The sequence below is a fragment of the Diplotaxodon limnothrissa genome, linkage group LG13 (genome assembly GCF_057381915.1).
Source record: "Diplotaxodon limnothrissa isolate DT_005_m linkage group LG13, D_limnothrissa_male_GT1.1, whole genome shotgun sequence".
Classification (NCBI taxonomy): domain Eukaryota; kingdom Metazoa; phylum Chordata; class Actinopteri; order Cichliformes; family Cichlidae; genus Diplotaxodon; species Diplotaxodon limnothrissa.
Window position 1 is genome coordinate 7,919,292 of NC_140608.1, and position 567,407 is coordinate 8,486,698.

The following is a 567,407-nucleotide window of genomic DNA, read 5'->3' on the forward strand; positions in this document are numbered from 1 at the left end:
CTTCTCTCTCTCAATTGCTAGGTCTGGAGGTGGGGATGGATATTGGGCTGTGCTACAGGACAAGAAGGAGAGATTGGAATAGGAGCGAGTTTGAAAGAGTAATTTCACTGCTGGTTTGTCAAACACCTCCATAGTCAATCTCAGCAGCCTTATCGGCACATGAAGAAGCTCCTCTCTGTCACTTTCCTCTTCATCTTCTTTCTAACGAGCTGCTGAATTGCATGTGTCATGACCACTATTATACAGAACATCTGTTATGCATTCTTTTTTTTATTATGCAATATTAGAATTGGAATAATATACATGATCAGTATGTGCTCTGAAAAAATGAAAGTTGAAACAGAGGGAATTTGGGGTTATAATATAGTGTGTATCTATATATGTGTATATATGATTGTGTATATAAGATTTCATCAGTGTGTAAATGTGTGCCTGGAGTATTTCTCATTTTCAAATAATAGTAGAAATCTTTTACACAATATTTTATGTGAGATGAATGTGCCTCGAACTTGTCTCTCAAATATTCAATGAAAACACAGATTCTGTTATATTTCCTTGCCTCGTGTTACACAGTTGCATTAAAGTTAATGATTCTGCACAGAGATTTTCTCTGAATTAGATAGTCTTTGTGAGATTATTTTGGTATCATATGTTACCTTATATATGAGATCAAAGTAGTTGCATTATAATATGGTATGTAGTTTTAGTTTGCATTAGACCTCTGACTTAGAAGAGTGTGAAAATCATTAGATCTGTTGGATTGACCTGTATTATGTTGAATGTCTTACATTGTTTCAAAGGAGTTGTTAGGATAATGGATGTTATTTTAATCTCACTGATATCATTTACATGCACTGTTGTAGGTTCATTATTACTTCATTAGTCTGCATCAGTTTATCAGTTTATCAGTTTCTTAGTAAATCGGCTACAAGGTAATTCTCCACCAGCTTACTTTCTCTCTGCTTAAACTGTTGCAACATCACCACTCCACTCGAGCTGGACTGTTACATTCAGTTATGCACGTAGTCAGGCCTCACTAACGTGCACATATATACAGACTTATGAAAGACACGCACGTTCCCTCACATACACACTTATTAACAAAGGGAGGTCGTCTCAGGACATCTCCTCTAGTTGGACTCACAGTTTCACAAAATGCACAACAGATCACACACTTGTTTTTCTCTAAAAGTACCATCTGATGTCTATATAAGGAGAACTTTTGGGATTGTGGGGACTTGATATCATTTCCAGTAAGGTCTGTGTGACGTCATCATGAATAATATAAAAAGATATGGAGAGCCGCCGCCCGGCGGAGATCTGTGGCTGTACGCTTGTCTTCCCATGCTTCTGTCTTAGAAGTGTGTAATGAAGATCACTATTCTGGCATCTACTGAGACCATGCAGTCGTTTGTCTTCTCCTCAAAACTCGAATCATGACATCTTCACACTTTTTATGCGTAATGTCAGGAGATTGTGGCCATGCTAAATGCTTTAGCTCCGTTCACTCTGCAAACCCGTCTTGGCTACATTGGTTGCTCGGCAGAGTGGCTGTAACTGAGCACAGAACATGATGCCTTTCCACAAGTCATGTCATTTACATTATCTCAGGGGGATGTTAAAAAACAAACAAACAAGCAAAGCACAGTATATTAAAAAAAAGAGCACTGGCTAAGAGCAGAAACTCTCCAGCCTATACACACCAGCACCCAATCACTTCAAGCCACACCCACTTCTGCAACAAATCAAACAATTGCAGAAAATGAACAGGTAGTCTTGTTAGTAATATGTACTTTTAGAACCCTTCAAAGAAGTTTTTTTTCAGTACCACTTGACAATCCACTCACAACAGGGTACTGACTAACAGGAGTTTCGTCCCTCTTTTTGCTGTTGTGCAAGCGCAGTGGGTATTTTTCTTTGTCTTCAGAAATCAGACAAAGAACCATAATCAGTCTTCGATCTAGCCATAAATCATTCAGTGCACTGATGCACGCCAGCAGTTTGAGGAATCATTTCCTCGCAGCCTAACAAGATTATACATAAACTTGCTGTAAGATGTTTTACTTGAAGGTCGACAAGGCTAAGAAAATAGTTTGCTCGGATGAAGAATTTCAAGTGTATTCTTTGTTTTTGTAGATTTCAGCTGCTAATTTTGCAGCTCTTTTGTTAACTTTTCACTTGCTTTTGCTTTGATTGCAGACACACATCAAGGAGCAGACCAGTCTGAATTTCACTGCACATCAATTCAAAGTGAATTGATGTTTGACAAATGTTTCAGCCCATGCATGTTTATTTTTGACACACATTGGATAGATATCTTGTTAAGAGATGTAATTAAAGGCTGCCATGCAAACACAAAGATGCTTGATGCTTGCATCACACTAAATTATGTTGTGCCTCCGCGATCCATGTATTCCTGGGTTATCAATAATTTTATATGTTGTTCGGTTTTAGACTCACACATTTTTTATGATTAAGAAAACAAAAAGAGGTGGATAAAATAATATATTTTTCATTTATTTTGATAAATGTAAATATTCAGCTGTGGCTCACTGAATGTAGTTGCCAGGCACTCGAATTCTGGCATATTGTCAATAAAAGAAAATGACATAAATGACTGGGCAATGATTGTAAGATTCTCACCTGCACACTCGGAAAAATAAAACAAAAAAATGAGAGGATATTGCTGGTCATGCAATATTGGCCAGAATCCCCTGTTGATCTCTGAATCACACTCAGTCACTTAGTTTTGAATAGGACAAAAAAAAAGAAAAGAAAAAATCAACAACAACAAAAAACCAACCTGTAAGACAGACACTTAAAATCTTGTGGCAGTTGTTCCCCTCGAGTTAAGAGTGAGTAATCATCCGGTCCATCATTTCTTTTTTGCACAGAACCACAACGTATGACTTGGAGTTGCTGACTCCCCTCATAACTGCTTCACACTCTGCCGAAAACCTCTGCAGTGTCTCCTGAACAGTATGATGTGATGAAGGTACGGGAGCCGCATCTTCAAAGAGCAGAAGCAATTCTGAAGTCTTCGAGCTAGACACTCTCATCTGCATTGCTGCATCTCGAGATCTTATCAACAGAAATCAGAGACAAGGACAACTCTAATGGAGCCAAACACCCACAGAAAACATGCTTAACTTCCTGCCAAGAATAGTAAGACACGGCTTTCATTCCAGCTATTTAATGACAGCACATTTTCATTCACAGGGTGTCAAATACTGCCATTTTGTCAGAACCGCTGTCATCTCAAAATATGCAAGAAGTGCCATCTAGCTTGACACCCCAGGTTATGGCAATGGTGAGACAGATCGCTCACTCTCAATTTTTTTTTATATGATGCTGATAATGGATCTATTTGTGCTCCATTAAAATGCACTGGGTAAGCACAATAACACAATGGGTATTTTTCATTGTGTAGGGTCAGTGTTTTGAAATAGCATATTTTAACTCAGTCTTTATTGCCCAAGTTATTATTATTATTAGTAATAATTAGAAAAACAAACTTAAAAGGCCACAAAATACTTCTTTTTTTTAATGTTTTAAATCAAGACCATTCTCTGGGCATTAGGAGACCATATGGGTATCTCTACCACTTTTCATAAATCCTCAAAACATGTGTTGACTGAAGTGCAATCCTTTGCAATGTCTAATTTATTTAGCAATAAATAAAATGAATGCGGACATTTTTGGCCTTAATGTAAAAACAAAATGTCCAGGAAGAAATAAAAACAGCTTTGACATTGAACGTCGCCATTCATTACTGAGTCTATTCAACTGGATTTGAAAGAATTTTCTTAATTTTATGTTGTGTTCAGCTTTCATTGTTTATTACTCTCCCCCTGACCGAGGGACCGGTGGTTCTAATCTTTCAACTGCTACATGAAAAATGATTGAAATCAGTCTGAAGTCAGCAGATTTATGTATGCAGCTGTAATAAGAAATGTATCTACATGCAGCTGTCATCAAGCCACCTTTATGCCTGAGTGTACCAATTAAACATAACAAGGTATGTAGCGATTCACCTGTTTGTATTATCGGCCTCAGCAGACTCAGCAGACTGCTGACTGGAAACGTGAACTCCAGCAAGCACACAGACAAGTTAATGTTTTCATCAATTCAGAAGATATTATATTGACTTAGATTAATTTCTCAGAAGACCCTAACCTTAGCTGGAAGTGCTTCTTGTCTATTCCTATCTTCAATTTGATTTTGAACCTACTTCTGTAAACAGAATTATGTCCCCACAACATGAGCAATACAAGTACACAAACACACAAAGAGCAGAATGTTGTAAACAGTTCGCTTCTAAAGAATTAATTCAAAGTGTAAACAGACGTTGGGGCATGATAGTGGGTCAGTATTACGCTGGCTAAAGAAGATGCAGCCGTTTAATCCTCATTCCCAAACACGCATCCACAATCCATTATAACCCCAAACAAAAGTGCAGGTGGATGCATTCACTCAGCTGTGAGTTAGGGTTAAATTTTGGCAAACCTTTGAGGAAAGATGGACCTTTTGGGGTATTTCTGTTTCTGCTTAGCAGCATTTACAGAATCATGCCGCTCTCCTCCAGCTTTTAAAATTCATCCATTCCTATAATTACTTTTAGTTTAAATTAGAAAAATCCAGGTTGCATTGAACTATCAAAAGTGCATTTATTTTCACTCAGTTTCAAAGAAGCCTTAGAGAAAGGTGTTTCCAATCTTAAAGCCTATTGAATACCCATTTATGCTATTGATTATGTGTCACCATGTGGCTTGAACCCAACTCTCACATCTCACCAAAGTATTTCCTCAAAAGGTTGTCAAAGAGTTGCCACAGCACTCAAGTTAAACCGGAATTTAAACAAATTTCATCAACGACACAGATGGCCTTTCGAATCAAACATTCCCCCTTGGCAAAAGTAAAAATGAAAAATGCACAAGCCTGTACATGACAATGTACGTGCAGGCCCCCAATTTTACTGACCATGCGCACTAAATGTGCCTGTCACAGTCATTGTGAATAAATGCTGTTATCATCTGTTGGCAACAAGGAAGTTGCCTGCAGCTAAGGCAGACACGGAGACAAAACAAAATATTATCCTCCCACAAAGAGCCTGAGGCAGGCAGAAAACACAACACCCGCGGTCATACAGAACGTGTAAATATACTTATTAATAGCTATGCATTGACACTCACGTATATGTACAGTAATGCTCATATTTCCACTGCCCTCCATACACATGTTTTATAACAGCATGGACAGAATGTGGCAAGATTGATGTAAAGCCCAATGATGCAGGTAATATATTATTCATGTTCATATGTTGGGGGGGATTTTCTTATTTCTGAATTCTGGTCTTTTGCCTCCGTGGATTATGCAACATGTACATTTAGACTCAACAGAAAAAAAGACCTAAAGATTATCCAAAATTCTCAGACTACCAAAGTGTGTTCACAGGAGATACTGCAGTAGATGGTTTTATTATTTGTAAAAAAAAAAAAATGTTTATAAAAATGTTTATAAAACTGCAGGGAAAGGATCAACAAAGATTTCACATTCCGGATGTTGAGTTTGTTCCACCCGTGGAGGGCCAGAAGAAACAAGAGTCTCAACTGAGATTAGAAGCAACAAAAGTTAAGAGTTAACGTTTACCATGGCATTATCAAAACCTAAGGTTGTTGGCCAGCACTGGAATCTTTACCTGGATTTCTACCACTACAAGAAGCTTAGTCTTGTCCAGACTGAGATTTATGATGCCAACATGATAGCAATTTTTGATAGCAATATGTGGTCTCTCATTTTCTACTGGAAAGGTCTAAAAAGGGGGATATTCCTCTGTAAAATAAAGCGGGAATTCATTTGGTGGTCTTTGAATTCTTTATCTGGAATTGCAAAGCTAAACATAAACTTCCCAGAAGCCAAATATTTCTGCATTAAATTAATAAGCCTTTTTTATTCTCTTATTAAGCTTCTTGAAAAAAGAGAGGATTTTAAATAGAGGGAGGATGTTGGTGTTGATGGACAGGTCCATAAAACACAGAGGTTAAACAGAAGTTGACTTCCTTAAACAGTCACAGTTCTTAAGATAATCAAAACTATGACAATGCAGTGACCTTAACAAACTCAAATGACGATATACACAAACTCACACAGTTATAAAATATTTTCTGCTATTATTATTAATACCTGCGCTCTCATTCTCTCATTCACCGATGCTTGTGTTCACAGAACTGAGAAAATTTATTGCATGTGGGGAAAAAAACGAGTGCACAGCTATTGTGGTGCTCAGAGTAAACATGAGGCTTCTATCTAAAGGAGAGCCCCTATTTTAGTGTGAATTACTGTTGCATCAAATAATGCACATTTATCGGAGTATTCATGACTTTGTCATTACTGTTAAGTCTTAACAGCATGCATTTAAAATGATCTAAGGCCTTTGTCAGCCGGATAATATCCTACTCCAATCATGTTTGTATCACTGAATGGATCGCTTGGCTCCATGTCATCAAATGCAGTGTGACAGTTAACATAATAGGCGTGCAATACTAGACTATATCATTTGCCAATTAATTAATCCAATAGAGCCTAGCTAGACCTATTAAATCCTATTCTAATTAATCAGATGCCACCAGGATACTCTGTCACTTACCCCAAATTTGAAGGATAATTACCCAAATGGAAGCCAGTAATGTCACTGCAGAGATTTTTTCCTAATGATATCTGCTTTTGAAAAGGGAAATGAGGCATGTTCCTGCATATTTTCAGTATAGAAGTGACAGATTTACTAGGGTACTGATAAATCATGGCTAAACCTTGTGAACGGTAACAAATCTGCATATAGAAACTCTGGTAGGTATCAGGATGACTTTTACAAGTACAGGAGTGGGAGGCATATTTTTTTCTGCCAATGCAAGGATGCAATTTGGTTTTTATATCAGTAACTCATATTGTGTAAAATTTGGCCATAAGGCCCAAGGCTTAAACTTCTTAAAGTGGTCTGGTTGTCCACAGGGAAGAGAGGAATCCCATAGAGTTAAAAGAAGACCAGGAACTGGGGTGAATATTAAGAGTGTTGTCATCTTCTCCTCTTGCACACAGTATGAGAGAAAGTTCTTCAAGTACGAACTTCCAGTGAAAGGATAAGAGAAGAACATAGCAATTTTGGGGCAGCATGAGAGAAAGTGAAAAGGGACAGAGGGCAATAACATACAAAAATGAATATTAGTTTATTACACTGGGCCAACTTTCCAGAAGGCTAATATCCAGCTTTTACTTAATTATACACAGATTCATGCTTGTGCTTGTGTGACTTTTCCTGGTGTTTCCTTCTTCACTCAATATTTGTGAGATCCTTTATTTTTGGACACAATATTAATGAATTCACTGTGTGGAGTTAATGTCAATATACATGTATGACAGCTATACCACGACCCACTGCTGTTGCAGTAATTCCCTCCATATAAATCTCCTTTATATTCGTTTTCTTTTGCATAATGGTCACTGAAATGGACAGTTCATCTTTAAATATAGTTCTGAGATTTTCTTTTTAGTTAATTTTTTTTCTGCCTGTGGTGTAGAGCTACAAAATATGGATAATGAACTTAATGGATATTTGCCAGTCAGTAGCACAGCTTTTTAAATCTCATTCAAGGTCTCTTCGTGTCTCGCTGTTTCATGTGTGTTCTCCTGCTAATTATTGGTAGTTTGAGTTTAATAATAAATCAGACTGACCTCCTCTTAAAAACTATGATGCTCAAGAGATCTTGTTGTTCTCATTTGCAAAGAGTACCTCTTTGCAGGTAGATTTTTAAGTGTGTTTCTGCTAATTGGCTCCCCTTTGAACAACCGCATCCACTAATGACTGTCTTGCAGGCACAGCTGGAGTAGCTGACACAGGCACTGGGTTCAATAGTGGTGCTCAGAGCAGCCAAAACAAATGGCAGAACAGTCGCTAGTAGGTGTTTAAATGTTCAGCATACTTGCAGGCAAAATTGTCGCCTTACAGATCCTTCAGATGCTGGATAATAACTAGTTTGTGTTGGCTACAATGATACGGTTTTATTTCATTTTGAATTTGTGAGCAGATTTTGCAGATGAATACTATTTTTTTTCTCTAACTTTTTATTTTGTACTTTTGAATACTGATTTTTAACACTGTTTATTTAGATAAATAAAGACAGACAGATGGACACACAGCCCATTGACCCTACAGCCTCCCCACAGACCTGTTTAAACACTGAATTCTAGACAGCAAAAACACAAAGCACTGCCCACATCTTTTAGATGTACTCTTTTATTTTTAATAGGAGTAACCACAATCTACTCTCAGTGGTACATAGACAGGATGCTGAGGCATGTGTTTGTTGAACAGGGAGAAGGAGAAAAGAAACAGAAAAACAGAATAGTGTTTTTTGGTTGTTGTTGTTTCTTTTAACACCCCTTAGTCGTGAGTAGCTTGCTTTCAATGCAATAAAACAAGAAAAAAACCCAACAAAAACACTTTTACATTTCTCAAACCACAGATAATCACTCTACTAGTCTATTCTGTGAGATAGCTAGTATATAATTTGGGGTATTATTTCTACAGGGTTTTTTTTCCTATGCATTCTTTGTGGGAAGAGATCCGAGTCAGACACAAATGTAAAAAAAAAAAAAAAGCAATACAGAGCAGCTATGGACATAGTCTCATGGGGTAGGTCTGGTCATGAAAAAAAAAGAGTTTCTTTCTTAGTGCAATGTAAACTTTAGGCCATATTTTAAAGCAGCAGGCCTGGAGCTTGTGTAAATCTGCCCCACTGCAGGGCGGCATTATAATCATAAAAAAGTCTTTAATCTATGTGCAAGACCACGAAGGCTGCATACCTGACCAAGACTGACTCCAGAGATATCCCAGGTTGGTAAAACTATCAAAAACCTCTGCTGTGACAGCTGTCACAGTTGTTGACTCCAGAATGTCACTGATAGACTTTCATTTCCTACCCATTCAAAGTTTCTGTCCACTGTTATTCCATATGCTAACTTATACATATATTTATTCTGTGGTTCATATCTCACTAAGGTTCATGTTGAAATATACAATGTTGCAGATAGTCAACAATTCACTCATTGAAATTCTGAGTCTGTGGTAGAGGTTGTGCTTATTCTCCCATAACATGATTAATCTATAATGTTACCTCAGGCTGTGTATTTGGAAGAGAGACTCTTGCTTATTCACCTCTAGTGCTGCAGATACTTATTGCTATTCCCTGCACATTTTTTTGACAATGGATTTTCAACTTGTCTCAAATTTAACCTTGCTCCAAATTGGTGCAGGAGCTAATATTCAGGAGCACAAAGGGATGGACAGAACCAGCTTGGCAGTGACAGACCCTTCAGTCAAGTCATACTGTTAGAGCATATTCTCTAGCAATTTTTCTGTTAATGTAGCAGTCCTACTATATTATAAATCAATATTTCTGTGGCTTTGGACCACTGGTACTGCTCTTTTTGCATTCCTCATTGGTAATACCAAGGACATTAACATACTCTGTGTATGCTGGCTGCTGCTATAACTGGTCTAATTATGTTGATGTACAGTAAATTTGATTGTGTGCGGCTGTCTCTGTCCAATTCTTTTTGCAAACTCTAGTTGTGTTAGGCTAGAGGCTAATGAAGTGATTAAACTCAGACTTATTTTACAGCACATGAAATAAGTTATCAAGTTCTGGCTCCATGTACAAGGCTAAGGGCAAACACAATAGCCACAGTTAGTAATTACCTATTACTGTGTTTGAATAGAACACTATTAAATGTTCTTGGACTTAAATGCAAATGTACAATACCACTAATAGTACTGCAAATCTATGAAGACAGAGAGCAATTACACAGAAGCAAAGTATTAGCAACCAGTTTGAACAGTTTGAACGGAACTGGCTGTGTATTTACATATATAATACCATTGCTGCATATGGACTACACCACAAGTCCCAAGGGGTCCCCAAGTCCCAATGGGAGAAACCATCAAAGGTGGTTGAGAACAACGGGGCTAGGGTCCTGCGGGACTTCAAGTTGCAGACAGACAAGCAGCTGCTGGCCAACCAACCAGACACAGTGATGCTTGACAAGGAGCAGAAGAGCGCACTTGTGATAGATGTGGCAATCCCAGTGGACAGCAAGATAAAAAAAAAAGGAGGAGCACCAGGGGCTGAAAGAACAACTGGAACAGATGTGGAAGGTGAAGTCTAATGTAGTCCCAGTGGTAATAGGAGCATTAGGAGCAGATTCCAGCAGAATCCAGGGACTACAACAGAGCGCTCTGTCCAAATGAGTGCAGAATGCAGGATGCAGGAAATGAGGCAGCAGAAAAGATCGATGTAACCACTGTGACATCACCTGCTGGTTAGTGAGTTCTGTCTTGAAGCCTTCAGCTGAGTGTTTTGAAGCTAGATAAGATGAGTGAGGAATTAAATCAAATGAGAAACGGAATGACACTGCAAGCCTTTGCCATAGCAACAAAGGAGCCTTGTCTGAAAATATACTCTTCTTTATTGTCCCCCGTGACTCTGATTACCTAATTTAATGTCATGGTCTCCGCCCCTCGTCAGCTGACAGCCGTCAGGTGTTCTGTTTTTGTTTACCTTTCTCTCTCACCTCTGCTCTCCCTTTCTCTCTCGCCCTCTTCCATTCTCTCTTTCTCCTGCCGGGGCGGAGCTCAGTATGGGCTCCTGCCCCTGGCCTACGCACCTGGAGGTGATCAGCACATCTGTCGCTGATCATGAAAGATTGGAACCCTTCTTAAGAGGGCGAGTCTGCTCTACTCGTCGCTGGATCGTTGAGTCATCAGCGTCAGTCGTCCTGTATTTTGTAAAGTCAGTTTATGAGCATGTCTGAACCAGGAGACTAATGGTTTTTTTCTGCCTGTGCATAGATTGCCTCTGGACTTGTTCTTCCCCTGTGCCTGGCGACTGAACGGGAGCAAGAGAGATAAAGGAGAGGAGATGTGCTAGGACTGAATGGAAACTTTCCCTTCCTGGACTCCTGCCTCTTTCACTCCTGGACCCTGGAACCCCGGCCCCTTTTTCCTTTGACACTATTATGTGTATATATGAATTCCACTGTAGGAAACACTGTAAATAAATGCACCTTTTGAAGACACTAGTGGTCTGCGCGTGAGTCCGATCTACGAAACGTGACAGAACGATCCAGCCACAACATGGACTCAGCAGATCAGAATACCATCGGTCAGGCACTGGCTGCCCAAGAAGCGGCGCTGACTCGCCACGAACAAATGTTACATCAGCTGCGAGGTGAGATCGCTGCACTAACTCAAGCTGTTTCCGGTTTGACTACGCCAGGGGGAGTACAGCCAGGGACCTCCCAGCCGGCTCGCCCTGCCCAGCAGGAGACACTCGCGGCGGCTACGGCCGGTCCCTCATCGGCAGCCACCCCATCCCCTGACGGTCCTCTGCCTTCGCCTGAGCCCTTTTCAGGGGAGACAGAGAAGTGCTCTGGCTTTCTGGCCCAGTGTTCATTGATTTTCCGCGAACAGCGGCGTTTTCATAACAATGACGGGGCAAAGATTGCGTTCTTGGTACAGATGCTTCGTGACCGGGCTTTGAAATGGGCCCAGGTCATGTTAAACTCCAACCCGGAGATCTCTTTTGAGAGGTTTGTGATTAACTTTAAGACTGTGTTTAATCAGGGCTCTGGAGTCGAGGCTGCGGCGCTCCGCCTCCTTAACTTTAAGCAAGGTAAGCGGAGTATGGCAGATTATTCAATCGACTTTTGGATTTTGGCAGAAGAAACCGGCTGGGGACCGGATGCGCTCAGGAGCACATTGTTAAATAACATCCGGGAAGATCTGAAAGATGAATTGATTATGCGGGACCTACCCACTGCTTTTGACGAATTGATGTCGTTATGTATTAAGGTGGATGAGCGGCTACGAGCTCGTAGGCAAGCACGGAACTCCAGTTCCCAGGAGGCCGCAGGGCCGCGATGGGCGGAGGCTTCGGCCGATTACCGGTCCTCCCGGACATCAGGGGGCGCCGACGGAGAGGTACAGCCCATGCAAATCGGCAGCTCTCACCTAACTGCTGCAGAACGTCAGCGACGCATCACGGCCGGTGAGTGTCTGTATTGTGGTAATAAGGGACACATGATTGCCTCCTGTCCGTCGCGAGCAAAAGGCCGCGCCCGCCAGTGATGGTTGGAGTACTGGTGGGCGGTTTGAATCAGGATAAATCTCCTCCACGTTTAGCCCTGCCGGCTAAGCTTCTGGTCCATTCCGAGTGTCATTCACTTTCTGTGCTTATTGATTCTGGAGCAGAACAAAATTTCATTGACTCTGAACTAGCTAAACGACTCTGTGTGACTGTGGAGTCACTACCCCACGCCTTACGCGTCACGGCTTTATCAGGGCAGCGCCTCCCCGACATCACACACATCACTGAACCGCTCACCCTCACACTGTCTGGCAATCATTCGGAGGAGATTAGTTTTTTTGTTTTTCACTCCACTCAGACGCCGTTAGTTCTCGGTCATCCCTGGCTCCAGCAACACAACCCCACGATTAATTGGCAGAAAGGAGGCATTACGGGCTGGGGAGAGGAGTGTCATATGACTTGCCTTAAGGCTGCCGTACCTCCTAACAAATCTGTCACCGGCCCAGAGCCATCGCGGTCTTCCGACTTAGCAGATGTGCCGTCTGCTTACCACGATCTCGCTGAGGTGTTTCGGAAGGACCGAGCCCAGTCGCTGCCACCCCATCGGCCCTATGACTGCGCCATAGACCTGCTGCCGGGAGCTCCCTTACCAACCAGCCGCCTCTATAGCCTCTCGCTGCCGGAACGGGAGGCTATGGAGAAATATATAACTGAATCTCTCGCTGCCGGCATTATCCGGGCCTCTTCCTCACCCGTCGCAGCAGGTTTCTTCTTTGTGGAAAAGAAGGATAAGACCCTCCGACCCTGTATTGACTTTCGGGGACTCAATAACATTACGGTCAAGAATAAATCTCCACTGCCCCTGCTCACCTCCGCTTTCGAACTTCTCCAGGGCGCCGTCATTTTCAGCAAGCTGGACTTGAGAAACGCTTACCACCTGGTCCGGATTCGGGATGGCGATGAATGGAAGACGGCGTTTAATACCCACCTTGGACATTTTGAGTATCTGGTCATGCCGTTCGGCCTCACTAACGCACCTGCAGTATTCCAGGCTCTGGTCAATGATGTTCTAAGGGACTTTATTAACCGATTTGTGTTTGTCTATCTAGACGACATTCTGATCTTCTCTTCCTCCCAGGCGGAACACGAGACCCAGGTCCGGCTGGTGCTGCAACGCCTTCTGGAGAACCGGCTGTTCGTCAAAAGCGAGAAATGTGAGTTTCATGTGCCCTCGGTTGCCTTCCTAGGGTACATAATCGAGCGGGGAGATCTTCGACCCGACCCTGTGAAAGTCAAGGCTGTTGTGAACTGGCCAGAACCAAACAACCGTCGCCAGTTGCAATGCTTCCTTGGCTTCGCTAACTTCTACAGGAGATTCATACGGGACTTTAGCAGGATTGCCTTACCATTAACTCAGTTAACCTCTCCCAAGCTTGCTTTTCAGTGGAGTGACGCTGTCCAATCAGCCTTTCAGGAGCTCAAGAAACGGTTTGCTTCAGCGCCCATCCTGGTCCAACCTGATACCACTCTTCAGTTCGTGGTAGAGGTCGACGCATCCGACTCAGGGGTGGGGGCCGTCCTTTCCCAACAGAGGGAAGGTAAGATGCACCCTTGTGCCTATTTTTCCCGTCGTCTCACCCCTGCAGAACGTAACTACGACGTGGGCGATCGGGAGCTCTTGGCGATTAAGCTCGCCCTGGAAGAATGGCGGCATTGGCTGGAGGGCACCACTCAACCCTTCGTGGTCTGGACCGATCACAAAAACCTGGCCTACCTTCAAACGGCGAAACGTCTCAACGCTCGACAGGCCAGATGGGCCCTGTTTTTCACCCGTTTTCACTTCTCAATCACCTACAGACCCGGTTCCCGAAATGTCAAGCCGGACGCTCTCTCCCGTCAGTTTTCCGCTGCTGATGAAAAGGCGGATCCGGATTCCATTCTGCCGGCAATCTGTACTATTGGGGTCATCACCTGGGAGATCGAGGCGGCCATCCGGGCGGCTCAGATAGCCGAACCGGATCCGGGAGGGGGGCCCGTCCACCGACTCTATGTTCCGCGCTCTGTCAGATCCCAGGTTCTGCAATGGGCTCACACGGCCCGGTTCTCATGCCACCCAGGGATACATCGCACCGTCAAGTTTCTCCAGCGGTACTTCTGGTGGCCCTCACTCACCCAAGATACTCGGGAATACATCACTGCTTGTACGGTCTGTGCCCGAAACAAACCATCGAACCAACCCCCGGCGGGTCAGCTCCATCCGTTATCCACTCCTTCCAGGCCATGGTCTCACATAGCACTGGACTTCATCACCGGGTTACCTCCATCAGCAGGTAACACTGTCATTCTCACCATAATCGATTGTTTCTCTAAAGTGGCTCATTTCATTGCTCTGCCTAAGCTTCCCACAGCTCTAGAGACTGCACGCCTACTCGCCACTCACGTCTTCCGCCTGCATGGGATCCCGGAAGACATAGTGTCCGACAGAGGGCCTCAATTTACTTCTCGGGTCTGGAAAGAGTTCTGCAACTCCCTGGGCGCAAAGGTCAGTCTATCCTCGGGTTATCATCCTCAGAGCAACGGCCAATCCGAGCGGGCCAACCAAGAACTGGAGACCGCCCTGCGCTGCGTCGCCTCCACCAATCAAACCATCTGGAGTGAGGAGTTGCCGTGGATCGAGTACGCCCATAACAGCTTGACTGCCTCTGCCACCGGCCGGTCTCCCTTCGAAGCTTCCTTGGGATATCAGCCTCTTTTTCCTGCTGTGGAAGGTGAGCACTCTGTACCCTCCGTCCAGGCTCATCTGCGCAGGTGTCGCAGAGTTTGGCGGGCAACTCAAGCACGAAGGAGAACAACAAACGCATCGCAGACCGGCACCGGACTCCAGCACCCGAATACTCTGTCGGCCAGAAGGTATGGCTTTCTACCCGCTTTGTTCCGGTCAGGACTGAATCTAAGAAACTTACACCCACCTTCATTGGCCCTTTTGAAATCTCCGCCTTGGTCAATCCTGTCTCTGTGAAGTTAAAACTCCCTCGCAATATGAGAATCCATGATGTTTTCCATGTTTCACAACTCAAACCTGTCCGCTCTAGTCCTCTGTGCCCTCCTTCCAGGCCCCCTCCTCCCGCCCGGCTCGTGGATGGCTTGCCGGCCTACTCCATCACTCGCATCATGGACTCTCGGCGCCGTGGGCGTGGCTGTCAGTATCTGGTTGACTGGGAGGGTTATGGCGTGGAGGAGCGCTCCTGGGTCCCTCGGGCGGCCGTTCTGGATGTGCCCATGCTCCGGGAGTTTCACCGCCTGCATCCGGACAAGCCTGGTGAGTCGCCGGGGGGGCTCCCGTTGAGGGGGGGGTACTGTCATGGTCTCCGCCCCTCGTCAGCTGACAGCCGTCAGGTGTTTTGTTTTTGTTTACCTTTCTCTCTCACCTCTGCTCTCCCTTTCTCTCTCGCCCTCTTCCATTCTCTCTTTCTCCTGCCGGGGCGGAGCTCAGTATGGGCTCCTGCCCCTGGCCTACGCACCTGGAGGTGATCAGCACATCTGTCGCTGATCATGAAAGATTGGAACCCTTCTTAAGAGGGCGAGTCTGCTCTACTCGTCGCTGGATCGTTGAGTCATCAGCGTCAGTCGTCCTGTATTTTGTAAAGTCAGTTTATGAGCATGTCTGAACCAGGAGACTAATGGTTTTTTTCTGCCTGTGCATAGATTGCCTCTGGACTTGTTCTTCCCCTGTGCCTGGCGACTGAACGGGAGCAAGAGAGATAAAGGAGAGGAGATGTGCTAGGACTGAATGGAAACTTTCCCTTCCTGGACTCCTGCCTCTTTCACTCCTGGACCCTGGAACCCCGGCCCCTTTTTCCTTTGACACTATTATGTGTATATATGAATTCCACTGTAGGAAACACTGTAAATAAATGCACCTTTTGAAGACACTAGTGGTCTGCGCGTGAGTCCGATCTACGAAACGTGACATTTAAGTGTTAATTGTAACAATATAATGTTTTTTGTAACATTATGTTGCATTATTATATTACATTCACCTCATTAGGAAAGTGTTAGCTGAATATTGATCTTTTTTTCCATGGACTTCTCGACAGTTAGACCTCACTTTGCAGCCAGAGGAGTTGCCCCTCCCCGACTATTAGAAAGAAAACAGTTTGAGTTTTGGCCACACTTTTTCACCCCTAGAAGTTATGCACATCTTTTATACACAGTCTGTGCCTCAAAATCAAATACAAGATTCAATATAAACAATTTATCATGCAAGAATTTTGCTCTGGGGTTTTGATTAAAAAAGTATACTTTTTATTATTTTATTAAAAAATGTTATTCATAGATAGTTCAGGGTGGAGCAAGTAGTTATGTATTCATGACTAACAGCAGTTGTTCTGGCTTTGACACATTTGAATGTGACAGCTTCTCTCAATCTAAATTCACTTTTTGGCTTTCTTCCAATAAGGAAGAGAAAAAAAAATCTGTCTTTCCTTTTCACTCCATTGCTCATAGCCATAAACATTAATGAGTCAGGTTTGTGTGACAATGAAATTCCACCTTCATTGCTGAAGAGCAGGCGTGACCTACCCACCAATGTCTCGGTAACAGTTTGCAGCAGTTTTGAGACTAACATAAGTTGACACCCATGGAGGTGCACGAGGTGCACTGCTGAAGTGAATTTAAAGGAACAAAAACAATGAGTTGCAAAGGATTTTTGTTTTAATTTGGAGAATAATCATTAGGAGACATTTTGGACCAACAGAGCAGGTATGAATCAACTGCATAATGAACCCAAAAATATGAACTGAATGGCCTACTTTCTATGAAAAAGGTATTTTCTCTTTCATATTAATCTACTTTCCAATGCATGGAACTTGCCAACCGGTGGCTCAAAACAACACTCTGCGCTTCTCATGAAAATATCTCATAAATACCTTTCTATATGCAGAAAATATATATTAGAGGATATACATTATTTTCAACACATCTGCATTAAATGGTAATAGCTAAAACACTCTGTAACAACAGTACTCTCACTTATACTTAAATATCCCCACCAAATGGCTTGTCTTGTTTGACAATTTACCTATAAACCAGACACAACACAATTTCTTAATATGATATTAATTTCATGTGCGGAAGAATACAGCCACAGGATGTTTTTAAGGTTCATATCCAGAACTTGTTTGATTTAGCATTGATTAAGAACTTGTTAATTATTCTTTTTAATCATCTTATCCGTAAAAAACGATATACATGCTATTGGGCAGCAGCTTCATTGCACCTTACTGGTGTCAGTCAGATTGAACACATCCTGATTATTCTTATGCAGATTTTTCTCGAGTTGCACATCATGTATCACCCCCTCACCCCCCACCCCAACAGAAGAGCAGAATGAAAGAGAGGGGCAGATTTGCACCACAAGCACTCATAATAAACAAGAATGTACAATGAATGAAGCCTTTTTGAGACATATGTGACATGGCAGTTTAGCCAGTATTTAAAATGAATAATTTATTGATGAAATCTCAGCAACATATTGCTTCATAGATCAGTGAAATTAAGAGATGCATTTCTCTGCTGGGACCTGATGAAATTTTTATGGTTTTTTTGGATGCCTGTCATCTTAAAGCACAAATTTCAAGGTTAATCTTTCAGATTTGATCCACTTGAAATGTGCCCAGATTGATCTACTGTGCTGTGGAAACTGTAATTGGGATCAAAGAGCAATAATTGATTCTTACAGTGTGTTCCTCCCCTTGTTGTCAAAGCAGCTGCTCATATACAAAAAAGGGAAAGAAAAATCTGATATATGTCACTAAGATGTGGGCTAACATTCATCACATATTCAGGCATAAATATCTATACTACCCTGAGCAGTAAAAAGCCTTTCGGGTTCACTCCAGCCTGTTTCCTAATGACATGGCAATAGAGCAGTGAAATATGACCATCACTCATAAAAAGCGACATAAATCGTTAGGAAATGATTGAGATATTTTGTGCTACAGCAGGTGCAGTATCTATAGATGGCCAGTAGGGGTAGTGTGTGATTTTAGTTAAAAACGTTGGAGGCATGTGAATTCACCCCTTGCCTGCAATTAAACTGAAGAACGTATAAAGGCGAGCTGAGGGGTTGCGGGGTGTTTAAAACAGCCACTCCCTTATTACATATTGTTTCTAAGAATGTTGCATCCTGGAAAGAATCAGACAGATATAAATGTGCAGTGTTTGCTCTTCACTTGACTGTCTGTCCGGTGCAGTTCAGTGAAGGAGCTGTCCACTGCTGGTGGTGCTGAAACTTTGTTTTTTTGCGCCTCTGACAGACTTAACCAAACAATTAAGAGATATTTCCGTTTTTATTACATCCACGAGAAATATCCTTTAATTGTAAGATTATGCCTATCTAGAAATCTTCTGCCACGAGTTCCTCTTCTTTATAGCTCTGCAAACGCCGTGCATTGCTCACTGATGTGTGTAAGGCTACCCAATAAAAATTACTCCCACCCTTTAGAGTGATTCGTGTCCTAAAAATTCGCTCCAACACTTTGACCTCGGCTTTATATATAAAAAACACACACCCATAGAGTCAATTATGCAGAAGCAATATTCAATTAACCGAACAAGCCAGGCTATAAGAAAGCGTTAGGTTTGTTTTCTGTTTGCTCCTGTGCGGAATGCTCCTCCGTCAACTCCATCCAGCTGTTCTTTGGCTCAGACAGGCGTTGTGGCTTCTGCCACGTCTGTCTCTCATCCATCAGCCCTCGCCGAGGATCACAGTGTGTAAATCCTTTTCTCTGGCACATCAGCTGCGCTCCGTCGTCGCTGAAGTATGGTGAAAATGTGTCCCAGTCGTTCTGGTCTTTCACATTTTCCCCGAAAACGACAACTTCTCCAAAAGTAAACTGTTCACACCGCCGCCAAATATGTACGCTGACTTTTGCGTGTCTGCTTTTGTCGCGTTGTTTTATTTCTTTTCTTTTTTTGTAAGTAAGGCATATCTTGTCAAGGGATTATTTTTTTCTTTGCCTGTTTTAACCTCCAGTCGTGTGTTTAATTATCGCCTCTCCACGCGTCTTTCTCCGGCTAGTCCAACTCATTTCTACCCGGCTTGTCGAAAAAAGCACCCGAGTCGTGAAGTCTCTGCAGTCACGTGATTAAGACAGGACTGAAGAGAGTGATTTTTTCTCTCTCGGAGTGTGTATGTGAGCGTTTCTCCGTGTGTTGTTGGAGGGGTGTCCCTCCTCCGCATATTTTGCTGCTTGCCATGCTTTAGACGCCGGAGCGCAGGGAGAGAGGCGAGAGTGAGAACGCCGGTCTCTCTCACAGGGCTACCTGTCTTTTTAGGCTTACCTCGAGTCCCCGTCGGTTCGCCCTGGTCTTTTTGAGCCCACCTTCCTGCGGTCGGCTTGTTTTTGTTGGTTTAAAAAAGAGCAAGAGAGGAAGAGAGAGAGAGAGAGAGAGAGAGAGAGAGAGAGAGAGAGAGCGAGAGAGACAGAGAGAAAACTGTGGTCATTTCTGTAGGGTCTACGCGGGTCTGGTCTATCAGGAGGAGGATCGCGGTTCTGTTTGGCTCTGGGTTTTGATCATCTTTCTTTCTTTTTTCTTTTGGGTGCTCCATTTGGACAGTACAGGACAGCCGAGCAGAGCTTGGATGAGCCGCCTCACTAAAATCCCGAGATGGAGTTGCTGCTGATCTGCCTTCCCCTGTGGATATTGCAATGCAATTCGGCCAAAGCGGACTCAATCATACATATCGGTAAGCGTCCGGCAAAAAACAAAAGAAAAAACAAAACATGTTTGGGTTGGTCAAGTGTAAAGGGGTGCGGGAATAAAGGTCAGCCAGCTTATACTGCCCAGATCACAAGATGTTGGTGAGAGGGCGGGATAAATAGAGTGTATTCAGCTTCATCCTGCGTTTAAGAAACACTTTGACTCTCCGGCGAGTTGAAAAGTTGGTGTTTTGTAAATGACCAATCACCCGACCCTCATTGCTTCAACTGTTTTGTTCATATTATTTATTGGTATTTATTCTATTTAGCACAGACATTTCTGTCACTTTTCGACGACAGATTGCTGCATTCATGTTGTCTTCACATCTTAACCACACCACTGCCTGCCTTTGAACCGCAGTCCTGTACAAAAAACCCCCCAAAAAAACCCAAAAACCAAAAAGAAAAAACGATTTACAGTAAGCAGAAAGGCCTGTTTCAGTGAAACTGTGAAATAATAATGATAAAAACACTAATGTGCAATAGACAAACCGCTGAGGCTTTTTTTAGACCAAGCTACCTCTTGTGTGTACCCGACAAGCCTCAACTTTCCCCGGAACGTGACTGCAATGTCAAAAACAAAGATAGAGGGAATGTCAGCGGAGTTTCGTTTTATAGATGCAACACACATAGTGCCTCTTTGTACTCCAACTTCAAACCAGAGCTGCAGAGATGTGGAGATGCTTGAAACTCACCACGGCATCCAAACGATCTGGTGTGTGCCCTTAAACATCGCATTAGGTTTGATTTGACACTTTTGAAACAAATCTGCAACCTCCGTATCAACACGGACTCGGTCATTACCTTCATTTTGCCCCCCTTTTCATCAATGAGAAGCGCTGTAATCTCAGATAAAAACGTCAGTGTCACTGTGAGCAAATCTCGTCTCGGTGCTACGCCGCCACCACCGCTGCTGCTGCTGCTGCTCACTGTTTACTGCAACAGTCTGGCAAGCAGCAGCAGGTGCTCAGTCACTGGTTTAATACAGCAGTGGGACTCCATCCAGATAATATTGGCTGATAGTCCGCATAATGTTAGTGTACCCCAATTATTCTTCTCGTTTCCCTGAAACCCCTTTCCGTGATGTATGTGCTCTCCCAATAGCAGCTGATGCCATTCTGCTAAACAGTGGAGGGGGGGGCAGTTAAGCTTCAGTATTCCTCCCACACAAGGCCTACTGTGGGTAGGGTGCCGTGGATCTGTTAGGCATGATGGATATTAACTTTCCAAGTTTGACTAAAGCTAGTGCAGTGCGTGTTTCCGATTTTACAGTGGTCTCTGATGAGACCACGTCGCTCTCCGTGGTGCTGAAATCTCACCAGCGAAGACGCTTAGCTTCAGAAAAAAATACGTTTAATGTAAAGATATATAAAAAGAAAAACAGCACTGTTCAGTCCATCACTTTGGCAGACTGTGGGCAATAAAAGCTATGTTGTCCGCATTGGGTCCACAGCAAAAATAAAATTCGTTCATCATTATCTTCCCACATCTAACTTGCGCACACATAACTACTGCGTGCCCCCCCTTCCCCCCTTCTTACTCTTCCAAGTAATTTACTGTTTTACTCAACAGGTGCCATATTCGAAGAAAACGCTGTAAGAGATGACCAAATTTTCCAACTTGCCATCTCAGACCTGAGTCTGAGCGATGACATTCTGCAGAGCGAGAAAATCACCCACTCTGTGAAACTTATCCAGCCTAACAACCCTTTCCAGGCAGTGCAGGAAGGTAAGCGTTCCTCGACCACCCCCCTCCCGCCCTTGGAATAAATTGCCGCTGCTTTTATTTTTTATTTTAAATCTGATAACTTGGGGCAGCATGTGGGACGTCAGGAAGGGGGTCATCTTCTCTGCTCAGTAGCTATGATCAAGCAAGAAGTCCGGTGCTTGCTGCGTGGTAATCTTGACTGTCCTGATCTGCTGGAGCCCCAAGAGAATGTTGTTCATTCACACATTGACGCGATGGCTAGTAGAGCGGGCAATGATGATGATTCATGTGCTTCTGTGAGCGAGGGAAATAGCTGTGTGTGCGTGCGCGTAGGCGTGTATGTGTGTTTGTGTGTGCGTCGCCACCTGCAAAGCTCTCTTGCCACTGTACCAAAGCAAGGTGTCTTCTGTGGTTGAAAAGCTAGGTGGAAGCATTGAGTTAAGAGCACAACAGGACAAGATGTTATATGTGTATAAAAATCATGTGAAGACGATCAAATGAAGTTTCCCTACCAATCCAGGAGTTATGTAATGACAAGAGAGTAATATTTCTGGGTTTGCAAGCCTCTTTGAATGTTAAACAATACAGTTTTGTCTACTTCTGTTGGCTTTCCCATACTATAGGTGCCTAGAATGGACACACGTCCACACATCAGACACCAAATTAATAATGAAATAATTTCAGCCAAGGTTATCTCACTCAGATGCTGAACAGACTGCAAAAGGCGATTAAACATTCTTCTGCTGAAATGAATCATTAAGACTTTAATAGGTTCCTGGGGATCTTCAAAAGCTGTTTATGTCCCCTGCACTTAGTTACTAGATCCTACTTTTGTCCCCAGTTGCACAAAGGCCTTGATGACTCATTGCTATTCATAGTGCCCCTGACAGGCAAAAAAATTATATTATGTCTCGCCTTTTGCTATAATTATCCCGTGTCATTTAGCTGAGGCTCTTAACAATGTCACAGATATCTAGTAGTCTACTTTATATTTCCAAAAGCAAACTTTAATCCAGATGAGTCTTAACTCAAGCAGTCTGTCATTTGAGTTCTTTACATATACCAGAAGTATACTGTCATTATCCAGCTGCTGCTGCGGAGATAAGATGAAAAATGTGTTACAGACATATGACACTTGGCTAATTTATCAGTCGTTGTTGCTTGAGATGCAAAAATGTAGTAATTAAACTGACTGGCTAGCAAGTCATTCACCACTTGTACTTCAGTCTAATTAGTGTAGTTAGTCAAAGATGGAACTTTACACCTAAACTTGTTCATGCTTAACTCATACCAATTACCTTAACAATGCTTTCTTTTGACAATGACCTTCACAGTATTTTAACACAACACAATGTCTACATAAACGCTTATAGACACACAAAGTTCTTGATAATCATTTTTCTTCACTGAAAAGCTTTTTATTTCTTATTGAAAATGATTCAGTTTATCACTTCTGAATAAACTGCCTTTCTTTACCCTTGATTGGGTATCATTTAGCACGCTTAATTATTGTTTATGGGCAGGCGCCCGCTAATTAAATATTTAAGTGGTTGATTAGACGGCATTCAGTTTCTGCAGAGAGTTGGGAATAATGTGCAGTCGATGACATGAGGATCAATGTGCGGCCTCAGATTCTTGCACTATACACAAAGTAGGCTGGTGAACACTGAGTGACAACTGGGATAAGTTAACCTTTTGCTTTGCTCTTTTGTTCGCTGCCATCCTGCTGTGAGTGGCAGTCAGGACCTTGCCATAGCATGGTGTAGAGCGAGGAGAGCAGAGGTGGGTATAAAGAGTGAGAGGGACGAAGAGCAAAAAAAACGACTGTGTGTATGTGTGTGTGTGTGTGTGTGGGAGGGGGGGAGGGGAGGGGAGGGGAGAAAGAATCATGATCAAGACCTGAATAAACATGAGAGGGCTAAAGAAGAGCAAACGATTTCAGTGAGGTGATGAGGAAAATTTGCCATCTTGAGACAAGTAGTTCTGGTGTCTCGTTTGCCCTTATTTGGCTATCTTTGTCCTTGCTCTGCTAGAACATATATTAATGAGGAAGTCACACAAACGCCATGCAAACAGAAACACTCAACTATTCGGTCCTCCCACGCTTTTATCGTTTAAAGATGACAGCTCAAGGCTGGCTGGATATACTGCCTGACCACACAACTGGCAGATACTGTCCTATTTATAGGCTGGAACAACTGAAATGAATGAACAGGGTGATTTCTACACCGAGAGTGGAAGCTCACAAGCATCAGTGCTCGCCATGAGACCTGTAGGGCTTATCTGCCATCAGCTTTGTGTTAAATAGACACTTAAGATTATAATTATATAAAATTCTCTTCCTAAATTGTGAGAGAATAAGTCATGCTGAGGTGAATTTGTCACAGTGGCTAGAGAATGCATAGTAAAGCAGGACATGGTTTATAGTACAAAATATTACAATGCTGAATTTCTTATGTGTACAGAATTTCTCCTCACATTTGTTATGGAATTATTACAAGTAAATAATTCCATGACAAATGTTAGGAGAAAAGAAATATGATTTTTCACACATCTTAAAATTTGCAACCCAGATTTCCCCTTGTAATTTAAAAATAGAAGCTCATCCTCTGAACATATAAGTTTACATGGGAAACAAAGCTTTTATATCTTTTTCTGTCTTACTTTTTATTCAGGGGAAGTTAAAGCAAGGGGACAGCAAACTTGCCTCTGCAAATAAGAACCTATGCATATTTCAAGAAAAGCTCTGCCTGTAAGGCGGAGTTCTTTCCTTTTTTTTTAGCCCCATAGTTACTGGGTGAGCATTTAGACGATATGCAAATAATGTAAACATCTCATGAAACGAGAATGCCATGCATCATAACACAACTTTGCTGCAGGTGTGTGGTCAAAATACAGCAAAGTTGCATTAAGATTCTACAGCCATGTTACAGCCCTGAGAGGCTGAACTTGGGCATTGTGGTAATTTGAGATAAGCATGCTAGCATGCAAACAATATTTTGACAACAAACTCAAAGATGTTAACCTGCTGGTGGCCATTGAAGAAAGGTTCATGATAGAGTGTGCAAAGCTTTATCCTTTAGGCTCTAGTTTCATGTTCTGGAACAAATGTAACTATTGCGGCATTATATGATTAGCAAGCATGCCAACAGGACAACAGTGTGGGACTACTGAAACTTTTCAAAACTAATTAGCTAAACATACATTTCAGTTTTTGCATAGCAGGCATTCAAATAGTATTGAATGCCAAAATCACTTTTTTTGAGCTGTTTCACTATTTTGTGAAGTCCCCAGCAGAGATTTCCATTAGAGTTTAAAGGATATGGGACACAGTTAAGGAAAATAGTTCCCTCCTCAGTAATTTGTTGAGTGTTCTGTCCCGCTGAGTCCTCTTCACACACCACACCACTAGTGACCCTCCATTTTCATCTAACACCTGCCAAGGTAACGTCAAGGAGGATTTAATTCTTTGTCCTTTATGTTCCTGTAAGCCAATAGAGTTCAAAGAAGTTTTTTTTTTCTCTTTGTCCTTTCCTCAGTCCATAATGACAAAAGTTGAAATAATGGGTCCTCAGTGTTGCCATTGATAATTCAATATCTTCCCTGCGAGTGTCTATTTATGACAACTCATTACTCGCTGTGTAAACATGATGTAATGCTGCCCTTTCGCTATTATTGTCCCTGTAAATTTAAAAAGGCTACATAAATCTTGGTAACAGATTTGTTTGTGCTTTTATGTCTTTTTACACAGAGGGACGATGATCAGGCCATTATACCAGCCCCTGTTAATTATCCAACAGTAACTTTAATCTATCATAAGCACTTCAGTGGGCTGTAAAAAGCCGGCAGGTGACTTAATAAACTAATTAATGTTGTGACAGAGGTGTATACATGTTATTTATTCCCTTCAAAATGTAAAGCATCCATGTAGGCCAGGTAGGATTAATCAGCATCTGCAGAGCTGCTTCTGCGGTTGTTGGGTGATACTTGGAAAAATTGTACATTAGCATGAAATATTCATTTGAAAATAAATTGTTCCCAAAAAAGAAAATCCACATTCTGCCACTTAAAGTAATGCGGCAATGAAGTCATAGCAGATCTTTTCCACATATAAGGTTGTATATATTGAATACACAGACTTACCAGAATTCAGTTTGTCACTGGGAGAGGATGCCATCACCAGAAGGGGCTTATCTAATGTTTCCTTTTTATTTGATTGTCACTTTTTGATTTTTTTAATCCATCCACCATATATAGGGCCTCAAAAACACTTCTAAAAATGGTCATATGTACAGTGGGGCAAAAAAGTATTTAGTCAGCCACCGATTGTGCAAGTTCCCCCACCTAAAATGATGACAGAGGTCAGTAATTTGCACCAGAGGTACACTTCAACTGTGAGAGACAGAATGTGAAAAAAAAATCCATGAATCCACATGGTAGGATTTGTAAAGAATTTATTCGTAAATCAGGGTGGAAAATAAGTATTTGGTCAATAACAAAAATACAACTCAATACTTTGTAACATAACCTTTGTTGGCAATAACAGAGGTCAAACGTTTACTATAGGTCTTTACCAGGTTTGCACACACAGTAGCTGGTATTTTGGCCCATTCCTCCATGCAGATCTTCTCGAGAGCAGTGATGTTTTGGGGCTGTCGCCGAGCAACACGGACTTTCAACTCCCGCCACAGATTTTTTATGGGGTTGAGGTCTGGAGACTGGCTAGGCCACTCCAGGACTTTCAAATGCTTCTTACGGAGCCACTCCTTTGTTGCCCGGGCGGTGTGTTTTGGATCATTGTCATGTTGGAAGACCCAGCCTCGTTTCATCTTCAAAGTTCTCACTGATGGAAGGAGGTTTTGGCTCAAAATCTTACGATACATGGCCCCATTCATTCTGTCCTTAACACGGATCAGTCGTCCTGTCCCCTTGGCAGAAAAACAGCCCCATAGCATGATGTTTCCACCCCCATGCTTCACAGTAGGTATGGTGTTCTTGGGATGCAACTCAGTATTCTTCTTCCTCCAAACACGACGAGTTGAGTTGATACCAAAAAGTTCTACTTTGGTTTCATCTGACCACATGACATTCTCCCAATCCTCTGCTGTATCATCCATGTGCTCTCTGGCAAACTTCAGACGGGCCTGGACATGCACTGGCTTCAGCAGCGGAACACGTCTGGCACTGCGGGATTTGATTCCCTGCCGTTGTAGTGTGTTACTGATGGTGACCTTTGTTACTTTGGTCCCAGCTCTCTGCAGGTCATTCACCAGGTCCCCCCGTGTGGTTCTGGGATCTTTGCTCACCGTTCTCATGATCATTTTGACCCCACGGGATGAGATCTTGCGTGGAGCCCCAGATCGAGGGAGATTATCAGTGGTCTTGTATGTCTTCCATTTTCTGATGATTGCTCCCACAGTTGATTTTTTCACACCAAGCTGCTTGCCTATTGTAGATTCACTCTTCCCAGTCTGGTGCAGGTCTACAATACTTTTCCTGGTGTCCTTCGAAAGCTCTTTGGTCTTGGCCATGGCGGAGTTTGGAGTCTGACTGTTTGAGGCTGTGGACAGGTGTCTTTTATACAAATGATGAGTTCAAATAGGTGCCATTCATACAGGTAACGAGTGGGGGACAGAAAAGCTTCTTACAGAAGACGTTACAGGTCTGTGAGAGCCAGAGATTTTCCTTGTTTGAGGTGACCAAATACTTATTTTCCACCCTAATTTACGAATAAATTCTTTACAAATCCTACCATGTGGATTCATGGATTTTTTTTTCACATTCTGTCTCTCACAGTTGAAGTGTACCTCTGGTGCAAATTACTGACCTCTGTCATCATTTTAAGTGGGGGAACTTGCACAAGCGGTGGCTGACTAAATACTTTTTTGCCCCACTGTACTTCCTGCTTCCTCCTCACAGTCCTGCAGTGCTATATTACAGAGTTTATTGATGTGATCATTTCCCTGCTTGCACATTATTTATCTGTGAAATGTATCATAACATTTAGCTGGCATCCTGTGTGATTTGAGCTTCTGATCGCTCAGCGAAGGCTGATAAGATCCTACACAATTTTTAGAACTGAGGACTGATCATTAAAGAAGATGCAAATAGGGCTCAGATGTGTTGATTTCTATAACAAATGTGCCTATGAAAGTGGAAAGTTTTTTATTTATGGAGAAGTGTGTTCAGTGCTGTAATATTTATAATATGGTCTGCTTGCTCCTTGCTTCACAATCCAGCTCTTTCACAGATATTCCTCGCTCAGCTTGCCTCATTGCAATTCATTTGACCTCTTCTGAGAGATTTCAAAGGTAAAATATTCCTTCCTTTGTTGCACAGGTCACACTTTAGTAATATTACAGCTATAACTGTTATGTAACGGACAGTGCATTTCTGTATTTTAACACACCTACACTTTTACACGTAAGCCATTCACAACAGCATTGGTGCCATAGGGAACGCTCTTTGGGGCCTGTCGGCTGAAAGGCAAACTAAAGAACATGCATTCCTGAACATTTTCTTTAGAATAGCCAAAGTCAGCATTGTCTGAAGAGAGAAAGGAAGCGAGAGAGCAGAGTACAGAAGGAAAGGGACACAGAGAGGTCAAGACTGTTAAATACTGAGTCTGCTTAGTAGGCCTGCAGGTTTTGTCCTCTGTGCTGTACAGGAACAGCTGGTCAGAACTGCTCTCTTGTGGTAGGTTACTTCTGTGTCACGTAGCCTCAACATTTGCAACAGATGTCTCATTTGCTAGTACACTGACGCTTCTTGAAAGTAGCTCAGAGACATTTATAAGTATCCAATTATATAAAAAAAATACTCTAAAGACTTTAAAAGTGGTTTTGACTTTGGTGTCAAAAGACTTGGTCTGCTGATTAACTTCAGGAAAAGCGTCAGTACGCTCAAATGCCACATCTGATCTGTATTCAAAGAAATCATCTGTAGCACTGCTAAATGTCACCATGACCAGGGATTTTAGTAATCTTTTAATTTGGGTAAACAGGGTTGGAAAGTGTGGAAACAAGTTTTTTTTTTTTACAAACTCTTACAAGTAAATACACTGAGAAAGAGAGTGGGAGCATTGCATTGCCGATTTTTATTGTTGGCTTTTAGGGAAATTGTGAAGTTTAGTCTGTGTCAGAACTACAATATTGCTCTAATTAGAGAGAGTGGCATGCATTCATGTTGGGCCTTTGTTCATTTGTGTATTCATCACACTCTCTATGTTGCCACACTGGCAGACAGCTGAGGGCAGACTTCAAAGTATTCTCATCGCTTTTCATACTGGCATGTTTGACTGAGGATGTTCTGGGGGGTTCATTGTGTAAAAGCCTGACTGATGGCTTGGGTCGTATGATGGCTGTTTGTACCTGAAGGCCGTATGAAGGAAATGCCCACTTAAAAAAAGGATTCATTTTTTAACTGCACAAAGTACATACAAATCTTGATAGACGTTTGACAGATTATTCCTCCGGTGATCTAGCATGTGTACTAAATTTGGCATCAGAGGATATTATTTTGGTCATTTTGCCCTGTCAGGCAGTGACAGGCGAAATTTACCCTGCTGGTTCCTGTGATTGTTGTTTAAAAGACATTTAACACCTGCATTGATTTTTCCAATATGACAAGAGCATCTGATCTATGAGGGCTGGTTAAAATCTGCATCTATCAGAACACAACTGAGCACATGCCACGCATAACCCAACAAGCTGCCTGTAATAACTTGCTCATGAACATGCAACATATGTTTTCCCCACCACCGGTTTCTCAGTCCCGTGTCTTATTCATGTCCCTGCCTTCTTTGGCATGACAGATTTATAACGAGCTGTAGAGAACACTGTGACAGATGTTAGTGCTTTGCTACGACCCCAAACAGCCCCCAACCACCGCTGGGGATTGGCCATCAATACTGCTCTACCTGTTAGAGCAAGAGAGACCGAATGAGACTCATACACAGAGAAATGGGGGGAGGGGGTGGCCCAGAGGAGATGTCCTGTTCAATCAGACTGATGTTGATGAGGCCTTTGGCCTCCGTCCGTTGTAATACATCGGAGTCCCACATGTTACTAACATCATTTCTCTTTTGTACACACACCGTTATGCTTCGATATTATTGAGCTGCCTAAAGTGTGCTGAGATGGCAGAGATGAGGTGGTGGGGGAGGAAGAGTGGGTGTATAAATGCCGGTAGAGGATTTGTTTGTTTGTGCATGCTGGTATGAATATATGTGTGGTAATATGCTGTAATATTTGAGAGTTTGTGTTGGGTTTTTAGATGCAGGTTTGCGGATGTGTTTGGAAAGTGATTTTGTGGTTTTGTGAGAGGCAGTGTTGGTCATGAAAGCAGTTTGGTGATGGGAGCTTTCAGCTACCCCTTTCACTCACTTGTGATGCTGACTAGCTCTGAGGGAAGTGTGTATAATTTACTACCCACCACCTGCACCATTGGCTGCAAGAAGACTTCATTCCAGGACAGAAGACAAAGAGCAGAAAATCAGCCTCAGAGTAAATCCTATTAGAGCCTAAACAGAAGTCGTCCACAGAAATGGTGTGCGGCTATCTCTGACGTCACACTCATTGCAGACAGAGGGAGGAGAGCGATGGGGTTTGGTTGTGGGTGGAATTGGACTGGAAGTCTTGGTGAATATAGGGATGAAGTAGAGTGAAATAGTGAGCAAGTGTGACAGTGAGGGTGAAAGCAGGGTGATGGAGATGGCTGAAGGCAGTGGGAAAATGCAGGGGAAAAAAGGAGCAGAGCATGTAAAATCTTGGAGTGTATGGAAGACAAGAGGGGCAGAATCATTTGAAACTGCGGACTCGGCTCACTAGCCTTATTGATGAAAATATGCTAAAATGTATTTGGGAGCCATTGTTTGCATTAGTGCCCACAGACATGACTACCAAGTGGGACCATCTGTCAAAAGAATCCCTTCTCAGTCTTCTCTGACTCTCCGTCTCTCTCACATTGCCATGGGTCCTCTACCATGGCCAGGCAACATGGATTTTATCCAAAGATGAAGCTAAGCTAGTGTGTAAGCTCTCTATGAGTGAAATCAAAACCCAGCTTAAACCTCAAGAGTAAAAAGAGTGTAAAGGGCGAAACATGCAGACACCACTGAAAAGTGGGTCAAATGTGCATCCCGGTATGAATATACATCACTTTGGTTGAGAATTATATTCTACAGTGAATCATCACAAGCTTTTGCATAATTACTCTCTTTTTTTTGAACTCACTATGATGCTGTCTTGATTCTGTACTTACCCAATGGCTTTTTCCTTTTAGCAGTATTTGATCTAATACATCACAGTGGAGAGCAAACTCCACTGTGCAAGCTGTTAATGTATGAATACACTGGCTTATACATGTTGCTAGTATATATTTGTAATATATCTATATCATGGCTAAAGCACTTCTGGATGGATGCAACCTGCATTTCGTTGCCTTGTACCTGTGACATGTGCTGTGACAATAAAGTTGAATTCTATTCTATTCTATTATTGGAATGGAGAGACACAAAAACACAACAAAGCACTTAAGTTCTAGTTTTCTTACTTATACATTGTCTCAGCTGATAATTAGAGTTAATTAGCAGATATTGTAAAATAATGTCCTATTTTAACCAAGTAAGTTAACAGTTAGCAGTACAACATGTTATCTAATCCGCGGCATTATCACATCCAGACAAATTATTCAGGGAACACTCGTGGGATGTGTAGGCCTAATTCCTGTTTTACTACCCTATTCATCAGCAAACCCAGCGTCAGTTTTCCGTAGGTGTAATCACAGCAAGATGTCACTGTTAGGTTTTAATCATTGCTTGAACACGCTTGTAAAATCTTGTAGCACCGCGTTTATTGTATCCCTTGTTTTTTCTTTAATTATATCAGTGTAAAGCGCATCTAAGTAGAAGGCCTCCTTCCAAAGAAACACCCACGCCACACCAACATGACCCACTCATCATATATAAAAGCAGGAATAAGGAGGTTGTCGTTGTTTGTTGGTATTCATAAAGCACCCTTGCTGAAATAGCAAACAAATGATAATGTCTCTCCAACAGATGTCTTGGCGCCACTTCATAGTTATGTTTTTCACATATGTGCAAATATATGGGAATGACATAATTCCATGCACTCAGTAAAATATAAAAAAGCTCTCTGAACACAATCATGTGTTTTATTTGATCCTTCTATCTGAAATGAAAAATAATAAATACTGTAAATGTATTGGAGACCTCTGATAGGCTGAAACTGAATGATAAAAAAAAATCACCAATGGGAGTGAGCTTTGTAAAAAAAAAAGAAAAGAAAGGAGTTTGTGTTCTTAACCAATTTGCCTTATTTGTTATATAATAAGAGCACACATACTTCAGGCCACATTTAAAGGTGACAGCACCAGTACAACTTCACTGTGTACTTATTCAGAGTTTAGTTAATCTCAAAGTGTTAACTGAAGGTCTTAATATGTTTCCTGCAGAACGACAGTGTCAGTGTAAAATATGGTGTGATCAGTGTGTATACTGTTGTAATCGTTTACAGTAGAAAATTAAAGTATTCCCATACAATATAGCAATTTGTATTTTATGTATTTTCCTGCAAATTCTTAAGCAGGTATGTGTCTCGTTGAAGAGATATTACCAGTATCTGCTTTTGTCTCTCTTAAAGGATAAGCAAGTTCTTCAAGAAGTAGTATTACAGGATAATTTCTCCTTTTCTTTTCTTCTTACTTTTTCACTTACTGGGGCCACTTTTGCTACTGAACCAGATTATTGATTGGTACCTCATTTTGTGGAAAGTAAAGTGTTCTCACAAAGCTATCATCTTCTTACAACATCTCGTTTTTTTTTTTTCAAAGATTGAACTGGAGGTCACGGGATAGAAGAGTTTTCAAGCATTCAAAAGGTTTCTGACTTTTTATTTCACCTGCATGATGGTTTCAAAGGTTAATGAGGATCACTGTACTGAGAGAAATTTGGTGGAGAGAGCAGTGTTAATATGCTGTTTGTGTCTTCAAGCCTTCTCAAACCCAAGGCGATGTGAATGATTCATTCTCCCACTTGATCGAGACAGAGAAGGTTCATCATCTCGCGTTATCGTGTCAGTCTGAGACACACAGTCATTATGTTGCTAAAGGATTTTCTAACTACAGTTTTTCCACTGTCACGTCAATCACAAGGATAAAAGCACATTTAAACTGTGTAAATAATTATACTGTGTCTGATATAGCATTTATTGCGTACATAATTGTGTTTTTGAGTATCTTTTGCCTGTCACACAGACTTTTGTATCTTGAAATATTTGTTTTTGTGTTTTCTTTTGCGGCTTTAAACTACTACACCACAGCTCTGCTCCTGGTTGAACTCCAGACAGTCTTCAGCTTTGTCCCATGCAGTGTTGAAAAAGTAATCAGTAGCTAATTACTGATTACTTCCTGAAAAAAGTAATCCTGTTACTTTACTGATTACTTATTTTCAAAAGTAATTAGTTACTTAGTTACTTTTTAAAACATGATTTATCCCCTAAATACGTAATAAAGCAATAGATCTTTCAGCCCAATTCTACTTTTTTCTGCATAATCCATCATATAAAATGTAATCAAATGAAAAAGTCTCTTTTTAAAACTTGTTTTATTAGTTTTAAGCTTTTGCATCAAGCAAACATTAAATTATATGCAACATTCTCTGATAGGAAGAAATTTGTTTAACATTTAAACCTAAACCTTTCTGCATATTCCAGCTTATAAAATAAAATAGTTTTTTGTGTTTACACTCACTCTTTCAATAGATGCACGTAAAACACAGCAGAAAATAAATAAAATCAAAGACTCAGCGGTCCTGTTGCTCTATTTTCGCCTGTATATCAGGAGTGGGGCAGACGGAGGTTTACCCTGGTGCAGGTGTGCCGCAGCGGTCAGTGGAAGGATCCGGCAGTTTCTCTGTGAATTTCACATTCCAGCGGCAGCGTATTTGGTGCTTGCTCGGACGTTTAGGGCTTTTTTCGCTGTAAAAAGACGTTTTCTTCCCACGCAGTGAGCAGCGCATGCTAATGTTTTTGTCACTTTTTACCGAATCAAACTCAAAGTAAGGTCAGTACTTCCATGCTTTAAACGCTGCATACTCTCTCCTGCACTCGTTATATTATCCATTTTTGATCTGCACACAGCTGTCTCATTGTCATGAGACACTCTTGCAAAAAAATCACGGTTTTAGTAACGCAGTAACGAATCTTACGGGAAAGTAACAGTAATCTAATTACCTTTTTGCAATAGTAATCCCTTACTTTACTCGTTACTCAAAAAAAGTAATCGGATTACAGTAACGCGCTACTACCCATCTCTGGACCTGTGCTCGAATAGACACAGGCCCCAAAGGTTAGGAATTTTATGTAGACATACAGAGTTGTGGTGCAACTGAAATACTTTATCTGCCCTTTCCTCTTCAGTTTGAATGATTTTAGGGAACAACATGAGTTTTATGTCCACAAACTAAATGTGTAACACAATCTAAGGATGGAGAGTCCATAAAGGAAGGTAGCTTTATATTTAACTGGTGATATCTTACAGCTTTAAGGAAGCTGTGCATCTATACACATATTTAATCTTAAATTTAAAAAAAATTCATAATTATGGTTTATCGTGATATTCGATCTTTATGGTACTCATAGGATGAATCGCTATGCCTTGCCTTTGGATTCTTTGAGATAAGAAAGCAGTTTTTTTGTGTGTTTGTACACTCATTTATCAATAAATTGCAAGCCTTCTTGGCAAGATTTTAGCTCTTTTAAGCACCTTATAAAACCCTTTATTCTTCTATATATTTTAAAATCACACCACCAGTGGGCCAACTACTTTTTAAAAATTTTGTCCTGAAACTCTTGTAAATAATTGACGGCATGGCTTAAATTGCCTCTATGACGCCACTTGACTGGGCTCACAGTTAAAGACTGTCAATCCTATTATATGAATGCGACTTGGATGTTCCAGCTGATCGAGTTTACAGTTGGCAGATAAAGTCATACACTGTGTAGTGGGATTATAGACTTAATTCTTTAGAACCAGTCACTCCCATCTTTTTCAATTACATTTTTTAAAGTTTTTTTTTTTTTAATGATTGATTTGGGACTGTGATGATACGCTCACTGTTGACTTCAACAAGATGCTAAATAAATAGAAGAAGAAAAAGAAAAAGTTTGAAAAGGTTTGTGGCATAAAAGTTTACTGCCGATCTTTCTCTTCATGTAACGTAATGTAAATATAGTAAATAACTGAGGTCTTTAATTACTTCAACTGCAGCAGGTTTTATCTTGCAAATGTATTTGCTGGAAGTAGTCTCTCATTTCTAGCTACCTCTGTTTGATTATTATATGGATGAATTAGGAATGTTCCTGGCGGGTCATTTCTTAGTCGACTAAATAAGGGGGAAAAAAATAGACTAACCAACTAGTCTAAAAAAATAAACACTCAGAAATTAAGCTAAATGTGAGAACCGTTTAACGGACAATGTCAAAAACCAACAACAAAGACATTTTAAACCATTTATCACATTCTTCAATAATGAATCGTGCTTCTTAACTGTGTTACTGCAAAAGAAATTCAAGTATGATTAAAATATGACAAATTAACATCAGAAAAATGAAATGACGGGATTGAAAAGTACACCGTGCATTATGAATGATGCACGCTGTTTGAAAATTCATATCAACCATTTCAATAAAAGTTCAAATCTAAAGTAACAAAATGATAAATCATACAGTAATTTTATTCTGCTTATCTGAAATGAGGTCGCAGGGGCAGCAGCCTAACAGGGAAGCCCAGATCTGACTATCAGGTCTATGTTTCCCATAAACAGTATGAGAGATGAATGTATAGCTACAGTAACATTACCCACTGGTTTCTTGGTCCGAGGTTTCTTGAAACTTCAGAATAGGACATAATAAAAACAAAAGTGACAAGGAGAGGCAGGTCTGATTGTGAAGCCACATGTTTATTGGCTAATCACATGACAGTCACATGTTATTAGCCAATGAGCCTGCGGTTTCATGCTGCAGATAATCTTTCATTTTGAGACATAGTAGGAGCAAGATTTACAAAAGACCATTTCTTATTCAGTATGACCCAAAATGAGTGACAGAGCCTATAAACTCAGCAGGAAAATGTTCATAGATGTCAAGAGACAAACATGTTTTCCTATAGACTTCTACAGGACCAGAAACCACAGCTATCACCACCTAGTGGACTTCAGATAAATGACAAATGGACTGGTTCTTACTCTACTCTAAGAACTCTAAGTGCTTTACACAACGTCGAATGATAGAATGTAAGTTTAAGGAATCACTGGTTCATTTTTCTTACATCCATATTTAATACTGTCTATGGTGAGTGCAAGGCTCCATGTAGATATTCACGTGCGTGCCAATTACTTTTTTTTTTAACCGTGCAGACTCGTCCATGGATATTTTACAATCCACCAAGTACATATGCGCTCCAGGCAGCAGACTTCAAGATACTTCAAAGAAGTGTAACAGAAATGACAAGTCATCGTGTCTGCACCTGTCCATGTCTGTAACAGAGTATAATCAAGGTTTAAGTAGAGAGTAGAGAATATGTAGTTGAGTTTAGAGTTGATACAAATAATAAGTGGGTTTAAATATTTTAAGTGCATGCATATATTCTTACATAAGGGAACTGCATAATTCATTTTATCAACCATTATATAAATTTCATGTATATATGGGACCTTCAAAGTGTCTTAATTCTCTGTGCAGTCAGTGCAGAGTACCCTAGTGCCTCAGGATCTCTTTCTCTTTTCAGTAAGCGGAAAAAGAAGAATTAAAAAATAACTCTCAGCCCATTGTATAATTGCATGAAAAGTAATGCGTAATCTCTTTCTTTCTTAAATTCTTTTAACAGCATAAAATCAGCCTTCAAACAACCAGATTCGAGCATATCTTTAATTCAAAATACACGAAATGTTTTAATTAGATCTGTTTAGATACAGTAATTTTTTTTGTAGATAAGGAAAAAGAATCTAAGAATACTTTCACTATGGCAAATAAAAAAAACAAAAGCAAAAACTCTAGAAGATGCTGTATTCATCCCACCGAGTAACAAGATGGCTGAGGCTCTATCCAGGTAGAAATTGAACAATGGTGAACAAAAAAATAACAAACAAAAACAAAACACCGTGGGAAAAAATAAGATTGTGCAAGTGATTTTGAGCCACTTAGACTTTACTTTTCTCTGCTTTGACTGCAGACACAGCAGCAAACACTGGGTCCAAGATTACAACAGAAAAAATGGAATGAAATGCTTAAAAGTGCTCCATTCTTCAAGAAACCAAACCAAAGGGTGAGCATTACAGAAAGTTTGAGTATGTAGAGGCTCATCCGTCCAATACAATAACAGCATCACAATCAGAAAAAAGATGTCTTAGAGGCACGATGAAAATATGGAAAAGATGAGTGGGAAGAAAAGAGAAGCAGATTGCCTTGAGGCTAGAAAAAGAGGCAAATTGGTGGTGGTGGAGGAGGAGGTGGCAGAATTTCACACCATGTCTCTATCTTTCCCTTTTTTCTTGGACAGCAGGAAGATGTCTATCAAGGCAATGTCATCATTGCTGGCAGTGGAAGCTTCCTCCTAGCAACACTCTGGCAGTCTGTGCAACCAGGAAGAGAGAACAGGAGAATGAGGCATCTCCCAATTGAATAGTTGTCCCTCACTGATTCTCTGTGTGCCCACTCTCCGCCATAACAGAGCCTTCTTTTAACAGAACAAAAATGGAAAGGCCGCAGTCATGCTCATTCCAGCACAAACAGTATGTGTGCTTTTTGTCGCAATGTGACTGGGGAGAGTTCACTACTTGTGCGCATGTCTGTGTGTGTGTGGATATATAAATCATGTAGGTGTGTATGTGCAACAAACTGGCTCGTGTTTCTGCATTGGCATGTGTTGAATTGTATTCCATCAAAAACCCCATAACAAGATGTCAAGATAAAACTATTCTATATTGTTGTTATGGGCTTTGCTTCTTTTTTGTTTCAGATTGCTTTTGGACAGTGTAATCTAATGCCTTGATCCAATGCATTGGTTGATATGGCAACTGCTCCATACTTGAGAAAACAATTTCACTCTGTCTACCTGTTGATGAGTGAAAATCAGACCAACAGACTTGACAACAGAGGTATTGGTCATATGAAAATAAATCCACAAGGAGGAACGGGAAGGTAGAATTGAAAGCATCTGTCATGAAAGCAGTGATTCTCTCTTCCTCAATAACCCAATAATCACATAATAAAACCAGTCTTGTGGGAGACACTTGGAACATTATTTTTAATAATAATGTTCTCTCAAAATACTGTGCAGTGTCCCTTCAATTTAGACAAAACCCTAATGTGAATCTCTGTTAAGGTTTCCAGGCATTGTGCTTTATGTGTTGCCTGCAGAGCATCTTTATCCATACCCACTCCCACACACTGAGGCAATGCCCCACAGTCTGATTGGTTGAAGTTTTTGAAAGTTAACGCTGTAGGACAGGCAATTTTGTAAAGTCGTGGCCTTTATCCAACGGCTGTGAAGAAAGAAGGGAAGGCTGTCATCATGGGTCAAGTGTAGGTTAACCTGTCACCATCTTTTGCTGCCTACGCCACTCCCAATGGGAAAATAGTGAGTCACCGTAAAGTCATAGACAGATTTTGGCAGAATATGATGAAAAATACACCAAAGATAAGGACGTGGAGCAACAATAAAGACTTGAAACTAGTTTGAGCTGGGTAAAACTGGCAGAAGGTGATGCTCTTAGAGTTTTCTTACTTTCTTTTTTTTCTCCTTTGCCTTTTTTGTCCATTTTTAAATCATATTTTGGGGAGATGTGAAACGAAGTGACAAAGCCCATGTGGGGAAACACGTCTCAAAATCAGATGTTTCAATCTATGGATGCATCCCTACTGATACTCAAAAATGACAGAGAGTAACAGTTAACAACAGTTTAGCAAGACCCAACAGAAATACCTTCTTATAGTAAAGATTTTAGTCACATAGATCTAGAGACTTGGTCATTTTGTGGCAAACTGGAGATCACTAGTGAGAAATGTGTATTCCCAACCGATAGTGAGTGGTTGCTGGAGGTTTAAGGCAGTTGCTCTGAAATCAGCTCCTAAAGCCCCTTTTCGTCCAGGCTTGGTCACCAGAGCAAAGAATGTGTTCTGTCAAGTGGTCAGTGGAGGCACTGGTCACAAAGAGGCGTAAAGTGCTGCAACAAAAACCTTCTTGCAATTACTTTGGTTGACAGTCGGAACCGACTTTTCTTCATATACGAACAAAGAACTCACCAAGTGGTACAGAAACCGCAAAAAGTGCAGCACAAAGTAGAAACAGAGACTGTTTTCCTTCAAAGCAGAATTTGTCCCTTTTGAAATTTGTTGGACGCAGTGGTAAAGGACAACTGTTGGGACAAATGTTCTTTGTTGCTGTTTTGCATCAAACTTTTTCAAGTTTTACTACACCTGAAAGAGAAAGTATTTGCAGATAAGATGACATCTTTCATGCAAACGACAGGTGACCACTGCAGGCTGCTAGAGATCAAAGAAATCACAAAGAGGTTTTTTCTGCAGCACCCTCTTTGTGGCAGTTTAGCCACTACTCACCAAATGGTTGGAGAATATAGATTTCCCTTGTGACAAGAAATTGCCAGGGAGTCAGAGACTGGTCTGTCGGCCTGTGTGGCTTAAGAGGACTATCACATTAAACTAGAAGAACAAATGGAATCTTCCTTTTATGGTTATTGTATTTACTGGGCATGGGGGCTGGGCAAGTTGAAATCAAATATATATGTGATGTTTTAATCATAACTTTCCTTTCTTTAAAAAAACACAATTAATGTTATTATTAAATTTGAAGTAACAAAGTGTTCCGATTATCCCACCCAAAGATGCTCTTTACCCCACATTTGATTTGCTGGTGTCTGGCCAGCCTATTCAGTGTGTTATATAAAACAGAGCTCGTATCAGGAATATTTACTTTAAATCTGAGTCTCGGAAAAGAAAGAGAGCCAGCAGTAATGACCAAAATCCTTCTGAGCCCAAAGGAGAGAAAATATATCAGCCTGAAAGTTAAAGTTGATGTATGATTGTGGCTGCTGGGATTCTGGGTTCTCTGGGGACCTTTGGTGATGGTATCATTTTAGTGTGGGTTTATGTGCTGTCTTTCCATTTCAATATATCAAAGCTTGGCTAGCATTGGCCTTCTTTTCCATTTATTTTGAAGAGTTTGTTTTAAATATCTCTCGAGACCACACATCTGTTTCATTTCTCTCGTTTCGTAAGACGAATTAAGTACTTACAGTAAAATAGTTTTTGATGCTGGTATTCTGTTCTGAGTTTGATAGGAATTATATTGAAGTCATTTAACCAGGATTAGAGCTGACCTTAACATAACAGCCAATAATCTTTTGTCTTCTAAACCCATTATTCATTATCCATGTCAGTAATTCCCATGGCAGGCTGTGGTAGTTCATTGTTTTGTTTTATTTGATTCACCTACAGAGAGCATTGGGACAAGCTGCTCTTTCTGGCTTTGGAACATTTGGAAAGGATTTTATTGTGCTTTATTTATTTTATTTATATTTTTAGAGTAAAAATCCCTTTCTGGCACCAACTTAGTGTTTGATAGTGACTTTTGTAAAATCAGGATCATGGCACTGTTGGTATTCATTAATGTGTTTAATACAGCATTAATACATTTGTGAGGTGGTGTGTATGTATACTTTCCCAAAGGCTCAGTGTCATCTCCTCAGTGAGGAACAGGCTTGTAGATTTTAGGATTTTGCTAAAGAGAGCAAATCTCTGATTAAGTGTTCCTCTACAAGCGTGCAAGGTCTCTATAGGAAAGGTACTTGGAATGTATCATCAATAATCTCGATAGTCCTGTAATGCCTTTCAATCCTCAATTTTCAGTGCTGTCACTGCCAATTCAGGTTTTGCTATCCCTTTAAACTAAGCCATGCCACAGCTGTTCTTACCCTTTCTAATCCAACACAGCCATCAGCTTCTTTTATTGGTTCTTAATGTCAACCTTTTGCCGTATTTCTGAATGTATGTGCAGTTTGAATAGAGTTTATCCTGCTGCTGAGCGAGGGAGAGAAAAGCTTTACAACTTTCAAGCTGCTAGTCTTATAATTTTACCATCAACCTTGATTTTAACCAAGGTGTTAAAATGCATAATATGTTACTAGTTTACACAAAAATGACGTCTGGGCAATAATTATTGTAAAAAATGATTGCTGTCACTGTGATTAAGTTAAATCGGGGGTGGGATGGAGGTGGTTGATAAAAATAAAAAAGCAGTCGTGTTGTAAGGACTGTTTTTTATTATTCTTTTATTTTTCGTAGACTCATTCCACAAATTACTGTGGTGCAAATTAATGATGGCGAATGATCCCCATTTTTCCTGGTGCTATGATAACATGCAGTATGTATTGAGTTTACAACAACACTGAATCAATTTGAAGTGCACCGATGCTTATATGGAATTTCAGAGCAATAAAGCTGTCAGGGTTTCAGCCTCTTTTACTGTCATGGCCTGTTTTGGTTTTCATTTAATCAGCGTGTTCTACTCTGTCCTTTGTTCTGTTTCCTGACACTTTTTTTTTTGCCACACCTAATTACTCACATCAGCATATGTGTATACCCTGCAGTCTAAGGCTGTTATAAGAGTTTCTAAGCTTGATGATATAATTAACAAAAAAACAAAAAACAAAAATACATTTAAGATATTTTCCTAAAAACTGCATAACATACAATGTTGGATTTCAGTTGGGAAAGTTGTTAGACCCGCCACTGCTGGGGTTAACACAGCACTAGTCACATGTATTCTGTGTGAAAACAGGTCTGTGCTATAGCTGTAAGCTTTAGATCAGTGTGTCCCAACCACTGTGTCTGATCAGGTGTGCCGTGGAAGATTATCTCGTTCCACCCGATTAGCAGTGGTGTGCTATACTGCTTATTTTGGTATCGATCCAATACCAAGTAAATACGGGTCAGTATCGCCAATACCGATACTGATACTTTTCAATAAATAAGGTGGATGCGTCATTGAATTGCTAAATTTCAATTAATTTTCATGACCTTAAGTGTTTTTGTGATGTTTCCTTTTTTATTATTAAATAGTTAAAAACCCAGGACATAATTAGGACAAAGTTTATAATTAAATAGAAAATGCTTTATTATTGTGGCGGGGCGTGGTCTGCAATGCGTGCAGGTGAGATGGACTCACCTGCACGCCATCTACGATCACGCCTCGCCAGCTTAAAACCAGTGCTCTGCTTGTGTTGTCGCTGTTGGTGGTGACGTGTACGGCTGGCAGCGGGAGAGCTGCAGCTGTTGAATGTACTGTTACAGTAACCGTGTGATTATTGTAAGAATAAATGATGCTGCGATGCATGAAAATGCCATCGGGTCTGCTGTGGTGGTTTACAGTTATCAATTTTTTTTTAATTTAATTTAATTTGTTTTTACAAAAATCTTAAATAGTGCACGCCAACCAGTAAAGAAATTAAAACAAACAAGTACTGGTGAGAAACTATAATACAAAAATTATAATTAAAATTCTCAACAAAAACTGAAAATATAAATATGTAAACTTAACACCCCCCAAAGTGTTTAAGTCACATCTAAACACAAGAAGGCTGCTCCCCGCTGCCAAAAGGAGTGGCGAATCCGGCGACCTGGCTGTTTCGTCTTTGCCGAAAGCACAGCATCGCAAACAAGAGCAGAACTTAAAGTAAAGAATTGATTTCAGCAGGCTAGCATCGATCCGATACCGATGTTGACTTGGTATCGATACAATCGATTGAGTTACAGGCAGATCATTTATATTATCTTCCACTAGATGCAGTACAACCACCTGCTGTAATTAAATGGGTTGTCAACTGCCAGAAAAACAGAAGAAGACGAAGAAGAAATTACATGCTGTGAGACAAAGAAAAAGTAGTCAATCTAACCTGGGTCCTGAAGAATATTCTGACCCAGATGAAGGCACTAGCATGAATAGCGTTTGTCATGAGCATGAGTAGTATTTGTGTTTTGTGGTGTGCTGTGTGATTTTTCTAAAGTGCAATGTGCGCCTTGGCTCAAAAAGGTTGGGAAACACTGCTTTAGACGCTCTGCTGGTATCTGTGGTAACTGATTTAGCCTGTTTTAACATCGTGTTAACCATTCCTCGCCGTCAGTCCCCTGACCGTGGTCGGGAGACACGAGGGGAGATGCTTCCTCCAGGGCCGAAGTTTGTCCTCCTTCGGGGTTAACTCCCTTCACTTTTGTGGAGTAGTGAGGCAGACAGAAATCAGCCGAGGCACCGGAGAGTACTGAAGAGATGAGGCTTTAATAACAGTACTGCACACTTTGGAAACACACTGCATAGCCTGTAGCCCGTTAGAACGCTGCTCCCGGTCGCCCTCTACCCATGACACACTCTCTCACTCTCTTTTTCCTCTTTCGCTCCCCGCGTTTCCTTCACGCGCATGCTCACACACACATTACATACACTCCTTACTGCACCCAGTCACACACAAGACAGCAATTCCTGCAACACTACCCCCACTCTGGATGGCAATTAAACAATAATTCCACTCCAGCATTGTAATGCATAAAACTGGTACACAATCCCCTTTACCACTTGGAGCCCACAGGAGATAAAAGTGTTAGCCATTACCGCATATAAGGTGAGGTATAGTATCAACGAGTGCACTTCAGTGACAAAGAGGTTGGCTCAAGTAAGGTGTACATACATGTGCAAAATAAAGCATTTCAAGTGCTGTTAAGTAGAAAAGAAATTACACAATTGTAACTATTACATGGCGACCGGGAATAACCAACTTATCCTAGCATCTAGGAAGGCACAAATACAAATGGATAAGTGCATGTAGATAACCCCGTAGGTCCTTCAGATACTTTTTAAAAAAAAATGTAAACACTGGAACAATGAAAAAAAAAATATAACTCTTTTAAACCATTGTAGCTAACAGTATAGGAGGCTGAAATGATTTAAACTTGAACCGAATCTTCAGTCCTACTTGGAACTGTCCATGGTAGGTAAACCAAGTTAAGTGATCCACACTCCATACCGGTCTGGAGCTCTGCGCCAACGAGTTGGTCGCTGAAACTGCTGGCCCGGGTGGTCTGGCTCACCCACCACACCCCCACCATTCTCATGGTCTACATGGGAAGGGGACGATGGGACAACCACAACCAGAGCGGGATCAGCTGCAACTGAGACAGAAGGCTGAGAGGAGCTGGGGCCATTGCCAGTTGCAGTAGAGAACAGACTGTGCAGACCCAGATCACGGTCTGCTGGGTCATCTTCTAAAGCTGGTGGTGGGACCTCTGTAGGGGACCACTGATGAGCCTGATCAAGGACCCAGGTATTGTCCAGTGGCTCGCGGCAGCGATAATGCTTTAGCTGGTCACGGTGGACAACTTTCACTTTAGACCTTGGGTTCTTCTGGATCCGATAAACTAGGTCATCCAATTGTCCCAGGACAAAGAATGGTCCTTCATATGATGGGAGGAACTTTCTGACCTTGTTCTTGACGTGACGTGTTCCTTTGATGAGATACCACACAGGATCTCCAGTCTTATACTGTGTGTGGCAACAGTTCTTGTCATATTGCCTTTTTGCGCGCTTGACTGACTCACCCAGGGCTTCCCTGGCGATGAGGTGGGCCAGCTCCAGCCGCTCACGCATTTGCTGCACATACTCTGGAACTGAGGGTTGGTTGCCTGGATCAGGAGGTAGACCTGCGACAAGGTCCACTGGCTCACTCAGTTCTCGGCCAAACATCATGAAGTTCGGGGTGAAACCTGTAGCACTGTGTTTGGTCGCCCTGTAGGCCATAACAGCGTACGGGATCATCAGGTCCCAGTCCCAATGACAACGCTCTGCTGTGGAGGCCAGGATCTTCTGGAGAGTGGCATTGAAACGTTCAACCTGGCCATCTGACTGGGGTCGGAATGGCGTTGTATGAGTCTTATCTATGCCAAACAAACTGCACACCCCTTGGAACACATCAGATTCAAAATTGCGTCCCTGATCACTGTGTAGTGCTTGAGGTATCCCGTAGCGGCACACCCACTCAGACGCAACGACCTCGGCAACGGTTGCAGCCCGTTCATCTGGGATAGGAAAGGCTTCAGTCCACTTTGTAAAGTAGTCTTGTATCACAAGCACATATCGGTTTCTGCGCTCTGTCTCATTCAGTGGTCCCATAATGTTCAGCGCAACGCGCTCCATTGGGGCTCCTACCCGGACAGTTCCCATCGGAGCTTGCGGTGTCTTCTGGGGTCGGGCCCTGGATGCACAGCTGGTACAAGTACGGCGCCAAAGAGCGACGTCTTCCCTCATGTGATACCAATAGAATCGGGTTCGTAGTCTGGCCACAGTCCTCTCGACACCAAAATGTCCACCCACTGGCCCTTCGTGCATCTGGCCCATCACTTCTGGTTGTAGCTTACGTGGCAGTACGATTTGGGGATAGAACTGGGTCTCGTCAAGGCAGTAGAAGCGACGGACCAGAGCTCCATCTCTGAAGTAGAGCCGTTTCCATTGAGCCCAGTATGTCTTAGTTGCTGGGCTGCATGGTGAAACAATAGTCCATGGGGGGCGCTCACTGCTGGCCTCCATCCAGGCGCGTATGGGTGCAATGTCTGCATCAGCGTCCTGGGCTTGGCTCAGCTCCCCCATGGTCCAACCATGAAACAGAGAAGCAGTATCAAGGGTTTTAGCCACATATACTTTCTCAGTCAGCTTTACAGTGTGTGTATTAGTGGACATGTTCTGGTGTGATATGTCTGTTCTAGTGTGAATTGTCTGTTCTGAGATGTCTGTGTTGATAGGAGTGTTTTGACATAAAATGTCTGACTTTGTAAGAGCAGTTTGGTCTAAAGTCTTTGTTTCTGGTGTGGTGGTGTTATGACTTACCCCCACTAGACACACCGCTGTAGTAGCCGGTTGTCCCTCCACCCTCACCGGACTCAGCAACAGGGAGCTGGTGTCAGAGTCCAACTCGCATTGAACTGCCTGATGACTGGTCCCCCCGAGATGCTTGGGGGGGTCCTGCACTCTGCATGGACAAGACTGGCGACAGGGTCTTCTGGAGAGGCTATCAGCATTGGTGTGCACTCGACCTGGACGGTGGATGATCTCAAAGTTGTACTCGGCAAGCTTCTCGAGCCATCGAGCTAATTGTCCCTCTGGCTCTTTCATTTTTGTTAGCCACCGTAGACTGCTGTGGTCTGTGCGCACTTTGAAAGGCCGTCCAAGGAGATACTGGCGAAAGTGGGACGTGAAATCCACGACGGCTAGTAGTTCACGTCGTGTGGTGCAGTAGTTTTGTTCAGTTCTTGATAGCTTACGACTGCCATATGCCAGCACACGTTCCACGCCCTGTTGCATCTGTGACAGCACCGCGCCGATGCCAGTGTCGCTGGCATCAGTGTCTAGTGTCATTTCTCCATGGTCAAGTGGATAGCCAAGAACAGGGGCAGAGGTGAGTCGACACTTCAGCTTGTCGAAAGCTGCTTGGTGCTCAGCATGCCACTGAAAATGTGCATTCTTCTTGGTCAGGTTGTGCAGGGGTTCGGCTATAGAGGCAAAATCTTTCACAAACCGGCGGTAATATGAGGCCAGGCCGATGAAGCGTCTGACCTCCTGGATGGACGTAGGTGTGGGCCACATCTGAACCTTTTGAACTTTGCTGGGGTCGGTAGCCACACCATGCTCGGATACCACATGGCCAAGATAAGCAACTTCGCGGCGAAAGAGGCAGCATTTGGCAGGTTTCAGTTTCAAGTTAGCTTGTTGAAGTCTATAGAATACCTGGCCAAGCCGTTGCAGCATCCCCGACACGTCCTTAGCCAGCACGATGATGTCGTCCAAGTAGACCAGGCAGGTCTCCCACTGCATGCCAGCCAGGACGCAGTCCATCAGCCGCTGGAACGTTGCCGGGGCATTGCATAGTCCAAATGGCATGACGTTCCACTCAAAGAGGCCTGTCCTAGTGCAGAAAGCGGCGGCCCTGCGTGCTCTAGGCGTCAGCTCAACCTGCCAGTAGCCAGATGCGAGGTCTAATGTGCTGAACCATCTGGCAGTTGAGAGTGTGTCCAGCGTGTCCTGGATGCGGGGCAGCGGGTAGGCGTCTGTTATGGTGCGGTCGTTGAGAGCCCTGTAGTCAATGCAGAGACGGTATGTCCCATCTTTCTTACGCACCATAACGATGGGCGAGGCCCAGCTGCTGCAGCTGCGTTGGGCGAGACCGCTCTGTAGACTGTCGTAGATCTGCTGATCAGCATTTTGCTGCTTTTCCCCTGCCATTCTTCGTGGATTTTGTTTGACTGGGGCACCAGGACGGGTTATGATGTCATGCTGCACAAGGCTGGTTCGGCCCAGGTCAGCAGGCCCTGTAGAAAACACATGTCCATAAGTGCAAAGCAAGCGTTTCAGTTGGAGCTGTTCATAGTCATTGAGGTCTGTGGAGCTCTGGGCATAGAGCTCCTGCAGGTGCAGAGGAACCACAGGAGGGCTGGTCAGAGAGTCTGCAGCTGGGGAGACCATGGAGGGTTCCACGGCCTCAGCTGGCTGGAGGAGCCCGGCAATGGATCCCGCCTTAATTGTTACTGCTTTATTGCCAAGGTTAAAAAGGCGAAGTGGGACAGCTTTAGAAGGCTGTGCGTTGATTAGGACTCTGGCGATAAGTACTTTGTGCTTCTCAACAAAACCTTTGGTGGGACTAAGCATCATGTCACCTCGAGCTGCTGCACCAGGATGCACGTTGCCTTTCACCATATACTCTTGCCCCGGTTCCACCACCACAGTTCTAGCTATTCTCACTGCGTGTGACTTTGTACTGGCTTCGGTTTGGTAGTAGAGCACCTCTTCACCGAAAAGGATGATGCGGCGTTTGCCAAAATCAAGACGTGCTTCAGCTTGAGTGAGGAAGGGATGCCCAAGCAGCACCTCATTTCCTGCTATATCTGCCACCAAGAAATCAACATCCACCTGTCGATTGTTGATATTGACAGGTATCTGGGCTTCACCTAGCACCGGCACGTCCCCAGGTCCCACACCAAGCAAGGTCTCAACAACTGAGGGCTGTAGTGGTGGTCTCACGTCTGGGTGGATGGAGTTGTAGTAGGGCAGCGGCAGCACGCTCCTCCGGGCTCCACTGTCCAAAACAGCACATACCTCCACTTCGTAGAGGCGCATGGGGATACTCATTTCTTGGCTTTGGCACTTAAGGTGGAGCACAGTGGGTTTTGGGCTGTCCCAAGGGCTACTGTTCAATGTTAAGGCCTTGGTGGTTTTGTGAGGGGAAGGGCACTGCTTTTGGACATGGCCCCAACCTTGACAGTTATGGCAGCGAACCCCACTCCTTTTAAAATTTCTGTGATTGTTCGGTGTTGTCGAGGGTGTGTGTGGGACAAAACGATTCGGTGAGGGGCTAGCTGCAGGTGCATGCTCAGCAACAGTCTCATCTCTGTCTTTTTCTCTGACGACGGCAGCTCGGGGCCGGCGTTCAGCTGCGTTACGGGCTCCTTGCTGCATGGCACTGGTTACATAAGATGCAGCCCTTTTAGTGGTTTCGTGTCGGTGGGCTATTTCATATGCGCAGGCAAGTGTGGCTGGGTGCCTCTCTAGCAACTTCTGTACTATTTCTGCATCACCCAGCCCATTGGTGAAAACTTCAACAGCTATAGAGTCTTGTTCAATCTCTGCTCTATTACCATATGCAACAGCCACTTTCCCATAAATGTCATCTCTGAAAACATGCAGGGCCTCACCAGGTTTACGCACTCGCTGCCTCAGTTCTACAGCAACAGCAGCTGCATGGTCAGAAGAAGGGCCATATGCAGTTTCCAGTTCGTCCACCAGGCGGCGGTAATCCCATTTGGATGAGCGGGGATTTCTGTGGATAATGGCCCCTGCTGCTCCAACTAGGCAGAATTTAAGCTGAGTTGTCATTGTTTTTTCTGACCAATAGTTGGCTTCAGCGCAGCTCTCAAACCTGTGCAGAAATTCCTTCCACGGTGTGGTGCCGTCATATTGGCCCGGACGTAGGGTGGGGACTCTCTCTCTAGTGTCACCGTCCTCTTCACTGTCAGATAGGGGCTGACGGGGCACACAGCGGGTCTTGCCTGGTTTCGAGCGGGGTTTATGCTGTGCAGTGATTTCCCCATAGCTAATGGCTTCATTAAGGCTACTGGAAGGCATACATTGCATGGGTGTATTTAACATTGCGTTAAACTGAGCCGGTGTGCTGTGTACAAAACTGTCCATGTGAGCGGAGGAAAATGGGTTTGAGTCTGGATAGTGGATTTTCATTTGGGGAGTAGGAGCTGGATAATAGTTCATGCTGCTGCCTGTGTTTCTCTCACGGCCGTAGCTGCGGCATTCAGCATCAACGAAGGGATTCGTGCGGGAAAACTGCGGCCGGGCAGGACCATCGGGCGGCGCGAATACACACTCTCCATTAGCGTGTGTGTTAGCACAACTTTCGGCACACAGGAATGGGTTCATATGTTCACATTTAGTCACAGCTCTGTCTCTGTTAGCTTCCCTAATGCTCGCGGCACCCTCGGAGACACTGGTCAGCGATATGAACGGGTTGGAGTAATTGGTCTCAAGTCCGTACTTTTCACGAGAATGGCGAGCAGCGGCCATCGCGAGTTAGCTTAGCTGCGGGCTAATACACTTGTAATTACAGTCACTCGGCTTTATCGTTAGCCGCTTTAGCCTGTCGGTTTTTCTCTGTGCTCACCACTTCTTTAACAACGTGAGAGGGTCCCTTCGTGGTCGCCAGTGTTAACCATTCCTCGCCGTCAGTCCCCTGACCGTGGTCGGGAGACACGAGGGGAGATGCTTCCTCCAGGGCCGAAGTTTGTCCTCCTTCGGGGTTAACTCCCTTCACTTTTGTGGAGTAGTGAGGCAGACAGAAATCAGCCGAGGCACCGGAGAGTACTGAAGAGATGAGGCTTTAATAACAGTACTGCACACTTTGGAAACACACTGCATAGCCTGTAGCCCGTTAGAACGCTGCTCCCGGTCGCCCTCTACCCATGACACACTCTCTCACTCTCTTTTTCCTCTTTCGCTCCCCGCGTTTCCTTCACGCGCATGCTCACACACACATTACATACACTCCTTACTGCACCCAGTCACACACAAGACAGCAATTCCTGCAACAATCGGAATATACTGGATTGATTTGACTGAATACGTATTCAGTCCCAAGTTATAACATCTGATTGGGTCTATTTATTTTATTCTTTTCTGACTGATTTTATATTTGTAAAGAAACATTAGCTGTAATACTAGGCCAATACACTTTAGCTAGTCTGTTAGCAAAAACAGGTTGTTAGCGACTGTTAGCAAAAACAAGTTGGAAGTGATTGGTCAACTTTAGCTATAATAACTGAAAGATAAAGATGATATTTTAAGAAAATATCAAAGCTTTTTCTTAGGTTGTAAGCAATTTACCTAAATAGTTACATTTATCATACTGGTTTAACCTCTTTTTAATGTAGTTCAGTATTTGAATGGTTTGAAATTGGCTTGATTCGCTACTCTTACAGCTATGCTGCAAAACGCTGTTTTTTTGGACAGCCAAATTGTCTTGGAACCTTTTGTTCTAAAGCTTTCTAGCAACTTTCTTTTTTATCTTATATATATCTTTTTCAGCAAGTTTTAGGTTTCTGTTCTAGTTTAGTCCTGACTTTGTTTTGGATTTAGGATTGACTACATTTTTATACGTTTTTTGGTGTCATTAGCTTAAATTTGTTTACTTCTAATTAATTTCAGTCTATTCTTTTCCTGCATCCACTAGAACATTAGGGCTACCCATTGTCAGCATTTGGGACATAACCTTGCCTTTAGAAATATTGAGTAGATTCATTTCTTTTAGCATGTGATGGGAATTGCACAATTATAGACAAAAACAATTCCTATTCATATGTGTTTTATGTTTGATGCAATGAACAAGTACACACATGTAGTTTAGCAACATTTAGTTTTAGTTTATTTCTACTATCTACACTCCAGGCCAACCCAGAGGGTTGGTTTGAAGTACGACGGGCTGGACATTTTAAAGTGTATTTTAATAAAGCTTGTATTTATGTTTAAAAACACTGGCACACAGATGAAAACCTTGTGGTCATTTTTCTGTAGCAGTCCAATAATCAAGTAGGGAATTCTCATCCAAACGTTGCTTAAAATTTCAAGTATACAAAATATTTGCCTTCCTACTTGAGTGCTAAAAGTCATACCATTAGCCATTGCTGGGCACTTTCATCTGCTTTTTCTCCCTGAGGATTTTATCTCATGAGCTCACTCCTGCACCCTTAGAGCAACCAATGACTCTCTAACGATTTGCACATTTGCTATTTGTACACACAGGCAGTTAAGGTGTATAGGTGTCAGTTCACAGAGCCGCTAGAGAAGTCAGCAACTACAGGGAACAAAGTTCTGCTCTTCTTGTCCCTGGAGCTGGCTCACTCTCATCCAGATCTGGGCTTATATTGAACCTCTTCATGGGTTCACAGCATAACAATCCAGTGATTAAGTCTGATCAGCAGTGTTTGAGCAAAAGGATTTGGTCATGCTGTCTGAATTGATGATTCCCTCGTTTAGTTCCCCGTAGGGATCCAGCTTCTAAATGACCTCACCTCCCTCCCCTAAAATCTGCAATGATCAAAGGCAGGGATGTCTTTCTATCCACTCAGCAGAAATCGCTCGAGTCCAGAGTTCAAGCCACACAATTAATAAAGATGCTTTGAAGTTCTCTTTTATTACATATAGGGTAATTCAGATAAGATTATACCCATCCACGAGCGTGAATTAGTGAATACAGTACATGCCAGGCACTAGAAGACACTTGAAAACAGACACCCGGGATAGCACTCTGCTGAGGCAAAGTGCTTTTAAAGTAATGTTATTACGTTAATAGTAATAAATAAAACATTTGTTTTTAGAGAGGTCAAAAAGATTTGATTATTTTTGTCTCATCTTTGATTTGTATACATTTGAGAGGTTAGAAATTATTATAAATTTTGCTAATGTTAAATGGAATCTAACCTTTATACAACATTAAAAGCTCTAGTTATTGTACTTCACAGTAAGCATACAGGAGTTATCATGCTTTTGTACATGACCTCCTAATTGAAAAGGCATTCATTAATTCATATAAGACCTCATGCATGCCATAATGGAAAAACAATAAAACAGACAAATAAAATAAACAAATAAAATGTCAGTCATTAAAGTGATTCATGCACTTCATTTTAAACTTGAAGAAATGTTGTCCTGCTATCGAACATTTGGAGTTTAACAGAATTCTCATTTGCTGCTACTACTGCTCAGTTTTCTAGCTTGTCCCACGAACTGCAGACATGATTAACATGATTAACAACTCATGAAATTCCATAGTTGTTGCTTCTAATGTACTGCTGTAGCAGTAAAGCATCTGTAAACTGATGTGTACATAAATTGATGAACAATGAAGTGTAGGGACTGCATATGTTTATGAGGTTTCACAAGAGGTTATAAAGGCATTTTCAAGTGTGACGTATTGTTTATGGTTACATTTGTTATGCTCAAATATAGAGTGGCAGAGAAGTCTGTCTTTCAAATATTTCACATATTTAGGATTAGTTTTATATTTAGGTCATTTAGTGCTTTAAAAAATCTGCTGCTTATAATAATGTTAATAAATTAGATACCTTTAAGGCTGCAGTAACATTTTTTTGGTTTTTCTTCCAGTTACCCATCTTTGTTTATGCTATCTGTTAGTGATTTAAATTACTTGTACAATACCTAATGAATGACTGTACATGTGGCAAGCAAAAGTCTATATATATATATATATATATATATAACACGTACGCCCTGCCCGTGATCAGGTACCCTGCTGGGGTAATAGGCTGGCCAAAGGAGGAGATAGAAGCCACTGACATAAAGACAAGAAAGCTCCTTACCATGCATGGAGGGTTTCACCCCAAGTCCAGCACCCTGAGGCTGTACGCTAAGCGGAAGGAAGGGGGCCGGGGACTGGTGAGTGTCAGCACCACAGTCCAGGATGAGACAAGGAACATCCAAGAATACATTGGGAAGATGGCCCCAAGTGACCGAGTGCTCAGTGAATACCTCAGGCAGCAGAAACCCAAGAAAGAGGAGGGAAACGAGGAACCATCATGGAAGGACAGGCCCCTGCACGGTATGTACCACCGGCAGATAGAGGAGGTGGCTGATATCCAGAAATCCTACCAGTGGCTGGACAAAGCTGGACTGAAAGACAGCACAGAGGCACTAATCATGGCAGCACAAGAACAAGCTCTGAGCACAAGATCCATAGAGGCTGGGGTCTATCACACCAGGCAAGACCCCAGGTGCAGGCTGTGTAAAGATGCCCCAGAGACAATCCAGCACATAACAGCAGGGTGCAAGATGCTAGCAGGCAAGGCATACATGGAACGCCATAACCAAGTGGCCGGCATAGTGTACAGGAACATCTGTGCCGAGTATAACCTGGAAGTCCCGAGGTCAAAATGGGAGATGCCCCCAAGGGTGGTGGAGAATGACCGAGCTAAGATCCTGTGGGACTTCAAGATACAGACGGACAAAATGGTGGTGGCTAACCAACCGGACATAGTGGTGGTAGACAAACAGAAGAAGACGGCCGTAGTGATCGATGTAGCGGTTCCGAATGACAGCAATATCAGGAAGAAGGAACACGAGAAGCTGGAGAAATACCAAGGGCTCAGAGAAGAGCTCGAGAGGATGTGGAGGGTGAAGGTAATGGTGGTCCCCGTGGTAATCGGAGCACTAGGTGCGGTGACTCCCAAGCTAGGCGAGTGGCTCCAGCAGATCCCGGGAACAACATCGGAGATCTCTGTCCAGAAGAGCGCAGTCCTGGGAACAGCTAAGATACTGCGCAGGACCCTCAAGCTCCCAGGCCTCTGGTAGAGGACCCGAGCTTGAAGGATAAAACCGCCCGCAGGGGCGTGCTGGGTGTTTTATATATTAGGGGTGCAACGATATTCGTATCGATATTGAACCGTTCGATACAGTGCTTTCGGTTCGGTACGCATATGTATCGAACAATACAAAATTTGTAATTTATTTTATCAACTTTCCTTCTGACGATGCTGTCTGTGTGGAGCGCTCAGTGAATCTGCGTTCGACTACTCCGCCTAGGCTGCACTGTCGAGCGCAGATCCACTGAGCGCTCAACACAGACAGCATAGTCAGAAGGAAGAGCGCAGGGCAAGCTAGCAAGACAGAAGTTAAGCTCTCCTTGCAACATGGACCTCCCCCACCCTCATTCAGATCTAGGGTTGCCAACTCCCTGAAAAATAAATAAGGGACACCTCGTGGCCAGGGCCGGGCAACCCAGTTGTCTTCACCCTTCCCGGTGTGGTAGCTCTTTTTTTGTATGTGAAATTATTTTTAAGCATTTGACTTGAATTTGATTTAAGCAGATGCATATTCTTTGTGATATGACCATATGGGAAACAAATGATCATTTAGCCATTTATTTTTAGCTCAAAATGACAACATTAACACAGTAAAACAGGTCTCTTTCTTAAACAGATGCCTGTCATGCTTAACTTTTGAGAATATAAGTAAATCTTTCTTTAAAAGAACTCTGTCCTGCTTAACTTAAAATTATATAAATTAATAGAAAACAATAGAACAAAATCATTCTTGTAACTGTGCACATATGGTGCATTTAGTACAATTGGCTTCAGTTGAGGTATTATTTCAGCTTTTCTAATGCTAATCAGCTGCTCCTGTTTGTAAACCCACTTGTTCCCATGATTACGCATCTTAACTCATCATCATTATTAATCTATGCAGTACTTTTATGTATTAGTGATCTATTTGTTGTAATCATCTATCCTTGCAGTTGTTTATTACACAAAATAAATTATATTATCACACTTCTGGCCACATAGCGCTGATATTCACTGCACATGCCCATATTAACCTTAACCAGAGGGTTTAAAAAAACAAACCAGTGTTTACATACCATATCTGCTTCTGCCGTGGCCTGGTGGACAAAAAAATGGTTAAGGGTTCCCCGAGCTTTCATGCCCCTCATGTTCTTCTGGTGCCCACCACTAGAAGCATGCCTATGGAAAAAGTGCTCCGGCACAGTGCAGTGCGCTTTATCAAATCAAATCAAATCACTTTTTATTGTCACATCACATGTGCAGGCACACTGGCACAGCACATGCGAGTGAAATGTTGCTTTATAGGTGTTATCGTGCATTTTCCCAGCCCAGTGTTTTCCTTTTCCCATTCCTCCCCGTACTTTTGCAGCCTTTTTTTCTTTTCTTTCTCTGAGCAACAAACATTGCTGCTCTAATGCTGGGCTCACACTGTGCGATTTTTGGCCCATTTTGAGCCGATTTATGAGTCGTGCGACCGATTTGGTGATCGGCCCGATTTTGGCCTTCATCGTGCATCGTGTAGTATACGTGGGGTAACGAGACACGATTAACACCTCACGACCAGCTCCCGATCATCAATCGCTCGTGAGGGTGTCACCGCAGCCGCTCACACTGCTCACGCGCAAACACGTAAACGTCGGTGAAAAAGACGGTGCAGCTCGGCTGTGCGGCGTGTGATCTGGACACAAGCGATGGAGGCACAACTTGTAGAACTTTGGAAAGCTCATCCGAGCCTTTTCGATGTGGCCTCACAAAATTATCACGACCACAACAACCGTGAAAATAGTTGGATTTACATTGCTGCTTAATCACAGCTGCCTGATCAATGTTTTTCATTAGCAATTTAACAAGGTTGATGGTGGTGTGCGTGTCTGTGTGAGTGAAAGACAGAGAGGGAGAGCGAGCGACAGATTTTCTGTTATAACCTTCATTTTATGGAGGCACAGTGTGAGCTCTCAGGTCACATCAGAGCATCGGGCGGTATAGTGTGAGACCCTGCATCGTGACCTATGAACTTCTAACCCCTGCGAGTCAATCGTGCAGTTTGAGCAGGAGACTGAAAAAAATCGCACAGTGTTTGCCCAGCTTTAGGTGTACTGTCGTCCGAGACTTGCACCGCAGTGTCGGCGTTTGTTTCCCTGTTGGCCATGCTTCTTGTTGTGGTCATCTGTTGTCTTCCGGCATTTTCTCTGTAAGCGACCTTTCCTCGACCAATGAGATGAACGGTAATCTGAATTGTCATACTCGAATTGTCATAAGTGTGCTGTCAGCTCATTGGTCACAAAGCAGGAGAGGGGCTGGGAATTATGTTTTCAAACAAAGCGTTAATTCCATTAACATTTATAGACTACTTTTGATTCTCACTGTATTACGGGACAAAGTGCGTCCCTCATTAGCTCAATACGGGACGTGTACTTTTGTTTCTAAATACGGGACGATTCCGTTTTTTAAGGGACAGTTGGCAACCCTATTCAGATCTGGCGTTTGGAATTATTTTGGTTTTCATGTGACGTATGACCCTGAAGGTAAGCGCGTCATGGACTAAAGTAAAACATTATGTTGGATGTGCCATGCAATGCTCAATTACATGGGTGGGAACTAGTGTGTTAGCGCAGTTAGCTCGTTAACGTGTTGGCCGTCTAGCCCCATGCACGGGGCGATCGGCGGTAGCTCGTTAACGGAGATTTGCCGTGTTGTGGCGTTAAGGTCATTTCAACGAGATTAAGCACTAGTGGGAACACAACGAATATGACTGCACATTTACGCAGACATCATTCTAGTGCAAAGACAAAAACAACAAGCATGCTACTAACTTTAGCCGAGTCATTTAGACAGCTGTTAGCACATGATTCTCCTTATGCTGCTGAGAATATAGCCCAGAAGAAGCGGATAGTATAGCTTTTATTTTGGAAAGAGACATTTCTCTGTAATAAACTCTCTTTTCCAAAGATGAGTGATTCCTCAATCAGATACAGGGCTTGCAATATCGCTAGCCCGACGTCCTGGGGCTAGCGACTTTTTCAGTCGGGCTACCAAAGTCTATCTCTTCCCTGCCCGTCGGGCTATTGTAGGAAGGAAAAATATATGTCAATGCTTTTGCATTCTTTCAGAAATGTAGCTGGGTAATTATGTCATTGGCATCGGTGAGCCACTGTCAATATGTGACATATTGAAATCGCGTTTGAATTTGCGCTTGTTTTTTTGCTTTCACTTTGCAATCGTGCGAACTGTGTATAGAGAGCGACAGCACTGATCTGTGAGTGATGATAATTTGTGCACCAATTCCTCTGACATTGTCTTATTAATCGTTAGCTTACTATGCAAACATGACAAGTGAAATCTCCCGCTGAGCTTATGTGAGTGTGTGTAAAAGCAGCAGGATTTATATTTCAGTTCTGTTGAGCCAAATAACACAGGTCAGGGTGAAGAAGTGACAGCCAAAGAAAAGCTTACCACAAAACGGAGAAGTTATGACAAATCAGACTATAAGGCAAAAAGAAAGTGCAGCTTCATGGTTTCATGGACAAAATAATTTCTGTGGCTGCAATATGACGAGCTAAATAACCAGGGCTGCACATAAGTGGTCCGCAGGTGCGCATTCGCTGTCAAAATAAAAAACACGCACAAGGGTTAGGGTTAAATTTAAAAACTGTACTTTTGAGTTAAAATATATATTTATAATTTTAATAAATGACAAATTAAAAAGGCATGAACATTTTTTTGTATTGAAAAAATATCGAACCGTGACACCAAAGTATCGAACCGAACCGAACCGTGAATTTTGTGTATCGTTGCACCCCTAATATATATATATATATATATATATATATATATATATATATATATATATATATATATATATATATATATATATATATACCAGTTACATGTACACAACATGTACACAACAGCCACCATTTATTGGTGTATATATTTAGTGTTTCACATCTAGGTGCCTTCCTACAATGTAAAACAATAGTCAAGGCCATTACATGTTTCACAGCTGGCAATTAAAATTGGCTTTGATACTAAAAAAGTTTTTCCCACCCACAGTTTGGCACAATGCAGCAATTTTAGCATCTTACTCACTCTAGTATTCACAGTCAATCAATGGAGATGTCGCCTCTTTGGTATTTACCCCACATGCTTCATCACAAAGGACAAGATATAACCTGATGAGTGTGACCTTTCCATCACACTAGGTAATTGTGGCAAAAATGGAAGATGACTTTTTCCTACAACAACAGGATAGGTGATTAGTTGCCTGGCAGCTTCTTCTGGGTTTTTTTGTTTTTCTTTTTGCTTGCCACATGTACAGGTCAAGATGGCGCTAGGAACATACTGAAGCCCCAACCTCCAATTTAGAGTTCTCCATCTTTGTTGATGAATACTGATGATCGTGCCAAGAGCAGAGAAAGGAGACAGTGCTTTGTTTTCTGGTGGCAGATTTGTTCATATTTGTTTTACATTGTCTTCTCCTTTGTCCATGTTCAGTCTCAAGAGGCAATCTCATTATAGACTAAATGTTAGGATTCAGTCCCTATTGCTGCCTGTGTTTCACTGTTTTTTTCTGTCTACTAATGTGCTCTGTTTCTACATTTTCTCTCATCATGCATTTCCCTCCTCATATGGATTAGTTCTGGGGTCAATTTCCCTGAGGGTTGGGGGTAATGCTAAAACCTATCAGAGGTCTTACTTGGATATTAACTCTTCCAGTATTACATATATAACAAAATGAGTTGCTGCTAATTAATTTAACAGTTTTCCTCTGAGCATGAACTGCCTTTAATTCATGGGATGCTGCCAGTTTTCACTCTTTCTGGGGCAGATGTAAAGCCTGCATAAATATCTCAAACCCTTTCTGCTTACGAAGGAAAATAAAGTACTGGTGTTGTGCCATAAGCCTTTTCTGATGTGATTAGGCTTTCATTAAGGGATATATACACCCACAATTATACGGTTTATGTCCAACAAGACTCTTCAGTCTCCCACACCCAGCTTGTGATTTGGGCACAAAGACAAACACTTACACAAACTTAAACGCTCATGCTTTTACACACTGTTACATGCTTTTACAGCATTACACCCGCTGAACGGGGGTTTTGTGAAGTGGTTTTACAATATTTTACTCTCTGACTCAGCCACTCTTATGCAGTCATTATTGTGTTGTTTAAAGTTGAGCTAATATTTGCCCCGAGTTATTAACCTCAGTGTAAAATTCACAAGGTCTTAACTTCCTTCTGTGTTTTTTAGTTTGCAGGCCTTCAAATGATTTTAAAGGCACATAAAAAATGCTGAAAAAGGTGAAACAAAAACATTTTTTAACATTTAGTGTCCCAGATTTTTAGGAATTGACATTTATATGATAAACTAGTACAGGGATAACATGATTTAGGTCACATAGGGGTTAAAAAAATTAGATTGCCATTGCGTTAAATCCCATCGAAAGGGATAAACGCATCCTTTAGGTTGTGAAATGGATTGTGATTTATATACAGATCATGCAGCCATTTGGTATGGGCTATTATCCTGCATATGATTATCATTATTCTCTTTTGCCTCTTAATCATGGCAATCTCCCAGGGTATGCTGGCAAGGTGATCACATTTAATCTGGTGGTGTAAAGTCCACTCCACAGAGGTTGTTTTATCACTCAGAAGAGGTGGCTTGCATTATCCAAATGAAAAACAAGCTGCAGAAGAGGCTGATTTGTCACAGGCTGATTAGACCACTCTATGGCAGGCCTCTTTGCTCGTGCATGAGCTCTTCAAGGGCATGGTGAGGCACAAAGGAACCCTGTTTGCACAATAACACTTGATTCCAAATTGAAACAGACAGCGCTGAAAATCTCCTCTTTCTTCCAAGTATACCTACACAAACTTGTGCTTCAAATGTATTATTTTGTTACACTGAAGTAAGGTATTCGTTTTGAGATTATTAATAATTTCATATATGCTTTTAAACAAATAGCTCGAGGCTGTAGGGAGCTATTAAGCAAACAGCACAGTGGGTGTTCGGCATCAAAATTCAAAACAATAGGAGCAGAACAAATGACGAACAATGGCGTAAATAAAACACCCATCCCCATTCACTTAATCATGAATCATGCAGAGATGTCAACAAAGTCATGTTGCTCATTGTGTTTTTCTTAGACAGCATGTTGTGAAAAAAATCCAAAAAACAACTGTTCTTGCACAGGTTTTTATGTAAGTTTATAGGAACACAACCCCAAAGATCTGATTTGTTTTGTTAAAAAGAAAAAATATATATATATACATATATATATACAGGGATGTGACAGTGTATGACTCACCACTGGCGTTCACACTGCATGTCTGTGCGTGTGCTTTCAGATTCGCTCACCTCATAGGTTGAGGACATGATCACTCAGTAAAACAAGAAAAATTACAAATTAAAAGGTTGCATACTGCATGAAAGGGCATCTCTGTCCTCTTTCCCTGGGGGATGGACGCTTGTATAATCCATTAAATATTTCATGTTGGAAGGGGTCATTGTTCTCCCTGGAGCAATAACAAACTCAGCCTCCCTAATTACTTCTCACCCTTTTCTTCTATTACAAGCCAACAGGTAGTGGAGGTGATGTTGTTACTGTTCAAATTCTTTCCACTCTCTGGGGTCACCGGAGACCGAGGAGTGATACACTGAGTAAAGAAGACACTCCTAATCAAGAGGTCTATGCCTCATGCCCTCATGTTAACAAACATCTGGATCTCTTCTGCTTAAGCATCCTTGAACCAAAAGCCAAGTTTCTGCGAATTTGAAAGTGTTGAATTCCTGCTGATAAGCAAGTAAACACTTAAGCCTGAAGGATTTATTAAGTATCAAATTGTAATTAGTCACTCACGAATCCTGTTCATTCATACATTAGGCTGTCAGTCTGTAACATGAGATAAAGCAAATACTATGAAACTCTCTTGACATCTGTTACCATTTCATGTGTAAATAATTATAGAAAATTGTAATTTGTAATCTAAACACAAGTAAACATGGTCAACTGAGACAGATTCTCTTATAAATATTAAATATCTAATCACTGTCAAGCAAAAATGACAATATTTGTGTATAACTGCAAATCAAACCATTTGGTTTCTGAACTGAAAATGTCATTTTAAAATGACAGAAATAAAATATTTTAACTGCTTGGTTGACAGACAAAAATAAAAATAAAATAAAGAAAATAAAGAAAAAAATAAAGAAAATAATTACTTGTCTATTTCCAGGCTAAATATGTGGCATCTTCTGATACTTTTGACCCCATGCATATACCAACGCTGAGAATGGTCTTAACAAGGAACTTTCCCCAAGGAAATTCGGACACCTGGTCAGTCCTGGCTGGGCGTTAGACTTAATGAAACTCTTCATACAGGATCTCCAGCAGTGCTTTCAGATGAGCCATGCAGCAGCAGACATGTTATTATGGAATGAGCAGAATACAGAGGGAAGAGTTTCAAAGGGTTCATTATGCAGTGTTTTGCAGTGAGAAAAAAAATAGAAAGGTTTTGTTCTCTTTCTCTGCAGATGCTCTCTTGTCAGTATGATCTTGACTCTTTACAAAATGCTGATGTTTTAGTCACATGACTTTCTAAATATAAAGGGGAGGATAGAGAAGAAGGTGGTGATGAGGTGCTTTTATTTATTTATTTTTAAACTTTGGTACAATTTCAAGACAGCCACATGAGGTTGGAAAGGCTTGAGTTGCATGTTTTGAACACTGGTTTCGATAGTGTTATTATTTTTGAATGGTTGTGTGTTTGATCTAAAAATACAGGGTGGGCCATTTATATGGATACACCGTAATAACATGGGAATGGTTGGTGATATTAAAGTTCTGTTTGTGGCACATTAGTATATGTGAGGGGGCAAACTCCTCAAGATTGGCGGTGACCATGGTGGCCATTTAAAAGTCGGCCATCTTGGATACAACTTTTGTTTTTTCAATAGGAAGAGGGCCATGTGACACATCAAACTTATTGATAATGTCAAAAGAAAAACAATGGTGTGCTTGGTTTCAACATAACCTTATTATTTCATGAGTTATTTACACGTTTCTGACCACTTATAAAATGTGTTCAATGTGCTGCCCATTGTGTTGGATTGTCAATGCAACCCTCTTCTCCCACTCTTCACACACTGAAAACAACACTGCAGGAGAAATGCCAGCACAGGCATCCAGTACCTGTAGTTTCAGGTGCTGCACTCGTATCTTCACACCATAGACAATTGCCTTCAGATGAACCCAAAGATAAAAGTCTAAGGGGGTCAGATCGGGAGACCTTGGGGGCCATTCAACTGGCCCACGACGACCAATCCACTTTCCAGGAAACTGTTCATCTAGGAATGCTCGGACCTGGCACCCATAATGTGGTGGTGCACCATCTTGCTGGAAAAACTCAGGGAACGTGCCAGCTTCCGTGCACAAAGAGGGAAACACATCATCATGCAGCAATTTCAAATATCCAGTGGCCTTGAGGTTTCCATTGATAAAGAATGGGCCCACTATCGTTGTACCCCATATACCACACCAAACCATCACTTTTGTTGTTCCAACAGTCTTGGAGGGATTCATCCAATGTGGGTTAGTGTCAGACCAACAGCGGTGGCTTTGTTTGTTAAAGTTTGCCTCATCACTGAACAAAATCTTCTGCATGAACTGAGGGTCCCGTTCCAAATTTTGTTTAGCCCATTCTGCAATTTCTGTGCGCCGATCTGGGTCATCCTCGTTGAGATGCTGCAGTAGCTGGAGTTTGTAAGGGTGCCATTTTTGAGGAGCTAATATCTGCCGAAGGGATGTTCGACTAATGCCACTCTCCAGTGACATGCGGCAAGTGCTACGCTGTGGGCTCTTGCTGAATGAAGCTAGGACAGCCACCGATGTTTCTTCATTAGTGACAGTTTTCTTGCGTCCACATTTTGGCAAATCCAACGCTGAACCAGTTTCACGAAACTTAGCAAGCAGTTTGCTAACTGTAGCATGGGAGATGGGTTTTTCTCGTAGGGTGTCTTGCATTGAAATCTGCTGCAATGACCCGGTTACTGCTTTCACCAGATATCAACACAATTTCGATTCACTCCTCATGTGTTAACCTCTTCAACATGTCAATGGCTGTGAACAAAGAGAAACTTGTAAATAACTCATGAAAGAATAAAGTTACGTTGAAACCAAGCACACCATTGTTTTTCTTGTGACATTACCAATAAGTTTGATGTGTCACATGGCCCTCTTCCTATTGAAAAAAAAACAAAAGTTATATCCAAGATGGCCGACTTCTAAATGGCCACCATGGTCACCACCCATCTTGAGGAATTTGCCCCCTCACATATACTAATGTGCCACAAACAGGACTTTTATATCACCAACCATTCCCATGTTATTACGGTGTATCCATATAAATGGCCCACCCTGTATTTTTAGATCAAACACACAACCAGTCAAAAATAATAACACTATCGAAACCAGTGTTCAAAACACGCAACTCAAGCCTTTCCAACCTCATGTGGCTGTCTTGAAATTGTACCAAAGTTTAAAAAAAAAAGAAATAAAAGCACCTCATCACCACCTTCTTCTCTATCCTCCCCTTTATATTTAGAAAGTCATGTGACTAAAACATCAGCATTTTGTAAAGAGTCAAGCTCATACTGACAAGAGAGCATCTGCAGAGAAAGAGAACAAAACCTTTCTATTTTTTCTAATATCACCAACCATTCCCATGTTATTACGGTTTATCCATATAAATGGCCCACCCTGTATATAGATACAGGTGTTTAGATGTTTTTTACGAGGGTTTGCTAGCATGATTAAAAGTTTTGTGAGTGTAGTTTGAAGGTTCCAAGAAAAAAACCTTAGTCTGTACTGCAGTTTACTCATGAAAGTCGCCAGCTTTTCTTATCCAACCTAAGAAGTACTTTCTCAACTCTACCCCTCAGTGTAATTCTCCTCTACCTCTCACATTGTTTCTATCCGTTGTTGTTAGTGACCTTCTGCTCACCCTTGCTAGCTGTGCATTCTGAACTGACATATTGACTGTGTGAACAATTTTGAGTTGATGCGTTTAGGAAATTACATCTGTGCTGTAGTTGTGTTTAATTTCCTCCTACTGTGGTTAGCGCTGTGCATCACGAGTGAATCACTGTTCAAAATGTATTTTGCTGAGTAAGAATGTGTTTAGAGTTTTTCAAAAAGATGAAATGAGATCTGCAAATTGTGTCTGAGTGTAAACTGTTTTACCAAAAGAATGACTGATTCAGTAAATTGGTTTAGGACATCCAGAATTTGGTTGAGATAATGGGAGCTGTATTAGCAATTCAGAAAAACAGTAAGTGTTAAACAAAAAAGCAAAGCATTTTGTTGGGTCTGAGCTTCCACAGGCCCGCTAGTTCAGAGACTCATCATCCATGAAGAAAGCAAGACAACAACGTAAACTTTCTAGCAAGGGAAGGCTGGCCAGAACCAAGCTCTTGGAGCTGAACGCTCCTCACCTGTCTCCTAGCCAGCTTCAAAGAAACAGCCTTCCATGCAGCCTTTTTATTGAATGCAGTGAATACAAACACCACCCATTGTAAAAACCCCCCCTGTGGTGTGCCAGGCCCTGTATGTGTGTGTGTGGGTATGCATGTGCGTGTGTGTATATATGCTTATAACTGTTTAACCACATTTCTTAGTTATCCAAAGGTCATCTCCCCACACCCGTATATGGCTTAACTTTAATGGTTCACCATATGCAAGCATAGGCGAGCCCCTAAATGGCCGGGAGTTGACATCCATCAGAAGATAAAGAAACCAGAATCTCACATGGAATGTGCCTGCAGTTAAACAGCTACAGCTAATTACCTCCCCCAGCATCATAGATGTGTAGGGAGGTACCTAATACCTAATATTAATGGGCAAGGGTTTCCCATTGTCTCTACGCAGCAAATAATTTGACGACTTTGACCCAGTTTTTTTTTTAACATTTATTCATTAACCAGCCACTTCAGTAGCTGCACATTACTAGTGCAGGTTTGTTCCCTCTTTCGCTCTCAGAAGTGCCTTAATTCTTCATGGTGTAGATTCAAGATTTTGGTCAGCTTGACATCGTCACACAGTTGCTGCAGATTTGTCAGCTGCACATCCATGATGCATCCTCTGCACATCCTCTGTCATTCCACCACATCCCAAACGTGTTCTATTGGATTGAGATCCAATGGCTATGGAGACTGTTTGAGTACAGCAAACTTATTTTCATGTTCAAGAAACCAATTTGAGATGCTTTCAGCTTTGTGACATGGCACATTATCCTGCTGAAAGTAGCCATCAGAAGATGATACAATGTGGCCATAAAGGGATAGACATGGTTGGCAGTAACACTCAGATAGGCTTTGCCTCATACCATTACACCACCACCAGAAGTTTGGAACAATCACTGATACAAGATAGTTTGGATCTATGCTTTCATGTGTTCACGTTCTTTCTACCAGATTTTGACTCTGCCACCTTAATGTCACAGCATGGCAATCAGCAAGGTGAAACTGTTCAAACTGCAGGCTCAGTTTCCAGTTCTTAAGTGACAGGAGGCCCACCGGAAGAGGTCTTCTTCTTCTGTAGCCCATCTGCTTTAAAGTTCAAAGACATAAATTGTGGATTCAGAGATGCTGTTGGTCATATCTTAGTTGTAACAGGTTGTTATATAAATTCATTTTGTTTCTTACCAGCTCAAAACAGTCTGGTCTCTGAGACCTGGCATCAACAACGCTTATTCAGTCAGAAAAATGCTGCTCACTGTATATTTTCTCTTTTTTAGACCATTCTCTGTAATCCCTAGAGAAGGTTGTGTGGAAAAATCCCAGTAGATCACCACTGTCTGAATTATTCACACCAGCCCATCTGGCACTAACAGCTTGGTTTAAACTTCAGCAGGCCGCCTTGACCACGTTAACATGACTAAATGTACTGGGTTGTTGCCATCTGACTGGTAGGTTAGTTTTGTACACCAACAAACAGTTGAATATCTATCTATCTATCTATCTATCTATCTATCTATCTATCTATCTATCTATCTATCTATCTATATATATATATATATATATATATATATATATTTATTTATTTATACAAGCATACACACACAATATGGAAGTCCTTTACATTTTTTTAGTGACCAATAGGGGGTGGCAGATTGAATGAAAAACTTATTTTACTTATTTGATTTGTAAAATTTATGTTAATGAGTTTATAAATTCAAGTACTAATTTTAAGGCTTCTGTAATAGAGTGTAATGCTTTCTTTTTTTTTCTTTTTCTTTTTTTTTTTTAAATCACAGGCATAATGGAAATAAAAAAATAAATTCAAATCAACTATCTCATGACATCTGATTTTTTTTTTTTTTTAAAAAGCCAAAGATCAAAACAGCAGTAAACAAACTACGAGGTGACATCATGGCACATTCATGCTTCCTTTTTAGTGTTTTTTGTTTGAATGTTTTGCCTGCAAATAAATAACTGCTGTATGCCTTATACTAAGGGATAAAAGGAAAGTACGCAAACCTGAGTAGTTTATAAACTGCACATGAGCATCAGACAGTAAAACAAAATAAAATTATGTGTAGTGAATTGTGTTGAGATCAAGTAACTTAATAATAGCCCTGCTTCTGACAGTGATGAAGTGAATGATGAATCTCTGTCCCCTGTTGAGATGGGCAGTCAGGTAAGTTTTAGTATGCAGTGAGCTTGTTGTGTGAGGTCGGGAAGGGAGGTAATCTGAGATTACCTGTCCATAAATGATTTTGTTATATAACAATTCCTTCTCACTATTTTCCTCTCACTCTTTTGGTTTATGTGTCTACCACTAATTGTTCTTTTTTGTGTTAATTTGCTATTAAGCCCTGTCATGCTAACCCAAGAAATTAACGTTTTTCTATTGAAATGACAAAGACTTCTATTTGTGATCTAGCTAATATTATAATTCTCACATTTCATAATAAATGTACTGTACAGAGAAGCTGTCAGTGTCCCATTTAGTATTGCTTGCATTTCCTTCGAACCCCCACAGAGTCATAATTCTGGCAACAGCGGGGTGCTGCTGGTCAATAAAAACACGTTTCTGGATTCCAGGGGTCATGTTCATAAACATAAAGCATCTGAGGGCAAATTCATAAAGCTTCCAAGTGCAAAGAATTGTGATAAAACCTGCAAAAACCTAGAAATGATGTTTTTGAAATATTTCGCCTTAAGTCTAGGGAGAAACAGTTGGCAGAATGTTAAGAACAGCAAGGGTGACTTCGAAGAAATACGATTGTAAATAGTGAACAAGATAATAAAAACGCACAGAAATAAGAAAACTATTCTCCAAATAGAAGACAGAGTTAATGAAATGTTTGAGATTAGATGGCACATGGGTGTTGATCTCATTAGAGATGGCCTCAGATCTCCTACGTAACACTGCAAAGACAGAAATGAAAGTTATAACAAAAATAAGCTATTCAACAACAATGCAGAAAAATGCAGATGTAAAACAGTGACCTCAATGGTATTCCTCCATCCATTTGTTTTTTCTGGTTCTATTGCTGTTTGCTTTTTGTTTTGCCCTTTTTTAATTGTTGATACTACTTACCTAGAAAGAGCAGAAACACAGAAACTGATAAAGGCTCAACCATCTTTCTCCACTGAATGTCAAATAGTTTAAGTAAACCATGTAGGCCTAAGTTTTTAAACATTTTGAAGGTTATTTTTTTCGGTTGCTTAAAATGTCAATATATATTTATGATACCACCACAAAGAAAATAAACTGATTGCTGTGATTTGCCTGTCAATTTTATGTCTCCCTTTATGAGCCTATGATTACAAAGATCAGTTTTTTCTTTAAAAACAAATCCTTTCATAAAAATCTACCCCACCTCACAAAAGTGTTAACCCCATTTCAATACTGAGATAAAGGTTTTAGTCCATTTAACTCCTGACTATGGATTTTATTTTCCCAGTCTTAAGTTAAGTCAGGAGTGCTCTGAAGCTGTTTCTACACACTGGCCTGGAGAATCAGTTTAGGACATTTTCCAAAGGTGCCCTTTCTCACATGAAACACAAAGGAGATATATAAATACTATGTGTGATTCAGCTAGCTCACAGCTCTTACTTGCTTGCAGTTAATTCCCAATTCACATCACACAGACTTTGTACTAGCTTAACTGGCAGAGTAAAGATCACTGAATGTCGGGTTGACTGAATCAGACATTTGCATTTTTAGTGCAGTTACGCTGGGTAATGTCAAGAAAAGCTCAGGGTGGCAGTGCATGTGTGAAAATGGCTTAAGAGTATTCTGATTTTTATGTTTTTTAATATATCTTCTGATGACTTCAGCAGAGTAAAGAGAAACCCCATACAAAATAAGGAAGGGCATGGCTCTTAGCCTTAGGAGCCATATGCCATAGCTCTTTTTCAAATTGAAATAATCCAATAACTCTAGAGGTGACAGTGTGTGCAACACTCTACAATTGAGACTCTGTCATAATTATTTGACCAAAATGAACTCTTCCTTGAATTCAGGCTAAGTGTATAGCTACATTAAAATTCATTCAATAAAGAAAAACTCAGTTAATGCATGTGCTCCTGTGAATGAATGCATTTATGATATAGCCTAAGTGTTCTGGCTCCTGAAGAGTCGCCCCCGAGATTATGTGGTGTTGTATAGGTTCATACAGTCTTTATTTGTTTTGGGGGCATTTTTACACTGTCAGTTTTATTTTGATATCCTAACGGAAGTGGCAACTCTCGCTACTTCCTGTCTAATGGTAGAAGGACAGTTTTCTACTCCTGTGCCTTCCTATGCTGCCTCTTAAGCCAGCACAATCTGTAAGTTGGCAGTAATGTTGTATTTTACCATTGTCTATTTTGCGCTAACTGCCGTGAGTTGCTGATGTGATTGTCACAGGCTGGGTCTCTGACCCAGCGCTCTGAGTTCATTTTGTATTTGTCTCATTTTAGATATGTGATTAGTTTGTGTCATTCCTATTTAGCTTTAGTTAAGGAAAGGCGGTTATTATTTATTGTTTCCTTGGTTTCTATGTTTGAGTTCTTGTATCGTTCATCACGTGTTAGGTCTGTTAAGCTTGTGTTGTCATGTCTAGTTTCAGTGTTTCCTGTTTTATTTTGAAGGAGTCGTGTGTTCTTTGTTCATTGTATTTAGTTTCACTTCCCCTGTCCTGTCATTAGGTTCATGTCAGTCAGCTGTTCCTCCATGTGTTCCCACTTCCCCTAATCACCTCCTGTGTATTTAAGTCCTGTGTTTTCAGTGTGTCGTTGTCAGTTTGTCTGCTTTGTCTGCAAGCCAAGAAGTTGTGTCAAGTTTCCTCATGTCAAGTCCATGTTCCTGTTGTAGGTTTTTAAATTAATTTAGCTCGCCCAGTTTAGTTTATTGTTAGCCTTGCAGTTTGCCTTTTGTTTACAGTTATTTTGCCAGCCTCAATAAATGGCTCGTTTTCTGTTATTCAAGTCATGTTTCACATTTTGTTTCCGTCTGCATTTGGGTCCACCCTTCACTCTGTCACAATCAGCAGGGCTAACTGTGTGTAGCTGTCAGCTACATAATAACTGCCTTTCCTTAACTAAAGCTAAATAGGAATGACACAAACTAATCACATATCTAAAATGAGACAAATACAAAATGAACTCAGAGCGCTGGGTCAGAGACCCAGCCTGTGACAGTGATAGTTTGTACAAGTGAGTTCACCTAAAGATGTGCTTTATTAGACATTAACCTAGACCAGGAGTCAGCAACCTTTAACATCCAAAGAGCCATTTGGACCCGGTTTCCACACAAAAGAAAACACTGGGAGCCGCAAATACTTTTTGACATCTAATTTTTTTTTACCTTTATGCTTTGTGTGAAAAACTAAGGTGTGTTGCTTATGAAATCCATGAAGTGCTACAGAGAAAATTACATTTTATTTAATAATAATAATGATAATGGATTGCATTTATATAGCACTTTTCTAGGCACCCAAAGCGCTTTACAATTCCACTATTCATTCACTCTCACATTCACACACTGGTGGAGGCAAGCTACAGTTGTGGCCACAGCTGCCCTGGGGCAGACTGACAGAAGCGAGGCTGCCATATTGTGCCATCGGCCCCTCTGGCCTCTATTTATGTAATTAAGACATTTTTAAAGAAATATAACAAAAGGAAAGACAGCCAGCTGAACTAAAATGATCCATGTACCAAACAAAAACTGTTGTGAGCTGCCACCCTTAACAATAAGTACTAAATAAGCACTGTCAATATATTAATTTCGTGACAATTGCCTTTGGGCTTTTGAAGCCTTGACCTGGCTTTTAAAAAATAATTGGAAAAAAAGCACTATGCTGCTAAAAAAAAAAAAAAAGGAAAATGGATATTTGCAAAATTCTGCCTAAATGTGTATTTTACCTGGTTAATGTGTGTGGCGGGGCGTGGTCTGCAGCACCGCTGCAGGGGAGGCGGATGCACCTGAGCGGCAGCGCAATCACACCTTGCCTCCTTAACTTCTGTGCTCTCTATGCTGTTGTTGGTATGTGCCGGGCTGTGAGCTGAAAAGCTACAGCCGGCTGTATGCGTACAGCAACCGTGTGTGAAAAGTGGTCAATAAAGAGATGCTGAAAAGCATGTTCGTGGAAACATCGTCGGGTCTGCCGTGGTATGTTTACAATGGAACTTCTGCTCCTGAACCTCTGCGCACAGCGTCTGCAAATCGGGGCTGTACGAAGTCACTTTCATCTTTACGCAGGACTGTAAGCTGTCATCTGTGAGGCGTGAGCCGTGTTTGTTTTTAACAAGCTGCTGACATAATGTGGATCAGAAGATCCATAATTGGCCTACCTGGGGTTGAAAGTCTCAATAAATGCACGGCGTTTTGGCGGGTACACCAGCTTCCGCGAGTGTGATGCTTATTTTGAGCGATGAAAAAATAATAAAATATAATTTTATTTTTATATTTTAATATCACAATAATCTTCCAATTTAGAACTACAAGTTAAAAAAGAACTAACATAAATAAAATACACTTTAGCTAAATACTTCTAATTTATTTTTCCAAACCACGCGGAGCCGCAGTATACGGACTAAAGAGCCGCATGTGGCTCGCCCAGAGGCTAATTAGGGTTAGGTAACCGCTAGCTTTAGCTTGTTAGCTTATTTAATATAGCTGTGATGTTTATAGGTCATAGTAGTTTCTAATTGTAAAATGTTTACACATGTTAGCTCACACATGATATTTTGCGTCTTTTTTACAGTTCAAAACCCATGTCATGCATCCAATTGGAAATAAACTACCAGAAAGGAACAACAGTGTGGCTTTTCTTTGTGAGACGATGGTTATCTATCTGCCTAGTTCAGTGCGAGGGCAGAATACTAAGTCATGAACACAATCCAGCTTGTCAAAAAAAATCATTCATAAAACATGATCACACATCCATTCCAGTTTACTGATCCGTGCTCCCTCTGCTTGATTCTCCATTCTTTACTAAAAGTGTCTTTCAGCAGTTTTACAATAAAACTCTCAGCTGATATCACTTACTTAGGAACCTTTAGTGTCATTTAGTTTTCTAGTGGGAAGATAAGATCTGTTATGAATATGATATTGTAAACTGCCAATCTGCTAGCATTTAAGTAGTCATTTTAGAAGAACTAGAAAGGTCTATGCTCCAGAGGCCAGTGGGTTAGAGGCACTGAAGAGATTAGAGCTAGTAGCAAGGGAACACCTATGTCGCCATGAGTGTTAAAGCGATTAGCTTGCTTATCACCTCTGCTCTCCTGTGATTAGCCCAACCACTTTTCCAACATCTTTTCTATAGACCTTCAAAAACACTTGTAGCCGTGTGCACCACTCATCTTTCCCTCTTTCACTCAGTTCTTTTCACAGAGTGGATTAAAAAAAACTTTGCTGGTTAGACAGCGGGTGTTTTTGGCACCATGTTGTCTGAAAAAGTTACCTAGTGGAGATTTCAGAGCATAAACTGGATCTGAAAATGTGTTGGTAGTCGTAGGCTTGAGGTGGTCTGACTCAGTTTGCTAATTCTGTGGCTGTAACTGTTAATGTAGGATTGAGTGTTGTGCCCATGTGGGGTACAGTCTCTACTTCCCGTGGATTTAATTTAATCATGCATAGGTTTTTCTCTCCTGCATACACACGTAAATGCATAAATACACATTCGTACATTAGTCATGTACATATAATCACCTTAGCCATGCATAAATAATATGTTCACCGTGTGCATGAATCTTCTCAGCTGACAGCGTAGCTAGAAGCATGTTGTTATTATTCAGGTTAGAGGAAACAGAAGCAGCTGAAAACCAAGCATATGTCATCGGTGCTAGAAGATTCACCTTTAAATGTATTTTGTTACCAATTACAGAGAACATTTACATATAATTAGCACCGTATTCCACTCTTCAGAATACTTTATTATCTTCTAATATATCTATTTAAAACACTGACTGTGGGATTTATACAGAATAGCTACCTAAAGTAGACTGAACTCTGGTGGTGACATTTTATCTTGCAAAATTGATCCAACAACAAGTGTTTCCCTGGCCTTTTATTTTCCACACCTTCAAGTTAGAGTGAACATAGTACCTAAGATGAAAATAAAGTATGAGAGTTACTGTAAGTACCAAACAACATTTTGTTTTTCATTTCGTTTCCATGCAACTAGACTTCCTAAAATAAAACTGGCACCAGAAAAGGTAGTTTTACCTTTTCTGTGTTAATGTGTAATTGTTTTGTGTAATTTTAACTTTGTTTGTTTGTATGTATTTGTTTTGAAATGTGCTGCCTCTTGGCCAGGACTCCCTTGAAAAAGAGGTTTTTGATCTCAACGGGACATTCCTGGTTAAATAAAGGTTAAATAAAAAAATAAAAATTGTCAAAGCATAAAAAGAAAAATAATAACAAAAATCTATAAGCGAGTATCTGATCTCACCAGATGGTTATTGTTCTCAAACACTTGTGTTCAAGATGTGTCCATTTATGCTGCTGGGAAAAAAAAGGTTGGCCAAAAAAGATGTACACATCATGTATGTTGTAAATCTGCTACTGTGTACATAGTGTTTGTAAGCTCGACCCCAGTGTGGGTGGATAATCCACTGATGGGGATTTTAAGTAAATAGTAAGTTTTAGTGACTTTGTTAAACTGGTCATGCAAGAGGAATTCTTTCTGTTCTGTGAGACCCGAAGTGGCACAAGATAACAATGAAGTTCAGGGTTCAACTTGTGGTTAGATGTCTTAACAGTAACAGCTTATGTTTCTTAGGTTTAGAAAGACTGTGATTGCGAATCAAGTCCTTGCCCACCCTGTCTGTATAGTGAATAATGTGTGAAATCATGGATGGTTGCACTATGTGTGCGACTCTTGAATGCTGGAAATATGGTGTCCATAAGTTTGTGGACGATGACACACTGATGCAATCTAGGAAACTCAGTTTGTATGCTACCACAGGGGTTTTTATATCAGTCAAAATATGACTGAAATGCAGCCTTTAAGCTTTGATTCAAGGGGTTTAACAAAAGCAATGCATTCATTTTTAAAAATCAAAGCCATTTTATACTTAGTCCCCAAATCTTGAGAGGCTCAAATATAATTGGACAGTTAATTAACAAGCTAATCTGTACCAGGTGGGGCCTGTTCACTAATTATTTCATGATAAATTAATCAGGTCAAAGATTTGGAGTTGATTTCAATTGCTGAACTAGTCTTAAACCTGTCAAAGGGATAGGAAACAAGGTAAGAGTGGCCAAATCAATAATTTGGTACATTCTTAAAAGGACAGAATGGACTAAATATGGAGGGTTTACAAAAAGAATTAAAACTAGTTACACTTAACTCAGGGCAGAGCAACTCAGCACTAAAACACAGCATTTGTATTTTCATTCAAGTAAAAACAATCTTTATGTATAGTATAAAAAAATACATCTGTAAATGGAGGTAAAATATGACTGTAATTCCAAAATTGTTTATCCAGTACTTTTGTAAAAGTTCCTGAGGTAAAGCTGAAAGTTTGCACTTCAGTCACATCTTGATTGTTTAATTAAAAAAACACTGATGTGTCATTGTTCTGAGATACTTACTTATAGACCTAACTTGTGGATCCTATAGCTAGCCCAGTGCAGCAGCAGGTAGTTCAATAAGGAGAGATCACTTGGAAGAATTGAACATGATTTATTGAGACCCCCGGACTCTAGACGCTGGTGGTGGTGAAGATGAAGACTGAGGCTTGAATGTATCTCTGAGGTGTCTGAGGTGGAGACGGGGAGGAGTTGAGCTGCACAAAAGAGAGTCTAAAAGGAGAATGACGGAGAGCACCAATTAAAACCATGCAAAGCGGAGACAGATGAGTGATTATAGATCTTCTTTACTGAACATAAGCATAAACTTAATTTAAAGAACTCAAAGAAAAGACTACAAACATCCACACCTCACTGTGTGAGCAAGGTAGCTACTATACCAAAAAATACTAAAATACTGGAATAATCTAAACATTTTTTTTCTACTGGTGTTGGTTGGTCTGTTGGTTTGTTGGTGTTTAGTTATGCAATTTGAAAAACTAAACTACAACTATATTGTTTTAAAAAATCGTAATGCCAATAAAAATGTAACAACTTTGTCTGTAAATGTTGTTTTTAAATTTGAGCCTAATACAGTAATTATAGTTTGTGATTTTATTTACTAACTGCTGAGAAATTATACTCAAATAAGCAGCCTATGTGCAGGTATCAAATTTGATATCCACAGAGCTTAACAGAGAAACAATAATAAGGGATTGTGTATTTCACGGATTAGCGTACATCGTAAAGATTCACTTACTTTAGTGAAATTGATCAGTGATACTCATCTGATTTACCAGATTTGTGTTTGGGTGTGAGTGCTTTGGAGATTGTTGTATTCCTCACTATGGGACTAATCAATTTAAAGCTTGTGACTGTGAATCACCAATTGGCTCTCCCTTGACAAAACATCAAGGCAGGCTGTTTAGAAATTAAAAGTCCTCTTTACTCTTTTCTCCTTCAGTTCTTCCCTTTTCACAAAGTCCACGTAGTCTTGCATAGCTAAAAGCAAAGGGGGATCTGAAGATCCGCCCGGTTATAGCACATTACATCTTCTATCTCTATATTGATCACCTTGCTGCATGAGACCCCCTAATCATTTAGATGACTGGAATTTATTAGGATTAAACTGTCATCAACCAATTGCTGTGCTACGCAGGCAATAATGTGGACATTCAAACACAGCCGTATATGTGCACTCAAGACAGACACGGAGAAATAGATGGAGAGACAATATAGGTAGAATAATTGTTGATAACAGCATGTTAGTGCAACATTAAAATTACACTACATAGTAGTATTTTATGTTTAATTGGGTAGTCTATAAAGTTAGCCAGTCACAGAGGCTGGGATAATTGCTGTGAGTGGTGAATGCATATGGAAAACATATATTAAGGTTGCTGTCTTTAGCCATCTGCACTTATTTAGTTACATTATTTTGTCCAAAAGAAGCTGACTTCCTGTTGCATCGGCCAGTAAATAAAGTAAAACTAGTCTTGGTTACAGCATCAACTGTCTTTCACTATGATACAGTATACTAAAGAAGATTGAACAATCACACCTCATGTTCATTTTCACTGTGCTTGGCAACAGTGTACTCTCATAAAAAAATCATCCACAGTGGATGTTTGTCCAAACACTGACTGCTGGAGGGGGTCCAGCAGTCCAGGGGTTGTGCAAGCTAGTTTATGCACAGTTTGACTGTCATAGGGGGACACTTGGTCAGTGAAGGAGTTGTTTGACGTTTTGAGAAAAAAGGTATATTTGCACCACATGTTTTATATATACACCGAGCAGACAAAGATGAATAGGCACATTTCTCCAAATGTCAAACTGTTCCTTCAGTGTTTTTTTTCCCCCGGTTTTAATGTCAGTAAAACTCAAACAGGAGTGAGTCATTCTGGGCTGAAAAAACTTTTGTACAGGTTAAAGTTGGAAAGTAAAGGTTAAAGGTACACAATGATGAAAGTATGCAAAGATATGCATTTATAAATATATATTTATGCCATGTTCAGGTCACATATCAAATAGTGTAGTTAAGTGATGATGTTTACAGTTTTAATGAAAAAGCCAAAAGGACCATATGAATTATTTATCCAGCAGAGATCTTGCGAGCAGTTGATCGAAATCTCTAGAGGAGAGTGCACAAAAATTGGATTAAGGAAATGCTCCCATGCAGAGTGATAGAACCAAGAACATTTTCTTCCTCTGCTTCAGCCACACACAAATGCTGAGGAGGCTGTAGCTTGTTTTCCATAATATCCCCCATGTCAGAGAGTGGATGATAATGATGGTGGCCATAATATGTTCATAACAGCGATGATAGAAGGGTCAGGATGGCTGTTTTTTTTTATCTATTGTCTTATCTACTTGCTGTTCAAGAGTAGCATCTATGTTTGAATATTTAAGGGACTATATCTGCTTTAAGGCTACTATTGCGCGTGTTCTTACCATCATAAGCCATCTTTTTTACTGCATATTGGTTTATTATGTGCATATTTCTTATATTGCATTGCTCATGACTATTGCTTTGCATTCCTCGAGTGAGTGCCCTTTTATCTGAATAAAATACCAACCTGGGACAAATAAAGCTCACACAGATACAAACCATGAATCATGAAATAGGCACTCTAACATAAATGTTATTGGCCACTCAAGTCGAAGAATAATCCATCTATTGAATCCTTGTTTTAGCACAGTCATATTTTTCACCACATTGCTAATACAATTAAGTGGAGGAAAAACGGGGTTATGTGTTAGCAGTGTTCACTAGCACAAAGACACTAAAATTAGTTAAATGCACAAGTCAGCTGGTCAAAATTAAATTCTACGAAAATGATTTCCTTCATTCCTCTTCTTCTTATCCTACTTACAATCCCTTTGTCTGACCAGTTTCTTCTGAGCCATCTTCTTCTGCTTGGCACAAAGTCAGGACTTTAGGTACTGCATCACCCTCTGTCAGTGTGGGCGGGGGGCTGAGATCAATCACTGTGCTTCTAATGCAGTGCTTTAGCATACAAAGAGTGCTTTAAGGTTGATGCTGATGCAGTCCATAGGGAAATCATGGGATGTACTATTTTATAGGTACCTGTAGCTAGCACTTTGAGCTGTTATTTTATGTAAGCTATCCCTTCTGATTTACCTCAAGACCAGTGTAGTATTATTTTCATCACGAGTTGAGCACTTAACTCAGCCAGAGAGATAAAAGTTAACCTTTTGGATGTCTTAATTATTATCTGTCAGTGGCCAATGGTTTTAAAGCAGCAGTGGGCGGCCTTAGCCTACCATAGGTCAATACCTGTCTTGTGTTTATTTCTGAAGTCCTGGCAACTCCCCAGGATTCACTGGTGATGACATTTATCTTCATCTTGACCTTTCTCAAGATGGCCAGTGAATCAGATCATTACACCTCAAATCTCCGGTGCCTCTGTACTGATAAATTAGTTTCCCAAAATAATATTGTCATTCTTCTTATCACCCTTGTGTTTCCTACATTTGAGAAAGTGAATTTGGTTGGTCTGTTCCTCTGGGAATAGAACCCTAAGGGTAAAATGTCTAACCATAAGAAATGGGTGTTTTTCTCCTGTTGAGAAGTGTGTGTGTGTTTCACACTGTTCATCTCTGATTGAATTAAGAGATTTTGTTTATTTGGTGCTTTACATTTTATGTATGCCAGGTTCACATTTACATTTAGGCCCTTTGTCGCAGGATGAGCTTTAACCTGCCAATTATACAAAGGACTGGTTAGAAGGCTATCTATTCTCTATAGATTTCCTGTTGCTGAATACAGCTTAGATTAATCGCATCTAGCAGTTACTTGGAAACGGAAACGGGAACAGGAATGCTGACAGGCAGAGAGCATTTAACAAACAAACATATTCAAAAACCCTGCATGCATGCTCTCTCGCTCACTCACATAAGACACAGTGCATGTCAAATTGTATTTACTTGAACTGTCAGCTGCACAAAACAGCTGAAAATTCTCCCAGAGTACCACATGTGTTCAAGCTGGACATTTTAGTTTTCTTTTTGGTGCTGAAATGTTCAGGAAAGTAGCAGTAAATATGGAACTTCTTTTAGCAGCCAGCTTTTAGGAATGCACAAGCGCAGCTTAAATGAAAATTAACCCCAAACCATTGACTCCGATCAGATACAGACCAGTTCAATAAATCTTTTTGCACAGTTTTTGATGCAGTTGATGAAATCATTGGGTTAATAAGAATGCTTTCCTTTTATTTGATCTTGTGTTTTTGTTTCATGCAATTAATGGTAACTAAGTACCTTTTTGTGGGGTTCCTCAAGTATTGACGTACAGGACCACTTCACTATTTCACCTTGAAGATGTTATCCAAAGACGTGGCATTTCTTTTATAACGTATTTAACACACACTTTATCTGACTGTGTGTCCCCACAAAACAACTGATTTCCTTTCAAATATCCTTAAATATCCTGTTGGGCTCATTTATCTTCTCCCAAATTTTGCTAAGGTGTGACCCATTACTTGAGTGACAGAGAAAGCGATGCACAATCAAACATGCTTGAGTATTTACTTTGACTTTGCTATCTATTTTACTTAAAATATTCAGATAGACTAGCAGAGCAACTAGATTCAGGCTCTGCAGTCTGAGTTCTTATCATGACCAGAAGGAGAGAACACATCATATTTTTAAGTCCCTACATTGGTTGCCTGTCAGTCTCTATTGATTTTAAAATAATTTTACTTGCTTTAAAAGAACTTTATGGCCTTGTGCCTGAACTATTTTTCCCCTCGATCCAAACTAGTTCAGGTCTACTGGCACAGGTCTGTTAGTTCATCCAAAGAGCAGCACAAAAGCCTTGGAGAGACAGTGTTTGACATTTATGCCTAGAGACACTGAATTAGAGTGCTGCAGGATGTAAGAGCAACTGAAAGTGTTGACATCTTTAAAATGTAATAAACGTGTAATAAGCGTTTCTTCACTTCGCTTGATTATTTTATTATGGCTCTTAATCTAGTTTTTATTACTTGATTATATGTTTTGTCATATTTTATCAATTTAATTGACTGATTGGATTTTAAAAGGTCAGGTTTGAGTTGGAGATCTCTGCATATAAATGTATTCCTGGCCACTGCTGTTCATAAAGGAAAAGGCATACTAATTAGAAAAGTGCATTTTCTTCTCCTTTTTTTCTAACAAATGATTTATTTCTGCTACTCCTCAGGATTTTCTTCAAATGGCAGGCACAGCCAGGTCATGCTATTTAGGCATTTGCATTATGGCTTGTGTATATTGAAGATATCTCTGACATTTGTGTGGTCCATTGATTGTATGCATTCATGGGTTGCATGGGTGCTGATATTTCTAACTATCTTGCAATTGTGCAGTTGTGCACAAGGTGTAAGGTAGTGCATCCTGATAATTTTGAACTTCTTTCATCATTAACCCTGGAAGAACATCCAGTGACTATCAATGATTTTTATTATTAAGCCTGTCCTATCTTTTATTTCTGTTTATGTTACTCGTAAGCTGAAATCTACACATATTATCATAAAAGTCATATAGTGTCTACACTCGCCTAGAGGGTATTCATAAAATCACCAAGCAGATGTTACACTTTGCATATTCACCAGTTTCTCTCTGTCAACGTTCTGCTTTTAACACTATTTAAAGTGACACGTTGCAGTGAAATGTACTGCTGAAAGCAAAACAAACAAACAAACAAAAAACCCTCCACAGTCACAGATTATTTGTATTGGAAAACCATGATTAGGCACCTATAATGTGTATACTGCTATGAAAAGTTATTGACATAAGAATATCTCTCACTCTTTTTAAAAAAATAATAATCATTATAAAAGATAATAATTCTAAGGACAGGGATGGTCATACGCAGTAATTAATGACAGCCTAGTAAGATAAATATCTTCATCAGTAAACAGCTGCAGTTCCTAAAACATGACATGATCATCGCCTGGAGTCCATCTAATACGTCTTAATATTTCTACCTGTGTGAGTGTTTAATTTGGCATGACATCATCAGCATGCTGCATACTGGTGTTCACATGTGTTCGCTCTGACAGTTTATTCATTATAGCTCACTTACACATTTTTTGGAGGTGGTCACAAAGTGGCTACCGCCTAGTTTGGCAGCGTGTCAGTCTTTGAAGTCAGTTAAGCGTCTGGTTATCCTGCTTGAGCCCAACATGCCTTCTCCCCACATTTCCTGAATCTGATGAAAAGTCTGCGCTGTCATGGGTAATAGCACAGCTACACCCAGCTGAGCTCTCACACAGAGGGAAAGAGAAAGAGAGAGAGAAACAGAGGCAGAAACACAGGTTGTAATCACCTTCTCAAACGTCACTTGCCTTTTATGCAGTCCAGTACAACTGGCGTAGGAGGTAAGTAGGCAGATGTGCTGAGTCACATTTACATCAGGAAGATAGAAAACAACAGGACTTATTAGGAAAAAGACATCTTTTTAAACATTGTGAAATATAAAACCCTAACTAAGCAAACAATTTGAGACAGTAATGCAAAGATAGCCTAATTAAAATAGCGGTGAACTGTATCTGCTGAATCAAATTGCAAAGTAATTAGGCAGTTTAAATAAAAAGTTGCTATTTCTTAAGTAAGTGGCAGACCTTAACAATAATATACAAATAAAGGTTTAGAATTAAGGTTAATGAAAGAAAAAACAGCACTGTAATTCTTGAAAAGATAGCCCTGATTGGCTTCCAACAAATAAACCTTTTTTGCATTTCTTTTCTAGTAATGTGATACTTTGACTTCAAGATCAATAAAAGCAGTCAACGAAGTGGAGAGGCTTTAATGACATTAGCAAACTAATCAGTAACAAACATCAACAGGCTCTTTGTTTTGGCCAATCTGATATGGAGATTCTAGCAAAAGTGCAAAGTGCTGTTTTACTTCTTGGCTGTCACAATATTTTGCAAGCTATAAAACCTCCCAGTCAAGCAATTTAATCAAATATGTGTAAAATATTTCAAAATCAAACGTTTCCACCATGTTCCCCAATGTCTAAACACAACACCCTTTTCTACAGCTACATAAACACAACCACACCTTCCCACTGCAAAACTCAAACTTTCACACCAAAAGAGCAGCTCGAAGCTTTCAAAAATGTAAACACTATCAGTGTTGGGTAAGTTACTTCAAATTAGTAACTTAGTTACATTACTAGTTACTTCCATCAAAAGTAACTCAGTTACTTCAAGTTACTCGTTACTTTCAAAGTAACTAGTTACTAGGGAAAGTAACTTTGGTTTTTGTGAGGAGAAAACTATTAGGAGGCAAAGAAACACAGACTCAAAGACTTTACATGATGCCCCGACACTGCACCAACGTGTGCACTGTGTGTGTCACAGAGGAATCGCGCCGGGGCTCCCAGTACGTTCTTTATTTATACTCAAACAAGCTTTCACAGAAATAGGTGTGGCATGTGTAGAACTCAAATAACATCTCCCTAAAAGGAGAGACCGTTAGCTTATCTGTTGAAACAGGAGGTAGCTTTTTGGGTGTCACAGCACATTTTTTCTGCACACAATGTCTCACTCCCTTTTCCTGCAATTGTTCAATTCACAAGCTCTTCTTCCTTTAAATGAAGCTACAAATAAACATAACACAAAACTCAAAATCTCTCAACATTCCCTCCTGTTGGTAGCGAATTTAAAAGATACATCAATGTGTTTCAGACACAGACTCTACATTGTGAGTGCTTTCAGTCTAGTCGTCATAAAATGTGTATCATTCAAACATAATCATTCATCACATTAGTTTCATACTCATCGTCTTCTCCTTCTTCCTCGTCTGGCACAGTGACATATGCAACAATAGATTGGGATATCATTCTTGATACCATTCCTTTTACACAGGGAATAATGCATGTAGTAAAGATACAAAACATGATAAGTATTACGTCAATAAACATCAAAACCTTAAACATCAAAACCTTAAACATAAGCATTTTCCATGAGCCGCTCATAAGCCAATCCCACCAATTACTTTGTGAATTTGTCCAATCGGTTACCTGTGCCTGTTGAATGTTTCTAAGTAATTGTAGAGCATTTGTCATATTGTCAGACTGCACATTGTCTGGAATATAAGTACAACAAGTTGTATTAAACAAAACACACAGTCCGCCCTTTTCTGCCAAGATCATGTCCAGGGCAACTCGGTGTTGCATAACAGTTATTCTTATGGCATCAATTTCCTGATTTTGCTCTTTGTTGATGCTGGTCGATGCATTTAAAAACAGCCCAAAACGATAGTCCAATAGTCAGGGGGTCGCTGTGGTTTAGGACAATTCCTGAATATTGATAACCTAGACTGGCAAAGCTTGCTGCGCATGTCACTTGGGTCAAAATCTCTCAACAGTTTTACTCAGACTTCTCTTGTTAATGTGTTGCTAACTGGATACCCAGCAAGAGTGCCAGTCTTCTAGCTTGCTTACTTGCCACAAGTGCACTGTGCCACCTACCAAAGGAAAAAATAATGTGCATATTTCCACGAGAGAAATCCCACGCCTGGACCGTCGTTGACCGCCGTCATGATTCTAGCCTACGTCACAGCGTCATGTGCGCTTTTTACATCCAACACAAAAACTGCAGTCGTGGTGCTTTTGATTGTACTCAGAACTCAGAAATTCTGCCTTCCGAATAGGAAGATGTAGGTAACACCAGACTGCAGATGAGCTGCATACAGGGCTGGACTGGGACAAAAAAATAAGCCCGGGCATTTTGACTAGAGACCGGCCCGCCATTATAGCAAATATCATAAAGCCTTTGAATGAAAACAAACACTGTTGTGACAGTGATGTACACTGTCTTGATGGTATATATGTATCAATCTATCAATCGTTTGTTGTAAGACTCAGATAATTATTTATTAAAAGCTAGAAATTTGAAATGAGAATAAGAAAGTATTTCTTTGTGCCCCCCTTTCCCTGTTAATGCCCTACATGGACCCCTGGCAACACTTTGCTAGATCCGCCCCTGCACAGTTACCAGCTGTCAGCTACCTAAAAAAGGATCCTGGTGTTATTTATCTCTCAGAAACAGTTCATAACTTCCCTTCAACTCATTCATGTCACCTAAAAGGTAAACCTGTTTCTCCATCACTGTTCAGCTCTGATGATTCAGTAAGGACATCTCCTGGTTTCATCTTCATGTTTCCCACTCACCAGATATACAAACCGATATCATGACCAGCAGCTTTACAGCTGTGGCTCCAGCAAACATCAGCTGATACTAGAAATTAATATTAAATAAATTCTAACAACAGCTGATCAAATGTGCTGCTGTTGTTTACCGTGACATCCGCTGGTTTCCTCTTTCTGGCGCAAAGTGGGCGATAAATAAACAAGAGGGAAAAGCCGATGAGCTGATCATTGATCAGTTTCATGATTAAAGTAGCAACAGGAGAGGGAGGGGAGAGAATAAGAGAAGAAGAGGCAGCTGTGCAGCAAAGACACAGAATAAATCCAGCTTTGTGTCTTTTTCATTGTAGCTGAAGTCCGGGACAAACTGTGCTCCTTTTCACCTCAATACGAAACGCGTAATAATTTCTCTGAATACGAGATGATTCCGTTTTTTTAGGGAACGGTTGGCAACTCTAATAATTAACCTATGAACAAAATAAAGTTCAACATCATTAACATCATAGCACCCACCCAGCTGTATAGAAACCCCGTCATGCTAGCTAGCACGCAGTACGAAAAAGTCAGCACAACGAAAATAAACTCCAACTAAACTTGGTTTATATCTGACCCAGATGGACTGCAGGTCATAACTTCTTACCTGAAGTTCAGTTCACCTGACACTCGGACGGGCGGCCGCTTCGGGTCTCTCCTCCTCCTGCGTCCCCTTTCTCTCATCTACCGGCTGGCCTCCACCACTTGCTAATGTTACTGAATCTGTGGAAGCTCCGCGATAGCTACCACACGAAGTAACGAATAACGAGCCTATCTAAATCCCAGTAACGACTAACGCGTTCCTGATTTTGGCATAATAACTAGTTACCGTGCTCGTTACCACGATAATAACGTAGTTACTGTAACGAGTTACTTAATAACGCGTTAGTCCCAACACTGAACACTATACACATCATTACACACTACAGCAAAACAACTGAAAACACAATGCTCAATTTGTGAGGTTTGTTTCATAACTGCCAATGCATATTTTTAGAAACTATACAGTAACGGATCATCGTAGATCTCTGCAGAGGATTAGGCATTTAGATTTGTGAGTTTCATATAAAGAGTACAAATCTATAGAAAATCCTGCATGTACGTACACTACTGTAACACCAACTCAATGCAAAAACAGAATCTATTGCACACAACAGTACTCTTGAAAATATGAACAGGGTGTGAAGTTTTTTTATTTACGTTATTCACACCACACACACACACACCACAATCACTGTGCAGCATCATGTCGCTGAGCTGCATCGAGCCACATCACCTCATCCACATCGCAGGCTATATTGTCTCTTGCCAGGCACCGCGTAAAAAACGCCCTGGAATGGCGAATCCATCCTTGGAGGGCCTCTGCTGGGATGTTAACACAGGCCAGCTCCATTGCCCTTAGGAGGTTCTCTCTTGTGTATGGTTGTCTGTCATAAACCTTCCATCTCCACGATGAGAAGAACTCCTCTATAGGGTTCAGGAAAGGGGAGTCGGGTGGCACACAGACGTTTAAAAAGTGGTCACTGTTGGTGGTGAACTACTCTCTGATTTGGTTTGTTCTGTGGAAGCGGACATTGTCCCAAATTATCACATAAATGTGATGTGCGGGCCCAGGATGGTGTTGTTGGCGGTCCAGGATGTCCTTTAGCTCCTCTAGGAAGGTGAGGAGACGTTGGGTGTTGTAAGACCCAAGGACAGCATGCCGGTGGACAAGCCCCTCCGAACCCATGGCCGCACAAAGGGTAATATTACCCCCCCCCCCCCCCCCCCCCCCCCGTTGGCCAGGGACCTTAGTGATGGCTCTTTGGCCGATGATGTTACGGCCTCTTTGCCTTCGTTTCTGCAGGTTGAAGCCAGCCTCATCCAGGAAGAGGTACTCATGAGGTCTGGCCATCATGTCCAACTGTAATATCCTCTGTGAAAATGTGAAAGTGCACAGGTGTTCAGAACAACAGTCAATCAGGTAGCACAGTATTGTCCAGAGGTAATGTAGGCCACTGAGCAACACAGTATGTCCACTAACTGTACTGTGAACATGGATGTATACTTACTTGCACATACTCGTAACGTAGGTCTTTGTGTCACGCAGAGTTGCGCTCAAAGGGAACCCTATAGACCCGTTTCATCCGCATCTTTTGGCACCAGAGAACTCGGTCTATTGTGGCCAAGCTGACATCGTCAGTGCTCTCAAAGTTGACATTATCGGCAATGACTTTGTCTCTGATCTCCCGGAGTCTGATGAGGTTGTTCCCACGAACCATATCCACAATGAGGGTTTCTTGTGCCGCTGTAAATATGGCAACCCTCCCACCTCTATGTGGCATTCTTTCAACTCTAAAGAAAGAAACATGTGTTGTCAATTGACATGTGTTACAATACAGTCACAACTGATTTGAAACCAATAGACTACTTTCACAGGTTTGTAAAACTATATTGTGACAAAGAAAGCAACCGAGTACAATACCTGTTGTGTTGTCTGAATGCCCTGATAATGGTGGCCACCATGGTGGTCACATAAGCTTTCATTTGAGAATATGAGCAGAGTTCTTTTGCAACTTGTGTTTTAGCAAGGAAAGATGTGTTTAGATTTATGACAACGGAGGATTGTGTTCTGTGAATTGTGTCTTCATGTGACATGTTTTTTAATATATTGGTAAATGATGGCTAGATTTAGTAAATGTGTTTAGACAACTGGTCATGTTGTTTAGAGGATTGGCTTTTGTGTTTTAGCATTTAAGAAAAACTGTAAAAGATGCACTGAACCAGCATAAACAATAGTGGTGCCCTTTTTGCAAAAAAAAGAGGAGGTAACTCCTATTCTTAACATTTCGAGACTTACATTTTCAAAACATTCGTATAATTTTATTTTGCATCTTCCAGTGAATGTATGCAGCCCTGGGTCAAGATGTTCTACGGTTCTGCTGGCTGGGTCAGCACTGATTTGCCGGGTAGTAAGAGCTGGGTGTGAAGCAGCTGCCTCTGTCTTTCATTGACCTATGCCTCTAATTACAGTGTGAAAATATCAGCTGTCCTCTCACGTAAATGTCGTCCTGCAGTGAGCAAAGTTTAATCGAAACAGAAGCCCTTGGCTGATATGATACAGAGGTTATGAATGCTGATGGCAATGGTGGTTTGGGTGGGGAATGTTTTGTGGAATATGGTCACATCTTTTTTGGTCATCCCAATTATGAAAAACCCCAACACATTTTCATTAAAATTATGTATGTTTAATAGCAATGACACAAAAACATTAAAAACCAAATCAATAGCAAGAAATGTCATTTCCTACATATACAGCCAACTAGAAGATAACACTTTATGTTATTGTCGCTCACCGCAGAAATTCAGAAGCTTTTGCACAGCATGAAATGTGTGTGTCTAAATAAAAGCCCTCCATGTGGGAACATGTGGCCATGCTTTCAAAAGTGAGCTGTGGAACACACATTTCCTGCCAAAATTGCACAGGAAAGTTCAATGTAATACATCAAATCGGGTGTCATGTCAAAATTTACATTTAGAAAGATTTTCAGCTTGAAGATGTCTCACTTTGAGATATATTTCACTGACAGCATCTATAAATATAAATTTCTCAGTCTGTTGTATATCCCTGCGGAATATTTTTGCCTTTGCACACTCTGCAGGATTATCCTTTGATGTTACATTTCAATCAGGGTAGTGATCCTAATCCAGCAAATAATGGCCTGAGTTTCTTGACATTTGACAGCCCGTAAATCAACTCAGGTCAAACAAGACCTCAGTCACGAAAGGCTTTCACTTAACATAAAACCAACAGCCTATTTCCTGTATATTTTAAGTATATAAACATAATGTTTCTTGTTCAATAATGTTTCTTCTGCTGTGAATAGATACAAGATTGATTGTGGCTCACACTGTATAGTAATTTCCTGTGTCTTTTGTTGTTGTTTTTAATCAACATTATCTCCCAGGAAGGTGAGGGCCATTAAAAGTTATTGGATTTGACTAATATTGTGTAAAAGGTTAAAGTCAAGATTGAGAATTTAGTGGGATATAACAGGAACCGATAACTCTTTTCTCTTTTCTTTAAGAATCCATCAAACACAAGTCATCCTCCGAGATCTTTTCTTGTATTAGTCTGATCTCATTTCTTTATAGATGTTCACACACATACCAGTTAATCTAACATTTGAAATGCTGGATGGGTAAAAAGTCTAAAATTGTTCAAACATTCCCAGACAAATGTCAGCTACCTTAGTGTGCATATCTGTGCAAAGAGCACGAGGTTTATTTGTAAAATACTTGGAGTGAAATTCTTCTTTTGGCCGTGCGTTTGTGAACTGTCTCCTGATGTCTTATTTTTATGGACTACATGGTAGGATTTAGGAATGAAAGCAAAATGGATCTTGCAACACGGATGTCGCAGCTCAATCAATTACAAACACACCCCTCGACTATATAGAAGTCATCATAGTAACTGATTGAGAAACAGAAAAAAATAGTTATATCTGCAGCAATGCTCAAAGTGTGACACACTCTTTATCTCTCAGAAAGCAGAATACTTACAGTACATACATACATACTGTACAGAAATACCCAATTTCTCAAACTGGTTCCATGGCAACATGACTATTGCATTTCCTGAATATATTTTATTTACATAGTAAAGCATGTAGTTTTGTTTACATCTGAACAAAAAATTGCAAGTCATTTATTTTTTTTATTGATGCTGCAGCTACACCATACTACAATGAATGACAGAGAAGAAGAAAAAAACAACACCTTCTTAGTAGCTGGGATAGGCTTACCTCACCCATGACTCTGAATTCATTAAGTGGAAGAAAATGGATAGGTGGAATTCCATCTAGGATCTCTGATGAGATTTTAAAATCTTTACATTCAAAGCTCACTCTCATTTCTTTCTCTTCTTTTTTTATCTTTCTCCCTCCGTCACTCCCTTATCAGCCTCTCCCTCCCACTTTCGTTCCAGGGAAGCATGGCTTCACCTGGGGCTATGATAACACGAGGCAGAGTCATAAATGACTGCAGAGTGAGGAAGGAAATCAGCACTGGTCAAGCTTTTGGCCAGAGGGAAGGCAGTGGTTTGTGTCGACTGCAACAGGGGCCAGTGGAGGTCTTATTGGCGGATGTCACTGAAGCTTGGCCTTTCTCATGAGGGAGCAGGGACAACAGAGTGTCTGCTAACCAACTAACATAGCTAATCCCTAAGATCCAAAAACACCACCCAGAGAAGGAGAAAATCATTCACATGAAAAGTGTCTCACGCTGGGCTGGCTCAGGCGAATCTACACATCTCTGTGTGTGTCAGACACTGTATGCATTTGTTGCTTGCAGAAACACTGTACACAAGGTATTAGAGCAATATCTCATTTGAACTCCTTTTTGCATGATCTGCATTGCATATAGACCATTCATTTAGGGGATTTTTTCTCAGTTTTCCTGCCAATTGGAAATGGCAATACTACAAACCCTACTGTCAGCCTGAGGGGGGTGTGACATGTGCTACCACTATGACACATGGTGCTGCCAGCTACTTCACCTGTGAGTGATGTGCTTTGCTAGGAGGATGCTCCCAACCAACTAGGGGGATTCATTGCACTGACAAAGACGAGAACCATCTGTATTTTCAAGGAAGGAACAATGTGTATTGGCAGTTGAGTGCAGAAACTTTACCCTAGTGCAGCGGTCCCCAACCTTTTTTGCGCCACGGACCAGTTTATGCCCGACAATATTTTCACGGTGTCGCGGATAAATACAACAAAATAAAACTAGTACCGGTCCTGAAAAAAAAAGATTTACTCATAACACACGTGAAAAGACCCAGGAAAACCGAGTTAACGATAAAAACAATAACAAAAATAACGCTGAAAACCGATAAAAACCCTGGAAACCATACATTTCACACCCGAGCCTCAACTCTCGCGGCCTGGTACCAAACGACTCACGGACCGGTACCGGTCCGAGGCCCGGGGGTTGGGGACCGCTTCCCTAGTGCAACCTGTAAGACTCTCAGAGACATTTTTAACTCCTAAAGTTAGACTTATTAGATAATGCTTCTTTGCACAGGATTATACTACCAAGTCATCCCCGTATGATAAAATACTGTAAGTTGTTTGTCAGTGCCTTTGAAACATTGCAGTCCCATCACAACTTTATGTCCTAAAGCTACCCTGTGGAGTTTCTGACAGCTTGCAAACTGCAGTCGTTTTCAGTAGGTGTCTTGTATTTTTCTATTGCACACGCTGATAGATGAACATATGTATAAAAATACAAATGTGCAATTTACATTCTACCGCTAGTAGAAATCCTTTAAGCAATTAGGTGATAGCAGTAATAAACAGAAAAGTCTTGAAATCCCAACAAAAAAGATTACGGTTCGGATAAAAACAAACAAAAAATACAAATGATTCTGCATATTTTTATGAGTGAAGAAGTGTCTTGTTGGCACCTTTTTCTGAGAAATACTGAATATAAAACTCAACAAAGCATCTATGAATGGGGCACTTTTCATGTTTTTATTTCTACAACTTCCCTAGAGTAGCTTTGAATTCCGATCCAGAAATACAAAGTTGGACTGCAAGAACACCTACAGAAAAAAGATTATAGCAGAAACGTCTTCTACAATTTTATGCCTATTATCCGCTTTGTGTCTCAAATAATAGTGGATTTGGTCTTGCATTCGTAAACCCTATATTTAGAAAAGAAATCCTGATATTTTCCTGTTAATAGGTCTAGTTTTTTAATTCGCACCAGGTCATCTTAACCATGTCTACATGCATAAAGGGATCGAGTTGCTGCCATGCAGTTGGCTCATAAGATATTTACGTTAATGAATTGACCAGATCTTTTTAATAAAGTAGCCAGAGAATGTTACAAGATACGGTAAACCACAAAAAAGTCTGTCTTCATACACTGGGCATGTTCTGACTGTAAAAATCCAAATCAATTTTCTGTTGTTGTTGCTCCACATTAAAATATTTATTATAGTTTTTTTTTTCATTTATTAAATGTACTGTGAGTGGACAGTTTGAAGCCATCTATATTGAAAACCAACAGTATGTGTGAAATTAGCTCCTGTATGGTGACAGTACACCCTAAAGGCTGATCTCAAAAGTGACCAGTAACTCCACTTTATTAATGCCTTGACATGAATCTCATTAATTTGTCATTGCACAGATGTATCCTATTAGCAGTGATGAGTTCATGTCTTGGACATTCACATATACTATAAGCTACAACCCCATATTTGCAATAAAATATTGTGTGTAACATGCTGAAATGCTCTTAAGCAAACATAGTCTTGGATGTATTTTGTATAATGTCTCAGTTGCACTCCTGCAAGTGAAACATGTAGTCACAGAGAAAGAGCTTAGTGATGTCATGTAAATTGAGATTATGAGAGCTATGAAGAAAACATAAGAGAAAGGCAAAAGAAGCATTAGAAATACCAGATTCGGTTTCTCTTTCAAGACTCGGTCTCTGCTTAATGGACTTCCCTCCACTGGAATGTAAGAGAGGGGAATGCAGGTGTCTGTTGTAAATGTGGCTGCAGTTATGACAGTGGAGATTTTATTGTATATGTGTCTGGTATTCCAATAATGCCTTATTTCACATACACTTACTGTAGGGAAGCTGATGCAGTGATCTATCTGTTTGGCTTGGTCCTCGTTTTCTCTTCTCTTCTCTTCTCTTCTCTTCTCTTCTCTTCTCTTCTCTTCTCTTTGCTTTCTGTCACAGCTTTGGCTCCTGCTGAAGACAGATAACACGAACTGGAGGTTTATATTTGCTTTATTGAGCGTTAGATTCACAAGTGTATATTCAGTGCTGATAGATGTTCCTTATGAGCCGTGCCCAGCGTGCGTGCGTCTGTATCTACCACAGTTGGCGTGTGCATGTGTGTGCCATAATGTGTGTAGGTTGCTTAAAGTGATATGCATGGAGTATAGAAAGCTCATGGTGAAAGAAAATAAAGGCAGTGAGGAATGTGTTAGTGTGGGCTATACACAGGGAAAGAGGTTCATACAGCTGGTGAATATAACTGACACAAAACTGGCTTATTAGTGAGGGTTGGGTAATCAAATGATGACAATGGCAACGTAAAACAAAATTCAAATGACTGTCCTATTTCACTCTTATTACAAAAGTATCATATTGCTAGTCATTTTCATTTTGTACTTCAGCTTTTAGAAGTTTAATGACTAATAATCTTCCATGTCATTTTTCTTTACAGCATGATATTAGTACACGGTGCTGTTATCAAACTGTCCTCTTGAATGTTACCTTTCTCCTACGAAGCAATAGATTTGGCAAAGGATAACAATTTTTCTAAATCACTAAAATTCTGAATCACTATCTTTGAACCAAATTATTCTCTCTCTCTTTTGGCACAACACTGAGCTTTATTTAGACACAATTTGTGGATCTCATTTACTTCCCCCCCCCCAAAATTCTAAGTACGTTCTTGGATCTACATGTGATAATGGCAGTAATGGTTCCTACTGATATTCATTCTTGTGTTTCTAGTATGTCCATATCTTCCATTTAGTTGCTGGCTGCCACTATGTGAAATCAGTTATAAAATGGGTGCGGCACTGAAAACGTCCCTCCGATTGCTTTGGTTACTGGGGTTGGTGAATACTCTTTTTCCCCCTGTTGCCAGGGAGTGGCTGATTGGTCTCTAGACCTGTGTGACTGGGCCCAACTTTCAATTGAATTCAATTCAGTTATATTTATATAGCGCCAAATCACAATCACTGTTTCCTCAAGATGCTTTATGTTGTTAGATAAAAACCCTACAGTAATACAAAGAAAACAGAGAAAACCCCAACAAACAAATGACCCCCTTTGAGCAAGCACTTTGGTGACAGTGAGAAGGAAACACTTCCTTTTAACAGGAAGAAGCCTCCAGCAGGCTCAGGACGGGGTGGCCATCTGCCGCGACCGGTTGGGAAGAGGGGAGGAAGACAGAACAAAAGACTCGCTGTGGAAATGACTAACTAACTGCTGCACAAGGTTTTGCCTTAAGTGACAAATTCAATAGATTTGTTAAATAAACTGAAAATCTTGTTCAGAGGATGTCACTTTATGCTAGAAAAAGTTAGAAAAACTATGTGTATGATCTGAAACCATTGTTTGGGTTTGAGCATAGACAAAATTATTAATAGGGTGATTTGGTTTTTGCTCTGCAGTGTCAAAAAATCCACAAGTTCCTTTCATGCACTTTATAAAGCCAGTTCTGAGAAAAAGGTGTTAAATAAATTCTACAGAAAGGAAATTTTTTTCTTTCTTTTTTTGGTTTTTGACCTTTTTGTGTAAGTAGTCACTGCCTTCCAATATATTCTCCACCCATAATGAGGCCTTAATTAAGCCAATTTTAGGCTTGAAATTGAAAATATCTCTCACCCTGTGGCTAATCTAGCTTTGTAAATGAAGTGCACTTGGCTATATCACATTATGACCACCATTTGTTTGGTATAGTAGCTTACAGTAGTTTATCATATGCCAGAAGTGGAAAGATATACTCAAGTAGCAACACTACATTGTGCTCCAATTATAAATAAAAGCCTGATCTTTTCAATGCTTTTTCAGTAACAGTACTCAAATAATAATAGCATATAATAAATAAGGTGACTTTGGGCAGATTGGTTTTATACATTTTGTTTCTCAGATTTCTAAATACAGTTAGTTTGTTCAAACCTTGTCACACAGACGGTAAACGAACGGTTTAACAAAACAGTTAATCTACACTAATGCAACCAAAGCATGCCAAACACTTCTCAGGATAATTTCTCCAAATAGAACATTGGCAACATTTACCTAGTCACAGAATTATTTTGACAGTCACAACAAAATAGGGGGAAAAAAACAAGCTTGGAGGCCTTGTAGTCGAGCTCAACTGTTCTTTCTGAGTTTCAGGTCCAATGAAAATGCTAACTTGATCTGGTATTTCTAGTGAAATCGTCTGTCTTTGGTGAATAAACCTTTTTCACATTCAGAAGTCTTTCATGTCAATGCAATTTAAAGATTCAGTTCAATCTGTCTTGCAGAGCCCATGGTTAAGAGGATAGATTCAAGCAGGCCTCTGTGTTTAAGGTGACTGCTGTGAAAAGAGCTGTGTTCTCTCTCTTTTCCAGTACTCAGTTTCAAGTTTACAAATGAAAAAAAAAAAAAAAAAAACTTCATACATGGCCTTCCTCATGGTTGCTAAACAGCCATGTGTCAGAGTTATTAAATATGGTGGTTAAATACACATTTTCAATTCTGGAAAATGCCAGTTAGAGATAAAAAATTACAATAAAAGTCAATATTTAAGATAAATAATAACAACAGAACTGGCTTCATGCTCTCACTGATAGGAAAAGCCACAAATGTAGTACTGTTTATATTTAGTTAGCAATCCCTTCATGCTTTTCACTGTTGATAAGAGCTATTGTTCCTCATAGTCCCGTTCCTCTGGCTCTGAGATTGTTCCCATCCATCACTCGTATCAACCTTCAACTCACCCTTGATGGCTGTGAACTCAGACCTGGGACATATTTGTTAAATTATATCGTTAAAAAAACCCAATAAATAACATCTGTGCTGTGTTTGACATCTTCCCCCTGTGGTTGGGATGATGAACTGCAATCACTGTGCTGAAAAAGACAGATTTCAGATCAATTTAGTCTAACTAGGTGAAAACCTTTGTTTTAAATTTGAAATCTTGGGACATTGCAAATATGTTTTCAAAAAAGTGTAGTTCCTGTTTTAAGCCATTCAGAAAAACATTGGTACAAACTCCAAGGGTGCTGCTCATAGCCAGTCAGTTTGGATGAGACTGTGCAACCGTTAAGTGGTTGAGACGAACACTGCACAGGGAAAACGTGATGAAAGAGAAAGGAACAAAAATGCTTCTGGATTCAAGCTGACATACACTGTGTGTCACTCCTGTACTCCTTGTCACTGTAAACTGCATTTGTGTATCCAGCTGTTTGCGTAACAGAGGGTTGTGTTTTCTTCCTTTTTGCATGGTTGCTTATGGGTTTTGAGAGGTTTAATGTTAAGTTGTTCAGTAATGTAGGAAAGAAAAGGGAGAAATGAAAAGACAACAGATCAAATATGTAGAAGCCACCGTAATCCTGCTTTGAGGATCTGTTTCCAGTCTCTGGTGAATTTCTGTGGGCTAATCATTTGATAATTACTCAGTGACACAGACGCTAATGTCTCAAAGGACCAAACAGAAAGAGATGCTCACTTCCTGTGCGCCTCTCATTTCTGTATTGCCTAAATGCACATGTTGGCACATAATGTCACATTAACATATGTAGGCAAACAAATATTCAAAGCATAAATACCAAAACCTCAATGTGTCACAGTCTCCTGCTTTCAAGTTTACGTCAATCTATATTTCATTTCCTTCTGCTTTCTAACAATGGCAGTCGTATTTTGGCAATTGTTTACAAAAATGTTGTTTCGTGGTATACTTTTCTTGTGGAAGAATCATTTTAACTTATATTATTTTGGTAAACTGAAAAAGAAATAACATGCAGCACTTTTCCAATACACAATCTGCTTGTATTCTGCTCAGTGACAAGCTGTTTCTATAGGCTACCATTCAATGCTGAGTTTGTGCGGTAAGGGATTACGCTTTGTTCAGTGCTTTGGAAAGTCTCGGCTGCTCACAGGAAATCAGTTGATGTCCTGTGGGCAGCTCATTGGCTAGCAGGCTTACCATATAGTCGGCTTTTGTTTTCATCAATCGTCAAGCAAAACTCATTATCTTAAAAATATTGTGAAATTGATAATTAATTAGTCACCTTACTTTAATCTCCAAGGGGTTTTAGTTTTGTGATAAACAATTTGACTTCTGTTTTCCTTGTGTTGCTATGTTTTGCGTGTGCATGCGTTTGTGCTAATGTCTGCTTTCGTGTTTATGTCCCTAATAACAGTGGGCTCTATAGGCACACATACCATGAGCAATAGATACCTGCATTAGAGGTAGAGCATTTTTCTTTAGGTAGGTGGCCTAATGGATAATGTATTTGTGACATAGGTTCCCCTATGCTCTATGTGTGTGTGAGAGTGAGAGTAATGTTTATAGTACATGATCTCATCTGTGAGAGCTCATGCTGACAGGTAGCTACAGCACTTAAAATGTGTCTAAGTGCCCAGGTATGAGCAGAACTGTTAGCAGCCAGATTGTACACTGTGTTCACTGCCTCTAAAAGGGAGTAAAGTCATGTTGCTGGAACTTTACAATGTCTTTCTGCATCTTACCACTTTGCCCAGATGAGAAAGGTAGTTACTACCTACAAAGCAGGCTGAAGCAAAGCCGTGTAGCATTTGCTAGAGGTCTTCCTTCTGCAGTTAGGAACAACAAATCTTGCAGGAAGGAATCCTTAGTTCAAATCCTAGCCACACACCATTTCATGTATTTCATTCATTTCATTCATTCTGTTTCCGGCCACTTTGAGAACACGTCTATAACCACTAGGGCGTATTTTGACCCTTGACATTCGCTTAGTTCAATAAAATCCATATGAATTGTGTGGTCTCAGGTTTCCCTGAGCATTATATTTTTGACACGTCATGCACGTTCTGACAAATTGTTTTGCTGAGGTTTCAAAATTTACAGTGTAGAATTTACAGTGTAGAAATGAGAGTTGACAATACTGGTCAGTCCCCCCGTTGACAAATGCGTACAGCCATGAGTCACTAATGCCGCCATTTTGTGGAGGAATTTTGGCAACACTGGCTTGCCATAACACATCATTAAGTCGTTTGTCAGAACTGCACCGTGTTTTAGCCATTTTGCCTGCTCTGCTGTGCTTGCTGCTTTTTGTTCATTTTTCAACACATCCAGTGGAATCTGATGTGTGTTTACTGCCATCAATGTGATGTTTGCCTGTTGTGCCGCCTATTTTGCTGCTCTGTCAGCAAAATTGTTGCCTGTAGTAATGAAAGAGTCAGTAGGCGTTGTAAGAGGTTGGCATGCTGGTTTGCCAGTTGGTGTAATCATTCCTCTGGTTTTCCAGATTTTTTGCAAAATGATGCACAGCAGAGAAAACATACTGGCTGTCTATATAAATGGTTATTTGTTTATCTTTGTGTATTTCACATGCGCAACAATCTCGTGTGAAGTGACCTTCCTCTCCACGGTTCTAGCAGGCGTTGTCTCTATGTTATCTGCTGTTTCTGCGTGGCTGTCTGCGGCCTTGGTGTTTGTGACTTTGCTCGCCTCTCTGTTCCTGATAGCCACCTGCGAATTAGTGTTTTAGTCTGTTGTCAACAGTCAGCCTTATTTTTAAGTTACAGAATGCTTCTCCCTTTTTTTGTTTTTTGTTTTTTTGTTTGGGAGAATAGATGCAACTCTACATTTTCACTTAAGGCAGTTTTAGATAATTTCTAGTTCTTCAAACAATGCATGGATCTCACACATTTCAAACTTTCAAGTTAGGGTTGTTTCCCATTTATACAAATATATATATTTAACTTTGCATTGCTCACAGCTCATAGCTCACAGCTCTAAACCTAGGCATTTTTCAATCATATGCCTAATCACTATGTGTCACTGTGATTCTCAAGTATGGTCACAAGTTCGTTTAAATTCGTTTCCAAAACCAACAAAATAATCAAACAAAAACAAAAAAACATAAACGTGTCAGGACACAAAAGAAAAAAGAAAAAATGCTGCCACCCGAACAAGGCAGAAGTCTGCATATGTTGGCTTTTAATAGCATGCAGCTTGTAACATGGTAGACTAATGTGCCTGTGTTAATTCAGCTCCATATTATTGTGTGAAGTTGCACTGGGTTGGGAGTGGTTTTGTGTGTGTCACATTTTTGGTGAGCCAATGGCTGGAATGGGGTTGGACTAATTAGAGGCAGGTGTACTTGATTGCACTGATACACCGGTCTTCTTATAGCCCACACTACAAACACTGCTGTGTTGTTTTGTCTCTCTGTGCAGGCCAGGGCCTATTATATGCCACAGCCTAAAGGCAGCAGGGTTGCAGAGGCTTGAGTGACCACTGACTATATGCTTGCAGGGTGGTGGGTCTCCAAGGACAACTTCTAACCCTGTTAAAGGCAACATGTGGAGTGCAACTTGGCTGTGTGGCATAGCTGGCTCTGGCCTTGGGACTGTGTGTTTTTATACAATTCATAAGTGGGACACTGGACTGTTTTATCTTTTATCTCTTGATATATTTTTTGTCAACAAATTATCTTTTAGAATTTTATTGACTGACATCTTTTTGCCCACGACTGAGACGGTTGGTCAGACCTAGAGTCTTTCTTTGGGTGTGTTACAGCAGCTTCTGCTCTAAAAGAAACAAAAAAGAAAAAGAAAAGAAAATGTGTAACATGCTCATCAGCTTAGCAGTGTCTACATATTTAATTCAGCTTCTCAATCCTGTAGTTTTAGCTGTTGTCTACAGGGTTTTGCTTTTTGGTTGTTATTATAGGTGTGCTCTATATCTCAGCAATGTGTCATTCTAGGATGATAGGTTTCAAGCTGGTCAAGTGCCTCTATGCACTTCATTAGTTTAGTTATTCTCTGTATTGTCTTCATCTCACATGTCATTACACTGAGTTTCAGCAAACCTTAAGCTTGATGCAGACTACTGCTTAACAATTATCCACCTTACATCATAACCGATTAAGGTGCCTCTTCATATTAATATTATGTCATTGTTAATATTATACCCTTTGTCTTATATGACAGCAATAGCATATTATAATATTTTATCAGTGTGTACCATTATACTACTCCTGAGCCAATTTGTTAGTTAGGATCATCTTATTCAGCAAACAGATAATTTAGAATTCATCCAATCTGCGGTCACATTTGTTCTCTCTATTGCATGGCGGACCAGGCAGTTCTATTATAATATATTATTTATATTTTATTTTGTATCCATCAAGGGCTTCAGATGACCTGCAGAATCATCCTTTTCCCAGGGTGGAGACAGTTACCTTTTCACACACTGTCCTTGGCTGAACAGTGACACAGTCTTAATATACCTTTATTTATTTTATTAAAATATTTTCGTGTGAATTATTTGCTTTATATTCATTTTATACATGCTGGGCATGGTCATCATGCCAACTGTGTTTCATTGATAATATCACTTTACAGGTTGTTATCCTTGCTATTATTAATTTCAAATACTCTAAAGATCATTTCTACTGTAATTTTCCCTTTGTTTATCTTTATTTCGTACTTTTTATATTTATATCTACTCAGTGGGGTCTGTTTTCAACCCTTTTAAACTACTTCAAACTACTTTGATCTCTAGTTTTCACTTAATAAGGGATTATTATGTTCTTCCTGATATGGGTGTTGCTGCAGATGCGGCTGCAGGAATGAGTGATGGTTTACTAAAAGGATTGTGGGAACTGCACAGTGTCTCGTCTTCTGGTTTTACTAAACTGGCAGTTGGATTCTGTTCTCCCGACTGTTTATATTTTGTTTTCTTAAATCTCTCAGTTTTTGTCCGGCGTCTGGACTTTTCTTTTCTCACCACTGCTCGTCAGCAGGAATGAGTTTTAATTTCACTTGCTTGATTACCCATCTTAATTATGTATTTACTTATTTTTGTTTAAGTAATATATACACAATACAGCTGCTATCACCTTCGCTGGTATTAGAGACGAGAGTGGTTGCTCACACGCCCTTCTACTTTCGGACTATTTCCAAAAGCGGTGTGAACTTTACGAGACGGAACTCGACCGTTCTCTCAACTCACCAGCACGTCAGTGAATAGCAGTAAAAGGAAAAACACAGTAGGAGCAGCTCAGTCTCTTATTGGACCGTGAAAATTCAGCTTGCTCCGTTAATTAAAACAATACACACACACACACATTCACATTCACACCTATTCGCGCGATCGGAACCCTTATAATAAGGGGAGCTGCCAGTCTTTCTGTAGACGAGCTACTTATTCCCTTGACCCAGCTGGGGGAGCTACTCAGAGCTCCAAACCTAACCCACAAGAGTGGGGAGCTTCCAGTCGACGAGCTCCAAGCTACCAGCCGACGAGCTACTTTAAACCCACAGAAGTGGGGAGCTTCCAGTCGCGACGAGCTACTTTCGCTATTTTAAATTCCCTGAATTTAAAATACGATTTTACGCAAGATTGTGTCAGTGTGTCTGTATCTACCTGGTCAGTGTCGCCGGGTCTGGTCCACCTCGATCGGGCCCCACCACCGTGGGTCGCTTTCTAAGAACGTTGGCCAAGACTCGAATTTAACGCCCTTGGTCTTTGACCACACACCTAGTGTGTGGGCTGTCGACAGACGAGCAACGTGGACTGGTCACGGAGATGGGACACGATGGAGGCGCTCCGGCTCCGAAGGACCAAGAAATGTTGGGGGGAAACTCTGTAAAAAACCCAGGAGAAATAAAGACACAATGAGACAAAGTTACTTTCTTTATCAAACGTGTACACGGGTGAGCTGCTAAGGACAACTCACACCATGCACAGTGGCTTGGTAATTTTTATAGGAAAGACAGTGCGAACAGGATAAGAAAATACAAAACAAATAAAATAAACAACTCCATATGTGGCGCTAGTCTCGTCAGCAGAGAGCTGGGAGAAGGCTGTGAGAGATAAAACAATCTAAAACAATATGTCCCAAAACAGTATGTCTTTGCTGAGAAAGTCTAAAAGGATAATTCTAAACTAATCTAACCATAGGCAAAGGGCAGACAAAAGGCATCTTTGTACATTTAAAAGAAGGTAAAGAAACATAGAATCATTTTTCCTGTAACACACAGCCTTCCTCTCTACTGTCACTATTAAAATAGAGGTAAAACATGACCAAGTAAATATAAAAAAAACAACACAAACTTAGGTTTATATTTAAACTATATTATTCATTTTGTAAAACTGAAATCTCAATTTCTCAAATTAAAAACAACATATAATTATGTCTAAAAGCCACTAAATTAAAGCACAATTGAATAATAAGAATAATAACAAAGCTCCTCTCTCACAAAAATAGGAAGAGCCAACCAGAGAGAAAATCAGCAGCAATTCGAGACCCACATCATCATCATCACATCCCAGGTTTTTCCTGAGTGCTTCTCATCTTGTAAAGTCATTGCCAGTGTTCACTCTACATTTGGCTCAAAGCGGTCGCTCACCATTTTAAGCTCACAGCCTTTTCTCATGGATTTTGTGCTGAAGCTGTTAGATTTTCTCACTGTCTCATTTGGTGTTTCATTTTTAGGCTTTTTTTTTTTTTTCAACAACCTTGTGATGATTAAAACACTCGAGGTCTTTACACCAAACTAATCACTGTGGTTTCACTGAATATTAAATCTATTACAAAACAGTCATTTACTGTATGCTATGCTGTCACGTCCACTTAAGTTTAAATATATTAGCACATCATTTGCATATATTCGAATAGCAATTCAATGTGATAGTTACAGCCAGCTACTTGAGAATTATTGTGCACAAGCACAAAAAAAACCTCACAGCATATTTCACATCTATCTCGCACATACTGACAGATGACAGATGTGCATGCTTTAAAAAGGAGTGAGACTTTAAAGAAATGGAACTTTTACAGCAAGAAAGCATGTAGGCCACAGCCTCACTACATGGAATGTTGCTATGGTTACACAGCGGGAAAGTACCACCCACTGACACTATCTAAATGTTTTTTTGGCTTAAGTGCCACCTTGTGTGCCCAGATCCTTAAAGCATAAATAAGCTCCAACTAGAGCAGTTTTGTGCTTATAGGATTTTTGAGATGTGTAACATTGGAGACTGACAGTGTAACAAAGCGTCATGTGGCCATGGCAGTGCTCTTTTCCTGCTTTCCATGGGATACCCTCTCCAAATTGTTCAGACCACTCAATGTCCAGCCAAGCAGGATTTAAGTGGGTTCAGGTGGAGTTTGTCATTGTATCACACACATACAGACACACACAGACAGACAGACAGACAGTGGCATGGAGCCCATCCTACCCGATAACAATGATGGATCTTTTCATAGCCAAATGCAGTCTAACAGTAATCGCATTACTATTCATAAGAATCAAACTGTTTTCCTTTCAAATATTTTCCCTGCCATTTTCTAAAAACATGGCCTTCGTTTTATTACCCAGTCATTAAAAGTCACGACTGCTTCAACAAGTACATGAACTTTTCACAGGTTAATTAACTGTGTTTCCTCACTGACTCCTTCAGTGAAACTTGGATATACAGCTATAGCTGTGCTGAGCCACCTGTGAGCAAACTTTGATCTGTTCTACATTTAATATCCCCCCTTTTAGCTGATCATTCTATATTACATATTATACATTTTTGCAATGAATTGAAGACTTTTTTCAAATTGTCCTCAAATAGGGCAAGAGGTGATGCATAGTACACAGGTCACCAATCTATCCCAGGGCAGACACAAAAAGATGGAAAACCATTTACTCTCAGCACAGCAAAAGATTAAACCCAAGTTTAAACCTACTGATATTAGACAATAATGCTAATGCTAGTTATTTTAGCATTTCATTAAAAAAAACAAGCTAATTTTCTATTTGATGTTAGCAGCACATTTAGAAAAAAGTTAGTATGGGGATAACAAAGAGTACAAAAATATGTGGTACTAGAAATAAACAGTTGGAGGAACATTTTTAATGTAATTTGATCTAATTAGGTTCATTAGCAGCAGGACAGTAAGATAAATGGGTATGAATAGAAGCATTACAGAGGCAGAGTTTCTCAGAAGTAAAGATGCGAGGAGGCTCACCAATCCGCAAAAAAAAACACATCCACAAATTGTGGTGCCATTTCAGAATATTGCTCCTGAATGACTTTGACTTTGTATATGACATTATTTTTTTTAAAAAACCCACACAATATCATCAAATCATTCTTGAGAAATCTCTGTGTAGAAGAGATAAGGCAAACATCAATGCTTCATGCCTGTGAACAATGCATTGAAAATAGGCATGAAAATATCGCACTTGCTCAGGAACATCTCCAGAAATCAATGTCTGTGGACACAGTTCACCGTGCAATCCACAAATGCAGGTTAAAGCTCAATCATGCAAAGAAACAGCCAAGTGTGACCATGATCCAGAAACACCACCATCTTCTCTCTTCCAAAGATGATTTAAAATTGACTGAGGCAAATTTTAAAAACTGTTCTGTGGTCAGGTGACTCAAATGTTGAAGTTATTTTTGGAAAACCACATCCTCTGGACTAAAAAGGAGAGGGACCATCCAGCTTGCTATCAGCACTCAGTTCAAAAACCTGCATTGGTGCACTGGTGCCTATGGCAAAGGCACCAGACATTCTAAAAGATATAAACAGGTTTTACAGCAACATATACTCCCATTCCTGTGTCTTTTTCAGGAAAGGCCTCATATGTTTCAGCAAGACAATGCTAACCCACATTCTGCAGCTATTGAAAAAAGCATGGCGTTGTGGCAGAAGAAGAGAAGATCCCTACAATTCTCCAAAATGCCCCAGTGGAACTAGAACTCATTACACAAATGTATAATATAGTTTGTAAGGCTTGAATCAATATTGTTTAATTTGGTTTTAGTTTATTTTTCTTATGAGAAAACTGTATGAAAATAATGTAACTAAAACCTTATTTTCAAAGAGCAGTAAAAAAGGAGCAGTTTTGAATTGCTTGCTCCTATTCTCTGAGCCAATGTCTTAAGTTAATTTATTCAGTAACACTTTTGGAAAACTTTTACACAATTTCATCTAGTTAGACCTTAGTTTCATTCATTATAGACTGTGAATGCTCAGTGGTGTAATCATCTTTTAATGTTTGGATTTCATTTGAGAACACTGGTTTTGAGCACAGATAAAACTGTGTTGATATGATTATTTGGTTTTGCCAGAGGAGTTGGATGTTTTTAAATAGTTTACAGTCTGAAACTTGGATTGTTTAGAGGTTTGAGAGAGGGTGGAAGGCTTCAGCAAATTTTTAAAAACTGGGATAGAGAAAAAAATATGATATCATTTTGAATTTCAGTGTATTTCTGTCAAATCCTCATAGACTAGAAATAACTTGTTTTTATAAGATCTTAATCATGTTTACTTGGATTTGTCTCTATATTTTTAAGTTATGAGAAAACAAAAGTCACATTTTAGTAAATACCAATTTATGTGTCCAACAATAAAAGCTTTTTTGAGCATACAATCAAGAAGTTTATACCATGTTGCACTAAACTCTGCAACATTCGGTGTGGTAGAATTATCACAGTTGCACAACAATAAGTGGCACATCCATCTGGAGGTTGTTCCTCAACAGGTAACTCATGCAAGTACTCAAATAAAATGACTGAAAGTTTGTGTCAGCAGCCTTTTAAGGAATCATCAATCTAGGCGACCTGCTGCTTGGTATTACTTATCTCTTACTAGAAACAAACAGCTTTTATACTACTTGTACATGAAAGCCTTAGGGGACAAGAAGGAAAATGTGAGCCACATAATGAACTTTCCAGGTTAGTGATCGTGAGTAAAATTATATTTGTATTGTGGTTTTGCTCTGAAATTGAATTCTTTAATGTTTTGTACTCTGTATGCGCATAAATATAATAACAAATAAATGACTCACTTTGACTATTTTGTTGTGCACAAGGGATTTAAATTCCCCGAATGAGTAAATGCGTAATTTTGAAAGATAAAAGAAAATTTTGTTAAAATTGTACCCACCTTCAGTGTGTTCAGTAAATCCACTTAAATAGAATTAAGATTGTTTCACATACTCTTTTAGACCCTTGTTGCATAAATGTTTTATGTTCTCATCTTAAAAAATTATATGTTAACTTGTGATAATACGATTCTGAGACCAATGTCGATTTTAATGGGTCCAACAAATGTCTGTTATCACCAACTTACAATGATTTGTGCTGCAGTGACATTTAATGCTACCTCTCCACGTGGTCTGAATGTGAGTTGTTACTAGTCCAACATGTCCTCTAAAATTCAGAGGAATGGAAGGTTGAAAAACACCTGGTGGATGGAGGAGAAGGCGGGGGATGCTTTAGCAGGATGCAAAGCCTTTGTATACTGTAGGAGTGTCAGCATGGTAGGACAAAGAGGAGAAAAGCATTTTTCTTGGCTCTGAAACAAATGAACAGCCTCTATAGGGTCATGGCTGTTGTCGCTGTGATTAGCCCCTTAACTACAGGGTTCTTGCATGTGTTGCTGTGGCAAAGCTGTGCTTTTCAATGTCAGAGTGTTTGTTATTCCTCCAGAGGAACAACTGGTGTCCGATTTTAGTGCCTCCATTACCTTAGACCATATGAGAACAGCTGATTGATGTGTGTGAATGTGAGCATCGGTGGTGTGATTGGCATTAAGCTTCTTTTACCACAAAACCGCTTCTGTGGTCCATTTGGGTCTGACGGGTGCTGATTAGGTTCAAGTGCTCCTCGACTACAGATGCCATTTGAAGATTGCTTTTATCCCCCTTGAAACACAGGGACAGATAAGAAACTGAATTTTCTTCTTTGGGGATCCAAAAAGCTTCCTCCCACATAAACAGAAATACACGTAGCCAGCACAGTGTTTCCTTACCTCTTCGCTTTCTGTCTTTAGCCTTTATTCAAGAAGCTATACATACAAATAAATACTGCAAATTAAATTTGCTTGCTCCAGGGCAGTTCCCCTCAAAAAAGAAAAGGATGCTGAGAGTGATTGGTCTTGAAAACCCTTTTAACTCCGCAGTTTTCCACCACTCCTCTATGCCATCTTATCTTTCCCATACAGCATGCTGAGCAAAAGTATTTATGCCCCGCTGTCTCTTCGTGGGATCAGCAGTTTTTTCAAAGTCTTTTCCATGAATATCTTAAAAGCAACCTCATAAATTAGCAAAATTGTGTGGTTTTACATTCCAACAAACACATGTCCAAGTAGTTGCAAGACTGCTGTTGTTTAGACAACAGCAAATCTGACAACAAGTTGTAACAAAGATCAAATCTCACGACCTGAAAGTTGCTTCATAACGAATGAAAAAGCCTGCATTAGCCTGTTTTATGAAGCTATAACTCAAAACTAGTGTGACCGCAAGTCAAGGCATGTTTAAAAGCAAGAATTTAAAGAACACATCTGAGATATAAAAATAATAATAATAATTCACAGTTAGGATATCTTACAGTTCTACCAAATGTGTAAACACATTTCCAGAAACTGTGGCTCAATTTCTCAAAACTGAAAACAAACTGAAAAGAGTTAACTGCTTTGTCCAAACTTCACAGATCTCATGCAAAATAAAACATGACACTAAAAACCACGTTCCCTCTTCTCAAAACCCATTCCTTCTGCCAAAACAATACCAAGAGTCATAATATGCCATCGGATAAACACTAATGTGATTCATTCAAAACACTAACACTAGAAGTGTTCATGTTTTGACTATAAGCGGTTATGTGCTACGTATTCAAATGCATACAGTACAATACGATACAAGTGGAAATGAGTTACTGTTTTCTTATTTTTGGTGAAGTGTAGGGTTAACATTGACATAGCATCTATAGTAATAAGTATATATGTAACAAAAATGTTGCCTGTCTTACATAGTATTAGCAAAACTCACCAATACAGTACAATGCGAAACAAACAATCAGTGCAGAGCCACCACCTTTTCTGGTCAAGTTATCAATACATGAGCTTTATATTTTCAGAATCGTGTGCATAGTTTTCCTGTGTGTGCAGTTGGGGAAAAGTGTGCATTCAAAATTAGGACAGTTTAAATTCATGAACACCGAGCTTAATATGAAGCTGGTATCATGAGCACTGAAAATGTACACCCACTCTCTAAAGACAGTATATATTTGCTTGTTCTTCAAAAATTGAGGCCTTTAAAACAAATGTGATGTGAATACCATTGTCCTTTTTTTTTCTTTTTTTACTTGAATTTTAGGATTATTAAGAAAAATTATTAGGAATATTAACCGTTTCAGCTAAATTAATGCTTTTCAACTTTAAATCCCTAGGCTACCTTCTTTTGGAATTCCTGGCATGCTACGCTGCTGGCTTGTGGTGAAGCACTTCCCGCTCTTAGACTGTAATAGAAAACTTTATACTTACTACAACTTTGAAGTCCCTCAAAGTACTCAGAGTAGATGCTCGTCAAAGGGAAGCGGTCCACCCGTGATACTCCTGGGATTTGTGGATGAGCGTATTACGAGCCGCTGGCAGGTGCTGGAGCACAGTGTGTATATCACACTATAGTAATATTAATAAAACCTGAAGTGCTTTCCAGGCAACTCTCTACCATTTCCCAATACTGACTCAAAGCAATAAAATGTCCACAGGTGGGTGTGCGGGGATGGTGGATAACACATTGAAAAAGAAATGTATGAAAACTGTGTAACTCGAATTCCCTGCTATTTGAAAGGCTTTGAAAGTAGTCCCTATCTGCACTCTCACAAGATCAGTTTGTTGTGTCATATGAGTCTGTGATAATGCAGTTTTTTGTGGGTCAACAGCCTTGTAATGGCTGTAATTCTATGACCATGGAGTACAGGGATGTGTTGACTGGATTTCAGAACACTTGTTGTATGAAAGGCTGAATTTCATGACTGTATCCCATGTTTTCTCCTTGTTCTCTCTTAGCTTTCCACTGTTTCTTTAATGTTTGTATTGTACATATTAATCTGTTTGAAGTTCATTGACCTCATCTATTACCTGTTTTCCATCTCTCCACTTTATTTGTGTTCTCTACCTAGCTCTCATTTCCGTGTCTTCGTTTCTCTCGCTGCCATCCTAACCAGTTATTTACACCTCTTACTTTTTCGCTCTATTATCCCATCATTTCTCTTTACAGGTCCATCTCACCCTTTCCTGCCTCTTTTATCTCCCCTTTCCCCCTTTTTAATAGCTCCCTGGATGTCAACTGCCTCTTATGGCTATTGTTTTCTCTTTTCCCCTCTAGCTTTCCTTTTTGTGTCCTCCCTCATCCCCCTACCCTTCCATCAATAAGGATTTATACTTCAGCTGTGTGTAGGCAGGAGGAGGGCAGAAAAGATACATATGAAAAAAAGCCAAAAGAGAGATCAGATTGACCATCGGATGAAGCGCAAGAATGCCAGGATGAATAGTAAATGAGAGAGCTCCTAAGGCTGAACTAATTGAAAACCGTTCTCCCCTCTGAGTCAGTTTAGCAGCAGCAGTTGTAAGGAAATTCTCACTGAGATAGCGAGAAGAGTAGAAAGGGGATGAAGAAATAAGAGAAAGAAAGAAAGTATGGATGATAGCACAAGGCAAGTAGGAGAAAGACCAAGAGATTGGATAACAAATATAAAAAAAGAGAACGGGGGAGAGAGATAGCTCCTCTAGCCAGACTAATTGAATTCCGATTTTCCCTCTGAGATTGGTTAGCAGCAGCAGGCAGGCAGACAGGCTGCCCCGAGCATGGATCAACTCTATCCAACCAATCACACTAATACAGTGTTTATGTCCAATCCAGTGCAGCCTGGTCAATAGCTTCTTCTTCAGTACAAAGCTAAGAGAGAATTTGCTGAAGCCAGAGCCAACTTAAAAAAAAAAAAAGAAACACAGTTGAAACGGCCAAAATGAATCCTGGAACTTCTGTCTAAGTCAGGGGTCAGCAACCTTTAACACCCAAAGAGCCATTTGGACCCGGTTTCCACACAAAACAAGAACACTGGGAGCTGCATATCTAAAAATGAAGATAACACTGTATATATTGTTTTTTACTTTTATGCTTTGTGTGAACAACTAAAGTGTGTTGCTTATGAAATCCATGAAGTGCTACAGAGAAAATTACATGTTATTTATTTAATTAACACATTTTGAACTCTTAAAGAAATGACAAAAGGAAAGACACCCAGCTGAACTAAAATTATCCATGTAGCAAAGAAAAACTGTAGTGAGCCGCCACCCTTATATCGCCTTTGGGCTTTTGGAGCCTTGACATGGCCCAAAAATAATTGGGAAAAAAAGCACTATGCTGCTAAAAAAGAAAAATAAATATTTGCAAAATTCTGCCTAAATATGTATTTTACCTGATTAATGTGTGTGTTCTTATGTCGTGTATTATCATTTTATATATTTAAAAAAAAAAAAATCAAAATTAGGTAAAGCAGTGTAAAGTGTAAACTGTGAAAAGCAGTACATTTAGCCAGGTCTGTATTGGCCCTGCTTGCTCTCAGGAGGCAGTAGCCAATGGGAATCCAATTACTGGAGAACATATTACTTTGTCCTTAAAGGATGAGTCAGGGGAAGGTCTATATTTTTTTAACATGTCTAGAAATCCAGAGTAAGACCAAAGCTGAATTGACTGTGCTAACAGTTATTTCTTGTGTAACCTGAGTCTGGTATAAATGATCCCTCTGTGCTACAGATCTACCTTGTTGGGTGTAATATCTAAAATTCATGTCAGTGAGCCACACTGTTCCACTGGCTGACATGTTCATGGACATATTTGAGTTGAACTGTCACCTGCCATCTACAGTTTCAGTAACAAGTGCACAAAAGTGTAATACCCTGCTAATTGCTGAAATCCCCTTTTTTTAATAATGGAACAAAGATGTGTGACCATTATTAAATGTTTTTTATTATCTTCAGTAAGAACCAGTGGAGGTAGGTTAACAGGAAAATGGTTATGCAAAAATCACCGATGATATTGGTGGTATTTAATTCGTTCACAGTAAGTAAAATCTCGAAGGCCAGTTGGCCTTTAGTTATACGCAGTTTTTTCAAACAATATTCTCTTGTGTCTAATGGACGTTTGCGTGCATTTGTGTCATTCATTCATTCATTCATTCATTTATTTATTCATTTTCAGGCACAACAAATACCTATATTGAACATAAAATACACAAAACAAAAAACAAAACTTGCCTGAAAAAGGAGTGGGACGAAGAAAACTTATTAAATCCCACCCCTATACTCACTCATCAACAAAAAAAAACAATAAACTTCCCGCAGCTACGCCCATCATTGCATACAGACCCATCAACAGCCCCGGGCAGATACAAGCATCTAAGCGGCAGCTCGCAACCAACAATTAGAGCCTTCATAACTGAATACAGAATATATAAATTATAAATTGCATTACCACAGGTAACAGGCAGTAATAACTACAAGTAACAGACACACATACAGGTGCACTTGCCTGACCCTAATTGCACATTTGTATTTGAGTCTTGTCTGCACTTAGACTGCCTGTGTGCCTCCAGCTGCGTCGTAAAGCATGAGGGTGTCTCTCTCTATGCTCATTATTTGACTTGCTCTCCTCAGTCTCCTCTGTCTCCCTCAGTGCTCTACGTCACTACCCATCACCACTCAGCCTTTATGAATATTTAACCATTGTTCAAGCTTCTCTGCTCTCTGCACACTTCTTCTGTTATTTCCGTATTTTTTCTTATCCTCTGTCGTACCTTTATGTTATGCTCCACACATTTGTCTCTCTCTTTCTCCTGCTGAAACTCTTGTAAGTCATCTGTAGTCTCTTTCCCTCTATTACTCTCTGTCTGCCTGCCTCTGTATCTGTTTCGGCAAATCATTTGCTCTTCCGTACAGTGGAGGAGGAAGCTGCTGCTACACACCCTGCCCCTTAACGCCCAGTTGTTGTTTCTTATTTAATCTGTTCCGCTTTATTGAATTTAATTATTTCTAAATGATTAACTCCGAGTTCAGGGTGAGGTGTGGAGGGGGAGCAGGAGGACATATGTTCTGCGATAGGGTAAAAGGGCCACTGGAAGAAAGATAGTGAGGATCGTGGCTTTTTGTTTTGGAGCCAGGCAGAGTAAATAGCCTTGTGTGCACACTCATCAGTCTTTGATTCCATTACTGCAGCATGACTGCAAATGCATGCCCCACTCCCACCCGCCAGCTCTTCTCACCCTCAAACGCACTAAACACAATTGCAACATGTACTTTTCTTTGTGTAGTCTTGGGACAGAGAAAAATAATATTTGCATATTTTCTTAAAATATTATACTACATATCTGAATGTCTTCAGGTGCCAAACAGTCTATTTTTCATGTGTCAGTGTGTGTGTGTGTGTGTGTGTGTGTGTGTGTGTGTGTGTGTGTGTGTGTGTGTTTATTTGTGTTTCTGTATGACAGGTATAAAGGAGAAGCAGGTACTGTTTGCTTTCCCATTGCCATACCTCAAAAAGAGGTATTCATTACAGTGCCACAAGGTGCTGAAAGCAGCTATCATGATTTTCAATAGGCTGTCAGCTCTTTATATGAAAATGTGAAAAGAAAAAGTAGAATGATGGGCTTTAACAATGCTGCAGTGCCCCTCCAATCACAGTGGAAATACTCATATAGAGTTGCAGAAAGCATATACAAAACCCAGAAATGGACTTGCATAAATCCATAAACATAGGCATCCATCCACAGTGTGCACACCTCTGAAATGTCGTTTCAGATTCCAGACTTATATGTATAATTCAAACTGAGAACAGAACTTTTAGCAGGTAAGACAGCATCTTTTTCCCCATTTTTGAGACAACAAATTTGGGGTTGGGTGTTTGGATCAAAAGTTACATTACTGGCTGAACATGAGGAGCAGAAGCGACCTAAGCAATAGGATCCCAGGACTTTTTAGTAACATTACAATAGGAGATGCAGAGTTTCTATTTCACTACTAAGGGGCAGAAAAGAACAAATGCTGGATCTAATCATCATTTAAAGATTCAATCACTACTCAATTATTGCACAGCTGAGTCAGCAGTCTTAAGTAAGACATAGCCCATTGAGCACTTGTAACTGAATGAGTCTACCAACCAACAGGTGTCAACAACAGCTGCCAACAGGTGTGAATTTCTTGAGCTAGTGTATACACCTTAATTCTCTGATTATGGATATCATTTATAATATACATTTTGACTAAAAAGGCCTTTCATATTTTATTAAATAGCTGTATCTCAGTACAGCACCATGTTCCATCTCAAAAATGAAGGAATGGCATAATTTCGGGAACACAACGAACAACTGAGCTTAGTAGTTTTTCCACAACTTATGACTTATTTCTGATGGCAAATTATATGTATCTCTATTTACTCTCTATTATTCTTTCAGTTTAAACTTAGTCCTCCCCAAGCTACCTCTTTAATAATTAAGCTAACTAAACAAAAATCTAAAAACAAATAGCCAAATCATTAGTTTCACCTTGCTAGTACAGGGTTTGATCCCCTTTGGCTTTCAGAGCTGCCTTGAGTCTTCACAACATAGATCCAACAAGTTGCTGGAAACATTCCTCAGAGATTTTGGTCCCTATTAACATGACAGGATCACACAGTCCCTGCAGATTTGTGAGCTGCACATCCATCATATGAATCTCCGCATCCCAATCGTAGTCTACTGGATTGAGATCTGGTGATAATAAAGACCATTTTAGTACAGTGAACTCAATGTCATGTTAAAAAACCCTCCCTGAGATGACTTAAGCAATGTGACATGGCTCCACAGTGTAAGATGGGTACACTGTGGTCATTAATGAGTGGAAATGGTCAGCAACAATACCCAGGTAGGCTGTGGTGTTTAGAGGATGCTCTGTTGGTATGAAAGCATGAAATTCTTTCTTGTTGTTTTCACCGTGGTTGAAGATTTAAAATAAGTAAAAACAGGTAAACAGATGTACCTAACAAATTGACCAGTGAGCGTAAGCAGCTGTAGTTAAATAAATCCAAGAAAAAGATCTAAACATTTGTAATTAAATTAATAAGTCCTTCAGATTTTACTGTGATGGAAATCCTAATTAAACCAATAAAGCAGCTTTGTCAGTGGCACACACAGCAAATCTGTTTGATAATTATTCATGAATTATGTTGCCACAAGGAAATTAATTTTAGTCTTTTCAAACATGCTATACTACGGCACCTCTCTTTTTGAGTTATTTGAAGTACCAGTTCATTAAAATTCTCAAAAGCCCCTGGGTCAAGTCTTGGTAAAATGCAGTTTAGTGATGCACTAAGTAGGTTTAAGCAGAGATACTGGTTTTGTACGCAAGTAAAAAGATAGCTTAGTCACACAAATTAGCTACTTCTTCTCCATTCCCTCCATAATGTTTGTAGCGCTGTCTGATCAGATTGCAGCATTTTTGAGGCATTTGGATCCCTCAAAAATGCAAAACCTTTGCAAAACATGATAAATTAAAGTTGAAAGTCCTCACTTCAATCACATATTGATCATTTGATTTACAATCCACTGTGGTGGATTACAAAACTACAACAATCCCAATAATATGAAAGGCACTGTACTGTATGTGTCCACTGTATTTGGACAACACCGCATTGTCTGCACCATAGTCATGCACTTACTTAAGCATACTGTGATATTTCTCCACAGGGGGACATAATTCAAAGGAATTTATTTAATATTATCATTGTTTGTACTGCTTCTACATGATTCCAGCTACTAGCAGAGGGTTTAGGATGGGTTAATAAGTAGAAAGGACCCCTCAGCAAACTGTAAAGTTTATTCAGTTGCCAGCTAATTATCACTTAAAGCATTCGTGTGGCCTCTCTGAAGTCCACAAGTTTGGTATTGGAGCCTGTCTGCTCACTAAATATCTTGATTTTGTTGTGGTTTGATACATTGCTGGACTAAAACACTAACTGCTACCATATGTGCCACAGTTACCATCAGGATTATCGTTTTTGAAAATGAAAAACAGCATATCATTTTGAATGAGCAAGTCACTTTTAATGACGATGATAATGATTGATGATATACATTTGCAAATATACATTAAATAGCAAGCAGCTACTTAGATGGTGACATAAGATGACATTCGTTTTAGAAATGCCACCTGCGCAACAGGTGCGGCACATTTTGTTGATAAGTTGATTTATGATTGTGGAAGAAAAAAATGCTAATTTAGGTTCAACAGACAAGATGATGAAGCAGAAGGGACTTGTGTGATGTTATCAAAATTTGAGAAGATAACAGAGGGAGGTTGGAGAAATGTAAATAGCCAACAGGTGGTGCTTAAATTAGGTAATGAATGAAGGCATAGAGGAGATTCTAATGTCCTTTTCCTCGTGGCCTTAATGAGGCTATTTTTTTTCTTGTAATTTATATCATAAAAAGAGGGGAAAACACGTTCTCAACTTGAGTCAGTAACAGCTTCATAGCTGCAATGCCAAAATCAACAACCTTGGGCTCTAAGGATAAGAGACACTTGAGGGAGTTTTGAAATACAAGTAGGGTCTTTGTCATCATCACCACCCCAGAGTGAGATTGGGAAAACTACATAAATGAGGATTTTTCTGTTTTTGCATATAACAAAATCCTGAAATTATAACATTAAATACCATGTTATTAAAATAATTACCCCATATCTACTAAATATGACGCAACAGAAACTCCTTAAGGAAATTTGTGACACCAGTCCTCCATTGTTTTGTTTTGTTGCTCTGCTTCTGTAAGTTATATCTGCAAAAATCCTTGTTCTGATCAGAGAACATAAAAGAGATATTTGGTTTTACAGCCTAATCAACAATCATCAAAACTGCTCATAAAGTCTTTGAAAAATTGTTAATAAAACAAAATCACAGGAAAAAACATGTGGCGCATGTAGGAACAAGCACAGGTAGAAATGGATGATCGTGAACGCCTGTTCATATCTGCTTTTACTGTCTACTGAAAATCAGGCTTTTGCTTCACTCAATCGTAGGTTTGCATTCATTCTGCTTCACCATTTAGCAGCAGCATCACTGATTGTGTATAAAGCATAACCTTTGTGTTTTCACAGGCGCTTTTAAGGATTTCACATTGCATTTGAAACCTTTCTTGATTGTTCTTTGTGCGGGCTTTACATTTATTTTGCCATGGAGAACTCTTTAAAATGGTGGCAAATTCTGTTTTAAAGACATATAGCTTACCAGGTTATAATAAGGGGCCCTTTGAAGTGGAAACAGTTAAGGTTACTGTTTTGATGCATTTGCTATCATTTTATGTGCTGAGAACTGGCAGAATTGAGGTGGACTGGCATAAAGACATTGATTTACATAGTTTTTTTTTATCAATTGCTCGATCTGTTTACATCTCATGATGTTGAAAATTAAATATATAAAGTTGTTGTCACCTTGTAAACATATTCAAATATCAGATATTACTTGCAATCAATGTAATATAAAGGTCAGCTTATGCTCTTGCTGCTGTAGATAAAACAGAGCAAAGTATTACATGATTCTGAAGAGTCTTCACTTACCAGTGTTTTACACAATTTCCTGGTCCAGTACCTAATGTATAAAACAAATTAATACAACATGTCACAAATCACTGGTTTACCATTTAGCTATGTGATGTGAGAAATGGGATTTGGCATGAAACCTTTCAGTCTTCCTAATAACCTAGACAACTTTGAGCAAGTACGTTTTCATATAAAATTGTCTTTCAGCTACACGTACAAGTGTCTCACTATGGCTACATCAGATTGTGTTAGAATGAGACAATCCTCTAAAGGAACCCATATAGAAGTCGCCATATTGCATTACTGTGAGAGCATACAGGCAGCTTTAAATGAACACTCTTGCAACTGGGGCTTCATTGTCTCTCTCAAAGACTTCTGAGCTGTGTGTTTACAACAAATAGTCTGAAGGGTTTATTCCATTAGTTTGGCCTATGTGGTCAGGTGGGTAAACTCAAACCAGACCGAGGAACTGACCTGAGAAAAGTGAGTATGGCTGTCTTGTTTGTCTTCTTCTCTTGAGGAAATGACTTCAAAATGCATTTGATCACTGAAATATAAACAGATAAAGTTGACATTGGAAGGCCTTGAGTTAGTCACGCTTCTAACTCTGTACTGTGAACCCACACAAAAAGACTCATACAGAAATATAACAATCTAGGGCTCCACAATTAATCCAGTGTTACCTTCAATCACAATTTCAGCTTCCTGAGTGATACTGAAAATATTCACCAACTAGAGGTTGGCAGATTGAACCAAATATCAATAGTATTGATACTGGTATTGGATCGATACTATCGTGTCAAGATTGATACTGTTTTCTATAAGTTCAGTATGCACTCCATTGAATTGTAGGTTGTTTGGGGAGTTTAAAGACAGGTACATTTACATTCCAGGTCTCAAAAAAACATGAAAAGTTTAAAGGTGTGTTTTGTTGTTTTAACTGATTATCATGGAAAATAAAAATCAGAGTGATTTGGTGCTAATTAAAAAGTGTTCAGAATTTGCAAATTGATATGTCTCATAAATCATGACACACTGGTATTGGTATGGGCAATACTGGTCCTGTATTAGCTTTGTATAAATGTAATAGATTTAATATATATTTGCAGCACTACAACCAACAAAACACAAAACAGGCTTCAAACAAAGGCAGATCAAGCACTCCCTAAACCACCGCCTCACAACGTTTCTGCTAGCTGTGCTCTGCACTGTGCAGCTTAAAGTTTCCTAGACTAGTATGGACAAGAAACACAACGTCAAAAGGCAGTTATAAATCAAAATTCAAATGTCTGCTAGAGCAGAAGGAAAAGACCTTGTCCCTCAAATCAGATCATGATCCACTGTTTGCAAGTAGGCTACTTTAGTTTTAGGGCAAGTGATGCTAATCCAGAAAAAAATCATTTGCAAAGGATGCTGCTGTAAAGTAGTACAGCTAACTTGAAAACATATCATAACCTAAAGCATTTTTTCTTATATCTGTATCCTAGAATGCTGCTAGCTTTCCAGCCTGGTGACATCTTTCTACTTAAACATTCTTATATACTGCAATTTGTCTTGTTGCCTAAACCAGAGTTTACTGTTTGCCTTGAGTATAAATGCAAGTGAGGAAACAATATTTAATAAAGACATACAGTAACTGTTACTGCTGACTGATGAGGATTAACTGAAAGCAGGGAATGGAAGAGGAAATTGTAAATTAGACCATTGAGATGTTTATACACATATGTTTGTGTTAAAACACTTTTTGAAGATTGCTAACTTCTGAATGTCCCACAGGCAGGTAGAGAGGTAGATGAAGTGCTTGGAAAATTTGTGTCTCTGTTTCACTCGATATGTAATGGCTGTGGTGTTTATGGGGTCGGTCTTTCTCTTTTTGTTTTTAAATACATAGACTTGTCTCGTTCCCTTGATTGAAACCGTACAGCTTCCCTTTCTATTACTGCGCAATTCACCGAATTGATCTTGCTTGGATTTGACAACTTTTTACTGCGTTATGTTTGTTGCTTTGTCTCTAAACATTGATTTATCTTCATCTGTAGTTGCGAGATAAGAAAACTTAAGTACGAGAGTCCCTTTGAGAATCAGTAAAGTTTCCTCCTTATGTGAGGTGGTAGTGTTGCCACAAAACCCCATCCATTATAGATTGTTATTGAGCTGAAGATCATTTTTCACCTGGGATGACACAGTAGGGATTTCTCAAAAAATGTCAACTGCTCAGTGTGATTGCTCCGTGTGATACAGCTACCTCATTTCATAAGAAACCTAGCCTTATAGTCAAGGTATCTGGCAAAGAGTTCCTGTCAAAGTGGGGCTCTTTAAGAAATGAAGAGCCACTTATAATAGTGCTTAATTGACTGGAAACCCATTGTACGTTTAGCATATTTTTCTGTAAATCTCCAAGCACTGCGCTAGTAGAGATAGCCACTTATACAGGGCTCTGTTTGCAAATATAACTACTAGCAAGCCCACAGTGAACATAAACCCCCCTTGGCCTCAGCGCACCTCTTTAAACCCTCCCTAACCACCACTGCTTTTAATCTCCATGGTTGATCACAAATAAAATTCAGGAACATGTAGTTAATCACCACAGCGGTTCCACCATGTTCTCCCCTCACCAAGCCTGCTTATTGACTCAGGCAGCACCAGCAATCAGCCTACTAAGCTTTTAATCTAAAACACAATTACCACCTATGATTCGATGGTTCCAGGCAGTAATGTTTTTTGTTACTGCTTGGAAAGGCTGCTATAGTCCTAATTTGCACACTCCATTGGCCAGTTAGACCAATATTCAAAGGCAGGACAAATATTTATGCAATCATTTATTTGTAGATGTACACATAATAAAACCAGTACTCCATAAGCAGCGCTGTTGTGATTATGCATCAAGATAGCCAAAACAACGATTAAGAGATAATAAGTCTAATACAGTCCACTGGCAGTAAACAATGTGTTATAGCTGTTCACAACATAATGATTTTAGTTTGACCACAAGATGGTTCACAATTACGGGGAACTTGTACTCATCAGTAGTTACCAAAGAAATGTCGTACTTGATTTTAACTGCTGTTTTGAATTGATTGGGGAGGCACTGGGCTCGCAAATCACAAAACGTCCTGATTAAAGAAAGAAAAAAAAAAAACACATCTGCCCAGATAACAGTGAAATACATGACTTTGTTGTGTTATAAGCACTCATTTGCTGTGATCACAGGGGTATTATACAACAGTTCCAAGTCTTTCTGTTTTCTCTGAAAGGTTCCAGAGCTGATGGGAAGTTAAATAGCGCCACAGGTATCACCTGCTTCCTCCCTGCTCCCCCTTGGTTCACATCACGTGCATTTCACCTTCCTGCCTTTCTGGAAGCTGGGCCCTACCACATCTGTTTTCCTAGTGAGACCCAATTATATTGCCACTGTTAAGACCCTGTAGACACTCGAATCTCAGAGAGCTTTGGAAAAAGGGATGCTATTTAAAGTACATATAAATGTGTTCGACTGCATTTGTTTGTCAGATAAGGCACATTCTATGGAGATACATTAATGCGTCGAAATTTACATCACATTAAAAAACAGTTATTTTGACCGTGAACAAACGATTGTTTTAGAAAAATATAATGAAAAAGTGAGAGGGTCCTGGCCTTTTTATAGCTGCTGACTGGCTCATTGGAATGGGGTTAATGAGATTTCTGGCATGTTTTCCCTTGAGCGAAAGAAAAAGTACTAGTTTTCACATCCCGCTTACTAAATATTTAAAGTTTCATATTTTTTCCCACACATCAGTTTGATGTGAAAACCTCAGTCAGGAGATTTTTTGCAACATATTGACTGCAAATATAGCTTTTTTCAGCTGATTTAAATAACAGTTATTGTGAGGTAATTTTCTTAAAGTGTTGAAAAAAGAAATAGAAACTTTCTTGTTCTTGTTCATTTGACAGCAATAGTGCAGAAAGTTTTTATTTATTTGTTTGGTCAGTTAAGACTAAATCATCACCAAGGGCTCTTGTGGTGTGCAGTTTATTTTCTTTAGGATCAGATGATGAGAAATGTGTTTTAAATAAAGCACTGGCATGCTCTGTGGAGAAATTGTTTTCATCAAAGCAATCTAATGGTGCAGACAGTGGAAATTACTGAGTCGTATGCTTTCAAATGGCTTAGTTTGACCCTGTGACATAAAAGAATGTGCTAATCAAGTTCATGCTTTGCCGAATTACTGGCTCATTGGTGTTTTTGTTGTTGTGTTGATGTAGCTTACCAGGAACGCGGAATTTCCTTTTATTTTAATGACAGTGTGATAAAGCCCAATGGTGTAATTGACTGTAAGTGGAGACAACACGTTCTATGCATTGGTCGTGTCTAAGGATGGGTATCGAAAACCGGTTCTTGTTGAGAACCGGTTCCCACTGTTTCAATTCCTTGGAGTTGTTTGCCATTTTTGCAAACGATTCCCTTATCGATTCCAGTCGCCCCGAATGACGTCACCACGTTGCGGAGCGTCATTTACCTGGCAGGAAACATGGCGCGTAAGCGGCTCAAACGCTCAAAAGTTTGGTTATTCTTTACAAGAACAGATGACAACAGGGCAACTTGCAATACTTGCTAAGTAGATATTTGTTTTTAAGGGAGGAAACACTACGAATATGCAAAAGCATTTGCTCACTAAACACGCAAGGACCTCAAATGAATGTCGTGTTTTTAATTCCGCTCCGGACTCATGAATCTCAACCCAGCAGCAGCGGTAACGTTTCCACGTCCTCTCCCGTTAATGCGGCAGGTAAATAATCAACTAACAGTGCATATTATGTTAGCGCGATCTGCCTTATTACAAAACCTGCCATTACTGTGCATTTAGGTGATGATGAGAGAGACAGAGTCTGGCTGGCTCAGATGCTGGCAGTTCTCGCTGCAGTCTACCGGTAGCGTCTCCTTTCAGGCCAGGATAGACGAATGTCACCGAGCAGTGACTAAGTTTGTGGTAAAAGCCTTGAACCCATTTGCCACAGCAGATGCCCCGATTTTAGGTAAGTGAATGTGTTTAATTGTAGCCAGGGACATTACTGGATATTCTTATGTAATTGCTACAGAATAATTTATGTTATACTTTGTTATTGCTACAGAAGAATATTTATTTTATTTACAATTTTTTTTCCTGGGGACCCTGTGACACCCATTGAAGAGCCGTAGGCTGTGGATCTCTTAAGATCTCACTGTTGGGTTTGTAAGGCCATGTTACTCCTAAATTTCTATCTTGTTCAAAGAGAAGATATAAAACAAAGTTCTAAGCTAATCAAACTTAGTGTTCTCCTTTTTTAAAAAGAATCGATAAAGAATCGAATCGTTAAACAGAATCGAAAATTGAATCGGAATCGTGAAAATCTTATCAATACCCATCCCTAGTCGTGTCTTTATGTGGTAAGAGCCAGGCAATATCTCCAGCAGATACCTTTAAAAGAGATACTTGAAAACATTGAATAGCTGGGAACAATGGTGGCAGTCACCGAAAGCCTGAAACTGAAAGAAATATACACAAAACACAAATACACACAAAGATGAACCTTCATCTACAGACTTGGACAAATCTCTGTATAAAGGGGTAGATAGACTAGAACAAAAGGGGCCAAACGTAATAGGGAACAATAAGTGTGCTTTTGGGTTAAACTCAGGGCAAGCTAGTTTTTCTTTTCCCAGAGCAGAAAGGACTGCTGAAAGATAGGTCCTCAGGTATCAATCCAAAGGAAACTCAACACCGTTCAACACTGAAAAGAAAAAATAGATTTAAAAGTCGGAACTTGCACAAGTTTTGAATATCCTGAAAACGCTGTAGTATAAACTTTGAATCACCAGAACATTTCAGCAGCATATTTGCTGCGGGGACGACAAGACAGACAAGCAGGAGAACAAAACAGAGGCAGAGGTAGAAATGAAAGGAAGCTGCGCTGTTTACAATAGTCTGATGTGCAATCACAGACGTTAATCTTCTTTATGTCTCTGCAGGTACATATTTTTCTTCCCTGTGGACCATACAGAGGCATGCTTTTATTTATACAGATAAACTGACTCAGCAGTCTCGGTTAGCCTACAAGATGGGTATTCAAGAGCTGGAAGAGTTCATCAAAAAAGTAGAGATCCCTCTGCTGACCTGATATCCCAAAGGCAACCTTAGACCAAGAGATAACATGCAGTAGATATATTGTACATCATCTGGTTCAAATAGGGAAAGATTGTGGTTACAATTGAAGGCCTATTAATCATGTCCCACACAAAACAGCAAAACACAAATGTATACAATTGAATGGAGCTTAAAAAATGGGGCACTTTTTGAAAAGGCTATTTCACTGGATTGCATTATCTTGAAAAATAGTTCATGTTATCGTGCATACCTCTGTAAATCCTAAACGTGCTTCTAATTTGACATTTAAGTGTTGCTGTGACAAATGATTACTTTCAAAACCACTTCAGAAATTCAACATTAATCAGCAGCATCTCTCCCCCTCCCAGTATAATTCTATTTTCTTTTTGCCAATATTGAAATTTCTCCTAAATGGGAAAACACTGGCTGCTTTAGTGGATAAAGACATATTTGAAGCCTGTGCTTTTGAGACTAAGCATTGCAATGGATGTCCATAATATAATTTAGGCCATTTGGGGAGAAGCCTTTTTGCCCATGATGTGTCAGTGAGTTAAAGCTTAGCCCCAGAGGGCTGCCGCTTTAAGCCCTAATGAAGAGCAGTATGTCATTGGCCATATGGCAGGAGTCATGGTGTTAGTGCAGACACTCAGTGCCAGCTGAAACATGTTAAGGTGGCAGCAGAGCATATGTGTATACTTTCATATGTTTACAGTGTTTACATGCAGTGTTAATTGTGTTGAAATGCCTCCATGTATGCTGATTTTGTACACTATGTGCCAGATTGCCTGGCTTTGGAAAGCTGACAGACTGCCTGGTTTCCCATCAGTGCAGGTCACTGGCTGAAAGTAAGGCTTGAGAGGACCTGCTGGGTAGACAGACTGTCAGCCACATCAAGTAGACAAATGGTACAGGCCAGGGCCCTGGGGCATCCAGCAAGGTCAAGGGTCATAACCGGCACACATAGACATGTGACAGCTGTCAATGATTCTAACACAGAACTGATGGTTATCAATATGCTCTGCTTCTTTAGGTGCTAGGGCTGGAACTGCAACTTGATTATTGATAGAACTCCCACTTAATCACTGATCAATAAAATGCCAGAAAATATGAAAAAAATGACAAACCCCAACAGCTCAATGTGCCACCTTTGGATTTCTGCTTTTGTCTGATGAATGGGAAAAGCAGGATTAAAGAACTGGTTTCTATAATAATCACATAAAATAGAGGAATGAAGCAAATCAAACTCAATAGATTCTGGAACATGGGACTATTTAGCATTTTGCTTAAAATTAAGTAATATAATTAAAGTCGGTGCAGTTACCAGTTATTTTTTCTGTCTGACAGATGGAAAAATGAACCGATCATTTCACCTCTTGTAAATACGATGCAGTTTTATTTTGAAAGTTGTTTTTATGTGTTTAAGTTGTTTTTATGATTTTAGAAAACTAAAATATAATGTTAAAATATGCAAAAGAACTCATCTTCATTGCTGTTAGGATACACTTGAGGTAATCTGAAGCCTAGAATTGTTTCATTACTTCAAGTAAAGTCATCAGTTTTAAACATAAACGTGGAAAATGAAAAACAAAGAGAATATACAAATAATGCAAATTAGAATTTATGCTTTGTGTCATAAACTAGGCATAGCCTGGGTGTATAGAGTGCTCAACCAATAGAGTGTAATACCCTAAAAGACATTAATAGTAGTAACCTTATTCATTTAATGTCATTATGATTACCAAGCCCAGAAGCTCAATGACTATCATCTCCAATGTCTCTAATGTCACTTTTTTGTTTCTCACTCACACATTCACATTCTGTCTGTGTCATCTTGTCATTTTGTCTCTGATGCTGCCATTCAACTCACAGTTTGATTCACAGTCACTTATCATGCACACATCTTTCTGGCAAGATGCGTCTTCATCGGGCGGCAGCAGAAACACTGACAAGCATAAACGCACATAAATGGACAACAATAGCACAGACAAATTTATCTTTAAACACCATTTGAGATTTGACGATTGGCGCAAAAGTACTGCAGTAAATTAGTAGAAAGCTGTGTAGAACTAATTAGCCACTGTTTTGCTGAGAGAGGCTGAAAGGAAGAGAGCATGAGAGATGAGATGTGTTTAACAGATGATCTATATGCAGGGTGCTTCACAGTGATATCCCCCACTGAGAGAAATTATTGCTGTAAACAGAAGCTTGCATCTCATAAATGCATCTACATTCATTTGACTTGACAGCAGGCCTCATAATGCAATCTTTAGCAGAAGGTGATATCTGTTTGAGCAAGATATAGCTAAGAAAAACGACTGAGGAAAATTAAAAAAAGAGAAGATGAATCAGAGCTTGCCATCTGGCGTGAACTTATAAACCAGCAGTACTTCAGTGACCTGAGAGTTCGCATCTGCCTATATTTGTCTAAAATGCTGTCACCCAGAGTACAGCTGTGGGGAAACAGGAGGAAGAAATGACCATAAAGCTGATGTCAGGCACCCGGTGATTATGATTTGTCCTGTGAGAGTAACTCCTCTATAGTGTACAAGCTGTTGCAAAAAAGGTTGTTATGCCAAGATCTAAATTTGATTTTCTGCTACTTTTATTTAAACTTAATCTTCTGTACATGCAAAGTTGGGTGGTATTTTTAATTAATTGAGTTTTGCTTTTACTGTGTCTCAAACAACAGTAGTATTACCAGTAAGAAATCGCTTTTTTAGAGTTAAAACTATCAGACTTTCCTTGGTAAGACCAACATGTATGAGCTTTATCAAGCGTATGAAAATGGAGATGAGTTAAGCATAAAAATAGCCTAAAGTTTGCATGGATTTTTTTTCTTTTGAAGTAATCACATAGACATGCTGAAGCTAAATGCCTAACAGCAGGAATAAACTTGTTTACAGCTTGGTACAAAAACTGTTTTTGGCTAAATTCCTTTTTCATGACAGCTGTATGGGGTGAAATTTTATATAACTCACCTGTTTAAATTTCCATCAAAGCTTAAAGTTATGCATTATTAAATGTGTAGCCAGTTTGTGTGGGATGTTGGTGCTGTTTTGATCTTTTCCAGAATTTGGTGGTATTAAAACAAAGAAAAATGTTTAGTTTATCTTTAAAGTAGCCTTATATCAGTTCATTTTTCACTAGACATTTTTAGCAACATTTATAATATCATGCACAGGCATGATTGCTCACCACAGCCAGCTAGCTGGCTCTAGTGTTAGCTGATAATTCCCCAGCTCTAAACTCTCATTCAAATCTAGTTTCATTTTTTTGTGTAAATAGAAATTCACAAGCCAGTGAGTGATTACTCTGGTTTTGTCCATTGTTATTATATTAAATGGTTACAATACATAAGAATCCTAATCCACCTTTACAAAAAATGCTGGAGCATTTTCAGTATCATTATATGCAATGCAATTTGTACATCTATACTAATCTTTGAAATTGTGAACTAAAGGTTTCTGAAGGATAGTTTGAAAACCCTTTTTATTTTTGTTTGGTGTCCTGTGCATTTGTCACATTTTTACTTTTTTAAATTCTTCTTTTGCCCTAAACACTGCAGCTTGGTATCAATGAAACCCTCACTGTAAACAGACTGAAAACCCTCATTACAATAGCAACAGGTTACAATGGTAATGCAAAACATTCTGTTGACTGCTCCATGACTGTCATTGTCATGTATCTGAACACTGATTGTTAAAGATAACACAATGGAGACTATTTACAGGGGGGAAAGTGTGGGCAAAGTGTGAATACACAGTGAAATGACAATCACTGGAAAAAAAATTTAATGACTTTCTCTTTACTCCGTTCAGACGTGTTTGCTATTTATTGTAAACAAACAGCCTTCCATTGTAGAAAATAGATCACTTCACATCCTATTGAAATAACCTGTCGATTTCAAAAGGTGGATGTTTAATATTTGTCCTGTGTATGACTGAACTGTAGTTTGTTGCAGTATACTTAGTGAGGACCATTTGTATTGTATGTGTTTACACATTTACTGGCCAGCTTCCACAGTAATGCATCAAGTGATTAACATCACCATTAACTGTTAACTAGAGCAGGGCGATATGGCCAAAAATATTTATCACGATATATATATTTGAAAATTTGCGATAACGATATAACAGACGATATAATTGATGCGAGACAAAATACAACTCCACAACATTACTAGCGCAAAAAGACAACCTTCCATTTATTTTCACTTAAACAAGAAGCTGGTTTTTATGTACATTAAAGCTTTATAAAAATGTAACAGTGCAAATGCAAATTCCTTGCTGAAAGTTTAACCAAAAGGCATTTCCAGTAGAAATGGGCTGACATATCCTGAGCATAACCATGTATAATATCCACTGAAGTTAAAAAGAGGTGCTTTGCAACATTAAACTGCAGTGTGCAGTACGTATTTTTTGGACCATAAGGTGCACGGGATTATATGGCACATTAAGCGAAACAAAGCAGTCAGATAAATCAAACTTTATTAAACTCATTCTTCTTGCTTCCTCCACTTCTGTACCATTGTTTCATTAATGTTGAATTCTCTGGCAGCTGCTCTATTCCCATGTTGTTGCAGTATATTAATGACTAACCTCGTATTGTGGATGGATTATCTCAGTTGTTCTCCTGACTGAAGTTTGGTCCATTTACAGCATCCTGCCATGCGATTGCATTTGTCTCTAACCATGAAGAACCTTCACGTTCACTTTTATAAGTGGAAAAGTGTTAGTGTTCGTCCTCCAGCTTCACTGTTTATGTTATGCTAACATAGCTGTGTCGCTAGCGATCACGTAGCACATCATTATATACCAGCTAGCCCAACTTCAGTAACCCTACAAACGTCACTGCTGTTTAGTTTCCTGTCTTCATTTATGTTGGAAGTGATAGCAGAGCTGTACGTTTGATTTTTTTCAGAAATCTCTCAGTCAGAACATGCAATATCATGCTTAGGTAACTAGCGAAACTAGCGAGCTAACTTCCGCTAGCTTCCTGCTAACTTCTAACTCCGTTAAATGTAATAACTTTTGTTTTCATGGATGCCTGGAAGTTAAACTTTATAGTTACACCTGGTAAAGCAGCAATGCTGATCGTTTTATTAAAGATGAAAGAATTTAGACAGTTTTTAACTCTAAGTGATGATGCAGTGTTGTTTGACCTGAAGTATACGGAGTTTAGGACCCAGATTACTCCCAGATTTAAGAGCATCTTAGTCCGACAAATATGACAATAACAACGGCCGCTTGCATGTTCTGCAAAAAAATGTGCTTTGTTGTGTATCTGACGGACAAACACCAAACCAGTTCCACATCACGGAAGTTGCACCATTTTTACAAACCAATTCTGGTTCATCAGTTTCACTCAACAATCGGCCATGTGCGTATGAAAACAAAGGCACTGCGCATGCGCGTTTTACTCCCATTCTATCGCGATATTTCATTTTCCTATCGTTGCCTAACATTATACCGGTATTACCGTGAACGGTATAATATGGCCCAGCCCTACTGTTAACTGTGATAAAAACCTTGTATTTGATTTAATGGGTATGTAGAAGAATTAACAGTGCTCGTCCCTGCTTTCAGAAACCACATAAACATTAGTTCTTCTATTTAATAGATTTTTGATAAAGTATATTACCATGTCAAGTATTGGAATTTTTGACTGACAAGGCAGACAGTTACCTCTTTGGTTCCTCCTTACTTGTCTCTAGTTTAGTCATGTCAACAGGACAAATGGGTGGAAATCTCCTTTCTACGAACACATTGGTTGTAGTGAAATTGAAGGTGTAACTAAGAGTAATTAAAATGCGTATGTACTCATTAGGCTGTGTGCAATATATTCCTGAAAAGACTAGGTTGTCTAAAATTGATTTACATTTCACTGTTCAAACTGTTTCAGAACTCATCTCTCTTTTTGTGCATTGTGCATTGTATAATGTTGCTTTCATTTTTACAGTCCTTGTAGAATATGTTATTACTTCTGAAAGTTGTATTTTCACATCCTGGTTCATAAGATCCAAAGTGTGGACACACTGTTTTAACAGATTAACAAAGTAATTTATTAAGTAAACTTAGGTAACCTAAGTGTAAAACTAATCGGGTGCAGCAGTCAGTAGTCGATTTCTATTAGTGCAGAAAACCATATAATGACACCGAAGAAGAGCTAAGAAGACACATAGTGTGGTGGAAGGGAGACAGGGGAGCAAGGGTAGAATGAAGTGCAAGCAACAGCCCAAATCCCATGCGTGCTCCAATGAGCCTCTGCCTACCCACCCGGAAACTGAAACACATGCAGAGGAAAGAGTCAGGGGCAAGGATCATCATACTTTCTTAAAGATTACATTTCAACTTAAAATCATTATACAGTTGCATTTTTCAGCATTTGAAAACTGTGTAGCTGTGTAGTTAGCCTAGAAATAAGACCTTAGTACTTGAGTAATGCATCAAATATTAACTTGATTTGTACTAGATTATTATGCTTATTTAGCTTTGTAAATTTTAATATTGATTCATTCCTTTTCCCCAACCACTGCATCCGCTCCATTCATCTATATATCTACTGATTAATACCTATTGTCGGGCTTATGTCAGGATGGTGATGTAAATACTGGGAGTAGATAGTAAACTTGGTTCAATTCAACACATCACAGACATTGGTAGAAGTGTTTATCCACATCAGTTCATGGTTCAACCCTTAAATTGAACATTTAGCATATTTTTTTTAATATGAAACACCAGCTAATGGCATACAGTGAACTTGACTGATATTAGTCATAATAATGTTTGAATTTTGCATGACTCAAACTGCACTTGCAGTTTGAGTCATGCAAGCTTATACTTTTTTTTTCTCTTAAATATTTTTTCAAACTAAATCATCAGTGCTGCACAAATCCATCCATATGCTTCCGCTGATATTATACACCATGCTGTTTCTGAATAGGAAGAAAATAATGTAAATGATAACAGAGCAGATTACTGTCAATGCTCTAATTGCCTGTGTCATCCCCAGAATTAGTCTTTACTCGTTGCTCATGACTTTTCAAACGTGAGATGGATTTTTGAGCTAAAGCGCTAAAGAGAGAATCATTCTCTAATTGACAGAGAGATATGTTGGGGCCTTGCAAGCTGATTTTCATTCATATTTTGCACACAGCAGTGGGGGAATGCATGACCTTATCTCACGGTTTGAAGACCAAAGCATGTTGCCAGAGCATGAAAATTTGTCCTGGGAATTGCAAACAGAAAAGTGAGCTGTGGTTTATCCAGTCCAAATATTGCCCTATTCTTTGTATAAAAATGCACTTATTAACTTCTAATTTGTTGTTCTTGAATTTTATATATATGAATGCTCTGAAGATATTTAGCAGCTCTTTTATCCTTGAACTACTTTAGCATGGTACAAGTGGAACATAAAAATAATTGCAGAAAAACATGATACAACACTAAACTTATAAACAACATTTTAATGTAACACTTCAGAAAGGGTCACATTGTGAACTGACTATTGCATAAAATCCTTTGACAGTCAGCAAGGTTGTTAAAAATGACACCTTTGTGTGAGCAGAAACAGGTGTGTGGGGAACCAAATGTTCAAAATCTTTCCCCCTGCTCCTTTGTCTACTCATAATATATAAATAACACACACACACACACACACACACACACACACACACACACACACACACACACATATATATATATATATATATATATATATATATATATATATATATATATATGCACAAAGTAAAAAACAAGGTCTTTCAAAAAGCATCAGCTCCTAGAGAAATGAAGTGATTGAAAACGTTAAGCCTAAAACCAAATAAGATTGTGAAAAAACTATGAAAACTTTAAATAGTGTGATAGCTTTGAACTGAAAGTAATGTTACCATGACAATAACTCAATAGTGACTCAACTATGATTGCAGCAGAAACCTACCTACAGATAAGCATCTGTATAGTTTTATTCATTTCTATCACTTTTAATGTCTTTAATTCAAAACCCCACATCTGTTCACCGCAAGTCTATCTCTACATGGTTGCTTTATGTAGCAGAGGTCACAGGCTCCTGTTGTTTAGGAAATCCATCATAAACAGTTTCCAGATGCAGACTGCTGCCTTGCCTAACCTAATACATCATTTTAAATGAGACGAATATGGTAATTTTTCCTAATACGACGTGCCACTGTATCATAAATCCACTGTGCTTGAATTGAATACGTGGAATTGTCTCCACGCAGACATTGCCTATCACTCAGTCTTCGATTTTGTTTTGCAGCTTGACCACTCACCAAACACCATATGAGTGTGTCTTAATAGAATGAGTGGGCATTTTCATAGTAAAATGTGTAATTAGCTGCAAAGTACAATCACATCAGGAGAAACAGTCATAGCTGCCAGCGCTGATATTGTTGCATTGTAGTCATAATAAATTGCCAATGGGTTTGAAGAGCAGGTTGTTTGAATACGATTATTGTCTCGCATTGAATTGTATAGTTGAAAATGAAATTTATTTAGTTTGCGTGTCCTTTTGTTGTAGTAGTAAATTCACTTGTTGCATGCCTTTCATGACGTGTGCTTATGTGTGTGTAGGGCAAGTGACATGGCAAGGTGGTGGATAATACAATGCAGTGAGGGAATGAAGAGTTGGAAGACTTTTTATTGTGCAGGTGTCCTCTTAAGTTTTTATACGTTTATTTGTTCACATGCAATTTTGTTCATTGTCATGTGGATATGCTGTACATAACTGTTGTTATGCACCTGTGCAGGTGGCTCCATGTGTCTGCTTGAGATTAATCTGATGGTGGAAATTCAATCAGTCCCTGCTGTTGAATCCACCCTGTGAAGATCCATCAGCAAAGCGGGGGACATTTACACAGCAGCAGTGAGGGGACATTCTTTACCACACAGACAAAAGGGGAGGAGGAACATGCCGGTACTCTGGACACATTTCAGAATCTCCCATTTGTGCAGGCGTGGTGCTGTGAGTGGAGAGAGCAGGATAATGACAAAGTTAACAAAAACAGTGAAAGTCACAGCAGATCCATGTGAAATAATGCATGTCATTTATTCATAGTGTTCCTCAGCTTTGGTCATGCCTTGGCCCTGGCAAATTAAATAGGCCTCCCTTGTGCTGTCATCTGCCATTTTTCCCTTTATCTCCGCTGCTTTTTTTTGCTTTATCGTCTGCTCTTCCATCTGTGAGAAATGGGTAGTCTGGTGAAGTAACAGTTGGAAAGAAAAAGGTTAAAAGAAACAGTCATCGGAGCATTAGTTCTGTCATCTTGTCAAAGCTCACTTGATAAAGTTATTTTATAAAGTTTTATGTTTATTAAACACACTCTGTGGACCTGGGCCAACTGTACATTATACCGATGGCCTACTTTTACACACCATGTACCTCAACCCTTGACGACCCCAGTGTGTAACTCACTCACTGCCACACACTGTGGCAGAGTTGCTGTGCTAAATGCTTCCACTTTGAAATAATGCCACCTACCATCAATACTGGAGTATCTAGGAGGGAAGAAAAATCCTAGATATTGTTGCAGCACAGCGATGGCATCCTGTTTACATTTGGTGAGCTCTTTAGAGTGACCCATTCTTTCAAAAATATCTGTAAAATCAAACTGAATGACTAGATGCTTGGTTATTGTTTATGTTTTTTACTGTGCCACTGGTGTAGACTGATAACTTCGTCAGTGTACCAGTATAGTGCTTGGTGTGATAGGACACACTCAGCTAATCGGACCATCTATATACCTGCAATCCAATCAGTGTGCTTGCGATCAACTCCAGTGTGAACAAATCTATTACTGTAAAGTGATGCATTGATTTATCATTACCTCAGTAAACTGAGCTTTGTTTTATATTTAGAGTTTCACAATTTTGACTTTTGTTCTTTTTGTAGAGCTATAGATGCTTTTTAACATTGAGTTCCTTAGGACGAAAGACGTTCTCGTAGAAACACCCACTAATGTAGGATAGTCATTCAGCTGAAGAACTTAATGTTTGTCCAAGCAGATTTTATGCTTCACATGAGACACATCTTTTTTACAAGGTCTCTACTAGGACAACAGGACTGCTGTCCTGTGTTTAATGTTTTTTTTATACCTTTTGTAACCAAATTTAATGTCAAGGAGTTTAATGCTTATATCCTCGTAGACTACTTCTGATTGCACTTCACATTTGTAAAATATGAGGAAAATGTGTCCTTTTCAAATTCTGTTGATGAAGTGAATCAAAAGAAAATTAATTATTCAGTATTTGAAAGATCAATTCACTACTCCAAGAATGTAATTGTTCTGTGTTGTCATATGTGTTGCCTTTCCTTGTCTTGCATTTTAGTGAAGGAAATCTTTCAGGGGTTTGACTGCTGGTCAGATGCAAGATGCAAGATTTAATTATACCTCTTTGTCCTCTAGGACATTGTGAAGGCCATTTCTCTTGTGTTAAATAGACCAAAGGATTAATTAAGAAAGTAATTGGTTCTGTGGTCATACTCTATGTTTTATGCTGCCTACATATTGTGTGTCTGCTGTTTGACATCATACCTCATTCTGTGGTATATCCCAGCTATAATTCAGTTTTTAAGAACTTTATCCTCTGCTATGAGCTTCAGTATCAAGTTCCAGTTAAGTCATTATTATTACTTATTCTGCTTCATAGCCCTTTACACCCTTTTTTCTTTGCTTCTTAAGCTCCCCAACAAAGCTCCTTCTGTTGTTTTTTTATTGCACAAGTAATCAGGTCATCTTTGTCCCAGCCACTGATAATTAGCTCGCTTGTCAAGTGGACGCAATTAGATGAATAGTCCACTATCTGCAAATGGAATGGAATTGTAGCCATGGATGTAGCTCGGAGAAATTAACATTGCAGCTAATCAGACAGCCCCGCCTTTTTGCAGGAGTCGGCGGAGCTTCACCACTGAGCGATAACCCATTGGGGAACATGCTAGCTGAAATACAAGAGCCACAATTAAATCCCTGTGTCACAGCCATTAATGATGCTAATCTATTTATCTATCTGGAGATCTTCCGGCCTTGTCTCATTTAGGGTTTGTCACTCCTTTGATCAGGCTGAAATACTGAGAACTGTGCACATGAAAGCAAAATAAGTCAAAAGCCTTTACTGTCATATTACTGGATATCCAAACAGTATAAATTGTCTTATTTTACTTTGGCGTAGCATGCCTGTTTTTACAGGAAACATTATGAATTTATTGTGCCTTCAAGAGATTGTAACAAATCCATATGTTTCCAACAAAATCTAAAAATGACAAAATTTTTGGAGGAATCCAGCATAATTATGTTTCCACGCTCTGCTAACGGTTTAGGATTATTAAAAAGTGATTGTTTACGTAGATGCTTTGGGTGACACAGTGGTGCAGCACAGTCACCTCACATTAAGTAGGTTCTTGGTTTGAACCTTCTTGGTGTCTCTTTATGTGAAAGTTGGTCTTTTTCCCTGTTTTTGTGTGTGCTTTGTGATTCCAAATTGGTCACAAATGTGACTGTGAGATAGCTAAAGTAGTTAAAGTGCATAAAATATAGCACTGTGCATTTTAAGAATGTGGCAGTTTGAGTCATCTTTGAGACTAGAAAAGTGCTATATGAATATCAGTCCATTTCTATGTACTTTTTAAAGCTATTGCACAAATCAGGGAGAGCAAGTAATTAAAACTGTGGGAATCCTAACGTTATCTAACTATGTCATACTGTTATCAGGCATACCGGCAGTCGGTATGAAAGCAAGTGAGCAGTAGCTGGTAGAAAGAAGTGACGGGGGACCATATGAAATGATGAGCAGCACTTGGTTCTCATTTCTGTCTCTGTAGCCTTTTCTTCACCTTCTTTTAGAATTCACTGAACTCTGGAGACCAAGCACTTCTGCAGAGAAAGACTGAGACACAAAGGAAACTGACAGAGAGTTGATGATGAGAAATGGATAGCCATTGTCTCATTAGACTTCCACTCACCTCTCTTTGCCTTCTTTTGAATGCACAACCCAGTTTCTGGCTCTGTGGAAAGTTTTATAAAACACCTTTCTTGGACAATCTGAACTATCCTAATTGCATTTGTTTTTATTTGCCTCTCATAAAAGCAGTGTCATTTCACCCTCCAGCTAATCTTTGATGCAGCTGATGAAAACAGTGCACAGCTCGGTCACAGCAGATTCTGGTTTCTCTGGACATCCAACAAAGTTTCAACCTGTCTAGGGAAACTCCTCTTCCTACTTTTTCAGTTCATGCACTGATTAAAAAAAATGTTTGATCAAGGATCTCCAAATATGGAAAGAGGCAGAAAGGAAGCGAAAATAACAATGAGAGAAAAGCAGATTCAAAAACATTTTTCAGCAAACTAGCGGTGCTAATACTTTCTTGCAAAGATGCATTATAAATGTTTTTTTTTCTCTTTTGTGCTCATCTCTACACAGTAGCGTGCTGTCCTGTTATATGTTGCAGGTTCTTGGTTACACCGAGTTAAAACTAATGAGGAATACAACAGCTTGGTCTTGTTCTCATGAAAATAATGTGAAGCTTAAATGAGCATCATTCTGGAGACATGCTAGCTTAACCTCATGGTCTTTTTATGTTTTATTACATAATGTCATATACAGGGAGTTGTTTTATTAATGTGTTAATCTGTGTTCTAAATTTGTGTAAGCTGTTTAAAAAACTATTTATTACCCTGTATACCCTGTTACTATCACGAAGAGCTATTTAATTGTTCAACTAAAACCAACACTTTATTCACTTAAATTCTAATTACACTACTGTAACACAGCTGTTTGCTGTTGATGATTTACTTGGTCTGCATATTCCAGGAAATGTTTTATGTATTAACTCTACTCATTTTGCAAGTCTCCAGTTTGAGATAGCTGAAGTGTTGTTTTTTTTTGTTGTTGTTTTTTTATGTTTGACCTTTATTAGGCAGGGCAGTGAAGAGAGACAGGGAAGCAGGGGGAAGAGAGGCATGAACCCAGGCTGTTTTTAGTTCAAATAACTTTTCAGCTAATTTTCTTCTGAGATAACCCTTCCCTATTTTAAATTTGGGTAGGAAGCACGCCTCATTAAAGGTGATGGTTGCATGTATATTGCAGTAAAAGTGATTAATGAATGTTACAGTTCTTGTTCTGTTCTCACTTTGATCAGGTAATGATCAATACAAAGCAGACAGCATGTGGGGAGATGGTGTAATCAGAAACGAGTGCGTGGGGTGGATGCAGTTGAGAATGAACAGCCAACATTCAAAGAAGTTTTCTTCTTCAGAAGTGATTCTTTTAACAACTCTTTTGTAGGCAACAAACTATGGAATGAAAGGACTGCCATAATGAATTAATTAAATACACCATTAAATAATTAATTAAACATGTCAATAATTAATTAAAATGTGAAAGACATAAATAATTAATTAAATGTGTCAATAATTAATTAATTACATGTGTCATAACTATGTATTTAAGTAATTAATTCCAATTTTAATGAATTATTGCCACATTTAATTAATTATTTAAAGGTGTATTTAATTAATTCATTATGGCAGTCCTGGCGTTCCATAACAAACAGGCTGGAGGCTTTTTGTTTTGTAATAGGCAACTTTGTAGCTGTCGTGTATCCTGATTTTGCATGTTGTTCCTATATTACCTTTGGTAATACAAACACACTGCAGAGATTCATTTACACCTGCCTGAGAGTAAGTCACAGTCTAAGCTCCGTCGGCCAGCATTCAAATTATAATGGGCCTTGTACGCGGTTGCATTTGACACTTGCATTACCTTGCATTTTCCTTGGCCTCATTGAGACACAGGTCATTAATGCAGGATAGCTTTTTGCCTTTACTCATCAGTTTTTTAAAGTTTCTTTCACTCTTGCTGCTTACAGCTCTCATTCGAAGTCAGCCTGAAATAGAAACTGTTTTGCTTTTGTGGGTTACCTTGCTCTCTGACTGGAATTTTCTGGAGAGCAAGTTTAATTGTGGGGGCATAGATTATGATTATTCCGTCCTCTCTACAGCTCATACCACAATGCATATACTTATGTAGACTTAATTCCACCTCAACTCTTAGGAGCAACGGAATTGCGCTAACACATGCCAAAACAAAAAGGTGAAGAGGGAAATTAAGTGCAGAATTTCTCCTCAACTCCATTATTCTGAAACAAAGAAACCCAGACCCAGAATTTGTCATTATTGCTTGATTAGTGGAAACGTGGCAGCCATTATTTCAAAATAATGAAACTGCAGAACAGTGACAGATATTACAGAAGAAGAATTATAGCAAGTGGCATGTGCTACTTAACAGTAAGGCTCCACTGATTTTTGACTATAATAATTACAATAATAATAATAATAATAATAATAATAATAATAATAATAATAATAATAATAATAATAATAATAATAATAAAAACAATTGTTTCGAGAGGCAGGTTGTGTGCTACCTGGGTATCAAACTGCCAGTCATGACAGGCTATAGACTGTCAAACTGAAAGAAATGTAGTCAAACTAATCGCCAAACAATTCATTTCACTTCACTTTAACACAATTTAATTACGAGGAAATTTTGTGCGATGATTTCTCCTGATCGAATATCTGAGTTGAGTGTTGTAAAAACAAAAAGTGGTAAATGTGAATAATATGAATTAACATCATTAATTGTTGTGTGTCTTTCACACACGCTCAGACTTTGCATCACTGCTGAATCACTCTCTGGGCAGCTGTATCCCAATAGGATTGCTGGATTTCTACATGGGTTGTCACAGCCTGGCAGGGGAAGGAATCTGCTCTTTTATTTCCCTTGTTCATTTGCTTGTTCGTGGCCTTTTCCCCTCTGTACTGGGCTAATCTGACTTGACAGAGTGGGTGTAACATTACATAAACCCTAGAGCCATCCTGGCGCTTGCTGATTAACTTTGTTCATCAGCCATTTTTCAATAAAGACATATTTATTAAGGACTATATGGTATGGATGCGATGATCTGACATTTCGTTCCAGATACTGATACCTTGGCCTTAGGTGTTGTCCAGAACAGATTAAGAACCAGATCTCAGGGTTAAATAACTTTGATCCTCACTGAGAGGAAAAGCCTGGCAAGGTTCAGAAAATCCTTTGGCTCGGGGCCAGTAAAAAATATGTTGTCTAAGTTGATTGGCCTGGGTGGTGGTGATTTCACCCACAAATTTGTGTGCGAAGCAAACTGGCTTAAATAGACCCTCACTGATGACTAGTTTATTTATTGGTGTTGTTTTGTATGAAGTATGGGTTTTTTACCTCCTCCCATCCACTACCATTTTGTTTTTCCAGAAACTGCACTCTTAAGAGTAAGCTAAAATGAAAGCTTTGTGTATGCAGATGAACTGCTTGTGTAGTTTACCACAGTCTTAAAATGTGAGTGATTTCTTGTAAACTTTGCTGCATGGTGACAGCAGCCACCCTATTTCCCGCTGTCTCCTGCAGCATTACCTGCAGGGAGAGTCTGAAGTGGGGTACTCAATTTTCTCCATTTTAGATTTCAAGCTTTAATTGCTAATTATTGTTCTGATATAAATGTGCAAATCTGCTAATAAATTGTGCTATGTTGTTATTGATTAGGATAGCAGTATATAAAGTAATTAAATTGTCTTTTTTTTGTTGGCCAGTAAAATATTTACTGCTGGACAGTAAAAGTGTGCTATACCACCCTGGTGGCTCAGGGAAATTTTTGCTATATGTGCCAGAAAACATCAGCTTTTCTGAGAGAGAGAGAGAGAGATGTGGTTAATCTGATTTATTGGCAGCTTCGCTTCATTTTAGTTCATAGTCTGTACTACTTGTGCTGTTACTTAAGTCGTGCTTCTTTCTCTTCTCTACTCCTCTGCTCTCCACTTTGACTCTGTGTTTGTGTGTTTCACTGTGTGCACATACCCAAAGCAGAGGAAAGACAGTTGAAGTCAGGAAGAGGTTACTCAAGTTGATGACAACTTGTTATGCTGTTGTAAAATGGATAAAAGCTTTTCAGCAAGTGTTCACAAAGTCCTGGCAAGGTGGGTGTGCCGCTCCTCCGCATGACGCTGTAATCAGAGTAACTTAGAGACGAGGTGAACTGACTGGCCCACTGATTAACACATAGTAGATATCTGATATTGGATTAGAGTATTTATCAAATGCATATCTTATATAGTCAATATTTTCTTTAAAGATTTTGAATTTCACATTCTCAGCTAGTTGTAATTCAAAACTGTCGCGCAGGTTGCCGATCTTTACTTGTGTGCTTGAATACTTTATTATTATTTTGGTAATGCAATATTTTAACTATATTTTCAGCTTTCCAAAAAACCTTAGTTTTTGCACCGTGTTGTCTTTCTTTGGTTGTCAAGGTTCAAACGGCTGCATTTCTTCAGCACAGAGCTCTACTTCCTTCCACAGGGGTTTGAGTAGGTGGATTATGAGAACAAGAAAACAAACTTCAAAACAGACCTCCCTGTCACAGAGCTCACACACTCTTTTCCCTCCTGCTGCACCTCCTGTTGTTTAGATACCATTTACAGTAAAAAGGAAAGAAAAAAAACAACTCCTATCACTGAAGCAAGGGTCTGCTTAAATAGCTGATGAACACACCTTTTGTTGTCCTCTTGTTCTATTTGTTAAAGAGAATAACCACACCATTATGTGTAGAATTGTTTTACTCTTTAAGAAGGTAATAATGGAGATGATCATCTGCTCTCTAATATTTTTCTCAAGATACACCCTCTGGCATTAAATTCAAAGACATCCATGGTTTTAATCCTGGCCTCATTGTATTACCCAAAAGCTATTAACCTTCAGCTTAAATAAGTCCACATATGCAACTTTTAATTTATAGATTTGATTATTTACAGAAGAAAAAGTCTGTTTTAAATACTTAGCCAAGGAAAAAAGGAACCCTAGATTTCATGGATGCATTGTTTTCCTTTATTAACATAAATAAATTCATTTTATTAAAAACGCACACATATAGTGAGCCATGTTTATACAAATTTAGACAATGCATACAACACTGTATAATGCCTACACCAATGATAGTCTGACCACGTTTGCTTGTTAACATCGCCAGCTTACAAGTTACTCATTAACCTTAAACCAACAGGCAGGGGAGCAAGTGCCTCCTTCGCAAGTAACACAAGAGGCAAGAATTCCAACTACACGAGTGGATTGAAAGCAAAGATAGCAGACTTTGACTGGAAACAGTGCTGTTGCAGATCTGGAACAATACACCTCATTAGTGACATATGCAAACAAAAGTTTTCTTTTTGTATTTTTTATAAAACACAGAAGGAGAATAAAATATGAATGAATTAAACATTAATGTTGTGTGAGGGGAAAATCAATAAGGGAGCACTGTAGGTAAACAACTTCATGCTGTATATGTAAAACACAGGATACGTGTTGTATATAATACTGTATGGAAATATTAACTATTGAAGAAAATGGGAAAGTTCTTAAGTTTATTTCCCCATATAATTATTAACTTTTGTACATCACCACTATTAAGGATCTGGAATCTTAAGATACTAAAGATGCTGTTTACAGGGCTAATGGTTTTTACCATATCTGATAAAACTGCATGATTGTCAACAGAAGAAACAAAACAAAACATGCATTTATGTCATTTTTATTTCTAGGCCATTGTAATGCTGGTTAGTCATTGTTTTCTTTAGCAGATTAATCAGATGAAAAATCCTTATTTTCAAGGCCACAGACATAAGATTCTGTGTTCTCCATAGCCATGTGTGCTTGGCAGTTAATGCATACGAACATTGTGTTATTGCTGCTATCAGTCAGAGCCAGGTAGACATTGTTGACATTTTTTGCCAGGATTTCTCTACAATACCGCAGTCTGCTTTATTTTCTATAGGGTGATATGATTTATAACATCAAATTTGTCATCATGACTGAGCACAGTGTTGTAAAAGAACAAATACTTCTATATGTGAACTTACCCATCATTGCCAAGAGAAAGCAGACTGAGGAGAACTCGGCATGGCACAATGAGTAGAAAGATGAAATGCATACTTTATATGTAATCTTCCACAGTTAAACTTAGTTTAAGCTTTAAGCGAAATATAGGAAACTCCATCAAAGTAGACACAATAGTAATTTATTCATTATCATCTGAATACACACTGTGCTCCCAAAATATTTGCTTTGGTTGATGAACTGATTAATAGCAATGACAGCATCATTAAACAGTACATTGCAAAGAACCCCTCCTCACAGACACAATGAGCATGTGCTTATATGAGCTGAGTCGACACAGTAACTGCTGTCACTGTGTTGACTTCTGTCCTAGCGCTGCAGCTAAAGTTGCCTCTCAGGTAAAAAATGATGGTGAAAGCTGCCATGCTTGTGTCTCCATCTCTTTGGAAATACGGGGTTAGTGTGTTCTCTGCAAAGACAGTTACCTCGAGGCTCCATCCTCTTCTTCACATGCTGGCACATTCTAAGGCATTGCTTTCTCTGCTGTGCAAGCAAGTACGTTTTATAGGTTTTATATCAATTTTCTGCGCTGTAATGTGAATTGCATTTTAAGACACCAGACAATTACAGGTACACTGTATGGACAGAAGTACTGGGTCACGTACATGTTAGACCTACTGGAACCCACCTACTGGTGGTTTTGATGTTGATGTCAATGCCAGAGGAGGTTTGGAACTCTGCAGTTATTGAGTCAGCAGAGTGCTGGCAACTTTAACTTTGCTCCTCATCACTTGGTGTTCCAACGCAGTAACTTTACATGGTCTGACACTTTGTGGCTGAACTGCAGTGGTTCTTAAATGCAAAGTTCCAATAATACCAGTTTCTGTTATAAAAGTTGAATGTCTAGGAGGGAAGAACTTACATGAGCTGACTTATTGCAATGGTGGCATCCTATTACAGCACGACACTTGAATAAAGTGAGTTCTTTAGAAAGAGTTATTCTTTCAAAAATGATTGTGAAAGTTAGTTACACCTGTAGCGATACCTGGGACAATCCCAATACTTTGGGTCATATACTGTAGTGTGTAGCTGATGATGTCCAGTGACATGCAGCGAGTGCTACGCTGTGGGCTCTTGCTGAATGAAGCTAGGACAGCCACTAATGTTTTGTCATTAGTGACAGTTTTCTTGCGTCCACATTTTGGCAAATCCAACACTGAACCAGTTTCACGAAACTTAGCAAGCAGTTTGCTAACTGTAGCATGGGAGATGGGTGGTCTCGTAGGGTGTCTTGCATTGAAATCTGCTGCAATGACCCGGTTACTGTGTTCACCAGAAATCAACACAATTTCGATCCGCTCCTCACGTGTTAACCTCTTCGACATGTCAATGGCTGTGAACAAAGAGAAACTTGTAAATAACTCATGAAAGAATAAAGTTACGTTGAAACCAAGCACACCATTGTTTTTCTTGTGACATTACCAATAAGTTTGATGTGTCATATGGCCCTCTTCCTATTGAAAAAAACAAAAGTTGTATCCAAGATGGCCGACTTCTAAATGGCCACCATGGTCACCACCCATCTTGAGGAGTTTGCCCCCTCACATATACTAATGTGCCACAAACAGGACTTTAATATCACCAACCATTTCCATTTTATTACTGTATATCCATATAAATGGCCCACCTTGTACTTACAGTAACAGGACCGTGACAGTCCTCCTTGTGTCTTCTGTCATGCTTATGTGAAGATACTCTGTTAGACAGGTGCCATTTGTAGAGAAGGATTTGAGTGAAGTTATACATTGGCTTTACCAATGTATAACTGACATTCTTTTTTACTTTTGTACAGCAGCTAGCAGCAGTGCAAGCGCTGTATGTCTATTAAACACAACCACAAGTGTGGTAAGAGGGTGCAGAGTGAGCTGACTGCAGGCATGAATGCTAAATTTCGGAAAGTTTACATTTTGTTTGTTGAAATATGTTACTTATAGTCCCCCTCAGTTATTTTGTTGCACATCTAGATTGTAAGTACGGTTGTAGTCAAATCAAGCAAAAAACATAAAAAATAAGGAAACAAAGTTTTTTCCCTCCACTGTGTCCTTTGTTCTGAAGTTACTATGCTGTTTTGCTACGGAGCCTTCACCCTCATGAAAACAAACCCAGATGAAGAGAGCATAGAAGAGAAAATGGGGAGGGCAAAAAACCTGAAGCAGAAAACCTGAAAATTCAGTGATCAGAACAGTAACAATAATTACTGTCTCGGTTATTAGCTAATTATTTATTGTGTAGTGAGTTTATCACTTGTTGTTGGGAAGTGGGGTTTGTGAGTGTTGTGATATTGTCTGGAACATCTTTTTTAGTGTCAGAGGTTTCTAGTTTGACAGTGGTAGTGTTAAAACATTATTGGCATCTCTAACAGCTGTTGGCACACTGCAGCCGCATTAGTAAAGTTGGCAACACGAGAGGTGAGGCAGCTTAAAAATAATGAGCTGTGTGAAATGTAAGACGTTCACTATGCGCTCTGTCACATTTATATCCCCCTGTCTGCTTTTGACTGTGTGCATTTGTGGTCTTTAGTTCAATATAATTTCCTCTTGTCATGACTACTGAAAGAGGAGCGTTATTTATAGTGAATTAGAGATTTTAAATGGAGGTAAAAATTGTGATATTCTCAAGGAACTGAAGTCCATTAAAAATGCTCTCATGGTAAATAAATTTCACTTTAAAAGTGAGGCAGGACATTAATGTGGCATATGGCAGCATTAAAAGAGAAAAGAAAAAAAAATTAGGATTAGTGCAGTTCGATACTGCCGAAATTGATCACTTTAAAAGTGTGATCTGTCATGTAGCTGTCAGGTTCCTTTATAACAAGTGTATAGCCAGCTTGGTGCTGGCTATACACTTGTTATAAAGGGACACATTTGCTTATGCTTTCAATAGCTGTTGTTACATTTTATATTGCAAGTTGAGTCATTACTTAAGTAAGACAATAAATCTTTACTTAAAGTGAAGTGAAGAAGAAATTAGATGACATCATATTAACACCAGCTGAGATAATATATGCTATTTACTGGCACTGTTTAAATTGTTGCGTATGTTTTGCACTTATCCTATCTTAATATTTTAATGTATAGGAAAGGAAGGAAGTCAGATGCTTCTGTCTATTAATTCTTAGCAATTTTTATCATCTTAATATCTTTATCTAAACACCAAACAATCAAGTAGTTATGTGAACACAGTAATAAGATCTGTAATGACCATCCAACAGAACAAAATGGCCTTAAAGTAAACACAAGACTTGGTGTTAATTTTTTTTCTTTTTTGTTGTTGTTGTTTTTTTGTTTGTTTGTTTCCCTTTTCCTGTCTTGGTATTATCTGTCTTTATGATCTGTTGGGATTGTTGTTTTGTGGTTAACTGTAAAATAATAAGAATGCTATGTATGATAATTGGAAAACTACAAATAAAGTGTTAAAAAAATAAATAAAACAACTGTTTCTTAATGTAGACAAAACCAAGGAGACTGCCATGGACTTTCATAAGCAGGACAGTGACAATCCTTCTCTTATAAGCAGTGGCTCTGAATAGGAGATTGTCACAAGCAAGTTCCTTAGAGTGCACATCTCTGATGACCTCTTTTGGTTTCCCAACACTAGCTCTACCGTGAAGAAGGCACTTTGCCTGCACATCCTGCAGAAACTGAAGAGAGCCAGACTCCTGTCATCAGTCCTAACCATCCTCTACAGAGGAACTCTCGAGAGTGTCCTGGAGCTACATCGCTATGTGCTTCGGCAGTTGCAAAGCACGGGACCTTTTGTCCCTGCACTAGTGAGGTCAGCTGAAAGGATCATAAGGGTCTCCACCCCCACATCCAGCTAATATTCCAGACACACTGTATCCGCAGATCCTCCGCTATTTTGACTTAACTTGAAAAGAGTCCATGCCACACACTGAAACAAGAGGTTTAAGGATATCATCGTCCTCCTTTTCTCTGGTATCATAATGCCTTTCTGACAGATAGTAATAGTAAGTACAGATATTAGGTCAGACTCTCAAAGGACAGGAAGTCACATTCATCCACACAGCATTTTTTGGCTTTTAAATCCATCGTGACACGTCTACATGTTTTCTAGCATTTGAATCAGTAGGGATGTAATGTAGTTTTAAAAGAAACATAAGACTGGGTTAACATGAGCTAAGTGATATTTGTTGCTACAAAAGCTGCTAATATATCCCTAGTGTGTGCTTCTCAAATAATAGATGAAGCATGTGCATGCTCAAAATCGCTGAATTGTGACATTAAGAAACACCCCCTCCGTAGCATCGTTCGTATCATCTCACTGTTCAGAATATTAATAGTTGCTTTTTAGCCTCTCTGAGATGATTGTGCTGACAGCATCATGTTGATTCAGACTAGACCAGAATGGCATTAGGAGTGTGGTTATGGCACACCACAGTGTTTTGCCATGACAACCTAAATTAGGCTGAATGTGCATTCTGGGAAGTGAGCAATGACAAGCTGTGCTTCGTCACACTGTTGGCTTGACTGTTGAACTGGAGAAAGTCAAATAATTGCAGCTTTGTTCAGGGGAAGTATCCTTGGTTTACTTGTAAATTGTTTATCTTTTTTTTTAGAGAAGGTACCAAAGTATGAAGTAATGCCTCTACACCAAATATGCTTTCATTTTGTACCATTGAGATACTCAGGCTTTTGTCCCTCATATTTGCCTTATAGTCCATTTACAATAAAACATTCAATGGACGTATGATAATGTGTGCAGTATTGTATTTTACATGACATTTAAGAACTCCTGGAGAAATTTTAAGAGGAAACTGATCTTTCTCATATAAAAGTAAAAGGCTACGTGAATGGCAGTGATTCATATTGCCAATAAATCTCTTCATGAAAAAAGAAACACACGCAGATCGTTCTTCTAATAAAAACGAATCGTGTGCTTACAAATTTTTTTTTTTTTTTTAATGATTATTCTTTTATCCAATGCAGTGCCCACTACACACTGTAAATCCCATTGCTCTGCTTTTATAGCTAGATATGGTTAGATTTGCTTGGGGATTTATCGGTCAATGTCCTTGGTGTGGCAGCAGCAAGGCAGAAAATTAACTGCTTGATGTACGTCCACTATTTGACACTGTGATATTGTTTAAAAACTTGAAAGCAATAAGAAGATACGTGATTGTCATATATATTAGGATCTTCACAAAGGCCTTTGTGTGGCTTATATCAACACATCAGGTTCTCTGATAAAAGCTGTTTTAAAGTTTTCCTTTGAGGAAGAGATTTCAGATGATTACCCATGACACCCAGATAATTGCACCCAGAAAGGCAGATGTCTCAGATTCTAATAGCATGTCTGTATACAATATATTTATCTGTTATATAATGCATCCAAAAAGCATTCGGACACTTAAGCCACAAATCAAAATGAATACCAATGCATTAGATGGTAAAATACCAAAGCAGATAGCCTATATTTTAATGAATGATGGCATCAGTGCACTCAAAGAAAATATTAGGAGTTTCTGGATCGTTCTGATAGAATATCAGCTGTGAGAAGCATTAGAGATGTGGCTATAATACCTGAGGTAAAACTTACACATTTAAGCTGAAAGTCAGCGTTTAAACTTTTGTTTTGCCTCAATTCAGTAACTTTATTCAGACCCAGACGGGTAATTAAAAATCAAATCTGGAGTACAGAGACAAATCAACAGCATCTAATACCTACAGACTGCACTGTATTAGAGTTCAGTCTGTCATGCTTCTTTTTAGCCTTTATGGCAGCCCTTCAGCAAATTTTACTCTCGAATCATTTCTGTCTTACAAATAATATCAGCTGAATGAAGTATTTTGCCACAATATTCGCCACTTCTGACTCATCAGCATCATTTTCACCCTGAAATGATATACATAACCATCCTCTCTTGGCTCGAGTTAGCTAATTTTTGTGGCTTTATTGCTTCTGGTCTAGCCAAAGCAAGACAGAGGAATTATTTTTGGAATATTTTGCTGTATTTCCAGCTCTTTGTCTGTTGCATGCATATACACATTATTTTGTAAAGTAGCATTAGGCTACGTCTGTTGTTTTTTGTCACTTTGATTTTTGTAAAGGAAGAACCACAGTGTCTCCACATTATCCATTTTATCTGAAACCTTTTTTCTCCATGCACTATTCCAATAGTGATCACTTCGTTGGTCTTTAATCATTGTGAATGTTTCTTGTAAATTTGCGGCATAAGGTCTTTAAAATTTAGGAATCTTATTAATGTTACAATGTCGTCACCATTAGTCATCCAACCAGTTGATTTAAAAGTATCATACAATCACCTTGTAAGGTTTGCTTTACTCTGCAGGCCTTTTTGAAATACTGGTGCTTCTACAGTGGGGCAAAAAAGTATTTAGTCAGCCACCGATTGTGCAAGTTCCCCCACTTAAAATGATGACAAAGGTCAGTAATTTGCACCAGAGGTACACTTCAACTGTGAGAGACAGAATGTGGGAAAAAAAATCCATGAATCCACATGGTAGGATTTGTAAAGAATTTATTCGTAAATTAGGGTGGAAAATAAGTATTTGGTCACCTCAAACAAGGAAAATCTCTGGCTCTCACAGACCTGTAACGTCTTCTGTAAGAAGCTTTTCTGTCCCCCACTCGTTACCTGTATGAATGGCACCTGTTTGAACTCATCATCTGTATAAAAGACACCTGTCCACAGCCTCAAACAGTCAGACTCCAAACTCCGCCATGGCCAAGACCAAAGAGCTTTCGAAGGACACCAGGAAAAGTATTGTAGACCTGCACCAGACTGGGAAGAGTGAATCTACAATAGGCAAGCAGCTTGGTGTGAAAAAATCAACTGTGGGAGCAATCATCAGAAAATGGAAGACATACAAGACCACTGATAATCTCCCTCGATCTGGGGCTCCACGCAAGATCTCATCCCGTGGGGTCAAAATGATCATGAGAACGGTGAGCAAAGATCCCAGAACCACACGGGGGGACCTGGTGAATGACCTGCAGAGAGCTGGGACCAAAGTAACAAAGGTCACTATCAGTAACACACTACAACGGCAGGGAATCAAATCCCGCAGTGCCAGACGTGTTCCGCTGCTGAAGCCAGTGCATGTCCAGGCCCGTCTGAAGTTTGCCAGAGAGCACATGGATGATACAGCAGAGGATTGGGAGAATGTCATGTGGTCAGATGAAACCAAAGTAGAACTTTTTGGTATAAACTCAACTCGTCGTGTTTGGAGGAAGAAGAATACTGAGTTGCATCCCAAGAACACCATACCTACTGTGAAGCAAGAGGGTGGAAACATCATGCTATGGGGCTGTTTTTCTGCCAAGGGGACAGGACGACTGATCCGTGTTAAGGACAGAATGAATGGGGCCATGTATCGTGAGATTTTGAGCCAAAACCTCCTTCCATCAGTGAGAACTTTGAAGATGAAACGAGGCTGGGTCTTCCAACATGACAATGATCCAAAACACACCGCCCGGGCAACAAAGGAGTGGCTCCGTAATAAGCATTTGAAAGTCCTGGAGTGGCCTAGCCAGTCTCCAGACCTCAACCCCATAGAAAATCTGTGGCGGGAGTTGAAAGTCCGTGTTGCTCGGCGACAGCCCCAAAACATCACTGCTCTCGAGAAGATCTGCATGGAGGAATGGGCCAAAATACCAGCTACTGTGTGTGCAAACCTGGTAAAGACCTATAGTAAACGTTTGACCTCTGTTATTGCCAACAAAGGTTATGTTACAAAGTATTGAGTTGTATTTTTGTTATTGACCAAATACTTATTTTCCACCCTGATTTACGAATAAATTCTTTACAAATCCTACCATGTGGATTCATGGATTTTTTTTTCACATTCTGTCTCTCACAGTTGAAGTGTACCTCTGGTGCAAATTACTGACCTCTGTCATCATTTTAGGTGGGGGAACTTGCACAATCGGTGGCTGACTAAATACTTTTTTGTCCCACTGTACTTTTGTTTTAATAATGCAGAGGGATTTAGTTTTTGCCAGTAATGATCACACCAAGACAAGCTGCCAATGGATTTCAAAGCTGGCACAAACTGACACTAAGAACTAAGGGACTAAGAACCAGAACAAACAAATGCTTCATTTCTGTACTTAAGTCAAATTTTCTGGTATCTGTATTTTACTTGAGATTTTGTTTAAGGGAGCCTTATAATTTCACATCACTCAGTGTCTTCAAATATCAAATTGATGTCTGATTTGAGCCAAAATGGAACATTCTGCAAAATGAACAATTCTAATCAAAGTATATTAACTTTTTTAAATACAAAGGTTACATGCAAATACTGGGAAGTTTAGCACAAGTTACAGTAGTTAGGTTGCAGAACTGTGGTGAAGTTTAAACTAATGCACTATGATGGACTGGTGCAGAAAGGACTGTGGTGTTCATCTTCACTGTTAGGGTACATCAAGGGTAGCAGGCATCAGTTTAAATTTAAGCTGATGATCGTGATTAGATTCACTCACTGAATTCAAGCTTTCTGCTAGCTTTATAATCATTTTGCCGTGGGAAATTAGCCATGATAGCTCATGCACGCTTATGTCTTGCTGAATTCAGTTGGTTAAAGCCTCAGAGAGCAGCAGCACAGCTCAGTGGCTCACAGCCTGTACGCAAACTCTGCTGAAGCATACAATAGAAATTGTTGTGACTTACTTTTAAGTGACTCTTTTCCCCACACTGCACCACTACAATCAATCTAGAGTCCCTCCAGCTCCCAAATCCCACTTTAACCCCTGACTATATCCGGCTATTTTTCTGTTTAGGTGTGGAGGCAAAGTCACCCAGGAAATAGAACCAATCTTTCTTTCTTTTTTTCTTTAATTTGCTTTATTTTTCTGTTGCTTGTGTTTAAAAAAACAGATGCTCAAGGTTAGTATATTCATTAGAACTAGAATTTAAATTTGAAAAAGCTTGTATTCCCATGAAGTCTTTTATTAGGATATGAGGTTCAGTTAACTTGGCAAAAAAAAACCTTGTAGAAATGTGCCTGAAAAGGGTTACTTTATTAAAAACGTTTCTATTTATACTGTGCATTTCAAAGCCTGTACTTTTTTACTTTTAACTCGAGTAAAAAAGTTCAATCAGAGTATTTTTCATACCAGTATCGTACTACAACTTAAATGACAAATGAGCATACTTTTGCTACCTCTTCTAAGAACCACACGCAATTAATCTAGTGCAGACACGCTCAACACAGATCCGCACGTGTTATTAGCACATAATTGGCCCCTAATTGTGATTAATCATGTATATGTTTAGAAATGTGGGCACGTACACCTGTGTGTTTGTTTGTGTCAGACTAGACATCCTAAATAAAGGGTCAATGTCAAGGTGTTTGGAAGGACCAAGGGAAGGGAAGGGAGAGGAAGGCTGAAAGGGAGGGGCTGGGCCCCACAGGACCTAATTGAACACTGCAATGACAGGGCAAGTGATGATCGAGGAAGAAACGCTTACTCTCAGGCCACCTATTTTAAAAGCAGTGCGATCAAATGTGCTGATAAGAGCAAACACAATAGCACAGCCCAAATAGGGGGAGCATCTTATCACCATGCAGAGGAAAGGAAGGAGGAGACAGAAGGGGGAAGATAATTCTGTTCAAGTCATTTTTTATTAGTCACAGAGGGAAATTTAGCTTTCCAACTGTTTCTACAATGAAGCCACTCAACAAGTTATTCTCTCCACAAACATACATTACACTCATTTTGTACCGGAGCGCCAAAGAGATTCAACAGCTCAAGTGTGTATTAAGCAGTGTTTTCATATTATTTCTCATTGTGATGTGAGCTGCTGAATCAACTGACAATCAGTACCCTCTTTTTTGCCACTCTGCATAAAGCTTTCAGCTGCAGATCAGTCTTTTGTTTTTTAGACTTATACAAAAACCCTCTTAAACCTTCTCCACACAATGTATGTAACCTGCCCAAATTCAAGAGTTAACAAGGATTATTCATCCACAGCACTGGGCATTAAAGTGGTTAGCCATCCATTTTCAGCTTTGTTCCAGCTCTTGTTTGGATACTTGTTTGGATTAGGCTGTAGGGAGTTCAGATGCTGGGTTCAAGACCTGTGTTCTTTGTTGTGCTCCCGGAGAGATTTTCTAAGTAGTTTTTTTTGCTGTGTAGCTGGTTGCATTGTCCTATTTGTCACTGTTGTAGCCCTGTGTGCTTGGTTTGTAGCAATGTTTATGTAGGTGGTAGTTGTCAAAGTTATACCCACATGACTGCCAGGACCCAAGGTTTCTGAACAGAACATTACTTAATGTGGTGGTGTATATGTCAAAATGAGTGATTAAGGAATATTAGTGTTTTTGGACTTGTCTCTTCCACACTGTCAGTATTTACTTTTCAGATCAGTTTCTACTAAAATAGCTGCAAAGCACACATACTGAAATAAACAAACAACAACAACAACAACAAAAACATATGTGCTTTAGGGAGTGCTGCAGTCTGTCTTCTCTTTCCTTACTCTTATTTTGGATAAGCAAAAACAATTCCTGCCAAAAAGACAGAAGGTGCAATTTCTGTAAACAGGGATCCCTCTTCCCAGACAGACATGCAGTAGAAAATGTAATAAGAAAAATCAAGGAACAGTCACAATTATGGTTTTAAATGTGGAAAGGTTATGAAGAGTATTTTCCTGAAGAGCTTAAATCAATTTCAAGGAGCTGCCACACAGATGGCTGAGGTACATTCTCTCCATCCTCCACCATGCAGGCCTGGAAAGAGGATGGAATAAACAGGCAAGCAACAACACCAGGGAGAACTGGCTGTTCACATTTATGGTAGGAAGAAATCGAACACAAAGAAGGGAAGGAGAAACACGGTGTCCTAAGATGCTCAATGGTCCTGAACGAAAGAGCACCCAGAGGGAAAAGTTTGTTTTGTTTGTTTTGTTTTCTGTAAGAGGAAAATCGAGACCGACAGAGACACAGCTTGTACACAGGGGGACAAAAACAAACAGGGTTGGAGGAGTGAAGTTAATTTCTGAATATTTGCAGTATTATAGGGTTAATAATACATGGAGAGGTTGACAGACTGACAGGTAAAAGGCTAAAAGTAAACTATGCCTAACAATAATTAAGTTACAGTGAGAATATGAGGTGAAGTTCACATTTAAAGGTCTCCACAGAGTCCAGAGTCAGCAGAGACATTTTGAATAAGAGCTACGATATGAAACAACTGTGCAATCTACCTTGTTGCCTTGTTTTGAACTCTGGGGACAGACAGAAAGCCTTTACTTTGAAGGAAGAAAGAACACACTTGAATATAGGGTTTAGGGAGATCAAGCAGTTATGAAGTGAATGCCTGAGTATAAAACTTTGTGACTTGGCAAATAACACCTCAATTCTGAAGCAAAGAGATATCAAAGGGAAGCTTGAAATGCTGCAACATGGTAATTTTTTCCACCAATAACCAGAATTTCAGGTCTTTAGGTTTGTTTCAGAATTCATAAGAAAGCAATTTGGCAGGAGACGTAAACCGGAGCAGAAAATGTCTGTCCCGCAGGACAGAATCAAGGCAAGGATGTTGCTAACACAGCATTTAGTATGCTTATGCACACACTGATAAAAGTATCAAGAGGGGCCACCAAGTCTCAGAGCATTGCATTCTTATTAGGGTGAATATAGAATAAAGATGCTTAGATTTGGCTCAAAGTGGTTAACTGTAATGTCAAAGTTTGAAGATAATTTAAAAAGAAACACGATTAACCCTGACAGGTACAAGTATTCCTACCTGCAACACTTAACCCTCAGAATTCGTGGTTCACTAAAAGTCTTTAGTTTTCTGACCATCTGGGGGACAGAAACAATATTAAATAAAAATAGAAGAAAAGATTGATTCTAACTATATTTTAACATTCATTCAAATGGATCACTTCTTTATCTACAGTATCTTTATTATAGCCACTTATATGTAATGACTTACACCTTACAAGGTTGACACATCATCATCTTGTGTAGTAGCCGTAACAACATTAGTTTGGAAATGTTGCTGAGGCTAGGAAGCTTCATATAATTATAAGAAAATATTTGGCTTAATACATGTTTCACATTGTGTTTACTCTAGTTGTTAAGTTTGCTGTTTGCAGCCTTCCAGCAGTGGGGACCTAAGGGGATGAAATTTATTGTTGCACTTGCCAACTTTGCTATAATGCTAATTGTGTGTCACAGAGGCTGCTGTGTCTGGTGCTGCACCTACGATGTGCAGACATAGTGGGGGAGGGAGAAAGAGAAAAAAGAGAGTGTGGGGAGGTGGGGATTTTTTCTTCTTTTTAATAAACACATTCATATATAGTGCTGAATGATCTAGCCTACTGTAATTTGTGGGCATAGGTGGATGGATACATAGCTGAAGAGGCAAAACTGTTGTTATAGCTGTTTTTAAATGGGTAAAACAGTTACCAGGAATAGTGGGCTATTAAGACTTCCACTAACCTAACAGTTGTAGTATCTGTGAGAATAAGGGGTAGACATAGGCTCAACAGCATGACGTATACTGGCAGAAATCCTTTTAGATATTTTGCAGTATTTCATCAGATATTTTGTGGGACCCCCCAGTGGAAAGGATTATAAATACAATAGATTTGTGAGATTTGCATATTTAGTAAGCAATACTTAATACGACACTGGAGATATCATAGCATTACAGACCGAGCTATTGCACGGTGATTTCCCTTGTTGGACATAATAACTTTGCCATTGGACTTATGAATAGCAGCCCTTTTAATCACCTACATCCTGCAGAGTCCTCTGTGTCAAATTTGAGAGAACAGCATTTACCTACAGAAAGATTTCATTTCTACTGTGTTTTTTTTAATGCAGGGACTGTATAAGGACTCTGCACTTGTTATTGGTCTTATTGCCACTGAAGGGAAGACAAAAGCCATTGGAGTATTGCTTTTATATCCTATAACCAGACAGACTATAGTGCAAAATCCAAGCAAGTAAGATAAATAATTAAATCCAGTTAAAGCACTTTAACTGCAATTTGAAGAAGAGATTTATTTTCTTGGTATTTCCGTGCTTCCTTTTGAATAAAGTGCAGTGAAATAGCAAACCAACAGTGCCAGATTTGCTGCTACAGTTTGTGCCTCTTTACAGAAGTATAATGTTGATAACGAGGTGGTCTTTGTGTCATGAACCGAAAGGGCTATTTTTCTGCTATTTGTATAAGCTTGCAAATAATCAGTAAATTGCGCCCTTCACATTTATTCATAGCAATCTTAGCAATGTTGTGGAGAAAATGTGCACAAATTCACATTGTGTCCTAAAGCACTGTGCAGAAATTTGGCTGTATATGTGTGTAGCTAGGGCAGTCAAAAATGCCTTTCATAATGTTCAGTGTGTTGGAGCTGACTCGACACATTGACCTCATATGGTATTTTTAAACCACTAATAATAGTTTCACTGCTTGGGCTCAGGCTGCTGGAACAGGCAGCTCTACCTGTTCATAGTACCTACAATTGTAATCAATCAAGGTAATCAAAGAGTTTCATTTGAAATGCTGGAAAAGCAGCCTCTACTTGGGGGAAAGCATTTTGCTTGTTTTCTGAATGATTTCACAAGTACTTTTTCATAGAAATACACATTCATCAGATTGTTTTGGTGGGCAGTGTTCAAGCCCTGGACAAAAGTTGTTCAGGGCTTGTGTTATCCCAGTCATAAAAATTAAAAAACATCCCACCATTCAGCTTAAAATGTCTATTTTTTTTCTTAATCCTAAACCTTAATTGTGCACAAGGCTGGAGAAAAAAGGATTAGCTTCACTGGCTGTTTGCTCATTTTTACTGTATAGTAGGTGAGTGGGAGAAGAGGATAAAGAGAATGCTCCACAAACAAGTGTTTGCCAAATGGGTCATTTATTTATTTCCAGTCTTTGTCAAATGTGAGCTGAAAACAATCCATTTTGCAACATGCAAAAACGTATGACTTTGAAATCAGCTGAAAGAAAAGAAGTAAAAACCTGTTGCTATTCTGTAAATTAGATTTTTCTGATTAAATAACCTGGAAGCATTTTAGTTCATGCTGGAGTGACTTTCACTGAGATTTCTTTAATTTATAGCTGAGACTATACATTTGTGAACAACGTCACAACCCTTGTAATTAACAAGTAATTAGCTTGTAATTTTGCCTAGAGAATACAGAAATTGTTACATTGTACAAGTATGTATGCGCCTAGTGCTATATCCACCGTCTGCTTTAGTGAAATTTATGCTAAAGTAGTAGTCTTTGTTGTTTCATTGTGGACAGACACCGCTTAACCAAGGTCTACATTCAAGACTCAACAAATTTTGCAATATTCACCATAGGTCTCCTGGATGTCAAATAGGAAGTGATCATTTTAAAATATATTCATCTTGCCTTTCCAAACAAGAAAGTGAACGCAATACAGACTTTAGAGAAAATCACAGGAAGACTTATTTGTTAAAAGAAAATCACTTATAAGACAACATAAATGGAAATATAGTTGTGCAAAGTCCTCGCTCAGTGTTGTCTGGTATTTAGAGATTACAGCAAGTTTTTTTTTTATATAATTCTACCTGGGTGTTCATACCAATCATGATCAAAGCTTTGGACGAGCATGTGCCATTATGGCTCACATTAGTCTAGACACTATGATTAATGACTGTTCAAATATGGATGTGGGAACAATGACAGTGATAGATGTCACTTTGCCAGTGACGCTTTTAACTCAAAATGGATTTGGTACAGTGCATGACTGACTGTGTCTCTGTTTTCTCTCCCCCTTTCTCCTTTTCCATCTCTCCCTGTCTTTTTCTCCTTTGCCCATTATTTTTCTTTCCCATTTTTTTCTTTTGAATTAATGCTACTGTTCCTCTACACAAGGTAAGACCAGTTTTAACAGAGAAACACTCCCACACACTCTCTCTGTGAAGCTGCTTTCATTGTGGTCTAAATGGAAACATCACTTTGTTAGTAATATGGTAGAAGAAAACATTACCATGTTCCTGAAACTTTGCCTCCCACTGGCCTGAAAGTCCCTACACTCACCAACACAACACAGTTGTCTTTCCTGCTGATGTGGACTTGAATCCTGTATGGAATCACATTGGCCCACTTTGTCATAATCAAACACGAAACCACAGTGCTGGGTTGGGGGTTGGAGGGTTTGGGGGTTGGGGAAGGTCTCGAGGTTCTGTCCATATGTTCATGTAATTACATTTTTTGAACACTTCAAAAACACTGTTGGTTGTTTCTGTTTGTATAATGAGATGCACAGCCTTGGGAGCAGGAGTAGATTGGAAAACAGATGCTTCTATACATTATAAAGGCTTGAAATGAGCGAACATTGGCCAGCTAGGTTGTGTTTACCCTCCCTTCCTGTGGTACAGCAAGCAGCTGACTATCTGCACTTGCTTTTGGATCACCTTATATGTTTCAGTAAAAAGCAAATAAGTAAGCAAAAAGTAGCTGGAGTTCTGTTACGAGGGGAATCTGCTCTACATTGTCACCAAGTCTGTGTTTTTCTCTTGAGCACACAGCGGTAGCTGTTTCAGGGGGGACAAGCTTGAGCCCATATTAAGAAAAACATATTCAGGGGTAAGAAGTTCATGCTACTTACCACTATGGATTAAAGCCTCAGTGAATGGGCTTTAATTGAGATACCAAAGCTACAGGCATTCCTAAGATTTGCTTAAGCTAACAAGCATTTAGACATGATGGGAAAGAAGGAGCTGAGGCGAGGTGAGTGACAAAGATCGGCAGTGAGACGTGGTAATATGGTGTGTGAACGAATCTGAGAGGGATTAGTTAAAGGGGTATTTACAAGGGAGAATATTGACCAGGTGGGGAAAAGGGATCGTGAGAGCTGAGCAATTTGAGTGTGCATTAATCAAACATAAAAATGATAGAGAAAGCTTAAAATAGGAAGGGATAGATCAGGGTTGGAGAGCAGAGCAAGACTGGAAGGAAGGGAGGTTTTGTGGGCAGAAAGACAGATAGAAGCTAGTGGAGTGTGAAGACTGTGGATTTCTCTATCAGTATTCTGCCTCTGTGACTGAGCTCCAGGTGGTTTGAGCAGCCATGTTCTTAGCTCTATTCGATCTCTTTCATGCATACATATGCACATACGGGCACAGACATAAGCATGCATGCAAATACAGGCAGACAGAGTTAGACTTCAACACAAGCAGACAAAAGAAATATTTAAGAAATTTGGTCAATTTTGGTTCCCAGTGAAATTAAACCCAGAGATCCACTTTAACAGCATTTCCTGCTTCTATCGAGCACTCTGAATTATATTTATATAGATGAAAATGTAGTGCAGGTTTTTGGACCTAATGGACGATAATGAAAATCTGCTTTTGAGCTAATTTGTCTTCAGCATCTGTCACGGTCTGGCTGGCAGACCGTGGGGATGTGGGGAAGGAGGAGGACCCAGGCGCGGAGCTCAAAGTTCAAGCAGTGTGTTTATTTACAGAGTGGAACAAAAACAACAATAAATCCCCGTGTTCTCCCAGACTCCCGTGTCGTGTCTCTGCGTGAATAGTTCGTGTCTCTGTGCTCTCCGCTCCCGTGTCAGCACCCCCCGGTGCTCGCTGCTCTTCGTGCCTTCCACGCTCCTCCTGCGGGAAACAATAGACGCAGCCGTCAGGACACAAATAACCGCGGGCATACACTTACACACATTAACTCAATTCAATGGGACGACTAACGTGGAGTCTCAAGGAATGATCCCGCGTCGGTGGGAGCTCCAAGACTCTCTTAAGTAGCTCCCCCGACGAGGCCTGATCAGCAGCAGGTGTGTGGCTTCGAGTGTGGCCAGTCCCCTTGCAGGGCCACACCCTCCAGGCCTGACGCCGCCTATAAACAAGTGCTCAGCCACCCACACACACATATACACAAGCACAGGGAAGGGGGAGCAACACCAAAATACACAACAACAATAATAATAATAATAATAATAATAATATAATACATGACTGCTCAGGGATCCTGGGTCGCCCAGTCCCAGGACCCTGACAGCATCAGTCTAGACAGTACCTTACTTTTTAGAGTAGTCAGTATATTTTTATAGAAATGTTTAATAAAAAAAAAAATTAGGAGGTTCCAGAGATTAAATTACAATATGAGCTACCACTGAGCTCATGCTTTAAGGAGATAAAATATATCAGATGATAACCAGACATTTATTATTGTCAGGTGTCAGGACATGAATACATAAATAAACAAACAATGTCTGCTTTAGTGGAAAGGGGATTTTATACAGAAATTTAATCATAGATAGATAGATAGATAGATAGATAGATAGATATGGGGATAGTAAAGATACTGTGCAGGACCTTAACGCTTCCAGGCCTCTAGTAAAGGACTTGAGCTTGAAGGATAAAAGACCGCCAACAGAGGCAAGAGGGGAATTTTTTTTTAAATATAAGAACTGTATTTGTGTATATATTCAAAGTGCCATTGTCCAGTAGTCTCAGGTTCAAGCTCAAGCTTCATTTTGAAGAATGTCATTCAACTTTCTTGCTAACTTTCTGGATACCGTCAGTAATTCCACCTATGACAGGTAATTGAAATGCAGTTAAAATTGGCAACAATAGCAATTTTGTTGCTGGAGGTTTTCTGGACACCTGCTGAGTCTTTGAATTATCTAGTACAAAATCTGAACACTGCCAGGCAGCAAACTGTGACACCTCTGTGCTTATGCTGTTTATTTTTGTTTGTGAAAGTACCTACATGGTGCGAGACATGGCGCATCCAGTGAGCTGGCTCTCCTTTTAACAGACTAAGTGGATTGAGGCAGGTGCAACCTGAATACCTGTTCTACACTTGTCAGTAACACACAGTGGGCAACACCGTCCAGCTATATAAGCCAGGGTCTTTTTCCCGTCATTTTTAGATTTGAAGACACAAATAGTATCGTCTACTCACTGAGTGTCATGTTTTTGTGTTCTTATTTCAAAATGTACCTTTTTCAAATGACAATGACTCCCAGACCATTTCCTGAAATGTCAACTAACTCTATTGATGCATATCTAAAAGATATGTGAGAAAGAAGTAAGACAGGGCTTTCTTTGTCCAGAAATGTTTTTTCTTTGTTTGAGTTCAGTGTACTATAGTGAAGTAACATGAATTACTGCCTTTACAGTATATACTTCAGCACTATAGTGCTTAATATATCCATGAGCTTTACTAGTGTAATTAACTGATATAAACTGCCCCTAAGAGTGGTGATGAAGCACAGACATAACCAGTAAGTTATGCAAGAATCTATAATCCCACTGATCCACAATTTGTCATAATATATTATAATTGTGATTGACATATTTACTACTAACAGCTAATTGGAGTGTGACTAGCTCTCGGCTTATCCTTATTTACACAATTGTTACTTTGGCGTATCAGTGTGCAAAAATAAATCAGGTGTATTTTTCAGTGACCAACCAATATGTTTATTCAAACCAAGAAAATTTCAGGTGTCATGATGCAGAAGAAGAGCATTTAAACTGATCTGATTTTATTCCACATGCCATGCATGTAATTGACCTTCTGTTTCTTTCTGTCTCTTGTTCTCGTGCTTTATTTCTCTTTCTACTTGTCACGTTTACTGAAAACACTGCACTAAGCCATCCACTGAGTGAGATTCGGTGTGATTAATATATGCTGCGCATTCAGAGAAATCTTTTCACATTCAAATATATTAGTATGCTGTTGTTGTTGATTCAGTTAATTTTATTTTGCAATCCACTTTTATCCACTGCAACTTAGCTGAGTGCATTTCCATCCACAGGATGACAAATTTCACCTCATGCAAGAGTGCATTGCAGCACTATATTTCTTTGGGAGTTTTCCGTTTGGCTTTGTGGAGGATATATCGTATGATAGCTACAGCCTCTGGTGACCCATTTGCGGTGCTTTGGTCAGAGGTCAGTTAAGTTATTCTTCCTTGCGCTGGTTTGGGCCAAGTGTAACTGCAGTTACTCGCTGTGACAGCTTCGGAGGCAGAGGTTGTCACATACTTTAATGATTCATTTTTCTCTCAGAACACTTCCCTCATGAAAGAAAGCCGAACAATTTTTACAGGTCAAAGGCGTAAGTAGTGGTATTATGTATAAAACAAATAGTGAAAAAAGCAAAATAGTCCTAATTTTCAAAGTTCTAGTCGAGTGTAGGTTCAATTTCATCAGAGAAAAATATTTATTAATTGCTTCTTACTTGGCCAGGATATATTTAATCTTATTCCTGCCTTGCAGTGTCAGTAGGTATTAGTTTTTCTTTCCTCTGGCTAGTTATTTTAGGTATTTTTTATATGGTGATATGCAGCTAAATAAATAAATATAAACTACTCAACATGTGGACTGCATTCCAATCTGCAGCAGCAGCTTGCATGTAAATATTCATGGTGCATATTTTGCTGGTGACACCCGTCCGGTTGGGGTAAATGAGGCATCAAAAAAAGAGGTGCTGCCGTCCTTGCTGCTACCTCACCCGCTGACTTCAGGTGGTGTTGATGGTTTAATGAGTGCCTCACAGCTAGCGGTATAAGGGAGTTTGTGAATGTTTGTTTTCTTATTTAGTCAGGCCGCTGAATAGTATAAGGTGATGTTTTCTGGGTTTTTTTTTTCCCTTTTATTTAAGCAGCTCACTACTTTTTCTGTGTGCCATTAGGAGATAGCCCAGTATCATTTAAAAGTCTGAGGGTCCATTAGCACAGTGGGATGCGGTCCACTGCCAAGCTAGCTTGACATAACTGACAGTTAGGTGTGGTGATGTGCAGATGTCTGAGTGCATGTTTACAAATCCAATGTACTGTAGACAACTTTTTAGTTAATACTGATTATGCATGTGGTGTTTACAAAAGTAGCACTTTCTATTACAGCTTGGTAATAATGTGATAATAGTGGGCAAATAAGGTCAAAACAAGTAACAATATTGAAATTACACATTTTTGCCATTTATTATAAAAAGTACAGTCATATCCAAGTAATTATTTTGTATCAACATTAGTTATAGCTCAGTAATAGTATATTGAAATCATTGCATTTGAGTAAAAACAGGCCAGAAACTGGAAACTGGGATAATTCTGTGGAAAAAAATTAAGCCTATGAGGCAAGACCAATGAGTAATAGTATAGTATTATATTGCTAAGAATTTAAATGCTTGGTAGCAATAAAATTGTGATCGATGAATTTAAATTTTTACACCAAGTTGTGTTCATAACATCATAATGATAAGGTTCTAATGGATGATGCTTTAAATCATTAGGATACTATTACAATACTATAATGCTGGAATTAATCCTGCTTTTTCCAGCATTCTTCCTTGTTTGAAGATAACAATGTACATGTTATGTTTAATGTTGTAGATTATTACCTTTCTCTATTATTAAGTCTCTGTTTGGGAATAATGTGATATTTTAATATCAATGCTGTTGTTTCACCTTGTTACTTCACTATTACCGCATTATTACTGAGGTGTAAAAGAAAACGCTGTCATGAATTATTCTTCGGGTCCTCAAGGACTCAGTTGGTTGTCTATGTAGCTTTAACATTAGTGGGATAAGGATTAAAGTTAGTATAGGAAAATTTAAATGCACGAATATTACTTTTTTATTGCTTGCATACATTTGTTTTCATATTATTAGCCTACGTTTCTGACCTGTTATTACTCATTGCATATATTTCAATGTAATATCATTCAGCTATAGTGACAGTTAGTACAAGATAAGACTTTTACTTTAGGTTTTTGCTTGATAACTTTGTGTTTTACTGTACATTACAGAACCAGACCATGTGTCCAGGTCCAGTTCCTTTGGTCTGTGAATACAATAAAATTTATACTGCAAAGGTTTAGGGTGGTTGGACCCCATAAGAAGTATATTGTTGATTCATTGTACTACTACTACTACTACTGTAAAATGCCTAAATTGGTGTTTCTAAGTATTTTTTGGTCACTTCTGTTTGTGTTCTTATTAATATGTTGTTAACTTAGCAAAGCTGTGATTCCAATGATAAAAACATTTTTTCCACCGGCCACAGATACTTACTCTGACAGCACATGTCTTTATTTACAGTGGTCACAAAATGTATCTTTAACATGTGGTAAGACACGCAGAATTTTGTTGTGAACCTAACATACTACCACGCATAATAATTACTATAATAACTTTCCCTGAATTTACAAGGCATCTCTCTGTTTGTTTGTTTGATGAAACACTAAAATGCATTGGTGTCTTTACTAGTAGCTTTTTGTGAGCGATGATGCTTTGCTACTGAATCTAAGATGTGGGACTATGAAGGACTATGCACTTTCAGTGCTCTAAACATTGGGTTGATCAGACATTACAAAAGCTTTGGATTAAACTAGCAAAGTAGTCAGCTTAATGTCAGATCTGGCTGATTCACATTCTCAGTTATTTCTAGACATGCTTACTGTTGCATTGCACTTTGTAAAAGTGTCTCTAAATGACTCTAAAAACACAAATCAAACAAAAGAGAATAATGCATTCAAAAGTTGCTCTGTAAGGAACCTTACAGTAAGGAAGTTTTTATTAAAATTTCTCAGAACAACTTCTTGATGATAATTATTTGAGATTCTCTTCATCACTTAACCCTAATTGCACATAGTTCACTTTCTTCTGAGCTTTTCAATTCAGACCCTTTCAGATGAGTTAAACTGTGTTTTCCTCAGAAGCCCTTCTTCCGGTTGTATAACGGAAAGAATCAACAAGCACTATATGTAGAAAATCTATCATTTGACAAATCACCGGCCTGAAACATTCAATCAAGTTTTCACAGAGGGTGATTTTATTTATATCAAGGCTAAAAGAGTGGCAAAAAAGAAATGCAGCATAACTACTACACGGACTATTGCTTTCAACTGATTTGCAGTAAAAAGCATGGGAATAGTTCAGTTGAGTTAATTAAAAAACCGAAAACCCAGATACAAGTGAAATAGAGAGTTTCTATTAATAAAGAACAAGTGTGGGCTTTTTTGTGCTTTTTCTTTCCACAATATCTACAAAAAATACTGAAATTATTATTAAAAACTAAACCACCATGAAAATAGCAAAAATATCACTTAATTGGATACTTGATGCTAGCGTTAATGACAAGAAAATCACCATCGACTCATTTAGCTGACACTTTATTAGGTACAGTTTAATAGTACTGGGTTGGACTGCCTGAAAAATTGGCTTGAGGATTCAAGAAGATGCTGCAAACATTCCTCAGTGATTTGACATATTTGAAACCAAATTCTGACCCTATTTACCAGATGTTACAGCAGAAGATTTTTACAATTATCTATTGTTCCTCCAATGTCTTCTTCAGCTGCTGTAGCCAATGGGTTTACATATTATGCTTTTCAGAGATGCTATGCTGCATACCTTGGTAATGTGTGATTATTGGAGTCAGTGTTGCTTTCCTATCAGCTCAAAGCAGGCTGACCATATTGCTCTTCCTCTGGCTTCAACTAGGCTTTTTTGCTCAAAGCACTGTCACTCACTGGAGTGACAGGTTTTTTTTGGATCTTTTTGGATCATTCTCTGTAAACCCTACACAGCAAATTCTGGTCTTTGGAATAAACTCTCAGGGAGTTCAGATTAACTACATTTGAGTGTACATGCGTGACCATCGAATGAACTCTAGTGCAGAGTTAGAGTAACTCTTTTCCGGGAGTTGATTTTTCAACTCTTTATAGGAGTTAAAACTAAACTCTCACGGAGTGAAATTTCTACTACCATATAGAGTAAAATTTAACTCATAACTAGAGTTAAGTTTGATATTAACTCTTTTGTAGTGTTACTCATCAATTGAAAAAAGTTTTAGGTTTTTGGTGCAAATTACTACAAAAACACAATAGTGATTATTATGAATGTATGGATTTTATTTATCAAAAATAACATATTCAAATATGAATGCTGCATGGATTAACATACATTCTGTGTAACAGTACTGTAATAGCATAATATCCACCATTATTGGCAGCTAAACAGTTGAGGTCAGAAAGGCCTAACATTGGGCGAAAAGAAAAAAAAAAACAGAATTAAAGGGAAAAAATGACTACAGAATAAGCACTTCTTGTAATGCAGTGTTAACGTGAGGAAGACTCTGTAAAGTCTCCATCAAGCCAACAAATTAAGTAATGCAACTCTCTCACAGAACATAAAATTGTGAATCACACCCATATGACATTTGGGCATCAAAACATTTGAAATGTCTTACTTTCTCCCTTTCTAGGACCAGTATCTTCTTAAAAATGGTTTCATTTACCTGAAAAGCAGGACACTGATCATGGAAACACGTTTCATGGTTAACATGCATAACAAAAACAGAGAGAGAGCGAGAGAGAGAGAGCAAGTCTTATTACACACTACAGTTGCAGAGCAAACTACATGAAATACTATATTAAATTATTTTTCTCTAATCTGTTTTATCTTCGTGTTTAAGCTTTTTCAAGTAATGGCAACTAAAGAGTCAAGTATAAGTCAATTAAGTACTGTATCTACATTTCTTTCATGTATGCTGTCCAATAGAGGCTGAACCATTTGAAGTCCGGCATCACTTGTGTCACTGCTCTGACTGCTGGTGGTTGAGACAGACAATGTATCTGTTAGACTTGGAGAGGAGGGCTCTTCCACATGTTGCTTCAGGACAGTCAAATCTGAGGGTGACAAATAAAAATATTAGAATACAAGGTATATACAATCAAAAACACAACACAACAAAGATACCATTTATGCACACAGGGCCAGTAAATTGCACGGTTTGATTAAATTATACTTTCTCCCAGGAGAACAGATGGTTATTTTGTATTTTATTATGGTAATATACAATTTACATACCACAAGGTGTGAGTGTCACATAGTGTGTTAGGTCTGAGCAGTCACGCAGCTTCTTGGATGATTGTGTTTCCAGGATGTCTGAAATGCATGTGATAAATCCAACTTACTGTTGAGCCATGAAAACAGCATTTTGTGATTGTTACCACAGGATATTAGACAAATTAAAAATGTTTATTTAAGAGTAACTGTACAAATCAAATCCTTCAAAATCTATCAGAGCATATATTTACTTACCTTCAGCTGTATAGATGACAAAACACACCTCTTTGACTGCTGCAAGTTCAGGAAAGATATCCTCATCCACCTCTATACCCTGCTCATCCGTGACTTTCAGTGCTGCATTTTCTGGTATGAGAAACTTCTGCTGCACTGAAGTAAAATCATCACTTAGTTAATAACAACATTATCATTTCTTCTTTAATGACTTAGTACAAACCATAACTTACCTGCTCTCACAAAGCTGTGAAGCTAACTTCTTCCAATTTTGCATATTTCTTTGTCTCTCTGTGTTTTACTTTTATCAACATCTTGGCCACCTACGGAAAAAAAATACCTTTACTACTATGAAACACAACACAAGAAGAAGAGGTTGTTTATGGTAACTCTATGTAAACTGTGTATAACTTAATCAACGAACACTGTCTTACATTGAGTTAGCCTGTCCACACTAAATATTGCTTAAAATCTATTTAGCTAGGCTGGTTTAGCAGACAATGTGACTGCATGTTTGCTGTGTCCTTGTCTTTACAGTTCTGGAGACAGGGTTGTGTGCATGTCTCAGTGTGCAGCAGGACTAACTAACTGATGTTAATGGTACCTCAACATCTCATCAGTGCAGGCTGCACCTCTCTTTGGTTAAATACGGCCATTACCATGAGTCTAAACAGAATATTACTGTAGTTAGCTAACGTTAAATTAAACGTTGGTGTTAAAATTAAGAAATAGAAATAAACGTTTTCATTGACAACGTGAAATGTGTATCTTAAAATACAGTAAGATAAGTAAGTTAGCTAACTTTTGACTAGCATTAGCCTAGCTGCTATCTCCAAATCAGCATAACATACAGAAAACACATGTAGTGCTAGTTAGTTAACTTTATATTTTACTTGTGCATCCATGTAACTGAATATATATATATAAATAACATCACTACACTCACAGAAAATTCCAAAGTAAATAAAGTATTTTTACCTCCTACATGTCGGAGTCCAAGAAAGAAACACAGATAGGCGCTGTAACGGTCGACAGACAAACAACACCAGCAATGTGTTGAATTAGACTCCTTAGCACCCAGTGAATGAACACCTAAATATTACACCGCTTTAGAGTACTCCCCAACACTGACTGTAGTATAAGGTGAAAAATAAACTCCCGGAATGTAACTCTTGCGCACTTTTATGCCTAACTCCAGAATATTTAACTCCAGTGATTTGCTGTGTAGAGATGTTTGTGCTGGAAAATCCCATTAGATCAGCAGTTTCTCAACTACTTAGACCAGCATGTCCTCCAACAACACAAAATTCAAATTCCTGTAAATCAAATTGCTTTCTCAGTTGGATGCTTGGTTTAAACTTAAGCAGGTCATTATGACTACAGGCCTAAATGCACTGATTTTCTGCCGTGTGATTAGCGTTAATGAACAGTTGAATGGGACTACCTACAAAAGGGGGCTAGTGAGTGTATTTAAAGTGGCCAGTTCTAAAGCAAACATGATCAGTTTTTTTTGTCTTGGACAAAAACTAGATTTGACCACTGTATCTAATATTCATTTTGAGTCAAAAGTACCTTTTGAGAGCACACTAATCTTTCTAGAGCTATCCAATGGCTCTGAGATGTCATTTTTTCTCTACACTTAGCACCCTGTCATCGAAGATTTGGTGAGTAACTCAATGATCTGACAAAGAGATGTTCTCTCAGCCTCCTCATCTTTTTGATTTTGCCTTTCTTTCCTCGATTGAGAGAAGTCTGAGTATTCCCATGCCTTCCCCTGCAGAGTCACTGAATGGTTGTCTTTTAACTCTTTGGTGATATCCAAAAAAAACCTACCAAATGCACAGATTTTCACTACCACAGCTGGAGCTTTTCTGGACCACTTGTACCTCTCCACAGGTGCATACTGCCCTGACAATCGAGCTCAGAACCCCTCAGTCTTACTAATGGATGTCCTGCAGGCACTTCTTGATTTTTTGCCATGATATGAGAAGCACCACCTCAAGGGACAGGTTTTATCTTTAACTTTATTTCCTATGGCTACAGAACAGGCAGATTAAACCGCAGCAAATGATGAGCAGATGACAGCTCAGCCTCTCTACCTCTCTCTTATCAAAACAAACGGCTGCAGCACTAGTACAACAATTTCAAGATCACTCATCAAACTGTGGACTCCAGTGCTACTGGGGTGATGAGCGGCTACATTGTCAAGGGATTATTTCGTCTCTGACTAAATGACACCTGATTACTCATGAGTTTTCTGCAAATATGAAGTTTTGCCAGTGTACCCTTTAGCCAAGCATCAACTGGGAGAAACTCCAGCTGTGTAGTAGCTGGCAAGAATGCTGTTTTTTTCTGCCACAGCCCCACCACCTTTCTCTCAGTTTTCACAACCCCAGTGTGGAAAATAGAGGCTTTTACTTTGAAAAGGGCTTTACTCCAGAGCTAATGCTGTGTCCCTTTGCATTGCAGAGTTTCTGACAATTTCCTCCTCAGATGTTTCTCTCCTGAGCAGAACTGATCTTGATCTTGTTGGATCAGTAACACTCATCTTTGTGAGTCAGTGTTCATGAAAGTCACTGTTTACCGCTGTTTATTATTGCTGTGTATCAAGGGTACAGGCCTACATCATTAAATCCAGATTTCAGAGGTGGGACCAAGTCATTGTTTTGCAAGTCTCAAGTAAGTCTCAAGTCTTTATCCTCAAGTCTCAAGTCAAGTCTCAAGTAATGTCAGGCAAGTCAGAGTCGAGTCTCAAGTCACTGGTGTAAAAGTCCGAGTCAAGTCACAAGTCTGAAATTTTGAATTTCAAGTCCTTTCGAGTCTTTAAAAAAAAAAAAAAAAAAAAAAAAAAGTATGTTGCAGTTATGCTAAATGTAAATATTAGACCATGTAATTTTTAAATCTGTGTTTTTCTCAACACATGACAAAATAGTGAACTTAGAAAATATACACAAATTGTGAAATTGCACCTCTTTAAAATGCAGCTCAATTAAACCTAGCTCCAAGAATAATTTTCACCGACAGTTCTGAGATAAGCTGCATGTTATTCTTGGATGCGGTTGTAGGACCGGTGTTGTGCCAAAAAGTGATTGTCTGCCAAAAACTGATTTCCGGTATTTGCCAAAAAGCGATTGCTCATATTTAAAGTGCTATAAGTAACTTGTTGGGCTATAATATGTTAAACATATGTCAAATGCATCCCTTATGGATGACATAAAGTCATCTTGAGCCACAAACAACATTCGTGTAGCAAGATACAAGCCGCAATCAGTTTTTGGCAGCGACTTTTATATAACCTTTATTTATGCAGTAAAAAAAATCTCATTAACATTAAAAATGTATTTTGTAAGAGTAAGTTGCCCAACAGGACAGCAGAAATGGCAGCAAATATTACAATAGTTCTGTAAAAATATTTTAAGTGGGGATAAAGGACCGGATTGGTTATAATGTAAGTACAAGTTGTAAAGATACTTAAAAAACAGATAATTTTTTAATTCTTTATGTAACCCCTTTGTATCCCCTGTTCACCGAAGTCTATTTACGAACATACGTAAAGATATTACACATAAAAAATACACAGAAACACTGGAAATCACTTTTTGGCACAACACCGGCTTTAAAATTGCATGACAAAAATATCATATACATTAAAAAAACTGCATCACCAACGTAGCCTGGACAACATTTGCTAGTTAGATGAAGTCAGCTATCTCATCGTAGCATATTTATATGCATATTTATAATTATACGGTTCTTGTGAGTGCATACACTCGTGAAGTTTAGTAACTTCCGGTCACTGCAACAAGCCCAGGTACAGTTTACCGACGGATGGGTACAGGACCTTGAAATGCACCGTGTAGAACGTAAAGACCATCGTACGTATCATAAGTTTACCAGTCTCACAAATCGTCGTCATAAATACACAATCGTTAACCGTTTATTAATAGGACCTTTGAGCTTAACGGTAATTAATTAGTAGTGGAAATAATTTCTGGTACGCCTTACAGAAATGTAGCAGTGACAATAATATTGTATGCTGTAATCGCACTGGACAATTAGTGATACAAAACAACTGTTTTATTCTGTGAATAAAAGTATATGTTTTTGTCAATGTACCATAATAACAGAAGCGAAACGCAATATTGTGTCAGGACAATTCACTATTTATGCACAATAAATAAAGGAGCATAGCGCGACAATTTCTGTTCAGCGCCAGACTTGCTTGTAACCTATATCACCAATTATGTTATGAAAATGACGCATTAACTACAACAGCAGACTGACCTTTGTGTAAATGCTTGGAGCAGACTAACCTGTGAGCTGGAGTGTTCTGGGACGTTATATTTGATCTTTGAATGGCTGCAATCCAGTCGCGTCTTTGTTACTTCGGAAACATGGCTCGAACAATTTCTCTTCAACGACGTAATCCGATAACAACCGATCTCTTTACCCGTCGGCTTCCCGTGGCTGTCATGCGACCGGCTATTGCAGTTAATAATACAACAGCTTCTTGACATTTTTGTGTTTCTTTTTATCGCTGTGTGACTGATTTCAATTGAAAGCCTGCGTGCGCTAGTACCGCTTGCCACGAGTTCCCAGAATCCTTTGCGGTTCTACCCGTGAATGACGTCACATTTTCAATCTCTATATAATATGCATGTTAAATTTTATATTTGGGGTAAAATATCAAGTCTTTTCAAGTAAACCGGTTCAAGTCCAATTCAAGTCCCAAGTCATTGGTGTAAAAGTCCAAGTCAAGTCACAAGTCTTAGAACATTTTTTCAAGTCAAGTCTAAAGTCATAAAATTAATGACTCGAGTCTGACTCGAGTCCAAGTCATGTGACTCGAGTCCACACCTCTGCCAGATTTGCATAGGATTAACATTACACAGGAGACAGGAAATCAAATATTCATTGAGGTCCTCTGTTATTTAACATTTCATGCTAGATGTTATTTTATCCATTGCAAATCTATAGGATGTGTTCTATCATAAAAACAGAGATTCAGGAGGACTAACCAAAAGAGAATGCCAATTTCTCACAGTACAGCAGCTCATTTGATGACCTCAAGCTGTCCCAGTAGCTTTGATTTGGTTTTGTTTACATCCGAAAAGGCTTATATCCTAATGTGAGCAAATCCACGTCTAGAGAGGTTTGAGATTGTTGCCATTATCTTAGAAAACATTGATTCAAAAAAGAGGGAAAGGGGAAAAGAGGGAAAGACAAAACAACCTTTTACTACACAACAAAACCAGTGGTCCAAATATAATAATGTTTGAGCAATTACCTATAGTTTGCTTAAAAAAATGAATATAAAAAATCTAACTGCAGCTGGAATAGCGGCCTGTTAAATCAAGTCAAAATTGAACTTGTGACTGATTTGATAAATATACAGTAAACCTGGCATCTCAGGGTGTATTGATAAAGGGAAGAAAAACATCAGAGCATTTGAAAGACAAACAAACCAAAAAACCATGGACTATTAGTCCACTCCTTTTAAATGCTGCTGTTAGCACGTGGTCTGAGTGGTAGTCTTTTGCTTTTATTCCAAACTACAGTGATCTATTTTGCAGGAGGTGCATGAGGTCAATTTTTCAAACTGACCTCATGTACACAGAAAAGCCTGACTACACTCCTGTGGTGAACTGTTAAATGAATTGTCTGAATATTTAGCAAAACAGAAGAAAACTTCAGACTATATGGAACTACTTACAGTGGGGCAAAAAAGTATTTAGTCAGCCACCGATTGTGCAAGTTCCCCCACTTAAAATGATGACAGAGGTCAGTAATTTGCACCAGAGGTACACTTCAACTGTGAGAGACAGAATGTGAAAAAAAAATCCATGAATCCACATGGTAGGATTTGTAAAGAATTTATTCGTAAATCAGGGTGGAAAATAAGTATTTGGTCATCTCAAACAAGGAAAATCTCTGGCTCTCACAGACCTGTAACGTCTTCTGTAAGAAGCTTTTCTGTCCCCCACTCGTTACCTGTATGAATGGCACCTGTTTGAACTCATCATCTGTATAAAAGACACCTGTCCACAGCCTCAAACAGTCAGACTCCAAACTCCGCCATGGCCAAGACCAAAGAGCTTTCGAAGGACACCAGGAAAAGTATTGTAGACCTGCACCAGACTGGGAAGAGTGAATCTACAATAGGCAAGCAGCTTGGTGTGAAAAAATCAACTGTGGGAGCAATCATCAGAAAATGGAAGACATACAAGACCACTGATAATCTCCCTCGATCTGGGGCTCCACGCAAGATCTCATCCCGTGGGGTCAAAATGATCATGAGAACGGTGAGTAAAGATCCCAGGACCACACGGGGGGACCTGGTGAATGACCTGCAGAGAGCTGGGACCAAAGTAACAAAGGTCACCATCAGTAACACACTACAACGGCAGGGAATCAAATCCCGCAGTGCCAGACGTGTTCCGCTGCTGAAGCCAGTGCATGTCCAGGCCCGTCTGAAGTTTGCCAGAGAGCACATGGATGATACAGCAGAGGATTGGGAGAATGTCATGTGGTCAGATGAAACCAAAGTAGAACTTTTGGTAAACTCAACTCGTTGTGTTTGGAGGAAGACGAATACTGAGTTGCATCCCAAGAACACCATACCTACTGTGAAGCATGGGGGTGGAAACATCATGCTATGGGGCTGTTTTTCTGCCAAGGGGACAGGACGACTGATCCGTGTTAAGGACAGAATGAATGGGGCCATGTATCGTGAGATTTTGAGCCAAAACCTCCTTCCATCAGTGAGAACTTTGAAGATGAAACGAGGCTGGGTCTTCCAACATGACAATGATCCAAAACACACCGCCCGGGCAACAAAGGAGTGGCTCCGTAAGAAGCATTTGAAAGTCCTGGAGTGGCCTAGCCAGTCTCCAGACCTCAACCCCATAGAAAATCTGTGGCGGGAGTTGAAAGTCCGTGGTGCTCGGCGACAGCCCCAAAACATCACTGCTCTCGAGAAGATCTGCATGGAGGAATGGGCCAAAATACCAGCTACTGTGTGTGCAAACCTGCTAAAGACCTATAGTAAACGTTTGACCTCTGTTATTGCCAACAAAGGTTATGTTACAAAGTATTGAGTTGTATTTTTGTTATTGACCAAATACTTATTTTCCACCCTGATTTACGAATAAATTCTTTACAAATCCTACCATGTGGATTCATGGATTTTTTTTCACATTCTGTCTCTCACAGTTGAAGTGTACCTCTGGTGCAAATTACTGACCTCTGTCATCATTTTAGGTGGGGGAACTTGCACAATCGGTGGCTGACTAAATACTTTTTTGCCCCACTGTAAGTATGTAAAGGACTGTAAAACATGGAGATGACTGCTAGGAACTTTTACATATTGATCCTGAGCATTAACTTTCTTAGAAACAAAAAGTCCCTGTCTTAATGAACGTAATGGCCTAACCTTACCTTGCCTTTCACATTGTGCATTAAACACTAACTTGTGTTGGCAAGGTGTTATGTCTCTACTCTTCACTGCATCTGCTGGCCAAACCTCCACAGAGAGGTTTGGCACAAACAAGGGTGACACTACCTCAACACAACGCTATTCATCTTACCTAATTAAGTCAGACAACATGTTAGTCACAGTTATGTTGACCATCAATCACACAAGAAACCTATAAAACCAGGAGGTGGATGGAAAGACACATGATGAATGTGATGTTCTGAGTGTCTCTTGGCTGGTCATGCCGTTTTGCTCTTTTTCTGCATGTCATCTTTTAGTCCTTCCAGAAATGTTGCCATATTGCAAAATAGGTGCCATAAAATCTTCCCACCAGAAAGTGTGACGTATCCTTTTGCAGGACACCAGGCGTCAAACAGCAAACTAGAGCAAGGTGGAGCACCTTGCATACACAACTGCTTATTCTCATCAGTGTATAATTTTTAAAGGGCTTACAATCAAGGCGTTATTTAAATGCAACCATTTATTATCCCTAAATTAAATAATAAAGTCATCCTTTATTGATGATGGCTTTCTTCCAGTTGAAAATATATTTTCTATTTCAGTTGAGCTAACTGGTGTAGGAGAGTACAAAGAGAGTCAAAGACTTTTTGACTTCTTATCTTGAAGCAGTACACCAAATAGGAATATCTGAGACAAAGTATATTCATCTGTGTGTGCCACAGCTGAAAAAAGACTGTAGGGAAAAACCACAAATCCTTTTTCTTTGACTATTTGTTGTGTTTTTTTCACTTGGTTAAACAAAACCAATGTGTAACATATGTTTTTGTTTCTTTTTTCAAATAAATCTGTATAAAAGGGAAATGTATAGAAGACTGGGGGCTTGATAATTATGGCTATGGCAAGGCTACAGCCTATGTTGATGTTGCACTGTATTGCATTATTATACAGAGATTTGTCTGTGTGTGTTGTTTTTTTGTTTGTTTTTTACCCCTGTGTTATAGATATATTGCCCCTGAAAGACTGTTTTTATATTCAGGATTCATCTATTGTGGCTCCGTCCTATTTCACAATGTTTTCTCCCTTTTGTCAACAGAGGTGTGTGATGTTTCGTGTGTAAACACAGAGTCAAAGTACAGTACACCCCTAATGGCTCAGTTGGCTCAAAGCCTCCACAGTATGGACGAGCAGCACTCTGATGTGACGGCACAGGAGTTACATATTTTCCGAGCATTACAGACAAGACTTGGGTGATTTTCTCTCTCAACCACTGTACTCTGTCTCATACCAACTGTTGTACTTTATTCAGCAGACAGTTAGTGAATAAACCTGCAAAGAGTGTACATGCTAAGAGTTGCATCCTTTTGACGGACTAAAATTTGGTTATATATGATAGATCCAAGCAAACATGTATCTTCAAACCCTGCCTAAATTTGCATTCCTCTGACGTCTTCTTCCTTATACGGGCGATCGTGGCTCAAGAGTTGGGAGTTCGCTTTGTAATCGGAAGGTTGCCGGTTCGAGCCCCGGCTTGGACAGTCTCGGTTGTTGTGTCCTTGGGCAAGACACTTCACCCGTTGCTTACTGGTGGTGGTCAGAGGGCCCGGTGGCGCCAGTGTCCGGCAGCCTCGCCCGCGCCCCAGGGTAGCTGTGGCTACAATGTAGCCTGCCATCACCAGTGTGTGAATGGGTGGATGACTGGACGTGTAAAGCACTATACAAATACAGGCCATTTACCATTCTTCTCTATTTGAGACATTCAAATGATTCCTCCTCTGATGTTTGTACCCTTTTTAATCGTCATAGTCTACATTGATCCTCAACTCTTACATCCATTGGTATCATGGGAGATAAACTGTTTTTAAAGTAAAGCACTGAAAATGATTATGTAGTGAAGCCCCACTGTATATTTGGGCAATTTGGCAATTTTTAAAGCATTTGTATATACCAGTACTCCTGCTGAAAGAAAAATAGTAAGAAAATATCTCATTAACTTTTTTTAATATCACTTGAATTCAGCTGGTACGATAAATGTTCATCAACCAGTGAAGCAACAGGAACCTATACAAAAATTTGTAGCTTGTAAAATTTGTACAACTGATTTTCTCAAAATTAGTTATTTAGTAACTAAGTAAGGAATACATGCTTGTGCCCTAAATATTAATGCCAATAAAGGGAGCATGAAACACTACACATATAAATTAATTTACACTGTTGAGCCCTCCTCTAAAAACTCACACAGATGTAACACTGTCTATGAAGCTGGATTTAAGAAATAAGTGCCTAAAGTTAAAGTTTTAAAGACATGTTTAGCGCCATCTTCTGTCAGTAAAAAACGTGAAACGTGGTTGGTTGGTTGGTTGGTTGCTGCTAATAGACTTACATTAGTTTATGTTAGCTAACTAATGGCAGAATCGATAACTCAGAGGAAAATAAGCACAGTAAAATGAAAAGTCAGTTTAAGGGGATCACTTTTGTACTGTCCCTGTCTGAAACAATGAAAGGATGTAATGCCCACTTTCACTGTCTGTCTCTTTAGCAGTAAGTGGCAAATTGCTGTTTGGCTAACTGCACTCAAACGGGAAAATCCACCTGTTAGCTGTTGTTCTGGGAATCTATCCTACCTCACAAACCATCCTACCCGTTGTTTCTGCGCCTGCACATACGCATAACACAAACCCCTAATTTGCATGTTTTTTTTTAACCTATTGTGAATATTTCTTATGGTTAGAATAGAATAGAATAGCTCTTTATTGTCAATGTTACAAGAACAATGAAAGGCAGTTTGGCATCTCTCCATGTGTGTGAAATACACAATAGCGTAAGTATTTACACAATATTGCACACTGACTGTTGCTACTATAATAAATACGGTTATTGAAAAAAAAGTTTAAAGAGGCAGGAATGTTGGCTGTATAGTTGGGTTGCGGTCACGTGGTTCTGATGACGTGCGGAGGCAGCGCGATTTTTGAGTGGAGGGCGGAAGTAAACATGGAGGACACTGTGGAGAGTCAGGAGAGCAGCTATTGTGCAACTTTAGACCCCGTTTCTCGGGAGAGATATAAACAGATAGTTAAAAAATATATCGGACGTGATCCGTATTCTTTGAAAATGTCCGAATACACCACAGAAGTAAAGGATTTGCCTACTATCGAGGCTGTGGATATCACCAACTACTTGGTCCTCCAGACTTCTTACTACACTAGGCAGCAAATGAAAGCTTTCAAGAGTCTGGAGGCGTACAATTTTTTTGTCAGCGGGTGGGTCCACAACCTTGGAACAAAACGTCTCCGTGATGGATACAGTTTGGTGTTTGCAAGGGTGAGTGTTTGTTCTTATATTGCTTTATCTTAAACACGCTAACAGTTAGCGGTAGCGGCTTTAACGTCAACAAACATGCCACATCCTTAGGACTTCGTTAGAGTGACAGTTGTTTGTTTCAAGCTAAACCATTCTCAGCGGTCTAACGAGACACCTCTGAAGACTTGGGTAATTGCAAAGGAGGATGGAGAAGTGATTGCAGCTCATTGCAATTGTATGACAGGGTTAGTAGCCTGTTCTCCACTGTCACTAGGCTCAAATCCGGGCTCTCAGCCGTCTGTTGCATATCCAAAATCGCCTCTGCACATCGATGCTGTTCTGCCTTAAGCTTCATTCTTTTCTCTCGTTTGAGAACTGATTCCGATCTGGGTTTTCGTTCGTAGCCGAGATTGACCGTCGGAGCCCAGTCCTCCGACTCTTCGTCATCCAAAGCACTTGGGCAGCCTATAGTCCCAATCAAGTCAATATTAGACTACTAACTTAAAAGCACTAAGTAAACGAGAATTTAACGACTACCTAATGCTAATAAGTTCGTTTGCAAACATAACATTACCTCTGACGAAGTGGTCGCTGCAGACACGGGCATTGGCAGACTCTGCTCCTCCCGACTGTAAACGTAAATTTAAAATCCATTTTTTCCTACGTTTTTCGGTTAGAATTTTCCATTTTTCTCCTCTTCGTTGGGCTATTTTTGGTACCCTAAAATACCGTTTATCAGTTTCTCTGGTCGACCTACTGGAGCATCCGTAAACACAACAGGACATAGGCATTTTGCGTACTGTCTGTCTGTGATTTTGCGCTTATCTTTTTCACTTCCGACCGCCAGTCAAATTTCGCGCTTTACGTCGACGTCACGTCTACGTCAAATGAAACCTAGCTATTAAAGTATAAATAGAAATTCGGTTTATAAATAAGGTGATAATTTCAAAAAAGACAGACTAAGCATTCAAATGCTAAAGCTTTCTTTTGTACTCTTGGTGTAGTAAAACATCTAAAAGGGTGCCTGTTTCCAAGTTTAAGCTTTGTTGTTTTGTGAGTTTAGTATTTCAACATGTCTGTTGATGGGCAGCTGCTGCTCAGAGAAAAGCAATAAAGCATTCTGGAGGCAGACATATTTTTTCTTCCCTATTTGTGCGCTGAATGTACCATAGCTGTTGATTACATAATTTGATGTTCTGACTTTCCACTAACTTGGTTCATTGAATGCAGCATAAAAAGAGCCATTATCACCAGCACCACAGAAAAAAGTTGAATGTGAGAAGTCAAGTTTAATTCTACTTTTGATATTGCAGCTCCAGTTCTTGCTTTCATTTTTATCTCTTTGTCTTTCTTGATCTGTGCAGCAATCAGTCTTACCCAATCAGCTCAAGGTCAGTCTATCACCTCATTAAAGAGAGATAAAAAAAAAAAAAAAAAATCAAAAAATGAGACAGAACTGAGAAAAATGAGTAGAATAACCATTCAATACTTTGTTATGGCTGTCTTGATTCATGATCAGTCATGCAGGTAAGTAAATCTCAAAAGGTTGATTCTGTTCATCTGGACATAGTGTTTTCAAATGTTTTGTCACTCATTCAAGTGACTTCTTCAGTCACAAGTTTAAATGGCCTCCTTGACTCCCTGTGCCAGCGTTTCTCCCTGTCCAGGATGTGTACATCCTCATCATCGAAAGAGTGTCCACTGGCCTGTAGGTGTAAATAGACTGGGGAGTCCTGTCCTGATGAGGTAGCTCTTCTGTGTTGACCCATTCACTTCGTCGGAGGTTGTTTGGTTTCCTCTATGTATAAATCATGGCAATCCTCCTGGCACTTAACAGCGTACACTATATTGCTCTGTCTGTGTTGGGGGACCCGATCCTCGGGGTGGACCAGATTTGGCGCAATGTGTTTTGGGATTTAAAAGCCACAGAGATTCAGTTTTTAGAAAAAAGGCGTCTCAACTGTTCCAATACTCCTTCCCAGCTTTGACCCGCGATTGTATAGGAATATATTTCTTTTATTTATGTATCATTCACATTATTTTATTGTATAATGCCTTGGTGCAACTGATTTTTAACATGTCTCACACTCATACAGTAAGACAAATGGTGGGGGTCTACTTAGGAAGTTGGGGGAAGCAGACAACTCCACAGGAAGAATCTTTTGTCTCTTCGAGGACTCTGGGAGGTAGCAAGAGAGTGTGAATCTTAAGGTGTGAAACAGCTGTGCACTGCCTTTTGTTCCTGGAGAAGGTATTTAACTGAGAGCCAAATTCAATTCAAATTCAAATTTTATTTGTCACCTACACAGTCATACACAGTACGATATGCAGTGAAATGCTTAGACAACTGCTCGTGACCTAAAGAAAAAAAAAAAGGCTATGAATAAGATAGGAAATAAATATGAAAAATTAAAAAGGGTAAATTTAACTAGGAAGGAATAAAATATAAATTAAGGTTAAAAATGAAATAACTGTACAACACAAATTAGAATGAAGGGTAAATTTAACTGGGAAAGAATAAGATAAAATATATAAAATAAAGTTGAAAATAAAATAACTGTACAACAACATACACAATACACATATAACTATATAAGAATGTATGAAGAAATATAAATAAATAAATAAATAAATATATACACAATAACAGCAGCTGTACAAGTATTAACTGGAAATGAAGAATATAGTGACCATGTTAGCCATGTTAGGTCATGCAAGCTCTCCACCAACTTGGTTGTCTGTTCTTTGTGTTTTTGATTAAAGAATGTTAGCTACCGCTCATCGCTCGTCTGCAGGCTTTATTTAAATGGAAAACTTCCACAACACATTACTGATGGAAATCTCACAGTCTAAGAAGGCTAACCTGCCATTTTTCATATCCTCCCTGGTGAAGTTGATGTGTAGGTCCACTGAGTTAATATGATCCATGAATTGTGGTATGTCCTGAAATTTGATTTTCACCCAGATGTCATCCACATACCTGAACCAATGACTTGGTGGTGTTCCAGGGTAGGATAACAAAGCCCTCTTTTCCACTTCTTCCATGTACAAGTTGCCACAATGGGTGAAACTGTGGAACCCATGGCACACCCATATCTCTGCCTGTAGTATGTGAAATAGGTGTGTGGTAAGACAAAGTTCCAAAAGCAAACACATTTGGTCGGTGCTGAGAGTGGTCCTCCTGCTGAGGTTGGGGTCATGCTGTAATCTCTTACGAACTACCTCCAATTGTTCAGTGACTGGATCGCAAGTGAATAGAGATGTAACATGATACAAGACCATTGTTTGATCTGACAGACTTGGTGTAGATTCCCCTGGGTCAACCCGTTCTCACTCCCAAAGCGTAACATTTTACGCTAGGTGACAAATCGTCACCATATTACGTTTTCGGCTACCCACCACGTTCCTAAATGACGACCTCGGAAAAAGAGGAAATATGAGAACCGTCTGGACTGAACCTACACATGTTCGCTCTTTTTCTTCAAATCGCTTAGAAACACGCTATTTAACATCATTAAAGTCCTGGTTAAGGTCAGGAATAAGGTTATGGTCAGGGCTAGGGATAAGGTTAGGTTTAGGGCTGGAATACAGGGCTGGAACGTCTACTACCGCGGGAGCGTCATTGCACTGGATTCCAGCCATAACCATAAGAACGCGTACCATAAGAACGCCGAAGGTCTCCTTTCGCGTTCCTCAGGAACGCCGCGGGACGTGACAAAACGTCGACATGTTACGCCTCGGGAGTGAGAACGCTCTGCCTGGGTATAGGGCAAGTATTTTTGTCACTGAGCAGTGACAAAATATTCTCATGATAGTCTTTCTGGTTTAGCAAAACCGTGCACCTACCCTTGTCTTGAGTGATGAAACATTTCTCCCACTGAAAACGCTAAGTCCAAATGAACGGAATCAACCTTTTGGGACTTTGTTATGGAGTAATAATATAAAAAGAAAAACCAACTACACCTAAACTAAATCCTTTTGAAATATATACAGTAACCTTAATCCTAAATGCATTAGTTCAAACTCATAACACTTTACTCATCATTCATTGTAGCATGCCTGTTTTTAAACCCTGTTCTTATGGGACCATTTTGATATCTGTAGCTGTATATCTAAGAAAGCTGCAACTGTCCATGGGCCTGTCAGAAAGAGCTCTATGAGTGACACACCAGAACAGAATATGTGGTGCACAGCACATTCAGCCAGCAGATGACGGCTGACAGACATGGACTTTAATGACACATTGTCTGGTTTAAGAGCATCTCTATGATGAAGTTGTGGTTAAAAAATAATATGGATTTTAGCCGTGCAGCAACTTGTGATGGCTGGTTAACATGTACTTGAAGTTATCATTTTATATTCTTTCTGGTATTTGACCACACAGAAAAATGTTCAGTCATATCTGCTTGAAAGATTTGTTATACATTTATAGATTCAAGGATTTATAGTCAGTAAAATTAATCAAGATGGAGGAAGCAGTAGTTTTCACCTAGTTCTTGTTTATTGGTTTCAATTTTGTTTAATGTTTTGGAACTACTTTTCACAGCTGATTATCCATCAGCAATAATTCCAACTTAGTGCTTAGCTATTGAACTATAGTTAAAGCTTATGGTCAAATTAGAGAGAAAAGCTGTCCAGGATACCGCTATTACTGATTTTCATACAGTTTTGGGAACAGAGTAAAGTTCTTCCAATGTCACATAAGTATGAAGAGTTTTTTGCAGTTATTAAAAGTTTTTTGCTCATAGTTAAATTATTTTAGAGCTAAAATGAGTTAACAATGATGGATTGTAATTGTTCATTAGAAATTTATATGTGAGTGTTTGTGCTACTCAGGCAGCTCTATGCTACTCAAGTGGTATTCATTCTTTATTTCTATCATTTCAGTTGCAAATCTGAATGATTGTTTTGGAATACCATTTTTGGAGAAAGAAGAGAAATAAAAGGATGAATCTTTTGTCATATTTTATGGGTCTCAGCAATGAGACCGATAGAAAAAAGAAATAGAAAACTGTTGAAAATTGGCCACTTTAAAAAATGAAATGAAATGCAAATGAAACAAAAATGAAAATATAACAGCAGATTTTGCATTTATTAACTTTAACACTAAAATAAAATGTGAAACTGAAACAAATTGAGAAAGCAGTGATATTCTATGAGAATATTAAGGTTTTTTCTCTACATAGAGAAATTTTGAGTGCCTTCCCAAATCTCCTCTAGCTTCAAAGGAACAAAAAGTGCAGAAATGAAAACATCTGAGGAAAAACTGGGACTAAGCTAATTTTCCAGTTTCAGACCAACATAGTCATGTTGTTATAGAATTGCTGTTCAAATGAATCTTGAGATTAAATGTTCTTGTCAGCATGATAGCAAATAAAATGCTGGTTTGTAGTCTACATTTTTTTGGAGGTCTACATTAGTTACTTGTGTTCCATAAGTAGCTAACCTTGCTTTCAATTTAACATTTTAATGTGTACAGCTGTTTATTTTATCCTTTAACTTTTAGCAAGGTTTCTTTTTTGCCTTTGCCAGTGATGGACCATGTGTCTCACTGTGGTTGATGTAGGGTCTGTATATAAACTATTCATTAGGCTTTTTTAATAAATACATTCAAAAATAAAGAGGGAATATTCTGATTGAGGGAATACTCTACTCGTCTGATATTACTAATGTGATAACTAGTATATTACTTGATAATGCAGCAACCTCTTTATTGGTCTGAGTGGTAGGAGACGAATCCTCACTAATCCTTAAACATGAACAAAGGCTATGTAATATTTTTCCTACCTTCATTTCTCCTCTCAGTGGGGCAGCAGGGGCAGGTCACTGTTGTGACATCACAGTAGGTGGGACAGGTTCATACCATCCATCAAAGTTAAAGTGCCTATGAAAGGCCTTTAATATTTTACTAATTAAGATTGCTGAGTGCTCAACTATCATTCACTCACACTAAAGTGGGCTGGGTTCACACAAAAGTGTTAAGTGACATTGATTGCCCTACTGCAGTCTACCCTCTATAATGGGTTTCAGGAGATTTGCCTTTCTTCTTGAATACCTAGCAGTTTGATGTACATAGTAACGTGTAATTGGTTTATTTAAGTCCTCGTCTGGTTTGACTTGCACCTTTGCCCTTAAGGTCCAGCAAGGATAGATTGTGTCCTTTGCTGGTCACCTTTGAAACAACATTTCCATTTACACTGACTAGTGGGTAACTGATTCTGAATGGCTGAGATACAAGCATACTTTTTTTCTCTGAGCTTTTAATTTTAAAGTCAATAAGGTGTGTTGACGTCAGAGGAAAATCTAGTCTAATGTGGTGAGTAAGCAGTTTCTAGTGCCAGGGCCTCCCTTGGAAAGAGTAGAAATGCAATCACCCAATAAAAGCACTAAGCCAGCTTGGATCAGTTAATAAGCATGGCTTTTCTTTTTTTTCAGGTGATCGACAATTCACACCTCCCCTTTGGCGCGCCAATCCTCAACCGGATTTTTACCCCTTAGCTTTGAAAAAAATACTGAAGGGAGTTAAGGTCAGCCAGCTCTCGAGGCAGGATCGAAGGCAACCGCATATGACAAATCAGTCAATTTAATATATGTATTTTTAGTATTTGAGGGGAAAACAAATAGCTTTTGGGCAACTGTTCCCATGGTGTTTGAACTGTCATTTGACAGCTTACCTGAACAGTAAAACTTAAAGTATAGTAGGTAAGTTCTGGTCAAAAGTTTATATAGACTAATCAAAGACATGAATGTTATGGTAATTTGGGGCTTTGATTGTTGTTAGTTAAACAGCATAAATATTTAGTAACTTTAGAAAGAACAAGAATTGGATGCACGTGTTATGTGCACATTTATCTAATCCACACAGGGTCAAAAGTATGCATAACCCATACTATTATTTAGTTGAATGTCTCTTATTAAGCTGCACCAGACTAGATTGTTTTGCTAGCCATCAACAAATATTCAATCTTCTGGCATAATTCTGGCTGAATTGGTAAACTTCATTTAAGTTAGTTGGTTTCCTGGCACGGCCCTTGTTTTTCAAGAGTAGTCCACTAATTTGAGGCTCTTGGAAGGCTTCTAACCCCATGGGAGCATCTGCGATCCCATTTGTGTAACCTTTAAATCCCAGTAGAACTGTACAACTTACATATATATATATATATATATATATATATATATATATATATATGTATATATATATATATATATATATATATATATATATATATATTTATATTTTAGTGGTTTCCTTCCACTAAGGGCTTTGCAAAAGAAAAAGCACATGCAACAGCAAAAACATTAGAATCCAGAAACACACTTTGCTGATCTGTTTAGCTGTTCATACCCATTCCTGTGTTGGAATAAATGTCATCACGTTGTCAGCAGGAACTATTACATGTCCACCATTACCTGCGGAAGTGACATCATTTTCATGGGAAATTAATTTTTTTCCTCACAAGGCCTTGCAAAGGTTCACTGGTGGTACTGAAAGTCATGTTTGACTTCATTCCTTTTTCTGTATAGTTCCTGGCACACTTAGAACTTAAACTGCACTGTTGGAAATAGTTTCTTTTGATGCACATGCTGGTTTTTTTTTGTTTTTGTTTTTGTTTTTTTTTTTCAAATTTTGCACAAAAATATCTAATTTCGTTTTTGCTGCAGTTTATAAACATTAGTGTCTCTCAAAAATTGCATTATGAAGACACTCAAAATAAATTTCCTTTGGTTAAAAACTATTTTGTGGAACTTTTTTGCATTTACAGTTTTGAGGGATATACTTCTGAAATGCCTGTAACTAGAAAAAATAGTTACTAGAAAAACTCCCTGAAAGCTCTTCAGTTGATCCAAAATGCTCCAGCAAGAGCACTGACAGGAACGACATAGAGACAGCAGATTAGACTTCTTCTATAGTGGCTTCTTCATTGGCTCCTTGTTAAATCCAAAATCGAGTTTAAAATCCTTCATTACCCATTAGAGCACTTCACTCCCAGACTACAGGGTTACTTGCAGTTCCTAGGGTATTTAAAGTAGAATGGGAGGTGCAACCTTCAGTTTGCAGACCCTCTTGTATGGAACCAGCTCCCAGTTTGGATTTGGGAGACAGACACCCTCTCCACTTTTAGGGCTTAAAACTTTTCTTTTTGATAAAGCATATAGTTAGGGCTGGGTCAGATGACACAGAGTCATCCCTTAGTTACACAGCAATAGGTCTAGGCTGTCGGGGGCTTCCCATGATGCACTGAGTGCTTCTTCTTCACTTATGGTTTTTATTCACTGTGTGTTTATACACCTTTCTGGATTTAATCATTAGTTATTATTAATCTCTGGCTCCCTTCCACAGCATGTCTTTGTGCTGTCTTCCTCCCCTCACCCCCAACCACTCACTACAAAGTGACTTGATATGACTGTTTGTTTTTTTGGCCCTATATAAATAAAATTGAATTGAAATTGAATTGAAAATGTCTGAATAACTTAGTTGATCAAAACAATTGCTCATTGTTTTCACTTACTAAAGTCACAAATGAAGATAGACAGAACCATCAGCATATTTCAGCTTTCACACTAACAGACTAGTATAGCATCTCAAATTAGGAATCTTTGCATTTAATGAGGACCATATAGTCTGGGTTTCAGTGACAGTGAATGAGTGGAATTATAGATATATTATAATCATATTTAGAATATTTCATTTGTCCAATAACTTTTGATCTTGTGAAAACAGGAAGACTATTTTAAGTTAATGTAGTCCAGCTTGCATCCCTGCATGATTAGTGATATCTATATTGTTAATTGCCAATAGCTGTTCCTTTGTTACTGGACTTAAGCAAAAGTAAACTGGAGAAAATCCATCCATCCATCCTTCAATCCATTTGCTTTCGCTAATTTGGGGCCGCGTTGCAGGGACAGCAGCCTAAACAGAGACGTTCAGACCTCCGTCTCCCCAGCCACCTCCTCCAGCTTGTCCAGGGGATCACCAGGGAGTTGCCAGGCCAGCCAAGAGATACTAATCTCCGCAGCATATCCTACGTCTGCACCGGGGCCTCTTCTAGTTGGGACATGGCCGAAACACCACACCGAGGAGGCATCCTTTTCAGATGCCTGAACCACCTCAACTGGCTCCTTTCAATGTGGAGGAATGGCAGCTCTACTCTGAGTGCCTCCTGTAGGTAGAGACCGTTCAATAAAAACTAATTTCCACTGCTTATATCCGGGATCTCGCTGTTGTAGTCACTACCCACAGCTCATGACCATAGGTAAGGGTAGGATGATAGATTGATCAGTAAATCAAGAGCTTTAGTTTTCAGCTTTCTCATCACCACAAAGGACCGGAGCTTCCGCATCACTGCAGGTGCAGCCCCAATCAGTCTGTCAATCTACAACTCCTCTCACTTGTGGAACAAGACCATGAGAAATTTAGACTACTCCACTTGGGGCAGCAACTCGTCCCTGACCCTGAGAGAGGAAAGAAAAATCAAAAAGCAATTTATAGCGCTATACTCAGAGTTAACGTGGGCTGGAATGCAGTTCTTGGTGCAGGTGTTAATAAGCTGTGGTCAGGGAACTTCATCTATCTAATGCTACAGAAGAGGAGTGAACAGAAAGGGAGTAAAGTTTTCTAAGTGGCAGGTAATTTCAAATGCAACGTTTCTAACAGCTCAACAAATACCAATGAACACACAAACAGTGTGTCTCCTATCTAAAGGTGCAAACGCTTTATTTGTCAAGGAGAGATGAGGATGTAAGATAGCATCAGATGGAAGTGTGAGATGGAAAGAGATATGAGGGTAGGAGAGGAAGAAAATAGATTTTTTTTAAAGGTATGGACTGCTCAGTGACATTTGATAAACTGGAACTTTAAAGTTTATATGTAATATACCATTTCATGTTATGAGTTTTTTTAATAAGGTATTATATATCAAGTATTTGGGAAATAAGCCATAATAGCTCTTATAACCTCTGCTTTTAACTACTCAAAGTCAGTTGGCTAAATTTACACAGGTTAACTGATCACAGCCTGTGATTCATTTCCCAATAGTACAACTGATCATAGGGTTCCCACACCTGTCCAGCTCCACTTTAACCCCCCACTATAGTTATGTCCCTGTCTTGTAAGGGTGGGGGGAAAAAATCGATACTGTGTAGTATTGTGATATTTTGTTTGCGAATAATGTATCGATACAGTGACAGCTGAAATCAATATTTTGTTACAAAAAAGTTTTTGTGGACTGGAACATGCTCTGACTTCAGAGCATGTTGATCAGCTCCTTTTTCTGAGCAAGAATCCTGACATTCCTTCACTGTCCAAATGTGTTTAACTTTTTTTTATGGCAGCAATAAACATGACAGTTTACTTATTTTAATTTAAGACATGTTTTATTTTAATTTAAAACTTTTTTATTTAATGTAAAATTATATTTTGTTTTAATTTACTTTCAAATTCTTCAGTTGCTGAATGGGCTGCATAGTTTTCATAAATTGCATAGTTCAGAATAGCTATAATTGTACCAGATGGTTGCATTCAGTTAAGTTGGACTAGACTGTAATACAAACCGTTCAGTTTGTCAAAAATAAAACTGACTGAAATGAGAAAGACTGAGTGTGAGACTTTGTTATTAGATAAAATGAATGTTGATAAAGTTTACCTTTATGTACAGAATCTGAATATCGCAAAATATTTTAAAAAATTGCAATAATATCGTATCGTGCGTTAAGTGTTGTAATAATATCGTATCGTGGGATGTATGGTGATTCCCACCTCTGATGTCTTGGGTCACCCATCTAAATGGAGGTTTTTTTTTTGTTTTTTTTTGTTAAATTCCTATTGTTTTCCAGTGTTTGTGTACAAACACGCTATAGAGATTTCAGTTTATAAAAGTGTGTACTTTTGCCACCTCTGTTTATCACATCCTTGTTTCTTGATATATGCAGTATGTAATAATGATGCTTGACTATCTCAAAGCTATCTTGTTTGCTCTAATGAATTAGTTGCCGTTTAGTCTTCTTCTTCATATATAGTAATTCTGAATAATTAGTAATAAAAATAACATGTTTTCCACTGAAAAGTACACAAAGAGTTTGAAATCTAAACAAAATATATTTTCCAGTTTATGTTCCTAGGCTAGCATATTTATGTTCTCAAACTATGGACGGCTAGTTATATTTTGGTATTAGCAGACACGCAAAATACTGGCAGGTCCTTCAGCAGAAGCAATGGATTTACTTTATATCTGTAAGCAGAGCTACACAGGAATTATTTCCGTGATATAAGTAAATCGTGAGATTTTTGTAATTCAGAACGAAAAAGTAGGAAAGGGGTTGAATCAACTTTGAGTTTTGCATCACATCTTTGAGCTTTGGAGAGAAATTAAAACAGAATACCTGAAAGCAGCTCATGTAATTGCTAGACCTTTGATTCTCCTCTAATAATTGTGTCTCTGCAATTGGAATTACAGATAACCAGCGGCTCTTGTTTTCTTATTGGCCTGGATAACTGGATTTAGAAGAGGCAGGAGAATGATTGAGAGAAAGAAGAACTGAATGAAAGATTGGAAAGAGTTGAGATTAAAGTAGAAAAAGGGAGATTAATTGTCTGTTTTCATGAGATTGGCTTTCAGCTACAAGTTCCTTGTTGTTCAATTTTACAAGGTGGAGATGAAAATTAGACCTTGTGTCCCACATTTTCATGCTGATGAAGTTAAAGGCGAAAAGAAAAGGATAGGGAGATGTGCACTGAAGTGAGACTGCAGGGGAAAAAATGGAGGCTCACAGCAGATGACAATAAGAAAGTGAAGCGGATCTGAAACAAAGCTAGAGTGACGGAAATGAAAAGGATTAGAACATGGACACGATAAAAGACAGGGGTTTAATTTCTGCACTCTCTAATATGGTTCAGTCCCCACTTGACCTGTTCAGAGAACAAGAAAAAAAATGTTTTCTAATCATGCTATTAGTTCATGGAACAGAGTTTGTGAACCCTTTCCACTAATCCTTTTTAGATATACAACACTAGATGCAAATGCACTTTGTGCTGTTTTCAATTACTGTAATCCTGCTAGTATGGGGGTATCTTGGGAAACTACAATTTCTGATATTTGACAATCAGTGGAAAGTTTTATTTCATTGTGTAATGTCAAAATTACCATTGAAATGACCGAAATTCTTGAGTTAGAAAAGCATGGTTATAAAACCAGGTTACAAAACCATTCTTTCTCTGTTAATTCCTGCTTGGATTATCCGGTAAATTTACCAGCCCACATTTAGTTTGTAGTGGTGCTGAAAAATTTCCTGCAGATTTCTCATCCAAGAATATACAGGGAAAGTGAGGGCATTCTTTTTCCGTCCATTCAAAGCTATGGATATACTTCCTGGACTGATTGATAATGCATATTAAACAGATTGCCTTTCATTTATTAAGAGTGTGTGTGTTTGTGTGTGAGTGAGTGAGAGAGAGAGAGAAAGAGAGAGACAGAGAGGGGGACGCCACTCGTATTAGTCATTGGACTTTCCATTATGATCTTGCTACTATCCCTCCTCAAAGGAATTATTCAAATGAAGTCATCAAGACAAACAGGTGACAGTCTCCCCAGAGAAATGCAGTGTGGTGTATGTATCCATGGTTATGTTTGTGTTGTGTGTTTCTCTGTGTGTGGCGACAGGAATCTTAAAGGCAGCTTATCAAATTTCTACCATCATCCAAACTTTGAATGGCAGCAACACGAACATAAAAATAGCCAGGGGTGAAGGCCTTTCATGATTAGTCTGAAAAAAAGGAGGAATTCAATTATAGTTAAGCATGCATGTGTGAAGGGATTTGGAGGTGACGCATTCTTAAGGTGTTTCAGTTGTGGCAGCGGGCTTAAAAATCCAGGCTAAGTTTGTCGGAAACATTAACTGATAAAAGAATTACGTAAGTGAAAATGCCTCATATGCCACCTGTTCATGTACACGCACACTGATTTTTCTTCAAAGGATGAATCCTATTCTAAATACTAGCCTTTAAGAGCTTTCAATGGCATTGCAAGCCATTACCCAATTCTACCACCCGACATCTTATTATTTTTAAATTTTGGTTCACCTATTATATTGCACCTGTGTAATACTTTGATAAAAGGTTTGAATAGGAATATTCCTCTATGATGGGTGCATTTTTTCCTCACTCCCAAGAAGTTCAGATCCATTTGTGAGCATGGAATTTAATGGCATAAGCAGTAGCAGTTGCCTTTTTGCTGCTAAATTGCCTGATCGGGGACTGGGTGACCTTTTACAGGAGACTCTCCCTCCCTCCCTTTGCACAGCCACACTCAAACATCAGTCATGGACTATTAATCCAGTGAGCTAGCGTGTGATCACCTCGCCGTATGCCATTTCTTACAATCTGTCATCTTCGAGGTTAAATCGACAGGTATTATGGCACAAATTATTCCATCCCATTCCATTTAAGAGACATAATGTTAATGAAAATTTTTCCCTTTATAAGAACAAAAGCATTAAAGCACATCAGAAGCACATCACGAGCTCATACATTTTCATTTGCCTGCCAGGAATAACACTCACAGACATGCACGGGCTTCACAAAACTTTGTAGAATTGCAAACTTTTTACAATAAAAGTTAAGAAATCAATTTTAATCTTTGGCTAAATCAGTATCACATTTTGAATATGCCTCCCGCCTACAGATCATTTGAATTTTTGTGCAGGGTGTATAATTGCATGATCAGATCACACTATAATTGTACCTAAAATGAAACAATCTCACCTTATTCTACTGGGCTAGAGTTTTCTTCCAGGCCAGAGAATATTCACAATAACCTAGTTTTAAAATAAAATTGCCTTAAAATACATGTGAATGTGTTTTTTTTATTAAGTTTCTATGCAGAAATAACTTGTCCATGAGCCTGCTTAGCATGCCAAACAGTGAATTCTCATGCACATTTCATTTTCCATTAATACTTTAATTAACTCAAGTTCGATAACTGCAACATCATTATAGAATGTAGTGCTTCAATTAGAGCAGGTGCTGAACTTTTAATGACCTAATTTCCAAGTTCACATAGCTCAGTCTGTACAGAACATGCATTATGATATGGACTGATTGGACCGGACACTTGTGGGGTTGCCTGCTTCTTTAGAAGAACTTGCTTTACAAACAGACGTAAACATGATTTCTATAAATAAATTGTTTAACACTGAGACCCTATCCAAAGGCCATTCAATTTCTTGCTGTTGTGCCATTAAGCAGCTGTGATCAATGAGTCACAAAAATGTCTTTAGCCATACTGGGGCAGCTGTGACTCTGAGGGGAGAGCCGCAGCCACCCCATTTGGAAAGATCCCCAGCTCATCCCATCTGCATGTTAAAGTATCCTTGGACTAGATACTGAACCCTGAGTTGCCTCCGATGCAGTGTGTGTGTGTGTGTGTGTGTGTGTGTGTGTGTGTGTGTGTGTGTGTGTGTGTAAATGTTAGATAGAAGTGTTTTTGGTTTTTTATTTTACCCATACCTCTGGTAAGCATTAATTATTAGTTAAGCCTACTGAAAGCTTACCACATGACATTAATCTATGTCAATTCATCATCTTTTGAGATTTCCACCTTTCTTTGGTTACTCTTTACTGTAGGTTATTGTATCTCCATGTTCTGTAGAAATGAACGTCTCTGGAGTTCACAACCAAAATGCTGTTCAAATTTTCATTTGTAGTCAGTGACACAATTTCAATTCTTATGTGGTGCAGGGAAAGTAAAAGGTGTGGTGAGGGGAAAAACAGGCAGAAATTTCCAAGATGCTGATTCACATGGGACTAGTACTTGCTGTAGTGGCAAAATACAGCAGGATTTTAGTGGTAAATGTTTTAACTTTACATTACTAGAGATCCTGCGATAATAATAAACCCAAGGTAATATTGTTTCGATATTAACAAGTCTTTTTCACTTCCTAAATGCATTAGAAATAACAGAACATGATGGTAAAGCTAGACCCCACTACACCCAAGTAGGTGTGATGATTTTGTCTCAGTTGGCCAAAGTTTCTCTGCTTCTTTCCATAGTACCAAATGGCACAAGGAAGACCTTTGGACCAGATAATTCTCATAAACATTAAAGAAACTGTGCATGTTTTTAAATGCTACACTTGTTACTTTTGTTCTCTTTTACCAATGAGTTTTACAACCATTTACCTGAACAATAGCAAACATCTGTGTGTTAGATAACCTTTTGTCAGCTCAGTAACACATTGTGTTTGTACTAGTTGGTTACTTCAAAAGGCTTCTGGCGACAGCTTCAAGGCACTTCATGTGTGAACGCCTGGTTCCCTTAAAGAGCAACACTGACTTTGAATTAAGCCTCACACTCTGTGTTTGCTCTGTTAGAGTTAGAGCCTCTTCGCGCCCACGCAATCCCTTTGCTTCCCCACTCCGTGTCCATTGTTGTTTCTTTATAGTTAGAGCCATATCTGTACATTTGTGTGCATACACACACACACACACTTAAAAATTTACATATACACACATTACTGAGTTCTGTCACTGCTTTCCTTGCTTGGATGACTGTGTAATTGAGTTTTGGGGATGCAGCCTGGCACTTCCTCCTTGTGTGCAGGCTCCCCTCATTACAGAAGCCTAATTAGGATTAGTGCAGCATTTTGTTTTGGCATTGTTAACGAGGCCTGTGGTCAATGCCAGTATCTGGCATGTTCTTCTCCCCAACTCCAGAACAAGGAGCTGTATGTGTGTGCTCATGTGTTATCATTTGTTGTGTGTTGTGTGTGTGTGTGTGTGTGTGTGTGTGTGTGTTTTGTAGATATGTGTTTGCCAGTTTCCATCTAGAATGGATAGAGAGGGAGAGCAGGGAATCTTTCCTGTGGATGTTACTATGCTCCATTGCTCTGGTCTCATCAGTGACTAGAGCAATAACTTTACACTGTAGCATTACGTGGTATCTTGGCATACTTATGTTTTGCAAGCAGGTCTAGGCGATTAGGTTTAAAAAGACTCAGGACAGAAAATTTGATTATTTCCGTTATAGCAAAACTGAAAAAGATAAAAAGCTGTAGCTAAGCACTGTGACAATGTAACATTCAGGAAAGTTTCCTGGGGACTAGGGATGGGTACCGGTGTCCGGTGCCATGATGGCACATAAACGGTAGTAACCAGACCGAAAAGCAGCGCACATTTTGGTGCTTTATTTCGGTGCTTTTTTTTCCTGAGCTGTGATACACTTTAGATTCTAGCCAATCATTTTACGTTTCCGAGGATAGTAGGCGGGGCCAGGTACGTACGTTCTGTTAGAGCAGAGCAACAGATTAAAAACGCCCAAGGTGAAGCGGTCAAAAGTCTGGCTGTACTTCACAGCAAAATATGCAAACTCAGCAGCCTGCAACAAGTGCTTTAAGCTGATACTGTGATACTGTCAAAGGAGGTAACACCTCAAATCTGATGAAACACCTGGCGACGCATAGCGTTTTTTTTAAAAGCCGAGAAATGCGTCGTATTTGATAGCTTGCTGCGAGACCTCACACAACTACTGCGGGTGGGTTGCCTGTTATTGGACCCGGAGTTAGCAACATCCCCCAAAAACACGAAGAGGAGAGTCCTGGCCCCTAGCCCTGCCAGTGTAGCAGAAATAATGACGGCAGCAACAGCCGTTCTTCTCTGCGTGAGTAGCTTAATGTTGTTCGTGTGTAATTTACGTCGAGTAGGCTAACCACGTTATTACATTAATACATGTAAGGTGAACTAGCAAACATCATCATAGCTACATGCGGCTGTCTTCTTGTTTGATGGCAGATACTCCCTTCACCCTGGCCAAAAAGGCTAAAATGATCAAAGAAAAAGTGGAAAACAGTTAAACATGAGAGGTTTTTGGACAAAGTTTGTGTTTTTTCCATTGTTTAAGCACTGCTTCCAGCCAAGAGTGATGCCATAAATCCCCTATAGCTGCAGAAAAGGCTAACATTGTTATCTTTTTACAAAAAAACAGCTGAACATGAGAGGTTTTTGGACCAATTTTGTGTTCTCCATTCTTTAAGCACCGGTTTAAGCACCGGCACCATTTCAAAAGTACCGGTTTGGCACCGGTATCGGATAAAACCTAAATGATACCCATCCCTACTGGGGACAACCCTGAAGTTCTATTCTTCACTTTTTCTTGGCCTTTATTAATTTACTGTCTCCAGAACAGTTCAGGACCTTCAGTTGATGAGTTCTTCGGGTGTAAATAAAAGTACAAATAATATAATTCATTATTATTATTAGTAGTAGTTGTGTGTGTGTGTGTGTGTGTGTGTGTGTGTGTGTGTGTGTGTGTGTGTGTGTGTGTGTGTTCATATTAGTAGGCACATTTGAACCAGAAAGTCTGAATGTGGCATTTTGCTGGAATTAACTACACCTTTTAATCCTTACCATGGAGATTCAGATATGCATCAAGTAATGCATTTTGAGGTCAATCAAAGAAAATACATGATAAAGTGCATACCACATAAACACAAGTTCAAGTTTGATTCTGGTAGGGCCTTTGTAGTTTTGCATCTTCCATCTTTCTCTCCTTCTCTTCTATTCAACATCCAGTTAAATAAATCAGAGAGCACAAAAAAATCCCAATCGTTCAAAAAGAAAAGGAAATACTGACGATACTTACCAAGGATCTTCTGTCCATTGCTTCCCCCGGGCAACAATCTTTTGTCGTTATTTTAAGAGCTCTTGAATTCATTTTATGAATCCATCCTGTAACCGCTGGTTGAGTTACAGCAGTCTGAATCTTGCTGCTGTCAATCCAATCGGTTGAAAGCAAAATCTGTCACTTTACTTCGTGCTGTACGGATGGATAGACAGAGCTTTCATTTGGCATTACTCTTATTCTTCACTATAGATGGAAAATCTCTATAGATGAGAAATTGTTGCTGTAAAAAGTTATACGCTATCAAAACATATCTGGCCTTTGCATCCCATTAAACCACACATTAAATCATAAATTACAGTACTCTACAAAAGTATTGAACTACCCCTCATTACATAATTGTTTGCTGGGAAATGCTAGCATGCATTTAAATATAGAGAATGAGGCAACAACAGTGTACAATTCTGACAAGCTTGAAAATTTGCATTTGGTATGAGCACATTTATTCTTCAACATGAATGCTCTTAGATAAGATTTCCTATAATTTCTTTAAGTAGTCTTCAAAAATAGTTCTCCAGGTTTCCTAAAAGACTTTCAGATCTCTTTTGTGGATAATGGCTGCCTTTTGTTACATTCTCTGTCAAGATGATCTCACACTGCTTCAGTGATGTTGAGGTCTGGATTCTGGGACAGTCAGTTCATGACTGATAGTGTTCCACTGTGTGCTTTCTACCCAGGTAGGCTTTTGCATTGGCGGTGTTTTTGGGATTGTTGTCATGCTGAAAAAGGAAGCGGTTCCTGGACACTTTCCAGATGGTATTGCTTGGTGAATGAAAATCTGACAGTACTTTTCTGGATTCATAATTCCATCAATTTTGACAAGATCCCCAACAACAGTGGCTGAAATGAAGACCCCTAATATGACAGTCTCTACCATGTTTTACAGATGGCCGTAGACGTGCATTGTTGCACCTCTAGGCCATATTGGCATATTCCAAGATATGCCAAGTTTTGGGAGCCACCTTGTTGGTGCAAAAATGTCAAATGATCAGGCATAAGAGCCAGCTGAAGAACCAGGAACAAATTATATATTATTTATTAGGCCTTTTGTAAGTTTTCCAATAAGTCTAGACATAACACTTCTTCATCCCTAGATGTGTGATTTACTGTGTTTTAATCATTCACGGGTCAGTGTTAAGTGGCTTAACAAAAATAAAATGAAATAAGATAAATGTTAAGACATTCTGGCTCCTTGAAACCGAAATCTAAAGAAATGAGGGATTTCTCAAGACTCTTGCACACTACTGTTGTGTTCACTGACAGTTTAAGCTGAGTAGCCACATTAATGTAAAAGCAGCCCCAACTGGTCAAGGCCTAGACATGTAATCTCTTGGGTAATATGGATTGTGATGCTGGTGTTGGATCCTTTGATGGCTGCGTCTTTGGGTTTTTGAGAGGTTAGGCTTCATTGAATTGTCCTGGTTTTGGCCCATCCTGAGAATGCTAGATTAGGATGGGCCTAATCTAGACCTGCCCTCTAAAAAGGCAGGTCTTTTTAGAGGTTCTCACTATGCAATTTTGGGGTATAATCTTCTTCCCCGGTGGCTATGGCACTCCTCAGTGTCAATTAGTCACTGGAGGATGTACTTGTTCTATATCAGTGTTTAAGTAAGGAGGCACATGTATACTATGACCCAAATCTTCCTACCAGAATATTTGCATTGTCATAAGATCTTCAATTTTATCTCCTTCACTTGGTTTTAACGTTGTGGTCGGACAGTGTATATAAATAATCATAAAAGAGATGAGCTTTAAAAATTCCATAATTCTGAGAGATCAAAAACAGAGAATATGAATTAAAAAATATGTCTGTTGGACAGACATACATGAAGAAGTATATTGTTTGACTGTACAATTAATTTATCAGAATTATCTGGTCACAATTTTGGCTTCCTGCAGTTAAAGGGACACAATTTGCTAATATTGAAAATGCACCAATATAATGTGACGCAAAAGCAAGTCCAGCAATCTTTTAATCACTGCCTGACAACAGTTCCCTGCACCGTGTAGCTTGAAGTTTCCTGGACTAGACTGGATTAGTAACAGTATGTTAAAAGACAACGAAGTTCAAATGTCTAGCACTGCAGAAGACAAAGAGTTTGTCCCTCATTAGCCTTTATTCAGAAATACTTTGGATTTAGGGAAAGTCAAGTTAACCAAGAAGAAATCATATGCAAAATGATTATGCTTGTGCTGTAGAGTTGTGTCTGCACTGCAGAAACAATACAACTTATTCAACTACCTGAAAAAATACCACAAACTGCATTATAATTAATGCATGAAGGCCAAGAAAAACAGTACAGTGGCTGACATGAAGGGTCCAACAATAACAAAAGATGTCCATAAAAGTGAGGCTATTACAACAGGTCGACCAGCTCACAAAGACGCACTGAAAACAAAACAAGCAATCCCATTTGTTCAAAGACGTGTGTCCAATAAACACGGTGAGTAACGAAGGCTTCAGGAAAATAGTCAACATACTGGACAAAAGATATGTTGTCCCCTGGTGCAATTTTTTTTCTAAAATAGTAAAACTTGTGATGTAAACAAAATGCTGCGGGGAAACGGAAAAAGATCTTGCAGCTGCTGAGTACATTGCTACAAGTTTTAGTCACATTCATCATGCTGGCATGACAGTAAAAAACTTTAGGTGACTTCAGGAATTTAGGTGAATGAAGAGGACCAATTTTATTTATTTGTTTAGTTTAATATACATCCTGTCACGGAAACTACTAATACACACATGCATATGCTGAAAGCACAGAGGATCACATTTCAGGTTGAGACCATTTAGAGGTGCGCGTGCTCACACACACGATAATTAACAGCCCTGCCTGTAATTTCTTTACTAAAATCACTTGAAATGGGTCAATAATTGGATATGAAGCCGGTGTGCTCTTATTTCCATTGCTTCCACAGATCAGTTGCTGTTTGCTGTTTAAGGGTTCAGTTAGGTTCAATTTGCAATTAAATTTAGATGCACATGACAAACCAGAGTATTGACATTTGTTGTCTGCCAGCAGTAACTATAAATAGTGTTGAAAATTGAGGAAAATACAAATTAAGCGCATTTATTAAATGAATCGATTGATCATTTGATTAGCTTTGTTTGGGTTTTAACTGTTTTAGTCCATGGCAGTCTCTTTTTAGTTTTCAAAATGAACACCAGGAGTTCACCGTTCTCTGCATGACATGTCAGCCTGAGCCAAGCACAGATTTCTAAAGATCACTGATGAGAGAACGAGAAACCTTGAACCTGCTCATTACGGAAAAATCTCACAGACCAAGGAAGGCATCAAAGAATGTTCCAAATTGACTCCTTAATACCTCTGAATCAACATCAGCATGTCTCACTGCCCTACTTTACACCCTCAAAAATTTGCATCACCTTGAAATAAAACCAGAAATCTTTGCACAGAAAGATTCCTTGTGCAGAAACATTTCCGAGACTGTTTCTGGGACTGCTTTGACTATACAGGGAGTGCAGAATTATTAGGCAAGTTGTATTTTTGAGGAATAATTTTATTATTGAACAACAACCATGTTCTCAATGAACCCAAAAAACTCATTAATATCAAAGCTGAATGTTTTTGGAAGTAGTTTTTAGTTTGTTTTTAGTTTTAGCTATTTTAGGGGGATATCTGTGTGTGCAGGTGACTATTACTGTGCATAATTATTAGGCAACTTAACAAAAAACAAATATATACCCATTTCAATTACTTATTTTTACCAGTGACACCAATATAACATCTCCACATTCACAAATATACATTTCTGACATTCAAAAACAAAACAAAAACAAATCAGCGACCAATATAGCCACCTTTCTTTGCAAGGACACTCAAAAGCCTGCCATCCATGGATTCTGTCAGTGTTTTGATCTGTTCACCATCAACATTGCGTGCAGCAGCAACCACAGCCTCCCAGACACTGTTCAGAGAGGTGTACTGTTTTCCCTCCTTGTAAATCTCACATTTGATGATGGACCACAGGTTCTCAATGGGGTTCAGATCAGGTGAACAAGGAGGCCATGTCATTAGTTTTTCTTCTTTTATACCCTTTCTTGCCAGCCACGCTGTGGAGTACTTGGACGCGTGTGATGGAGCATTGTCCTGCATGAAAATCATGTTTTTCTTGAAGGATGCAGACTTCTTCCTGTACCACTGCTTGAAGAAGGTGTCTTCCAGAAACTGGCAGTAGGACTGGGAGTTGAGCTTGACTCCATCCTCAACCCGAAAAGGCCCCACAAGCTCATCTTTGATGATACCAGCCCAAACCAGTACTCCACCTCCACCTTGCTGGCGTCTGAGTCGGACTGGAGCTCTCTGCCCTTTACCAATCCAGCCACGGGCCCATCCATCTGGCCCATCAAGACTCACTCTCATTTCATCAGTCCATAAAACCTTAGAAAAATCAGTCTTGAGATATTTCTTGGCCCAGTCTTGACGTTTCAGCTTGTGTGTCTTGTTCAGTGGTGGTCGTCTTTCAGCCTTTCTTACCTTGGCCATGTCTCTGAGTATTGCACACCTTGTGCTTTTGGGCACTCCAGTGATGTTGCAGCTCTGAAATATGGCCAAACTGGTGGCAAGTGGCATCTTGGCAGCTGCACGCTTGACTTTTCTCAGTTCATGGGCAGTTATTTTGCGCCTTGGTTTTTCCACATGCTTCTTGCGACCCTGTTGACTATTTTGAATGAAACGCTTGATTGTTCGATGATCACGCTTCAGAAGCTTTTCAATTTTGAGACTGCTGCATCCCTCTGCAAGATATCTCACTATTTTTGACTTTTCTGAGCCTGTCAAGTCCTTCTTTTGACCCATTTTGCCAAAGGAAAGGACGTTGCCTAATAATTATGCACACCTGATATAGGGTGTTGATGTCATTAGACCACACCCCTTGTCATTACAGAGATGCACATCACCTAATATGCTTAATTGGTAGTAGGCTTTCGAGCCTATACAGCTTGGAGTAAGACAACATGCATGAAGAGGATGATGTGGACAAAATACTCATTTGCCTAATAATTCTGCACTCCCTGTAGGATATTATATTATTTTCTATCATTATTAAACAGATGGCACACAGTTGTACATATCAGCTCACCTCAGGATTACGGTCCCTTACAGTCAGTTAGCGAGTGGATGTGCCAAAACAGCTTGCAACTGAAATCAGAAAAGACTGCAATAGGTATCTGTCTGATACAGAGAAAAAAATCTTTATTTTTGTTTTGCAGAGATAAAACAAAAGCAAAAAAACAAACAAAAACCTATTCACACATTCACCTTTAGCAGATTAAACTATTATAACAGTGTCATTATGGGTCCTAGTAAAAAATCTATCAGATGTCTACAGCTCATTCAGAATGCTGCAGTTAGAATTATAAGAAACATCACAAAGATCGAGAACATTACACCCATTCTCAAATCCCTGCATTTGTTTCAAGGTGGTGGAATCTTTTAGTTTTTATAAACCTCATTTGTGGAGCAAATTTCCCCAAAACTTGAGATCAGCTAAAACTTTACTTAATTTAAATCAGGGCTATGTTAACATATGGTCAGAGCAGAGAAAAACAGCTGTCCCAGGGACATAACACGCAACCTGGTGACAATCACGTCTGTAGGGAACATATATATATATATATATATATATATATATATATATATATATATATATATATATATATATATATATATATATATATATATATATATAAGGCTCAAGTCCTCTAATGAGTTTCCATATGTTCGGATATGTTCTAAAGGTTACATCATTACATCATAAAGATCATTACAGACGTGAATAAAACAGCTTTCTGTAGAGCATGTGAACCTCCCATTGGTTTACCACTTTTACCAAGGTTGTAGCAGAAACAAAGTGGATTTCCAGTGATGGTTGTTTTGGTCTTCTAATTGTTGTTGTTGATCTTTTGTGCATGCTTTATATCATGACATGAATACATATATGTTTTGTTGGTTGGTATGTTTGGTTTGTTTGTTTGTTTTATTGCAGAATATGCAAGAACACACAATCTGCTCTGACACAAACAGGAAAAACAGACAAATGACATGGAGAGAAAACCATAAACAATAAAAACACACACAAAAAACAATTTCTTCATACAATATTTGCATATTTCATATTCCATTAAAACTGTCTGTGTTGCATGTGCATATGCATTGTTTAGTTCTGTGGATCTGCATTATGCGTATCAATAAATAATAATAACAGTAATGGCAACAATATAAAAATATGTTTTGCATATTGTAAATATCTCTTTGTAAGCCTCTTCCTATCCCGTTGTAAAACACTAAATTACTCTGTGTCTAAGTAGTGCTGTACATATAAATTTGACTAGATTTGACATGTTACCGATGGTCACTTGACTGATATAAAAATGCTTGAGTCAGAGCAACACTTTCTCTAGCACTTCTTTTGGACATTTGTTCATTTTTATGTTTTATATATAAAGTGAATAATCCTTTTAACTATAGCCACATACAAATGTTCTGTAAGGCAAAGTTAAAACTGAAATGATGTGTTTTGGCCCAAATGAATAAGAAAAAAAAAATCAATCCCAGCTATAGTTCTAAGTTTTATCAAATAGCTTCGTTGGCTATGTTTCCTGCAAATAACCCATGTTTGCCTTGTGGCATTCTGTTTTTAACAGCAAGAACGTTTTGTAAGAGCACCTCATTGATTTTGTTTGTTCACAGATTTTCTTCCTCATTAAATATTGCCCCGGCCATCACATTTATGTCTACTTGAGCGTTCAAGAGATCTGTTTTCCAGGCTGAGTTGCTTTACATGCTGCTCCATCTTTTGTAGCTTTGGAATCTGTTCATGCTGCAAAACATGTTGAAGCAATTCACGGGGAAATAAGCCTCCAAATGCTGTGCACAAAGTAAATATTTTTACTTGGCACAGAGGGAGTAACCCCTGCTGAGAGTGTGCCATATAAATCCACTGCTGTTGTCAGGAAAGTTTGAGCAGTTTTCTGATCAGCCGTATACAAAAAGATTACACTTGTCAACCGGTAGATGTTACATTGAAATGTGTCCTTAACCATGAACTTTGTTATGAGAAAGCTCCTGAACAAACCTGCTATTTTCAGCATTTTAGCATTAACAGACAGGATATTATTCGATTTCCACATTACACAAGGGTCACAAAGAAGCTACCAAATCGTCATACAAAGATTTTTATACCACATACTACAACTGTAAATGGTATTGTTCTAAGCAGATTCTTACCAGGGCATTGGGGAACATTAAAGCCTCCTAGACCTCTTATATCGCTCATTTATAGTAGGAGGATCATACAGAAAGGGCTTTGTAAACTCTCTGTAAGTAGTTATTTAGAGCATGGATATTAATTAGCTGGGCTTAGTGTGATTAGGTATTATATTTTTTCTAAAGAAAAAAAGAGATATTAATGAGCAGCTGCAGGTCACACTGTATTTGGAGTCTTTCCACTACAACATGTTTACTAGTGCTGTTACTGTAGTGCTCAGCAATGTGATTAGTATAACATAAAATTGTATTCTGTGTCCATGCTTTTTAAATTCCTCTGCAAAGGAACAGAATCCAAATGTTGCTGCCCTAATCAGAACATTTTAAAGCATCAAAGCATCAGTTGGGTTCATACTCATTTGTTAGAAGTCAGTTGCTGTAGCTATTATAACCATCACTGTTTAGTGGTTTGTAATGACTTCATTTTAATGATACGATGACTGCTGGTGCAGTATCAGAACAGAATAAGAACAAGTCTGGAATGACTTTGCAGATTTTATTTTATAGTTGTCATGATTTGCATTTGCATTATATGAAGCCCATTTGTGCATACAGATAAAATATTGTGTTTATAGTAGATCTGGAACTGGCATATTCTATTGTAAAAAGTGCATTATGTATAATTTTCTAGGCTGTGAGGGCAGAGTAGGGCAGGGATTAAAGCATGGATGGGTACATAAGTGTGTCGAGCATGGCTGTGTTTGGATTGTAATTAGCTGGCAATATCAAGTTCTAGTTAAATATTGCTGAGAGATGCAAAGAGATAGGAAGCTGTAATTTTTCAGCAGTAGGTGAACATGGCTGTGCATATTGTGTTTGTGCAACCTACATATGCATTTGCATAGTTTACTTCACAAACAGATAATATTTAAACACAGTTATTGAGATATTTCGAATACTTCAGTTTACTTTTCAAATATTAGATAAGATGACTTCCAGATTTCACTAGGGTGAAGGAACATTTGTTACAAGCATTGAAACCTAGAAAGAAAATATGTGCATTGTCCAAATTAGCAAATTATTGATATTACATGTGATAGATCACTCCCCTGTTAATGTTTTTCTCTTTATCTTATGCTACACTAATTATCTGGTATATTCTCTGTTTTGGTTCATTAAATTTTTTTGGCCTGAGAAGTCATTAGAAATGATGTCCATTAGAACGTACAGTAGATTAATGCACTATGAATGAGTTCCTGTGTTCTTTCTGCCAGTGCAGTACTCAGGAGCCCATTAAGTTTTCCGGTGCCTGCCAGCAGATTCTTGAAGCATTTGTTTTGACCTAGCAAATTAAAATGTCTGCTCTTATCAATGCCCTCAGGGCTAGAGGCAAGGTAGAGAGAGAGAGGAGAGAGAGATGTCGTTGTCTGTCCTTGTCAGGTCGCTGGTCTGTCTTCCATCACTTGAGTTACCATAAACCTGCTGTCAGGAAAAAGAAAAAAGAAAGCATGTTAGTACTTGTGTGGATGCGAGAGAAGACGGAGTGGTATGACTTATAATAATGCTTATATACAAACAAAAGTTTAGATTTTCTATCGCTGCCATCAAATTCTAATTTAAGAAATGAAAATTATGAAAGGTCAAATTTTTGCAAGACGTGCTATTTTTGTTCTCCTTCTCTATGTCTTGGCATGGCTACATGAGTAAGGCAGTGTCAAAAGAATCAGACTTAAGGACTTTCCCATCTTTTCCCCTGGCATGAGATTTTGCTTTTGGTAAGGCAAGAGCAGAATCTGAAGAGGAGAATCTGAAGAGGTTACTGCTGTGTATTATTTTTAGCTTATCTGTGTTCTAGCTAACAATTTGTTATTTTTAGATCTATTCCAAGGTTTTGCCCAATTGCATGCACTTTAACTGCAAAATGTCTTGCCACTGCACATGTTACATCTCCCAACATTTTCCATGTGTTTGTTTGTGTGCTGTTTTGCTGATGTATGTTTGGAGCAGCAGCATGACTCCTAATGAGGATCTATGGCCCTGGGTGAAGCACACCATCCGGCTACCCTGCTGCAGAAATGCATGCTTTTTCACTCACAGTTTTCTCTCTCTCTCCTTTTTTATCATTGTCTGTTATTCTTTCGGCCACTCCTTTACTAAATCTGTCATATTTTCCACTTTTCTGTCTATTCCTTCATTCTCACTCTTCCTTAGTTGTCAGCATGCTTATTTAGTAGTCTGGACATGTGAGTTCGGTCAGTCAATCACATGCATTCTATATTAATGTCCAGATACTTATGGGTATGACCACTGCTTTATCTTTCTCATTCAGCTTATTCTGGCTCTTTTTTCTAAGCATCCATTTCATCTTTCTTTTTACCTGCAAGCCATGTGCTGTGCAAGAAGATCTCCCTTGCTGCCACAGTCTTATTTCCACTATCCATCATCTCATTTCTTTATCTTTGAGGTCTTTTGGCCCAAACATGTCTGCTTGGTCATCAGCATCACCCTCTAGCTGTCTTCCTGGCATGTATTATTGCTCTCCGTCTCAGGCTTGCTCTCTAACTCTTGTTCTTTCTTTATGCGTCTCCTAGGATCGATTTGGCAAAATGCAGGCTCTGCTGTTACCCTACGGGGACGGCCATTTGACAGATCCAGTTCCTAGCATCATGAGCCAGCAAACACAGTAGGAAAGGGATGAAGATAGATAGTCACTGACAGCTAACAAATAGGCCCACAGGACTCAACAGGATAAGATAGCCATGTTCTACATGCATTAAACGTCTGATCTCTTCACTGATAGTGAATGAACAGAAGTGGCAGTGAATGAAACAGACACAAGCCTGATAAGAGCAGTCAGTGTGTAGGAATAAATACCAGAGGATAGATAAAAGATGTGCATGGGTTTTTTTTGACAGAGCAAAATGTGTGTGTGTATATATGCCCGGAGCAATCAAGGTTGGTAAAAGGTAGGCAAAATATGACTTGAGAAAATGTAAAAATAAAACCTGAGGCAACTTATGAGAGGGAGTTTGGATTCCTTGTAAATGTAATTCTCCAATGGCCACCATGTTGTGGAACAGAAAAGGTAATACATGACTCAATAAAAATCGTTTTTGTCTATGCTATATATATATGTATTAGAGTTATTGTGGCTGATGTTAGATTTCTTTTTAACCAAAAATTGTCAAATCTCATTTGTTTAAGTAAAAAAACAAACAAAGCAAAAAATCTGAGCTCACGCTCACTGGTAGAAAAGAAAATGTGCACTAGTTCAGGTATCAGTAAGTACTACATAAAGATGGAAAATCACTGAAGCTACTATAATAATAAAAGTGAGTAACATAAAATACTGTAAAAGTAATATTATTTGATAATATTAGAATCAATTAAACATGTTTTTGCCAGTAAATGTGTCACACAGCATTCTAGGATCTTCTTTTAAACACATGGCTGTGGGGAGTGAGAATTTAAAAAATCTTTCCTTTCCTCAAAGAGAGCTTTAATTTTCACTTATCAGTCATGGTTGAGAGGTGTACCAACAGGTGCTCAGCATGAACGCTTTTGGATAGATGTAGGTAGTTTTGGTGAGAGTGCAGGCACGGTCTAGTGAATCATTTTTCATCCATTATTGCTGACGATAGAGCCCAGATTTTGCTCAGCGTGTCATCAGCAACTTGCAAATCCACTATGCCACCTACACTACCACACGAGGACCTAATGCGTTGTTTTATCTACTCTCAAATGGAGTAAAGGGCAAATTCAAAGCTAAAACATATCATTACTACAGCAATGTTATGTTGGTGATATTGTGCAGGAAAATTTGAAACTGTGTCCTTAGGATTTCACTTCAGTCTGGTGAGACTGTAAAGTATACCACAGGGGGGCTGAGGCTGCTCTGCTGAAATGACGACATTTTCTTTCTGCATCAAGGGGTAAGGAGGAGAGGCGGGATCCTTGTCAGGGTCCACGCAGTACCTGCAGGAGTGTGGGATTGCCCAATTAGAAACACAAAGCCTGTATAATGACTACAAGCAGCTTGTAAATCTTATAGTACTAACAGACAAGTGGGCGAATGAGGGAGAGCAGCAGGGCATCCGCTTATTAGCTTTTTGTTAGGAACTAAAGAATGAGGCTCTTTGTGGGCATGGTCCAGTTGATCTTTATACCTTGTTAATGTCTGAATCCTTCAGTGAAACCAATAGCCAGATGAAAGAAGGTCTACATTTTTTCCCTGCCTTTGAAAGCATAAATGCTTGAAAGCATAACTTTTTTTTGTGAGGATCAGTGAACTTGGATCTGTCCAGCACTTTACTGCTAATTTATGAGTTTTGGAAAGTCTAGTAGGTGGATTTGTTTATCTATGGACAGAACTAACCAAGCTATCTGTTTATACACAGCACCCAGTCTGAATGCCAAGCTGGCTGTTGTTGGTTAAGTGCGATATTAGTCATCCCATTAACAACAAATATGTCTGTTTCTGAAAATGTTGAATTCTTAGTCATATAGTCTAATTACAGTATATAATTTCCTTTATCAGATTAAATGTAGGATGGGTTTTAAAATCTCAGTATAGAACTTGCCTCTCTCACAACAGGCTGCTTGGTTCACATTGCTCCCCCTCTGCTCTCACTTTGAATTCAGGACTAAACAACTACAAAGCCAGTGGGAAATCAAGTGTTCACTTGCAAGTTCCACTTATTTACAATACAGAGAGGAAAATGGGAGAGAGGTGGCAACAGCAAGGAGCAAAAGCGACTTGAAGATGAGGCCAAGACCTGGATGGTGCAGTCATAGAGAGCATAAGTAAGCACTCTGCAGGGCACATCTAAGGGTAAAAAAACTGGGTAAAACAGAGGGGATAAAAAAAAAGAAATGCAGTTGCAAAGCAGAGAAAACACTGCTTAGTTAAACTTACCCCACAGGTATTGTGAAAGTTTTTAGCCATTAAGGTAAAATTTGGGAAACAAAGGAGACAGTTCCTCCAGCTGCTTCACAGCTTGTCATTACTTCTGTCCATGTAGATTTAGAAGAGTCTCTCTGGTACTCTCTGCATACATTCAATTACATCCAGACAGATGGATAATCATGACGCCAACTGGAGACCTTGATTAATTCTCAGTTAGACCTTGAAGAAAGTAGTAATACCATTGTGCTGGAAAGTGATACAGTATCTGTGTGAAACAATATACGTACCAGTGGATAGTATTTAACTGAAATGTTTTACTTGTTACTTTTCTAGGGCATTTATTTTTGCTGAGCTATAGAGTAATGATTTGTCTGCTGCACCGCACTGTGGGTAGAAACTGTTGATGTGAAGTGTGCTGTAAATATACCTGGCTATATAGAGATCACACTGTAATAAATGAGGAAAAGATTCACACCAGGGAGAAAGACAAGTAAGTACCGAAGCAGGCATAAAATGAATGGGGTTTAGAAACATTGCAGATAAAAACCTTTGAAGATCTGAGACACTGAGACAAAACAACAGGAGTTCTCAAGCAGATGGCAGATCAGGTCCGCTGGGTCAGTCAGATCAGTGATCATTGGAGCACACTACAGAACTGTATGAATCAGCAATAAGCCACCTGTGTCACCAAAACAAGAACAAACTTGTGCAATAAATAAAGCAGAAAGTAGGTAATTACAGACATATCTGGTTCATAAATTGCTTGTTGCATAACCTGTTTAAAATAGAAATCAGTTATCTTTAGTTTCCACATACATCATATTATATTTGTCCAACATGCCCAAACGTCTGGTTTTCTTAGGCTTATTATCAAATACTATTTGTTATATAGCTAACAATCTACTGCCTTCTAAAACAATTTTATAATGTGTTCTGTCTTGATGGACAGCATACTCTATATATGTCTCCATATTTTTGTATGTAGCAGCAAGCACTGGATTGAAAGTTTTGTGGTTTCTTTTTATAGTCTGAGTAGTAATAACCAATCATGTTCAAGTAGAATTTCACTGTTCCCAGGGAATAGTCCTTGTGAGAAGCAGAAAATTACATGTTAGCCAAGAGGCAATTTAAAAAACCCCACTACCTGGCAAGACTCAGACTTTTTAAGAACGTTTTGTTAACCCATCTGCATTTATAACTACACTGTAAACGCTAATCACTGAAGAGAACCAGCAGTTATCCGTTATCTAGTGGCTATACTTGAAGCCCCAAAATATTGACTGTTGCACCAAGAGGCTGAGTCATCAGCCAATAACCAGTGGGTTCCCTGATTGAATGGATAGCATAATGCGGACTGGGCCATATGGCTGCCTGCCCGGGTGTTTTTACTACCACTGGGGGTGGGGTGGTGTTGGGGGTTGACAGACTGTGAGATAATTTATAATCTGGTGACCCTAACTCGATAAAAACAAAGTCAAAGAGGCAAAGTTTGATCAAAGATTAATGTGCATCCACACTCTATTTCCACCTTTCTAATGCCTCCATCACATCAAGTTCCTGACTTAAAACTGGTGAGTCAGTCGAATGAGACGACAGCCTCCAGAAATGCCACAGGTGATTATTCTGTTAGTAAATGTAGCACCCTCTGGCAAAAAAAATAAAACACCTTAGGGATCTTTAATAGATCTTATTACCATTTGAGGTAGTGGCTGGAAGGTTTATGAAAGAATGACTGGTTTGTGATTTTAATCAAATCAGAACCCCTGTGGCTGTGGAGACGAGAGAAGAGCCTTGCCGGACAAGGTATTAGCTCACCCCGTACTGACACTTCAAATTGATGTTATCAACATGGTAATAGACCTACTTTTGCCAGCTCCCTTCATGCATTATGGGGAATGACAGCTTACTTAAGGACTACATAAACCAAATCATATTTCCTCCAGATTCTCTGTCTGCTCACATTTACCTCAGTATCTGCAAGCAGATGGCCTGGCCTGTGTGTCTCCTGTGCCACCCGTTGAATTGGCATTGTGTCCTTTTCAGTAGTACCTGGATAATCTCAGATTAGACTGAACTTTATTGATACCCTTGGTGATTATTCTGTTTTAATAGCAAGATAACAAGAAACGTGAGTAAAACCAAAAAGAAAAAAGAAATAACAGGGTTGCCAGCAGGATATGTTAGGGTGTAGTGGATGGAGGTTGGAGGAAATAAAGGTAAAATGCACGGAGACATTACATGGTTATGATACTAAAATTGATTATAAGGCATTATGTCCCTATGAGAATTAGTTGTGAAATCTACAATTAAATTTTATTTATACTCTTGGAGATTATTAGGTTGTAGAAACAAGATAACAAGAATAGAGACAAAAGAAGGAATAAAAAACATGTTTGTAAAATAAATAGAGCAGGAAGCATGTGACTGCATAATTGGTCCAACTGAATGTAAAAATGCATGCATAACCTCTTATAACAGAATGTAATTATGCAGTGATGATGTAGAAATCAGAGTTTTCATCATTCAAAAAGAAACTTGCATTCTTCCAGTATTCCTAAAGTCTGGTTTTGGAAGGTTTACTAAGTTGCTAAGTAAAATTTAAGTATGATTAAATATTTTTACAAAGCAAAAGGTAGATAATAAGAATAATAGCAAAAAAGGAGGTGGACCTAGTGATAAAAAATAATATTAAAAATAAAAATAATATACTCTAATTAACTCATTCACTGCCATTGACGTCTATAGACGTCAATTACGTTTTTCAATGGGAGGGGCTAGAATACAACCTCGGGCAGCTTGTCAGTGAACATCAGACTGCTTGAAATGTATTTTTCACAAAAAGCTCGTTTTCTCCCTTTTTTTGGTCAAAACAGGCATTTTTGGTGGAACCCACCTCTCTTCTACAGCTGATTACTAAAGAATGGAAAATGGTAGAAACAAGCTTTTTTTTTTTTGGCTGGAAGAAGAGAGTCTGTTCTTCATTTTGGTAGGTTCAGCGTTTATATGATCATAACACACAGTTTTCTGTGGCTCTTCAAAAATGAGTAAAAATGCTCAAAAACCCTGGCAGTGAATGAGTTAATAGATCAATCTTAAAGGTTGCCTACTGTATAAGTTACATGACTAGCTCCGTCTTTCCTGCTCTTCCCACACATGAAGGATTATAGAATAGAGGTGCCATGTTATATGATGTTCTCAGTTAAACTAAATTATAAAAATCTGTGTTTTGCATTGTGTGACACTATAAATGTTAGACTACGTACAGATTATGACGTCTGCATTGTGAAAACTTTTGCTGCAAATGCTACTCTACACACAATGCAGATAAGTTACAAATTTAAGGAAAGACAATTAACAAGTGGAGAAACATCACAGAGATGTTTTATACATACTCACTGTATGTATAAATGATATTAAAATTGCTATGCCATTACCTCTGAAATCATCAGATATTACTTTATACCTACATGCACTATTAGGGGACAGGCCTTTCAGTAGCAACTTTACTGGCACATAATGTGCTACTCTCCATTAGGTATAAGTGGGGCACAGAAAATATTATGTGTTGGTGGCATCTGCTTGTGTACTCATATACTGCAGTGCTGTAACATAAAACAATCTCACACGTGCTTTGAAATATTAACAGGACTATTTTGGGGTCTGTAGTAGTTTCAGTTCTTTAACAATGCCAACAACACCAACACATCTCAAAATTCACTTGCAGTCTATGAATATGTATTTAAAAAAAACTGCTAACAAGCTGAATTTGTGTTTTGTTGCTTGTACACTTTTCTCACAACAGTCCATCTTCTCAACAAAGCTAATATATTGTCCTGCACCACTCCCCAAAAACTAGCTACAAATGTACAAGTATGGCTAACATGTTGAATGAACCTGTTACCAAGGAAACAGTTGCCGGGGAGCACCCACAGGTTATAGACTGACAGCATGCACACCGTTGCAAAGTTGAAAAAGATGAATAGAGCAGGAGCAGCCAAGATGGCGACCAAGGTAGATGCTCTTCTCCGCGGCTAAGCAGGATTTTGCAGTTTTACACTTCATCTAGCTGATGAATCTACACGTGAGATATTACAAAGTCTGCATTATTAACTCTGTAATTAGGCGCCATTCTTCTTATTTTACGGCGCTGTTGCTCAATCGGGGGACGCTCTCTGTTGAGGAGAAAAGCATGCATTTCTTTGTATACGGATTATCCATTGTTTAAATGTCCCGGGCAGTCGAAAAGGAGGCAGAGCTGTTGAGAAATGCTAGGAGCTAACTGGGCGCTAACCGTATCAGTCAAATATATTGAATGTCGCAATGTTGGCAAAGAGAGGAAGTGACGTAAGATTTGCGCATGCGGGGTACCGATCGGGTTTCCGGTACGGATCGGGTAGTGACAATGTCACAGGAGTGAGCTGTTACCTTTGGAGAATACGTCAATGTCAGCTCCTACAGGAGGGCAAAGCGCTTTCTTTCATTTCATGCATGAGGGACCTCTTCCATATTTTGTTTCCTCTGCTCACTACTCATTTCCCAAAAGGGGAAATTAATAAAAACTTGAGTGCAGAACAACAGAAGAAAAAAGAAATACAGTCTATTAGGAAATTAGATCCTGATGCAAAAAATGACTTAGAGGTTTGCAATTTAGGATATGAGATAATAAAAACTAAAATTAAGCAAACAGTCGCTCAGGCTCAATGTAAAGGTAACAACTTCTAGCTAAGTTAAAGTGGTTTACGTATCTGAAACAATATTTCATCACGGCATCTGTTTGTGAAATGAAGACAGACACTGAATATCTGACTACTCGTTTCACTTCCAAACATCTTTACTCCTGTAGAATCCCTGTCTCATTTGTTTTACGTTTGTTTGGTAAATTAGGTGGAGAGCTCAGTCCCTTCCAGTAAGACTAGACTGAAAAGAAAAAAATAAATAAAAGTACTAAAATAAATTAAATTGTTTGAGTGGGGATACAGTATATTACACTGTGAATCCATTACGGAGAAAATGCCAGCGCATTTTAGTCATCACACTTGAAAATTGAATTAACTTTGCTACTGAGGTGCTACTTTTCATGCAAATGAAATGACATACCATATAGAAAACTTTGGATATGCCTACACACCCATACATATGCATGCACATATGTATGGGTGTGTAGGCAGTTGATTTTAATGAACTTCATATGAAAGGTTTTTGGAGGCACGATGGAAAGTGTGTCACCTTGGCATTTATCTACAGATGCTTATTCTGAACTTTAAGATTATGCAGCATGTTGGCTGTTTTTTTCTTTTTTTTTCACTGGGAAGAAGTGTGGTGCCTTAATGGACTTGATAATGGGGATCTGTCTTGTGACAGCCATTACCGCCTGAGTTTAATGCGCACTCTCGAGGTAGTATGTTGACATTTTCAGCTTGGCACAAGCAAAGGCTTGGCTTGTCACGCATGCCGCTCCTATGTGCCCAGCCTTTCAAGGATAATGAGCTAATTTGTTTTTCAACAGGGCAGTGCTAACGTTAAGAAGAGAGCAGACTTTCAGGGGAAAGTCAGTTCCTTTTCAGAAAGAAAGAAAGAACTGACTCCTCAATGTGACAGAGAATTGCTTTGAATTGTATGTGCTCATTCTTCCAGCAATTTTGTGCACAGTTACTTTATTAGGCTTTAGGTCTTGATGTGGTCCTTGAAACTGCAGGCTCATTATTTAGTTCAACAAGGTAATGCAAGATGAGAGTAAAAGTGTGAAAACCTTTTGCTTGTAAAAGCAACATCTTTGTAAGAAACCGAGAAAGCAAAACTACACATTGTGTAACTATTCATAGAATACACGTGCATTGGTTGGAATATTTTCAAACTTTAAATATAATCTAGTGATTAGCAAGTTAAAGACAGAAATCCTTAATTACACTGGTGAAATAAATTAAGTAGGAAATGAATAATAGATAAGCTGCTGACTGTTGCTATAATTATTTTTCGTGCAACCATTGCATGTAAATTCAAGATAATAAGCGAAGCTTATTGGAACTTAGGAGATTCCGGTGTTCAGAATTAAAAACACTTGTGACAACAAGGAGTGAATATAGATTATTGTTCCTTCAAGGAGAGAAAAACGTTACATCTTCTGCATTAACAAGTCATTCAAATTACTTATGGAAGTCAACCTCCCTTTTTTTTTTTTTTCCACCTGCTGCTGGCTGAACTCCAGGGATTCTCGCAAGGATTTAAATTCCCGGTGAAGAATCTCCACCACGGACAGCCTTGCATCGAAACTGGACAAACGTTGGTCGATCGACTCCAGTATGTCAGCAATATTTTTGCCGGCTGGCGATGTTGTGCCGGGGGAATCTGCCGGGCGACATCTTTTCGACGACGGCGTCTCAGATTTGGCCGGGGAAGATGCACTCTGGGCCTTCTTCATTACGAGATCCTGGAAGCACTGATCAATGTAATCTTGGAGAGCCTCTAAACTCTCCCCATTGTTCTCCAGGGTGTTGGAGATGAGTTAGACAAATGTTGTTAGTTATGTTGTTAGTCATAAGACAATTGATAAGTGTATTTGGCAATACTGAAGCTTAAAGGAATTTGTTCAATTCTAAACTACCATTCGCTTTAATTTCCCCAAAAATCTCCGGCGTCTGACGTCAGTTACAACATGAGTCGCTTACCCTGTCCGTCACTTCCGTCACTTACCGCACCCCCATCTCCTTAAAAATATTGCTTAAAATGGAGAATGGCTTAATGAGATATTCTATTTGCCATAGTTACTACATTACGTTACTGTTCAAAGGTCTTAAGTCACACATTGTTTCTTTGCATATTACTAGCAAAATAGGAAATCAGTGCATCGATAATTCAAGGTACAGTACTTAAGGCAAAAACAGAGTTTGTACAGTCTCAACAAGTTTTAAAATCAGTTCATCTTTATTCTTCAGCATGGCCTGAACTCTCTTATACAAGGTTTCTTCAGATTTCTTAGTCTTCAGAAGTATCTCTCTAGGATTCTTGAAGGACCTTCCAAAGCTCTTCTTTGGATGCTGCTTGCCTTTTGTTCCAATCTCTATCAAAATTGTCCCATACTGCTCTAGTACTCTTAAGGTCCAGACTCGACTCTAACAGCGATTTCTCACTGTTTTCTTGGTTAAGAATGGATTCTTGACAGCCACCCTTCTATTTAGGCCATTTCTCATGAGATTTTGGTAAACGGTAGCTACAAAGGACCAAATGTATCTCTCAGGGCTTCCAACTACTGCTGCTGTAGATGTTTTTAAGGCTGCAACTTCTGTTGTCCTCCTTCTTGTTTACTTTTCTATTTTTTAAGCACATATTTCACACCATACTAAGATGTGCCAAGTTTTCAGCTAATAGCTCTTTGGCCAGGATACTAATTTATGCTGGTCAAGCTGTGTTAACTTTGGTATGTTTATTTAACTAAGTGTTTAGGTGACTTACTAAAAAAGGAAAACATTCTTCTGAAAATGGCTGGGTACAAGAACTGGATGGAAAATGAGTGCAAAACCAGAAACTGTGCACAAAAATGTTCTCAAAGAACTTTAGAAAGCCAGGAGAACCATTGCTCAGTACCACATTAAATTAAAAGTTTGGTTCTATCGAAGCAAAGTATAAAGAAACTTAAAAAACTCAACTCATTCCCTGTTTTTTTTTTTCTTGTCTTCTTTTTTCAAGCAACAAAATAACTGAAACTACTGGGTTTAAACTAGGGTTGCCAACCGTCCCTTAAAAAACGGAATCGTCCCGTATTTCGAAACAAAAGTACACGTCCCGTATTGAGCTAATAAGGGACGCACTTTGTCCCGTAATACAGTGAGAATCAAAAGTAGTCTATAAATGTTTATGGAATTAACGCTTTGTTTGAAAACATAATTCCCAGCCCCTCTCCTGCTTTGTGACCAATGAGCTGACAGCACACTTATGACAATTCAGATTACCGCTCATCTCATTGGTCGAGGAAAGGTCGCTTGCGGAGAAAATACCGGAAGACAACAGATGACCACAACAAGAAGCATGGCCAACAGGGGAACAAACGCCGACACTGCGGTGCAAGTCTCGGACGACAGTACACCTAAAGCTGGGCAGACACTGTGCGATTTTTTTTTTTTCAGTCACGTTATTCAGCTCCTGCTCAAACTGCACGATTGACTCGCAGGGGTTAGAAGTTGGTAGGTCACGATGCAGGTCTTACACTATACGGCCCGATGCTCTGATGCGACCTGAGTGCTCACACTGTGCGTCCATAAAATGAAGGTTATAACAGAAAATCTGTCGCTCTCTCTCTCTCTCTGTCTTTCACTCACACAGACACACCACCACCATCAACTTTGCTAAATTGCTTATGAAAAACATTGATCAGGCAGCTGTGATTAAGCAGCAGTGTAGATCCAACTATTTTCACGGTTGTTGTGGTCGTGATAATTTTGTGATGCCACATCGAAAAGGCTCGGATGAGCTTTCCAAAGTTCTACAAGTTGTGCCTCCATCGCTTGTGTCCAGATCACACGCTGCACAGCCGTGCTGCTCCATCTTTTTCACCGACGTTTACGTGTTTGCGCATGTGCAGTGTGAGCGGCTGTGGTGACACCCTCACGAGCGATTGATGATCGGGAGCTGGTCGTGAGGTGTTAATCGCTTCTCGTTACCCCACGTATACTACACGATGCACGATGAAGGCCAAAATCGGGCCGATCACCAAATCGGTCGCACGACTCAAAAATCTTCTCAAAATGGGCCAAAAATCGCACAGTGTGAGCCCAGCATCAGAGCAGCAATGTTTGTTGCTCAGAGAAAGAAAAGAAAAAAAGGCTGCAAAAGTACGGGGAGGAATGGGAAAAGGAAAACACCTGGCTGGAAAAGTGCACGATAACACCTATAAAACGCACTGCACTGTGTGCCGGCGCACTTTTTCCATAGGCATGCTTCTAGTGGTGGGCACATGAAGAACATGAGGGGCGTGAAAGCTCGGGGAACCCTTAACCAATTTCTTGTCCACCAGGCCACGGCAGAAGCAGATATGGTATGTAAACATTGGTTTGTTGTTTTTAAACCCTCTGGTTAAGGTTAATATGGGCATGTGCAGTGAATATCAGCGCTATGTGGCCAGAAGTGTGATAATATAATTTATTTTGTGTAATAGACAACTGCAAGGATAGATGATTATAACAAATAGATGACTAATACATAAAAGTAATACATAGATTAATAATGATGATGAGTTATGATGCGTAATCATGGGAACAAGTGGGTTTACAAACAGGAGCAGCTGATTAGCATTAGAAAAGCTGAAATAATACCTCAACTGAAGCCAATTGTACTAAATGCACTAAATGTGCACAGTTACAAGAATATTTTTCGTTCTATTGCTTTCTATTAATTTATATAATTTTAAGTTAAGCAGGACAGAGTTCTTTTAAAGAAAGATTTACTTATAATCTCAAAAGTTAAGCATGACAGGCTTCTGTTTAAGAAAGAGACCTGTTTTACTGTGTTAATGTTGTCATTTTGAGCTAAAAATAAATGGCTAAATGATCATTTGTTTCCTATATGGTCATATCACAAAGAATATGCATCTGCTTAAATCAAATTCAAGTCAAATGGTTAAAAAATAATTTCACACACAAAAAAAAGAGCTACCACACTGGGAAGGGTGAAGACAACTGGGTTGCCCGGCCCTGGCCACGAGGTGTCCCTTATTTATTTTTCAGGGAGTTGGCAACCCTAGTTTAAACTGACAGGATCCATCTTCACAGAACTGATCAAACTTGTGCCAGAGAGATAAGATAGCCGAGAAAGATTAATGCATGACATATTCATTACTTTTGCACATCACACTCCTCTTATTAAGTGTGTTCAGATAAACACCAGAGCGTATTAAAATAACATCCCATGTAATTAGCCGACCTAATATCCTTAAGCAGAGTGATTTTAATCTGAATAAAAAATTGTGCGCATGTAACAGCTGCTGCTGTTTGTTTACTGTTGTTCACACCATTACCCTCATCTTAAGACCCCGCTTGTGTTAATTGCAATTTCATTAATGATTACTTCTTTAAAAATGACTGCCTATAGTATTTACAGGGTTTGCTATGGTGAAGGGAAGTAATGTTAAAGATCATTTGAACAGATTCAGGATGTAAAATTGACAGGAGCTTTCAAAGTTACATTGTTTTCTATTGGTGCATGCAAGTGGTTCACTCTGAGTTCAGCCAGTGTTTCAACCAACCACTCATACCCCAATTGTGGCCCCTTTCAGCCGTATTGATCGACTACATTTTTTTAATTTAGATGTGTCATGTTAAAACACTGAACAATAAATTTGTCACTTCAATTTTTTAGAATAAAAAAAAGAATTTTAATATCCTATACTAATGGCAAAACTTAATTACACAGTTCTTGTGTCTTTTAACTGCCTGACATTTAATTTGTGTATTGCTCAGCTCAGCAGGATGAATCAACATCGTGAGCCCATCAAGTTGATTTAACACGTAGGAAGAAGGCTGTTTCTCCCTCTGACTCAGGTCTTAGATAATGGTGGGAGTGGATTTCAGTGAATTACTTTGCAAAGTAGGTGAACACCTATCTGCCATCAGGCTTGCAGAAGAACACATGTCCAGCTTTGTTCAAGCTGTGGGAACAGGTGGCTGTGATCTTATGTGCCAACATGAGCTTTAGTGGAGATGGTAGGCTAACACACTTCAACACTAGCAATGTGCAAGCCACTGAAAGAGGGAATATAATGTAAATCGGAATAGGAAAAGGTATCGAGGATATTTCTTTACAGTAAAAGAAACCTAAAACTTAAAGTTTTGCTGAGAAAATGTAACATAAATGGTGCAAGAACTAGTTGGATCAGTATTGCACAGCATTGATCTAAGATGCTATTTTTCACAGAAAAAGTACTGAAGGGCAGTGCCCAACAGCATTGAACTTGTGCTAGTAAGTTGTGCCAAAACACTGTGCAGAGTACATGTGGAAACCATGAGCACACATCTTCATCTCTCAAAATGCTTCTGCTCCCTATTCATATGGGATGTTTGGGCTGCGTGCATCCCAGTACAAAAAGCTAATAATGCCAGCAAAGCTAATAATTGAAAGCACCAGGTTTAATACAAAACAGTGTTAACAGCATGCTGTCATTTAAGACTTAAATGGAATCTATTTGGGTTTTCTAGAGTAATCTAAGCTTATTGGAGTCTGCTACAGCAGTTTTGCATAAATCACAAAATAATCCTTAAGGCCTTAGTGCAGCCTTTCAGTTTAACCCGTGTCTAAAAGAAACTGTGTCAGTTCATTTTATGGAATCTTTCATCTGATCGGCTTCCCAACACAAATCAAAGATTTGAACAGTAGGTAGGTGGCATTATCTTTTGTTTTAAATCATCATATTAAGATCATTAAAAAATGAACAGCAAGTGTATAGAGTGAGTTTGAAGCTGGAGCTTTACAGTATAAATGGCAACAAAAATTGAGAAAATTGTCTTTTATCCCTTTTCAACATTTTGCTGGGATTCATTCCAGACTATAGAGATTCATATCTACCCACAGATGTGCCTAACCACATCTAACTGTAGCAGCTCCACTATTGCTACTGAACCATTAGCTGCTGCAGACAGATTAAGTTGACTTATAAAGTGAACTCAGAGTTGCCAAAAGAGCTTAAAAACTTGCATCTGTGAGATGCCATGGGGAACTTAACCCTCTCCGGCTCAAATTAAACTTTTTGTTGCTAATGCACAACCAAGTCCTTCAGTGGTACTTCTGAGTAAAACAAACTCATAAAATATGTATGTGGGGTAATCAGGTTGTTAAATTTTAACTGTTGCAAATCGGCAACGCCTGCCTTGAGAGGGTTAAAGGGGTTGTCCTCTGGAGCCCAGTCCCAGTATAATGCCTAATGCAATCATCTGTTTTGCAGATCGACTTTATTATTAGTTCCTAAAGAGCTGCCAGTTATTTGACCACAGTTGTATTTATGTACGTATTTAAAGTTTGCTCATTTTAATGTAGCTATGTTTTTGTTTTGTTTTTTTTAATCCACTGACTGCTACTGTTGCACAGAGAAAGATAGCATCCTTAATTGAACTTATGCTAATTCATTATTTATCTTGCATATTTAAGGTATTGTTTGAGATGCAGATGGGCTTGAACAGACAAGGGCAGGTTGTGATAACCAACGTGCAGGGTGACATTAACAGGGCACACGCGAAGCAAACCCACAGAGATCAGATGAAAAAGAAAAAAGCCAAGAGAGATCTGCAGACAGGGAGAAAGAAAAGGAGACCAGAAAAGTACAAACAGAGAGAGAGAAAGAAAGAGATGATATCAGAGCAAATGACACATTACCAAGAGAGCGCGTGAGATGTTTCCTAATTCCACTCAGTCTATCCCTGTGGTGAATGAGTCATGATTATCCTCTGAAAATGCTAGCCAATCTTTCTTGATAACACCATCCAAATCAATCATCACAAAACCCAAACACATGTTTACCACATCAAAACTAGGTTTGCTATTCACCTGATTCAATATTCAGCACGCTGCTGCCAATGAAGCACCTTGTCCCAACAGGCATGGCCGCATGTTAATTCCAAGAAGGCTAATCAGACAAGCATAAAAAGAGAAGAGAAAAAAAGGCAACATGCACGCACACACACACACATGTCATTGCATACATAAAAGACTGTTGTGTGCATTACACTGACCATATTAGCCCTGGAAGCTACAGCGGCTGTGCTGATGGGAGAACAAGTGACAGAGAGTCAAAAGCACTCTGAAAAAAATAAGGGACTTAAGAGATACCAAAGAAACAAAGAGTGGTGGGAATTCATTTAAATGGATTAATATATATGCAGTTCCAGATTGCCGTTTGTGCTCTTGTTCTTACAGACATCAAGTTAATCTTAGAAGTAGAATCACTGTCTTTAATGTTACTGCCTCAGACTCCACACACATGTCTGCTCTGTGAAGTACATCAAAAGCTCACTGCTTCAGGGAAAAGGGTTAAGTCACTGCTGATTGCTCAACAGTTGAAACTGATGCCATAAGACATGGCAGCTAGTTGTATCACATTCTGGTGTTGTTGTTTTTATCATTGTCTGGTGGCATCTGCTTCACTGTCAGAATGGCGAATAATCAATGACTCAGCAGTTTTTGACAAATGTACATTGGGTGTGCCTTCAAGTTTTTTCTATATGTTTGTTTACCTTGTTTACAAAATGTACAGGGAGTGGGTTCCTTTAGGTCAAGCGCTTCTCGCAGCCTGCAGAGTACACTATATTTCTTTTCCTTTCACATCTCCTGGGTACCACCAGCAGCCAAAAAATTTCCCCGAGCATAAATTTAACAATTTTTTTTTCTTCTTTTGTCAGCTCTGATGTCATAAATAATAAGATCCAGCTGTCAAAAGCATATTTAACATGGAAACCCAGAGGATGAGACATGAAAGTACTAAAGTACACGCTGGGCCTCATTCTAAACACACAAACCATTCAGATTTTCAACAAAATGTAGATTTTGTGATTGATTGCCGCTTCTTCAGTTCAGAACACAAAGAGAGAAAAGGAAACAATAACTCCATTTGCATGCTTTTGGAAAATGCAACAGTGATTGTAACATATAGTCTATAGATTTTGTACACAACAAAGCAACGCACTGTTTCTCTGTGGCATGCAATTAGTGCAACGCGATCGCTGTGGTGGTTTTAATGCACACAGTTTGGAAAAGTGAATGTGCCTCAAACATTGTGCCTGATAGGACTAACAGGAACTAGTGTAGCATGATTTAAAATACTCTAAAAGATGCCAGCTATGTGTCATTGTTTGTACTGCAACACTGCCACTGTCACACTGAATTATTTACAAGTCAGCAAAGGCATTTTAGCCATTAGAAATTCACAAAGTAATGGCAACAATTGGCTTTGCTGAGAAAGTAAAGAGCAATTGACTTCTGAGTTCTTGCTCTAGTAGAAACATTTTTTTTTAAGTATAACTATTAAACGAATAAAAACCAACAAGCGTTTATAGCATGCATCATATGTAGAAGTGGGCACACTGACATGGAGATGTACTGTAATGCTTTTTAGACAGCATTAGAAGAGAGATTTCAGAAGACGGTTAACGGGAAATGATGACTACATGCACTTAAATGTGTTTCAAACACCAGCACCTATCTGAAATCTAATTTTAATACAAAAGACTCCAATAAATGCAATGTCTGGTAAAGCCTATGACTTAAATGTATGTTGAGACTCTGAGTTATTTATTGAGTTAATTTCTGAGGCAATAGGCTGTAATGATATTGCATTGAATTGAATTACATCGTGAGGTTTTCCTGGCCCCAGTGGACAAATACGAATTGTACATTAAAGTTCAAAATTCACAAAGGTAATATTTATCATTGCATTCTGCTGAGCTGTAGGTCTTTCTGTTATTGAATCCACCCCCTGAATATAAGCAGTTTTCACTGTACTAAGCTTATTTCTGCTATTCTGTCTGTCACTTATCTGGAGGGTATAATTTACTGAAGTGAAATACTCCATCACAGTTTAGATGACGTGGGCAGTCTTAGCATCAATAGTATTGACAGGGTATATGTACCCTTATCGTAGTCTGACAGATGAGAACAGGTACTAGGAAAGGGCCAAGGATGTTTATCTTCCCAAAAGAGAGCACAAGATGAGATTGAGAGAGTGAAGGAGAGAGCTTGATTTAGAAATGGTTCATACCTACTGCAGGTGCAATGTTGCCGCACATTTATTTGTTGAATGGAGTCTTGGTCCAGCTGCCATATACTGATCTCTCCCATTTGTCCCTTCTGTGTGGTGAAGTCCTATTATGTTGTGGGAAGCTGCCAAAAGCAGTGTGGAAGGACCCATTTATAAGAAATGAGACAAAACATCCCGTCTCCTCTTAGCTGTGCACAATATGGACATTTTAAAGCTCTTGCAAATTATCCAACAGCTAATACATAAAAAGAAGTCCACTGTGTTCCAAAGCCATCAATGACTAATTCAGCAGCAGAGCATTTCAGTCCGTGCCCTTCATATAGTAATCAGTGTGCTGACGGAGTTGAGTTTGATCCAAGTAGAAGTTTGAATGTAATGTGGGTTTAAATTATTGAATATTGAATATTGAATATTCAATAGAATATTCAAGCTGTGGTATTTTCTTTGTGGAAAATTTGTTAAATCAATAATTCATTAAAATCTGTTTTAATTACATTCAAGTTAATAGTGAAATGTCATGATTTTGATATTCAGAATAAATAGATGTGCGCTTATTATCAAAACAGCAAAAAGCATTGTAGCACCTTAATACTCTGACAAATAATCCCAGATTAATATAAAATCTCCCAGCATAAATGAAGATAAAGCATTTTATTCTGAATCTTGTATTACAAGCTGTCTCAATTAGATCAGAGTTACACCACTGTCACTGTAGGGAAGAGTTGCGTTGACAACACGCAGCATTTATCTCAGTGTTGATTCCCTCCTTTGTATGTATGAAGTTGGAGAAGTTGGAGAGGAACAATATGAGGGAGGTCTGGAATGGTGTGAAAACCATCACAGGCCACAACACCAAGAAAAGCACAGTGGGGGGGACTGTGGAGAAGGCAAACGAACTCAACAACTTCTTCAACAGGTTTGACCAGCCCACAACCCCCCCACCCTCACCCTCACCTTCACTACAGAGTCCTCCCCCCATTCTCCTGCCTCCCTCGCTTCCCCCCCTTCCTGACACCATGACACCCCCCTCCTCCAATCCCTCTCTCAGCAGCAAGACATCTCCCCCCCTCCCCTCCTCCCAAACATCTCCCAGTGTCACAGTGGATCAGGTCAGGAGGCAACTGAGGAAGCTTCGCCCCAGAAAGGCAGCAGGCCCAGACAAGGTGTGTCCTAGGATGCTAAAGGCGTGTGCTGCTGAACTTGGGGAGCCGCTACAACGAGTCTTCAACCTCAGTCTGCGACTGGGGAGAGTGCCCGCCCTATGGAAGAAATCCTGCATCGTCCCGGTCCCCAAAAAGAACCGGCCCAATGAGCTGAATGACTTCCGACCGGTGGCACTGACGTCACATCTTATGAAGACTCTAGAGCGGCTCTTCCTCAACTTCCTCCGACCACAGGTACAACATGCCCAGGACCCACTACAGTTTGCATACAAGGCGGGTGTCGGAGTGGAGGATGCCATCCTGTACCTCCTACACAGAGCCCACTCACACCTGGATGGGGGAAAAGGCACGGTCAGGATACTGTTTCTTGACTTTTCCAGTGCCTTTAATACCATCCGGCCCTGTATGCTTCAGGAAAAACTGAACAGGATGGAGGTGGACCCCTGCCTGGTGGCTTGGATCTCCGACTACCTCACCGACAGACCACAGTACGTCAGGCTGAAGGACATCACGTCTGACACTGTGGTCAGCAGCACAGGAGCACCACAGGGAACTGTGCTGTCCCCTCTTCTCTTCACCCTGTACACCTCTGACTTCTGCTACAACTCTGAATTATGCCATATTCAGAAGTTTGCAGATGACACGGCCATCATGGGGTGTATCTGGGATGATCAGGAAGAGGAGTACAGAAGTCTGGTGAGGAACTTTGTCGCATGGAGTCACACAAACCACCTGCAACTCAACACCTCAAAGACTAAGGAACTGGTTGTGGACTTCGGGAGGTCCAGAGAAGGTCCACTGCCGGTTCAGATAGAGGGGGAGGAGGTGGAGGTGGTCAACAAGTACAAGTACCTCGGGCTGTGGGTGGACAATAAACTGGACTGGTCATGCAACACAGAGCACCTGTATAAAAAAGCCCAAAGCCGACTGTACTTCCTCAGGAGGCTGAGGTCTTTTAACATCTGCAGGAAGCTCCTGAGGATGTTTTACCAGTCGGTGGTTGCTGGAGTACTTTTCTATGCTGTGGTGTGCTGGGGGAGCAGCACAGCAAAGAAGGACTCATCCAGGCTGGAGAAACTGATCAGGAGGGCTGGCTCTGTGGTCGGCATGAAGCTGGACACTCTGGTGACAGTGGCAGAGAAAAGGACATTAAAGAAACTGATGGACATTATGAACAATGCTGGGCATCCTCTGCACACGGCCATAAACAATCAGAAGAGTCTGTTCAGTGACAGGTTGCTTCTCCCCAAGACAAGAACTAACAGACTTAAAAACTCCTTTGTCCCACACGCCATCAAACTGTTTAACTCCTCTCTGGAGGGGAGAGGGAGGGGAAACAGGAGGACAAAGGAGGGGGGAACAACTAAGCTGTAGTGCCTCTTCACCTCACTGTAAATTACCTTGTGCAATACTTTTTGTAAATAGTCAACAGTGCAATAGACTCAATACTTGAAATGTGCAATTCACTTGTATTTTTATTTTTTATTCCTATTTATTCTATTTATCCCCTTTGTATATTTTATTTATATTTGTCTCTGTATTTATATATGTGTGTGTGTGTGTGTGTGTGTGTGTGTGTGTGTGTGTGTGTGTATATATATATATATATATATATATATATATATATATATATATATATATATATATATATATATATATATATATATATAACAATTCTGTAACTGTAACTTCGGTCGTTGCTGTGCTTTTTGGAAGTCGAATTTCCCAGAGGAACCCACCCGAGGGATTAATAAAGTTCTATCTTATCTTATCTTATCTTATCTATCCTAGGATCGGGCTCTGAGTCAGAGCAAACTAAATGAGACTGTCTTATTTAGGCTGTGAAATCACTGAGACAGGCCCAATTTATGCAATATTCACCAAGGCAGTGGTGTGGTGTTTTGTTTCATCCCTTCATATTACATTGGTAAAATGAGGGCGAGACACTGATGACATCCCGTTTTCGTGGGAAAACAGATTGCAGTGTCTTTTTTCAGTCTGGTGTCTTGATGATAATTTTCTCGCTCCATGGCCCATCTGCACAAAACTGAACTGGTCGGATGAGGCGAGGACTTGAGCAGAAAAATGCCATGTGCTTTTGCTGATCAGGGAGGAATGTATTTTACTGTGATGAGAGGTTTATCAAGTTTTTAAAGATATGCAGCTTTGATTAAAAGTGTTTAAAAATTCATACACCTACTGAATTCATTGTCCATCGATCAACCATATCGTTACTGATAGAAGAAAATGACGAATTCTCCACCGTGGCCATGATAGATTACTGAATCTCTCTTTCCAAATACAGTAACTTCTGCTTCCCCATTTGAGCTGTTACTTTGTAGCATCATGTGCCTTAATTTGTAGTTTATAAATTCTTCCAATTAGTTAAAGTAAATGTTAATCAACTATGTGAATTTAGAGCATTTTGCATGTGTTATTCTGGAAAAGTGAGGTTTTTTATATGACACATGAATAAGAGTGCTGTTGTATGCTGATTCTGGTTGTCAGATAGCTTGCAGGAAATGAAGGATGGCCTCTGTCGACTTCAGGGGGAACATTTAAGAGTCATTATTCCACCATTATCATCCTTGCCAATGACTATAGAGTACTCCTCCCTCCTGTCAGTTGGCTGTCTGCTGTATAATGGGCCTGGGGTGTCCATTACGAAGCCAAAATGGCTGAAGACACTTTAGCCACAGCCTGCTAAAAGCACCTGAAACACAGAGGTTAGGGGAGGTGACTCTGTCCTGATCCTATAGCACAAATGAAGGTGACGATTCCAGTTCACTGCATGACAGCTGATGGAACATTAGGTAAATAATTACACTATACATGAAGCACAAAATACAAATTTATAATCAGTCAATAAATTGCACGTTTAACATTTTGGGGATGATTATGTTTGCTCAGATGCGATGATAAAATAAAATTCCCAGTTCTAACCTGGCTCAGTACTTGTATTTCAGGCACACAGTGTGAAACATTAAAATGAAAGGTTCTCATTTTAATTCCATGTCACTCAGTCCTCGGGATTCACCTTTCACTGATATCCTAAAATCAGCCAGTGCTTTCCTTGTAAAGCTCTGCTTTTGAGCTTTGAATCTCACACTTAAAATAAAAATAAAGGTGTTCAGATTAGGTTAAAATATACCAGATACTAAAGTTTTTGTTATGTTTGCTCCTTTTTGTTGTTTTTTTTTTTTTATTATAATTTTCTTCTGTTCTGCCTTACATTAGAAAAGTCATTTGTGCAACCAGTCGTTTATTTATACTGCAGTTTATTATGCTACTGCTTAATACTCGCAGAAATGTGTTTTATTACCCATAAACCCTTGGAATGTTATACTTCCTGCCCTTGCCTTCATTTTAAAAAATGGCTGTCCCTTGGTAATCAATGAAATGTGCAAACTATGCATTTCTTCTTTTCTGTATTCACCAAAATCTGAAATGGACAGTCCCAAACTCATCATTTCAACTTAGAATTCATATACCCGGTATGTTCTGTCAATGGACAAACTGATCCAGGTCTATTACAAGTATCTTAATGGCACAGGAAGCTGGAATTCAAGCCAATATTACACCCTTCCCAACTCTGTAAAGTTTGTAGTGAGTAGGCTGCACCTGAGAGTGAAACTTGTTAAAAGAGAATCGGTAACTCTTGGGAGCAGACTGTTTCCAGTGTGTAGTTCAATACATATTGTTGTTGCCAACAGACACATTTAGATGTTGTATCCAAGTTGAAGCATGTACTAGATTTGATCACTGCTGCTGGCATGACTTGGGCAACATAAAGGTATTTCATGGTGCCCTACAGAAAATTTGCCAAATGCCCTTTTGCACACCTTGGCTTGCATGTATGACTGTCTGTCTGTCTCTCCCACTCATGTACAAACTGTAAGACACTTCCTGGCCTGAGGAACATTTTCTTGAATTCCCCTGAGCATTCATGCAAAAAGCTACAAATAATCTCTCCACTACTCCCGCACCCCTTTCCTAATTCTCTCACATTTCTATTCTTATTCTTTTTTTCTTGTTTTACTTAAACCACTACAACCACGAATACAGTGCATGCCCGTCTACCTGAGATGCCCGATATTCCTTCATTCAGTCTCCTATTTAGTATGTTACTTAGTTTCCTCATACTTCCTCTAGTCGTGATTTAGAGTGCACTAATGTAGTCATGTGCATGCAGTCAGCAGATGAAATCGCAATTTGTCACATTAATAGTCCAGCTCTTCTGCCATACTTTCTCACACACACATCCACAGTCCTCTCCCACTATGTCTCCATTCAGTATCATCTCGCCTCACCACTTCTTCTCAGACCCTTATTCTCATTTATTTTCATCACAAAAACCTTTCTCTTTTTTTCACTTTTGCACGAAGGTTTTAATATCACATCTTACTTTCATGTTTATGATATGTTTGTGTACTTATTACGAAGGGGTTTGAATGATATAATTTGGTATTAGACCGCATCATTTTTCCTTTGTGCCAGATTCTGTAGACACTGAAGTAGACCATATAATTAGGAAGTATTATTAAATTCAGTGAGAGAACATTTAATTGCTGTTTTGTACATTATGCTCAGCTGTTTGTGCAATTATAAAAGCCCTGCTGTGCGAGAGACAGTGAGTTGAATTTTAAAAGTAGCATTTGTCATAGACTGTCCCATGTCACATGCAAAATTCGACAATCCCTGTAGTAGATGATTATGCAGCACATAACAGAGATAGAGCTTGAAATTAAATGCAAATTCAATATTCTTCATTTAAGCTGTTTTGCATTTGTATTCCTATCACTTTCTCTTTTGTGGTGATTGTGTTTTTCTCTGTTTTGCATCTCATAACCAAAGGGAAAACGGGAGCATACTCCGGGGGAAGGGTTAGGTCAACATTAAAGGGCTAACACTTTTTCATCTTAGAAACATGACAGGAATATAAGATGAGAAACTGATACGGGGTCAGAATGAGTCTTAGGGCTTGTGAAAATAGCATAATGCAATACATTTACACAGGTTTAGCAAATTTGATGCAAATATAACAATAATTTAATAATAATAAAAATAAATAAATATTTTTTTATCTGTAAGAAGGTTCAATAAGTACTAAGTTTTCAAAAAAATATAATTTTCTACCAATAATTTCATGGTTCACACTTTAAAGGGTTAAATGTAATCAGTTATTTGAAGATATAAAAGTATCTCGTTGAGTACCTCATCTTTGAAAGATGTGTCATTTTGTTCCGCTAGATGTGGTGACCTTCCCTAAGAGGATCAAAAATAGATTCCCCCCCCCAAAATTGCACGTGTAAATAGAGATGTAGGGACTTTAAAACCACCACAGACATTACAAGCATGTGTCTGCAGTCCTAATCCCTGCTTGTTTACAGATTTTCACCACCATTACACATAAAACCAAGAGAAAGAGTGAAGGATATGTAGGACCATATCAAGCTGGGACTCACATGAGGCATCATTACATCTTAAAATATTCCTGATTTTAATTCATGCCAGATTCTTCCCACTTAGCCACCTCTTCTGTTTTGATAAGAACCCCACAGTCTCAGGTAGCTCTCTGCTGTTTTCAAGTAGCAGTTTCCGTTAGCAAGCGCTTTCCCTTTTTGTCTGTGGACAAGGATTAGAAGATACACTCACTCATCAACCTCATCTTCCACTGAATCTCTCAGCTACACATTATATTATAACTTTAGGGCAAACCTCCAACTTTTAGTGATCATTTCTCAACTAAGGGTCAGAAATAATCTTAAGTAGGATATAGCATCTTATTTTTTTTTTTAAGACCAAGTGGAAAAAAATATGTTATTTTAAAATTAAATCCATGTCGGAATTGATTATGTTTTCATATCTTATTCCTTTTCTTCTTCTAATCTAATTTTCCCAATAAAATGTTTCTCAGTGCTTTGCCCTTAATTTCTTCCTGTGTTCTTTCTTTGCGTATTCACAAAGTCTGTTTTGTTTTGTTTTTTGTCTTCTGTCCAGCATGCGAGCTGATGAACCAAGGGATCCTCGCGCTGGTTACATCTACAGGCTGTGCAGCTGCAAGTGCCCTGCAGTCTCTGACAGATGCAATGCACATCCCCCACCTCTTCATTCAAAGAAATGGGGATGGCGCACCCCGTACTGCCTGTCAGCTCAACCCGAGCCCAGACGGAGAGAGCTACACACTGGCTGCACGGCCACCTGTTCGAATCAGCGACGTCCTGCTCACTCTTGTATCTGAACTGCACTGGCAGAAGTTCATCATCTTTTACGAGAGCGACTACGGTGAGTTGGGAAAAACGAGAGCACCTTAACAACAAATATATCTCATAAACATGACATTTGTATGTAAGATGGTTTCACTGCTTTCATTTAAATGTAAATATCCTATAACTATCTTCTGAGATGAAGATCAGGCTGCTGCTGCAGTAAAGCCGTATTAACGCTGAGAATTCATGTGCCTAAAAGAATAGACCAAGTGAGAAGTAAGCTGAAGGAACATCATCACTCCCACACAATCACATACTGTACTTCCCGCTGTTAAAAAATAAATCAAAAGTTCAGGAGGGAAAAAAAAAAAAACGACATCTCACTGCTGCATTCAGTTTTAGCAGTATTGTCATGAAGAAACAAGTATGAGCTTAATTGGCTCATTTGTGGTGCAGTCATCTGTGAGGATGTGTCCCAACAGTACTTTATATATTCTCAAATGTTCTTCATTTCTGTTTAATTATTTTCACTATGAGTTCCCTGTGAACCAGACCTTTTGTGACCCACATTTGGGCAATTCACTGTGGATCAAGGAGTGATTGGCAAGGCAGTGGAAGGGTAGGAGAATGAAGTGGGCATATAAAGCCTTTTGCTGCATTGCCATTCATCAGATGAGACTTTGTCTCTGCTGGCTAATCTTTTTAGTTCTGGGAAGAGTGGAGTCCAGAAGGCAGTATAAATCTGTTTTATTTTTCCAGTACTGAAAACAACTGAGCTAAAGTTGATATAGTGTATAGTAAAGCAAGCCATCAGAATACCGGGGCCCCAGGCAAGTTCCCAACTGTAACTTGGTCACTATGTGTTTGACATGTTGGCTTACATTTACAAAGCTCTGTCCTTGGATTTCTTTCTGTCATTGCTACTCTTTGCAGAAATGCACTCTCAGCATTGAGTTGGATCAATGAAAGTCCACTACAGAAGGAAACCTGTCTGTGCTTCATTTTGACAAGCTGCCTTGCTTTTCTTTCTGACTAGCTGTCTATCTGACTAACTAGCTCTCTATATGTCTGTCTCATGGGGTCAGCATGTGTCTGACCATCTGTTTTGCTATAGATCTTTCTTTGTCACTGGCTCGCTGCCTATCTGTGGTAACCAGTGCTAACTGTCCTTTTTATAATGAGCTTGACTGCCTGCCATGTGTTTTGTTAGCTATATAGAGTGGATAGCTTAAAATCTCTGACTAACTGTCTGTCTTTCTATCCAGCAAAGCCATTGTTTGTGTGTCTCAATTCCAATCATCATACTTTAATAGATTCATGTGCAGTTTGGGAAATGTTAAGGCTTTATTTTGTCCTTGTTCACTACACATATCCTAGTCAGCATAATGTACTATAAATTTAGTTAGAGGTAACCTAAAGCGGCGTTCAAATAATTATTGCCATTAAAAGGAAAGAGACAATGGTTAGAAAAGTAGTGCCACATATCATGCTGGCTTTTCTGTTGATAAGCAAACAAAAGTAAACAGAAAGAAAAATCCCAATCAGATTCTTACTTGCCTGTGGTTTTCTTTGAAACAGTGCAAATTCTCCTAAGTACAGTTTGTTTGGGTTTATTTGTTTTTTTTTTTTGTTCTTTGTTAGTAAGTTGTTCTAAACACCCTGGAAAACTTTCCATAGTCCTTTTGTGGATTCAGGCTGTCTCAGTTGCTTCTGTCTCTACATGTAATCTGGGACTGACTCAGTGATGTTCATATCAGGGCTCTTTGGAGGCCATGCCATCTGTTGCAGGACACTGTCCATCCAGTCACTAAAGATAGGTTTTTAGCACTGGCTGGTTACTTGGTCTCTTTCTCCTGCTGCAGAAAAACATTTAGGACCAGTCAGACACGTCACATATGGTGTTGTGTGGTGGATAAAAATCAGAACATTCAAAATAACTCAGAATTTTGCACATTGCGGTATGCATATCACATGAAGAAGACTTGGCTCATCAAGAAGCTGTTCTAACAAAGTAGCCTTTTTTAAGTCTGCTAAATTAGACACTACAAAGTCAGCACCACTGACATGTGTGCTTGTGTTACACTATTTAGCTCTGAACTCATTTAATTAAGGAATGTAGCGGCTAATTATGATCCTCATCACAGAACAGTCCAAATACCTGTGGTGTCTGCTTTAAAGCAGTGCAACAGTGACTGACACAACTGTCTGCAAAGAAAAGTGCTGTCTGTTAATCTGTCTAGGCTTTCAGTGAATGTCGAGCTCTTACATATGTTGATTTGAGTTACATTTCTGTGGGAATTCTGGGATACTTTTTTTGCACTGGTACCAATAGAATAATAAATTAAAGAAGATATTTTTTATGAAATTAAGAAGCCAGAAAATGTATAAAATTATCAAAATATTGACATATAAAACAAGAACTACTGACAGTGGATGCTGAGAGGTTGGTTTTCATAGGTATATTTTAGCCAATATCAAAGTTTAGCCCTTTCAGCTAAACTTGTTGATTAGGACTTTTTCCATTTCTAAAGTTAATAAGACACTGTGACACTATTATGCCCTTAGGATGTGTTATGAGTATTTACAGCTACATCGAGTCAACATCTATGTATTTTCTTAAGCTGCAATGTGCTTTTGTCCAGTACATCTTTTAATTAAAGTGACGTACAGATATATGTGTACATATATGTATGTACTAGCGATTTTAACATTAATATTGTTAATATTGTTAAAACCGCCCACCCCCCACGCACAGGGTGATCTATGCTAAGTTGCTAATGGAGATTTACCACGTTATTGCGGTTATGGCATTAACGTCATTTATATACATATACAATATGTATATATATATATATATATATATATATATATATACATATTGTATATGTATATATATATATATATATATATATATACATATTGTATATGTATATATATATATATATATATATATATATATATATATATGTATATGTATATGTATATATATATATATATATATATATATATATATATATATATATATATATATATATATATATATATATATGTATATGTGTATATGTATATATATATATATATATATATATATATATATATATATATATATATATATATATATATGTATATGTATATATATATATATATATATATATATATATATATATATGTATATGTATATATATATATATATATGTATATGTATATATATATATATATATATATATATATATATGTATATATATATGTATATGTATATATATATATATATATATATATATATATATGTATGTATATATATATGTATATGTGTATATATATATATATATATATATATGTATATGTATATGTATATGTATATGTATATATATATGTATATGTATATATATATGTATGTATATGTATATATGTATATATGTATATATGTATATATGTATATATGTATATATGTATATATATGTATATGTATATGTATATATATGTATATATGTATATACGTATATATGTATATATATATATATATATATATATATATATATATATATATATATATATATATATATATATATATATATATATATATATATATATATATATATATACGTACACATATATGTATACATTGTGGTCTGAAAAAAAGGTTAAATAGACTTGAACATCAACTATTCTACAAACTTTTTAATAATATTGCTTCGTGTCCATATTCAGTCATGTTCATATGTTTATTTGGCTGATTTACTCAGTACCTTATCCCAATCAAAAAGCAGTCAGTGTGAAATGTGCAATGTAGTGATAGTTGAATTTGCTTAATTAATCATAATCTGGGCAAACAGTGAAAAGTAAAAAGCTAAAACATTTAATTAGACGTCACCGGTCCACTGCATTTACTTGATTCAGCCAGTGGACTAAAATGCTCATGATAAATACTGATTTATGTTTAGGTTTGAAAATGTTTCACTTTCTGAAAGACTCTCTGTAGGCAGAAAAGTCAGACACTTTCTCTGAACTTTGACTGAGTTATCAAATGATTTTTATTATTAAATGATATAGAAAAGGTTAGTAAAGGCATAAACCTGGAGTTGAACTACAAGGTGACAGATGGTTGTTAGTGCTGTTAGTAAAGGAACTACATTTCATCTTATTTATTATATATATATATATATTTTTGCCTCTTATACCGGGCTGTATTACATAACACTTTCGTTTCATGACAGCAGTGTGAAATTCTGTCAGATCAGTGATGGAACTGCAAAAATGAAATATAGAAACTCTTCACAGCACAGGAGCTCAGATCACATTATCAGTGTTGGCTTCTCTCTTTTTAACAGTGTGAATATATATATATATATATATATATATATATATATATAAAACAAACTCCCCGCTCACCCCTGTGGGCAGTCAATCCTTCAAGCTCGGGTCCTCTACCAGAGGCCTGGGAGCTTGAGGGTCCTGCGCAGTATCTTAGCTGTTCCCAGGACTGCGCTCTTCTGGACAGAGATCTCTGATGTTGTTCCCGGGATCTGCTGGAGACAATCTCCTAGCTTGGGAGTCACCGCACCTAGTGCTCCGATTACCACTGTCACCTTCACCCTCCACATCTTCTCTGAGCTCTTGGTATTTCTCCAGCTTCTCGTGTTCCTTCTTCCTGATATTGCTGTCATTCGGAACCGCTACATCGATCACTACGGCCGTCTTCTCTGTTTGTCTACCACCACTATGTCCGGTTGGTTAGCCACCACCATTTTGTCCGTCTGTATCTGGAAGTCCCACAGGATCTTAGCTCGGTCATTCTCCACCACCCTTGGGGGCATCTCCCATTTTGACCTCGGGACTTCTAGGTTATACTCGGCACAGATGTTCCTGTACACTATGCCGGCCACTTGGTTATGGCGTTCCATGTATGCCTTGCCTGCTAGCATCTTGCACCCTGCTGTTATGTGCTGGATTGTCTCTGGGGCATCTTTACACAGCCTGCACCTGGGGTCTTGCCTGGTGTGATAGACCCCAGCCTCTATGGATCTTGTGCTCAGAGCTTGTTCCTGTGCTGCCATGATTAGTGCCTCCATGCTGTCTTTCAGTCCAGCTTTGTCCAGCCACTGGTAGGATTTCTGGGTATCAGCCACCTGAATTGTGAGACTAACACCTTACTCTACATTAGAAGTGTACGGGGTGAGATTTGTGCTTTATTACAGCTTAAACAAGTGGCTTCCCTGACCTCAGGGGTAAAATATATCGCTCAGTGTAATGAAGCGTGTCAGGGGAGCCAATTCATTCCAGTCTCCACCAATGCATCAGTTGCATAAAAAGCACATTATGTAAACAACTTCTACAGCTTCACCTCTTCTGGTTACATTTGTCATTGTACATTTTCTACGTATAATTTGATTCTCAGTTCTGAGAGACCATATTCCATAATTTCTTTCATAAATAACAGAGATAACCTGCTTATACTTCTATAGCTCTAAGAGAAGCTGGACAACACTGTTTTACAGCTGTGAAACATCCTTGTGGTTTTGGCTTTTGTGCCGTCAGATAAATAGAAGAAAGCAAAATTATATGATAATCCTATAACAGCTTATTGCTACCCAACAGATCCTTTCAGCTTTGCTCTTGTTGTTTTTCTTCTTTTTCTTCTTTCTTTAGTCTAATTTTTGTGTTTTTCATTCAGGAGCAGTTTTTATATCTTATGCTGTTTTGTTTCTTTCAGCCTGCCCTACTTTTGCTGATTTAAGTCATGCTCTCTGACAAAACAGAAGGGTATCTGATACTTCAGCTTTTTTTTTCTTTTCTTTTTTTTTGTGAGAAGGGCCAAACAGATCCAGTTCATGTAAAGGCCATGAAAATTAATCTCTTCCACTGAAAAACAAACTTTTTGATAGCAAAGCGAGACTTTGCCATCAAGGACTGTGCAGCCTTTTGTGCGTTCTTTTCAAACCGACTACATTCAAAATGAAACTTTCATACAAAGATGACTGCCCCTGCTGACTTTTTATATATTAATTTAACTAAAGTTATGTGTCTCAGTAGTCTAGTGGTTTACACATTCACGTAACAAGCAAAAGCTTCCCAGTTTAAAACTAGGAAGGAATACAAGTCCCTTTGGGGTTATTTAGAGCATCCCACGTAAAACCTGGGGTGCTAACTGCTGTGGTGTCCTCTTGTGAATAAAGGAGCAGCTGAAGGTAGCTTTCTTTTTCACTAAATTTGCAGTTATGGGTTGAATTTTTGCCCTGACTTTAAATTTTCCATTGTAAACATACCTGTTTATTTTTAGACACCATTAAGCAGAAAGCAAAAAACTGAATAAGTCAATCATGCTATGCTTAGGTGATAATCTAGCTTAACATGCCTACCTACCACACACCTGCTCAATAAGCTACTTAAAAGATGTGATTACTAAATGGTAGCTTTTTACTGCTCAAACACAAATTGGATTAATATTGTGTGAGAGTGTGTGTCTGTGTGTGTGTGAGAGAGAGAAAGCTGACTTACACTTGCATTACAAGTATTAAGCGGACAGTCATTAACAGCAAATATTCAAGACTTTAGCCACCAGGACTTCATGGTATAGGTGTGCAGACTATGACATCATCATCAGGTTTGCTGATTTTATATCTGCCACACCTTTGACAAAATGGCCATGAACATAAAATAAAGATCATGGTTGTTCCATTATTTTACGTTTAGTGACCACTTTTAATGAGAGAAAGAGTAGCAATAGATTGCATTTTTGCATTTCTTTTTTGCCCCTCTCACACACTGCACACCCTTTATCTCGGTAACAAATCATGAGAACAACACCGTGCGTGTGCAGACGTCACAGGTTCTGCCACTTGTGCAACAGAGTAGATCCACAGAGTAGTGTGAGAAAGGGGAAAACCTCACACTTGTGGCACAGTACTGACAACAGTTTAGCCAAGAAGTCAATGCATTTGTTCTTTTAAAAAGAAAATCACTAAATCTAACAGCAAGATCACTAATTTGGCAAAGCCGAGGTGAACGGAGGTGAGCCTGCACTTGGTCAGGAATGCTTCTTTAGAGGGACACTCAAGCTGAAATTACATTTCTAAGAATCTAAAAATTGAATATCTAAATCTCAAAATTCAATCCAATCCAACTAATGAATATCTGTCTAGCTGAATTTTCTGGTCCTGCTCTAGCACTACCATGAATAAGGACTTAAAAATGAGGGAAAGGAGAACTACCTCATTTGTGATGCCGTCATTTTTGGCTTAAAGTCAAATGTCTTCACCTTATTTGACTGTAGTTTTGTAACAATCATGGCATATATGATTTCCAGAGTTACTGAAGGTTTAGGCACACTTTTGTAATAGCACTACAAGGTTTAAATTTGTGGATTTGAGTGAAACATTTCAGCATTTGTACTCATATTCATGTCTTTCTTGTGATGAGTTGTAAAATAAAAAGGTTCCAAAAGGCCAGAAAATGCCACAAAAATAACTCTGCTTAAGCCTTTCATGGGGGGAAAGAGATTTTTCTAAACCTTAAGTATCATTTTAAAGGTTTGTGATGTGTTATGTGTATGCCTCTGTGTATGCCATTTAGGGTGGGTTTTACACAATAGCTACTCATAACTGAGTGTATCCTAAAGGAAGCCAAGTATTGATTCTGTGGGGGTGGAAGGACAGTGGGAAGACTATCTGCAAATAAAAGCTTCTTAGAAATTATCTTGTCCTTTTATTATAACAAGAAGAGCATAATAGACAACTGAGTCAAGATTATAGGAAATCTAAAAGAAGGGTTGATTTTTCAGGATGCTCCTTGGCAGGTCTGTCAGAGTTACCTGCACTTAGTAATGACTGTGGAGCAGCTACATCTGTCTCTGTCCTCCCTGTGGTGACCATATCGCTGTTAAAGAAGGAGCGAATTAGCCTGGTATTAGGTGTAAGATTGATTAGGCTGCTTTTGGTCCCAAGTAGGGGGTGGTTCCTATGTAAAACATGCATTTATAACACAGAGAGAGTCTGGACATAGACAAACACAAAGGGTATTTCCCGTGGAGTTTTTAGCAAGCCTGCAGCACATCATAGGAAACGTATGGAAGACTTCTACGTCATGTCCTTTTTTAATGCATGTCTTATTGTGTTGCCTGATTTCATCTCTATTAATACTACATTTACACCACAAGGTCTTTAACACTGCCAGCTAACATAACAGCTAATTTCACAGGGAGTAAAAGTACATATGACCTCCATTTATTGGCTCTAATAAGAGTAGAGAGTGATTTAAAAAATAAATTAAAGTGGAAAAGTAATAGAAGATAATACAGAGAATATTTAGGGATGATCGTGGCTCAAGAGTTGGGAGTTCGCCTTGTAATCGGAAGGTTGCCGGTTCGAGCCCCGGCTTGGACAGTCTCGGTCGTTGTGTCCTTGGGCAAGACACTTCACCCGTTGCCTACTGGTGGTGGTCAGAGGGCCCGGTGGCGCCAGTGTCCGGCAGCCTCGCCTCTGTCAGTGCGCCCCAGGGCAGCTGTGGCTACAATGTAGCTTGCCATCACCAGTGTGTGGTCCTTAGGGACTAGTAAAGCGCTATATAAATACAGGCCATTTACCATTTACCAATATTTAAATAATAATAGACAATAGAGTGTATACGCGCTTACTGGTCATTTCATAAGGTATAGCTGCTCAGCTTCTCATTAATACAAAGAAGTCAATCACTTCGCAGCAACTCCGTTGAGACGTGTAGACATGTTAAACATCAGTAGGGGAAGAAAGAAAGAGATACTCTGAACATGTCGTGGTTGTTAGTGTCAGGCAGGGTGGTCGGAGTATGTCAGAAACTGTTAATTTAATTTAATTGGATATTCCCACAGGGCAATCTCTAGAGTTTGCTGAGAATGGTCCAAAAAGAGAGAATAACCAGTGATCAGCAGTTCTATAGATGTAAATACCTTTCTGATGGCAGATGTCAGAGGAGAATGGCAGACTGGGGGAAGGTGATTGGATGGCAACAATAAATCAAATAAACACTTGTTACAACCAAAGTACGCAGAAGAGCATCTCTGAACACACAACATGTCAACAGATGGACTGCAGCAGGAGATGAACACATCAGATATCCTTCGTGTCTGCAAAAAAACTAAAACTGGGGCTACAGTTTGTACAAGCTCCAAAACTGGACAAAAGACGATTGGAGAAATGTTGCCTGGCCTTATGTGTCTCAATTTCTGTGGTAACATTTTAATAGTAGAGCCAGAATTTGGCATGCATAGATAGATAGAGTATTAAGAGTATTTCCAGTACCTCATTGAATCTATGACATGAAGAATTAAGGCAGTTCTGAAGGCAAAAGACAGTCCAGTCCAACACTAGCATGGTGTAACTACAGAGGTGTCCAGTGACAGTACATAGCAGTAAAGGAATACTTTTACATGTTTAAAGCTCCCAAAGTACCAATAATAAAAAAACAGAAGAAAAACATAGGGAGCAGAAAATGTAAAAACATTATTTGTGGTTATTTCTCAGTTATTCGCATAAATAGCAGCTGCTGATTTCTAATTGACATCAACTAAAGAAATCATACATGGTCAGACATTAATATTTTCCTTAAAAATATGCTTTATTTTCCCAGTTATTAATTGATAATCATGATTTGTTTAGCCAGTAAGTTAAAGTTCGGGATAATAATAAGTTGGGCCTCTGACAAAAAAAACAAAAACTAATTTAATCCTTGTATATTGTGCAAATACTGATTTTTCACTTTTTATTTATCAAGCCTTGCTATTCTGTGTTATTATTCCAGTTGTTGCATTTTGATCTTTCTCCATTCTAAGTACACAAAGCTGTATAATCCCAAAAGCAAAATGCATGTAGGGTGATTGATTGTATCACTCTTAGACACATGTGATGGTGATGTAAGCCAGAAATGCACTCACTGTTCAATTTGAGTCCATTCACAGAGTCCGGGCTGAGGTAATAATCATTCCAAGGCTGTATGTCCATTTCAGTCTTCCCCGTCCACTTCCTATTTAGACCAGACTCTTCATATTAGAACTGTATTAATGATTGTGCTTCCATTCCTCTTTTTTTTTTACTGTCAAAACAAAGTGATGCAACATGTTCTTACTCATACAAAGAATGACAGCAAACAGGGGTTTTCAGAAAGTGCACAATAAAAAGGCAAATATATCAGAACCAAACATTAAATAAGCTTAAGTGTAAATATCAAATTAAAACAGAAAATACAAAAACAGATTTATATGAAAGATTTGCATCACAAATTCATAGAGATTCAGCAGGTATGTTTAGTCTGCAGCCCAGTTCATTAAATTGTGTAGGATTGTTTTTATTATTATAGTTTCCAAGATGTCCCATTAATAATTGTACTGATCATGTACTGATCACTGTCTTCTTACAGCAACAAACAAACCTTTCAATGCACATGCTTATGTTATTCAGAGAAAATAGGACTAAATGTTGTTTTTTAAAGGAATCTATGCCCTTTTTTCAGAACTTGCTTAGATTTAACTGCTATCAGACGCAGTGCACAGTGGTAAGTGGGTGGTATGGTGGTGCAAAAGGTTGCACTGTTGCCTTAGTTCAAACCTTCTGGCCACCTCAGACCTTCCTCCCACAGTCCAAAGTCATCCATATTACAGTAGGTTAACTGATGATTTTAAACTGGCTGTAGGTGTGAATGGGAAAGTGAATATCTGCCTGTTTCTCTACTTTAGCCCTATGATAGACCCATCTATCCCATCGAGGGTGTATCCCGCTTCTTACCCATTATCAGCTGGGATGAGCTCCAGCCCCTCCACAACCTTGAATTGGATAAAGGGATGGATGGGCAGTGCTTCAGAATGAAACCATGATTAACAGATTAACTGCTGTATAGATATGGCAGTAAATCTGGATATCATAGAAAATATATCTTTTCAGTCAGAGAATGAATAAAGACAAATTCAGCTTAAAGCACTTAAATATAGACCCAGGAAGAAGAATGTGAAGAGAATGTCCCATTCTCTCGCTCTCCCTTTCTGCCTCGCTCCCTTTCTCTCTGTGTAGCTGTAATTGCTGTGCATAACACTCAGTGTCTGAAACATTACAAATTTGCAAAAAAAAAATCTGTATTGCATATAATTAACTGACGTTATTGTTGCAAGAATAACACTGATTACTTAAACAGACTCATCTCAATTTTGAGTAAACATAAGCTGGTAGCATAGCCATTTCTCAAGCTTTTCCGCTTGAATTGGAGCGCAGCTTGACGGCTCAGTAAAAACCTCTGAGCCCTTTGATCATGATGTGCTCATTTCAGCATTGCTTCAATCCAAAAGGGAGTCCCGCTTTAGTTTCAATGTAAGTTAGAGCTGAAATGAATGTTAGAGCATTTTCATGGGGCCTTTCTTAGTCTCTCTCAATCTATCTTTTCCAACTGCTCTAAAAAAAGATTCATACCATTATTAAAAAAGATATGTGAGGGCCAGACAGAAAACAAGAGTAGTTGGTAAGTTTCCAGAGTAAAAATGGGGGGGGGTAAAGGGAGTCTGCGCAAGGGTCAAGTTTTGATATCTAAAACTTTCAGTTGCAGATTTGTGTTCAGAAATTACGCTTGGGTAAACATGTCCAAAAATCAGACCTTTAATTCCACGTTAATCCTCTTTTCTGCTGCCGTATCCATGGCTGACACGGTTTCCCCGTGGAAACATTTGCTATGGGTTTGAATGTTGACTTTGAAGTCCAATTTTTCTATCAGTTCATAGAATAGTTATCGCATAGTAGCTTTCCCTTTGCTCTTCATGGGATTATAAACCTTTTTTTTGTATTTTTTTATTTTTGTTTTGTTACAGCATGTTACAAGTTTTCAGACAACAGTTTATCTTCCTGTTATGGAGTGTTGACCAGTTCCTCCAGATCTTTTGTGGTATTGATGAAATCTGCATTGCGTTAATCCGGCATTTGTTGATTAAAGATCTGCAGAATTCCATCTCATTCATAAATGTAAAATATACATTTTTGTTCAGACTCTCTTTTAGATTTTGAAATTGGATTATGATACAAAATATTCCCCACATCTCAGAAATCTCAAGTCAGTAGAGTTAACAAAGCTCTTGGAATGACTAATAAAAAGCATCCATAATAATTTGTCTCCTTATCGAGTGACTTCAGTTTAGAGAAATTCTACCCATTTATACTCTCTTTGTAGCATATATTAGTTAGAGGCCTCTGTTAGAGATCTGATCGCTTTTGCGAGTAGATACATTTAAGCAGGGGCTTAGCATCAAAGTATTACTATTCATTTTAAATCAATACAGGTAATCTTACAGCACAAATACCCTCATTAGCCTGTATTTTGGTTCATTTTCCCAAACAATGTAGTGATGATAAATATGATGCCACTTATGAAACATCTTCTAACAGTAAAATAATAACTATAATATATACCGTCTGTCTAAAACACAGTACATGGAATAATAACGAGTGGTGGTGGCTAATCAGGGGTTAAAATATGACTATCTGCCCTCCTCTTTCTCTTGGTCTCACACTGTAATTATACCACTACACAAAACAAAATATATGTTTAACTGCATATGACAAGATCCTTGTTGGATGAAATGTGTAATTTACAGCCTTCCTGTGTCAATTTGACAGTTTTCAGATGCAAACCTGTCCAGCAAATGTAGATATTGGTGCACAATGGTGGTCGATTACGAATATGTTTTGGTCTTGTCAGCAATATCAGAGGTGCAGGTTCTCATAAAATTGAGAAACTCACTGATAGAATAATAGCAATCATTCCCGGGCGATCGTGGCTCAAGAGTTGGGTAATCGGAAGGTTGCCGGTTCGAACCCCGGCTCAGACAGTCTCGGTCGTTGTGTCCTTGGGCAAGACACCTCACCTGGTGATGGCCAGAGGGGCCGATGGCGCGATATGGCAGCCTCGCCTCTGTCAGTCTGCCCCAGGGCAGCTGTGGCTACAACTGTAGCTTGCCTTCACCAGTGTGTGAATGTGAGAGTGAATGAATAGTGGTATTGTAAAGCGCTTTGAGGGGTCCTGAAAAGCGCTATATAAATCCAATCCATTATTATTATTATTATTACCTGGAATTATCCATAATTGCTGATTGTCTCATCAGCAACACATGCAGTGAATGCAAAGTTAAAGTCAGTGTTAGTCAGTTACTGCAGCTGGGTATTGCATATAGAGATATCTAATTACTTCATGTAGCCAAATGAATTGTAAGGGTCGAGTTGTGAAACCATGATTAGGTTTGTATGCAAAGAAAATGGGACAAAAAAAAGAAAGTGTGCGGTTTCAAGTGAAAGAGTTTTCAAAGAATGCTTCTCTGTAAGTTTAGGGATGCCTCAAAATGATGAATGATTTAATTTCCTCTTTTGTTCTGCCCTTTGAACATTCTGAGGAGAATCCACGAGCAACTGTGATTATTTATGTTAACCCTCAAAATAGACTTCACTGCAGCAATTTTAGGAAAAAAAACCTTTCCATCTAATTCTTATGATTTGTCTCATTTGGTACATATTTCCGCTGCAGTTTGCCTCAAGATATAGACTAAGAAACAGGGTCGATATACTAAGATGTTGCATCTGTGCTCAGGATAGATTTTCTTTTTTGTTTTTTGGGGGGTTTTTGGGGGGGGGGTTGGCCTAATTTCTGATTTTGGCCCTCAGTAGCAAAAATATAAACAAAAATGGGTACAATGGGTTCTGTGAATTTCTTCAGCCTCATTTACATTTGTGCATATGCCCCTGTATTTTGTCCATTCTGAGTACTAAAGCACTAGAGCACTCGATGACTCATCAAACCTTCACTGATGCAACAGTAGGAACCTAATCATGCACGCACACAGACACACACTGGACACAGAAAGAGGTCTGGCCCCAGCGATTTCGCCCAACCTCTCTTTAACAATGCAGCATGACTTGGCACATGCTGGGCAGCTGCTCCCCCCTGTGACTGCTGGGATTGGTGTGCTTATTGTGAACTCACTGCTGCACATCACCTCTGATTTGTATGTGCAATGCAGGCATTTTAAAGTGCTTTCCTTTATAGCGAACATAGACACACACAAAGATCTCTGGGGACCGCAACACCTGCCTGCAGTTTCATATCCTGTAAACCCCACGAAACAGACAGACAGGAGTGCTTGTTGTGTTTTGTCACGCTTTAGATCAGGAGCAAAGAAAGAAACCTGCCTTTAAGCCTTTTGGAATGAAGCCTGAGAATATACTCTGTGTGTGCAGAGGTTGAAAGTGCAGCTTGTGATTAAATGTTCCTCGAATATAGCACCACATAAGACAGCAACTCTCAAAGTGTTTTTTCTTCCTCTCTTTTTGTTTGTGTTTTTGCATTTTCACCCATATCATATTTTCATACCATCTTTTGTCTACCATCAGATATCCGAGGTTTGCAAACCTTTATGGACCAGGCGTCTCGGCTGGGTCTAGATGTTTCCTTGCAGAGGGTGGACCGGAACGTTAGTCGGGTATTTAGTGACCTCTTCAACACGATGCGCACTGAGGAACTCAACCGGTACCGGGACACTTTACGGAGGGCCGTGTTGCTCATGAGCCCTCGAGGTGCACAGGTGTTCGTCCACCAGGTAGGCTGTGTTATTGACTCTTGTTTTGCTTTGTTTTTCAATAATGGATGCAACAACAAAGTGTTGTAGTCAAACACCAAGAGGAAAAACAAATGCTGCATAGAGATAATGATCCATAAAAAGAAAAGCATTTCCTGACACCCTTAATCTGAAGCAAATGAAAAAAAGTACACTAGTAGTGAGGGAAATAATTAATTGAGCCCCTGCTGAATTTTAAGTTTGTGCACTTAGAAAGGAAAAAAACAATCTCTAATTTTTATAGGTGTTTTATTTTAATGAAGGTAGACAGAATATCACCCAAAAATCCAAAAAAAGCACATTAATAAAACTACAAAAATTGATTTGCATGTCATTGAGTGAAATAAATATTTGATCCTATACCCAGCCAGAATTCTGGCTCCCACAGAGTGGACATGACATTATATTGACAATACAGATACTCCTAAAGTATACATCGCATCCATTCCATCCGCTCCACCACCATGGGCATGACCAAAGAGCTCTAATACGGAGAAGATTGTAGACCTGCACAAGGCTGGAATAGGCTACAAGATCATCAGCAAGAAGCTTGGTGAGAAGGTGACGGTTGACAAAGAACACCATCTCCACAGTCAAGCACAGAGGTGCAAGCATTATGCTTTGGCTTGTTTTTCTGCTAAGGCAACATAATTACTTTACCACATTGAGCAGCCAATAGATGAGCCCTTGAACTAAAAAATCATGGACAAGAACCCCTTTTTCCTCAAAATCCATGCATCCTGGATGGGTCTTTCAACATGGCAATGACCCAAAACATACCACCAAGGCAACAAAGTGGATAAACAAGACTGGCTATAGAAGAAGCGCAATGAGGTTATGGAATCTCCAGACCTCAGTCCTACAGAAGATCTGTGGAGGCAGCTGAAACTTTGAGTTGTCAATCAAGAGCCAAGAAATTTAAAGGATTTAGAGAGTTTCTGTAAGAAGTTGTAGGCCAAAATCAACACTTAGATGTGTTGACCAACTACAAGAAACGTCTTACTGTTGTACTTGGCAACACGGATTTCTCCATCAAGTACCCTTGTTGGAAAGTACAACAGTACTTGTCAAGCAAAACATGACTTGGTAGGCCAAATATAGATGATTGTGACTGTTGGTATTCCATTGAAAGATAGTCTCTAGGACTTTAAAAGCCACTCAAGAAAACATAGAATGCTGTAAATAATTACACAATATAACCAGCATTTCTACAATAAAACAATAATAAACAACAATTTGTTCCTTAATGCTGAAAAGATCAACAGTTCAGATAAAATAAGCTGTGTGTATCCACAGAGGATTCTCTCTCAACTCATTCTGGGTCATAGTATCCCAATTTGGAAGCTCTTAGTAATACCACCACTATTTGCTCCTTCTAGATCATATTTGCTTATTAGAGATGGATGCGTAAAACAGAAGGCAATATATCTAACTCAGCAGACATCTTTTCTGCCTTTAATCTCACCTCAGTAAGTCCAAAGTTCATTAGTTAATTAGCTGGCCATTCCTCAAAACAGTTTTAAAAACATAAACTGCTGCATGAAAATAAACAAGTTTTCCTGCGTTCTCTCTGTTAAAGGGTGTCTGAAGTGAAAGGTGTCCTTTAATTATTTGTTGGGAGTTTTGTCAAAGCGTGTTGAAAGATTATGTAATGTATTGCATAAGCATGTTTGAAGAATGGGCTTGTGTGGCACTGGAATTGCTGGACACAGTGAAGAAATATGGCAAAATAAAACTGAGTTGAATGGCTTATTCTGGCCAGCAAAGGCATCGAGGTCTGACACTCAATCTTCTGCTCTTCTGGCAAGGACAGATACACGCTGATAAAGATTTTTCCAGAAGATTTCAAACAGACTTGAAAAGGTTTGACCTCGAAGGGTACAAAAGGAAAAGGGACATTAAAATATGGTTGCAGATAAAGAAATTATGCCAGTTACACAATAGAAAAATCTTTTTGTTTGAGTTTATCTTACCTGTAGCATCCATCTGTCTGGTAAATACAAGATTAAAGAAGGTAATGGTTTATTAAGTCCATTATATTTGCTTAGTGGAAATTTCCTTTAATGATATTTGACGTGAACATAAGACAAGTTATGGTATTACTATAGTCCACAAAACTAATCCATGGAAAGTAATTACTTAGGCATTGCAGAGATTTAATACTAATAGATTGGGCGGTAGTGATAACTATTTTCAGCTGAGCCTTTATTTATTCTTGTTTTCGGAACACTATGGAAGGCGCTATTTTCACTTGGTACGAATGTTTCATATTGTGAAAGATTTAAATGTTAAACTATTAAATGCTACGGTTGAGCTGTGGGAAATGAAAACAGGCCATGCTGATGTAGTGATTGGCTTTACAAAAGCAAAACCTAAAATTAGTCCATATTTGTCTTTTTATTGCCATTGTAGCTCAGTGCATTTTCAGCGTGCTGGATGATAGGAAAGACATGTTATGATACTTGTGTTTGTAATGTAATTGTGTACATATACTTCGTGTGTCGTCAAAGGTTTTACCCTGACAGGACTTTATTTCACCTCTGTTTATCCTCAATCCTCTGCGCTCATTTATCTTTCTATCTATTGTGAGCAAATACCATAGGAAAAAGCCTTAACCTCCTGTAAGTCAAAACCCTCACTTGCATTCTGATTAGCTTCTTGTCAATGCTCTACAATTAATCTAAAAGTGAAGCACTTACAGACAAATGAATTAGCGCACAGGCCGTGAATACACAGAGGCTTTCAAGTTTCATTAATGACACACTGCTTTGATCTTTTCCTTTGCTGCAGTGAATTCGGTTTTAGTATACAGGTACACAGGCTGGTGCATAAGTCGTTTATTCACAAAAGATTTAATCTAGAGAACTATATCCCTTATCATTCCTTATGCAATTAGCATAAGGCATCTGTCAGGCATCTTGAGGACTAAGAAATAAGCGCAGCTTTGCAATTGGCACACCCTCCAAATGCTCCTGTGAATACGTTAATGTAAGTGTTGGAGATATGTACATTTATCAAAGCTTCATTAATACCTTTGTAATGGCTGTCAGTGTGTCCACACCTCACCAAAGATGCTGGGGCAGAAAATTCAAATAGGCAAATATCTCAGTGGAAAATACGATGCCTTGAGGAGTTTAGTACTCATGAGATGACATCAATTTGTAGGCACCAGTGTGATGTAAATGTTAACAAATGTGTTTAATAGCTAACTGAAATTGATGATATTAGTTGTCCCAATGATATGTGAAAGGTGTGACAGAATGTGTTATGGTAGCCTTGAAGGACACACTGAATAACCACTAAGAGATGTAAAACATGCATAAGATTCCCTCCATACACAGAAAAATATTGAGAACCAAGTTGACTGCAAAGAGAAGAAGAAAAAAACAGAGAAAAAATTACTTAAGAGAAGCCACAAAGAACTACAAAGAGATGCAAACTAACTTGAGTGAAATCTATTACAACACAAAGATGCATGGCAACCACAGGGAGACTAAAAAGGGTCTGTAAAAAGACCCAAGTGGACTAGCAAGAGACACAAAAGGACTACAGAAAAAACCTAGGAGGACTACAAAGAAGTGCACAATTTCCCCAAAGATTGGAAAAAGGACAACAAAGGATCCCAGACAAGTACAAGGAGGCGCCAAGAGTCACAATACTGTACAAAGATTCAGAAACAGAACAGATGCAAGTGATGGTAGAGATGCATAAAGGCTGGGGCCCAAACATAACATGACTTCAGTATTAACAACCCTCTTAACCTGACAACTTAAACATGAATATTTACAGCCTTTAAGGTCTTTTGCTTTTCCAGCAGAATGACTGTCCATATTCCAAAAGAATTCCCCCTCTCGATTTACTATAGTACACGAACTGAATCTCTATCTTTCTTTCTTCGTCAGCTTCTCAATAAGGCAGAGAAAGTCTGATGTGCCATTGCAGTTTTAAAAATCCAACTTTTAAATCCGAGGACCGCAGCTACAGGGACATTTATGGAGGGCTGTGGATGACTTTGGTCCTTTAAAGTTATATAAAAACCATTTGCAACGAATGAGGGAGTGATCTTCGATAAGACTTTAAGTTTTAATAAACAAATAAATGCTGTTCTTAAAACTAGCTTTTTTCAACTTGGGGTACTTGGAAGGGTGACGCTCTTTCTCTGCTTAAGTGATATTGAAAAGGTTATTCATGCATTTATTTCATCGCAACTTCACTATGGTAACAGGCTCTGTTCAGGTCTCACTCTGTCAGTGCTTGGCTGAATGAAGCGCAGCTGCTAACCAGCACATGCAAACAAGACTCCTCCATGTTGGCTTTCTTACATTGGCCCCCAGTCAGATTTCAAATTTATTTTAAGAATTTATTTTTTGTTTTGAAGTCTTTGACATTTCTACACCTCTCTGATCTTTTATCACTGCACACTCCCCCTTGAGATCTGTCGAACAAATGCTGCTGGCTGTCACAAGGTCAGATTAAACCACAGAGTTGATTGGGTCTTTTCAGTAGCTGCTTCTAAATTGTAGAGCTAACCACCTCTCCACATCAGGATGTCCCCAACATTTGACACTTTTAAAAGCCACAATTAATTTTATTCTTTTATCCTTCAAACCAGGAGGTCAAGTATATTTTCCTGGCACTGTAAATAGATTTGACCTGACATTTTGCTTTCCATGTCAACTCTTTTAAAGATTTTTATTATGTTATTAAGGTTAAGCCTTATTCAGAACATGATAATTTGCAGTGGCTAAGATTATGATGATAATATTTTTCAACGTAAGGCTGTCACTTTGACACCCTTTCCAAACCTGCTAGCATAGTGCCTTGCCTTTTGCCCCCTTCTTTTTTTCTTTAAATATTCTTATGCTTTAAGTCCCATATTCCCATCAGTCCATCGTCTACAAGGCCAGGTGTGGGTGAATTGAGCACATGAAAAAAGGGCACCTCTGTTCTACTGACAGTTTGTCAAAGGACTATTACCACTGTAGACCCCATATTCCCAACTTTACCTTCAGGTTCTTCCACCTTGTGCGCATTACCGAGACTCACCGAAGTCTCACATTTTGTTTTGATGATTCTCTATCTATCACATTCAATCACAAGTCTGTCTTCTCCTGTCCACTCCCAGGGCACAGTCATTCTGGTATTATAAACAGACTGCATGACATTGACACTGCCTGTGGTATTATGGTGAGATTCTGGGCGCTTCTCCTCTCTCATTTAGACAGTTGCCATCTAGTCTCTTGTTCACATTGGCCATGAGAGGATGTAGCGTCTTCTGTCTGTTTCATTTGTGCCTCTTTTCTGACACCTGACTGCTCTCTGTTCCCTTCATGATAGAAGGATTTCACTGGAGTCACACAAGCCTTTTAGAGAGCCATAAAGTGGAATTTTAAGCTTTCAGCTGTCCCATTTCTTCGTCCTTGGGTTGTATTAGTGAGCATTTGCTAAATCACTTACTTAAAATGATGCACATTTAGGTTAAAAAAAAATCTTGACACATTTTATGAGTTACCAAAGTCACTCACCAATTAATTGTCAGTGGAGCAGCCCCAGGCTATATTTCTTGAAGACACTCAAATTAGATTTTTGGCTCTAGGCTGTGGCCCTGTGAGATAATCATTCATTTTCACCAATGGTGATTTAAATGCTTTAAGCAACTCAAATACCTTTGCTAAATGCGAATTCTGAAAATGAATAATGTGTCCTAATGGTAAGCTCAATATGTGTAACTATATAGTTTAATCCAAGTAAATGCACTATTGCTCAAAAGTTTTGGGTCACCCCGAAAATATAATGTTTTAGTTCATTTGGCTGAAGGACCAATGAGCTATGGATGTTACAGCAAACCGTCCATTATCCCTCTGTCTGTTAACAGTTCACAAGATTCACTGCTCTTCCTACAGTATTGGTCAAGATCACCTAGCAGGTCTAAAATGATGGGTCGAGGTCACATTTGCACTCAGCTTTAACATCCCTCTGGGTTCTTGGCTAGCTTTGAGGTTGCATGCTGTCTGTGCAGATGCTTTCCAAGTACTGATGTTGTCTTAGCAGTTTTATACAATTGTTCCTCTCCTGGATGCAGTCAGCATCTCAGTATTGCACACTCAAAACCTGTAGAACACACCACCCTTTTTCTTCCTTAGGAACAAAAACTTAAATCTGTTTCCTGAAAGTTGATTGTAGCATGCATGTGCAGGAAGACAGAAGCATATCTCTTTCTATCTATAATTGGGAGATAACTGAAGATACTTTGTAATCAAAGTAACAATATAACTGTAACTGTAATGTAAAAACTCAGAAGCACGTAAAAACTCCAAAACACGTACAAAACACAACAGAAGTGCTCCAGGATGCTAGGGCGCAGTGTTGAGCTTTTGTTACCTAGTGGCTACACGGGCCAGCAAGCAAACGACCGGATTTGGTGTGTGGTAGTAACAGGTAAATGAACATTTTTTAAAATTATTTGAATATATATGAGTGCTTGTGTATAAATACACAAACAATACACACATGCTTTCAATTGTGTAATTTAAGTGATCTAGGTAGTTCAGTTTTGAAGTTCAGTTAATGCTAGAAATGTGTTTTGGAGTTTGTACATGCTTTGGAATTTGTACGTGCTTTGTCTCTAGGGGCCACCGTATATATATAAACATATATAACTAAAACCACGTTGTTGTTTTTTTACATTAGTAATTCCTTTTGTGCATAATTTTATATTGTTGTTAATAATAAATTAATTAAAGCAACAAAACAACCTGAAGAGTCGGTTGGGAGCTGAAAGAGCCGGCTCTTTTTAGTGAGTCGAGCCGAAAGAACCGGTTCTCTATAAAGAGCCGGAAATCCCATCACTAGTGTAAAAATAACTCAGTAACATTAGCAAGTGGTGGAGGCCAGCAGGTGGTTGAGGGAAAGGGGAGGCACCTCAGGAGGAGAGACCCGAGGCGACATCTGTTATCCACCAGCTTGATAGCTAGCCGAGAGCTCGAGGGTCACTGAAGCCGCCGAGAACGGCACAATTCCCGGCACATCATTTTCAGATCACCGCGGACTTTCGCTACTCAGGTTTAACGTAATATATGAGTCACTTAGATAACCTAAAAATGTTATTGTTGGTCTTTTTTCAGTGTTTTATTTGTTCGTTTGTAAATCGGTTTGGCTGAGATTAAAGTTATTAGATTAGATTAGATTAGATTAGATAAAATAAAACTTTATTAATCCCCTGGGTGGGTTCCTCCTTGGTTTTCACACAGCTGAATAAACGTCAAACAGAAAACTAATTAAACAGAAGTGTGAGATGGTCGAGAATTTACGCTATTTTAGCTGATTAGCTGATTAGCTTTTCTCTCGTTTGTTTATCGCCCACTTTACGGCAGAAAGAGGAAACCAGCGGAGGTCACGTTAAACAACAGGAGCACGTTTAAGCTTGATCAGCTATTTTTTTTATATTAATTTCTAGTATCAGCTGATGTTTGCTGGAGCCCCAGCTGTAAAACCTGCTGGTCATGATGTCGGTTTGGATATGTGGTGAGAGGGAAACATGAAGATGAAACCAGGAGATGTCCTTACTGAATCATCAGAGCTGAATAGGTGAAAGAGAAACAGGTTACCTTTTAGGTGACATGAATAAGTTGAAGGGAAGTTATGGACTGTTTCTGAGAGACAAATAATACCAGGATCCATTTTTTTATGTAGCTGACAGCTGGTAACTGTGCATGGACAGATCTAGCAAAGTTTTGCCAGGGGGGCCAGGGAGAGGGGGGCACAAAGAAATACTGTACTTTCGTATTCTCATTTAAAATATCTAGCTTTTAACAAACAATTGTCTGAATCTCACAACAAACAATAGGATAGATTGATACATATATGCCAACAAGACAGTAAACATCCCTGTCACAACAGCGTTTGTTTTCATTCAAAGGCTTTATGCTTTTTCCTATAATGGCGGGCCGGTCTCTAGTCAAAATGCCTGAGCCGATTTTTTGTCCCAGTCCAGCCCTGTATGCAGCTCATCTGCAGTCTGGAGTTGCCTACATCTTCCTACTCGGAAGGCTGAATTTCCGAGTTCTGAGCACAATCGAAAGCACCAGGACTGCAGTTTTCGCGTTGGATGTAAAAAGCGCACGTGACGCTGTGACGTAGGTTAGAATCATCATCAGCATAATTTGCAGACGATAATGGTTGTAGCCGCTGCGATGCTTTCGACCAAAACAGGCGCAGCTTGATGACATCATCAACATGCGCTATTGCGATAGAATGGTATAGTCAAAATCTCTATCGTTGGCCAAATTTATATCGTTTCTATCGTATATTGTTTATATCGCCCACCTCTAGTATCCAGTTAGGGAAGCAACACATTAACAAGAGAATTCTGAGTAAAACCAAAGTTACTTTCCCTAGTAACTAGTTACTTTGAAAGTAATGAGTAACTTGAAGTAACTGAGTTACTTTTGATAGAAGTAACTAGTAATGTAACTAAATCACTAATATAAAGTAACTTACCAACACTGGTAATGCATTACTGTGAAATGCATTACCAGTGTTGGGTGTAATGCATTACTGTGAAATGCATTACACCCAACACTACCCATGTTGTTGGAGGATTGGGTGACTGTGCTAGCCACACCACACCATTATAGGCAGAATATCAGCTGACTGTTTTTTTTTCTAAATAGTTTTTGCATAGCTTGAAGCTGTACATTATAAGTCAATGTTCTGTTGTAGGAGGACACAGGACCGCGACATTCACAGGGTACGGCATGGGGCTAAAAAATGGAGTGATGCTTTCCCCAGTTCAGTGTCCTCTTTATCCTATAGAAACATGTCACACATCACTCCCTCGCCCAGCCATGCTTGCAAGATGACATCAAGCACTCAAGACATTGTTTCAGATATTTCACATCTCATAAATGTTCTTCTTTTTGACACAAACATCTTAAAATTGTGTATAATATTTACCCATCTCTCTTTCTCTGCTCAATATTTTGCTTTTATTGGCCAGTGTCAGATATAGCCTTTTCTTTGCAACCTTAGAAGGCCAAGTTGAGACTGGAGTTTGACGGTTACCAATTGAAAAATACTGCCAGTTGAGGACCTCTGGGTCTGTTTTCTTAAACTCCATTCTTTGATGTTTTTGTCCTCATGCTCGGTTATATACCAAGGCCTCTCACTTTTACTTTTGGTTGGAGCCCGTGTGTGTGTTTTTATGAAGAGAGTAGTATACTGTTGTATAAAATTTAGCCTTCATTTCTTGGGACAAGAATGCTCTGTTGAGTGTCAGAGGGGGAAAAAAAAGTTATTTCTTTCTTTTTCTCCCTTTATTTTACTATAATCGAAGCTACAAAGGCTGGTTCTCCACACACTCATCTAGTCAAACATCTTTGAGCTGTACTTACATAAGTTGAAAAAAGGTTTTTCTCGTGATCAATTAGCCTTTTAATATAAACTGTCATTATCTACCGTATGCCACCGACACACTAGAATTATGGTTGCTGAAAATGGAGATCAATATGCCGAGATTCAAATGATCATTAATTTCTCTGCAATTTAATTGTATTGTATTAAGTTCTGAGCAGTAATGCATTTAGTATAACAAAATCAGAGTCAGAATTTTGGTTTAAGGCCCTTACAGAAGCATGCACAGTATAAGCCTTTCTAGTGCAATATAAATGAATTATTTGCTTAGTCTCCATAGCATTTTTTGTCAGTGTTCTTGTCGGATGGAGGCTTCCTGAAGGTGTTGATAAGACGGAAAACAGAATGGGTTGTGTCAGCTGGCATGCCAGCTCTGCAGCGCACTTGATGGATGAGGACAGGGGCTTGGTGAGGTCTGCCTCATGTGCAGCGGCTACACCAAGCTATGAGAGTGACAAGCGCTGTTGCCAGGTAATGTGAGAGGGAGAAAAAGGTGCTCCATAGAGGTAGTAGGAGGGTTAAAAGGGGGGACTCACAGAAAGAGAAAGAAAGAGCAAATACAAGAGGGAAAAAAAGAGATGGATGTAGTGAAAAGGTTAACAGTGAGAAAGAGTTTTGGGCGCTAAGGGGGGGGGGGGGGGGGGGGCGGCCTCTATCAACATAATAAAGCACCTCTGCATGAAATGGTAATGGGTGAAATCTAATGGAAGAAATGGAAGTGGAGAAAGACAAAAGCGATGAGCACTAAGATAATGTATATCGTATCTGACCAACTGTACCTACTGGCAATGATCTCATGGTTAAATAGGTCCAGTGTAGTCAGAGAGAACAAAATAATGGACTTTGGCAGTTGGAAACGTTTTTGTCAAGCTTGTAAATGTGGATGCTGTATACATGGATGCTTTCCATCAAAAACGTGGAAACAAGGTTTCCGAGCTTGTCACGCACAACAGACTGTTGAAATGATTTTAGCTCAAAGTAAGTAAGCGAAAGCTATTTTTAACTTTAAATTGTGAATAACTGTAACACCATTTGATGATGTTTGCTTTTGCGGTATGCTTTGGGTCATTATCCATTTCTACTGTGAAGCGTTCTGTGATCAGTTTTGTATCGTTTTGTTGAATCTGAGCACAGAGTTTAGCTCTGTACACTTCAGAACTCATCCTGTTACATTGTACATTTCAAGACCTCCTCAAGGCCGTTCTTGACTCTGTTAGATGTTGTGAAAGACTGTTTCTTAACCAGAGAAAGATTTCTATCATCTCCACTTCAAATGTCTTCTGTAGTATTCCAGTTCTTCTGAGCTGGATTTTGCATTTCTTCTTTTTTTGTACCTGAATGTTATTTTGCCACGCATAAAATTTTTGTTATCTGTCTAAAATGTTTTTTAAGGTTTTTCTCTGTATTATGATACAGGGCCTGACCATAAAACTGTTTGATAGTCAGTCATCTAATTACTTCTGAGCCCCTAAAAAGGGGAGACGATAAAGAAAAATGTCTCAAACACCCTGAATAAGTCTTGAATTTTATTCATCTTGTTCTTGTTTTGATGCAAAATCTCTCTATGGTGGTGTACAGAAATAAAATGACTAAACTTATGTCATTTTCTAAATACTTATGGACTCAGCTGTAGCTTCAATCTGTCACAGTTCTTTTTTCAATTTACTGGATTTTCACCTTGAAGAAAATCTGTTTTTAAAGCAACCATGTCATTAACTGTCAGAGAGGCTCTGTGTGAACTGCCATATAGTTCTAGGCATGCAGTACTGTGACCTTCACCTGCTAGACTGGTGACTGTGGATTACTACATTGCCTGTCATATAGTGATATTTTGATTTTGCCTCAGTCTTCTGCTTTATGCACCTTCTCTACCAAATACAGCATCTTGTTCATTATCCATATATTTCATGTCTTTCAAAGTGTAGAAGGTAATATTAATGCACTCACTGAGAAAATACACTGGAGCTGTTTTTATACTCGATCAAGGTCTTCGGTATCGAACAGAACTGTGGCATAAAAACTACTTTTTATTAAGTGCCCTTTTCCTTGAATAGCTTGTACATAGTTCATCAAGTCTATAGTTAAAATGATTTAGTCCTGTAAATAATTTTTGACAACTCTCTCTTTTGTCATGTCTGCTTTACTATGACTGGTGAAAACGCTTTTTGTTTTCTGAATGACAAAAGAAGCACAAAGGACTTTCTGAGCATGTGTAGTGTTATGCACACAGGACACAAGAATAAAGGGGAAAGGCACATATAAGAGTTTCTGCTAAAGCTAATTTGTTCATCGTAATTTCAGAAATAGCGAACTGAAGAAAAATAGGCGTTAACCTATAAACTACAAGTGGCTTATACTGGAGATAGCTGCAACAAAATGAAACCCAAGAAAATGAAAACCAAGTTGGGTGCCTGAAAGTCACCTTTTTCCAGGAGGAGAGACATCATTGAAGGAAACCAGCTTAATTGACTTTATTAAAAGGGAGGAGCTATTACCTAGAAACTGAAAAGAAAGAAGAAACAGGCAGGCCCAACAACCAGTACTGACTCAAGGCTTCGGGCTGTCCTAGTATGCTGTGTGACTGCATGTCAGATAGGCAACTGTGTTACAAACTGATCCACTTGTCAAGATGTGAGATCACGATTTGCTGATTAAAAATGGACCCATGTGACACTTGAGTTTGATTTGCAATAAACACATTTGCCCTTGCTATGAATTGTGTTTTAATGTCAAGGACTCTCTTCTGTCTTATTGCGTCACAAACGCTTGGCGATGGTAATTTAAAAGCAGCCCCAGTTGACATGCTATTATGGAGCGCTTTGACGACTTTTCTCGGTGAGGGTCATGCCGTTGACATGACAGACACACATAGGGTGCATGCATACAAGTCTCACGCACATTTTATCCACTGCTTTCTGGCAGCAAAGCAATAGATGTTGTTTGGCAGAAGCTCTTACTTTTTTACCATTTTGTGTCAATTATTTTGTCAAAGTCAGTGTCACAGGTTGGAAATGGTACGGAAGAAAAAAAATGTTTGCAGGTATTGTGTTCACTTCAACGTTACAGTGATGGGAATTTGAGAAAAATGTTCCAATAACAGACTTACCAAATGTGGTTGGATTGGAGAAAGAAAAAAATTACTCAAGATTTATCAGCTATGTTTTTGATCCAAATGTTATTCCTTCTTATCAGTGGCACTTTAACTTATTGAACCATGAAGAAGGTCTAAAACAATTTTCCACCATTTGGCACCTCTCAGGAGTAAAAGCTAATATCCCCGCTGTCTAGATTGTCTTCATTTCCTCTGTCCAGTTCTTTTTCTTTTCTCTACTGCACTGTTTACCCCATTTTTATTGTTGCTCCAGTTTTTGACATTCTACATGAGCAATACGCAGCTTCACAGGTGACGCATATGGTAAAATTTTATACCATATCAGCGGTAGTCAGTAGACTCTCAACAAGTAGATTTTCCCTTATGTTGTAACAAACTATTCCAGCATGTAGCACAGTTGTGTTTCTGGCACCTGAATCTTCCTTCTCTCTCAGATGGAATAAAGCTGGCTATGACCTGGAAGTGTTTATCCCGGCATGACTCATTAACCTGACACAGAGAGCATGGTGTTGGTGCAGGGGTGCGTAGTGTTGGCACAAACAACATCTTTTGCATTTGTGCACACACAGAGATTGTACAGACGTGTGCATATGCAATCACCCCTGATTCTTTCCCCAGATCTATCACTGCCAGTTTTGTCTACACCCCTTCCCTTAGTGCTAATGAGTGAGGCCAGGTATAATTAAAAAGCTCCAGAAGTACCGCACAGCCTGTTTAGTTTTCTTTTTCTTTTAGAAAGAAAACACAAAAAGAATACTCGCATCCACTAGAGGACTGGATTTGACCGGTTCATAATACAAATGAAGGCTACAGTTTGTCATTAGTTGAGTGGCATGAATTTATGGAGGTGACAAACAGAAAGGCATTATGGCTAGTACTTAGCAGGGGAAGTGCAGCTGAAGTTTTAAATAGTGGACATTATATAAAAGCCTATTCAGTATTAAGATTAACTTTTCTTTATGAGCAGACAGTGACTGCAGTCATATTCTTTTTGGCTGATTAGAGCGATATCACCATTTCTAATCCAAATATGGTTTAGATTAGCTTTTGCTGCTTATTAAGAATAATACAATTGTTAAACAACACTCAAAACCATGCATTTCTGCACACATTTATAAAGTATAGTTTACGGTGTTCAGTTTTTTGTTTTTTTTTTCAGGTTTATAGTGATGTTAGCGTGACTCTAGGGATCCCCTGAATTCACCATGAAAATAGAATTTATGCTTTTGGTGAAATGAGCCCATTAGCATTTAGTTACAAGCCACTAGCTTGGGTGTAGAATATATGTTTTATGAATAGGGGCTTGGTCAATATGCTAACAATAATGGTTTAAAATAGAAAGTCCAGAAACAATTGGGTGATCTCACAGTGGCTGTTTGCCTCTTTTTTATAAAGTCTGTGCAAACGTCTTACCTTATCTCCCAAAGTTCCTCTAGAAAACATTACACTGGCTTTACTAGTAAATGATCTGCACTTCTGCAGTACCTTCTAACGTTAGCAAGGTTATGCAAATAAATAACACACTTATACACTCAAACTCACCTGAGGAAGAAACTTGGAGTTCTATGTCTTGCCCAAGGGATCTTTTAAATACCTTTAAATCTCGTGCCATTTAGTCACATGATTAGAAAACACATAGAGCAGGGTATGAAATTTTGATGACTTTGTGCCAATTTAGGGAGTGGAATGATTTAGGGCTGCAAAGAAAAAAAAACCACATCAAACACTAGTTGGTGTTTGTGAATATGTATTTCATACGGTTCTTTTTAACCAATATTAAGGTGGCTGTAATATTCCTTGATACCAGCTGCACTTGTCAGTGTTAGAAAGGTCAAGAAATTAAATGCTCCAAGATGGTACAGTATGATATGATCTGTGGATAAATGGAATGCATACTACTGCATAAAATGTTACCATGATCTATCATTATCTTTGGGCTGTACTTTGAGAACACTGAACATAGACTATTCACATACTAAAGTCATGTTTAGACATGAACCAGTCAACCAGTGTGAGGCAGTGGTTACTGGAATGGAGTGATCAGAGCACTGTAGCCTCACCGATCATCCGTTGAGGGCCAGAGTTGAAGGGGTGTGTGGAGTTTATCTCGCTTACAGTCCACTGGCGTTGCTCCCCACTGGCTTAACGCTCCCACCTCTGGACCTCTGTCCTCTCGCTCTGACCCTCAGTGCTGCTCCTCCATTCCATTTTCCTCCCAATAACAGCATGACAAATTGAGGCTGCCAGAAAACGATCTATCACTGTCCTACATCCCATCCTCCTCTGCCCTCTGTTGCCTCCTTTTCTCTTTCTCGCTGTCTCACTTTCCCCTTACGTTCGTGTTACAGGGCGGTCCTTTTTTAGCTCTTTGTATTTTTCCCTTAATGGTTTGATGTTTTCCTCTACATGGACACTTTGTCTTGCCGCCCTTGCCTATTTCCCATAACCTCATCCCCTTTGCTTTTTTTCCCCTTATTGCACTGTATACTTTTATCTTTGTTGCCATTTCTCTTTGTGTGTTTATCCCCCTTCACCCTCCCTGCAAGCTTGTTTTGTTCACTAATATTCTAACTCTATTTGGTTTGTCATCTTTTTGTTAGGCAGGCAGAGAGGTACGTTATGGTATAAATTTGTACACCTTTTAGCCTCCCTCTAGTATTATCAGTAACATGGAAATAATAAAAGGACAAGTGTAATAGATTTCTGTTTCAGTGTAAGCTTTGTTTTGTAGCCTTTTGAAACTCCAGAAAATAATTTTGCTCCCTGGCCCTGGTTTGAACAGTTTGAGTGTCTGTGACTAAATTAAGCAGCTCCATGTGATTTTTTTCCCTCCATAATAAGTTGAGTGTTTATCATAAAGCATGGAGAGACTGTAGTGTGCAGAGAGAAAACATTAATTGCTTTGCGAGACGAATAATTGCCACTATTTGACAGGTAAATAATTAATGGCTCCCTCTCTGTCCTTGATCATTTATTGGTACCTCTATATGAAACTCTGCAACGTTCAGTAACCGTGACGATGAAATATTCATGATGAGTTTGCCCATGTGTACAAAAGGTTACCTCCTACATTACAATACTAAGAAAGTAGTTTACTCCAAAAATAAAATCTAAATAAAACCCACTCTTCATGTATATATCTCATGGGAGAGCTGAATAATCAAGAGAAATGGTTGTATATCCAAACTGTGGTATTAAAATCGAAATCAGGGCAGTTGGCAAGCTCTTTACTTGATGGATAGTTATTACTTGCGCAAGTATGAATCATCTGCTGAAGCTAAAGAGCTTTTCATAAATAATTTGCCATTTCATAAGTAATCCTGGAGAATTAAAATGGTGGTGTATTTGAGGTGATGGCTTATTTCTTCACATTAATAAACGTCAGAGGACTTTTTCAAATGTGGGAAAGGGCCTTGGGTAAATAGGTAAATAACTTGAGAATTGTGTTATTGATGATGAAAGTGGAAAAAATGATTATAATGATAATAAGGGGACGTGATGAAAACAACAATTGCGGCCTATCAATTCGAAGCGCTCTGGCTTCTGTAGCCTTTTCATTCATAATTTGCTTAGTAAATGGATCAAAATCTGGCAGTATTTTTGTGTAGTCACAATTCCAACAATTTGTTATTTTATTATTATTCAGTCCAGTTATTGAATTTAGCATATCTTGAGACCATTTCAGCAAAATTTGACAAACAGTATGATACATTTCTCAGGTCATGTGACAGGCTTTACTTATTTCTTTAGGACATGACTTTCAGATATTGTTCATTTGCTTTTTTAGGCTCGCCAGGTTTTTTTGTAATAGCTCTTACGGAATCACCTTAGTGCTGCAAACTTTGCTAAGTTGTATGTTATGCATAGATACAACACTGGTTCATAGCTTAACAAAAATCTAAGCAAAAATCTAACTTGAAGACCACTTTTAAAGTACTGATCTTTGGGTTAAATAATAAAGGAATAAGGGGTGGTTCAATACTTTTGCACAGTAGTTTACATCATACACACCTCTTCAATTTATGCATTTTCATAGCAGAACCCAAAACACATTCTTGTCCTGACAGAGGGTGATAAGATTCGATTGATGTTTCTGATTGTGATTTATCTTTTGCATTATTGAAACAGTAAACCTCCTAGACAATTTTTATTACTTCTGAAGGGAGAATAGTTAATGTCATAAAAGGCATTCAGTGAAGTCTCATTTATCTAGTGACCTCCAGAGCTGCATACGACTCTTTTTTTTTTTTCATTCTTACTCCTGTATTGTAAATCAGTAAGCAGTAGGATGAGAGTCCAAAACCCAGCTGGTCAGAATTTGTTAAGTGCACTTTTATACTTCTAATAATTTTTTTCAGTGTGGAAAAATCATTTAAGCTATTTCAGTTCCTTTATTGTTTTTTTTTTTTTCCCAAACGCTTATGTAACTCATATTCTTTCTAAATTGGAACAGTGAAAATGCATACAGACAGTTACTTTGTCTGTATGCATTAATAGCTTTATCACTCTGTATATTTATCTCCCTCCAGCATAATATGAGATGCAATTATACCAAAACCCTACAATATTGTCGGAAAGTTCTGTGTCTGTGAAATTGTTGCTGTGGGCTCAGGATTATTGCCCAATTCCCAAGTGGCAGACTCAAAATACAGTACGAGTTATAAGGGTAATTGCAAAGCCAACCACTTGGAAAACAAGTACTGTATTGGTACCCGGCACACAGCCTATCACAGATCAAAAGCTCAGGAGAAAATGTTCAATTAAAGTACAGCCCCAGTGAAAAGAATATAAATATAAATGCTGGTCCGAGTATCCCTTTACCCCATTTTTTACCTGTTTCCGACTTACTTTTCCCTGTTTTCCTATTTACTTTTGACTCAAACCTCTATGAGTCAGTGTACAACATGTGCACATGCATATTCATGCTTTCCTTTGATGTCTCATTTTCAGGTCTGTGTTAACCCCCACATTCAAGATATGTCCATATACTGAAGCTCATATATGCATAAGCACTGTACATGGAGATATGCAGATGGTGTTCCTGTTGAACAGGAAGCGCAAACATTTTTTATGCAATATTCAATATGTTGTTTATGAATCACTAACTGTCTTTGTAAATAACTAGAATAATTTCATATAGCAAAAGTAATTCAGAAATGTTTCCTGTTTAGTTAGTTTATCATCAACATGCTATTTGATTGACACCTCACTGTTATCATGGGTATTATGGATATTCCCCATATCATTCAATGAAGCTATTATTTCTGTAACAGGTCATCAGCATCTTGCTGCACAAACCTGTTCTGAGAAGAGCCTTCCCCGCAAGTCTGTGGGAGGCTGTGAGTGCCGCTGCAATTGCATTAGCGGATTTACTTTGCATCGTGAGCACTGTGTGAAATGCTTAACTGATTTTGGCGTAAAAACCCAAAGAGTGCTCTGGAGAGAATTACTGTAAATGCTAATCTCTGAAGGAGTACAGGGACACATCTTGAACTTTGATTTCATACTCTGCCTAGATTGTTGCTTTATTTGTTATGCCAACACTCTGTTGTTGCGTATTTAATTCAAGTGTAGTAAAGAACTGGAAGATTCACACTATCATGCCAACAAGTCTTCTGTAAAATTAAAGTTTGGACCTTGCTGCACGTTTACGACATGATTCTTTTGCTTCTATGCATCTGCCATTCTAAACTCATCCCCCCCAAGGAAATGAAACAGTACTTTCATTTTATGTATTTATTTATTTTTTATTTTCATGTTTAATAACTCATAATGAGCATTTTTGCATGTAAGACCACACAGAGAAATCCAAGCAGGCAGGCACACAAACTGGCGTAACATGAAAGATTTTCTGTGATGCTACATTCAAACACGGGCGACATGACTGTTGTTGTAATTTTACCCCAAGCAGATGAAGAAAGTTCAGAGGTCTCCCAGACTTGACAGAAAGCAGAGTCATTTGTTGTCTCATAACTGTCAGGATCAGAAAACCCCCATGGAGCAGAAAATTTAATCACACTGCTACAGTGAGGCTGCTGAAAAGTAGTTACTATCCAAAACTACACAGTTTGGGTGGCATTTAAGTAAAGGTTTTCCTGCCCTTTCTACTTTTCAGAAGACTTGCCAAATGCAGTGGATTATAAAGATTTTGACAAGAATGAATTCCACCTCCAAAGCCCTTCTTTCTGCCACTGTCACAGTCTTTCATTCCTTCACTTTTTTTTTCACTCCTCTCATTCTCTGGGCAGTGCAGTGATTTGACCTCATTAGTTGAACTCAAGATCAGCTAAGAAAGCAATTTGTTCCTTTGCCTCTTGCAGAGTGCATCACATAAAAACTGTCTTATGAAAGCAGTTATAATTGGGCAATAGGGTTTTAAGAACTTCAGCGATATTCATTGTGACATTTGTCTAGTGTCATGTTCAGACAAAAAGTCTGCCCAAGAGCAGATGGGAAATTCTTAAACTATTTCTCTATGTGCCTTGTACCTTTTCATTATCTGCATACGCCAAACATTCTCCATTACAAATAATATGCAGATCACCCCTCCACCCTCAACCCACTCTTTGATCATTTTACACAGATTCAAACACCCATACAATAATGCAAAAATAATAATAGCTATCCCTATTTTGAATGTCCAACCAATGTGAACTTTTAAGAGCCTTTGGACATGAGTGGCATAATGTTTCCTTAGGACGTTTTACTAAAAAGTAAGAATTGTCATGACTGATCACTCCAGGGATTTTTTTAAATTCTCAATATTTGAATAATACCTTAAATGTACTTAAGTACAGTACATGTTCTAAGATGACACGTCATTAAAGAACTTTACAGAAATGCTTTGGAGGTGTCATCTAAGTGTTAAACAGAATGTGGAACAAACATTAAAAAAATAGCAAATACATATTAATTACAGTTTACACTGTAATATACTGCTGCAGCTTAGGAAGGGCCAGTGAAGCATGCAGCTAAGTCTGATGAGATCTCCCTTGGATGGGTAGGGTTACGGTAGAGTTTGAGGCTGCAGGGTGTGTGGTGGGAGGATAGATGGATGAAGGGGAGAAAGTCTACTGTCCAGGACGCCCTGTAGAATATCCTCCAGATCCTTCTTTCAAACAGGCCTTTTCAGCCCTCTATTCAAAAAGCAGTAATTGCATCATTTTTCAAGGCCCTTGCCTCTGTCTGACTGTGAAGCTGGCCCCATTAATCAAACTAATGGAGAAGTAAGTGATTTCAAAATATAGGCTTTGATCATGCACCCCCTATCCTCTCCCACAGCTCCGCCTTCCCCTCAGCTTTGGGAACCCCTCTCCTCCCACTGTTCCATATCTTTCTTTTCTCATAGCCCTCCATGTGCACTTCACTACATACTGTATGAAAAGGGCTGTGTGAGTAAAAAAAAAAATTTTTATATTATACTTTTTTACGTTTCTGTTAATGCATGTAAAAGCTTTGCTTTTGCGAATTCTGGCAGTGCTGTGGGCCTCCAGCTTGATTAGAGTTGATTTTCATTATAGGAGAGCACCAAACTGCGTATATGAGGTTGTAGAAAATGGTCACTCTAAAATCATTCTGGCCTATTAACGGGCAAGTGTGTCCCAAAGAGTCACAGTTCAGACACATTTATTGATCCTGATGAGACGGATTAAATTAAAGTGCTCCTCAGGTGTATTGAAAAGCTTGTGCCAGCTATAAAGCAGCATAACCATTACTTGAGACCGCAACCAGAGCACAGTTGGAAATTAGATTCCTTTCTACCAAAAGTGTAAACCTCCACACAGAGAATACATCTCATTATATCTTTGCTGCCATCGTGGTGGTCTCAGGGAAATAAAAAAAATGCATTTAGCATGCATTTGACTAATTTATTGTCTCTACAATTAGGAGTCCATTCAGACTTGGTTGTAATTGCCCCCAGAGTTTAGAGCACTGGCATTGAATATCTATAAAGCTTTCATAAAAGAACCTGTGTTCACCTCAAACCATTGATGAGTTCACAATGCTGACTAGTAAACAGTAAGAAACATTTCATTAAACAAGCATACATGATTCCCCTAACAGTATCGCTGATGATGTTGTCACTCGAGCATTCATGATTTATTTAACGAGGTAATTAAAGCAAAACATACACAAGTCTAAGGAAAGTAAAGAGACTGTGTGGGTGCACGTGTTTGTGTGTGTACGTGTGGACATGTGTGGCAGGGCATGCATGGGAATGAATTTGACACGGTACTGTGCAAAACTCTTGAGCTGCTCCTCATTTCTTTATATTTTTTTCAGGAAAATGAGCAACAGCTGGAAGATCCAAACCAAAAATGTCAAATTTGAATTGAATCAATCCACAAGACCTGTTGCCACTGATCTTCAGTTCAGTTCTTGTGTAATTTGGCATATCTCAGCCTTTTCTCCTTGTTTGCGTCCTGCTGCCTCCTGCTGCGGCTTTGGTGAACAGGAGATAGATTAATCTCTCAGCTCCTCTGTCAGGTCTTTGCTGGGTATTTTTTTTCCATCTGCTACTGTTATATCTGTCTGTCCAGTTTCCTCACAGTAGTGTACTGACATGCTAGCAAAGAGGTTGGTTAATGATATTCTTGAAGTATCCATGCTTTTACCAACATAGTTGTTCAAATTTCATTTCTGTCCTTGTATTTACTGGGCAGCTAGCTCTCAGTGTTTTTGTTTTGTTCTGTTTTTAAGTTTTCATTATGTCAAAATTGAAACTTTCACACTCCCGCTCTCCTCAAGGCATCTCTTTCTCTTGGAGATGCCACTTTGTTCTAGACTAAGTGATGAGTTTCATGTACATCTTTGGCCCCGCTGACCTCTCACAATTAACTATCTTGCTCCCTCTTTTTTATTTGTCTGCCCACTTAACGTGCTTGCTTGTACCTAATCAGGCAGAGTTTGCTGTATACCAGCAGTCTGCTTACCATGACCTCTGACTCTAACCAGCATGAAGAAGTCCTTGATTATTCAGAAGAGGAGGGAAACAGCATACATCAGGAATATTGCAGTAATTTACAAGAGTTCCTTTTAGTGAGATTTTTAGGAGAAAACAAAGCATTAACACCATGGGCCGAATGTGCTAATCTGCCATTTGTTATGGCCGTGGGTGACCTCCTTTTTTCATAGTGGTGGCCGTATATTGGCCACAAAAATATTAGGGTGACACACTAAAAACAGAACAGTGCAGGGGCACAGCGGAGGGGAATGGGTGACGACGGGAAATTGTGAGGGACGTACAAAGTGACACAATGCGAATGACAAAAATTGTATATGCAGAAATAAATAACAAGTTAATGTTTCAGTGTATTGTATGGTGTCTTCCTTTCTCTTGTGCTCACGTTTATTAAAATTATTACCAACATAGGACATTCACTGGGAGGTCCAGCACATTTTGGGGGGTGTCCAGAGCCCCCCCTGGCCCACCCTTGTGGCACCCCTGGTTATGGCCTCTACTCTGGTATCATCATCTTTTCTTTTTTTATTATCAGGTTGGTTTTTTCTGGGGGGGGTTTTTTTCACTTCAAAGTATTCCTATTTACTGCACTGTGGATTTGAAATAGCATAAGCTCACACTTTTATATTAAGAGACTGACATAAGTCAAAATGTTGCAGCTATGCACTCTATTAAAACCCCTGCATGCAACATAACAACACCCATTACTGTGTAAAGTACTGTTTTTAAACCTCAATTTTAGATTCATGGGAAGATTTACAGGAGCCATCACTAGATGAAAAAGCAGAGAAGTTCTCAGCTAATGCTAGCAAGCTTGGTTAGTGGAGTGTATCCATAGACTGAATGGAAGCATTACACAGACACCCACTACTACTGCTGTTCTCTTACTAATATGCTAAAGAACTAATACAATGTTTCTCAGCAAAACTGAAGCTTCTTGAACAGGTTATATTGCCCAGCATTTATTATATAAATGCATTACAAAGCACACCAGTCCCTTAACCGACTCTAATTAGCTGAGGTGAAGCCCAGCAGACAACTACTGCCTTTGTCTGTATCCAGCTGTCAGTCAAAGCCAGCACACTTCTAATAATGCAAACTTTAGGTGTTAATGAAATTTAAAGAGCGGGTAAAAATTTTACAGTTTTAAAAATTGTACCTGCGTCCCACATTAGCTATTGCTGATCGGCAGTACTTTATGCGGAACACAAGAATATTTAAATCTAGAACAACTAGTGCCTCGCATCAAGAGAACCACATCTGTTATTTTTCACAAAAGAGTAAAAGCAATCTATATTTGCATTTTCATTTGTGGGATTCAGAGGTTTTAATCTTGAAAAGCAGATTTTCCTCAGTTTAATTGCAGACAACTTTATTGAGATGAAATATTTCAGAAAAGCATCAAAAGTTTACTATGCATGTACGTATCTCATATTCTTTAGGCAAGCATTGTAGTATTTCTCCATCAAGATGTGTGATTATTTGCAACAATAATGTATTGTTGGCAAATTTTTAAAAAAATATTATCCAGAAATAATGGCTTTTCAAGCGAGTCTTATACAATACCACAGGTGGGAAAGCTACATTCAGACATAGTTTGTGACAGTAAACAGAATAATAACTAGCACATGCTTTATTTTCTATGAAATAATAAGCTCAAAATTAGCATATAAACTTTAAAAGTCTATTTTAAAAGGATTTCATTAACTCCAGCAATTCCTTCCCGCATATACTCTTTTTCCTTAAGGCAAATCACTAGAATTACTGTAAGTGTACAGACCACAAAAGGAGAGACTTAGAGTAGTGAAAAAAATAAGGTGCATGATATGCTCCACAGTCTTGTGTGACTCACTGTTTTTTTCATTACATCCTGACTAAGCTGTCATATCTTTTATAACACCTTTTTTTCTCTCTGATTTCTCACCTAACCCTTGTTTTCACTCTTCTCTCCTGGCAGTCATCTGCGAACTATGACTTTGAGGCATTTTCAGCAGTATAGTATGAGAGTGTACCCCAGAGCAGAGATTACAGCAGTGTGTGTCTGAAGTCTGAATGTGCCTTGTTGTTCTTACCTGGTGGGCAGAGTTTCTTTAGAGGCAATGTGAAAAACAAGTCCTCAGTACCTGAAGGGACTGAAAGGTTTTGAGAGACATACATGTCAGTTTGTCATGCAAGGTCCCTGACATGGGCGTCATGTAGGGGTCCTACATTGTAGTAGTCCTTTGTGAAAACTGTGTAACTGTACTTAATGCTCTACAGGAGCCCAAATGCAACTGTCTTATGTAATCAAAGCAGTTTATGACTGGATACACTTAATGGAACGATAAGGTCACGGCTTCCCAAATCAGCTTTCATGTAGAACAAAACAGATGGAAGTGTCATTCACTTGACTCTGTGCACCGAACTGCTTCTAAAAGTTTCAGGCATTTTTTTTTTGTGTGTAGCTTTTGCAAAAGTCTCAGGCCACACATCAGTTCTCTATACTTTGCTAGGAAAATGGGAAATATTTACAGTGATTTATTAAAATGTGCAAACATAAATGTAAATACAGTAGATAAGGCAGAAAAAGAGTTTGTACAGCTCCAGGCTTCTGGAGGAACATTCTACACCTCTTATTTGGATGTTGGCTGCCTTTTGTTGCATTCTGTGTCACACACTGCTTCAGTATTGTTGGGGTCTGGGCTCTGCAGATACCAATCCATGGATGACAGTGTCTGATTGTGTTTTTTCTATGCATGTAGGCCTTTACTACAGTAAAAGTGCTGTCGTGTCTTCGTGATCATTGTTGAAAAAATTGAGCCGTTTCCAGTTGAGTGCTTTTCAGATTTTATTGCGTGAAGGGTTAAAATCTGGTGTTATTTTTTGATACAGAGCATGAAAGACCATGTGTTTTAGAAATGACTGTAGAAAGTCACCTTCTAAAGATGACACTGTAGAAGGTTTTTTAGGCCTGTGTCTTCTTCTTTTATCCTCCACTTATCCGGTTTCCTTAGATATCTTTTTTTTTCTTTTTTCTTTTTTTTTTGTTGTCCCATTTGGATCTTTAGATATCTTAAGAGCATACCATACAAGCACAAGTTTCAACTAATAGCTCTTTAGGAAGAGCGTGTCTGTGTAAAAGTGCTATCACATACCTGTCAAAGTGTGTTGTATATAATCAGTTATTCGTATTTATGGAAAAGGCTTCTAGTAACACCTGAAGACACCATTTAAAATGGGTTCTTTCCTAAGTTGTCTATTATGTGTAGACTTGGCTGTCCCTTGAGTTATGAGCCTTTTTTGTCCTTGGATAAGTCATAAAATAGTTCTGCTGGAGAACTGATGCTCGATACTACTTAAAACAATTACAAAAAGTCTGGCTCCTTGAAAGAAAAATATAAAGAAAATGAGGAGTGGCTCACTTTTATTTGCACAGTATGTACCCATCCTGTCTTGAATCCAAGTTTGACTAAATGGACAGCTTAAATATTAATGTTTCCCAAAAACGCTTACCTTTCTGTTGCAAGGTGTTTTGAAGGTGTGAAGTTCAGAGTGAAAGTAAAGTTTTGTTCACTTACTCGAAGCTAATGGCCTGGAATGGTACAAAGTGCTCTTATGGAAAATGGTTATTGTATTTCACTTAGTTCAAATCACTCAACTAATGTAAGATAATGGTAGCATGCATTATTCAGATGCACTTCTAATCCTTTGTCCCATGAATTCCAGATTTCAATTTTGAATTTGGCCTATCTGCCTCATTTTAATTCCTGTCCTTGCTTGTTTCAAGTCACCTGCTGAGCTTTCCTCCACCCCATATCACAGGTGTGTTAATTTTCATCATTGATGATTCACTTGACAAATTGCACTCAAGAGCATCAAAGAGCTGCTTCGATCCTGCAGAAACTTTGAAAATTAAACCAAAAGATCTCAGAGTTGTTACACAAAGATGTCAGCCGTGACATCCATTCATCAAAGTGACTGTTTGTTTTCTGGAACATCAATATTCTGTGTAATATTGTCGTTAAACGTCTTAACACTCTGTATAATGCTACACAAAGGGCGATCGTGGCTCAAGAGTTGGGAGTTCGCCTTGTAATCGGAAGGTTGCCGGTTCGAGCCCCGGCTTGGACAGTCTCGGTCGTTGTGTCCTTGGGCAAGACACTTCACCCGTTGCCTACTGGTGGTGGTCAGAGGGCCCGGTGGCGCCAGTGTTCGGCAGCCTCGCCTCTGTCAGTGCGCCCCAGGGTGGCTGTGGCTACAATGTAGCTTGCCATCATCAGTGTGTGATTGTGTGTGTGAATGGGTGGATGACTGGATATGTAAAGCGCTTTGGGGTCCTTAGGGACTAGTAAAAGCGCTATATAAATACAGGCCATTTACCATTTACCATTTACATTTGTGCTTCTGCATGTAAATACCGGACACAGTTTTTGTTACATTTTACAGCACCGTGATTGTATATCTGCATGCCCTTGTGTTGCGACTGCAGTCACAGATGAACAAAAAATTTTTGGTGAGGTAATCACTTTCCTCTGTGTTAATTATCCTTGGTTATCACATCTATCAGCTACGCAATAAAAATTCAATTGCAAATATCATCAAAGATCCACAACATAAATTTCCCCCAGGTGCGGAGGTTTAGTTTATGTTCGGTGCTTCCCCAAGGGCACCCTGCAGAATTGCAAAGTAATTTATCCTGTACCAAGATGTATCATTCAGAAAGTGTACTTTGGTGTTATGTTAAAATATGAAGTGCGATCCTGTCTTGTTTTCCTTTCAATCCCCGACACTTTCTTTGGCTATGAAATGCACGTGGTCACGCATCTATGTGACTCACTAAAATGTTATGTTTAAAAGTTGAGTAATTTGGAGATGCTTTATAAGCTAGGGTTTGTGATTCAGTATTCTCTAGTTAAGCAATCAGTTTGGTTGTAAAAGTAATTTTAAACAATCTTTGCAGTCTTTGCTGTGATTTTATTTCTCTACTTTTAATACTTTATTCAGCTTTTTGCGCTTTTGAAAAGTCTGTAACTTTATCCAAGTCAGAAACCCATACCAAGGAGCGTTATTGTGCCAGACACTGCACAAGAACTGGCTGACTTGTGTTGTTGGAGTTCAGCCTTTTCTTATGTTCCTAATTTATGCCACCATGGAACACATTTGCATAATGGCTACCTAGCGGCTAGTTTGGCATGCCCTCATATAATGCTAATTGAATCTGAGAAGAGTTTGGTTATGATATTGTTATGTGAAGATGCTATTCTCTTCAGTGCGATTAGAAATTCACTTTGTATATTTTCCAAAAAAAGACAAAGTGAACTATAAGTATTCTAAATGAATTTTTACCACTACTTCTCTTCATTTTACAATGAGATATTTTCCTGATCTGAGCACAATTCAGTGCTGACAATCTTATCAATCAGAGGGTTTTTCTTTCAGGAGGACCCTTTCAGAGAAAGACATCTAAAAGAGAGAGTTTAAAGACTCTTTTTTCCTAAATTTTCTACGATTTTAACCAATTCTACTCAAGCCACAAACTACAAAGACATCACACTGTTTGAAAAATAGTAACTGCTCCTTCACCTTTAAGGTTCTTAAAGCTTCACTGAAATCTTTCACTCAGGAGGTTCTTCAGCCTGCTATGCTATTCATAAAATGTCACACCGAGTTTTAATCCTTTTAGTGACTCTTGGAAATTCCCCTCACAACATTACAGCTCACAGTTACTCCAGCAGCTTATAGAGGGAATACACCACAGGGAAAGTTGAAGACCACTTCACAGTTGGGATTCCAGCAAACGAGTGTGGCATCTCTCACTAAGAAATCCTGTTGCTTTTCAATATAAGTTATGCGATATTAATGCTAATCTCACAATTTTCAATCAGTTTTAACAAAGTTTTATAGAACATTATCACTGATTACTGATTCTGCCTATTTTTCTGTATTTCAAAACATTCTATGACCGAACATGACGACTGAAATGAACACTTTATTGCTACTATGTGCAGTTCCTCTAATTTTATTTTATTTTATTTACCAAGGCTAATGTACCAACTGGTGAGTCACCTAGTAAGGACATTAGCTATTCCACTCATGTCTAGCGTAAGGCGTGGGAAGCTAACCACATGCAGAGGAAGCTAGCAGCCTTAGTGCTATGGCAGATGGGAGTCATGATTTGTTTTTAATGCGACACACGTGTGCCAACTCCTTAGAAGGAACACCTGGTCTTAAAAACTCAGACTGCAGGGTCAGAAGAAATTTGTCCAAGCGTTGTGGTATCACTAAAGACTATGGGACAATAGCTTGTATCTTTTAAGAATTACTTTATAATAAGACGGTAGTGAGGAATGCATTAGCGTATGTAGTCATGAGTAGTTTGAATGCGTCTATACTCGTATACTAAGGGCATTTGGCATCTTTTTGTTCAATGCTCTGTCGATGGAGCAGATTAAGTGGTCTGAAGGTGTGTTTCCACAGCAACAGTTGCAAGGCTGAGCTCAGAGGGACTATTTTGAATCTTTTATGACAGACCTCATTATGCCTTTCTGGCTTCTTTGTGAGACCCTAATACAGGAAGAGCACAGAAGGTGGGACTGCTACCAAAACCTTTCATTGTTCACCCTCTTAAAATCATGACCAAATGCTAAGACCTGGTGAATGGTATCCACTTAAAAATACCAGAAACAGTTGCCCCCTGCTGAACCTTAAAACTGTGTGCTTATAACACAAAAAAAAATATTTGTTTTGGAACCCACACATTAAGCAGCAAGAAAAGATGGGCCAAAAGGAATAAATGGCAAACCAAGACTTCATTTAGCATGGCTACATGAGCTAATTTGCATGGTTATGGAAAATGCAACCCTTTGGGTGATGTGAGATCATTAGCTGGACCACATCTCTGGACGGTCAGCCTCATGTTGTGATTGTCAATGACATTCACATGCAACAGTTCAGCTATAATACATGTATTTCACAACCAATTTGATTCTTTTGTTTTAACTAATGAATGCATGACTAAATTTCTTTTTTCTTCATGCATCGAATTAGACCAGAAAAGGGTTAAATCTCTGCAGCAGAAATAACAGTCACAAAGTGACACCGGATTACTGTTTAGCCAGTTCAGTTTCAGCTCTCAAATCCTGCAGTCTGAGCATTGTTTGCCTCAGTTTCTGGGTCAATGTTGTCCTTGTGAATTCAGAATTTTCAATAATGCAACAATAATATTTGGGCTCATGACTCTGTAAATAAATCACCACATGGCTTCAGAGGAGTCAGAGCCAGTTAGAATTTCAATTAATGCTGATGCTTACTTCTGCTTATTCTGTATACAATTCAGAGTTGTGGTGATCAGGATAGTCTGAGATTCCATTTAGAAAAGTATGCGGTTGGAGAGATCTGTGAGTCTGCAGATATAAATGTTATTGTTGCAGGTGGGCGGACTGATAATTATATAAATGACTACTGCATGAATCTTATTTGCTTTATTTTATGGTACATACTGTAACAATGTGATGTCTCATGAAACTAAAACAGAAATTGGTATCGCTTGGTGATTCTTATTCATTTTATATTGTCAGGCTGTAGTTAAATGCTTCAGCAACATTGAATTTTGATGATTGAGCCAAACTGTAGATTGCCTTACAGGGATCGGAATAGTTGCTGTAAAATAACGAGAACAGTACTCATTTTAAAAGCAAACAGTGGATTATCGCAAGTCATACATTTGTTAAGCTTCAATGACAGTTTTCTTATCTTACTTTATTTTTAAAAATTCTGATGCAGGTTGTAATAGATATAATTTAATCTCCACAAATGTTTTGATTATTTGGTTTTAATAAGACGAGCAGCTATTAATTGTTTCCATTTCCCAATCCTGAAATATCTTGTAAGATTCAGTGGATAGTATTACAACAACAACACAACAATCTTTATTTATAGAGCACATTTAAAAGCCTTGGGCATACCAAAGTGCTTTACATAAAACAATAAAAGGTTCAAACATTGATAACGGATAAAAAAAATAAAAAATAACGAGTTATGTTCATAGATAAAAGCTACCAATAAGAATGACTACAGCACATGGGTAATAGCAAGATAAAAGCTGTACCACCATAATAAAAGACACCAATAGAAAGATAGGAGGGAATTAATACAAGAGGTCAATAGGTCACAGCAACCAAACAAACAAACAAACAAACCAGCAATTAAAAGGTGGAGAAGGCAAGTTTAAAAAGATATGTTTTAAGCTGTGATTTAAAAGAATGAATAGAATCAGATGCCCGGATGCCAATCGGGAGATTGTTCCACAGCACAGGTGCAACAAGAGCAAACGATCGATCACCTCTAGTCTTAAGTCGAGATCTGGGCTGAGCCAGCAGTAACTGTGACGATGACCTTAAAGCCCTAGCAGGAGCATAAGGGTTTAAAAGGTCCTTAAGTATTGGCTTTGTTAGCATCAGACAAAGAGCAGTAGGTAAACAAAACCACAATCAAATACGTATTTGATGTTTGTCTTAACATAGTGTTTATCAATGTCATTGTCATGGACAGTCTGTGTCAATACAATTCATTAGCAGAAACTACAGCCTTCAAAATTATTTTAAAACTAAACACCACTCGGGATTAGTATCAGCAAAATCTTAATATTAGAACTTTTATGAAGATATCATGTATTATATGTGATTTATGTTGCATTTGAAAGTATTACTTTTATGGAGTTATGCATAATAATCAGGCAGCTGAGTGTGCAATTCAGATTGGCTTTTAAAATGTGATTTTTGTAACGCAACAAATAATCACACTGAATGAGTTTACACTGAGCACTCTGACATTCAGGAGATTTATCCTCAATCTGAGCCTTACTCAAACCACCACCAACCCTCCCCACCTATTTTCACATCCTTCTAACTGCAGTTCCTGTCAATCCCTTTTCGGCTGTCACGGTTTTAAATTGGAGTTGGCATTCTCTGACTGCCTTTGTGGCATTGCTACTGTATAAGAACATGCCTGGGGTCCTCTGCGTCTCTGATTAGAGATCTTACGATGCAAGGCATTGGCTGTATCAATAGAATACTCCTTAGATGTCACTCAAGGGTTTTGTCTGTGCCTCCTCCTCTAAAACCCCATTTCTCTCCAGAGTTTCACTGTTACATCATCTTCTGAAGTGAATGGAAATAAAGAAAACACAAAGCTAAAATTGCTCTGCTTGGATGTTGATAACATTTAGGGTTTCAAATGGATTTTTAGGCTTTGGTATGATAAATTCCAAGCAAAGTGGAAAACCCTTTCATAGTTCAACTGAAATAAGACTACATGCAATTTAAAAGAGGGGCTGATTAGGCAAAATAATGTAGGGATTTTCCTTGGACCCAAGCTGCTCTTGTTTTTAGGAGATACGGGTTTTGAATCCTGATGAGCAACTCTCTTCAGCATTTCTGAGACCCCAAGTTCTTGCTTGCCTTGATTCACGTTTTGAAACGATGGACTGCCTGAACTGTCACTCGTAAATGGAGATACAGAACAAAACAACTAATGAACTTTGATTCTTAATTTAGTTTCCTGTTAAACATAGTTGTATCAGTTGACATTTAACAACACTCATCATTCTCACATTTTCCTCACTTAGATAACACTGATGAAAAACGACAGCAATAATAAGCAATGACTTCTCACAGTATGTCTACACAGTTATGTGTTCATCACATACGTACAGAAACGGAGTTAAACATCAGCTTGCAAACATAATTTAGCATAACGAGGGTTTGTGTCTTAAGTTGTAAGTGCAGAATTGTGCTGTGAACTGATGGTGAACCTCTCAAGTGTAGGGTTCTGTTGTGCCCACGGCTTCAACAAAACACTGCATCGCAGCTGGTACACATTAACTAACCCATACTACACACTTGACTCTCTTTTTACCATTATAGCATCTGACAGACTTTGTCTGGAACAACGAATGCACTTCAAGGAGCTGTCGACTCTCTTGAATGTAAAGGCTATTCTTCAAGGCAGACAATAGTTATCATTGTCAGCTTTTATTTAGGGCCAAAGCGTCATTACCATGATTTGAATGAATATCATACAGAGTACAAGAATGTGGTGTGTGTGTGTGTGTGTGTGCGTGCGTGCGTGCGTGCGTGCGTGCGTGCGTGCGTGCGTGCGTGCGCATGTTTTTTTTAAGCATTTAACCTTGAGATTAACACTGAATTGTGTGTCTTCGCCAATGTTTTATTGATGATGAAGTTATTGTAGAAGTTATGCTGAAGTTGTTTCTCAATTAAATTAGACTGCCCTTCTCTTTTGTGAAGTGATGTTTAAATTTTATGTATTATATGTAATATCCATGTAAAAAAAACAATAATACGTCATTTGAGCCATTTGAAAAAAACACTGCTGAGATACTAAAACTAACCTGCATTGAATCCTTTTCACATAAACATTTATTTACATTTTTTTTCAGAAATAACACTATTCAAGGTTTATTTTCAAAATCTCCATACCTTAGTTCACGCAATCTCAGCTATAACCTTCTTCTTTTTGGTCATTTTTGTAATCTAATGCGGTCCCATCAGCTCAACCTTGAACACTGTTGCTGATGTTGCTTTGTTCCACTCATGCGATCTACTGTACAACACATGCACACATACCCTCCACTGTTTTGCTTGAAGGTTTAGCAACACAATAGAAAGCATTTACCGTATTTCCTGGACTACAAAGCGCACCCGAATATTAGCCGCACAAGCTAAAATCAGGGGAAAATCCTGTTTTGTACATACATTAGCCGCACCTGACTAAAGGCCGCAGGTGTTTCAATGTTGACTTATCATATGTAAGAGAATATGCACAAAGGGAATTGTCAGGAAAGAGATGGCTGTTTGGAGACACACCCCTTTTATTAATATTTTGAAAAACAAGTTATGGGTACATATTTGCATAACCTTTTAGGTATATGTACAAGTAGCGGTAATTACAAGTAGGAAACATGTACTGTGCTTCATAAATGAGTAACAAATGTAGTACATAACAATAACCTACAGCACACCAGAAAAATAGATTCGGACTACCTTTTAGGCTCAGGTGCAGCGACACGGCTTTAACAAGAAGAAAAGTCAGTCATTCACCACCATCTTCCTGCCCACTAAAACCACCAAAGTCCTCTTCTCCAGTGTCGGATACAAACAGGCTCAGGATGGCTTCGTCATCCACTCTCAGCTTCTTTCCTTCGTTGTCACTTTCAAAACCAAAGAAATCCTCGTTGTCAGTGTCAGAGTCGAACACCCTCAGAAGGGCCGTGGCGGTGTCCTCCTCTCCATCATGCAGCATTCAGCCCTTCGAAATCCGTTGGTGATCATTGATGTTTTCACACTTTTCCACGCTGTCAGATTCCACCGGTGGAGTTGAGCATAACTTGCTTTTCGCATTGTTTTTCGCGCTACTTGTACGGCACTATGTTGTCTGGCGGATGGACACGTGACCAACACACCACTCTTGAACCCCGATACTGTGTGTCTGATCACATGCCCTTCCGCCAGGCAACGTAGTGCCGTACAACAGCGGAACAAACAAAACAAATCGTCTTACGATATGACAAAAATCATGGACAATCCATAGAAAAGCCGCACCTGACTAAAAGCCGCAGGGTTCAAAGCTTGTGGAAAAAGTAGCGGCTTATAGCCCGACAATTACGGTACTTTTTTTCTGCCCTCATCACCATCATGTGAAATGTGTAATTAGAAAACTGTACCAACCTTCTGAATGTTTATAACTATAAATAGTTTAATTCTTGATCCTCGTTTAGTCCCATTTAATGTGCAGTGTCCAATAGTAACAACGATCTGAATTGTCTTGATCTGAATATTAAATTGTCAGTGACCAGCACATCTACAGTAAACAGGGTAAAGTTTACCATTTTATATGTGAAAATATGAACATTTTTGAGGAAAAAGCTTCATATATGTTGTCAAACAGGAAACTAAACACTTAAAGTGATTAGAAGCACTATTTTTCTACATAAATCTCCAGTGGACCATTGCACCCGCCATATGTCTGGTGTTTTGTGGCATTCATTGATAATGTTGGCATACCCATTTGGATTTCAAGGTAATTTTTTAAGGCATATGGCCCCACTTTTTCATTTTAAGTATTTTAGTCATGGAGGTAAATATTTCTTGTGTGCTGGTATGGTCCTCTTACAGTCTGATGAGATCAATTTGGCAATGAGAGGAACATTAAAATAAAATCATGAGGCTTCCAAGGTTTTAAGATTGATTAGCAGCTTTTGAAGCTGTACACTGCACCGCCTATTATTGATGAGCATGGTGTTGTTTAGTAAAACCACAGGGCTCAATCTTTTATATGTTCAAGCATCGGTCTTCTGCTTTAAAAACTAATGACATCAATTGGCAGAAGAGCGCATACAGTGATGTGTTAAGCAAGACAGATGTGTTCAGACTTGTGACCGATGGAGGGACTTCATTATTCATAAGAATAGTCATTTTCATCTTTCCCAGAGATTTTAGGTGGTTCTTTGTTTTTACATACACATCACTAACTGCAGGTTACACTTTCCTTGTGCTCTAACTACCTTAACAGCAGTCTTCTTTGCTGTGCATATTGGTTACTCCATTTAGACTTCAGGCAGAGAACGTATTGTTGTGACTGCAGAGCAGCAGGGTAAGAGGAAAGATTAATACATGTAGACGTGCGCCCTTGTATTCAGCTGATTCCATTCAGTGTGAATAAAATGGAAAAAGTCACAAAGCAACCATTATGCATCGAAGCTAAATAAGGTTTCTACCACTTGACGTTTGACTATCTGTAAAATTTAAATACTGTTGCACTGTGGCAAAAAGCTGCGTGCTTTCAATGCAGCATCTGCCCTTTTGGAAAATCAACATAGTTTCAAAATAAATGAGAAAAACTGTGGCTCCATCTAAGTAAAATATATAACGAGAATATGATATTTGAAATTGTTTATTGGTTGTCTTTCTGTCTGAGCATTAACACGACATTACATATGATACTTACATCATTATTTGCTCAACTCATTACCCCTCTAGTCTCCCTTTGGTGCCACAAGATCTCATGGTAATGCATTTCTATCCAACAATGACACCTACTTCCACGAGCTCCCTTTTTGTGTCATTATTGTGTTTTAAAAGGGAATGTGAAATTATTATGGCAATTGAAAGAGGTCCCATTGCAGTGGGCAAATTATGTGCATTTGTACTGCAGGCTTCATTCTCACATCCAATGTAAAAATACAGCACAGCGCTATTTAAAAAGCTTGGTTGCTCCAATGTGCTACAGGCTGTGTGGTTTAGTTGTATTCTCTGCACACTGGACCTGCAGCCTCTCTGTGTCTGAGGATGTCTTGATTTACAAATTAAGCTCCAGAGACACCTGAGAAGAGACTTACATGGACTACTGTGTGATCTCAATGAATTTGTGCACTTGGTTCCTCAATTGTCCTCCTCTTTCTGTTTCTCCTCTCTCTTTCTCCTTTAATTTATCACTGCAGGCTGTGGAAACAAACCTGGCATCCAAGGACAGCCACTGGGTCTATGCCAATGAGGTGAGGCCAAAACACACTTGCATGCACCTGAGTGAATTTAGACCTTCATGTCAGTATGCCTCTTTCAGCACTCTCACATGTTCCCAAGGCATGTGAGACCTATGAGGCCTTCACTACGCTTTCATATAGAGTTAAATAAGCAGCACATCATTTGATTTAATCCTGAGTGCCTGAGGGACTAGGCCTTTATTTGATATTGTATAACTGTTCTCGCTTAAAAGTCCCTACATTATGTTTTTCCTGTAACATATATTCAGTTATATAGCTTTTTGTGAAGCTCTAAAGTCCACACCAAATGAGGTAATTCTTTTCCACTGCCTCCAAAGTACCTGAAACTCCTTATTTGTAGTCTGGGCCATTTTCCGTTAGATCTCTATGTCACTGTGTAACCCGCTGGCATAATGCCCACCTAGCAGCTAGTTTGCCACACATTCAAAGAATGAGCAGCTGCCTCAGTTGAATCCAGATGCAGACAGCTGCAGCTTCTGCTAGCTCTGAAATGTATTAGCTGTGAGCAAAGCACACCAAATGTTCTGTTGACTGTAAGAGTAAATAGAAGAGTGTTCTTGTATTCCCGGCCTCTCAGAAACTGAAGGGGAATACTTTTATTCTGATGGTAATGTTCACACAACAAAGTAAAGTTCCTATATCTTCACTGCTATGCTAATGTGGCCAAAGCTACCATGCTATGTGATTGCCTGACCTGCACAGTACTTTAATACAGCTATATACACATTAAAGCAGTTAATGCTTCAGATAGCATGTGAAAAGAGGTGGTGCCTTGGTATTAAAAGCTGTTCTAGTAAAAATCCATAGGAAAAATAACAAACCTGTAAATGAGCTTTGCATGGGCACTTTAGGTTTTGTCTTTCTTTCCCATCACCGTACCATTGCTCTGCACGCCTTGACCTAAAAAGGCTAAGTGTCTGTGGTACCAAAATTCTCAGGTTCACTTTGTGAATACAGAAAAGTGGCCTCTTTAGCTTTAGTGCCCAGGATTGCACTTGAGTTGATTCACAATTATTTGGAGATGTCGTAGCATGGAGGGTGGGAGCGGCACTACGAACAAGCTGTGGTTGAAAGATGTTAAATAGAAGGTTTCTCCCAGATAATTGACCTGAAATATTAGGCTTACTGTGCCCAGCAGCTCCACCTCTAGCGCTTACAGTACACACTGTTGTGGAAGTTTTCCACTTAAATAAAGCCTGCAGACGAGCGGTGAGCGGTAGCTAACATTCTTTAATCCAAAGCACACAAAAAACAGACAACCAAGCTTGATGGAGCCCCTGCATGACCGCGGGGCAGGGTCAGCAGAGTCTCACTGAGCCTAACATGGCCCTCAGTTAAATACCTTCTCCAGGAACAAGAGGCAGTACACAGCTGTTTCACACCTTAAGGTTCACACTCCCTTGCTACTTCCCAGAGTCCTCAAAGAGACAAAAGACTGGTCCTCTGGAGTTCCTGTTTCCCCCAACATCCTTACTACACCCCCTACCATTTGTCTTAAGTATGAGTGTAAGACATGTTAAAATCCAGTGGCACCAAGGCATTACAATAACGTGATTAATACATAAGTGAAAGAAATTCCTATACAACACACATACACACAGGGACATGCATATCAGTGTCCATTTTATGTGTCTTTAAACTTTTTTAATACCATGCATCATCTCGTTTTCAAGGGGGTATCAATGAATTTTAATAAAACATCACCCCCTGACTTGTTGAAACATTTCACTGGAATCCAAAACATGACACATATTGATTCATAATCCGCAGACCGTGATAAATGTATCTACGCTCCCCTGACAGCCACATTATTTAGGCAACGTTTCTACAGAGATTGTGATACTGAGGTCGAGAGAGAAAAGCTGTTTTTTTGGGGTTTTTTAATTGTTTGGCAAATAACTCGTAATATAAAGGCTGAAAATGCGTTTTGGATGCACTACACATTAGACCAACCAACTAGAATAAAACACTTATCATTTATGCTTTAGTTAAAAATTCAAAGTGCAAGATATTTGTAGCTTGAATATTGATTTGCAAAAGTTAATGAGGCTTAGTGTGTTGAAAAGCTTCTGTTATCTGGCAGCCTAAATTACCCAATTTTAGACTATAATGAGCTTTTATGAAAATAATGACCTTGTCGCATTTTGACCATGCGTTTCAGCATTAACATAACTAAAGTATTGACTTACGACAGCTAATGAGAGCAGGAGTTCTTTTAAACCATTTCTGCATCTGGCAGCTCATATTATCCCATTCATATTATCAGACATGCTTTTGTAGTCTCAACATGAGGATGTGATGGGAGCTGCAATTTGAAGCAGTATTCACAACCAAACTCACGCATAGCTCTCAGTCAATTAGTACAGAACTCCACACACATTAGCTTTAATTGCATCTGACTCTGGAATAGTATGAACTAATGGCATGTTAATTTCTCCTGCATTCACTTAATGGTGGATATGATGCGGCTTACTGCAGACTTATGTCTCTGTGGGATGTGTTTTAAAAAAAGACCAATTTGCCTGTTTTTGTCTTTGAACTATGAAATATATCATTTGATTTTTTCACTCGTTTTTCTATATCCCTTTCTCACAACATAATTTTCCATTCCCTCTCCCTTCTGTTGCAACACAGTAAGGATTGTTTTTTCCACTCTATCCCTGCCACACTCCCAGTATTTTTTGTTTATTGTTTTCTCTTCTCGCTTCCACCTTCCATGCTTTTCATATAATCACTCAAGATAAACTGCCCATAAAGCTGAAGATCACCTTGAAATGAGAATAACACAGACACGTTGCAAATTCAACCAAAACAAATTCAATTACCACTGTTGACAGCTCTTTTTTTGTTTGGGGGGGGGCTTCCCCCAGCTCTTGGCCTCCAAAGACTTCTCATTTATATAACAATCACATGAAAACTGAGCTGCTATCAAGTCCATCATTTTCTTAAATCCTGTTTTCCCTCATCTTACACTGTTCGCAACAACACAACACAAAAATCCCTTGCAAATTGAATCTAGGTATGTATCAATGTGTAAATGATTTACCCGCATTGCCTGGTTATCTCGAAAGGGGGAAGGGATTTAAAGGAAGGTGCAAAGCTAATTTGTTTCCATTAGCCTGAGATTAGATTTCTGTGAAGTTCCTTACATGGCTTATGGCAGAAAGATTGTGCACTCTTCTTTTTTTTTTTATTCATTCATACGCGTGAGAAGTGAAACAAAGTAATTTTAAAAAACTGCATCTGTTAGGGATCACTTTTTTCAGCAGCTGCAGGTGAATTCTGTAATCCTCATTGCTACATGGGTACAGTATATCTAGATACTGTTTCCTGCTCTCAAAATCTGAAAATCCTTTTAGCCTGACTAGATGCAATCACAAAATCCTGCGGGGAAATAACAGAGGCCTGTTACATCTTTCCTCTGAATGCACCATCAGTCCCTGCAGACAGTTGGTACTATTCAGCTGGTCATGACAGAGTTGTGGCATACATTTTAACCAGGTGATCATAAGGCTCACCGCTGCTTGCCCGCCTCCATCAGCTACTCATGCTTCTGCCAGGCTTTAGACCTCACACAGTCAAAGAGCATGTGGCACAAAGAATGTAATCTGTCAATCATAAAATGCAATAGAAGCTTGCAGGGAGAATTTTTTGATATCCCTGGTTTGCAATGCAGAATTTTAAGAGTCGTAGACACAGAAATTATAATCGTTGCCACCACAAGTACTTGTTTTTGTCATTAATTAATGTGTTTCTTTTTTTTAAAAATTCTACAAAGTTGCCTTTCTACACTCCAAGTTGACCATCTTCAGATTACTTGTTGGGTTTTCACAACAATCAAAATTAAAGATTTGAATTGTATTGTATAGCACAATAAAATTAATCACATCTTTACAAATGAGAAGCCAAATATGCCCATCCTTCAATTGCAAATGTTTCTAGATTAGACTGTGTTTTCCAGCCAGCTGAGTGGGTTTGAATGGCACAGAGATCATGAGCCCTTGGGATGAAGGAAGTTGCTGAAAACACAAATGAACTAACAACATAATCTTTCAAGAGAAAAAAAAGTGAAAAGCTTTGAAATTGTTGTGCAAGAAGTGCAATAGGACTTGATGTGAGCACGAGGGCAAAGAGATGATAGGCATTGGTGTCTCGCTAAACCACCCACTAAACCAGGTTTCTCCAGCTGCTAGCACACCGAAGGCTGTCTGCCTCAGACACCGTCTAGTCGACTCAAATGGATTGTGCATCCTGGGAGGATTTGTCGTTGTTTCTTTTTTTTTCTACCTTCAAAGGCCAAGATGGTGACACTTGAGAATGTTTGATGGATTAGGTGGTTGTGCCTGCTGTGACAGACAGATTCAGGGAAGACAGTCATAATGTGACTGATGTCTCGAGTAGCTGCCTATCAAGCAACTGAGATGGAAACTCTATTCTAAGGACATAATCACCACCACATAAGATTGTGAGATTGGGAGGTGGATTACCAAAGAGGCCACTTGCAACATAAAAAATATACAGTTATGGTACAAAATATACCCTTTTCAAATTCTAAGGTTTAATGTATCATGGCAGAATAAATAAAATCTATTTTTCAGCAGGTCCTAAAATTAGTCAAATACAACTTAAAAATACAAAATATGAACTACTACACCATGTCATTATTTAATTAACGGAAATTAAGCCACAATGCAGAAACAGTGTGTGCAAACTAAGTATACTCTTACTGCACATGCATAGAGAGGGAAAGCAGCAGATGAGTGTTTTTAATCAAATGCATCCACTTAATTTATGATCAGCAAGTGTGATCACCTCTAGGACAAAATAAGTTTTGGTATGTTTTAGCATTATGGCAAAGACGAAAGATATCTACAGTCGTCCTTGAGAAGGGGTTGATTAATCCCATAAACCTGGGATGGGTTTTAAGTTCTAAAGTAGGAAGGATCATTGTGAAAAACAAGGCAATCAAGGCAATTCCACAGGCAAATTCATCCTAATGTCAGAGGGTGATTGGGGATTGCTTTACAGCCACAGGACTTGGGCACCTCTCAGTCATTAAGTGGCTCATTAACTTTTTTTGTATATTAAACTGCTCTAGAGTCAGATGTGAGGCCATCTGTCTGACAGCTAAAGCTTGGGCAAAATTGGTTCATACGTCAGGACAATGACCCCAACCACAGCACCGTATCTACAAATGAATTACATTTTTATCACTTTTTTTTTTTTTTTTAAATTGACGTATTGCAATGCCCCGGTCAAAGTTCAGACCTCAGCCTGATTGAGATGTTGTTGCAGGACCTTAAAAGTACTGTGCATAAATGAATGCCTGCTAACTTCAACGAACTCAAACTATGTCATAAAGAGATAAAAGAGGACCAAAATCTCTCCACAATGATGTGAGGCATTGATAAAGTCAGACAGAAAATGATGCTGATTGATTGCACAAGCTTTTGAATGACGGACTATACTTTGTTTTTCACACACTGTTTGTGCATTTCGGCTTCATCTTTGTTAAATAATGACACGTTATTGTTCACCTCAGGTTGTATTTATTGAATTTCCGACCTGGTTAGACATTTTCAAATATTAGATTTCTCGTACAAAAGGCTATATAATAATGTATGTATCTATTTTATGTTATAGCCCTTTTTACCATTAAGCATGTTGAGCATCCATGCAGAAACCTAATTGGGATGTCAAAAAATTATCTATTAACCCAGAAATGGTAACTACAGGAGACATCCAGTGCCATGGTCATAAATCTAAAGGACCCCAGACAAGAGACCTCCCTTATGAAGTACCTTATCTAAATGTTACAGCAGTTACAGCCACAGACGTTTTATGTCATCAGGGTTAATAAATGGGCAGTTGAAATTACATACAGACACACAGCACCTCCAGGCTGCAATTTAAGTTCCATCATAGCAATGAAACGTGCACTACCACAAGTGATGATTCCGGCTTGCACTGTGCCTATAGTTTGGCCTACTGGCCTTGTGAACAATGGTCTGTGTAATCAGAATCAGAATCAGAATACTTTATTGATCCCTGGGGGAAATTATTTTTTGTTACAGTGCTCCATTTTAAACCAACATTAAGACAAGACAGACAATACGCTAACTAAGAATAGTACAATATATACATATATATACATACATACATACATAAGTCACTTATAAATAAATATTTGGAAAAGAAACATGTGTAGTTGTAGCAGCAAACAGTGTGTTAAGTGGATGCGTTGTACAGGGAGATGGCCACAGGCAGGAATGATTTCCTGTGTCGTTCAGTGGTGCTTTTCGGTAATCTCAGTCTCTCACTGAACGAGCTCCTGTGACTGACCAACATGTCATGGAGTGGGTGGGAGGTGTTATCCAACATTGTCTTTATCTTGGACAGCATCCGCCTCTCCGACACCACCTTGAGGGAGTCCAGCTCCATCCCCACAACATTGCTGGCCTTACGGATCAGTTTATTAAGTCTGTTGGCATCTGCGACCCTCAGCCTGCTCCCCCAGCATGCAACAGCATAGAGGATCGCACTGGCCACCACAGACTCATAGAAAATCCTCAGCATTTTCTGGCAGATGTTGAAGGACCTCAGTCGCCTCAAAAAATAGAGACGACTCTGGCCCTTCCTGTAAAGTGCTGTGGTGTTTTTAGCCCAGTCCAGTTTATTGTCAATGTGTACTCCAAGGTATTTATAGTCCTCCACAATGTCAACACTGACCCCCTGGATTGAAACAGGGGTCAAGTGTTTCCTGGTCTTCCTGAAGTCCACGATCAGTTCCTTGGTCTTTGCCACGTTGAGCTGCAGATGATTCTGCTCACACCACGTGACAAAGGAGTCGACCACAGCCCGGTACTCTGTCTCATCATCCCTGCTGATGCATCCAACCACCGCAGAGTCATCAGAAAACTTCTGAAGATGGCAGGTCTCTGTGCAGTGGCTGAAGTCTGTGGTGTAGAGGGTGAAGAGGAAGGGGGAGAGGACAGTCCCCTGTGGTGCCCCTGTGTTGCTAATCACCTTGTCAGACACACACTGTGGGAGACGTACATATTGTGGTCTTCCTGTCAGGTAATCAACAATCCAGGACACCAGAGAAGCATCCACCTGCATCGCTGCTAACTTATCACCCAGGAGGGTCGGCCTGATGGTGTTGAAAGCACTGGAAAAGTCAAAAAACATGACCCTCACAGTGCTCGCCGGCTGGTCCAGATGGGTGTAGACACGATTGAGCAGGTAGATGATGGCGTCCTCTGTTCCGAGACGAGGCTGATAAGCGAACTGAAGGGGATCCAGATGTGGTCTTACTATGGGTCGCAGCTGGTCCAGGATGAGCCTTTCCAGGGTCTTCATGATGTGGGAGGTCAGTGCCACGGGCCTGTAATCCTGGGGGCCACTGGGACGAGGCGTCTTTGGTACAGGGACGAGGCATGATGTCTTCCACATCACCGGGACCCTCTGCAGACTCAGACTCAGCATAAACAGTTTATGAAAGACTCCACACAGCTGGGGGGCACAGGCCTTGAGGACGAGGGGACTCACTCCGTCTGGTCCAGCAGACTTGCCTGAGTGAAGTCTCCTCATTTGCATCTCAACCTGGTATTGAGTGAAGGTGATGGGTGGGGGAGGGGTGTCAGGAATCTCACAGGAGGCAACATGTGAAGAGAGAGGCTGGCACAGTGGTGTGGCTCTGGATTCCAGGCTGACTGCAGGTGAGGTTGTGGGGGTGGGAGCAGACACTGTGGTGTCGAATCTATTGAAAAACAGATTCAACTCGTCGGCTCTATTCTCACCTCCCTCAGCTCCCCTGCTGTTGGTTGGCCTGAATCCAGTGATGGTCTTCATGCCCCTCCACACCTCTCTCATGCTGTTCTGCTGGAGTTTCCACTCCAGCTTCCTCCTGTAATTGTCCTTAGCCTCTCTGATCTTGTCCTTTAGTAACACCTGGACCTTCCTCACCTCCTCTTTGTTGCCCCCTCTGAAAGCCCTCTTCTTGTTGTTGAGGAGGGCTTTGATGTCCTTAGTCACCCACGGCTTGTTATTTGGGTAACAATGAACAGTCTGAGCTGGAACAATGGAGTCGGTGCAGAAAGTTATGTAGTCTGTGATACACTCAGTAAGCCCATTGATGTCCTCGGCGTGAGGCTCACAGAGTGTTTCCCAGTCGGTCACCTCGAAACAGCCCTGTAGTTCCGCTATTGCCTCCTCTGACCACCTCCTAACAGTCCTGGTGGTCACAGGTTCCCTCCTCACAATTGGCACATAGCGGGGGGTGAGGTGAATCAGGTTATGATCTGACCTACCAAGTGGGGGGAGGGAGGAGGAGCTGTATGCATCCTTGACGTTAGCATACAGTAAGTCTAAAGTTTTCTCTCCCCTGGTGGGACAGTCCACATATTGTTTGAATGTTGGTAGTGTATTGTCCAGTGATACATGGTTGAAGTCACCCGAGATCACAATAAAGGCACTCGGGTGCTGAGTCTGTAGCCGAGCTATGGCAGAGTGGATAGTGTCACATGCAGCTGTGGGGTTAGCAGAGGGGGGAACATAAACAGCCACCAAGATGACGTGAGAGAATTCCCTGGGTAAATAATACGGCCTGAGTCCAACAGCACACAGTTCAGTGTCCGGGCAACAAATCCTTTCTTTGATTGTTATGTTGGCAGGGTTACACCACCGGTTGTTAACTAAATGGGATTGCTCACACAGCTGTGCTACCCTATAAAAAAAAATGATAATGAAAAAACAAAACAGTAGATTAATAAATACATCGTTGTTACTCTTTACATATCATCCCACCTTATGTCACATTTCTGATAACCTATTCTAATTAATCAGCCTTTTTAATGGAATTACTATACCATTAAATAATAACTCATGCAAAGATGCAATAATGACTCAAGCAATCTCTGCTTCCATAACTCCTCACCAAAGCTGCAGAAATGACATGATGTGTCCAACCATAGGATGCCCTAGTGTTTGCATCCTCGACTATTTTGAAAAAGTAAAAAAAAAACTTTGTTGGTATGTCTCAGCTTAAAATAACTGCTTTCATCTACTTGAGGAAGTGATACAGTGTCATTAAATAAGCTGTTGTGGTTTATTTAGCAAATCACTTTTTGCTGCCAGCGCTTGAAATCATTATTAATAAAGCCTAATATAACCCTTGTTTAGTTATCATTGGTCTAATTTACCAATTTGAAGATTTAACTCTTAGATCTTCACAAACTGCTGCAGTTAACTGAAGCACAGCTACTGTATGTTATCCACATTATTCCCTCTACATAGTGACCCTAAAATAATAACATATCTAATGTTATTCGGTCCTCGACATTGTTAATAAATAATCGTAATGCTGCTTGCTTGATTACATATGATTTTTCAAATAAATGAAAATAAATGTAATATGTTTCTCGTCGCTGTCACAAGTAAATAAGTTATTTCTTTGTGAAAGTACAGTATTTGGTGTGATTCCAGGTATCACAGTTAACGATCAGCTTTTGGAGGACAGGATTGTATCTAATTTAGAAAATCTTCAATTTTGTACAATTTTCTCAACAGTATCATCATATCTTCTTTTTGATGTATAAGAAGAAGATGTTTATGTATTGAAATCTCCGTTTCTGATAACATCGGTCAATGTGTAACAGATAAGCAAAGACTTCTTTGGATTTCAGTGTTCCTGATGTTTACCTTTATTTTTCTAATATAAAATGACCGCAGGGCAGCAATGATTCATGTATATCACTAGATCATTTCATAATATAATAATATTATTGTCTGTCTAGCTACTGAGAGCTGTTCTCCCTCAAATATGTATTCAAAGGACATAAAAAGGTGTGCGTGTTCATTGACGAGAACACCTCAAAATAATATCATAACCACGGGGCTTTGCGCTTCATGTCTAACTCCTATTTCCTCTTAGCTTAGTCACCCGCAGCTTTAAAAGAGCACCTTAACTGTTAATTAAATGATTGTCAGATTAATGCTATAATTTTTATATATTTCTAGTGAGGGATTAATAACATAGAATGAGCAGCACAAAGAGGATAATTTAGGCTTTCTGTCAGATAGACTTGATTTGATTAATATGTTTTGGTCGTTGAAACATTGCTATACTTTATTCCCTTTTTCTAATATTTAATAGGGTTATTTTGAAGGGGCTTTAACAACTTGAAGTAATTTTGTGACACCTGTAGAGTTTAAAAGTAGTTTGTATATTATCTTTTTTCATCAGAATTAATATTGCAATTTGACTTACAGGCTACTATAATCACATAGAGTGGCCCATTGAGATTAATAACCCTTCTAACGGTTCAATCCATCCCTCAGATGACCATTGCGGTCCGCTTGCTTGAAATATGTGTAATATCTCTCCTCAAAGTTTAAAAGGCACATGTTTCATGAGCCATGTCCTATTGGGAAATGTCACAGCCAGGTCAGGTTATGACATAAATGTCACATGTGATGGTGACAGAATACTTGGACTAGGTGACACTAAAAGTTATTAACTTGGATGGGAGAGCTCATTTCTGTGAACCATGTTGTGAACCATAATTTGCCCGATTAAAGTGTCCTGGCAACTCGTGAATATTCATCAGTTCCACTTGTCTGGCTGTGAAGAGTCTGAAAAAAAAGAGTCATAGGAAAGAAATAGATGAGCTAGAATCACCAATGAGACAAAAGATATTTGGGAAATTGACAAAAGAAAAAAGTTCAGCGTGCTCACCACATTGCGTTTTTACAATATGTGTTTTTGACTTAAGGTATATGTAAGAAGAACAGTGTTGAAAAGCAAAAGGCAGTTTGTAAAAAGGCAGATTTGGACTGACAATTTGTAGTGAAGGAACAAGACTGATGGTCAGGTAAAGTAAGGTAAAGGTACAAAGAAAGACTTATTAGGAGTGATGGGAAGATAATAAGAGATTGAAAACCACATTAGGCTGAAAGAAGAAAGGGCCTATACAATGACAGAGTCCCTGAGAAATGAACACTGAGTCTGGACAGAAACCAGCAGGAGAAAAATAATTTAGGGAGGTCAATGCAAAAGAGGTAGATCAAAATGTCTGATTAGGAAAACTGATAAAGAGCATGTATTGAGGGGTGTTTGGTGAGGGACCTGGGGATACTTGAGTCTTGACCCGACAAAACCTCACAGCTTTATTGTCAGATGGCATATGAACTCAGTGTTTCCCCGGAGACTCATTGTCTGCCTCAGCATTGACGATTGTCTGGCTCTGAAAACTAGTAGGCAGCTCAGTGTCTCATGAATATTGATCTGATGCTTCACACAAGTATCCCCCATAGAAGAGGACCTGAACTATTATTGTGATGGATATACTTCAAATGATCATTGATTTGACTCTGTAATGGCAAAACAAGAAGGCTTTGTAGAAAATGAAGTCTGTCTTTAATTGCTAAAAAAGGTGTTTAAATCTTGAAATGACTACAATTATTAAAATATTTTGTGTTTTTTTTAATAGAAAAAAACATTAACTTAATTAATTTGGTTTATTTAACAGACGTATTTGATGAATTAAGCTTTGGTTAAACATTAAACATTTATAAATTGATACAGAAAATTGACATTCTTAAAATGAAGATGACCAAATAAGTTTACATTTCAGCCTCACCATTTATCCATTTTTAAGTCAAGCCCCTCCAAAGTTCTATCTTATTCAAATTTCCACTAAAATCCACAGTTTATCTCATTATTTCACATTGTGCAAATGTCACAATCTAATACAATATGTGACTTTTCATAACTTGTATTCAGTGGAAAGGGGGAATTAAACTGCTTTGTCATTTTCACCTTTAGGAGGTGAGCGATGCAGACATCATGGAGTTAGTTCACAGCTCTCTGGGGCGAATGACCATCATTCGTCAGATCTTCCCGTTGTGGAGGGATACCAATGTTCGCTGTATGAGGAACAATCATCGCATCTCGTCTCTGCTCTGTGACCCTCAGGAAGGCTATCTACAGTCCCTGGAGGTAAAATATACTGAAATATGTACTTTTGAAGCCTTACAAGATTGTCACTCAGACTATATTGACCTGCACGTTACCGTTTAACAAATGCAGTACAATCTATTAACTTTTTTTTTTAGTCTTGTTTAATATGACAAACAAAATTAAAAAAAAAATACTCTTTAGAGTAAGTTAAAGGACTATTATACTAATGCCTGGCTCCATAAATCAGGACTCTGAAGATTCTTATCAATATCAGGTATTCTACAAAATATCTATAAAAATTTTAATGGTGAATAAAAAACTGCATAAATGCACTTAAGGCAATATGATTTGAAGCCATGTGAATTATTATTTAATTTAGACAGTGGAAGGTTGACGTGATTCCTTAATCAAACATACATGTGAATACATTCTACTATATTGTGTATAAACATTTATTAGGTCCCATACTGATGCTGTGCTTATTTATATAAACAACCACTCTTATTTTTTTCCTTTTTCTCAGTGTGATGAAGTGTGTAATTTTGCACAACCAGACCAAATACTGGTGGCATATTGGAGTGTTAAATGGTTCCTTATCGTTTGCTTGAGGTGACTGTAAAAGGTTATAAGTACCTGTTGTCAATTTGAATGCAGTCGATTTCAGCAGATTTTAGTGGAGATGGTTTCTTTTATTATTATTTTTTTCCTTTAATCAGGAAAAAGTAACAAAACAGGTAAAGAAAAATCTCTGCTCTTAAACCTTCATTGTCAATGAAAATACTGAGCGTGCTCGAAACACATGTGTTTAATTAAGAGCCTTTAAAGATGCACAACAGTAGCAGTGTGATGGACATTGTCACAGTGGGTTTTAGACTGATAGCAAGTTCATGCTTGTTCTTTTTTGTTAACTTTATTTTTTTGCCTTATACATTTTGCTGTGGATACTTTTAAGATAATAAATGTGTGCTTCAGACCAACAAACTTATTTAATATACTTCATCCAGTACCAGTGACAGATAAATGAAGCAAGATGTGTTTTTTTCTGGTTTGTGTTTACCACAAATTGCCTGTATAAAGATCTGAACGTAATTACTTACACAAATTTTCCCCGGTATTTGTAGTGACTGGTACAGCATACGCATGCAACCATAGTGTAAAGTACAAGCATCTGCCAAGTGCCAATGAATACAAATACTAACTGATTATGCATGCAACAGAATATATATTAAACTCCCTTGGTACGATAATTATGAGGGACATGAATGCCCATGAATATCAATGACTGCAGCTTAGTGTGTCTAGAGACTAACTGGCAGAACAGAGCAAATTATTGTTTTAAATGAAGGAAAAGGGTTGTTTTAATAACACGCAAATAAATTTAAGTGGCAATGAACCCAAATTACTGTAAACCCGAAATCAGTGCATTACTTGTTAATAAAATCTGAAACTGCAAGCTTAATAAAGGCTTCTGTAGTAAAAGGTATGCTCTAAAAATTCTGCTGCCTTTGATTCGTATTAAGGATTTATCAACCAGAGGAAAGGTAAATTCAATCAGTGACAAGAAGGGTCAGTGTAGAAGACTCGCCGTTTGGCTTTCTTGTCTTCCTTACACAATGTCATTCTCTTCTTTGAGTCTTTAAAGTAACCTCACTCACCCAGCCACGTATTGCTTTCAATGCAGAGTTAAGAGGGGCTCCTTACACCTCTCACACTTTTGATCAATCCATCCATCTGGAGTGAAATGGCTGTGCTCCCTGTAGCGCTATTGAAATGTTCACATTCCTTTTTATCCGTACTCCAGACAGATGGCAAAACCATGAAAGAGGGTTAAATAACGGGTAATGGCCGTTTTAAGCATTCATCAGAATTGTTAAACAGTGAGTAAAGTACAGTGCTTTACTGTACTAATAAGCCCTTTTTCAATGCTTCAGCTGTGGTGTAACCTTAGAAATCCAGAGATATCAAGCTGCATCTCACCTGGACTTAGCTTCTGACTCGGTGACCTTGGGGAGTTAACTTACATGATGTCTTACCACAGAGAAGCCGCTGCTTGGAGTGGCAGCTACTATTGCCTCTCTGGATATTCTGCTGTGGGAGGATTTGACTTGACTTGACCTAGAGGAGCTATCAAATCCACTGTCACACTATAACAGCAAGCATTTGACATGATTCCTCACACGACACACTGCAATTGAATGGGACACTGAATTCATTAGGCATGTGATTACCGAAGCAGAAACAATTGTTGTTTTGGCATCAGACTGCAGTGGCATCATGACCTTCGCCTCCTGAGTGTTTCATGGAAATTGTTTCACAAATGGAAAAAGTCAAATACCATCATTTTTCAGCAAATCAGCTTCAGTGCTCAAGTAGAAAGCTTCCTGCAAACATAAATTTGGACAGTCATGAAAGAAGTAAGCAACCCGGTCTTCTTTTCATCACCAAAAAGAGGTCCAACTGTCGAAAGTCTTGTCATCATCAAAAGGCGTAGAGGCAATGTGTGGGCATCCTCCAGTTTCTTGTATGGCTGTGGATTCAAAGCAGAAAAGAGCATAGTATAATATGTCCATGTGCACATCTGCAAGGGAGTATAATTGTGGTGTCCCACTGTCAGACAAAAGAAGCAAGAGTTTATTATTCACCAACAATATTTCCTTTTTCTTTTTTTACAGCCCACCTCACCAGAATGAAAAACAAATACTTTTTACTTGTGTGCCACTGCTTTGAGTTTCAGCACCGAGACACTGTGATATTTCCTGCAGTCCTGAAAACTAATATTTGTTTTCTTGGCGGTATGCTGAGTTTGTGTGCTGTTCTGTGTCACAAAGAAGAAACCAAGAATATTTTTTTATTTTATTTTATTGTTTTCCCTCATCAGGTGTCCAATCTCTACTTGTATGATAGCGTATTGATGCTGGCAAACGCCTTCTATAGGAAGCTTGAGGACAGGAAGTGGCACAGTATGGCCAGCCTTAACTGCATGAGGAAGTCTACCAAGCCATGGAATGGAGGATGGTCTATGTTGGACACTATTCAAAAGGTATTTGGGATTGAAGTCACTGTTGCTTTTTGTTTGGTTTTGGCTTGTTTTTAATATAGACACTGCTGTTTCCTTCTAGTTTTTCTTCTTCTAATAGCAGTTGTTTATGGAGTATTTTTTGTCACATATGACTAAGAGTCTGAAATGCATAATGAAGAATTTATGAGAAGCATTAGCATCTATAAAGGGGATTTTTACACTCAAAAGACAGAATGGTGCAATGAACTATTCAGTTATTTTTAAAATGAAACCAGTTTTTATTTTGTGGAAGATTCTGGGCTTTGACGCCTTTGCTCGTACAGCCGTCTCTGTTCCCTCATTGAAATAAGGCGTATTATAGCAGAAAGTGGCTCGATATCATCCATTTCAATCTGATAATGGAATTTTTCATTGTTGCAGAGAGTCATGCTGGTTTAATCTTAAGTGTGAGAGGAAATGACCAAGTTGAGCATGACAAAACGGCAAAGAAAAATGGTGTTCATTGTAGCGGCTATCATATTGTTATGTTATGTCATTCATATGACATGATTTAAGTGAACTAAATTTTCTCTTACACTTTAAGCTTCTTTCTAAAATGCATACAGCGTTTTGACTGGTTAGTGCTTCACAACAACTCAACGTTTGGCTGAACTTTTCTAAATTGTTTTTGATAACCTCCTACTGTACCTAAAGGTCTTGTGGAATGGAATTCATAGGTTAAGGCTTATCATCTTAGAAGTTGCATACATTTTATGGAATGAAGGATGGTAAACAAAACTCTAAATTTATACAGTTCTGTGCAACAAAGCTCCATCTGAGCTTTCGTTAAACGACTTTTTATTTTAAAAGTAGTTGATTTTTTTCTCTACAGAGCCTATTCTATAAAGCAAGTTAATCAAATAAACCAATTGTTTAATGTAACTAAATTTTGATGAAAATATTATGTGCAAAGATATTTATTTTGTGTAATAGAATATGTGTAGGCTATTTGTTGTTATTGTTATTATTTTTTTTCCAATACCTGTAAACTTGCCTAGATCGTAGACACAAGCACACACCTTACAGGACTTACCGCTGCTTCTTCCCTTTCTTTTTCATAACATCTCACACATTTAATACATTCAGCTGTTGTTTCAACAGGGGCGGATAAGTGGCCTGACTGGACTGATGGATTTCCGTGCCGAAGGCTCTAATTCTCATGTACAGTTTGAGATTCTTGGGACCAGCTACAGCGAGACATTTGGGAAAGATGTGAAACGGGTCAGTCTGGAAAATTTTATGTATACTTATTGTACTTGTCTCTTGAGTCCTGGAAAATGTACCAAACACTTGGCAATTGTTTTGCAAGTTGTGACAGTAAAACAAAAGGAAAAAGAACAGAGACACAGAATCAGATTTATTAGGACATGTGTTCTCCTTTTCATATCCATAAGTAAGCATATAATATATTATACAGAATAATATATTGGATTTTGCAACATTTTCTTTTCACAACATCATATATTCTGTACATTAGAACACAAGCTAGTTCATTGGAATAGTGCTGGGTGTTTACTTAGTTGAGGGCTGTAGAGAAATGTAACTAAAATTAAACTGTCATCATGCAAATGCCCCTTTTCAAATCACCTATATTTAGGCAGTCAATTTCAGAACAAGGAAAACTGTTGTCCTGACAGTTTATTTTCTGTAAATGTTTATTTATCGCACGTAACAGTTGTGGCTAACTTATTACCAGCGAGGACCCTCTAGGATATGTGTCCATGAGAATCAAAACTTGGTAAACCTTTTTATCAGATATCTTAAAGGTCCTTTGGGGGTTTTTGCTAGAGGAAATATTCCATCGAAGCTGTCCACTTGTCTTTTGGTTTTGTATCGTCACTTCCCAATCTTTATTCTTTGGTTCAAAGCCCTGAAGTTAAACGTTATTTCTTGGTTCAGGAGGTGAATTAAATGAACTTACATGCAGGGCAGATACTCATCTGTACGTAAACCCCTGAAAGCTGTGGTCACAGGGATTAACTACTTGTCAATTAGGTGCCAGGTATTTGGGTGCCCTCTACTGGAGCTCTGGAATTAAACTGCTCTTTTTCCTATAGTCATCCATTTCATCACACCAACCATCTTGGCTTGTTCTACGATCCAAGAATTCAAATAAAAAGTGTGTGTGTGTGTGTGTGTGTGTGTGTGTGTGTGTGTGTGTGTGTGTGTGTGTGAATATACTTTTATTATTAGAGTTATTATTAAAACACACCATCTCTCATGACGGACACAGACATTTGCCTGTTTTCCATCAGGCTCTGTAAGTTGATTTTGGACTTTTTACTGCAAAACTTGTTTGATCTTTGCGACGGGGTAGAGCTGAAGTGAGAGATTGAGAGCATTATTTGTGCTCTCCTTTCTTAGCTGTAATTTGTTTGTCGCTGTTTGTCCTGATTCAGTCAGGGGCTTCTTCTTGAATGAAGAGGAATTGAGTTTCTTGGCAATCTATGTAGAGCAGGACTGACCAGAAGCGGTAATGAAGATTTAATCACGACTCAGCCTAACAGAAATCATGGAGCCAATTCATCATAATGTGGTCATTAGCATTAGCTAGGAGGACAGACACCCAGAGGAACATATATACACACTGTGCACTCCATAATAAACATGCACTGTACAGCCTGTTTATCTGTCTGAGATCCTTGTTGAATCTCAGAAACCTTCAAGCATACAGCCAGGCAAACATAGAACAGAGGCCAGAGAGCAAGCTAACATGTGGACGCTTATATCTCAAAATCATTAGAGGCACAAGGGGACAGCAAGGTCAGATAATGGGGTGCCAGCTGCATTCAGTGCTGCTGTTCATTACCCGGTGTGTTCACTAGCTGGCAGAACCATTTACTCTGAGAAAACAGACATGAATTCATCTACCGCTCCACTCTCTTTCTGTACGACACTAATTATTATACCACACTAGAATGCCTCTGCAATATGATGCAGGTTCCTGTTTTTGCTGTACTTTTTCTTTCCCAAGTTGGGTGTAAAAGTGAGTCCATGCCAACCCCTCTCCACCCTTGCCAGCCATCCCCATTCTGTCCCTTTTACTTCCCTTTTATCCTTTCTTCTCATTTCCCATCCTGCTCATCCTTCCCTCAATCTGGTCACTTCTTCCCTTCTTCACTAACCCTTTCTGCTCATTTTTCAGCCCTGGTTTCCTCCCTTTCCATCATCATTTATCTGCATTCAGTCCATTTTCTTCCCAGCCTGATAGGTCTTAGATGAGGCATCTTTCTGGTTAGAAACTGTAATGAAGACTGAAATACTATTTCCTGGATGGCTACTGTGAGTTTTCTCCACCATCTAGAACTGATGCAGAGTGATCGATGCTGTTGTTGTTGTTGTTGTTGTTGTTTTGGTTTCCCAGTTTGCTCTTATTGATGTGTCAGCTCGTCTATAAGCAGATATTGCTAATGACTTCCAGCTTACACGAAGCTCTCATAGAGAAAAGTCAATTCATTTGAATGTAATTATTCCTTCAAGCCACTATCTTGCATGTATCATGCAGTAGTTATTCGCGATTGTGTCTACAGCAACAGCGCTGGTGTTAATGTATTATTCGGAACCACTTTTTAACACACTTAAACTAAAAATATTACCCTACATTAAATATTACTGTATATCTGCTTGATAGTCTCTTAAAAGGGCTGCTTTGAATTCTCTTCATTTAATTTTATGGTTGCAGTGTTAGTCATGGAACTATAACATGCAGCAGCTAGTGCTGATGTTCCCGTTGACACTGTTCCTAACTGTCCTATTTTGCAATGAAAATAATCTATGATATGGCGGCCTAAGAAATGTTTGTTGGGAGCTAGATTCCAAACTAGAAGATATTACGAACATACTTTAATCTAAAAACGTTTTGAGTCCTAACAGGAGTTCAGTTTGCTACAATGTAAATGCACAGCATTTGCTGAATCTGGTAATTTGGCTGGTTATTACAGTACAGTACATGCATGTTTTAAACTCCTCCCCAGGATACTAAAACGACTTTTTCATCAGCAGTTATAATCTGGTATGTCTGGAGACTAGCTTCTTGGCAGATTTAAGTAAAAATGCACCAGATTCAGAAGAAAGTACATGTTAACACTTCTAGTTGCCAACACTTTTCTAAAACCTACCCAAGTGCTGCTAACTGGAGCAGTCTTTGCACCATATCAGACCGAGTCTGTGCGCACATAATCCGGCCAAATCTGGCAACGTTGCATTGACCAAGCCAAGCTTAGACACCAGGGATCCAGGTGTATTTCCCTTTGTTAAATCAGTCGCTTAGTCTGGATAAAATCACCCTTTAATGTTGTGACTTTTGATATTCATGATAGTAGATAGTAGGTTCACATGAGCTCTAATGTGGCTTGTTGCACGGCCATCTAAAAAGCAGGCATTTATTGATCGCTGATTTATTCATCCTCAACCCTATTTCTCATAGACCCATGAGGCAGAAATGACATTAAATAGTCTCTAAAGGGCACGTCTCTCTTTCCAACAATAGATCTACAGGGGGTTGATAGGGCTGTTGATCTAGCGATTCATTTGCCAGGCTCTGAGATGTCTAGCTTCGGGAAACTCACTTTCTGGCTCCTGTGCTGGTTTTCCAATCTCCTGTACCTACTTTGGTTGTAACCCACAGGTGGATAAAGATCATTTCACAAACTAAAACGCAAATTAGGTAACCTTTATTTTAAATGTTATATCATAATGTACTTCTGGGCCAATTAAAATTAATTATTTTTGCTGGGTCTGTGGTCTCACCAGATAATTATTACATATGGAAAGTAATAATTAAGTTTTTTTTTTTTTTTACATACGTTCAATCACAGGCCCCTGTAAGCAGTGCCAGACACCTGTTAATGCTGAAAATCCTCAGTTGACAATTGATTGATAAATTAACAGCTTACTGAAGCTCCATTAACCATATCCAATTTATTTAGTTTGGTAAAGTTGCATAGTCAGAAATAAATAAATCACAGAAGCATTGTAATCCTGTAACTTGTGCAACTGTTATCATGTGCAAATTGCCTTTTCTCACAAGTGTCTGCATAAAAGAAAAGCATTAAAACTGTCTGTACCCACTTATGCTTGTCTGACTGCCACACTGTGCTGACAAAAGTAAATCCTTCTGAGAGTCTCAAATAATTGGATGAAAAGTGGATGATATTCTCTTCATCCCTGAATGTATTTTCTCTTACATGCTTCAATCCATCATAAAAATAATACTGAACAAATGTTAACACCCTTATAACCGGTGATATGATTTTAAATGTGCAAAATCATCTGCTCTTTGTTCACTTTTCAGTAAATTTAATGAGTTGAAAACAGAACCAGTGCCCTACGTTTTACGTTAGCCTGCAAATTTGCATGTCACACCATCATATGTTCACAGTATTTTTAAAGTCGACACTGTATACAGTGACTCAATGGATCTGCCTTTCTTCACCTTTTGTATGTAGTCGTTTACTATAATAATTCATATAAAAAGAGAGGAAGGGTTATACTGCTGCTTGAATAACTGCACTCATCAAACTACTGTGGCACACACTGTACATTGTATTAAAAGTCTTAGTATAAATGCATGAATAGCAAATAACAGGGAGAAAAACTGATCACTGAGTGCTTTTATTTTACTTCTGGTTTTCTTAAGGCAATGATTTCTATTCAGAAATGGGGTGAACTCATTTTCATTTTGTATTTCTTCTTCCTTTTCCGTTTTGTTCGTTTCTATTCCCCTTCATTTCTTTTTTTTCCACTGTCTGACACAGTTTTACAGACTAAATCCTGCTTCATGTTGCTTATTAGAGGTTAGAGTGATAGACTGGCGCCATGTCTGCCAACCTCATTTTTAGTATATCAGGACAGATAAGATGTCTCTTTTCTTGGTTAATTTAAATGGCTAGCTTATTTTTCACTGTAGTGCTGATGATTAGAGATAACAGAGCCAGTCCCACTCCAGTGTTTTCCTCTGGGATGGAGAAGGTAAAATGGAACATTAAAAATAAATAAGTATTGTGTCCATTTGTACAGACAAATCATGACAACACATGTGTGAGTACTTATTACAGAGAAACTTTTGCAGCAGGGATAACTCTTGTCGGTACTGTCAGGGCACTGGTGCATTAACATCTGTTTGGGTTTTGAGTTGAATGGCAGTATATAATTACAAATGCTATTAGCTTGCTCTATCAATTTACCTTTCTTAAATTTTGAAATGTGAATTGTAGCTACAATAACCAGTGCAGCTTCAATTACCCTGTGACTTTTATTGTGTGCTCTGACACAGTGTGTTTTTTATCCATTAAATTATTTACATTTACATTTTGTTATTTATATATTATATATATTATATAGTAATATATGTATGGTCGGAGGGTAAGATGGCGCCGCCATTGCGTGCAATAGGTCGGCAGCCTTATGAAATTTCCCCTTGTGGGACTAATAAAGGTACCGGTATATCAAATCAAATCAAATCAACTAAATGTATAAAAAGTAGGAAGCACCAAGTTTTTGGAGCAGTATTTTAATAACAGAAATCAAACAGTTTTGGTGCATTTTTTTAGCCTTGCAACAGACTAGCAATCTTTCCAGGGTGTACCCCCCTCTAAAATAGTCTTCTAGGATAGGCTCCAGCCCTTGAATCTGATGTGCTGAAGAAAATGGATTGATGGACTTTTTAAAAAAATGGGAATATAGTATGTAAGGCAAAATTTCAGTCAGTATTTGGTTTGGCCACCTTTAGTCCTTGTCACAGATGACGTTTCTTTAAGGATGCAGGTGGAATTCTCCAGACTTCTGACTGATAGCGTTCTATTATGCGCTTTCCTATCCCAGCATGCTTTTCCTACACTGGCAGTGTTTATGGGATCATTATCATCCTGAAAAATGAAGCTGTTGCCAATCTGAAACTTTCTTGATGATAACGTGTGGTGGATCAATATCTGACAGCACTTTCCTACTAGACGTCTGTCCTGAACTCCTCTGTACATATTGAGGACAATTTGAATCAAGTTTGGATTCAACACCAGTCGCCGCTTATTTCCCGCCCAGTTTGTGTGTAATCTGGCACATTTCAGCCTTTCTCTTTGCTTCTGTTTGTTCATAACTTGGCTGCATAACAGCCCCAATTTCACTTAGACCATTTCTGATAAGGCTTCAATGAACAGAAGATGAATTAACTGAAGACCCAGATACATCTCTCAGGTCATGCGTCATAAAGCAAAAAAATATACAGAAATTAGGGGTGACTTAATACTTTTGCACAGTACTACAGTATGGCATTAAATGTATTTAGTATGTATGTATTTGGATTGTAATGATATTGATATGATAGTGGTTAAAAGAGTCATTGAGGCTATTATAAAACCATTTACATACATCTGTAATTTATCATTTCAAACTGGTCGATTTCCAGACAGAATGAAAATAGCAAAAGTTATACCTCTATACAAATCTGGAAACAAACACCATTTTACAAACTACAGGCCTGTCTCTTTACTACCCCAATTCTCAAAAGTTCTTGAAAAACTGTTTAAAAACAGACTGGAAAAATTTATAGATAAACATAAACTACTCACTGAGAGTCAGTACGGATTCAGATCAAGCAGATCAACATCATCGGCACTATTAGATTCAATAGAATACATCACAAATTCCATAGACAAAAAGCAATATGTGGCTGGGTTATTCATAGACTTGACAAAGGCATTTGACACTATAGATCATGATATATTAATAAGAAAACTGGAACGTTATGGTGTCAGAGGGGTAGTTTTAGATTGGGTCCGGAGTTATTTAAGTGACAGAAAGCAGTTTGTGAAAATAAATGGTGGTTGCTCCTTATGTATGGACATTGCTTGTGGTGTACCCCAAGGGTCAGTTTTGGGTCCAAAATTCTTCAACTTGTACATTAACGACATCTGTAAAGTGTCCAAAGTATTAAAAATGGTTCTCTTTGCTGACGATACAAACATTTTTTGCTCTGGTGATGATCTGCAGAATTTATTGGAGGATATGACTAATGAAATAAGTAAAGTGAAGTTCTGGCTTGATAAAAACAAATTATCATTAAATTTGAATAAATCTAAACTGATGTTATTTGGAAATAGTAGTTTAAATACAAATGCAAAGATTCAAATAAATGGTGTTGATATTGAAAGAGTCAGTGAAAATAAATTTCTGGGGGTAATAATAGATGAAAAACTTAACTGGAGAGCTCACGTAAGATATATTCATTCCAAAGTATCACGAAGCATTGCAGTACTAAACAAGGCAAAACAGGTATTCGACAGAACATCACTTCATATTCTCTACTGTTCACTGGTTTCACCATACTTAAGCTATTGTGCAGAGGTCTGGGGCAATAACTATAAAACCACATTACATTCACTTTTTACTCTTCAAAAGAAAGCAATTCGAATCATCCACAATGCAGGTTATAGGGAACATACAAACTCACTATTTTTGCAGTCTGAAATATTGAAAATTGACGATATAGTGAAATTCCAAACAGCACAAATTCTATTCAAAGCAAAAAATAAAGAACTGCCAGGTAATATTCAGAGTATGTTTTTTTTGAAAGAAGGAAGTTATAATTTAAGGGGTTTTTGTAACTTCGAAACAATGAAGATACGTACTACAAGAAAAGGCTTTTGTGTTTCTGTTCAAGGAGTGAAACTATGGAACAAACTGAATATGGAATTAAAGCAATGTCCAAACATAAAACTGTTCAAAAAGAGTTATAAAAATATGATCTTCTCGATCTATAAAGAAAAGGAAAATATTTAAATTAAGTGAATGTCTCTATTTAAAAACAAACAAACAAAAAATTCATGATGTGATATTATAGTATATAGTATATCAGAAATCTGTTCACTATTTTTATTACAAATTATACCAGTAAGGAAGCTGACTAAATATTCACTGATAATTTATGGGACAGGGGTGGGATTAAATAAGTGTATACTTCTTCCCACTCCCTTTCAACATGTAAATTAATCAGAATGTTTTTTTGTATGTAATTTGTATAGTATTTTTTTTCTCTCTTATTTCTTTTCTAAATGTACTTGTATATTGTTCACATGTTGAAATAAATTACCAATCAATCAATCAATTAATAAGAACGGTTGATTCAAGGACACCTAGAAAGGCTCACCTGACACAAGCAGTGACTGGGGTAGGCATACTCATATGATGAGTCACACAAAGATTGTGGGTCAATAAGAAGCTTTCTTGTATGATGAGCTTGTCAATATGTAAGCACTTGGCTCACTAAACTAGCAAAAAGGACAAGCAGAATAGCTGCAACTAGCTCAAACTGTAGTTCCCTGTCCATAATGATGAACATTTAAAAGTTTCCATAAAATGGAACCAAATGCTCTCTGTTAGTTTTTTTAGACCATCCAATAATTGAGACAGTAGTGGCGCCGTGAAAGGAGAGCTGTCTGACTGCCATCCTTTTGTTTTCAAATAGTCATTGGCATTTACTGAGCAATATTACAGATGATTATTTAAATCTATTGAGCATCATGACCATTAGCTAAATAGCAGCCTGTTTTTGTTGTGACTTTTTAAATGGTTTAGAGCATTCTCATTTGCACAATATCCTCCAAACAAAGCATACACCTTCCAAATAATTTAACACATGTGACTTTGTTTGAACTTAAATAAATAGCACAAGTAAAAGGACTGCTTTAAAATTGTAGGAGAGGTCTTCTAAGAAAAGTACATATCATCGCGATTAAAAATTGCCGGTGGTATAAACCATCATCTTAGTTTGTTCAATTGCCGTTCAGGAGAAATCCATTCACAGGAAGCAGGTTAGGTTGATCTTTATTTTTTCACATAATTGTATTGTTGTATCATAAAAAAAACTTGAAATGGGAGGTTAGTACTAAAAAGTGGTTAGTACTACCTTATTATTATGCAAAGAAACATCTATGGCTCACCTTCATATAATATTATAATTCTCTTTGGTGTCTATTCATGAAATTAGATACAGTGCTGTCAAAGAATACATATCAATTTTAACTATTTGAAATGGTTTTACTGATTATTTTCAGCTTTATTTATTTTTCAATCTATGAATTCATACTTCAGTAGCAGCTGTGCTTTCTGTCTTCTCACATACTTGACATACACTTGACTATCAACATAGCCTCTCCTCGAGAATGAGGCGGAAATTGCATGACATTTTCAGAGATGTGTGTGCCCTACTTGAACTTTTTATTAGAGCAAACATGTACCTCATTGTCAAATTAAAGCGTTGTTACATTTAACAAGACACTCTTAATTAAGATTTGTTTCCCTCAGCGACATCGTAATTTTCCCAGTTGTTTCTTTGTGGAATTTATTCCCCGTGAATTCTTGGATTTCCTCCCATAGACTGAATAGGGATCGGACTTCCATCATAAGATCTGCAGTCCAAAATGAAATTAGCAAAAAAATTATATTTACAAGGTGAACATTAGCCTCAGATAGAAGATTTGTTCATTCATTCAAAAGTCCTGTAACGTGTGACTAAATGCTTAGCGATGCAAAGACTTTAGAAAAAGTTAAACCCTAATCAAAGGAAGAGCTCGAAGGAGCAGGGAAAAAGTCATTTCACATTAAACAACAAAAATCAAACAACAAAAAACATTTTTTTTGTAATACATCCTCTCTTGACATAAATACCCATCCTTTTTCACTGTCACATCCTCGGAAATCTCATCACATTTCCTTTATTTGTTGCAGACAGATTGCATTATTATGTTCTAGTAAAGCAATTTTTAACCTACAAGTGACTTTTCAAAGCTGGTAATCAAAGGCCACCGTGTGTTCATTCATTTGTTACTCTTTCAGATGCAAGGAGTGTGGCTTTGCCATATATATTGTTTGTGACCTTCCTGGTGGCATGCTGGTGTGCAAAGCTCTGTGAAGTAGAAGTGTTCCTCTTTAGTGTTCTTCAGTTTACAGAGCACAGATTGCTCAGTGTTTTTCACTGAGGGCAAAGCTGCTCATGGAGAAAATAGACCCCTGTGAAGCAAGCAATGCAGACTGACATTTTGCCCCAGCACACACTTAGAAACACAAACATGCAAGCCAGTTGTATACTCCGATGATCCAAAGCATTATTACCACTTATATATGAGGCGAATAACGTCTGTTCTCCCACTCAGCATGTTGGATGCGAGACAAATGGACAAATGTGAGTTTGACTGGTGCATCTCAGAAAGAAAGAGGCTTAGGGGGGTGTCTCAAAACATGAACTGGAGATAGGGTGTGGACTGATGGACTCGAACAAGTCTGATCCATCTTTGATCCACCGTTATCCACCATGAACTTGAACAAGTTGACTATTACAGTAGAAGTGTTGAATACATGCTTTCAGAGCTATGCTCATAACCTTTGTAAGGTTCATATATTTCCAACAAAACATGATTTAATGCAAGAAATGACATTTTAGTCACGCATATGTGACTAAACACAAACAGTCATCCATGATCCTTGACTGTGCTTAGAAGTCACAATTCATTAGTGGAATCCTGCAGGAGGAGAAAACTGTTCACATACCAACAGAAGCTGATGTGCTACAAGCATGATTCATTTCATCGATCATTTTGCAGTAAAGCTATACATAGCAATGAGAATTTGTAAACTTGCATGCTCTGCAGATGGGCTGTGAAGAACAAAAGATCCAGCTGATAATGAAATGCACTTGTGATGTTTTATCAAAGCCTCTGTGATTGCCTCAGATACTTGCTTTTTATTCACAGATGAATGCTTTTGTTGCTCCCTTATTTGTCTGCAGTAATTGTTGCTTTCTCTTGATGGTGTTGTTGTTTGTAATTTTAAGTTTGCATTTGTGAATGGTGTAAGTAACTTTTTTCTTCATTTTGTTTTTCTTATAAAACATTTAGTCAAACAGAACATTGCAAGAACAATAGACAACAGATACAAAATAACACCTAAGATAAGATTATTAACGCACACTTTATTACACTAATATAATCATATTTTAATACTCAAACACGCCTTATGTATGTTTATATGAAACAGAGAAAGACCATTGGTGCTCACATGTTCTATGTAGCAGTTTGGACAATGATCAAACAACTGAGGAAGAGTTTCAAAATCCTTTTGATTTGAGCACACAGATGGGCCTGGATTGCAAGGGGTCTCACTGTCTCTTCAGCATGTGACAGTTTTCTTTGGCATAAGATTTGCCGGTTACATTTGTGTTCATTATAGTGTTATCATCTGCTGGCTCAGCATCCACTGAGCGAGGTTAGGTGGAATAAGCTAACTAAATGCTTAAAAACATTTTTTAAAAAATCTTCTTTGAAATTAAAAAAAATTTAAGCTAAAATAATGATTTAAAATAAATGTTGGAATAAAATAAAACTCATATATGCTTTACTATATTTTAAATAGACTAATCTAACAAAACTATAGTATGAGTGACTTTTGCATACTTTCTATAGCATACTGCTTTTTTAATGTTTTCGCTGGAGCTCGATGTGCTGTTGGCAAAAAAGGTCTGTTGTCTGACCGTGGGCTACCATTCTTGTCCTGTCAGCTCAAATCTCAAAGACCACTCCAAATGACACGTCGGATCCTTGAGAATTCTTGTCCAGCTAGCAGCACTGATTAAGAATTTAACAAACACTAGACTCACAGACGTGAGGTGTGGCTCAAAAAGTTGATAGCGTGGAATGAGAGTTTTAAAGTCAAGCGATATCTTAGACTCGAGACGCAAACTAAAAAGTGATGGGTTTGAAATTCTGTTTATCTGTTTTGTTTTTATTCTCAAATTTTCCACATGATGAGCACAAAGTGCATAAAATATCCCCATCGTATTCATTTTGCTTGCATCTTCATTCTTATTGCCACTTTCTTTGTGTGTGTGTGCCAATACATTTGTAGTTGAAAACATAGGAATTTAATATCAAACCAGTTTACATATTAATGTAGGCATTTGGCGACTGAGTTATGATTATCATTGCAGGGAAACAACACTATACTTCAATACAAACACTTCAGCTCTCATGCTTGGTTTTTATTCTGTTCTACCTGTAATAAATATATTACAGAGCTGTTCTTTAGAGGCTTGCTACCTGATAAGTTCTTATTTTTTCCTCATCTGTCTTATTTCTCTTTCTCCTTATTAGCTGGCAACCTGGGACTCCACTCGTGGTTTGAATGGTAGCCTAAAGGAGAATCGGATAGAAAGTGGTATGCATGGAGTAACACTCAAGATTGTAACATTACTGGTAAGTTGTGGGAGTACAGCGAATCTATTAACACTTGAACTGCGTAGGCAAATATCTGAGAAAGAAACACCAAAATATAAGCAAACACATTTGTTAGTTTTTTCTTTTTACCCACAAATTAAGCATCAGTGTTTCTGTAGCACATACACTAGCACAGTTTTGCTGCATTTTTTTCAGATATTCATACATTAACCCTACATGTTTTTGACATTACCTGGGGTTTACATCATAAAGTTTGCTGTTGATAATTAACTGCAATTTGTGTGGCTTTTATTCTATTTTTGCAATAAATATTTTCTTTTCCAGGTTAGATCAAATGTCTCGTGTGCACAGCATGAAGCAAAAACTTTATTTACATGATACACAACACTGCATATTTCTTTAAAGCTTGAATTTCAACATAAACTAAATACAACAGAACAAACAGATTAGTGAAACTTGATCCCTCGGCTAGTAAAGTCATGTTTTTAAGCTGAACCTTTTAACCGAACCTCTGCTATCACGTGCGGCAGTTTGCTAAACATTCAGCATAATATACAGAAAGGGGTACAATGAATATTTTTTTACTCAAAGTATTTATTTCAGTCATTATAATCATTATGAGAGAGGACACTGCACATTTTCTCTGTTTCAAAGTGAAATATTAAGTCGTGCTCTCTGTCTTGTCCTGAGAATGTAGCACAGCAGAAGCCTGCTAAGCATCAGTCCTACGCTGCAGCGGCTTTTCTTAGACCGCTTGTCATATTCTAGTAGCAAAGTCTCTAACCTTGTCCTCCCCCTCAGTCTCCATTTTTCCTCTTTTTCACACATGATTTACCTGCAGCTTATTCATTCACATGAGTTCAGCTAAGCTCTTTCCTGGCAGTGTCACTTAATCAAGTCATTTGCCCCAGCCCACTTAACCACCAGCACCACAACCACCCCTCATTACCTGTCCCCCTCCTGTTTTTCTCAGCTCGCCTTAGTCCACCTTCACCCATTTAATTCTGCCCTGACACTTTCAACCCATAAAGAAGAACCAGGAGTCGGTGCAATAAATTCAGATTAGCAATTTCCACATTGATGACCCATAGCATTTGTCATGGCGCCATGTGTTACGGGTCAACAGTTGCTAAGGAAACTATTTTATTAAGATTAAAGCAGATCACCCAAAAGCTCTTCATAAAGGTGTCACCCTGCTGTTCTTAAGATGACTGACTGTGTCCTCGCTTCAGTTGCCAATCTGGCCCTTAGGGGATTTTGGTGCATTTTGATAAATGACATTCCTGTCATTAAGCACACACACACACACACACACACACACACACACACACACACATACTCTAGTCTTTTCAAAGTTTAAGTCTAAATCCATGGCCGTGGAGATAAAATTCACACTTTTCTCAAGATTATGCTAACATTAGTAGCAGATTACCTAAAAGCTCATTTACTATATGACACAATATTGTTTCAAACAGGAAGAACCTTTTGTGATGGTGGCAGAAAATATTCTGGGCCAACCCAAGAGATACAAGGGTTTCTCCATCGACGTGCTAGATGCCCTCGCTAAGATCCTGGGCTTCAAGTATGATATCTACCAAGTTGGAGATGGGAAGTATGGCTCAGCACTCCCTAATGGATCCTGGAATGGCATGATTGGAGAGCTCATTGGCAAGGTTAGTGGGTTTTACTTTTTATCTCACTCAATCAATGTCCAGATTTCAGTCCAAATAATTTTTTCTGGGAGTCATGCCATTTTTATTTTGCTCTGAAATAGAAACCTAATAATGAGGCTTAGTAATAAAAAAAAGAAAAAGAAAGAGAGAAAGAAAGAATCAAACAAACTTTTTTTTTTGTAGTCGGTGTCATCCCAGTTTGATTGAATGGGTCTGAATACTGCTGTTGGAATGGATCCCTGACAAATACTGTTATGATTCATAATAATAATGGATTCAATTTAATAAAGGCAGAAGTGTATATATATTGCGCACTGTACATAGTGTCTTTATAAACTTAGAGTCTTGTATTCGGTATATGACAGCATGATACACGTTATTACTTAATTCAACTGTTTATCTGAGTGAGCTGTGTGACTTGTTAAATGCAGAAGGAACATTTTCAATGCTACAATAACACACAATAACCATACAGACTATTCAGCAATGTAGCAGGTTAGTTATGATGGACGTTTCATGTCATCATTACAAAAGATTCTGGTTTTTCTTCTGCTGAGGGCACGAATTGGCAGAGAGAAATTGTCTAAGTGAGGACTTGAGTTGAGATGATAGCAAATTCCTGTCTCTTTTTTTTCCTGAAGATCCATTTTTAAATTGAAAATGTGGACTGAAAGAGGTTCTTGAGGTTTATCAGTGTTATTGTGAAGAATGAAAAGATGGCACATAACAAATATCCTTCCAATTCAGCCCCTCCATTTGGAGCAGTGTCACAGAAACACCACGCTAATGGTTTGTCTAGAGAATAAGACGCAAGGTTTTCACACTGTCAGAAAGGATAATTCCTGTGTCAGTGTACATATTAGATTCAAGCTTGGAGGCCTTTTATATACACAGGCAAATGATTTTACAGACACACAAGCCAATCTAATCTCCTAAGTGTTGAGAAAAGATTCACTAATTAATGCAGGTCAAGTTAACTAGATTTGTTTCTGATACCTAACAACATATGACAGTGTAATTATCTCCTCTGTTGATTTAAAATAGAATGTTAGAAAGTTACTGAAAATGGAAACGTATTGTTCTTTGTTCACAGCGTGCTGACTTGGCAGTATCAGCAATCACCATCACGCCAGAGCGTGAGAGCGTGGTTGATTTCAGCAAACGCTACCTGGATTACTCAGTGGGAATTTTGATGCACAAGTCAGAAGAAAAGATCAACATTTTTTCTTTACTCGCACCATTTGATCTGGCAGTCTGGGCATGCATAGCTGCAGCCATCCCTGTGGTGGGCATCATGATCTTCCTGCTCAGGCGCATCCAGGCAGTGCGCTGCCAGAACAATACAGCCGGTCATCCACCACCTACCGTTTCCACTTCGCTTCAGAGTGCTATCTGGATTGTCTACGGTGCTTTTGTGCAACAAGGTGGGTAATAGAGTTTGTGTTAGTCAATGACAACATCCAAAAACAGCAATTGCACATCCTGAACAGTATTTGTCATAACAAAGAGTCAAGGCATTGCAGGTTTTTGTTCCATAGTGACTGTATGAAAACCTGTCTGTATTTAGCCTTCAGTGGCATATCAGTGAAACCCACCAGTCAGACAGTTTTGAATGTGAAACCTGACATGAAATAGAACAAGTCACGAAAAACAATTAAAATGCTTTAAGGGATTAATGACAAAAGAGCACAATGAAAAAGTCAAATCAAGTGAAGAACATATGTTAATGTCTACGGTCTGTGTAGAGAAAATGCTGATTCAGTAGTGAGTCAGTCTGGGGCACAGCGCCCACCTTAGCATTTTCTAAAGGTGCCCTTGACAAAGAGAGCATCCCATCTTTAGATCTGGTGGAGATCCAGGTATGTCCGCTGTGGATAAATGACTACTTCAGCAACTGATGTTAAAGCCTCAGCTGCATCTGTCAAAGTCTGGCACACTGCCCGTGAGCCTTTTTTAACCCAACACCCACTATATTTCAAGATAAGCTAAATTCCTCTCCTTTTTTCTGCCTCTCCCTCATTTCTGGCTCATGTTCCAACGTTGCCACTTTTTGTTTGAGTCAAGTGGATTGCATTTTTTTCTTGGGGATGACGTAGGTCACTTTGATACGGATCTGACTGCTGATGCATAGTGTGCCATTGTCAGAGTGCATAAACTTGGCAATCATATCCCCCCACTGATTTTATAATGATATGCCAACACTTGGCTGGTTTTTGTTGTATGTTCGGTGCACAATGGACTATCTACGCCCAGACATGCTGACTTTTATCACTGCCTTTTTCAAGCAGGGACTACACTTCTTTTGTTCCAAAAGGAGGTCAGACCAAGGTAGAAAATTATCTGAAACTGTCTAGGAGAACAAATTAAACTAACACAATTTCCTTATGAATAAAGGGTTTAATCAATTTGTTTCTAAGATGAAAGAGACTGTACCACAGTGGACCATTGCAGTGGGGTAAAATCCAGTAAAGTTTCCAGAGCCACATTTCACATTCAGTGACCTCAACAAATCAAAGCTGTATGTAATAAAAATGACTGATGCCGCAGTGCTATGCATCTGACAAGGCCCCAGATTTTTTGGGCTTTTTTTCTTCCTTTTCCGAGATGTCATAAGGGTGCAGTTGTGTTGATGGTGACACTTTTAGACAAATATGTTTTCATTACATTTCATATTCCTGAATCATTCAGATGGCATTTCTGTGGCTTTACACTTCAAAATTAGAATTTGTGCTGACATTTTTCTCATGCAGCTCAAAAGCTGTTTCAGGACTGTTTTGCAGAGAATGTGTTGGTATGACAGAAGAAATACTGATGATACCAAAGCTAATGTGATGAACCAGTCTCTTAACCTCAAGGAAAACAAGGAAAAGCCAGGATTAAAGATGTGGGTGAAAAAAGAAGGATGAATTTTAATGAGTAGCGTGTTCTTTGGGAAAATTAAAAAAAAAAACAGTAGCATTTCAGGGTAGATGGTTTTGAATACACAAAGCTCTCGGGAAAGTAAATTATTAAATCTTACAGTAATTATACAGAATCACCATGCAGACAGCTTCTCTGGTGTTTTATGCAAATATTAGCACAATTTTTGAGTACATTGCTTTAGAAAATAAAAAAAATATCTTAAAATCATATTGGTAAAAAAAAATAGAGTCATTACATAAGGTATTATCATATGGCTCTCTTATAACATAATCACAGTGATTGCTTTGTAAAGCAGAATCTATATATTTCAGCAGTATTATAATGTACTATAATGGGTTGCATTTTTTGATTTTTATCAGCAACATGTTTGAAAAACCTGAAACATTTTATGGGTTTGGTTTGGTTTTTTCACTACGTCTTGTTTTATTTGTGATACAGAAAAACAACCACAAATATTCTTTGAAATGAAACTCAATGTCACAAGCAATTTGAGTACAGTACATCACTTTGAAAATTAAATTGGCCAATTTTTGTAATTGAGGAAAGAATGACCTGATAAATCAATCATGGCAGTAGTGATTATTTGAAACCAAACCTGGTGCAAGGCAAAGACTTATTTTGTAGTTTTTAACTCTGTGCTTCTGTCTGTACCACAACAGGAAGTGACTCCATCCTGGGATCAGTGGCTCTCCGTATCGTCATGGGCAGCTGGTGGCTTTTCACCCTTATCGTGTGTTCGTCCTACACAGCAAACCTGGCAGCCTACCTCACTGTTTCACGAATGGACAACGCAGTTCGGTAAAAAAATAAACTTAAAAAAAAAGAGAGATAGATAGATAGATAGATAGATAGTAAAGAAATGATGCTAATCAAAACTAGAGAGCACATAGTTGTATTCGGTATCTGTCTCTTCTTGGTAAAAAGCCCAGCACATGCATTAGCCACAATGCAGTCTGTGAAAATTGGGTGTATTATGCTAGTAGCAGCTAAAGTGGCCTTGAGCTGCTAGCCTCAATTAGGGAACAAGGAGCAGGGACCAGAGTTCTGATAAGCTCAGGCTTTCTTACTTCACACCAATGGTCTTCAGCCCCAATTGAGCTGACTCAAGGGACATTACTAGAAGCATAACAGAGCCATGAATGGCTTCAAGCTATCTTTTTCTTATCCACATGCTTATGCTAATAAGCATCTGCGTGCTTCAATCTTAAATGCATGTCTTTGCCTATGTGTTATTTATTTGATTTATCTAAAGAGAAGCTTAATTCAAATCACATGTGGATTTTTTTTTATATATAAATATAATATGGGGTGATTTCTTGAGGCATTAAACATTCTACAGTATTTTAATTACAGGGACATGTGCGGCTGAGTTTTAAGAATAATCTGTGTGCATGTCAGTCTACACAGTGCTTCGGTGATTTCTGACCCACTGCCTAACAAATACCCTGTCTTCAGCCAAAATTTTATTTGTCAGTGAATCCAATTTGGTCTGCTGTCTCTCCCCAAAGAATGAGCAGAGAGGCATTTGATTGCATTGGGTCCATCTTCTGTTGAACAAATAGCCACATGTGGACATATGAGTAGACGAGTCGAATGCTAAGCAGTACACAGCTCTCCTGTGAAGAGATTTTGTTTGCAGGTGTGTGTGTGTGTGTGTGTGTGTGTGTGTGTGTGTGTGCTTCAGTTTAGAGGGACATTAATCTTTGTTGCAGTTTAACAGAACCACACTGCAAATGATGGCACTTAAGAATTAAATTGAAGAAGAAAGTACACTGTGACCAGTTTTAAATTGGAAAAAAAAACCTCATGACGTCTGCTGTTTTCGATTCACCTTTGTGCTAATCTAAATTGACTATACTATCATCCATCCATCCATCCATCCATTCGCTTCCGCTTATCCTTTTCAGGGTCGCGGGGGGCGCTGGAGCCTATCCCAGCTGTCATAGGGCGAGAGGCAGGGTACACCCTGGACAGGTCGCCAGTCTGTCGCAGGGCTAACACATAGGGACAGACAACCATTCGCACTCACATTCACTCGCACATTCACACCTAGTGGCAATTTGGATTATCCAATTAACCTATCCCCACAAGTTGCATGTCTTTGGACGGTGGGAGGAAGCCGGAGTACCCGGAGAGAACCCACGCAAACACGGGGAGAACATGCAAACTCCACACAGAAAGTCCCCGGCCTGATGGTGGAATTGAACTCAGGACCTTCTTGCTGTGCGGCAACAGTGCTAACCACCGTGCCACCGTGCTGCCTACTATACTACTACTACTATACTATCAGTCAAGATAATAATAATAATAAGGGATTGCATTTATATAGCGCTTTTCGGGGCCCTCAAAGCGCTTTACGATTCCACTATTCATTCACTCTCACATTCACACACTGGTGGAGGCGAGCTACAGTTGTAGCCACAGCTGCCCTGGGGCAGACTGACAGAAGCCCCCTCTGGCCGTCACCAGTAGGCGGCAGGTGAAGTGTTTTGCCCAAGCACACAACGACCGAGACTGTCCGAGCCGGGGCTCGAACCGGCAACCTTCCGGTTACAAGACGAACTGCCAACTCTTTGAGCCACGATCGACCCGCCCAAGCCAAAGTACTGTATGGACTGGATGCATGCTGCATATGTGTAAAAACTAAGATAAGATAAGATAAGATAGAACTTTATTAATCCCTCGGGTGGGTTCCTCTGGGAAATTCGATTTCCAAAAAAGCACAGCACCGACAGAAGTTACAGAGTTATACACACACACATATATATAAATACAGAGACAATATAAATAAAATATACGAAGGGGATAAATAGAATAAATAGGAATAAAAATAAAAATACAAGTGAATTGCACATTTCAAGTATTGAGTCTATTGCACCGTTGACTATTTACAAAAGTATTGCACAAAAGGTATTGTACAGTGAGGTGAAGAGGCACTACAGCTTAGTTGTTCCCCCCTCCTTTGTCCTCCTGTTTCCCCTCCCTCTCCCCTCCAGAGAGGAGTTAAACAGTCTGATGGCGTGTGGGACAAAGGAGTTTTTAAGTCTGTTAGTTCTTGTCTTTGGGAGAAGCAACCTGTCACTGAACAGACTCTTCTGGTTGTTAATGGCCGTGTGCAGAGGATGCCTGGCATTGTCCATAATGTCCATCAGTTTCTTTAATGTCCTTTTCTCTGCCACTGTCACCAGAGTGTCCAGCTTCATGCCGACCACAGAGCTAGCCCTCCTGATCAGTTTCTCCAGCCTGGATGAGTCCTTCTTTGCTGTGCTGCTCCCCCAGCACACCACAGCATAGAAAAGTACTCCAGCAACCACCGACTGGTAAAACATCCTCAGGAGCTTCCTGCAGATGTTAAAAGACCTCAGCCTCCTGAGGAAGTACAGTCGGCTTTGGGCTTTTTTATACAGGTGCTCTGTGTTGCATGACCAGTCCAGTTTATTGTCCACCCACAGCCCGAGGTACTTGTACTTGTTGACCACCTCCACCTCCTCCCCCTCTATCTGAACCGGCAGTGGACCTGCTCTAGACCTCCCGAAGTCCACAACCAGTTCCTTAGTCTTTGAGGTGTTGAGTTGCAGGTGGTTTGTGTGACTCCATGCGACAAAGTTCCTCACCAGACTTCTGTACTCCTCTTCCTGATCATCCCAGATACACCCCATGATGGCTGTGTCGTCTGCAAACTTCTGAATGTGGCATAATTCAGAGTTGTAGCAGAAGTCAGAGGTGTACAGGGTGAAGAGAAGAGGGGACAGCACAGTTCCCTAAAAAGATTTTGATGATTACAGCCTGAGATATAGTTTTTTATCAAGCACTGGAAATGGTAATCTTGTATGGAGAAAATATAATTTCTGAAAACTACAGTTTCGCACAGTTTGGCAACACAAAGTAGCAAAACTATCAGTTTATTACACTAAATTAGCCACTTTTTAAAAATTAAATTCAAAACAATTTACTGCACTTCTCCCTTTTTCGACCTGTAAGTGTTTTAAATATGTATTTGACAATATGAATAAGTGGCTGTTTGTGACCCAGTTCCATTAACAAATTTGATCTTTTTTGGCCTGATAAACATTTGCAATAGCTGCTTACTGAGATGCAGAGGAAGAACTCAGTCTGTGTGTCATTTTCACAGATGGTATAGAAAATGTACAATGGCTCTTTAGGACAATCTCTTTTTCTCATTGATCTGGAAAAAATACAGTAGAGTGGCTTGGGAAAGAAAAGCGGTGTGTATTGTGTGGTGCAATTTTTTTTCTAGTATCAAGGAGACATCACTCCTGTGCAGGGAAAAGGTTTGGAATTCAGTTCTTTCAGACGCACGTTGTAAACTCAGTTTTGTGAAAAGCTGTGGAAGAGTGTTGGAAAGAGGAACGTTAATACCTTCATTTAAAGTCCTATTATTTTGGTCAGTGTAGGAACAGCTGGGTCATTACTGTCCATACAGGAATAATCCGAGAGGACTGTGAATTAGAGCAATGCTAAGCACATGCACCGTACCCTGAAAATCCCAACATTCCTCTTTTTTGGCAACATTGTGTAATGTGTACTAATACTCCGACGTACCTGACAGAACAGGGCTGCATATCTCCAAATGTACACAACTGAAATGTGTCCCTGCTTTGTGTTTGTCACAATGGCATTGGTAGCTTGTCCTCCAACATAAAACCAATATCCTAGCCTTGGAGTCAATGTGACTTGAATTTTATAAATCAGATGGAGTGAGGTTCAGTCCACCTTCCTTCATCTGAAAAACATTAAAGCTCAAGCTGTTGCTTTGATTCTTGGAAAAATCTGTTTTCTTTCACAAACAGGTTATGGATCTTGCCATACAGCCCAAAAAACTAGCAGCTCGGGCATTTGCTGTCAGTGAGGTTGCATTACCCTGGATTTAGGTAATGCTGTGAATGTCCACATGGAAATGATCAGAGGAAATGACATTTAGAAAATTTCCAATAAGAGCAACGCTAAGCACACATGCATGTTTGCATTTGTCTCTCTCTGAGTGTGGGTGTGTGCATGATACATGAGTGTGGTGTAACAGGAGCAATAACTTAATCTTAAGTGAACATTTGCATTTTTAAACACTACACAACTCGTTCCTCTTTGTTTACAGTGTGTCAAAATAAGCCTTTACTACGCCTGGGGACAAAGAGGTGATTTTTTTCACCCCCTGCTGTGATTTAAACCCTAATCTTATGTTCTTATCTTGAATTAGTTTGAGAGAGCAAAAGAAAAAGTGAGAGATTAGTTTAATAACTTGTGTCCCTTCAGATACCTTGTAGATTAATACTAATTAGATCAAGTTTTTTGGCTAAATTCTCTTGATTTTTATATTGTTTCAGTTTTCACTGCTTTGGCCAGTTACAGATATGTAAAACTAACAAATCTATGCATGCATGTGTGGGGGAAAAGGAATGAAAGGAAAAGGTCTGTGTAATGTACTTCAGCCATTATATTTATTGAACAGAGGGTTCACCTTTCTGCAGTTATTACAAAAATCTAAGTGATGCAGTGCTTTGAAGAAAAGGTGAACCAGAAAAAGTACTTAAAATGGGCCACGATTCTTAGTACATGTATATCATATACATATTATTAATTATTTCACCTTCTTCCATTGGTTTTTCTGTGGTATCTTAAATCTGCACCTTCATAACACACTATAGGTCACAGTGTTTATGTAGTTATGAAACTAAGATGTTAGACAAAAATCGGAATATTTAACCCAGTGAATTAAAGCTCGTAGTTTAATGTGACAGCAGAAGTTAGAGACCATGAAATATCTAATAGGTCGTTTGTTTTGCTCTCACTTGCTGTTTTCCCCTTTCCACAACCACTTCCACACCATATACGTCTCCAATTTAAATGGTTGAATTAGTCCTGCAGTATCAGCTCCAGATAAGCTATTGAATTCTCCGACTTCTCAGAGAATTGGAAAAAAGACGGTTAAAGCAAGGGAAAAAAACATGAACAGATTTCCTTAACTTTTGTTTTTTGTAGTTATTATGAGACTTTAACAAGATATTATAACAATCTAATTTATATTAATGTTTTGTAATAATTAATAACAATGTTTTATTGCCACAACAAGTCGTGAATAATGTGCTGTCTGACTCGTGGTGCTGTAGAGCACCCCGCTGTTGGACAAATTATGCAGTGTCAACATGACATGGTTAAAGGGTGTTTGTTCCATCTCTTCTTTAGTTTCTTATAGTCATATCAAATAGCCATCACCCCTGTCAGGTATTAATAATTGAGTTGACATATCAGCTGAATACCAATAAAGAAAATTGGCGATATGAAAACATTTTTTACATTGCATTGGCAATTGGCAAATATTTAGCTTTTTAAGTTTCAGAATTAGTCCATCTTAAAATGAAAGCTGCAAGTGGCTTTTTTCTTATTTCCTACAATCTTGAGGCAGAAACTTCTAGATCCAATAAAAAGTAGAATGCAATTTGGAGCAGGTTCTACTGGGGATTAATGACCAGCCATTGAGATGAACCCCATAATCATTCATGAATGCAGTACCCCCAAACTGATCATCATTACTGTGAATCACACTGGACTCATTGTGCTGGCAATGCTGGAGAAAGTTGTGGTATCGCACTACAGGTGTAGCTAATTTAGTTGATAAAGGGCATGATGATTAGTGATTTGCTCCAATGTGCATTAAAAAGGAAGGCAGCAGTTTTAGGTCTACTGATTTGTTGGAGTGCATTAGGGGCAAGTTAAATCTTGAATTTTAAATAGAGGGAAAAGAGAGTCCTTCTGTAAAGGACAGAAGCCAAGAGACTTATGTGGCATAATGAATGAAAGGGGAAAAGAGTGCTGATATCAGCTTGAATTAGTGTTTGCCACATTTTTTTTGATTTTGCTCTACCGGGTTGCAAACACAGGAATGCTTATATCCTATTTATATAGCAATATAATAGTTAATATCTAGATTAGCAATAAAGGGACATCTAATAAATTGGAATTGTCTGTGTCACTGTTATTGTGGATAATTATAACAATACAACATTAACAAAATAATGGAATCTTGTATCTGGTTTATCATCTGATAGTAATGAAATATGAATTTGTTGTGACACATGGACAAGTGTAATTTAATAGTTTTAATGTTAAGCATTTGTTCATGCATGTTTCTTGAATTAATACCAGAAGTATTTCCTACATCGGGGATTTCTTTCATCATGCATGTGTGGAGAAATAGTGGAGCATGATTTTACAAGCTAACATACAGTTAGTTGTAGCAACTTTGCTGGCTGCAAACCTTAAGCCCATCTATGTTATTTATCATCATAACACACTTTATGTGAGTAGTTTATGACAGAAAAGGTATCCTTTGAAAACTAAACATTTTACCACAAGCATAGCCATCATAAAATAAAGTACAGCCCCTTTTAAGGTTTCATCTTTTTCTGTATCGGGACATGCAACAAATAATCTGGTCCTAGGCATGTCTTCAAATTAGTTACATGTAACTTCAGATGAAATACAAAACATGACAAATAAACGATGTCATTATTTATCTAAAAAATTAAGCCACGATTCAGAAGCAGTGTGTGAAAAACTTAAGCGCACCTTAAGAGGGCAATTAGCAGCCAATTGCTGCTAATGAAATACACTTGATTAGTTGAGCCTCACAAGTGTGGCCACCTCTATGGAGCAGAAAAAAAAAGTTTTATAGAAGTTTTGGCAGTTTGCTGCTTGGGAGCTTTCAGCTATTGTGATGCTGTTTCCATCAAAACCAATCATTTGTGAAAGTTTATTCACAAGAGGAAAACATTCAAGACAGTTGCCACTCTTTCCAGGACTGGATATCACAAGTGTAGCGCAAATCTACAACAAAATTGATTTAAAAAAAAAAAAAAACAGAACGACAATGCATAATGCTTCCTCCAAAACCATTACTTAAAGTTAAGGCTAGTAAAAGTCGTGTTGCAAGCTACTGAATCATGTGATGTAGTGATGCATTTTGGCCTAATTTTTGTTAAATAAATAAATTGCGTTGATCAAAACAGCCCTGATCCATCGAGACACGGAGTCCACTAGACTCCTGAAGGTGTGCTGTAGTATCTGCAGCCAAGATGTTAGCAGCACATTCTTTCTATCAGTTGAGACTTGAGATCCATGAATCTGACTTCTTTGTCCAGCACATTCCACAGATGCTCGACTGGATTGAGAGCTGAGTAATCCAAGTCAGTATCTCAAACACTTTGCTGGGGTTTTATAGATATCCCCTATAGATATCCAATATTTTTGCTTTTTATCTGTTGGTAAATAAAACCTCATGTTAACGTTAAGTAACATTAATGCTAATGTTATAATGTTTCAATTATCATGACAGTTACTGTATGTTTTCTTCTTTTATCTTTAAACAAAGCAAGTAATTCACTCATGTGACCATGCAGATCATTCCAGGACCTGTCCAAGCAGGTGGACCTAGTTTATGGGACGGTGAGAGACTCGGCTGTGTACGAGTATTTTAGGGCAAAAGGCACCAACCCTCTGGAGCAGGACAGCACATATGCTGAGCTGTGGAAAGTCATCAACAAAAACAATGGCTTTGAGAACTCTGTATCCAGCCCTTCAGAGGGTATCAAGAAGGTGAGTATTTATTTTTATCTTCATGAACAAAATGTTCAATTTCAAGGGGGAAAGAGCATTTTGTCTCTAAGAAAAAAAAGATGTTCTGTAAAAGTTTGCTTTACACAGGACGATGTTTTAACAATGCCTTAGCAATCTAACAGTTCATTTCAGGTCACCCTCAAAAAGGAAATGTATGCACAGCAAAATATTGACAAGAAGCAGGCATTGAAGGGGGATTTGTCTAGCCGCAAAAGAATAAATGAATTAATTAAAAACATCTGTAATGTCTTCAGCTCAATAAGGGATTGTCTTGCAATTCACTGCATTTTTTATCTCACACCACCGTGTAGGAACAAGCTGAGAATTAGTTAAAACAAATGCATGTCTGACTAACAGAAGCATGGAGGTAAAAAGTGATTCTTTTAATCTAACAAATTGCAAAGTTTTTCTAATTGTTCCCACAAACTGCCTGTGTGGCTAAATGAATAGTTTGTGCATTTTGTCATCTCGTTCTTTAACCCAGACACTAGACAATAATAATTAGATAATTTACAGTGGGGTCTGACATGTGCACTTGACACAAAACAGCTTTATTATTTGAGCTGATAATTGGATCGAGTGTAATCAGGCCAGGCAATGCAAGGATGCGTACATCACAGGAAAACTAGTCTCCATTTAATTTGATGAGAGAAAGCAATTTTAGTCTGTTACTGATTTACTGCATTGCTCTTCATTCTTAAACAAAATACTGCAGTTTTTATATATGTGTACATATATAAATATTAGGGGTGCAACGATATTCGTATCGATATTGAACCGTTCGATACAGTGCTTTCGGTTCGGTACGCATATGTATCAAACAATACAACATTTGTAATTTATTTTATCAATTTTCCTTCTGACGATGCTGTCTGTGTTGAGCGCTCAGTGAATCTGTGTTCGACTACTCCGCCTAGGCTGCACTGTCGAGCGCAGATCCACTGAGCGCTCAACACAGACAGCATAGTCAGAAGGAAGAGCGCAGGGCAAGCTAGCAAGACAGAAGTTAAGCTCTCCTTGCAACAGGCAAATTGAACGTCATTCAGATCTGGCGTTTGGAATTATTTTGGTTTTCATGTGACGTATGACCCTGAAGGTAAGCGAGTCATGGACTAAAGTAAAACAGTATGTTGGATGTGCCATGCAATGCTCAATTACATTGGTGTGAACTAGTGTGTTAGCGCAGTTAGCTCGTTAACATGTTGGCCGTCTAGCCCCATGCACGGAGTGATCGGAGGTAGCTCGTTAATGGAGATTTGCCGTGTTGTGGCGTTAAGGTCATTTCAACGAGATTAACCTGAAAGCACTAGCGGGAACACAACGAATATGACTGCACATTTACGCCGACATCATCCTAGTGCAAAGACAAGTGGAAGCAGACAAAAAAAAGCAAGCATGCTACTAACTTTAGCCGAGTCATTTAGACCGCTGTTAGCACATGATTCTCCTTATGCTGCTGAGAATATAGCCCAGAAGAAGCGGATAGTATAGCTTTTATTTTGGAAAGAGACATTTCTCTGTAATAAACTCTCTTTTCCAAAGATGAGTGATTCCTCAATCAGATACAGGGCTTGCAATATCGCTAGCCCGACGTCCCGGTGCTAGAGATTTTTTTCAGTCGGGCTACCAAAATCTATCTCTTCCCTGCCCGTCGGGCTATTGTAGGAAAAATATATGTCAATGCTTTTGCATTCTTTCAGAAATGTAGCTGGGTAATTATGTCATTGGCATCGGTGAGCCACTGTCAATATGTGACATATTGAAATCGCGTTTGAATTTGCGCTTGTTTTTTTGCTTTCACTTTGCAATCGTGCGAACTGTGTATAGAGAGCGACAGCACTGATCTGTGAGTGATGATAATTTGTGCACCAATTCCTCTGACATCGTCTTATTAATCGTTAGCTTACTATGCAAACATGACAAGTGAAATCTCCCGCAGCAAGCTTAAACATGTGAGAGGTTGATCGCGCAGAGAATCGCTGAGCTTATGTGAGTGAGTGTGTAAAAGCATTTTAGTTCTGCTGAGCCAAATAAGACAGGTCAGGGTGAAGAAGTGACAGCCAAAGAAAAGCTTACCACAAAACGGAGAAGTTATGACAAATCAGACTATAAGGCAAAAAGAAAGTGCAGCTTTATGGTTTCATGGACAAAAGAATTTCTGTGGCTGCGATATGATGAGCTAAATAACCAGGGCTGCACATAAGTGGTCCGCAGGTGCGCATTCGCTGTCAAAATAAAAAACACGCACAAGGGTTAGGGTTAAATTTAAAAACTGTACTTTTGAGTTAAAATATATATTTATAATTTTAATAAATGACAAATTAAAAAGGCATGAACATTTTTTTGTATCGAAAAAATATCGAACCGTGACACCAAAGTATCGAACCGAACCGAACCGTGAATTTTGTGTATCGTTGCACCCCTAATAAATATATAACCATAGTTTGATTGGAATGTGTGTATGCATAACCCAGTGGCTCTTTGTGTTGTTCATCTTAATTTATTACAGGGACAGTCTTTCTCTGGAAGATGTAGGATGTAGGACACCACAGGAGGCAAAAGTCAGGACTGTGTACAAAACAATGAATACATAAATAAAAATCCATACAGATTCAGCTGTGGCTCTTCTACATTTTCTACACAGTGATTTTCAAACTCCAGCTTATGATTGGGTGTCTCAAAATGTGTTATTAGGTGAAGATTGCAAATCCAGAAAAAAAGAATAAGGAATATTTGTTTTTTTCATAATGTTTTCAGTGTTTAGTGTGAGTGGGCAAATGTGCGGTAATTTCTATGCAAATATTTAGCTCCAGTGTGCAGACTGCTCATTGCTTTGTCTGAGTAAAATATCCTCCCGTGCGCTTCTCTAGTAAAATAGTCTACTCTTAACCTTAAAAGAAGCGTAATGCAAATTGCATTTACACTGTATCTAATCAGTTTTTGTTTGTTTATACAAAGCATTCTCGATCGCTGATGATTAAAGAAAATGTTTTTAAAAGTCATTTAAGATTTCTCCACTAAGCAGTTAAGCATGTCTTTATGTAATTACCACGTGCGTCTCTTTTTGTGTTTGTGATGGAAACTTTTGCAGGCAAAGCGAGAGTCATATGCCTTTCTGTGGGACATGGCAGTGGTAGAGTATGCTGCCCTGACAGACGATGACTGCACGTTAACTATAGCAGGAAACAGCATGAGCACCAGAGGCTATGGCATGGCCCTGCAGCACGGCAGTCCTTACAGAGACATTTTCTCACAGAAGTATGTATACGATGCATTTTTACAGCAGAGAAGCCAATGATGCAATAATGCTGTAACATCTAACGTGTTCAGTACCTTAAAACTTCATTTTTATTGGTCTGGGCATCAGTTCTTTTGGTTATGGTAGAGGTTTATTTATAATATACTCATCTTCATTTAAGGGATTATTCTAAATAGATGATCAAACTAATTGTGCATATTTCTTACGTGGACAACTATGGCAAGTGTAGCAGAGCAAGGTTGAATTGCAAAGTTGGTCTCTATACTGTTGGCCTCTATCTGAAGCATATTTTTACTATTTGTCTGTTGCATTTGGCTCAAGGACAGACAAGTAATTTCACGTCTTAAAATTTGAAAGCAGGGCAGGAAACTTTCTCCCCAGGAATAAAAACGCTCCCGACTTCCATGGCACTCTCTGTTTGTCAATGAAAATTAATATTTAATTAGATGTGAAAACATGAACTCTCGACAAGCACCAACTCAAAAAGAAAGACTGATTAATCTGCCACAAACACTGCTTCAGTGAAAGATGGGAATATTTGAACATAGGGTGAGGCTGAGACACTTCATGAGTATAAAAGTATATAAATAACTCTGGCAGTATATCTGCTTATGCCTTTTTGCAATGAATGAATGTGTAGGCTTCTGCAAAATGCATAAATGTCAGTCACTGTTGAACAGTTTGAGCAATGACTGTGCAAAAAGTTAACTGTTCCAGTGGGACACCCTAACTGCTTCGCCTGTGTTTGTGATCAGCCATCATCATTCTCCCCAGCATACATCTATTCCTTACCCTGTAATTTGTGCACTAACTAATGGGCCAACTCTCGTATTTGATCATCTTTGTTTCTGTGCTTATACGGTTTGATATGATACTGATTACTCCTAAGCTCTGATTTTCTTTGGTTCATTTTTATAGAACCGAACTTTTGATTCTTGATTACAATCAGTGTCACATCTTGCGCTCTGTAAACTAAGAACTGCAGTGTTTAATAGCTTTACCCTCTATGGGATTTTAATGATTTTAATGAGGTTACAATGAAATGCTAATACATGCAATACATTAACCATGTTTTGTTTTATGTTTTATGTTATTTACTCTCATTTCGTGAGCTACACAATTATTGTTACATGATAATATTGTGGTGAAAATTCTCTGCTCTTCTGCCTTTATCATTCTGTTACCTAGGACTTAATCAGAATCAGTGTTAGCAAAGGATTTGTCTTGTGGTTATTACATGAAGATTTCCACCTACTGTGTTGAAAGAACTACTTAGTCTTTTCTCTGAGCAGGATTTTGGAGCTTCAAGAAAAGGGGGATCTTGACATCTTGAAGCAGAAGTGGTGGCCAAAGAAAGGTCGTTGTGACCTGCAGAGCCACACAGAAGCCCAGCCAGAGGGACGGGCGCTGCGTCTCCACAGCTTTGCCGGCGTCTTCTGCATCCTTGCCGCAGGGTTGCTACTGGCCCTCCTAGTAGCTGCACTGGAGACGTGGTGGAACAGCAACCACTGCCGACGAGAGCAGCCCAAAGAGGTGACCACTGACAACTCGTCGGGCCAGGGCCCAGGCCCGGGCCTTCTAACCCAGAACCTGGCCATGGTGGCCACCACGGGTCCCCCTGCCCCACCAAGGCCCCGGTCGAGACCCAGACCCCCGGGCCCCCCGGTCCTGCCCAGAGATGCCACTGCCACACTCTACTTTATGGATCCAGCAGGCGCTGACACCAGCCCCGATTTAGTAGAGCTGCAGTACACCCAGTTATAATAGGTGTGCCCCTGATGATAGTCCAGACATCATGTGATCAATCTACTCATTCCTTCTCATGTTGGGAGAGAGGTTGGGGTGCTTTGTAAGGGACTTCTCTGAGGCTTCTCTCTCATGCTGACACAAAGAATCCTTAATTGCCAAAAAAAATTAAAAATCCGTCACTGGTGCTCACATGAGAGACCCGCAGTGAAAAGATAACATCCAAATTTAATACCACATACTGAAATTGTACTTCTGAGTCGATAAGTGCTTCAGTTGTACAATAGCTCTCTTTAGCTAATCCATTCAAGTCTTAATGCTTTAGAGCTCAGACTTTATCTTGCTGCTGTCGACTGGGCAGCCCCTCTGCATGAGGCGTCCAGACAACTAAGGCTTGACATGGATCCCTAAACTAAAGTGTGAGCAAATGCAGATAGTAAAGAATCTGAGCCTTGACCTGCCTGTTTGACTTGACAGTCCAACAATACTGGATGAGAATACCCATTTAAGACCCAGTCCTGCCCTGGAAAACACACAGTAAATCAAACTCCATCCAAGCTGCTTTTTGGTGCATATGAGAGTTTGAGTTACTGCTGATGATTTCTATTTCACAGTCTTTGTGTGTACAGCAGTAGCTGCTCTCTTAATAACCACATATTGCTGTCATGTGAGATTCATTACACAAACATCGCTGCCATTATTTAAAAAGACAAGATGTGCTAACTCTAATCATGGTTGTGTGCTTTATTGCTGTTGATATGTTGGAAAGATGTTTCCACCCAAAATCTTTTGACTGTAAAACACACACGCTCTGTAGTCTTGAAATGTGACTGTGTGGAAATTTAAGGCAGAAAGAAAGAAGCACATAAAGATGCTGGGCAGCATATCCGATGTATAGGGAGCAGTAAATAAAGAATTGTAGCAGTTCAAGGAGATTTCTAGAGGCTTGTATTTCCTACTCCAATTGCGCATGCAAATGCAACAGTTTACAACTCATTCAAAATCTGTTACATGTATGCAGGTAACAGTGAGGTGGGAAAGGTGCAGACAAATTATTTTAATAAATTTACTATTCTGTAACACAGTTTAAACTGAAACAAACAGGAAGACAAATTAAAGAAACAAGAACTGTTGACAATAATAAAAAGTAAAATGTACTCTCACAACTGGTACAGTCCAGGAAAACAAACAAACAAACCAAAAAAAAGGCCATAAAATGAGCTAGCATTTTATGACAGTAGAGTATGATATCATGAACACAGGATTGGCTACAGCAGTAATGAACAGCAGGACGCAAAGAACAAAATCTTATCTATAGGACCCAAACTGCTTCTTAAGATAAGTGACAGCATGTCTCACAGCTCCCTTCTAGACTGCGAAAAGCATGTAGTTTTTCTTGGTTTCACATGGATTCAATGATGGCAGGTTTTCATGGCAGAACAAAAAAGTAACTAATAAGTACCCAAATGGTGAAGTAGTTGATCCAAACCAAACACAGTGAGGATTTTTGTGTTTGCTCTTCACAAATATTAGTTTTGCCGTTTTTAGAACATAATTGGATTGTCTTTCGAGTTTTAAAGTCTTTCCAAGATTTAACATTATGTCAAGTTGTATAATTCACTTAAACTTTCTGGTATTTGTTAGATTAAACTACTAAAACAAATATGTTTACTTTGAGATGTGGTTAAAAAAATCCGCTCAGCAGTCATGAAATCAAGCTGACCACTGCACAAACTTTAATTGCCTTTCATGCCTACAGGGAGTGATTAAAATTCAAAAGACTTGGGTGGACTATTACTTTATATTCTAAATTGTTTTAAGCAGTGCTCTGTGGCCCCATGACAGCATTAGAATACAATATGTGGGCATTATGACAGCCATTTAAAGCAAAACTCTGCTGCAAGCCTGAACACACCGGCCAATTAGTTTGACATTATGGAAATACACTTAATTGCTTAGTTGTCAATAATTACAGAAACGTGATGGCACAACAATTTTCCTTTAAAAATGAAAAATTCCTTTCTTTTAGAACACAGGTTAGCTACAGAAAAAACAGCGAGTCTTGGCTTACTCTCATTTCTGCTCATATGTGCAAAATCACATTTGGATTCATCAAACATTTGCACCAGGTACTGTGCATATGTCAGTGAATCAGGGTCAGTCTAAAGCCACAGGATCGTGCTCACTACATGCACTCTGCATACTGCCGCACACCAGTTTCTTCATGTAGGGAAGCATAGTTAACATCGAGGTGAACAATGGAGAATGGGATGTAGTTGTTTTAAGAAAAAGCGTCACCGCTAAGGCAAAAGTCTAATAACAATTAAATACTGAATTAATACATGAAATTCAAAAAATCTTCTAGCCATGCAGTTTTCAATACTAAATTACTGACCAAATAGATCAAATAAGTCTTGTTTATTTCAGTCACACGATGCCAAATTATATTCTTTAACATCATCTTGGATATGGCATCTATATTAAAAAGAATCTGGTCTGTACTACAAAGCAAGTTTAGAGGTTTAGCAACATAACAGAGGTTTTAACCTGGGTTTTTATTGTTATAAAGGCCATTTACTTCTTACTTGGCAACTTACGTAGCACACCTAACCTGCTGAATAACAGGTTATATTCATAATAAGTTCACCACCTACTCATCAATCACTTCTCTAAAAAATAGTGTGTCCATTCCTGGGAAAGTTGGACCTCAGTGTGCAGGCAGTAAAAAAAACCCAAGTTTAGTAATTTCTGGTTTTATATAAAACTTGCATAGCAACACTTACGCTTTTGAGCTGTTTTTTGTTATATAATTTTTTTTACTTGCTCTTAGACCCTTTAATGACAGGGGGGCTGTAGCTTCAAATAATACTTTACTTACCGTTTTATTCACATAAAAAAAAAAACCCTGAAATAATAGAATATGCAGTTGTAGTTATATGTTTGTCAGGCTTTTCTCAACCCTTGTCTTAATAATAGAGGTGTGAGCCTGATAAGTTTATTAATTTACACAGTCGGCATCTATGTCACATTTTTCCAGTCTGACAAAAATGTTTTGAGCACACAAATATCCATACAGCTCTGCTATCGCACACACAAACACACCCTGCTGCTTACAGCAGCTGCGCTCATTTAAGCCAGAATTATATGTTTAACCACTTTGTATTTTTCTAAAATTGTAGTTTGATTGCCATAAAAATAATACTAAAAATGATAATAATTATTATTATCATAAAATTGTTATTACAGTGTTGCCTTACGATACAAAATTAAAAACAAGATCAATTATAAAAACACAATTTATGCATTTCTCCTGCAGGTAGACCTGTTTATGTTTCTAATTACCAACACTGACACCTGTCTCATCTAACTTTCAGAAAATATATCAATAAGAGTATTTCCACAAATTGTCAAACTATTCCTTTTATTAGCCAAGTAGTAATTTATTACAATTATATGTCAATGTCCGGATTCACGGGGATCATTTTGGTTATGTATCGTTGTCTATGGTCTCCAGCAGGTGACTAAGGATTACGCTCTGCAAAGGGTTTCTGGATCATTGACATATAATGACATAACAAGCTCCTTACCAGAAGGGAGGCGGGACATTTGGACTGACAGAGAGACAGACTGGGAGGAGGCCGTGACTCTTGACACAGGTCAGGAGAGGCCTGACACACTGTACTGGATGGTCATTGGCTGTGACAGGGCGAAAGGGCGGGGCATGGGGCCCGACAGGGGTAGATTGTAGTTGCTTCATCCGTCATATCACCCCCATGGTCTCTCCTGCTATTTGCCTGTCTAGTTTTGTCTGTCATCAGTCTGCCTCAACTTAAATGGGTGCATGATTATAGAATAACATTCAAAAGCAAGCATGAAAACCTTTTTTAGAAAATGTGTGTCTGATAAACAGTTATGTGCTTATTTGGCTTCTCTCTCCCCAGTCCCATATGTATGTTCCCCCTCTAAAAAAAAGGAATATTTGAAAAGATTCTTCAAAGTAATGTGGCTTACTTCAATTAACTGACATTACCTAATTCGTCTCCATTTACACTTTAGTGTCTCACATAGTCTGTGCATCCATTAGAGCCTGTCTTGTTAACAGCTGATTTTTTTGAAGATTGAAGATTACTAACTATAAAGCTTATGATGAAAGGACTATTATAACCTGTCTTTCTCTGTCTTCTTTCACTCTCTATTCTCTTCTCATTTCTTCTTTTAATCTTTTAACCCCTTTTCACTTGACATTCATTTTCACTTGTTTTTTTTATCACACTCCTCTTTGATTACATTCATGCTCTCCATTCCATTAAAACCTCTCTCCACTGTCTTTTCTACTGCCTTCTTTTATTCTATGCACGCTCTTTGGCTCTGCCTTCCTTTCAATCTATTTTTAGGACAAAGAAGTGAACCTGGAACAGGTCCACCAACGTTTGAACAGCCTCCTGGACGAGGACTTAGCCCACAAGCAGCTGCCAGGTCAGTCTATAGAGATCTCTGCCCTGGACATTGGCAGCATGCAACCCAGCCAGTCTCTGGAGGCTTTGTCTGTTCGGGATTACCCATCCCATCGCGGACCACCGCCACTCTCTGTGACCACCTTCCTCCAGGAGGGTCATGGGGCAGGAAGGACACTGGGCGCGTCCGCTGGCAGGACCTTGCCCCTGCCTCTGAGCAGTGCCACCATGCCCTCTATTCGCTGCAAACACAGGGCACCCAACGGAGGGCTCTTCCGGCAGAGCCCAGTCAAGACACCCATGCCAATGTCCTACCAACCAGTGCCAGGAGGACCCATCCCAGAAGCCAGTGAGGCCAGCCACGGGACATCCATTTAAGCAAGCCGAACATTCACAGACACTCGAGCTCAAACAGAATAGCGAAGAGCTAAACAGAGTGCCGGCCGTGTGACGAGCTATAAATAAAATGCTAAAAAAAGGATTTTTACTACCAATGAGACAACACACGAAAAGACACAAAGACTTTAATGTACATATTTGTAAGTACAAAGCGAGAGAAGCAACATTAAAAAGTGTATTTTGAATATTCTCAACAGTTGAGTTTAAAAAACAAAAAAGTATTAAAAAATGACTGAATGGCTTTGTAAATTTTGTTCTAAATGAATAAAGGTGACAATTCTTTGTGGTTGTTTTCTAAGTGCCAAGTTCAAAGATGTTTTCTTTCACATCATTAACTGAATGTACTGTGAGAATTCATGACAGACATTTCACACTTAAAACACAATGGAAGAACTGATTTGTTTCATATGAAAAAAATAAAAAGTATAATACAAAAACATCCAGATTTGCGTTTGAATATATTATTGGAATATCATTGTCACATTGTCTGTATGTTTAAGTGATCACTGACAGAATTGTGCTTAATGGAAAAAATACTGAAGAACTAGAAACAATAAATTAGTTTTTAGATCAATATTATTTTTTTTACTGGATTTTTCCATAAAATAAACTGGATTTAAGAAAAACTATCTGCAGTAATTTATACTTGACGGGATAGTGTTCACCCTTTTTTGTGTGTATGTAGAAAGACAGTCAAGTCAGATACCGGGTTAAAGATGTGCAGGTACAAGCTAAAGTGTCTTAAATAGTAAACCTTGTGTGATATTTGCTCATTCGATGTGTAGAAGTTGCGCCTGCGGTCTACCTGAACAAATGGCGTTGAGTTCAACCAGTATGTGGCGATAACGCTAAAAGAGAAAACGTAAATATTATATTGGCAGCCTTGTGAATCTTTCATTTTCCAGGCATAATCTTATTCCCATAACATGGAATTGAAATAAGCAGCAACAGATAAACTTTGTAAATTCTGGCATTTTTGCCAGTTTCAAGAACTACCCGCATATACAGATGTAATGTAAAAATTGTATTTTCATAATAAAAAAACAATTACTAAACTTTGCAATTCCCCAAGTGCACAAAGTTACAGGATACCTTACAAAAGTGGGTCCAGCAGACTCCTTCATAATGTCCTCCCGATTTCCATACACCTGTGGTCCTCAGGGGTCAAAAATGTTCCCACTTCATTTGACTGTTTTTTTAAAGTATAAATTGTCAATCAATTCAGTGTTACATCTTAGTTTTACTTAAGACCAACACATTAACACAAAATTTACCCTACATTATACATTTTAGGGCCACCAGGCCTTGTTTACATAAAGTGCACTCAGTTTTTGAGCGAAAATAAAACGAGACAATAAAATATTTAATTGTTTAGATAATTTTGACTTTTTGTCTAACTACAGAGTGCTGTATTTTGAACTTTAGTAAGAAAGGGGTTTTTTTTAAGCCCCTCAGGGGTCAAAAATGTCCCCATCTGGTTTGATTGACACTTAATTAATATGAAGTGGATTTTTCCCCCACTTTTAATTAAAACTTAATTCAAACAGTTTGACACTATTTCTTTATTCCATTTTAAATTTAAGTCTGATAAAACCTAATTTAAATGAACTTGTCCTTTGTCTTGGGGTAAAAAAAAAAAATTAAATCATCAGTTATTGTGATTATCATTTCACAACCAGAGTTGGTTGCTTTAACAGTAAACAAGTTGTTACAGGTGATTGTTTTCTTTTGGAAACCTTCTGCAATGTTAGGGACAACTCGCGTGTCCTGACTGCAGGCCAGATGGTTTGCCATCATACACTAGCATGTTCCATGTACAGCTGGACCTGGCATCACATACTGCTCATGTTTTTATCTCATAGTTCCCCGGTTGGGATGTTCTGTTGGAATGGACAGAATCCCCTGAAGGGGACTAGGCGCTCACACACAGTCACATCAGTACCTGGATCTTACATCAACAGCAGGAGAAACACCCACTTGTTCCAAACTCCTCAAATGGGAGCACGCTTGTGTCATGAACGACGATCATCTATTGTGTCTTTATCAAGAAATTATATCCTTTTTGCGATTCTGTGATTAATCTTGTGTCAGCATGAAAACTTCTCTACCAGACTCAGGATGTCATAAACTGGCCGTAGCAACTTTACTGGATGCACGGCAGTAAGAATCAACACACCCACATATGCCTACAGCTGCATTCGATCCATTATTCTTCCTCTCTTGTTGCCCCTCCTTGTTTGTCATTGCGTTGGCTGTAGAGCAGGTCATCTACTAATTGGATGGTTGTTGGTTCAATCTCTGTGTGCTCTAGTCTGGAGTTCTTACCAAGGTGTCCTTGGGCAACTTACTGAACCCCAACTTGGTCTCTGATGCATCCATTGGCATTTGAACGTTAAAAAGCAGAATACAAGCAGAATGCATGGTGTATAATGCTTTCAGTGCTCGAGTAGAAAAGCCACTGAAGGAGTATGGGACCTGGCATATGTGCTTGGACCGTGATAGATTGTCTTTCTCTGTGGCACATGAGAGAGTCATGCATCGTCTGTCACTGGGAAGGATAGAAGAACAGATCAATGTTTCCTCACATTACTGCAAATATTCCTCTGTCTCAGCTGACTCCTCTTTCTTGCTTGATTCTTTGTGTTCATCATAATTGAAATGGAAGATGTGCAGTCCTCTGACACATCTTCTATTTCAGTTTCACATTCTGAAAATTCAAGAAACTTCAAGAAGCCCAGTCACTTTCTTTCCAAGCTCCTCAGACTACCATGTCCTGGATGCCTGAGAACCTACTTGAACATTGTTCAGATTCTTCATCACTTTCCTTCACTTCATAGCCTTCTTCCACTTCTGCAGGTGGGTGATGTGCTTTTTCAGAGAAAGGGTAGCATGTGATCTAAATATTGACAATATTTTCTATATCTTCTAACCCTGGATCTTCCTGAACATTGATTCTTCTTTCTGATTATACTAGATGACAATATATGCATTGTTCTACTGGTCATTGCTTTGCACAACATGGTAAAAAAAAAAGTATGCTCACAAGCCTCCAGTGCAAGGGAGATTTGTGAGCATACTTTTTGTGTATGTATTATTGTAGGGTCTACCTTACATTATGAAGCACCTTGATGCAACTGTTGTTGTGATTTGGCGCTGTATAAATAAAATTGAATTGAATATAGAGCACCTGCCTCCTCATTGTGCTGCCTGCTGTTGTTGTTGTGGTTGTTATGGTCATTGCTTGACCCCACACATCAGTGATCCAAGATCAAAGATGTTTGAAAGCAGTATGGCGTGAAAATATGGGCCTTTGCAACACTTATTCCAATCATGCATAGCATAGTAATGAATAACTTATGTTATTTTCAGACCATTTGATGAATAAAGAACACATTTTTGATAGCAAAAGATTTCTTTAGAGGACAAAAATGACCCAAGGGCAACACAAGGGTAAAACAAATGTCAGGTACTTGCAGCATTTTAAAGCATGCTTATAACTTTACCTGATAACAGAATAACCTTATGTCTTTTCCATTCAACTCCATGATTTTCCCCATAGCTGCTTTGATCCTTTCAATGCTCATATCAAGGCTGCCGGCTTGTGGATGGCTATGACCTCTGGATAGCTTTGTACACTTTGCCTTTATTACCTTCTTTATAATGACCATGTTCAGCTGGGTGACAGTGATTTAAGTGTCTGATTAGGTTTGATGTTACAAATGTTTTTCTAGTTGTTCCCCCCGAGTTTACTTTGGCAAACTGTGTCTTACTCACTCACAGTGAAGCTCACTAATGACCATGGCCACATGCTCATAGCCTGTGGCTGGGAGTGCGGTGACTCTTTTTCAAATACAGCTTATTGCTGATATCTATTATAGTATATAAGAGTGGTGATCCCTGTTCTAATCTTGCAGACTCATAAAGGAACTTCCAGCAAGTCTGTTGTTTCGACCTCAAGCATCAATTTCCACTAAACCAAGCAAACCAGGCTTTTATAAGAACAAACTGGGTGAAAATAGCTTTCTAAAAAAAGCAATGTGATATTTCTTGTTTGAATTTTGAATTAATCATTTCCTAGGAGTCTGTTAGAGACAGAGATTATAATCATACTGTGTACAACCACACATGCAAATGTGGTCCACCAACCAGTGCACCAATTTGGCCCCAAACACCCTACTTAACACCGATATTTTAGTCAGGTTGTAATTATTTTTCATTTTTAAGTGCTATGATGATAATAACTGAACCACACTCATGGCATGATGAGGGGATTGTAGACCATTGTCTGCCCTCTAAAGCACACAGTCACCTTCTACTTTTCTAGTTAAGGCAGAACAAAACAAATGAAACTTCTTTGAGGAGTCACTACTGCAAAAGCAAGGACATGAACCCTCACTTCAAGCACCCCCCTGCTGTGTTGACTGTTGTGTCAGCTGGCCTGATTTCTTTTTTTTTCCATGGAGGAGGAGTGCTTGTCTAAGATTTCTATCCAAGGTGGCCCTACTTCAGTGCACTGTGACCCTAATGATAAAAACTTCAAAAAGGAAGTGAGGACTTTAAAATTGCTTCCCTCAAGTTTGAGAGCCACTTGCACTTCAGCATACTTGAACCAGGAGATCTGTCTGTGCTTATATATGTGTGTTGAGATTGTTGATTTGCCCTCATCGTGCCTGCCAGTCTCGTATGCGGTGTTGAGCAGAGCGTCAAAGTATCTATGGCGGTGCTCAAAGGAACTACTGACCTTGTTCTGAGAGCTAGGCCGGGTCCTGTCACAGACATACTTCCCATTTTTTCCTAACACAAACAGTCCACTGGGACAACTTTATGTCATGACTCATCTTATGACATGACCCTTTTCACCTCCACATCTGATACAGCACATACAGAAGCTCTTTCTCGCTTTTGGACAAAAATCTAATTCTCCAGGGGAGCTACTGAGATTATTTTCACCACAAGAGATTACTCATACTTTTATCTTGAAGACAAGTCCAAATTTTAAACATTCCACAAGGCGTAGTGAATTAAATGAATATGCATATAAGGAAAAGATCTTAATGAGAAATATAGATAATGTACCATGTGTTAATGAAAGTCACAAAAGGGATGAGTTTTACATGCAAAACCAATATCTCCATCAGTTTTTCACAAAGCACACCATCGCATGAACAGGGACTTTGTAATTAAACAATTTTGCCATACATGACTCGCATGAACAGTCTGTATAATTAGCTCGTGTGGGCAGTGTAGGCAATCTGCTGTAAAATAACGTCTATTCTCCCTTCGGGAAGATCACTGACCGTCTGTCCAAACTGCCTCTGCAGCCTTATTATCCATTCATTGAGCCATCACACCTCAAACTGCATGCAGGGCTTTCACCTTCTTGTCCAAAGGAAAGCTGTTTGTCTTTTTGCCCCCTAAACTTTTAATTTTGATAAGTGATTTGTTTCTACACTTGCCATAAAAATATATTTTTAGCTACTGAGTGATGTAAACCTTTTTATGTTGTCATTAGAAACAATTTTGCTGTCTAAATAGTTTTACCTGTTGTTAGTCAGCAGAGCAAAGTGTTCTTTTGGTGATGTACACTTTGAAGGCCCATGTTGTACTACAAAGCTTGCAAAATGCAACACAACAGTTCTCACCTTCAAACTTCCAGCACTGTAATGTATACAAAAGTTTTAGGGTTGATTATTTCTCCCTATAATAATCCTGCTTTTTAATAGCCAACTATGTCTAAAAAGTATACGCTTTTGAAATTTAGGGGATAATTTGCAATGGCCTTCCAATTTTTTCAACTCTTTTTCTGTTGGCAGTCTCAAGATTATTGTGCACAGTACTGTAGGTTACCCTTAAGGTAATCATTTAATGCAAGTTTAAGTAATATTCAATAACAGCAGCTGTACAAGGTTAAATTTGTTTAACAAGGGACAAAAAAATATGCAGAAAACTCTGAAGATCAGAAGTTCAGGCCTCAGGCAATTTAAACTGCAATAATTTAGCATGCATTACATTTCATAAAACACTAGCTTTTCCGATAAAGGCTTATTTTGCAAACAAACACAATAAATGCAGTTAATGTTTCTATATATACAAAGAGTGTCTGGTGCTTTCAACCTTTAGAAAATCCTTTTCATCAAAACTGTCTTGATACAATACTGGAACTATTTACAGGACACAACTTCTGATGACCTTCAGATTTAGTCAATTTAAAATTCAGTCCAGGTTTAGTGATAAGTAAGGAAACTCAAATGGCTCTTTCTGAACCACTAAATAATAATGTTCGCTTTCCATTTTTCTCACAATGACAGCATGTGGATGTTAAGCAAGTTTCTTTGCTGGATGGAAAGTCAGAGTACCACCAAGCAAGTCACTCTGAGTCTAATAATATTAAAGCTGTTTAGTTAATATTCCAGGTATTTCACACACCACCAGAAATATCGTGCGTCTTATAGTTAGAGAACAAAAAGCGTGTGGCTGTATCCCCCTCTGCACCAAATTTCACGGTAAGCCATCTAAAGACTGCTGGGCTAAGATATTTCCATCTGGACCAATGTAGGGAGCCCAATGACTGACAGAGCGCCATAGTCTCAGTGGAGCCAGAGGGAGGTGAACCAACCGACTACACAGCTGCCCTCATGAGTAAATTAGTCAACCATTTCCTAAAGAAGACAAAAAGAAATGTGCAGTGTGATGATGGAGAAGCACATAATAGTGCCTTATTGTACACCAACAGTGGGAGTAATGAGCTTTTACACTTTCTACTTGTGGGACTGAGAAGCCTAAACCAACTGCTTTAAACAAGGGCAAAATGAAAATGGCACTTCATTCTTGGCATTATAATGAGAAACATTACTGCTTATAAAATTTTGAATTTTTCATGAAGCAAAAAGGGCCTCTCCTGTCAGAGTGCAGATTATACACAATATTATTTAATATTGGGAAAGTGCCTTACTATTAAATTATGTATTATTCACTCCTATTAAGGTATTTGGTGGCCCACGTACAGTAGATGCTTCTAGATCCAACTACTTGCATATAAAACATCCAAAAGTTTAAAAACAAATTCTGCACATTAGTGCTGTGAAACAATCTGAAAATGGCTTTTTCAAGTTTGGTACCTAAATGGTAACAACTAACCTTTCAGCTGAAGGAAATATATTTGATTCTTGCATAACATTTATTTAAAGCTTACCTTTCAAGCTCAGTACAACAGCAAAATATTCAGCATTTGGGACTATAATAAACAGAACTATGGGCATCAGTATATTTAAGAAATAAATGGTTCTTTACCTGAGGGTTAGGACAGGAAGTGTGCCAAAGTAAATTAATCTGGAAGGTCCTGACATTAGAAAAGGCATAAACAGAAGAAAAGCTTACAGCAGGATAAACAACAAAACCAGAAATGCTCCATTTGGACCTTGGGTGGCAGGAAACAGCCACCATGCAGAGAAGGACCAGTGTCCTGCCAAAAACCACTGTTTTTGTTTTCTAACCGTTTTGATTCCTGTTTTTGTTTTGTTAAATCACTTCCCGTTTTTCTTTGTCTCCCTCCTCTGCCTGCATGTCAGGTCTCTGTTAGTTACATCCTGTTTGTGTTTGTTTTTGTTTTTTCTATAATGACCATATGTGGTTGTTTTGGGGTTTTTTTGTTCCTTTAATTATCTTTTTCAGTTTAACTGCTCTGCCCTAAATGATTCAAATGCACTTTATACTTCATGTATACTTTGTGTTTGAGATCACATTCACAAATGTGATCTCAAACATTTTCTGATTGTCATACTAGTCCAAAAACTAGATAACAAGAAACCAAATTAAGGAATTTAAATAATATACTTTATTTATTGAGGGATTTGAAAACTTTAAATATCTGTGAGGATCCAAAATATGTGAACCTCTAGGATTATCAGTGAATTAAAATCAAGTGTTTTCAGTGAATAGAGAAGCATTCACACGTGAGCAGTAAGCCCTCCTTTACTTCAAGAATCAAAGTCTGATCTCACAACACATGTCTACACGTGTGTTGTGGGACAAAGAAATAAGATTTGTTCAGATTTCTTGTCTTCAAAAGAAGTGGTTTTGATTCTTATCAGACTGGAAAATGTTACAGAAAAGGTTGAACTCCACCAATCACCAGTTAGACAGACCAAGAAGAAATGACAGAAATGCAAAACCATTGTTATCCTCCTCTCCAGAAAAGGTCAATAAAGATCTCTCCAAGAACAAGGTGTGTAATAACTTGACATGTGAAAGAGGATCCCAGGGCAACTTCTGAAAAACTAAAAGGCATCTCTTCTTTTGAATGTTCATGTTCATTAGTCCACAGTCAACACAATGCTGAACAACAATGGTGTGTGTGTGCTACAAAAAGAAAGTATTGCATTTAATTACTATTATCAAGTCCCCTGAAAAGAAGAACCTTTATCCTCCTAAAGCACAGTCTGTGTGATAAAAACGTATTCCTCTCTACTGGTGTCGAAAAACAATAAAAGCTAACTAAAAAAATAAATAAATTACCTAATATTTACAAGTAAATTGGCTCCCAAAGATCACTTATCAGACTACAAAGCTGAGGTTTGATTCGATTTGATTGTCAGTGCTGAATAAACAGAAAAAACTAATCATATTTTATTTCAAACGTTAAATTCTGATTGCCGCAGAGAAATGCTCAAGCATCATTTTTGACATTAACCAAGTCCACTGTGAGAAAAGTACAAAATGAATAGGGATAAAGCTCTAACTATAGTTTCAGTTGTTACCATGGCGTATAGCATCCAATAAAAAAAGTCTAATGATTCTTTTTAGTTCTTTTTTTAACAAAAATAGGTGCTGTTGTTCTTTATACAGCAATATATAACAATATATTTTGGTTTTGTACTGTTAACTCAGAAAAATGAAGGAAACTTAATGAAATTGTGAATAATGTTTATTTTTGTTTTATGAGACATAAAGAAAAAGGCAAATGAGCTGTTACAAAATAATCTTCAAATGGGTTAGGGTTAGGCCTAGTGTCAAACAATCCCATAACTACATGTTCAATATCAGAAGCAAAGCTTACATCTGGCAGAGGTCTTGTAACTCAGCCTGTTCACGTTAACGCTACACTTTGTTAAACTCTAATGCTTGTCAAAATTTAAAAATACATGTCTGGTACATATAACCTTACATAACCTTTCGTTAAAACTTCAGACCATTCTGTTACATTGTAATCACCATTGTTAATAATGTTTTGCTATGAGTGGGAGTGTTTTTCCCCTCTTACAAACACACACTCTTAAACTATGATGAGCATTTTATATCTCTGCCTGGATCTTGTCTGTGAGTGCAACTGCAGGATCTCAGTGAGGTGTTAAATAATACTTTAGACATTCCAGCTCTAAAATCGTTTGATATATTTTACATCTGCTGCTATATAATGCTTAAGTATAGTAATTAAATACTTCTAAATTTCTTAAGGCGTTGAAATGTGGGTGATCATTTGTAAAAGTATTTCTGTTTTTATGTTTGCAGGCTAAAGATTACTGTGGACAGTACTGTCAGTTGCCCTTAATGTGATTATTTGATGTAAGTCTAAGTAATATTTAATAACGACAGATGTACACCGTTCGCTTAGTTTAACATGAGGGAAAAGATGCACAAATCTCAGTCTGAAGATCAGAGGTTCAGACCTCAGGCTGTTTAGACTGAAACAATTTTGCATGCATTACTTTTAATGCCTCTCATTGTGCAAGTGAAGGGTTACAGGTTAATTAATGTGATAAATACAGTAGGTGTGGTTATATTTACAGTTTATTCATTTATATTTGGAGTCTCTGGTGCATTCTACCTTTTTAAAATAAATTATATCAAAGCTGTTTGCATGCTATCTAGATGCATTATGGGAAATACATGATATGGACCAAGATACTGGACCACCTACATGTTACACCCACACGAGCTGCTCAGCCATGTAATCCTATGCTGCAAAGGTCACAATGCAACAATGGTAGCTTTCAAGCTTGCTCACAGTGACAGTGCTATCTTAATGACAAAGTTTGCCATCATATTTAGAATGAAATGTAAAATAAAAAAGTCGTAGCAAATTTTTAAAGAAGCAATATACAGGAAAATGTGGGGAAAGTCAGTAATTTAGTGAATTACTTGTTTAGACTTTAATCAGTTATGCTTTCAGTTAATCGTCAGTACATTAAATACGATTCAATGTGATGTCTTATTATTATTCTTGTGGTGCAGTGGCGAGCCAAGCTAAAGCAGCTCCTGGTATGTCACTACAAAAGGGCATCTGATACCTTGCTCTCACTACATCATACAGCCATCAGTGACCTGTACATGGCTTCTAATGGGATTAATTAGGATGAGATAATGACTGTTGTGAGGCCAAAAAATGCCCTTAGAACTAAATAGAGTCAATTAGCAAATGACCTATCATTACTGCCACAGATCCTGCTTTTGATAACAGGAGGTCTTTTGTTTCTGGGGGACTTTTTCTTGTTTTGGGGAGCATCAGCAATTTTGATGGTAGTTTTTGTTCCTCCCCAAAGACTAAAAGCCTTAGTAGAAAAATCGTCTCAGTGCTTTTTGTTTGCACATCTTTGTAACTCTTTGTCAGGCAGCAGGACTACTAAAGAAAAAAGCTGCTTACAAAATGTCTTGAAAAGTGGTGGAACATGTGTAAAGAAACAGCCAATTACATTTGGATGGCAATTCAGAGTATTTTCTTTATATGCTGTGTGGCATTGGCCTTGGTGGAGGATTGCACTTTTCAAGTACTTTTTGTGGCAACTTTGTTCTTTCTGTCTGGATGAATCACAGCCCCTGTACTAAATCCACCCTTAATAATATCCTCATTAGGCAATTTATGCCGCATGTTTTTCCAGACAACTTCAGAGAAAGAGCTCTCTAGGTTAGCTGTGTAGTACCCTATGCTTAAGTCAAATAAATATGGCACATCCATTTTTTTTTGCCCTTTATATTGCTAGAAAACAGATTAATATTCATTATGAAGCTCAATATATGCGAAACTGCCTGGCTCATACCTGAGCATAGCAGTATTAGCTGTGTGATAAACAACTTCACTATTTGATAAATAATCCAGAAGAAACAGAGGATCCCGACAGAGCTATGAAAGTTTTATGCCCTATGCTGCAGAGGCCCTTTCTCTCCCGGAATACCAGACATAACTCGGGGAGCCAGCAGAATCTCAATATTCCTCCATTTCTTTCCACTTTTTCTTTCTCCTTTACCATTTCTGTCTGTCTCTCTAAAATGCTTCTTTCTCTCTGGCTAGATCAGTTTTTAGTGTTTGCAATCAGAGAAATGTTTTTTTTCCCACTCATACTTGGGGAAAAAATAAATATTCCCCTCTGCTCACCAACAGGTTGTTGTTCACCCACACAGCATGCTCTGAGTCTCTGAATAGTTGTTCCCTACAGCCAACTAGTTAATCAGGATGCTATTTCTAAAGTATGGGTGTCTGATGCAGAGGAAGTAGTACAGTTAATTGTCCAGAAAAGGGTATTTAATAGGCTGGACTGCTATTTTTTATCCAAATGACAGATTGTGTGGCCATCTGGACAAAATAAAACAGACGTCAAAGATCCATCATTTTACTGTCTTATTACTCATTCTACCACAAACTCATTGTTGCTGTCTGTAAGCCTTATTCTGTCCCTGTTCAGTTGCATTCAGTTATCTCATGGTAATAATATATATTTCTACTATACTACCTATACATTGTTGTTACACTTTAAGACGTTATGACATATTTTAAAGCACATGACTTATGTAAAGAGCATTGTTTTATTTGCAACTTGGAACTTGTTCAGAGAGATTTAATCACCACTAAAGGTGTAACAATTATTTAATTTAATCAATAACTGACTGATTCAGAACAAACAATGTGGATGCTGCATTTCTGTTTTATATAGCTGCATACTGAATATTTTGTGGATTTAAACTTTTTGTTGAAGAACACGAAATATATGGAGCATCTTCCATTCAGGGTTGAGAATAGCAGTGCATTGCTGATATTAAACATAGATTGTGCTATTAAGAGGCAAGACCAAACTGGTTGTGAAAATGCTGTCCCAAAGCTTTCTGTAATTGGTTTCCTGATTTTCCCATGCATTACAATAACATAATTAACACGGGTTTCATTGGCATTTGTGGAAGACAAAAAAATCAGACGGCAACAGACAGAAACCTTTTGTTATCGATTGAGTTCATGTTGTTGATATTACAGAGAGGATAGTAAGCGAGTGAAGGGAGAGGAACAAAGAGGTCGGAGGTTCATTCAACTCCCTTTTCAGGCAGTGAAAAGAGAGCTGTTGGCATTTCAATGGTAATTTTGTATCAGTTGCTTATAGCTGCCTTATACTCTGTTAAAGTCGTCTCACTGGCTTTATTAAGGTCTGCAACCATCTAAAGACAGAGGAAAAACATGTGTTGGCAAATCTGTTCTCAGTTCCATCGTGGAAAATCTCAGGGTACTGCAAAATAAATAATTGCCTTTACAACAGTGCTAGTTGCATGTTTTGGCTCCAAGTTACCTTACCTGAATCCAGGACCTTTGGTTGTATGGTAAACACAAAGGGACCACACGGGATGCTTTCTTGAAATATTTCTATACAAGGCAACAGTGTTGTCAGATGTGTGTGTGCGTGTGTGCTATTCCACCATTATGGAGCTCCAAAGGGCCACCAAAACTGTTTGTTCCACACACTGTGAGTCAACCTGGATACTGTGATTGGCAACACATGTTCCACCTCGTCCAAGTCCATGAGCCAGACATGGTCTGTTTGCACAAGATTTTCAAACTCTCCAAGCATGATGTCTGTGTTGCCTATAAATTGAAGAGCCCAGTGCATTGTAATAGGATGTTTGGGTGAGATTTCACTTTTCTTTGAACCTGAGATAAGAACAAAGCGGAGCCAAGACTGTTGCCCAAGTGTGTTGAGGTTACTTCAGCCTGAGGGCATATGCATTTCAAATTAGTAAGCTCATCCACGTGCTTGAAAGTTTCTGCTGGGTCTTTAACAGCACCATCCACTTACACCACACCACAATGATTTACCTAATTTGTCAAAATCAACACTTCATTTTGATTTTATCCTTATTCTATATATTTTTAACTAGCATATTACAATGTTGTTGTTCCAATCCACGAAACTTATAATAATAACTGAAGAACCTCCCAGAAAGCTGAATCTCCTCAGCTCGATGTAGCATTTTTCATCCAGTTCGTAACTCAATTTTCTTACCTGGATGATTGAGCATCCGTCAGCACACTGAAGAAGCCCTTGTTTCGGTGTGACTTGGCAAATATTTCACGGTCAGGGTGAAAACAAGTGGAAATTGGATTGCTTTTGTTATTATTTATTTTTATGTCCTGAGATCACAGGTTGTCTACCGAGGCTTGATCCCAGATTTTTCCCTGGTTTCCTTGAAATATGTGAAATCTTTCTTTGAGAATTGTTTTCTCAAATCTTTCAATTCTTTCACAGAGGGCTTCTTTTTTACCAAATCACAATTATAATTACCTGCTGCTGTCACTATAATTGTTTTGGGGTTTTTTTTTGCTTAACAATAAATAACTAAATAAATAAACAGACGGTCAGAGAGAAAGAAGACGAGCTGGGAGGGAGGACGACGCATAGCTGAAACAATTGTTCTTGGACTATATGTTGGATCAGCAAGAGGAACCCAACGCCATGCTGAGACATTTTGAGCATGCTGAATGTGGAAAAAGTCGTGGAGATGTTGAATAACTCCAGCACCACAATCCTCGTTATTTATACAAAACTTACCCCACCTGAACTTTTGTTTTTAAATTATTTCTGTATAACGTTTACAAAAACACACACAACGCAATATGCAATACATAAATGGGCAAGTATTTATATAGCAATTTTGCATTCTGAGTGCTCATAATGCTTTTTACCATTTATGCAAATGCACAAACATTAATGCAAGAGCCTTTTTCTATACCTAAACACCTTATCTAACATTTACACACATATTTAGCTGTATGTACTAGGGGCAACTTAGGGCTTAAGTGTCTTGCCAACAAACACTTTGAGTGTAGTATAAGTCAAATGAGCTTGGAAAGAAAAGCATCTGGACTTCTTTAAGTTTCCTTGAAGACTTTTCACCTCTCATCTGAGAAGCTTCTTCAGTTGCAAGAGCAATTGGTAGAGAATCCCAGATTTTAAGGCCTATGGAAGCTTAAAATCCTATTGATCCTATTGGACCCCTATTGATCATCTACCTAATCACACAAGCCAAGGTGTAAAAATGGGTTTGGGTCACAATCAGCAAAAGCTTCACTTTTCTTTCTAAGTCTCCAAAAAGTTGATTCTGTTCATCTGGACGTAGCATTTTGTAGGAGAAACGTTTCGTCACTTATGCAAGTGACTTCTTCAGTCTCAGCTGACTGCAGGTTTCCCCAAATCTTATAAACAGTACATTTGCATAATTACTGAAACCAGCCAACTGAAGGAACAATGGGCTGGGAGGTCAGTTCCTTAATCTTAATTATGCAAATTGTCATGACCAATGATCAACAACCACTGACCAAAACCCACTGATCAAAGACCACTGATCAAAGACCACTGATCAATGGCCATGAGTACCATTCACAGAGAGTTGGGGAATGGCTGCAATCACAGCATTGTAAGATGGCAAAAGATGGGCCTAAGGGGACATCTTTCAGTCATTATGCAAATGTACTGTTTATAAGATTGGGGAAATCTACAGTCAGCTGAGACTGAAGAAGTCACTTGCATAAGTGACGAAACGTTTCTCCCACTGAAAACGCTACGTCCAGATGAACAGAATCAACTTTTTGGAGATTTACTTCCCTGGATGATTGAGCATGCATCAAGACGTTTTCTTTCCAAGCTCCTTAGACTATGATGACCTGGAAAACTGAGAACCTTCACGGACACACACGTTTTAATTTATGATGTAAATTAATTGACATTTATATCAAAATGAATCCAAAGGAAGAGCATACAGTACTGTCAGAATGTTTAAAGGTTTATATTCTGTTCTCACATGAGTAGAGACAGAAAGACTGATGATACTTGCCTACAACTCAAATAAACATGACAAGTGACACACAAACAGTTTAAATGCAAGTGACAGAAAACAAAATTCATGTATCTTGGCTCTAGACAGCAGTAACTGCAAGTAGAGATGTTTTTACCAGTTCAAGCCAGCAGTGAGACTGTGGGGATGAAAATGTCGGTCTACCGCTTTGGTAAAAATTGAAATATTTCATCAGCTTTTAGAGGGAATGTCATAAATATTTGTAAAGACGTTGCCCAGAAGACGAAAATGAGTCGTTGCTGCTATCTTAACTTTTCATCTACGATTCACAGGCTTTTACTCATAAAGTAAAAATTCAATTTCATGAGATGGACTTTTAATTTACACGTTTGACTGAAAACACTTTAGAGCTGTTGGATAGATTGTCAAAAAATATATAGCTCAGATCATCAGCGGCTCCTCAATATGTGTTACAGTAACTTTTGATCCCCGAGACTGATGGTTCAATATGGATCAATGTCCCTGATCAAGGACATTTTAACTAAAAAAGGAGGGGATATTAAAGATGGGCCTACAAATTTTATGCCTTGTAATATGTTTGAAATGTTGGCTCACAAATAAATCTCTGGAAAAATATTAATGATGATAAATAATACTCAGATTTTCAGTCTCCCAACAGACCAGTCTCCACAGAATCTTCTTTGTTACGATGTAAAAGAACCTATTTACCAAAATGTTGCCTTCTTATGAATTTAATTATTAACTGGAGCTAAATAGCATTAATAGATTCTCCCTTTTTGAATTTGGTGCCTAAAAATTGTTGCCTGTATGCAGACTTTACTAAAGGAGGTCAAACGACTGATGTTAATTTTGCAACTCTGCCTCTAGATATTTTGCTTTTATGTAAATACAGCCAAATTCACGGCCGTTGTTTTTAACTTATTCATACAATGATTTTCATGAGGCAATTATGAAACAGGGATTTTAGCAGCAGCTTGTAAAAGACAAGGAAGGGGCTTCTGCTTAACATCTAATTTTAAAAGGCCACATTTCACTAAATATTTCATGTGCAACAGGAACAGAAAAGAAATGTAAATCAGAACAGCTTTACTCGTAAGTCAGCAAATGCAGCATATGTCAGCGGAGATAGGAAGAGGGAAGCTCTGTAAAACCAGGCTTAAACTGTGCTATCTTTCTGGCGATAGCTACACATCTTAAACTGGGCTACCAAATCAAGACATCCAGCTAGTGCACACGAAATGAGGATTTAAACATTTAATGACTGGATTTATTTATTTTGGGAAATAAAAATGTCACATAGGACAGAATTAACAGATGAACGTATATAAATTCAGAAAATAATTACACTGAGTAATTTTAGGCAGTGAGTAACCTTAGGTATTTTACAGGAAAGACAAAATAAGTATGTAAAATATGTAATTTTAATATGTTTGTCTGGAACAGGTCTCTCTTGCAAATGAGACATTGGCCCCAATGGGACTGTAAAAATAAAGGTTAAATAAAAATAAAGTTGCCAGTAATTTTAAGTAAGAAACTTCATATATTTTACTTTAAAGAAATAATAATAATTTGGATAGTGTTGTGTAGTGTAGTGTGCAGCCTCCATTTACTTTAGCATCAAAACAAACAGTATTTCCCTAATTTACACTAAGTGCACGCTTCTTTTAGATATTTGATTGTATTATTGAGGAATCTACCAACCTTATTGTGCATTATTTTGGCACGCATGCCGGATTTTTGACTCTTCAACTGTACTTTGATAATACATTAACACAGAATTTGTAACTTGCTATATGACATGAAGACCATATAATGAAACAAAAAATATCGACATGCTTTGAACTTAATACTGTGCATAACTTAAAGTTGGTAACATTATATTTAAAGGTAATGAAACAAATGGTTTTATTGAAAGAAACATTTGATTAAGTGGACTATCTAAAAAAAAAGAAGGAAGGAGGATTTACTGTCAAGAAGGACAGTCTCGCTCTCTAGGTGTGTGTATGTATCCTTGACTATCAGTCCATGATGACAAATAAAGGAAAATGAAAAAGTATTTGTTTGTTTCTGTCCTCTTGTAGTCTTTATCTAAAGGAAACTTTTACTTTATTTTGATAAGAGAGAACCTTACACTGACTCTCACACCAGGTGAAAGAGAGCTCTTTTCCCTTATCAGCTGGAAGTGAAAGGCCCTTGGATACACTGGACTCAGAAAGTACTTGCTATCTGTTCCTTTCTGAGAAGGATCAAAAATATATTGCTGGGTTGCAAAAGAAGCCACCAATGAATTTCTACATTGCAAGGACTACTAATCATCATACCGGAGTGATCGTGTGTAGCAAAGTGGTAAATACAACATTTATGAAGCACTTTAGGAGAAACTGCAAAATATTATGCTTTTATTGTGTACTGTGATAAGCATAAAACTATCAAAGTGTTTTTTACAGCCCATATACCCCAGCCACACCAGCAAATCTCATCCGTTTCTTTAACCGCGGGCGATGATCAGACTTTTAGGAGGGTTCTGCATTCACAAAGTCATATACATAGAAATTCACTGGACAACAATTAAAACATAGATACTTTGCTATATATGAGATTTTAACCAACATTAGTGATTGTTTTAATGGGTTGTGGAAAAACTTTGTATTATGTAAAATCACTGTCATCTCTGCAATACATGTAGGAAAAACAGAATCCGAGACTAACACTCTGTAGTCTTCACCACCTATCTACCATCTCCCTTTCTGCCCACTCCTTTTGGTCTTTCTCTCACTCTGTGGCAGGATATCACCCGACCTTTTCACTTATTTCCTGTGTGTGAGCTGTTTTTTTCCCCTCCTTGTGTTTCTTACTCTTCCTTGTTTGTGTACATTTGGTCTCTGTGTGTTTGTCGAACTGACTGCTGCTGCTCTTCCTGCACACTTCAGATTCATCATTTATCAACACCAGTTCTCCTGGATCTTTACTTCAGTATTCACCAGATTTTTCAAATCTGTCAACATACTAGTTATGCAATGGCCAACTTACAAGTTCAAGAACTTTTTGTACTGGTTGAGATCCAGCTTGTGCTTTTCAGTGCCTCAGGTTCACTACTTCCTCTGCTTCCCCCACAGTTCACTCTGCCTCCTAGCTGCCACTCAACTGCCTCACGTCCCCCTGAGCTTGCCACGCGCATCCAGGAATCACCAGCTCCCTCTTATTTACACCATCACCCATTTCTTAACTACAAAACATTTCCATCAAGTCTAATTATTGGAATCGCATCTTTCGGTATGCAATATATCACAATATGTTGCAGAAAATACAAATAAAGCTAATATTTACATCATTTTTTGACCTAATTGTATAACTAAAGGTAAATTTACATTTAAAACATGCATGTATTCTCAATACTTAACAAAATAACAATTTTGAAAATTGTTCTAAATCATGTTTCACTTTCACTTTAATCTTTGATTTGCTTTCAACAGGCATCCATGCTATTTGTAATTTTCCACATGTGAGGCTCTTTTTGTGCATCACAAGTTCATTTCCATTTTATGGCTCAGTTGCACTCGGGAAAAATAGCAGCCTCCTTGTGACTCTGGTGGACAGAATTTATTTTATTTTTTTACATTCATCAATTGATTGCATGTAGCTGTGATGACTAAGCCGGTTTTATTCTGGTTGTATGCCTACATAAAAACAAGGCTATCAAGCACCTATGCCACCCATGCAGTTAAATTTCCATCCTGCAGCAACATCACTGTTTGTGGAGGAATTTAAAAATTTCTGTTTAAATTCTGTTTGGTTTTAATTGGACTCAAAAGCTCCGTGCACAAGGTTGATTGATCATCATTACAGTGCTTTACATTTTATAGTGTCACTGTGGCATTAACCTCATTCGAGTAGCACCAACAAGAGAAGTGTTAAAGTAAGATCAGTTCAATAAGACTGGATGAGTAGAGACTGTAAAGTCAACATAGAGAGGTATGCAGTACATTGCCAAATTGGTACCTCTAGTTTACTCTAGGTTCTGCTTAAATAAAAACAAACAGTATTCTCCTGTTTTCTTCATCGATCCTCTAACCAAAGGTATAGGTTGATTCTATTTATTCAGCTTACAACATTATTTTACAGTAATTGAATACAAATACTGGGTTGCTTTCTGGACACAGGACTTGGCCTTTGTCATAGATTCTATCCATAACTTTAATGGACAGAATTTTAAACCACGGACAAAAAAGTTGGAGGTTCTCAGGTTTAGCTGCTCTTGGTTCTTTTCTTTGGTTTTTAAGAATGATGTGGTCCAGTTATCTTCAGCAGTGACCTCCAGCTTGTACTTCGGTAGTTTTCAGTTGAGTGTGAAGCAGCTGGGATTGGAATTAGCAACAGTAATTCAGGATCTGGTTCACAAATAAGGTAAAAGTGGAGTAGCTTGGTGCAGTGGCTCCAGTGATTTATATGCTACACTACTCTGTTGCAGATAAGAGAGAGGTGGGGCTGAAGGTAAACCTGGTCAATATTATGTTCCTATCCTCACCAGTGTCCGTGAGCTGCTGACAGTGAACAAAAGAATACAATTATTGATGTGGAAATTATCCTCAAAATATTCTGAACCAACTGTGCATTATTATCAGACAACCAAACCTGACTGTTTTTATACACTGAGATATATGGTTATTGTAATAGTTTGTAGTTTCTGTCGGTTGAGTTTTCAAACTGACTTGGTCCTCTAAAGAGACAGAAATAAAATTGTGCTTGAGCGCTCCAAAAAACAGAACGTACAAAACAACCATCATTATGGTACTTTTCAAGTTTAGACTTTTGTTTTACAATAGAAATTTATTTTTTATGTAAACCATCTGGCAACTTTTGATGACTTTTTGAAGAGTTTTTTTTTCTCCAGTAGAACAGAGTTGCCATTTCCACTTATAAGCTTGTTGTAATGAACCTGAGGTCATTTGTTATCCCACTTGTCTTTCTTTTTCTGAAAACCATTGAAAAACCACAGATGGGTGTTTTTCATATTAGGTAAATTACTGAATAACAGACGTCAGATGCCTTGAAAGACTATTTTTTATTTTAAAAGAAGATTTTTATTTATTTATAGCTTAAGCCAGTACTTTAATTATGACTTTAATGGTACTCATGGCCATTGATCAGTGGTGTTTGATCAGTGGGCCTTGATCAGTGCTTGTTGATCAACGGTCATGAGAATTTGCATAATTATGATGAAGGAACTGACCTCCCAGCCCTCCCAGCCCATTGTTCCTTCAGTTGGCTGGTTTAAGTCATTGTGCAAATGTACTGCTTATAAGATTGGGGAAACCTGCAGTCAGCTGAGACTGAAGAAGTCACTTGCATAAGTGACGAAACGTTTCTCCCACTGAAAACGCTACGTCCAGATGAACAGAATCGACTTTTGGAGATTTACTTACCTGGGTGATTGAGCATGCATCAAGATGAAATAATGACTTTAGTTTTAAATTTTGTTATATTTGTTTATTTGTTTATGTATTTATTTTTTATTTTTAGATAATATTTCACTCAAGACAATCAAAACTTTGCACACTGACCTGTTCTGATAGAATCTCTGAGCCACAAAAATGTATCCGACCACTGTGTGCAGTTTTATGAACCAACTGCTGTTAACCAAGAGGCAGCCAACTCATTGGGTACAGATTTAACAGCTTCAGATGTCCAAAGCTCAAAGCTAAACTAGACTGTAGAGCACCAGAAAATGTGATGCACTCATTGGTCATTTCAAAGTCACACTTAAATGGTGTGAATAATGTTTCTTCATTTCTAAAAAAAAAAAAAAAAAAGACTGTAGAATGAATGTAAAACAATGAAGATAAAAGTGACTTTGAGTAAGAAGCTCTTAAAACAGTGATATTAATTTCAAACTGGGTACATTTGTACTTATTTGAAGAAGATAAAACTATAATACTCAACATTTATGTGGAAATGTGACTCCAGTGCTGTGATGTCCCTAAATATTCAGAAGTAAAACTAAATGTATGAGGACACGTTTATGAGACTAGAAATAATCTAATATTAACTAATGTTTCTGGCATCTATATCTATATATTTGTGATGTATAAATCCAGTTTATTAATCTTTCTACTTTAGCCTAACAGGGATATCTCTTTGAATGAGTTACAATTTAACATGCATTTACAGAGCTTCACAAATGTATTAGGCCACCACTCAATTTAATGTTAAAGCCACAGTTGAAACAGGTCTGGAAATTTATTTGTTATCTGCAATTGTATCAAAAGACTAAAACTTAAACACACAGGTGGGTTGTTGTCAATGCTAAACTGTAAATCTTTACATTTTAGACATAGTCACTTGCATTGAAACTTAGAAAACTGTAATTCCTGTAACTGTTAGTCAGTTTTTCAATCTGTCAACCATCAAAAAATGAATGAGGTGATATTTTTAAACTTTTTTTTTTTTTTTGCTTGACCTGAATTTCAAAACCCAAATATTTTGTAATATAGAGAAAGGACAAATCTTCACAGAGAGACTAGTGTTATGAAATGTTCAGCTTTTTTGTTTTGTTTTTTTGAATCAAACTACTGGAGAATATTAGTTGTTTACATTTGTGTCAACTGATAAATCATTTAATTAGATGAGCTCAAGAGCAATGTTAATGTGTATAACAGTTATTGCTCTGCATATTCATGACTTGGGACTCATTCTAGTTATAACCTAACAAGTGACCGGGCTGTTGTTATAGTAATGTTACCATGTATCCTGAAAATATCCTAATTAATCGGCGTTCCCAAATCTGAATACAAGATGTTGCCTGCTGCACTTAAGCACTACACATTCTTTTAGTGTTTTAACAGGAAATTCTAAACAGTGACAGCTTAACATAATGATTATATAAATGAACAGTTTACCTGTCACATTTCCCTAATGCCCAAATTAGCACCTTTAGATTGTTTGTTCTGTTAGTGCACTAACTCTATAATCTAAAGAAGACACTCGGATATCCCAGATTAGTAACAAAATAAGCAAATATAAAATACTTTAAATATTTGATGTTTTATAAGTAATTTTATAGTAAATTTATTTTTTAAAATTTCTTACAAAAGTCCAACCATCAATCTAGTCACCCATTTTTCTGCAGCTTTTTATGGGCCGGGTTGCAAAAGCAGCAGCCTAAGAAGAAAAGTCCAGACTTCCCTCTCTCTAGTCATCTCCTCCCAGCTCATTCGGGGAAAAAGCTAAGGTATTCTCAGGCCATCTGAGAGACATAATCTATCCAGTATGTTCTGGGTCTTCCCCCATGGTAGGATGTACCTGAAGGTGCCCAAGAGGCATCTTAGTCAGATGCCTGAACCACATCAGCCTTTCAGTGTTGTAATATGAAAAAACAAATAATAAATAAAATGCAGTTGATCTTTTTCACAATCTTTTCAGATGAAGAAATGTTAATTTTAACAGACTAAAAGACTTCTATGAAATAAAATAATCTCACCTGATTAGGTTTATCCAATCTCCTTTTCACAGTTGTCTCCTTGTGCAGCATTGCACTGTTTGTTTTTAAAAAAGGAATCTATGTAGTCTTGTGAAAAATCAAGTGCACCATTACCGTTTTATTAGGACATAAGGGGTTAAGGAGCAGCCAGGTGCTCCAAATCAAATTTGGGAACAAAGTCCTTTGAAGAGACAAGAGGGGACACAGCACACTTGCACTGACACTTTGGCAGAGGGATGGTGATTTGGGCTTGTTTTGCAGCTACTGAGACCAATTGAATTAACCATGAGCTCCTCTGTATGCTAAAGAATTCTAGAGGCAAATGTGTACAACAGCTAAAGCTTGGCCCAAACTGGAGCGTGCGTGCTGATAAATTCACAAGAGCAAATCGTCAACAGAATGGCTGAAAAAGAAAAGATTCAAGGTTTTACAATGGTCCAATCAAAGTCCGGACCTCTGCTCATCTGAAATTGTGTGGTGGGACCTTAAGAGAGCTGTACATAAATGACTACACACAAATCTCAATGAACTGAAGCAATGTCGTAAAGAAGAGTGAGCCAAAATGTCTCACTCATAAAATCATAGAGAAAAATATTACTTCATACTATTGCTGCTAAAGGTGATTCTACAAGCTACTGAATCATATAGGATACTTAGTCTTTCACAGTCCTGTGAAAACATCCTTTTTCTTATGACTACACATAAACAAAGTTGTGCATTTTCCCATTGAGGTGAATGCAATACAGTTAAAAAAGCTTTTCATTTCTTTTCTGAGTATCAGTCTGTCTGGTTATCTGCTCAACTTGCAGTTTCATCTCCAGCTAATTTGTAAATCAAAGTCTCTCCCAAGTCAGTCTCTTACTTAGGCTCATGTTTTTTTGAAAAGTTTCTCTTTCAGAAAACCTGATCCAAATAAGATTCCCACAACCAAAAGCAGAGTGGTATATAGCAGGCCAGGGACAAAATGTAAAATGTATCCATTACATTAAGTTCATAGCAGTGTTAATCTCTGAGCAATATGTTGTTAGCCAGAAAAAGAAGGACTTTACATATCTATAAAGACCAAGCAGGACATTTCTTAAGTTAAATAAATAAAAACATATGTACTCACAATACCAGAGTGGCTGTAGCTTAGGAGGTAGAGCAGGTCATCTGCTAACTGGGAGGTTGGTGGTTTGATCCCTTCTTGCTCTAGTTTTCATGCCAAAGTGTCCTTGTGCAAAATTCGGAACCCTGAGTTGCTCCTGTTGCATTAATCTCAGTGTGAGTGTGTGAATGTTAGATAGAAAGCACTAGAAAATCTTTTAATTAATGGGTGAATGAGACATGCTGTATTACGCACTTTGAGCGATCAAGCAGAGTAGAAAAGTGCTATATGGATGGATGGATGGACACTTTATTGTAAATATTCAAATTAAAGTTGTTCATATTTAAGGCTTGCGTTGTTATTTTGGAGACCTGTTCTGCACTCTACAAAGGAGTTGATGTTCCCTGCGTGCAAAGAGAGAGAGGGTGGAGGGTGTTGTACCTCATTTCCAATTGGCATTTTCTCCATAGCACGCAAATTATGTCAGCAGGGCAGAACTAAACTGCTGCAAGCTTCAGTAGTTGTGCCGCAATTTAATTACATGTGAATTTGAGGTGAATTATGAGTGTCAAACTAGGATTATCATCACAAGACTGGTTCGCCTATTAAAAGTCTGCTTAGTAATTAATACTCGGGACTGCTTTTAACAGTCTGTCCTAATAGGTCTGAAACAAGAGACTGTAGGACTTGTTGAAGTTGCTTGTCTAGATTTCATCTTTGAACTTCTGGGGATAAAATGTCATTATTTCCTCATTTTATCCTATTAGATATTTGTGTGTAATGTCAGAATGATATGTACATTTTTTTTGAATTATTGACATTTGAGCCCATTTTTAAAAGCTGTGTTTGCAAAAAAAAAAAAAAAAAAAAAAAAAGCTACTTTCCCTGGTTGAATAAAGGAATTTTTAAAAAACTGCTTTTAGTAACTGTTGAATTAAAAACCTTCAACAATTTTTTTTATATTCATCCATTTTCTCCTTACCAGTTGCATGCAGGGTGCTACACCAGCTGTCATAGGACAAAAGGCAGGGTACACTCTGGATAGATTTTCAAAGGGCCACAGAGACAAATAATCATTCATACTCATATTCACACCTACAAGCAATTTAAAATCACCAGTTAACCTAGCTTGCATTTCATTGGACATTGGAAGCCAGAGAGAGAATCCACAGAAGTGCAGAACATCGGTCTTGTAGGTAACTCTGCTCTCAAAGACGAATCCCGCTCAACTTCCTCTTTAAGATTTTGTTGTTTTGTTATGTTTATTTTCTTTCTGAACATTAAAAGGTATGTGATGCTATACATCAGACTATAATATTGGTGCATAATGGTTTCCTTGTGCATGTGACTCCTGAGTTCTTCATGTGCATGTTGATGAATTAAGGAGCAAGGAATTTAAGGTATTCATTCCACAAGTGGAAATAAATATCTGTGCCCATGAAATGAAATTATTTCCTTGTGATTATTTTTTTTTTCTTGCACAAAACTTTTGCCATAACTGTAATTAAATACTCTGATCTCCACCTTTACCCTGAACTGGATAGGTGGGGGAAAAAAATCATTCTCTTTGTATATCTGTAAGACAGTGACAAATGAAACAATCAAATTAAGTAATGAAAAACATTACAGCCCTTAACTGAACTTTGTTTCACCCTAGAAAGGACTGGAAAACATTTGAACTTTTTAACTTAGTGTATCAAAGCTATGTTGACAATTATATATTATTTATTTATCCTCCCCATTGCGACAATTATATTAGGTGGCACGTTTCTTCTACAAATTCTACATGAAAAATATGGTCATCGAGTAGTGACAGCTTAAACCTGACACTTTAAATTATGTCAGCTTGCCCCCAAAATTGTAATTTGGCATGGTGTTATGCCAAACTCAGTGAAGTCACTAATTAAGTAATTGCACACAGTCCGTAAAAACCCTGCAGAGAGTTCTGCACGCTGAAGAGGGCAACCTGCCAAAAGTCTGTGCCCCCATCCCGCCCAAAAACAGTTCTGAATACCTCAGCATCTTTGCACACTTGGGCCTCCTCGAGTACTGTTCATTTCACCTGAAGCAGTGGACCACCAGATTTCACGTGAGAACAGCATAGTTCTGTCATTCACCTCATATTCTGTCACACATACACACCTACTGACCAGTTTTGTACATTGTGAGACTGCTGTCACAGTGCCTACGGCAGGGCAGATGTCCCTTCATATGGACAAAGCCAGGGAGAAAAGACAGCTTAGATCTCATTAGCAAATTACTACATCAGTTCATCAGTATCCACACCATGGAGCAGCCTCAGGCTTTTCCACCCACACCCCATCAACAGCTTTCATTCTCATCCAGGAACCTTTGTCCTAATGTTCTTGAGCAAAACAACCCTCATAACTAAATCCGAATGACAAGATCTTTCTGCTTGCATACGGAAAGGTTTCTCTATTATGGCATGTGTCTTCATTTTCTCCCAACATGCAGATTGCACTTTATCCTTTTGGAAAACTGACTCCATATTATGCTTCACTTCAAACCACACATTGTAGAAGTTTTATGTCTGGCCTATTTAGACTTTATTCTGGGCTACAATGTAGCAAGTATATTCACAAATTTATGTTATTATAATTTTAACCCAAAAGCTAATGTGTGTGTTAATGGTAAAATTTAAAAAAAAGTATTTCTCAGCAGCTGCACAATGCCATATACATCAAACCTGCTTATTACCATTTCTTGGGATGGAAAAATATACAGAAATGTTTACTATTAATGTATTAAGTATAAAGAGAGCATTGCATTTCTGATTAGACCGGCATTTCACTTGAAATTGCTTTCAGCTGCTCTTTATCTTTCACTATGCTGTTTAGCCATTCTGAAATAATAAGCAGAAAAACCTGGGAAAAACAGAATTTATAAATAAAGACCGTAAGATTAGCAAAAATAAACCCAGTAAAAACCCCATCAAAACAAGCTTAAAAATACAGAAAATATGCTGAACCTTTAACTCTTTTCAGCTCAAAAGCAAACAAAATCAACACATTAAGTGATAATTTTTGAAACAGAAAGCACCAATCATGGCAACATAGTCCAGTGGGAAAGCTTTGTGCATGTGATTACTTGATTATGCACTCATAAACTCATAACTTTCACATCTGCATATTTACATGTAGACACTGAGTCAATTTACATGGTAATTAACTGTTCTCTATACATGTCAGTGACCATTTAAGTCTGTCTGGCATGTAATTCTTTTTGATTTACTGGAGCTCACAATAACATAACAACAACAATAACAATAATATTATAAAAAATTCATCAAGGATGCAAATCTGAATCTGAATCCCCAATTTAGGTCAGTCATTATCACTCAACACACAAGGCAAGTTAGCGCCAAACAAAATATTGTTTAAAATGGATTTTTTTCCCTCTCATATTTCCATTTCGATTCTGTTTCTACAAATTATCTTACAGCTCATGGACTGACAATTGGAGAAGCACCCCAGAGACATGGAAGTTGTTCCCATAGAAACTGCTCTCAACCTGTCATTGCTCTTTGTCACAAAGTCACCAGTTCAAGCTTAGCTGCTAAATGAAAAGGCAAGGCAAGGCAAGGCAAGTTTATTTGTATAGCACAATTCAACAACAAGGTGATTCAAAGTGCTTTACAGAGACATTAGAAACAAGACAAATAAAAAGCATGATTTAAAATTGAATAAAACAAGCAAATAAACTAACTAACTAATTAACTAATTAACAAACAAACAAACAACAGTATATAAAATCAAAACAGATAAAATCAGAACAGTAGATAAAATCAGTAGTTAAATGTAAGTTTTGAAATTTAAGCTTAAAGTGTGGATTTGGTGCTTTATTCAAATGCAGCTGAGAACAGGTGAGTCTTCAACCTGGATTTAAATAAACTGAGTGTTTCAGCTGATCTGAGGCTTTCTGGGAGTTTGTTCCAGATATAAGGAGCATAAAAGCTGAATGCAGCTTCTCCGTGTCTGGTTCTGACTCTGGGAACTGATAAAAGACCGGATCCAGATGACCTGAGGGATCTGGATGGTTCATACTGGGTCAGGAGGTCATTGATGTATTTTGGTCCTAAACCATTCAGAGCTTTATAGGCCAGCATCAGAACTTTAAAGTCTATCCTCTGACGGACAGGCAGCCAGTGTAAGGACCTCAGAGCTGGACTGATGTGGTCCACTTTTTTGGTCTTAGTGAGGACTCGAGCAGCAGAGTTCTGAATGAGCTGTAGTTGTCTGACTGATTTTTTAGGTAGACCTGTAAAGATGCTGTTACAGTAATCAAGCCTACTAAAGATGAATGCATGGACTAGTTTTTCCAGGTCCTGTTGAGACATCAGATCTTTTATCCTTGATATATTCTTGAGGTGATAGTAAGCTGACTTTGTTATTGTCTTAATGTGTTTTTCTAAGTTTAGGTCTGCATCCATCACTACACCCAAATTTCTCGCCTGGTTTGTGGTTTTTAGATGTATAGATTGAAGTTCTCTGGTGACCTGTAATCGTTTTTCTTTGGCGCCAAAGACTATTACCTCAGTTTTGTTTTTGTTTAGCTGGAGAAAATTGTGGCACAACCAGTCATTGATTTCCTCAATGCATTTACCAAGAGCCTGTACAGGGCCTCGGTCTCCTGGTGACATTGTGATATATATTTGTGTGTCATCTGCATAGCTGTGAAGGATGCAATGTGAATGTAATGTGAATAACTGAAGGTTACATTGTGGTGTAAGGCTGCTGCTGAGACACGCGGAGGTCAGTCATGCTTGAATAAAACCTCTTTTTAAAAATAAATCTATGATTGACTTTGATATCAGTTTCTTTTTATGTACATCCCTTCATCCTTAAGCGCAACATTTTCCCGATTTGTATCACACAATACTTATAAAGCAAAAGACAAACTCCACTTCCTTACTCTAACAGTATCTAGGGATTTGTTAGTAATGAAAACCTAATCACAAACTCTCACTGCAGTATTCTTAGTGAGTAATCTATAAGAGATGTTATTCTTCAGTGTCCAATCAAAACTGAACATTGATTCCTTCTCCAAATCAATGCAGCTGTGGCAGCTCAAATTGTCCTTTCCTTTAAAATGTCATCCCAGTAAATCTGACTTGTCTCATCCTGAGAAAGATGATATGAGAAACAGTTAAGACCTGTGACCTAGACATTTGAAAGTACTGATAATGCAAGGGTTTCCAAAAGTTAAGGTTCAGCAAGACACATTTAAGTCAAGTTTTTGGGCCATGAATCCTTTTTTTTTCTAACACTGCCTCTTGAATTAAAATCAAACAATCAAGATTTGATTGAAGTGCAGAATTTTAGCTTTAATTAAAGAGATTTTTTTTTACAAAAGAATTGATTTAACTATTTAGTAATTAAAGTATTTTTAGACTTCTCTCATTTCAAGGGGTCAAAATTTATTGGACAAAGTCTTTCATACCCAAGGATCAATTACATCAAATTCACGCAGCATTAAAATTCCTCTTGTGAAGCACATTCCAACCAGTTTTGCAGCATTTGGCTGAATCTGAGCAGATAATGTAGCTCTGTACTCTTCAAAATTCATCGTGCTATGTCTTTCAGCAGTCACATCATCAATAAACATTAGTAGACGGGTTCCACTGGCAGCCCATGCCCTAACACTGGCTTCACCATGTTTGACAGATAGTGTAGTGTGTTTCACATCATAAGCTGCTTCTCTCCTTCTCTATATTTTTCACTTCCCATCATTTTGGTGCAAGTTCATCTTGGTTTCATTTCTTTTTCACAGAGCTGTGCTGGCTCTTTTACATTGTTTCTGGCATCTGGTATTTATGTTCTTGAGTGTAACCTCACTTTTACATTATTACACAGTTTTTCAGAATTGTGCGGACTATTTTAGAATGGGTTGCACTTTGTTGTAAAATTTTTTCATTTATGAAGGTGTCTCTTGATTGTAGATTTGACAAAGAGTGTACTTGACTAAATATTGTGAAGGAAATCCTTTCCTAACATTGACAGAATGTCTTAAGTTGTCTTCTGTGGTCCTTCAGGCCTTTTGATACTGCTGAGCTGGCAAGTGGATTATTTTTGCCATGAACCTCTGGGTTTTAATGCCTGAGATTTTGTTTTTATTTTGGACTCTTGCATTTGTGATACTTTGAATTTTGTATTAATTTACTGTTAGCGTTATTCCCTGTTGGTTTCTTTCTGTTTATGTTCTCAGGCTTTCTTATTTTAGTACAGCTGTTTCAGAAGTCTGAATTTTTCCCACAACATGACAATTTCACTTTAAGAATGTACCGGGTTGTCGGCACTTCTAAAGTATTTGCAATCTCTCTGATAAGGTTTATTTAGGCTTTTCAGCCTAATGACGGCCTCCTTCACTTTCACCAATATCTCTATACAGAGAGTTCCAATGAAAGCTATCAAATATAAATTAATCACACCAGATCTTTCATCTGTTTAATTTGTTATGGAACGAGTGAACAGTCTTCAGGTGGCCATGAAACTACTTAGCAGTTAATTGTTTAATTATTTAATTATTGATCCCCTGAAAATGAAAGACTATAAATAAAAATGGACTTCATTCCTAAACAGTTTATGCAATACTTGAACTAAATGTGAAAATCTGCACTTCAATCACATATTGATTTTTTAAATTTATAATCCAATAATGGTCTGCAGAGACAAAACTACATAAAAAGGTGTCATTGTCCAGAATGTTATGGCTGTAACTAGGAGTGGAAATTGAGAACCAGCTGGATTAGTCTGCTTGCCTTTCATTCTGCTCATTGGTTCGACTTGCACTTCAGTCAGCTGATTTCAGTTTGTGTTCTGGAAGAGGAAAATAATGCCAAAATCTTAAGCGTGGATATCAGCACAACTTCTATTTTTATGGCACAAAAGATTGAGATGGTAAAGTGCAAACTGCGTCCAAAACAGAAACAGCTGCATTATGCACAGACAGCATGCTAGCGCTAAGCTAGCCAAAAACCCAGAGTGATGTTAAAGCTGAGTGAATTCCAGCCCCAGTGAGAGACCAGACCCTGAACTTCATCAGGTAATAAAAGCAGTGATAAGCAGTCATGGTGAGTAGTAATACGATGGCACCTGTCCAATATGGCGGCCAACCAAACCGGTTTGACAACCGGTTTGACCGGTTTCGTGCGTGTGCGCATGCGCGTTCAGTAATTCGATGGCACTAGTCCAAGATGGCGGCCAACCAAACCGATTTGACCAGTTTCGTGTGTGTGTGCGCATGCGTGTTCAGGTGTGGAAATACCACAGGGGATCAGAGGGGTTATATGAGTTTATGTGTTTTTAACGGGGTTTTAATTTAATCAAACCATAGGGTTTTTAATTAAACTATTTTTTCACTTAGGTGTATCGCAACATTCAGTTATGCATGTGTTCTTAAAAGCAATTCTTTGTTTCTTGTTTCATTCTTGGCGGAGTGGAAGCTGTTTTGGTTCACAGTGCGCCTTAACAAAGAGGGTGTGCTCTAGTCAAAAGTGTTGGTAATAGTGTTTTAATCACACTAATTTTCTAAATCTGACAATGTCTCAGCTTGCAGTGAGGCATGCATTTTATTTTATAAATGGCACAAATGGGAATTTCTTCTGAATGGGTGATGTCAGCATGTTCACAAGCGTTTCATTTAATCAAACCCCTAGTTTTAATTTAACTAGTTTTTACACATCTACTGGGGTTTCTTTCCAGGGTTGATGCGATCATTTTATTTAAAAATCGGGATTTCGGAATGTTGAACTAAGAGTGAGACAAAGCCAGCCAGCTAGTTTTTAACACAGTAAATGTCACAAATAGCATTCAGTCCTTTAGAAAATAAATGCTATAAGCAGCCAGTATCGCTCTTTTCAAACTAATCGTCTTTTAAATACACTCATTTTGTGATTCCGGTGTCAACACCTTGCACCGATGCAAGCATTTTATATATTTAAAAACGGATCAAACGGGCCATTTCTTCTGTAAGGGGTTTCATGGTTTCAGAGTAGTTTTTAACACAACAGATAGTCACAAATAACATTCAGCCCTTTAGAAAATAAACGCTACAGTGATACTTCTAAAACGCTGCACACAATGTCGTCTTTTCCCCCAAAGCAGCCAGTATCGCTCTTTTCAAACTAATCGTCTTTTAAATACACTCATTTTGTGATTCCGGTGTCACACCTTGCAGCGATGCAAGCATTTTATTTATTTAAAAACAGATCAAACGGGCCATTTCTTCTGTAAGGGGTTTCATGGTTTCAGAGTAGTTTTTAACACAACAGATAGTCGCAAATAACATTCAGCCCTTTAGAAAATAAACGCTACAGTGATACTTCTAAAACCAGTCGCCCAGACCCGCTCCAACTTTTCAACAGCTGGCTAATTGTTTGAATTTGTTCAGGATTGTAAAAGCACACCGCGGGTATCACATAGTTGTTGAGAGTACCATGCGAACAAGGGCCCAGCCTATTGTTTAAAGTGGCCGGTATTGGCTCTTTTTGTAATTCCTGGACAAGGTAAATGGGGCAGGTGTACCAGTCGGGTGGCGACCCCGCCTATTGTCTGAAGTATCGGTTCCTTTGTAATTCCTTGAGAAGACAAAAGCCCTGAAGGGTCTCATTTAAATTGATTGGCGACATACCTTTTCTTTTTGGAAACACCACCCTATATAAAAAACAGGCTCAGACCCCGAAACCCTGAGCCATTTATGCCTCAAGATTCGCTGCAGAGCACACCATTTTCTTTGCGATCATCAACACTAACATCGTTCTTTATAACATGGCCATCGTAAACGGTAAGTAAAACAAAACCTATTATTGGATTTTTAAAAAGTGTTATGTTAACATATTATAGGATATTCAAACTATTTTTTTTTCCTAAAACAAAAGCTTAATTTTTAGGAGTTCGGGAGAACGGCCCAGGACCCTTTTCTTCAGAAACGGGCGCTTTTACAGCTGGAACTAGTTCTCTAACAGGCACAAGGTGTGTACAGCATTACTGGATTTTTAAACGTATGTATGTTTTAAACTAGCGATTGTTTTAAATTATGTAATAACGTTTTTGTTTGATTAGTTCCAGGGTTAACAAACTGAGCAGGAAAACATTCAGACCCCGCGACCACAGAGCCCTACCTTACATCAGGTGTGTATACAACGCGATGTATAGTTGTGTATTTTTTTTTTTTTTTTTAAAGGGGTTTAAACAATTACAAATGTTCTAAACTGACCGTTTTACACATACAGAACCACGCCAGAGAACCGTGTGTGTGGAGGAGCAGGACCATCCCGAATAACGCACACTACAAGGTAAGCATAGGCATATATAAATTAGATAAAAAGAGATAGAGAGGGAGACACGGTTATTCAGTTTGAAATGGGTACATGTATAAAATGTTTTAACACATGTCTATCTATCTTCACAGACTTGCAGAACAGCACCCCTCCTCATAATGATCAGGACACCGTACGATTCCAGACGTTTTTGGAATGTTTAAGCAGTATCGACCTCCCAGAACAACAAAAACCTGGAGCTTTGTGCAGCAGTGGAGAGTCAGAACCGATCTTCATCAGCGAACCTGCAACACCTCCGAGTGAGTGGCTACATCGCGATTTCTCTGATGTTTTTGAGTACAGCATGTCAGATTTTGATCTAGTTCATATACCCACCACCCCAGAATGTGTCAGAAATAGCGTTGATTCACACATAGATTTCGAAGAAGGTGGCATAACAGACTCTCAAATATCAGCGGCGTATGATGCTTACATAAAGCTTCCAGACGCTCAGCCTGCTGAACAAAGTCATATAGCCTCAATAGCTGATAAATTATGTTTGATTGAAGCTAGACTCAATCAATACCACCAAGAAGCACAGGTACAAAGGCAACAGTTTACCAAACTCATAAACAAAGTGTGTAGTACATTAGACAACATCTGCAGCAAAATTTCAAGTCCCTGACTTTTAAAATCCAGACCATGGACCCTCCAAATAAATTATTTAAACATAATAACGGAACCTCCACTCCTGTTAGATGTTTTGACTTAGAGACTTTTATGCAGTGGGCTGAAGAAACAGATAAAAAATTAGACGATATTATAGCTAGACTTAATAGGGTGCCTGCATCAGCCTCATCCGATACACATCCTTGTCAGACTGTTCCTACGTCTGCTATTGCTGATGGGGCTATTGTTGCTAATAATAGTGATAGTACAGCAGGTGTTGCTCGGGCCGTTGCTGTTACTGATGCTAACCATATAGCTTGTGCTGCTGGTGATTTTGCGTCTGATGCACAATCTAGCCGGGTCACCTCTGCTGCAGCTACTGCAGTTGTTATTGAGCCCGTTGTGCAGTCTGGGTCCGGCAGCCGCTCTCAGTCACACATTAGAGAGATACCTAATTTTAATGCTCGCGAATTGCGTGAACGCCTTGATTTTAGGGGTATAAGTCTCGATCATCCAGAACAAGTGCCGGCGCGAGTGCGCGAGTGCTTAGCCAATGTGATAGACAGAGCTGTGGCGGGATCCCAACAGGGCAGTGTTCTAAACGTGGTCCTGCGTGGCCCCTCGCTGGCTTCAGATGTTCAGGCTGTTTTAAACGCTGATGATCGGTATGATCCGGAGCTGTTTCTCGATCAAATTGCACAAGTTATGCAGAGTAATGATGAATCTATCGGTGATGATGAATTAGAGTTTATTGTCACGGTAGCTCAGAACAGTAGTGGCGGGTCTCGCTTAAGACTGGCGCACATACCTTATGATGAGATTCTCTCAAAGAAAGGCAGACATTTATACACACCAAACAACACAAACAACAATTTGTGCTTCTCCCTATGCATAGCACATTCATTAAACTCATCATCCTCTGAGCATAAAAAACTTGCTACAGCTAAACAGATGCATGCTGAAGTAGGTCTATGCGACACACAGCAAGTATCATTCTCTGATGTCGGTAAATTTGAGAAGCACTTCAACATTAAGATTGTAATCTATTACCACACAGAAGGGCGTAAACGCCTGGAATGTTTTTACACACATGAAGAGCCAAACCCTAACACGTTGATGATGTATCTCCATAATCAACATTACCACCTGATTTTAAACCCGACCGCTTTTTTGGGGGGATCCTATGTGTGTAATTTCTGTTACAGTATATATAATACACCATTACAGCACAGCTGTAAACATAGATGTAACACATGTTACACACTCTGTCAACATCACAGGGGACCCACAGTGAAATGCAGCGACTGTAACCGCATCTGCAAATCACAACACTGTTACCAACAACACAAATTACCTGAATTAAAACACAACATGATCCCCTGTGATAATATGAAACATTGCATGCACTGTGGCACCACATATAGAGAATCCAAGAAATTGCCACACAAATGTGCGCAGCCTAGATGCGAGCACTGCCGCGAACCTAAATTAGCAGGAGACTCCGACCATCAGTGTTTCATACAGCCTGTTGAAAAACAGAAGCCTAACGATAAATACATTTTATATGATTTTGAGACGCGGTACCACAACGGTAAACACGAGGCTAACTTTGTGTGTGCGTCTGATCTGAAGGGCAATAAGTTCACATTTAATACATTAAAGTGTGTGGAGGCGTTTGTGCAGCATTACAGACGCCCAAGGTTTCGTGGGTACACTTTCATAGCACATAATGCTGATGAAGATCGGTTCTGACTCTCCACTGCTGCACAAAGCTCCAGGTTTTTGTTGTTCTGGGAGGTCGATACTGCTTAAACATTCCAAAAACGTCTGGAATCGTACGGTGTCCTGATCATTATGAGGAGGGGTGCTGTTCTGCAGTCTGTGAAGATAGATAGACATGTGTTAAAACATTTTATACATGTACCCATTTCAAACTGAATAACCGTGTCTCCCTCTCTATCTCTTTTTATCTAATTTATATATGCCTATGCTTACCTTGTAGTGTGCGTTATTCGGGATGGTCCTGCTCCTCCACACACACGGTTCTCTGGCGTGGTTCTGTATGTGTAAAACGGTCAGTTTAGAACATTTGTAATTGTTTAAACCCCTTTAAAAAAAAAAAAATACACAACTATACATCGCGTTGTATACACACCTGATGTAAGGTAGGGCTCTGTGGTCGCGGGGTCTGAATGTTTTCCTGCTCAGTTTGTTAACCCTGGAACTAATCAAACAAAAACGTTATTACATAATTTAAAACAATCGCTAGTTTAAAACATACATACGTTTAAAAATCCAGTAATGCTGTACACACCTTGTGCCTGTTAGAGAACTAGTTCCAGCTGTAAAAGCGCCCGTTTCTGAAGAAAAGGGTCCTGGGCCGTTCTCCCGAACTCCTAAAAATTAAGCTTTTGTTTTAGGAAAAAAAAATAGTTTGAATATCCTATAATATGTTAACATAACACTTTTTAAAAATCCAATAATAGGTTTTGTTTTACTTACCGTTTACGATGGCCATGTTATAAAGAACGATGTTAGTGTTGATGATCGCAAAGAAAATGGTGTGCTCTGCAGCGAATCTTGAGGCGTAAATGGCTCAGGGTTTCGGGGTCTGAGCCTGTTTTTTTATATAGGGTGGTGTTTCCAAAAAGAAAAGGTATGTCGCCAATCAATTTAAATGAGACCCTTCAGGGCTTTTGTCTTCTCAAGGAATTACAAAGGAACCGATACTTCAGACAATAGGCGGGGTCGCCACCCGACTGGTACACCTGCCCCATTTACCTTGTCGAGGAATTACAAAAAGAGCCAATACCGGCCACTTTAAACAATAGGCTGGGCCCTTGTTCGCATGGTACTCTCAACAACTATGTGATACCCGCGGTGTGCTTTTACAATCCTGAACAAATTCAAACAATTAGCCAGCTGTTGAAAAGTTGGAGCGGGTCTGGGCGACTGGTTTTAGAAGTATCACTGTAGCGTTTATTTTCTAAAGGGCTGAATGTTATTTGTGACTATCTGTTGTGTTAAAAACTACTCTGAAACCATGAAACCCCTTACAGAAGAAATGGCCCGTTTGATCTGTTTTTAAATAAATAAAATGCTTGCATCGCTGCAAGGTGTGACACCGGAATCACAAAATGAGTGTATTTAAAAGACGATTAGTTTGAAAAGAGCGATACTGGCTGCTTTGGGGGAAAAGACGACATTGTGTGCAGCGTTTTAGAAGTATCACTGTAGCGTTTATTTTCTAAAGGGCTGAATGTTATTTGTGACTATCTGTTGTGTTAAAAACTACTCTGAAACCATGAAACCCCTTACAGAAGAAATGGCCCGTTTGATCCGTTTTTAAATATATAAAATGCTTGCATCGGTGCAAGGTGTTGACACCGGAATCACAAAATGAGTGTATTTAAAAGACGATTAGTTTGAAAAGAGCGATACTGGCTGCTTATAGCATTTATTTTCTAAAGGACTGAATGCTATTTGTGACATTTACTGTGTTAAAAACTAGCTGGCTGGCTTTGTCTCACTCTTAGTTCAACATTCCGAAATCCCGATTTTTAAATAAAATGATCGCATCAACCCTGGAAAGAAACCCCAGTAGATGTGTAAAAACTAGTTAAATTAAAACTAGGGGTTTGATTAAATGAAACGCTTGTGAACATGCTGACATCACCCATTCAGAAGAAATTCCCATTTGTGCCATTTATAAAATAAAATGCATGCCTCACTGCAAGCTGAGACATTGTCAGATTTAGAAAATTAGTGTGATTAAAACACTATTACCAACACTTTTGACTAGAGCACACCCTCTTTGTTAAGGCGCACTGTGAACCAAAACAGCTTCCACTCCGCCAAGAATGAAACAAGAAACAAAGAATTGCTTTTAAGAACACATGCATAACTGAATGTTGCGATACACCTAAGTGAAAAAATAGTTTAATTAAAAACCCTATGGTTTGATTAAATTAAAACTCCGTTAAAAACACATAAACTCATATAACCCCTCTGATCCCCTGTGGTATTTCCACACCTGAACACGCATGCGCACACACACACGAAACTGGTCAAATCGGTTTGGTTGGCCGCCATCTTGGACTAGTGCCATCGAATTACTGAACGCGCATGCGCACACGCACACGCACGAAACCGGTCAAACCGGTTGTCAAACCGGTTTGGTTGGCCGCCATATTGGACAGGTGCCATCGTATTACTACTATGGTGCAACCTCTATTTCTACTGTTCATGTTTCTAAAGTGGAATCACTGTGGCGATCACATTGAAGTCTCTCTATGCTGGTTTGCTTCTTTGCTTTGTGCTGTCGGCTTTGTTTTCATAGCTCAGTACTAAGAGAAAGCTCATATGTGTGTCCGCATTAGGAAAGGGATTTGTGTGTGGGACTGTAGCCTGAGGTTTATGTTGCTAACTTTGGAATTATGAATCATTTTATGGAGAAATGATAAAGTAATGAGGTTATGGTAATGGAATGGCACAACAATGGACCTCAGGATCTCAACACGGTATCTCTGTGCATTGAAAATGCCAACAATAAAATGCACTCATGTTCATTGTCCATAACCTCACTGCCACCACGGGCCACTCAATCCACAACATTGATGTCAGCAACCGCTCACCCACACAACGCGACACAAGCTGTCTGCCATCTGTCCTGAACAGTAAAAACATCTGTCAACAGAACACCCCTCCAATGTGCCAGACACCATCGAATGTGAGCATTTGCTCACTCAAGTTGGTTACAAAGACGAACTGCTGTCAGGTCCAGACCCCGAGTAGGACAACGAGCATGCAGATGAGCCTCCCTGACACGGTTTCTGACAGTTTTTGCAGAAATTCTTTGGTTATGCAAACTGATTGTTGCTGCAGCTGTCTGGGTGGCTGGTCTCCACCTGGTCGACCATCCTGGAGGTGAACATGCTGATGTGGAGGTCCTGGGATGGTGTGGTTACACGTGGTCTGCGATTGTGAGGCTGGTTGGATGTACAGCCAAATTCTCTAAAACGCATTTAAAGATGGATTATGGCAGAAAAATGAACATTCATTTCATAGGCTACAGTTCTGGTAGACTTTCCGGCAGTCAGCATGCCAAATGCACGCTCCCTCAAAAGCTGCGATATCTGTAGCATTATGCTGTGTGATCAAACTGCATTTTTATTATGGGCAGTCTAAGGCACACCTGTGCAATATTCATGCTGTCTAATCAGCACCTCGACATGCCACACTTGTGAGGTGGGATGGATTATCTCGGCAAAGGAGAAGTTAGACAGATTTGTGAACAATATTTGATAGTAATGCGTCCTTTGTGTATGTAGAAAATGTTTCAGATCTTTAAGTTCAGCTCCTGAAAAATGGGAGCAAAAACAAAAGTGTTGCGTTTATATTTTTGTTCAGTGTAAGTAATTTATTAAAATAATGCATTACTTTTAAAAAATGTGTTATGTGTAATGTGTGTAATACTTTTTTTGAGTAATGACCCCAACACTGATCACCTCAAATATGGGAAATACCTCCAACATGCACAAACATTTGACCACACAGCATGAATGTAATGTCTTTCTTATGCTGCTTAGTCATGGTGGTGCATTTGTATGTGTGTGTGTGTGTGACCTAGTGACCCCCCGTGAAGCCAGCCACACCTGTCAACAATCAAACTCATCTACTGTTGATGAGCCTCGTCAGGAGCTCACTGTTTAACAGAGTGGCTGAGCTTTAGTCAACGCTGGATTGTTGAGTGACACAGTCAGTACAACCCCGGCTCACTGAGATGAACATCTCTTTGGCCTTCATTCTGAGACAAGTTAACTAATTGGTGCGTCTTGCTTTGCCAGGAAACCTGTGAGGAGAGTGTGGAGTGAGCTGAGCACTGCATGTAAATATTCCATCAAGAACTGTGTATCGTGCCACGGAGCACGAAGAATTCATTGCAAGAGAGAATATACAGTATATCTATATAGATATATCTATATATCTATATAGATATATCTATATCTATATAGATATATAGATATAGATATATCTATATATATAATTTGTTACTTTTCTTACTTATCAATTTACATTTACCAGCCATCCAACACAACCACCACCAGTTATCATCAAAACTATCAAAGGAAAGCTGGGAGAATTTTTTTTCATATTTTTTTTCAGGTCTGCAGTTTTGAGTCAAATATCTTCTAAATCAAAGTCAAATATTGCTTCAGTAATGGGCACTGCAGGTTATAAGTAAGAAAAAAATGAAAGCTGTATAAAATTTTAAAAATTGTCAGGAAAACTCCTGAGAGTCTGATATTAATAATTTTTACACCTCAATAAACAATGAATAATGTTCAGACACTGAAACCAGAACTTGTTACATCAGCAACAATCATGTATATGTAAAAGAATGAACTGACAGGCTTGTTCATGACATACACAAACCAAAGGCTGACTGAGGGGGAAACTTAAAATAAAACCTTTTTAAATTATTGAGCAATACAATTATCAGCTCCATCGCACACGCCAAATGTTTCATTTCAAAGTGCTCTTGTTTCTAATTCTCATTTTAACATTTTAAGCACTTCTGCTGTTGAAATATAAGTTTCTCTAACTTATTTCTGTTGTTGCCCAACAGCGTGTTTTAGAACTAAAAGAAAAATCTATAATTAAAAACATCAACCACACACAACAAACGAGGATATCATTACAGATATAATTAAATTATAATTACTTTCTGATGCACTCAAGATTCAACATTTTCATTGGATTGCGTTTGCCTTTGTATTAAATTATTGTTTAAAGGTTTCCAGCAGCTATGACAAATTCAGTTAATTATCTAAAAGAAATTAAATCAGCGATGCAAATGGGCTTTGCTTCAGCTTACATTAAATGAGAAAACACTGGTGTCACATTTGGCTTAAACATTTGCCTGGGTAGCTACATTTCCCCACTGACTGCATAACCCTTAAATGGCCCTACATTAGAAGCAGATGAATGTTCCACAGTAATAATTTTACAGATGGAAAAAACATGCCTAAATCATTCTTATTGGTTAATCTCTTTATCTTTGCACAGTAAGAAGAGCATATCCCCAATGCAGTTGTTCCCCTGGATTTTTAAAGGTCATTCAAGGGATTCAGGTTATTATCAAGATGGTCTTCCTTTTGACCTTTTCAATGGGATTTGTTTTCAGACATTCTTTTGATGACCTCATTAACGAGTTTCCTCCATCACCTGCTCAGAAGAGTCACCAGTCACCAACTATGGGTTCAGTAGCTCATGGTGTGGGTTCAACACTCAGCCAGTTGACCGTGTTAACCCAATTGTAGATCTTTCTCGATTTTGTCCTTCAAAGCAACACTTTGGAAGTGAGGAACCACGACATTCCTACCACAGCATAAAGCAACTCTTCACCAAGGGTTTGGCCAATATTGCCAGAGATTCTTCGTTGCAGCAAGCCTATTTTGTTTTCATTAATTAAGAATATTCAAAGCAGAGAAATATTCATTGTGGTATGTCTATTTTTGAAATAAAACTAAAACCCATAAAAGAATGCATTTTTCTTTACAGCTTTTCTTGGTGATAAAGACTCTGATGTTGGTCATTCATAAATAGGTAACAAGTAAACAATCAAATGGCAGAAAATGTCCTGTTCTTTCCCACCATCCACTATAAAAATTTCAGTTTCTTTCTTTCTTTCTTTTACTTTATTTTAACAATAGGTCCACATTAAAATAAAAGAAGAAGAAAATGTTTTGCGAATTAACAAAAACTTCCTGTTTTATTGCAATAATAATATAATTACAGCACAGCCTGAGCACTAAGCTACCAGAACTGTTTCTGCATTTCTTCGAACATTTATTTCTTACAGTTTTATTCTCACAGATTTATTTTATTTCCTACAGAAGCATTTCTTTATCTTGGAGAAACACTGTTGAAATAAAACATTATTTCTTGGATTAAGATTTCTTGAGTATTAAATGTGTAGTTAAACTTATTTTCAGTGACAAAAAGGGCAGTTTCACTCTTGTGGCTTAAGATCAAAATAACCTGTATCTGGCCAGTGATGCAGAATGAGTTTGACATCCCTGGTCTACACCTGTTAGTTCACCCCAGCTGTCTCCAGCTGCGTCATTACCTTATGAGTATAAGCATCCTCAGTTTGCCCGTGTTCCCTTATTACTGTTCCCCTATGTGTTGCTCTGTATCACCTGGTTTCTGTTACTTTATATTGTATTTGTAGTTTCTACTGTGAATTTGTGTTTGGACTTACTTCAACTGAATAAATTGCTCCCTTTTTAATTCCCTCTCTGCATCCTGCATTTTGGATCCTCATTCCTCACTACATCACACTCCACATCATGACATTCAGGGCTCTAGACTAACTTTTTGACATGGGCGCACCGGTACGCCTAACTTTAAAAATTTAGGCGTACCGGCACAAAAGTTAGGCGCACTCAAATTTTTCAACCGCATCGCTTAACACCGCAGTTTTACATGTGCACTTTCTTTGGGGGGGGAAGTCCATACAGACAATATTAATTTCTAAATTATTAACTAACAAACTTGTGCTTAAAGTGCTTTGTCAATATTGTAGAAAATGTTAAAAACTTAATCATCATCTTGGCCTCCTCTGACGACCTGTTTGCTGCTGTCTGCTGCTGAAAGGCCGTGGGGAGAGGGGACACTTGGGCAGTGCATTTACTGCAGCATATAATGTGTTTTCTGGATACACTGTGCTTTTTCAGCATTCAAATATTGATGGCACCGTGTCAGAGCACTGGCTATGAATTTCACACAGATCAGGCCTTAACTTAACAAAAAAGTTATCAATAGTTCTTTTCATCTTTTCTTATTACCCACAGCTACAGTACATCCACTTCTCTCAGGCCTAGGCTGCTCACTAGGGCTGAGTATCATCACTGATTTCTATAATCCATTCAATTCCGGTTCTCAAAGTCCTGATTTGATTCAATTTAGCCTCAGACAGTCAGAAATATTATAATTCTGATCATTTATCAGTACTGATACACATGAGACTTCATCAGAATTGTGAAAATCACAGCAGATGCCTTTGTGTGAAAGTAACTGAGAATAAAACACAGGAAAACATGAAGGAGATTTTCCTGGTCTGGCTTTTTATAGCAGATAACCTTAAAAATATTCTGCAATTTTGCATAATTTTAAGAAATTTAAATTTCTTCAGTATTGAACAGCAGAAATTAGGCTTTCTTGTCCGAGGTCATTTAAGTGAAAAAAAGAAAAAGCGCTGTAAACAACGCTAGACTGGTGGGTAATAAGCGAATGAATAATGCAGAAAACAGATTTGAGACGGGAAACTGTTCCTGAAGTACAGAGAGAGAGAGAGCTGTGCAGGAAGTGTGATTTTTATCGTGGTGGAAGCAAAACAGCAAAAGTCAGAGGGAATTCATGACGACATTGATCAAATGTGAAGCGCAGTTTGCTGCTTCTTTTGCTGCAGGCTCGGTGAATTTTGGTTGGAGAGAGGCAAAACCTGCAGCTCAGAATCAGCGCAAAAAGACGTAAACACAGCGCGGACCCGAAGAATCGCTAAGCTCCGACAGCGTGTCCGTGTTCAGGCCGTCGGGTGAGAAAGCCGAGAAAGACGAAGCTGATTCTGATGTGTTGGGTCCGCTCCGTGTTTAGGTCTTTGTGTGGAATCCGTTAATGAATTGATATCGCTTTATTCAAGCTACTCACCTCTCTCTTCCACCTGCACTTTCAACTGGACCACGGCCAATCAGAGAGGTCCCGCCCCTGACTATCTCTGATTGGTTTAGTCCACGATAGGGGCATAATGTGTGTCTGTTGTTGACCACACGGAGAGTTACAGAGATTTTTTTTTGTTACCGGAACAGTTGGTCGCACCTGTGCGACCAAATATTTATTTTTAGTCGCACCACTGAAAAATTTGGTCGCATTTGCGACCAAATTGGTCGCACTCTAGAGCCCTGACATTTAATTACTCAAAATAAAGATACAATTCTATAAAGTAATTGCATACTGAAGCCAAACCTACATTCATTCAATATTGCTGAGATGCAGTTTTACCCTGGTGGTCACTTTTGCACACAAGATAATTTCTCTCCACTAAAAAACATTTCAATTATGAAGGAATGACTAATGTGATCCATACTTTTTATTTGAAACCATTTCCTGTGGACTTTGGTGCTGTGCCAGTTGTCTTAAAAATTATAACAAAAACAGTAAATGCTTTGATGTAAACACAAGGGTTTCCATGGATTAGTCTTAGCTGGGTCAAGTGCTGAGGAGTTTGAGATTTCAGTGGCAGTTTCAGAATGTAGCTAAATGGTCTTACTTGGAAGAAGTTACGAGGAGGCACCAAGAGAAGCCACTGGTCTGGTCTTCCTAGAGGGTTTGAACTGTTGGAGGACAGGTAGGTAAGTGTGATAGGAGAGTTCTTGGCCAGGGATTTCCAGCAAGAATTGGCCAGCTTGACAGAGTCAGGTGAGTGGATCTGCCAGGAATGACACTCTTTAGCCACGCCGGGATTCACTGGGAAACAAGAACACAAGGACATTAGTGCAAGGGAAACTTTAATTCATTCAAAACACATAGAAGAGCATGACCACTCAATCCACAGAAGACTGATTACTGGAGCCTTAAATAGGCAAACAAATGAAAAAATTGTGCTGCCTGAAGAGCACCAAAGACTCCACCCATAGGTGAGACCCAAACTAGGCCAACTGTTTCTTCCTTGAAAAACAATGTGCAAAAAAATAATCACTGACCAATACAAGACCATGGTAGAGTCTGAACACAGAGACATGCAGACAAATGTATTCAGGGTCATACAGCTACAAAAAACAGAATCAACTTGCCTCCAGCATTGCTGCAACCGATAAAAATAACTGCTCAAATATTTTAATGATATGAATCACACAAAATTACTTTCTTCTCCTAGCAATCTTCAGTGCAGTAACCCTTCAAACCTACGGTTCAAATTAGACCTCCAGGATTGCATCTCATAGTCCTGTTAATCCTTCCAGTTTCAAAGCTCACAGTGAGAATTCATAATTATGTTTTTCGCAAAATTAGGGTGGAGAAAACCAGCTAAAAAACATAATGGGCAAATTATCAATGCTTTTAAGTCCACAATATGAAAGGTTTAAAACAATATTAGTAATTTATTTTTAAATGCATAGAATACCTGTAACCAAAACTCTGTGCTTTTTCATCTGTGGCTTCTGTTTTATATAAGTATTTTTAGATAATAACAGTATGCATGAGAGTGAAAATCCCCACACGCAATTTGAAAATGTCAGCTCTAATATCAGCGTAGGTGTATAATTTGCCATGTGGAATTATGTTCCATCACAATTCTTATTGACAACCCCAATTCCATAAATATTGAAACTTTGTGTATAAATTAAATAAAAACGGAATGCAATCATTTCCAAGTCTCATAAATTTTATTCACAATAGAACACAGAAGACATATCTTTAAAGTGAAAAAATACACTATCTTAAGAAAGAATTTGAATTTCATGGCAGCAGCCAAGTTTACCACTATGTGCTTCCTCTTCTTTTAACTGGAACACCTGGACAACTCTTTGAATCTTTTGATGATACTACAGTGGGGCAAAAAAGTATTTAGTCAGCCACCGATTGTGCAAGTTCCCCCGCCTAAAATGATGACAGAGGTCAGTAATTTGCACCAGAGGTACACTTCAACTGTGAGAGACAGAATGTGAAAAAAAAAAAAAAAATCCATGAATCCACATGGTAGGATTTGTAAAGAATTTATTCGTAAATCAGGGTGGAAAATAAGTATTTGGTCAATAACAAAAATACAACTCAATACTTTGTAACATAACCTTTGTTTGTTGAGGAACTGACCTGAAAAATAGGATCATGGCCAAGCTTGAAACCTGGATCCCCCGTAGCCGGTTACCAAGATTACGTGAAGTACCCTCAGAAGGTCTGCTAGATGATGTTAATGCAGCACTACGGGCAATACCTACAACCACGATTACCGACACTAACAAGCTGATCTACAATACGGCAGCAGTGATCAGTGAGATGCTTGGCTACAAGTTGAACAGCGACAAGGGGCAGTACCCTCCATGGAGAAGGAGGCTAGAGGGCAAGATCAAAGTAGCACGGAGGGAGGTTAGCCAACTAACGGAGTTGCAGCAAGGTGCGACAAATAAGGTGCCTAAGAAATACAGCAAGCTGTCCATACCTGAGGCCTTGGAAACTGCCAAGCAAAGACTCACAGCCTTGGCCAGCCTCTTGAGGAGGTACACCAGAGAGATAGAAGGCAGGAGAATAAACCAGCTGTTCTCCACAGAACCAGCAAAGGTGTACTCTCAGTGGCAAGGGAACAATAAGAGAACAGCACCACCAAGGCTGGAGACGGAGCAATACTGGAAGAGCATATGGGAGAAGGATGCAACCCATAACGGCAATGCTCAGTGGCTAGAGGATCTGAGGGCAGACCACAGCGACCTCCCTGAACAGGGTCCAGTAACCATCACAGTGGCAGATATCCAAGAAAGGGTCTCCAGTATGAAGAGTTGGACAGCACCAGGGCCCGACATGGTTCACGCCTACTGGCTGAAGAAGCTGACTGCACTCCACGAGCGTCTGGCAGCACAAATGAACCAGCTGCTAGTTAACGAGAGACACCCGGAATGGCTAACCGAAGGTCGGACGGTCCTGATCCCCAAGGACCCCAAGAAGGGACCGGTCCCCTCCAACTACCGACCAATAACCTGCCTCAGTACTACATGGAAGCTCCTGTCAGGCATCATATCGGCTAAGATGAACAGGCACATGGGTCAATACATGAGCGGGACACAGAAAGGAATTGGCAAGAATACCAGAGGCGCAAAACACCAGCTACTGGTAGACAGAACAATCAGCCGAGACTGCAAGACCAGACTGACAAACCTGTGCACTGCCTGGATTGATTACAAGAAGGCCTATGACTCAATGCCCCACAGCTGGATACTGGATACCCTCAGTGAGATCATTAACAAGACTGGCTACGGATACCGACTACGGAACGGAGCAGTTGTCAGCCACCTCCTGTACATGGATGACATCAAGCTGTATGCCAAGAGTGAACGAGACATCGATTCACTGATCCACACTACCAGGCTATACAGCAATGACATTGGAATGTCGTTCGGACTGGAGAAGTGTAGTCGGATGGTATCAAAGAGAGGGAAGGTAGTCAGAACTGAGGGGATTGAACTACCAGAAGGCAACATTGCAGACATAGAGGACAGTTACAAGTACCTGGGGATCCCGCAGGCAAATGGGAACCATGAAGAGGCCGCTAGAAAGGCTGCAACCACCAAGTACCTGCAGAGGGTCAGGCAAGTCCTGAGGAGTCAGCTGAATGGTAAGAACAAGATCCGGGCCATCAACACGTACGCCCTGCCCGTGATCAGGTACCCTGCTGGGGTAATAGGCTGGCCAAAGGAGGAGATAGAAGCCACTGACATAAAGACAAGAAAGCTCCTTACCATGCATGGAGGGTTTCACCCCAAGTCCAGCACCCTGAGGCTGTATGCTAAGCGGAAGGAAGGGGGCCGGGGACTGGTGAGTGTCAGCACCACAGTCCAGGATGAGACAAGGAACATCCAAGAATACATTGGGAAGATGGCCCCAATTGACCGAGTGCTCAGTGAATACCTCAGGCAGCAGAAACCCAAGAAAGAGGAGGGAGACGAGGAACCATCATGGAAGGACAGGCCCCTGCACGGTATGTACCACCGGCAGATAGAGGAGGTGGCTGATATCAAGAAATCCTACCAGTGGCTGGACAAAGCTGGACTGAAAGACAGCACAGAGGCACTAATCATGGCAGCACAAGAACAAGCTCTGAGTACAAGATCCATAGAGGCTGGGGTCTATCACACCAGGCAAGACCCCAGGTGCAGGCTGTGTAAAGATGCCCCAGAGACAATCCAGCACATAACAGCAGGGTGCAAGATGCTAGCAGGCAAGGCATACATGGAACTCCATAACCAAGTGGCCGGCATAGTGTACAGGAACATCTGTGCCGAGTATAACCTGGAAGTCCCGAGGTCAAAATGGGAGATGCCCCCAAGGGTGGTGGAGAATGACCGAGCTAAGATCCTGTGGGACTTCCAGATACAGACGGACAAAATGGTGGTGGCTAACCAACCGGACATAGTGGTGGTAGACAAACAGAAGCAGACGGCCGTAGTGATCGATGTAGCGGTTCCGAATGACAGCAATATCAGGAAGAAGGAACACGAGAAGCTGGAGAAATACCAAGGGCTCAGAGAAGAGCTCGAGAGGATGTGGAGGGTGAAGGTAACGGTGGTCCCCGTGGTAATCGGAGCACTAGGTGCGGTGACTCCCAAGCTAGGCGAGTGGCTCCAGCAGATCCCGGGAATAACATCGGAGATCTCTGTCCAGAAGAGCGCAGTCCTGGGAACAGCAAAGATACTGCGCAGGACCCTCAAGCTCCCAGGCCTCTGGTAGAGGACCCGAGCTTGAAGGATAAACCGCCTGCAGGGGCGTGCTGGGTGTTTTTTATATATATATATATATATATATATATATATATATATATATATATATATATACATACATATACATATATATATATATATATATATATACATACATATACATATATATATATATATATATATATATACATACATATACATATATATATATATATATATATATATATACATATACATATATATATATATATATATATATATACATACATACATATACATATATATATATATATATATATACATACATATACATATATATATATATATATATACATACATATACATATATATATATATATACACATTATATATATATATATATATATATATACACATTATATATATATATATACACATTATATATATATATATATACACATTATATATATATATATATATATATATATATATATATATATATATATATATATATATATATAGCAGCTGGATAGCGTAGTGGTTAGACTACACGCCTTTGGAACAGAGGATCGCAAGTTCGATTCCTGCCTGGGGCGTCTGTATCCAGTAAGGGTCCTAAGGCTAGACCCCCTATGCTAAGCAAGCCTACCGCAGACATGAGCGAGACAGATAAATATGAAGGCATGCCGGCTCGGACGTCGCCCGGATCAACAAGGTCCGCGTCAGGTGTTGAGGAACCAGGGCACCCTGACGAAAAGTGGGCTACTGGAACAAGAAGGCATCGGTGGGCAAGAGACGAAAACAGGGCGTTGTTGGAATGCTACTATGCAAGTAACCCCGGCGGAAGGGGCTACATGAATAGGATGAGGGACCTATGGATTCTTCGATACCCAACATCCATAATGACGGCGAAACAACTAGTAGCTCAGTGTTCCAACATTCGAAAGAAGGGACTGCTCTCACAGCTAGAGATTGACGAGGTACAACACAAATGCTACGGCAAGGAGGAGTCAGGACGCCAGGTCAGGGGGGAGATATCATCACCCCCACCCGAGATTGGGTACATAGCCCCAAGTGCGATAGGAGAAGGATCGTTGAGTGCGAGAGGAACTGACCTGAAAAATAGGATCATGGCCAAGCTTGAAACCTGGATCCCGCGTAGCCGGTTACCAAGATTACGTGAAGTTCCCTCAGAAGGTCTGCTAGATGATGTTAATGCAGCACTACGGGCAATACCTACAACCACGATTACCGACACTAACAAGCTGATCTACAATACGGCAACAGTGATCAGTGAGATGCTTGGCTACAAGTTGAACAGCGACAAGGGGCAGTACCCTCCATGGAGAAGGAGGCTAGAGGGCAAGATCAAAGTAGCACGGAGGGAGGTTAGCCAACTAACGGAGTTGCAGAAAGGTGCGACAAATAAGGTGCCTAAGAAATACAGCAAGCTGTCCATACCTGAGGCCTTGGAAACTGCCAAGCAAAGACTCACAGCCTTGGCCAGCCGCTTGAGGAGGTACACCAGAGAGATAGAAGGCAGGAGAATAAACCAGCTGTTCTCCACAGAACCAGCAAAGGTGTACTCTCAGTGGCAAGGGAACAGTAAGAGAACAGCACCACCAAGGCTGGAGACGGAGCAATACTGGAAGAGCATATGGGAGAAGGATGCAACCCATAACGGCAATGCTCAGTGGCTAGAGGATCTGAGGGCTGACCACAGCGACCTCCCTGAACAGGGTCCAGTAACCATCACAGTGGCAGATATCCAAGAAAGGGTCTCCAGTATGAAGAACTGGACAGCACCAGGGCCCGACATGGTTCACGCCTACTGGCTGAAGAAGCTGACTGCACTCCACGAGCGTCTGGCAGCACAAATGAACCAGCTGCTAGTTAACGAGAGACACCCGGAATGGCTAACTGAAGGCCGGACGGTCCTGATCCCCAAGGACCCCAAGAAGGGACCGGTCCCCTCCAACTACCGACCAATAACCTGCCTCAGTACTACATGGAAGCTCCTGTCAGGCATCATATCGGCTAAGATGAACAGGCACATGGGTCAATACATGAGCGGGACACAGAAAGGAATTGGCAAGAATACCAGAGGCGCAAAACACCAGCTACTGGTAGACAGAACAATCAGCCGAGACTGCAAGACCAGACTGACCAACCTGTGCACTGCCTGGATTGATTACAAGAAGGCCTATGACTCAATGCCCCACAGCTGGATACTGGAATGCCTAGAATTGTACAAGATCAATGGGACCCTAAGAGCCTTCATCAGGAACTCAATGGGGATGTGGCGTACAACACTAGAGGCCAACTCCAAGCCCATAGCACAAGTCACCATCAAGTGCGGGATCTACCAAGGAGATGCTCTGTCCCCACTGCTGTTCTGCATAGGCCTGAACCCCCTCAGTGAGATCATTAACAAGACTGGCTACGGATACCGACTACAGAACGGAGCAGTTGTCAGCCACCTCCTGTACATGGATGACATCAAGCTGTATGCCAAGAGTGAACGAGACATCGATTCACTGATCCACACTACCAGGCTATACAGCAATGACATTGGAATGTCGTTCGGACTGGAGAAGTGTAGTCGGATGGTAACAAAGAGAGGGAAGGTAGTCAGAACTGAGGGGATTGAACTACCAGAAGGCAACATTGCAGACATAGAGGACAGTTACAAGTACCTGGGGATCCCACAGGCGAATGGGAACCATGAAGAGGCCGCTAGAAAAGCTGCAACCACCAAGTACCTGCAGAGGGTCAGGCAAGTCCTGAGGAGTCAGCTGAATGGTAAGAACAAGATCCGGGCCATCAACACGTACGCCCTGCCCGTGATCAGGTACCCTGCTGGGGTAATAGGCTGGCCAAAGGAGGAGATAGAAGCCACTGACATAAAGACAAGAAAGCTCCTTACCATGCATGGAGGGTTTCACCCCAAATCCAGCACCCTGAGGCTGTACGCTAAGCGGAAGGAAGGGGGCCGGGGACTGGTGAGTGTCAGCACCACAGTCCAGGATGAGACAACGAACATCCAAGAATACATTAGGAAGATGGCCCCAACTGACCGAGTGCTCAGTGAATACCTCAGGCAGCAGAAACCCAAGAAAGAGGAGGGAGACGAGGAACCATCATGGAAGGACAGGCCCCTGCACGGTATGTACCACCGGCAGATAGAGGAGGTGGCTGATATCCAGAAATCCTACCAGTGGCTGGACAAAGCTGGACTGAAAGACAGCACAGAGGCACTAATCATGGCAGCACAAGAACAAGCTCTGAGCACAAGATCCATAGAGGCTGGGGTCTATCACACCAGGCAAGACCCCAGGTGCAGGCTGTGTAAAGATGCCCCAGAGACAATCCAGCACATAACAGCAGGGTGCAAGATGCTAGCAGGCAAGGCATACATGGAACGCCATAACCAAGTGGCCGGCATAGTGTACAGGAACATCTGTGCCGAGTATAACCTGGAAGTCCCGAGGTCAAAATGGGAGATGCCCCCAAGGGTGGTGGAGAATGACCGAGCTAAGATCCTGTGGGACTTCCAGATACAGACGGACAAAATGGTGATGGCTAACCAACCGGACATAGTGGTGGTAGACAAACAGAAGAAGATGGCCGTAGTGATCGATGTAGCGGTTCCGAATGACAGCAATATCAGGAAGAAGGAACACGAGAAGCTGGAGAAATACCAAGGGCTCAGAGAAGAGCTCGAGAGGATGTGGAGGGTGAAGGTAACGGTGGTCCCCGTGGTAATCGGAGCACTAGGTGCGGTGACTCCCAAGCTAGGCGAGTGGCTCCAGCAGATCCCGGGAACAACATCGGAGATCTCTGTCCAGAAGAGCGCAGTCCTGGGAACAGCTAAGATACTGCGCAGGACCCTCAAGCTCCCAGGCCTCTGGTAGAGGACCCGAGCTTGAAGGATAAAACCGCCCGCAGGGGCGTGCTGGGTGTTTTTTTTTTTTTTTTTATACATACATATGCAGTTGAGCATCCCTGAGACGGTTTCTGACAGTTTGTGCAGAAATTGTTTGGTTGTGCAAACCAATTGTTCCAGCAGCTGTCTGGGTGGCTGGTCTCAGACGATCTTGGAGGTGAACCTGCTGGATGTGGAGGTCCTGGGCTGGTGTGGTTACACGAGGTCTGCGGTTGTGAGGCCGGTTGGATGTGCTGCCATATTCTCTGAAACGCCTGTGGAGACAGCTTATGGTTGAGAAATGAACATTCAATGCACGGGCGACAGATCTGGTTGACATTCCTGCTGTCAGCATGCCAATTGCACGCTCCCTCATTGCTTGTGGCATCTGTGGCATTTTGCTGTGAGACAAAACTGCACATTCCAGGGTGGCCTTTTGTTGTGGGCAGTCTGAGGTACACCTGTGCACTACTCATGATGTCAGATCAGCATCCTGATGTGGCACACCTGTGAGGTGGGATGGATTATCTCAATATAGCAGATGTGCCCACTACCACACATTTGGACTGATTTGTGACCACTGTTTGGGAGGGATGGTTATATTGTGTATCTGGAATGAATTTTAGGTCTCTACGTCCATCCCATGGGGAATGGGAGCAAAAACAAAAGTGTTGCGTTTATATTTTTGTTCAGTGTATATATATATATACATACATATATTGTAGATGATAGACTATTCAATATCTATGCAATTTTACAATGAGAAAAATTATTCTGAAATTAAATTAGTTGTTCCACAATTTATAGATAGTGTTTTACAAGTTGAACTTCTGCTCATCTTTCCTTCTGAGAAACTCTGTCTCTGTAAGATGTTCTTTTTATTTCCATTCATACTACTGAACTGTTTCCAGTTAACCTAATTAATTGTAAATTTTCCTTTAGCCATTCTGTCCCACTTACTTTTACAACTAAGCTTTTAGCTTCTCCTATCTCTGCTTTTAAAGGTCTCTAACCTAGGATTTTATTATTCTTGTACTAGTCTTGTGCTACCAAAACAGTCCTGACCTTTTGAACTGTATTGTGTCTTCCTTGAAGCACTCATAAGCAATTTCTAAGCTTTGTCAGGGCGCATTATCTAGTTAGGGTAGTCTTCTTCTGGTGTCATCAAGGAGTACTATTGCTTTAGGCATTAACACAAAGCCTATGGCCTAAAATGAAAAGCCATCGCGAAGAGCACTTAACGCAAAACTCCTGTAATCAGAGCAATTATACTGTAGGAACAGATGCAAGTACAAAAGCAGCCACAATGCCACAGGTCTGATGGCACTTTAACATTAGTTTTGGTTCATGGCTACAAGCTTTGAGTTAGTATGCTGTCTTTAATTTGTCGTTTCTGTCTCTGCAAAGGTTTTAAAACACCTGATTTTTTTAGTAGCAGTTGTTTCAGACCCAGGAGCAGTTTTCACTATTTTATGTAAATTTTAAAAAAATATATTGTACTGTCCATAATTTACTTTGCAGTATAAAATACCTTTAGGCAGTTGTTGTTGTGATTTTACATAATAAATTAAACTTCAATTGAATTTTCATTCCTCACATGTAACATCTTAATAAACTACAAATTGCAGGTACACATTGGAGTAGTAAGCTGATAGTACAGCTCAATATTATCCAATAAATAGATCAAGGCACCAAATATGACTCAGAACTGAGATCAACTTTGGCTAAACTACTTATTAATGCGCTCTATATTTGCCCAGTGGAGTTAATGTACCATGTGACTATGAGTCTGTACTTTTTAGAAAGCTCTCCTTCTGCTTTAACAAATAGCTCCTGCAGTCAGTGATCAGTCTCTCAAAAGCTTCTCTCAGGCTTTTAACTCCCTTCATTGAGTTAATAGATTTTAATAATTTGTATATGAGTGACTAATTGGTGGGTGGTATCAGTCTGGCAGCAGTAGGAGAATCATCTGTCTTCTGACAAACAGATGTTTGCAATTTTCTGTGAATACATTTACACATACTCATGAGAACATGACAAAAAATGTGAGCAAAGACTTTTGATAAATTAAAGACCAATCAAAGCCAGAGCAAAACTGATTTTGTTGTTTATTGTACTCATGAACGCATCTCTTTGATGGTTACAACCAGAGATGGGCACTGTAATCCGATTACTTTTTTCAAGTAACGAGTAAAGTAAGGGATTACTATTGAAAAAACGGTAATTAGATAACTGTGATTTTTTATTTTTTTTGACAGAATGTCTCATGACAGTGACGTAAGCGAGTGCCACGTTCGTGACAACAGCTGTGTGCAGATCAACAATGGATAATATATCGAGTGCGGGAGAGAGTATGAGCCTGGAGCGTTTAAAGTGTGGAAGTACTGACCTTACTTTGAGTTTGATTCCATAAAAAGTGACAAAAACATTAGTGTCTGTTGTGAGTGGGAAGAAAACTTATTTTTACAGCGAAAAAAATCCCCTAAACTTCCAAGCAAGCACTGTGCGCTATGACATAATAGGAAACTCACAGAGAAACTCGCGGATTCTTCCACTGACCGCCGCGGCACACCTGCACCAGGGCAAACCTCCGCCTACCCCACTCCTGCTTTATAGGTGAAAATAGAGCAACAGGACCACTAGTCTTTGATTTTATTTATTTTCTGCTGTGTTTCACTTGCATCTATTTGAAAGAGTGAGTGTAAACAAAAAAATATATATTTTATTTTATGTGCTAGAATGTGCAGAAAATAGGTTTAAATGTTAAACAAATTTCTTCCAGTCAGAGAATGTTACATATAATTAAATTTTTGCTTGATGCATAAAGTTAAAAGATTAAATCTAATAAAACAAGTTTTAAAAAGAGACTTTTCCATTTGATTACATTTTGTATGATGGATTATGCAGAAAAAGTAGAATTGGGCTGAAAGATCTATCGCTTTATCACCTATTCAGGTTGTAAATTGTGTTTTTAAAAAGTAACTAAGTACAAAAGTAATTAATTACTTTTGAAAATAAGTAATCAGTAAAGTAACGGGATTACTTTTGGGGGGAAGTAATCAGTAATTAGTTACTGATTACTTTTTCAAGTAACTTGACCAACACTGGTTACAACAAAAAGCTTTAGAAGACTTAAAGACACAAGAAATGTATTGCTCACACAATACATGTATTGTCATAGGCTCTGATTTCATGAGTAGTGCTCAAGTTCCCACAAATAATGCTGAACACCCACATGTCCAGGCACTCGTCCAGCTTAGACATTTTATGTTTTACAGTGAATTGATGGGAAGGACTGCACAGCTGGTGCTAGATCAGTTATATTGAAAAGACTATATATCTGTGCTACGTTATTTCACTGTCAGTCCCATATTTCCATTCATATCCAAACTATTCCTGAATTCCTTTTCAGAAAAATCTTTTTGGGCCTGTAGCAACTTACAACCTATGGTACAAGGTGGGACAAACATATCTGAATCATTCAACTTTGATTAACTTTGATTAACAACTGCAAGGAGAGAGGGCATGTTGCAACGTTGAGTGCAAGCATATCCAGCTTTAAAAGCTAATTTAGCTTTGTCCTCATATGTTGATTGACTGTATACTGTGTGTGCTATCTTCATGTGTGTACCAATGTCTTTTACCTGTTAAAAACATCTCTAGTACCACTTCACATCAGGCACAGTGGTATCAAATTTGTGTTGTGCACTTGACCAGCATTTCATGTCGGTCTTTTTACGAAATAAGCTGCTTCAGTTTATTATTACAGGAACATTTTCTGGTGTTTTGTCAGTAAAATTTTTCAAATGTGACACCACTAAGTGGATCAGAATTAACATGCCTTTTTTAGCTCAAGCTATAATGGAGTTTCCAGTGGCCCCTGTAGTGTAGTAGTTTAAACATCTGCCTAACAAGCAAAAGATCCATGGTTTCATCAGAGGGGAGACACAAATCCTTTTGGGGTTGCATCAAGAAAGGCATCTGTTGTAAAATCTGCCAAATCAAACATGCAGAGCAACCTGCTGTGGTGACTCCTGGTAAATAAGAGAGCAGCCTAAGTCTTTTCGATAAAACAGAGTTTCCCAGAACGACAACAGAATATCTTTGGAGATTCTCACTGTGGTGATTAATAAAACCCTCTTCGTGTGCCCTGGATATCCTGCCTTTGAGATTTCTAAATGTTTTTCCTAAAGGTTTATGAATCTGTCAGCACATTCTACCTATAATTATTTACTCACTTTTGACTGATTCTGTCCCTGTTTATAGTATGAAAAATACTAAGGCTTTAGAAAGGCTTCCTGCTGAACAACAGATTGTTTTTTTTAAACATAAATGATCTCACTGTTGGTTCTTAAAAAAAGCGGCACAGAGACAGCTCTCCTCAGAGTGATGGATGATTTGCTGCTTGCTCCTGATGCTGGTAAATCCTCTCTTTTAGTTTTATTAGATTTGAGTGCTGATTTGACACTATGGATCTCAGAATTTTATTGAATCATCTCCAACACAGGATTGGCATTTCTCTTTCAGTTTTAAGGTGGTATTATTCCTATCTTACTTCCAGAACAGGCGTTTTAGTGTTGTCATTGGTAAGGTCTATAAAGATGACCCGGGGGGCTCCTCAGGGGTCTGTCATTGGCCGTCTAATGTTTTCTTTACACATGCCATGTGCTGTACATTTTTTTTTTTTTTTTTTTTTTTAATTCATTTTCAGGCACAACAAATACCTATATTGAACATAAAATACACAAAACAAAAAACAAAACTTGCCTGAAAAAGGAGTGGGACGAAGAAAACTTATTAAATCCCACCCCTATACTCACTCATCAACAAAAAAAAACAATAAACTTCCCGCAGCTACGCCCATCATTGCATACAGACCCATCAACAGCCCCGGGCAGATACAAGCATCTAAGCGGCAGCTCGCAACCAACAATTAGAGCCTTCATAACTGAATACAGAATATATAAATTATAAATTGCATTACCACAGGTAACAGGCAGTAATAACTACAAGTAACAGACACACATACATATACATACATATATATCTACACACACAAGTACATATATGTACATACATACGCACACTTTATTTTTTATTTTTTATTTTGGAATCCATACCAGCAATGGTAAGAGGACAGACATTACAGAGCACACTAAAACCCATCATTGAGTATACTGTGACCAGACCAACTGTTTGTAGAGAAATTTAAATCTATGAATATTTTTGCATTGTTTCAATTGTAAACTCAGACTGTTCCAGATTTTCACACCACATACAGACACACAAAAGCCTTTACGGGTTGTTCGAGTTCTGGGTAATTTGAATTCTCCAAAGCCTCTCACATTATAAACCTTTTCTCGAATTTCAAATCTAGTTTGTAAATTTGCCGGTAAAAGTTTAGTAAAAGCTTTATACAAAATTATGGATGTATTGTAATTAACCAGATCCTGGAATTTAAGTAACTTTGCCTGAAGAAAGAATTTGTGAGTATGATCTAGATAACCAGCCTTGTGAATAATACGCAGTGCTCGTTTCTGTACTGTGACTAATGGATTAGTTGTATTTTTATATGTATTTCCCCACACTTCCACACAATATGTAAGATATGGAAGAACCAGGGTACAGTACAGAGTACGAAGTGCATCTTTATCAAGGAATTGTTTCACTTTGTTCAAAACTGCGAGGCTTCTAGAAATTTTGGTTTTTATGTGTCTGACGTGGGGTTTCCATGAAATTTTGTTATCAATTATAACTCCCAAAAATTTGTTTTCACTCACATTATCAATTGGTACACCTTCAATGATAATTGGTAATTCTATATTATATTTTAAATTACCAAAAAACATTGCTTTAGTTTTATTTATATTTAATGATAATTTATTTATGTCCATCCATTTTTTTATTAATTTTAGCTCCCTGTTTACAGTCATTACAAGATCAGTATAATCATCGCTACTGAAAAATATGTTGGTGTCATCTGCGAACAGTATGAGTTTAAGTACTTGAGAAACATCAAAAATATCATTTATGTATACATTGAAAAGTTTTGGTCCCAACACTGACCCTTGGGGAACACCACATGTAATACCAAGTTTCTCTGAATGGTAATGCCCTATGCTAACATATTGTTCCCGACCTGTTAGGTAACTTTTTATCCAGTTACCAGCTTTCCCTCGAATACCATATCTTTCCAATTTATCCAGTAAAATTGAGTGATTGATTGTGTCGAAGGCCTTTTTGAGGTCAACAAAAATACCAACTGCATATTTATTTTTATCCAGTGTATCAGTAATTTCTTCTACTGCCTCAATTATCGCCATTGAAGTGGTTCTTTGCGTTCTGAAACCATACTGACCAACATTTATTATTTGATGTTTTTCAAGGAATTTTTCTAATCTTGAATTAAAAAGTTTTTCTAGAATTTTTGAGAATTGAGGCAGTAGAGAAATAGGCCTATAATTGGTAAAACTGTGTTTGTCATTACTTTTATATAGTGGTATTACTTTCGCAATTTTCATTTTTTTTGGAAAACAACCGGACTGAAATGATAAATTACAGATATATGTTAAGGGACTAGCAATATTCAGAATAACCTGTTTAACTACAGACATATTTATGTCATGATAATCCATTGAAGACTTACTTTTACATTTTAATGTGATATTTATTACTTCTTGCTCATTTGTAGCTGAGAGGAACAGTGAAAAGGGATTTGATTTTATATTACTGATATTTTCATTTTTATGACACGGGATGTCCGCTGCTAGTTCAGGGCCAACATTTATGAAGAATTTATTGAACCCATCGACAATATTACTCATGTTGTGATTTTCACCATTTGCATCAGTAAAATATTCAGGATATGATGTTCCAGAAGATCCTTGTTTAATTAAGTTGTTTAACACATCCCAAGTTCCTTTTATATTGTTTTTATTTTCATATAATCTTCTTCTATAATAAAGTTGTTTGCTCGTTCTTATAATATCAGTCAATTTATTTCTATATGCTTTATATCTTTGTTCCACTTCTTTTGTTTTTACTTTGATAAACTGTTTATACAGATTGTTTTTCTTTTTGCAAGCATTAATAATTCCTTTTGTGAGCCAAGGACTTTTTATCTTTTTTTTCTTTGTCATGTGTTCGTTTACAGGACAATGTTTATTGTACCACATAGTAAAAATATCTAGAAAATTATCATAAGCCTTGTCCACATCTGACTCTTCATACACCGAACTCCAATCTTGTTGTGCTAAATCGAAATTGAAGGCATGAATTGCTTCTTCATTTATTGTTCGCTTTGCTATCATGATCTTGGTATCTATTTTTTTTAAATCACAGTCACACAAAGTAAAAACTGGTAAGTGGTCAGTTATATCACAGACAAGCAGACCACTATTAATTTGGAAATCCATGACATTAGTAAAAATGTTGTCAATAATAGTGGCGCTATGTGAAGTTATTCTGCTTGGCTTTGTTATTGTTGGATATAGTGATAAGCTGTACATTGTGTCAGTAAAGTCATCAATGGCTTTTAACCTTGTTGGATTTAGCAAATCAATGTTAAAATCACCACAGATAAATAGTAATTTTTGGTTCACCGAAGCAAACGTTTTTTCTATCCATTCATTAAAAGTGTCAATACTTGAACTGGGTGTCCGATATATACAACTTATTATAACATTTCTCTTTTTTTCATTCATAATCTCAATAGTCAAACATTCCAAAATTCCATCAATAGCCATAGACATAGTTGTTACAACATTATATTTTATAGAGTTATGAACATATATAGCAACCCCGCCGCCCGCCTTATTTAATCTATTCATGTATTTTAAATCATATCCATTCAAACAAAAATCTATTCCTTTATCGACATTGAACCAAGTTTCAGTGATGGCTATAACACTAAAGGGGCGAGAAAATTGTTGCAAATAGTCCTTAATGAAATCAAAATTAGAGTACATACTTTTGCTGTTAAAGTGAATTAATGAGAGCTTCCCATCTAGGTTAATTTCTTTTTCATATTGTTCCTGAGTGAAATAATTACAATTTTTAACAAAAGAAGAGAGAAAGTTACTTTCAGAATCTATTTCTGGATCTATTATATTATGCTCCTTATATTCACAATCTAGATCAATTACTTTCTGTTGAAGAACTAATTTCAAGGTGTCCATGTCATTTCCTGGTGTAATTGATACATTGGTGTCAGTTATACTTGTCCAGATCCTCCATGTTCCTCACTATCAGTACTTTTGCCTCTTCTGGTGTCCCGTTTAGCTTAATGAAAATCTTACAGTTTGTTACCCATGTATGTTGTATTTTACCGTTCTTCTTCAGTTGCCTTGCCTTCCTCGCGATGTCTGCGTTTTTTCGTGTCAGATGCTCATTAATGAAAACGTCCGTGCCTTTCAGTTTGCGTCCTTGTTTCAGCAGTGCGACCTTGTTCTTCCGATTGACAAATCTCATAATGATGGCCGGCAGTCTGTCACTCCTCCTGGGCAGTGAGTGACATGCTTCTATGTGCTCCAGGTCCATCTCTATCCCCTTGCTTTGGAGGAAGGACGCCACCTGTTGCTCTACCGAGCGGGTCTCCTCGTCGCTGGGCTCCCCGACGTTCCCGGCCACCGCGCGCGCGTACGAGCGCGGCTTGATTTTAATACCGCTGATGACCACGTCGTTCGTACGGGTGTACTGCTCCAGCTCATCCACCCGCCGCTCGAGATCCATGATCCGTCTGTCCCTCTCGGCATTTTGGAGGCGTAGCTGTTTTACCTCCTCCAGAAGCCCCAGAAGCAGCTCCTGCTGTGCCCTGACTGCGGCCACGTCTCCGCACAGCGCTCCGAGGGAGGTTTTAATGTCCTCAACCTCCTCTGGTGTTGGGCCTTTCTTGGGTGGCATACTGAAGCGAGAGCACGAGGCGGCCACCACGAGGGACCCGGAAGCGGAATTTCTGATGATGGCGCCTGGCTAGGCCTGCTGGCTGATGGTGGAGCCTGGCTGTGGCCTGCTGGCTGATGGTGGAGCCTGGCTGGGTCTGCTGGCTGTGGCCTACTGGCTGATGGTGGGTTTCTTTTAACCCCAGTGGCATTCTTGAACTCAATTATTTCAATGATTGTATCCAAGATTTTAAATGCCAGATGGCACAAAACTACTTTCGGTAAAATGTGGATAAGACAGAAATAATATTTTTTTTGGATATATATATATATATATATATATATATATATATATATATATATATATATATTAGGAAATTAGGGCTTAACCTGTCTTTTATTTGCTGAGCTCCAGCTTATCTCATATTTAAATAGTGCTTCCTGCGTGTCACAATCAGTATCAGTATATTCACATGTATGATTGGTTGATTTAAATGTTTTCATCAATTAAAAATGCTGGTGCATTATGTGCAAGTCAAAATTGAATATTTTAACGTTGTGTTAACAATGATGGAGTTCAAGCTCAAAGTTGTATGAATCTCAATTCCCATACCTACTTGAAGGGCGAAGGATTAGCAGATAAGTCTGATAGTTACTGCCATTAACATGTATGGCAGTGTCATCATCAGAATACTTAAAGTAGACAGAGCTGGGGAGAGAGCCTTGTGACAGTCGTGTGCTGCTGGTGACAGAAGCATTACAGCTCCAAATCTTACAGTTTGCAGATTGATGCAGAGGAAAATCTAGATACAGTGAATTAATAATGGGTGCAGACTTTTTGGCATTAATTGCTGTATTTAGTTTTAGGTTTAGGTCTAACTACGTGGGAGCTGCAAAAGGTCAGTCTCAGTGGAGCCTTTAAATAAAAAATTACAATATTTGTTTTGCCTTTGGAAGGTACAGCCCAGTGGCTTGCTAACAGTGTAAACACATTTGTTTTTTTAACTGCAGTGTAGACATAGAAGGTATTAAAACCCTAGGGAGATTAAAATTTCGGATTTGGATAACGATACCAGCTGTGTGTTTATCACTTTAACTTGATGTCAGTATTACTAACAAAAGTGTTTTATTTATTTGTCACCTGGGTCTCCTGATTAATTATTTCTGCATGAGGATGTTGCAAAATATATCATAATTTCCGCAACTTTGAAGTACTGTTTATGAGTTTACTTGACTATACTGAAAACAGAACTGATTAAAAATGTTTTTTTTGGATAAAGTTGCATGGTGACTGCTTGTTTTGACAAGTCTTGCCTCATTATTAGTCCCCTACGTTTCAGGTGTAGTGGTGTTAAAACAGCAGGAAAAAGCCATGAATTATGCTACGTGGGCACAATAAGATAAAATGTAGAAATAGTTTAATTCACAGAGCTGGTAATGTAATGATGATACCATTTATAAATAACCATTTTTTATTCCAGTGAACTGATTTTTATTTATTTGGACAGTGACACATTTTTTACTTTATTTTTAAAATTTTGCGTCTCTACACTGACAACGTTTTTTAACCACATACAGTAACTGAGATGTTATTTAAGTGCAGACTTTAAACTTTAATTTAATCAGTTCTCTCTTGTTGTAGCAATCACAAATGTTTTTATAAAGTCTCGCTTAAAAATAGTTGGACAGTTGATTTATGGTATGCTATAAACAGCTTTATGTAAGGCTAACAACAAGATCGCAAAACTGGTTACAGTCAAGAACATGAAGGCTTTGGTGAACATTCCCAGAAAACATCTATAAAAAGGTATGCCTAGTTTTAAAAATAATAAAAAAATATATAAGTATGTATAAAGTATATAAAGTATTTATCCCTCTCTGTTTGATTCCTCTTTATGGAGGCTGAAGTTTTGTCTCATCACTGAAAATAAATTTTAAAAAGCCCACAAATACTCACTCGCCACTAACCCCAAAAAGTCCACTTGAATTTCTCTTAAATTACTAAAGACAGCTCTGCATGATCTCATGCTGTGATGCAGCGAGTAACTGTCCTTTTTGCTCCCTTTTACCTGGAAAACGACATGTGTTGACATTTTTAAGATTTGCATTTGATAGCTGTTAAATAGAAAGAATCTCTAGAATGACATCTCTGCAACGATTTACTGCTAAAAATGCACAAGAATGTTGCATATTCGAATTTCTGAATCCTGCTAAACACACATTGCTTTTAAATGAGTTCATCTGTCCCAGCTTTTCAGCAGATAATTTCTTTGGGCACTAGTGGGTGTTTCAGACTTTGAAGGAAATAGTTTCTGACCATTACAGAAGCAAAATGAGTGTACATTTTCACTCAGGCCAACATGAATATGGTGGTTCCTTTGTTTAATTAAGGGAATTATATAACACAAAATATATATTCAACCTGCTCCTGCAATGATAACTGGTCAACTCACAGAGTACAAAATAAATATATTTACATTCTACAGTTTGGTTTATTGTCAAACTTGATACAAAACCTAATTCCTTTTCATTAGTTTTTGATTAGATGGATCAATTTAATTAAAAGAAAGTCAGTTTCACAGCAAAGTTAATGCAACAGATGCTCTGTGGGGAAAAAATTGAATTTGCCTGTTTTCTAAAAGAGTTCAAATGCAAACAGTGTTGCAAATTGAATTAAGAGTATGAACTCAAAGGGCAGTAAACAGATATAATAGGTGCTCGAAGAATGCCAATCCAGATATCACTCAAATAATTAAGAAGTTTGAGAGCCCTCTCTGAGAAAATTGTGAGCATTACAGGAAAGTATTCAGACTCAGAGGTTTATATTGTTACAGCGTTGCCTGCATGCACACAACAGGCAGCAGATGAAGGGAGAAAACAGGGAACTTATCATAAGACTGAATTATGGTACCGTAAACCCAGATTTAATATACTTCTTATCCTCTTCTTATATACTTCTTATTTTAGTGCTCATATATTGAAATATATCCCAGAAGATAGAATGAAAAACTTAATGGTACTGATGGCAACAACAATTACGTCCAAAACACAGCAACACAGAGATATTTTTAATGCACAGTCACTATTGTGGCCCAGATTTTTTGTCAGGGACTTTGTTTTTCTGGCTCTTTATGCTTTTGTCTATATAAAATGTATATTGTCTCCATGGTGCTATATGTAAGCTAATAGTTTAATTATATTCTTGATATCTTTTGTCAGGATCGTTCTGATGGTTTAAAAGCAATGTTAAAATCATTAAGTGTAAATAAAAAAAATTAAAAAAAACCCTGCTGGTTCCACATACCAAACAAGGCATAAGTGTGATGTTTTTTCCAAGTGGGACCAGCTGAATGGCATACATCCAACATGTTTGCATAACACGCAAGGAAGACTCTGGGCTCAAAGAATCTAAAAACGTAGCTTCAGTTAAGTCTGTGAAGGTTCTCAGTCATCCAGGTCATCGTAGTCTAAGGAGCTTGGAAAGAAAAGCGTCTGGACTTCTTTAAGTTGCTTAAGGACATTTCACCTCTCATCTGAGAAGCTTCTTCAGTTCTAAGAGTCAAATGGTGGAGAGTATCCTCCCAAAGAGAGACAAAGGACCCCCTGATGATCCTCTACCTAAGGTGTGAAAACAGGTATGGGTCACAATCAACCAGGGTTACAGGTGAGCTCACTGGGTCATTTTTTCAGAGGGGTCTTTTGGAGTGTAATTTCTTTCATAGTTAGATGCCTGACTGACACTGTATAAAACAAAAACTACACACAATATTCGAAGCACATATCGCACAGTCGTAAATTCCCTCTAATTTTGGTATGAGTTTATGCTACTGACTATGGGTCTGAGTGGGACACCTTTATGGATCTTAGGAAATCCGTAAATGCAGGGTATAGCATCTCCTGGGTAAAGGCGGTGATATGTAAGGCGGTCAGTGGTTTTGTCCTTTTCAAGGTCTTGAAGGCAAGCTATAACTTTCTTTTTGTAGCTGCTTGTGGGGTCTCGCTTTAAGGCTTTGTAGGTATTGTTGTCACTGAGGAGAGTAGTGATTTTGTGTGGTAATCCGTAGTGTTTAGGACCACGGTGCATTTTCCCTTATCAGCTGGTAAAATAGTGATGTTGTGGTCTTTGCTCAGGGAAGCGACGGCCTTCTTTTTTGTATTGTGAGGTTAGACGGAGGGCACTGGAGAGGGTGGCCGAGACTTTCATCCTGATTTGCTCTGTCTGTGATAATTTAGTAATCCGTATGGTGGTTTCTGTGGCTGTGATGAGGTCCACTATGGGCAACTGTTGCGGAGAAATGGCAAGTTAAGTCTCTGCAGTGGAAAAGATCAGCTGCTAGAGTTTACCTGTAAAAGAAGGCAGGTAGCTCTAGTCAGAATGTATCAGATATTTCACTACTTCACATACTTGTGCTGGTAAAGCAATGGTTGAAGTAAAATCTCTATACTGTAATAAAAAAAATGTGCCTACTGTAGGGAGCTTTGATGCATATAATCCAACAAAGCTCGACTTTCCTTTCACCTCTCGAAATGCTGCAAATTGCTGTTTTGAGACCTACTCACAGTTACAGATTACCTACATACCAAGTCTAGGAGCCAGGCTCGACCCCTGACTTTGAGGCTGTTAGTAACCATCTTTGGCTATATTGTAATATTTTCAGACAGTTACCAGATCTATGCTCGGCCGTGGATTTCAAAATAGATTCTAGATTTCAAATTTACTATGCAGTTCTGCTATCGTGCTTAATTTTACCCATGAGTTGAACTGGTTGTTTTTAGGTGCCAGAGCTTACCTACTGGGTTAATCAAGAGTTAGTGATAACCTCTCACGCTATATTTTATTGTGAAAAAGTCAGATATAGGTTGGCCTTGTGATGCTATTAACTGATGTGGGTTTTACTGAAAATGTAAAGCTGACACTTATAGACAATCCATGTAGGCCGCTAATCTAAACCAAGCTGTACCTCAGGGTTTCGCTCAGTGATTGTCAAGGTCTACATATATTGTGTTAATCTTTGCAATAATCCTTAGGAGAGTCTGGGTTCAGTCATCCACCAAACAATTTTGGTTGACATATAAATGCCAGAATATTCAGTTCTCGAGAGCCACATGTTCCTCTCTTGTGTTTGCGGGTGCACAATCAAACAGTTTTGTGTGCAGATGGGATTCCTCTGGGACTGGCGCTGCTAAATCTCTGAGTCAAGGAGGCCTGGCAAAGGTTGGAAAATTTTACGCCTTCAGGAAACAGATACTCAGCCAGTGAAACAAGGGAGTCTGTAGCTAGGACATACAGGATACACAGACAATTAAGCCCTTCCACAGCTGCAATGATAGATCAACATATATACAACTCCAAACAATGCTTTTTCAGCTCTGGTATCTTGAGCAGCAGGCATTTAAGATCTTTGTGTGCCACAGAGAAAAGAAAGTATGTGTCACAGCTGACAATTCTGACTGCCAAACATCATTGCCTAAGGGGAACAGGGAGATGATGCGATGAAGAAGCAATCTCTGATCACAAAGCAGCAGGAAGGCATGCTGGCCCTTGGACACATCAGTCCACATTAAACATTCACGAGTTTTCACACTTCTAGCTTCACAGCAGGCCTTTTTTTTTCCTAGACTGCTTGTCTTTTGTTTTTGCTTTTTCCAAATAAGCTTTTAGTTTGCTTCCTAAATGCATTTCCTCTTCAATCTGCACACCTATTGTTACAGAGGTCATGAATCAATGTCTCACATAATACTGACCATTTCATCACCTTTGAGAGGTAAAAAAGCCACAAGATCCAGAGGCCAAGTGGAAAACAGCAATAAGTAATAAGGATCCATTACCTGTAAAACATTCATCTATTCTTTCTATTCATCCATCTCTCCACCGTGGAAACCAGTATACTGTACTCCCCCCCCCAGTGATTTCAGATAAGTGAAAATTGTAACCTGATGGTACTAGTCCTGGTATTACACAATTTCTTCCCAGGGCACCGTCAATTTATGTCTCGGGTTCATATGAAACCCACCATTCACCAAACTGGCACCAGTGCCACAAAGTTGCGCACTGGATTCAAAGTGGTATACCAATATGGTCTTCGCTGGCTACCTCAACCAATTAAATTAATTTGGAGGATCACTTTCATACACTTAAGTAGATCCACGATGAGTTAGAGAGACAAGGGGACATGACATGTATTTTATAGAGTGATCCTAAAAGTATTCAGCTTGCAGGGGTGCACGAGAACATTATGTTGAAGAGGTAACTTTTTTGTAATCAATAATGATAACCCTCTATTTGGTTAAATAGTGTCTCTGTTCTGTCTTATTTGTTGACTAATTATAATGTTCTGTTAAAAAATTAGTTATATGAACATGTTATAAAAACGTTGTTGTTGCTGCTGTTTGCTGTAGTGGTGGTTGTCACTGTTGTTGTCTGACATTCATAAACATCATTAACCCTCTTGCATGTATGGACTGAAATGCCAGTCAGCGGGGGAACAAGATGGATTATTTATCACAGGCAAAAGGGATCATACAACAGAGATAAAAATAAATAAATAAAAAAAACATGTTATGAATTCTAAATGATGGAGCACTGACATTTGCTAAAGTGAGCCAGTCTGTTTATTTCTCCCGTTTATTATTTTATGCATTATTCTTTCATTTAAAAGATTCTTTCAGGAAACAAAATCTGCATGTTTCCTGCAATAAATAGTTTACAGTACAAAATATGAAAAAAAAGAAAGAAAAAGAAAAACTCTTTTCACAAGGCCCAAAGAGAGACCGACAACCACACACGGACATCAACACATGCAGCCAATTTAGAGTGACCAATTAACCTAACGAGCAAGGCTTTGACCTGTGGGAAGAAAGTGGAGCAGACACTTTGCTTTATCAACATTCCAACACATCCTATTCAGTATCTAATTATTTTTGGTGGTACGACTACCTTTTGGAAGTTACCTTAGAATGCACATGCATGCATAGACAGAGGCACAGAGCAGTACAGAAAAATACAACGACAGCATTCAAAATGAGCTGGGTTGCAAAGCAACTTGCACATGTGCAGCAACTGGGGCAAGGCTAAAGCAGCTTAATTAAAGAAAGCATATTTAAGATGTCCTTCTACGCAGCTACTGGGCAATCTGACAAATCATCAGCCAATGCTTGCTGGCAATGAAATCAGCTGGTCTGCCTGGATTTAGTTTGTCCCACGCACGATTGAGCACCTGGCACAATTTTAGTTTGGAGAAAACTCCCTGGTCCTGAACTCAATAATTGAAGTCAGATGCTAATGCTCTGAAGCCTGGCTGAAGCTTGATATTAAGAATTGATTGGGGGGGAAAAAAAATCTGGTTACATTATCTTATTGCTGAATGAAAAGAAAACCCTGCAGGCCTGAAGTGGTTAGCCTGTTATAGCAACATACAGTTTTAAATTCAAGTGGTTTCAGTTTGACAACTTAGAATTGTTTTTTGTTGTACTCTCTTGCACCCATAACACAGTAGTGTAATCTGCTTTCTACTCGAGGAATTACATAATGCAAAAATACAAACTCACAAAGAGCGTTTCCCAGCCTTTGGGAGCGGATCAGAGACTTGTCAGAGTCAAGAACACAATCCTGAATTAAACATTTTGCCACTTGAGTAAGACAAAAGAGCACTCATTTAGAATAGCATCATTTAGTGATACATCATAAACTATTTAGATATAGTTGTTCAATAAAATTCATTTCATGTGATATTAAGATTAAACTCTACCACACTGAGGAAGTCATTTACCTAACCAAACATACTGCTCATAAAAAAGACACAAAAAACAAAGAAGAGAGGATATACGCGTAATTTGTTTCATCACCTCAAAAAAAATAAATAAATAAATCACATTTTGGAATATGAGGAAAGCCAAAAACTGCACTTTCCACAAATGCCCAGTAAGTCAAGTGGAAAGAAAAAAAGGGGTCCTGCACACCAGCAGACTGATTTTTTCCCAGCGTTTTCCAAAAGCACTCCGTATGAGAAAACTAATCAGCGGTGGATATCACAAAGACAATTACAGTGTACTTGTGGTGCTGTTTCCTACAGTGGAGAAACGCGGCTTTAAGAAGATGATTAAGACACTCGATCCACGTTTCGAGGTACCAGGCCGCAAACATTTTAGCCAAACTGAAATGCCCAAAGTGTAATTAAAAAAAAAGGTTTTGCACAAATTGCATTTTATACTTTTTTGAAGTGTGCTTATTCTTCTGCAATGTATTTTGTATTTTCACACATATCTATAAGAAAAGAATATATCACAATATATATCGTTACCACACATGCTTCAAATTATACCGCAATACGGATTTTAGGCCATATCGCCCAGCCCTAGTGGAAACCAAAATTATCATCCCTTTGAGGGCAGATTTAAAATCACACCAATAATCAAAGAAATTGTTCTTCTTCTTCTTCTTTTAGCATTATAAAAATTTATAGTCTTGTCTAAAATTGAAGTATGAATTTACTTTAAAAAAAAAAACAACTACAGCTCAGCCTGCAATCCAGTTACATCACTTCATAACTGCTGGTTTCATTATCAGCCCACATCAGTTGAAGGCTCAGCTGATAACCACGTTTCAAGGTGTTTTCTGAAAAATTCTCGAAAAGAGAAACTTGACGAAATGTGATGTCAACATAGGCTGACGGGAAAGAATTGGCTAAAAAAATTAATGTAGGTACCTGACAATTTAAAAGCCTTTCTTTAGTTAAATTAACACCTACATAGTCATTACACATTTTGCTGTAAGACTGGATTGCTTTAGCAATTTGTCCAACAAACCCTCTCTTGCAGTTGCCAAGAGGGATTTACTGTGAGAAGATGTTAAGTGTTCATGAAGGGGCAGCACAAATACAACTAACAGTCATTATGTATGTTAAATGTGATTACATTTACCGTTTTAAACTCCATTAAATACACCATGACATACCATTAGGTTTTCATTTACTTAGGCTATGATGACTTAAAGCAATACCTTAACTCTGGATTAGCTTCTGCCATGAACCATGTCAGATGTTAATTGGAGAACATATATAGTGCATAAATCATGCTGAATGCTTTCTTGTTCTTTTTGCTAATGATTTTAATTCAGTGCTATGAGGTCATACTGGGGTTTTAAGACAATTTCTACAGAAACTAAAACAAGATGACATCTCATCATGTCATATACATAAAACATTGCGGAAGATCAAACTCTAGTAAGGCAGCAGGACCGAACAACATTCCGAGGTGGGCTTTCAGAGCTGCCCAACAAGCTGCCTGATGTTCTCACAACTTTCAACGTTTTCCTCAGCCACAGCACTGTTCCCTCTTCTTTCGAAACAACCACCATCGCTTCCCTTCCCACCCACCTTTCGGAATGATTATAAGTCACTAACTCTCACTCCAATTATCATGAAGTGTGTTGAGAGAGTGCTGTTGGCCCAGATTCAGAACAGCATGACCTGGACCCCCTGCAGTATGCTTACCGATCCAACAGGTCTACCTCAGACCTATTGCCGCAGTACTACAATATGCTCTCTCTCACTTGGAGGATAAAGACTCCATAAAGACTGCTCTTTCTTGACTATAGTCCACCCTCTGGTACTGGCTCTAAACCTTTCGACTGGCAGGCCGCAGTCTATTAAGATTGGTAACAGAACTTCAGCCAGTATTACTACAAATATGGACACTCCAGAGGAATGGGTCCTATGTCTATCACAAGGATACGTCATTCTAAAGTTCACGGATGATGTCTCAGTGATAGGAAACATCACTGGCAGGGATGAAAGGGCCTACAGGAAGGAGGTGGCCAATCTAGTGTCAGGGTGTAAGGACAAAAACCTCACCCTCAACATGCTCCAGATTAAAGAGATAATAGTGGGCATGAGGAAGGAGAGGAGATCTGATTGATCATCATCATCCAGGAGCTTTAAGTGGAGAGGATGAGCTAGTTTAAATACCGAGCTGTCTGTAACAGTGAGGACCCCATTTGGACATTTAACACCACACAGCAGGTTAGCAGGGCTCAACAGTGGCTGTACTTCCTGAGGAGGCTGAGGAAGTTTGATACGTCACCTAAAATCCTCAGCAACTTCTAGCTGCACCATCATCATCTGGTATGCCAACGCCAGTGCTATGGGCCCCAGTTATTTCTAATAGTTTTTAAACTATCATTTATCCGTGGATAGAAAAGAAAGCATTCCAGTGTACAAAGAAACATGTTTATTTATTGCACACATACCAATAAATCTTATAACTTACTGCCAGCAAACAAATCCTAGAATCTGAAGATTTACCAGTTCTTCAGTTCAGTTCTGCCTAGTCTCACCATCTCCACATCATGCATCATAGCATGTCTCACCATCTTGCAAACCTTCCCTCTCACTCTGTCAGATACCTGTTTCAACCCACTTCACGCTGCCTGCACTCTCTTCTTCACCTCTCATGTGCACTGTCCATTGCTTTCAGTGGTTGACCTCAGATATTTAAATTCATCTACCTCACTATATCCTACCTCTACTCCTTGCATATTAGCATGTCCACCAGTTTCCCTCTCATTCTCACTCATAGCTTGCTTTACATTTATTCCTTTCTCTTAAGAGCATACCTCCACATTCCCAGGCTGTATTCCTTATTCTTACTCTCACTTCAGATTACAAAGTCATCTGTAAACGTCATAGTAGACAGCTCAACCTATCCATCACCACTGCAACAAGGGGCACAGAGCCGATCCCTGATGTAATCCTATCCCCACCTTGAACCCGTGTGTTACTCCTACTGCACACCTCAACACTGTCCCACTGTCCTCATACACAGTGTTGGGGAGTAAGGGAATACATGTACTAGTGTTACGTATTTAAAATACAAAATATGAGTAACTGTAGTCCGTTACAGTTACCGTTTAAAAAGGTGGTATTCAGAATACAGTTACTTTGTTGAAATAAACAGAGGCTATACCCTCTCTATTTTTGGTAATTCCACGCTGGTGGAAACCCAAACAAAACACACATTAAGAGGCTCTGTGTCTCAATCTCACGGCCCATGTCACCTCTACTTGTGACCGCATAATGACGTGAATAAATATTTAAAAAAAAATATATTATTCAAAAAATGATTTAATATGAAGGTAATAGGCCGAGTGTTACAGGCATAGCCCTAAAGAATGTAGCCTCATAGGTAGGGAACCAAGTTCTTGTTGAGAACCGGTTCCCACTGTTTCAATTCGTTGGAATTGTTTGCCATTTTTGCAAACGATTCCCTTATCGATTCCAGTCGCCCCGAATGACGTCACCATGTTGCATCATTTACCTGGCAGGAAACATGGCGCCTAAGCGGCTCAAACACTCAAAAGTTTGGTTATTCTTTACGAGAACGGATGACAACAGGGCAACTTGCAATACTTGCTAAGTAGATATTTCATTTAAGGGAGGAAACACTACGACTATGCAAAAGCATTTGCTCACTAAACGCGCAATGACCTCAAATGAATGTCGTGTTTTTAATTCCGCTCCGGACTCATGAATCTCAACCCAGCAGCAGCGGTAACGTTTCCACGTCCTCTTCCGTTAATGCGGCAGGTAAATAATCAACTAACAGTGCATATTATGTTAGCGCGATCTGCCTTATTACAAAACCTGCCATTACTGTGCATTTAGGTGACCATGATGAGAGAGACAGACAGAGTCTGGCTCAGATGCTGGCAGTTCTCGCTGCAGTCTACCGGTAGCGTCTCCTTTCAGGCCAGGATAGATGAATGTCACCGAGCAGTGACTAAGTTTGTGGTAAAAGCCTTGAACCCATTTGCCACAGCAGATGCCCCGATTTTAGGTAAGTGAATGTGTTTAATTGTAGGCAGGGACATTACTGGATATTCTTGTGTAATTGCTACAGAATAATTTATGTTATACTTTGTTATTGCTACAGAAGAATATTTATTTTATTGTTTTACATTTACAATTTTTTTTCCTGGGGACCCTGTGACACCCATTGAAGAGCCGTAGACTGTGGATCTCTTAAGATCTCACTGTTGGGTTTGTAAGGCCATGTTACTCCTAAATTTCTATCTTGTTCAAAGAGAAGATATAAAACAAAGTTCTAAGCTAATCGACCTTAGTGTTCTCCTTTCTTATAAAGAATCGAATCGTTAAACAGAATCGAAAATGGAATCGGAATCGTGAAAATCTTATCAATACCCATCCCTACTCATGGGCAGTGTAGTCCGTGCTGCAGGGAGAATGGACTGCCATACCCATCACGCGTCTGTGAGCGCGAGGGGAGGAGAAAAAGGAGAGTGGAAAAGTACAAGCTGTCACCGACCAGCTGGAAGTATGTAAATATAATAATAACCACTGCAGCCAAAAAGAGTGCCTGGCGAGCCCAGTTGCAAGTAAGCTGTTAAGACTCAACTGTACACTGTGTTCGTGTTTTCCTCTGAAACAACAAGAGCAGCCTTTCAACTCCTCTCTCTGTCTCTCGCTAGCAAAGTTGACCCAGACAACAAAGTAAAGCTAGTTTTCAGCTATGAGCCCGACACAGAATCCGGCGTATTAGCCAGTGGTCCCTTTACTACGGTTCGGAGCAGCGGAGCTGTTTTATATACACGCGGAATAGATTTCTATACAAGATCGCACCAAAAAGTGCAGCCTTACCTAATGTCCATCCTATGTTACTCATTTTATATTAAGATTTAAAAATCTAGTTGGTATTGGTATGGCGAGTAGTCTTCGGTAATAGTAATAAATCACATAGCAATAGTAGATTCATGTAGTTGTAAAAAGCATGATAATATGTATTAAGTAATCCAAAGTACTCAGAATACATTACTGTCATTCAGTAATGTAACACGTTACAAAATACATTTTGGGGCATGTATTCTGTAATCTGTAGTGGAATACATTTTAAAAGTAACCTTCCTAACACTGCTCATACATGTCTTGCATCAGCCTCATGTACTCCTCTGCCACTCCTGATTTGCTCATGCAAGGCCACAGTTTCTCTTGGCAGTTTGCTTTCTCTAGATCCACAAAAAGACAGTGCACCTCCTGACCTTTTCTATCCATCGTCATTAACACTCTCAAAGCAAACACTGCATCTGTAGTGCTCGTTCTTGGCATGAAGCCATTCTGCCGCTCACTGATAGTCACCCCATCTTCTTAACCAATCTTCAACAATTCTTTCCCATATCTTCATGGTGTGGCTCATCAGCTTTATCCTTCTGTAGTTACAACAGCTCTGCACATCACCTTTGTTCTTGAAAATCTGTACCGACACATTTCTGCTCGTTTCCTCAAGCATCCTCTCACTCTCCAAGATTGTGTTAAACCATCTGGTCAAAAAGTCCACTGCATTCTCACTAATCTCCATACCTTCACAAGTATGTCATCTGGACCAACTGCCTTTCCACTCTTCACCCTCTTCATTGAAATATGAATGATGTCTTTTCCTTGTTTTGTCAGAGTAGCAATCAAAAGATATTTATAGTCATATAGCACAGAAAGAAAGAAAAAACAGCAAATCCGTATGAGAATACATTTACCTGAATAAAATACATTTATTCAGGTAAATGTATTTTACCTGAATAATTATCTCCCCGATATGACTCTGCAGCTTCAACTTTTTCACCATTTTCCTTTATCACTGTCACCTCCCCCACTGCAATAAAGCTGGTGTCTGAACTGATTCAGTCCTGTGCAGAAATATGGGATTTTTTATTTTATTTTTTCTCACTAAAGGACCTTTAAAAATGTTCCTCCTGTATGAAAGCACTCTGGCACATGCTAGTATGGTGGCATTAAAGATTAAAAGGAATGAAAAATGAAACAGAATGGAGGACTAATCATGGGTATGGATATGCTGTCCATAACATACGGTTCTACTACCCACCAGCCAACTCAATCAGCTTTCAAAAAGAGCAAGAAAAAAAGCGCACACAAGCTCTCTACTGACTGCTAAGCATCGCCATGGCAACACTTTCTTTCTTTCTCATTTTCTCTTGTTTATCTCTGTAGCTACAAATCTTTTGGTGAGCATTTTCATTAAAATGGTATTGCAATTATTGTCTTTTTTTTTTTATTGTATTTTAATTGTGGTTTCAAGTAAGGTCCCTTTTCTCTTTGATTTGTTTTTTTTTTTAGCACTTTGATTTGTACTGTGTGTTTTTCCTCTCCCAGAATATAAACACAATATCCAATCTCCAATCCCACTGCTATAGTGCTTGTTCAGTATGGTCGATACCACACACTTAGTTAAACTTTTAAGATAAGAATTTTAAACAATAGATGGAACTAAATCCACACAAAATACATGACATATCATCAGCAGTGTGGGAGTCTTAATTAGTTATTTTATACAATAATAAAAAAAATAAGCTATACAATTGAGATTGATCTACTCAGTGAAATAATAGATAAACAAAGTTATGATACACACAGACACAGATACACACCCCACCAAGGAGTCAACTAAGCAATAAAGAAAGATTACATACAGGTCTTGATTAATACCTGGTGGATGTTAACTGATGAGTGTGCAGAGTAATCTAAAGAGACAAAGAAATATTTGGAGAATAGATAGAAAAAAGAAAACTCTTGACGTTTAACAGAGAAGCAGAGAAAAAGATGGAAGCGGTGGGTGATATGCTGGTATAATGCATTTCCCTAGTTTCTCGTTATCACTTAATAGGTAGTGTTTACTTAGGAGTTTCATTTGTCTCTATAATGGACCAGAAGCAATACTGCAGAATTAACATATACATTTTTAGCAGTGCATAATGCACTGCTAAGTCCCCGCTACACGAAATCAAGTCTAAACTGCATTTGTTAAAGCATCTGCAAAACTGAAAACTTATCAGCTGTTTTGTGTTTGATGACACTTTGCTATGCTACACGGTGAGTTATGTGTTTATCTGCATGAGTCTGGTTGTTAATTCAAATCTCTAATCAGCCAATCACATGGCAGCAACTCAATATATTTAGGCACGACCTGCTGAAGTTCAAAATACACATCAGAATTTGGAAGAAAGATGATTTAAGTACGTTTGAACTTGTAATGGTTGCTAGTCTGAGTATTTTAGAAATTGCTGATCTACTAGGATTTTCTTACACAAACATGTCCAGGGTTAACAGGGAAATGAAAATATCCAGTGAGCAGCAATTCTCTGATTGAAAATGCTTTGTAGATGCCAGAGGTCAGAGGAGAATGGGCAGACAGGTTTGAGCTGATAGAAAGGCAACAATAACTCCAAAAAAACCCCACGTATTACATCCAAGGTAAGCAGAAGAGCATCTCTGAGCGAACATCATGTCAGACCTTGAAGCAGATGGGCTACAGCAGCAGAAGACCACACTGGGTGCCACACCTGTGAGCTAAGAAGTTGAACTTGATGCCACAGTTCACACAGGTATAAAAAAAAAAAAAAAAGAATAACAAACAATATAAGATTGGAAACCTGACCTGATGAGTCCTGGTTTCTCCTGTGAAATTCAGATAGTAGGGTTAGAATTTGGCGTAAACAAGATAGGAGCTCGTGTCCTTCCTGCCTTGTATTGTGTTCAGACTCCTGCTGCTGTTGCTGGTGGTGTTCTGGTTTTCTTGGCCCCACCCTGGGGCGCACTGACAGAGGCGACTACAGTGGAGACAACAGTGGCTCAAACTGATTAAGCACAGCATCTGCCTACCGTACTTCCCCGTAACCTTTGACTGTACTGACAGTCAAATTTAAAACAACAACAACAACAAAAAAAACCTCTATTCTTATGAAGGGGTACATTAGTAACATGGACCCAAAAATGTAAACATTTTTTAGACTTGAGCTGCTTTTAGCACATTTGTGTTTGGTTTATTTTTCAAACCCTGAGGTTACTGCTCGGTCAGTCTTTAGTTCTTGCAGTGAATATACGCAATTTTTCAGTTTGTGCTATTAGGAAGAGAAACACATTTCTTTAAAAAAATATCCACTAATATATACTATATATAATCCTATTATTATTCTAATATCCTGTACAATCATATTATTTAATAATGTATATCGATACATCTCCCTTCTATTCCTATGTGCACATATCCAAGATTCTTTGGCAAGTAAATGCACTGAAGTTTCATTTCATTCAGTGTGTGTTCTGAATGACAATAAAGTAGCTATTCTAGTCTATTCTATTCTATTCTGGTATTTACCATTCAAATAAACGTCCCTTAAAATCAGATAATGTACTGGCAAGAAAATTATCAGGACATTTTCTGTTTGTTTGTTAGTTTATTTGTTTTCCAGTGAAGTGAAAAAATGGATAGTGGAATATGCTCTCGTATGTACTTTATATAGTTATGTTTGAACATGCTGTATGTATTCAACCTTTCAAGTATTATAAAGTAATATTGCAAGACAGTAAAAAAATAAAACTACATAAATAAACAAAAAACACTAATCGACCCTTTAGAGCTCAAATACAAATTCAATCTTGAATATAAGAACAGAGAGCACAAACGCTGAAAGCAACAATGATTTCAGGAAAACAAAACTGTTATTTGAAAACAGTTAATTACATCTCTTCTTGTGTTAATTAAATGCATTTAATAAACTGTTTTGTGGGAATGTGTACATTAAAGAGAATAGTTCGACTTTGTAGGCGTGCAGGAAATGTAAAAGCAAAGCAGGCGGAGGTCAGCTAAGCAAAGTAGCAGCATTCATTTTGTCTTATGGGTTTTCATTTTACTTAAACATTTACCTCAGTTTGTCAAACTTTGCTTTTAATTTGAGCATATAACACTGCGGTATTATACATGTGACAAAAAAGAAAAAGCTGATGTCTCACGTGCTGTGGAGTCTAAGCATGTGAGTCATGATGCTAATAGCAGGTAAAGAGTGCTTTCAAAATATCCTATCTAAAAGCTTTTATGGGGTCTGCTAACTGATGAAAGATCTGGTTTTTCAGTGCCATTGTCACAGTCCAGAGGTACACAGTAATTTCCCTTAGCAAACACACACAAGCTCTCTGTCTGCTGTTAGGGTGACATTCAACTGCACTGCACTGCACCTCTCTCTCCAACGAAATGGCAGAAGATTACTAAAGAATGTGGTCGGCCTGACAAGGTTGACAGCTTACATTCTCCATCTCAGATGTGCCTCCCATTTTCCAATCACTGGAGAATATATGCAGTAGCTGGGGTGTTAAAGCAATGTTTTATATGCACTACCTGAGCAGTCTTGCAGCAGTTCACATTTAAAAGAGTGTCAGGCAGACAGTGCCCGAAGGGGATGCCTCCTATTTTCAGTAAATTCAATTACATCAGCACATACTGTATTCTCTTTATAATGACGGGCTAAATTGCACAGAGTGCAAAACTCTGGGTTGATGACCCAGGTCTCCTAACAGCATGTTTGAAAAAAATTGTGCATCTACTGTATTTCTCCTTTCCTAGTAAAACATAAAGAAATTAGGGGTCTGAGTCTGTTTTTTCTTCAATACACAATACATATTTAAGCATTTTATTAAAGACAATGTCAAATGCAACAAATGCAATACAAATTAAATTGATTGAAATTGTCAGGTGGTTCAATAACGGCGTGTTGGCCTTCAGCCCCCCCCCCCCCCAGGGGGGAGCAACATTTGAGAAAACCAAGGAAAATTAAAGAAATGGTTAGGGTTAGGAAATAACCCTAACCCTGAGACTGAAGAAGTCACTTGGATGAGTGACGAAATGTTTCTCCCACTAAAAACACTACTTTGTATATAATATAATATAATATAATATTTGCAACAAACAAAAAAAACTCACATCTAAGAATAAATAGGGAATAGTGTATTTTTATGCAGCTTCCACGTATCTCAATGAGTTCATGACCAACTATAATTTTGTACATTCAACGATATTTTTTGTGAATAACACATCATCGCAGGCCTTCAGGAAAAGTTTTGTAATTTGGATTGCAATATTCTCGGCATCTCTTTATACAGTTCTGTGCGACTGAACAAGTAAAACACTGAATACATAATAAATAAACATCTAAAGCACATTGTCTGAGCCACCTTGGACAACCTATGCATCACCATTAATGTAGTTCTTCTTTTCCTTCATGCACCTTTGCATATGAAACAAAGTGCTTTGTCATACCAAGAGAATAATTAACTGAAATACTGTTTTTTAAACATTTCCTGAATTAATGCTTTTAACCGCATAACTGAGCTTCATAGGAAAAAGCTGTGATCAGTTTCCTACCACATAATGGACAATACAAAAAAGACAGGTGTAGGTGAGATTTTCACAACTTTAGATGACACATTACAAAGTGAAGAAAGGCAAATAGTACATTTCTGAAGCCCTAACACTCTGATGACCAAAAGGCATGAAAACAGCCTTTTATTTTGATTGTATGAGCACAGAATAGCTGGCTGTTGTTGACATGTGGCACCACATATATATGGCCCTAAAAGCCCTAATCAAAAACTAACCCATAAACTGCACATGTTGTTTCACTTATTGAAGCCAGTTGTGGTGTCAGGAGGTTTCTGCAGCTTGGAAACCCAGACACTCTCGAGGTGCTTCTTTGATTTTAAGAACAGAGCTTCTGAGGGTTTTTGCAGAACTGAGCACACATGATTTTTTTATTGAATTGAATTTTTAAAAAACTGATAAATACCACACAGTTGTTAATTTTGGTAGTAGAACTCTAGTCGGTGGTTCTACTTGCCTTCCAGATTGCCATTGTATTGTTTTCCAAGATTTCAGCCCTGTCTGACTTAATTGACCTAACCTCTCGTTGAAACCTAACCAGGGCTTTGTACTGGCTCGTGTTTATTTAATCTTTCTCTTCTACAAGCCTTCGCCAGCGATTGCCCCGCTTCCAACACTCATTGCTGTCTGCAGTTAACTGCTTCATTCTGTCTGAGACTCTCTCTTCTCTTATCCTTCTGTGTGAAATGTGCTTGAGTAAAGATATTCTTCCAGGTCTTCGCACTTCAGGGATTTGTGGTCCAAGGTTTAACAGACCTTGTTGGAGATGCTTAATGTCTTTTCTGGTCCATCTTTTTAAGATAAATAAATTGAAATATTGCACCGACTTTCTTCATTTTGTAATTTTCCTTTGCATTGTTATTGTTAGTTATTTCTCTTCTGATATCTTCCTTAGAGTTTTATGTGTTAATCATGAAACAAGCACCTTAGATAAAAGACAAACACTGTTTAAAAGATCTAACAGCGAAACTGAGTTAAAATAATAACAGAATTCTTTCAAAAGTGTCAGATAACAATCTGGGAATAACTGACAGACTCAGTCATGTTTTTCTTTGTTTGTTTTTATTCTAGTTTAACTATATTGTTGTATAAAGTGAAATCGGCAACACTTTCATTAGGCAAATTTTCCTTACTCGGTGACTTACAGATGTTGGAACTATGCTGGATTTGCTGACGCTAAACACCAAGTCAGAATGCGTATTAAAAGCTCAGGCTAGTAATCAAACAATGCCACACTCCCTGGTTAAAAGCCAGCTGGCATTTGGCTCCAAATACAAATGCATCAGAAAAAAATAGGTAACCGGAGTGTGAGTATGGGATTTGTTTAGCTGTGAAGCACACAGAGCAGAATCCTTTACATGGTATCTGCTGGATAAAGTACAAACTGGTAAACGGGTCTTTTAGATCATCTACAGGGAAGCTGCTTGGATTCTCTTCTGCCTATCCAGATGGTCTAACACCATCAACATGGATGCTGGCTTCCTTCAGGTCAAAAAAAAGCACACTATGAGTTGGCTAACCAAGGTGCTGTCTTTTTACTAGTAAGTGGGAAAAAAACTCCACACCCCCGAAAAGCTTCTTGTGCCCTTTGTAAAGCACATAAAATACAACACAGTGACAGTATATGTCTCTACTCTGTGGCCCCTGCTTTGTTTTTCCTCACCAGCCACCTAGCACAGATTTCTCTCAGAGCACAAGAGAGAGACACAGGGCTGCATTATCAGAAATGAAAACAGCTGCGTGTCAGAGACTCTGCCAGTTTAGGAAAAGAGGAACAGAGTCTCTCCCCACTCACTGGAGCCTCAGCATGCTTCCTTGATCTTACAGTGGCACTGAGAATGCTTTCTGATAATGAAGATGTTAAACTCAGTCCTGAAGGGTGCTTCATCCTGACTGCCTTAACGGCATCACGAGAAAACCGAGACTAGTCAGAATGCCAGACACATTTAAAAGTCAGTGTCTACTTTTTGAATGTCAACAATTCAAAAGAGCAAACTACGAAAGTTCCAATAATTACTTGTGATAAGCGAAGCTTGCAAGAAATTGAGTAATTGATTCACACATGCAGGACACACAGAATATTAAAGTTTTGAAGGCTGACTGAAAAAACGCAATATAACATTGGCCAAATGAAAATAACTAAGGTTGCGATCCTTAAGAGCTGGAGCCTGTTGGTCAACCAATTAAATTAAGACTGAATATATCTCTGATTTTTTTTTTCCTTACTGAGCACTACATCCTTTTTTTTTCTCCCACTTGTATTAATAAAATTGATTTTATGGCCATATTTGGAGGTCGTTATCAGACGGGAGTATAAATTATAAATACTACATAATGCTTCCAGCTGTGCTCTTATTTACACACAGTTCTGTGCAAACATCTTGAGTCATCACTGAATTTATTTATATTTTTCTTCCACTGAGCCGGACTTTTGGAAACGTTATCAAAGGTTTTTCACTCATTTTCAGTCCAGTCCTCATTTTCAGTTGTCTTTTGTTTAGACAGCCTAGCAAGGAACCATTGTATGTTTAGGCACTTTGTTCCTAACTGATTGTATTAACGCATAATTTCTTTAGCTGAATCTACAAAAAAAGGCCAAAAGTAACACAGTTTGATGGACACAAAATATAACTTTTGCACCAACGTGGTGATTCCCAAAGAGCTATTAACTGAAAACTTGGGATATCTTGGCATAGTTTGCAACTTGCTCTTAAAACATTTAAGCAAACTGAACCAGTGGAGCATAAAAGAAGAAGTGACAGGCCTAAAGACCATCTACAGTAGATGAATAGTATCTCAAAGTTATGTCCTGAAGAAACAGAAAAATATCCAGCAAAGACCAGACACGGGACCAGAGAGATAACCATCTAACCATTCATTTCATCCATGTACTGTTTGCTGAAGTGCCATCAAAGATGATCTAAAGAGAAGAGTGGCTGTCAAGACACAGGATCGCTCATGCACTTTTGCATTGCACGGTATTTTGTAAAAAATGTACAATTTGGCACTTAGCTATGATGTTGTTTCATACTTCATGTAATGCTAAAAGTCTAATGAAAATATAATCCTTCTCAGAAACTGAAACGTTAATGAGACTTTATTTTGGCGATGCATTAACATGTTTGGCTGCTAGCTTTCTATATTTTCAAAAAGAAATGATTTCTGTGACAGAGACTAATTTTTTGTTTGGAAAACCTGCTCTCCTAAAAATAGCCTGAGCGTGAGTTTCCTCAAATCTAAATCCTAACTCACCAGCACGACGGAGCAACCAATGTTCTGCATAATAGTAGAATCCAGGACAGGCTTCTGAGAAATAGCCTTTTTTAAAACATATATAAAGTCAGAGTACATTTAATTGGATAAGAAAATACAAAACAGAGAACAACCAGTGACTGTATAAAGGTCATTAGGAAAACAAGTTGAGCCTTATTGTATATAAAGCATACAATAAACACAGCCCACATACATTTATAATTAGAGTCACAGAATCCTATACTTATTTCTTAATCTCATATCAAACAGAGAATTGCATTACTCCGAGTATATTTCTATTAATATCCTTTCCACTGCATAATGAGCATACTTTAAAAACGTTTTCAATATTCCTTTTTTTAACATAATCTGGAGCAAGAGAAATACACATCCAAATCTGGTAGTTAATGATGTTCGTTGTCTAGGACTACCTTTGATCTTTTTTTAGGTATATTTAAATATATAAATATACGGATGTATAAGCTATGACTCTAAAAATTGCACGGTGTAATGCAGAATATGGTTCACCTCAAACACCATGAACCTCACATTAATATGGAGAATTCCAGAGCAGTTCCTATAGTTGCTGAAATATGATTGAAAATTAACTGTTGAGAAGAGAGGCTTAGCAAAAAGTCAATTAAAAAAGAAATCATTTGCCTAATTTAAAATAGGCACCGGGTAACCAATCTGTTCTGCAGCCAGGAAGTGATGAATTAGGAATTTAACATTCCAGTACAACATGGTTTTCCTAATAACAAAGGGAAAAGTATCTACCAAAAAGAGAAAAATCCGCAACAGTGATCTTTTTGCTATTCTTGTCCTCAGACTGCAGAAACAAGCCATTTGGGATTTAAAGTCCCGCTTACAACTATTTGGAGATCACAATGTGTGAAGTTCTCGCTGATAAAGCCACAAATATGCATGTTCGACACACACTTCATTTGACATTCAGAGAGTCACTCTGACAGCCAAAGTCTTGTTCCCTAAAACCATCTCATTACCTTGCTGGTAATTTAAAAGCAATAGTTTGGTTATAATTACCCAGCAGTGTTCCAAAACACAATATCCAAGCCAGAATTATCTGTCTAGCCCCAAGTTAAACTCTTTTGGTTAAGTGATGTTGCAACAACATCATATTATTTCCACAGTATGCAGCAAAATTGTCTGCTCTGGGTATCAATAATTTGTCAGGCGGCTGCATTTTGCGTCACAGCGACTCCCAAATTATTCCTTTGAAGTGGTTTAGTGAAGCTGTTGCTTTCTGCCTCCCCTGATGATAGTCTTCTCCATCTCAATCGCTTATTGTCTCCGTTTCCCATCTTCCCTCTTTCTCCCTTTCTTCACAGATCATTATGTTAGAATTATTGCTCGCTATTGCTCTGCTCTGCATCTGTCCTTTCACTTAAGTTCGGGTGGACGACAGCAGTCGTGTTTGCTGTCCCTGCGGGTGTGGCTGAGCTGGGGCAAAGTGGCTTATGGCTCGCTAGTTTCTCCTTCCATCCCACCAGTGATTCACTCATTAGAACAATAAGCAAAACACAAGGCAAGCAGTGTTAACTGGCAAAGCAATAAAGCATTGTTGAGAGCCATAAAAATTTGAATTAGATCACTTTTCCCGAGGAGTAATTAAAGCAGGAAGCTGCCATTTAATGTTTACCATTTCATTAAAGAGCAGTGGCAGAGTCACAGAGGTCGACAGGAGGGCAGCCAGGCTGGACTGCACTTACGAGGGCTTTAAGAGAAGTGTGTGTGTGTGTGTGTGTGTGTGTGTGTGTGGCTTCCACACTTCTGATTCCTTGTTCTTGATAAATGTAATAGATAACTGTCTACATTAAACCATGTCCCATTTTTGTAATTTTAAAGCTCCACTTGCTCATGACAGCATCCGATTTACCCACATTTGTGCAACGTCATTTAAAGCTATTTTCAAAAAAGTTGGGATGCTGTATTTGCCAGTATAAACAAAACAATTGTTTTTTGCTAACACAAGAAATCATTTGATTATTTATTGAAACATATGTTCATTTGGAATTTGACTACAGTAACATGCTCGAATAATGTTTTGAGTGCAGTGTTTCATCACCTCTTCTTACATGTATTACAACATCCTCTCCAGCATGTGGGAGCTTAGTAGACCACTAGCTGTAATTTCGAAAGCCAAATGTTTTTCCATTCGTGCTCGATGTAGGACGTCAGCTACTCAGCAGTTCATTTGCCTCATTTGTCATGTTTTTCTTATTTTTTCAGTGCACTCTTTTCAATGAGGGACGTTTCCAATGCTGGTAAACCATTTCGAATCTGGACTCTCAACCATGTCGTTATAATATATGTAGTTGTGGTGGGATGTGGTTTGGCAATTTCATGTTAAAATGTAAAAAACAAAAACAAAACAAAAAAACAATAAAACTGTCATGGTTCTGGGTCCTTTTGGTCCAGCATTTTGTGTTTTGTGTTCTTGTGGTATTTTGTTTTATGGGTTATATTCTGCTTCTTTAGTAATTCTGTTGTGAGTTCCTTATATGTTTATTTCCTTGATTGTTTAGTATTTCCCCCTTGTGTCTTTGCCCTCGGTGTCTCTCTCTGTGTGACTGTGTAGTTGTGTGAGTTCTTGTGTCTTGTTTCATCAAGACATTCTGTGTTTCATTCTGTTTTTCCCTGCCTGCCATGTCTCCCCATGTTTCCCCAGTCAGTCATGTCTCTGTGTCTGTCTGCACCTCTGTGCATGTTCCGGTTACTTCCTGCTTTACTTTGGTAGTCTCCTGTTTGTTTGTGCCATGTTTTGCGTTGCTTCTCTTACTTTGAAGGTACCTCGTCTCATTTCTTATGTTTAAGGTTGTGTCCTCTGTCTGGTGTGTGTAATTTGCCCCAGCTGTGTTCCCCATGTGTGTCCTGTTCCCGTGTCATTCCCTGTGTATTTAAGTCCTTTGTTTTCTTCTGTCCAGCATTACGATCTCCCTCCTAGCTGTGTGCGTTTCCCTGTGTTTTTCCCTGTGTGTTCAATTATGGTTCCAGTATATCCATCCATCCATCCATTCGCTTCCGCTTATCCTTTTCAGGGTCGCGGGGGGCGCTGGAGCCTATCCCAGCTGTCATAGGGCGAAAGGCGGGGTACACCCTGGTCAGGTCGCCAGTCTGTCGCAGGGCTAACAGTATAATTTATGTTATTTTCTGATTTTAGTTTTTGTATCGTCTTTTTCAAGCTGCATTTTGAGTTTACATGTCACCTCCCCATATGAGTCTGCATTTAGGTCCTTTCTTTTCCTGCCTGCACACAGCCGTTCATGATAAAAATTTGTGAAGTACTCTAATCCCCAACACCCCATGTAGTCACAGATGATAGTTTGTGAACTACTGTATAGGACTGATAATAAGTAGAAGGGTCCCTCTCGTTTTTTGGCCAGGAGGACGTAGCACTCACAAATCCCAAAATGTTTTCATTTTGACAATAGTGCAGTTTTCCATGTTCAGACCATTTTAAAATCTGGTGAGGCGCAAATAATAAACCAGTGTTGCTGGATTTTTATTTCTCTTTGTTTTTTTGCTTTTTTTAAAGCAGCAGTTTCCAAATGGGTTCCCTGGCTGTGATTTCCACAAAACAATCATATCTGCTTTTAAAGCCATGTTACTGTAGAACCTAATGATCATTGTGATTCATTTTAGTTTTTCACCATTCATCTTCAAGAGTAAATTTCTCTGGATTCTCTGAATCCTTTAAAGATGTCATGTACGTTAAGTGGTGTAATAAAAAATGTTTTTGATTATTTCAAAATTGGAGCTCTTATTTTTATGTCTAAATGCCTCTATGTGATGGTGTGGCTTTTTGTATTATATCAGCATATACAGCACTGTTAAAAAGAAAAACACAACACACAAATATTTTGGTGGACAGCTTATCTTTTAAAAGACTTTTCATGTGCAAATATCGAAACTTTAATGTGACTCTAGTTTCAAAGATTTGAAATCAGATAAGACATATTAAGAGAAAATAATTCTTGTAACATTTGGCAGCTGCTTTTCTGCTGTCAGCTTAAATGTGTATGTATGTTTATTTGGCTTTCAATTTTAAATATTAATTTAGAAATACGAATAGATAGTAAGACCTTTACAATAATGCATGTGAGGTCGCAACATGCCCCTTTTGCCCTTTGTGGGAGAAGACATGCATGGAAGTTAGGAAGATGCTGTTCTCAGACCTGTTAAATATTTCAGCAAGAGAACTTTGCCTGGTCTCTCTGCATCAGTTCACAAGCTCCTGTTCCTCTCACACACACTTGCACATCCAGAACAGACACAAATAGCATAACACACACAAGAGGACAGGCTGTATTAACTCGACAGGTAACCTTTTACTGCTGCCCACTGCTGTTACACCAGCTGCAGCCGCTCAAGAGCCCAAGTTCCGGTCAGAGCCTGAGGGAAGGGGACAGCCAAAGAATTCATCCAGTGTGTAATGAGGGACAATGTGAGTAAACGCACCAGTTAGAAAAGACGGAGAGAAAAGCTTTCCACTTTGATGCAACTGCAAGCAGTAATAACGTTTTGTGGTCCATAAGTACAGTGCATGGGATCAATGCTATAGAGCTTTCCATAGATAATACTCGGCAGATAATTCTGCTAGCTAGTGAAAAGCAAAACGGGAAAAATGTCTATCACACAGAGTTCCACGGGGATGGGAAACCTTCAGTTTTTTCTTTTGTCAGACCAACTACTCTCACATGAATTTGGTCAAAGTTAGCATTTTGATCTGATAATGGCACTAGATAAAATGTAAAGCATAACAAAGTTGTGTATGAGTGTATATGGCATCGCAATCCTATTATCTCCTATTATGTCTGGTTTCCAGGTGTGGGTACCAATTGACCAAGCCAGGCTCAAAAAAGTGTGATTAAACCAGTAATCTAGACACACACGTGCTCATGACAAATCAACAAGTTAACTATTTTCAACAATTAGACAATTTTCAACCTGATCACAAATTACAGGTGCAAACTTGGTGATGGGTTAATGATGTCGGTCAACTATTTTTGATAGAATATCCAACCAATTTAACACAGCATATGACCACAAGTTAGAATTGGTTGATGTTCAACTCTTGAGTAGCTGCCACACTCACTCATGAATGTAATACTATCATTTACTGCACTATGAGGCTTGTAATCCACATTACATCAGTGTAGAAAACACCAAATGACAAACCAAAAGACAGATAAAAGAAGGCAACTGAATAGAGAGCGACACAAGTGCTGAGTCATTTTGACCCGACTGAGGCTGAATCAGTGACGCTCGCTCTGACTGACTGAGTCTTCTGTCACCCGGCATGCAGACGAGGAAGATGTTGAGATCTCTTAAACAGACTTGATAGGAATTTCCTCCACTGCCTGATGGAGTTGACACTTTTTTACCTCGGTGCCATTTCTGTGAGCGCTCTTTACGCCAAGCGTCAGTCTGCATCAGTGGATCTCGCTTTTGCCAAACAAGCCCCACCTCAACCTTTCCAATGTGTCCCACACCATTGCTGGCTAATACACAAAAATATAGTAGACCAAGGAATATGTGACAACTGAGACAGGCGATGCAGAGTAAAACAGCCAGCGCACACTTGTGAATATTAGAGATTTGTGGCCCATTTCCCCTAAAACCATAGTTTCAGAAAATTGTATTCACTGGAAAACTGGCAAAATGTCGACTTATTGCGTGTCTTCCATAACGGCTCATGAATATCCGGATTGCTGACAAGTGACGGCATTTACAGTGGTGTTTGTGACGTCTGACGCAGGAGCTGTCCTCTAAAGCTTTGCCTTCCAGACAGAAACTTTTCCAGATTACTTTATGTCTGGATATGATGTACAAGTTTTCAAAAACTAATGCATGGGAAGCTGTTCATCCAATGGAATACAAAAGGGAGAAAAAATATGTTTCAGTCTATTTCTTTTTTCACGAGAAACAGAAAATATTTTCCTAGCTTTTGTTGCCTTGAATTATAAAACTTAACCTCAGACAAGCCTTAATATAAACTATGTCTCTGGTCAAAGCTTCAAAACATACAAATGCATTCATTTCCCTATCCTCAAACAGCGTCTTTACATGATATTTAATTCAAAGACTACTTTTTTTTCACCAATGCATTAATAGCTCTTAAAGTTCACTGCTACAATATTATACGGCTATTAAGAATATAGATGCACAGTTGAGGAGAGCATTGAGCTTACTAGATGAAGGCCAGACAAGGTCGCGCTGCTTTGAAAAGGATGCGTTTGTGCAATTTTTGCAAGCCTGAAGAAATATTCAAAAGCTCTTTGTTCAAGGATGTATGAATTCTTGGAATCTCAGTATTCCACTTACCACGGCTGCTGAAGTGAGCGTTATTTTCTTCGCTGCTCATGCAAGGGGTTATTTGCTCCTTTTCTATCTCACTGTGTTATGTGTTGGCCTCCGGGGAGGCAGAGATTCATTACAGCTAAGGCCCACTTTAGCATGTTTGGAATGGCTCACATCGATCTATTTGGCCTTGGTAGATCGCTGTCTGAACTTTTGCATTAGTGGGTTGCATCGAGGAGCACAGTGTCCACACCTGACAGGTAATGAAGCTTAGACCCAGGCTTCTTTTCAGAAGTCAAAACAAATCTATTTGGATGAAAACCTTTTGGAGTCTTACCCTGTAATCTGCCTTTCATTATCTCCTCCTCAACTCATTACAGATTGGATTTTATTTATTTAGCAAATGAATAAAATAAGAAGATAAAACATGGTGTTTGGGTGTATGTACTAAGCACACATGATCTCATAAGCTTTCCAACACATACAGCCTCTATTCCAGTGTTCTGACTTCTGTCAATAAAACCCACAGATAACAAAGTTTTCCCAGTAAAGATATTCCTCAGCCAATAACCTGGGAATCTGTACCACATCTCCTGCCAAACACTAGCCTCTACTGATGAATCTGAAAAATTGGAAAGGTGCTTGACAGATGTGTACTGGCAAGAAAACACTGTGATTGTGTCTGTCCATCACAGGGCACATTGTTTAGCATCTTCCCTCAAGAGAACAGGGGAGCGCTATAGAGCCTGCGTCGAAGTGTGTTAGTGCGTGCCGTGGCTGACATGATATAGTCTCTGAATATTGGCGAAGTCTATTATGTGTGCTGAGATAGAAGGGGATTGTGCGATGGCATCTAGCGCTCAGCAGGAGCAGGAGGAGTGGAGGGTGAAGCTCCCAGTGTCTGTGCACAGAACATAAATGTTTCAATAACTGCACCTACTTCTGAGTATCCACAATTTTGGGGCAGATGCTTCTCTGCGAGCATAAAAGTGGGATATAAAGGAGTTATACTCAATCTGAGCTATCTGCCAGGACTCTGCAGAGCTTTAAGTATAGATCTTCACCAAGTCCCCATGTTGTTTGAGGGTCTCTCAGGCAGCAGATGTATTTCCAGACCCCACTTAGCCAAACACTGGAAGTTGATCAATGGAGGGGAGGAAAGGCACAACTGAGGTGATGGAGATACCTGCCACTGCAGCAGCACGGACTGATCTGTTACTGACAAATACTCACCCTGGGACATGAATCTCCTCCAGATCCCTCCAACTGAGCTGGAGCACAAGAAGAAAGAAAGATAGAAAGAAATGATTTGTCCAAAAAGGATATAGCATAAAGAAAAAGTAAAATGTTTGAAGACGTCCTGGCTTTATCCACAGTTTCAAGGTCGGACCGGTCTTTTCAGGCTAATGTTCACTTTAACAGCAGAAGTATGTACTCTAATTTTGATTTCATTAAGGACTATTTGCAACAATTTTCTCGCCCCTTTAGTGTTATAGCCATCACTGAAACTTGGTTCAATGTCGATAAAGGAATAGATTTTTGTTTGAATGGATATGATTTAAAATACATGAATAGATTAAATAAGGCGGGCGGCGGGGTTGCTATATATGTTCATAACTCTATAAAATATAATGTTGTAACAACTATGTCTATGGCTATTGATGGAATTTTGGAATGTTTGACTATTGAGATTATGAATGAAAAAAAGAGAAATGTTATAATAAGTTGTATATATCGGACACCCAGTTCAAGTATTGACACTTTTAATGAATGGATAGAAAAAACGTTTGCTTCGGTGAACCAAAAATTACTATTTATCTGTGGTGATTTTAACATTGATTTGCTAAATCCAACAAGGTTAAAAGCCATTGATGACTTTACTGACACAATGTACAGCTTATCACTATATCCAACAATAACAAAGCCAAGCAGAATAACTTCACATAGCGCCACTATTATTGACAACATTTTTACTAATGTCATGGATTTCCAAATTAATAGTGGCCTGCTTGTCTGTGATATAACTGACCACTTACCAGTTTTTACTTTGTGTGACTGTGATTTAAAAAAAATAGATACCAAGATCATGATAGCAAAGCGAACAATAAATGAAGAAGCAATTCATGCCTTCAATTTCGATTTAGCACAACAAGATTGGAGTTCGGTGTATGAAGAGTCAGATGTGGACAAGGCTTATGATAATTTTCTAGATATTTTTACTATGTGGTACAATAAACATTGTCCTGTAAACGAACACATGACAAAGAAAAAAAAGATAAAAAGTCCTTGGCTCACAAAAGGAATTATTAATGCTTGCAAAAAGAAAAACAATCTGTATAAACAGTTTATCAAAGTAAAAACAAAAGAAGTGGAACAAAGATATAAAGCATATAGAAATAAATTGACTGATATTATAAGAACGAGCAAACAACTTTATTATAGAAGAAGATTATATGAAAATAAAAACAATATAAAAGGAACTTGGGATGTGTTAAACAACTTAATTAAACAAGGATCTTCTGGAACATCATATCCTGAATATTTTACTGATGCAAATGGTGAAAATCACAACATGAGTAATATTGTCGATGGGTTCAATAAATTCTTCATAAATGTTGGCCCTGAACTAGCAGCGGACATCCCGTGTCATAAAAATGAAAACATCAGTAATATAAAATCAAATCCCTTTTCACTGTTCCTCTCAGCTACAAATGAGCAAGAAGTAATAAATATCACATTAAAATGTAAAAGTAAGTCTTCAATGGATTATCATGACATAAATATGTCTGTAGTTAAACAGGTTATTCTGAATATTGCTAGTCCCTTAACATATATCTGTAATTTATCATTTCAGTCCGGTTGTTTTCCAAAAAAAATGAAAATTGCGAAAGTAATACCACTATATAAAAGTAATGACAAACACAGTTTTACCAATTATAGGCCTATTTCTCTACTGCCTCAATTCTCAAAAATTCTAGAAAAACTTTTTAATTCAAGATTAGAAAAATTCCTTGAAAAACATCAAATAATAAATGTTGGTCAGTATGGTTTCAGAACGCAAAGAACCACTTCAATGGCGATAATTGAGGCAGTAGAAGAAATTACTGATACACTGGATAAAAATAAATATGCAGTTGGTATTTTTGTTGACCTCAAAAAGGCCTTCGACACAATCAATCACTCAATTTTACTGGATAAATTGGAAAGATATGGTATTCGAGGGAAAGCTGGTAACTGGATAAAAAGTTACCTAACAGGTCGGGAACAATATGTTAGCATAGGGCATTACCATTCAGAGAAACTTGGTATTACATGTGGTGTTCCCCAAGGGTCAGTGTTGGGACCAAAACTTTTCAATGTATACATAAATGATATTTTTGATGTTTCTCAAGTACTTAAACTCATACTGTTCGCAGATGACACCAACATATTTTTCAGTAGCGATGATTATACTGATCTTGTAATGACTGTAAACAGGGAGCTAAAATTAATAAAAAATGGATGGACATAAATAAATTATCAGTCACAGTACAGAAACGAGCACTGCGTATTATTCACAAGGCTGGTTATCTAGATCATACTCACAAATTCTTTCTTCAGGCAAAGTTACTTAAATTCCAGGATCTGGTTAATTACAATACATCCATAATTTTGTATAAAGCTTTTACTAAACTTTTACCGGCAAATTTACAAACTAGATTTGAAATTCGAGAAAAGGTTTATAATGTGAGAGGCTTTGGAGAATTCAAATTACCCAGAACTCGAACAACCCGTAAAGGCTTTTGTGTGTCTGTATGTGGTGTGAAAATCTGGAACAGTCTGAGTTTACAATTGAAACAATGCAAAAATATTCATAGATTTAAATTTCTCTACAAACAGTTGGTCTGGTCACAGTATACTCAATGATGGGTTTTAGTGTGCTCTGTAATGTCTGTCCTCTTACCATTGCTGGTATGGATTCCAAAATAAAAAATAAAAAATAAAGTGTGCGTATGTATGTACATATATGTACTTGTGTGTGTAGATATATATGTATGTATATGTATGTGTGTCTGTTACTTGTAGTTATTACTGCCTGTTACCTGTGGTAATGCAATTTATAATTTATATATTCTGTATTCAGTTATGAAGGCTCTAATTGTTGGTTGCGAGCTGCCGCTTAGATGCTTGTATCTGCCCGGGGCTGTTGATGGGTCTGTATGCAATGATGGGCGTAGCTGCGGGAAGTTTATTGGTTTTTTTTGTTGATGAGTGAGTATAGGGGTGGGATTTAATAAGTTTTCTTCGTCCCACTCCTTTTTCAGGCAAGTTTTGTTTTTTGTTTTGTATATTTTATGTTCAATATAGGTATTTGTTGTGCCTGAAAATGAATAAATAAATGAAATGAATGAATGAATGAAATGAATGTGGATGAAAAGAATCCAATGCTAGATAATCTCTAATAAACAGCTTTTCTGCTTTGAGCTACACATTAAAGGGTTGCAACACAGGCAAAGCTCATAAACTAAACATGAATAAGCAACCCTGGTCTCATTTCCTTGCAGATATAACATACAGTGTGGGGCTTCATGTGGTTTGCCCCTGTCATTTTCTTCTTTTGAATTACAAGGTGCATACAAGGACGTCTAAAATTCAAGAGCGCGACAGTGGTCAAATTCTGCCTTTTTAATGTTACACTTAGGATCGTCTTTTAAATGGTTTACACCACGTTGAATGAAGATGAACAAATCAAAAGACAAAATTGCTTAATATTACTGAAGCAACACAGAAAGATGTCAGAACATCTGCCAGCAAAAGGAAATTACCTTTATAACATTTGACCAGCTTAACACTGAGCAAGAGGCTGATTATCCACGATGGCCAACTGGGCCATTTACCCCAAAGGAAACTTTTTGTGTTTTTTAGGCTGTGATTAGTCATTATTTTCCCATCTGCTCTGCCACTGGTCGAGTGCACCTCCTGTGACTAATCACACTGGAAAGGGCTACCTCAAATTAGAAACAAAAGGGGGAAAACAGCTTTTGGAGAAATAACCCTTCTGTTAAAGCTCATATCAATCCTACATACTCTGCACACACTAAGAGTAAATCCTCTATAAGGTGGATCAAGTTGACACAAAAAATCAACACCCTACCTTCGCTTGCAACACCTGATCTTTGTCAGTGATGCAGCAAGTATAGCAGTTTGCTGACATCCCTTTGTCAAGACTGAAATATGGTATATAGAGAAAAATCAATAAATGTTGACTTACTAGCTGTATAACAGTTTTTCTCTCTTATAGTTTCCATTATTTTCTCCATTTTCTGTCACAGTGTTAGATTAAATTATATTTTAACCATTTCCTCTACTGAAAATACCTTAAGAAAAGAGCAACATCATACAGTTACTCAGAAGGGGGACAAACTATGGGCAAAAGCCAAAGGAATAAGGAACTAAAGACCCAAAAAACTGGGATAATGGAGCACTGGAGCACAAACTGGGTGTCATTAGGACGCTACAACACAGAGCGAACACCATCTCCACTGACACAGCGGCCAGGGAGGCAGAAGAACAGCAGATCAAGAAGGCCCTGAGTAAATGTGGGTATCCCAGCTAGACTTTTGTCAAAGCTGGGAAGGCACCAAAAGAAAGCTCCATCCAATCCAGGAGAGAAGGACAACCGCTGCCTAAGCGAAAACCTGTAGTGATCCCGTATGTGTCGGGAGTATCGGAGCAGTTGAGACGCATTTTTTCCAAACACAGAGTCTCTGTGGCTTTTAAACCCCAAAACACACAAAAACTGGTCCACCCCAAGGATTGGGTCCCCCGACACAAACAGAGTAACATAGTGTGCGCTGTTAAGTGCCAGGAGGATTGCCAGGATTTATACATCGGGGAAACCAAACAACCTTTGGCAAAGCGGATGGCACAACACAGAAGAGCTACATCTTCAGGCCAGGACTCTGGTCAGGCCAGTGGACACTCTTTCAAGAATGAGGATGTACACATCCTGGACAGGGAGGAATGCTGGTTTGAGCGCGGAGTCAAGGAGGCCATTTACGTGAAAAGGGAAAGGCCGTCTCTGAATCGAGGGGGTACATCTTTCGTCATCTTACAATGCAGTGATTGCAGCCATTCCCCAACTCTCTGTGAATGGTACTCATGGCCTTTGATCAGTGGCCTTTGATCAGTGGGTTTTGGTCAGCGGTTGTTGATCAATGGTCATGAGATTTACATAATTAAGATTAAGGAACTGACCTCCCGGCCCATTGTTCCTTCAGTGAGCTGGTTTCAGTCATTATGCAAAGGTACTGTTTATAAGATTGGGGAAACCTGCAGTCAGCTGAGACTGAAGAAGTCACTGGATGTGTGACGAAACTTTTCTCCCACAAAACGCTACGTCCAGATGAACAGAATCCACTTTTGGAGATTTACTTACCTGGATGATTGAGCATGCATCAAGACGTTATTAAAATATACATAATTATCACATTGGTACAATACAATATTTATATTGTACCAAAGTGAAAGGTTTTTCGTTATAACATGATATTATGTTGTTTAAACTTAAGGTATATTGTACAAACTTGGAAAGTATACTGTATATCACTCCCTCAATAACAGTCGTCGTTCTTTTGTTCTTTGGGTTTTTATCAACATAAAGTGCCACCCCACCTCCTTTTTTATTAATTCTGTCTAGATGAAGGAATTCATATCCATTAATTTCAAAGTCTTCTTCTTTTCCAGGGGTCATCCAAGTCTCTGATATGGGATCACTTTGAATGGCTGTTTAAACTTTCTTATAAATTCTTTAATGCAGCATTCCCCAACCCACAGGCCGTTTGGTACCAGGCCGCGAGAGTTGAGGTTCATGTGTGGTTTTATCGGTTTTTATCGTTATTTTTTTTAATCATTTTTATCATTAACTCTGTTTCCCTGGGTCTTTTCCTGTGTGTTATGAATAAATCTTCTTTTTTTCTGTACTGGTTTTATTTTGTTGTATTTATCCACAATGTTAAAGGCCAGTCCATGAAAACATTGTCGGACATAAGCCTGTCTGTGGCACAAAAAAGGTTAGGGAGCATTGCTTTAATGGATTGAAAATTTGCATATAGGCTTCTACTGTTTAAGTGAACCACTGTTATACTCTTTTCTACCTTTATTTTCCTGTTAAATTGTTCATTTGTATAATAATTGCATTAATTTCTCATATTGTTAAAGAAATTGCAATGAGGGTCTATGTTGCTATCATAACCCAATGTCCTATTGTCAATATCTATATGAGTTGTTACTTGTAAACTATCAGACATCTGAGTTGACTGTACAGCTTAGACAAGTACCATCATATTTAGCCCTCTTCTATGCTCTGATTTATCAGTTATATTTTTCTAGTAGAATGAGGGCGATCTCTTTGATGACTAGAACTTTTGCCTGCTCTGGTGTTCCATTTAACTCAAATACCTTACAATCTGATATCCAAGTTGACTATATTTTCTTTGGTTTTCTTAATATTCATTCACAAATTTAGAAGATCATCATTTAGCCTGGAGAAATAGTTTGTTGCTTTATAAGAAAGCCCTCCGCAAAGCCAGAACATCTTACTACTCATCACTGATTGAAGAAAATAAGAACAACCCCAGGTTTCTCTTCAGCACTGTAGCCAGGCTGACAAAAAGTCAGAGCACTGTTGAGCCAACCATCCCTTTAACGTTAACTAGTAATGACTTCATGAACTTCTTCACAATTTTAATTATTAGAGAAAAAATTACCAGTAATCATCCCACAGATGTAATATTATCTACAGCTATTTTCAGTACCATTGATATTCATTTAGACTCTTTTTCTCCAATCCATCTATCTGAGTTAACTTCAATAATTACTTCCTCCAAACCATCAACGTGTCTTTTAGACCCCATTCCTACAAAACTGCTCAAAGAAGTCCTGCCATTAATTAATGCCTCAATCTTAAATCTGATCAACCTATCTCTAATAATCGGCTATGTACCACAGGCCTTCAAGCTGGCTGTAGTTAAACCTTTACTCAAAAAGCCATCTCTAGACCCAGCAGTCTTAGCTAATTATAGGCCAATCTCCAACCTTCCTTTCATTTCAAAAATCCTTGAAAGAGTAGTTGTCAAACAGCTAACAGATCATCTGCAGAGGAATGGCTTATTTGAAGAGTTTCAGCCAGGTTTCAGAGCTCGTCACAGCACAGAAACAGCTTTAGTGAAGGTTAGAAATGATCTTCTTATGGCCTCTGACAGTGGACTCATCTCTGTGCTTGTCCTGCTAGACCTTAGTGCAGCATTCGATACTGTCGACCATAATATCCTATTAGAGCGATTAGAACATGCTGTAGGTATTTCAGGTACTGCGCTGCAGTGGTTTGTATCATATCTATCTAATAGACTCCAATTTCTGCATGTAAATGGAGAGTCCTCTTCACATGGTATCTAACCAGATTCTTACTCTGGATGGCATTACCTTGGCCTCCAGTAACACTGTGAGGAACCTTGGAGTCATTTTTGACCAGGACATGTCCTTCAACGCACATATTAAACAAATGTGTAAGACTGCTTTCTTCCATTTGCGCAACATCTCTAAAATTCTAAAGTTAGAAATATCCTGTCTCAGAGTGACACTGAAAAACTAGTTTATGCATTTATTACTTCCAGGCTGGACTACTGTAATTCATTATTATCAGGATGTCCTAAGAACTCCCTGAAAAGCCTTCAGCTAATCCAAAATGCTGCAGCAAGAGTCCTGACAGGGACTAGAAAGAGAGAGCATATTTCTCCTGTTTTGGCTTCCCTTCATTGGCTTCCTGTTAAATCCAGAATTGAATTCAAAATCCTGCTCCTCACATACAAGGTCTTAAATAATCAGGCCCCATCTTATCTTAATGACCTTGTAGTACCATATCACCCTATTAGAGCACTTCGCTCTCGCTCTGCAGGCCTACTTGTTGTTCCTAGAGTATTTAAAAGTAGAATGGGAGGCAGAGCCTTCAGTTTTCAGGCCCCTCTTCTGTGGAACCAGCTTCCAGTTTGGATTCGGGAGACAGACACTATCTCTACTTTCAAGATTAGGCTTAAAACTTTCCTTTTTGCTAAAGCATACAGTTTGGGCTGGATCAGGTGACCCTGAATCCTCCCTTAGTTATGCTGTAATAGACGTAGGCTGCCGGGGGATTCTCATGATGCATTGAGTTTTTCCTTTCCAGTCACCTTTCTCACTCACTATGTGTTAATAGACCTCTCTGCACTGAATCATATCTGTTATTAATCTCTGTCTCTCTTCCACAGCATGGCTTTATCCTGCCTTCCTTCTCTCACCCCAACCAATCACAGCAGATGGCTCCGCCCTTCCCTGAGCCTGGTTCTGCCGGAGGTTTCTTCCTGTTAAAAGCGAGTTTTTCCTTCCCACTGTCGCCAAAGTCCTTGCTCATAGAGGGTCATATGATTGTTGGGTTTTTCTCTGTATCTATGAAGCACCTTGAGGCAACTGTTGTTGTGATTTGGCGCTATATAAATAAAATTGAATTTAATTGAATATTCTTGTTTGTTTTGCAGTGTCTGCATTTTTCTTGATTAGGTGTTCATTTAAATAAACATTTGTTCCTTTCAGCTTTCTTCCTTGCTTAAGCAGCTCTTTTTTTTCTGTTTTCTATTAACAAATCTTATGATAATAGCAGGTATTTGATTTTTGTGTTGCTTGGAAGAGGATGACATTCCTCAATATTTTTACTGTCCATTTCAATACCATTGCTATTGAAGAAGGCCATTACCTGGTCTTCCAAGGAGCATAACTCTTACTCTGGTGGTTCCCCTCTCTCTGTTGTTGTTACCCGTGCATATGTCTGGTGCTTGGTTTCCAGTCCAGTCACTATTACATCATTTGTTTTTGATTATTGTTCCAGATCTGACAGTTATCCTTCCAGCATAGTAATCTTCTTGTCCTTTTGCTCATTTTGTCTTCTATTAAATTAAGTATCGGTTTTTGTTGTTTTGAAATAGTTATTTCTTCTGACATGAAGTTTGGAGATTTCTTTATGTCCTCCAGTTCCTCCTCACTGACGTTGCTCCTCTTAGGCAGCATCTTATCGATGTTAATCCCCATTAGTTGCATAGGTTTGTTGTGAAGCCCGGATCAATCCCGTGTCTTGCCGATGCCCAGCTGTTAACTCTTACTGACTGGTGTCTGAGCTTCGTTGGTTGGTGGTTGAGCTTGGTGGAACCTTTTCTTTAAATTGAACTGCTAAAGGTTTCTCAGTTTTCTCTTCTCTTCTTGTTTCAAGTGGTCCCTCAAGTCTCTGTGTCTGTTTTACTTTTATCAGCAATGAATAAAAGCTTATTTTGTGATGCTAAGTGTTTGGTGGAAATAATGGCCGTAAATTGGGTAAAGTTACATAAAAGTAAAAATGATTATGAATGAATCATTATTTATTTATCTTAGTGAATCAGTAAATGTGTCAAGTGCTGTGTGCAGGCAGGAATGGAGGACCCAATGTGCAGAGTCATGGAGGCAAACGTGAACTCAAAACTCAGCTTTATTGTTAAAACCCCCAAAAAACTAAATGGAAAATGCAAATAAAACTAAACAGGCAGGTAGGCAGATGGACCACACAGTGAAGAACGAGGGAGATCACGACACAGACCAAAAAAAAAAAAAAGCCACAGGGCTTAAATACACAGAGGGAGCGATCAGGGAATGGAAGGCAGGAGGGAAACACAGCTGGGACAAATCAGGGCTAACAAGACAAGGGAAGCAAAACCAGACACATTAACATAGGACACAGACTATCAAAATAAAACAGGAAACATAACACAGAGACGCGGACTTATAAGGGGTAAGTTCAATAGTAACGTAACACTCAAAACACTGGTTCATCAACCCAGGTACCCTAACAAAATTAACAAATTGAATCTACTACACACTCAGGAGGTAAGGAAAAAGTACTGATTAAGAACTCATTATGTAGGAATTTTGAAATTTTTTTTTTTCCGTATTGTAAAAGCAACAGTCAAGTGAAGAACTGAGAAAAAAAAAAAAAAAATCAGTAGTTGAAGCTCTGAGAGTCAAGCTTTATTTCCTTTTAATAAAGGACACCTCATACTACAAAAACAAGCAGAAGTGGTAATTTCTCCAAAGTGTTCTTATTTTTGGAATAATAAAAGCATAAGAAAATACCTGTGAAGTAAAAAAAATCAATGAATAGATGAGAATGCTGATGGTTATTTGAGTTTAGCCCTTTGATGTAGCTACTAGACTAAAAGTACATATAAGACTGATTTGAATTTTATTGGTTTGGCTAGTGTGCATCATAAAATAAAGTTACCCTCTAAGTGACGTGACAGAGGCTGCAAGAATACATTCTGACTGAACAGTAATGTTAAAGTAAAATGTCAGGGCAATCCATCAAACAGTTGTTGAGAGCGGTTTGGCTAAGGTGTTCGACTGACCAAGCAAGAATCGTCGCCAATCCTAGGACCACGCTGCTAGTTTAGCCAAAAGTACACACAATACCATTAGAAGAGCCTGAGGACGGAGCTTATTATATTAACAGAAATGTAAATTTAGTCATAAAAGTGCAGAGGCATTAATTCTACAGCCCAAAGAACACTAACGTCTCGAGTCCTGCTGCAACCACAACAGATTCAGGTAAACTGAATTTACATCCTGATTTATTTATTTTTATTCAGTAACCTGTCACCTGCACAGACAGGCTGCATCTTCTTAAAAGTGACTCATCAACATGTCACTATATGTCAAAATCTCTGAAAGACCATCCAATAAATAAATATTACTCACCCCACAGATAAAAAAGTATAAAGGCCTAAAACAGCAATGCACTCATTTCTCCTTAAACTAATTATTCAAGGCTTTGGGCACTTAACGCTGGAAATCTAGCCGGCTGTGCACTGCATTCAGAAAGGACTGAAAACCTATGATATAATGAAGGATCCGAGTCTCTCTAAAATGAGCTCATATCATTCAGGCAAACAATGTTATGCTGTATTAAAGTATGCAAAGGATTGATGACTCATTTAATTACTTTTCCCCCGTGCTGCTTATACTTGAGACTTCTACAGTAGTATTTTCATACCAGTCCATTCTTTAGCTCAGTTATGCTAAGCAGCTTTTTTAGATGTGCTCATACTGGATGTATTTGTGCTCTTGTCTCCATGTTGTTAGTTCCTGCATGTAGTCTAAGTTTGTGTGCACTCAACCATCTGTGGGCGGCTGCGTGGGTGAGTTTACTTACATTGTCCTTCAAATAAAGACTAAAAGTTCTCAAAAGTAGGTTTATAACTTTAGAGTGAGAGCTGCTGGATGTCATAGGCCAACGATTTATAAGCCAGCACAATACTGTCATCACTGCCGTCCATGTTCAGATTTCAGATGAACACTAAAGAGAAGGCAAAGACAAACTGACAGGATGTAGAAAGGAACAGTGGGCACAGTGATGTAAGACAATATTACCCTGAAATGCAGATTAACTTATTTAACTTTGAAAAATGTTGGTTCTATAAAAATTCTTGATTCACTGGGTGACAGAAGGACATAAAAATGACAGAAAATAAGCAAAAAAGGTCACAGGGGACCTATTATGCTTACTAATAGCCTAAAAGAACTCATAAAACCACCTGCTGCTGCTCTTTGCTCTTTAATCTCCTAAATCTGCTTCATGGTGGCTGGATAGAAATGATCAGACATGAGGAAGAAAATCAAGGAAAACGAGAGGGACAGCAAATACGATTGTTAGGATTTTTACATCCTTGTGCTACTGTGTGACTGTCTTTATTTTTAACGCATCTGAATGTGATCTATGAGAATCTGCAGGGGGATTCACATATCAGAGGTTGGTGTTGATAAATTGTGAAAGTGTGGTCTCTTCGGCAGCTATATTTCTGCTTTGACCCCGGGAGTTTCCACGTTTGAGGTGAATTCAAACTCCACAATGGCTTAGTATAATCCTCCTAGTATCTTGATGCACTCCTTTCAACTCAAGGCCAACACACCAGTGTTTGCGTTCCTCACTTGCTCACATTTCTTTGTTGGTTTTTTGGGTTTGTTTGGTTTTTTTTCTTTGTGTGGAGCTGTTTAAGATGCTGACAAGTTCACATTTAGATTTTAATAGAAACACCTGCTTTTGAGATGAGTTTCTCTAACACAATTTTTCTCTTTTTGTGTAAAACTGGCTTGATTAGCTTGTAACTTATAAAGCTGAGGAACTCTGGCGGTTTAGACTGCGTCCCTGGCTTTTTTTATATGATTTCATTTTGTGCAGGCTTCCATCCATCTTTTTTCTCCTCTGTGTCCTCACTGAATGGAAAATTCAAATACAACGAATGCACCACAAAGCATGCTTATTTTAATATGTCTGTCATCAGAACATGAAGCACCTGACACTGAATGATAGATTTTTCAGATCAGAAGAAAAAGAAACTGTTTTATTTGTTGTCAGGTATTGTCCACCTGGGCCTTACCCAGAGTTTCTGCCTGATTTCTCAGATTTTTTATTTCCTCATTATCATCTCTCAGATGTAACATTATACTGCTACTTTAGTGCCATTATGTTGATATTATTTAGTTTTTTTCTCCAAATGATCTGAGCTAACTTCAGTAATTATTTCATCCAAACCATCAATGTGTCTTTTAGACATTACAGGGAGTGCAGAATTATTAGGCAAGTTGTATTTTTGAGGAATAATTTTATTATTGAACAACAACCATGTTCTCAATGAACCCAAAAAACTCATTAATATCAAAGCTGAATGTTTTTGGAAGTAGTTTTTAGTTTGTTTTTAGTTTTAGCTATTTTAGGGGGATATCTGTGTGTGCAGGTGACTATTACTGTGCATAATTATTAGGCAACTTAACAAAAAACAAATATATACCCATTTCAATTACTTATTTTTACCAGTGACACCAATATAACATCTCCACATTCACAAATATACATTTCTGACATTCAAAAACAAAACAAAAACAAATCAGCGACCAATATAGCCACCTTTCTTTGCAAGGACACTCAAAAGCCTGCCATCCATGGATTCTGTCAGTGTTTTGATCTGTTCACCATCAACATTGCGTGCAGCAGCAACCACAGCCTCCCAGACACTGTTCAGAGAGGTGTACTGTTTTCCCTCCTTGTAAATCTCACATTTGATGATGGACCACAGGTTCTCAATGGGGTTCAGATCAGGTGAACAAGGAGGCCATGTCATTAGTTTTTCTTCTTTTATACCCTTTCTTGCCAGCCACGCTGTGGAGTACTTGGACGCGTGTGATGGAGCATTGTCCTGCATGAAAATCATGTTTTTCTTGAAGGATGCAGACTTCTTCCTGTACCACTGCTTGAAGAAGGTGTCTTCCAGAAACTGGCAGTAGGACTGGGAGTTGAGCTTGACTCCATCCTCAACCCGAAAAGGCCCCACAAGCTCATCTTTGATGATACCAGCCCAAATCAGTACTCCACCTCCACCTTGCTGGCGTCTGAGTCGGACTGGAGCTCTCTGCCCTTTACCAATCCAGCCACAGGCCCATCCATCTGGCCCATCAAGACTCACTCTCATTTCATCAGTCCATAAAACCTTAGAAAAATCAGTCTTGAGATATTTCTTGGCCCAGTCTTGACGTTTCAGCTTGTGTGTCTTGTTCAGTGGTGGTCGTCTTTCAGCCTTTCTTACCTTGGCCATGTCTCTGAGTATTGCACACCTTGTGCTTTTGGGCACTCCAGTGATGTTGCAGCTCTGAAATATGGCCAAACTGGTGGCAAGTGGCATCTTGGCAGCTGCACGCTTGACTTTTCTCAGTTCATGGGCAGTTATTTTGCGCCTTGGCTTTTCCACACGCTTCTTGCGACCCTGTTGACTATTTTGAATGAAACGCTTGATTGGTCGATGATCACGCTTCAGAAGCTTTGCAATTTTGAGACTGCTGCATCCCTCTGCAAGATATCTCACTATTTTTGACTTTTCTGAGCCTGTCAAGTCCTTCTTTTGACCCATTTTGCCAAAGGAAAGGACGTTGCCTAATAATTATGCACACCTGATATAGGGTGTTGATGTCATTAGACCACACCCCTTGTCATTACAGAGATGCACATCACCTAATATGCTTAATTGGTAGTAGGCTTTCGAGCCTATACAGCTTGGAGTAAGACAACATGCATGAAGAGGATGATGTGGACAAAATACTCATTTGCCTAATAATTCTGCACTCCCTGTATTCCCACAAGACTGCTCAAAGAAGTCCTGTCATTAATTAATGCTTCAAACTTAAATATAATCATCATATCTCTTTTAATCAGTCAGGTACCACAGGCCTTACCATTACCTAAAAGGCATCTCTTGACCCAGCTGCCTTAACTAATTATAGGCCAATCTCCAAGCTTTCTTTGTCAAGCAGCTAACAGATCATGTGCAGAGGAATGGCTTATTTGAAGAGTTTCAGTCAAGTTTCAGAGCAAGTTTTAGAGCATGCTGTAGGTATTAAAAGGTACTGCGTTGCAGTGGTTTGAATCATATCTACCTAACAGACTTCAATTTGTTCATGTAAACAGCAAGTTCACTTCACACACCAACGTTAATTATGGAGTTCCACAGGGTTCTGTGATAGGACCAATTTTGTTTACATTATACATGTTTCCCTTAGGCATAGCATTTTTCACTGCTATGCAAATGACACCTAACTTTATCTCTCCATCTTTATCCATGAAGCCAGATAACACACCAATTCTTTAAACTGCAGGAATGTCTTAAAGACCTGGATGACCTGAATTTTCTGCTTCTAAATTCAGATAACACTGAGGTTACTATACTCAGTAGCATATGGCTGCACCTCTCTGAGCCTGGTTTTTCCTGTTAAAAGGGAGTTTTTCCTTCCCACTGTTGTCAAAGTGTTTGCTCACAAGGGGTCATATGATTGTTAACATTCGCTGTTTTCTTTGTATTACTGTATGGGGTCTCTATGTTACAATATAAAGCACCTTGAGGCAACTGGTGTTTTGGTTTGGCGCCATATGAATAAAACTGAATTGAATTACAGACCAGGAAGTTTTGGAAATCCTCTGACCTTGTCATCCAGCTATCACAGTTAGGTTTGTCAAACTCCTTATGCTCCTAATCCTAACATTTGCCCATTTTTTCTGCTTCTAACACATGAACTTTGAGTACTATGTTCACTTGCTTCCTTATATATCCCACCCATTAACAGGTACATGATGAAGAGATAATCAGTGTTATTTGCTTCGCCTGTCAGTAGTTAATAATAATAATAATAATAATAATGGATTGGATTTATATAGCGCTTTTCAAGGCACCCAAAGCGCTTTACAATGCCACTATTCATTCACTCTCACATTCACACACTGGTGGAGGCAAGCTACGGTTGTAGCCACAGCTATAATGTTATGCCTGATCAGTGTATATGAAGCAGTACTGAGAAGCCCAGCGTTATAGTTAATGATAGACTTAGAATGTCTGAGTAGTTCCAGTTTTTTCTTCTTCTTGTATCTTTACATAAAAGTGGCAACAACGATATCTTGGAGACCCAAGAAATCACCAGGTTTTGAACAAGTAAATTCATAGTTATTATTCAGGTGGTGAAGCCACTTTATTGACAGATAAAAACCTCAGAAACACAAAATTAAGATGTAAAAATGTTTACAGGGCCACATCTTTGCATTTGGATCAAAAAATAATCACAGAAACATATACATGGGCATGAGTTTTTATTTTATATAATTTTTTGCCTATTTCACATTTTGCAAAGCCAATAAATGTCCTTGACAGCAAGGAGGCTAAAATGGTAGCTGGGTGATCTGTGGGCTATTAAAGGTGATCTCTGCTGTATAGTTTAAATTGATCAGGACAGCTATGCATATCAATGAGAGCCTATGGTTGAATTAAAGCATCAGAGTGAGAGGGTCCTGTTGAGAAGTCAAACAGCTGTCGGGGGATCCAATTATGGTCATGCACAGAGTGCACACCTAAATGTTGTGTTCCCCACAAAGCCCTCTCACTACACTCAAGTTAAGCCGTCTCGCCTGCAGCGTTGGTGAATATTTGAAAGTATTGCCGGAGGAAAAGAACGAGGCTGGCATTTCTCCTTCTACAGAAGTGGCCTGGTACCCTGGTGGCAGAAAGTCTCAGTCTGAAAACACAGCAAAAGTCAAATACAAAAATGCCCTCTGCGCCTTTGTCACTGCTTAAGTGTTTAAGAAACTCTCTTGTGCATTGTCACTGCGGGTTCAAGATATTGTATGAAGCTGACAGAAGGTTAGGAGAAAGAAGTAAAAACAAAAGCAGGTCCAATTTAAAGATCAGATGGCTCAAACATTTGTCTTTTTTTAATGTGTTGAGCATATTATTCAAAGATAATTCAGTGACGCAGGTGCAGACTTGAGTTTTTTAAGCAATCAAGTTGATGTTAAACTCAAAATCATATTTTACTGAAACGACCACACCTGAAAATGAAGTGAAATTTACAGGCAGACTATAGCTACCACCCACACACTACTCATCAGACAAAGAGTGGTCTGAAACAGACTGCGGCAGTCGCAAACAACCAGGGAAACCAGGGCCTGTTTTTATCACGTTCCTTTCTCCTAGTCGTCATGATTGACTTTAATGGATTAATGATATATTTGTAGAAATGTTTCTTGCCTTTATAGTGACCTTGGAAAGCACTTTGTTGTTGCTGATGTTGATAAAGTGCTTTATAAATAAACCATCGTTATTACATGATATACAGACAGCATGCTATATAATTCCAATAACCCCTTTAAAACTGACTTGATATGCAAAATACCATCTGTCAGCTTCAGCCTCAGCAAAAACCTTCTGCAATGCAATCAAGTACACTGTGAAACTACTCATTTAGCTCAGCCTGGTCCGTACATTAACCCTGCAAGAGCGCACCAGGGAATCAAATCACATACTGTACAATTATCATTAACAATGTCCTGTTTACCTTTTATGCTCCACTTACTACACTGTGAACAGGAACAGGAACAACAGTCCAAACACTGTAAAGCATCTCCCTCGAAATATACAGCTGCAGCATAAACATGCTTGTTCACTGAATATTCAGCTTAGTAACAAATGATTTCAAATAACACGATTTCTACATGTGAATATTAAATGTCAGCAGCTGTTATTGTGTGACGTTTTGGCTCTGTACCCAACCACAGTGAATTTTAAATCAATCAAATTTAAAAAAAAAAAAAAAAAAAAAAAGAATTGTTTTCAACATTTATCCTTTGCAGCCAATGACTGTAAATAGACATCACCAAATACTGCATTTCCTCTGTTGGTCTGAGATCAGGTGGGTGACTTAGTCATTGAAGAATATCCCATTTCTTTGCATTGAGGAAATGTTGGGTTGCTTTTGAATTATGCTTTGAGTCATTATTCATTTGCACTTTGAAGTGTTGTCTGATCAGCTTTGTAACATTTGGCTGAATCTGGGAGTATAGCCCTGTGCACTTCAGGATTAATCCTGCTGCTTCAGTCAGGAGTAACATCATCAGTAAGCACCGATGTGCTGAAAGAAGCCATCTATGTCCACTGTGAATGACCATCTTTGAACAGAGGCGGTGGCTTACAAAACCCACTGTCTGCCATGTTGAATCCAGTTTTGAGATCCCTTGCCAGATGCCTCAACACCCACTCACATCCATTTGAGTGCAGTAAATCACATGATAGTGTGGGGCTAGGTTTCACAACGGGTTCACCCAAAACCATGACTGATTGTGACCCACACCCATTTTCACACCTTGGCTTGTGTAATTAGGTAGAGGATCAATAGGGGGTCCTTGACCCTCTTGGGGAAACTCCCATAGGGCTTAAATTTGGGACTCTCCACCAATTGCTCTTAGAACTGAAGAAGCTTCTCGGATGAGAGGTGAAACATCTTCAAGTAACTTAAAGAAGTTCAGATGCTTTTCTTTCCAAGCTCCTTAGACTATGGTGACCTGGATGACTGAGAACCTTCACAGACATGTGCTTACTGTGCTCAGTGATAGAGTTGCACTGGAAAAGTGATAATTGTCCTTCTTTTCCTGAGTGTAACTAGTAGTTTGCAACTGGTAAACTTTATGCGTGGCCATTTGTGAACGGGTCTATGGTTGTACACCTTCACAATTACAGGGCTACATACCTCGTTTATAGTACTGACTTGACCACTCAAGTTTTGCTCTCTCTTTGATGGGTTAATTTCTTAGCATAATGATGGCCTCATTCACTTGCACAGACATCTTTTCCTGGGTAAAGATTCAGAAGATGGCCCGAAATGTACAACACCTGGCCAGTTTTCTCCCAGGCTATTTAAAACCCTGTCTCTGAAGGCCTTCCCATTCTCCTCTCCCACTGCTGCCTTGCTCCTGTCCTGTGACAATAACTGTGTCCAATTGTTGTCAAAAAAGTGAGTTTAAATTCATTTCTTTTAATTAACACAGCTCAAAAAATGGAGACGGGGGCATAATAACAAAAACACTACCCCCCACTAAAACATGACAGTCCTTATTAACTTGACTATGTTTAGGTCAGGTACTACCCACTATGAGGTCATTATCCTGGAAGGCACGTCAGACAGAAAGTTATGGAGTATATACAATATCATGTAATGCTTGTAAGCTGTGCAGCAGAAAATCTTGACTAGTAATTTAAACTGATAAATATGAGCTTTGAGCAGCCACTAACATGACATTTTAAAGCAATGATATGCAAATTAATATACAGTGCAGCAGACAGACTGAACTCAAGGTTGGCAACGAGTGCAACAGCCTTAAATGTTAATCAGCAGCTCAAAAAAAAGGAAGCTAGGACAAAAAAAAACAAACAGTTAATATGTGCAAAAATATTCTTTAGGTAATATTAAGTATGCAGTGATGAAGGGGACTGGGAACTTGTGGATGACCAAAGTTTGTTAAGTTTGCCATGAGGCTAAGATCACAAGAAACAATCGTGTTAGTCAGCTGTGTTTAAGGCGAAAATCAGGAAAGCTAATTTCCATAATTATCTTTTGCTGAGATTGCAATGAGTAAGAGACAGCCTCTCCCCGGCTCAAATAATAATCAACAATGAAAGTGAAGTGTAAAAACAGCTTGAAATCAATTCAGCCCACAATACCTGAAGTGTAAATCATGAATACCCTGCTTGTCTATTCATAGCACAGTTCAGCCCGTACAGGGAGTTCATTCAAAATACAAACCAACACAAACATTGCATAGGGGTTAATCCAGTTGCAAAACATAGCCTAGTGGAAGCTTAGAGATCAGCAACAAAGCAGGCAGCAGACCCGCAACACACAGCAGAGCCAACACATCAAGACACAACAGGCAGGTGATAAAGAGAAGCTGTGATTTCAGCAGACGACATCTCAAGAAGCAAAGTCAGGAAGAGCAGTTTGAGCCCACAGCTGCTATGATTAAAGTCTAACCAGCAAAGAGCACAGTGTAAATATCATTACCTCTTTCCAAAGTCTCTGAAGTTGCATGTTGGAAGGAAAGCTTGTTGGAATGCATAAATATAAGCAACATGTGTCTGGAGCAATTTTCTTTTATTAATTATATTTTTAGCTGATCTGACTTTATTTGAAAGAAAAAGTAAACGTTTGAATAGATCCCCGATTTGAAGGTGGGCGTTAGATATAGGTTATCCTCTCATGCTCTTGGGGAGCATTTTTGCACAGATTTCTGTGGAGTCATTGACGTCCAGTGTGATACTGTGGTGAAAACTGTGCTATCTGCCTGTGATCAACAGATATACATGCACTCATTGGCTACTTTGTTAGGTCAGCTGATCATTAATGCATCCAGTAAGGACCCACAGGCTAGTAGTAGAAAGTCAACATCCACACTGATCAAGAAGCACCTGGTAGCTCAGTGCAATGAGATCAATAGAAGACAGCTACAGAAATTGTTGATACTGTGTCCTTCCGTTAAAGAAAGAAAAACTTGACAAAAGTAATAATAATTAAACATTTACTGAAAATTAACCAATGAAAATCTCAGATGTTGCTTTTGAATTGTGATTCAAGAGAAGAAGAAAAAACTAATTTATGTTGGCCTCGACGGAAATGATGGCACCCCCTAGAAAAGATTGAAAATAAGTGCTATGCCCATCAGTGAAATGTACAAGTTGCCAAATATCAAGAACTTTTCATTTTAGATTTTAGTAAATAATATATTATTTATAATATTTAGTGAATATGATGGAAAGCTACAGTGGAGTGAAAAATAATTTGATCTCCTGCTGAATTTGTAAGTCATACATAAATGAAGAGTCTCTAATTTTTATAGCAGTTTCATTTTAATCGAGAGACAGACTATCAATCAAAAATCCACAAAAACACATAAAAGTTCTAAATTGATTTGCATGGCTCTCCCTCTCGCTATTAAAATGAAACAACTCTTTGAAAGTGAGCAAACTTACAAATTTAGCAGGGGGATCAGTTTATTTACTTTTTTCACTTTTGCACAGGAGAAAATATGGTGTGAGGTGACAGTGTGTGTGTCTGTATGTGTGCAGTAATTGGCTAAAAACTGCTTAAACTTACAGCTGAAAAGGGGTATGCCAATCTTTGGATCTATATTTGAATCTCCACTGAGATTCAAAGAAAAACGCCTCAGATAACAGAGAATACAGGAGTACATAAAGACTAAAAAAAGAATCACATGAGACCATAAGAACAGACTCCTTTCATTCTTATTGTATTTACTTAGCAAGAGAGTTGGAAAAGTTGCCTTCAAATCTAACATATTTGACTACTTCCCAGCGATGTTGGTGCATCGCACTTTGTTTGACCCATTTTTAGTTTCTTAGCCGCCCCACCTACGCTATTTCTTTGGTCTTCTGTGTGGTCTTCTGCTGCTGTGGGCCATCTGCTTCATGGTTCAATCTGCTGTCTGTTGAGAGATGCTCTTCTGCACACCTTGGATGTAATAACAGTTATTTGAATTACAGTTGCTTTACTATCAGCTTGAAGCAGTCTAGCAATTTCCCTCTAACCTCTGACGTCAACATGGCACATTCACCCACAGTACTCCTGCTTACGGGATATTTTCTCTTTTTCAGATCAGTCTCTGTAAACACTAGAAGCATCAGCTGTTTCTGAAACATTCAGACCAGCCGGTCATTTAAAGCCACTTACATGACCTTTGTCTCCATTCTGATACCTGGTTTGAACTTCAGCAGGTCATCTTGACTATGTCTACATGCCTAAATGCATTGAGTTGCTGCCATGAGACTCAGTGTAGAATGTTATAGACCTGTCAGCCTCAAACATTGCCGTCATGGTTGTGCAGTGTAAAGGAAGGGACCAAACAATTTTCAGGCAGTAGAAGTACAGGAATCAAAAAATGTAGTCTGTCATGACTAGATGTCAAATCGTCATTTCTGCTAAGTCCACAGCCTGATGTGTTTGATTTTTAACATTCGAAATTCATGCTCCATGCATACCTGCTCTACTTAGTGTGCTCTACTTACTGTATGAGCGTGCAAGGAGATATGTTCAGTGAGACACACTGAACATGTCGGCCTCTTCTGCACTGATTTTGTTAATCTGTGTATTAACTACGGCGTTAGCAACGTCAGGGTGAATTTGGGGATTAGATTGTATTTTTAAACATTCCTTCACACTTAAATTCCCTCAGTATAATTACTCCACTGAACCTCTGTTCTCTGAGGAGTAACCTGCAGTATGCAATATGACAACAAAGTTTTAAGCATAGATTTGACAGTCTATGATGAAAGCACTTTAGCTTCCTTTCAAGGGAAAACCTTTTGCACTCCATCTCCCACTTTTCGAAGTTAATGACAGTGTCACGCTACTTCTTGCGCTTGGCAGTCTGTTACCCACCCATCATCTCTGAAGCATGTAACCTCATTATTAAGTGGACTATATGCAAGGTGTCTAGAGGCTGCATGGTTTGTAATGAACAGAGATGCTACTTAGTTTAATTTGACAGGGAGGCATTTCTTCTCAGTGATAACATACTGTAAAGTAATATCCAAGTCTATGTTTGTCTATCTTCCTCTCACAATTCCTATCTCAAAATGAACATAAGTTACATCTATTGTTTGGAGTTTTTTCCCCATTTTTATTTTTTTATTCCCACAAATTTAACATTCATTTTAAAAAGCATTACTAAAAAGCACATTTGGTTTTTAAGCACAATTTATTTCCACAGTAAAACAACCAGCAGACATGAAAAACAATAAGAATGAGGCTTCAGTTTTATCTTAAACTGAAATCGGCAGCTTTGTTGGTGACATGCGAAAAACATATTACAAATATTAAAGAACCAAAACATGACAGGACTCAAACTGAAAATTAGCCAAAACACCCTCCTCAGCTTATTTGGTTCAAACTTTATTGCTGTCTCACAAGTCTTCCTAGAAAAATATGACTTTGCAAACAGAAACAAACAGGGAGAGAAGAGAGCGTAAAATAAAGCAAAATAGATTTTGTCTAAACCAAGTATCGCCCCTAAGACAGTTTAATTGTCATTCAGCATTAAGAACTAATGTAATTTAAAGTGCCTCAAATTACAATTTTTTAAATGTCTGATTTTTTTTTTTTTTTTATAATTTGCATTTCAATAGCTGGTACCACATCCTCTTTAGATTTGAAAGCATTTTTCTAGTAGGTAATGGCAGATAGAGTAAGCATGAATTGAGGCAGAGATTTGGGAAAGGTCTCAGAGGGGGCTACCGGAGGCTCCTGGGCCAGGCAGATCCACATGTACTAATGAGAGATGAAAGAATTGAAGGGTGGGGGCACAAAGATGAAAACAAATAGCCTGTAGTGACAAGAGCATAGAAAACTGGATAGGGAGTGTATGAGGTGTAGCTCCTTAAATTCAGATAAATTATCCCCAAAAAGATTGCTACAAGTACAGTTTAGCACGCCTTCTTTTTGCTCCAAACAGTATTGCACAGTATACTTGAGACAGTGCATAAGAGCTGCGAGCAGCTGATGAAGGAGAATATGTAGTGATAAATACCGTGACCTTGGATATTATGGGAATATGAACTGCTACACTGTGGCGCCTTATCTGCTTACACTGTAAACTTCTAGTTGGTGATTCAGCTGGCAAGTAACACTTGAATGGCGAATCTGCTCTAAAACGTACATCAGCACATCACACCGTGTCACAGAACCACAAGTATGACAGCATACAGCTGCTGAAGAAACACTAACCTACATCTTTCAAGATTCAAGCTTTTACTTTAAAAACGTCATCAGAGATGAGAGTGGTTGCTAAAGGAACATCTGTTCCTGATAATCATTTCAAACTCGCATTAACTTTTCTGATTCTCGTTTATTTTTGTTATTTTCTTTTTGGCCAATGAGAGCCACAAAAAAAAAAAAAAAATACAGTTGCAATTGCCAACATCTTATTCTTTAAGGTGAAGTAGCGAATTTGTAACTCAACAGAATATTGGTCTTATTAAATATTTCTTTAAAAATAAATAAATGAATGCAAAAAATGTGGTGAGTGAATCAAAACAATCAGCTAAAGGTGCTAAAATGCCCCACAGCTTTAAAAAAAAAAAAAAAAAAGCCTTTATATGAAGCCTTGAGCTGTAAATACACCTTTTTTTCTCTGTGTTTGTTGTGTTTTTTCTCTGTGCATTTTTTTTCCTTTTGCAAAAAGTTGCATTCCTCTTTCATTCAGAATAATAATGCAGAAAATATATATTTTTCCCCTCTTGTGCAATGCAGCTTTATAATTTGTGCATCCTCTCTGAAAAATAAAGCGAATCAAGTTCCTGCATTAGGACTGATCCAAGTTGTTAGAGTTTTTAGCCCTGTTTTGTTAAAGCATAGCAGGCAAGAGAGATTTGCTTGACTGCTAAACTGAACAAGGACATTGATTTGGAGCTTGGGAATACAGCACAGAGAGGCATGGTACTGCCCTGTTTTCCCTGGCATGGCTTTGCGTTTGGCCTGGGCTGATGGATCTCTCACTGCCTCTGTCTCTCTCTCACACACACACGCACACACACACTCTTTCCTCCAAGAGCAAAACACTGGCAGCCAGAGGTGTCTGGAGATACGCACACATAAATACACACATACAAATACACACAGCAGGCAACATTGATTTCCTGTTTGGCATTACTTAGCAGTGAATGACACAGCTGAGGGGCGCAGGCTATTCTCTAGACCACAGTGCAGACAAAGATTGTATGCATTCTGTCCTTCGTGACATTTTACAGACAAGTCTGCCAGAAAGGGCTTGTGTTGATCATTAGCACCTTCACTACTTTTATAAATTGTTTTCAGCTTTTCTTTGTCTCTTGCTGGGCACCTATCTTACACTCTGGGTGTGTCTTCCTGTCCACGTTCCATTTTCATTATAAGAAATGGGCTTTTCTTGGCTTCACAGAGCACTGCTGACTGCTTGGCTGGCTTGGCACAATGTTGAGCCATCCAACAGGTAAACATGTATTATCAGCCACATGGATCCTCAATCACAAACAAACACAAGCCTCTATCCATTTCCAGGGTAATCTAGAGATGGGCATCTTTTTTTATGGCTACAGCAGGCAAACAGATGAGTGTTTACTTGGAGACCTCATTTTGTGAGCACTTCCAAAACAACACAGATACACTTTCATGCACTTTGTTAAAGAACTCAGAGTGCTGGCCTGTAGGTGCACTTGTGCGACTGTTGGAAAGTGTGAAATGATGTCTGCGTCTCTTCTGAGTTTCGCGTCTCTTTGAGTTCTGCCAAAGTTCCTGTACATGTGCGTCTATACAACTCATGTGTGTCTCTCTCTCTCCCCCTCTGTCTCACTCTGTCTTTGTAGGGTGCATTATTGGACGCAGTAGACCGGACACTGCCAGAGGCGTACACCAAGCGGTCACGCGGCGTGACAGAGGAGAGAGCAGAGCTGCTGTCAGAAGGCCTTTTTAACACACTGCTGCTCTCCGTTCAGGGACATTTCGAGAGCGTTTGACTGCAAAAGGGCTTCGCAAAGCAGCGATAAACACAATTCTGCAAAACTCCCACAGAAACACCACCAAAGCCCTGAAGGCTCCCCACCTGAAAATACCGCGCTAATACCTTTGATGTTCCCAAAGAGACATGCAAGAAAGTGAGAGGAGAGACGGTGGAATAGGGAAAAAAATAAAAACGACAGCAGCTCAGCGCGCACGCTTTTTCTCCAGGCAGCAGCTTCACACATCTAATGAATCCCCATTAGTTGACGTTTCCACGTGTGGGCGATTAAAGGAAAAGTTGTTTCAAGAAAGTCAGCGTGCATTGTAAGTTATTTAATTAACTCACAAATGATGTTTTATTCAGTTTTATTCACCATTCTCAACCTGAGTTTGACTTGCGATATTTTCTTCTACCACATGTTGATGTTTGAAATTGGGCAGATCACCCTTTGTTTACTCTTTTTCAGTATGTTTTAAAAGTTCATTGTCTTGTAGCAACAATTTTACTATCCAGATATTAACTTTGCTTTTTTTTTTTTTTTAAACATACCATTTCCTTCTCACCATATCTCATTTTACTCTTCAGTCGTTTTCATCTAAAACTGCACAAAGTAACCCTGAAATAACAGTGTATTTTGTCTGTGTTTGCACATATAGATATGAGTGCGCTTCCACTGTCCCTGAGCACACTTAAGTGTGTGAGTGCTTTATTATGCTGCTTCTTTCCACTACATTATGAAAGCTAATTCCTCACTTGCACACTGTTTCTAATTATATCCCCACCACCAGCCTTTTGTTATTTTTCAGTGCCTATATTTCCATCACAGTGCATTGACACAAAAGGTCTGTGAACCCTTCTGCTACCACGTGCATGGTTTGAAAGTTCACTCAGGATGTAAGTGTAGTGAGCTGAACTGGAAGGATGTGAACACCTACAGCGTGGAGCTGTTTTTTAAATCCATCTCTCAACACTACGTTTCTCTATCTTTAAAAAAAAATACATATGCGCACACTCAGACACGTTTACCTACACATATTCTCATTCTAGAAGCGACAACTCCAGAGCGCTTTGACAAATTTCTTTTTTTCTGTCTCTAGCCCCATTTCACATTCACTTTCTTGCCTCTTTCCCACTTTCTTTTTTCCCTCGGTTTCCCCCCGCTATTACACAGCGAAGGTCAAACTCATGTCACCACTATGTTTAAAACCAAATGCACCTGTGTGTCAAAGGGCACGGTTGTGTGAGGAACGAGTGAACTTGGACTTTAAAATGTGACATTAGCCAGTGGGTATTAAAAGAAAACAAAACTGGTAACACTCTTTTCTTCCATCTGCAGCCTTCATGTTCATGTGCAAAACTAACTTCCTCATCAAAACCCTTCGATCTCACAAGTGTGGACAGTAGTGAAAATAAGGTCCGTCTACATAATACATTTTGATCAATCATGTTGAAGTGGTTAATTTAGAAACAATAGGCAGTGCTTGAATGTCTCATATATATTAGTAATGAGCTAGGAGGCGAAGGAGATGACTATCAATGTCAGAGTAATTTCAGTTTTAGGTTATGATGGACGGATTTCAGGTCCTCAGGGAATCTTTGGCTTTGGGAGGCATGAGTGACTCAAAGGGATCGGGAACTTGGCTGACCCGGGGTCTCAGTGTACCCTGGTTAGGCTCCTTTAGGCTGTGCTCCTCCCGGCTGGAACTGGTGTAACTTGGATCCCTGCGAGGCTGAAGCAGTGAAGTACAAAACAGACTTTGAGCTTGCACCTGGGGTCCAGTGTTAAAGCAGGGAAGGCCTCTAGATGGAGGCGGCAGCTGCTTCGCTTGGTTAGCCAGAGGCCCTAAGGAACACCCCGGCTTCAGAGAGCCAAACCCACCAGTGCCCCCTGGTTTGAGTGCAGGGAGAGAAACGCGCTTGTGAAAGCGAGGAGGCTGCAGCATGCGAGGGCAAGTCAAACCAGCAGATCTAGCAGTGACAGAGTTCTGCAGTACCGCAGCGGGGGCTCTCCTCTCATGCTGTGCTGCTGATGCTGGACTGTCCCTGGCAGTTATCCCCTGTGGAGCTCCAGAACCCAGGCGGTGCAGGTTGGTGTTCGGGAGATGACTCAGCTTGTCAGGGCCTGTTGGCCCGGACGCATCTGCCACAACTGCTTTAAGAGGACGGTCAGCATCTAAATGGGTTGCTTCCTCTGATTTACTCCTTGTGAGGTCACTGCGGCCCACGGTAGGGGTTGTTCTTACTAGTTTTCCCTGTTGGAGGTGCTCGTTGAGACAGGGGTTGAAAGGCCGTAGTATTTGAGGCTGTGGGGTAAAAGAAAAAGGAACAGTGTATCAATAAGTGAACACTAAGTGTGTGATATACAGGCAGTGTTTTATTAACATGTTTCTGAAGTAGACAGTTTTAAATAAATAAGTGAATAAATATCCTCCCCAAGTATCTTTGAACCTCATGGAAAATTGCGACCCTCACAATATCACAGCCTGTTTCAATTACCAGCCACTGAACTAGTCCTACATTAAAAAGAAGAAAAGGCACAAAGGCAGCCCTGATTCAGCAGAGGAGAATAACCTTGTTGTGCGAGTCTGAAATCTACTGACACTTTTGAATTATTTTGCAATCACTGCTGCAGTGGGGCTTCAAAATATTCAAACTGGGAGCTACAATACACGCTGCCTACGTGAGAACATGCTGAGCTGTTGAACCACACAAAATTCATACCAACCATGGTGTTGCCCTCCAATAGGGGACATCCAGTTTATGAGCACAAAACCATGCACACCTGGATGAGAGGAGCTAATTATCCCGTCCAAAAACAAAAGAGCTGCTGACACAGACTCAACGTAAACGTATTTTACTTTGACTACATCGAATTGTTTCAAAGCAATAGTCTGTATAAAAGATGGACATAGTCGGGGACGTCACCAGCTGGACTGATCTGTTTTTGAAGGCTTGTGCTGAGCGGTTTCGTCTTTGTTATCATAGCTATTTGACACCACACAGAACAAGCGCAGGTTGGATCAAACGGAAGGACGCTGACATTCTACCAGTTCGTTACATTTAAAGTAAGCTTGCCCACACCCTGCATTATCACCCTTATGTAGGGCTGCTCAATTAATCGAATTTTAATCACGATTACGATCTGGGCTTTCAACGATCATTAAAAATGACTGAGCCGATTATTAGCCCCTCCCTCGTGCTTTACTCTCGCGCTGCTCCGTGTGGCAAATCGAGCGCACCTCTCTGCATTTCGAACACGTGTCACAACAATTAAGAGCAGCGGTCTCCAACCTTTTTTGCGCCACGGACCGGTTTATGCCCGACAATATTTTCATGGACCGGCCTTTAAGGTGTCGCGGATAAATACAACAAAATAAAACTAGTACCGGTACCAAAAAAAAGAAAATTTATTCATAACACACATGAAAAGACCAAGGAAAACCGAGTAAACGATAAAAACGATAACAAAATAACGCTGAAAACCATACATTTCACACCTGAGCCTCAACTCTCGCGGCCCGGTACCAAACGACTCACGGACCGGTACCGGTCCGAGGCCCGGGGGTTGGGGACTGCTGATTAAGAGGACCCGAGGGAAGCTCGGAAAGCTAAGCAGAAGTTATTTGGAGAGGAGAGTGACTGCTGTTGGTTGAAAAGAGAGGTAAAAAAAAACTTCAGTGGTGTGGAAACATTATGGTTCGCGAAGTCAGACGTGGATCAAGTAGACATAGTGTGTAAACTTTGCTACGGTGTTGTAGCTGCACCACAGAGCAACACTGCAAAGTTCACTAAACATAGATGTTTACATTTTTCATTTATTTTTTATATTGCAAACATTTGCACTGTTATCAGTATTTGCACACTATTTTATATTATTTTTTGACAATCTTTAAAGTCATTATTCAATACATTGTTATTGTTAAATAAATATCGTCAAATAATCGAGATCTCAATTTCAGTGAAAATAATCGTGATTATCATTTTTGCCATAATCGAGCAGCCCTACCCTTATGAACACTAACGGGGACTATAATTTGAAAAAACGAACATCCTGCTCTATTAAAGGAGACTTAAAACTAGTGATTGCAACAGTCAGACATAAACTCATCAGCAAAGTGTTTACTGACATCACACAGCAAGGAAGACAAAGACCCTTTTACACCCGTAGGAATCGCCCTCTGCAGGCCATGTGAAAGAATGCAAATTTAAGTCACATCCATATATGGTGTTGTATTCAAACTCAGAAGCTAGAGCTATCTTTTATATACACAGTCTAAGCTGACAGAGCCAGTGTGCAATTAGCTTGTATTTTAAGTGTTTTATTTATCTATGTAACAAACGATGTACGCATCACCTGCTTTATTTGTTTAGATGTAGCCAGGGGAAAGCAAACAGATTCTATATATTATTCTGCATGACTGCTTCACTAAATACATCTTTTTTTTTTTTACCAAAGATGAACAGTGACATAAGATAACCTTTTTATAGCAACCACCCTGTAACACAGGTGCAGATAAGCAGCAGATTACAGGACCAGACAGTGGTTACTGTATCTATAAGAAGTCCAGCAAAAGCTGAGATCCTTGCATCAGATGCAACAAGAAAAAAATCAATATTCTACTCCTGTACTTGCAGATATCTTATCCAAGTACATTTTCAAAGTAGTTCATGACCAAACGTATATAAAAATGCTTCAAGACATTTCTAGCCTTTCTAGCCTATTTAGTTTGTACTGCCAGTTTTTACAATCAGAAATCAGAAGACCAGCCTTTTGGCTCCTCTTCTTTGAGCAGTGCCTGTAGGATCCAAATCCACCTGAAACCATCAAAAGCTTCTAAAAAGCCTGAACTCAGTTTCAGCAGAACATATTCACTGTGAGTTCGAAGTGAAGGGATCTCAAAGGACAGGAATATATAGCTGCACTGGTCAGGATGCTGGATCTGTTTGTACCATCAGTCATTTGTATTGTAAGTGTGAGAGAGCATGTCTGAGGCCACAGCTCCATCTCCTGGTCCCCTGCCACAACATGTCCACTAGCGTGTTACAAAACCCTTGTTCACCTTTCGTTTTCAGTTTGCTCATTAAAAAAAAAAAAAAATGCTGCTTTTATACTTCTAGATTCAAAGTCTGTCATTATGAAGTCTGAATAATTTCGGCTTCTTTTGCATCTTACAATAAGCTCCGATTAGTCCACCAGTCAACCCATCAGCATCTTAATATCTCATGTATATCACGACTCAGTGTGAGACATAATCCACAAATTAGAAGTGATGTCACAAAAGTAATTATCATATGAATCAAGCATCATCTAAAAAGGTGAGTGACATTATTAACATGACCTTATTTCCATTGTGCCTCTGACTCATTCAGAGCAAAACATACTAAAACCAGACGAATACATGCATTGTACTATTTCTGACAGTGTGCTTCACATTTCATACAGACTGAAATGTTTGTAAGAACTGCAGTCATATTCTACGTCTAACTGCAAGCTTTGTAATGAGCCCATATATTTACAGCTTTCGCTAGTAGAGATATCCTGTATCATTTGGGTCATAGTCAGCAATTATTTGCATCTGCAGCTATCTGCTACAGATACTAATAATTAGCAGCAATCACTCTGAGCAGTTCACTGCACTGCCAAGAAAATATCACAGCTCACTAATGATAGCTATCACTTTTACACAAAATCACCAGTGGAACCCAAAAAAAAAAAAAAAAAAAATCATGTTAATTTGTGACACCTGGAAGATCTCACATCCCACTACAATAAAATCATCTCCACCCACCCTCAACATGTCACGAGAAATGGTTTGTTATTAAGAAAAGCAACCTGCAAGAATGTGAAGTGAAAGGATGCAAATAATTGCCATTTAGCAAGAAGACTATGTGATTGCTGCACATAAGCAGATGGGATCGTCAATATGGTGGCACTCAATTTTAAAGCAAGATTAGACTTCATGTGTCGCTCGTGGTGGTGGATTGTGTTGAAATAAGAGCTGTGGAAAGATTGAGAGTATGTGTGAGTACTTAGATTTGCCTTGTTGCGTAGCTGCATTTGATAGGGGAGCTAGAAAGACTGTGATTACTCAGGACAGCAGTAAATATACACTCACATCCAATAACATGAGGCTATTTGAAAATCTTACTCCCTTTAATACCCTTCATCCATCAAAGTGAGCGCCTAATGAGTGAATAAAATATAGAAAAACCAAACCACACACAGAAACATTAGCCAAAGCATGCACAACAGTTCTTATATAGTTAAATTACAGAATGGAATTAACTAAAAGACAAACAATAAAAGCAAAAGCACAAAAAATATTGCCGTAATAAATTTGTAAAACATGACAGAAGACTCAAAAAACTGTGACAACTCTGTGACCCCAAATTTATATCCATTAATAAACGCAGGCATAGAAAGAAGTCAAAACTGAAACCCAAACGCTAATCATGCAAACGCAGAATTACAAAGACATGCTTCTGTCATGCCATGTGTCACAAGACAACAGCCCAGCGAGCAGGAGGTGGGCAGCACGTCCATTTCATGTTAAAGAGAGGATTACTGTACCACGCTGTGTCAGTGAAGTACTGCACTAGGTGCTCCACTCCTTGCATAGGCATTATGTGTGAGGAGGCAAAGGTATAGAAGAAACACTGTGAGAGATTCATTTTCAGACTTTTAACAGACAAGAGTACAGAGATGAGGAGAGAGAGCGGGGTTAACGGATTAGAAGACAGGATGAAATGAGATTCGGGAGAAAGAGAAAGAGAGGGTTACCGACATCTAAGGCACATATTCATTGTGCCATTTAGAATTAGAACAAAGCCCAAGAGAAGGTTACACATTAGTTCCACAAACCAATTTAATTCATTTACTATGACCTCCTTTCATTCGCACCGCTTCTCTTTTTTCCTATTCTTAAGACCATTACTACTGGCAGGAACTCTTTGCTGCTTTGTTTACAGCCAGGGCTCCCTGAGGGGGGTCAGAGCATTAGTGGTTTATCCAGTAAAATAAAAATACACTTTTTATTCATTCCAGTTTCAGTGTCTCATTGTAATATCTAAATACATCAGCCTACCAATTATATTCCAGTAGGTTTAAAAGTCATGACCACTATCCTCCTACTTTTTTTCTTCAACTGTGCATAGCCTTTTTTTTTTCCTTTTCGCCTTTGTTTGATGCTGTTTTGTTTAATTAGACCACGCAATTTACTGGTTGGAGAAAATGCACTTTGACTGAAGGCTGGGGAATAAGGACACAGCTGTCAAAATGTGATTTTGTAATAATTTGAAACATGCCAGAAAATATACCTGTGTCACTTTTTTCCCCTCTTGATACAAAGCTAAGTCCCACTGAGGTAGATCAAAGAAACACAGCGTGGGTTCTTTTCTTTGTTTGTTTTTTCCATTTTGTGCTCTTCACACTCACATATGTGCATTTTCTGAAGTCTATTTACCCATTGTCATTCTCTTTATCTGCCTCCTCTACTTGCTAGCTTGTCAGCACTGCATAATACAAAAGCCATGTGACAGCTACTGAGATAGGTGAGGTTGTTGTGACCAGCCTGCCCTTGTTTCTATAGTCTTCTCTTTCTCTATAGGCAAAGACAATGTTATGTGTGTTATTTTTTATTTCTCTTCCCTGCATATTTTTACAGCATTCCTGTAGAATGAGTATAAGAACTCGGACTTAAAATACAGGTGTCTACGGGTTTTAAAAAAAGACAATAAATGATGTTATTTCTGACTGAATAGAACTAAAAAAGGAGAAAATAAGTCATACAGGGGAAGCAATGGAAGAGGATGCATGAGGATTAATTGTAAAGGACCAAAAGTCAGACTATGTATAGTAAAACAAACAAGAAACAGCTATTTGTCCTGTTTCTAATCTTGTCCCATATTAATCTAAAAGCAGACAGACCACAAACAGCTCTGGAACATCATGAGGCGAAAAAAATCCCTTCTACTAACTGGAAACAAGACTCGGTAGATTAGAAGGCTTTAACTTGAGACAAAGTTAAACTTTACAGACCCTATATGCTGTGTTATGGAAGGACAGAGAATAGCTGCAAAGGGTGTTAGTGACTCACTCTGTCTGCGCTGGGGCATGCTGGTACGGGTCAAGCCCTGGTGCTGTGCCTGCCACGGGGACAGCAAAGGGGTGGGCAGCACACCCTACGCAGAGAAAAACACAGAGGACAAAAGGCATGACATACCAGGTCGTCCACACACACACACACGCACACGCACGCGCGCACAAAGACACACACACACACAGTGAAGCATGCTCACATAGGAAAGCAAACTCACAGGCATAAACACATTGTTTAAGGATACGGATAGACCGCTTCACAAAGCACACAAAATAAACGCACACACACACACACACACACACACACACACACACACACACACACACACACACACACACACACACACACAAATGCGTGCACAGTGCACACGCAGACAAACACGCTTATAAGGCACATTGAGGCGGGTGCATCACGTCAATGTTAAATCCATTATAATAAAAGTTGTGATGCAATGAAAACTCGGGCTTAGTGTTAGTGGAATAAACAAAATAAATCCCTTAATACTAACATTCACTCTAATCTTGAGAACTTGAGGAGCCTTTTTGTTTGAAAAACATGAAGAAAAAAAAAAAAAGCAATGTTTATACTGAAATGTTAAATAAAATATAAATAAATTAATCTAATGTTTACACTGAATAAAACATTAAATCCAAGGCTCTGTTTATGGCATTCATGATAGTTCAACTGAAAGGTCATCACAACCAGATACATGGACCGCTAAGTTAAATAATGATTGGTTTTTAAGGCAGCGGGCAGGAATGAACAGTTTTATCAGTGCTGATATCTGATAGCTTACAACCTCTTGTGGATATAATTTGTTTTCCTTATAATGTTTTGTGATGAGCAGGTCGTCAGCTGGATAGTGGGATGGGAATGGTTAAAACAGCACGACAGTTAGAAATGTCAGACTGAAACTCAGGAGGTTATTTTATTATTCATTATCCTTTTAAGCACCCCCCTACCTAGAGATTTCCAATAATCTTTATGTTGTTTTTCAGCTGTGAAAACCACTCTTTTCCTCCTACTCTAAAATTGTAATACTGCTTACATAAAAACTATTAGCCACATACAGTATCTCAGCCCACCTTTGTTGCACAACTGTCACATTACATTGCCATATGAACATTTTTTGCACAAGGCTGAGAAAATACAAGCCTCATTCTATACACTGCGTTTTCCCTAAGGTTAAGCAATTCAACGTTTTCAGCCGTCAGTGGAAGACTCATGGTGAAGAGGCAGCTGTGCCATTTTGTTAAGTGGGTAGAGAGTAGAGCTATATCAAATACTACTTCTTCCTCGGTTGTAGAGAGGGCTCCTTCTTCTCTGATATAAGGGAGAGGCACAAAAATTGTCAAGTAAAAAGAACAAAGAAAGAGTGATATTGAAGACATGAAGGGAAAGGATGCAAGTTCCCAGCAGGTCCACCCCAGATTTCAGAGCCCTCCTAGTGTGACTGCTGCAGCGGGGAGCAATAAGCCTCCCTGATCTGTGCTTGTCCGTGTCCTTCCTTTAACACCAACAAGTTTTTCAGTGGGAGGTCTTCACAGAAGCTTTCTGTTGAAGCTTCATTTGGGGAGAGGAAACTTTAGACGACGAGAACAAGAGAGCGTGTTGGAGGGCTCTTGAATGATTCAGACAGTATCTGGCAGCTTTAATAGAACTCGGCAGCTTAGCCTTTTTTACATTTTCCACAGCTGTAAAAGGTCTCCAATAAAGGGCTGACAGAGCTTCACAAGAGCAGTGAGACAGAAATTGGGAAAATTATACAAGTTATTTTTTTATATATGCCATCCATCAATTTCATCATTTCTCTCCCACCAGCACATAGACTGCGTCTGGCAACACTTCCTTCTCAACTCTTTCAATAAAAAAACAACAATGTTAATCTCCTAAACCTCCTTGCGGCTGACCTCGCCCCCTAAATCAGCGGTCCCCAACCCCCGGGCCTTTTCACGTGTGTTATGAATAAATTTTCTTTTTTTTCGGTACCAGTACAAGTTTTATTTTGTTGTATTTATCCGCGACACCTTAAAGGCCGGTCCATGAAAATATTGTCGGGCATAAACCGGTCCGTGGCGCAAAAAAGGTTGGGGACCGCTGCCCTAAATGGTCAAGCCTTTATGGATTGGACCACCAGTCCTTGTGGAATAGCTTCAGCAATGCATACATAACACACTTTTGGTATAACACAAGATTAGTGGTGGAGGTATGTGCATGCTACATGTATAAACTACAGCATTTTAAGATACCAATATCATTGCAACAATAGCTTTTTAGATGTTTTAACTTGTTTTCTTAAATAATGAAAGTTCTCAAAAGTTAACAGATATTGTGATATCCCCTCAAAAATGTTAAGCCAAATGGGAGATGCTACACCTGAACTCATGTAATTTCATAATGGAAGGCCAAATTAATTCCAAACTGGGTGTGAGAGTGGACTGAGGCTTCCTCTATAGGGGAAAAAAAGTTAACATTGTGATCTCTTGATGAAATAGAGCTCTACAAACACAGAAGTACAATGGGTGAACATTTCAAATGAGAATCTGCAATGAATGTGCTCATATACGTTTCAACTGTATTAGGTAGGATTGTCCCAGAATCACTAAACAGGATTTGCTGGAAAGGTCTCACTGTGCTGAATCCAGTAATATACGATATTGGTTAGGCTAATTCAGACTTTCTGCCTGAAAATAGAAAATATTTTTTCTTTTGGTATGTCAGTTTGAAAATACAGTAGTAAGTGCTTCACCTCCTATTGTACCTACTTCAAATCTAGCAAAAGAGCTTGATTGAGCCAGACTGATATTTTTCTGGGAGTACAGAGAAATGAGGGGGATGTACAGTAATAAACAATTTTTAAAAATGTGTTTGCATGCGTAACATTGCTATTCTCAGTGGAAATAGCCATATTAGTATTGGTGGTAGTAGTATGTTCACAAGAGACCCTCTCAGACTGAGATGCACTCTACCTCTTGTGTGCACAGTCCCCAAAGCAGATGGCGAAACTTGGGAAAGTAGGACAAGAATCTAAAAGTCGAATAAAAGTTTTTCTTTGTGATCCTACAACCTTTCTTCAAATAACAACACTATTTAGAGGATACATCTGAGCCACTAAAAACAGCCCTGCTCTGCTCAGGTCTCCTAATCCATTACACGGAGTTTCACGAAGTTGGTTACAACTAATACTCCTGCCCTGGCCCCAATGTTTCACTTCACCGACTTTGGCAATTAAATCCTCACCTGGCAAACATGACTCTGTCGTACAAGCTCGTATTAATGAACATGCGTGTGGAATGTGTGCCTGATGCGAGGGGGCAAACTGAGAGAATGAGGAAGGGGAAGTAACACTCGCATCTGAGTGGGGAACACCTTTGGCAGCTTAACACTAATCACTAACCCTCTTCCCCATCCTCTCCCTCTCAGTGACAACAAAATGATCTAATTGTAACTGAGGTAAGAAGTCAAGAAGAGCTGTAATGTCAAGGAAAGAACGACAGACAAAAAAATACAAAAGAAAGAAAGAAATCAATGAAGCAAATAAGAAAGATAGAAGAAAGAGCGGAAGAGATAAAAGAGACACGAAGGGAGGTGTGAGAAGAGAAGAAGAGATGAAGAAGAGGATGTTTAAGAGGCAAAGAGGGAGTGGGAGGATAGCCGTAATTATCCTCTCTGTCTGCCACTGATGAAACACTGCCTATTGTGTTGTCATTGTTTCACTGCTGTGGCTCATCTGCGTGTTTGTTTATCTGGGTTATTAACAAGGTCGGCTCCCCAGTCCTCAGTCGGCTGAACTCATTGTTCAGTCACATTGAGTGTGGCCCGCACTTGAGTACAAGAGATACATGTGGCACAACCCACTCACACACACACAAACAAAACGCAGACAAACAGGGCATCTCTCACATACACATGACAGAAAATAATGCAAATATATAACCACAAGGCTGTGTAGTTTTCTATTGTATTACATCTGAAATTACTCAAATCACACTGCTCATGTTTTATTTGCTGCAAAAGGAAGAGGCAGACAAAACATTTCTCCTGCTGAGATTGCTCTGGGAAGCTATTCACAAAGATTATTTTTCTACAGGCAACATTTAAGTAGCTCCTACTGTCACACTACACTTGCGTCATGCTGCGACAACCGTGTACAATCGTTGTCGGCATTATGTTCACCAACAGCACTATACACATTCCATAATGTAAGCCTTTCTTATCTTTTCTTTTTTCTTGAGCAAGTTTTGGCCTCAAAATTGGATTGCAAGCAGATCTAAATAAGAAGCTGTGGGAGCCGGCGGAGAATATGTTACCACAGCCTTCGCAGAGGCTGCGAAGAAGTCGGGAAATAGGTGAAGAGGATGGGTTAAAGCAGCCTGAAAAGCAATAGCACAAGTTCTGGTCACTGACAAAATATAAGCGGAATGACTGAAGATGCTGCATGAATAATAAACGACTCACTAACAAGTAAATACACTCATGTCCAATGGTCAAAGGACACAAGCTCACTCTTTTGTGATACTCTTAATCTAAGTTCAAAGCACACAGAGAATTTTCAGTCCATGTCCAAGCACGGACATCTAGACCTCCCAGAATCAGAGAGCACATTTTGCCCCTTGGCTACAGATAAGGCAACTATATATCAACATTAAAGCTTTAAAAGATTATAGCTACTGGCCTTTGACATCAAAATTAATCTTGACCAAGCCGTTCAGCGTAGCTTTCAAAAATACTATTGCGGGGCACGAGGTACTCCAGTGCTTTGACAGAGCACCCCTTTAAATGTCAGAGGAGAAGAAAAATCAACAAAAAAGGGCATTTTTGAGAGCAAGAGAGAAAAAAACAATAACAATGACACCATGTTTGTGTGTGTGTGTGTGTGTGTGTGTGTGTGTGTGTGTGTGTGTGTGTGTGTGTGTGTGTTTTAGAGGAAGAGCATTGGAGAGTGAAATAAAGACAGCCAGACATGATTAATTTGTCAGTAGGGAGGAGGGAAAAAAAGGCAGAATAGCTAGTCTAGGAAAACCACACACATAGAAAACTGTGGGAAAAGCAAAGTACTATAAGAGGAAAACTCTTAATGAACCCAGACTTGCTAAAGGTGCTAAACCTGTCAGTGTGCTACCGAGAGCTTCGATACCAACTAAAAAGACCAAGGAAAAAAAATCTGTTTCTTCCTGGTATTTGTTTACTCTGTGTTCTCTTTTATTTTTACTTCTCAAAAAAATGAAACAAACTCAGAGCTAATCTTTAGGAGCAATTGCAAGCTCTGGAAAGTAACATGCTGTAAAAACATGCTGAAAGTAGTCCAAGGCTGCAAAACAAGAGCGTAGGAAATGGTCTTCACTCTGGTGATGACACCGTAATGTAGATTAAAGCAGGAAGAGTGGAATGTGGTGGCCAGTACAGATTACTGATGAAACAAGCAAAAAGAACAGAGATAAAAATCACAAGAGAAATCTGTTTTGATTTTTTTTTGTTTTGTTTTTGGTTTTGTTGGGTTTTTTTAATGTTTTTGAGCATTAACACACACCAGGTACTACAGGTCACAGAAAGACGCTCCCACCACGGAGACTGTTCCCATCAAGCTCTGCTAGCCCTTCTTTGATGGTTACCATAGCAACTGTTAAACCATAAGCTCCTGTGGCAAGCAGGGACCTTCTATAGTTGGTAAGCTTGCTTGTTTTGTCTTTTATTCTTCACCTGTAGTCGGTATAAGCCAATTTAAAAACATTTGTCCACTCTTAATAATCATGAGTTTGGCCATACCATGTGTTACAGTTAAGCAGATATCAATTTTAAAATTATTTCCTTTTGTGTCACAGTGCTTATATCTGCCTCTTTGTGTGAGTGGGTGTGTGCGTGTGTCTGTGCATCACACCCTGTTAGCTGAGAGCAGGTCAATTAAGGGAGTGTTTACTAGGCACACTGCCTGTGGCACTCCCACCATTGAACCAATACTTGGCTGCCACACATCACGCTGTGCTGGCTATGATAAACACAGCGAACACATATCTATCCATCTGCCACCTGTCTATCTGTGCGCCTCTATGTCTACTTCCTTCCTCCAATAAATCTCCTTCTCCATCACTCCGACATTAAGACCAACGTCGCAAGTCCCTGTTCAGTGACATCTAGCTATTAAGAGTGGAGGACAGTGTGACAAGCTTGCTGACAACCCAATAAGCTGTGCTCCACAGAGAGAGCACAGTATAGTGATTTAACCCCTCCAGCCAGCAGCTGGAAAAGCGTTCTCATGCTTTTTAGATTGTTACCTGAAGCTAAAGATTTGAACGACCTCACACAAACACCTATATTTTTTTTTTCCTTTACATTATTCTTTGCATTAAATAAACTGTCAAATTATGTTTTATCAAATAGAGGTCAGCAATATGCTGTATGTATGCACTCATCATTGTATCCCAAAGTGAGGTCTGATGGTCACGACTGCACAGAAAAAATGTTTTTTTTTAAATTGATGAATTGATGTTTCAGACTCACAGCATGGTTTGGTGGTCTCCAGTACGTCTGGGTGGCCTTATCATAGTGGTGCTGCATACGTTTGTCCACCTGTCTGTCGCTCTGTCTTAGTGAAGAAGGAGCCCTCTGGTGGTGGCACTGACACTTGACCTGCTGGCCTGTAGCAGACTGAGGGAAAGGCGGGAAGAAAGGAGGGAAGGAAGGCCAAGAAAGGGTTTTAACTCTGGTGACTTCTTTTCAAGCCTCTGCTCTCACGCTCTTTAAAAGCTTGCCACTTTATACGCAGTCAAATAAAAGTACTCAGAGAGAAAACTGAATAGGCCTTAATATACTGAAAGCAAGTCCCCTTTTACTACAACACCCACTGTGCACTTGGATTCAGCTCACTTCAACTTTTAAATAATAACTGGGTTGAACTTAAAAGAAAACATCTCACTAGAAAGTTAATTGAAGCTTTAAGAAAAAAAAGATAAGTTTTTTTTTTCCCACTGGGATGAATCACAAACATTTAGCATCACCAGTCAAAAACCTAACTGATGTGCTGCCACACATAGCAAAAAGCTAAATATATCAGATGTAATCACTTGAATGAACAGAAAAAAGGGTCTTCAGCAAGGGTTCATTTTTAAATTGATAAATGTAATTTATTGTTAAAAATATATATATATTTCTCATCCAAAGCAATAAAATTCTATCCACTTTTTTATCCAGACGATTTGAATGTGCATGAAAACTGGGAGCCAGCAAATTATCACCCTGCTCTGATTAAAATTGATGCACATTAGGGAAAACCAAGACCAGGTTGTAAATGGCTACAATTACCTTTACATAGTAATTAAAATATCCTGCAGTAAATTAAACTCGCTGACATTTACTTTAAGCGCATGTTCACCCAATATTGCCTCCTTTTTTCATCAGTCAAAACCTTTCCTGACAAACCACTTTCCTAACCTTCTTTTTAATTCAAACGATTAACTCAATCAATTATTGAATCAGAAGGTCAGAGCAACTAATGATGTGCACAACATTACATTTTTGCTTAAAAAAAAAAAAAACTTGAGCTTGATATCACATTTTTTTCATATGTGGCTGAATAGCAAAGAAATTTTGGCTGTGAAAAGGCATGAAAGGATCTGACATGAATCGCAGGTGTTTGCCAGCCTTGGTAAAAACGTCAGTGCAGTGAGCATGAGCAGTCTACCTCAAGTGCAGCAGAAGACGCCTTCAAAGCTACATACTGTCAAGCAACACTGGGAAATCAGTTTTTTATCTTTGATAGTTCCACTTTCCTCTCTCCCATTATTTCATTTTCACTCCCATTTTCTCCTCTTAGCCTTATATGTACACAAACACACACATAGATACACACTGTATACAGCAAGAAACCGTCTCCCATCCACACGCAGCTCCTCTATTGTTTTCTCATTACTGCACTATGTTCAATTTACTCATTTTTTTCCACATGTCTGTTTCTCAGCACTTTCTAATGCTTTACCTCCCTCAACTTTACTTGAATCTTTACCAACTTTAATATTACCCCCTACCCAATTTCAAGGACATAAAGCAGGTCCAGTCGCCGTTTACTCTTTAACTCTAGTTCCAATATGAACCAAATGACCTGCACATAAATGTTAGATTTTCACCAAACACACTTGACAGAAGAAAACTTCCAAAACTTTTGTGTTTCTTTGTTTTGGTTTCATCATTTAGCCTTTTACTGCGAGGACATTCTTCTGACATTCTTCTAACAGCTGCACACAAAATTCTTGAGTACAGTCGGAGGAGTAAAGGTTGCTGTTTCCGTTTTTATTTTCTTTCTGCCATCGTCCAACACTTTCACTCCTTCAGCTTCTACACTCATTAAAGTCAGCTAAAGATCTGAAAACATGCCCCAGCCTTTTCTTACAGCCTCTGCTTGTTGAGGCTAAGGGTGGAACAATATCGTTCTGACTGAAGAACCTGTGGGTGGGTGCTTATTCTAATTGGAAGAATGCTATGCAGTGGCAAGACAGGAGAACAGACCTTGCTTTGACATTTTGGTATTTCTTGATATGGCGGGGATTTGAATAATGTCAGCTAGGCATACTGTTGTTTGGCTAACAAGGGAGCCTGGTCAGGACACTAATGAATGTTAGAGAGGAGATGGAGCCAGCTAAAGGCAAACAGAATGGAAGTTGTTGGCAGGCATGAGTAACACACTGGTGTGCATGTAGGAGTCCAGCAACATACCCAACTCCCACCTATGATGAAGGGTATTGCAGTATATCTTCTTTGATCACTTGAACACTAGAAAAGTGGGTCTATCAGACTTTTTCCACTACATATTTTTATCAATCCATCTGTCTTTTTAAACCTTCAATTGTAAGATCTGATAGAGAAGAATAAGGCAGTAGCAATGGCCAGACATGCCTAACTATCGCAGATCAGTAAAGAGATCTGATGTCACAGGGGTGATCTCTCAGAGAGAAAACACTTTGAGCGCTACATGAATGCAACACGCAAACATGAGCCTTGAAGCCATTTCAGCTCTGCCTGTAAATCACAGAGGATCTTGTAAAACCTAGATCTCATCAAACTGAAGAAGAGCCTGTATTGATCTTCTGTATGTTATACTTGCATTTATAGTTTATGAGCACTCACACCTGACTTTATTATTTCTTTCCTCTTTCTTTTTTATTTTATTGACATTTTCCACTGTTTTTCGGACTAATTCATTGATACTTTGTGTCAAAATCTCTACTGTGTTTGCATTTTGCCAAAAGAGGATGTTATTTCTACTAAACCTGTGGTCAGTCAATCATAAAAGCAAATAAATATTTTTAGTTTTTTCTGTTTACCATACTAAAACACATTTTAGTGTAAGGGTTTTCCTTTCCTTCCTTTTTAATTTGCTAAATAGTTTTTTCACATATGTTTTTAGTTTTTAAATTTAATTTCGTCAACTATAATAACTTCGATGCAGAATAATTCATGACACCTTTAAACACAATTCAACAGCAGATATGCCTCACATACTATGCTTGGAAAAAAACAAAACAACTATTCTGTGTAATTTCTGTCTCAGCTTTGAGGCAGGGCGACTGAACGGTTACACTCCAAGTATATCTATATGTGGCACAGATTCCCCTTTTCAGTTGTATAAGCCATGTTTACAACGACTCACAATCTGTTCCTGTCGATGTTGTTGTTGTAGTTCTTGACACTGCAGTGTGAGCTGAGCAATGATCTTGTCTCGACTCCTCAGTTCCTCTCTGAGCACCTGCACTTCCTTTACCAGCACCTCCAACTAAAAACACGCACACAAACACATACATACACACCCTTATTTAGGAACTAAAAAAAGAGCATAATAAAGTGATAGATCAAGAGATAGATATGTATCATAAACCACATTTTCAGTCAATCTTCACTGTAAACTGCAGTCACAGTTTCTTACCTGTGTTGCAGAGGTACTGTCTTCAGATTCCACAGGAACATCTGCTGGAGTGTCTGTATCCTCAAGCTGGAGACAAACAAACACACACATTCACAAGAGAGGGCACGCACACAGACAGAGAGTACACAGTGAGTTAAATCAATGGCAACTGCCTACAGCATGCCTCAGGAGCAATATTTCACTATGGTGGAATAATTTTACTCTTTAGCACATACACTCCACTGACCCTGAACTGTCAGCCACAAGTGTTAGATACCAGAGGCAGAGTTTGTTTTTGAACTAAAGACATTTATTTTATATCCAAAAATGTCCTTGTATCAGTGGCTACTTGTGTGTTCAACTTTTCTATAAACTCCTACGACATTAATGTAATTATTATCCCAATTATTTAATCAGTGCCATCCGAAGGTTTTTAGACACCAAGCATATGTACTTAAGTGGCTGGTATTTAATGTTTAATGAACATTTTGTCAACTAGCTTGGTAACAATTTTCACTTAAAGGGTACATTCCACTTCAGCCTCATTAATGTTATGTAGAATTATCCAATTATAATCTGCAGGTATAAAGAGAGTTGTGCTGGATTTTAGCCTTTGATTTAGGATTTAGCACAGCTGGAAGCTCATTCTACAATTGCTTTGAGTTCAGGATCATATGAAGAAAAAGCTGCACAATTAAGAACAAAGTTGCTAAAAAAAATATCTTCCCTCTTGAGGCTATACAGCCCAAGTGTTTGACTAATTGCAGCGAGCACGCTGAACAGATCTGAAGGAGACATTTGGATTAAACATAAACATTACTTTTTATGCTGCTGAGGCTAAATTGAGTCGAGACATTCGAGATAATTTTGTTTTACGGAGTGTGAAGTGCCGGTGCCGGTGCATTTCTGCGATTGCCTAAAATCGGCTGTGTTTCAATAGAGAGACGATTTTGTGTGTTCATCGTACATGTAAGTGCACATTTCCTCGTTCAGTTTCTTCCATTTCCCTTTTCTTCATCCCAGTCACCCAATCTGTTTCTTTCCTCTAAGTGGATTTCTCTGATTGACAGGGGTGCATCTATTAAGTGATCGCCTTCACAGATGCACATACTGTATATACAAAACGGAAGCACAAGTGTACTGTTGCACACAAGCCTTTTGAATCACACAACTTAATTCATTTTACTGAACTGAATTGCAACAATTCACAATGGATGAGGCAATATATGAGCAAAAATAAGACTGGCCCAGTGCATTAAAACAAATAGCAAAGTCTTGTCTTGTCTTTTATGATCTCGCTACACTGCAACAGCTACTGGATTTATGTAATTAGACACAAAAAAAATCCCCCTAAAAATACTCAGTGTGGAAACCTGTTAAGAAAACTAGCTCCTTTCAGTTTTATTAAGACCCACTTTTAGTGTGTTCAGTGATATAGTCTGCCCCCAGCATACTGAAGAAGATTACTAAAACTAAACCTACAGAAAACTAGTACAAATGTATAATTTATAGACAGAACTGCAGCCAAAACACCCTCATCCCCATGATAAGCAGTGTTTACAATCAGTGTGGATTATTAAGACCCAAAATAAAAGCCTGAGTCTACTGTTCATGTTAAGGAGTACAAAGGTTTCTGTTATTGGACAAAGAATACTGGACAAATATGCAAGTAAGCGTATCGGTTTTTGTGTTTGCATCTGTGCAAATGTGGGTCGAACCTCTAGTAACGTTTTGAGCTTGAGCAGCTGGTTCTTGAGGAAGCTGCAGTCCTGAGTCATGTGCTCGAGTGCAAGTCCATCTAACATTGGCATGTAGCCATGCTCCCTGCCTTCCTTTCGGGCTGAGTTCTTTGAATCTCTGAAACCATCATAATGTTGGAAGACATGAGCCCTGAGGGAAAAACAAAAAAACAAAGACAGAGAAACAGTGACATATTCAGTGTATTCATATCTTTTTAATTTGGCTTTTTACAGATTTAGACTCATGTTTTGTTTGGTTTTTTGTAACATTTTTATAACATTTCTTACTCTTTCAAACCTGACTGACCTGGTATCATTATGAAAGTGATCTGATCCACTCCAGCGATGGTGTTTACGCCGCTGCCCCTGCCGATTGGCCCGCTCCGGACGCTCAATATGGGACATCCTATCAGTCTCTATATAGAGAGAATATGAGATGTAGTAAATATACATATATGTATGTCTGGAAGAAGAGGACGTAGGTGATGGTTGGGGATTATGACCTAAAATTTGTAAAGCAACTGTTTGAGATGTAGCCTCGATGTAGAGTATAGCCTTAGAAAAATCACTTCTGGTGATACTGTTATGTTTTTTTGGGTGAATTTGAGGCATAAAAATGCAAAGATACACATTTTACAACAGCCCTAAGTTACACGCACACAAAACTCTATAATGTATTTAGTCCCTGTCATATGTCAATGTATCACTTCATTGCAAGCAGTAATTTCACCAACTGTTACCTGAAGTCACTGAATATCATTGAGTTTCTGTGATCTATGGTCACTAGATCGCTGCCAGGAGCTTCCTGTGCTGATGAGGGCTAATTCTAACCTTTACTCTAAGCTGAACCTATCCGTACTCTATCCTTAAAAAAGTGTTTACACTAAAAACTAATCATTTAGTTTCATGGGTTTGCCCTCTAGACCTAAAACAAAGAAAAAGTACTAACAATGTAATACAAACATACACAAAAACACAATAGCACAATGCACTACTATGAATGCCCTGTGGTAATGAATACCACTGTGCTTCTTTCAAAAATTTCAAAACATCTGCATGAAAATGATGCGATTATCCATCTCATTCTCTCAACTGTTCCCACTATCAAATGCAAACAACTGCTCTCTCTCACACACACACACACACACACACACACACACACACACACACACACACACACACACACACACACACACACACACACACACACACACACAAAGTGACAAGCCATTTCATTTTCAAGGAGGTAAAAGGACACAGTATTTGGCAATACTCAATAGCATATAGCTGTGAAATGAACCATGACTGCAACAAAATTGACAACTAACAGGGCGCAACCCCCAGGAAATCAAAAGGACCCTTGACTTTCTATATACCAGATGCTCTTTGGACTGAAGGAAAATGGGTAGAAAGAGATAAAGAAAAAGAGATTTAAACAAATATTGGCAGACTAAAAGATCCAATCTGAGGAATTCAGCAGTTGTGGTTAAAATACTTTACCCAGAGTGTCACCTCATAGCACAGGAGCAGACAGTCTGTCTCACACTGAGCTGCTACATTCCAGGAAAGTTAACCACGTACAGTGACTGCTTTTCAGCTCAGAAAAGCCTAAAACAAAAAGTAAAACAATCTGAATATGTTCCAAGTGTGGGGGGAAAAAATCCGTAAATGTAGAGAAACTCAGATGAAGACGAGAGCAAAATAACTCCTTGTCCAGTCAGCTGGTGAACTGTTAAAAGGCCAGAGAGAAAGTCAACCGAGCTTCCCTCCTGCCTGGCCCAGTCTTTGTTGACAGCCTTGTTTTTCTGGGAACTCCCTAGGAACTGGAGCCGGGGAGAGAGGACTGTGGTGGTGGTGGTAAGAGAGCAGATGAGGTGACTGGTTCGTGTCCAAGCTAGGAAGTCACCAGCTGAGACAGGCAAGAGAGGAAAACTCTGGCCCCTCTTTTTGTCAAGTGACCTGACAGCTGGATGAAAAGATTTTGTGAGGCCTCCTTTATCCTCCACTTGTTTTTTAAGTCCTCTTCCTGTTTTGAGCCGGGGTGTCTTTAGGAGTAACACCCATCCGTATCCCACATCTCTCGGCCTGCCCTGTGGGCTGGGTCAAACTGGAGTCCTCAGCCTGTCTTGCTTTCACTCTGCCTCACATGACACTAACTTTACCCATGACTTACTGAGCTATAAATATGGCTGCTACCCGAAAAGGATTAGGAAGCGATGACATTCCAGTTCACATTCCTCTAGAGTGTCTCTGTGTCCCTCTCTCAAAAACAAGGAGATCACTGTTTATAGACAATATATACTTTGATGCAAATTTCCTGGGTATGCCAAGTACACAATAAATTCTACGTTCATGAAATTTCTAACAGTCTGTTTCTATTCTATTTTTTTTTTTTACTTGGAAGCACAGATTCAAATCTAATCTCATAACCTTGCATGTGCACAGGAAAGCATGCACACAAAATCTACATTGCCTTTTAGGAGGTTGAAGGGAGTCTTGTCAGAGGTATTGTGCATTAAACCTATTATCCTTGAATTCTACTTTGATAAGAATGAGTGATTCAATCTTAAAACCACTCGAGTTCAATAGATTTAATGACATGAGAGGTCAATCTCAACCCTTCTCTCTCCTTGTGACAAACATTATCTGAAGAATCCAGTAATAATACTGTCAACAGTATTATGAGGTGGTAATGATGTGACCTGATTACCTTTAACACCTACATAGAAGCTATTTTACTCAATCTTAATGAATCTGGAGTTTGATTAAATTTGCAGTGAAAAGTGAAAATGATTAGAGAAAACAGCCAAGACTCAAGGATCAAGGCAGAGGTGGGTGACGTGCTGTCTGAATATAAAAGCATTAAACTAATCATGTAAAACCATACTGATGCTGTCAAGAGAAACATATGTACAGGCAGGTCGTGCTAAGCCTGTATATCTACTTTGGTTGTGTGTGTACCATAGGCACACGTACCAAGTACATGTGCATCTGTTCATCCGTCATAAACACAGCCAAACAGCTGGCTGAAAACTTCTAGAAAGTAGCTCTTATCCAAAGCCAGTTTTATGTCAGACTTGGAGCTGAAATTAATAACTTCATCAATCAAACATTAAAAGAGTCCACCACACTACAGACAACCCTGTATCCATTAAAAGAGTTTGCTGGATGTTTCTGAGGCAAATCTTCACCCAAGGATACAATTTGTTCAAGCCATTATATGCCACATAATGAGACTACTAGAAATAGAAAGTTCTGGCCTTGGCAATGGTTTAATTTACAGTTTTGATCAGAAAAGCTTTGCTGGAAGTATCTGCTTATAAATAAAATAAACAGTTCTAGCCAATAAAGCTGCAGCAATTTTCATGGCCGTAAAATAACCTTACAAATCTGAATAAGATAACTGCAGTTAGGAACTACATGTCTATGTGTGTATGTCTGCAAGTACTCAGGTGTTCTGACCATGCAAGCCATCCTCTGGGAGGTCCACATCCAGCATGAGGTCATCATCATCCAATTCTCCTGTTGCCAGAGGGTCCAGGTTGTTAAGGATGTCCTGAAAATCACAAAAATAAACACAAAAATTATAGAAAACAAAAGCATTAAATAGCATCACTCTTATATTACTTATATATGAGTGTATTAAAGTTATTATATTAATTTGCTTCTGGGCAAAGTCATTTTTTTGGAGGAAGACCAGCTACAAAACCAGGGAGAGAAAAAAAAACAAGGCTGAGATGCAGTTTTTGCCTGTGGTTAATACATCCTTGCAAGCATATTTTTTGTGTGTGTCACATGCTTTTGAAATGGATGCAGCCTTTTATTATTTCTGTTATTTCCAATCTATTTTCATTGGCCAATTAATTCATTTACTAGAAAAAAAAAAAACAGTTAATGCAGCACTATCAATTACCTTGTCTTTGATACCGTTTCAAATGATCGTCTTACTCCAGTGCCACAACAGAAAGAAGATGATCTTATTCCATACATCAAGACAAAGACACCAGAACAGGCTTTCAGAAAAATATTGCCCGTTTATGAATGATAATTCAGAAAGCTTTGAAATTTCAACAAAACACTTCACACAACAGCCTCAAAATATGCAGCTATTCTGATTGCCGTGCAGCTGTCTACCAAATAATTCAAAGCACACCCAAAGCAAAGGAAAGAATCAATAGTTCAAAGCTTTATTTTTCTACAGCAATTTTGTGCCTTACGAAGCTAAATTGACGGGGCTTTGACTAGAAGACAGAAGCATAAAATTACTCATTATTGAATATCTCGTGAGTTGCGCGATAACTGCCTTGTACACAGTGTTTCAGACTTAATGAAGAAGAAATGAATGAAGGAAATAGAATAAACAAAACATATTTTTGCATTCTTCCAAACGGTATCAACCAAAACGTGGGTGGAATCTTTGTTGTTTGAAGAGTCTGTATACAAATCAACCTGTCACTTTTGTTTTTTCTTTTATCATTTCTCGCTTCCTTTTTTCTGATTTTTGACTTCCTTCTCTCCCCCAGCCTGTTGCACTCTTTTCTCTAACCTTGTAACTCCCATCCAGTAAATAAAAGTTTTAACACTAAAGGTAGAGAGAAGAGAGAATGTTTTTTTTTTTTTTTTTGGGGGGGGGGGGGGGGGGGATCAGCCACCTCTAAATTTGCACAGTTAGAAATGTATATTAGCACCATAACTGTGACCCAACACTGAGGTAAAGGTAGATCCTTCTTTGCAGCAAGGCATTTTAACTCTTTAGCTATTTGATAGTTTCTCCATGTGTGCGCACAAATCTGTGTGTGTCTTGAAACAACTCAAAACATCTATAAAACAGTCACATAGCAGAGAGAGTAAAACAGCAGCAGCTGAGCTTGTTCAGCTGGAGCACTGGTGTGCAGTAAGAGGCATTTGACAAAACGCACAGCTTTGTACAAAAATTACACAGGAAGCACAAGTTTTTTATGAAGGATGGTGTTAAAATGCATTCAGTATAGACACCTGAAGCTTTGTGTGATATTATGCACATTGCAGAATCACCTGTCATGACTCCAATATCAAGGTAAATGAAATGTAAAATTATCATCCACTGAGCAATATAAAATTCCCCCTACATCTTTCATCACTTCCTTCTTTTCTTCTACAGAAAATCATTTGGTTTTATCAATATACTCTACTAACATCAGCAACATATTATGGATTGGTGTTTTCTAAAAGGATACTTTGTCACGTCAAGACGAGGAGCAAGGGACTGAACCTCCAAACTGCTTCAGCACCTGAATACAGAACCTCCCTTTTATTGACTGTCCTCAAATTACAGTTTGCACTTCCAGGGGAAATTTCAAATCACACTGGCAGGACCCAACAGCTTAGAGCAGTGAAAAATTCAGGATAATCTCCCAGGAGGCAGGTGGGTGTGCACCCATGTCAGCAGTAGATTGGATTAAGTTATATGTACACTAAAGTCCTCAACTCCACTAAAGTAGTCATTTATGATGGCAATCCATCTCTGGCACAGATCTGGCCCCAGGTTAATTACCTAAAACACAGACAAAAAGAAGGAGCTTTCACTGTTTTCTGTGTATTAAGGATATCTTGTTGAATGCAATAACCCCCGTGCTCTAGCCAACTACTGTATCATCTTGTTAGGTTAGGCTGAGTATGAGTTTTTAAAACTAATTTGATCATGATGACTCTTAAAAACTGTTTTCTTTAATAATCAATATGAAAGTCGCATGATTTGGGAACCTGCAGATTAAACTGGAAAATCAATCCCTGCTTACATATAGAACGTAGCTTTGAACCTAATGTAGTATTGTTCACAAAAGGGAAAACTATTTGGCTTGTAGCACATGAATTTGACAATTTGATGCGCACATTTTAAAAACCAAGTGTTTTTGTCTCCTGCAATACAAACTCTGTAGGATGAGCAGATTTCGGAACAATAAAAAGCCTCGAGTAGTTCTGCCAACTTAATCTGCTTCACAGTGCTCTGCTTACACAATGACATCAGCTGGATCTTCGAATACACTTCCCCGGATCAAACACTAATTAAAACCGTCAGAGTCACTGAAAAAGGTCAAATGCTAAACTTCTTTCTCTCAGTTTTAGTTATCCCTAAAAAAAAAAAAATCCAAGACTGCCAGCATGAAGAGTTGGAAAAAAAAGTTCATGGTAGAAAACTTCATTGTAACCATTGTAACCATAGCTTTTCATGGTCTGCATGTAAATTAGCCTCATGGCACACAGTGAGTTAAAACCACAAACTACAGATCTGGACAAAGTTCATCTTTGTTTTAACATTTTAAAAAGACAAACCTCGGGGCAAGATAAAATTTTCAAACCAACAGTTGCCAGGGTGAAGTTGTAGGCTGACATTTTTTGTGGTTTTTTTGCCTCTTTCAATCCATATAAAGTGAACTGCAATCCTGTGAGGAAATCCTACATTGCTTACTTTGGCAGGGTAGCCAAAACAGATCTTTACTTTTGTACCTCACAAAATAGCATCTGAAGAAAAACACTGTGTAATCGCAGCTTAAGTGTCAATGCAGTGCTGTTTCTTAAAAATGGGCCGGCACTGCATGGGTATCTATTGTTACGTGTGTGTGTGTGTGTGTGTGTGTGTGTGTGTGTGTGTGTGTGTGTGTGTGTGAGTGAGAGAGAGAGAGAGAGAGAGAGAGTCATTGTATGTCATTGTAGTCCATTCACCCAAATACTCTGCAGCTTTTGGACACTCACAAATACCTTTTCTGAATAGAACCACCGCAGGATGACTGAAATGGGGGATAATCCCGTTTGTACTCCAAGTCTTCTTGGCTTTAACAGGAATGGTTAGGCATATGCTTTGAGTGGTTAATATTCAATATATTCAGGAGTAAAATTCAAAGAACAACAACAAATCCTGGGTTCAGAGAGAAAAATGTCATCATCGAATCTAAGTTAAAATGAAAAGAAATATTATTTTTAAATTACTGGTCGAGCTTTCATTCAAACCAACATCCTGTCTAATAACGGAATTCCAATATACAGCAAAGAAGGTATGCGACTTGTTTAATTACAACTAAAGCATTAACACCTAAACTCCTAAATAAAAGCTGGTATTAAAAGCTCATACTTGTAAAAAGACGACTCTGAGCAGACACAAAACTTGTACCTTCTAGCAACTAGAAATGTCATATTAAGAGCTTCTTTGGCACAACCTTGATATAAATTACTCTGTTGCTGTCAATGTGCCTTTATAGCATAAAAATAATTTAATGAATCACTTTTTATACTCTACTTTTTTTCCCTTAATGTTCCAGAAATTTACAGATAATAACACTGATCATTTGAAGATGTCTTCCATTCATTATGACCCCTAAAATACTGTCAAGTTTTTTACTATTAGATATAATAATGAGCTTCTTATCTTCCTACATAAAATCTTATTAAGTAAAATACTGTTTTTACATATATAGATCATTTGCATTCATCAAAGATACAATGACATAGCTAAAAGTGGCAATATTCTTCATGTAATTATTTTTCTCTTCAATGATACTATGCACTGGAAAGCAGAAACAGAGGCATTGTGGTGGGAATATACTGACTGCCATTGTTTAATGAGTGATAGCAGCTGCAAAACAGAGTAAAACAGACCTGGAGAAAACTTGAATCAGCAGTATGTCTTTCCAAGATTTATCTTTCCTCCTCCATTTCATTTGGTGCACAGTGTTGACAAAATAACAGTGCTGTGCATAGTCTAGAAACTGTAGTCACAAACACTCGTATAAAAACGATCTTGGTTACAAATAAACAGTATGATAAACAAAAACAGGCTGCATTAATGCAGCAGTTCTTTAATACTTGTGAAAGTAAGACTAGACTCTATTTGATTCTCATGTTACGTGCCATTTCATACCTTTTAAATAATTGTCACAGTTTTACATGTACTTTAAACAGGTATTTTACTTTAAAAACATATGCAATCAAAAACATTCAGTGAATCACATATCCTTTCGTTTGGACTATGAGAATACTTACTAAAAGTCCATAAATTGATCACACTTAACCCAATTTTGTCACTATAATTGATTTTGCAATTATCTTGGCAATCTGCTATGTTATTGGCTTTGTTCTTCCAAACAGGGCCCTAAGAAGCAGCAGCTTAATTCTTTCAACAGGTGGGGGTATAGCTGGGAATCCAAAGTGTTTATAAAAACATTGTGGTAATTATCACGACTGTGGGTATGAAGCGTGATCATGATTGATAATTATAGATCACATGATATCATTTGACTACCATCTTCACAAGGTAGAACTGTGTGTGTGTGTGTCTGTGCGACGATACCTAAACAAAGGACTGAATGCACCAAAAGAGATGTACACAAAAACCACTATTTACCTCAAAGCGCTGCAGCTGTCGGTCTAAAAATCAAGACAAACAAAAGCAAGTGAGCTATAAGCCTCATTAAAACAACAGCATAGCTGGGGCACTGGCACCATGTTCCATAAATGGCTGAGCAGTCTGCAGACAAAAGGCTTAAGCACCTCACTCATTTAAACACTAATGAATTGACCTGTCTCAACCTGGCTCCATAAAAGCCTAAAATTAGAGGCAAAATAAATAAATCAGGGATAAGAGGCGACGGTAATTCTGCAGCTTTGAGGAAGCCGAGGGAAAAACCAAAGGATTACTAAACAACCATGAGTTTGGTAAGGAAATACACACAAAAAAGGGAGGGAATGAAGGAATAAGGTAGAAAAAAAAGAACAGCTACCCAGGAGAAAAACGGATTAAAACATGCAGAATTATAAGCAAAAAAAAGATAACACTGAAGCATATTTCATTCAAGGTTTCATACTGTGAAGGGAGATGCTGAGCTGTAATTCCAAGGAAGGGAAATATTTTCTTTTAAACGAGAGAAAGTTCAATGCTTATGGCTCAGGAAATCAACAGAACTAATTTAACTTCTCCATTTAAATGTGACCACAAAGTTCAGGTAAATAGGAATCAAAACAAAGCTCAAAAAAGCTCTGATGATAATGTCAAAGAACACAATCTAATAATCCTGCATTGCATGATGAAAAGGTTAATGTGGACTGATTCGACTCTACAGTAATTTGCGAGGCCAAACAGCACAACAAAACCCAATGCCAAATGAAGAATTACACATGACTGTCAAAACATATTATAATACAAATGCGCTTTACAGAAGTAAAATGTTTTTAGAGCCGTTACAATGCATATGGGTTGCTATTATTGTCCACAATGATATAAATAGTAGAACGCATCAATCAGCATGTGAATTTCCTACTGTGTCAGCTTCAGCTTTGTCTTCACCCACTGCGTTTATGATCGGCTGTGAGCTGCTTTAAATCAAAAACAAAAAAAACAACCTTCAAATATTCAAGCAGTTTAAATATAAAATGTTCCCAGGTCTACTGGTGCTGTTGCATTCTATGAAACATTGAGCTGAGGGCTGGAATACATCGGCAGTAACTGTGAAAAGTGGCCCTCCATTTCACAATGCCAATTTTGTAAAGCTGGTACAGTACAGAGCTGCATGGTGCATCATGGGAATGTTATTATGAGCTCAGGTAGCCCACTCCTTGATTTTGCACAGAGGCATATGAATGCAGATAGGGCCACATATAGCCAGAAAAATACTGGCACACACAAACCAGTAGCACTTACAAGCGCACCCACATCGTGTTGTCTAAAGGATGCACAGCGCCTCCAAGTGGACTGAGCATGGCACTGCAGTGCAGTGCAGCGCAGCAATACCGGCAAGAAAGCAAACATTACATTCCAGATGCATAAATGCTATTGTGTAAGCATCAGCTGGACACTAGTGTTTACCTTTTGTTCTTAACTATGAGAGAATGTTTTTTAAATACACCACATAAATTGGGCACAAGTAACCCACCTTTCTTTATTTTTTCAACATTGAATTCAAGAAGAGTTTGTTGAGAAGCTGTGAAGTCAAACTCCCGCAGCATTTAACTCAATTACCCCTTAAATAAACACAGGGTCTCAAAAGGTATTACACAACACATTGATTAAGCAGGACACCAATCTACTAATCCATTTGGAGACATCCGCTGTTTTGTGACAGGATTATTTCTGCTGCCTTTCCTCTACTTATTACAAATAAATATTTACCCAGTGAACAAGGGGAGAATGATTAATGACAGACAAACAGATGGAAAGGAAACGGTAGAAAAAAGGAGTGGGTTAGAGAAAGCTAACTGCATCCAATTACAGTAAATGGGCTCATTTCCTCTAATCAAATAGCTCAGTTAAATATCTCAAAGGCAGATTCCCCATAGAGTTAATTTTCACACACCAGCAGTCACCCACTAAGTTTCCCTCTCTCTCTTTCTTTTTGGTCCTACTTATTACCTTTTTTTCTTTTTTTAACTGCATTTCTCTCATCTAGCTTCTGCTCTCTCATTCAAATCATACAACACGCAATATCACCACTGCCCTCTTCACTGACCACACTAGTTCTTCAAAAGAAATGGATACTGCATGAAGGAATTCCTCTACAAACATCTGGGTTGTTGAGCTTTATTAAATACTCAGTGAAAGTCAATGCATCAGCATCGTAACATCTATCCAGTGTCCAGTCACATCCAGAGATGCATCATCTAGCAGTTCAATGACAGAATGGAATCAAAGTGGATTTTTATTTTACTCTATTAGTGTAAGATCTGATGACTTCTTGGCATGAACTCACTGTCATGTCCAAGAAACAAGTTTAAGATTATCTGAATATAAAAAGTGTTTCTCCCCATGTCTACATGCCTAAATGTTATTGCCACGTGACCCTTTATATCAGGGGTGTCGAACTCCAGGCCTCGAGGGCCGGTGTCCCGCAGGTTTTAGATATCACCCTGGGTCAACACACCTGAATCAAGTGATCAGTTCATTACCAGGCCTCTGGAGAACTTCAAGACATGTTGAGGAGGTAATTTAGCCATTTAAATCAGCTGTGTTGGTTCAAGGACACATCTAAAACCTGCAGGACACCGGCCCTTGAGGCCTGGAGTTCGACACCTGTGCTTTATATGACTCAAGATTAAACAAAAACAACTTATCAAATACTGAAACTTAAAATATGACTGCTTGAATAAAATGCTCCCTGCTTGTTTGAATATCATGCTAGGAACACATTTTTAAAAAGGTGTGAAGGAAAATCTTTGTCATTTTACAGTGCTTTGCATGTGTCTTTAAAGTTTATTTTTTGGGGGGAAAAGGGCATTCATTTAAAAAGAAACAACAAAAAATAATCTTCTTAGTTTTAATATTTGTTGTCTATTTTTATTATTTTCAATTAAATATAAGACTTCAAAATTGTTGAAATTGAAATTGTGAAAAACAACACATTTTGTTTTTATTTATATTTCAGAGAATCATTTGTTGTACTTGTGATATTTCTGAGTACTAATGAACATATATGTTTTAAATAAACAGGCCAATAAACAGGTTGACGTGGACCACAAGATGACCAAATGCACATGTCATGCTCCGATATGCTGTTCATATTATAGATGGACTTTTATCGAGCCTTTGCTTTTTCAAGAAGTCTCCATCATGATAACAGTTGAACTAATCTATTAGAGAAATGCACTCAAACACACTCATCTGCATACACAGATATACTGACTGACTCCTGATCACATACACATGTCTAATGCACATGTGCTTGTAATGATCACAGCACTGAACAAATACAGGCACATCCTATACATACACAAAACCAGTAGTGCTTTTTTGCTTTTGTATTCACTCCTAATCCATTACTGTGAGATAAACATGTGGCACTTTCAGTGCCTTGAAGGTTGTGTCACATAATGAAAGTAGTAAACACACAAAGCGTATTATAAAATTTCTAATCCAGCTCATTTTAAGCTCTTTATGCATTCCTGAGATCAGGTGCTTGGGTACCAAAATATAGAGAATCAAAGCAAGGCCAGAAAATTCTAATACTACACGGCTGGTGAGCAGGTTAGTTTTCCTTTGAGACAGAACGAAGCCTTGGCATGAGACGGGCAGAGAGAGCTGACTGAAAACTAGAAAATTTTGATTTTTTTTTTTTGTTCTGGCCATTAATGTATAAATATAAAAAGAAGAACTATTTAAAAGTGAAACTGACTACTGAACTTTGGCACCATGAAGGCAGCATAATCTACAAGTAGGGCATAAAGTATATACACCGTATTTAGACAGAACTAAACGTAGACTTGGCTCTTGAAATTAACACTGCATACATTACATTGGGTATATTTTAGTCTTCCATTTCTTGGTAGAAAAAATCAAAAGCCCTTTGAGGTCTGCAAGATGCTTGAATTCAAATTCAAATTCAAATTTTATTTGTCACGTACACAGTCATACACAGTACGATATGTAGTGAAATGCTTGGACAACTGCTCGTGACCTAAAGAAAACAAAAAAGGAAAAGGCTATGAATAAGATAGGAAATAAATATGAAAAATTAAAAAGGGTAAATTTAACTAGGAAGGAATAAAATATAAATTAAGGTTAAAAATGAAATAACTGTACAACACAAATTAGAATGAAGGGTAAATTTAACTGGGAAGAATAAGATAAAATATATAAATTAAAGTTGAAAATAAAATAACTGTACAACAAAATACACAATATAGAACTATATAAGAATGTATGAAGAAATCTAAATATAAATAAATATATACACAATAACAGCAGCTGTACAAGTATTAACTGGAAATGAAGAATATAGTGACCAGTGTTGTGCAAAAACAAAGTCCAGAAAGTCCAGTGTGTGTGTAAGAACCATATGTGTGGGTCAGTACTGTGTGGTGGTGTGATTGAGAGACCGTATCGCCTGCGGGAAGAAGCTCCTCCTCAGTCTCTCTGTGTTGGTCTTCAGGGAGCGGAATCGCTTTCCTGACCTCAACAGAGAGAACAGTCTGTTGTTGGGATGGCTGAGGTCCTTCACGATCTTCCTGGCCTTGGTCCAGCACCGCCTGCTGTAGATTGAGTGCAGGTCAGGGAGCTCGGAGCGGATGGTGCGCTCAGCTGACCGCACAACCCTCTGTAGAGCTCGTCTGTCCTGCATGGTGCTGTTCCCGAACCAGGTTAAGATGTTTCCCGCCAGGATGCTCTCTATGGTGCACGAGTAAAAGTTCCTGAGCACCTTGGAGGGCAGTTGGAAGTCTCTCAAGCGTCTGAGGTGGTAGAGACGCTGTCGGGCCTTTTTCACCACGGTGTTGATGTGACAGGACCATGACAGGTCCTGCGTGATGTGAACTCCGAGGTATTTGAAGCTGTCCACTCTCTCCACTGGGCACTCGTTGATGACGGGGGTCTGGTAGTTCCTCTCCTGCTTAGTGCTGAAGTCCACTATCAGCTCCTTTGTCTTACTGACGTTTAGAAGGAGGTTGTTCCTCTGGCACCAGTTCTCCAGATTCCTAATCTCCTTCAGGTAGGCCGTCTCGTTGTTATCAGAGATCAGGCCCACCACGACGGTGTCGTCAGCAAACTTGATGATGGTGGTGGAGCTGGTAGTGGCCACACAGTCATATGTGTACAAAGAGTACAGCAGGGGGCTCAGAACACACCCCTGGGGGGCTCCAGTGCTGAGAGTGGTGGAGGCTGAGACATGTCCGCCCATCCTTACTGCCTGTGGTCTGCCAGTTAGGAAGTTGGAGATCCACTGACACATAAATGAGCTGAGTCCCAGATGCTCCAGCTTGGTGGTGAGTGTGGAGGGAATTATGGTATTAAATGCAGAGCTGTAGTCTATGAAGAGCATTTTAACATAATTCCCCCTTCTAGTGTCCAAGTGAGTGAGTGATGTGTGGAGGAGATGAGAGATGGCATCGTCTGTGGAACGATTTGGACGGTAAGCGAACTGTAGTGGGTCCAGTGTGTCTGGTAGTGAAGAAATGATGAAGTCTCTGACCAGGCGTTCAAAGCACTTCATCACTACTGAGGTGAGGGCTACAGGGCGATAGTCATTGAGAGAAGCAGGGTGGGGTTTCTTCGGGACAGGAACAATGATGGACTCTTTGAAGCATGTGGGGATCACCGACTGAGATAAAGAGATGTTGAATATCTCAGTGAACACAGGAGCTAGCTGGTATGCGCAGTCTCTTAGGATACGACCTGGGATGCCGTCTGGTCCTGCTGCTTTCCTGGTGTTCACTCTCTTGAAGGCTCTCCTTACTTCATGCTCGGAGATGACGAGCACGTTTCCGGTGCTGGCAGTATCTTCCTGTCTGCAGCCGTTAGCGCCGCTAACACTAGCATTGTTGGAGACCTTAGCTGCAGCCTCGAAGCGAGCATAGAAAGTGTTCAGCTCGTCTGCCAAAGTCACGGCCGCGTTCGTCATACCGGTTGTTGGTGCTTTATAGTCCGTTATTGTCCTTAGTCCCCGCCACAGGCTCCTAGAGTCACTCTGTTGGAGTTGTGACTCTAGTTTCCTCCCGTAGCGCTGCTTCGCCTCTTTCACCGCCCTCCGCACGTTATATGACGCGGCTTTGTACGGGTCCATGTCCCCCGTCATGAGTCCCGTGTTGTAGGCAGCGGTGCGGGATCTCAGAGCGTCGCGGATGGTTTTATCCACCCACGGCTTCTGGTTGGGAAACGTTGTGATAGTCTTTGTCTCCACGGTATCATCCGCTAGTTTCCCGATGAATCCCACAACCGCTTCCGTAAACACGTTGACGTCATCGTCGGAGCTGTTTCTGAACATGCCCCAGTCTGCGTCATCGAGTGCGTCCTGTAACGCGGCCACCGATTGATCCGTCCAGCGCGCGACCTTCCTCTGAACCGGAACTTCCTGTTTCAGCCTTTGTTTGTATTTTGGCATGAGGAAGATGGCGGCGTGATCAGATTTGCCAAACGGGGGGCGGGATTGTGCCTTGTAGCCGTCCTCGACCGTAGTGTAGCAGTGGTCCAGTGTCCTTTCACCCCTGGTGGGGCAGGTGATGTGTTGATAAAAGTTCGGCGCTGCGCGTTTGAGGTTGGCGCTATTAAAGTCCCCCGTCACAATAAGCGCAGCGTCCCGGTGTTGTGTCTGGTGCTGTGTGAGTGCCTCATGCAGCTCGCATAAGGCGGTGACCGTGTCCGCTTGTGGTGGAATATAAACGGCACTTACAATGACCGATGTAAATTCCCGAGGTAGATAAAAAGGACGACACATGATGGACAGTAGTTCCAGATTTGGTGTGCAGGAGCGTGTGAGAGGAACAACGTTCGCACTGTTGCACCAGTTGTTGTTCACCATTAAACACACGCCGCCTCCCCTTGACTTCCCCGAGTCCCGTGTCCTGTCCATGCGGTGAACCGAGAAGAACTCGGCCGGCTGGATGGCGTGGTCCGGCACCGCTGGGTTCAGCCATGTCTCGGTGAAGCAGAGGAGATTGCAGTCCCGAATGTCTCTCTGGAACTTTATCCTGGCCCTGAGGTCGTCAAGCTTGTTCTCCAGTGACTGGACGTTGGCGAGCAGGATGCTAGGCAGAGGTGTGCGGTGTGCACGAGCTCTCAGCCTGTTCCTGACGCCGGCTCGCTTCCCTCTAGGCCGCCGCCGCTTCCCTTTGTTCTCCCTCGAGATCTCACTCGGCCAGCTCGGATCCGGAGTTAAAAACTTCGAATTGTGAGTACATTGTATACCAATAGAAACAAGAGTGTCACTGTCATACCTAATGTACCCAATGGTGATGATTTTGCCGATTTAGAAACGCTGAAAACTAACTTAAAAAACAAAGACAAAGAAAAAGTGGTCGGAGCAGTCGTGACGGCAGCCGACCTCACCGGCGCCATCTTAACTTAATTCTTGTCTGCAGAAGCCACAGAAATGTTAACAGACCATTTCTTTAATGTGTAGCAGGTCATGCTTAAAGGCTCAAAACCTTTACATTTCCTTCAACTCTCTCCTTCTTACTTGGAAAAAATCCAGTTCTCAGTCACACAAGCCTATTCTTTGCCAACTTTCAATCAGCTAAAGCAGAAGCTCTAAGTGTTCTCCGAGGTTTTTAGCCCGAGTAACCACATAATCGCTAAAGGGTTTTGGCTGCTCTCCACCTCTTTCATTTTCTAAAAAATGCTACTGAGCTATCTGCCAGTTGACTTAAAGGCAAGGAGGGGAAGATTGGCAGAAGAAGAACGCTTACTTTTAACACACATAATTGATTAATTATTCTTCAGAAATATGGATATCAAACTATTCCTTAATTTACTGTTAATTAGTTGCTTAAAATAATTTAAATTTCATATTTTTTTAAATCACAATCAGAGTAGAGTCAACTGAAAAAACGAATTGTGGGGTTTTTACATTTTTATGTAAAAACTAGTTAAAGGTGAAATGAGGACTTACTATGCTGTTCAGCTCTGAGTCATCATAGCTGTCTAACCGATGAGCCACAGGCCCCCCAAGGGGCTCAAGCCCCTCTTCATCCCACATGTAGGTTCCACCAGAGCTGTTGGAGGGTGACAGCTCCACAGATGAAATCTGGGGGGCATCAGTCTGCTCTGGAGATAGCATCAGTGATCCTTGGGACTCCTGCATAGGACTTTCTTCCTTATGACCTGCAACCACATAGACAAAAGGCTGAACAAACACCACAAAGGATAGCACTGTATCTATTTGAATTTGCTTTCCAAAGGGTGAATTTTACCAGTCAGATCCACAGACTCCCAGTCACTGGTCTCATTTAGGAGACTGTCTAGCTGGGCATCACTGGCAGCTTTTCTGTTGTCAGGCATGTCCCCATCACTGAAAACATCTCCCACACTGTCGAAGTCATCTAGAAACTCTTCACTGATGTCACCTCTCTCTATAGATGAAGCAGAAGATAAGGACATGTCTTCCAGGGTCTCGGCTGCTGTTTGGCCACCGCTTTCTCCTCCTTTTCCTTCTGCATTCCCAGAGCTTTTGTCACTTTCACTTTGAGATTCGACTTTGTCAGCCTTGTAGGTTGATTCATTCTCCAGTAGACCTACACAATCAGAGGCAGTTGAAGAGCTGATATCCTCCTTAATGTTACCTGGTAAAAGAGACTTCTGCTGTTTAGCCTGCCCAGTTCGGGGCAATTTGTAGCACAACGACACCCCACTGCTAGCCATTGACTTGGTCAACACACTACTGGGGAGCAGAGCCTTTCTTAAAGTACGAGGAGTAGTTGGTGTCGTAGTGATCAAAGGGCCAGGCAGAGAGGACGCAACTGATGAATTTTTGTTGTACTGAAGTCCTCCAACCCCACCTAAACCACCTAAACCTCCAAGGCTGCCATGCAGTCCTAAACCCACTCTTCCATTACTCAGTTGAGGGGGTTTGACAAAACTACTCCGAGGAGGCCGCAGCTGAGTGTTGGCCAGAGGCTTGGCTAGTTCCACAGCCCGATTAAAAGAGAAAGACCGTATCATAGGCTCACTGGTGGGCGAGGGAATCTGTTTAAAGTGAGTGAAACTATTTGAACGAACCATGTTGTCCAGTGCTACAATCTTCAGGCTCTCACTGGACTGGGATAGGCTGTCTTGAGAGTTGCTTCTGGTAGAGCTAGAGCCTAACCTTGGTCGCACAAGCCGAGACTCCAACCCTGTCTGAGTAGGAATGCTTGCACTATTACTACCTGTTTTAGAACTTCCATTCATGGGGCTCTGCCCTAACTTGGTCCCAACTTTGGGAGTCATCTTTGAGGATTGCTTTTGAATAGCCTTTGGGCTTGAGACAGCCACCATCAAAGAGCCTGATCTGCCCATCTTAGGTGTTGCTGGAGAGCCATTCTTTACTTCCTTGATCACAGAGGGAAGCTGTGTCTGAGCCTTGTCTTCACTTTCATCCTCAGGGGCAGTGGGAATGGATGGACTAGAGGGGTTTACCCCCTCATCTCTCTTCAATTTTAGGGAAAAGGGTGACGCCTGGATCACACCATTTGGGCGTGTTGCTGATGGAGTAACCTTGCCATCTTGCGTAGGGGTGGCTGGATGTGCAGAACCATTAGAAAGGGCACTGGCGCCACTGGTTGAGGACCGTCCACTGAACTTAGGCAGTCTGGATACCATGGCAGACCTGATGGATGCTTTTTCTTCCATTAGATGCCAACCAAGGCATGGAGCGGCATGGAATTTTCCACAGCTGAGAAAAAAGAAAATTGACATAAAAACAGAATAACATGTGATTAGAGTGTCCATAACTTTACTTAGTGATAAAGTATCACACGGTAAAACATTTGAATTAATCACGTCTTTTAATAATTCTTATTTTTATATCCATGCTGCTGTCTAAATATCAAAACAAACTGTCTAAATAAAAGAAAAACAAATCACACCCCTCCCCCGCAATTCTTATTATCTGTCATTCAAAAAAAAAAAAAAACTACTTTTATTTTTTTAAATAATGTCAGAAATCAGTATCAGTGAACTCTTGGTTATTTATATAATTACAAAATATGTTAATTTGACTTTCGTGTGTTTTTCTTGTCATCAACACAAACCTGCAGTGGATCTGTGATGTTCAGTGTAATAACCTATTCAGCTGAAAACCATGTTGCACTATCTAACAGATCTGTATAGTCACTAATTGTTTTGATACTTTTCTAATGCTTATCCCACTTGGAGTTGTTATTATAACAGAGCATCTTTTCCTGTGAGTGACATCAAAGCCTACTAATGAAAGCCCAACCCAGAAAGCAGAATGCCAAACGCAGTTAAGATACTGCAACTAGCAAATGCACTCAGATGCACAAGCACACACATGCAATTGCGTGTTCTCATCAGCAATGCTATTATAATTATCTTGTAATTATCCAGTAATAGTGCTAAAGATATTCCTTTCCACCTGTCGCAACGGTTGCAATCTTCTTTTCATAGACTGTTTACTGTGAGTGGAATTAGGAATTAATCTGGCACGCATGGGGACCTGAAACTTTGTCACGCCAAGTTTGTCTTGGTGTGTGCATGCAGACCCTCGGGAAACAAAAAGGCTCTGCCCTTTCAGCTGTCTCATAACCACAAATTTGAATCCCACATGGTAAATCTGACGTCTCTTCACTGAACTCTGCTGGAAACATTTGTGAATGTCTTAGATATTTCTTAGATATAAACTACTGAGATTAAGTAAATGTATTAAGATTAATAACAAGTTCATAGAGTGAGCTTTAATTTTTTTTAGAGGTTTACAGATGAATAGCCCTGCACCTGGCACTGGTTTTGGAGAATTTGCTTCCAAACTGTCTCGCCAATGAAAAAAAAAGAAAGAAAAGGAAAGAAAAAGTGGGTAAATTGGTAGACACTGCCTGTGGGACAGGGGGAAACCAGAGCTGGGAAGGTGGCCAACATAATGAATAGTGAATGGAGGATATACAGTATTAAAGCCAATGAAGGGAGAATACAAGCCTGTTCCCTCTGGCTCATTGTTTGATTCATTCAGTTTCAATCACCCATGTGACAAGTGTACATGTGTTGGTGGTGTACCTGTATGTTATATCCATCTGGCTAGGGAATACTACAAATTGAAAAGTTGGTGATACCCAGATGGCTGGTGTAGTTAGCAGAAAGCAAACAATCTGTGTAAGGAAACAAAGCAGTTACCAAAACTAAGTGCCAACAGAAAAAAAAAACCTACTGTTACACCAAATGTTATTTAAAAATTACAAGTTATCGTTCAAGAAAAGCTTATTGTGTTGTAACTTTGTGGCAGATCAGGAAGTACCCATGAGTGGATCCCCTGACAAACTGTCACACAGCTACAAACACACTTACGGGAGCAATAATTCAATCAACTCTGAAGAGGTGGAGGGGGTGTGCTGAGTCACAATATGGATCTCCTAGCTTGGAAAAACCTCTCTGCTACAGTGTCCCACATTCCTATACAGGAACACGTGCTCAAACAGACTCTGCCACGGAAGTGTCTGGCAATGCCGCCTTCCTAATCTGTTTCACAAACACACATGTGTTTAGATGCAAAATGCACACACTTACACACAGATGAAAAAAAAAAAATCAGGTCAGCATGTGCAGGCAGGGCAACCAAAGCCTCTTTGCCCTGGAGGGGGTAGTGACTACGCCTGTCTGTGTTTAATGGGTGGTGATTAGACTAAGGGTTTTTGCAACTGTCAGTGGCCTCACAACATTTCCAGTTTCATTCATATCTACAGTGGCAAGTCACTACCACATAGCAGCAAACTCACACAGCAAATGTGGCAAATACTTGTTCATCTGGGTCGTCTCACCCATCACTCAGCCACTGAAAGTTATAATCAGTAAGCTGCTGCCTGTTTATAGAGATGCAGCAAGGAAAAATAACACCGTTGAGGTTTTGACCTTTTATTAACCGCAAGGCAAGTGTATCAAAAAATTCAAACAAGTGACCTTAAAACATTTAAATAACTACAAATCAACAGGCAAATAATGTCCTATCATCAAGGCCTTGTACGAGTTAGCATTCAGATGGGTATTGTCTATATAAATTTTTCTATACTTTAAAATATACAATAATCCCGTTTTTGTTGGCTGAATAATTTCAAAGTGAATGGCCTTTTACTAATTTCTATGCACAGAATAGCCTTCCCAACCGGCTCTATTCCAATAAAAAGTACAAAGACAAAGGTCAGCACAACAAAGCCACAAATAAACAAAATCCTAACTGACTGACACACATTCAGAAGTAGCGCAGTAAACCGTGCAGACCATCTGTCAAACGCTCATATCTGGAGACTTGCCCCTCCCCCACAGCCAAGTACTGGTAAAAAAGTAAATATCCCTTTGCTGAAATCAAGTATGAGGTCTGAACTATAACTATATGGTTCTTATGTGATTCCAATAGTAAAATAGCCCAGGAATAGTCCAGCTGTCAGGATTATTAGCATCCTTCCCTGAACTGAAAAATGATGTCACGGGAAAGCAAAATATTGGGTTTACAGAGTGAAGCTGTAAAAGATTATGTTCATCTCGATGTCCAAAGCATCATTATATCATTATAATAAATTATCTGTGATATGCAAAAGCAAGCAGAAGAAGGGTTGACAGGAGTAAGCTTAAACTAGAAAAGACAGGGACATTCACGTAAGTGCAATTAGAATGGGAGAAACAGAAGGACGAGACTCGAGGCACACTTTTCCTACAGAGAGATCCTCTGCTGGACAGATAGCTTAGCATCCAGTGATCCCTGTGTGTGAAATGAACAGTAAAGTGACATGACATCTTTTCTTCCTCTCTGTCCCAGAGGGATGGTGCACTTTATTTCATAGTGACAGTCAGGGTATTTGGCCTTCCTTCAATTCAAACTCAGAGGACAGCCATGCAGAAAGCACCCGACAGAGGAGCAGGAAGGCTGAAAAATTTGATCTGGATTAGTAAGGTCGTTCATTTCTCTTCTGGCAAAGCTTTCACTTTTGATGCGCACACATGCACCCAAACTAGAAAGATGCATTCTTCAGGAGTAACAGGATGGATGCAGATAGGATGCGACAGCCTGGAGCGATGATCTATTGGGTCATTGGGGCTACGCATGAATGGAGGTGCTCTACTACACACAGTAAATCCCCCATTCCTGCTGTTTATCCCCATAGCTAATCTGTCCCTAACTCCCAGTGCTCATAGTTCCCTATCATTACAAAGCCTCCGTACTGCTCTCTAGAGAGATGGTATGTCAAGCTACATCCATCTTTTTTTTCCTCTTCTAGCTTTCCATCAGCAGACTTAATAATTTAAGGGATGAGAAGTTTTTTTTGATTTTATTCAAACTCTGCAATAAGTATACTACAGCATAAGGGATGTCAAGGAAGATGTAATGTTTCTGGTGGGATTCTTATCAATATTTTTACTAATTGTACTCATGCACTAACCTTACAATCCAAAGTCACGAGATTCATTTTCATTTTCTGTCTTTCTAACGAAAATACTGTTAGGTCATTTTTCAAAGTGGCACATTTTAAGCAGTGTTTAAGTTGAAGGGGTTGAAAGCAACAACTATATTACCTCATGTGGGACTGAACAAAAACAATAACATCATAAAAATAAACAAATCTGTAGCCTACTACACTACTTTCCATAACTCAACTGACACATTATCCCTGTCTGAAGAGCACAGTATGTCATCCAGCCTGCTCTACTGTGTGAGAATAAAGCTCTGAAGTGTATGGGCCACCCCAGCCATGCCCATTCAACCTCTATCTTAAAGCAGTTTTACCATCAACTCAGTCATTTAGGAACTGTGTCAACCAACTAAATTACATTTTAAAAACGAAAATGCACAGCCTAAGCAACTTCACACAGCACTGAATCAAAACCAAAGTGCAACCTCATTTGCATATATTGACTGAGTCTAGAGTCTCACTGGAGTAATAACTAGGCCAGTCATCTGGACAGAGCAGTTGTGGGTCATAGCTGTGTCCCTGAAGAGATTAACAGAGTGCCATTAGAGAAGGCTAATAGAATGAGACAGGGTTGAAAGTAACGCTGGCGCTAGACTAATGTGTATTGAGTGAAAGCAATACTGGGAAGAGCTGCACTGATGTTAAAGGATGCTAATCCAATGACAAAGCACTGAGAATTTGGTAATGTTCTATACTAAAACGTGGCAGATCAAATGACAGAGTGCAACAGAGGAAACAGTGAGTGCAAGAGAGGGGAGCAAGATAAGGTGTGGCAAGCCACGGCACTGAGATCTACAGCTAGACCACAACAAGCAAAGACAAAATCACATCATCACATCAGTGCATCTTTCAGTGAGACTCATCTAATCTATTCCCTAATGTGCATCACAGAAAAGTAGATTAAAAACTATTACCTTAACTTGGTGAATTTATGTTGAGTTGTTCATCATTTTTATCCCCAAATTAATCAACAAGGGGAGAAATAAATGCAGTCAAGTGGATCTACACTTTGTTTCCTCCATCATCTAAACTGAAAGTAAGGTAGCAGCAAAAGAAAGTAGAGCACAGGAAAAGGAAGACACCCTTCAAAGGTTGAGCTGTATGCTGCCCTGCTCTGTCTTTGCATGTGTGCCTGAGTATGCGTGTAAAGTGACGTGTGTGGCACGAGCGCTGATGGGTGTGTGGGTGGAGAGAACAGAGCCTTTATGAGGGCGTTAATATTTGATGGGGAATCTTTTAGGGATCCTACTCAGTGTGCTGTGAAAGGAGAGGAGAGCAGAGGAGAGAAAACACACCAAAAATATGATCCGCAATATGTTAAAAAGACCAAAGTCACATAATCGCCCCCAACACAGGAAGGCTTATCTACAAGCTGAAGAAGCAATTTACAGAATGCTGCCCTATGCTATCATGAGATCACCAGAGGGAATAATCAAGGAAACAGATCCTGCCTCCAGTAAAGAGAAATATACTGTGGCTCTTGTAAAGCTCCACTGTGAATTCAATTTACTTCCACTCATTTCATGGTCAACACAGCATACTGGTTCCATTCAGTCAACCATTTCTGTTAAGTGCTGGCAGTAAAACCATTCGAGCACTGCCACTTCATCCTGTTGTGTCTGTGATCTCACATGCCTTGATAAGTCCCAGCATGGAGTCTAAAGCAATGGTCATTATAACAGCAGCAGAACTGGAGGCTAACATACAGGATTTCTAAAGCATAAATAAGGTTTTACTTTGTTTCACTCAACGCTTTTGCCAGATGGCTCAATATAAATCAGCTGCTCTGCCTGTATGTAATTACACCAGAGGTGCAAAGTAGATAACTGTCAAGCTATTTTGAGCCAAAAATACTTTCTATTAAGGCTGAATGGCAGTTGAGGATACTGTTGTGATGCGACACTGATTTGGGATATATTTTAAACATTCAACCATCACACTGCCAAAGAAAGTCTGAACCAAACTGAGTCATACTGCTGACTAGTCACGACACACAGAGACACCTTTTGAAAAGTTCTCATAATCTACCCTGAGTCATCCTTTACAAAAACACCCCTTTCTGAGGTGTGGAAGTCTTGGTGGCACTTATATAACTCTAATTATGTTCTCTATCATAACAGGACAGATGTCAGCTCTCCCATTCTACCAACACCAAGCTGTATATTCGAGGTTTGGTATATACGTTTGACATGCATAGAGGGACATTTCTCTGTCTTCTCCCTCCCTCCTTACATGACCTTCACTTGAACCATCCTGTGAGAACACTGCAGTGCAGCTGACAGCCCCATTTAATTCCCAACTTATGATTGGCCACAAGGGTGAGAACGGCTGATAAGTGTCACCAAGCAACAGCGCAGATGTCAGTCATTGTCAGCGAGGTCATTAGAGCTGTTCAAAAGCAGTCAGAGGCTGGTTTTTGAAGTAAGTCCACATAAAACCATATTACTGTGTGGTCACACAAGCTAGGCACTGAATAACTATACCACTGGGCGACCTGCAGTTTCAATTTAGTCATAAACGAGTAAAAATGTGGCTCAAATGAAGTCACTGCACAGTGAGGGGTTTCTGTCAGGGACGTATTTACACCTACGATAAAGCCCGGAGGGTTTCAGTGCAATTTAGCGTTGCACTTGACTAACACTATCCCTCTAGATTAATCCTAACCTGGATTTTTCTGCTGGTACAAGGCATATGTGAAATCACTAGCACGAAATTAGTCATAAACAGGTATCCAGTGCTGCACTGAAAACCTCCTCCTTGCTTTGGTTGCTAGCAGGTTGCTGTGGTCACATTAGATTGCATGGAAGATGCTGACTTGTCTGTAAATACACACAATCTGCACAATCCACCAAGCACAACCTGTACTTTTAAAGTAAACACTCTCCATTTCTGGTTTCTGGTGCATTTTTTCAAGTTTTAACGCAGCTCCGGACAGCAAATGGCATGTGTCTGCAGATAAACTTTAATGCAAACTATGGCCCAACGTGGCAATCTGCTAGCAACCAAAGCCATCACAAAGATATTTTTGGTGCAGTACCTCCTTTGAAACTGATTTCACCTTGTGACAGCTAGCAACCTCCAGAAACCACTCACCATCCAGGTGAAGAACCGGTAAACATTTCTTCCAAGCAAGGGTGATACAGACTGGTCAGTACACCTGTGTACTGAGGCCTTAATTACTAGATATGACACACATTTGATAACTTAAAGGTTGTAGTTGTTTTTTCTAACCCATTCATTAATTTTTTTTTTCTTTCATTTATCCAATTCAGGGTTGCTGATGGGCTGTAGCCTATCCCAGCTGCCATTGAACAAGAGGTGGGGTACACCCTGAACAGGTCGCCAGCCAACACAGAGAGACACGTAACCATTTACACTAACATCCACACCTATGGCCAATTTAGGTGATTTAGCCCATGTTATTCTCTGGATGATATCAGAGCAATGGCATAACACTCTTTACTTTATCAACAACTCTTAAAACAGACATGGGTTCTCAAAATTTCCAGCTTATCTTAGGGCCTCCCCCATGGAGTCGTTGACTGGAACAGTCAGTTAGAAGAATCCCACCTAAAAAAAACCTGTTCCTCAGTAAACTGAGCCTTCACCCACACAAGGGGCGAAGGCTGATGATGTGAAGTGAAGTGGATATGCTGCTACCCACATGACATATGAACAGAGTATTCTCTTCATCTGTCTCAAGTAAGCTTGCTAGAAAATTAACAAAGAACACAGGGCATACACACTTTACAATGTTACTTCCTGGCACTAGACTTTATTTGCTGTATACATAATGTTTGGCACAGCTACGCTATCTTGTGGAAGAAGGGGATTCTCATTGTACACAAAAGAGCAAAGAGCAAAAACAACTCTGACTCATGCACCACTTTGCTGAGAGAATAAGCACAAAAAGCACATTTTGTAGATGCAAACAGGCCTGCTGTACCCTATACCACCTCTAACCTCTTCCTTACTAACCCTCATGGGACATACATAGCAGAAAGAAATCAAGATAGGAGAGAACTGTGGCTTTTAAAAAATAAAGCAATGTTTTCCATGACAGCCAACAGAAAGGTCGCAAAGATGAGACATAACAGTAAGCTTTTAATAGTTGTTCCTATTGGATTTATCCCGTGAATGGATGGTACAATGCTATTAGGTCAGCTTCCTCTATGACCCACTTCCCTCTTTCCTGTGCCGCCTCCTTTTCTACTCACTCTATCAGGCTGGCTGTCTCAACAAACACTTCTCCCAATCACTACTTTTTTTCTTTAGACAGCACATTTTTATTTAGTAGTTATCAAACAGTCTCTGTAAAACCAGGTAGAACAAAGCATCCACATATCAAATGCGGCCACTGCTGGCAGTTAACGTTCGCAAAATGCTTTGTGTCCATTTTCTCATCGTCTGTAAATATTAAGTCAACTAGAGGGGAACCAATCTAAAAGAGTCCTGAGATAATAGAGAAACATTTCCATTCACCTCAGGAGCTTTGTGGAATAAAGTGAATGGATACTCGTACTTCTATGTCCCCCTGCTGTGTAATTTTCTTTGAAAAACAGAAAGGCACCACAGCACAATGAAATCCATTATCTGCTCAAGTAAGATGATGCTATTGCGGCTGTGCCTGCCACGCAAACAAGAGTATCTGAATATCACATTCATGTCTGTGCAGGTAATTGCCGAGGCTGACATTTAGAACTGCATTTCTTTTTCCCTTTAAGGAGGGTATGAGTAATGAGTCAGATCTCACAATTACACAACCATCAGATCCAGAAAAGGAAATGCACTATGTAAAATAATACTACTTATAAAGTGAAAGTTTCCCTAGGGAAATAAAAGTTTAAGAGTGACATGATATGGCACTGCTTAAAGGCTAAAAAGGGACGATGTGCCAAATGAAACTGGTGCAGTAACATGAGTACAGAAACACTCTGGAAATAAGCCATCGTGTCTGAGAATAACACCCATTTTCAGCAGATGCTTGCAAATTACAGCCAGTCCCATATGGTAATTGAGAATGACTCAGCAGTGATTGTGGAGGCAGGCAGAGAGCAAATGTTCAACCTCATAACAGAGTCCACAATCCTCAGCACATGGCCGGTGTCTGATCCTGGGGACATAACCACTCTATATCACATGACTCAAAGCCTTGAAGGATTACCGAAGGAGACTTAAGAGTTTGAAGGAGAGTGATCGCACGACCTGTTGTAGTGAAAGTTAAAATCGATTATATCACCTGATGCCAAACTGAGAGTAACTAAAGGAAGGCCATACAATCCATGCACAATTCATTCAAATATTCAGATTTTGATTTGTTTGGTATTCATGTGGTTTCAGTTTGTCACTCACTTTTCCATGGCTCACACACATAAGCTCATTTGTTTCCAGGAACTATTATGTTAAAAGTTACTTGTGTGTCCCACATAACCAAATGAGCAAAATTTAACAATAATTCATTCATTTTTTTAATTTATTCAGTAATTATTGTACTTGGCAGGTCAGCAGGACTTTTTAGGGGGGGCTGTAGATGAACGTAGCACATGTCAACAGAGACAAATACCAAACATGCTTAAAAAAAGCTTAGAAAACTGTCTAACTATTTTTTTAGATGCTGATTTTCCATAAACTCTGATATTATTCAAAAGATAAACACCAGAAATGTTAATTTATGCAGTTCTGTTGTTTTCTCTGTCATCCTGACACCAGGATCATGCTACAAACGAAACAGCATATTCTGTGTTTTGTTAAACTTGTAATGAATGTACAGTATACACATTTAGTAGGTTAAAAGTTATAACAATGTTTTTTGTTTTGTTTTTATGTCATAGAAAGCAAAGTGTGGCACTTTGTCACACTGACTCACTGAAACACATGAACCGACCACTCTAAACACAGCCTTTGCTTTTCCACATATGCCACATGGATCTGTCTGCTGTAAAACATACCACTTCCATTTTAAGTCAATATCTTAATAATATTATGACATCATCCAGCCAGCAATTACACACATCTGCTGTCAACGCCCTGCACTGTGTTCATAATTATGCCTGGTTAAATACAATTTTTGGAGAAAAAGAACACAAGGGCTCTTCAACCAACTGAACCACTCCCAAACACTTAACTGATTTTATTTACTGATGCTTTATAGAAGAGAAAATATCAACCTACACAAGAAATTTCCAGCACATTACCTTCTAGTGCATGCAAAATTAGGATTTATCTCCCAACTCAGCCATATGATCGTTCATTCTTATTCTCTCAGTATTTCGACGTTGTCTTTTCATACTTTCAAAAGCTTTCCCTAAAGATGCCTAAAAGGGCCTTGCTGATCTTTGAAGGACACTTTAACTCCAAGGACTCTGTGTTTATCCATCAGAGATTCTGTGTCAACACTTTACTACGTATGGAGCTATTCCAATCCTGTAAACATCTGCAGTCTTACCGAGGGAATAACAGAACTGATAAGCGTGGCTAAGTATAGCTCTAATGACAGGCCACATACAGCGAGAGAAGAGGGCAAAGAGGATAAGAGAAAAGTCAAAGTCAAATCAAGTTCCTTGGCTCTATGAGGAACACACATGAAAACCTGCACAATGTGGTTGAGCATAAATGTCAGAAAACCAGAGATGTGGACTAAGTATAACACCCACAGCAGACAGGACTGGAAACAGCTCATGTCTTAAAGTATAAGGAGTTGTGTAGGGCTCATCTTGCTTAACGCTTGCTTAACGTCTTCATCCTCCACCTGTGATTTCTGGTATTACTGTATAAATAACACTTATCTGTGCTGTACATAGTGATTTTTCAGCATTTTACGACCCTGTCACCCTCGAGGTTGCACTTCAAGAGCGCTATGGTGTCTTGGAATGACTGCTACTCCCAGGGTAGTGGGACAAATGTGTGATTTCACAAACAGCCACATTACAAAATACACTGACGCTGACAGTTAAGGCAGGCCAAAGAGACACAGCAGTTTGGGTGGTCCACTCTTCAGCAGACGTTCAGCTGTTGTAGAGTGGAATCAGATTGTAAACACACCCTCAGCCAAGGTGGCGCTCCAGGATCCTAGCCAACAGGTGTCCAACGTACACACTCATGGATCAGCATGTGCGTTCGTGTTTGTGTGTGCGTGACCCCACCCTAACACCGGACAAACCAGACTGATGTTCATCTCGCTTACACTAAGGGCAATCGGTCACGCCTTATCCTAATGTGTACTGGCGCTGATGCCACGGCGCTTTACACTGTCTGGCCTGTTATAGATCACAGCCTAAAATGGCACACACACACACACCTCATGGTAAAGACTTGAACTGTCAGCAACTACAGTCGAGGTATAAAAATATGAATTTGAAGGCTCCACTGCACGGTCGCTTATAAAAACCCTGCTTGAATTTACACCCTTGTCTGCTGCATGTAACTTTAAGATCATCTATGAGTCATCTTCAGTTACCCTTAATTCCTGGCATGTCCATGAGCAAGGTATCTCAATGGTAAATCTCAAGGAAGCCAGATTTCCCTTTAAGCATTAACTATTTAGGTACCCAACAGGCTGTGAGACACTTGACAAGCAGCAGTGCTCCAGAGTAGCTAAAAATTCCAATTTCTGTTTGTATTATGCAATAAAGAACATTCCTATGGTGCACAAAGGTCTTATCATCCTTATTCACGGTACAGTGACTCTCACGGCATGTTATGACTGTGGAGGGTGTTGTTGGAAAGCATGGCCTCCTCTGCCTCACAGATGAAGACCAATTCACATCTTTGAAAATAAGGGCTCTATAGGCACACATACTGGAAACAATTTCTATTGTTGTCACGTCATTTCACAGCTAAAACAAGACTTGTGTAAGCTAATACGGACTGTCCATTGGACTGTCATTAGACTTACCTAAATGATGCCGTTACAAGCGTGTTTATCGCCTCGTGGTTGGTTGAGGGAACCGTCTACTTGTTCGTTGTCTTTTAAACAACATGATGTTACAAAGTGAGCGGCCGAGAAGAGGTAGCAAGTCCTACAGTTTCGCGTTTGAAACTAGCTCACCGCGGAGATGCACTGGTGAAGTTAAGGCTAGCCCGTAGCCTGTAATCATGACACAAGTTTAACGGTTATCGCTACAGCCGATGCATCACAAAGAGTTATTTGTACTAAACAAATCAGCAAGCTTACACTAAGTGCTTAAAGATAGCTTATAAATAAATAAATTTAAAAAAATCGTCTTTCTCTTTAGTATTTCCAGCATACCGTTAAAAACAGCCCGAAGCAACTGTACCACTATCCGTGAGTTACACTGACAGCAAACATCGACCAACTGATGATACCGACACTGAAAACGGGTCGTCCGCAAAGCGGCAGGCGAGCTTTAACGACAACACGGCCATGTGGACCGAAAGAAATCCTCACACGAAGCAACACCTGGGCTTGTAAATAAACTAACCACAGCAGGAACCCCCCGCAAAGTTCAGTGTACAGACGGAGTCCCCCCAAAGCGCCTTCTCATTCGACATCCTCCCCTCGCTTTCGAGGGGGCGGAGCGTGTAGATGTCACCTGGGACTTTGAACGCTAATCTGCAAGCTTGGGTTGCATCTCTCTTTGCTAGGTGTTATTGAAGTCCTGTGAGTCAATTTCTGTCTCTGGCATTAATTTAATTCGCTCTTATGAGTTTATATTAAGTTGTAAGCTTTCAAATAAAAAGTAAACTACAGCTTGGTAGCCGCACGTGTGACGTCAGACCCATAGCTGAGCGTGCAGGGCTGTGCTAAATCTGTTTACTAGCCACAAAGGACACTACGTTTGCACCAATGACTGTAGAAAATAGTTTTCTATTTCCCTTTCAGAATGGAGGTTCAAAACAAAAGGGGGGTTTTAAAGGCCCAAGTTTGGGCCTTTAAAACCCCCCTTTTGTTTTGAACCTCTCTGAATACACAATGCATTAAATTCAAATTCAAATTCAAATTTTTATTTGTCACGTACACAGTCATACACAGTACGATATGTAGTGAAATGCTTGGACAACTGCTCGTGACCTAAAGAAAACAAAAAAGGAAAAGGCTATGAATAAGATAGGAAATAAATATGAAAAATTAAAAAGGGTAAATTTAACTAGGAAGGAATAAAATATAAATTAAGGTTAAAAATGAAATAACTGTACAACACAAATTAGAATGAAGGGTAAATTTAACTGGGAAGAATAAGATAAAATATATAAATTAAAGTTGAAAATAAAATAACTGTACAACAAAATACACAATATAGAACTATATAAGAATGTATGAAGAAATCTAAATATAAATAAATATATACACAATAACAGCAGCTGTACAAGTATTAACCGGAAATGAAGAATATAGTGACCAGTGTTGTGCAAAACCAAAGTCCAGAAAGTCCAGTGTGTGTGTAAGAACTGTATGTGTGGGTCAGTACTGTGTGGTGGTGTGATTGAGAGACCGTATCGCCTGCGGGAAGAAGCTCCTCCTCAGTCTCTCTGTGTTGGTCTTCAGGGAGCGGAATCGCTTTCCTGACCTCAACAGAGAGAACAGTCTGTTGTTGGGATGGCTGAGGTCCTTCACGATCTTCCTGGCCTTGGTCCAGCACCGCCTGCTGTAGATTGAGTGCAGGTCAGGGAGCTCGGAGCGGATGGTGCGCTCAGCTGACCGCACAACCCTCTCTAGAGCTTGTCTGTCCTGCATGGTGCTGTTCCCGAACCAGGTTAAGATGTTTCCCGCCAGGATGCTCTCTATGGTGCACGAGTAAAAGTTCCTGAGCACCTTGGAGGGCAGTTGGAAGTCTCTCAAGCGTCTGAGGTGGTAGAGACGCTGTCGGGCCTTTTTCACCACGGTGTTGATGTGACAGGACCATGACAGGTCCTGCGTGATGTGAACTCCGAGGTATTTGAAGCTGTCCACTCTCTCCACTGGGCACTCGTTGATGACGGGGGTCTGGTAGTTCCTCTCCTGCTTAGTGCTGAAGTCCACTATCAGCTCCTTTGTCTTACTGACGTTTACACAATGCATTAAACCTTGAAGCAGGAGCAGAAGACCACATTTCTTCTGCAAGATTCAGAATGGAGGTTCAAAACAAAAGGGGGGTTTTAAAGGCCCAAACTTGGCCCTTTAAAACCCCCCTTTTGTTTTGAACCTCCATTCTGAAAGGGAAATAGTATTAAGTGTATTTTTCCCAGTTGGCAAGACAAACTGAATCTTAAGTGTTAAACTTACAGGGGGCTGAGTGGATGTGCAAAATTTGCGATTTTACTCTTTTTTCTTTTTCTTAATAAAATGTACTGCTAATTGCTTAAAATAATTCTACCTCTGAGAAAACTGAGAAATGATTCCTTGAATTACTACTTATTACAACTAAGGTATGGAGAAGAACCTCTCTGAATACACAATGCATTAAACCTTGAAGCAGGAGCAGAAGACCACATTTCTTCTGCAAGATTCAGATTGTACGGTGATGGTGGTGTAATGTGTGGAGATATTTTTTGGCACATGTTGGGCCTCTTAGTGACAAGTGAACATCATTTAAACAACACAGCCTGCCTGAGTAATGTTGCTGACCATGTCCATCCCGTTATAACGACTGTGTACTAACTGTGGTCTTATCAGTGTACAAAGCTTAAATAATCTCAAACTGATTTCTTGAACATGACAGTGAGTTCACTCACTCACATGACTTCCTTTGAACTCTAGTGGACTTTATTGAATCTATATTACCAAGAACTGAAGCAGTTTAAAAGGCAACGAGGTGTTATTCAACAGCTGACGTTCCCTAAACTATGTAAAAGCTTGGCCTGCCTCAATAACACTCTGGATAAAGACCTGCAACACAATTTAGCACACTCAAGTGTCACTGTGCTTTGAGGGCTCAGGTGGAGTAGCAAAACACTATTTAAGAACCAGTCCATTTGCTATTTACCATGTCAACTTTTTCCATTATCACAGTTAAGTAGTGGAAACTGAAAAATCAGAATGCAAGCCAGAAAGTGAAATAGTTTTTCTTACATGAGACTACATCCACATTTGTATGATGTGAACTCAAATAAACGAAAAGGTTAAAGGTCATTAACTGAAACCCAAGGGAGTGTGGATCTGAAAATGAAAGTTAAGATAAAGAACATAGTGGGTGTTTATAGTGGTACACATTTTAATTGTTTGAGCATCTGTGTGCTTGGAGATAATCATCTGAAAGAAAACACAAAGATGATCAGAATGAGCATCATCAGCCTTCATTTTAGATACATTTAGAATCTTGGAGATGATCAAATGCAGCATTATGAGTGGGCTTCATCACATTTGTCATCCACCAGTCCTTATTTATCCAGAATACAACTCAGTTCTTTCCAACAGCTGTGCGGTTAAAATTTACAAAATACCAATAGCTTGTTAGTCAAAATCCATGCACATTAAAGACAACTGTTCATCAAATTCCAAGAAAAATAATTCTATTGTTCTTTTTCACTGTAATAAATGATAGACAACCATAAATAACTTCATAAATAAGTTACATGTCAGGAATGAAAGCCTTCCTCAGCTTGTTAGACCTTGACGCCCTAAGAAAATAAATCATGGATGCAGTTTTAGAGGAAGCAGTATGACTGTAAAATTATGCATATCTCCAAAGAGGGACTCATCCAGGCTGGAGAAACTGATCAGGAAGGCTGGCTCTGTGGTCGGCATGAAGCTGGACACTCTGGTGACAGTGGCAGAGAAAAGGACATTAAAGAAACTGATGGGCATTATGGACAATGCTGGGCATCCTCTGCACACGGCCATAAACAATCAGAAGAGTCTGTTCAGTGACAGGTTGCTTCTCCCCAAGACAAGAACTAACAGACTTAAAAACTCCTTTGTCCCACACGCCATCAGACTGTTTAACTCCTCTCTGGAGGGGAGAGGGAGGGGAAACAGGAGGACAAAGGAGGGGGGAACAACTAAGCTGCAGTGCCTCTGCACCTCACTGTACAATACCTTGTGCAATACTTTTTGTAAATAGTCAACAGTGCAATAGACTCAATACTTGAAATGTGCAATTCACTTGTATTTTTATTTTTTATTCCCATTTATTCTATTTATCCCCTTTGTATATTTTATTTATATTTGTCTCTGTATTTATATATGTGTGTGTGTGTGTGTGTGTGTGTGTGTGTGTGTGTGTGTGTGTGTGTGTGTGTGTGTGTGTGTGTGTGTATAGAAAGGTCACACACACACAGGTCAAGAGGTCAAGAAATGGCTGTTGGCAAATACTCTTATTCTCAATGAAAAAAAGACTGAAATCATGATTTTTGGCAGTAATGCCCTTCGCGCCAAACTTCAAGATGCCTTTGGCTTTCTTACTAGTTCTTTCTCTGATACTGTCAGGAATCTGGGTGTCTTGTTTGACAGCTCCTTTAAACTTGATAAACAGGTGTCTGCTGTTGTCAGATCTAGTTTTTATCAGCTTCGTCTCATCTCCAGGGCCAGACACTATATCCCGTATAATGACTTAGAAAAGCTCATTCATGCTTTTGTAACGTCAAGACTAGATTACTGTAACTCACTCTATTCTGGTCTCCATGTTACCCTTCTACATAGATTACAGACAGTTCAGAATGCTGCGGCACGTATTCTAACTAAAACCAAGAAGTTTGACCATATTACTCCGGTTCTTGCTGAGCTGCATTGGCTGCCTATCAAATACCATATTCAATTTAAAATTTTGCTGCTTACGTTTAAAATTATCAATAATACTGCACCAACCTATCTTAAGGAACTTTTAAACCCTTATGTCCCTGCCAGGGCTTTAAGGTCATCCTCGCAGTTATTGTTAGTTCAGCCCAGATCTCGGTTGAAATCTAGAGGCGATCGATCGTTTGCCTTTGCTGCACCTGAGTTATGGAACAGCCTCCCGATTGGCATTCGGGAGTCTGATTCTATTTTTTCTTTTAAAGCACGCCTTAAAACTTATCTTTTTGAACTTGCCTTCTCTACCCGTTAAATGCTGACTGTTAACTGCGACCTATTGCATTAACTTTTTACTATTCCTTCATTCTTGGTGTTCTCTATCATGCGGCACTGGGTCTGCTATAATCTATGTGCTGCAGTCCATTTTATTAGTGGCTTTCTACTGTGAACATTGTCTGCTGTTCTTATTATATTTGATATTAATGCTCTTAACTGTATTATTTTATTGTTTTTTGTAAAGCACTTTGGTATGCCTAATGCTTTTAATGTGCTCTATAAATAAAGGTTGTTGTTGTTGTTGTATATATATATAACAGTTCTGTAACTGTAACTTCAGTCGTTGCTGTGCTTTTTTTGGAAGTCGAATTTCCCAGAGGAACCCACCCGAGGGATTAATAAAGTTCTATCTTATCTTATCTTATCTTATCTTATCTTAAACTTTCATCTAAAATGAAATATTAATTATTATCTTACGTTTCTGCTTGTATTTAAATGAATACAAATGAAGGTAATGCAAAACAATAAAAGCTATTTGAAGGGTTTATTTCATTTCTTTTTTCGTCACATAAATGTGTTCTTCTAATTGAGAATTAAAAAAAAACAGATGGTGTTTTGCTCTTTTTCGACACATAGTGATAAAATCTTTCAAAAGACATGGAGATTAAACAATTTAATTAACTATTTCTTGGACTCTGAAAAGTGCGCAGGGCTTATTGATCTCAGCAATCAAAGAGGCTTACTAAAGCTCAGCAGATCTGTACCGGAAAAACTAAATAAACTGCTTAAGCAACGTAAATCACCCACTGTGAACACTGCTGCAATGCAGAATCAACAGCACTAATCAGGGCTAAAAAAAAAAAAAAAAAAGTTTGCAATTAAATTGCTGCTCATGCAGGCTGAGACAGTGTCTCTTTAGAAAACTAAGCAGCTGGCAGAAGGAGTACAATGCTGGAATTCGGGTCTCTGCAATAGCTATGACACCATAATTTTAGAATAACACCTTCACTATGGAGAGCCCACTGGAGGAACTGGGGGATGAGGGCCATTTTCCTCAAACCATTTCATTGCCTTCAGAGAGACTTTAGAGACTTTTGGGCTTCGCTGCTGTTCTAATAACAGGTATTGTTCCCTGAATTTTTTTAGTCTATAACTAGTGCCTGTGCTTCTATTTTCTCTCCAGGCTGACATCTCAAAGTGTAGAAAGCTTCTGCTCATCATGGCAGGAACCCCGATTTGCTGCACAGCTCACTTCTCCATCTGGATTCTGTCTGAGACCTTCCTTCTATAACCACCCCAGTGGCTCTCTGGTAAAATAACAGTGATTTGATGGTGATTAATGCCTACTTTGCTGCTAAGAAGTTCTTAATTTTGAATGACTTATTCTGTCAAGAGGAACTAGATTTTATGCTTCTCTCTGAGAAGCATGAGAACGTCTCAGATTTCTTAAAACTACATTCAACACACTGTTCATTTTTCTCTGCACCACAGATTTCTAGTTGAGGAGGTTGAACTGCCAAAGAACTTTAAAAATAGACATTTTTGTGTCAGTTGACTTTTTCAGTCTCTAGTTACTCCATCAAGTTGATTATAATTATAATTCTAGAAATTCACCCATTGTATGGTATTATAATATATAAGCAACCTGGTTCTGCTGCATATTTTCCCTTGGACTTTAAGACTTTAATTTTCTACCGTTGAAAGTAGGCAGAATTATGATAATCAGACATATCAACATTCCTGCTGAACATATATCAAACACTACTACTACTAAAGAGTCCTTCAGCATTATAAACTCTTATTTTGGTTCCAAGTGTTCTTTTGTCCATCTAATAAGTTCAGCATTTGAAATCTTGAATGTTGAACTTAGCCCAGAGGGGAATATTTGATTCCTCTCTGAGCTTTAACTCAGATGTAAAATGTATTTCCCATTCTTGTTTCTTTCATTTAAATTGCTTTTTTTATTTTGCTGATGGCTTCTGACTACTGACATATTCTAGTAAGCAATCTCAAATTACTTCTATTTTACATTCTTTACAATGGTTCCCAAAATTAGAAATTGTTGAGCCCTAAATAGACATACTGTAGAGTACTAAGCCTACCTTATACTATATTGCTTTCTCACTCTGAAATCTTAAAAAAAGACAGGTCTTCTATTGAGTCTTATTGGTATTTGCTTGAATTCATCTATTCTCTGCCTTAAATTGCTTTTAATATTTTTATACTGCTATTAACTGTACTTTCTTGTATTTTTCTTGTGATTCATGCTATTTTTAAAAAATTATTTTAGTCTATTTTGTTGTATAGCACTTCATTGCTATTCGTCTGTGAACAGCACTTTATCATTAAACTTTTTGCTTACTTTCCATTCTGCCTCTCTGTCATGTCTCTCTACCTTTTTATTCTGTCTCTCAATCAACCCTGTCTCACTATTTCTATGACAGACAGACAAAGGGATGATTGAGAGATAGAAGCATGACAGACAGACAGATTACAGAGTTAAACCATTTTCACACAAGAATTTTGGCCACTGTCAGGAGAGTCAGTTCAGGATTTGTCTGAAGTTTTCTTTTGTCACGTGTAGCACAACGTGTGTCTGCTTCAGACATTCTCCCACTACTGGAAATGCTGTCTGGTTTAGTTAAGGGAGCTTCAAGAATGCATGAGGCAGAACACATGACACCAACCAACTTTAGCTCCAGCTGCACCATTCGCACTTTTTGCAATCTTTGCACTCAGAAGCTGAAGCAGAATCCATTTTATATTTGATTTTTTGTCAGACATTTGCAAGTGTACATATCTGTCTGTTGGGTGAACAAATGTTCTAGACTGTGAAAATGAATTTAGAGAAAGAAGCTGGACGTTAGATATAAGGATGCTACGTACATTTAAAGGCCTATGGATACAATTAAATAATTACTTCCTACTAACTTGATAATGAGCTGGTAAATGCATTTGGTGTTTTTAGGTTTTGCTTTTAATGTTGTTTCGTGACACAGTAAGCGTTCACTGTTAAATATCTTCAAAGGAAAATGAAACTAAAGTACATGACTGCTTTTTCTTTTCAAAAAATTTGTTTATCCATTAGTTTACACAGTAGAATGGACACGTGGATTTACTGGCAAAGTCAGCTAGCATGTTTAAAGGTCCTTTTTCCTTTGAGGCCTTCAATCTTCTCTCTGGATTACTGCCTACAAAGTGCCTAGAAAAAGAAACACTTTTCCTAACAGAACATATTTTTTTACTTTAGTCAGAATCTAAATGGGAGGTTTTGAGGGTGTTAAAATCCAAACTTCACCTTTGAATGAACTCAAAGGTGGATGCCATCTCCTCCTGGTATTTGAAGTTAAATACGTACAAGCCTGCAAAAATGCATGGCCTCACCTTTAGTGCTGAGCATCCAGCACCTGTTTCTGCTGAAAACACAATGCCAATACCTTTTAAACATGTTTTTTGAAATTAAAACTATATATTGTAGAATTCTGAACTGAACTGATTCTTTTAAAATTAGGCTACACTCAAAATATGCAGGCTCAAAATGCTGGCATTAGGTAATGTAATAGGGCAGCTGTTTGCAGCTGGATTTACAGTGAGGAAGACCAAGACACAGTATGGCAGAAGCAAGAGGCATTTATTTGCCCACATATAGCTCTAAGGCCATGACAGTCACTGGCATGTCAAGCCTTCTCACAGCACAAACATTCACTCTCATATTTAACGACAATTATCAGCCTTCTCCGCTGTTAAGGACTAAACCATTATTTTACTGTCAGGTGAGTTTTTCCAAATTCCAACCTTCCACAAACATTCTACAATACACAATTCTAATAAATAAATATATACATACATTGTACCATTTTCATATGATTAAATATTTTACACTTTGCCAAAAACACCAAAAACCTAGTGCACAGAGATTCCCCACACTCCCTTAACCCATGGCCTCTCCCAGAACCTTTAAATGTTGTCTGGACCCCCAGAGAAACATTTTCCCAAGCACCCTGGAGAGGACACAGAAAAAACAGGTGAGTAATCACATCTCGACAGCAACTTTTTGCACCAACCTTTACCTCTAGACTTTGCACACACATTTGCCTAACTTTTCCTTAATACTAGACCTTATTTGCTCCCAGTAATAATTCTTTCCTCCTCACAGAAAACCACCACACTTCTTGATGCTAAATAAAGTGTTAGTTAAAGTGTTATTAATAAAGTGCAAAGGTGCTCCTGTACAAGTTATAATTGTATATAACTTTATTATATAAGGATAATATAAAATATTAAAATGTTAAATTTAATAGAATTTGGTCTAATTAAGTTTACTTCACTGGCATCCCTTCAGTATATGTCAAACATATGTTCCTTAATGATTTTTGATTTTATGTATCAGGAAAATGTACAAACATGATAAACAGACAGACTGAAAAATAGGTAAATATTCTATACAAAGGTTTTGGTCCTGTTAACTCATGAGTGCGTACACTGTCTTGGTTTATACTTCCCAAGTGTAATGAGTTAGGGGCTCCCAGTTGTGTGCATCAGTACAACATGCTGCTGTGACACACCTATGTCAAGGACACCCCCCCCCCCCCCCCCCCCCAAAAAAAACAAACAAACATCACATTCTTGTTGCTCTCTTCAAGATTATGGCTTTTGTGTCTATCTATTTAAAGTTGCTGAGGATCTGAAATTCACACAAAATGACCTGAGAAGGAACAGAGGGCACAATAAAGATACAAAAAAAAGAACAAAGGGTATTATTCTTAAAAAGTGGAAGTTAAACAGGTAAAACAAATCAAGTCAGTTCTCTCTATATATGGCTTATCTTTTCAATAAAACACCAACATATTTTTTTAAATTCTAACTGGCCTTTGATCGAATCAACAAGAAAATGCAAAAACCTCCTAACACAACCTACTAGCTAAAATCAGCTAGAACCAGTTACTGCTAGAAACAAGAAATACAAATACAAAATATCTTTAGGTGTACTGCCTCTGCCTTATGCTGTCAACTACACTAACTCCAGCTGACAGCTGGAGAGTTTTAAACTAATCACTGTATAAAAGTAGACGACCTGGCTCCACATTTCCTGACATTCTTCAGTTTGAATGACAGAAGCAGTCATTTTTCCTGCAGCTTCAGACAAAAGAGGGTTAGATCTTTTAAAGAACATGACATCATCTGGATTTTCAGGCCAATTATCAGTATCTTCCTTTGCCATTACAGCTGAGGGAACTTCACACCGAGACTCAGAATAATAGCCTCCTCAGTGCCCCCTTGACTTGTGCCTAGCTCCTCGAATGCTAGCTCCTATCAGACTGTGCTATGTCTTTCCTGTATGATATCTTGATAAATGTGAAGTGAATGTTGTCATTCACTTCAAAGAACCCATTATATGCAACAATGACTAATACTGTATAAAAAATTCCAGTAACTCTAATTAAAACTATTTAGCTGCACATGACCGGAACATCACACAAGACAACCATCAGATAAGAAATAGGGAATTCAATAATGGTGCAAAAATAAAGAAAAAGGGCATTGCTCTTAAAAATGTACGTTACACAGTCAAAAACAAAATAAACAGATAATTTATACAGGTATATAACTTGTCTTTTAAACAAAATACCAGTGTTGTTTGGAGTCTGGCGTGGCACTGACAGTGAAGTACATCTTTTTCCGCCTGGCAGCTGAAATCTAACTTAATAACAAGTTGCTGCTTTACAAGCAATAAATACAAGCACCAATTCAAATATAAGTAATAACTTTAGGTGTACTGCCTCTGCCTTATGCTGTCAACTGCACTTACTCAGACTGACAGCAAGACAGTCTTAAACCAATGACTGTCGAAGAGATGGATGATCTGGCTCCACCTTCTCACAAAAATGAAGGCAAGGTTTCCCGCTTACAGGAGCTGCAAGCCAAGACGGAGATATCAGTGGCTGGACTTGTTTTGGCTGGGAATCACTTTGAGGTTTTTCCTCATAAAACTCTAAGCTAAACATGAACTGTTGCACTCAGTGGACTTTAACTCTTTATTGTTAAATTAATTTAGGTTTTTCATTAGTTTAACTGCTAAGGAAACTTCTAGCTTGGTCTCAGTCTAGTGAGCTAACACCTATTAAATAGCTAGAAATGCCACACAGAGTGGATACATGCTAGTCACAGATGAAGTCAATGAAATAAATATAGAAATCAAGGAAAGACAAGAGACCTGGGCGTGATCCATCCTTGTCCCTGCAAATCTAATATGTGAGTGTGTACCGAGACATAAAACACCACAGATAGGACGGCCCGAATAAAATACATCCATTCTAATTCCACCAAGTACCCCTCAGTTGAACCTATGCTGGCCAAAATCCAGAAGAACTTAATTTGAATCCTTTGTTATGAAATCAACCAAAGATCAGATAAAATTGAAAACATTTATATATTTATTTAATTATTTAAAATTCTCTTTCACTGCTTGTGTAACAGATTCAAGCAGAGCACATTCATTAGAATTAGAAATTAGATTTGGATGACATTTGTATTCTTATCTACTAATATTATTTTATTATTATATTAAAATGGCAGAAGACTCAGTTTCCTTTTCATAAAAATGGATGGTAGAATTGTCCTTCAATGAGCTAGTTTTTACTTTCTTACTCCAAGTACATTTCAGAGCCTCTACTTTTTTTGCTTTTGATTGAGTAAAGAAGTTGATTCATTACTTCGAATTTTACGAGTATTTTCTTTTTCTTTTTTTTTGCTATTTTCTGCCTTTTTCAGATAGCATAGTGTAGAGAAGACAGGGAGGTAGGGAAAGAGTGGGGAGGGAACACAGAAAAGGGCCTCAGGACTCAGTCAAACCCAGGCTAAACTGTTTAGCCTTGTGGCATGTGGACTCCTGCTCAATCTGTGAGCAACACTGGGACTGGCTGACACTGTTTTCCAGAGAATTGATTGTTCAGTAAGCAGTGACTTCATACCTGTTGATCTACAATTTGGAACCTCGTAATATGAGTTACTATAGTGATCACATCCACTTTTGCAGTACAGAAAACTCAAGGTTAACCCCGAAGTTACTTGAATAACATTTTGTAGTGCAGTGTAGTCATTTGCTTTGACATCTCTGGTTGGATTTTCACCAAGGTACAAACCTAACTCATATCAGTGCCACTTGTTTTGCATACCTTGTCTCAATTCTCTAAAGCTTGTCTTTCTTTCTCTAGTACAGCATCGCTCTCACCAAGTGGGAAATCAGACTGTCATTATGTACGTCCACATGCTGTTGCTCTCTGCACATATGCAGTGTTGTCTCTATTAAGATGCTCAACATGAGTTTTTATTTCTTTTTGGAGGGAGTGGCGGGAAATTTCCTCAATCGAGCATAAACTGGCATACTCAGAAAAGCTCTTTGAATACTGTTTGACTATTTTGTGAGCAACAGCACAACACTGTGCTTTGCTTTGCTACCTCATTTCATCGACAAGGACGCAAATCATTTTGCAGTGATCGGGGTTGAGAAGTCTACTCCCATTTGCTACTGCACGGCATAATTCACTTGGTATTTGGCCCCAGGGAGTCAGCCCACATAATGGCAGTGGCTGAACAAAAGGTTGGTGAGCTCATGTTGTCCGAGGTGACAGTGGAGGAGGAGGAAGATGGCAATTTTGCACGAACATCACCAGATGCATTTGTTCTGTAATTAATAAAAAAAAAAACGAAATAAAACGCACCAACAAAGATACTACAGACATTACAGTAATAAAAATGTAATATTTTAGGACATTTCTACCTTCATAAAATCCACAGAATACCACAGTAAGCTGTCTTAAAGCAGCCTAGGAGCTAACAAATCTGATTGGACAGGAGTATATCTGAAGGGTCCACACCAGGAGCTTCTTCCACATACTTAAGATCGTCTGTGCATTCCACAACCCAAGATAGAAAGAATACCAGGCAGCACTCTGGAAATAGCCATCTGTACCTCCTCCTCCAAAGTTTAGGACATCCTTTTAGGTAAGAAAAAAGGGATGAAGACCAAGTACTGACAAGCCACACAGCTTGTACCTTTTTGCATGTGCCTCAGAAAGGAAACGAAGGCCCTGATCAGCCAGCATTAAAAAATAAAGCTCTCTAAGATAACTTGTACAGCATCTCTCTGATGATAAGTCCATCGCTTGGATTTCTCCAAATACAGTTCCCTCGTCACATTTATAAAGCATAAGAAACATGTTTTGTTGTATGCAGTCCCTTTCAATTCTGCCTCATGTCTAGCTTACTGTTCAACTGGGCAACAGCTTCTCCCATATCCTCACTGTAATGTGAAATAATCGGTTCCCTTATCAGCAACAAGGGAAGGAAACAGACTGCCAGCATTCAAGCAGGCTAGAAGTAGCTGATGTTTTCAGCAAGAGTAGAACACGAGTTTTTATAGTCGTGCTATTTTCTTGAACAACTGGCAGTTTAACACTGGCAGCAATCACAGAAAGCACCATTTCTTAATAGCTTATCACTTCTACTATTTGTCTGTTATGGGTTGTTTTGCGCATCATTGCCTTGGTACCTGAGCTAAAATAGCCTTCTGTTCAGATTCACTGTGAAGTGCTTCTTAACTTTAACCAGATCTCACATAATATGTAGTATAGTAGTATGATTTAGCAGTTAATCAAACTTTACCCCCTTTTCGCTGTTCTAAATTATTGACCTGGACACAAATGTGGGTGGATCAATTTCATAAAACCTGCAAAAGAAGAAACTGTAGCTGAAAGTTTCGACACAGCAAGCCAGCGTGGCGAAAGTCATGTATTTTTCTTAAACTCCTTTGAATAACAGGAACAACAATTTCCCTGCAATGTCAGATAAAACAGGGCCAGATTTTTTTCTTTAAGAACATGGCATTTCCTGATTTTTCCAAGCAACTGTCTGTATGTCCCATTGTCATTTCAGCTGACCAGTAATTCTACTTGGAAAAGTTTAGCTGCTGGCGATCTAAAATTCACAAACTGTGTGAAGAAAAATAGCATAATAAGCACCAAGATACAGTTTGCATTAATACGTCAGACATCAAAGGCAGAAAAATCATACTTGTTATTCATCTCTGGCTATTTTCCACCGCATGTCTTTTATTCTGTCTTTCTGTCTCCCTCCCTGAGCCTGGTTCTGCCAGAGATTTCTTCCTGTTAAGAGGGATTTTTTCCTTCCCACTGTCGCCAAAGTGCTTGCTCATAGGAGGCCATATGATCGTTGGGTTTTTCTCTGTATGTATTATCGTAGGGTCTACCTTACAATATAAAGCACCTTGAGGCAACTGATGTTGTGATTTGGCCCTGTATAAACAAAACTGAATTGAATTGAATTGAAACACCCCCATTTCACCGCAGTTCTGTATTTTTCATATCACTTATCCATTAAAAGCATTCAAAACAAAAAGATTATTATTTTGTTTTATAGTTTTTGCTTTATTCATGTCAGCCATTAAAAATATGTATATGAATAATTCTTAAAGTAATATTCTGTCAAGTGGCAAAAACAATGAAAAACAATGGCTCTAAAACAGATTAAAGGATACATCAGGTTTACAAATCCAGATGAAGTGAATAGAAACAAAGGAAGGATTTTATGTAACATGAGCATGAAAGTGAATGAAATCCAGCATTAGTAGGCAGCGATAGCTCAGTAGGTAGAGTGGTCACCCCATGATTGGAAGGTTGGGGGTTTGAATCCACTGACTACTCTAAGGTACCCCTGAGCAAGGTACAGTCCCTACAGTCCCTGCTCCCCAGGCGCTGGATTGGTGGCTGCCCACTGCTTCACTGAGTGAATGGGTTAAATGCAAAGAGTAATTTCCCCACAAGGAACAATAAAGTATGTGTTATTAAATTGCTTGTTTTACATCTTATGAGTTATGCCTCTTTTTCATTCCAACCCCAAAGATAAGGGAAGTTTAAAAAAAAAAGAATGTTAAAAGATTTCAAGAATCTGCTCCTTAAATCAACGGTTGCACAGCAACTAGCAAAGATGGCTTGTAGTTGTTTTATTTGTTTGCTTAAAAAAAAAAAAAGATCTGTGATTTTTGGAGATATTTACAAAGATTATTTTAAAAAGTAGATATAAAATTCAAATTCAAATTCAAATTTTATTTGTCACGTACACAGTCATACACAGTACGATATGTAGTGAAATGCTTGGACAACTGCTCGTGACCTAAAGAAAACAAAAAAGGAAAAGGCTATGAATAAGATAGGAAATAAATATGAAAAATTAAAAAGGGTAAATTTAACTAGGAAGGAATAAAATATAAATTAAGGTTAAAAATGAAATAACTGTACAACACAAATTAGAATGAAGGGTAAATTTAACTGGGAGAATAAGATAAAATATATAAATTAAAGTTGAAAATAAAATAACTGTACAACAAAATACACAATATAGAACTATATAAGAATGTATGAAGAAATATAAATAAATATATACACAATAACAGCAATAACACAATAATAATATACACATCAGTCATCAGATATATGTTTTAAATCTTTAACTTGTTCTATCTTTCTGGGGTGCAAGAGTAGAACAGTGTACACCTTTATTAATTATTGGTTCAATTAAAACACTGTCTTACTTATGTAAAGAGCCTCATCTGAATAAAAAATGCAGCTGCAAGTTAAAATGGCTCTCTTTGTCCACCTTGCTAGTACTGACGGCATCACAAACTTCCTGCAGATTTGTCGGCTGCACATGAACTGAATCTGCTGTTTCATCGCATCTCAAATGTGCTCTTTTGGATTGAGATCTGGAGACTGTGGAGGCCGTTTGAGTGCAGTGAATACATGTTCGTGTTCAAGAAATCACTTTGAGATGATTTGAGCTCTGTGACATGGCGCAGTAAGCTGCTGGAAGCAGCCATCAAAAGATGAGTGCACTGTGGTCATAACACAGTGCTGTGGTCAGCAACAATACTGAGGTAGTGGTGGTGTTTAAGGGGCTTAAAGTGTGCCAAGAAAAAAATGCCATACATCATTACACCACCAACAGCAGCCTGAACAACATCCTGGACACTACTATCAAAATGTTGCAGCAGAAACTGAGACCCTTCAGAGTGGCCCGACCAGATCAGCAGTTTCACATTCAAAGTCACTTAAATTAACTTGCCTCCTCATTCTGATGCTCATTTTGAATTTCAACAGGATGTCATATGATTGGGTTATAAGATATTTTGTTAACAAGCAGTTAACCTGCTAAAGTGGCCAGTTAATTTAAAAAACAAGAACAAAAAAAAAATCTCATTAACTTACATTTTATGGGCTGTGAACAGAGACTTAACTTCAGGCTTGGTAATTGGTGCCAGTTGTCTGCTGGGTGGGTTTAATTCGCTTTCCAGTCATTGACTTCAAGCTTTTTCTTTACTGGTGTAAACAGACCTGTGTGTCTTCTATCAGCTTTTCTTAAACCAGATATCAGCACCTAGTTCTCTTGATCTTGACCACTCAGTTCTTCTCTGTGCACCATACTGCCGATTGTTGAGTTCCTCCCTCTATGAACTAACTCACTGTTTATTATCCAGCAGATAATGCTGTCATCTGCATACCTTTTTTAAATAAAAGGCAGTCCAGTAAACAACCAGCACTCACTGACAGCTCAACAGTAAACAGTAAGTAAAGTTTCTGACATTGTCGACAAAGCGGCTAGTTTACAAGCTTAGTAAAAGCAGAAGTCGCGGCATATATATTTTGTTGGACTGCAACAGTTAGCTCTCAACCCGAATGAACAACCTGTTTAAAATCATTTTGGTGAAGTATTGGTAAGGAGTGGCTTTCCAAGAAAGGTGGCTGCAGAAAGGAATAAACCCCTGTGCCCTCGTCAAATTTACCAGACTATGGACACTTGTGTCAAAAATGCTTATAAATCATCATACATTAGCCTTGTATATTTTTAGTGGTAGTCACATAATGAAATTGTTGTTTTCCTTTCTAACCACTAGAGAGCAGCCTTTGCTATGTTATTGCGTTTGACCGGTCATATTTTTAAAGGTATTCTTCTTCTGCATATACTCTCTCTCTCTTTTCTCTTTGGGTGTGTGTGAGCGTGTGTGTCTGAAACACAAAGGGAAATTTCAGCTTGAGACAATAGTGTGACCATATGGTCTCCCTGGCTTGTAAATCATCATGTGGTCCAGTGCCAGCTTCCATGAAAACTACTCCACCTTCCTAAATTCTCTCTCTCTCTCAGATCTTCTTTACGAAAACATTCAAGTGCACATGGTCTTAAACTAATACTGACTTCAGATACCTGTTCACTTCACTGCAATCAAAAGCGGGCTGATGCGAAAGAGACTCAGAGAGGTAAGGAGAAGGGGAGCTGAAAAAGGGGCGAATGCAAAGAAAAGATATTCAATCAAATAAAAGAAAACATAAAGTCTGTTAAAGCCAGCTGCAAAAATATTCACCCTCAGCGGAGGAGACAGAACAAGGAAACGAAGGAGAACGCTAACAAGGGAATAACAACAGAAGGAAGGAGTGACAGAGGCCCTGGTAAGATGTTTTTCCTCAAGCAGTCAGGGGATAGAAAATGACTTGCTATTCTGCAATAACTTCCTCAACTGAAAGCTGAATGTTCTCTCAGTGTAATTCAACCCTCTGCTTCCTCTCTGATGGAAAATCATTTTCTTTGGTGCTTAAAACTCAATGAGCTGCATTGTTTCCCGCTACATTATGAGAATGACTGGAAACAGGGTAAAAGTCAGTAAATTACAGCACAGCAGAAAGAACAATTAGATTCAAATGCACTGATTAGCTGTTCTGGGTTCTGGGTAAACTGATCATTTTCTGCAACATTTATCTTTATTCGATTTTAACTCAATATGAGGAAATGTAAAGGAAGATACTGGAAACATAAAATATGTCGATTCGTCATTTTCCTCTTACAGCCCCACTGGGTGGCTCAACCATGAAGTTGAACATCATTTGTAGCTTGTTTCTGCTCCTGGGTGTTCAAACAGTAAAGGTATGTTTAACTTAATCTGCCTAATTTCGGCTTTCCACAAAAAAAAATCGTAAAAAAGGGTCAAGGGTCAATGTAAATATTACTAATGAGTGAAAAGTAAAAATATTTGAAATTATGTTCTCCTGACTTTTTTTTCTGTTCCACTCATCAAGTCTGTTTTGTCACAGGTGTTAAAAAGAAAATTTCCGAGTTATGGAATGTGGCTCCAGTATTTTGGTCACCTGTTTCACATTTGATCTGGGAAGAATTTAGGGGCAGATGTGGACCTGGCTGAGACTACAAAGTTTGGAAATATCAGTATGGAATTGAGGTGCACTGTGAGAGCAGATTGATGTTGAACGGATGCCCATTTTTATTTTGGGTTTATGATGTGTGCTCTTTACAGTACAATGATGCCAAGAAGCTGACTTTTCTAATGGTACAGAATATTAGTTTAAAATGAGCCCGGGGGTTTTAATGAAAGGGAAATTTATGCCAGAGTTCGGTGCTGCCACTAATGATTTTGGCCGCAGATAAAACATAAATGCCCGCTTTTTTTTTGTCTATTAGAAAACTGTGTGTGTGTTTCAGGGAGGCAGAGCCCAGCGCAAACAGAGACAAGCTGAAGAGAGCCTGAGACCATACATTGGCAGAGTTAAACCAGGTAAGAGGAATGCCACATGACTGCATGCAAGTCCCATGCACATTCCTCTTTTTCTAAATGTGCAGAACTAGAAAGTGATCAAAATACATTAAAATTTTCACATACCTGGTCAGTATTCGAGTCACCATCCAGAACTGGCAGGAACTGTCATGGATGCATGATACACATAAACACGATGAACGCTCTTAAGCATATATTAACATAAAGAAACTATAGCCAGAAATTCTGAAGACAAAATAGGGTCCTAACCTAGTAATATCAAGTTGAAACTAATAAAATGGCTGGTGAGTGTCGATGTAAAAGTAAAAACTAAGCTGACACAAGGTTGTTTTTCTATTTCTGCTTCAGAAAAGCTTTGTGAGCTGCTGAAATGCCGTACTCCAGTGGGGTCTTGGTGCCAGGTAGTTCAAGAAAACGGAATTCTCATCCCCAAGTGTGTTTGTCCTCAGTCCTGTCCTCGGTAAACAACATTTGGTTCTTTAATCATTTTCAGGCTTTAAAATATTTTGTCCTTACAGGAAGTTTATACTTATATGGGATTCACACATATATGTAACTTTTGGAAAGACATGTTAAGGTAAAGCAGTAATCTGGCACATTGTACACTACATTCTCACATGTGAATTTTGTCTGTGGGCACTCGCTCATGGAATCAGGCAGAGGGCACCAGTGTGCAGTGTTGTGGGAAAGACCTATGAGAATGAGTGTTGGCTTCATAAAGATGCCTGCAGAAAGAGGCGCCGCACCGGACTCGCGCACACAGGACCCTGTCTGGGTAAATAGCATTAGACATTACAGACTGTTTCCACTGTGTATCACAGTCTTCCAAATTGGCTCTGATGTGCCTTATGATCAGTCCCCAAGGGTAAATGCACCGAGGAGGAGTTAGGCCAGTTTCCATATCGTCTCCTGGACTGGTTTCTGCTCTTGAGTCGTATGGGGGAATCCTACGCACCTGCTGCCCCGCCCCAGAGCTGCCTGAGCCACACCCAGAGGACACAGCTGGCACAAGTAACTCATACTTCGCACTTAAAGTGAGCCTGTTCAGCAGGTTAACAGGGATAAGAAGATAACTGTGAAGTAGTAAACGTAATTCATGATCTATGATGACCTCAGCCAGTGATGATGGAAATAAAATCATTTCCATAAAGTGAAAAGAAACTATAGCCAGAAGGCAAATACTCAAAGGCATCATTTTCCCTTTCACTGTAACCAAACACTGAACATAAAGCTGTTTTTCATGATAGACACCATCTTTGTGCTAGATACAAACTGCCCTCCATGGGTCTAGTGACTGATCGATGTTAACAACCTACCGTAAGTGGTAAGTTCTTATGTTGCTTGTGGTGTGGTTGTCCACAGACTGGGACAGGGGCTCTTAAGACACCACGTATAAACAGTATTTGGTCAATATTCACTAAATTATTCAATAACATGGTGAATAGGGGGATAACTTAATATCCTCTGTGCATTCTCTTGACCTCCTGGCCTCAAATGAATTAAGTGAAAGCTCACTGCATTATTTCTATGATACAAAAACAGATGTAGAGTGTTTTGGGATAGTGTTACATCATAAAATTCCAGCATTATGGATGCTGATTCTAGCATGAGAGAAATAGAACTGCAGCCTACTGTAATACTGTAATAGCAACAGTGCGAGTGAACAGGTGAAGCATTTACCGTGTTTCCATTTCCTGTTTAGCTTGGTAGCATGCTAACAGTCTGATGGGAGAAAGACAACAGGTCTTTTATATAAACAAAAGCAATAGATGAAAAGTTGAGGAATCATTTGAATCATCTTGAATGACAATCCATTTCATAGATGCTGAGGTATTTCAGTGGGCACTATGAAATGTTAAAAAATAAAATAATGTGTTTTTGTAAAAGTTAATATTCCGGTAGCTGGGGCACCAGAAAAATACGATAAAATGCAGAAATTCACCACCACTATATATATATATATATATATATATATATAAACACCCAGCACGCCCCTGCGGGCGGTTTATCCTTCAAGCTCGGGTCCTCTACCAGAGGCCTGGGAGCTTGAGGGTCCTGCGCAGTATCTTAGCTGTTCCCAGGACTGCGCTCTTCTGGACAGAGATCTCCAATGTTATTCCCGGGATCTGCTGGAGCCACTCGCCTAGCTTGGGAGTCACCGCACCTAGTGCTCCGATTACCACGGGGACCACCGTTACCTTCACCCTCCACATCCTCTCGAGCTCTTCTCTGAGCCCTTGGTATTTCTCCAGCTTCTCGTGTTCCTTCTTCCTGATATTGCTGTCATTCGGAACCGCTACATCGATCACTACGGCCGTCTGCTTCTGTTTGTCTACCACCACTATGTCCGGTTGGTTAGCCACCACCATTTTGTCCGTCTGTATCTGGAAGTCCCACAGGATCTTAGCTCGGTCATTCTCCACCACCCTTGGGGGCATCTCCCATTTTGACCTCGGGACTTCCAGGTTGTACTCGGCACAGATGTTCCTGTACACTATGCCGGCCACTTGGTTATGGCGTTCCATGTATGCCTTGCCTGCTAGCATCTTGCACCCTGCTGTTATGTGCTGGATTGTCTCTGGGGCATCTTTACACAGCCTGCACCTGGGGTCTTGCCTGGTGTGATAGACCCCAGCCTCTATGGATCTTGTGCTCAGAGCTTGTTCTTGTGCTGCCATGATTAGTGCCTCTGTGCTGTCTTTCAGTCCAGCTTTGTCCAGCCACTGGTAGGATTTCTGGATATCAGCCACCTCCTCTATCTGCCGGTGGTACATACCGTGCAGGGGCCTGTCCTTCCATGATGGTTCCTCGTCTCCCTCCTCTTTCTTGGGTTTCTGCTGCCTGAGGTATTCACTGAGCACTCGGTCAGTTGGGGCCATCTTCCCAATGTATTCTTGGATGTTCGTTGTCTCATCCTGGACTGTGGTGCTGACACTCACCAGTCCCCGGCCCCCTTCCTTCCGCTTAGCGTACAGCCTCAGGGTGCTGGACTTGGGGTGAAACCCTCCATGCATGGTAAGGAGCTTTCTTGTCTTTATGTCAGTGGCTTCTATCTCCTCCTTTGGCCAGCCTATTACCCCAGCAGGGTACCTGATCACGGGCAGGGCGTACGTGTTGATGGCCCGGATCTTGTTCTTACCATTCAGCTGACTCCTCAGGACTTGCCTGACCCTCTGCAGGTACTTGGTGGTTGCAGCCTTTCTAGCGGCCTCTTCATGGTTCCCATTTGCCTGTGGGATCCCCAGGTACTTGTAACTGTCCTCTATGTCTGCAATGTTGCCTTCTGGTAGTTCAATCCCCTCAGTTCTGACTACCTTCCCTCTCTTTGTTACCATCCGGCTACACTTCTCCAGTCCGAACGACATTCCAATGTCATTGCTGTATAGCCTGGTAGTGTGGATCAGTGAATCGATGTCTCATTCACTCTTGGCATACAGCTTGATGTCATCCATGTACAGGAGGTGGCTGACAACTGCTCCGTTCTGTAGTCGGTATCCGTAGCCAGTCTTGTTAATGATCTCACTGAGGGGGTTCAGGCCTATGCAGAACAGCAGTGGGGACAGAGCATCTCCTTGGTAGATCCCGCACTTGATGGTGACTTGTGCTATGGGCTTGGAGTTGGCCTCTAGTGTTGTACGCCACATCCCCATTGAGTTCCTGATGAAGGCTCTTAGGGTCCCATTGATCTTGTACAATTCTAGGCATTCCAGTATCCAGCTGTGGGGCATTGAGTCATAGGCCTTCTTGTAATCAATCCAGGCAGTGCACAGGTTGGTCAGTCTGGTCTTGCAGTCTCGGCTGATTGTTCTGTCTACCAGTAGCTGGTGTTTTGCGCCTCTGGTATTCTTGCCAATTCCTTTTATATTGTATATATGTGTGTATATATATATATATATATATATATATATATATATATATTTATATATATATATAATTTCTGTAATTAAAATTAGAAAAATTTCCGTATTTTTATGAGACTTTAATGAGAATTTCTGTGGTGAAAACTGCAGTAAATCCACAACAAACATGTTATTTAATAAACAAATCTATGTAAAATTAAAGAAACTATAGTTTTGTTACTGCCATTTAGTATCACTTCTGTTATCTCATATTTAGATATGTTACACTATTAAACTAGGTTTTAAAAGTTTAAAAGTTTAATCTATTAAATAAACACTGTGAAATTATTTTAAATTTTGGGCTGTATTTTTGCAGTCTTTTTATGCCCTTACACATTTTTTTTTAATTAAAATTTTTACGATTTTTACACATTTTTCATGTTATTTTTGTTCAGCATGTTAAATCACCTTTCATTTTATTTTATTTTATTTCACTAGAATTTTCATGTCATTTCATGTATTTAAAATAACAGGAAAATTCTGTTAAATTACAGAGTTTCATGGGTTTATTGATTGATTAATTTGTTTCTTTTTGTTTCTTTTATGTTTTCGGAGCATGAATCATAGATGCGTGGGACGTTAGGGTTTGAAAAGTAAAAGGCAATGTAAAAGTACCTTCTTTCTAACTTTCGAACTACCTTCACTAACTAGTGTGTGATGTCACAATGACTCTGTCCATCTTTTTATACAGTCCTTGACCAAAACCACCATTGTGGTCGGCTGAATCCACACATTTATTGTATTTATGTGATATGACATAAAGAAACAGAAAACACAAGTATTGAGTTGAGTAGTGTGCTTTCTCTCTCTCCCTCTTTAGAAAAGATTTACCCTGTTGGACAGGAATAAAGATGGCAAGTTGAGCCGCAGGGACCTGAAGAAGCTGCATTATAAGAGGATGCCTTTGGAGCACTGTGCTACACCATTTTTTCAGTCAGTCCTGCCTTCAACGGCCTTGCTGCATCACATAATGATTAACTTTCTTGTCTGATATTTAAATAAATTAAATATTGGGCAGTTTATTTGGGGGGGGGGGGGGGGGGGGGGTTAACATCCCACTATAGCAATCTCACAAGTTGTGTGTTACATGCATGTACTAGAAGCGAGCAGATGATAGTGAAACATCTGGCCAATTTGATAAGTATCACAATTTTAAATATGGCCATTTTAATGAGTTGATGAAATCTTACTCAAGACCATTGCTATTTCCTATGTCCATATTTCATCACCTCATGTGACACAAGAGGTTTGTTGGCCTAATTGAAATCTTCTGTCTTTTGCAATATGCTATTGTTTGGCTAATTACAGAAATACAGAGGGTTAAAAATGTGACACCGAGATGCAATTCGCCCCCGCTCTGACCAAGCTGCACCTCCCACCATGCTGTTCTCTCTGCGTGCCATCTATCCATTCATTTCCATGCCAATCCTGTATCCTCCTCCCTTTCGATCTCATGACCACACCATCTCTCCATTATCATACTCCTCCTCCATGCCGAAGTATTTCCTCTTCTTATCTGTGCTTCCTGTTTTTCTCTCATCTCTGATACAAATGCGTTTATCCTCAGCCTCCCTTTCTGTCAGCCAGTTATTCATTTTCACTCTTCCCTCATTCTTACTTCCTTCCATCTCCTTTTTCTTCTCCCATCCGTACTCCCACCCAACCCCCCTTTTCTCTGCCAGTCTGCAATGACAAGTTTTGTGGGAGCAGGGCTGGCTGTGTCAATGTCAAGCCATTCCCAGCAATGATAATGTTTATTACCAACTGTGCCTCCCGCTGCCCATGGATTAACACAAATTGAAGGAGTACCCTTCAGAGATAACGCTGCACTGTGAACTGAAAGACAATGGCTGCTGAAGAGCCCCAGTGCAGTTCCTTTGTACACCTATAGATATTTAAACTATAAACTACATCTCTGTATCCTTGTGGATGTGACTGAATATAGGATGTTTCTGTAAATCATCTGTTTTCTTCTGCGCTATGTTTGCAGGTCATGTGATCGTAACAGGAACAGGGAGGTGACCCTCAATGAGTGGACAGCATGTTTGGTGGATCGTTCTGAGGCCTGGTTCTATCAATTAATGTGTCAGTAACAAGTTCTTACCTACATTTTGCTGTAATTCTTCATAGTCACACACAGCGGTTTAATTAGACTACAGATTAAATTTCTATATCTGTAATCAAAAGTCCAAGTTAAAATCTGCAAACTCTATTTTATGCTGTTGATGAAGAGCAAAGATGCTCCATAATTATTCTAGACAGCCTGCTTCCAGTTTTGGTCAAAATACATGCACAGGAGAGAAATATCACTCCCACCACAGCTGCAGGAGGGACAAGAGTAGTAATAAGACAGATTAAATGATTGAGGTTTAATTGTGTCTTCTTTGTATCTGAAATGTTAAGATGAGACTTTTTTTCTTGAATTTAAATGTCTGAATTTGAAGAATTTTAATTAGGAAAAATAGTATACAGTGTGCAGATTTTTTTTAGAAGAGTCAGATCACAATAAATCTGTGGATATAGTTTAAAGCATTTAAATGCTAGCATGGCAGTTTTAGGTTCATTCTTTACCAGCTGCAGTTCTCACATTTTCTATAAACCACAGATTATTTCAGAGCTATTTTCTTTTAAATATTTTATCCTTTTTTCCTGTCAAAACAGCCAGTTGTCTGCAGGGGGTTTATTTGTCTGCATCACTGCTATTTCAAAACCTAAATTCTTAATTTTTGTTTTACCCACAGCAATGAGAATGGGTTCTCTGAAGTTGTGTCCTACAATCAAAAGGAACTACCTCTGACACGTCTAATTCTTTGTGCTGTTAGGAACTTGCAGGTCATATCATGACAGTTACTTGATTTTAAAGCTGATATTAAAGGATGACATCGCTACACACGCTGACTTAGTCATTGATTTTACCTCTTCTGACATGTGATTTATGGTGTCGTGAAATCTGATGGTCTGCTGGGTGCCCGTGGGTTTTTATGTGTGCTCAAAGGGGACAATTAAAGGTCTAGACAGGCTGAATGCTAATCATATTGTTGTTAATTACATTTGCTGACATCTGTAAAACTGTTAAAAAACACACACACGTATCGGAGACAAATTACACAGGATGCTTTGGATAACCAATTAAAAGGAAGATGTCACAGACAGACAGTGTGATATGCAGAGAATGTCAAAGTAGATGGCGAAAAAAACATGGGGAGAAGAAACACTTAGTGGGGGAAGACGTGACCAGAAAAGAGACAAAGAGTTAATAAAAGAGTGAAAGGTAGAAGTAGCGAAAAGTGTCATAATTCAATGGAGGAGAGCGAAGGCAAAGTGACTGAAGAAAGGAGAGAGCAGCGCAAAGTGTGTTTGCGAAAGACGGGAGGAGGTAATGCACTGTAAATGGGAGTTGAGAGTAATGGAGTAATGCATAAAAAATGGATCAGAAATGAGGGAAAGACTGAGAACGGGGAGTGAGGGGAGGGGGAGGGATGGCTGAGAAGGCAGGAGGAACTGAGGAGACGGGGAAATGCAAAACATTTTCTTTGGAGCCAGCCCTGTAAATAGCATCTTGGAGCATGATGCGGAATGTTTGAAATACTTGACCTCTGCTAAGGTCAAAAAAACTTGCATAATGCAAGCTTGCTTACTTTTTGTGCCTGTGTACCATTTATAATACATGCTGCTTCTAAAACTCTTGTTGCATCTTGTTTGTTTGTCACTATTTTATGTGCAAATCTGTGAGAAGTTGCACATGTATGTGTTGGTGCTTCTAGATCAATAGGAGGGCGTGTGTGCGTGCGTGCGTGTGTATGTGTGGCCTAGGGTGGGCTCTTTGACATGACTGGATTCTCTAGACTAATTAGCCTTTAAATTTACCATGCCTGAAGGATGAAGAGGAGAAAGACAGACACTGAAAAGGAGATGAAGAAAGGCGGAGAGATTTCGCTACCCAATATGAGATGCAGATTCAGTGCAGACATGGGGCAAACGAGGACTAAAGACTGCTTGCAGTAGATGTTTTCCAAAAAGTAAAAGTGTATCATCATAAATATCAAAACAAGATGTTTTCATTCCATCTGATTTTTCACTCAAAACTTTTGATTAAATGAAGTGGACCACTGGAGGGATGCAGTTTTCCTTGGCATATAGACGGAAAAACAAGTCTGAACTGGGAGGAGAAGAAGCATGAAGAAAGAACAAAAGCAAAGAGATTAACTGCGCTGAATAGAAGAGAAACTATCTGCTAATTGTGAGTGACCTGCGGAACGGTGAGTTGTTGGTCCAGGCTGTTCACTTTGTGGAAACAAAAAAAATGAGTATAGTTCCCAGCTTCCACCAGTAAACATCTCTTCATTCTCGCCCTTCTTCCCCAGGGACGAGTCTCTTTATCCAAACGAAACATATAATATGAGCTGCTGGGGCCACCCCTGAAGGTCCAGCATAGCCTGCACACCTCCTCCACCTCCTCGCCAATGTTCTTTCTTTGTCTTCATACCCCCTCCTCTGCTAATAGATTCCCTCTCATTACCTCTGGACCACCATCTCCACCTCCATCCCCCATCCAAACACAGAAAGGGCAGTTGCAGATTGACCCACATAATCCTACTTTACCTTCTTCTCACACCAGCCACCGCAGCGGTACACACACACCATCCACCTCCACTCCTACTGTCCTTGCCCCTCCTGTCTCACTTCATTTGGATATTAGAGATATCCGTGAGCCACCCACCTCTCTAACCATGTCCTCTCACCCTCATCCTTCTCCTCCTCCTCCTCCTTTGGATGCTGATCAGTGATTTGATCTGTGATGGCTTGCTTGCATCTCTTTTGCTTTTTGTCTTTCGCACACACATTTACACACACTCCCATGGGACTCTGACAGCATAGGAGCAGATGGGCGGCTGGTGATGACATGTTGTTAAAAATAAAGATTCCTGTTAACCCGTTGTCGGCTTGCACACCCTCTGTCCCTCCCTCATGTCCCCCCATTTCATCTCATCTCTCCTGTCAATCTCTCTCTATCGCTTTTCACACTCTGAATCCCTAATTCTTCCTTTTAGTTTAGCTTGTAACAAACAGGATGGGATTCAAATGCTACAAAACCAACTAACTTTGGCACTGAAAGCATGCAGCTCAAGACCCCCCGACCCCCAGAACATGATATTTAATACATGGCTGCCATAAAGACGTCCCCCCTGCATTATGCATGACTTGTAAGCACACATCAATAATAGATGAAAAGGCCAGTTTTGCAGTTTCTTTTCATGCAATTATGCCAAATGAAATTTTTATTCTCACTTTCTGTTTCTTTTTCTGCGAGTGGAGTTTGTCCTGTGACGATTTCATGATAAATTATTAAAAGGCAACACAAGGGGGTGGGAGGGATCAAAAGAAAAATTCAGGCCGGTCATGATGGCAGTGAAACAGAGAGAGGATGTGTGTGTGTGTGTGTGTGTGTGTGTGTGTGTGTGTGTGTGTGTGTGTGTGTGTGTGGGAGAGCTTGTGTCACCCAAGCCTGTTCATCCATTCCAGGTCTGACAGATGTCCTACAGATGTCCATAGTCTGAGGAAAACAGACTACAGCATGATTCTCAAATCAAATTCTTCACCAAAACAGCATAAAAGTTGTTAGAACACAGCTCATACACAATGTTGGAGGGTATGCATTCATTAATCTCTCTAAGGTTAATCACCATCCAACCTTCAAAAGAAGCCGCCATATCGTGCTCTGCCAGATTGCCGACTTTCAAAACTGCAAAGTGGGCCAGCTTATAGAGAACGATACAGAGAGAAAGACTGGTGCCTTTGAAAGAGAGTCCAGTCACTCAAAGGGTCCTTACTTAAAAAAAAAAAAAAAAGGAAGACCAGTTGTGGGCACTGAAGTGATACATTTATTAATAGTGTTCATGTGCCACATTTTTTATTCCACTTTGAAGTGATGTTGGAGGCAAAAAGAGGCAGAAGGAGACAGGGAGGAAGGGAGAGAGCGGGTCTCTCGGATTCTAGCCTGTGGTCACACAATATTCCCTCTGGGTGGAGTGGGTCCCATTCAGAGCGACCTCAATAGCCCTACACTGAAGTACCTATAGTGAGTGAGTGAGAAAAGGCCCCATCAGAAAATGGAAAAAGGGGAGTTAACACACAGCTCTCTCTATTTTCTGATGATATTGATTAAAGAGCTCAGAGAGACCAGGGTGCCATTGTGTGGAGATAAGAAATCTGGGTGGGGTTGGAGAGCCACTGAGTCTACTGAGACCTGCACTTGACCTGTGGGTGGAGGACAAGAAGCCTCCAATATGGTTGTCTCGTACAGCCTACAGAATAAATATGTCTCTGTCTGGGCTTTGAGTTTACTGCATGTACCCATTGCAAAGTGATGAACCTGTTAAACCAACTGTGAAACTAACAAACTAAGAAAGTGCTGAGACCAACAGTCAAAATACAAGTACAAATAGATGACTGATGTCAGCTATTTAAAGCTGGGAACTGATGGGAACGTTTTTCTTTCTTTCTTTTTACTGATTAATGTTTCAGTTGGTATCAATCCACCTCTTCTTTCTGGGAAAATATGATGCCAGAAGCTAAGCAGGAAGAGTACCAAATGGGGCAAAAGGATGGACAAGTTACTGCCTATAAAATATTTCTTCATTAGTAATGCATCAATTTGCAGTTTAAAAGAAAAGAAAACAAGAAAGGGTGTGTTTATTTGTTCATTTGTGTGCCGGTGAGCAATTTTTCAAGGAGAATCAGGCCAGCAGTTTGCCTGCTTCCCATTTTCATGTTCATGCAGACATGCAATAGCATCAGATAATTACATTAATAGTTTTGCAAGGCACTAAAAACACAAGCTTGATTTAGACGTCCATTTAAGTTACCAGCAGACAGAAACTGGCTGCAGCTACCTGCCATTTAAACTAGCAACAAGAATAATAGCAATAACAATCTTAAATTCCATAAAGTTTAAACCGGCCAGGTTAAAAACAAATCGCTGACAGTGTAGTTGCTTGTTAGGGAAAAAATAGCTACAGAGAGAAATATCGATAAAATTGACCATTTTAACATGAAATTTCACTGCGATTTGCTAACTGCTGGAGCCAGCCTCACCTTCATTTTTCAAACTTGGAGGTTGAATCGTTTCAGATAGGTATATAATAACAATTAGCAACCAAATTAGGCATTTTTTGGTATATATTCTGTGGTTTGATGTGTCCTTTAATCTGATCATTTCCTTTAATTATAAGAAAATGTCACATTAAAATCAGTTTTTGGAATCTGAAGCCTATTAGAATTCTAAAATTTAATGAAACTCCACAAAATAAATATGAAAATAAAGTTTAAAACCTTATCTCTGAGTAGTACAGCATAACAAAGGATATCGTAAAGTAATTCAACCAATGAACCAAGAGCTACTGCAGCTCTTTAAATAATGAAAATATGGCAGAAAGTGCTGAAATGATTTTATTTGCAATCCAAAGTCCCTTTTCACTTTTTTATTTAACATTTGATATAAACATGCACACTAAATATTTGCATAAATCTATTAAGGGACTGATAAGCTGCTCTCCTGTTTAAATATGTTCATTTAGAGGCAGACTAACCACCTGACTGAACAAGCGATAAGGGCACAAAGACAGTGTAACCTCTAACATGCTGTCGGAAATCATCTCCTAATGCAGATGTTATCAGACCAGCCAGAGACTGGCATGTATTGTGAATGCACTTAACTTTTACATCACCTCCCTATTCCCTGACGCTGCTCTTGACAACACATTCTCTCTCTCTCTCTCTCTCTCTCTCTCTCTCTCTCACTCTCTCTCTCTTCTCATCACCACCCCCATTCAGCGACCTCACCGTCATCCCCCTCACACTCACCCACTCGCTCCCTCACTCTCAGATTGCACATACAGATATACAAACACACTCAGTCACACATGAGCCTATTTGAATTGCAAGTGAGCTCTGTTCACTACCAGGAGCAGGTAAACAGAAGGAAGAAGTGAAAAGAACGGGAGGAAGGGGGAGAAAAAAGAGTGACAGTGGGTAAACAAGAAGCGAAGAAAGCATACAGGCTTCACTGACCAGATGACATTCACAGAGTATTTAGCAGGACAAGCCTCCACGTGTGAAGGTCTCAGAGAGACGGAGGAAAAGAGTGTGGAGAGTGCCTTGGGAGCCTTGCACCACACCAAGGCACACTGGAGGTGGGACAGCCCTGAAGGAACACCTGAGCTCTGAAGAGACATCTCTTGAAGTAAGGGGTGAGCAGCACCTCATGGGAGACGGAATCAGTGGAACACCCAACAACAACCTGCTGTCGCTCCTCCTCTCCTCGCAACCGACTCTCACCCCCCTTCCTCCTCCTCCTCCTCCATCCTCTCTCCCTCTCTCATTTGATCCCATCCCTCACTCCCTGCACCAGAGAGGGAGAGCGTGCACAGAGAGAAGGTAAGGGGATGCATGCATGCATGTTGTCCTTGCAGAGCATGTGTGTGTGTGTGTGAGTGTGTGTGAGTGCGTCAGCGTTTCAGATTTCAACTGGTTGTGTAAGTCAGCAACTTGCTTCTTTGAATCAGTTGTTGTTTGTGTGTGTGTGTGTGTGTGTGTGTGTGTGTGTGTGTGTGTGTGTGTGTGTGTGTGTGTGTGTGTGTGTGTGTGGTCGTGGTCTCTGGAGGGTTGTTAATAAAGCTGAGACAGATGTAAAGCACTTTTAGTACGTCTTATGACTGCTTTTGCACGTTTGAAGGTTGGGGTCATCTCTCTTTTCTTTTTGACAACTAGTAGTTTTTTAAATTATTTACAAATACACTAGTGTGACTATGAAGTGGGGCAGTGAACACAGCGAATGAAGAGCCATAAACTAAAGAAAGAGTGTGATACTATATAAAAGTGTGTGAACGACAAGCGGCGTGAGAGGTGCAGGCGCAAAAGGAGAGTGAAAGTGAGGAAAACGAGGGAAGGTTTATATATTCAAAAGTACGTGCATCGAGTTAGAAAGTGAACCGTAAAATCCTATCAAGTTGCATGGTAATTGCATGTTACCCTTCCATCATTTCATCAACCCCCACCATGAATCACAGGCCAGTTCTTTGCTCGTAGTAGTTTGGGGGGGACAACGGATCCTGCAGGGACCACCCCATGCCATTTAATCTGTCCCTGCCCACAGATAACAGAAGGCAGATGGTCCTGCCAGAGCCCAGGGAGACAGAAGATAGCTAATACAATGTGCAGACAGATAGCACACAAAACTCAACCTGTCCCCCTGAAACTGAGCCTGCATCAACTTCTAAATAAGGGGAACAAATGAAGTGGAAAAACAGACAGAAAAAGAAAAGCATAAAGAGGAAGAAAAAGATAAACAGAGCCGAGCTCAAGTATCTTTAATTAAAACTCAAGCAGTATCCAGAATAAATGCAGTCAGTTGACAGTTTGGGATAAACATAATGGAAAGAGGAAACTCGTTTAAACAAAAATAACCACAAAAAAAGAGCAGAGAGTGAGCAGGACCATCAAAGTCATGAGCTCCTGTGTATTTATTTATTGAGGGTGGTAGTTAAGTTCACTAAGCTCCCTCTCGCTCTAAGACCCAGCCTTTTCGCCTTATGAAAATTCAATTGGCCATAATTTGCTGAGGAGCCGTATGCATATTTTATCAGCGGGTGCGTTTTGAAGAAACAAGCCCGCCAAGCTTTTTGGTGGCTTCATCTTTATCAAGATTGAATGAGGGGACGTGTGAGAGGGGCTGTGAGGTTGTGCAGCCATCTGCTAATATGTGCCACACTGGGCATTTGACATGGGAGCTAAAGTAAACATCAATCAGCTTCATATGTCTGACTGAAGCACAGAGAGAAATCCATTGCGACCTTGTTGCCTGACTAGAATGTTTTTCTCTTTTGATTCTAACCATCTTTTTTCTAGTTTCACTTTCTCCTCTCTCCATCTTCTTCCCTCTAATTACTCTAGGATCCAACATCCTCCTCTTCTCGCTCTCCATTTCCACAGCCCTCCCTTCCTCTCTTCCCTCTCATTTCAATCAGTTTTTCTCCCTCTGCATGTCTCTCAGTTAAAGCTTTATGGGTCGTTCACTCCCCTCTTTCTTTGCAAGGATAATGAGCAGGCGCCTCTGTGTGACTTTGTAGCTGCGCGACGATCTGTGAGTTTGAATCTCGGAGCGTCCCGGGGCCCAAAAGACTCAGATGTACCTTCTGTAGCTGCCTCCGTGGTTCCACTGCTGCTGTCATCTGATCTATGGGGCACAGCACTGACATAATACACCTTGTTAGGGGAAGGCGGGGAGTGTGTTGGCGAAGGCTGTGTGACTTTGAACAAATGTGTTTTCTCAGGAGAGAAAGAAAACAGTGAGACCTGTAATCATCTACTATCACTAAATCACAACCGCATGCACACAGGAGCACGCCCACATATAAATGTACAGATAAAAGGACTGTGAAACACTAACAGAGTGCGAGAGAAATAAAAATTAAAAAAAAAACGGGGGAAAAAGACAGAAAGAAAGCCTGAAAAATCTGATACCAGTTCTTCTGGTTTAGGCATTGCATTAATCTATGCTGAATGGATTTGACTGCATCAGAGCACCTCCAGGTGTTGTTTGCACACTCGTCTCTGCATCAGCACGGCATCGTTTTCTCAAGATAAGTCCCCTAATAATCATAATCAAAGATATTTCGAGAACAGACCCATTCAAACCCTCAAACTAAAAATAGAAATGTAGATATAAAGGCAGCGACTTCAGAGTGATATTAGCAACCCACTTCACACTTTGAAAAGTGGTGCGATGGGTGATTTTTTACAGTGAGTGTCAAGCTGTGCTACACACACATCCCAGAGTAATATAGCATGGCAATTTCTTTTCCCTGGTATGAATAATTCTGTCTGAATAGGATAGGATGTTTCTTCATATCAATGAATCATCAGCCGCTACAGCTCTTTAGTGTCTGCCTGAATGGTACAGTAGAAATTTAACTAAGTCTGCGTGTGTGTGTTTGTGTGTGCGTTGCTGATGGGCTCTGATTGATGGTCTTGACCTTTCCACTGTGCATTTTCAGAGCCCGGGAGCCATCCAGGACGTAGGGACGAAGACTAAAAGGCATAAGAGAGTGTGAATCCACTATGGCGCTGTCTTGGTGTCTTGGTGCAGCTTTGGCACTGGTATGTGGATCTTTGTGGCCCCAGGTGCACTCAGGTGTGGCACCTGAGAATGAGGTGCCACTTCGCCCAACTACGTGGTTACCAGAAGGAAAGATCACCTCTGTAACCCTACCTAAAGGACGAACTCGCAGGTAACAGATGGAAAGCATCCATGTGGTTGATAGCTTGTTTCCACTGAGAGCATAGCAAGATTGTTTTCATTATATTTAATGATGTGGTGTCATAAGAGGTGAAAAAGGTGCTCCTATCTTTTAAAAAAATATCCATTTTTCAGCATACTTTATTCTGAATTATCAGTACATTAATATGTGTACCAAATAAACTGTGCCTAATGAATGAAGTGGGTTGAAAGCAGTTTCGAACTAAGCAGAGCAGACTAGGTAATTGCTAAGAAGTGACAGATGAGTGAATCACCAAACAAAAAAAAAGGCACCAATCACGATTAAGATAAATTGAGATTAGGATTAAAATTAAAATCTATTCAAAAGATTAAAAATATATTCACCCCATGATGACATGAAGCTGAAATAAATCAGCAAGCGCCACATAATGAATTCCTTGTCAAACTATATCATTTCCTTAATGCATACACTTAATATTTTTGTCTAATGATTAGACTTGAAATGAACTTAAAGTACCATTTTAAACAGTCAGGTAATTCATGTGTTTCTAATCCAAACAAGTCCATGATAATCTCAGCACTTGTGTAACAGCTGAATTCACGTGAAACTAGATGCTGTCCCTGCTTGACGTTTTTCCTCATTTGCATTTCATTTAAGACCCACGATTAAAAATGGAGGTCTGCTCAGTGAGGTCGGAAACAGTAACATATCACCACCCATTCCCTATCCACCTTTCGTAAAGACAGAGGCTGATTCCAGCAGCGCTGTAGAGAGAGCAAGAGGAAGTGGAGCCCATTTGGCTTGAACCCTACACAACAGTGCCAGTTGCTTTCTGAAAGCGGGAGCAGAAAATTGCGACATGCATCTCCCCGTGAGCTGCAGTCTGTCCACCAGTGCAGTCAAGCAGGACCACACGGCAAATAATGGAGAGAAAACACTGATTCAGAAATTAATCACTCTATTAAATAATCCACAAAGTGCCCTTGAGAAAGAGTGCTGCACATCTGTTTGGAAACAATCACCATCTGTGCAGAATAATGAATAAACGTGTTTGTGTGGCAGGAAATAATTATGCTGTTAATACATTTTCACATAGCACGACTAAATGTAAAGAAATGTTAAAGACTTCTTCTATTCAGTCGTCTTTGCTAAGCAATAAAGAGTTGAATTGAATTTTAATAGGCCACCACAGAATAAGCGTTAAAATGCCCTTCAACAGCAATTCAACTGCCATATAATATGCAAATCTAACATCCAACATGCAACAGCACAACCATGTCCTTATAGTTTCTATGCTAAGCACGAGCTGAAATGGTTACATCAAGCAGACAGATATCCATCTGAAGCCGTCAGTGCAGCCTTATCATCTGATTCTGAGGTCACCTCTCCTGATCTGCTATCAAATGACTGATCAGCGTGTAGGCAAATGGAAACACAGCAACTGGCAAATGTCTGAAACGGCTGTAACTCGTCAAACTTTAGTAAATGAAATTATAACCGCCCCACCTTATCTAAAAATCATCCAACAAAATGAAAGAATGGGCACCGAACAATATCTTGTCTTCTCGTCCATCACCTTGCAGCTGAACAGAAGCAGGATGCTATCTTTCTGTCATCCCCGGTGAAAAAGCAAGTTGGTTCTCTTTGGTGTTTCTCCACAGGTTATACTTCACGCTGAAAAAGAAAGCTCCGGGGATGTCGGTGACAGTCAGCCCTTGTGACCTTCCCATTGAATGGACCTTGGCTGCTCGCACCCTGAAGGACAAACCCCTCAAAAACCTGCAATGTGAGTGGACAGTAAGACCACAAGCTGCACCTTTTGATACCCACTTAACCTGAAGACCTCACTACATCTGGCTTAGCCAAGGACATTGATTAGAGATTATCATTGCCATATAATATGTAGGGATTTAGTGAAGGGCAAACAGTCTAATCTTACTTAAGCTTCAATGTGTAGATGAGACTTTTAAACCAGATATGTGACCAGAATTAGTAGCATAAGGTAAAAAGGTACATTCTTGCTTTGTGTTTTCATTATTTGTAACTTCAAGGTCATGCTTTTACTGCAACTGTTACACAAATTTATAGGCCAACAAACTGATTTCTGTCAAACAATAATTTCACTGTTGAAGCCTGAGTGTGTTTCCGTGTTATGAAAAGTCCACAAATTTAACAGTCCTACATCTTATCAGCACATTGTACCCATTTGTTGAAGTTCAAAGCACTGTAAAACGCATATATTTTTTTCTAAATGCCACCCAATGTCTTTGACAAGGACAGAGACAGCGAGTGTGATCATATCTGTGTGTCACCTGGTGATAAATTTTATCTGAGGCTTTTCATTTCATAAAACACACACACCAAAAAGCTCTGCCAACTCCCTGTTCAAATATTGAATAAAACAACAAACTAAAACTGCACTCTGTAACAATCTGTTTCTTGCAAACCAAAGCAATTAAATAAACTCAAAGGATTAAATATATTCTGGCACAAAGGCTTAGAATTAAAGACAGGCAATCAGTGCTCAGAGGAAACAGAAGTAATCGCATTTCAGTCCTAAAAAGGCAGAGATTTCTGGGAAAGGAAACAGGCCTCAGTGTTTTCCAAGAGTATTTTTCCAGGTTACTTAAACAAGCATCTCCACATGCTAAAATAACATTATGTTATAAAATGACACATGAATCATTCAGACCCTGAGCTCATGGGTCCCCATTGCCAGCCTGAATAATTCACTTTGATTCGGTAACATTTGGTCTCATTTTTCATCTCTAGGAGACATGAACAGTGAAAACAATTGGTGATTTATTTATTTTTTGTCTGTGTTTATCTGGCAGTAGTGTCATTTAAGTGAAGAGTCTGTACTTCAGAATGAAAACACTTTAGGTGCTGAATGAAAATACTGCCAACCATTTTTGAAGTGGCAATTGACATTTTAGATATATATTTGTTTGTTCATTTACAAGGGGCTTAGGATTTTCTCTGTCAGCGAGGTTCAGTGTGATCAATTGTTATAATGTACAAACATAACGCTTTTGGTTTAATAACATGTACTATATATTTTTTAAAACAGCAACACCTAAATAGTATAAAAATTGTGTCCACTGCTTACACTTTGGTGAAACATAACATGATTTATTAACCAGTAAATTAAATTTCTAATTTAGCATTAGCCTACTTCTCAGTAAATCGCTATAGCTAATTTCTTAAATTTCAACTCTTGTGGCATTGCTAAAAACACATTACATTACTACTTTATGGGAAAGCAACTCAAAAACACCAAATAAAGAATTTAATTTTGGTAAACATACTTATTTACATACTGCCAGCAGTAAAAGAGGAAGATAATATGAAACCAGTGGTGATTAGCTTAGCATAGGAGTTAGCCAGGGGGATCTGCTATGAATTGAAATTAACGGGTTAGCGCAATGACTGTTTTCTACAGTCATTGGGTTAGCAAGCTACGTTGAGCTAAAAGTCAAAGCTTTCTGTGTCACTATGGTAACTTACCAAATCACCATGGTAACTTAAGCTGAATACCTTTGGTTTTGAGCAGGTTATGTTCAGATTTTCTGTTTGAAGTCAGCTGGAAGCGCCATGTTTTCATTGATTCTTTTATTCAAAGCATATTTTTAAGTGCAATATAGATTATCTGCAGCAGGAATACATTTTATGTATGCATTTTGTTAAGCTATCCGGTTGTTCAGTGATGACGCGACGAATCCTACTTCCGGGTCTAAAGTAGTCTGCGTTTAATATGGCTTTTGTGTTGTTAACATGTTTAATGTTATGTATTTTCTTCTATTTGATCTCAAAAAGCTCCTAAAACAGTCAGTGATCCCTGTTGACCTCCCTCGGCTTTTATTACCACTAATCATTTATTTAAGCTCAGTCTTTAAAACCTTAGGATGTAACTACAGCCCAGCCTATGCAGCAGTATATGAATGACTAACCTCGTATTGTGGATGGATTATCTCAGTTGTTCTCCTGGCTGAAGTTTGGTCCTTTTACAGCATCCTGCCATGCGATTACATTTGTTTCTGACCACCGAGAACACTCACGGTAACTTTTATCGAGTGGAAAAAAAGTTAGCTTGTTTATATTATGCTAACATAGCTGTGTCGCTAGCGGTCACCTAGCACATCATTATATACCAGCTAGCCCAACTTCAGTAACCCTACAAACGTCACTGCTGTTTAGTTTTCTGTCTTCATTTATGCTGGAAGTGATAGCAGAGCTGTACGTTTTAATTTGTTTCCAAAACCCCGCAGTCAGGACATGCTATATTGTATTTAGATAGAAGCTAGCGAGCTAACTCCCTGCTAACTTCTAACTCCGTTAAATGTCATAAATTCCGTTTTCATGGATGCCTGGATGTTAAACTCAATTGTTACACCTGGTAGAGCAGAACGCTGATCATTTTATTAAAGATGAAAGACTTTAGACAGTTTTTCAACTCTCAGTAATGCCATAGTGATCGTTTGATATGTGGACCTGCAGCAGAGTTTAGACCCAGACACGGCTAGTGACGTCAGACTGAACAACCGGATACCTTACTAAAAACCAAGTCATTAGGTGGTGATACAGAATGTTGTTGTTCTTTTTTTTATTGCCAACTTTCTCTTAATATGCTACTATTTCTGTTTTACACTGCTGGAATTGCAATTACTACAGGATAGATTAGAAAATTAATTAACATGTGTATTACCCAGAATACCCACACAATTAATAAAACGGATTCAATTTGATTTGGCAACAGATTAAAGCGATTTCCATGCCTCTTTTTTTTCCGTTACGGGACAGTAACCTCTAATGTATCACATTTAAAGTTTCAGATATCTAATGTGCAGCTGTGACGTTGTAAACAGCAATATTAAAATAATTAAATTGACTTAAAATGTTTATTTTTAGTGCTCTGTGCATTAAATCTAAGAGTAATTAATTTTCTGCAGTATTAATCTCTTGTCTTATTTGCAAGAAGAAAGGTGAAAAGCGCTGTTGTGTTATGTTTTATCAAGTTGGCTAACACAAAGAAAGCCTGCATGTGTTTCATTCATTTGTAGTAAGAGTCTACCCCTATGACCATGTGGTAAATGGTAAATGGACTTATATAGTTCTTTTCTACTCTAACTGAGCACTCAAAGGGCTTTTTAGTCCAGTCCTCATTTATCCATTTACATAGACATTAATCTATACCTAAGCAACATGTCTCACACTCACACTCTAATGAATGCACTGGGATCATTAGGGTGCCTTTTTGAGGGCCCAAAGTCAGGCACACAGACTGGTGGAGCTGAAAACAAACCACTGACCGTCCAGTTGGTAGACAACCGGTTCTATCTCCTGAGCCACAGCTGCCCCCCATATTATATGCTGTTTATCTAATCTGTACAAAAACAGACTTCTAATAACGTGGTGTTTTTGTGTAATTAATTATGTAATTGCACTAATTGTATGAGTGCACTGACTTCAAGGAGGCTACATTAAGCAAACTCCATACAGAGTGTGGCATGCATCTTATCCAATTCAGAGCATGAAAGTAATAAGCATTTCTTACGCAATGACAGCTTTATTTCTTTAACACTGTAAAGAACCTAATATGAGATAATCCAAACTTTATAAGGTCTCCTTCAGGCATGTTTTGATATATAATCTGAGTTATTGCACTTGTATTTATTGTTGGCCACATTTAATTTGTGCAGATTCTAACATTGATTTATATTGCATATTAAGTTGTGCAATATTATTTTATGACTTTGCAGGATAAAGTTTATTATAACATTAATTGCTTCATTTAGGGCACTTTATAATTTTATGTGTAACATTTAAGTTATTTATTATCACCCCTTGAAAAAACGTTAGCTCCTATCTGCTGGTGTGTATGTCAGGATATAAAGTTCACACTGTTTATTATGGAGAATACTTTTAAGAAAACCTATAACCCACCATTCATCTATAGCTCAGGGAAACTGGAGAACAGTACTGAAACAAGACACCAGGGTTACGCATATAAGAATTATGCTACTTTAGATAATAATGTTTGTCTGAAAATCATGTCTAATTATTCTTCCTGATTTAAAAATCCCAAATCTGAGAATGTACAAATACTACCAGATGTGCAAAAACTACCAGATGCAATTCAAGTCCTGCTTCACTCTAACTAACTCCAACTGTGTGCAGCAAAACATTTATCCTTCACTGAATGAATGTGAAAACAATCTTCTAGTATCAAACTTTGTCATTGTCCAAAGTGATGGTCAAATGCACAAGTGAAGTAAGAATAAGCAAAACATATTCAAGTGTGTCATTGTGATCTATTGTGGCTAGCTTTCTTTTTTCTTCTTTGCTCACAGGGAGTACTAAAAAAAGCATGCCTGAGGTGTGGTGGCGAGGTCCTGGGATGGAGGAGAAAATACACAGCAATACTGGCAATACAGTGGAAAGCTACAGTGGTCCAACCTATCCAAGCGCTTCCATCTACATCCTAAGGCTACGCTCCAAACAGCAGAACACCAGAGCAACAGTGTATCTTCATGAAGGCCTGGGGCCTTCAGGCATCTTCCCTCTGCTCCCAGCTGACCCACAAGTTCACACATTAGGTGTAGGCATGACCAGCGTCACCCTCAGCTGGGCACCCAGTGCCTCCATAACGAGCCTCCCACATACACAGACCAGTTATGAATACTGTGTCCTTGTCAACTCACAGGAAAACTACCCCAGCCTTTGTGCTGCACAGAAGAGTATGAGGAAAGAGAAAGACCAAAAACAAGAAAAGAAGGACAGACGGAGCAGGGTGACGGTCTGGCCCATTTTGAAAGAGTGGTGGTGGCAGCAGTGGGACACTTATCCTGAAAGTCCTCAAAGTCCACCAGCTTCCCTCACTGATGAGTATGAAGACCTCCAATGTGTGTGTCAGGGGACAGAAAGTGTTTGCACTGTCTCAGAGCTCCTGCCTGAGACCCAGTATTACTTTGATGTCTTTGTGGTCGACAGGCTGAATGGGACCAGCATGGCATACAAGGGGACACTTGCTCGGACACATGAGGAGGCTCGACCTGCTATTACCGCCCTTAGAGAAGGAGAGCTGAGGTGGGTGACTTTCCAAGACAGAGGCTTCAGCTCGGAGCAGTTCTTCAGTTTCCGTCCTCGGGGTTGGCAACAGAGTGGCCTCCTCACCTTGCAGAGCTGTGGGGAAGGTGAAAAGGTCAAGGTGACTGTATCTAGTAAAGGTCAGGTCTTGACCTCTCAGGCTGCTGGGCGAGAATTAGCGCACATATGGCTCCAGGGAAGTACTTCCTATCTCATCCACCTGGAGAGAGAAGGAACCGCCATGGACCACACCTCTGCTGTTACAGACCCATCGCTACCAGAAGGTCTGACAGCTTCAGTCAAAATGCAGACCTCATCAGCTTACCACCGCAGAGGAGTCCCATCTCTGCCCTCCACCTTACAGATAAAATCCTTCAACCGATTGCGTGGTTGCAGTAGTGTCACCCTAGCATGGATGGGAACAGAAGAAAGAAGCCTTTACTGTGTGTACCGCAGAAAGCTTGGAAGCCATGAAGCAGAAGCTGGCGGAGCATCAGCTCTAACTGCACCCTGTCTGGGGCCAGAGTCCCGCTCTGACACCGAGAGAGTTCTCTGCAAGTATTTCCAAGAGCTGAATCCTCGGCGGGCCGTCACTACAGCTGTGATTGGGGGCCTGGAGCCAGGAATGGCCTATGTGTTTGATGTCTATCTAATGAGACGCTGGGGGATCCCTATCAAGTACACCAGCAAGATTGTGAAGACTAGAAAGGAATGCTGAGCTGCTGCCCCCTACAGGAGGTTTTTAAACTGTCCCAGTTAAGGGACAAATGCATCAGCCATGGGCATGCTATAAAGACTGTCCAAGAGAACGAAGCCATTTGACTGTTGTAGAGAGACTGTTACCATAACAAGGAAATATTCCCTCTGGAGGAGCAATGGTTACATTCAAGATCTCCACTTACAAGATCTGTGCAAGTGGATAGAAAGCATATGAGAAGGATCTGCACACCAGCAAAAGTTCATAACATTTACAATACAGTTCCTGTGCTTTTGTCATTTTTTCCATTGTTGATCATAATAATAATGTGTCAGTTGTCCAAGTGCTTATTTTGTGTCAGAATACAAAGAACGGATGAGGTTTGTGATGACAAAAGTCAAGACAAAAACAACAACAGAGACTGTGCCAAATATGCAACAGAAGCAGATGGGGCAATAATTAGATCACATCTGAGACGCGGGGGTTGTAGTATATATCTCCAGTGCTGCATATTGTACAGGCTTATAAACACAGATGGGTGCAATCTACAGATGCTAAGTTCAAAGTCAGTGTGTATCTTTGTGTTCTGCTTTCGCATGAAGCAGTGAAAATACTTAGTGACTTGCCTCATTGTCTTTGATGTATTCTTGTGCTGCTTCAAACTCATTAATAAATACTTGGGTATCCATATGGTTCTGCCTGACTGATGCATGTATTTGCACTATTTTGTGAAATTCTAAATTTAACGCTTCAGCTTTTATCATGAGAAATTAAGTCTGTTGGGTTGCTCAAGGCCACACTAATCTGTGGCATTTAATTAAGGGGAGATTTATGATTTATTTTGGTTAATAGATTCAAAGTAAGGTTGAAATATAAAAACATTTACTTTACATAGACATTAATCTGCTGATAGATTCTTTTCAGGAGAAAATAATATAAAAAAACAATGTTAAAAGGGGTCATTTATATATGGCATTATCACTTCAGACACAGCAGCTTTAACATCATTACACAATAATTTGTCTGCAGCATCACCCGTTAACCTCAATCTTAGCATTTGATCATGCTGTGATCATATTTGAATGAGAGGATGGATTTAAATTATTAGCTAGCAATAAGGCTAGCAAGCTTGGTAATCAAGCTCCACCCATAAGCTGTACAGGTTCAACACCTGCTAAATAAAGATGACAGCGATACTGAGGTGAGTTGTTGAGAATATCAACTTTTCTGTAGGTAAACACTGTTGCATTTTTGCCACTGAGCTGCTGTTAGCTGCTGTTGGCTCTTGTTAGCTGCTATTAGCCGGTGTTAGTGAAAATTTCTTTGAAACAGATCAAACACAATGTGAGAGTAAAATCAAACCTTTAATAAGAGGAAAAGCGTGACTTTTAGGACACTCAAACCTAACATTAGCTGACATAGCGTTAGCTTATAACCAGCTGTTGTTGCATAGCTGGCATTTTCAGTTGACCAGATGGGTTGCATGTCTAATCCACTAAAAATAAGTAATTGTGACAATTTGGGGGAATAAATAAGCATGTTTATGCACATTTGCATGTGTCGGAGCCCTGACTTCATTAAAGAGATGAGGCTTAAGGTGGGGAGGAAGAGAATGGTGTGGAAATGAGAAAGAAGAGAGAAAAATGAAAGATGAGTTGGAGAAGGAGAAAGACATAGTGAGGAAGAGATGATGACAATATAAAAGTTTCATTTATTAAATATTCATCTATAGCTAGGAAAGAGCTATTTGTGATCTTTAAATCAAAAGTAACTTATAAGGCGTCCTGCATGTAGGGTGGTCTCCACATAAAACACAAATGGCATTTCAAGTTTTTACAACAGATGCAGCACTTGCAAAGGAATACAAGAGACTGATGCTGATTTAGCTTTGATTGGTGGGAAATGGAGAAATGCTAAGCAGCTGTGGTAAGACAATAAGGGTTTATTCAAGAGAAAACACAAAGCCTTGCTGGTTTGTGGTAGTACCAGTGAAATGCACACATAAATACACTGAGCATGTTTACAGAATCAGTTTGATGAAAGACGTAGTTACATAGTAACTATGAGAACAGCATTGCTTTCTATCTAATAAATAAACTAAAAAATACTTACTTTAAAGTTTAAAGTATTTAACACTTTGCATAATCATAAACATGATATTACTGAATCATAATTAGTGATTTATTGATGTGTATATCTCTTAAACATTGTATTGTTAATGATTTTAATTATTTAATTATTATATTATTAAGTAAAGGATCTTGAATATGCATCTGCCATGCAAAAAGAAAAGAAGAAGACAGCAGAGATTTATGGATGTAGTGAAGGAGAACATGGAAAGGGTTGGTGCTAGGAAATGAGGGTCACCACAGCTGAAGGAAGAAGAAGCCTTATATGCATTTAATCTAAAAAATAATAAATAATGAAAGCTTTAATGTGTGGAGTACAGAGTGCAATAATAGTTAAAAGTAACAGATAAAATACATTAAACTTGAGTAAAGTATTCTTCAACCTTCTTCAACCGCACATCTTCAACCTTTCCCTCTCTCTGTCTGTAGTCCCAGCCTGCTTCAAAATGGCCACCATCGTCCCTGTACCCAAATCCTCCACCATCTCCTCATTGAACGACTGGCGACCTGTAGCCCTGACCCCCATCGTAAGCAAATGCTTCGAGAAGCTGGTCAGGGACTTCATCTGCTCTGCACTACCCGACTCACTGGACCCTCTACAGTTTGCATACCGCCACAACAGGTCCACTGATGATGCCATAGCCCTGACACTACACACTGCCCTGTCACACCTGGAGAAGAGAGACACGTATGTGAGAATGCTGTTTGTAGATTACAGCTCAGCATTCAATACCATCGTTCCCTCGAAGCTGGACAGGAAACTGCAGGATCTAGGACTGAGCAGCTCCCTCTGCAGCTGGATCCTTAGCTTCCTGTCTGACAGACGCCAAGTGGTCAGACTGGGCAGCATCACCTCATCCCCCATCACACTGAACACTGGTGCTCCACAGGGGTGTGTACTGAGCCCTCTCCTGTACTCACTCTACACCTACGACTGCACAGCCACTAACAGCTCCAACATCATTGTGAAGTTTGCGGACGACACTACAGTGGTGGGTCTTATCACCAATGGTGATGAGACGGCTTACAGGGAGGAGGTCAGCGCCCTGACCCACTGGTGTCAAGACAACCATCTCACCCTCAACGTCGCAAAGACAAAGGAGTTGATAGTGGACTTCCGGAGGTGCAGAGAAGTACACACCCCCATCACCATCAACGGCGCTGCTGTAGAGAGAGTGAGCAGCTTCCGGTTCCTTGGTGTACATCTGGCTGAGGATCTTACGTGGTCAGTACACACAAACAAAACAGTGAAGAAGGCGCAGCAGCGCCTCTTCTTTCTCAGGAGACTGAAAAGATTCGGCATGAGCCCCCGCATCCTCAGGACCTTCTATCACTGTGCCATTGAGAGCATCCTCACTGGATGCATCACCACCTGGTATGGCAACAGCACCGCCTACAACTGCAAAGCTCTCCAGCGAGTAGTGCGGTGCTCTGAACGGATAATTGGAGGTGAGCTTCCCTCCCTCCAAGACATCTACAGGAAGCGGTGCCTGAGGAAAGCGGGGAGGATCATCAAGGACTCCAGTCACCCCAGCCATAAACTGTTCAGACTGCTTCCATCAGGAAGGAGGTTCTGCAGCATCCGGTCCCGTACCAGCAGACTGAGAGACAGCTTTTTCCATCAGGCCATCAGACTGCTGAACACGTCATAGACACCTCAGCTTCACTACTGGAACTTCAACATTATGCACTCCACACTGTATATAAATGCCACTTGTTTTGCACATATTCAACTCTGTATATTTTATATATTTTATTATTATTATTATTATTATTTATTTATTTATTTATTTATTTTTTTTACTATTTAATTTGTAAAAATGTGTATACACACACACACACACACACACACACACACACACACGTAGGAAAATATTTAGTATACACATCCAGAAATGCATACACTATTATATATTGTACATATATTTATTAGTTTCAGGTTGGCCATTCTTGTATTTTGCTCGTTTGTGTTGTTGTGTTTGCACATCTCTGTTGCTTGTGGGGCTCGCACACAAGAATTTCACTCGCTTGTGCTGTGCCAGTGTGCCTGCACATGTGATGTGACAATAAAAGTGATTTGATTTGATTTGATTTGAGTTACATTCCAACTGGTCCTATCTATGTATTCATTTAACTGAGTTGGGGACTGCAAGATTATGGGTACTTTAGTTGTACTGTTTTAACACCAAACATGTATCGTGTAAAAATGTATTAACATTTATAGTTTATAACATACTGGCAACACATTGAAGATGTTAAGTACATGTATACACACTATAAATACTATCTGAAAGACGTTTGGGAAATAAGTAAAGAAAAAAAGTTTTAAAAAGTTGTTCAAAACTATCTTTCCCCAAAGGATAAATCTTGTGTTATCTCTTGTGTAAAAGTGCGCAAGTTTTGTGTGAAAAAGAAGTCATGAAAGGCCTCATTACACATTCTGATAATGTCGGTCACGAGATCCAATCAGAAGACGTTTCTGTACGTTACGCAAGCGCGTCGATGCACGCAGTGGTCTCTGTGACAGGCTAGCGCGCCAAATTGATGTTACCGACAACAGAAAACAAATTAATGCTTAGCTAGCCACAAAACTACCCAGTACACGTCGCGGAGAGTCTTAGGACGAAATTGTTTTCCTGTCAAAGCTCAGACTGAGGCACCTGGTCCGCTGTCAGGATGGGTCTGCTCGAGCGTTGCCAGGAGCTTTTTAAGACCTCAAACTTGTATGAGGTTCTGGGAATCAACAAAGAGGCGACAGAGGCTGAGATCCGGAGGAGCTACTACAAAGTGTCGCTGAAAGTCCATCCAGACCGGGCTCCTGACGACCCGCTGGCCACAGAGAAATTTCAGGTGAACGCTCGTTGTTGTTGTGACAACACACATACACGCAGAGATTAAGCTAGGCTTGCGAGCTAGCTAACGCAGCTAACTGTAGTTGCCGTGAATAATCTCGCACTGTGCCATCACAGACTTCACCCCAGTAGCATCCAGTCGCGGGATTTGGACATGCGTTTGTGGTATCTACATGATTACAGAGATGTTTTGAGCATCCCCCAGTGATACTGAATTTTCACAGTAATTCAGGTGCAAAACAGACTCGTTAGGTAATTTATATCCCCACATATAAGTTACCCTGTAAACTGAATTCAACACTTTGCTTACTACCTCAAATAGAACCTGTATTAGAAAGTCAAGCAGGCTAAACGAAACAGTTGAGAAACTAAGTCTCACATCTATGGTGAGAGCCATTATCCACAAATGGAAAAAACGTGGAACAGAACCTTCCCATCAAAGACTCAACCAGGAGGTAAAAAATAACCCCAAACAACATCTAACGAACCTCACTTGTCTCTGTTAAAGTAAGTGTTCATGATTCAATGATAAGAAAGAGACTGGGCAAAAATGACATCCACTGGAGAGTTCAAAGGCGAAAACCACTACTGATTAAAAAGACCACAAAGGCTCATGTCACATTTGCAAAAAAAAACAAACAAAAAACATTGTAATGATCCCCATGCCTTTTGGGAAAATATTCTGTGGACTCGCTAGGCAAAGTTGAACTTATGGTTTGAGTTACATCAGGGTGTAAAACGAAGACATAATTTCATAAGTATGATATGACGTTATTGTGATGGCCGCTGCTGGTTTAGGACCTGAATGACTTGCTGTTATGGATGGAACCATGAATTCTGAAAATGCAGAAAGTCCTGAAGGGGAATGTGTCAAGCAGAGACAAAAAGAAAAAAAAACAAAAAAACAAAACAAAGATTATGCAGTGGCCTAGTTTAAGTCCAAACTTAAATCAGATCCAGATGTTTTGGCATGACATTAAAAAGGCCGATCATGGTCAAAAACCTTCCAATGTGGCTGAATTAAAACACTTCTGTTGTAAAGAAGAGCGGGCCAGATTGCCTCCACAGTGATGTGAAAGCCTCATTGCCAGTTATCACAAACACTTGATTGCCATTCTTGCTGCCAGTGGTGGTTAAACCAGTTATTAGGTTTAGGGGTAATTACCTTTTCACATAGGGCCATATAGGTTTGGATCGGCTTGAATTCCAAAAATAAAAGTATTTAAAATAGCACTTTGTATTTATCTGGGTTTTGTCTAATATCAAAATGTGTTTAGTGATCTAAAAAATGTCAGTGATATGGGGGGAAGGGGGGGGGGGGGGACAGAAAACAGGGGAGGCAAATACTTCTTGCAACAAAACTGTTAATCTAGTGTTGTCAGGTAAAGGCACTTGCTAAGGTATTGGAAGTTATTGACCATAATGAATTAATGAATGACTTTAAATAATAATAATAAATTTTATTTTAAAGCACCTTTCAGAACACTCAAGGACACTGCACACAGCAGAATAATAAAAACAAGCATAAAAGCAGACAATTTACAAAATCATATAATGCAAAACATAAAACAGATTTAAAATAGCAGAATGGAAAAGGTTATGTGGGATAAGCTATTTTGAACAGGTGAGTTTTGAATCTAGACTTAAAAAGAGAAAAGGAAGTAATATTTCTTATATCAGGAGGTAGGCAATTCCAAAGTCGAGGAGCAGAGCAGCTGAAAGCCCTGCTCCCCATAGTGGCGAGGCGGGGGGAGGGGGCAGAGAGAGAAAGAGAAGAAGATGATTTAAGACGCCAAGCTGGAATGGTGATCTGAACCAAATCAGCGAGATATGGAGGGAAGAGAAGATGAATAGCCTTACATGTATACAAAAGTATTTTAAAATTGATGCGATATTTGACCGGCAGCCAATTAAGCTGTTGCAGGACAGGGGTGATGTGGTAAATAGATGGGGTCCTTGTGATAATAGCAGAGTTCTGGACACATTGAAGCTTATGTATGGACTTTTGGGTGAGACCAAAAAGAAGTGAATTGCAGTAATCAATCCGAGAAGTAACAAAGCTATGAACAAGAATAGCAGTGGCATGTGGAGTGAGAAAAGGATGGACAAGATTAATGTTGCGCAATTGGAAATATGCAGACCGAATAACATTATTGATGTGTGAATTAAAAGATAAAGTCCTGTCGAGGATGACACCCAAACTTTTCACATATGGAGAAACAGAGACCGGTGAGTTATTGATAGTAACAGAGAAGTTATTAGTTCTGGATAATGTTGATTTAGAGCAGGGGTGTCAAACTCAAATACACAGTGGGCCAAAATTCAAAACTAGAACAAGGTCGCGGGCTAACATTAATATTTATTGAAAAATATCTTCCTCCAGATTTAAGAATTAATCTCTTCTTATGGACTCAAACAAGTTTTGCTGAAAAACTGAATGTGGAACAAGCAAAGCTTAATACTAAACAATGTATATATTAGCTGTATAATATCAGTAGGCCAGCTCTAATAGTAATTTGGTATGGCTTCGCAGGCCACATGTAATTAGGCTGCGGGCTAAATTTGGCCCGCGGGCCAGAGTTTGACACCTATGATTTAGAGCCTGCCAAAAGAAGCTCTGATTTATTTTGGTATATGAAAATGCCTATAATATAAAGGCTGTGGCAGCATCTCACAAATGTCTCTTGTCTAGTTCGTATATGTATATATAGGTGCGGCATTTTACAGACTAATATCAAGTAATGGCCTCAGTTCATCAGTGTTTCAATGCACCTCTAAATCAGTGTGTAATACCATAGTTTTCAGTAAGAGTTGTATTTTGGTGTGAAATGTCCCTACAGGTGTTGGGAAAGCTGTACGCGGTGCTGAGCGATAAGGAGCAGAAGGCTATTTACGATGAGCAGGGAGTGGTGGATGAAGAGTCTGACGTCCTGAAGCAAGACCGCTGTTGGGAAGACTATTGGAGACTGCTTTTCCCAAAGGTACCAGAGCACAGAGTGATTTTTGTTTTTTCACTAACATGACTCACTAATGAGTCACAGTGAATGTTGTTTGTCTGTCTGTGTCCTGGGATGATGTGACACCTGAAGCGAGTCACTTAGAGGAGGAGGTTACAGCAAATATATGGTCAGACTACACCTATGCATAATAGTAAATTGATGCAAGCATAATATATTTCAATTTGTTTGTTTTATTATTAATTCATTAATGTTCATATTACAACATTACAACATGCTGTCTTTCCACCCACCTCATAGATCACAGTCCAGGACATACTTGAGTTTGAGAAGACGTACAAGGGCTCTGACGAGGAGCGACAGGATGTGATCAAGCTTTACTTACAGCACGAGGGAGATATGGACGCCATCACCGCCTCAGCTCTGTGCTGCTCCCAAGAAGATGAGCCCAGGCTGTGCAGCATGATCCAAGATGCCATCGATAGTGGCGAAGTAACAGCCTTCCCAGCTTTTACTCATGAGACCGAGAAGAAGAAAAGGGCCCGGAGGAAGAGGGTGAGAGATGTGTTGGTGTTGAATCACAACTTATGTGCAGGGTTTTGTTTTGTTTTTTTGCCATGATTGTTAGATGGCCAAAAGTACTTGTAAAACTTTAATCATTGCTAATAATTTGTAAGAAATGAGTACAAAAGATAAGGCTCCAGCGTCTTTGAGCTTAATGATTGCACCTAACCTTGCAGGCTGATAGAGAGCGCCAAGAAGCAGAGGAAATGCAGAAAAAGATGGGGCTGGACGACCAGGATGACAGTCTTGTGATGATGCTTAAGGTGACAAATGCATGTGCAGATGTTAGAAAGTTTCAGGGGTATAGCTTGTTTATCCTCTGACTAACTTTGCTTTCTTCTTGTTTCCTTCTCTGCAGCAACGACAGCAGTCCAGAGAGCAAAATTTTAACAGTTTCCTGTCTGACCTGGAAGCAAAATACTCCAAGAAAAGTGCCCCAAAACCCCAAAAAGGAAAAAAAGCAAAAAAGTAAAATGTTCTAATATTAGTAGATACAATGTATGTAAGTTCTGGAAGATAACCACATTCACAAAACAAACAACTTTGGAAGAACATTCATATACACAGTTGTACAGCTGCATTCTGTAATCATTGAAATGATCAGCCTCAGTAGCTTTTATGTGACGCTGTATTTTGTCTCATTTGTTTTTTCTGTTAATCTTAAAAAATAAAAAAAAGACCCAAAAAAACCAAATAAATCCAGTTATGTAACACATCATTGCTTCACAGCGTTGTTTATTTATTTATTTTTACAAAACAGGTTAAAAGAAAATGCATTGCAGAAAATTGTTGACTTTTTTTCAAGCTTTGTGGCATGGCTATCTGATAAATGATCCTGAATACATATAAATTTACCTTTTTGCAGTAACCCTGATGTTACCTGTCAAAGCACCCCCACTTGGCTTAGCTTAGATCTAAAAACGTTACATCCCGTAAAATGTTTTGTACATACGTGACAAGCTATTTACAAATAAAGTTTTATATCACTGCCTCTTATGTTCCTTTTGCTGTCGTGTCATGCAGTTTAAAACCCACAGCCCCTCTCGTGATTTAAAATAAGCTCGTCTTTTTGTTTTCCTTCCTGTATACGATGATATGCAAAGAGGCTATGGATAAATGCTTGTCGTGTCCCTATAAAAGATACAGTACCAAACTCTCTGATTTAGCTTCAGAGAGGAAAAAAAAAGTGCTTTTTATCCTCTGTAATCCTGTCGGGATGAATGTGTTATTCCCTGCATAGTGGGTTCCTGGTACAACAACGCAGCACAGAGGATAATATACAGTACGTTCACATATAAATAGATATATACATATTTACATCATACATGAACTAAGGTCTAAATATGCAGCTCATACTGTACATGAAGATGGAGTTATTGTTAATAATTATTTCTGTTTGGCAGCCTCATAAGCTGATTTTTGAAGTACAAAAATAGGGTTTTAACAAAAATATTACAAAAGCAGCATAATATGAAAAAAAGAACCTGCTACTTCTGTAAAACAAAACAGTTCAGTGGGCACGGATGCTGCAGAGCATTGCACTTTGTTGCACTTTAATAAAGATGAGTGGCTCAAAAGTCTGGAGTTTAGAGGCAAACTACAAGCCAGGTCTGCTGGCTCTGGATGAGATGCCTCCTCGGGTGTGAGACCGAGACGGGACTGACGCAGGCACCAGTGGAGCTGAGAGGAAGAATTTAAAAAAAAATTATAATAATTTTAAGTTAATAAACAACCTTAAAACCGTACTTGCTGCTTCAATCTCCCGCATTTATAGTTCAGTTCTGAGGCCCGAGTATGAAAGAGCTTCATCAGCCACTTTAATCTACTGACCTGGGACAGGGGCTTGCGGGTCTGGCTCCTCTTCGTCTTTGATGGGCGAGTGCCCCAAGGGGTGGTGGGAAAATGAGTCCAAAAAAGACGAGCTGCTGATGCCAAGACTGATGCCCGTCACACCGATTCCAAGGGAGTCTGGTGCAATGAAGGAATAAATGAATGCATAAGTTATTAGGCGATGTGCTACGAAACGCGCCTTAAAGTGCATGTTCAAAACAGGAAACGGGCCGAGAAAAGCAGGAGTGTTAGCTCACAGTATCAGTGATTCACTTTACCCCAGGATGAACTGTTGAAGGTTATGAACTATGAGAGCAAATAAAAATGATTGTTTTATTGAAGTATATCCACACACTGAGTCCGCTATAACAAGCAGTATGATAACAATACTGCTTAGCTAAAACTTAACTAGAAGAACAGTAAAGGACGAATGAATAGAACAGAGCTAAAAGTAGCAGTGAAATGAATGGGATTGCATACATACAGAAGTGTATTAGCCTTTTTTAAACAATAAAATCAACTTTTATTTAACTTTAAATGAACATATTTTGAACATGAGTAGTCGAAGAGGCAGATATAGTCCTACAGAGTGGCGTTCGGTAACCAGAGAGTGCATCACATCAAAATTTTTAATGGTTTCTTTTCAAATATTCAGGCTGAATTTCTGACCTGTGCCCACAGAGGCTCTGCCTGGCCGCCCCTGCCCAATGTTGTCCAATACTGTGAAGGATCGACGGTATGGAGTATCTGACTGAAAGCAAAGTGAGGCGTCAAGCATGCTTACAATTCAGAATGTTAACCATACCAGCGAATAATATAGCGTTACTGATGCCATTGTGACCCGATCTACAATCTAATTACTGGAAAATAAAAAAACATTACAGGACAGCTTCTCTATGGAGTCAGAAATGAAATGACTGTATTTTCTCTGATGATTAACCAGCATCTCACCCTGTAAGTGTGGGTTGTGTTGGGGCGAGAGAAAACGTCCAGTAGGTGGTGGCGATCCCTCGGAACTGAGCTGCCAGCTTTGTCATTTATAGCACTGTGGGCACGGCTAGATGGGCCCTTCTGGCGCTGGAGGGATATTTTAAAAAAGAAAAAGAGAAAAGGGCACAAAGTTGACTGTCTGGCTTTATCTACATTCATAAAACACTCTCTCTAGGTTTACTGGCACATTACTTAATTATCTACTTGGTGAGAGTGCCTGTACCTGTGCAGTTTTAGATGGCTGCCCTGAGTAAGATGAGTCTGGGTCTCCGGTGCTAATGGGCGGAAGGAGTGTGTTTCTGCTTAGAGGCAATGGTGGAGAGTTCAGTTGGTCACTGGCTGTGGGTCTGTGGATGTGTGGATGAAGACAGTTTTGTCATTTTATCCATGCTTCATTAATAGCTCCCCTTTTTTTAAAGAGATTTCAGAGGGGTTACTGTTAAACCCATAATAGAAGAGAGGATAAAGGCCTAAAGTTTAATTTACCTTTTCTGGGCCCTATGTGCACGGCTATTTATTGTCTAGATGCACATAGACTGCATTTCGTTGCCTTGGACTTGTGACATGTGCAATCACAATAAAGTTGAATTCTATTCTATTCTATTCTAAAATCAAGTTTGTTGAAAGCAGCCACAAATATGTGTCAGACAGAACTAAACTGAAATCAGTCTGACATCCCAGAGAGCAGTTTACACTCTGATTTTCCAACATACTGGGTGCTTCTTCATATGCTGCACAATAGTTATACATGAACAATCAAGCACTAGTCAATCAGTGTGGAAGCTCACTACCCGACAACATCTGACAACAGGCTGAGTCCTGCATGTGGCACTGCCACAGCCATAAGCTGAAATGGAGTCTGTTCTAAAGGCAAGTTCTCTCTACATCTGCAAAACTTCACAGGGTGTAGGAGGGAATGAGGAGAGAAAAAGGGAGCAATGTAGGAACTGGGGTGGGTTCTCGTGATGTTAAAACTCACAGACGTGTCCCGCGGATGAACTCATCCATGGATCCCACTGCGCTCGACTGACTCGGATTGGGAACAAGAGGCAGGAGGGTTCGGGGAGGAGGGTTCCTGCGTCGGGCCGATTGTGCTGGGCGGGACAGCGAGGAAGAGCTCTGCTCCAGGGGTCGGCGAGGGCGAGGTTTGTTGGAGGGGACCGCGCTAGATCCCGGTCTGTGAGACGCACGCTCTTCTGGCTCCCTGAGTGGGAAGGAAAGAGAGCAAAACACGTTCGATGAATAGTCTGTTTGCAACCAGCCAACTGGCTGAGGACTCTGCCAAACAAGGTGTTAGGACCAGGGACAAAAACACTGCATGAATGATGCTCTGTACCTCTTGTTCTGCAAAATGTGTTTTTCAGTAAAGGGAAAACTGCAAGATATCTTTGTCTCTTTTCTCTCTGAGTTAAAGATTTAAATCACATATTAGAATTCAGAATTGTGCTAAAATTAATTTCCCTGTTTGTTTTTAGTTTTTTCGTTTTTTTTAAAGCCACTGCTCACAGGTTAAGACAGTAATATGTGATCATACTGGCTTCTATCCGGCACACCCAGGTTCCTCTGCTGAAGGGGGATGCTGTGGATCACGATGAGGTCGTTCAGGTTGTGCTGAGTCGCGGCTGCTCCTACAGGGACTCTTCCAGCCTGGGGTTTGGTGTGAGATGAGTGACAGATAGTAATGAGACAGATGGGATGAAAAGTAAAAGATGGAAATGATTAAGGGGTCAAGGAGGGGAGGGAGATAGGAGGGGACAAAACACATAATATAAGAAGAGGCTAATAGGGCTAGTTATTTCCATATGTATAGTGCAGAAAAATTGCCAAGAAATGGTTATTCGTCATGCAGTGATGTAAGGAGGGCCCCATATTTGCTATGGCACCAAAAAGACAACAGTCATAACACTAAAAATGCAACAAAAACAATAAGTAGCAAAATAATACATTCCAGCACTCTCCTAAAAAAGGAAGGCTCTAACTACAGTTAAACTTGTACACGTTTAAAGTAAGTTGCAGGTAATGAAAAAGATAAACAGATGGCGACGCTTCAGTGTTAATCAACAGTCACAAACACGTTTAATCTAGAGGTAAAGATAATGAGCCGCTGTGGACGGCATGCACACAGCACGCCACCATTTTGGCTCTAAGTGAGGGAGTTACATACACTGGAAGGCCTTTTCTGCTTTTTGGATTTCCGCCTGGACTTGTGCTTTGAGCCCCTTGACTTTGTGTTCTTTAAGTGAGAGTAGAAGAGGACATGTCCAAAGAAAGAGACAGTGGATAGAAAGGAAAGGAAGGAAGAAGTGTAAGTGAGAAAGAGGGTAATAAGAACAGAAGAAAAATGGATAAAAAAATAAAAAAGAATGACCAAAAGAGATGAAATAAGACAAAATACATTGGCATGGTGAAGAGTGGAAAGTGAAGAGGGAAGAAAAGAAAACAGTTAATGAACTGGAAGCGCTGAAAGAGTGAAGAGCAACAGACAGAGGTAATAATTAAGTGTGAACTCTGGAGGAGACACATATGACTCTAGGTAAAATGAGTCTTACCTCAATCCATACAAAAAATGTATTCATTAACTCTATAAGACTAAACTTGCCAATTCAAATGACTTCTTTTCAATTACTACATTGTCATTATTAAAGTGAAAAAGGCGCCACATAATAGCGACACTTTTTTAAATATACAAAGGAAATCTATAACTATTTATGTTCTTCTATTATAACATAGTCACTTAGTTTGATGGCATCTACTAAAAGGAAAAAAAAATTAAATTTTGACCCTCCTGATAGTCATGAAAGTGAAACGAGGCCCACAGTCTGAACTCCCTTAGACGCACCCCGGTTCCTCCCATTACTCCTCAGACCACTGACCTGGAACTGCATGCCAGCTGTGAGTGGGGGCACCCGGCTCTGGCCAAGTTTGGGCAGCATCGTGGGCAGCGTGGAGAGCAGCATAAAGGGATTCTGGAAATCTTGCTGCACGGGGCTCAAGTTCCCAGAAATATTTTCATCATCTGCCAATGACAAATTTAAAACTGTTGTGCATAAGAATGTCGATTTGTTAATTAGAGTTCAGCCTAACGCATGCAAACCAGTCAAATTCAGCCTACGTGAAGTGCAGCATTCCCAGTGGCGTTGAACCAGCTCTTTCATGCAGCCAATGAGCTGCCGCCACACATCATCAAACAGCAGATCGAGAACAGCGTGGCGGCGACACCGGTATGGTGAGACTGGGGGCAGACATTTATGCCTCCGACTCGACTCGGAGCAATCCTGTTCCCACTGGTCATCCTCCCTGCAGAAATAGGATCTTATAAGAAAATGAACAACACATAAACAGCAATTCTGAAAACAGAGTAACTTACAAGTCTGTGCTATCAAAAGCAAGATATTCCTCCATCTGACCCTCTAGTTCAGTCACTCTATTCTTGTTATGGCTGCCAATGCCGCTGGAGGTACCAGGCTGAGCGTCCAAGTCTGGTGAATTGGATCTGATCAGATGTGCTCTCCGGCCCTGCACATTCAACCTTACCCCCACCAAGAGAAGACGAGACTTAGTTAAACAAGGTCATTTCCATAAAAACTAAATCCCTCAAATTCAGCAGACAACCACATCTTGAAAAGTAGAATTAACATAATTTTAATATGTACAAACAGGCTTAATCTAATCTCTTTTATATCAACTCGATTTACGGAAAAACTAGTTAGATAGCAGAGCAGCCTAATTCCTACTAGTCTATCAGTTAAAAGTGTGAGTCAAAGCATCATTTTCTCAGAACCATGATACCCACCATGACTTTGGCTCAGATTATTAATTAAAAAGCCAGAGGATCTAGGTCACAAAACCAGAGTCAGCCAGGACTCCTCTATAATTGATGCAAAAACAGGAGTAATCTGGACAGCCAACATCCACTCAAGACAGACAGACAGAGGCATTGCAGTTTTTCTTTAAATAATAAAGCAAGATATGGCTCTTTTGGGCTTTGAACATACATAACTGCTGTAAACTGTTCCATAGTTAGTTAGTGTTAACAGAGTTTATTGACAGTAATGGCTGATAATTCTTGTCTCTGCTGTTTCAGAGTATAAGCTGAAGACTGACTGATAAAACAAAGTATAATGTCCATTTTAAGCGGCAGTGACAGGCTGTTCTGAGTAACGTCTGACATTCCTTCAGCCAAGAATGATAAAAGCGATAACATATCAGCCATAATTATGTGGACACAAATCAAACATAACAGCCTAAGATACTATCTAAACTCCACCCTCCAAGATAACGCTAGATCAGATGGTGAGATACCACTCACACACGCAGAGATATCTTCGTATATCTGAGAGAGATGCAACAGGTGATCTCTAACCTTATGTATCGACTCAGTGCAGAGTTGAGACTTTGAGACTTACTCTGTTCCTTCCCTGTCTTTCTCCTGGGGTTTAACGCTGCTTTCTTTGCCCGCTGACAACCTGCTGGAAGCGCTGCCTTTCCCTGAGGTAGTATACCACTGGAAGCCTTCATCACTGGGACACAGCAGCTGAGTCCCCAGGATACTGAGTGACACACACACACAATGAATATGTAAAACAAGTGTGATTCTGTAGAAGAATGGAACACCTTCACAGGTTTTTCTCCACAATCAGAATTAGTCTTTGATCCCACTGCTGCCCCATTTCATTGGGAATTTAAAAAAAGGGCTGGCAGATGATAGGAGACGGCGGATTAAATACCGAAGATGAGGGAAACGTGTGGCCCACTGCTGACATTCATCCTGGAGCCCCTGGAGTATCCCTCCCCCACTGCCTCTTCCCTCATAAAGATCTTTGTCGATCTCCTCAAACATTTGCTGCACCTGCCGTGATGCCGCCTTGTCAAACTCCTATGGGACGGAAACAGGAACACAGGAAAGAGAGTTATTCTTCACGACTAAAACTCCCCACATTTTACTTACTGGCAACATATCGCTATTCAATGCAAGCAACAACGTGCATGATAATTAGCTCCTACTCTCTTGAGGTGCATTCAAGTGTCAAGTTGTTCATGTCATAAAAAAAGGTCAGGGCGGAGAACGATGTATATTTAAAAGATGTCTCTTAACTGAGAGTTTTTGCTTCTCAGAAGCAACTTGAGGACAAAGAAACTAAATAAATCATTGAGTCCTAAAAAAGTTTTGTAGAAACAGCTTGGTCAAGCAGAATCAGACTTTGTGTGTACAAACAAACATCCACTATACTATATAAATACTGTGTTCATCTGTCTTCTTCTAAATGTTTCCACAAATTTGTGAAAAAGAGGCAAATGTTAGTGATTAAATGAAAATCTAACACAGGACTGCAGCAATGTGTTTGTGTCTATAATAAGACAACAGAAAAAAAAGAAGAAAATCAACATATTTAGTGTTTTAGTGTGCACAGTGTGTACATCCTTTGTTTTACAGACAGAGTCAGGCTGGCATCAACAGTTTTCTCGTGAGCAGACTTACATCGTAGCCCCAGGAGAAAACAGAGCTCCTCTCGGTGGAGATGCCAGTACCCGTGGAGCTGTGAATACCTAACCAGGACTGGCTGGAGTCTACTGAGATGACAGTGGGGCACTGAGAGTGGCCTGAAGCAGCAGATGTCTCTGAGCTAAGCACAAAGACAAAACCGTTATGTAGCCTGGCTGTAAAATCAATGTGAAGAACCAAATGCCCTATATGAAGTGTCCTGTGTTTCTAGCACTCGTTCTTCCTTTTCAACACGCGATTTCTCTTTTCATCAGTTTTTCTTGTACCAGAAGAAACGGAAGAAACCAACAACTTGTATAATCTGAAAAATAAGCCTCTGTTACTCCGCTGAGGGAATCGAACTGGTGTCAGCTGCTGATATTATCAAGGTGGAAAGTGTAGGCCAAATGTCAAGGCAATTGAATATTCTAACAGGCTGCCTCATATTTTATTCTTTTAACTGCGCATCTGAAGGAGGCAATGTGATATGAATTAATCCACTGCTTCTGGGTGTCACATAGCAAGAGCCCTGAGAATCAGTTGTCTGCTCAAGATGGTGTAACATTACAAAATACACAAGCATGAGAATGTGTGTATGTGTGACTGGTTGCAGGCTGTTTTATTTCAGCCTTATTCTGGTGTTGCTTAGGTTTGTCTGCTTACATAACAGCCAAGAAGCAAGGCTTGACTACTCTGCAGTCATTTTGTAACATACTCTAGGCACTTATTTGAGCACAGAGTTTCTTAAGTACCACTGTCTTTGTTCTCACACAGATTTCAATACAATACTGTAACAAGCCTGGCGTGTGAGTCCTTCTGCAGAATGACCAGGACTCAGTTACCTGTTGTGCGCAGAAGCAGCTTCCTGCAGGTCATGGAGGTAGCACGGAGGGGTTTGGTTGTTGTCTGCTTCTTCTGGAAGAGGATGGTGGTCAAGGCTGCTTCGAGACAACCCACGACTGCAATAAAGACAGATTTAGAGCATTCAGTGAAAAAGCAATCAACAAAAGAGTGTGCAATTGCATTTTGGGATGCTAGGGAAGGATATTAATATGTCAGCTCCAACTACCAAGTCTGAATCTGAACACTGTGTTGAAATACAATAGAAAAAAGCATGCATGCAACTAAGGTGTGCAAAAGCTCCATTACCATGAGTCTTATTAAAATTATTTTTGCAATGAGAAACACGGCCTTTATAAAAGGGAATGATAAGGTCAAAGCAGATTACGATGGATCTAAAGGAATCAGATGTAGAGTCCCTATTATAGTCACTGATGAACTTATGGCACATATACAGTGCTGTGAAAACTATTTGCCATCCTTCCTAATGGCTGATTCAGATCATCAGTCAAATGTTAAGATTCGACAAAAATAACTCTGGTAAATACAACATTGAGTTTTTAAATGGATGTATGGGTAAAAAAAATAATTGCTCCTAAACCTAATAACTGGCTTTGCCACCCTTGGCAGCAAGAACTGCAATTTAGAGTTTGTGTTTGCGATAACAGGCAATGCTTAAAATTCACTAGGGAAGAATTTTGGCCCACTCATCTGTGTAGAATTGTCATAACTCAGCCACACTGGTGGTTTTTTGAGCATGAAAGGTCATGCCAAAGCATCTCAATCAGATTTAAGTTCAGACTTTGACTAGGGCACTGTAAAACCTTAATTTGTCACCTCCATTCAGAATGCATTTGCTGGTGTGTTTCGAATTATTGTTCTGCTGCAGAATTCATATTTCCATCAATTGTGCTTCATCTAGGTCCTGGGGCAGTAAAGCAGCCCCGGACCATCATACTACCACCACCATGTTTGAATGTTGCTGGCAGTTCTTTTTATGAAATGCTGAGTTAGTTTTACACCAGATAAAACAGGACATAAACCTTGTACAACATTCAACTTTTGTCTCATCAGTCCAAAGATTCTTTTCTCAAAAGTCTTCATGAAGGGATCACCAAGATGTTTTCTGGCAAACGAGATGAGGCTTTGTTTCTTTCTGGTCAGCAGTGGGTTTTGCCATTGAACTCTCCCCTGCATGCCATTTTTGCCCATTTTCTTTTTTTGTTGTTGTTGCTGAATGATGATCACTGATCTTAATTGAGACATACGAGGCCTGCAGTTTTCCAAAAGCCTTAGAAATGGCTTTGTCACCATTTCCAGAATAAAAAAAAATCCAGTGAATTTGTTTCTCAGCTGTTTTTGAGTTTATGTAGATTGTGGCTCAGTGTGTTGCTTTTTGAGACCTTTTGAGATCTTTTCACCCACTTACTTAAATTATTTCTTAATTCAACAGGTCTGGCAGTAATCAAGCCTGGGTGTGGCTAGTGAAATTGAACACAGCCTTCCAAACAATGTGGTTAATTTATGGCATAACAAAGGAGGGCAAAGACTTTTTCACACAGGGGCAGGTAGGTTTGGATAGCTTCCCCCCCCCCCAAATAAATGAAATCATTTAAAAACTGTATTTCACGTTTAGTTGAAATCTAAATCTTTGTTTAATATTTACTCATATTTGTCTATTTTTTTGCTGCACTGTAATATGACAAGATGACATGAAGAAAACAGACACCAGTGAAAACAGCTGGAGATTATGTGTTTTTTAAACATTACACTGTGATTACACTTGATTCCATTGTATCTGCCCATAGTGTTGGTTTTGTATCTCTTATTGACTCAATCTCATTAAATAAATGTCTACATTTCATTCTTATGGCTTGACAGCTTTCTCTGGAGAGAAAATAAATAGAGTGGGTGGTATGAAATAAAAATGTGACAATCAACTGAGCTGATTGCCATGTTCACATTGCATCTGTCTAAAATAGACCACGGGCAAGCTGGAATATCGCCACATCGATCAACACAAATAATCATTTTTACTCTTTCTGTCACTAGTGTAGGTTAACAGTCAATCATCAAACCCCCCTCCACTGAATAATAGCAGCATTCAATAACCGTTAGGGAAGGAAAAAAATAAAGAAATTATGTCAGCTACTCACATCTCGAGTTTGTGCGATACAGGTCTCCGGCTGTATCGTGAAATCATTCTCCTTTGCCTCCGTTTTATATGCTCAAACCCTCTCCTCTCCTCCTCGCCTCCACTTCCAGGACGCTCAGGGAACGGTTCAGATGGAGCTCTGACATTTCCTCTAATATTAGCCCGCAGATACTCTGGATAGAGACGCTGTTTCTTAACGGCTGCAGCTAAGCTACGTCCAAAAAAACTAAGCTAGCTACTGGTACGAGGGTGGCCAGATTATTAAAAAAGGCACAAATAGCATCATACAATTTCCACATTCCCTCATAAAATAATACTTGGTTTACTAAATGAGCATATTAGGTAGCCCAGAAGTTCACTATTAATTACGTTTCTCTTGCTATATATATATGTATATATATACATACATTTTTTTTTAATGAGTGTTTAACGTTATTGGAGCAAGCTATCGCCAGCTCATAGGATATTCTTTGCTAAAGCTAGCATCACCACCAACAACAAAAATAACGCGGGTGTCATGGATACGCAGCTTTGTTGCCCCGAGGGATCGCGGGAAATGTATTTCAGGCCAACTAAATGTTTCTAGAAAGCCAAAGGCTGCATACTTCAATTCCCAGCATTCATTGCAATAGCAAGTTGCGTTTATAAAATGTATTCGCCGGTCCTGTAATTTTAACTAAACGCAAGATGTGTATTCATCACATTTAGTGGAAAATTAGACTTATTATGTAATTTGCATTTATGTAAAGTAATGTAAAGTATTTTTTGAATCGGTAAAACCGCTACAGAAACAGAAGGTAGGAACTCTGTTTATTATCTGTTTGGCGAGGACGACTGGAATTCGTCGTAGGACCTAAACAGTTACAGATGGCGTGAAAGAAACGTATTTAGGAATAACCGTAATAAGAGCCGCTCCAGAATATACTAACACAACATAACCAATTTAAAAGGAAGACAAGACAAGGTAAGGCCGAATGAAGCTTTCAAGAGGTTGTCGTGACAATCACTAGTAAAACGTTGAGTTTATCTAGAAGCCTACGATTTCCTCTCTTTATTTCCATCTAAATTTAAAGTCATAATATAAAAGCAGACATTTCCGACCTTTCATATGTCTTTCCACATCGCTTTAGCGTCGTATCTTTTCATTAGGTCTTTTAAAACTGCTACTATGGAAGCTCTGCAGAGGAGAATGATTGAGGAGGACATGGTCCAGTACAAGCTCTTTTTGATCCAGCCAGGCAGCTCTTCTTCACAGCAGACTGAGGAACGTCTGACACATCTAGTAGAGGAGATTTTGGCAAAGGTTGCCCCTCTTCTGATACAGTACATCTGGCAGCATCAGCCAATCAACCTCAAGTATCACCCTGAGAAAGGTAGAGCTTTTTCAGCACCCCAGAAAGGAAGCAGCATGCTGTATGTCTTTACGTGGTTAACACTCGGTACACACACTAACGGCTGGCGTGTATGGATCTCATTCACAGGAGGCATTCCTGCTCACATTGGTGGAAGCACTCAGTTTGGAGACAATGTTGAGGACGAGTGGTTTATCGTTTATCTCCTGCTGCAAATCACGGAGGCTTTCCCTGAGCTTGCAGCAAGGTAAGGGTGATCCTGATCATAGTTTCTAAATATTTATAAACTCAGAGCAGAGTTTGCACAAAATAATAAAACAAAAGTATCAATAAATAAATAAACACACCCTATTAAAATTCTCACCAGTCATTTATGTCTTTGTTTCCAAAATAATTGTTTATATGTGCAGAGTTGAGGATAATGATGGGGAGTTTCTTCTGATTGAAGCAGCAGATTACCTTCCTAAGTGGCTGAATCCAGACACAAGTGAAAACAGGGTGAGTTTTCCACATGACATGGCAGAGTTGACAGTACTGGAAGCACTGTATGTTTAAGCCCAAATAATTCACTGCCTCCCACAGGATACTACACAGTTATAAACTGATCCCCAGGCAAGCTTTAGTTTCATTTTAGACCTCCCTACTGATACGTTGAAATGCAATTCACAACACAAGGGTTGTATGTCAAAATAATTTTCATTTTAAATAAAAAAACAGGAATGTTAACTTTAATTAGTGCTTAAAATGGTTGTCTGTAAAGACTTTCTCATCGGTCAACTCTCAGAGCTTAAAGAAAAAGGCTTATTCCGTAATGAATGACTGGCAAGAGCCCTCCAGCTATTAAGGGCATCTACCTCCAACTGTACCTGCATACGGCCCACGACATCATCGAGAATCACAGCCATCTGGCACACCAACTAATCTGCTTGTTTCCCATTAAAGAACAGTCTTTCTTATCAACCAAGTGTTTGGTCAAGTGTTAATCTCATTGTCATCTTCAAGTTTGGACAGAAATGATCTGACACTTTACTGCAATGCAATGTGCATGCCAGGTTAAATAATCCCACTGGCACTACTGCGTACACTTGTCACTGCGCAATTTCTCATGTGTAGTAACGCTGCATACTGCACGCCTATAATTTTAAGAATGTGTATCCATTTATGACTTTTAAAAATTCTATTTCTGACTCTAATAGTATTTTAATTTTAAATTTAAATTGATTTAGTGTTGTTTTTTTTGTTTTTTTTAAATCTTGTTAAATTTTTAGATGCTTGGTGACTTTTTTCCCTCATCTTGTTAAGCACATTTCATTGTAATGTTGACTCCGTGTTAAGCTCGACTTACAATGCACCCAATTGGATAGAATTACTTATCATCATGCTCATTTTTGTTTGTTTTCAATTTGACTTTTCCTGATTAAAGTTAATGCTTAAGTGGAATAAACCAAGCCTGGAATGAACAAGCTTGAAAGAAAACATGTAAAGACTTACATGCACAGCCCTTTTAAATTTTGTTTACTTGACACTGCCAATTTTTTGCTAAGTGTAGGCTTTTTTGAACCACTCCTTTTCTTTCTCAGGTCTTCCTATACAAGGGAGAGTTGCATATCCTTCCCTGCCCATCTAAATCCACTTCAGTGGGCTTTTCAAAAGATGTGGTACCCAGTGTGGCACAAGCTCTGGAGCTACTTTACACCCACCCAGAAGTCTGTCGGGCAAGCTCCAAGATTTCTTTAGCACTGAAGAAGAGACTAGAGGGGTAAGAGGGATTCCACATATAATCAATATTCAGTATTCAAAAGCAACATCATGATAAATACTACTGACAAAGTAACTCTGCATGCGTCAACTGGCACTCAGCCTATTTCAGTTACATAGTTTCCTTAGGGATAAATAGAGCATTCTGATTCTGTGGTTTCCAGCTGCATAGACAGGGAGAGCACTGGCTACATGATATTGGCTATTTAAAACATCAGAATACAGGGTGCTGAATCACTGTTGTGTACTAGAGGAATACAGTTTTGTAACATATTCTTTTTCTTTCCCCTCAGGTATCCAGGGAAGATTAAATCTGGCCTCCACCGTGCCCACTGCTTCATACCTGCAGGTATTGCCACTGTGTTGGCACAGCGACCAGACCTCATTGCACCTGCAGTTTCAGCATTCTACCTGCGGGATCCAGTAGATTTGCAGGCGTGTCGAACCTTCAAGACGTTTCCTCCTGATACACGAGTCCTCACTTTGGTAAATACATCCATGTATATCTGTACTTTTTAAAAGGTAATATCTTTGTTCAGAACTGTTCTGTGTTGTTTTATAAATGCTTATTTTATGTACAGGACTGTAATTAGTGATTTGTATTTATTTATTTTTTGGGAGGGCGTCTGTTTCCCCTAACCTTGAATAAATATTTTCAGGTGACGTTCACCCGGTGCCTGTATGCCCAGCTCCAGCAGCAACAGTTCACCCCAGACCGGAGGAGTGGTTTCACCTTACCTCCTCGTTCTCATTCCCAATACAAGGCTCATGAGCTTGGCTTGAAGCTGGTGATTCATTATCTATCTTTGTACTTCGTACTTTGTACTGCAGATAACAGGGTTGTTTTATTATGTAAAAGTCATAATCTTGTGCTCATGCTGTACTCCCAGGCCCACGGCTTTGAGATCCTGTGCTCTAGGTGCAGACTGCCTTCATCAGAGCCTAATGCCCCAGTCAGTTGTAACCCACAGTGGAAAGGCTTTATGGAGAGTTTGAGTAGGAATGGCTACTTCCATGTATGTCACTTTTTTTCATGCATGCACTTTCATGCATTTATCTTTGGAGCGCATTTTTAAAAAATGTGTTTGCACTGTTGTCAAATGCAGGGAGAACTGGAAGGTTCAGCACGTTACAGAGAACTTACAAGATCAGCAGAAAACTTCTTCAAACAGTCGGTTGCCTCAAAATCAAGGTAAAGACTTAAGCTGTTCACAGTGTGAATATGTATGCCAATGTCATCTAAGATATCTATTTGAATGAACCTTTTGTGTGTGTGTGTTGCCTCAGTGCTTTGTCCCCAGGTGAGGAGGTTCTCCAGCTGCTGCACAGCTGCGAACCATTCAACTTGGAGGAGATGAAGAAAAATGAGTCACAGCTCCCCCAAGAGGACAGTGAGTGAAAATCATGTCTAGAAACTGGCAAAATCTTATTTAAATAATGTGTGAGTGTAAATAATTGTCTTTCTTAATACTGAAAGACATTAGTCACATTTGCCAAGTGATCCATGAAGGCACAATGTGGGGATACTTAATTTAGACCTCAGTTAAGTGTAATTTTCCTAGCTAGGGTAAGAACACCTGTCTGTCTCTGGAAGATTTGTATGTTAGTTGTTAAGCATTGTAACTTTTATATGACCTTGCTAGAAAGTGAGCATTGCCTTTGTCTATCTCAGCCACCTAAGATTCTTTGCCTTGTGCCAGTTTCTTTCAGTGTCTGTCCTTTTGTTATGCTTCCCTCATTTTCTCCATTTTTTTCTTACGGACATTTCCCATAATTAGTTTTTCTCTTTGTTAACCTCCAGGTGATAGCTGGCTGGATATCACAGCTCAGGATTTGGAGCAGCTGTTGCAGGAGAGAAGTGGGGGTAGAGCTGATGTTGGCAGCCAAAACTTGAGTTCCACCAAACAGAAACAGCATGCCGGGGATGCAGAGGAGAGGGGAAAGGAGAAGGAGGACAACTTAGAGGAAGAGGAAGCTGGTTACAGCCTGGTAGCTATCAGTCAAGGGATGAAGAACTTTCTCAAGGCCATGTCTTCGCATGAAGGTGCAGAACTGCCCTGGTGAGACTAAGTGACTTTGTAATCTTGTTGATTTTTGTTCATATTTAGCCAAAAATATATCAGATTTTAATATCCATATGGATGTAGTATGAGCATAGTTTTCCCTTAATGGTCTCCCTGAGCTGTAAATTGGTATGTGTATATTCTTGCAAGCCTAATTTATTTAGGCCTACATTGTCATACTGACAGTCTTTTTCCATTTCTATTCCAGGAGCAGTGCAACCCAGCCTTTTAATATTGATCCAGACTCAATGGCCAATGCACTGGGAAGACTACTTGGTATGTAATTTGCCAACAGTGAAATATGTGGTATGAACTTGATACAATTTTGTTTTTAAAATCATTAATGAATTTGTCTTTTTTTTCTTTCTTTCTAGGAGGCAAAGACGAAGAGCTGGATTCAGATGATCTTGATGATTCTGATAATGATGATGATGAGGAGGAGGTAGAAGAGAAAGAAGATGGCTTCTGTGGTCAAGCAGAGATGAAAGGAACAGAAACTCTGGATAGTCTCAAAAGATATATGGACCAAATGGATGAGGAATTGATGAAGACTAATGTAGGACAAAGCTTCAAGCGAACGGTAAACTCTCGTAACACGCCTTCCTTTGCTAAGATAAAAACTATTCAAAAGATATGCGCAGGACACAGGTGTCACCCTAAACCTATCTTTATCGTATCTGCAGAATTACAACAAGGCAGGAGCAAGCGGCGACTCCTCTCACCCTTCTGCCAGAGATGATCTCCCAAGGGATAACAAACTGGAGGAGAAAGAGGAGGAGATCGAGCCCTTAGATGTGGATGTCAATTTGGTCACAAACTTGCTGGAGTCCCTCAGCTCCCAGGCTGGGCTGGCAGGACCAGCTTCCAATCTGCTGCAGAGCTTGGGCATACATCTACCACCCAACTCTGATCCCGCATAAAGGGCAGGAAGTAGAATCAAATAATTTATATGTGTCATTTGACCTAATGAGATGTGGGAAGTTAACAGCACAGGAAAGACCAGCAGCTAAATAAATAAACACCAGACACAGTGTGCTTGAGGGAAGCACTGAAATTACTTGTAACACAGATGAAGTTAATATTTAAAAAAAAAACTTAAATTCATCTGTTTGAAATTACAGTTAACTGAAAGTGAGATTTTGCAGCAAATGAGCATTTTTATCAGGTTAACTGTAAAATTTTAATACCTGTTGCTTTGTGTCATTGTTGCATGCACTTATGGTGGTTTTTGTTCTACTACAAAAAATATTTTTCTAAATAAAGCCATTTTTCATTCTTATTTTTTATTCAAATTGTCAGCATAATTCACATTTTCTTAGCATATTCAAGTGTAATTTTAAAAAATGATGCATATAAACATTTTCCAAAAAGCTCAAGAATGACTAGGAAGCAATTTGGCTTCTAATAAAAATGTGAAATACTCAATTACAACAAAAAGAACAGCAGCACTAGAGTGAGTGTTCAGCTCTTTCCACACGTGAACCCCCTTCTCATCTGGCATCTCTGCAGTCAGATTCATTCAAGGGCAACTTTTGTCTGTCTCTGGTTAAGTATTAATTCAGTTAACTAAGCGGATTTAAATTGCTAACTTGTTTTATGATGTTAACTATCTGTGTCAACATTCTGTCATTGTCATCCCTTTTCCTCTGAAAGCTATCAGGGTCATACGAGGACTACTTCTAGGGATGTTCAGCACATCCGCTGATAAGAGCTCTCAGAAATTACTGTCATAAAATAGGAAACGATTCACATTTATTTTGTTTGTTTATTTGTACATAAGAGAAATTCAGCTTGTTGATAGTTGCTTAATACTTCAGCTTCATGTCTGAAAGAAAAATTGTAATGTTTGACCCCTGACGCTTAACTGTTTCATTAATAAATACCTAGCTTGTAAACTATTTTCCATTAGTGCCACTGATTTAGAAAGTGCGAGCAACAGCACTCATGTTGCTCACGCTGCAGAAAGTCACAAGTAGCTAGGGCATGTATTGTCTTAATAACATATTAAAAGAATAAGATAAAAACTTGTGATGACACATAATTACTAACCGTATATCGTTAGTGTGCCACCATAGCCTGCATTTTGTCTTTTATAACTTTGTAATGTGAGTGGATATTGACTGATAAGGGATGAATAAAGCTAGTATCTACAGGTATAACACTTTGGTTAGGGTCAGTGGAGTGCAAGACGACCTACTAAATCTTTTAGTCCTTTACAGAAGCTGAAAAAATGGCTGAACTATGTACCTCACTGAGTGGAGCAGTGCAGCAGCAAGGGGTGAGACACAAAGAGCCACTACACCGACCAGGAAGCTCAGCACCATTCCCAGCAGGAGAATAGCAAGCAGGTATCCATGGAAGAGCAGGCTGCGCCAGTTGGCCTGACTCAACACATGCCAGGGACGCTCTGGGTGCAGACACCACAGGAGGCCCAACACCCAGCTCTGGTTCACCAGCTGTGTATAGTAGATGTCAAAAACAGAGGCTTGGGAATCTGGAGGGTGGCTGCGCTCCATCTCAGACACTTTAGCAAGCCAAGTCAGAGACAGGCTGTGCAGGATTAAAGCCAGAGGTCCATATATATACTCCAGAGGCACAATACTTAAGAGACCCTCAGATGCTGCAGACAGACAGAAAGAGAAAACTAATTAGAGATTCATTTACTCTAATATGTGAAACCCTCATCTGATATCCAAACTTTTACCTGTGATGATCACAGAGGTCCCACTGATGATGAAAGTCAGAGCAGTGATGTGGCTTGCTGGTGGGGATGCCAGCTTCAAGGCAAAACTAAAGGCCACAGTCACCAGGGGCAGCAGAAGCACCATGAGGACGAAGAGGTTGGAAGATGAGCTGCTGGCTCTGGCCCACATGGTCAGCACTGCTTGAATGCTGCTACAGATAGCAGACGGCAGCATCCTCTCACCCAGGGACCTTGAATAACTCCTTAGATGCACCAGATCCAGGGCATGCAGGAGATTTAAGAATAAGAGAGACACCAGAACCTGAAAAGACAGAATATAAAAAAATAAACAATTATCTAACTTTAAAAAAGCCCACATGTGGTTATGTGAATCACTCATTTTTAATGATAGGAACTGGAGGGTCATGTGCCTGGCGGGACTGTCGATCGAGGACGCTGAAGATATCTACCTATTCGGAACCATGATAACAGGGTTCTTGCTGATTGGAGCTGGCTTGGCCCTGACTTATCGGAGAAATAAGAGAGCGGAACCGGCTGTTCAAACCCCCCCAAAGCTGCCCGCTGGAATCGAAGCGACGGGACGAGGCGCGACCTCTCACAACGAACGCAGTGTGGTTAACACCTTGGAGACGCTTACAGCTGCCGTGAAGACTCAAAACAACACCATTGAGCGTATGTTGGGATACATCAAAGAGAGGCCTGCTCAAAATGAGACCCTTGAGCTGGATCACATTGCAGAACGGCTCACTGCAGTTGTGGGGTCTCAGAATCAAAAGAATGATAACACCATGGAACAGAAGTTTGATACCATCATGGGGAGGCTTGCGGCTCTCCAACGGGAGATTGAGAGACCAGTGTCGGAGTGTTAAGAACAGCTTGAAATTCTTCTCTTCTTAGCTGCTCGCATAAAAAGAAAATTGACAACATCAACATGCGGACACCACAGCGCCAGCTGGGGCTGGAGCCGAACAAAAACTCCCTGATAACGACTGTGTGATGACTATTCTTCCCATCCCATGCAAGGCCACCTGGATTGGCTAGCAGACTGTTTACTTAGCCTGATAGGGCGAAGGACACTGTCTCAGCTGAACTATGGACACGCACACACATACACTTACACTGGTAAGCACTCACACATTTCCCTTCCCCTTCCAATGCCTTCAATGCTTGTTGCCTCCTGGGAACACGAGGCGGGTCTGGGCCCGCGCTGGAGAGTCGGCGCAGTGGCAGGATGTCTGCTGTGTTGCCTGGGATTACTCCTTATCCCCTACCCAACCCTGTTGCTGGTCACGTGCTCTATAATGTTGTACTGTGGACATTTATGTGCTTTTCTGTGCAGAGGAGGTTTTTTTTGTTTCCTGTTCTCATGCTGTCCTCCTGTAGCCCGGCATGAGTAGAGGTCTCTTTTTTTCCTCTTGTACCTTTCCCATTGTAGTGTACGTTTCAGTTCAGTTCAGTTCTTTTTTATTTCAAACATATACATTCACCAACATTTCATAAAATCATTCCATACAGTTGTTTGAAAAGGAGTAGGCAGAAGTATATACTTATTTAGCCCTACCCCCTCAGGTTTACATCCTCATCATCTAAATTTGAACAACAAAAACGTATACAATGCCTTCAGCTTAGAACATAACATCTCAAAAAAATATTTTCACATGTTCAACTAAAACTATATTTAGATTTGCTAATTTGCAGAAGAAAATAAACATGAGTTTGACTGCTGTCTTAGGTTAATTGCATTTTCTTCATTCTTATACTTATTTAATATTTCTTTTTTGAGTTTTATTTTAAACTGGTTTATATCACTACTGACCTTTATTTCTTCTTTTAACTCATTCCAGAATTTAACTCCTTTTCAATGTTGTTCTTACTCTTTGTAATTTTAAATTCCACTTCCCTCTAAAATTATACCTCCCTTCTCTTTCTAAGAACCATTTACTTATTTCGATTGGGAGCATCCCTTTCCTTACCTTATATATTATTTGCACTGTTTTAAACTTCACCAGATCCTGGAATTTTATAGCTTGCGTCCTAATAAAGAGTGCATTTGTGTGAGCCCTATACCCCTCCTGATTTATTAGTCTAATGGCCCTTTTCTGCATTATGATTATAGTCTGAATATTACTTTTATATGTATTTCCCCAAACCTCTACACAATAACTCATGTATGGTAATAGCAAAGCACAATATAACATATACAATGTTTTCCTATCCAGAAACTGTTTTACTTTCCCCAAGACAGCAATGCCCCGTGCTAACTTTCCCCTCACATAAGTGATGTGTGATTTCCAACAGGCCTTTTGATCAATGATCACACCAAGAAATTTTATGGCATTAACCCTTTCTAGATATATATTATCGACACAAATTTCAATGTTAATGTTTTTCTTATAGTTTCCGAATAACATAAATTTTGTTTTATTTAAATTTAAGGACAATTTGTTTCTATCAAACCACTTCTTTAATATCTTTAACTCCTGTGTGATCACCTCCAAAACCTGTTGAAATTCCGCACCTGAACAAAGTATATTGGTATCATCTGCAAAAATTACAAACTTTAGTATCTTCGATACTTTACAAATATCATTTATATACATAATAAACATTTTCGAACCTAATACCGATCCTTGAGGTACACCACATTCAATATCCATCATTTTAGATTTAAACTCATTTATTTGTACATATTGCTGTCGATTCATCACATAGCTGTTTATTCAATCCAGTACCACACCCCTGAACCCATATTTTTCCAGTTTGATTTTTAGAATTTCGTGGTCAACAGTATCAAATGCTTTTTTTAGATCTAGAAAGACTCCAAGTGCATACTTCTTGTTATCCATACATTCTGTTATTTCTTCCATTAAATCCATCAATGCCAAAACTGTTGATCTATTATTTCTAAACCCATACTGGCAATTTGCCAACAAATCATGTTTATCCACAAAGCTATCAAATCTTTTTAGAAATAGTTTTTCCAGTATCTTAGAAAACTGGGAGAGTACCGACACTGGTCTATAATTTGTAAAACAATGCTTTTCACCTGATTTATAAATAGGAATAACTTTTGCAACTTTCATTTTTTGTGGAAAAACCCCTTCCTGGAAAGACAAATTAAAAATATATTGTAGTGGTTTTACAATACCATCAATTACTCTCTTTACTGTTACCATATCAATATCATGACAGTCATTTCAGTGTTTTTTCTGTAATGCAACCGTTCTCTGACTTGTATCCCCATGTGATGTCTGTGTTGTATGTGTAAGGTCGGGGGGCGGGTTCATTCCACTGCAGGGTAACCTGCCACTGCATGTGGCGAATAAATTTTGAACTTGAACTTGAACATTTACTTCAATTCAAATTCAAATTCAAATTTTTATTTGTCACGTACACAGTCATACACAGTACGATATTCATGTGGCTAAGGCATGTTAACACAAACCGGAATGTGTGAAAGGTAGTAACGTTTACAGCTGAGACTGAGTGAGTGCCTCTTCATCAGCAATTGCCTGCAGGGTCAATTTGGGTCATAATTTCGAACTAGTCCTGACAAAAGGGAACAGAGTTCACATCTACTTAAAAAAATAATAATAATATTTTAAGCAAAAGTCAAACAATGAAAAAGTAATAAAAAAATCAATATTTTAATTAATATTGTACAACATCATCATCATTTCTGTTTTTGACAGCACACTTAATCATTTCAATGTTGCCACTTTAGAGCCTGTAAATATTGTGATGGATTTCTATCGAACATGTTAGCAAGTAAATGAGTTAACTGTAGAGATATTAAACACTATTACACTATGAACTAATAGTGAAATAAATGCTTATGTCATTTCATGCTCAAGCAGCTGTAGTTTATTGGGTGGGTAATACATTACAATTAGCCATTCTTTGCACAATAATATTTTACACTCGGGGGCACTTCATTAGTTCAGCTGGTGGTTAATAAGAGCTCAGTCCAACGGAGCAGCTTTAGGATGTGGTGAAACAGGATTGATGTGCGATGTGATCATGTCAATATGAAACAAAATCTCAGAGGACTGTTTCCAGCACCTTGTTGAATCCGTCCAACAAACAATGAAGTCTGGAATGCAAAGGGTAGTCTAGCCTGGTACTAGCAAGGTGTACCTAATGAAGTGTGAGCATATGCTGTTGACTTTTCACTAACACATCCTGATTTCTGCATTCTTGGATTTATGATAAATATGCTGCAACATACCTACACATTTACTATTCTTCTGAAGGACCTCATAAACAAAATGCATATAAAGCGGGTCATATGGATAAGACGTGGACTAAACTCAACCGGTCCTGTGACTCATTTTCAGTTGTTACGGGCAATGTTAGCTTGTGGACCATACTATACTGTGCTATACTGACCATTTAGTCAGTATAGCACCTCTCCTATATATCAGCAGTTGAGGTCAAAGCTGGACACCCAAAAGTTAATTCCACCTTTGTACAGCGTCACACTTGCATCTGAGTTCATTGGGCAATAATTTGGTTAAACATCTATCCTGCACACGTGTTATCAGCAATAACGTCCTTCTGTCACTTCCCTCTACGTCTGCTTTCACCTTTAAACTAGCACAAACAGCAATTACTGATAGAATTTCACTGACCACCACAGCTGACGGCACAAATGATTAACAACAATCCAATGATTAAGCTTACATTTTGAAAGACCATTTGAATGTTTGTTATAACTTCCTACGTTTTTCTTTTGCAATATGTAACTTCATTATTTGCCTTGATGTTGGCAAAGCTATTATAAATGCACCTGTAATTGAAGCAAAAGCAAATACCCTGCGGTCAAGAAACAGAGCTTTGTGTAAACTAAAAAGCATTTGAGTGGCCTCACATGACCTTTTTTCTCACTTATATAAATTACTATTTATACTAATTTGTAAAAAGGTATTTTTGACCTTATCCTTTCTAATCAGAGTTTGGTTGTGTCCAAAAGAAGAAAATCCAAAAGTTGCAGACACCAACCTGGGCAAAGCTGAGGGCCACAGGATACGGGTAGCGATACTGAGGGATAAAAATGGAAGCCACAAAGTTTCTGAGTTTGTCGCCCAGACCATATATCACCACAACCAGCAGGACCAGACTGGCAACCAGGGGCTTCAGCGCATGATGCGCTGAAAGACACCTTACAGCCGAGGCATATCTCGTCCTCCATCTCCCTGAACTGTGCACAAGAGACATAAACCATAAAGTCACACTGATAACAATGAACTTATAAAATGTTTTTTTTTCTTTTTGTTCTGAGTTTAATGTTTTAAAAAACTTACATTGGAGGATATATAACCTTTCGTTTGCAATGCAAGTTTGCATTTTAAATGCAACTCCTGACTCTTTTATATGGTTCCCAAGATCCAATATATTAGATTAAATTTTTAAAAAAAAAACAGCAACAACAACAACAAAAACAGCATTATCTTTTATCCAAAAGATGTGTGTTTTTTAAATGTATTTATTTTTGTATTTTATTGCAGGATTTCCCACCTGAAGTCCATGTAGTGAGAGCAAACGTTATTTCCTCTCACAACAACCTAACTTTGCTATTTACGGATGATCTCAAACAGTGTTCTAAACATGTATTGTAGTCGGGACAATCACATCACAATTACATACACTGTCTGATTGTTTTGTTGTTCCTTTTCAGTTGTTTATGTTCCGTGTGGCATGTCCGAAAATCGGTGTCTGCTATTGTAGTTTCCTTGTTAACAGTGCGTCCCTTTTAGACCAGAATATTCTTTTTCAATAAAACTCATGTCAATTATGAGTCTGTAAATATACGGCATAAGTCAAATAAATGATAACATAAAGCGCAGAATAAATATGTATTAAATGTAATAAGACCTCAGAGGACTAGTAGGCGCGTTTAGCTTTAACAGCCTATCAGCAGAACTGAAGCCCGATCATAAAAAGTGCTGCTTTAAAACTTAAAAAGAAAAGAAAGACGTATAGACAAACTATAGCAAAACAAATTTAAAAGGAGCGCAACTCATTTTCTTTTCGGGGGAGGAAAAAAAGCGAGAAACGACATCTACTCACCATTTTGTTGTCGTCATAAAGTCATAGTTCATCTTCAACCTCCAAACCAGCCATTCCGTCTGTGTTGCTGTCACTTCCATTCATTCCTACAACAGCCAGTAATAATGCGATTATATCAATAATAATAATTCATCCTCGTAATGGACACGTATCCCGTCCGCCTTTTATTTTGGTATTTAAATAAATATAGACTTGTAACTTCATTCATGCAGTTTGCTTGAGGTGAAGTAGTACCCTTTGCACCTCCTGCTTTGGCAACTGTTTGTGACATTCCTCTCCGGCTTTTCGTTGGCTAACGACCACATGACCGCCTGTGCAAGGGTGAATTTGAATAAACAGATTCATTAAACTGGGAGGATGCCGCTCTGTACCCTGCTTCTCAGAGTCTACCTGCTGCACTGTGCGCTCTGGGGTTCTTATAACTGTATTGCTATAAACACTAATATGTCTTAAACCATAAATGTTTTATGGAGTATCTTCAATACAGGACAAAGGGTGAGAGGTGGAGAGGCAGTGGCTGAGGTGAAAGTGAAGAGGGAGGAGATTCATATATTACTATGTTACTGTGTTTCCAAGACCACCAGCTGAATTAAGGGCAAGCCTGAAGCAGCGTTGAGAGAGGATTTGTAGCAGCTCTTGTTGGGCTTTTTGAGAGAAATTTGCTGATGTTTATTTGTGTGTGTGTGTGTGTGTGTGTGTGTGTGTGTGTGTGTGTGTGTGTGTGTGTGTGTGCGTGCGTGCGTGCGTGCGTGTGTAGGATGTTCTTCTAGTTAAGGGCTAGAGGGAACAGCTCATGCATTTGCCAAATAACTTAAAGGAAATAGTTGTAGGACCGTCCGGGTAAATGCTGTTGTGTCTGTGTTTGAGCTGTTCTTTTTCCAGGGTATAATATCTTTAAGGTCTTTATAAAAAAGTGTAACCTCCTAAGGTACTTTAACCAAATATTAGTGGGGGAGTATGTATATGTTTGAGGTTGTATATATACTTTTGAGCCCATCTGGATTAGAAAATCAAAAATAAATTTCAATTTGAGGACTTAATTTTTTTTTAAGTCTCTCTATTCTTAAATAAAGATGTATGCTGTAAAATCTTTCCACCCTGAAAAAAAAACAAGACTTCAAAGAAATCATTAAACAGTGTTGGATCAGGTGACCCTGAATCCTCCATTAGTCGTGCTGCGTTTGGACTAGGCTGCTTGGGGATTCCCATAATGCATTGAATGTTTCTTCCTTAGTCACATTTTTGGTTTGTTCACATATGTGTTCATACACCTCCCCTCATTTAATTATTAATTATAACTAATCCCTGACACTCTCTTCCACAGCATGTCATTAGTCCTGTCTTCCTCCCCTCACCCCTAACCAGTCATGGCCATGGCAGATAGCCACCCCATCTTCCAAAAAGGATTTTTTTTTCTCCTTTCCATAGTCACCAAAGTGCTTTCTTGTGGGATTTCTTATGATTGTTTTCTTTGTATTATTGTTGTGAATTAGCACTGTGAATTGAATCTCCAACAGAGAGGGTAACTGTACAGACAGTAACCATTCCTCCATCACACCTATCTGGAACAAAAGTAAAACAGGTATATTTATTGCCAGTTCTCTCTGCATGTAGACACTGTAGTCTTTCTATTTCAGTGTGTGAGCCAGAGACCGTGCTGGCTCCTGCTCTTCCAGGAACAGTTTGTGTTGAGTGAGCAACTTTACAATCTTCTGAATGCAGTGGGTGACCAGCCCGCTTTGCATGACCCCTACTATAGTCTTATCCTTGACTGATGCAGTGCAACAGTTAATTAAGAGAATTTTCATTTTAAAGATAAACATGCTAATCTTAAAGATTAACATGGAATAAAGTAATACATAATAATTATGTCTTTATTATGAATAAATATGAGTATTAGGTATAAGGAGCCATTTGGTGATGAAGAGGATGCTGTGATAGTGATACACCTTGAGCTGGGCTGTTTAACCAGCTGCATAGAGCTGCAGAAATATTCCACAATACTACTGTATGCGGAGAATGATGTAGCCCAGGTCACACATGCACATATATACTTTTGCTTATTGTAGCAGTATGGCATTCTAGATGGGAATGTCAAGACTGTATTTGCTAGGCATCAGCATGTTTGTAAAATTAGTGTGAATAGGTTTATTTTGATACCATTGTTTTGAGCTACAGCCTTATTGAATTACCAAGAAAGCCATATATTTATGATGAGGTAAACT

The 567,407-nt window shown here is 39.2% G+C and overlaps 8 protein-coding genes and 1 pseudogene across 15 annotated transcripts; 5 read left to right on the top strand and 4 right to left on the bottom strand.

The window, feature by feature from the left end:
* Positions 1 to 19,811: 19,811 nt before the first annotated feature.
* grid1a (glutamate receptor, ionotropic, delta 1a) lies at positions 19,812 to 325,715 on the top strand. 3 transcript variants are annotated; one of them, XM_085369739.1, is made up of 17 exons: positions 19,812 to 19,890; positions 21,476 to 21,631; positions 224,553 to 224,837; positions 239,146 to 239,351; positions 274,350 to 274,403; positions 286,237 to 286,410; positions 289,250 to 289,411; positions 290,531 to 290,650; positions 302,569 to 302,670; positions 304,128 to 304,325; positions 305,419 to 305,749; positions 307,907 to 308,045; positions 315,662 to 315,857; positions 318,970 to 319,136; positions 320,430 to 320,670; positions 324,398 to 324,539; positions 325,278 to 325,690. In XM_085369739.1, exons 1-17 carry the CDS (start codon positions 19,812 to 19,814, stop codon positions 325,688 to 325,690), a joined length of 3,165 nt encoding a protein of 1,054 aa, XP_085225865.1. The 3 variants fall into 3 exon arrangements, with proteins under 3 accessions (XP_085225865.1, XP_085225866.1, XP_085225868.1); XM_085369740.1 differs by lacking the exon at positions 324,398 to 324,539 and having other exon boundaries at positions 305,419 to 305,753; positions 307,911 to 308,045; positions 325,278 to 325,715; XM_085369742.1 differs by lacking the exon at positions 324,398 to 324,539 and having other exon boundaries at positions 325,278 to 325,715.
* Positions 84,287 to 85,117, bottom strand: LOC146619794 (uncharacterized; annotated as a pseudogene).
* Positions 325,716 to 440,841: 115,126 nt separating the features above from the next.
* Positions 440,842 to 489,842, bottom strand: ccser2a (coiled-coil serine-rich protein 2a). Of its 4 annotated transcripts, XM_085369746.1 has the most exons (11): positions 476,702 to 478,156; positions 476,401 to 476,612; positions 463,523 to 463,616; positions 460,368 to 460,476; positions 460,040 to 460,211; positions 458,343 to 458,408; positions 458,070 to 458,192; positions 454,928 to 455,074; positions 448,427 to 448,511; positions 446,902 to 446,941; positions 442,496 to 442,633 (listed from the first exon to the last, which is right to left on the bottom strand). In XM_085369746.1, exons 1-11 carry the CDS (start codon positions 478,116 to 478,118, stop codon positions 442,573 to 442,575), a joined length of 2,526 nt encoding a protein of 841 aa, XP_085225872.1. In that variant the 5' UTR covers positions 478,119 to 478,156; the 3' UTR covers positions 442,496 to 442,572. The 4 variants fall into 4 exon arrangements, with proteins under 4 accessions (XP_085225869.1, XP_085225871.1, XP_085225872.1 ...); XM_085369743.1 differs by lacking the exons at positions 446,902 to 446,941; positions 448,427 to 448,511 and adding an exon at positions 489,795 to 489,842 and having other exon boundaries at positions 440,842 to 442,633; positions 476,702 to 478,161; XM_085369745.1 differs by lacking the exon at positions 446,902 to 446,941 and having other exon boundaries at positions 442,475 to 442,633.
* A 17,309-nt stretch (positions 489,843 to 507,151) lies between these two features.
* Positions 507,152 to 515,172, top strand: sparcl2 (SPARC-like 2). Its single transcript, XM_085369738.1, has 10 exons — positions 507,152 to 507,172; positions 507,283 to 507,361; positions 507,757 to 507,833; positions 508,404 to 508,476; positions 508,825 to 508,936; positions 509,133 to 509,251; positions 509,333 to 509,487; positions 513,196 to 513,308; positions 514,366 to 514,460; positions 515,117 to 515,172. Exons 1-10 carry the CDS (start codon positions 507,152 to 507,154, stop codon positions 515,170 to 515,172), a joined length of 900 nt encoding a protein of 299 aa, XP_085225864.1.
* An 8,321-nt stretch (positions 515,173 to 523,493) lies between these two features.
* ndnfl (neuron-derived neurotrophic factor, like) lies at positions 523,494 to 531,458 on the top strand. The gene is made up of 3 exons (XM_085369969.1): positions 523,494 to 523,663; positions 525,316 to 525,440; positions 530,005 to 531,458. The coding sequence occupies exons 1-3, from the start codon at positions 523,494 to 523,496 to the stop codon at positions 531,456 to 531,458; spliced, it is 1,749 nt and encodes a 582-aa protein (XP_085226095.1).
* Positions 531,459 to 536,092: 4,634 nt separating this feature from the next.
* Positions 536,093 to 540,636, top strand: dnajc9 (DnaJ (Hsp40) homolog, subfamily C, member 9). Its single transcript, XM_085369123.1, has 5 exons — positions 536,093 to 536,416; positions 539,259 to 539,399; positions 539,676 to 539,930; positions 540,116 to 540,202; positions 540,298 to 540,636. Exons 1-5 carry the CDS (start codon positions 536,243 to 536,245, stop codon positions 540,409 to 540,411), a joined length of 771 nt encoding a protein of 256 aa, XP_085225249.1. The 5' UTR covers positions 536,093 to 536,242; the 3' UTR covers positions 540,412 to 540,636.
* A 900-nt stretch (positions 540,637 to 541,536) lies between these two features.
* fam149b1 (family with sequence similarity 149 member B1) lies at positions 541,537 to 551,309 on the bottom strand. Of its 3 annotated transcripts, none has more exons than XM_085369440.1 (16): positions 551,238 to 551,309; positions 549,084 to 549,200; positions 548,239 to 548,383; positions 547,487 to 547,635; positions 547,166 to 547,309; positions 546,127 to 546,288; positions 545,872 to 546,071; positions 545,585 to 545,775; positions 544,924 to 544,992; positions 544,294 to 544,406; positions 543,739 to 543,963; positions 542,983 to 543,106; positions 542,721 to 542,846; positions 542,439 to 542,520; positions 541,770 to 541,907; positions 541,537 to 541,598 (listed from the first exon to the last, which is right to left on the bottom strand). In XM_085369440.1, exons 1-16 carry the CDS (start codon positions 551,282 to 551,284, stop codon positions 541,537 to 541,539), a joined length of 2,094 nt encoding a protein of 697 aa, XP_085225566.1. In that variant the 5' UTR covers positions 551,285 to 551,309. The 3 variants fall into 3 exon arrangements, with proteins under 3 accessions (XP_085225566.1, XP_085225565.1, XP_085225564.1); XM_085369439.1 differs by having other exon boundaries at positions 541,537 to 541,619; positions 545,633 to 545,775; positions 545,872 to 546,056; positions 551,238 to 551,284; XM_085369438.1 differs by having other exon boundaries at positions 541,537 to 541,619; positions 545,633 to 545,775; positions 545,872 to 546,059; positions 551,238 to 551,284.
* A 788-nt stretch (positions 551,310 to 552,097) lies between these two features.
* On the top strand, positions 552,098 to 557,547 carry ecd (ecdysoneless homolog (Drosophila)). Its single transcript, XM_085369747.1, has 14 exons — positions 552,098 to 552,200; positions 552,367 to 552,609; positions 552,718 to 552,835; positions 552,999 to 553,086; positions 554,169 to 554,347; positions 554,640 to 554,832; positions 555,006 to 555,134; positions 555,237 to 555,362; positions 555,453 to 555,538; positions 555,634 to 555,737; positions 556,148 to 556,406; positions 556,618 to 556,685; positions 556,784 to 556,989; positions 557,093 to 557,547. The coding sequence occupies exons 2-14, from the start codon at positions 552,405 to 552,407 to the stop codon at positions 557,327 to 557,329; spliced, it is 1,998 nt and encodes a 665-aa protein (XP_085225873.1). The 5' UTR covers positions 552,098 to 552,200; positions 552,367 to 552,404; the 3' UTR covers positions 557,330 to 557,547.
* A 100-nt stretch (positions 557,548 to 557,647) lies between these two features.
* On the bottom strand, positions 557,648 to 565,428 carry LOC146619801 (uncharacterized). The gene is made up of 4 exons (XM_085369748.1): positions 565,183 to 565,428; positions 564,115 to 564,313; positions 559,114 to 559,414; positions 557,648 to 559,029 (listed from the first exon to the last, which is right to left on the bottom strand). Exons 1-4 carry the CDS (start codon positions 565,260 to 565,262, stop codon positions 558,623 to 558,625), a joined length of 987 nt encoding a protein of 328 aa, XP_085225874.1. The 5' UTR covers positions 565,263 to 565,428; the 3' UTR covers positions 557,648 to 558,622.
* Positions 565,429 to 567,407: the final 1,979 nt, after the last annotated feature.

Excerpts from the sequence above, each read along its gene's own strand:
- grid1a (XM_085369739.1), top strand. The coding sequence starts at position 19,812 with ATGGAGTTGCTGCTGATCTGCCTTCCCCTGTGGATATTGCAATGCAAT. Across the intron at positions 290,651-302,568 it reads TTGGGAAAGATGTGAAACGG|CTGGCAACCTGGGACTCCAC; the intron begins GTCAGTCTGGAA and ends TCTCCTTATTAG. Across the intron at positions 315,858-318,969 it reads CTTCAGAGGGTATCAAGAAG|GCAAAGCGAGAGTCATATGC; the intron begins GTGAGTATTTAT and ends AAACTTTTGCAG.
- ccser2a (XM_085369743.1), bottom strand. The coding sequence starts at position 478,118 with ATGGAAGAAAAAGCATCCATCAGGTCTGCCATGGTATCCAGACTGCCT. Across the intron at positions 463,617-476,400 it reads ACTCAGAGCTGAACAGCATA|GACATCCTTAACAACCTGGA; the intron begins GTAAGTCCTCAT and ends TGTGATTTTCAG. Across the intron at positions 460,212-460,367 it reads CACTTTCATAATGATACCAG|GGCTCATGTCTTCCAACATT; the intron begins GTCAGTCAGGTT and ends TTTTTCCCTCAG.
- sparcl2 (XM_085369738.1), top strand. The coding sequence starts at position 507,152 with ATGCGAAAGAGACTCAGAGAG. Across the intron at positions 507,362-507,756 it reads AAGGAGTGACAGAGGCCCTG|CCCCACTGGGTGGCTCAACC; the intron begins GTAAGATGTTTT and ends TTCCTCTTACAG. Across the intron at positions 514,461-515,116 it reads CTGGTTCTATCAATTAATGT|CAATGAGAATGGGTTCTCTG; the intron begins GTCAGTAACAAG and ends TTTTACCCACAG.
- ndnfl (XM_085369969.1), top strand. The coding sequence starts at position 523,494 with ATGGCGCTGTCTTGGTGTCTTGGTGCAGCTTTGGCACTGGTATGTGGA. Across the intron at positions 523,664-525,315 it reads CCTAAAGGACGAACTCGCAG|GTTATACTTCACGCTGAAAA; the intron begins GTAACAGATGGA and ends GTTTCTCCACAG. Across the intron at positions 525,441-530,004 it reads ACCCCTCAAAAACCTGCAAT|GGAGTACTAAAAAAAGCATG; the intron begins GTGAGTGGACAG and ends CTTTGCTCACAG.
- dnajc9 (XM_085369123.1), top strand. The coding sequence starts at position 536,243 with ATGGGTCTGCTCGAGCGTTGCCAGGAGCTTTTTAAGACCTCAAACTTG. Across the intron at positions 539,400-539,675 it reads GGAGACTGCTTTTCCCAAAG|ATCACAGTCCAGGACATACT; the intron begins GTACCAGAGCAC and ends CCCACCTCATAG. Across the intron at positions 539,931-540,115 it reads AAAGGGCCCGGAGGAAGAGG|GCTGATAGAGAGCGCCAAGA; the intron begins GTGAGAGATGTG and ends CTAACCTTGCAG.
- fam149b1 (XM_085369440.1), bottom strand. The coding sequence starts at position 551,284 with ATGATTTCACGATACAGCCGGAGACCTGTATCGCACAAACTCGAGAT. Across the intron at positions 548,384-549,083 it reads GCTGCTTCTGCGCACAACAG|CTCAGAGACATCTGCTGCTT; the intron begins GTAACTGAGTCC and ends CTTTGTGCTTAG. Across the intron at positions 544,993-545,584 it reads ACCGGGGTGCGTCTAAGGGA|AACACAAAGTCAAGGGGCTC; the intron begins GTTCAGACTGTG and ends TCTCACTTAAAG.
- ecd (XM_085369747.1), top strand. The coding sequence starts at position 552,405 with ATGGAAGCTCTGCAGAGGAGAATGATTGAGGAGGACATGGTCCAGTAC. Across the intron at positions 552,610-552,717 it reads CAAGTATCACCCTGAGAAAG|GAGGCATTCCTGCTCACATT; the intron begins GTAGAGCTTTTT and ends TCTCATTCACAG. Across the intron at positions 555,135-555,236 it reads ATGAGCTTGGCTTGAAGCTG|GCCCACGGCTTTGAGATCCT; the intron begins GTGATTCATTAT and ends CTGTACTCCCAG.
- LOC146619801 (XM_085369748.1), bottom strand. The coding sequence starts at position 565,262 with ATGGAAGTGACAGCAACACAGACGGAATGGCTGGTTTGGAGGTTGAAG. Across the intron at positions 564,314-565,182 it reads TTTATGACGACAACAAAATG|TTCAGGGAGATGGAGGACGA; the intron begins GTGAGTAGATGT and ends TCTTGTGCACAG. Across the intron at positions 559,030-559,113 it reads GACCTCTGTGATCATCACAG|CATCTGAGGGTCTCTTAAGT; the intron begins GTAAAAGTTTGG and ends GTCTGTCTGCAG.